At 37.6% G+C, this 545725-nt stretch overlaps 6 protein-coding genes and 1 long non-coding RNA gene across 12 annotated transcripts; 4 read left to right on the forward strand and 3 right to left on the reverse strand.

The window, feature by feature from the left end:
• Nucleotides 1-107228: 107228 nt before the first annotated feature.
• On the forward strand, nucleotides 107229-112895 carry LOC121371725 (mRNA decay activator protein ZFP36L2-like). Its single transcript, XM_041497825.1, has 2 exons — nucleotides 107229-107360; nucleotides 108895-112895. The coding sequence occupies exons 1-2, from the start codon at nucleotides 107286-107288 to the stop codon at nucleotides 109930-109932; spliced, it is 1113 nt and encodes a 370-aa protein (XP_041353759.1). The 5' UTR covers nucleotides 107229-107285; the 3' UTR covers nucleotides 109933-112895.
• Nucleotides 112896-137231: 24336 nt separating this feature from the next.
• On the reverse strand, nucleotides 137232-206492 carry LOC121370167 (thyroid adenoma-associated protein homolog). Its single transcript, XM_041495281.1, has 39 exons — nucleotides 206345-206492; nucleotides 202209-202313; nucleotides 198376-198494; nucleotides 197769-197932; nucleotides 197284-197316; nucleotides 196374-196422; nucleotides 195617-195804; nucleotides 195228-195316; nucleotides 194431-194678; nucleotides 193991-194056; nucleotides 193390-193507; nucleotides 192575-192644; nucleotides 192001-192191; nucleotides 191470-191634; nucleotides 190440-190512; nucleotides 189886-190058; nucleotides 189535-189690; nucleotides 188823-188927; nucleotides 186749-186878; nucleotides 186000-186148; nucleotides 185111-185451; nucleotides 184411-184553; nucleotides 183436-183632; nucleotides 182809-182918; nucleotides 178327-178453; nucleotides 178027-178134; nucleotides 177207-177329; nucleotides 176350-176447; nucleotides 171265-171351; nucleotides 170660-170791; nucleotides 169039-169207; nucleotides 168341-168450; nucleotides 166827-167436; nucleotides 166410-166475; nucleotides 163934-163974; nucleotides 147275-147347; nucleotides 142828-142984; nucleotides 138839-139086; nucleotides 137232-138363 (listed from the first exon to the last, which is right to left on the reverse strand). Exons 2-39 carry the CDS (start codon nucleotides 202302-202304, stop codon nucleotides 137662-137664), a joined length of 6024 nt encoding a protein of 2007 aa, XP_041351215.1. The 5' UTR covers nucleotides 202305-202313; nucleotides 206345-206492; the 3' UTR covers nucleotides 137232-137661.
• Nucleotides 206493-208308: 1816 nt separating this feature from the next.
• Nucleotides 208309-387934, forward strand: LOC121371726 (pleckstrin homology domain-containing family H member 2-like). 2 transcript variants are annotated; one of them, XM_041497826.1, is made up of 29 exons: nucleotides 208309-208443; nucleotides 223801-223972; nucleotides 249272-249334; nucleotides 271616-271753; nucleotides 287416-287499; nucleotides 290691-290825; nucleotides 291906-292706; nucleotides 293631-293697; nucleotides 296467-296552; nucleotides 302813-302978; nucleotides 306452-306591; nucleotides 308007-308204; nucleotides 308619-308688; nucleotides 309226-309314; nucleotides 309880-309960; nucleotides 310820-310987; nucleotides 311572-311680; nucleotides 313341-313453; nucleotides 314441-314617; nucleotides 315718-315938; nucleotides 317252-317429; nucleotides 318417-318572; nucleotides 321360-321457; nucleotides 322307-322448; nucleotides 353467-353606; nucleotides 354391-354520; nucleotides 359104-359187; nucleotides 377671-377823; nucleotides 381148-387934. In XM_041497826.1, exons 1-29 carry the CDS (start codon nucleotides 208433-208435, stop codon nucleotides 381232-381234), a joined length of 4257 nt encoding a protein of 1418 aa, XP_041353760.1. In that variant the 5' UTR covers nucleotides 208309-208432; the 3' UTR covers nucleotides 381235-387934. The 2 variants fall into 2 exon arrangements, with proteins under 2 accessions (XP_041353760.1, XP_041353761.1); XM_041497827.1 differs by lacking the exon at nucleotides 208309-208443 and adding an exon at nucleotides 218239-218553.
• A 1751-nt stretch (nucleotides 387935-389685) lies between these two features.
• On the reverse strand, nucleotides 389686-401831 carry LOC121371728. The gene is made up of 3 exons (XR_005957824.1): nucleotides 401798-401831; nucleotides 396815-396875; nucleotides 389686-390006 (listed from the first exon to the last, which is right to left on the reverse strand). It is a non-coding gene; the product is annotated as an uncharacterized LOC121371728 (long non-coding RNA).
• A 22497-nt stretch (nucleotides 401832-424328) lies between these two features.
• On the forward strand, nucleotides 424329-445999 carry LOC121371729 (SERTA domain-containing protein 4-like). Of its 5 annotated transcripts, none has more exons than XM_041497832.1 (3): nucleotides 424329-424540; nucleotides 430262-430827; nucleotides 440864-445999. In XM_041497832.1, the coding sequence occupies exons 2-3, from the start codon at nucleotides 430629-430631 to the stop codon at nucleotides 441481-441483; spliced, it is 819 nt and encodes a 272-aa protein (XP_041353766.1). In that variant the 5' UTR covers nucleotides 424329-424540; nucleotides 430262-430628; the 3' UTR covers nucleotides 441484-445999. The 5 variants fall into 5 exon arrangements, with proteins under 5 accessions (XP_041353766.1, XP_041353765.1, XP_041353764.1 ...); XM_041497831.1 differs by lacking the exon at nucleotides 424329-424540 and adding an exon at nucleotides 429330-429463; XM_041497830.1 differs by lacking the exon at nucleotides 424329-424540 and adding an exon at nucleotides 429524-429812.
• Nucleotides 446000-469149: 23150 nt separating this feature from the next.
• Nucleotides 469150-472859, reverse strand: LOC121370168. Its single transcript, XM_041495282.1, has 3 exons — nucleotides 472792-472859; nucleotides 471178-472653; nucleotides 469150-471136 (listed from the first exon to the last, which is right to left on the reverse strand). The coding sequence occupies exons 1-3, from the start codon at nucleotides 472857-472859 to the stop codon at nucleotides 469150-469152; spliced, it is 3531 nt and encodes a 1176-aa protein (XP_041351216.1).
• A 19418-nt stretch (nucleotides 472860-492277) lies between these two features.
• LOC121370169 (ice nucleation protein-like) lies at nucleotides 492278-526587 on the forward strand. Its single transcript, XM_041495283.1, has 5 exons — nucleotides 492278-492401; nucleotides 494183-494244; nucleotides 521822-522230; nucleotides 522665-524713; nucleotides 524882-526587. Exons 1-5 carry the CDS (start codon nucleotides 492278-492280, stop codon nucleotides 526585-526587), a joined length of 4350 nt encoding a protein of 1449 aa, XP_041351217.1.
• The last annotated feature ends 19138 nt before the right edge of the window (nucleotides 526588-545725 follow it).

Below are 545725 nucleotides of genomic sequence, written 5' to 3' on the forward strand. Positions count from 1 at the left end.
CGATATGCTGCACAATAACGTGTTCTGGTTTTCAAACTGTCAAAATAAAGTTTTAAAACAAAACCCACTGCTTTTATGCTATAGTCAATTCGTTTTCGTACCATAACTGAAAAGTCAATTCGTTTTCTATATACTGGAATGCAATGACTAGCGTACGAAATGACTGGGGTACGAAATGACTTCACAATGGTACGAAATGACTAGGGTTCGAAATGACTTGGGTACGAAATGACTTTTTGCAATGGTACGAAATGACTAGGGTACGAAATGACCAGGCAGCATGGTACGAATGGATGGTACGATATGACTTGGGTACGAAGTGACTATGATTCCTCTGACAGTGAGCGACCATAACCGTCCAATTGTCCGTCTAGCTCCCTAACGGCAGAGTACTCAAAGAAATGTTTTATTTAACGACGCACTCAACGGCAGAGTACTCAAAGAAATATTTTATTTAACGACGCACTCAACGGCAGAGTACTCAAAGAAATATTTTATTTAACGACGCACTCAACGGCAGAGTACTTGGACTATCCGCAATATTTTTCCAAGGGAACTTTTATATGCACTTTCTCAGACAGGACAGCACACACCATGACCTTTAATATACCAGTCTTGGGGCACTGTTTGGGACGGGAATAATTTTGGATTACATTTATAATAACTTCAACGTTTTCCTTACTAGATACTAGTACGTGCTTTGTTTGGAGAATATTTTTTTTCAGTATAAAGTTATTTTTGTGACTATTTGCATGTTTATAATAATATTCACCTATCTATTATTAATACATCTATGAGAGAGATCACCGTTGTTGTTGTAAACACGACCCGGTCAGACTATATTAATACAGTGTAAATCATGAATGGAACGAAGTGAACTTATCAATGAAACTATACACAGTAGAACATATTAGACGAACTAGTATTACAGTTCATGAATGAAACTGTTATACATCCCTTAGGATTTGGGTTAGGTATTGTCGGGAAAGGGGCTGGGTTTGGAGGGGGTTAGAGTTGTGCTACAACACTTATAGCATATCACCATAACGCAAAGTGACTACATACCGCCTCACCACCCCAACACTACGTGTGGCTCCTCCCTACCCCTCTCTATACATACACTCGTGTCAGTGCGTGTGTGCGTTTTTAAATCACGTCAAAAAAAAAAAAAAAAAATCGCCTCGAAAGCCTTTCATTCACAATAATAAACACATGGCCTACTTTGCCTAAAATAACCTGGAAAGGGTGGGAATGGAGATGGGGCAGGGCAGTAAAATAAGTTCTTATCCAATTAGACAAAAAAGACAATTTACACTAAAAGAAACAAAGTGACAGATATTTTAATGGATATTACATTTGTGAATGTTTTGTTATTAAATTTGTTTCCCTTTCTCTCTCTCTCTCTCTCTCTCTCTCTCTCTCTCTCTCTCTCTCTCTCTCTCTCTCTCTCTCTCTCTCTCTCTGTGGTGTGTGTGTGTGTGTGTGTGTGTGAAAAATTCTGTCCCTTCCCACCTCTCTGTCTCTATCTCTCTTATCAGTTCACTTAACTTAGGAATATTTTATGCATCTAGGTAACGACAAAATGCACTAGTATACACCGACAAGAAAACACATGAGTAAACACACGTGCAGCTGAAGTTGTGTTTGTATTTTGCATGAATGAAGTTATAAATTCACTAGTCTGACTAGTTCCAGAACTATGTGAACTATCTTTTCTGTGTCACATTTGGAGCTGGACGGTCAGAATCGGGGTGGGTATGAGGGGGTACGAAACAGAAATGTTGAGAAACAATAGCAGGGCTCACAATGGAACAAATTTAAGTTTAGCAGAAGTTTATCTTCTCTGATATGTAGAGAATTTCCTTGAAAATTATTAAAAGTGGTTAATTTAAAGAAAAATGTTGTTAACCAAAAACTAAATGTTGTAGCCACTTTGTATAAAACTTAGCAATTGTCTAATTTGTCAATGGGCAAGGTGAGTAGACATGACAGACTTGTGTCCGTCGGAGGATTCCAACGAAATACTCATAGACACTTTCATTAAAGGGACAGACCCTTGTTTCTAAACACTAATGCATATTGTTTTACTATTATAACCGTTTTTCATAGCTTAAATCATACTTTACTTAGATTTTATTGTTTTGATTATAAATTTCCGTACATTCGAAGTGTTTTTGGTTATCCTGGTGTTTTTAATATCACAAAATGCATTTCTCATATTTTTAAAAACGCACGTGCGTCTGAGAAGTAACCGTTATGCAGTCGAGTTTTAGTCTATTTTTAAAGTGTGTTTCACCATTTCAAAGTCACAGACTCATGTTTCACTCAATTGTAACTTTATCCAAATGTGTTACAGCTTTGTATATTAACTAAATTTAGTGTTAATTTTCACGGGTTGAAACTAGGGTATGTCCCTTTAAAATTTTAGTGATAACACTGTCTACGAAAATACAGGGTGTGGTGAGTGGATAGGAGGTTACACACACCTCTTCACCATTCCCTTTCCCTACCAAGGCTATAGTTGCGTACTCGACTGCGTCAAGTTAATGCTTTAATTATGACGTACATGGGGATATGGGGACTAAACAGCCAGTCCACTCAACGCTTCTGACGCCATTGAAACTGGGATTAAATTTTAAATATTTTTTTTATCGATTCCGTTTTTATTTTCAACAACGGTTACCCAAAATAGACTTATTAACCCTTTCAGCCACATGAATCACTGTATCAGACAGTCTCAAAGAATGAATGGTACCTTGCATAAATGTAGGGTCCAAAGGGTTAAAACAAACGTTACATACAAAACACCCTTTTATTTGGTTGTCTCAGTATACATGTTTTTTTTTAATAACGTTTAACGCGAAATGTGTAATGCATCATTATGTTCCCTCAAAGGTGTGTGTTATACAAGTGATACCTGTCTGTTGCTGTTCTGTATCGAGTGAATAATTGATTGACACTTGTGGAAGTTTTCTGTTCGTATTGCAGCAAGCCTGAAGGTTATACAACGTGTTTCAAAACACTCTTCAAACACGTCATGGCTCTAATTTATTTTAAAACAATCCCCCTCTTTTTTGTCATTTGAATTTACGAAAAGGACACTGGTTTTAATTTTTAAAAATAACAATACCGTCACCAGTTAAAAAAAAAAGAGAAAAAAAGAAAGAAAGAGAATAGGAAACAAATCTACCTGGAGACTCAGTCTATATAGTATATTTTATCATATTACGCCTGTCTTTTGGTTGCCATCTGACAGTATACAATGGGTAAAACTACTGAATGTTTCTAACCCTTCTTCTATTCCATGCTCAACCACTGACCATGTCCAAGACTGGACGCGGGATAGGCACGTTCATAATATTACTCTCACTGAATGTTTATGGTGCTAGTTCGTCAGACGGTTTTTATTTGTTAACTTTGTTTTACTTTGATAATGCTGATTTAAATTTAATTGATTTCCTTCAATTCATCTAGTCATTTACCAAATATTTGTAACGACAAAAACCGTAATATGGCACAATGCAGAGTCGAATGCGAATTTGGCAAAATAGTGATTGATTCCATGCATCTCTATTTAGCACATTGTCTATAGGATAGCCACTCCCAACGAGATCGTTTACTGGAGATTCCACCCTTCTTGCACCGCTACATAGACGACTGCCACTCCCAGACTAGATTACTAAATGAAAACTAGCACCGGATTGAACTCATTAGAATAAGGCCTGTTGTGATGACAAGCATTCACGAATCACCGTAATAACACTGATGATATCACAATAATAAACATGTTCGTCTCCTCTCACTCTCGACCTAGTTCCATGTTAAATACCGAAAGAGCCTTTACTTTATAAACTGCAACAGTGTGCTCTAGTGATGTCGATAAACAAAACAAACTTTAACTTTAACATGCGCTAAGGTGATAAACAAATATTCCTTTCCCACAAACTAACAGTAGTATCCCCCCGGCACTCTTAATGAATCAGCCTTCCTTTATTACCATTCATCTTTTCCCTCTTTTTTGTCGCTCTATTTATAGCCCCTTTACCATTTGGAAATAAGGATTTTCCCAATTACAACTTTTATGGCAAGCCAATAATGTTATAAGAAGATATGAAAAGAAAGAAGAAGAAAAAAGTAATTTCTTTTAGTTTTTACACCTCCAGTTTGTTACCAATAATAACTATTTGTCGTATACTTGACTTAAAGGTTAAAATTTGTTCTGTTTATCGACACTACTAAAGCATATTGATTTATAAATCATTGGCTGTTGGATGTCAAACATTTCGTAATTTTGACATAGTCTTAGACTTAGAGAGGAAACCCGATAAAAGAAATTCATTATGGTATTGTATGGTATGGTATGGCAGGGCTTCTAGATTATGATAGCCCCACTCCCATGGCTAGTGATATTCAATCCTGGGCTAGTAAATAATTACTATTTCCATGCCCTACGGCTAGTGAAAAAAAAGGATATCAAATGTTGCAGTTAAGTCTATTTTGTAAATATGAATATCCTGACCCCAACCCACAATGTTAGTGTTTTCAAGCTCCAATCTCCCTCTTTAGGCCCCTGCGCGTGCTGTAACCTCACCGTGGTGCAGGGGTGTAACATTTTCTTTGAGAATGGCCAATACGGCACAAAATTGAAGTTTTGAGTAAAATTCAGTATCCGTAAAATTCTGTGATATTTGTGTTTTTGCACTGTTCTTTACACTGTTTTTGTTTAAACCTTGAATTTTTATATTGATGTTGATCATCACTTTATTTATTTGCATTACCATAGTTTGACACCCAATAGCCGATGTATTTTTCGTGCTGGGGTGTCGTTAAACATTCATTCATTCATTCATTCATTCATTCCCACTTTAGGTGACATATCTGATTATTATTTAGTAAAATTGTATTAACTTAAAGTAAAGTATGGCTGGTGAATTTTAAATCGTGACTAGTAAATATTGAAAATCGCTGATCCCATGGCTAGTGGATTTTATAAAATATTCTAGAAGCCCTGGGTATGGTATAGGGATTAACGTGCATATTCAGAGCAAGCTGTTTTAGCGCACGCCTGTCATGGGCACAGGTGCCTTGTCTCGGCCGGCTCCTCCGTCCAGGACAGGAAAGATTTTTTCATTAGCAGCAAGGGATCTGGTATACGCACCATCCCACAGAAAGGATAACATACACCACGGCCTTTGACATACCAGTCGTGGTGCACTGGCTGGAACGAGAAATAGCCTAATGTGTCGACGGTGATCGAACCAAGACCGATCGCACATCAGGCGAGCGTTTTACCACAGACTTATAGAAGATACAATTTGTACATTGTCTAATGTAATATATATTAGCGACGAGTTCCATTATCTACATCCATATTATTATACGCGACCAAATACTAAGAACTAGTGGAGAATGTTTGATAGACGTAATAATTAATGGATTTAAACGCCCTTGACCACAAACACCTAAACTTCCCAAATAATTTAACATATTATATTATTAATCGAGGAAACCCCCCTAAACCCTCCCCCAAACAAAAATAAAAAATAAAAATTAGAATTTCATATCGTGAAACACACTCCATTACGCTGCTTGGTTTTTTCTCGTTCCAACAAGTGCACCACAACTGGACAAAGTAAAGTTTGTTTTATTTAACGACGCCGCTAGAGCACATTGATTTTTTATCTTATCATCGGCTATTGGACGTCAAACATATGGTCATTCTGACACTGTTTTTAGAGGAAACCCGCTGTCGCCACATAGGCTACTCTTTTTACGACAGGCAGCAAGGGATCTTTTATTTGCGCTTCCCACAGGCAGGATAGCACAAACCATGGCCTTTGTTGAACCAGTTATGGATCACTGGTCGGTGCAAGTGGTTTACACCTACCCATTGAGCCTTGCGGAGCACTCACTCAGGGTTTGGAGTCGGTATCTGGATTAAAAATCCCATGCCTCGACTGGGATCCGAACCCAGTACCTACCAGCCTGTAGACCGATGGCCTGCCACAATGCCACCGAGGCCGGTCACAACTGGACAAAGGCCGTGGTATGTGCTTTCCTGTCTGTGGGAAAGTGTATATAAAAGATCCCTTGCTACATTAGGTAAAATGTAGCGGGTTTCCTCTGATGACTGCGTGTCAGAATTACCAAATGTTCGACATCCAGTAGCCGATGATTTATTAATCAATGTGCTCCAGTTGTGTGTTAAACAAAACAAACCTTTTCTTCCACGCCGATGTGATACTACCCGAGTGGTATCAAAGTCTTGTGTTATCGAGTATCTCACCATTCTTGGCAATAATGTTGACGAGGCAGCCAGGGCAGAGTCCCGTTATTTTCCAAGAATGGAGAGTTACAAGGATACTTCCCTACTGTAAATACACCAACACATAATTATGTATGTGAATATATATATATTACCACACACACATGTGTATACACACACACACACACACACACACACACACACACACACACACACACACACACACACGCACATCTATCTGTTTATGGTTCATAGAAGTGCACATGGGGAAACTGTACAGGTTGTAAATCTGTTAGAGATGAATTTTACTCAGGAAATTGCATTTCAGGACATCTAATTTTTAAAATTTTACGGGGGAGCATACACCCGAACCTCTTAGAAACTTTGTTTTGCGCCCTCAATGTCAGTCAGCCCCCACCCACCCCCATGTCTACTTTCTCCCGCCGTGCCTGAATGTGGGTTGTGTCAAAGACTGGCGAGTGACGTTTATAAGCGGGCTCGAGACATATTCCTCAGGAAAATGTATTGACCAAAAAAATAAATAAATAAAAGTTTAAGCAGAGAGGAGTTTCGACCCCGGACCTGTTTTCTTTTTGCTTTTTATTATTTGTTTGTTATTTGTTTTCAGTTTTGAACAACATAATTACCATAATATATACGCATCTGCCATTATCAACACAATGCAAATAAACCTACGGTGATAAATCAAAGTTATGTGACAGGCAGTCGTGACGTCACTTTCTCTGTCGGAATTCGCACTCGTGATGCCGGAGGTGCGGAGTTACGCGCAAAACAATAACAAGAATAACCTCATCAAGGTATGACATGCCAGCGGTAGGGGGCACTGCTAAAGCGTTGCAGCCATCCCGCCCGGTGCTACAGACAATAAGATACCGTGTCAAATATATCCACGGGGAGTGACCACGCTAATGACTTGTAATCCGGCCGAGGAATCCCCGGGGAGTTTACTTAGTCCTTTAAGGGAATAAAATAGAAGCGGATATATCTGACACTAACGGTTTGGGGAGCTAATTTGCCAACAGTGCAAATTATGGTATTAACACTACATGTTCCCAAGTCTGACCTGCACATTAAACAACAGTGTTGACGAGCCTTTGTGATTAGTTAATGGATGTCGATATCAGTATTAAAACGTATAATCTCCGCTTTATGCACCTTAACAACTTTTACATGTCATTTTTTCATAGTATTCTATTTTATTTATTTATTATATATATTTTTTATGTATGTCAAATAGAGATTTTAAATCTGTCTTTATAATAAATAATATTTTGTATCAGATAATATGTTGTAGATTTTGTTGAAAAACGGAATTTTAAAAATTAAATCCTATTATACTTTAACTAATACAATGTCGGTCTTTCCGGAAACTCTTCTGTTGAAAGTGATTTTTTAATTTTTTTTATATTTACACATTTCACAGGGTGCTAGGGTGGATATGTATGATACACATCATATATAATAATGGCCTCAATTACATATCAAATTGATTTACATCACGTGGAAAGGAAAAGAATACTTTACAACACAATTAAACAGTAACCCCGCTGCCAATAGATATATAACAGCACAATATTGTTATACATACATAAACAGGCAGGGTCCCGCCCTCTATTTTTGGTCAAACATATATTACAGAATACACAAAAATACAAATTTATTCCGTCCACCTATTAGCTGACAATAACGGGTTTTGGGGCCCCCTCTATTAAAAAGTTTGGATCCGCGCCTGACATATCATGCCACGGAGGTAAGCATAAGTCCTCCGAGAACGATCGATCCGCGGAACCATCGCACCTCCAGCGAACACTCTACCATAGAGATCCATCCCGCACGTGCATAACATGGATATGGAGGCTTCTAGGAAGAATGTATACTGTATATTGTTGTTACATATTGTATGATTCGTCATACTGGACAACTACACACGCGCGCGCGCGCGCACACACACACACACACACGCGCGCTCAAACACACACGCACACACATGCGCGCGCGCACACACACACACGCGCGCGCGCGCGCAAACACACTCCCATACATACACACACATGCGCACACACACGCGCGCACGCACACACCCTCCCATACACACACACTCCCATACACACACATACACTCCCACACACACTCCCATACACACACTCCCACACACACACTCCCATACACACACACACACACACACTCCCATACACACTCCCACACACACACACACACACACACACACACATCCACACACACACACTCCCATACACCCGGTAGGTATTTGAGCAAATTTCGACCCCTGCATACACACACACGCACGCACGCACGAGCACAAAAGAAACCATGATGAAACTAATTAAATTTATTTATTTATTTAATTTTTTCATTTATTACCCCCAAAAATTAAACAAAATTCATTCAGCACCCACAGATTCGGTTACAAAGGTATGCTGAATAATATTTTAATCCTATAGAAATGCTCGCACACTGATATTTAAGCACGGTTTTATTTGTTGAAATGACTTCGGACTAATGATGGCTATTAAGGAGTAATTTAGTGACCTGTATCTTGTTTGTGCCGTTCTCCTGCTGACACAACGGCCGGCGGTTAACTGCACACACCTGCACGAACAATTGCCAATTCGGTGTTCGACCTCAATCGAATGGGCTCATGTCGCACGTGCAATTTTACAACCGGAAGTGTTCAATTTCAACTCGCGTGGGTGGAGCTCCATTCACAAATCGAAAATAATAGATTTCAATCGGTTTTAATGTAATCTGGCAATAAATCTATAGCTGTCACACTAAACCACAAGACGTTAATGGTGGGCAATCACGCTATGGTTTCAGTGTGGAACGAGATGTGAAAACAACACGGCGCTCAAGAGATATCGCCAGTCGGGTGGTTTGGTGCACGTGCTCCGGGTGCGCATTGGAAACCAGGAAAACTCATCTGACTTTTGCAGCCCTAAAACAGTCAAATACATCTAGAAGTTTGGGTGGGAAGGCACGACAGATACGTATTAGTTCCAGCTATAAGACATAAAAACACACCCTTTTATATATTAATATTGATATGAGGAAATTTATCCACTGCTGACGTCATAATAATTGTTATCATACTTTTTCGATACCTCAGGGTTCCAATATCGGTAATTTTGACATATAGTCTTAAGAGACAAAACCCACTACATTTTCTCATTAGTATCAAGGGATCTTTTATATGCACCATCCCACAGAGGATAGCACATACCACGGCTGTTCCAGTCGTAGTGTACTGCCTGGAACGATAAATAGCCCAAGGGGTCCACCGACGAGAATCGATCCTAGACGGACCGCGCATCAGACGAACGCTTTACCACTGAGGTACATCCTGCAAGCGGTTTTGAAGAGGACAGCTTATCATACTTTTGCACCTCCCGACGCCGACATATACATCTAGAGGTTTGGGTGGGAGTCGGAATACAAATGCTGATTAGTTCCAGTTTTAAAATATAAAACACACCTTTTATATATTAATACTGATATAAGGAAATTACTCTACTATTGACGTCATAATTGTTACCGTACTTTTCCGATACCTTAGGGTTCCAATATCAAAGATCAGGAAACGAATAATTTGGTTAATTTAGCTATATTTATTGTCAACAAGAAAAGAAAGAAGAAAATAAAATGAAAAAGGTTTCTTAATTCTATCAAAATAATCTTATTCATGAAAAGAGAATTAAATTAAGATATGTTTGGGACGACAGCTTATCAAACTCGTAGTGTGTGAAAACCATATTTTCACTCATGACGAGTTGACATAAAAATCGTATTCGAAAAAAACAAACCCCACCCCATGAAATAGCCTCTCTTTATTAATGTAAAAATATAAGTCAAGTATTGGCATCCAAAGATCCAAGGGGCGAGGCGTAGCCCAGTGGTACAGCGCTCGCTTGATGTGCGGTCGGTTTAGGATCGATCCCCGTCAGTGGGCCCATTGCGCTATTTCTCGCTCTAGCCAGTGCACCTCGACTGGTACATCAAAGGCCGTGGTATGTGTTATCCTGTGCATATAAAAGATCCCTTGCTGCTAATCAAAAAGAGTAGCCCATGAAGTGGCGACAGCGGGTTTCCTATCTCAATATCTGTGTCTGACGCCATATAACCGTAAATAAAATGTGTGGAGTGCGTCGTTAAATAAAACATTTCCTTCCTTCCTTCCAAAGATCCCAACGCATCTGTATATGTTCACAATAGATGTGTTTGAACCTTTAAAATGTATGCAAGTTAAACCAGTTTTAAAAGACAAAATACCTAAATTAATTTAAATAGCTAAAGAACAATCGAAAATAACTCTAGCTGAGTTAATTAGAATCTTCTCTACCTAGACAAAAAGGACAGTGATTGGACACATTTAAAGTTTGTAGTTTTCATTCCGCTCATGATGTTGAAAAAGTACATTATGGATTTCTGTAAAAGAACTTTGAATGTTAAACGTAGCACAACAAATGTAGTAGTACTAAGAGAACTTGGAAGACGTCCTTTGTATATTGTTCGAAAAATAAGAATAGTTAAGTACTGGGTGAAACTTTTAGAAACAAATAACTGTATTTTGAAATCATTATATAATGATATGCTAGAATGTCAGAATAGTTCTAATTGGCTTCACCATATTGAAAAAATTATTTTATCACTAGGTTTTGAAGATGTTTGGTATAAGCAGCAAGTCATAGTACAGAAATAGTTTTAAAAACTGTACAAATACGTTTAACTGATACCTTTATTCAAGAGAGTGACACTATGCTAGAAAACTCCTAAATGTAATGTATATAAGACGTTGTGCTTGCAGTACTATCTTAAGAATATTATTGCCAGAGTGTTACGCTACTCCTATAAAAAAAAAAATCGTGTTTCTTCTCACCAGTTGTTTGTTGAACAAGGTAGATATTATGGTATTGAAAGGTCGCAACGAAAATGTCGGATGTGTAATCAGAATGATATAGAGGATGAATAACAGTTTATTTTGAAATGGAATTACCTTCAATATATATTAAGAAATACTACTGGCGCTAACCATCTGTGTTTAAACTTGAAACAGAAACTAATTATATTGGTAAATATCTTAAAATGCATTATGTTTACGTTCTCAACCTATTTAATTATCCATCCTCCATATATGCATCACTTGTCAAATGTTATTGATTTCTATAAAAAAAAATGTATGCCTATGAGACAGAAGGCTTACAGCTAATGAATGACCTATACTATAAAGAAAGATTAACATAAAAAGGTAGCTTTTCCTTATGTTTGTATTTTCGTAAACCGTAACTAACTACTGTCCCTCTGTGTGTGTGTGTGTTTGTGTATGGGAGTGTGTGTGTGTGTGTATGGGAGTGTGTGTGGGAGTGTGTGTATGTGTGTGTGTGTGTGTGTAACAAGCTACACATTTAGATGGAATCAATTAGAAGCGTTTATATACAATAGACATATTTATGTTTATGCATATTGCAATGAAACCAGTGTTGCAAAGACACCTACAGGAACAGTAAACCAATTGGCTGCTTAAAGCAAATCGTTTGAGTTATGTTAGCTTATTAATATAACATGGCTACTGTTAAAACAAGTGATATGGATTCATGCATTCTGTTTGTATACATGTGTGGATGTGTGGAAGTATGGAAATACTCGCGTCATTTGTGTGTACATTTGAAAAACAGTATGTATATATGTTTGAGCTGCATCCTCCATATTATGGATGGATGGGTGGTTGGGTGGCTGGATGGCTGGGTAGATGGGTGGATGGATGGCTGGATAGATGGCTGGGTGGCTGGATGGATAGCTGGGTGGATGGGTGGGTGGATGGCTGGGTGGATGGATGGCTGGGTGGCTGGATAGATGGCTGGGTGGCTGGCTGGATAGCTGGGTGGATGGGTGGGTGGATGGCTGGCTGGATGGATGCTATGGAGTTATGGATGAATGAATAGATGAGTTCTTTAATTGTAAATATAAATGCAAATGTCGGAATAATGACACCATTCCACAACTTCAATTAATCGAATATTTAGCGAGTCTACATATTATATAAAATATAGTGTCATACTAATTAGCCAAAAAGTATTTGTTTATTGTAAGTAGATTTCTTTAACCAGCTTAAGCTATGTATATAGTGCATTATGTAATTTTATAATTCGTACAATCCTCCTGTAAACCACCATGTCACATATGTATATAATTATCATTATTTTTGTAGTACCCTCATATGCCGTTGCTGAACGACCAGGGTGAATACACTGTTCTGTTCTTTTCTGATGTATGTGTGTATGTGTATGTATGTATGGATGTGTGGATGTATGGATGAGTGGATGAGTGGATGGGTGAGTGGATGGACAGATAAAAAGATGGCGCAAGAGACGGAAGGGTGAACAGAAAGACGTTAAAAATCGTTCTTTGTTCCAATGATTACCACATTATAACTTTAACACTGTTTCTAATGGTAGCATTCCCACATATAAATGATCATTGCCTGTTTGTATCACTTGATAACACCTACTAATCACCTAAATCACTTTCTCTGACACTGATTACCATAAATCATAATTTCTCTTCACTTAGTGCGAACACGAGAGAATGGCCGTGAACGCGTTGATAGAAAACTGCACCTCCACGTGTTGAAACCAACGCCAAGGTGTTCCGCGCTAACCGCTGTCAAACAAACTACGACGAAAAACACAAAAACTGTCAAACGTCCGTAAAAAGAAAAGAAAAAAGAGACTTAATTACTTCCATTTGACGTCGGTATTAATTATTGATTGCTGTAGTTAACTGAACAGTCATAATGGTGTCATCGTCCCTTTCCCCGCCCACCACTGTTCGGAAGCTCTCCCTCGGGGCACATGCGTCATGCGTCGCGTGAATCAACAAATCACAACAGGTGATAAAACTGATCAGAATGAAATGCGACAATACAAAACAGGTGTTGTGCAATCGGCTCATAACTGATTTAGACTGTGGAAGAGAGAGAGAGAGAGAGAGAGAGAGAGAGAGAGAGAGAGAGAGAGAGAGAGAGAGAGAGAGAGAGAGAGAGAGAGAGAGAGAGAGAGAGAGAGAAAACAAGAGAGAGGAAAGAGATATACCTGAACACATTTTAAACTGGAGCGTATGTGTCAAGGAAATTGTGCAAGGGTGGGATCTAGGCTGTGGCAAGTGAAGTTTCTAGAGGGGTTCGGGTTATCTTTAAAAAAAAACAAAAAAACCTTGGAGCACACGCGTCAGAAATTACGGCTATTTGATGTGTAACAAGTGTCTATTTTGACACTGTCGAGAGAACAAGAGTTGTATTCGAATAATATATATCGCATAGCATAGCACAACATTGCATAGCATGGCATGGCATCTAGCACTGCATAATATATATTAAAATGTTACATAATTTCAACTAGGCATTTTGACTTTTTAATACTGTACATATAATGAATACTTAATTTAGTTTGTGTGTGTACTCTTCGTACGATAGTTCGTAAAGATATACATAGCATTTATAATTGTTTTATTGAAAAGAGACGGCCATAGAAACTTCAATTATTCTTAGTTTTCGTTTTCATTTTTGCAATTCCACGCAATACACTTTAAAGTTTATCAGTAAAGACAAATAATTAAAAATATATATTTATGTTCTTTGGGGACACTGTACATTTTATTTTACTTCAGGGGCGTAGGCTAGGGGGGTTCGGACGAATCCCCCCCCCCCCCCCCCCGCGGAAGTAAATGGTCCGTTTTCAGAACTAAAACATACAGGTTTATACATATGGAGTTTCTTCTGGTGCAAAAACAGAATCGAAAACGGTCCACTTGGTTCATATTCGACCCCCCCCCTCCACCCCACCCCCAGGTCCAGATCACGCTACGCCCCTGCACTTGTTATTTTAAAATAATGTTAATGTTAAATATATTTTTTTACTGTTTACATGGTTCAAATAACATTTCAGCAAGTATCTCGAGTAATTTCCAAAAACGTGCTGTAGAATCAAATCTGTTAATAAATGCCACCCACAGAATTGAAAAAAAGAGTCTTTATATAAACAGTTAAAGTACACCGATTTATTAAGCACCAGCTATTGACTGTCAAACAATACAAACACTTGGTCATTTTGACTCGTAGTCTTCAGAGAAAACCCATTACAGTGTTTCATTAGCAGCACTTTCTCACAAACAGGACAACACATACCAGGGCCTTTACAAGTAACCTGTCTATACATACTCAACTGTATACACTTGATGGGAAAGTGCATTCAGTATTCATTATAGGGCAGTAACTTGCGGGAGTGACAAATATGCAAATACACCGCTGTACTTATTCTAATGTACTCTGTCTGGTGCTAGTTTTGATTTACTAAACTACTCTGAGTGTGTGGAAGTCCTCTTTTATCGGTGCAAGAGGGATAAAATCTCCAGTAAAGGATTTCCTCGGGAGTGGCTGTCCTATAGACGAGACAGTAGACAGAGATTCATGGAATCAGCTACTATTTTGCTATATGCCCATTCGACTCTACATTGTGCACAGATACGGCCCTGACTGTGTATTACGGTTTTGTTTTTCATATTGTATAGGTAAACAAATCCCTATATTACTACGCTCCCACCCCCACCCCCCATTTTTTACTGCACCCCGACTCCGTAATTTTAGGATACGTACTGCCCTACGTTGTATATGGGTGGTTGGTATATACGATATGCTATTTGCAGTATATAGTTTAATTAAACTTAAATATCAGACAATGTTTATATAAAGCTGCAAAAAACTACCCCCCCCCAACCCCCCCAAAAAAAAACAAACAACCCCCCTCCCCCCAAAAAAAAAAAAAAAAAAAAAAAAAAAAAAAAAAAAATCAAACAACCCACATCAATAAAATAAAAACTAAAACTAAAACCTTTATACATGTACTAAGTATATTTATTTTGTACGGGTCTTAACGTCATATTTGTTCTATTAGCCAAATTATTCCTTGTCGGATTAAGAGCCGACATACGTAATCTTGCATCTTATCGTCTGTCACAATACGTGTGCTCGCAATTAGTCCGGTTCGGCGGACGAAGCGCCCGCTCGTGTGGGGTAATGTAAATCTAGCTACGTACGGGTAACGCAAAACACAGAACGTACCCCCCGGGGAGCGCATTCTGTGGTTAACGTACAGCTATAACGAGACTGTCTTGGCAGAGAGATTTACTAGAACTAGTATTCGACCTGAATGACCCGGTGTTGTTGGTTACTTTGTACCATGTCAAGAGTTCCGCTGACAGGTATAGGGTGTTGTGACACTTTTTAAGTTCTGCCGATTCTGATATTTTGTCTTAAGTATTGCTGAACGATCGATTCAGTCACGCAATACAGATTGGAGAAAAATAACAAACAAACAAAAAACACCCTTCCCCCCAAAAAAAGTCCTTATCTCCACACGAAAGTTCCATAAAAACAGCGAAATGACATGTTTGTTATAAATCACATCCCTGTACAATTCGGAGTTCATTTAAAAGCGTAAGCCAGTGGTAAAACGTTCGCTTGATGCGCGGTCGGTGTAGGATCGGACCCCGTCGATGGACCCATTGAGCTATTTCTCACTCCAGCCAGTGCACCACGATTGGGATATCAAAGGCCGTGGTATGTGTTATCCTGTCTGTGGGATGGTACATATAAAAGATCCCTTACTGTTAATCGAAAAGAGTAGTCCATAAAGTGGCGACAGCGGGTTTCCTCTCTCAATATCTGTGTGGTCCGACGCCACATAACCATAAATAAAATGTGTTGAGTGTGTCGTTAAATAAAATATTTGCGGCTTCCCACCAAAGGTATTTAGTAATTTTTGTTTTTAAATGTAAAGATTATACCTTCATGTTCAAATATTGCTACCAAATAACTTCGCTTAGAAGAAGATATTTAATAATTTGTATGCGAAATTCTTTATAGGATGACCGACAAGCTAAACACGTGACGTCACAATTGTATGTACAAATGTCAGCTTGTTTTGTTTGTGCCAAATGAAAAAAGTTAATTAAAAACCAAAGTAACTACAAGAGGAAGTGACGTAGATTTTTCTGTTTACTATCTATTTTAGCCAAGGATTTTTGAGTGAAACCATTGTTTTTGTCCAGAGATAGCCAATTACAATATTAATATTATCGAATAAATTATGCAACGATTATATGTGGGATCAGTGAATTAATTGTGTGACCTATTAACATTGATAGGCTTATGTAAAAATGGCGAGTATGACACATGCAGCAAAGATAAAAGACTTTTAATATTTCAAAATGACTGTGAAGAAATTTACAACGTAGACTAACGGCTATGTTGTTCATACTGTTACTATATTTATATACAGTATAACGAATTTCATTGTTGACGATGTTTTGTCGAAGGCGGGATTTAGCTTAGTCGGTAGAGCGCTTGTCGGATATCTATGGTCGCGGGATCAAACCTCCTACGTGGACCCATTCTCTCACTGGGTTTTTTTTTCCAAATCGTTTCAACCAGTGCCCCACGATTGGTATATCAAATATCATGGTATGTGCTGCCCTGTCTGTTGGAAAATAGATATATAAATGTGTTGCTGCTAATGAAAAATGTAACGGAGTTACCAATACAGATGTTTAATATCCAATAGTCGATGATTAATTAAACAATGTGCTCTAGTGGTGACGTTAAACAAAACAAACTTATGACGTTCACAAACAATATTCTGTTATATCATTTAGATGGGATTTAGCTCAGTCGGTTGAGTGCTCGCTTGAGGTGGATCCATTCAACTGATTGGGTTTTTCTCGTTCTAACCAATGTACCACATTAGTCAAAGGCCGTGGTATGTGCTTTCCTGTCTGTGGGAAAGTGCATATAAAAGATCCCTGACTGCAGTAAGAAAAATGTAGCTGGTTTCCTCTGATGACTACGAGTCAAAAATACCAAATGTTTGACATCTAATAGCCGATGATTAATTAATCAATGTGCTCTAGTGGTATCGTTAAACAAAACAAACTTTAACTGTTATATTATTTATTAGTATAAATATAATTTATTGTTAATAATATTGTTTCAGCATTTATGCGCTTTTCTCCCAGCTATATTGTTTGAAATATATTTTATTGCATATAATATACAAAAGGATTGGGCACAAGTTATCCAACTATATATGAACGACACAACGATAAGGTGCACACGAAACAACACGAACCATACACAGGCAGACAAGACAAATGTGTTTGAATCTTAGTACCGGTACGTTATTACGAAACCGTCGACATTCGGTTTGTTGTACATTCCTCCACTTTTGTTTTAGCACCTGCGTTTTCTGACGACATGTGGAGCGCTCTGCTTTAACAGACAATACAGGTATTGTGTGAGAAATGATCTGCTTCCATCTATTGCAGTTTTCGCTTGATCTATCGGCTTAGGAAGGACAGGTGGGCGAATGAGTGTATTTACTCAGGTACCTGCTCCGCTCCTGTTCGCGCCGACATCTGACCGAGGCGTGAGGGTAACATGGTTATCAACATGGCGTTTAGCGGAACAGATTAATGTGTTCCGGATATGTTTTTATCACCAGCTGAAGATAAACTGGTATCAATATGAATAATCCGCGTCCCCCGCGAGCGCTATCACAAACCATAAACAAGTCCCGATTACCGGTCCATGCGTGATTCACAAACAAACACCTGTAGCGATATGATTCATAAGTATTTATTAAGTTGTTGCGAAGAACGAACAACAATACGTATTAATAAGTCATGCAGTCACAAACACATTTCTACAGATAACACTGCTCATGGATGAACAGACACACACAACATTCTGAAATACTGGAAATATATTCCATATGGCATTTACCAACATGGATTTAAAAATTTTTTTTATTAGTTTATTAGTGTCAAATGACAAAACTGTACAATGTTGTAAAATGGCACATAACTCAATAGTATTTATATTCTTACTTCGCAATTACAACCCTCCGTCATGTTTTGGCTTATATTATTATTAATACAGTATATTTTTAATTTACTAATTTATTCCAAGTTAAATGTATCCCTTAATTAAAAAAAACAACAAACAAACAAAAAAACAAAAAAAAAAACCCAAAAAGAAAACCCAACCCCACAAAAAACACACACCCACCCCTAAAAAAACAACCCCCCCCCCCAAAAAAAAAACAAACAACAAAAACAAAACAAAAAATAACAATCACCAAACAAACCACACCATTATTTCTGTCCTGGATAGGATATGCCCAGGTTGGACATGCCTGAACCTTTAGTGAATATGGGCACGTTAACAGTTTTCCTTCCTTCCCATAACATACTTTTTGTTGTCATCTATATCCTAGCCAGCTTATTGTTGTCATCTATATCCTAGCCAGCTTAATGTTGTCATCTATATCTTAGCCAGCTTATTGTTGTCATCTATATCCTAGCCAGCTTATTGTTGTCATCTATATCCTAGCCAGCTTAATGTTGTCATCTATATCCTAGCCAGCTTAATGTTGTCATCTATATCCTAGCCAGCTTATTGTTGTCATCTATATCCTAGCCAGCTTATTGTTGTCATCTATATCCTAGCCAGCTTAATGTTGTCATCTATATCCTAGCCAGCTTATTAATATTTTGTAAGACACTCATGAATGACTTTCAGTTTAGAAATTCTATCTTTAACGTCAACAAAAACATAAACATTAATCATATTGACCACATTACAAACTACTGCTGTTGTTAAATTGTTAATGATGCAGTATCGATGTTTATTTGTTAGTTTTGTTTAACGACACCACTAGAGCACATTGATTGATTAAATCATCAGCTATTGGATGTCAAACATTTGGTAATTCTGAATATAGTCTTCAGAGGAAATCCGCTACATTTTTCCATTAGTAGCAAGGGATCTTTTATGTGCACCATCTCACAGACAGAAAAAAGACATACCATGTATTTGACCAGTTGTGGTGCACTGGTTGGAACGAGAAAAATCCAATCAGTTGAATGGATCCACCGAGATGGTTCGATCCTGCGACGCAAGCACTCAACCGACTGAGCTAAATCCCGCCCATGTTCGAGTATAACTGTATTGTTAAACAGATCACCCAGTTTTCATTTCGTTCACTCACGTAACCCTCTTCCATCTCCTTTGGCAGCAATCTCCAGTCTAGAAAACATAAATACAGGGATTGTTTTTGATAACTGTAATCTACAGACATTATATTTTTAATTTTATAAGGTAACGTGTTTCAATATGATGTCAAAGCAATTGTGGTTTAAACGTTAACATTTGCTATTCCTAAAACAGTGCCAAGTATTTTCAAGAGATCATGAGAATAAAAAAGAAAAAAAACCTATATAGGTAGTACTAAACCAAATAACTTCCGGCTGGGTCAAAGTTCGAGGTGCACCCAACTTTTGATAGAGAAGTGAATACCACAAGTCCTGTGATTGGTTATAAATGTGAGTGTGTTGGTTGTAAAAAATAATAGTTTCATCTGGGTGAAAGAGATGTGCAATTTTATTTCATCTAGTACCAATGTGTCAAGTAACCTTGTGCTTGAAACATGTATGGGGTACCTGTGAAAAAAAGTACTCGAATTTTGTGCGAAACTAGGGTAGTCATAGATGCTACACGTTATCTCAGAAACGAGCAGCTTGACCCCCATTTTTTTCTGATTCACTTTAAGTGTAAGGGGTGGTAGTATTTATATCCGTGGCGTTTATGTCGGTTGATACGTTGCAGGTAGGAGTTTTAGCCACATATGTTACTATTGTCGTCTATGGGATTTGATTTGGTAGTATACACCCTATAGCACATATTCAGTGCATAATAAAAAATATTATGATTTTGTCATTTTATTTAATTAAACTATACTGGTTGATTAATTAGCCATCACTCGATCATGCAAGTTCACAATGACCTTGACCTTGACAATAATCTCTGTACATGGCTCTGAATGGAGTTTGAATCAAAGTTAACACTGAAGAAAAGTTGGTTTTGGCCTTATAATTCATACTGTAAAGATTTCAATAATTTCTTTTTACATGGTATTTGACTTGCCATATACAACTGCTCTTAAATATGGTATTATATATAGGCAACCTAAACTAAGATTTTAATAGCAATTTATTTTTATATTAAAAATAGCATGTGCCAATAGTGGGTTAATGTCTTTAGTTTCCATTAACATTGTTAATTTTTTATGTATGAAATTCTGAAAACTCAAATTTGTAAAGAAGTTGATTTTTATTGTCATTTTGACATATTTATAGGATGCTAAGTTATATTTTAGACAAATTTGTAGTTTTATGCAAAATTTAAAGTAAATTTGAAGAAAAACTTTACCAAAAACATAATTAAATTTGTTGTCACTATTGTGCCTTCTGTTCTTATTTGTACTTAACAATAAGGTTGTTAAACATATACTTAGATCTCCAGATCATTTTTTTCTTCTTAATAATCACTTAGTTAGCTTTCATGAAAAGCATTTTGAGTTTATACTAGATTCAGAACCAATTTTTTCAGATTTGATTATCTGCCTTGGATTAAGTTGATAGTTTATTTTATTGTTAAAGCTGTATTACCTAATGTTACTAGCTAAATAAAATGCTGGATTACAGATTGTAGAAATACATATAATGTACATATTGTATTCACCCGGATTAGAAAATAATGCAAGAAAATAGATGTTCGGGTAATTTTGTCATTTAAAAATAGTTTTTTTCAGTAATTAATCAAAAATAAATGTGTTAAAGCTGCATGATTATTCCAGATATCACAACTATTAAAACCTCCAACTACAGTAGGCTATAAATAAAATATAGTCAGGAATATTGGTGGCTGCCAATAGTTTTGATGGTTCATTATGAAAATCAGCATGGCCGATGGATTTGAAATTCCCACACCTGGTAACTTCAAGACACCCACACCCAGCATACAGGATTTCCTCCCAACACTAATGTTCAGGACATTAAGTCATTACTTCATACAGGTACAGTCATGTTTGTGTTTCCTTCCTCAGACAGTGTATTTTTTTAATACTGATATTTCTTTCATGTGCCTGTTAAGGTCTTCATAATCTAGGGGTCAATCAAGTGCATGTGTTTTAATGGAATTCTTTAAAGGGGTAGAGGTACTCTGACTATTTTTGTTGTCTCTACATATATACCTGAGTACACACACCCAACTGAAAGTAAATATCTTCAGGAGTTTTATTTTAAAACATTTTGTTCTTTAATATGACATATTGCATTTGTACAAAACTATATGCAATATATATGCTTTTTGAGGTGTACATTATATTAGGTTGTACTGTAGAAACAACAGTTTCAGTGAGGTTGTCAGTTTATGTCAGAATACACCAGATCCTGGTTGTCATAAAGACACATAGCTGGACACTTTTTGAAAAATGTATGTTATCAGTATAGGTAGTACTAAACCAAATAACTTCCGGCTGGGTCAAAGTTCGAGGTGCACCCAACTTTTGATAGAGAAGTGAACACCACAGTCCTGTGATTGGTTATAAATGTGAGTGTGTTGGTTGTAAAAAATAATAGTTTCGTCTGGGTGAAAGAGATGTGCAATTTTATTTCATCTAGTACCAATGTGTCAAGTAGCCTTGTGCTTGAAACATGTATGGGGTACCTGTAAAAAAAAGTACTCGAATTTTGTGCGAAACTAGGGTAGTCATAGACGCTACCTGTTATCTCAGAAACGAGCAGCTTGACCCCCATTTTTTTCTGATTCACTTTAAGTGTAAGGGGTGGTAGTATTTATATCCGTGGCGTTTATGTCGGTTGATACGTTGCAGGTAGGAGTTTTAGCCACACATGTTACTTTTGTCGTCTATGGGATTTGATTTGGTAGTATACACCCTAAAGCGCTATTTGAAAAAACAGTTACATTGTTAGTGAGGGAACACCCGAATTGTTGCTCTTTGACACTTAGTAGCCTATATACATTTTTATGACTGAGTGTCGTTAAACATCCATCCATTAATTCCCAAAGTATTGTGTTATAAATGGTGTAATTGTTTTATTTAATTTTACTTAACATGTATTGAAGGTCGTAAAACAATTGCATCTGTTCCTAATGATGTTGTAGTAGTCGGGTAGCATCTTGTTACGTCAAAATATCACCATAGCAACCAGCACTTAATGGAGATTCTAGTATAAAAGTACTAAAAGTAAGGGTGGACAATATATACACTAATGTATGCACAGGTCCGTTTTGATAATGACAGTATATAAATCTCAATTAAAGGCTCGGCGTGTTCACCTCAAAACACACACTTGTAAAACAACGAAGCTTTTCAGCCGTACAGGCGCATGTGTCGGGGTCAGCAGGAAGCGGGGATTTCCAGCATGTAGACGGTGTATTGTTTCAAACACTTGATGTGTTCACTTGTCAGCGACATTGATGATGCATGCGGACATCAAAGCGACCACGCACACCGACAAACAAACGCGCGGTGTCCGACGTTATGACAAGTGCATGGGTTCCACACCACAATAAACACAGCACACAGCTAGCGGCGGTGTTTCGCGGGGATTACCGCCCTCTACCGGAACAACGACATCGACGTTACGTCACAACAGGTGCCGTTGCCCAGAGGGAATCTCTTTCACCTGTATTTGATAATTGGCCCGTCTTTGATATACATTAATTGTTAATTGAAGATCTGTTAGCAACAAATTGTCAGTGATATTATTTTGCAGGGTTAATCATTTTGAAGGAAAGTGTTATTTTCGATATAATCAGAAGAAAATATGGTTCGTTGTGCTCCCAGGGAGTTCTCAGGGAGATCAAACGGTCCATCATAGGGACCGGGGCGGTTGTCTCACATGCATTACAAGCCATTACAATAAATTCTGGCGGCTTAATGAATCATTTATTCTGAAAGCTGCGTTTGCCCCCATCACTGATGTTGGACGTGATAACTGAGTGGACGTATCAAGCACTCCAGTGTTCCTACAGACACGACAACCTCGGGATTAACATCCGATCAGATATATAACTGTATATATAATTGGCGCTTCTTCCCTTTGATGTATCTCGTATTCATAGACACATGTATATTGTTATACCCAGTTTGATAGCCATCGGTTGACGTCAGCCTACTTTACATTTTATTAAATGTATTACTTTCCGTAAAATCAGATTTTAAATGAATGCAGTGCATCACATACCATGTAACTGTGATCGTAACAGTATTAACATTCATTATATCTATAGCTGTTTTCGCAATTAAAAACTATTAGATGAGGTTAGTGTTAAACAACGAGTTAACAATGATAACAAGGTTTATTTTCGTCATGAACAAGTACATTTTATGATCAGTATTGAAAACAAGTCAAAGCAAAGAACTGCAAACAAAACAAGAAGTCACCGAAAGGCGATTCGTTTCCACTACCGACGCCTCCCCTACTCTAGGTGTAGTATATATCTAAAGAATGAATAGATGTTTAACGACACCCTAGCACGAAAAATACATCGGCTATTGGGTGTCATATGCAAATATTACATATGTCTAAAGATATAATTGTGTACAAGTATGAGTCCAGGAGAGATTTATACAACTACAATATCAATACGACTGAAAGTAGCCTAAATTATATTACATGAACTACCCCCCCCCCCCCCCCCCCCCCCCCCCCCCCCCCCCCCCCCCCCGCACACACACACACTTTTTGTTACAATAATAATTAAACAGCTTGGAATATGATTTTTCCTTTCAGTCCCATTTTTGTTACATTGTATCAAACACTAATGAACCAGCTTGGAATATGATATATTTTTTAAATATCTTTTCAGTCCCATATCCAAGAACTTTCTACGAGTAGTAACATTTTAAATTGCCTTAGTGATTTTGCGCAATAAATAATGAATACAAAACTTGCGGTTGACATCCATACAAATATTCTGGATGCTATCTTCCCATTTAGAAATTCTTTCTTTTATTTATTTTTGTGCTTATATGCAATTAAGATTCAAGCACGCTGTCCTGGGCACACATATCAGCTATCTGGGCTGTCTGTCCAGGACAGTGGGTTAGTTGTTAATGAGACAGAAGAGGGTGTAGTGGTTTTACACCTACTCATTGAGTCGTTAAAACTCGCTCTGGGTGGGAGCCGGTAGCGGGCTGCGAACCCTGTACCTACCAGTCTTATGCCCGATGGCTTAACCACGACACCACCGAGGCCGGTCATTTAGTAAGCATAATAATGTAACTTATTAACACTGGAGACTGTGATACTTTCATCCCATTATTGGTGTAAAATGGCCAAGTTTAGTAAGTGTATTTATTTAAACTGATTTCTCGCTCCAGCCAGTGCACCACGGCTGGTAATTAAAGGCCGTGGTATGTGCTATCCTGTCTATGGGATGGTGCATATAAAAGATCCCTTGCTGCTAATCGAAAAGAAGTGGCGACAGTGGGTTTCTTCCCTCAATATCGGTGTAGTCCTTAAACATATGTCCGACGCCATATAACCATAAATAAAATATGCTGAGTGTGTCGTTAAATAAAGCATTTCCTTCCTTGTTTAAACTGATACCATGGGAGACAAAGCTGGATCATGTGGGTTGTGTGGTTTGTAGGATATGTTGCCACCAGGCAGGTAAAGCACATGAAATAATCCATGCACCTACTGTTATTAATAAAGGTGCTATAGCCACAGTTTACGATACCACTGGAGCACATTGATTTATTAATCATTGGATGTCAAACATTTGGTAATAAACTCGACATAGTCTTAGAGAGGAAACTCGCTAAAAAAAAATCATTAGTAGCTAGGGATCTTTTATATACACCATTCCACAGATAGAAAAGCACATACCACGGCTTTTAATATACCAGTCTTGGTGCAGTGGCTGGAACGAGAAATAACTAAATGGGCCCACCGACGGGGATCGATCCCAAATCGACGGCGCATCAAATGAGCGCTTTACCACTGGTCTACATCCCGCCTATAGCCACGGATGCTATAGACTTATAGCGGTTTATGGCCAGAGTTTTCGAAACTCACGCGGGCGCGTTTGACATTGAACTCCAGCTATAACCATAGCCTATTTAAAAGCATAATATCATCTTCATCTGAAACAAAACATTATAGTATTAAGATAAACATTTTCTAAAGCAAGAAATAATCAAGTGGTAATTCACAACTGTTATCATAAACAGTTTTATTACAATGTCATGTTGATTTTTACATACCAAAACAAACCACATTATAATGGTGTTCGACACACAAAACAAACCACATTATAATGGTTTTTGACCCACAAAACAAACCACATTGTAATGTTCGGACATTCCGGGAAAACAATCCTTTGGAAACAATTGTAGCCGTGTTCAGACCCAATTTAACCAATGATATCGTTATCAGCACAATAATCAGATTCAAAATCGTATCTTTGAGTAATCTAAAGTTCAAAGGTCGGTTTCACAATTCCTGGATTAGTAAAACATGTAATTCTATTTAAACGGAAAGCACAAACTTAGCGATTCTTATTTTGTAATTTTATCTAACTACAAGCGGTGTTTACACAAATACAACAGAAAAGAACACGAGTACAACCAACGGGAGAGAACTATTAACCCCAACATAAAACACCAGCCAGGGGGCGCTTTTAAATTTCACTTGCTATCTCTCATCTGAGCCCGGGGGCGAGACAGACTTGGTGTAAGGTGACGTCTCGAGTTGGGGTTTCTTTGTTGCCCTCAGACAACATAACGAAGGGTGATTCCTCAATTCAATTAAGATTTTCAATTTAGATATATTAAAGTCCACTGTAATAAAATAATATAGAGGAGGCAGACCGACAGATATTTTACCTCAGGTATTAAATTAATCCAATATAATTTAAGTCATTCCTTACAGGAATTATGCGAGATTATAAGTAGTTACAATATAAAAAAAAATGAACGTGTATACATGATATATGTACCACCAACCAGTCTTACGTGGAAACAGGTGATGCGGCTTTAGGGTTTCCCCGCTCCAATCGGTGCTCTACGAAACACAAGTTTTATTTAACGACGCACTCAACACATTTTATTTACGGTCATATGGCGTCAGACATATGGTTAAGGACCACACAGATGTTGAGAGACGAAACCCGCTGTCGCCACTTCATGGGCTACTCTTTCCGATTAGCAAGGGATCTTTTATATGCACCATTCCACATACAGGGTAGTATATACCTGCTTTACCAAAAACATGTCTACTAATGATGATGGGGATTGCCAACATTTATAAAGTGCTTTAATTCCATGTACATTTTGTATACACCAGTCAATCAAGATTCGTTCCGAACAAGTGAAGCTATTGTTTATTTTCTTAAACTGGTAATTTTTCTTTCAAAGTATAATACGTGGGACTAACACATGTACAAATTATATACTGAACAAAAAAAGAAACTTCCGATTTGTACATATAGTATTTATTGTGTTAAAGAATTCATTGTGTAATGAAATTATATAGGTAGTATTAGCCTTGAGCTGTATTATCAGGATTCATGAATTTTATCGATTATTTTTGCACTGTTAATCGTCGACAACGTGAAATTCAATTTGCACGTGCATGCATGGTTCGACACGTCCCGTGTAGTATTCGGTCAATTTGTTTTACTTGTCTTACTGACACTGTTGTCAAGTGAACGAAAACGCTTCAAAATTTGTAAAAAAAAATAACGTTTTTTACATTGTAGCATTTTTAGTATGCCAAGAATACCCAATAATTTACGCGAAGGGGCGATTGGCATGCTTAATGCTGGCATGTCGATAGAAGACGTTGCAAGGCATGTTGGGAGTTCTAGTCGAGCGATACGAAATCTTCGCGTAAGATTTCGAACGACAGGTAGCACCAACGACTTGCCACGTCGTGGACGTCCGCGTGTTACAACGCGTGGTCAAGACCGCTATATCATGAACACGCATTTGCGCAATCGATTCCAAACTGCCACTGCTACTGCTGCTGACACACCTGGGTTTCATAATAACCGAATAAGTGGGAAAACTGTTCGTAATCGTCTGCGGGAGAACGGTTTACATGCACGACGTCCTTACGTCGGATGCGTTTTAACGCAACGTCATCGTCTAAATCGTCTTAATTGGGCACGTGTATACACTCGTTGGATACGGCGACGCTGGAATACCGTTCTTTTTTCGGATGAATCCAGATTTTCTTTACAACGTGGTGATGGCAGGGTGCGCGTCTACCGTAGGAGAAATGAACGCTATGCTGACTGTTGTGTTCTTGAAGGAGAGTTTCGGGGGTGGGGGTTGTGTCATGGTCTGGGCAGCCATTGCCCATGGTTATCGTTCACTAGTCGTCATTGATGGCAATTTAAATGTTCAACGTTACCGCGATGACATTCTCGCTCATCACGTCATTCCTCTGTTCCATAACAACGCCAACATCTCGATTTTTTCAGCATGATAATGCCGCCTCTCATACAGCTAGAGACACTGTAAATTTTCTTAGGACAAATAACATTGATTTCATTGATGACTGGCCCGCTAAAAGTCCTGATCTCAACCCCATCGAGCATGTCTGGGATAGTCTGGACAGACGATTGAGGCGTCGTCCCAACCCACCCGCTAACGTCAACGAACTTCGTCAAGCGCTCATTCAGGAATGGAACAATATTCCACAGGCAGAAATCAACACTTTAGTCAATTCTATGCGCCTGCGATGCACTGCATTGGTCAATTCAAGAGGTGGTCATACCCGTTATTAAGTGGGGGGTTTTTTTGTTTTGTTTTTTTAACCCCTACCACACTTGGTCAAAATTTCTCCCAGTTTCTGTTAACCTATGGCCATGATTTTTGCACCAAACGATGCATCATGGAACACTCTTTAAACGCATATATAACAATTATTCCCCCGGTTTGTTTTTATCAAGTTATGTTCAAGCAAAGTTAGCGGAAGTTTCTTATTTTGTTCAGTATATAAGCGCAGTATAACGGTATGGTAGAAAAATATTGCGATACGTATTTTTCAAACTTTATATTGCGGCATAGCGGTATGCCGGTTATACAGCGTATCTCTAACATCTACTCGGTCGGTCTAGGATCGATGCCCGTCGGTGGATCCATTGGGCTATTTCTCATCCCAGCCAGTGCGCCATAACTGGCTTAACAAAGGCCGTGGTATGTACTATCCTGTGTGAGATGGTGCATATAAAAGATCCATTGCTGCTAATCGAAAAGAGTAGCCCATGAAGTGCGACAGCGGGTTTCCTCTCTCAATATCTGTGTGGTCCTTAACCATAACATGTCTGACGCCATATAACCGTAAATAAAATGTGTTGAGTGCGTCGTTAAATAAAACATTTCCCGTTCCAGCTAATGCACGACTGGTATATCAAAGGCCGTGGTATGTGCTATCCTGTCTGTGGTATGGTGCATATAAAATATTCCTTGCTATTAATTGAAAAAAAAACAACGTAGCGAGTTTCCTCTCTATGACTGTCAAAATTACCATATGTTTGACACCCAACAGCCGATGATTAATAATCAATGTACTCTAATGGTGTCATTAAACAAAACAAACTTCCACTCTAATATCTAGGTGTTGGGAGGGTGGGTAGGGCGCGGTAAAACAAGACAGGGTGATAGAGAATCTTCCACAGCATGACAAAGCACAGATCACTTTTAAAGGCGCAAGCTCAAAGTCGCATAACGTCACTTTCCCGCCAAAATTATCTATTAACTTTTGTTTTGAAATATAAACATTTTATCTTCAACTATATGCCTATTAAAACTCTCAACCAATTAGGTTTTATTCTAGCTATCGACGGTCAGCTTGCTATAGTTTGTGATTTGCCGATTTTATAAAACTTGTTACGATCCGATACGACAGGAATCTAGTCATACACAACGCGACTCTGTTTACAAGCCACCTTTCATTTTCGATATTCCAGCTATTTATTCAAAGTATTTATCACAAATAGTAAAGATAGCGAAATGCTACTACACTTGTAACAATAATACTGCACTATTAACCTAGGTAAAAAAACAACATTCCCCCAACCCCCCAAACCCCCCTCCCCCGCACACATTTTCTTTTTATTCTGGGACGCAAGTGCCCCCACCTTTCCTTAATTATGTCCCTGGGTTACCTGTTTATAATAATCCCAATAACTCAAGTAATGTATTTTAACTGACGAATTTAAAAGAAAAAAGATTGATTGTAACTTTCCCAAAATTTTCAATCTGTCAAGTTTAAAGTAATCTTCTTCACTTAATTCTCTCCCCCCCCCCCACCATTGACATGGAACGTCCAATGAGCGATCTACACGTGATATGGTACTCATGAGGGCACGACACGAAAGTGTAGATAAATAAATACACAGGCAGCCCGACACACATACCTTGCAGTACACTGCAATAACACATCGAGACTTATTAGTGCCAAAACGTCAGAAGACGTGAAAGCAGTCAGATGTCACGAGACGTCACGTGGTCGTAACGAGCGCGAAAACACAACTCAACTGTTGGTACCAATTACAGAGTTCCAGCCAGTCGTTTTCACTTACCAACAACACGCAGCTCGTAGATAGGGTAAAACGGGAGATACTCGGCTCCTGGTTTTTTAAATTTTTTATATATATATATATATATTTTTTAGCGAAAACCGTAAACGCAGGGCTGAAACAGCGAGTGAAAACTCATACAAAAAACAACAGAAAAAGAAATAATAATAATAATAAAATAAAATAAAGACCCCCCCCCCCCCCCCCCCCCCCGAAATCCCCAAAGAAACAAAAACAAAATAAAAAGTTTCCTCTAGCTGGTGAAGACCCTATGTTACTGTGCTTTGATTCCCCCTTTTTACTGCCCCATCTACCAATTGCAGGCTAGTTACGGCCCTGGATCATAAATTCTGATGTAAAATACACCCTCGGTTATCGGCCTTGTCGTATTATATGTGGTTGTCGTAGGCTTTTGGTTCGAGTTAATATTGAAAACCAATTTACATAAACGTATTCTGACTGGGTCCGGATTTATAGGTGCAGTAGATAAGTGCTATAAGGGCCACAAACCCGGTACTACCATATTTGTTTTCTGAGGTCAAAAACTTTATTTAAAAATATTATCACTACCACTAATCATGATACAAATAAAATGAAAAACTATTGAATATCAGTTTACACAATAAACCTATTCTGACTGAGTCTTGATTTACCGGTTCAATTCGGAATGAAATATATTTAGAACACACAGTGAAGAAACAATGAAATATAAACCTAAAACCAAAAGTCAGGCACGGCGGAAGCAAGTAGACATTGAAGTGGGGGGAGGGGGCAGGGCTGTCTGAGATCGAGGACGCAAAGCTGCCTGAAAGTATAATATTTGTTTAATATTCAACATTAAAACATTACAGAAATTCGATATACTGTATATTCATTTGCACGCACATTGTTTCTAGTTGGCCACAGCTGAACTAACTTGTTAACACCTAGGCTATGAAGATGCTTGTTACTTCTCAAAATGTCTTACAATTTTTAAGGTTCCCGATTCATCTTTTCCGACCGGCCTCGGTGGCGTCGTGGTTAGGCCATCGGTCTACAGGCTGGTAGGTACTGGGTTCGGATCCCAGTCGAGGCATGGGATGTTTAATCCAGATACCGACTCCAAACCCTGAGTGAGTGCTCCGCAAGGCTCAATGGGTAGGTGTAAAACCACTTGCACCGACCAGTGATCCATAACTGGTTCAACAAAGGCCATGGTTTGTGCTATCCTGCCTGTGGGAAGCGCAAATAAAAGATCCCTTGCTGCTAATCGGAAAGAGTAGCCCATGTAGTGGCGACAGCTGTTTCCTCTCAAAATCTGTGTGTTCCTTAACCATATGTCTGACGCCATATAACCGTAAATAAAATGTGTTGAGTGCGGCGTTAAATAAAACATTTCTTTCTTTCTTTCATCTTTTCCGAATACTGACTAGATTCTAGTTCTTTGATTAACACGAATCAATTATAATGTATGTACTTTTATTTAATTATGTATCTTCTGTGTTAGAACGATTAAAATGCGTTAATACATTTACAAATGATTACCTTGAATGGACGGGTGGGGAGTGGGTGTGTTCTACCTATAAATATTAAAAACAAATTAGTGACCATTCAATGGTGATTAATGAGTGCCATCAGTTGCATGGTCCTTGTCCATGGGCGCCGGAAACTTGGAATGGGGAGCGGGGGGGGGGGAGGGGGGCTGAGGACATTGGTCCCCCAACTCTTAAGAAAATGCATTGGCCCCATCCCAATTGGAAATCAATTAATACATGTTAATAGCTGCCCCTCCTGCATCCCTAACTCCTGTCATATAGCCATGCTGTCAGTTCGCTGGGTGGGGTACCAGGGGGTGTTTGTCGTCTATTGAGACATTGTTAAGATGGCAGACACCACATGTACGGCTATAAGGACTGTGACAGGTTCCAGACCGCGCGTCACATAACATCTTTTAAAACTGGAAGTCATCGTCTCCGATAAACAGATCATAGATAACATAGCCAGACAACAGGAAGCAGCTAGACCAGCGACGTCTAGCGGTCAGTCTGTCATCAGGTGATCAGCGACTCACGGGGAGATAATTTATCTGACACTCGGTAAATGAGAAAATCATTGGTATACGCCAAGGACTGTTGCGTCTACCGTTACAACGTCAGCGTAATACGTTACCGGGGGTTACATGCGTGATTATAGTCAGTTGTTGGTGGTCCCGTCACTGATGACGTCGCTAATGAGATGATCATCATCGTTTTCATCAACTGCTTGTCAGAGGAAAATAAACCATTCTTTATTCTAACATTATGTCAAAGTAATGACCAGTGCAGTTATGTATCTCACACTGCCATTTCTCAACAATAACCCATCATCATTAAAATTACACTTCGTGCCTCGCTGTCTACGCTTTCTCGCACTGTTAAAACGATAGCTACGGCTCTCATAGTCTTAGGTTAGGACTGGGATTACATCTCAACAAATAAAAAAGTCAAACCAGAAATGAACCGAAACAGGTTTAATTTCAATATAAAACTGTTTTTATGTGATGGAGTGGGAAATCGTAAACTGTGATTTAAATACGATAAAACAATCTGTTTTCCATGCTTTATAATTCAGCTTAATATTTTACTGTATCCAGTAAAAACACGGATATATTTATAAGCTTAGTGTATAGCAGCAACACATGCCGAGTCTATCAATTCTTTGTCATCGGAAAATGTAAATAATTAGTATTCCATGTAAATGTCTATCCTGCTTAGTTATATGTTCTGTATTTGTGAATTGTTTATGTCCTGTGGCATGAATATGTTATATATTTTATATCAGCCCTGTATAGACATTTTGTACAATAAAAACATTCTTTGCTTGATTGACTGAGAATGAGAGTGTTAAATGAAGCAATTTCTCTGGTTCATATTTATTTGAAAATCAACCACAGTGTTGTGAGACCAATATATTGTTGTGTCGTATGTCTAGGACATATATTAAAATGTTAACATCCAAGGAAGTTTGTTGTTTGGCTACTTTAAAGCCGATTAACAGCATGACATCTTTTATATCCTCAGAAATAAAAAAAGGTCGCTTTCTTCGCCGTCTCCGATTTATAGTCTTCATATTAATATCTGTTAAACAGTGTCATGCTTTGAAGAGTACCTTCCTTACCTTTGTTTTGTCCTCGGTAACAAATAAATACATACATTTTAAAAATCACAATTTTTTTAGTATCATTGCCAGAGAAATGGCGCGTAGTTGCAGATCTTCCAATAAAAAAAAAGAGTAAAGTTTGTTTTATTTAACGACGCCACTAGAGCACATTGATTTTTTATCTTATCATCGGCTATTGGACGTCAAACATATGGTCATTCTGACACTGTTTTTAGAGGAAACCCGCTGTCGCCACATAGGCTACTCTTTTTACGACAGGCAGCAAGGGATCTTTTATTTGCGCTTCCCACAGGCAGGATAGCACAAACCATGGCCTTTGTTGAACCAGTTATGGATCACTGGTCGGTGCAAGTGGTTTACACCTACCCATTGAGCCTTGCGGAGCACTCACTCAGGGTTTGGAGTCGGTATCTGGATTAAAAATCCCATGCCTCGACTGGGATCCGAACCCAGTACCTACCAGCCTGTAGACCGATGGCCTGCCACGACGCCACCGAGGCCGGTATATCTTCCAATAATAACATCTGGAGTAATATTTAGACTAGCTATACAATTGCTACCCCACCCGTATCGAGTTCCATGTGGCCATTATAAAGATGTACTATTAGCTACACCACTGATTTCCTTTTTGTCTCTATCATGATCTGAGACTATCTGCTAATAGTATCTGAATATTAGATTGTTGTTAAAAAAAATGACATGACAGGTGCGAAATTCTCATTTCTGTCTACGATTACAAAACCTAATGTCTGCAGTTGTTATGTTACCGCGGTGACTAATTCTCGCCGCAGTCAGTTCCGTAGACCACACACGCGTTAATTTACCTTGGTACATCGCGCTTGTTACATACTTACATCAACATGTCGTTTTTTCCATGCCACCTCATTGAACAAAGACGGATCTAGGATTTCCATGGGCGGGGAACGATAGTTCTGAAAAAAAATCTCTTGAAGCCATGGAACCCGCAGTCAATAGAAAACTATACCTCCTTCATAATCTTAGAGTTAGTTAGTTTGTTTAACGACACCACTAGATAACATTGATTTATTAATCATCGGCTATTGGATGTCAAATATTTGGTAATTTTGACATATAGACTTAGAGACGAAACCCGCTACCTGTTTCTATTAGTAGCAAGGGATCTTTTATATTCACCATCCCAGACAGGATAGCATATACCACGGCCTTTGATATACCAATCGTGGTGCACTGGCTGGAACGAGAAATAGCCCAATGGGCCCACCGACTGCGATCGATCCCAGACCGACATCTTAGAGAGAGACGAAAATGTCAGTGCTTTAATAAAAATGAACTGGGGGAGCGGGAGGATTTTTCCTCTCAAGATGGGGCGGACCCCCCTATCACTCTCCTTAGACTGCCCCTGTCACTGACAGGTTGAACAAATCCATCAAGTTCGCCAAGGATGTATTTTGACTGGGAAAACCTACACAACGTGGAAGCGATGCACAAATATACAAATCAGACATTAGCAACACGGAAATGAAAATGTTACCTACATCGAGATGGGCATTGTTTTTGCAAAACTCTTATCAGATAGAACTGTGTGTAAAAAGCTGTGTAAACAACGCAATGTGTGGCAAAGAAGCATAAAGTACGTCTAAGATGATGCGAAACATGTAGCACGCATCGAGCCCAGCTGTGTTAAAACTTGACATCATGATGGTCATCTATTGTGCTTACTTACCCTGAACGCCAACCAGCAGGCTCTAACAAATAAACAGCTTGGCAAGTATGTGAATAGTATTGTTATATTAAATGAGGAATCCATCAGTCTGTCCCGATAGGTTTACACATTACGAAACAATGGTGTTTTCTTGATGGATGCGACACGACTTGTATAATGTCATCGCGGAACTTTCATTTGTATGTGATCTGAACGACTAAAACCCGTTATTGGGATGAAAGCGGTATTTCCACGACAGTAAGAACTACAAAATAACTTATCGATGTTTGTCATCAGACGTTTAGATATATCAAATATAGTCACATCCGACAACAAGTCAAGGACGATGGGACAGTTAATCAAAGATAGTCACACCCGACAACAAGTCAAGGACGATGGGACAGTTAATCAAAGATAGTCACACCCGACAACAAGTCAAGGACGATGAGACAGTTCATCAAAGATAGTCACATCCGACAACAAGTCAAGGACGATGGGACAGTTCATCAAAGATAGTCACATCCGACAAAAAGTCAAGGACGATGGGACAGTTCATCAAAGATAGTCACACCCGACAACAAGTCAAGGACGATGGGACAGTTCATCAAAGATAGTCACATCCGACAACATGTCAAGGACGATGGGACAGTTCATCAAAGATAGTCACACCCGACAACAAGTCAAGGACGATGGGACAGTTCATCAAAGATAGTCACACCCGACAACAAGTCAAGGACGATGGGACAGTTCATCAAAGATAGTCACATCCGACAACATGTCAAGGACGATGGGACAGTTCATCAAAGATAGTCACACCCGACAACAAGTCAAGGACGATGGGACAGTTCATCAAAGATAGTCACACCCGACAACAAGTCAAGGACGATGGGACAGTTCATCAAAGATACGTTTTATGTTTGTGGGATATATAAATATAAAACGTGAATTCTAGGCGACCAGTGAACTCCACATGGACGGATTTTTAAATATTAGTAGTTGATTGCTCTTGTGCATTCCAGTATTTAAATGAGCTATTCAGTTTGGAAGGGAAGGAGTGTGTGTGTGTGGGGGGGGGGGGGGGGGTGTTATGGAGTTATATCCAGATCCTACCTATACGTTTCTGTTTAGTATTTAAATTTGAATGGTCTTTTTTTAAATTACAAGACGAATAAAATTATGCCTTGCCAAATTAGTGTTTAAATCTATTTCTGTTCAACACAGAGATGTCTTGTTTAATCAATATCCAAATCTTTTGTTGGAATTCAACGAGAACGCCGACACTTTGCTAAACTGATGACTATATCTACTTTTGTTGGCATTAAAAAAACTCAGCGATGTTTTGCCTGATATCCAAATCTACCTTTTTGGAATTCAGTGAGAACGCTGATGCTTTGCTAAACTGATGACCATATCTACTTCTGTTAGAATTCAAAGTAAACAGCGATGTTTTGCCAGATTGATGCGAAAATCTACTTCTGTTAGAATTCAACCTGAAACGTGCATTATTACCAGTTAACCTTACAGCAGGGAATGACAGGAATGGTGAGGAAATATTTTCTGAAGCGTCTCTGAATTCCATCACAAGTTGTTTGCGGTTTGATGAACCATGTTTGTGGGAGGAGCCACATCTCGCTCGCTGCACGTGACTCTCACGCGATTTGACGAGAGGGCTGTAGTCACCTGTCAATCACCTTGTGATATTCGTCTTCAGTGAAATGTTGTTGTTTTTTGTGGGTTTTTTGCTTCTTTCGTTCTCGTGGCCTGTTATTTTAGATTGGTGGGAAAAGACGGCAATGTCAGCATCGAGTTTTATGTCCCCAAAGAAGCTAGGTCGTTTATGTCAAAGCGAGCTTCACTTCCGCATTTGAGGTCAAGCAAACATGTCAGTCGGCGTACATGGTGTAGAGTAGGCACCAACAATGGACGTCTGTGTTGTGTTGAAAACAAATGAACTGAACAAATAAAGAAAACTTTGTTATCAGATTTTGGTGTCACGTGTGTATTTCTAGTCTATATTGCGTGACCGTCAATGTGTCATGACGTCAATAGAAGAAGAAGGAAAAAGAAGAAAGACTTTTATTAGTGCTATTTTAAATTCGAAAAAAAATATAACAACTGGTTTTATGTTACACGGAAATGAAAATGATATTCTAACTCTAGTACCGAGCTACATGCCCTCTGAGACCGCTTGTTTCGTTTAACTACACCGCTACAGCACATTGATTAATCATCGGCTATTGTCGTATTGGATGGAAAACATTGGGTAATTCTGACATGTAGGAAACCTGCTACATTTCTTCATTAGCAGCAAGGGATCTTTTATATCAACATTCCCACAGACAGGATAGGTTGGGACGGAAGAAAACGCAATGCATCCGCCGACGAGATTCGATAACAGGACGCAAACATCTTAATGCTAGCGCTCTACCGACTGAGCTGAATCCTGTGACATACATTTCCTGTTTTGTTTACAATGCATTTGTTGCTACCATGCGCACCAGGACAATACAAAAACAAAATGGATATGTCAATAATGATAATTTAAGAAGTGTTTAAACAGTGTGTAATTTAAAAGTAAAAAGGCCATAATAGTGGAACATATTTTATACTGCCTAATAACTAGTCAGTCATGTCCGTATGCGTTTAGCACCACACTCCCTAGCCCAGAAAAAAGGAACAGAAAAAAACCCAAAACAAGAAGATCATTTCTTTTGTTAATATCGTGATGTCAACAGATTTTAGAATAATGTTTTAAACAAACACAACATAGGTGTCGGACGCGGGGTGACGGAAGGTACACTGCACCCATCGTTAAAGATAATGCATAGCCCCCACATCAATTGTGTGTTATAACTTGACTACCTAAAAAAAAGGGAAGACCCTAATTTGTGTTCGATGTCGGGGACCCAACATGTGAATTTGCCGGAAAATTATATTGAAGAGTATAATATATATATATATTATTATTATTATGTTTATTATGTTTATTAAGTGTCATGGGTGGTCTTAACAGCGGAATTCCACTGTAGTTAGTTGTAGATGAGTGAGCGAGAAGTCCACCGGGTGTAGTGCCCATCTCCCCATCGAACAGTTAAAACGGTTTCTGTTCCGGGTCAGGCCACTGGCTATCCAGAGACCGGACCCGTGATGGACATGCCTGAAACCCTAGTGGTATAGGGCAATGATAAAACAGTTCAAGTTCACGTTAAAACGGTTTCTGTTCCGGGTCAGGCCACTGGCTATCCAGAGACCGGACCCGTGATGGACATGCCTGAAACCCTAGTGGTATAGGGCAATGATAAAACAGTTCAAGTTCACGTTAAAACGGTTTCTGTTCCGGGTCAGGCCACTGGCTATCCAGAGACCGGACCCGTGATGGACATGCCTGAAACCCTAGTGGTATAGGGCAATGATAAAACAGTTCAAGTTCACGTTAAAACGGTTTCTGTTCCGGGTCAGGCCACTGGCTATCCAGAGACCGGACCCGTGATGGACATGCCTGAAACCCTAGTGGTATAGGGCAATGATAAAACAGTTCAAGTTCACGTTAAAACGGTTTCTGTTCCGGGTCAGGCCACTGGCTATCCAGAGACCGGACCCGTGATGGACATGCCTGAAACCCTAGTGGTATAGGGCAATGATAAAACAGTTCAAGTTCACGTTAAAACGGTTTCTGTTCCGGGTCAGGCCACTGGCTATCCAGAGACCGGACCCGTGATGGACATGCCTGAAACCCTAGTGGTATAGGGCAATGATAAAACAGTTCAAGTTCACGTTAAAACGGTTTCTGTTCCGGGTCAGGCCACTGGCTATCCAGAGACCGGACCCGTGATGGACATGCCTGAAACCCTAGTGGTATAGGGCAATGATAAAACAGTTCAAGTTCACGTTAAAACGGTTTCTGTTCCGGGTCAGGCCACTGGCTATCCAGAGACCGGACCCGTGATGGACATGCCTGAAACCCTAGTGGTATAGGGCAATGATAAAACAGTTCAAGTTCACGTTAAAACGGTTTCTGTTTCGGGTCAGGCCACTGGTTATCCAGAGACCGGACCCGTGATGGACATGCCTGAAACCCTAGTGGTATAGGGCGATGATAAAACAGTCCAAGTTAAAACGATTTCTGTATGAGAGCCGGTAGACGGATGCGAACTCAGTTACTACCCGCCTAGTCTGGTGCTTTAACCACTATGCCATGAAATCTGTGATCCAGGAAAGTTACTGTATACACCATGAATCTTTCGCTAAACATTTTCAAACTAATTAGACTGGTTCCCGAAGTAGTAATTCGATTTACTGTGTAGCCTAAAAACCAGTTAAGTGAGCGTGAACGTTGGCGACAAACGGCTGGCTGAAGTTATCCTCAGGACAACTACTGCATAAGCTATAATATTATACTCTTTGTGAAGTCGTATATTTTTGTTATTTGAAGATTATGAAATGTAAATACGTCTCTGCTCGTGTCTTAGATGTTCACTGTCTAACTGACATTCAACTATTAGCAACTTGCATTTAACAAGCAAGACGGCTCCATCAAGTTTGTTTACCCAAGAGAATCACGGTAAGAAACCCGACCGACGCGGCGTCAGTTTTATCGGCGTAAGTGTTACAAAAACATGAAGAGAATTGTTAAAAGCACACCTTTTGTTGTTACAGACATATATTTTGCCTTTGTTACGTGGCTGCACTGCAACACGCCCAGAGAAATGCTGCACGTTACAAGTTCCACGTTTCATAAACAAGCGAAGGTCAAACAACACATCACCTTATCAATGTCCTAACAGCAAAACAAAACAAAAAGGAAGAAAAAGCTAGAGTTGCGTGCCCTTCTCTCCCCAGGTGGCGTGCTAAATGGCGACAGTGGATAATCTGGATGGGACATGCAAAAACGCAACACAGTGTGAATATATGATCAGAGAATACGCCCAAACACTTCTTAATCAACACATATTAGGTATATATGACATATAATTGTTACAAAACTTAATCAGTCTACACTGGAGTTGTATTGCAACACCTAGTCGACACTAGAGTCAAGTTAATTCCACATAGTTTATACTATAACCGAGCAACAACAATTAATTTATTTTGGAGTTGAGTTACAACACTAAGTCTACTTTTGAATTAAGCTACAACAACACTTAGTCTACTTTTGATTAAGCTACAACACTTAATCTACTTTAGAGTTGAGCTACAAGATTTATAGTCTATTTTTGAGTTGAATTATAAGATAGTCTACACCCGATTTGAGAAACAGATCAGCTGCAGCCACACATGATTCTCGTCAGATTTGCAACAAGAAATAGACTACTATACCACAGTCGTATATACCAGTCGTAGAGCACTGGCTTGGAATGGGAAATAAATCGTGGATTGCCCCTTTCCATCGAAGCTATACTATAGCGTTTCATCCCTCACCTGTTTAACTATGACCTGGAATCACAAATGATAAAGTATGATTTACAGGCGTTTGAACAAGATACGGTTCATATTCCACGGCATAATTAGAAAAAGACAAAACAGTTATCATACTGGGAATCGTATTCCAATACAATGTGAACGATAAAACAATTTTCCGTTATCAAGTCCGTATCTCTGCATCATGCAGAGTCGAAAGTTCATTTTGACAACAATGAATGTCTGTCAGGTTAACCAAACTGGAGAAAATGTTTCTATTAACTGAATCGAATAAAGGTCTCCTCGGAAGTGGCTGTCCTCCTATTATATAGACGAGCCACTATTTTTTCAAAAAAGTTTGTTTTGTTTAACGACACTACTGGAGCACATTGATTAATTAATCATCGGTATTGGATGTCAGACATTTTGTAATTTTGACTCGTAGTCATGAGAGAAAACCCGGTAAAAAAAAATTCTAATGCAGCAAGGAATCTTTTATATGCTCTTTCCAACAGGCAGGAAAACACATACAACGGCCTTTGTCCTGTTGTGGTGCACTGGTTGGAATGAGAAAAACCCCAATCAGCTGAATGGATCCACCGAGGTGGTTCGATCCTGCTTCGCAAGCACCTCAAGCGAGCACTCAACCGACTGAGCTAACTAGTTTGCCAAATGCCCCTTTGATTGCATTGTACAGAGGTACGGTTTTTATTGCGGCTAACACTTTTGTCGTTCAGTTTTGCAGTTTTAACGTATGTGTATAAAAGATGTCTGCAACTCTGTCTGTTGCATCGGTCAATCGGTCAGTCGATCAGCCATTCGATCGGTAAGTCGATCGGCCATTCGATCCGTCGGTCGATCGGTCGATCGGTTAGTCTGTATAGATACATAGATGGATGGATGGATGGATGGATGAATGAGTGGATGAACGCATGCACGGTTTGGCATAAGAAGAAATTTAATCACTTGGTTTTTTTAAAAGATATTTTCACACAAAGAGCCAGCTCAGAAAGTTTTCCCACAAAACCGTTAATAGTTTGTTGTAGTGGGAGTACGCGGATGACGTTGAACATGTGTTGCAACATTCAACACAGATTTTGTCAGTTTTCCCAAGAAACAGTGCAGATGTGATTCACTACCTCGGCGCAAACAACAGACACATGGCGCATGAAAAGAAAGAAAGAATGGAAAAAAAACTATTGCAGGAGAAAAAAGCATGTGTGCATGTTGCCGATTATTGAAGCATTTGACGCCAGGTCTGTGAGAGACAGACAGTGTTGTTCTCGCTGGGATAAGCAGTTTTCAGGAACTAGTGCGAAACAACCACTTGGTCAATTATACAGAGCTCAGCAGCAGAAGAAAGGAATGTAGTGTAAAAACACCTCATAAACCTGTTTTAATCACATACTATGATTTAGGAAAAGACAGTAAAAAAGAAAAAAGAAAACTTATGAGCTCAGTGGAAGTCTGCTCGCCTGATATGCGATAGGTCGAAGGATCGATCGTCCTCTTAGGACTTTGTTTTTATCCCGTCCTAACCAGTGACGCATATGACTACTACACCAGAGGCCGTGGTGTGTACTGTCCTGTTAACGAGAAATCTATAAACGATCCTATACTGATTTTTGGTAGTAGATTATGTGACAACATCAGATTGCCCCCTCTCTCTTCCTCTCTCCTTCCATCCTTCTCTTTCTCTCTCTCTCTCTATCAACCACGTATTGAAGTTTAAGACACCAAACAGCCATGTAATGTGCTGAGGTGTCGTTCAACATTTCAATTACAGATTACCACAGACAAAACAACATACTAATACACTATACCATGACCAGTGCTTTATAATAAGTGATATACTTCCAGGAATAGTGATATCCACAAATAGTGATATCTACTTCCAGAAAAAAAGTGATATCTACTTCCAGCAGCAGTAGTGATATCACTTCTGAAGTAGTGACATCAACTTCCGGGAGTAATGATATCTACTTACAGGAGTAATGATATCTACTTCCAGGAGTTGTAATATCTACTTCCAGGAGTAATGATATCTACTTCCTGGAGTAGTGGTATCTACTTCCAGGAGTAGTGATATCTACTTAAGGGATTAGTGATGTCTACTTCGGAGCGTAGTGATATCTACTTCCAGGAGTAGTGATATCTACTTCCACGAGTTGTGATATCTACTTCCAGGAGTTGTGATATCTATTTCCAGGAGTAGTGATATCTACTTCCAGGAGTTGTGATATCTACTTCCAGTAGTGATATCTACTTCCAGTAGTGATATCTACTTCCAAGAGTAGTGATATCTACTTCCAGGAGTAGTGATATCTACTTAAGGAATTAGTGATGTCTACTTCGGAGCGTAGTGATATCTACTTCCAGGAGTAGTGATATCTACTTCCACGAGTTGTGATATCTACTTCCAGGAGTTGTGATATCTACTTCCAGTAGTGATATCTACTTCCAAGAGTAGTGATATCTACTTCCAGGAGTAGTGATAGCTACTTCCTGGAGTTGTGATATCTACTTTCCGTAGTGATATTTTCTTCCAGGAGTAGTGATATCTACTTAAGGGATTAGTGGTATCTTCTTCGTGGCGTAGTGATATCTACTTCCGGGAGTAGCGATGTCTACTTCGGGGCGTAGCGATATCTACGGCCAGGAGTGGTAATATCTACTTCGAGGAATAGCTATTTACGTCCATGAGTAGTGATATTTCTAATTCCAGCAATAGTGATATTTACTTCCGGGAGTAGTGATATCTACTTCCGGGAGTAGTGATATCTACTTCCGGAAGTAGTGATATCTACTTCCAGGGGTAGTGATATCTACTTTCGGTAGTAGTGATATGTACTTCGGGAAGTAGTGATATCTACTTCCGGGGGTTGTGATATCTACTTTTAGTAGTGATATCTACTTCCAGGAGTTGTGATATCTACTTCCGGAACTAGTGATATCTACTTCCATGAGTACTGATATTTACTTCCATGAGTAATGATATTTCTAATTCCAGCAATAGTGGTATTTACTTCCAGGAGTAGTGATATCTACTTCCGGGACTAGTGACATATACTTCCATGAGTATTGATATTTACTTCCATGAGTAGTGATATCTACTTCCAGCAATAGTGATATCTACTTCAAGGAGTAGTGGTATCTACTTCCGGGAGTAGTGATATCTACTTACGGGAGTAAAGATATCTACTTCCAGGAGTAGTAATATCTACTTCCGGGAGCAGTGATATCTACTTCCTGGAATAGTGATATCTACTTCCAGTAGTAGTGATATCTACTTCCACTTCCAGTAGTAGTGATATCTACTTCCGGAAGTAACGACACCTAATATTGGGAGTGATATATTTGTCAAGATTGGTGGTACATATATATGCTTTTGATGATACCCTCTTCCGCAAATGGTGTTATTCTTTTCCAGGAGTCATGATAAACACTAATGGAATACTATGTATTCCGAAAGTTGTCATGGCAACTATATATAGCTCTATTAAGACAGTCGGTGATGTTGTTGCTATTTTGCCATATCTCACTGAATACTGTATAATTAAAAAAGTTCTTTTTAAACTAAATTTAATTAAATTCAAATGTTAAAAAAAATCTCAGACAGTTGAAAAACTAATTTGTCTTGTATATGTCTGGATTTCATTTGTCTGTAATAAATATGCCAAGACGGTTTGATTTTCCCATGTAACTCTGGTATTACGCATCTGGCGCAAACTGCAGAAACTAGAAAAACACATTCCTCACAGACACAGACCACGGCGTCGTCTGCCACTGGCAAAGCGCGACCCGGACCGTGGGAACGCACGTGCTTTGGGACCTGGAACATGTATATGTATGTTGTTATCAATGTTCTGTATATTAGTAAGCTAAGTGGAACAGGTAAACAGAGCAAAAGGCACACACAAAATATGTAAACAAGAAATGTTACTGTGAGAAAAATGGCATGTGTATAACCATTGAAAAGGTTTGACAAATAAATATAATTGCCGCCGTGTTTGATATAAAGGACACTTTGTATAGCAACCCCCTGCTTATAAAGGACACTTTAGATATGTAAATAAATAAATGTTGTTTGCCCCTATATAAAAGGCATTTTCTCATAAAGTACATTATACATATTTTATGAGTGGTCTTTATAGACAGGTGCCGTTTTAATCGTTATTACTTATTAACATAATAAGACAATACAACAGATCAAGTATTTGTTATAACTGTATAATCTGAGGTAAAAAGATAGTAGCAATGCATCCTCTAATACTGTGAGGAGGTGAGACATAGAATAAAATGAAATAATTTGATTTTACATCACGAAATAGAATACAATTTCAATATAGCATGAAAAATAAATATATATATATTTCATCGACCCTACCCCATACTCTCACTCTCACCCGATACACAATACCATCTCTTGTAAAACAGACCCATTCTATTTTATATTGACGCCCCCCCCCCGCTAAAAAAAACCAAGAACCCAACCCCCCCCCCCCCTCCCCCCGAAAAACCACCCACATTAATATTACATTCATTTTTTATTAACTTAATAATTTTCATGCTGTTACTTTTTGGTTTTATTTAAAGAAAAATTCTTCTGCTATTTCTTCTGCTCTTTCTGTTTTTTTCCTTATTATTATTATTATTATTATTATTATTATTCTTATGTCTATATTTTCATTCACTGTGGATCAGTTACCGCGTGATGTTCGGCGGAGACCGGTCCCCCGTCGTAACATTCCCACAGCAAATAAGATAAACCTGCTGCACACTCTTAAAGGTGTCAGTAGAGGTCACGGAAAAACAGTTATAAAAGCAATTTGTGCGTAAGTATATGATGCACAAGAATGTAGCCTTTGTAACTGTATCTGAAAAATGTGCCTCCCAGTTTCATGCATGGACGAAATGTATTAAAAACATAATTTCTTGCTCGTTGACACCATTTTGTTTTATAAGTAGAAAAAGAGTTTTTCTTGGAGAACAGATGTTTTCTTGGAATGCAGGTCTGGTTTAGAGGTGGCGGACAACAGGAATAATGCTGGCACTTTAAGACCACACGACAAACATCATTTTGTTGGTATTAGCGTGAAAACAAAACACCAGTATACAAATGTAATTGCAAAAGCCTCAATCAGATTACTCACGGTAAACGCAAAAATCCTAGTTAATATTTGCCAAAAAACATGACTGTTATTTTAAAATTTCATAACAATAATCATGGAATATAACAGAGTGGAATATAATAATTTAACACATACGCACACGCACGTACACATATTTATATATACGAGTATATGTATGGATGGATGGATGGATTGATTGGGTAGATGGATGGATGATTTAAAAAGCAAATTATGTTATTGGCCCAGAACAATTGAGTAATGTCAGGCTTGAGCCCTAAAAGCATTGCTTACAAAATTACAAAGCACTTAATATACATTATACATTTACCCCCCTCTCCCTGCCCCCCCCCCTCTCCCTGCCCCCCCCCCCTCTCACAAACATATATACAAGTCCATGTGTGAAATCCTTTGCACATAAAAAACATAAATAGGAAATATATGAGTATATATTATTATAATCAACTACACTCTCACTGTCTGTCTGTCTGTCTCTCACACACATATAATTACCACACACAAGTGGACAAATAAAGTAAATATAACTAGTTGATTAAAAAAAAACCCCAAACAACAACAAACAAACAAACCATCATGAGGTAAGAAAAACGGAGGGAAAACAAACGAAAACGAATATCAATATTAGAACCATTTTATTGTTTTTAAACGCTTACGAGTGAGCCCAAGTTTCAACAAAGTCTTGAAAATTGACATGGTTTTATATTAAAGAAATGTATCTTTCAATTGGAAATTTATCTTTTAATACGTTTTGAAGGACCTCAGTACTTTTCATTCTATATAATGTAGTATTTTACATACATATTAGACAATTAATGAAACCATCTTTGCTATCTGCAATTCCTCAAAACTGTTCTTTTGTCCAATGAAATATTCGACAATTTTCCAGACTTCAGTAATACTGGCACATTCGTAAAACAAGTGGATGGATAGATGATTGGATGGATGGATGGATTAATAGATGGATGGATGGGTGAATAGATAGATGGATGGATGGATGGATAGATGGTTGGATGAATGAATAGATGAATGGATGGATGGTTGGATTGATAGATGGAGGGATGAATAGATGAATAGATGGATGTGTGTGAGTAGATAGATGGATGGCTTGATGGATGGATGAACAGATGGTGTGATTTATGGATGGATGAATAGATGGATGGATAGATGGATGGATGGATGAATAGATAGATGGATGGATGGATGGATGGAAAGATAGATGAACAGATGGATGTGTGTGGATGGATGGATTGATGGATGGATGGATGGACGAATAGATGAATGGATGGATGGATGGATATATGAATAAATGGATATGTGTGTGTGGATAGATGGATGGATGGATGGATGGACAGATGGATGGACAGATGGATGGATGGATAATGATGGTGGAAAACGAGAACGATGGAATATCTATGGTCACCACACATGGGTGCATACTTGGATGGTTATATAAACAGTACGAAAAGCTGATTTTAATCAAACAAATACGCTTTGATTTTAAACAAATAGTCATCAATTCCCTATCGACAACAAAGAAACATTCATGTGGTATTAATCGAAATAAATCTGTTCACGGTGCGCTATTTACAATATATTTGTGGTAGATCCGTGCACACCATGTGCCATGAAGTGGTATCCAGAAGGTATTTGTGGTGAAGCTGTTGTCATCATGTGCTGACGACATGCTAGTCAGGTGTTCGTGGTGAAACCACAGAGGCAATGTGCTCATCGTGTCCTTTGGAAGAATTGCCAGAACCGCTTTATTGTGGTCGAAATGTTTTAGAAGAATTTAAAATTTAAAGCAGTACTACCAAATAAAGCTGATATAATATAATTTCAATGTCATCTATTATTTTGTATTGGTATTCTAATAATAGCGTCAAAAACAAAGAAGAAAAAAAAGATAAAATATATTGCATTTAAAGAAACATTCCACATACGGATCTGGATGCAAAACAAGTTACATATATATGTACAAACTAGACCCATACGAATATCATAATAGTCTGATGACTAAATAAGGACTAATTATGGGCAATACATGTCATAAGTGTTATAGAAGATTAATTATACAAATTAAAATGTTTGAAGAATCTTCCTCTCCACTTTTTTTTCACTTTTACAAATATAACTGGAATAAAACATTAGTCACTATGACCTCCATATTCAGAATTTTATAATAATATATATGTTGTGCAACAATATACTGAATTACGTGAATAGCTCGACTGAACTATACTATATATATATATATATATATATATATATATATATATATATATATATATTATATATAATTTGTTTAAACGTTTCTTTATGTAAATCTATTTAGCGTCTTATTCCATTAAAACATTATCGGTTTGTCCTCTTATATGAAAGTCGACTATCAGCAATTAACGTTCATATCTTGGCAAATTACATTTCTGTTTACACCAATCCTGCAATTGTTTTGATTCCTGAAACAGTGATTAGTAATTAAATCAAATCTACACGAGGTGTTATCTTCTCTCAAATAAATTTCAATTAGTGATGTTTATTATTTATTAAAACATTACATTGGTACAGATATAATAACTTTTCATTGGTACATAGTCTAGATAATACTTTAAAACCTTGCAAATACAAATAAAAACTTAAACGTTGATTAATTTCCGTTGCTGTTTGGACGTGTTGTTGTTTACACACACCGCCGGTGGCCACGGCTAGCGGACTAATAGCCGTCACTTGATTCCGTCTAGTCGGATATGATTACTTGAGCAGGTTGAGTGGTCTAAAGGCCCCTGGACCCCGCTGTTTAGATCAACTTACGTGTGTTGATTTTGTCACGGGCTATGGCGATCTCTTTAATTAAGTCATGGCTCTCGTGGTGGGATATTAATATAAAACACATTTTGAAATCACACTGTCCATGGGTAGAAGTAAAGTATTTATTGTCTTTTCTACACACCACAAACAAACCTTCATTACAGCCAAAACAAAGTTCATCAAGTGGAAACAGTTTTAATGCTAATATGCATAATATCATACGACATATAGTTCTTAGGTTCACTGATAGAGTTTGGTGATGTATGCTTATGGAGTCTCCCTCAGAAAAACCAAGTCAACCAACATATTACCTGTATAGAGATTGTAGTTGTTCATGATATATATAATAATAATAATTAAAACTTTAATTTGCCCCACTTCAAGGGTGCGATAATGGATGAGTCTTCCGGGTGTCGTTTATAGAACAGAACGGTAATCGTGGTCTAGGATGTATCTCTATACAATACGGAGTCAAAGGGACATATTGACAAAGTCGTGATTTCGTGCATTACGAAAATCAATGATGCCACATGTACTTTTATTTCTGTATTTCACAAAATGAATACAAGGTAAAGTTTTAACGACACCACTAGAGCACATTGATTTATTAATCATCGGCTATTGGATGTCAAACATTTGGTATCTTTGACAAATAGTCTTAGAGGGGAAACCCGCTACATTTTCCCATTACTAACAAGGAATTTTTTTATATGCACCATCCCAGAGACAGAATAGCATATTCTTTGATATACCAGTCATGGCGCACTGACTGGAACAAGAAATAGTCCAATGGGCCCATTGAAGGGCCCATTGAAGGGGATCGATCCCAGACCGACAGCGCATCACGCGAGTGCTTTACCACTGGGCTATGTCCCACCCCTCCAAAATTTAAAACATAATGCTAAGAATTATAATAATTTTATTAACATTACAGTGAAGTCTGCTATTGTTAATTATCACTGATCGGTCATAACGTGTGTGTGTGTGTGTGTGGGAGGTGTTAGGAGGGATATGTAAGGTTGATCATTGACCATAGGCGTTAGGAATGGGCAGATACAGTAGGTACTGGCCACCCAACTCTGAAGATGATGCATTGCTGTCTCTGTCATCTTCTGAATCCTGTGTAAACTCGTCACAGGGTGACGCTTGTGAGAATGTGAGAAAGAAAGCAGCGAAACGCGACTACAGGAAGTGAGAATCACAACTGGAGGAATGGAATTGGTTTCTTTCTTTTTTTAACACGAGCAAAACATGTTTATTACGTGGTGGGAGTATTTTATGACATGTGTTGTGTTTTTTGTCACTTTCCCACAGCACGCGGCCAGTGACAGACACTCGCAGGCCCGTGAGTCAGCGCGTGGGCAAAAAATAACCACATGTCCCAGAACGAGAGGCCTTATTGGGGTGGAGAAGTCGTCATCCTTTTTTATATAACAGTTAAACTTGGTTTTGTTTAACGACACCACGAGAGCACATTGATTTAGTCATCATCGGTTATGGATGTCAAACATTTAGTCTTTAGTATTTAGTCTTAGAGGAAACCCGCTAAATTTGTTCGTTAGAAGCAAATGATTTTTAAAAAATATTTTTCACATAGAGGACAGCACATACCATACAACTAATAATAAAAACTCTATACACTTTGATGGACCCTTCTGAAGATATAGCATCAGATATCACCCTATTTACTCATGTTTTCAAACGAGGAATAATCCTATATTAACGAATTAGTATTAAATCAAACAAAACTAACTCAGTCATCTATAATATTACATATATATGATATTTCTATGTATGCGTACATGAGAAAATTTTAAATAAATGTAAATAAGTAGTATTCCATGTAAATGTGTATCCTGTTTAGCTACATGTATGTAATGGTTTTGTGAACTGCGTATGTCCTGTAACATGCGTAATATATCTATTTTGTACACCTTCCGTATTTGGGCGTTTTCCAACATTATATATTGATTTATGTGTATTACACATCTTCAGGTATTAATGTATACACAGTGACAGAAATGCACACACATTTCAGTTAACTATTGTTTTCAAGTTGTGTATTCAGGGCGTCCAACCTAATAGAAATATTTTTCCGGAATTTTCTGATACATGTATTTTCATTTGTATGCGTGCGGACACCCTTTTCAAAACAATACTGTGAAGTGCGCGAAAACCTCATTTTCATACAAGTAATTTTAAACAGTGTGAAAAATGTCATGTTTTTTATGCGTGCGGACACCCTTTTCAAAACAATACTGTGAAGTGCGCGAAAACCTCATTTTCATACAAGTAATTTTAAACAGTGTGAAAAATGTCATGTTTTTTATGCGTGCGGACACCCTTTTCAAAACAATACTGTGAAGTGCGCGAAAACCTCATTTTCATACAAGTAATTTTAAACAGTGTGAAAAATGTCATGTTTTTTATGCGTGCGGACACCCTTTTCAAAACAATAATGTGAAGTGCGCGAAAACCTCATTTTCATACAAGTAATTTTAAACAGTGTGAAAAATGTCATGTTTTTTATGCGTGCGGACACCCTTTTCAAAACAATACTGTGAAGTGCGCGAAAACCTCATTTTCATACAAGTAATTTTAAACAGTGTGAAAAATGTCATGTTTTTTATGCGTGCGGACACCCTTTTCAAAACAATACTGTGAAGTGCGCGAAAACGTCATTTTCATACAAGTAATTTTAAACAGTGTGAAAAATGTCATGTTTTTTATGCGTGCGGACACCCTTTTCAAAACAATACTGTGAAGTGCGCGAAAACGTCATTTTCATACAAGTAATTTTAAACAGTGTGAAAAATGTCATGTTTTTTATGCATGCGGACACCCTTTTCAAAACAATACTGTGAAGTGCGCGAAAACCTCATTTTCATACAAGTAATTTTAAACAGTGTGAAAAATGTCATGTTTTTTATGCGTGCGGACACCCTTTTCAAAACAATACTGTGAAGTGCGCGAAAACCTCATTTTCATACAAGTAATTTTAAACAGTGTGAAAAATGTCATGTTTTTTATGCGTGCGGACACCCTTTTCAAAACAATAATGTGAAGTGCGCGAAAACCTCATTTTCATACAAGTAATTTTAAACAGTGTGAAAAATGTCATGTTTTTTATGCGTGCGGACACCCTTTTCAAAACAATACTGTGAAGTGCGCGAAAACCTCATTTTCATACAAGTAATTTTAAACAGTGTGAAAAATGTCATGTTTTTTATGCGTGCGGACACCCTTTTCAAAACAATACTGTGAAGTGCGCGAAAACGTCATTTTCATACAAGTAATTTTAAACAGTGTGAAAAATGTCATGTTTTTTATGCGTGCGGACACCCTTTTCAAAACAATACTGTGAAGTGCCCGAAAACGTCATTTTCATACAAGTAATTTTAAACAGTGTGAAAAATGTCATGTTTTTTATGCGTGCGGACACCCTTTTCAAAACAATACTGTGAAGTGCGCGAAAACGTCATTTTCATACAAGTAATTTTAAACAGTGTGAAAAATGTCATGTTTTTTATGCGTGCGGACACCCTTTTCAAAACAATACTGTGAAGTGCGCGAAAACGTCATTTTCATAGAAGTAATTTTAAACAGTGTGAAAAATGTCATGTTTTTTATGCGTGCGGACACCCTTTTCAAAACAATACTGTGAAGTGCGCGAAAACCTCATTTTCATACAAGTAATTTTAAACAGTGTGAAAAATGTCATGTTTTTTATGCGTGCGGACACCCTTTTCAAAACAATACTGTGAAGTGCGCGAAAACGTCATTTTCATACAAGTAATTTTAAACAGTGTGAAAAATGTCATGTTTTTTATGCGTGCGGACACCCTTTTCAAAACAATACTGTGAAGTGCGCGAAAACCTCATTTTCATACAAGTAATTTTAAACAGTGTGAAAAATGTCATGTTTTTTATGCGTGCGGACACCCTTTTCAAAACAATACTGTGAAGTGCGCGAAAACGTCATTTTCATACAAGTAATTTTAAACAGTGTGAAAAATGTCATGTTTTTTATGCGTGCGGACACCCTTTTCAAAACAATACTGTGAAGTGCGCGAAAACGTCATTTTCATACAAGTAATTTTAAACAGTGTGAAAAATGTCATGTTTTTTATGCGTGCGGACACCCTTTTCAAAACAATACTGTGAAGTGCGCGAAAACCTCATTTTCATACAAGTAATTTTAAACAGTGTGAAAAATGTCATGTTTTTTATGCGTGCGGACACCCTTTTCAAAACAATACTGTGAAGTGCGCGAAAACGTCATTTTCATACAAGTAATTTTAAACAGTGTGAAAAATGTCATGTTTTTTATGCGTGCGGACACCCTTTTCAAAACAATACTGTGAAGTGCGCGAAAACCTCATTTTCATACAAGTAATTTTAAACAGTGTGAAAAATGTCATGTTTTTTATGCGTGCGGACACCCTTTTCAAAACAATACTGTGAAGTGCGCGAAAACGTCATTTTCATACAAGTAATTTTAAACAGTGTGAAAAATGTCATGTTTTTTATGCGTGCGGACACCCTTTTCAAAACAATACTGTGAAGTGCGCGAAAACGTCATTTTCATACAAGTAATTTTAAACAGTGTGAAAAATGTCATGTTTTTTATGCGTGCGGACACCCTTTTCAAAACAATACTGTGAAGTGCGCGAAAACGTCATTTTCATACAAGTAATTTTAAACAGTGTGAAAAATGTCATGTTTTTTATGCGTGCGGACACCCTTTTCAAAACAATACTGTGAAGTGCGCGAAAACCTCATTTTCATACAAGTAATTTTAAACAGTGTGAAAAATGTCATGTTTTTTATGCGTGCGGACACCCTTTTCAAAACAATACTGTGAAGTGCGCGAAAACGTCATTTTCATACAAGTAATTTTAAACAGTGTGAAAAATGTCATGTTTTTTATGCGTGCGGACACCCTTTTCAAAACAATACTGTGAAGTGCGCGAAAACGTCATTTTCATAGAAGTAATTTTAAACAGTGTGAAAAATGTCATGTTTGACATATATTTTCAAACTGACAATACAAATGAGTATATCATTATTTATATGTTAATTGGAACTTACTCATAAAAAGAACCACCACCATCTACACACACCAAAAATCATCAACAAGTGCACACAACCCCCCCCCCCCCCCCCCCCCCCACACACACTTTATTAGCAAATATTCTATTACAGTTTAAGACTCCCACCTACAGATTAGCAATAAAGTAACAAACAAACTTGGGACCAATGTTGTTTTTATGTAGGTACACTGCCACATATGCATGTAGTGGGGTCGAACTGATTTGTAGCGAACTGATTCGGGGACGAAACGTCTGCTAGCCACATTAAGACTGGCTGCCGTTTTGCATTACGCTTACATTACTATTACAGTAACACTTTGGGGGAGCCAGTGTAAGAAAAACAAAACAATGCCATTATTATTCAACGTACTTGAATAAAATTATATCGGCAGGTATATTAACAATCTAATTAAAATTAGCTCCACTATTACATGTGGATCTAACAGCAGCCAGTTGGAGCTCGTGTCCACCAATCAAAACTTATTTGCAGAATCATGCCAGTGATTTGAAAATAACTTGAAAACATTCCGAATTATCCTGAGGGTATACGACATGCTTCATGTGAATTAAGAATGCCTTATTTAGACCAGTAGAAATAATTTTAATCAGATTGCTAACAACACTGCGTAGTCTCCAATGTCCAAGTAACATTTCGTCTGTAAATATAAATTAAAAATTGACCAATCACACTTCGCCTTTTATAACGTTATTTGGGTGCATAAAAATTCTAAAAATATCGGGCGAGTCTATTTTAGTGGCCGCAGTACAGCGAACCATACCAATACGTACGGGATGGGTTATCAGTCTTCAATTTTACATTACAAATTATTTATTTATTAAAAAAACTAAAAACTAAATCAGTCTTCAGTTTTACATTACAAGTTATTTATTTTATAAAATAAAACATGTTTTAAGGCATTCGTAATTCACACGAAACATGTCGTATACCCTCAGGATAATTCGGAATGTTTCCAAGTTATTTTCAAATCACTGGCATGATTCTGCAAGTAAGGTTTTGATTGGTGGACATGAGCTCCAACTGGCTGCTGTTAGATCCACATGTAATAGTGGAGCTAATTTTAATTAGATTGGTATATTAATGTCATGGATGCGTCATATAATAGATTAATGGTGGCCAAATATTATTTAGTCAAATGTTGCATGTGAAAGCCAATGGAAAGAAGACAACTGTCGGTTCGGGGTTGGTGTTTGTTTGTTTGTTTGTTTGTTTTTTGTACGATCGTAGCGTTCTTCTGTTATATATATATATTCATGCTTTCATCCACGGAGGCAAAATTGCATACATCACCATAGAACCGATGCCTGCCCCGTAGGAATATAACTCTATGATTTAATATTTAAAATATCTTTAAAATTAATACATAAATTATTCGAGTATAAAAAATAAGAAAGAAAATATTTCATATATGGCCTCAGTTTACGCGACATTTTCATTGGTGGGCTGTTGTCAACAGACACACGCCCGTAGCCTTGGTAATGGCACAAAACTAGACAAAACGGAGCTCAGGTTGAAATGAGTGGTAAAGATATTTAATTCTAAGAATGTAGAATGTAATAAGAATTAGTTGGTTAAAAAACCCACTTCGAGTAAATTTGAAAAAAATTCCGGATATTTGGCATCAATTCCGAAATTCCGAGTACGTGATGAAAATTCCGGATTTTTCGGAAAATTCACGAAAGTTGGCCGGCCTGTGTATTCAACAACCTGTGCCTGCAGACATTAGTTCATAGATCACGTCCAGTATAACAATAGCATCTAGTATATATCAAATAACAATGAGGTGTCCATTGTTTTCTTAGCTGAACATATTAGCATTTGTCAAATGTTTTTATGTCATCACGGGTAGTCCTGAACCGTGAATGTCTCGGTCTGTGCCTGGCTCTACTGTCTAAAATATGCCCCCCCCCCCCCCCCCCACACACACACCTCCCACACACACCCATGTATTTCTCTTTGTCTAGAAACAGGTTTGTTTTTCTACTGCAAAAAGCTTTTTTTCATGTCTATGCGAATTGATGCCATAGGTTCGAGTTCCAGCATCGGCATGAGAGACAGTTTGTGAGGCCAAATAGGATTTTTATCCCCTGTGTTAAATTTCCTATGTCAAAGCTGAAACTACAATCTTTTGTTATTTTTAGATTTATTTGTAATAAATAATTACAAACTAATTGATCCTATAAATAATCTTTCCATAATTAACTCAAAAATAATAATTTAAAAAAGTCTTGTACTGGACGACAATAGGGGTTTCCCAAATAATTTGTGACTAAATATAGCATAGCCACCATCTTTGTTTCTTTGTAAGTTGTCAGCAAATAATTATGGATATGCATAAAACAGTGACGTCACTAGTTAATGCGTAACGGTATGACACACTAAAAATTCATCCTAAAATACTTTTTTTAATACTAGTAAATGGAATAATTTGGGTGTAATTTTTAATAGGCATATAGCTGAAGATATAATCTTTATCTTTCAAAGCAACAAAACAAAAAAACAAAAAACTAAACTTTTGGCGGGAACCGCCATTATTGCAAAATTGACATAGCACCTTTAATATCTATGTACGTACTTGTCAAATCCTACATACTTACAAACTGACAAACATACATACATACATACATACATACATACATACATACATAAATACACACATAACACAATTACACACATACATACATGTATAAACACATGCATAATACAATACAATTACCACTATTCAGAGTAAAGAAGGGATTATTTTAAAATGTCACCCCAAAAGGACCCCATTGTTGGTACATCTGGAGATGGTAAAAGATGCACAACGTGATCTCAGGCATTCCGTCAGTGCGTACACGCGATGCGCCAGCTACTACAAACCAGGATGCGCGCGCTTCAGCGTGGGAAAATTGTAAAAAAGGGCCAGTAACATGGATTTGGTAAAACGCGCGTTTTGGCGCCAAAACTGCCCATGCTATCTGAAGAGCAGTCGCCAATTGTTCTTCCCAGAGAGGAGTAGACGGTGGCGGGTCCAGGTAGCAAAAGGTCGACAACCACTCCTGCTCATCCCCGCATAAACCAGTTGAAAAATTAAAATCAACAAAAATTTAATTTTAAAATCAAAGAAATAAAATTATTACATTGTATTGGATAGCATATGTAGAAGACAATCCAAAAAATATTTTAACAACATGGCAATTGCTACAAAATACAATTTGTTTCAAAACACACATTAAAAACATTATTAGCCTACTAAGTAGTTTTCATCTGTAACTTCTTATTCTGAGTTTGATATCCGTCTTTTAGGGGGACACGAATGCTGTGTGAACAGCACTGTTATCCCTCAAACTCTGCCAATTCCAGGAATCATTCCTTGGACATACGGCAGTCGATCACATGGCGTCGTTTCGCTCGACCTATATCTGTCAAAACAAATGTCGATCTCACCCGAAACTAACTTGCGCGAACACTCGTTATCGTCACTGTTTTAACAATTCACGAAAGCATGCAATCATGACTTTGTCCCATCGATTCCTAATTTATTATTATTATTATTTAAATTTAAAATGACAGTTGCCGCTATGAACACAATTTTCAATCTTCAAACGATTATTGAATTGTTATGGATACCTTGAACTTCCGGTGGAGAAATATCTAGTTAACAAATATTATAATATATATACTGCACAATCTGCATAATTCTGATGATTTGTAGTGCTAGCCTGAGGTGAGATGGGCTATAGGATTGATCTTTCTCAATAGAATACGGGGGGGGGGGGGGGGGGGGGGGGTGTGTGTGTGTGTGTGTAACCTATTGTAACAGTAGATGGTCCCCATACTCTCTCTCTCTCTCTCTCTCTCTCTCTCTCTCTCTCTCTCTCTCTCTCTCTCTCTCTCTCTCTCTCTCTCTCTCTGTCTCTCTCACCCCCCTCTCTCTCTCTCAAAACAAACCAACAAAACCAACAACAAAACCAACATGTTATACACCAAATATTCGTACTTTAAAAGGTTTAAACAAGTACTCCTTTTTTTTCTTCTTTTTTTTCTTTTTCTTTTCGGTACAGAAATGGTTGTAAGAAAGTTCCGACTGTTATCTTCAATTGCAAATCGGAACTCTTCCTGTGTGATCGTTATATCTTGCTAGATATGTTGTTGCTTCCGGCGTGACAACATTATGTACATGTAAATAAACTCCACCTAAACGATTCCCCTCTCGCCTCCTTACCCCCACCCCATCAACACCCCCACTCACGAATGTCCCTCGAAATATTCATACTGAATACACACATGTGCTTATTCTTGCATTTTTGTTTTGTTTTATTCATTTATATCTTTGGCACTGAATATAAATATGTTCTATAATTTATTCTCAGTGTTAAACAAAACACAATAAGCAAGTTTATATATTTATTAGCTTCAACAGATTTTCTCATTAACACAGTTAATTACTCTAACAAAGAACATTATAAGCAGATTCAGTTTAAACAAATCCCATTCATTTCAATTCAATTCATTATTTTATTAACGTCTCACCTTTAAAAAAAAAAATATAATACATATTTTAAAAGCCACTCAATATAGATTTACAAGATACAAGATACAATTTATTGCATTTAAACATTCCACATGGGAACAGAGTGCACAAAATAACATCAAAAAGTTGCAATATCAACAAACAAAACAAATGACTATATATATATATATACGCATTTTTCTACCAATGGTGTATACAGAGACGTATTTAAGTATTACCCCCCCCCCCCCCACACACACACACACACCCACCACACACACACACACTTGGAATTTTGTGCAGCAAGCAAAAACAAAAGTTTTTTATTTGCACGATTTTGTCGCCCCCTAAAATGTAGCGTCCTAGGTCTGGGCCTAGTCGGCCTGTGCTTTAATAGGCCTACAGCTCTGGTTGTCTACTTTCCTTCGAAAGAACCTGTCATAATAATGTGATTGTCATTATGTGATGCGTATTCTATCTCATAATACATATGTTTAATTTCTCAAATATTAAAAGTGAATTTAAAACATAACAGAAAAACAAAATAGGATCGCCGTATAAACATAAGACATTGGAAACATATGTGATCTTATTTTTATGAGAGCTAATATAAGTCTCCCGCTTGCAATGTTGTGTTCGACTATACGGAGAAGTGTGTTAACGTTAGGCGAAGTTCGGCTAGATGCTATGATAATAATATTATGATATATATGTTTATGTTGTGAGATAATGTCTGACGGGTTTCCCACGCTACGTCTGTCATGTTGCTGATGAAGGTATACACGCCCAGGGCGGGAGAGGAGGCGGGTGGTAGGTATGGTGTATATCAACCTGTCGGCTACGTCAACAACTCATTACGGAATCAATGAATTACACGTGTCAAATATTGCCAGTGGTATTAGTGTTTGTAGATGTCATTTATATGTGGGTGTGTAGGTGGGCGGGACTGGAGGTGGGTGGTCAGTTATCTGAAAGGAATGGGACCGTAGCCTCCTGTCGTGGAAGGGAGGAGGGCGGATCTAGATCAGTCGGTAGAGCACTCGCCTTTGGTGCTTTGGTCGCAGGGTCGAACCCCCTCAGTGAACCCATTCTCTGATTGAGGTTTTCTCATTCCAACCAGTGCCCCTCGACTGATATATCAAAAGTCGTGGTTTGTGCTGTCCTGTCGGTTAGAAAATGCATATAAAAGATCCCCTGCTGCTAATGGAAAAAATGTAGCAGGTTTCCTCTAACATCATATCTCAGATTTACCAAACGTTTGACACATAAATATACAGAACTTCACATACGTTGTTTTAGCTTCCTATTTATGTCACGAGTTTATTTTGCGCAGGAAATATACGCGACCTCGTGGTATGTTCTGTCGCAAAATAAACGAGTGCAATAAATAGGAAGCGAAAACAACGTATGTGAAGTTCTGTATTTATTACATACCTTCTTTTATGTTTTACAAAAACGCTTTTTAATTTAACGTCATAACAAGACTTTGTTAAATCTATGATCAAAACTCCTTTTATGGATTGACTTAACGTTAAGAATCATACTCTGCGCCAGCCTTGTGCAATGTTTCAGATACGATATGACGTCATTTGTAAATCATATATACATCAGCAAATAAAAGGTGCTAACTGCAGTAAAAAGAAAAAAGGAATTCCCCATTTAAAAGTTCTGGTCCATGTCGCACATATGTGCAATACAAAATAAATTTATCACACGGTTTCAAAATGTCTTTATCACTATAGTAAGATTGAATAGGTACGCCTATGTAATAACAGTCAAAGACCGTGGGTATCTTTCATTTAGATCGGTTTATCTCCCACTACCCACCCTGCTGCAAAGAACTTGAGTACAAAATAACACCAATCTGCTGTAGTGGCTAAGCCATCAGTCTTAAGGCTGGCAGGTACTAGGTTCGTATCCCTGTACTTATTCCTACCTACAGCGAGTGTAATGGTTAAATGGGGGTGGAGTCGGTGTGTGTGTGTGTGTGTGTGTGTGTGTGTGTGTGTGTGTGTGTGTGTGTGTAAAACCACTTAGGCGACTAACTTCTCAAGCACTAACAACTAATCATTAACACTTTCCTCGACAGACAGCCCAGATAGCTGATATATTGACCCAGGATAACGTGCTTGAACCGTATTTGAATACAGCAGGAAAATGAAATGAGGGTGAGATCTTACTGTAACTCCGTGTTTGTCTTTGTTCATCTGACATACGCCAACTCCATTTTGTGTCCCAGTGACCTTTGGTCGCTAAAACGTATTCCCAGTATGTTCAGTGCCCAATTAAATTTATGCCAATGGTATAACAATGGCTTTTATCTACACATTCAATAACACTAGATATACATCCTACACCACTAACATTGGATTTTTATCTAGACACTCAGTAACATTGGCTGTGATAAGATCTACTAACGAAAGAAAGAAAGAAATGTTTTATTTAACGACGCACTCAACACATTTTATTTACGATTATATGGCGTCAGACATATGGTTAAGGACCACACAGATTGTGAGAGGAAACCCGCTGTCGCCACTACATGGGCTACTCTTTCCGATTAGCAGCAAGGGATCTTTTATTTGCGCTTCCCACAGGCAGAATAGCACAAACCATGGCCTTTGTTGAACCAGTTATGGATCACTGGTCGGTGCAAGTGGTTTACACCTACCCATTGAGCCTTGCGGAGCACTCACTCAGGGTTTGGAGTCGATATCTGGATTAAAAATCCCATGCCTCGACTGGGATCCGAACCCAATACCTACCAGCCTGTAGACCGATGGCCTAACCACGACGCTACCGAGGCCGGTAGATCTACTAACGGTGTGACTAGTAATAATAATAACTTTATTTAATGAGGGTGACAGGTTTAGCACAAGCTAATCGTCCACTTGGCCCTCAACAATACATTGAAATACTGGAAAAGAAAATACATATATACTAAGTACTATACTATTATAATAATGCATACATACATATTGACTAGAGAAATCTTACATTTAACAGACATCTGTTAGTTGTGTAATATTGACACTAAAGTCTCAAAACATAATTATTATATAGAATAAAAATTAATCAGCCAAATAAACATCCATGAGATATTGTTTCAGGCTGGATTTAAAGTTCGCAACTGACTTCTGGTGTCTAATATCAAGGGGTATTATATTCCATATCTGAACACCTGAGTAACTGAAGTTTGTTTTTGTTAGAGGATCTTAGGTTATAATTACAGGTTTCAGATATTGGGGTAAGGAGAGATGTAATGTATTCTGGGGAGAAGCCATTTAGTGCTTTATATACCATTATGCCGATGTGGTCTTTTATTCTGTCAGGGAAATGTAAAATATTTAGTTCCCTGAACATGTCTTTAGATGGAGTTATTAATGGTTTGTTTAAAATTATTCTCATTGCACGTTTTTGGATTTTTAGAATTTGAACCACTTGTTCCTTAGCACAGTGTCCCCAAACAGTAGCAGCAAAGTCGAGAATTGGAACAATGTATGCATTATAGAAAACTGTTTTGGCAGCTTGATTTAAGTATATATTAAGTCTCCTGAGAAGTGAGATAGTCGAGGCCAATTTTGAAATCACTTTTCTAATGTGTACTGTCCAGATCAGTGACTCATCTATATAAACACCAAGTACCTTTTGCGATTTTACTGCATTAAGTTTTTCATTGTTTAGTGTAATTTGTATTGAGTGCTGCCTGGCTATTTTGTATGTTGTACTTACTAACATACAAGTTGTTTTCTGAAGATTAAGAGCCATATTGTTATTTGTGCACCACTTTTGAATGCCCATTTAACTCTAGTTCTGTTAGGTTACTACCATATGTGTGCATGGTTGCATCATCGGCATACATGTCAATAGAGCAGTGTTTGGCATACAAGGGCATATCGTTTATGTAGATAATAAATAGTAGTGGACCGAGAATTGAGCCTTGGGGGACACCGGTCAGTACTTGCTGTGATGAGGATTGTAAGTTCCCAACTTTGACAATCTGCTGACGATTTTGTAGATAGGAAGTAAACCACTTGAGACTTTGATCAGAAAAATTTAGAAGCTTCAGTTTATAAAGAAGTATAGAATGATCTACAAGATCGAAGGCTTTCTTTAAATCTAGGAAAATGGTTCCTACCATGTTATCATTATCGATAGACAAAATCCACTGATCAATTAGGTGTACCAATGCAGTTTGGCATGAGTGTTTTTCACGGAAACCAGACTGAGCATCATGTAGGTTATATTTAGTCAAGTATTTATATAGATGATTTGAGATATGCCTCTCAAATATTTTTGTTATAGTTGGTAAAATCGAGATAGGTCTGTAATTCTCTGCTTTGTCTTTATCACCCCCTTTATATATTGGAGTGACTCTAGCAATTTTTAATGCACATGGGAAGGTTCCATCAGCAATACTTAAGTTGATTATGTGTACGATGAGTGGAGCTAGTGTATAATTACTAAGCTTTAATATTCCAGGCCCAATGCCATCTAAACCGGTTGCCTTTGATGAGTCTAATTTTGTTATATAATTTACCACATTGTGTAGACAGATATGTGGTATTCTAAATGGCATTTTATTTACTATTTTGTTTCTAAGATAATCCTGAAGTATAGTGTGATTTTCGGGAGTAAAAGGTTTTGTATCAATAGTCTGTGAGATGTTAATGAAATGCTCATTTAAAGTTTGTAGAATGTCACTTGCATTAGTAACCAAATAGTCATTTATTTTTAACTCTGAAGGCACAGGTAACCCTGATCGTTTTCCAGATAATGTTTTGAAATGATTCCATAAGAAACTTGAAGGTTTGTTATTCTGAACAGCATCTTGAAATAAATCCTTCTTAGCCTCAGCTATGAAATTTAATGTTTTATTGCGCCACAGCTTGTAGCTGGTCCAGTCTTTTATTTTATGAAAATTATCACGTTGCATTCTTGAGTATTTTATCTTATCACTGTACCATTTTGGTTGTTCAAATCGTCTAACTCGTTTTATTTTCAAAGGTGCATGTTTATTCAGAATATTAATTAGTGTGTTGTGCCAAAGTAATAAGGCCATATTAACATCATTACATGAAAAAATATTGTTTATATTGGAATTGTTAATGCCTAAAAGAAAGTCTTCAGTGCAAAATGTTTTAAAACACCTATATGATATAGTTTTATGAGTGTTATTTATCATATTTTTATCAGAATTGTTTGTATATTGATTAAGACTAACTGTGACAGGCTAATGATCGCTAATAGCAAAACATGGTATACATACTTGAGTAATCATATTAGTGTTTGTACAATAAATGTGATCTATGATAGTCGAGGAGTTTTCGGTTATTCTGAAGGCTTATCCACTATTTGAGTCAATTCATATGACTTCACTAAATTGCTCCACTTGGTATTAGAGCAACCATTTATGAAATAGATATTAAAGTCTCCCATAACAATTATATCAAGGTTTTCATTTAAAGCCTTTTCCAGCTGAGTGTCAATCATATCTATCCAGGACACATGTGAGTTAGGTGGTCTGTAGACAAAATATAACAAGATGTTTTTAGCATGTTGTAAATTATTTTGTAGCCATATAGTTTCTGTAGTCAAGTCTTCGGTATCATTTCGTCTTTTATAGGATAAGGAGTTTCTAATATATACAGCCAGTCCTCCACCCTGTTTGTCCCTTCTGTCTTTTCGTTCCAAGTTGCATTGATCAATATTAATTATAGTATCCGGGATTTCCTGGCTTAGAAAGGTTTCACACAATCCTAATATATGTAAAGAAGGGTTTTCACCCATTATCAATGAGATTTCGTCTAGTTTTGGCAGTATATATTGAATGTTCCAACTGGCAATATTGATACTTTTTGTGGGGAAATTAAACTTGCTTTTACTTACTGAAAATTTTGGGCTCTTTGTTTTCAATGAAGTGATATTTGTATCAGATCTAAATTTTGCTGTACCTAAAGTTGATATTTTCCCACAAGGATTATCATTAACTGACTGTGAGGCATCTCCCAACTTTGGGATTTTAGGGTTAAGATATGGCTTATTTTTAGAACTGTCTTGTGCAGCTTTATTAGCAATATTTATGATTAAGTCAATTAGGCAGTGATTATCATTAACTGACTGTGAGGCATCTCCCAACTTTGGGATTTTAGGGTTAAGATATGGCTTATTTTTAGAACTGTCTTGTGCAGCTTTATTAGCAATATTTATGATTAAGTCAATTAGGCAGTGATTATCATTAACTGACTGTGAGGCATCTCCCAACTTTGGGATTTTAGGGTTAAGATATGGCTTATTTTTAGAACTGTCTTGTGCAGCTTTATTAGCAATATTTATGATTAAGTCAATTAGGCAGTGATTATCATTAACTGACTGTGAGGCATCTCCCAACTTTGGGATTTTAGTGTTAAGATATTGCTTATTTTTAGAACTGTCTTGTGCAGCTTTATTAGCAATATTTATGATTAAGTCAATTAGGCAGTGATTATCATTAACTGACTGTGAGGCAGCATCTCCCAACTTTGGGATTTTAGGGTTAAGATATGGCTTATTTTTAGAACTGTCTTGTGCAGCTTTATTAGCAATATTTATGATTAAGTCAATTAGGCAGTGATTATCATTAACTGACTGTGAGGCATCTCCCAACTTTGGGATTTTAGTGTTAAGATATGGCTTATTTTTAGAACTGTCTTGTGCAGCTTTATTAGCAATATTTATGATTAAGTCAATTAGGCAGTGATTATCATTAACTGACTGTGAGGCATCTCCCAACTTTGGGATTTTAGGGTTAAGATATTGCTTATTTTTAGAACTGTCTTGTGCAGCTTTATTAGCAATATTTATGATTAAGTCAATTAGGCAGTGATTATCATTAACTGACTGTGAGGCATCTCCCAACTTTGGGATTTTAGGGTTAAGATATGGCTTATTTTTAGAACTGTCTTGTGCAGCTTTATTAGCAATATTTATGATTAAGTCAATTAGGCAGTGATTATCATTAACTGACTGTGAGGCATCTCCCAACTTTGGGATTTTAGTGTTAAGATATGGCTTATTTTTAGAACTGTCTTGTGCAGCTTTATTAGCAATATTTATGATTAAGTCAATTAGGCAGTGATTATCATTAACTGACTGTGAGGCATCTCCCAACTTTGGGATTTTAGGGTTAAGATATGGCTTATTTTTAGAACTGTCTTGTGCAGCTTTATTAGCAATATTTATGATTAAGTCAATTAGGCAGTGATTATCATTAACTGGCTGTGAGGCATCTCCCAACTTTGGGATTTTAGGGTTAAGATATGGCTTATTTTTAGAACTGTCTTGTGCAGCTTTATTAGCAATATTTATGATTAAGTCAATTAGGCAGTGATTATCATTAACTGACTGTGAGGCATCTCCCAACTTTGGGATTTTAGTGTTAAGATATGGCTTATTTTTAGAACTGTCTTGTGCAGCTTTATTAGCAATATTTATGATTAAGTCAATTAGGCAGTGATTATCATTAACTGACTGTGAGGCATCTCCCAACTTTGGGATTTTAGGGTTAAGATATGGCTTATTTTTAGAACTGTCTTGTGCAGCTTTATTAGCAATATTTATGATTAAGTCAATTAGGCAGTGATTATCATTAACTGACTGTGAGGCATCTCCCAACTTTGGGATTTTAGGGTTAAGATATTGCTTATTTTTAGAACTGTCTTGTGCAGCTTTATTAGCAATATTTATGATTAAGTCAATTAGGCAGTGATTGGAAAGATAAGACAATGGCTTTACTCTTAAAGACTGCACCTTGCTACACATATCTGTATTAACTAAAAAGTAGTCAACTGTTCTAACACTATTATAGGTGTACCAAGTTAGGTTACCAAAGATATCTCCAATGCACCGTCCATTTAATATGCATGTTTTTGTTTTTTGACACAACTGGACGAGTTTATTTCCAAATACATTTACAGAATTGTCATGGTTATTCCTGCCACTGGGAATTTGACAAATGTTCTTAGAAAAGGCTGGTGGGGGTTTGAACTGGTTTTCTGGTTGGATTATATCTGTCAAATGACCAGATCTAGAATTAAAGTTGCCACACAATATTACATTCCCCCTCTATCTGGTAAGATATTATATCATTTGCTAGGGTGTCAAAAGGATCATACTGTTTTTCTAACCATATTTTAGAATTTTCAGGATCAAAATATACGATTCCATTATATAAATCCTTGAGCAGTCCAAGAACCTCTCCTGAAAGTTTAACCCAGATGATGTCTCCATCATGTTTATCTATTATTGTTACAGCATCTACATAATTTGGTTTATACAAGAATGCAGTTCCTCCTCTGTTTGAGTCAGTGTTTTTACCTTTGTGGCTTATGCATTTTGTGACATATCCAGGGAAGGAGCTATTGTACATTCCCATTTCTGACTCATCTGAGGGAACCCAACAATCAACTAATGCAACAAAATCACTATTACTAAACATGCTGACAGTATCATTGACAGTAGTCGATCATTTACATTTTGTGACATATCCAGGGAAGGAGCTATTGTACATTCCCATTTCTGACTCATCTGAGGGAACCCAACAATCAACTAATGCAACAAAATCACTATTACTAAACATGCTGACAGTATCATTGACAGTAGTCGATCATTTACATTTTGTGACATATCCAGGGAAGGAGCTATTGTACATTCCCATTTCTGACTCATCTGAGGGAACCCAACAATCAACTAATGCAACAAAATCACTATTACTAAACATGCTGACAGTATCATTGACAGTAGTCGATCATTTACATTTTGTGACATATCCAGGGAAGGAGCTATTGTACATTCCCATTTCTGACTCATCTGAGGGGACCCAACAATCAACTAATGCAACAAAATCACTATTACTAAACATGCTGACAGTATCACTGACAGTAGTCGATCATTTACATTTTGTGACATATCCAGGGAAGGAGCTATTGTACATTCCCATTTCTGACTCATCTGAGGGGACCCAACAATCAACTAATGCAACAAAATCACTATTACTAAACATGCTGACAGTATCATTGACAGTAGTCGATCATTTACATTTTGAAACTAGACCTTGAACACTCCAACAAGATATTTTAAAAGTAGTTACCATGGTAGAAAATTTAAATCTATAATAAAAATTTCAATATCTAAATCTAAATTATCTTAATCACATACACTGGTAAACAATAAAATAGCAAGTCCTACCGTGTTGTAGAATGAACACAGTACACAGAGAACACAAACTTATATCGTCAGAATTGTCTTGTATCTGGTTCACTAGCTGTGTTTACTTTAAGTTATAACTTGTTCACAGAATAAATGTACCTTTAGTATAATCAACAAAGCAACTAAAATGTATCTTGTCTCCAAATTCACTGGTTTGACAGTATACACGTCTGTTAAGACAAAATCTCAAAATTTAATATCCACTAACAAGTGGACACGTGTGTATAAAACTTTAAGCTATCAGAAATGTTTGCCAAAGTCTCTAGTCTAAACTTCAAATCGTTATAAACACGGGGCCAGTTACAACTTTCTGCAATCAGTTAAATTGACACCACTAGAGCTATTTGATGTCAAATTCTGACATAAAGTCTTAGACAGGAACAAGCAATTTTTGTTCCATTAGTAGCAAGGGATATTTTATATGCACCACCCCACAGATAGGATAGTGCATCCAGCAAGCGCTTTACCATTGGGCTACGCCCCCTACCCTCACCTCGCTGCAATCAGAGAAGCATTTGCGGAATTCGTGGTTTCTTGTCATATGTAACCTCTGCGACAACGTACAATGGACGCAAAATCGCAAAATTTCATCGTTTTCAAAATTGTAATTAATAGTCAAATCACAAGCAGATCATAGGACAAAAAGAGTAGGTTTTAATATTATTTTACAAAATTAAATCCCATATATTTCAAACAAATAAAAGTGAATATCAAACAAAGAACCTAATATTGTGTAACTGTTGATTGCATTCTACCCGCATCGTATTACAGTCGTTGTTGCACTTCATTAAAATCTGCTTTAATTGGTGATTAATGAATCGAGGAGGCGGGACGTAGCCCAGTGGTAAAACGCTCGCTTGGTGCGCGGTCGGTTTAGGATCGATCCCTGTCGGTGGCCCCATTGGGCTATTTGGGGTGTAACAAAGGCCGTGGTATGTACTATCTTGTCTGTGGGATGGTTCATATAAAATATCCCTTGCAGCTAATCAAAAAGAGTAGCCCATACAGTAGCGACAGCGAGTTTCCTCTCTATATATCTGTGTGGTCCTTAACAATATGTCTGACGCCATATAACAGTAAATAAAATGTGTTTAGTGCGTCGTTAAATAAAACATTTCCTTCTTAAAGAATCGATATTTTCAACATGCATTAAAGGGTAAATAACTCAAGTAACATGATCTACTACAAGACTCAGGCTTCTCGGAATTTTGCACTTCCAAACTATTTGCTTCTTTTATCTCGATTTTTATTTTATGCAGTTTTCAGTAACATTCTACATTATCATTTTCTTTCTGAGTCTCTCTCTCTCTCTCTCTCTCTCTCTCTCTCTCTCTCTCTCTCTCTCTCTCTCTCTCTCTCTCTCTCTCTCTCTCTCTCTCAATTACAAATAACCGATGATTAATTAATCAATATGCTCCAGTGATGTCATTGAACAAAACAAATTTCAACTTTGTCGCCCTACATTCTCCCCCTCCCTCACGTTAAAATACAAATACCAAAATGTTCACTCACGTGGAATTAATGAACATATTGGTACTGCACAGGTGCGCGAATTCTCTTTCTTCATCCAATAATTATACTGTTAACTGAAGCAAAGCACCAAACGTTTTCACAGAATGACTAACAGACATATCACTGGCACCGTAAAGATACAATAAAGGTGTCATATATGATAAATTGAAGTCGAGCCACAGGAGGTGAAAGAAAAGTACTTTGTCTCAGAGAAAACCATGTTGAAAGGCGACATTCTTTTGGCAAAGAAGTGTATTTTGATGTACAAAACACTTGCAGAATGAAATGAGAAAAGGTGGAAATGGGAAGCGCGATGACAGACCATCAACACGTGGACGAAATATAGCGGAGAACTGGGGCTTGACACGTCAAAGTTAAAGCCGCGGTGCCACAAAACGGGTTTAAAACGTCTCCTAGTTAACGTTTTTACAGCTGCAGGAAGATCTAGTAGAAAGAATGGTACAACACTCACTGCAACACTGCTCCAGAGGCAATCTAATTAAAATTAGCTCCACAATTACATGTGGATCTAACACCAGCCAGTTGGAGCTCATGTCCACCAATCAAAACCTTACAGTGATTTAAAACTAACAACACTGCGTAGTCCCCAATGTCCAGGTAACATTTCGTCTGTAAATAATAATTTAAATATTGACCAATCACACTTCGGCTTTTATAACGTTATTTGGGAGCATACAAATTCAAAAAATATCGGGCGAGTCTATTTTAGTGGCCGCAGTACAGCGAACCATACCAATACGTACGGGGTGGGTTATCAGTCTTCAATTTTACATTAAAAATTATTTATTTATTTATACAAAAAAAAAAAACATCAGTCTTCAGTTTTACATTACAAATTATTTATTTTATAAAATAAAACATGTTTTAAGGCATTCGTAATTCTCACGAAACATGTATACCCTCAGAATAATTCGGAATGTTTTCAAATTATTTTTAAATCACTGGCAGGATTCTGCAAGTAAGGTTTTTTGATTGGTGGACATGAGCTCCAACTGGCTGCTGTTAGATCCACATGTAATTGTGGAGCTAATTTTAATTAGATTGCTCCAGCGGTAACTAGTGTGCTAAAACAACCAACCCCCCAATATAACAATAACGTGGAAAAGAGAAAAAATACAAATCAAGGATACAGTTATATATCATTTATCAGTTAATACCAGTTCATGACCTTAGAAACAAAATATTATCCTACTTGCAACTGTTGAAAAGCTTCACTTTAAATTTATCCACGACACACCCCAACTTCCCTCAACACCCACCACCCCAAAACAAACACCCCAAAAAAACCCCCAAAACAAACAAAATTGGGCTTCTGTCCAACTATTGTTTAAATATGATGTTTAACGTGGAGAGTTTTTGTCAAAGAGGTTGTGTTAGATGTTTGTTGACCGGTTATCGATATATTATAATTACATGTATATAAAACCTGTTTATTAATTTTCTCGGAGAATTAGTTCATATAATCTTGTACGTATTCTAATTATTAAACCATAATATCATGAAGGCGGGAGCTATGAAGGTGATAGTGTGAATTATCGTCTGGTGCCGTTACACATGAGGCTTCTGTTACGTCTACATTGTATTCCAAACTGACCAACCATATGAAAACAAATATGGATTTTGTTTTTCTTTTTAAACTTAGTTTTCGTGCCTATATCTATTCAAGTTTTAAGCACGCGGTTTTGGGCACACACTTCAGCTATCTGAGCTGTCTGTCCAGAACAGTATTTTAGTGGACATGTTCCAGCAACTGGTATATCAAGGGCCGTGGTATGTGCTGTCCTGTCTGTGTGATGGTGTATATAAAAGATACCTTGCTGCTAGTGAAAAAAATGTAGCGGGTTTTCTCTGAAGACTGCTAGTCACAATTGTCAGATGTTTGACATCCAATAGCCGATGATTAATAAATCAATGTGCTCTAGTGTTGTCGTTAAACAAAACAAACTAACATTTGTGAGGTCGAACTGAGAGGATTATCTACAACTACAGTGTTTGAAATAAGCACTTATCCGTTTGTCCCTACCTTGGTGGTTGTCCTGTGAACAAATACAAATATTCTGTGCAGTTGCATTTTCAGCAATCACAAACATCATCCTGGTACTTGAATAAAACAAACCATTTATTATTCTAGATGTATTTGTCCAGTGGATTCTGCTTATTCCTATCACTGAACTATGCACCCCTTTGCTCATTTGCCTTCCATGTTAAAGTAGCAATGTCATAGTTTACTCGGTCATATATGATACACATATACAGAACTACATGCTGTTTTCCCATAGTGTTTATTGCACCAGTTTATAGAGCGCACGATTATTATACCATGTGACCGTGTAGCGGTCGAGTGGTATAAATCTTGCGCACTATAAATGAGTGGGATAAATAATATGGAAAAACAACAGGTATGTGGTTCTGTATTTATTACATACCACATTTCTATATTATGATTAACAAAAGTTTAATTAAATAGCTTACTTCGAAAGTTAGTTGAATTTTGTCATTCGAGTGAACACGTAACAACGCATGCGAAATTTTGTATTACACATAATGTTAAATAAAATATTTATTTTCTTGCAGGGTGAAAATGGTCTTTATTACTATAGTAAGATTAAATAGGTATGTAATAAACTGCAGTGGCACTACGAAACATCTTCGCTCATTAACTAAACACCCAGAAATGATAAAGCACGTAGCAGACGATTCGCACCAGTCTATTGAATCAGCAACAGAGGCGAAGCAAATCAGTAATGGCGCATGCCGTTTAACAGACTCGGGGAACCAATCAAACGTGCCGTAAAGTGTTTAGGCGTCTTCGGTTTGGTTCACATTCGCAGGTTGTCTGCATTTCTCGTCACAGCGGCTTCGATGCGTTCATTCGTTGTCCGATCTTATCGTCTGCCTTGCCAGATCGCTATCTGTTAATTCCTCCATAAAAGTTGGAGCTCACTAGCACAGATCATTATTTCCATAACGAAAAAGCTCATTTACTCCGCTATTTCTTTGTACATTGTGAACAAATGTTTTGGACGTTTTGACGATTTGGGGAAGTGGCATCGTAAATTGTGGCTTTTTTTAACCCAGATATACTACTCAAGCGGAACCAAACAGTTTCACGGAAGGATATTAGCCGTAACTTGGGTCGGGTCGTAATTACTGCGGTCATTTTAAAATGACAAATCTTTATAACCGTAATAGTGTACTTCACTTTGATAGTTCTAAGTGAAAAAAACACAAACATATGACGCCAGGTGAAGTACTTTACTCCACTTTACAAAGAATGAAAATAATACAGTATTTTTTTACAGCCTGTGAGATGCTGAAATTTACTGTCACTATATTCAGTTTATTAAATGTATTTGTCTGATGTTTGTTTTTGGTGAATCATGTTGATGGCTTTTACTGAAAACAAAATAAAAAGGAATGAAATACACAAGAGAAAATAATGGACAAAATCAGTCAAAAGAAAACAAGTCTTATTGTTTGGTAGTTTTGGTTGTTGTTTGTGGAGGGGTGGGGACAAGAGATTTTTTAAAATTTAGTTTTAAAATAACCTATGAAATTTTTTACACCGCTACGCCGGACATTCAAAAACGTCCGTAGCCAGATATATTTTTTCTTTTCTTTCTTTGTCTTTTTTTTTGTTTGTTTGTTGTTTTGTTTTGGAGGTTTTTTTATTTGTTTGGGTTTTTTTGGTTGTTGTGTTGTTGTTTTTTTTGGTGTGGTGTTTTTTTTTTTTTTTTGGGGGGGGGGGGGACATAGCCCAGTGGTAAAGCGCTCGCTTGATGCGCGGTCGATATAGGATCAATCTCCGTCAATGGGCACATTGGGCTATTTCTCGTTTCAGCCAGTGCACCACGACTGGTATATCAAAGGCCGTGGTATGTGCTATCCTGTCTGTAGGATGGTGCATATAAAAGATCCCTTGCTACTAATGGGAAAATGTTTCCTCTCTAAGACTATATGTCATAAATACCAAATGTTTGACATATAATAGCCGATGATTAATACAGCAATGTGCTCTAGTGGTGTTGTTAAACAAAACATTTTTTTTAACATTATCTAATTGTGTTTTTCCCCGTTTCAACCAGTGCACCACAGCTGTTATATCAAGGACCATGGTATGTGTTGCCCTGTCTCGGAAAGTGGACATAAAAGATCCCTTTTTACTAATGGGGGAAATGAGCGGGTTTCTTTTAAGATTATGTTTAACATCCAATAGCCGATGATTAATAAATCAATGTGGTCTAGTGGTATTGTTAAACAAAAACAAAAAGTATCTAATTCAAAAGGACGAACCCAAGTTTGTTAACGATTTAGCTTATAAATCATTTTGTTTCTTCCTGAAATTGCATCAAAAGAGAAATTCAAATGTCAAGTCTTACCCTGTTTTGATCAACAGACAACATTTATGGGATCGTTTTTAAAGACACTTTAGTCATGATAATGGTAATACGTGAATGCACTGTGTCCACAGTTTAACTATGGTTATATGACGTCGGGTATAGGGTTAAGGACCATCCAGCTAATGAGAGGAAACCCGCCGCTACAACACAATGGGCTACTCTGTTCGATTGGCAGTGAGGGCTGTTTTATACACACCATCTCAGAATAAGGATAGTAGTATCATAGTACATATCACGGTTTTTGTTACACCATTTATGGAGCACTGGCTGGAACGAGAAATAGCCCAATGGGTCCACCGACGGTATCAATCCTAGACCGAACGCGCATCAGGCAAGCGCATTACCCCTGAGCTACGTCACGCCCGTAACTTTATGGAATTCTAATGGGAGTATTGTAACCAGTGTAAGCCAATACGACACCGCGATGGATAATTTAGAATGCGAATATAGCTGAAAATTAAGCAGGAACGTCAAAGAAAGGACATCGCCCTAAGGATCTACAGATAAGGAGAATCGTGCTCAAGTATTGCGGAGAAAAGGTCGCATACGTAGAGTGTTGCTGGTGAAGAAATCAGACGTAACCAAAGAATAAAGATCCACAGATGACAGGACCAACTAATTCCTACAGACAGCTATTACTCCCACTAGCACTGACCATGCCTATCGCAATGTGCAATCACAGCACAAGACAAATTCATTTTTCTTTGGTCGTGTCTTGTTACAGTGATAAAATCTCGAGGCACTGAAAACAAATAAAGATTTCCTAGCAAATTGTACGATCAGCCGTGGCAACTGGTTTTACCATTTAGCCGGGAATTATGAGCACACGGCGAGAAATGATTCGTAAAAAAAAAAAATCTGAGGTGTATTTTACTGTGCCACCTGTGTATTAATACCGCTGTAGACGTTTCCGGTTACAAACCAAACAACCTTGACGGCGTAAGAAGAAAAAAAACCCCTGTCTGCGCCCATTTAGAGGTAGAACAAGGCTACAACAAAAATATAATTTCATATATCTATGACAAGAATAACTAAAGAAACAAACTGTTAACTGTGACATGTGGACTGTGAGTAGGATGTTGAGAAAAGAAACCCGCTAATTATCACAGGTGGACAAAGGTGCGAGAATGATAGTGAGATAAGAAACCTGTTAATGGTCACATATGACACTAGTATATCTACTAAATACGACGCATCACAATGATGTCTGATGCTATACCATATTTCGAAATCACTTTGGTGAAACTCTTGCACATTTATTTGTTCATCGGTTTAGATGAAGTGACGGACTTGACAGCTGTTGTGGCAGTACTCATGGCGGGTGTCACCGGTGGGACAGGATATGCTCACCTTTCGCGAACATCTGATATCATCACTGTTTTGACAGTGATTCATGAGTGCATGCCATCACAACTGTACTTATCCCAATGGGCTCTGTCTGGTGCTAGGTTTGATTTAGTAAACTACTCTGGCGGTTTCAGTCCTTGTGGCGATGCTAGAAGGATGAAATCTCCAGTAAAGGATCTCCCCAAGAGTGGTTATCCTCCTAAAGACGAGGCACTAGATTGAGATTTATGGAATCAACCACAATATTCTCAAATGTCCATTCGACTCTGCATTGTGCAGATATACGGGCTTGGTTTTTTCGTTCAGATGAGGACTGGTGACAGTAAGATTACGAGGAGAAAGTTAATCGTCACATACTAGCAATAGCGTGAGTATGATAATGAGATAATGAAAGAACAAACCTATTCATTTAATTGCCACATATGAAAAAAAATATGAGTAGGATGAACAAACAAACTGCTGTCCAATTACCGAGACTGTGACTAGCGTGAGTAGGATAAAGAGAGAAGGGCCCTACTGAATATGACATGACAAGATTGTGAGAATAATAAAAGGAGAAACCTGTTAATTGTCACATATGAACAAGAGAGCGAGAAGGAAACCAGCCCATAAAGCTGCTCTCGAGTCCGAAGCAAATTACCGGCCTCGGTAATGTCGTGGTTAAGCCATCGGACTTGAGGCTGGAAGGTTCGCATCCTGGCACCGGCTCCTACCCGGAACAGGTTTTAAGGACTTAATGGGTAGAGGGAAGGCCACTACACCGACTTCTTTGTCATTACCCACTAACAACTAACCACTAACCCACTGTCCCGGACAGACAGCCTATATTGCTGTTTGAACTTTAATTGGATGTAAACACGAAAATAAGAATAAACGAAACAAAACGAACTGTTACATATGAACATGTGTGCGAGATGAAAAACATACTACACAGCTACTCTCATATGAAAGGCAAATGCTTTTATAAACAAGGCAGCACATACCAAACCTCTGATAATGCAATCAGGGATCTACTGATGTTGAAATGTACATAATATCACCACGTGTCTTACAAGCCATCCATCAAAGAAGAGAACAATCTTCTTTGAAAAACGAAAAAGAAAGAAAAAAATCTCTGAACGTTCTTAAAAAAAAAAGAGTTATCTTGAAAGAAGTGTACTCGCCACCTTGGACAAAAGTATCGACGATGTATTTTTTTGTTCACACTGTTCGGACGAGATGGCTAAAACACTTACATATGACAGTAAATAACTCCAGTTAGACAAGCTTGCGAGAAAGTCGGTTGTATCTGGAGACAAGCTTTCAATGTCTATCAATTTATCATACTCGTCAACATTTTTCTCGATTCTGCCTTCTGACCGACAAAACATAAATTATAATTCTTCACAAGTGTACTAGAGAGCTAGACTGGCGTCTGAAAGACTCGCCTGACCTTTAAGTGTAAATTAGACAAAACTCGCAGATAGATCTATAATCTTGGAAGACTTCCACACGTTTAGTGGCAAGTTAATGCTAGACTGACAGTCTTCTAATCTTATATTTCAAAAAAAAAAAAAAAAAAAAAAAAAAAAAAAGAAAGAAAAAAAAAAAGATCCCGTCTGCTGAATGTATTATAATCTACTGATTTTAGTCGTATGTAAATGACATGTATCTTGACACGCCAAACCTTTTTGACACAAAATAAATATATGATAGATTACAGTTTGCAAATTCAAACAGTTCATCTCGGACAAAATATTTATAATGTCCGACTTAAAACAAATAAATAAACAAACAAACAAACAAAAACTACGGGGAAAAAAGCCACCACGAAATTACACGTTAACTGAAATTATTGTATTACCGTGAGTACATCTTGATACAGAGGTTCCCGACCAACTGCAGCTTTTGAAAACTCTGACTATGACCATGATAATACATAGTTTGCGAAACTTTTAAAAAAATCCCCAAGAATGAATACATGTTGAAGTGTGGGGTCCTATGAGGTTGACACTCAGGTCAAAATGTTCTCCTATACTCTCTCACTCTTCTTATTGTTTTATTCCTTGCTCTCTTTCGGTAGGGAAACAAGGGGCCGAGATCGTGCGCTCGCTTCAAGTACTTTAGTCGTAGGATCGGACCTCCTCGGATTGTTTTTCCCGTTCCAACCAGTGCCACACGACTGGTATATCAAATGCTGTGGTATGTGCTATCATATAAAATATCCCTTAGTGAGTTAAAAGAAAAAGGTTGTTTTGTTTAACGAGACCACTAGAGCACATTGATTTAATAATCATCGGCTATTGGATGTCAAACATTTAATAATTTTGATTTATAGTCTTAGAGAGGAAACCCGCTACATTTTTCCATTACTAAGCAAGGGATCTTTTATATGCAACCATCCCACAGACAGGATAGCACATATGACGGCATTTGATATACCAGTCGTGGTTCACTGGCTAGAACGAGAAATGGGCCCACCGACGGGCACGATCCTAGACCGACCGCGCATCAAACGAGCGCTTTACCACTGGGCTACGACCCACATTGGCAGTGGGTAATGCGCTTAACTAAGGTGCTTTGGTCGCAGGATCGAACCTCCTCTGATTGTTTTTCCCCGTTCCAACCAATGTCCCACGACTTGTATATAAAAGATCCATTGCTGTAGTAGCAGGTTTTCTCTGAAAACTACGAGTCAAAATTACCAAATGTCTGACATCCAATAACCGATGATTAATACACGAATGTGCTCTAGTGGTGTCATTAAACAAAGCAAACTTTAACTTTGTGAACCTACCAAGCTTAGACTTAGGCCTGAAGCCAATGGCTTAACTACACGGCCACCATTTTAATTTGTTTTCAACAGAGGTACATCACGCCGGCCTGGGCGTATATATGTCATATAATCGTATTATATATCATATAATATTTTTTCAGATCACATACTTTTAGAATTTGATAACTTTGCAAATTAGATGTAAATTAATCGAGGTCACGGCACTAGGTTTATTGACATTTAAGCAAATGTACTAAGGTGACACTCCATAATTGACGTATGCATTCATAGTCATTAAATAAAAAAACATTTCAACAGCAATTCTAAATCAACACATTTGTAAGAACGAATCTGATTGGATGGCTACTAAAAAATTTACGTGGTAAAATCTCCGATATACCGGTCGCAAATTTTCTGGCAAAAATACGTCATAGGTTAAGCAAAGAACAGGGTTGTTTTGTAATGACGTCATAAAGAAAATTTCTGTAGCGTTCATATTACGTACAGAAGTTAAATATTGAGACGTTTTTATGTCACAAATGAACATATTATTCTTTATTTTATTTTATTTTATTTTATTTTTTAAATGTATTGTCCCCAGAAACAAGAGCAATATTATTCTTTATTAGTCGTTATCTAATTACGAGAGCTGATTAAATGTCAAAATACACATCTATGTCCGACCACCCATCGTCTGTTAATGGGCTGCCTAATGACGTCACCAGCTGGTGACGTTTATATGCTTATTCTTACTAAAAATGTGACAATTTCCTATTTAGAATCAACCAACAGTTTAATTAGAATATAAACTTTTATTCCTAATATATAATACTGACGATACCAAAAAACACTCAGGTAATAACATATATATACAATGGCGTAGCCAGCATGAGGCAGCCGAGGCGCTTGCCTCGTCTGGAATTTCCCCAGATTTATTTTATTTTTCCAATGACTCTGATATTTATTTTACAGGTCTAGGTTTTTCCTCGGCGTTTTTTCGTCTCTGGCTACGCCCCATATATATATATACACACACACACACACACACACACACACACACACACACAACATATATATATATATATATATATACACACACACACACACACACACACACACACACATATATATATATATATACACACACACACACACACACACACATATATATATATATATATATATACACACACACACACACACACACACACACACACACACATATATATATATATATATATATATATATATATATATATATATATATATATATATATATATATATATATATGGGCTGCATTTAGTGAAAAACAAGTCGATGACCTTACTCCTCCACACTGAGTGGCGTTGAGGTCTGTACCGGGATGAGAACCCAGCACCTACAAGCTTTAGCACCGATAACTCAACCACTATACCAGTTGGTCGGTGTGCAGCAGCGGCTGCTGCGTTCTTCTAGAGAGAGGTGCAACGTCAAACAAAGGTACCAACATACATTATAATTTATATAGCTGATATTCATGGTACTTTCACGTTCGGAGGAGGGGGTACGCACCCCTAGCACCCGCCCCCTGGATCCGCGCCTACCATGCTACAAGACTGGCACAGCCGGTGGATTGTGTGTAACATTGTCCTGGAACTGTCTACACGGCGATCACCTCTGTACCAAGAAGACGCCTCCCGTCACGCCTCATTGAACTGTTTGGTTCCGCTTGAACACGGAGACCCGGCAATGAAAACACTTTTACAGCGCCACTCCCAGCAAATTGGTAAATTTTCCAAACATTTAAAAGATGCATTGGGCGGCCTGTGGCAAACAGTGAGAGTTTACATGGGTAAAAACATTATCATTTGCAATATTATCCGAGGACTTTATGGGAAGGTGGAACGATAAGATCTAAGATAAGATGAAAGAACGTCAGGCTTCTCGACAAGATAATGACACACAGCACGCGACCAAAGGCAGACGAGCACACGACTAGCAGACGAGCACACAATTAGCAGACGTCAAATAATTATACGTACGTGTATTTCAAAAACATGTTTACAAAACTGAATATGTTTTTGTCTTAGTAAAAAACAACAACACAAAAACGTTTCCTTTGTTTAACAACACAACTAGAGCACATTGATATCTTATTCATCGGTTATTGGATATAAACATTTTGATAATTCTAACATATAGTCTATGGGGAAACCCGCAACATTCTTCCATTAGTTTCAAGGGATCTTTTATATGCAACATCCCACAGACATGATAGCACATACCACGGCCATGGGGCATTGGTTGGGACAAGAAAAAAACCTAATCAGAGATTGGGTTCACCAAGGGGATTGAACCCACGACTCATGCACCTCAGGAGAGTGCTCTACCAACTGAGCTAGATCCCGCCACTTCTTAGCAAAGAAAGCAAACAGTATGCTAGTATCGTTTAGTGTTACAAATGTGTTGCTTTAATATAGTTTTTAAATAAATAATAATGACATTAATGATTTCACACCCACCCCCATTTTTCAAGAATCAATCAATCAATCAATCAATCGATCGATATTTATTGGAGTAAAAGGCCCCAACTAGAGCCGGTGTTGCATTTAATTTGCACTCCCCAATAATATGCACTCCCCAGTCATTATTATACGTATAATTTGCACTCCCCCAGTTATTATTATACATATAATACGCACTCCCCTTAAATTATTTGCACTCCCCTAGTTATTATTATACATATAATGTGCACTATCCACTACTATGTTTGACTACTTCAATGAATACAATCCACATTCATTATTAGTCCCCTATCGGTCCAACCGGAAGGGTTATCTATAAATTTCATCTCCGTTCTTCTGTCCGTCCGTCTATCCCACATAAAGTTTTGTGGATGGGGGTTTTCCCCACAATGCCTCGAGATATTGAGCTGAAATTTGGTATATAATTTTATCATATGTCATTAGAGATCAAGTTTGACTTTCATGACGATTTACACATTTTGACCGAATGATGGTCCTTGAACACAGAGGATATGGACATTTGTTTTTCGGAATCCCCCCCCCCCCCCCTCCACCCTCAATGCCTCAATATACTGAGCTGAAATTTTGTGTATAGCTTTATAGTGTACCATTAAATATCAAGTTTGACTTTCTTGACGATTTACTTTACATGTAGCTTTATCATATACTATTACATATCAAGTTTGACTTTCATAACTATTTACTCAGTTTGACAAAGTCATTGCCCTTTAACTTAGGAGATACGAAAATTTGTTTTTCTGACTGGTTTTTTTCCGCAATTCCTCAGCATATTTAGCTGAAAGTTTGTGTATAGCTTTACAGATCATGACGATTTACCTATTTGTGACAAAGACATAGCCCTTGAATTTTGGCGAAACAAAAATTAGTTTTCCAGACTTTGTTTTTGCAATGCCTCAATATAATGAGCTGCAGTGTTGTGTATAGCTTTATGATGTACTATTACATATCAAGTTTGACTTTTATGACAATTTGCCTATTTGGTTTTACAGAGTTATAGCCCTTGAGCTTAGGAGATATGAAAATATGTCTTTCGGACCTTTTTTCAATGCCTGAAGATACTGAGATTAAATTTTGTTTACAGCTTTGTCATGTACTGTTACATATCAAGTTTAACTTCCATGTCAATTTACCTATTTTAAACAGAGTATGGCCCTGGAACTTAGAAAATACAAAAACATTTTTGGGCCCTGTAGAGGACATGTATTGCTTTAGCAGTACTCTCAGAATGCTTGTTATACATATAATCTACACTCCACATTCTTTATTATACACATGATTTACACACATTTATTTTATTGTACATACAACCTACACTCTGCATTCATTAATATAAATGTATTCTGCATTCCACAAATAAGACTATATATGTGATCTACACTGCACATTCATTACTATACATATAAAACGGAAAGTATTTAGATAATATGTATATATATATATAATGAATGGGGATTGTATATTATACGTATACTAATGAATGTGGAGTGCATATTACATATAACAATGAATGAGGAGTGTAGATTATATGAATAATAATGAACAGGAAGTGCAGATTATGTGTATATCAATACATGTACGGTGTAGATTATAAGTACATGTATAATATTGAATTGGGAGTGTCCATTATATGTATACTAATGTATGGGTAGTATAGAATATTTGTCTAATATTGAACGTAGAGTCGATTATGTGTATAATAATAAATGGGGAGTGCAGCTTATTATGTATATTTAAAAGAACAACGTGTCATTTGGCAGGATTGTCAATTGATAATAATGAATGAGAATATTGTATGTATAATAATTAATGGGGAGTGCATATTATATATATTTAAAAACACAAAGTTTCATTTCGCAGGATTGTCAATCATTGGTGAGTAATGTTATATGTATAATAATGAATGGGGAGTACAGATTGTATGTATAGTAATGAATGAGAATTATATATTACATGTATAGGGAATGCAGATTATACATATACTAATTAATGGCAGTGTAGATTATATGTCTAATAATGAAAGGGGAGTATAGATTATACGTATAATAATGAATGGGGAGTGTATATTATACATATTATAATGAATGGGAAATGTAGATCATACATATAATATTGAACGGGGAGTGTATATTATATGTATAATAATAAACGGGTGACGCAGATTATATGTACAATAATGCATATGGAGTGCATATTACATATTATAATGAATGGGGAGTGTAGATTATATGAATAATAATGAACGGAGAGTAAAGATTATGTCTATAACAATGAATGTAAGGTGTAGATTATAAGTATAATAGTGAATGGGTAGTGCATATTATATGTATAATAATTTATGGGTTGCATAGAATATATATCTAATAATCAACGTAGAGTAGATGATGTGTATATTATACGTATAATTATGAATGGGGAGTGTAGATTATACATATAATATTGAATGGGGAGTGTGGATTATACGTATAATAATGAACGGGTAGTACCATTATAATAATTTATATTAATTTATGGGTGCTATGGAATATAAATCTAATAATTAATGTAGAGCTTTGCAATGCAATCTAATTAAAATTAGCTCCACTATTACATGTGGATCTAACAGCAGCCAGTTGGAGCTCATGTCCACCAATCAAAACCTTACTTGCAGAATCATGCCAGTGATTTAAAAATAATTTGAAAACATTCCGAATTATCCTGAGGGTATACGACATGTTTCGTGTGAATTACGAATGCCTTAAAACATGTTTTATTTTATAAAATAAATAATTTGTAATGTAAAACTGAAGACTGATTTAGTTGGGGGGTTTTTTTAATAAATAAATACATAATTTTTAATGTAAAATTGAAGACTGATAACCCATCCCGTACGTATTGGTATGGTTTGCTGTACTGCGGCCACTAAAATAGACTCGCCCGATATTTTTAGAGTTTGTATGCTCCCAAATAACGTTATAAAGGCGAAGTGTGATTGGTTAATATTTAAATTATTATTTACAGACGAAATGTTACCTGGACATTGGAGACTACGCAGTGTTGTTAGCAATCTGATTAAAATTAGTTCTACTGGTCTAAATAAGGCATTCGTAATTCACATGAAACATATCGTATACCCTCAGGATAATTCGGAATGTTTCCAAGTTATTTTCAAATCACTGGCATGATTCTGCAAGTAAGGTTTTGATTGGTGGACATGAGCTCCAACTGGCTGCTGTTAGATCCACATGTAAGGGAAGCAAGGGATGGGTGAAGAGATTCTGGGATCCAGGAATGTTTTGCCCTCCTTGGATCCGCCCCCGATTCACATAGCCATCTATATTCGCCACTGATATTTATATCAACTTTTATAAAATGCACTGGCCATACAAACATCAAAAACCGCAACAACAACAAATTTGTTATGTGAATGCTTAAAACATTATTATAATCTACGTGTAATATAAACTGGGGGAATGCATATTATTCGGAGGGAGTGCATATTATACATATAATATAGACTGGGGGAGTGCATATTACATGTATAATACGCACTGTGGAGTGCTTATTCTGACTGGGGAGTACAAATCCAGGGGAGTGCAAATTATATGCGACACCGGTACAAAATGTAGTGTAGGACATCAATTCTTAACACCTTGCTTTGAAAATATAGGTTTTCGTATACATGTATACGAATTTATCTTTGCACAGTGTTTTCTTCTATGAGAGTTTTGGTTCATGTGTGATGTTAGATTAACAAATTTGATGTAAAAAAGCGCCTTTAATAATTTGTATTTTTTTAAAAGTAAAAACCCATTTGTAATTTATTTCACATACTTCAGGTGGCTTTTTTATATATCTGTTTAGAATTTAATGTTACGGTGATTAACTGCTTATTAATGAAGTGTTTTGAAATGCTATCACACTTCTGGTACACCAATAACACAATTTTGTTATTTTTCTACGCCGAATTGGCATATGGAATGTTTTGTCCCATAAGAGCGCATGCTAACAACGCAATGACTGTTTTATTTCATATACACAACTGGATTTCCGATTTACAAACAGAACTATAAAATTAAGAAAAACACCGCGAAGAAGCAGTCAAGTGCGACACCACCATAAATCTACAACCTTCAAACTAAACCCGATGACAACATGTTTTGAACATCCCATCTTCAAGTTCAGCAGAATTCAGAAGAATGCAATATTCACAAGGTCTCAAACAATTTGCTCGTCGTCTGACAAGCGTGATTCTGAAAGAGTTAGCCCTATAGCGATAGTGAGAGCCATGTTTTAACTATCTGACTCGTGCATATTTTGTGTATTTATTATTTTTGAGAAAGCGATAGTTGCCTCTCATTTGAGGAGGATGATTTGTGAGTTCTGAACATCCCGGAACTCAGCACGGCAGCTGGTCGCCTCATCACGGTGGCCACCAAGAAGTCTCTTTGTGAACAAATCAAACACAATTATCGTCTGCTTTCTAAATAAATCAGATAGTTATAGTATTGTCGTCTGGTTTATGAAAAAAATTAAACAGTATTGTCGTCTAGTTTGTAAAAAATTTTTAACAGTATTGTCGTCTAATTAGTGTACAAATCATACCGTAGTGTCGTCTGGTTTGTGACGAGAATCATACAGTATTATTGTCTGGTTTGTGACGAGAATCATACAGTATTATTGTCTGGTTTGTGACGAGAATCATACAGTATTATTGTCTGGTTTGTGACGAGAATCATACAGTATTATTGTCTGGTTTGTGACGAGAATCATACAGTATTATTGTTTAGTTTGTGACGAGAATCATACAGTATTATTGTTTGGTTTCTGAAAATAATTAAACAGTATTTTCGTCTGGTTTGTAAATTTGTTTTAAAAATATTATCTGATAAGTGTACAAATCATACAGTATTAACGTCTGGTTTGTGAACAGCATTAAACACAGTATTATCGTCTAGTTTGTGAACAAATCAAACAGTATCATCAACGGCTTTTTCCTATCATTTCCATTTTGTTTTCTAAACCAATCATGTTTTGGTGCCATATTTGTGATTCCTATAACCAGTTTGCCATTACTTTACCAAATAAATATTTAAACAGCCATTTCCTTTTCATCTCGGTTATAAAGCATACTTTATTACTTTCTTTTATTTAATACTCGTAAAACAAACCCACACGAGTTTACTTTTGGGTATTATATATCAATCATATATAGTTAAGATAACATAAAGACCAACGTTTATTGCATATAAAAAGTTCCAATTTAATACCGGATGCATTATATTATATTTATACATGAACATTTTTCTAAACGAATATGCTATAAATATTTCCCCTAAAGCTGCAGAATTACAAAACCGGAAATAAAAATGTTATTTCAATACTGTGCTACAGACGAAAGTTAAAGTTTGTTTTGTTTAACGACACCACTAGAGCCCATATATTTATTAATCATCGGCTATTGGTCGTCAAACATTTGGTAATTTAGACATATAGTCTTAGAGAAAAAAAACCGTTGCAATTTTCCATTGGTAGTAAGGGGTCTTTTATATGCACCATCCCGCAGCCAGGATAGCAGATACCGCGGCCTTTGATATACTAGTCGTGGTGCATTAGCTGGAACGAGAAATAGCTCCGTGGGCTCATAGAAGGGGATCGATCCTAGACCATCCACACATCAAACGAGCGCTTTACCACTGGACTACGTCCCGCCCATGTGCAACAGATGAAATGCATAATGCTACCATATCAATGTTTACAACAGTCAAAGTTTCGTGTCAAAGTAACCTGTGTTTATCAGGCAGCAGTTCGACGTCTACAGTTAAATACCACATGTCTTGAGACTACAGTGTACCGTGGGAGAAAACAGAGAGATGACAAAAGTATCTGGAGTAGCATTTGTTAATGGGTGGTATTTCCGGGCGACCTTTCTACCAGCAGAACCCATGGGTCTCAGACCGGACTGAGCGGCAACAACACGACTCTGCGACGACAAAGAGTCCTACTACTGCTCCACACACTAGTCTGGCATGCCTGGGAAACACACAGTGTCTTCATTTTTATTCTGACCTCACTGTCGTGTTTAATATATCCAACATAAGTTCAAGCACGCTATTCTGGCCAAACACACTTTGTCTATTTGTCCAGGAAAGGAATAATGGTTAGATGTTGGTGTCTACTGAGAGAGAAGTCGATGACCTTAGGTGTGAGCCGGTACTGGGATTCGAACCTGGTACCAATCAGTTTTAAGGCTAATAACTTAACCACTACACCACCGAGACTTAAAAGTTTGCTTTGTTTAACGACACCATTAGAGCACATTGATTAGTCTTCGGCATTTGGATGTCAAACATTTGGTAATTCTGACACGTAGTATTAGAGGAAACCTGCAACATTTTCCCATTAGCAGCAAAGCCCATAGCAGAACAGCATATACCACGGTTTTTAGTGTACCAGTCGTGGGGCACTGGTTGGAACGGAGATAGATCACCGTCTATCCTGTGTAGTCTTCTTGACCGTAACATATAAATTACTTTTAAAAAATTGCATTTACCCGTATGCAGTACATACCACAGACTTTGATGTACCAAGGACGATCAAGCCTACGACCCATCGCACTTCCGGCAAGCAGGGGGCGGGACGTAGCCCAGTGGTAAAGCGCTCGCTTGATGTGCGGTCGGTCTAGGATCGATCCCCTTCAGTGGACCAAATGGGTTATTTCTTGTTCCTGTTAGGTGAGGGGGGGAGAGGAAGAGGAAAAGGAGGGGGGGGGAGGGCAAGAGATCCAGCCAGTGGAGAGAGGGGAGGCGAGAGGGCAGGGGGGGAGGGGGGGAGGGAGCGAGGGGGGGGGAGGGTGGGGGGGGGGGTTGTGGGGAGGGGGTGGAGGGGGTGGGGTCGAGAGGGGGGGGGAGAGGGGGAGCGGTGGGGGGTGCACCACGGCCTGTATAACAAAGACAATCCTATTTGTGGGATGGTGCATATAAGAGAGAGAGAGAGAGAGAGAGAGAGAGAGAGAGAGAGAGAGAGAGAGAGAGAGAGAGAGAGAGAGAGAGAGTACTGTTTTCAGATATGATCATTTATGTATTGTGTGAGGACAACACTCTGCACACAGTTACTATAAAAGGACAGCAAATGTCTGTTCAATGCACTTGAACCAAGCTTCTGCCGTTCTTTGTTCACATTTGAGTGCATTTTTTATCAAGCCAGACGTAATAACCGGAATGCTTATCAACTGCTGATTCAATCACCTCGCTTTATTAACATCAGATAGAGAGGCGAATATTGTTTCAATGTCGAGTTGTTCAAAGGTATAACGTTACGTCTGCGATATATCCTCCTTTGTTCTTTAAGATATCTAATCAAATATGATAACGGTTATTTTAAGAGAGAGAGAGAGAGAGAGAGAGAGAGAGAGAGAGAGAGAGAGAGAGAGAGAGAGAGAGAGAGAGAGAGAGAGAGAGAGAGAGACTTTTAGAGAGTAAACCCATTATACAGGATACTCCTACCAACACCAGCAATGAATAACATAAAAAACACTTTTCCACAGACAGGACAGTACATACCATGGATTTCGTTATCCCAGTAATGGGCCATTGGTTGTGACGTAGATAAACCCAAGTCAATCGAGCTCAATGTTGTGTCGATATATGAGAAACCGCCGGTGTCAGTTTTGGTTTCCGACGAGAGTGGTCAAATCTCTGCGACATTTGAGCGCAAATCTGTGCTGCGTTCAGCCAGACCGAGCGGAAAAACGTCCGCTAGACTGGTTTATGCGCTTCACAGTAAACAAAATGGCCACGTTGGGAACCAATCAAATAGTTCGCAAACGTTAGCGAAACGTTTGCTGGCTGAACTTGGGGCCGCCGATGACCAACATGTTGGTATTATGCTAGGCTCAGACTATCAACTATCACGACGGAGTTGGTCAACTCAAAGGTTGCATTGTAATTTCCCAAACTGCTAACTTACGACGGGTAAGCTAGATTGCATACGACGAAAATCGACCTTGAATTACCGGTATAATTATATTTTCTATTAATTTTCCTAGATTAATATCGTCGGACAAATATATCTGCGATATATAAAATCGGATTAAAATAGCCGATGTAATATACCTTACAATTCCATGTTTGTCAGGGTAGGGGCTGTCGTATGAAGGAATCGGCATACGGAGAAAGACATTCCGACAACTGCCAACCGTCGCACGGTGAAATCGGCGTTTACGAGATATGATTTTAATCCATGAAATTAATCAAATTAATAATAATATGCCGAGATCATCAAACTGCCGGCTGTCTGCGGGAAAACAGATTCGCTGGCAAATATCAGCACTCTCTTGTCGGAAACGAGGAAGGAAACCGACAGCTTCCGATAAATCGGCACTGGACGTTTATTGTGCTACGGACTCGCAGCTAAGTGATGCGTATTTGCTGCGATACGACACAACACTGTAAAATATGATACGATATCCATATTACAGAGCGCTTTGGTCACTCTTCCGTCATTTTCGTTTGTATTTCGCCAACAAATTTCACTCAAAAATCGATAAAAATTGAAGGAAATTGTACCGTGTATGTGGATTTTCTGTGCAATCCTCTGCGATAAGATTATCTGAGATTCTCCCAGAAACGCTACGATATAGTTTATCGAAACAAATACGCATTGTGGGGCCGGCTTTACGAACCAATATCTGTATACGTACAACAAGTTTATTTTGTTTAACGACACCACTAGAGTACATTGATTTATTAATCATCAACTACTGGACGTCAATCATTTCGTATTTTTGACATATTGTCTTAGAGAACATACCCGCTAGACTTTCCTATTAGTAGCAAGGGATCTTTAAACAATTATATGCACTCCCCCACGGACACAAGAGCAGGTCCTGTCAGGTAACAGGGTTTTACGTGCACATTCAGAGCAAGCTGTTGTAGCGCACACCTGTCATGGGCACAAGTGTCGGACTTGGCCAGCTCCTCTGTCCAGGACAGGAAAAGGGTTGGGGTGAGTGGGAGAGGGTGGCCGCCCGGACTGGCAGGTGCAAAGGAGCACCAGCAACCCGACCGGAGTCAGTAGCGGGCCGGGTGAGTGGGAGAGGGTGGCCGCCCGGACTGGCAGGTGCAAGGGAGCACCAGCAGCCCGACCGGAGTCAGTAGCGGGCCGGGTGAGTGGGAGAGGGTGGCCGCCCGGACTGGCAGGTGCAAGGGAGCACCAGCAGCCCGACCGGAGTCAGTAGCGGACCGGGTGAGTGGGAGAGGGTGGCCGCCCGGACTGGCAGGAGTAAGGGACCACCAGCAGCCCGACCGGAGTCAGTAGCGGGCCGGGTGAGTGGGAGAGGGTGGCCGCCCGGACTGGCAGGTGCAAGGGAGCACCAAAAGCCCGACCGGAGTCAGTAGCGGACCGGGTGAGTGGGAGAGGGTGGCCGCCCGGACTGGCAGGAGCAAGGGACCACCAGCAGCCCGACCGGAGTCAGTAGCGAGCCGGGGGGAGGGGTAGTTTTGGTGCTATAGAATTTGAACGTTCCGTAGGATTAAGTACAAAAGAAAAGGTTTGTGAACGGTCCGCCGAAATATAAAGGGGAGCTACGTATAGTTTTGAACCGAGAGTAGCTCGTTATTGGAACCAAACATATTGATGGCTATTGTTGGGTGTCTCCCTATCGTGCCCCGGTTTTGGCCCTTAAAAGGGCCTGATCTGTTCAAATCGTGGCAGGACAACCCATGGGAGACTCGTGTGCAATTAGACACAATAGCAGGTCAGGTCAAGTTAGGTCAGAGTATTTAACGTGTACATTCAGAGCAAGCTGTTGTAGCGCACGCCTGTCCTGGGCACAGGTGCTAGACGAGCTTTGATCGTCTTTGTAAAATGTAAAAAAAACAAACAAACACGAGGACCAAATCTAGTGATAGCGTGTAACACGGTGCAGTTGAAACCTTACTACATGTGTTTACACACAACAAAACACGACGACCACATCCAATGATAGCGTGTAACACGGTGCAGTTGAAACCTTACTACATGTGTTTACACACAACAAAACACGACGACCACATCCAATGATAGCGTGTAACACGGTGCAGTTGAAACCTTACTACATGTGTTTACACACAACAAAACACGACGACCACATCCAGTGATAGCGTGTAACACGGTGCAGTTGAAACCTTACTACATTTGTTTAATCAGTTAGATAAACCACACCTCTGTTTATACTGTTCAGTTCAAAACGTCAAAAAAGAAGAAGAAAACTCCCCAGTTCTTCTTGTTAAAAAAAGACAAAATTCTGTGAAATATTTCAGAATGTTTTGCCAATAGCTATGGCTATAAACATATGTGGTAACAATATATCTCTTTCTTGTTTAATAACGTTACATTATCGTGTATTTAGGTGCATGTCACATTCCGAAGACTCACGTGTTTTCCAAGAAAAAAACCCCCACACTGGATACAAAGAACTTGTTACGCTTCAGGTCCGATTGTGACGCATTTGGCGACCACGTGACAGTAGAGAAAGATGGTGTTATTCCACGATGGCAATCTGAAAAACACTTGATTCACCGTAAACGGAGACTAAAGGTAAACACTGGGTGAAATCATAACACTCGCTCTCACGCTGTGGAGACAGGCGTTCTGGCGAGATTCGCCGGTAATTGCTCTACCATTGCACAATGCTGGATATTAATGAAGGTATTTAGCGGAGACTGGAGTTATGAAAATATGATTTGCATCTGACAAGACAAGTCTACAATATGATCAAACAACTGTGAAACACATGTTGTATATTATATACATGTATGTATCCCGGGGTTCTCTTGTGTAATGTCCCAGAGAATAGCATCGCCATTGTTGAGTCTTGAGACATCTATTATTTTATCTATTAAACAGGGGATGCTATTATGGAAATACAATTGTATCTCGATACCTCACGATATGGGTATTCTCCTATAATATACAAAGGAAAAACAATATTTGTAGGAAAGCTTTTTAACAATAACGAATACCATAACATGCCTACAAGTTGAAATTTTTTTTTTTTTTATATTAAATCCTCAAACTGTTAAGTCAAGGCATTACAATGTATTTATCCATGTCAGTCGGTTTCTCTTTCAAAGCTACTGAGTTACATTCCGCCCCATCTTTCAAATCAAGCCCAAACATTGATACATGTCGAAGCCAGATTAAATATCGCTACCCACCCAACAGCAGTTGTCATGGATTTGATGATTCTGTTAGAGTGAAACACACCACGTGGGAGTTCATAAATTATTTCAAAACCAAGCGATGGAATGAATCAAAGACCTGTCTATCCAGAAAGATGGGTCTTCCATTCTTAATAACATTTTAATAAAATAGAATGTTTTAAAATTTGCTTTTAACAGTACTAAATGGTTCTTAATCTGAAAGTTTAATAAAATATAATGATTTAAAGGCGTTCAATCACGGATGGTTGACCTAATTATTGACCCAACAAAGTATTATATGACAATATATACATTTGATTTGTACCTAAAAGTACTTTACTACATAATCAGCATCCACTTATTATTGATATTTTATAAAAATAACTGAATTATGTCAACGGTCCATAATTCAGAAAAAATATAACGGCTATTTGGAGAGCAGAGGTGTGACATATTATTTTGAGTCACATGACGGGCATCCCCCGAATAACCGCAGTGTTAAAACGATTTTCCAAGCTCGTGTTACGAAAACGCTTGACCGTCTTTTGCGAAGTAGGGTAAATAGAAGGAAAAAGAAAAATGTAAATAAGTTATTAAAAATTAATAAAAACATGTACTGAATAATAATAAACTTATACATTAATTTATTTTAGTAACAGAAGCATGTTAAACGTCGCCAATCCCGACTAGTCAGGCCTTTGTATCTATAGGTAAATTTATCGTTAGTCGTACGCAAAAAAACTCTAAACATCTGGATCACAAACACCTTGATTTTCCACCTTGTCTTGGGATAGGAATTGTTAAATTTTAAAAGAATACTCTGAACTAGACAGTGTTTATATACGATGTGACTATATATAAACCCTACCGCGACGTGATTTTACCCACATTGTAATACATATAATAATAATAATAATAATAATAATAATAATAATAATACATTATTATTATTATTATTATTATTAATACATTATTATTATTATTAGCCTATTACTACCTTTTTGGGGTGGATAGGGGGTTCTATAAAAAATCCAAGATTAACGTGCGTGCACACACGCACAAACGGCAGGCTGAACTTGTTCCTGATAATAATAATAATAATAATAATAATGAATGGTGAGTTCATGTTCCGACTGTTTATTATTTTATTTCAGCGTATTCGCAGTTATTTTCGTTATGAAATAATATTTTTTAATATTATTTTATTATATAGTCGGCCCTCATTTGCCAAATATTTATACACGGCGGTCGTTTATATAAAATTCTAAAATACATTATACGGTTGTCGTATATACAGTCTCATCACTCACAGTCTGTGTTGCCGTATTTTTTTATGACTTTTCACAAGAAGAGTTCCTAATTTTAAAAATGAAGCGTGTCATAGAATTCCCTCGATCGTAGTTCAATTAAAATATTTTGGATCATACAATAACTAGGTTTGGTATTCCAAATGAATGTAATTTCCATTTATAATCCATATTTAGAGAAATAAGGCCCACTAAATCCGTGATTGAGCGCCTTTAAAATTTTCATATATTCATACCCCAAAATACCTACATATATTTTTAAAAAGACAACGAACGATTTAAAAACAAATACTTCTTCCATTTGACGGTACAGTTTGAAAAAATTTAGCAGTCGCGCTTCAAACGACCACTCGAAACTCCACCAAAAACTTTCCGAATCTACCTTCTTCAACCCTAGCATGTTAAATCTAATTTGAATATATCACTACGCGGCATTTTCAGTAATTTTGGCGCCAAAACTCGTGACAGCCGACCGGTTGTCGGTAATCAGTATTTATAAAACTCACGCGACACTGGTGCTAACCGTGGCCAATTAGAATATGATAAGCTAAATCTGACACTTATTGCTCCTGTTTGGTCATGTGCCAGGCGACATTTCTCGTATTTTTTTTAGCACTAGTAGCAGTAGAAATTAACCCGTACCTTAGTGTAATTATACGTATTAGCGTGTGCTTGCGCTGGAAGTCGTGAAGAAAATAGCGGAATGGCCGTGCACTGCTGGCGGGCGGTGCGGGGGCTTCTTCTAAAGAGAACCCATAGATCTCCACTGGTCAGTAATTACTCCCAGCCGCCTGCTTCACTTCGTTAAACAGAGTTGTTTTTATTACAGCAGGGGTGAGAAAAAACACTCTCTGCAGTTTTCACCCACCAGATTAAAAAAAGGTTCAACAGATCACTCGTGTAATGATCCGAGAAACTCCGTGCATTAGTGAAAATTGATGTGTAATTTTATAGAGGTGCCGCGGTACGCCCAGGTGTGGGAATAAAGCCTTCTTGGTGCACGTCTTTCAAGTGCTTTGTACGACGTCCAAAGATTTTTTTAAAGATGTACATAGCACTAATCACTATAGTATCCGACATTATCAGGGGCAAATGCCGGATAGTTTCATAAAAGAGTTCAACTTTCAAAAGGTGTGCATATAGTATTTTAAAGTGTACCATTATTGTTTGTATATTAAAGTATGACATCATCCCTAGAAACCGACCAAAATATTGCTACATCCTACAAAAACAATAAAAATTCATTATATATTCATCTGCTAAACATTGGATTTTTAGAGCACTTCTGAATTTGAGGGAGGTGTGTACGTCATCTACCATTGGATCCGCAGGACAATACATTATTGCTATTCATTATTAGAATATTGGATTGTTACAATTCTTCCTACAGGTCAAATGCTACGCAAATCTGCACAGTAGGTTCGAATCCGTGAATCTACATTTGAGTATTTTTATTAATAGTATTATTTCCGATACTCAGTAATCATAGCATTGTTACTCAGTAATCATGGCATTGTGTTGGAAATATGTTTTGTTTGTTAAATAAACAAAAACAAAAATGGGTGACCATCAAAATAGTAAAAACGTGTTGCTTATCACATGCTGTAATTCTTCCCGAGGGGCAGACAACCCAGTCTGGCTGGATCGTGTGTGAATCTGCCAGTGCTTAGCGGTTCATCTAGTGGAAGAAAACAAAACGCATGTGCAATAAATTTGCCGAAGACGTAACGAGAAGTTGACTCCCCGTAATGACAAGCGATGACCCTTGGACCGCGGCGCCCGTGAAAACACCACGGAAGCAATGTAAACACGATTCCGCGTTATGTCAGAAAGTTACCTTTTACTCGAGTGTAACGACACCTTCGTCTTGTTTGTGTCCACCCGACTACGAGAAAGCAATCTGTTTGTGCAGGTTTAGTACGATCTCGGCGAATGTTTAGCCAACGTGCATCAAACGTGGAGGGACGTCTGCGGTTATCAAGACAAACACCAGTTATCCAATGATTCACCAATGTATTCCAAACACCGCAGCCGCATCCAAACAAACAATCCTTACCAAGTGTTTTGTCAAAATGGTTCGTGGTCGATGTTGACCAGGCGTCGCCCAGTAGCGATATAAGAAAGGAATTTCACATATCCCAAGGTCTTGAAAATAAACAATTCTATATAGAGTTGCACATAATAGTATTCTTAAATACAAAAGCTAAAACATAACTATCATACCGCGCATCCTTGGAGTTGCTTGTTGATTCTGATATCAGTTTCAATTAATTAGTTTAAAATATTAACACAAAGATATGCCAAATGCACCAGCTTGCATCTAATTCATGTTTACTAGAGAGCGTAAACTACAGACGACCACGATATTTAGCAATACAAATAACTAGAATAATTCTTCATGACATAAATTTATTATCAAAGTCTGCCAAGTGTATTGGAGGTAATAATATATATAATAATAATAATAACTTTATTTAATGAGGGTGACAGGTTTAGCACAAGCTAATCTTCCACTTGGCCCTCAACAATACATTGAAATACTGGAAAAGAAAATACATATATACTAAGTACTATACTGTTATAATAATGCATACATACATATTGACTAGAGAAATCTTACATTTAACAGACATCTGTTAGTTGTGTAATATTGACACTAAAGTCTCAAAACATAATTATTATATAGAATAAAAATTAATCAGCCAAACAAACATCCATGAGATATTGTTTCAGGCTGGATTTAAAGTTCGCAACTGACTTCTGGTGTCTAATATCAAGGGGTATTGTATTCCATATCTGAACACCTGAGTAACTGAAGTTTGTTTTTGTTAGAGGATCTTAGGTTATAATTACAGGTTTCAGATATTGGGGTAAGGAGAGATGTAATGTATTCTGGGGAGAAGCCATTTAGTGCTTTATATACCATTATGCCGATGTGGTATTTTATTCTGTCAGGGAAAGGTAAAATATTTAGTTCCCTGAACATGTCTTTAGATGGAGTTATTAATGGTTTGTTTAAAATTATTCTCATTGCACGTTTTTGGATTTTTAGAATTTGAACCACTTGTTCCTTAGCACAGTGTCCCCAAACAGTAGCAGCAAAGTCGAGAATTGGAACAATGTATGCATTATAGAAAACTGTTTTGGCAGCTTGATTTAAGTATATATTAAATCTCCTGAGAAGTGAGATAGTCGAGGCCAATTTTGTAATCACTTTTCTAATGTGTACTGTCCAGATCAGTGACTCATCTATATAAACACCAAGTACCTTTTGCGATTTTACTGCATTAAGTTTTTCATTGTTTAGTGTAATTTGTATTGAGTGCTGCCTGGCTATTTTGTATGTTGTACTTACTAACATACAAGTTGTTTTCTGAAGATTAAGAGCCATATTGTTATTTGTGCACCACTTTTGAATGCCCAATAAATCCACCTGCAAATTTAACTCTAGTTCTGTTAGGTTACCAGAGTTAAATTTGCAGGTGGATTTATTGGGCATTCAAAAGGGCTTGCAGTATGCATCCTATTTTCACCGATGAGAATGGCCGGAATGGTGTAATGCAATTCGTCTTCACATTCATCAGGAAATGATTGTGTTTCTCTGCTCTTTCAGGCGGGATCTAGCCCGGTCGGTATAGAGCTCGCCTGGATCGAATTCTTTGATTGAGCTTTTCCCATCCCAACCAGTATCACACGACTGGTATCTGAAAGGCAGTGGTATGTGCTGTCCTATCTGTGGGAAAGTGCATACTGAAAATAAAATGTAGCGCGTTTTCTCTAACTACGTGTCAGAATGACTAAATCCAACATCCGATGATTATGATTAATAAATCAATGCTCTCTCTCTCTCTCTCTCTCTCTCTCTCTCTCTCTCTCTCTCTCTCTCTCTCTCTCTCTCTTTGTGTGTGTGTTGTTACATTGTATTTTTCTTCAGGTTGTCTACCATTACAGTAACAGACTAAATCTATATACTGAAATATCAACTTAACTTTAAACAACTAATATACCTAAAATTCATTTAGGATACGTTTTGATTACATATTAACTAGCAACGGTTTAATGTGGACAGGAAATACAGTAGCAGACAGCTCCTATCAGTATTCAAGCTAAATTTACGAACTTTCTAAACTGATAAGAAATCCAACAAAAACCATTTACAAATGGAACCATGTCACATAAAGGTAATTTTTCCCATGACTCGGCCTACCGCACAGGAAGTGATGAAATGCGCAAGCGTGTCGTTAGATAACCTTTAACATCCGACCACATTTCCGATATTTACGTGTCTCTTTGGCTTTCCCGGTTCACAAAGTGTTGGGATTAACAATTAATAAAATGATAACCCAATAAAACGACAGTCCCGTTGATTTATTACGGTCCCGTGACAAGATCCAGACTTGAAAGTGATCCCACGTAGTGAGATAACAGAGATGGTGCACAGCTGTTTTAATGACACACGTACAATATGAACGAAATACAATTTAGTTGGGAAAAACGTTTAAGTTCCTTTAAAACTTTTTAAAATTCTATGGTATGAAATATTACACTCATTTCCGTTAGGCACAATGAATGATTTATTTTACAGCTTATCTTAAACTAAATGGTATTTAAAGACCACTCATCCAGTATCCTCTCTACTCCCTGTCTTGGGCAGAACTCTTTGGCAAAATCAGAGATTGTGCCCACGACAGGCGTGCTTGAAAAGAGTTCTCATATATGCGCGCCAAAAATGTCCCATTCCCATATTCTGTCTATATTGTGATTTTTTATAATTACACCAGAAGATAAAAACCCAAACAAAATAAAACCACACACACACACGCACTCACGCATGCTCTCTCTATATATATCACACACACACATACGAACACACACACACACACACACACACACACACACACACACACACACACTCAAACCCCTTAAAACAACACCAACAATAAACAACAACTAAAACAGAATTCAGTCCGTGCAAATAGTGTGCACACTTGTCTCTGATTAACTAATATTTAGATTTTGTTTCACAGTAGCATGAAACTCAGTAGCAGAGGTTCTCCTCAGTGTAATGCGTTGTGGGATCGATCGTCCGCCCAAACCAATGCCCGCATGTGCTGTCCTGTCTTGGAGAGTGAATATTAAAAATAATATGCCAGACCACGTTTTGCAATAGCTATTTAAAACACCAAGTAGTCTCAGTTTTAAAATGTGCTTTTTCAGTGTTTATTCCCCTGCTAGTATACTATCTACATAGATCACACACAGGACTTTGGCGATCATATTTTCATGTTGTTGTTTTTTGGTAGGTTTTGAATTAAGTTATTATTATTCTTTATTTTGGTAAGTAAACAAGTAATATCAAAATATCAAAACCAAAATAGTTATCATGGAAATCACAGGATACGAAAGACCCGTATGTTTTTTCAATGATGTAAGTTTGTTTTGTTTATAGACACCACTAGAGCACAATTATTTATTAATCATCGGCTATTGGATGTCAAGCACTTGTAATTTCGACATTACGTTTTAGAGAGGAAACCCGCTACCTTTTTCCATTAATAACAATGTATCTTTTAAATGCACCATCCCACAGACAGAATAGCACATATCGCGGCCTTTGATATACCAGTCGTGGTGCACCGGTTGGAACGATAAATGGGCCCACCGACGGGGATTGATCCCAGACTGACCATGCATGAAGCGAGCGCTTTTAGCCTTTACCACTGGGCTACGCCGCGCCACGTCTAAAGAAAGAAATGTTTTATTTAACGACGCACTCAACACATTTCATTTACGGTTATATGGCATCAAACATATGGTTGAGGACCACACAGGTATTGAGAGAGGAAACCCGCTGTCCCCACTTCATTGGCAGCAAGGGATATCTATATGCACCATCCCACAGACAGGATGGTACATACCACGGCCTTTGTTACGCCAATTATGGAGCACTGGCTGGAACGAAAAATAGCCCAGTGGGCCCACAGACGGGAATCGATCGCGCCTCAGGCGAGTGCTGTACCACTGAGCTACCTCCCGCCCGCCACGTCTAATGATGTAATAAGTGAAGCATAACGTCATATCGTGTAGTTGATAGCTGCAGAGAGCAGCAGAAGGATATGCGCCTTTTGGTGCATTTATCACCGGTGAATTTAATCTATTTTCAATTACCTTTAGTCTCATTTCACTTTTATATCTTTAATGAGAATATATATATCAGTTACAAACTCTTTTGAACCATCAGTGATTACAGTAACATTGATGGATCTCTTCTAGCTGTACACCTGTGCAGGTAGACAGCTCCGTTTGGTTTTCCTATTAACTCATCAAGGTAAAGCGAAATGGACCGCTAACGTAAAGATAAGTCAACTATGAAAAAAGACACTCCTGTCATAACCAATTTAGCACAATGTTAAAAGCCAACAAGATCCATATAAATATTACGTCAGGAAAACAAACAATGCATGCCGCACGTGCAGAACGGGGAGGTCCTGTCGGCAGGAAGTGACGCCCCGCGCGTTCACTGCACACGATCACAACACGTGCACCCGCCGAGATGTCGCGTATCGGAATTTACTCATTACTACACCATCTTTCTCATAAAAGTCTTCAAACCCGTGTGAAATAGCGCAAGACAAGGGAAATTAACACCGGGATGAAAATGTCTAAACACGCACGCCTGTGGCCAATTAGCGGCGAGGGGAAGACCGCAACACCTGTCCGAAGACACTTGATAAATTAGTCCGCGCGTAACGCGCACTGACAGTGCCGAGCACGTGAGAAGCTCGTGCTCCCAGCGTGCCTTGTTTCTGAAGCATATCTCTTGCCTCATCTACAAAGAAATGAAAAACATATTCCGATTGAGTCAGCCTGCAGGACGGTGCTAGCGCGAGATAGCCATCTCGAAATGGTAGGATTTCCCACGCTTTTCAGTGACGCGCACGTTTTCTCATGCTTACTGCTGGCTCCCAGTGTCAATCACAGAATATATGGTTTTTACAAAGCGATTACCTTACCAGTGCCGTGGCCAATTCTCAGCCTCTGTTTCGCACGTGATTTAGCGCATCGTTTTGCTGGTGATCGGTGGCAATTATGACTTGTTGAAAAGAAATAAAGTTCGTTTAGTCGAGCAATCAAGGGGTCCTTTTGGGAAAGCTCTCTGGAGCTCGATCAAGCCTTGGAGATGTCCGGGTTCTGAAAGATACATAAACTGGTCTGACTGATGACGAAGCATGTTGATTTAGTGGTAAACACGGCGAAGATGCATTACATTGTGGGAAGTGTTGTTAATTACCTACATGTGTGTGTGTTTGAAATCAAAAGTGTTTATGATCACTCTATACCGCGCTCGACCTAAACGCCGTATCGTGGGAAAAATCTTACACCGATAACGGCGAAAGGACCGCCAAGTCTCGAGGAGTTATCTCATCCCCGTTGGTTATCGGTCGACTTCTGGAGTGTTTTTAATGCCACTGTTTAATGTCAAGCAAACAATACAAAAAGATAAATAACTGACAGTCAAAAAATAAAGTGTTTCCGTAAAAATAAAACAACTCGAGAACACCGCTGAAAGATTGGGATTTAAAACGTAAATATTAGTAAAAGCACTTTAAAGAATACTGTTGCGTATAAATTAGTTATAGAATTTTGAAAGTAAACAGTATTCGGTATAAGTAAAAGACGTTTATAAAGAACCATTCACTACACTAGAGATTTAAAAAAAAAAATTAATGGCGATAGTAGGTGGCAAGAAAAATAATACCGGAGATAGAGGTTATTTTTAATAATGGTATATTTATTTTTATGAATAATTATTTTTGTTTAAGTATGTACACTTACACGTACACGCACCACTGGCGATTTTATGGGGGTGGGGGGAGGGCACACTATATATGTATGGTTTTATAACATTTAACACTACAAAAAGAAAAACAGGTTTTATTGCGCCCCCTCCCCCATCGATTGACACGCAAACGCAAACACCTGGTTGTCAAACACCCGAGTATGTATTCTCGGAAATGTGTATTTAGGCGCGTGTGCATGAATTGTAGCATGCGAGGGACTAGACTGTTGCAATCGACATTTAGGGGGTTTGGGGTTTGTAGAGACATGTTCCCCAGGAAAATATATTTTTAAAAATAGATAATTTCCTTGAGTAGGGAAGTGTTTCGACCTCTGACCCCCCCCCCCACCCCGCACATTCGCCTGGTATTTTATATGCAGCACCTATTAACAATTTAGTTATCTAATTAATTTCACAAAAACCTAGGTTATTCACAGAAATTGTGGGTTTTTTTTAAAATAGAACATTAGCGTGAGCAGGAAAGTGTTTCGACCCCTGACACCCCCCCCCCCCCCACCCCGCACATTCGCCTGGTATTTTATATGCAGCACCTATTAACAGTTTAGTTATCTAATTAATTTCACAAAAACCTAGGTTATTCACACACACACGTATATATATATATATATATATATATTATATATATATATATAATTATTGAATACAAATGTTTATGATGAAAAACAATACAAATTTCCCTCGCACAAAATATGTACGATGTGGCCATTATGGCATGTTCAACCATTCATTTTGGTCAAAGTACATTGATCGCTGGCTGCGTTGCTCAGTTGGCTGTTATATACAGGTAAAATAAAGAAGAAAATGCATTATAGGTTACACAGTTGCCGTTATGAACAGGTGGTTCTAATATACAGGTGGTCGTTAGACCTGCTTGACTACATGCATTTTACATGCAAATATCCAGACCTCAGCCTGTCCAGGTATTGTGTGCAAACATGTCCACAATCAAACGCGTATTCATTTTAGTCATTAGTTGTTACCTAGTGTATTTTGTTTTGGTTTCCACGTGTCTTACTGTATAGAGAATACTGTTCCGTTGGTGAAATGTTTAAATGTAATAAAGCTTACCTTTTTTTCCCCATCTTTAATTTAATTTCTGAACAGCTATATACTGAATCTCATTGGCTCGAACAACCAATAGTGGAACCTATCGATATTCTCGAACCAAGAATGGAATGGAATGGAATGGAAACTCGTTTAACGTGCCCATATCCACGAAGGTTCAGGCACGCCCACCACGGATCCGACCTCTGACTTCGCCAGTGGAAGGTTCCGTGGCAGGAGGGTCGAACCAAGAACAAAGTCCTGACTTTTCTCTATTAAACCCCTTTAGTTTGGTGCTGATTGGTCGAATACCCCTGGGGTCGAACAGAAGCTTTCTCTCGAACCAGTTTATTGGTCCGAACTAAAATTAAACTTTTTTTTTTTTTTTTTTTTTTTTTTTTTTAATCATTTATTATCCCCAGCCAAGTTAAACATATTTAGCTCGAACGGCTAAGTCTATCCGAAGAAATATAAAAAATAATTTATGTAGGAATTTTTCATCGAACCTTTCACGTCAGTCACAAATTAAGTTATTATAAATTCGGAATTAAATCTTTAAGGGAAACAAATTAATACTAGATCACATGCTGACTTATCGTGTTGTTTAGTTATATTTAGCACCTCTCGGTAACTATCTTTCATGTACAGACGATTGTAATGCGGTAATTGTTAGATGAATGAACCTTGTATGTCACACCAATCAACCGGTGAGCCTCGGCATACCACGCAGGTTTACTTTAATAATTTTAATCGCTTCTCTCCGCACAAGCGCCGACCTATTTAGTTTTTAACTTGACGTACGTGATAGATCAATGAAATGTAGTGATTGCAACAATTACAGGTAAGGGGCCTCCGCCTGTGCAATATGCCGTAAAAGATTCTGCAGCAGCATAATAAAGAAGGACTTTTTTAATTAATAAATATTTATAAATACAGACTACCAGTGTGTTTGTTATTTGTTTATTTAACAGTGATAACTAATGTTACAAATATACATCTCATCTTACATTTGACGGCGACTTCGTTACTCATTTGTCAATCGGACCATCTTGCCCAAGCCGGTTTTACGGAAATATGCGAGGTTGTCCGACTGATTCTTGTGTTACAGAAGCTCCCGAAAAGGGCCAAATGCATTGTTCGAACTACCCGATGGGTCGAACAGATTTTGATGCACCGACAGTGTTCGAGCAAATGAGATTCTACTGCTATGATTTTAATGATATTAAATTAAAAACAAAAAACCCAAACAAAAAAACCCCAACAACAACAGAAAAATGAATAAATATCAATACATTTTAAAATCATATACTAATAATACATTGTAATATATATATATATATATATATATATATATATATATATATATATATATATATATATTCACTTGTATTAAATTTTTATTTATGGCACAAAAGATACCATAACATTTAAATAAAATAATTAGGTAAACAAACAAACAAGCACATACAAACAAACAAACATACATACATACATACATACATACATACATACATACATACATACATACATACATGCCTCAATAGCTCAAAGCGCATCGTGGTTAGTCTTGCAATTTGCGGGCGATTCGGTGCCACAGGTTCGAGTCCCAGCAGCGGCATGAGAAATTTTGTGAGGCCAGAAAGGGTTTAATTATCCCTGCGCCAGTGCGTTAATATCTATGTATGTAACGGTCAACCTCGACATACATACAATATATAGATATTCATACATCAATACATACATACATACATACACACATACATACATACACACATACATACACGCATGCATGCATAGATTATAAGAATTAACTATTGTGTCGGTCACCTAAGATCATTTGAGACTAATTTTAAAACTACCTCTATTAGCAGCTTTCACTCGACACCTCGACTGTCGAATCCAAACTGTTGTTTTGGCGATAGACATTTATAAATGGGGAAGTAAACGCTTAAGACAACATACCAACAATACCAGAGAAGATAATAACCATTCTCTCGGTTGTCAGTCAAGAGAGTTATTTACAGGAGTGAGAGAGTTGTGTTAGCTTCATTTGACAGCGACAGACAGACAGACAGACAGAAATATAGACATTTTGATTTAAACTGCTGTGAAGTAAAAAGCATGCACACAAATATTCCACTAGGCCAATGAAAAATAAAATAAAATAAAATAAAATAAAAACTTTTGCCAAATATATGTAAAAATAGCAAAATAGGACGAAAATGCACCTTTAACAATCAAATATTTGTTTGACTTATCTGGATAATTTCAAAATGGTCATTCTAACCGTAAGGGTATAGACATGCGGTTTTGGAAACACTAAAGAAAGCCTCAGTACAACACTTGTGAAAATGTACCAAACAACAACAGAACCACTTCATAGTCCATACACATGAATCAGAAATGTGAAGAAAAATCTGAAAAACAATAACATGTTCCCCAGTTGAAATAATTTTCCATGTAATACGATTTACTACCAAAGACTGCACAAATTTGTAGAAGTTCTGAAAAAGATTAGCATCATAAGTTCTTTAGAATGAACAAATCTCTTCGAAGGCGTTAGAAGCCGGGAGGGGTGGAGGTCGTCGAATTTAGAATGAACAAATCTCTTCGAAGGCGCCAGAAGCCGGGAGGGGCGGAGGTCGTCGAATTTAGAATGAACAAATCTCTTCGAAGGCGCCAGAAGCCGGGAGGGGCGGAGGTCGTCGAATTTAGAATGAACAAATCTCTTCGAAGGCGCCAGAAGCGGCGAGGGGCGGAGGTCGTCGAATTTAGAATGAACAAATCTCTTCGAAGGCGCCAGAAGCCGGGAGGGGCGGTGGTCGTCGAATTTAGAATGAACAAATCTCTTCGAAGGCGCCAGAAGCGGCGAGGGGCGGAGGTCGTCGAATTTAGAATGAACAAATCTCTTCGAAGGCGCCAGAAGCCGGGAGGGGCGGAGGTCGTCGAATTTAGAATGAACAAATCTCTTCGAAGGCGCCAGAAGCGGCGAGGGGCGGAGGTCGTCGAATTTAGAATGAACAAATCTCTTCGAAGGCGCCAGAAGCCGGGAGGGGCGGTGGTCGTCGAATTTAGAATGAACAAATCTCTTCGAAGGCGCCAGAAGCGGCGAGGGGCGGAGGTCGTCGAATTTAGAATGAACAAATCTCTTCGAAGGCGCCAGAAGCCGGGAGGGGCGGTGGTCGTCGAATTTAGAATGAACAAATCTCTTCGAAGGCGCCAGAAGCGGCGAGGGGCGGAGGTCGTCGAATTTAGAATGAACAAATCTCTTCGAAGGCGCCAGAAGCCGGGAGGGGCGGAGGTCGTCGAATTTAGAATGAACAAATCTCTTCGAAGGCGCCAGAAGCGGCGAGGGGCGGAGGTCGTCGAATTTAGAATGAACAAATCTCTTCGAGGCGCCAGAAGCCGGGAGGGGCGGTGGTCGTCGAATTTAGAATGAACAAATCTCTTCGAAGGCGCCAGAAGCGGCGAGGGGCGGAGGTCGTCGAATTTAGAATGAACAAATCTCTTCGAAGGCGCCAGAAGCCGGGAGGGGCGGTGGTCGTCGAATTTAGAATGAACAAATCTCTTCGAAGGCGCCAGAAGCGGCGAGGGGCGGAGGTCGTCGAATTTAGAATGAACAAATCTCTTCGAAGGCGCCAGAAGCCGGGAGGGGCGGAGGTCGTCGAATTTAGAATGAACAAATCTCTTCGAAGGCGCCAGAAGCCGGGAGGGGCGGAGGTCGTCGAATTTAGAATGAACAAATCTCTTCGAAGGCGCCAGAAGCGGCGAGGGGCGGAGGTCGTCGAATTTAGAATGAACAAATCTCTTCGAAGGCGCCAGAAGCCGGGAGGGGCGGAGGTCGTCGAATTTAGAATGAACAAATCTCTTCGAAGGCGCCAGAAGCGGCGAGGGGCGGAGGTCGTCGAATTTAGAATGAACAAATCTCTTCGAAGGCGCCAGAAGCCGGGAGGGGCGGAGGTCGTCGAATTTAGAATGAACAAATCTCTTCGAAGGCGTCAGAAGCCGGGAGGGGCGGAGGTCGTCGAATTTAAGGAGACGGGACGTAGCCCAGTGGTAAAGCGCTCGCCTGATGTGTGGTCGGTCTAGGGTCGACCCTCTTCGGTGGGCCTGTTGGACTATTTCTCGTTCCAGCCAGTGCATCACGACTGGTTAATCAAAGGCTGTGGTATGCGCCATCCTGTCTGTTGGATGGTGCATATAAAAGACCCCTTGTTACTAATGTAGCGGGTTTTCTCTAACACTACATGCTATAATTACCGAATGTTTTAATTCCAATAGCCGATAATTAATAAATCAGTGTGCTCTAGTGGTGTCGTTAAAGAAACTTTTTTCATCAAATTTAAAAATACAAAAAAACTATAATACATGTGTACATGCAATACGAATTTATGGTAGCACATTTTCTATCGACGAATTTAAGTACCCATCGAAATGTGCTTTCTAGTAAAACCACGAAAATGTAAGCCCACGAAAATAAGTATTTCACGGTAATAATAATTTAAAAAAACCCAAATAAATAAAAATAAAAACACCATTGAACTATTACAATCTCTGCTGCGTGTTAAAAACGTAGACTAGTTTACAGATTCGTGTTATTCACCTTGACACTGAAATGGGCAGGTACTGAAACATATCAGTTAATATCGAAGTTTGTTTTGTTTAACAACATCACTAGAGCACATTGATTAATGAATCATCGTCTAATGGATTTCAAACATTGGTAATTCTGCCACGTAGTCTTCAGAAGAAGTCCTCTATTGGTAATTCTGACACGTAGTCTTCAGAAGAAGTCCTCTATTGGTAATTCTGACACTTAGTCTTCAGAAGAAGTCCTCTATTGGTAATTCTGACACGTAGTCTTCAGAAGAAGTCCTGTATCTATCCCATTAGAAGCAAGGAATGTTTTGTATTACCCACCAGGGGCCTAATTCACAAAGGTCTCTTAGGCACTGCTAGACAACAAAGCATCCTCTTTGCAAGTCTTTTAGCATTGCACTGCGAGATCGCAAAGTTGCGAGAGTTTAGTGAATTAGGCCCCTGATGAACATATAGCGGTGTCGTAATAATATTATATATGCACTTTTCCATAGACTGGACAGCACATACCACGGCCTTTGACACGCCAGTCGTGAGGCGTTAGCCTCAGGCGAGCGCTGTGTCGACTGGAATTCAATCCCACCCAGTGACGTAGCCAGGAATTCATATTGGGGTGGGGCACACTATATATATGTGTGGTGTGGTGTGTGGTGTGTGTGCGATTCATGGAGAACACTGTATTGTGTGTGTATGTGTATGTGTGATTCATAAAATTTAATACAGTTTTTAAAAAAAAGTGATGGGGGGGGGCCTGGTCCCCGTGTGCGCCCCCCCCCCCCCCCCCCTCCGCTTACGGCCACTGATTCCATCCTGTCAGCTGATAAACGAAAATGAACAAAATGTAGCCTAAACATGTTAAATGATTTGCTGCAATATGTCCGTCTTATAACGCCCTAAGATTTCTCATTCTGCATGCATACCCGTACAACCGAACATAAAATAAGGAATTTATAACAACGGATGTGCACAATTCATTTATTTATGCTACCTATATTGTAAACGACAGCTATTGATATATCCATATTGTTATATGGTCACAAATAATTAGTATTGCAAGTAAAATAGAATATGTAAATTGTCTATGTTCTATAACGTATAACATATTTTGAAACCGTCATATTCAAGCGTTTGGAACAATATAAATATGAATTGACCGATGGGCTTTTTCATATACATGTATTGATCAATTAATTTATTGAGACTGACTGATAAATGTAAAGATTAGAGACGTATGTTTCAGTTGTCATATTTTGCACATAACAGCCGCTAATTAAAAATGACTCGGGTGTTAAACATTTCGTTCCATTCAGATGTTTCATGTATATTGCTTCATGTTTAAGAAAGTGGATTTAAAAAACACAAATCATTGTCTTGTTAAATAAGTAAATAATAATTTTAATAATTTTACGAACCCTACTTTTTGAATATGACAATTTTAACAAATGAAAGTCGCTCCTGCACAGATTCACACCTGAATGGATCGATAGGTACCAGTTGCTACATTTGCTACCTGATGTTTTATTGTGTGTCTTTTGTCCCATGACAATCACGTTTGTACCTTACAGTCTGGGGCATGTGGTGACTATTATACCGAATACGAGTGTTGAGCTAATCAGAGACCAAATTGATACGACAATAAACGGAACACAAATCAATACACGCAGAGACGGGAAGAGTTGTCTGCCCTAACGGGTTCCAGGTGATCACTTTCTCACGGAATCGCGCAACTTCTTTCTTTAGGAGCCAATGATAAGAGGGGGCGTGACCGGACCGCCAGGGCTACTTTGAATGAGACAGCAGGCCGCTAAAATATTGCCACAGCCCCGCCCACTTCTCCAATAACTGCCTGTACGACTATCCGAGCCAAATTTAAATGCCCCACGTGTTTGTGTGAAAACATTTGTACGAGACGCCATGTCGGGGACACTTGTTTCTTCCGTCACACAGAATTTGCGCGATTCCTCAGATCTCGAAAAATTGCTCTATCAGGTAAGTTGACTTTAGCTTGATTTTTAAAAATTCCTAAGTATGAGAAAGCTATATTTACATTTATCTTGTTTATAGCACTGTTCTATAAAAGTTCAACATCTATATTTATGTTTATTGCATTCAATTCAATTCAGTTTCGGAGTACAAAATATCCACAAGGAGCAGGTACAACTTATCATCCATAACAGTGTTCGAAATAAGCACATGTCCGTTTGTCCCGACAAGTGAAAATCTATCCGGACAAGCAAAATGTGTCTTGGTAGTTGTCCATTGGACAAGTAGATATTTTCAGTGCAGTTTTATTTTGAGCAATCAAAACCATCATCCTGTTCCTTGAATAAAACAATTCATTTATTTGGACACGTGAAAATATTGGCGGACAAGTAGATTTATAAATGTATTTGTCCGGTGGTCTAGTGAAAAATTCTGCTTATTTCTAACACTGCATAAGTATGATAAGATAAGATTGTTCATTCTTGTGTTTATACAACCATTTTTTCCCACATGTTTAATATATTTCTAGGTAAATGCAATATTTTATAATTATTGGTCAAAATATGTTTGGGTTTCTTTTTAGTTATTTACGTTGACAATGATTATTTCATGTTTCATTGTGCACAAACATATCACATATAATTCGACATATTTTCATTGGTGCAATTATTGAATAAGAAACGTTAGCAGAGGTGGCATCGATATTGAAAAGAATTCATAGGGGTGGGGGTTTTCTCCGCAGATAATAATAAGTGGGACTATTACTCAGTACGATACACATACATCCATCTTAGAGATAGATTAAAATATTTCTGTCGTAATTTTAAGACTAATTACGTTAGCACTAAGTGTGTTTCCCTTAAAGAGTCTCTGTTGGCCTTCCTAACAAAAGTAGCTGTGTCGCAACTCTCTCGGTTGAAATGACGTGTGAAAACACGTGTGAAAGGATGTGTTTGGAGCCGGTTCCTCGCCGTCTCACTGCCGCTACAAACTATTGTCCTCCACACAATGGTCACGATTGTTTTGTCGCTTGTTGAGACTGCTCCCCGGCAATCTGGTCAGACTGGTTTGCTTTCACTTTTGAAACTTGTCTCAATTTAAGACTATTCCAGAATAAAATGGGGGGGGGGGGGGGGGGGGGGGGCGTTCTGAAAAGATTCCGAGTTATATTTTATATATTTGGTCGGCTGAATATTGATTTAATATAAATAGCTTAATTTAATTTTATAGGTTTTGCTTCCAATCTTCAGTCATATAATAACATCTAGAAAAAACCCTAAATTCGTTTAGCATTCTGTTAGTTTTAATATAATAATAATTATTAAAAAAGTCAAATTTCTTTTTCTTTTATTCCCTTAAAAGTTGTACCACAATATTGTAGCTCAAATTAATTTCTCTGACATTAACTAATATATGTTTTCATGTTTTGACTGACACAAAAAGAAAAGAAGAGAACAAACACTACGTGATAATGCTTTAAAAAAGATAACGTATTAATAAACAAATACTTTGCAAATGACATATATATATTTTATTTTAGCACTTCCAACGAGTAAACATGGACGCGACAGTACAACGCGATCAGCAGACGGCCATGATAAATATTTTGGCGGGAAAACTGCCTGTGTCGGCAGGTTGTTCGAGAGGTACCATGGACCCACCGAGCTCGTCACAGATAGCGCAACACAAGACAGTCTACAGCTCTAGCAGCTTGCTAGCCATGAAAGTTCTTTTATCGAGGGAGAATATTGCGCTGGACTCGCAAATGGATGACAGGGATTCGAATGGCAATATCAGCAGTTCGGGTCGCTATAAAACCGAGCTGTGCAGACCGTTCGAAGAAAGTGGCCAGTGTAAATACGGCGACAAGTGCCAGTTCGCTCATGGCGCCAAAGAACTGAGAAGTCTTCCTCGACATCCTAAATACAAAACCGACCTGTGTCGTACTTACCACACTATTGGATTCTGTCCGTATGGCCCACGTTGTCACTTCATCCACAACGAGGACGAGCGTCGACTCGGCAGCATCATCAACAACAAGAACCAACAGAACAACAAGCCACACCACCCCACCCCCATTCACCGCCCCAAGTGGTCAAACCTGCAGCGACTGTCGTCTATGGGATCGTCCCTCGACTCTCCGCGGTCCAGCGACTCGGGTAGCCCCACCCGCCTCAGTCCTACTTTCAGTGAAGACATCTTCAGCTCGAGTAGTGTGCCATTCTCAATTCTCGGCAGCGATGGTGGGAGTTCCAGATCAAGCCCAGATTTCACCACCTCGTGCCACGCTAACAACCTGACCTCTCAGAAGAGCCTGACGACCCCCTTAAATGTTCAGACACACCTGAACACCGTCGACACTGTTTTGGACTTGCTGCGTATGCAGCAGCAGTTTAATCGCGTGCTGAGCTTCACAGATCACAACAGCAACCAGCAGAGAGTGGCTGATGACAATTGTGTATTCAGGAACATTTACCCTTGTGCGTCATACTCATCTCCAGAATCTGCAACATCCAGTCACAATTCCACCCACGACACTCCAAGCTCCACGTTCAGCGTTAACTGGATTCACCAGTGATGTAGGATTAATGACAATTTCACAAACAAACTAGAATGATACACGCAAGAGAAAAACACATAAAGACTAGCCAACTTGATTCAGGCAAAATCCACTTAGAAACCACCAAACGGAACAGTGTCTGGGGAATAGGCTGACAAGTCTAAAGACTTACTAATGGCATTATGTTTTGCCACCAATTTATCAAGGAAGCTCTATAACAGCATTTCTTACTCCCAGGGCTGGAAGTGAAGCCAATACAGAACTATGTGTATGGACATCTCTCAGGGTGTTTATTAACATATTCCTATGATGGGACCAATCCTATATTGAAATGTGCTTGTGTATTTCATCTAGTCAGTGTCTGTGTGTGGACAGTCTTCTTTTGTTTGGAACTTAATACCAGTGAACGAAATTATTTTTATGTCTACAGATATATCTTTCATTTTATGTTGTCTTCATAATAGTATTTTGAATATTTTTTCTGTGATTGACATTATGTCAGGTTTTTGCAATTGTTGTCTTTTAATTCAGTTCTGCTGTCAGTAATACTCCAACGAATTACCCTAACTGAACCCAAATGAAAGTTAAAATATACCCAAGTGGCGCTAGTAGAAATGCTTCACCAATTTCATTTTTGGCAAACATGGTTTCGCATCGATAGCCAGTGTTGGTTAAGTTGTCGCAAATCAGTAATACTAATAAGTGTGCTTATTTCATAGTCGGTGGGAAATTACAGGCGCGGAATGGACAAACCAATAAAATAACTCTTCAGATGTTTACTTTCAATTCCATTCAGACATTTCCTTTTACGTAAAGTTGGGTATCTCAACTTCCATTTGGGTTGCAGTAAGGTCGTTTGTCTTTCATTGTGGTTCATTTAGGTAATTCGTTGAAGATCTTCCCGCTTTTATTTCGTTATGTTCTTACTAACGCATTCTCGTTTTCCCATTAATAGTATGTAGTCTTTTCTGAATGATAATTTATATATTCTAAGTAGCTAGATGCTTTATTGTACTTTTAAGTTATTTTTATCAACATCATTATTATTTTATTTTAATAGAAACGGCTGTTTTCTTGAAATGTGTATATTTCACCTCTCCAAACTGATGAATCTCAGACAATAGTTATGAGTTATGATATATGTTTTTAGCAAAAGGAAGATGATACGAAAATATGACCCTTTTTATTAAAGAAAACTGTATGAACTCAGCAAGTAGTCAGATTTAATGACTGTGTGCGTTTTAATATTTCCCAGTTCTGTTTATCGCATCGTAAATAACAGATAAGAATTACCATGTGTCTTCTTTCAAAGTGGATATTGATGTTTAGCTTTTAAAAAATAGTTCGTGCAATTTTAACAGTAAAAAAGAAATGTTTAATATGAATGTAGATAAAAATGGCAACGGTAAAAATGGCACCGATGATAATGGCACAGATAATAATAATAATAGCGCAGGTAAAAATTCAAAAAGTGACTTTTGGTTATAAATCGCAAAAGAAGATTAAAGAGACTACATAAAGATTTATGTATTGAAATGTTAACAATCTGATCTCAGTTACTCTTTAATATATAAAAAGCACACAGGTTTCAAGAATTATTATGACGGCAATAATGTACCCTGCATGAGAGTCGATAACATTTTCGGATACTACTTAGTGTGGGGAAAAAACAATTGGAGACTGGGTCTACCAAGGAGATTCGATCCTCTGATCCAAGCACCTCAGGCGAGTGCTCTACCGACTGAGCTAGATCCGTTTTGATGGCCGATATATATATATATATACATGTATATTACTTACACTTGTTAATATCTGTTACTTGCTGTAGGGTTATTCGAATAACAAACAACATGACACATATTATCATGTTTGAAAACCTATTGAATTTAGTCACTGTAATATATGATAATTTCTAATGCACTTATCTTAAACACACACATATATATCTATATGTATATGAACATGAATGTCAGTATACTCCAGTTTATTGAACTAGTTTCCTTGTTTACCTTTATTTTAACATTTTAATTTAATAATTATTTTAGCGGATTTATATTTATTTTTAACTTTATTGAACTCAGGTTTGTGGATTAGAAATAACACGTTCGGTTTATAGTAACAACATCGATTAGCTTCATGATAAATAAATCTTTAACTGTTTCGTAGTTTTTTTTAATTTTATCAATCCACACTGGGTTGTTTTAATTCTAAAATAAATATTTCCTATTTGTTAATAGTCTATTATATAATTAAATAACGAATACGTACTGGAAATTGTCGTTTTTATTGAAGAGACGAATTTAACTGATTTCTTTTGGAGGGGTGGTCGGTATAGGCGGGTCTCACTTTATACACGTTTACAAGTCCATTGGGTATGGACCTGTTTTACAAACACCTGTGGAAGAAATCTGAATCAGCAGTTTATAATCAAATTATACAATTTTGATTATACTTGTTTCTTAGACATCTGACTAAAATGAATTGGTGTTAGTTTCACTTAATATAACTTCGGTCATTTTGTGAAAATACATACATGTAACATATATTTCTAATCCACTGACTTCTTTCTACTTAACATTTCATCCATTATAGTTATTTACCCATTTATTTATTTCGCTTTTCAGTAGAATATTATTATTTTAATTTATTTGTAGAATTTATTTGTAGAACCTGTACCAAAGTGGTTGCCTAGCGAACGACGTTAGAAAAACCGCCAAGTGCTCAATATTGTTTTTATCACCTCAGTGTGTTCTTACCCTGTAGGAGAAGCCAGTCGATATTGTCCAGTGTGATAGCTTTAAGTCTGATCAGTATTTGCATGTTGGTATTGTGTTTGAAAAATCTATTTTTACATGTCACATGATGTGTGTATTTCAAGTTGTTTCATTTTGCAGTGAACAATGGCTTGATACAGAGATTTCGTTTTTTTCTAAAAGTTCTTTTACTTTGTGTTCATGCATTATTAAACATGTCGATTTTAACCGGATTTTGTTTTATTATTATTTATTATTATATTGTGTAGTTATTGCATGCATTTAAAAATGATACACCTGTGGTTTTGATGTTCATTTAACTGTAGAACCAACCTGGGGATTTTCAATCTGTTGAAGCCGACTTGAGGAAACCAATAAAGAAAAGACTCATCTTCTAAAACGAATAGGGTTAAATTACAGCAGATAACTTCATTGGTAATGTAGTGGTTAACCCGCTGTCTTTAACGCGGGTAGATTCGGGCTGGGGTTGGGGTAGATTTGGAACATGCTCATATGCCACTAAAGCTTCGAGCATGTTTGTCCCGGGACCGGTCTCTGGATAGCCAGAAGAAATCGGTCTCCGGACAGCTGGTAGATGCCGAATTCGAATCCCAGTAGCGGAAACAACAAAGAGTAATTTTTTAAAGCTCCTCAGAGAGATGTGAGACCACAAACTTTACAGGCAGTTGAAGTTAAAGTTGGTTTGGTTAACGACACTACTAGAGCACATTGATTTATTAATCATCGGCTATAGTTTTAGAGAGAAATCCCGCTACATTTATCATTAGTAGCAAGATATATTTTATATGCACTATCCCACAGAAAGGACAGCACATATCACGGCCTTTGATATACCAGTCGTCGTGCACTGGCCGGAACGAGAAATAGTCCAATGGGCCCACCGAAGGGGATCGATCCTAGACCGACCGAGCACAGAAGAAAATACTTAAATCTTGAGTGGATGCCACATAAGCAACTCTTACAGAATAGCAGCGAGAGATCTTTTATGTACAGTTTCCCATCGCGACAGGTATACCCAGTGTTGGGTTCTGGTTGCGGGTTTCCTATGAAAGCTATATTCAGAATTTCACTCAAGAAACTAAAATAATGTCGAATTTAAAACATTACCATTAATACTTTTGTGTTTCATCTTGCTTAAATAAAACGTTTTTCAAACTATATAAATATTGACTCCGTAAATAAACAATATTAGCAACAATCATAATTGAAAGTAATTACACAGGTGTGTTCTTTATTCGTATGCAAAACGTGCTCGGTCTTTTAGAGTTAAAAATCTAAGCCTAAGTACAAACACCACTACCACACTATGTATTGCAATGAACAATTTTGCTTCAACCACATATCTATAAACATCGAATCTGTATACAAGTCGACCATTTATATAATGTTTATAAATACATGTACTAGTATTTGAAAACGTATGATCACACCTGTTAACTAACTCATAAATGATTTAACATATTGATATTTGTCTGGTTTGTAAAGGAATATTTTCAATTGTTCAGTAATTACACTAAACATGTATTCAGTTCTGAGATTCCAGACTTCAGTTCGTCACTTTCTCTTTCCCGAAAAGTCTCAGTATTCGGCCCCCCTGTACGTCTTGCTAATTACTTTTTATTTGCCCGTCCACATCCAGGTTCCAGTAGTGTTTTGATCTCAAAACCCTAGTCAGTTCATGCGGTGTCCACTTTATGAGCGGAATTCTTTGAAACCACGATCCTTTCATTCGGTAATTCTGCCTTTCATGTGTGTGTTAAGAATGCCAGGTCTGTGATCCTTGGAACCTTCGTTAGGTAATATTGTTTCTCATGGCGTGTATGAAGGATGCCGTGTGGTCTGTTTGACATCTAATACACGAAAGGTTCAAAGATTATTACACTTCGTTCTTAACTCAATGGCTACTGGACTGTGACTCGGGTGTTTGTAAAGTAGAGTTAATTCTTTAATTAATCATATGCTATTCAATGTCAGATATTTGTTCTTCCGAGAAAACCAGCTACATTTTTCCCAGTGGCAGAAAGGAATCTTATATATTCCCCCTACAGACAGGACAGCACATACCACAACCTTTTTATATCTCCTTTGTAAGACTAAATGTCAAAATTACCAATAGCCGATGATTAATAAATCAATGTGCTCTAGTGGTGTCGTTAAACAAAACAAATAAACTATTATTGACAACATATTTATATGTCTTAAAGTGTTTTAATAATCTATTATATTCTACTTACTGAAATTCAAGTATAAGACCTAAATTCACGTTTCCACCCGCAGCAGTTGCTCACGGTCATTAAAAATAACATTTGCTGTATCCAGGTAAGTGATTATTTTTAACTCTCTTTTAACACAAAATTATTTTTACAAAGTGGATTCAACTTCATCTGAAATGATGATAAATTACCAATATTAATAAATTATATGGTCTAAACTATTGCATAGCCTGAAATGATGATAAATTACCAATATTAATAAATTATATAGTCTAAACTATTGCATAGCAGTTCCTCTAGAAACTCGGGTTCCAGTTTCAGTTATTACGGAGTAGATGCATTTCCGTTTGGTAAACAAGTTTTGGTGAATGATTTAAATATTGAAAATATTATGTGTGTTTTTTGTTTTACAAATTCATGTTTGAAATATCACTTTATCATGGTGTAAGTAACGGTTTTCATCTTTGTAAACTACAAGTTCAAACGGTCCCTTTTAACATTTCTGAAAAAACCCCGCATGTTTTATGGATTTGTTTCAATTTGTAAATTTCAGCGGTATGCGGAAAAAGTTACACTTTTGTTCTGTTTTACGACAACTCTAGAGCACATCGATAAATTAATAATTGGTTATAGATATGTCAAACATTTAGTCATTCTGACAAATAGTTTTAACAAAAAACCGCTACAATTTTCTATTAGCAACAAAGGATCTTTTATGTGCTCTTTCCCATAGACAGTTTTCGAAAACACACAACCACCCAGATAATTATATTTAAAATAATATAGAGTGTTTAGAATCACATAAGTGGGTGATAAAGCAAGCAGTAAAGTAAACCTCTGTAGAGGTCAGTGCACTGCTAGTTAATATGGGCTGTTCGCGTTACCGACTAGCCGCTGATAGAAACCGACCCCGACAGCTCCTCATGGAGCTGTGACTAATATGACCACAAGTAGCGCCTTCATAGGTTGGATATATTTATCTGAAACACGTAACTCCCATAACAGTAAAACCAACGCTTTCCCATGAACAAAGTTATATTTGGTAGACGAAATATCGTGGAATCTGTTCCATTCCACCCTAAACTAGTTAACAGATGCTGGATTTGTATTCAAACTTTTCAACTTTTACCAATGGTACTTGTACTTTTAAAGAAAGAAAGAAAGAAGTGTTTTATTTAACGACGCACTCAAAACATTTTATTTACGGTTATATGGCGTCAGACATATGGTTAAGGACCACACAGATTTTTTTTAGAGGAAACCCGCTGTCGCCACATAGGCTACTCTTTTACGACAGGCAGCAAGGGATCTTTTATTTGCGCTTCCCACAGGCAGGATAGCACAAACCATGGCCTTTGTTGAACCAGTTATGGATCACTGGTCGGTGCAAGTGGTTTACACCTACCCATTGAGCCTTGCGGAGCACTCACTCAGGGTTTGGAGTCGGTATCTGGATTAAAAATTCCATGCCTCGACTGGGATCTGAACCCAGTACCTACCAGCCTGTAGACCGATGGCCTGCCACGACGCCACCGAGGCCGGTTTGTACTTTTAAAGGGACACACCCTAGTTACGGCTAGTTGTTAACCATTACGGCGTTGTTTTTCGCTATTAAACCCAGTTTTTCACAAATAAAATTGCACTTTACTTACCGTTTATTATTTAGAATATACATTTCCATTCACCTGAAGTGTTTTTTGGTAATCCTGGTAATCCTGGTGTTTGTAATACCATAAAATGCATTTTTCGTATTTCTGAAAAACGGACGCACGTTTGAGAAAAAACCGTTGAGCAGACAAGGTCTAATCTATTTTTAGACGGGATATTTCCATTTCAATGTCACAGACGTTGGTATACCACGTGACCGTTATCATTTTGGTTCGGTTTGTTTTCTCGTGCACGGTTCGCGCAATCAACATCCGATTTGTTGTTGTTCATTTGTGAGATTTTTCTTCACAGTTCGTGAACATTTTCAGTAACAATAAAGTTCAGACAAGTAAGTATCTCAATACAAAGCGTTACAAACCCTTAAAACCAATAATTTTGCTAAGTCCTACGATATCTGGAGAGGGGATACAACCAGGACAGAACAGTTGGAACATGTCCAGGAGAAGTGAAAAGAACGCACCCCAAGTCTGTGAAATTTGTCGTGACGTAGGCATTGTTGTGCTTCGAGCGACATCTACCGGTGACATCAGAATACAAACTTTCAAAATTATTTCAAGCAATTGGGACATGGGGATTCCCATGGTATTTATCGATATAAAACCTGCTTTTTCACTCCATTTGATAAAAACGTGATTTAAGTGTGTTACAGGTTTGTAGATTAACCAAATTATAATTTATTTTCGCTGGATGGAACTAAGGTGTGCGGCTTTAATGTGTAGCTCCATATTAATATATATATATATATATATATATATATATATATATATATATATATATTATCCTGATGTGATCATTTATTTATTTGTTCTTTCGTTGGTTTGTCCGTCCGTCCGTCCATCTATTCGTCCGTTCGTTCGTTCGTTCGTTCATGCATTCATTCGTAAGTTTGCCACCCAGTAGCCGATACATATTTCATGATGGGCCGTCATGCATTTAAAACATTTAACTAAACCGATATCAAATTAACCATATTATCAGACTAGTAGCTTTTAAAAATGTGCTGAGGTGTTGTTAAACAAACGTTATTTTCAATTAATGATAGATCTTAAAACATACTTTTGATCGCTCCCCACCTCTCTTTTCAAACACATTGTTTCTTTTTTCATCGTAATTGAATATTAGAAAATATGCTTATACGGACACCGATGTTAGTCGTAAAATATACACCTTAATTCGCCCCAGATATTTTGAAATCAAAGACAAATGTTACACTGCAACCTTCCCCCAATTCCCACCCCCAAAGAAAAAACAACAACCCAACCATCCCACTAAATCACAATAAACACAAACAAACATATTCTACCCCTCCCCCGTTGAAAAATCCATTAATTTGAAAAACGTTTGATTTATTTCCGTGTGGCCAATAAAAAAAGTTGAAGGTACAACATACGGTGAAATTTAACTCATAAAACGTTAATAGTAAATGAAAATATGAATGACTAAATATTTAATGACACCTTAACACTAAAACTACACCGCCTATTGGGTGTTAAACGAAGGCAAATACATAAATGAAATGACAAATATCAGACCCATAGTAAACTCCAAACAAACTATGACGCTTCTATGTTTTTGTGGAAAAGGTGACCAAGTCCAAAACTTGAGCAATAATTACTTGTAGCACTTCCATACTTGAAGAGCTACTCAAGTCAACAAGTAACTCCAACTTTCACCCAAAACTATGTCAGCACATCCATTTACTAAATTGACTTTTCTCTTCTGTCATTTAAAATAAAAACTGTGATCACCAATCGTTCGTCTCGAGTTAGGGAAAACACTTAATGTACGTACAAATTAGTTCGGTTTTCTAGAACGAAATGGCACCAGGTCTTGTGAGTGTATTGTATAGTTTGTTTTGGTTTTGTCTTTTAAAAAACACGTACTACAACTGTAGCCACAAATAACATAATCCTGTAGCACTGAAACAACAGCGATGCGTCCAGGGGCGAAGCGTGCTGTAGACCTGCAGGAGGGGGGTTCAAATATGAACCTAGCGGACCCATTATCCATTTCCCCTAGACACCAATAGCTTTCTCAGACTACCAACTTTCACGACAAAGTTGGCCAACTTTTGCTCTCACGTCTTCTACGACTGTCCACCGGCCTCGGTGGCGTCGTGGCAGGCCATCGGTCTACAGGCTGGTAGGTACTGGGTTCGGATCCCAGTCGAGGCATGGGATTTTTAATCGAGATACCGACTCCAAACCCTGAGTGAGTGCTCCGCAAGGCTCAATGGGTAGCTGTAAACCACTTGCAACGACCAGTGATCCATAACTGGTTCAACAAAGGCCATGGTTTGTGCTATCCTGCCTGTGGGAAGCGCAAATAAAAGATCCCTTGCTGCCTGTTGTAAAAAGAGTAGCCTATGTGGCGACAGCGGGTTTCCTCTAAAAACAGTGTCAGAATGACCATATGTTTGACGTCCAATAGCCGATGATAAGATAAAAAATCAATGTGCTCTAGCGGCGTCGTTAAATAAAACAAACTTTACTTTTACTTTCTACGACTGTCCAAGTCTTAGCACTGTTACAACTCGATTTTCATCGTATACAACTTCTTCGACCGAGTAGGGGCCTAGTTAATCTGAGCGCACCCGTCGTAAATTGGCAGTTGGGGAAATTACAATGCAACTGTCGAGTTGGCCAATCCCGTCATGTCAGTTGACAGTCTTAGCCTAGCATGATACAATTCATAGGTGTAAATCATTGTTTAGCCTCAGCCGACGCCCATGGTGTTTATATTATATGTAAACGGCATTCACTATGGAGAGCAATACACGAGTTACCAGTAACAAATTTAAAATAATTTTCTCCAGTTTTTCTTCTACTTCTTCTCTTTTTTTTTTTTCTTTTTTTTTTCAGTGAAAAAATATCACATATCACTTACTGGCCCCGTGCTTATAAACCTTAAAGTCTAGACTTTAATAAAGTCCAGACTTTAACGTCATGGCAACGCCATTCAAATAGCATTACGTTAAAGTCTGGACTTTATTAAAGTCCCCTCTGCGCGTGCTGTAACCTCACCGTGGTGCAGGGGTGTAACATTCTCTTTGAGAATGGCCAATACAGCACAAATTGAAGTTTTGAGTAAAAGTCAGTATCTATCTGTGATATTTGTATTTTTGCACAGTTCTTTACACTGTTTTTATTTATATCTTGAATTTATATTGATGTTGATCATCACCTTATTTGTTTCCATTACCACAGTTTGACACCCAATAGCCGATGTATTTTTCGTGCTGGGGTGTCGTTAAACATTCATTCATTCATTCATTCATTATTTATTTAAGTCTAAACTTTAAGTTTTATAAGCACGGGCCCTGGTGTAACGTTTTGGGCAAATTTTAAAGTTTACTAACCAATGACGTATTTCAAAGAGAGTTTGCAGTTACATATTTCTATTACCAGCGTTAAATGCCCTTTTGAAACAATTCTTTCTCACCTTTTTACTTAGCTGGACAACAGGACTTTGTTTTTAATAACTGTCTTTGAAAGTGAACAGAATGTTAAAAACACTATGTAACTGAATAATGCGTAGTTTGTATATAGGTAAATAAAAAATAAAAGAACGTTTAGAAAAATAGCTGGAGTAATAAATAAGATAATAAACAGTTATTATAAAATATATGTTTCTTGTGAAATAATTGGCAATAAACTTAATACAAATCTGAAACTATTATTATTATGTATACATGTAAGAAAGTACATCGAGTTAGGAAACGTGTTCCTAATCCCTATGCAATAAAATATGTTTTAGTCAAATGAGTCACATCCGGTTGAAAAATAACCATCACCAAAACATCGGACCTGAATGACCCTAATGGTTTATTTTACTAGATCTATCTATGGACGATTTTCAGAATTTCAAACAAAAGTTCGATTTTATTCTTTGTAAAGTTGGGTCAGGAAAACCACTCTCAGTAGTTTTTATAAGTTCTATAAGGTTTATAGTCAGCATTATTCTTCACTTTGTAAAATGTGTGACATTAGATGAGGCTTTTTATAGGGTGGGGTTTGTCATAATCTAAACATGTCCGTTTTAAAAATATTCATTGAGACTCTACTGTTTAATGTTTCTATTTATCCCCTACCCCCACCCCTCAAAAAAAGAAAAAAAGAAGAAAAAAGAATCCTAGCGCATCTTCCTAGTCCCCTCCCTGTTCCTATATCTCAGTTTGAGATTTGCAGAATCAATGTTTAATGTGCTGAGTGTGCTGTTCGAGGCCGGCTCACCACCTGAGTTGTGGGTGGACCGGTTCCTGCGAGTAATCCCGTGAGTGACTAAGACGTGAAGCAGTGACTAAGAGCGGAGTCTGACTCACGGATACACGGCACGTCTCAACTATAATAGGTATAGGTAGCCCGCAGGTATCTGGAGGTCTTCCAAACCACGAGCTAACTTTACTTTAAAACAAGAACAACTTTTTTTCTTTCTCAATGTTTGTTATTTATTTACATTTTTTAAACGAAAACCACAGGGTCGTTCGGTATAAAAAAACATTAGACGAGCTATTTGTAATATTAGTAATCGTGGTTAATAGGAAGTAGTTACTAACGCCAAAATATATTATATATAAATTACATTTGGTGATTATTGCTGTTAATATTCATATATTAGGAATAAAAATAGTTTTATACGACAGGTATATTACATTTCAGTTTGCAGATCCTGACTAATTAACTGGTATTCATTTTGCATAAGCCACCCACTCCCGTCACGCACCCACCCACCATCACCATTTGCAATTTGTTGGAGTCGATATTTTGTCCAGCTTAAAAATCTACATGTTGTAATTTAAAAATACATTTGTACTTAATATATATATACTATTGGTTTAAATGCATATTTTATTTGACATGTCTACGATTCACAAAAGACAAAAGGAAACGAATAAAAGAGTTGATTGATAGTAAACAGGATATAAACATGTTTCGTTAATTTATCTTATTAAATACTATGATTTTTTTCAATATTCGAGGTCTTTTAAGAAGAGAAGATTTCAGTAATAATCCAGAAATAAGTCAATTAATTGCAAGAACAGTTACAAGATGCCCCAACGATTCAGGGGAAACAACTCTTATTTTGCTTTTTCATTAGGAATTACTGCTGTCGAATGTTAAATAGGATTTCTAACACTGTCTAAATTAAATGTTGCAAACTTTAGGAGATAACTAATTCAATGTAAGTTTGAGGTAATTAATTAGGTTATGCAAATACAATTCAAGTAACCGAACAATCGGTTATCTAGGTTAAAAAAAAAAAAATCGTGAACCGACTTCCGATTACCTAAGATTTTGAAATATAGCTTAGGCCTACCTGCATCATATATTACTTTTATAGTTTAATATGTTTTGTCGAAACAACAAAAAGCAACAACAACAAAAATGTATTAATAATTTTTTTTTTTTAAATAAACAAACAAAGAGAAAATGATGTGTGTTTCAAATTCTAAAAGTTGAGACTTGCCAATATGAATTATTTAAGCTTCCTTCCTATTAGTTTTGTTTGTTTGTTTGTTTTTAATGTGAAATGAGCGATATGTTATTTGTTTGTTTGTTTGTTTTTAATGTGAAATGAGCGATATGTTATTTGTTTGTTTGTTTGTTTTTAATGTGAAATGAGCGATATGTTATTTGTTTTATGTCGAAAAAAAGAGGAGAAAAATCGTCTATACGTAATGCATTATCATATTTCATTACTATGGACTAAAAAAAAACCCCAACAAAAACCAACAAACTGAACAACAAAAAATTAAAATATAAATAAATAAAAGCGAAACAAAACAGTCGTGTTTTCTGAAGAACGTGAAAAAGAATTCACACCTTTTAAAGTTTTTATTTTATTTTATTAGTAGTAGTATTTAGTTATTATTATTATACCAAAATAATTCATAAAAAGTGGCGTAGTTGAATTTAATTTTGATGTGACTTTCGTATTAAGAATCAAGTGTGTTTTTGGTGATATTTAGGATTTTTTTCCTGCAATTACTAAAGAAAATGAAAAACGACAATAAAACAAATGAAATGATCAAAGACTTAGAACCAACGCCCTTGAAAACGTGTACCGTTTTGGTTTACTTTACTCGTATCGCCTGGCGCTACGCACCGTGGGATACGGTCTCGGGGTCCATAACCTTATTAATTATGGCGTTTACTTTGATGGCCGCATGACCGGGGGCACGTCGCCCCGGGATTCCGGGATTATTGTGTCGAGACCACTGATTTACCGTAAACAAAGGCAACTTATTTATTCGTCTTCTTTTGAAATGCTTTAAAAATGTCTACGTTGTTTGTTTTCTTTGACATCTGTATGTTATTGAAGACTTCCTGTTTAGTCGGAGCGGACGAGAGCTAGGTTTTAGCAGTGTCCCTTCACTCTGATCTGTCCAGTCTTGGGGTGGCGCTGCTAACAGTCCAGATAACACGGGAATCTTGATTATTGGTTACCATAGCGGCAAAACTCATGATTTTGCTTCCTTTAATGTACTACAGAAGACCACACAAACTGTAATCTGATAAATCGTAAGCCTATGACATGCCACTTTACGAGGGAGCGGAATAAATTGGAACCTGAAGATTTCGAGGGTGTCCTGATTTTGGCATAAGCGCTACATGTAGCATAAACTAACTACGTATTACTGTACATACCTATACACTTATAGATGGAAACAATACCCATCTCGAGCAATAAAATCTCGCCATTGCCATGAAATATTGTCAGTTCTCTACTAGTCCCCTAAATGGGAGATGCTACTGCTCCTCCCGACCTCATCTCATACACCTGTCACCAGTAGCGTTGTCGGGATTTTAATGGGGGCATCTACATGGTCTTGCCTGATGCGCGGTCGGTCTCGGATCGATCCCCGTCGGTAGGCCCGTTGGACTATTTCTCGTTCCAGCACCACGACCGGTATATCAAAGGCGATATGTACTATCCTGTCTATGGATTGAAAGAAAGAAAGAAAGAAATGTTTTATTTAACGACGCACTCAACACATTTTATTTACGGTTATATGGCGTCAGACATATGGTAAAGGACCACACAGATTTTGAGAGGAAACCCGCTGTCGCCACTTCATGGGCTACTCTTTCCGATTAGCAGCAAGGGATCTTTTATTTGCGCTTCCCATAGGCAGGATAGCACAAACCATGGCCTTTGTTGAACCAGTTATGGATCACTGGTCGGTGCAAATGATTTACCCATTGAGCCTTGCGGAGCACTAATTCAGGGTTTGGAGTCGGTATCTGGATTAAAAATCCCATGCCTCGACTGGGATCCGAACCCAGTACTTACCAGCCTGTTGACCGATGGCCTAACCGCGACACCACCGAGGCTGGTGTCTGTCTATGGATTGGTGCATATAAAAGATCCTTTGCTACTAATGGGAAAAGGTAGCAGTTTCATCTATAATTATGTCAAATTTACGAAATGTGTTTACATCCAATAGCCGATGATTAATAATTAAATTGGTCGTAAGATCAAACCTCATTGTTGGACCCATTCTCTGATTGTGTCCCCCCCCCCCCCCACCCCACCCCCCCCCCGACCAGTGCCCCACGACTGGTATATCAAAGACTGTGTTACTAGTATGTCTTGTCAGTAGGAAAGTGCAAATAAAGAGATCCCTTTCAACTAATAAAAAAATAATGAAGCGGGTTTCTTTTATATGGATATTTATGAGTCTGAATGATAAAATGTTTGACAACCACTAACTGACGAGTAACAAACCAATGTCGTGAAACAACCACTAACTGACGAGTAATAAACCAATGTCGTGAAACAACCACTAACTGACGAGTAATAAACCAATGTCGTTAAACAACCACTAACTGACGAGTAATAAATAAATGCGCCATAATGGTGTCGTTAAACAACCACTAACTGACGAGTAATAAATCAATGCGCCATAATGGTGTCGTGACACAACCACTAACTGACGAGTAATAAACTAATGCGCCATAATGGTGTTGTTAAACAACCACTAACTGACGAGTAATAAACCAATGTTGTGAAACAACCACTAACTGACGAGTAATAAATCAATGCGCCATAATGGTGTCGTTAAACAACTACTAACTGACGAGTAATAAATCAATGCGCCATAATGGTGTTGTTAAACAAAAGAAACTTTTAACTTTACTTTTGCTCTTATCAGATGCTGTATGCTTATGGCTGCACAGCGACAAAGCGATGCCAAATAACATGAGCAAACAACAGGGCCCCCGAACCGTGCATGTACTGATTCCGTGCAGGTGTTCACGAGAGTCGAGCCTATCTCGCCCACCCGTGGCTTTTAGACGGATTGAATACTCCCTGTTTATGTGCATTGAAATAATGGACGGATTTAGTCGAAAGAGATTACCCTGGTTCCAAATTCAGTATATTACTACTCAAAAGAATTTAAGGGTCAGACGATATTTTCGACATTATTTTCTGAATGTCAGTTATATTAGCTAGACCATAATGTCACGCATGGTATTGTTCCATTTTGACGAAAGTGGGTCTAAGCAACCCATAAATGAATTAAAATCCACTGTCATTGACACTGTCGACTAGTTCTAATGGCGAAAACATGCTTACATTTGCACGTAAATTAGGGCAAAAGCGAAAGGTCTGCTAAGTGCCCATAACTTGCTTTTTCACAAAGCGCTTCATTTGCACGCTTTGCACGTGTATTCCATGTTCCCAATGCTGAATTTCCGTATAATTGGAGCTTGCGTTCGTGTACGGTGCACACTCCCAATTCGACAATGGTACGACTTCAACTGACTATCGAAGATCGAGGAAGGGCTATTGCTTGGCTTCAGGATGGCAATACGCACAGAAATGTTGCTCTGAGACTTGGTGTCAGTCAGAGTGTCGTTGGCCGACTGTGGCAACGGTACCAAGCAACGAATTCTGTTCGAAATCGTCCACGTTCGGGAAAACCCCGAAGCACTACAAATAGAGAGGACCGCTACATCACCAATATGGCTCTACGTCAACGCACAACCACTGCACGCCGATTACGTGACAATCTGTGGACTGCGACTGGAACTCGAGTGTCTGATCAAACCATACGCAATCGTCTGAGAGCCAATAATCTACGCTGCCGTCGCCAGGCTGTTCGACCACCACTCCTACCACGTCACAGAACGGCCAGACGTCACTGGTGCACGCTTCATCTGCGGTGGCAACGTGTTCAGTGGGGTCGAGTGATGTTCACTGATGAGTCCAGGTTTAGTCTCCAGTTCAACGACGGTCGGGTTCGTGTCTACAGACGTCCTGGGGAGCGCTTCGCTGACGTTAACGTTAGACAACGTCACCGGTTCGGTGGTGGCAGCGTCATGGTGTGGGGCGGCATCTCTATCCACCACAGGACCCCCCTCTATGTGGTGGATGGCAATCTGAATGGAATCCGCTATCTGAATGAGATTATCCGGCCGTTGGTTCTCCCAGGCCTTCAGCAGATTGGCGGCGGGGCAGTTCTGCAGGATGACAATGCCAGACCCAACCGCGCCAGGGTGGTAACGGACTTTCTCAGACAACAAGGTATCGCCAGGATGGATTGGCCAGCATATTCGCCTGACTTGGCCCCAATAGAGAACGCCTGGGACGAATTAGGCAGGAGAGTTCGGGATAACCATACCCCTCCGGCCAACCTTCATGATCTGGGTCAACTTCTTATGGCAGAGTGGCAGGCCATTCCCCAAGAGTTCTTCAGACGTCTGAACAACAGCATGAGGCAAAGATGTGTCGAGTGTATTCGCGCCAGGGTTGTATTCACACACTATTAAACGAATGTTCTAATGTGTAAAATCCATGTTTGACAACCTTCAACTTTGACAGCATGTCATGTGACTTTCTTGTATACAGTGACGTTTATTTGTGTTTTTTTGTAAATATGGAACAATAAATAAAAAAATTGGTGTAGTTTACATCATCAATCTAATACACTCTGAAACTTATTTGGTTATAAATTTTTGACCCTTAAATTCTTTTGAGTAGTATATATAATACACTATATATGTTTGACAGTTAATGGAGAGAAATTACATATTTATGCCACACTTTTACTTGAAACATTTCCACTTGTTTTGTGATATGAATCAAACCTAAAGTTTGTTTTGTTTAACGACACCACTAGAGCATCGGCTATTGGATGTCAAACATTTGGGTTTTTTGACACATAGTCTTAGAGAGGAAACACGCCACATTTTTCCATTAGTAGTAAAGGATATTTTGTATGCATTATCCCACAGACCAGATAGCACATTCCACGGCCTTTGATATAGTTGTGGTGCACTGGGCCCACCGACGGGTATAGATCCTAAACCGAACACACACCAAGCAAGCGCTTTACCATTGGGCTGCGTTCCGACCCCCAAACTCAGTGATTCACCGGTCTCGGTGGTGTAGTGGTTATGCCTTCGCATTTAAGACTGGGAGGTACTGGGTTCGCACCCCAATACCGGTTCTGACCCAGAGCGAGTTTGACACTCAGTGAGCAGGTACATGGCCACAACACCAACTTCTCTCTCACTAGCCACTAACCGATTGTCCTGAACAAGTTTGACACTCAATGAGCAGGTACATGGCCACAAGACCAACTTCTCTCTCACTAGCCACTAACCGATTGTCCTGAACGACAAGCCCAGATAGCTGAGGTGTGTGTGTGTACCCAGGGCAGCATGCTTGAACCTTAATTGATTTCAAGGACGAAACATCGGTACATGTATAAATAAAATGAAAAATTAAGTCGAAGAAGTTAAAAGTTTGTTTTATTTGTTTAACGACACCACTAGAACACAATTAATCATCGGCTATTGGATGTCAAACATTTGGTAATTCTGACACGTATAGTCATCAGAGCAAACCCGCTACATTTTTGCTAATGCAGAAAGGGATCTTTTATATGCACTTTCCCACAGACAGGAAAGCACATATTACGGTCTTTGACCAGCTGTGGTGCAGTGGTTGGAACGAGAAAAACCCCCAATCAGTTGAATGGATCCACCGAGGTGGTTCGATCCTGCAAACAAGCATCTCAAGCTAACACTCAACCGACTGAGCTAAATCCCGCCCGGAACTTGAAGAAGAAAGTTTAAAGTTTGTTTTGTTTAACAACACCACTAGAGCACATGTATGTCAAGGTCAGAGATTATTTAATATAAACATTATTTAAATTTTAATATCTAATCACACAGCAATTTAAATAAAAGACTTGAGCACATTGATTTATTAATCATTGGCTATTGGATGTCAAACATTTGGTAATTTTGACATATAGTCTTAGAGAGGAACGCTACATTTTTCCATTAGTAGAATGGGAATTTTTATATGCAACATCCAACAGACAGGATATCACATACCACGGCCTTTGATATACCAATCGTAGTGCACTGGCTGGAACGAGAAATAGCTCAATAGGCCCACCGACGGGGATCGATCCCACACCGACCACGCATGAGGCGAGCACTTTACCACTGGGCTCGTGCAGCCCCTCGAAGAAGAGTGCTACGGATACACACCCCGATGTTGACTTTTTAGAAACATTTTTTATTATTATTTGTATAAATGTCTTCAAATAATGATTTTGGACTTTATATTTTGAATAATAACTAAGTGAGGGCACCATGTTCTCTTACAAACGATAAAAGTTCATTTTAGGGATCGTCCACTTCACACTCTCAAAATGTATCTTCAAAATACATGTACGTACATGCATTGTTATAATAAATTATGTTCATGTAAAACGTGTTGTTTTCACGCGTATGACACAACATGTTAAAAACCAGCTATGTTATCTGCAAAACTATGACAAAAAATGCTGTGATTCGGTAAGAATTGTAGGTAAACAAGCGAAACCTTCTTCGTCAAACCTTCACTTTGGGCGTGATTTACAGCTCGTCGACGATATATATTTGTCATTTTCGGACGCAACAGTTGTTCTTTAACGAACTCTTGCCATCGCTGTGACATCTTTAGACGGAAGTGACATCAGTTTGCGGCGTAATAACGCGTCACGGAACGTTACGAGATGTCTTTCCCGTCCGAAGAAGCTGGCACAACACATTGTTTTATCATCTCTCTTGGTAACCACAAATCTATTATGGCAACACGAGAATGCAACAGATGGATGGCATTACGCTGGGTGACGGCGGGTGATAGATCTGAATATTTCTGACAATATCATCTTGTAACGGAAAGTGTCTGTTCGTGTTTTAGTGCTGTATCATTTGCACAAGTGCTTTCTGATGGACCTTCGCAGACACAGGCGTATGGAATGGCGCTTCAATGTAGAGATTGTAAACATTTGCCCCAAAACATTTAGAGATACCTTGATTTTCCACATAAAGCATAAAATAACACAAAAGTTATAGAAATAAATCAAAATAGTACCAAACATTTAAACCTTTTTGGAACATATAAAAAGGAGGGGGTGGAGGTGGAGAGAGTTTGGAGGTGAGCAAGGGGTAGTGCCAAACTTCGCCCCGTGCCATACACCTTTGTAGACTGTAAGTAATCCTTTATTTGGTTTTGCCTTTTTAAACTAATGTAAGCGCAGTAGGACAAGAACATCTTCATCCTAAGCAATAGGACGCGGATTTAATATGGGTGAAGTGCAGGAGAACAGGAGTTTTCGTGAAGTTTTCAACTCCGAGTGATGTGAAACGTGATCTTCATACAGAACATTAACACTTTTTGAAGTTTTTGTATCTATTTTTAAAACTCCCAGCCAAATTGCTGACTAAATTTGTGGTGGAGCTCTCGTTCAGTTCTGGTTGGGTCGAAATCTGTAGCAGTCTCTGTTGCTGATGCTATAAACTTAATTTTCTCTTTTCTTCCATTTTTGGATGTGCAGCGAACAGTTCTCTTTCTAGATAGATATAATGCCATTTCTGTACATTTTTAATATGGTTCTCATTGCTAATTGAAATAACTCTAACATGGAAGGAGTATGCAATTGTAAACAGTTCGTATTTACTTTTCGATGCATCAAAACAATCAAACGACTTCCTGCGTTTACAAGAATGTGTCAAGAGATTATCAACAGAAAAGTAGAGTAATGTTTTCTCGTCTTAATTTACATTTGTCAATAGATACACTTTTTAGATACCATATTTCAAATTCTAGTTAAAAGATGGGTTTCTTTTCGACGTACCAAAACAAAAAACAGAAGCGATTTCCTGCAATATGAAAGATGTTTCAACAAGAGGTTATCAACAGAAAACTAGATTAACGCTTTCTCGTCTTAATTTATATTTGTCAATTTTAATGTGCATAGATTCACTTTTTATATACCATATTACAAATTCTAGTTTTAAAAGATAGGTTTCTTTTCGACGCACCAAAAACAAAAACAGCAGCAATTTCCTGAAATATGAAAGATGTTTGAAGGAGTTATCAACAGAAGACTGGTTAATATTGGCTCGTCTGATGCGCAGTTTGTCCGTGCCTCGTGTAGACACGGCGGGTTATCACCCAACTCATCTTCACGTTTCTTAATTTTATTCCATGTCATCCTGCAGTCTGATACTGAACACATCCCAGCGAGAGATCCCAGATAAGGACCTCGCCGGCCTATCAGAAATAGCTCATTGCCGGCACTATATCACAGGCAATTACAGCATCTATTAAGCGTGATTTAAGCATTACGGGAGGCTCGGGACCTTTGACAGAGCATTGCAGACGGTTGCCGTTTTTCGGGTTTCACTCCTTAATTCTGGACATATTTATGAAGGAAGTCAAGTAAATACGGCTGCTATCAATTATGCGTACTGGGGTTGTTAATTAGTCTATCAGCTCATCTAAAATAACAGCTGCCGTTTTGATGGATGCAAGTAAGTTTTAAATAAGTTTTTAGTTGCTCAGCGAGTGATGTTATCACCAGACGCATCATGCGTGGTAAGCAAGCACTCGCCACCGATTGCTCTGTACATCACAGGGAAGCACGTCGATTCGCACTAAGTAGTCAAAAGCGTCTGGAGTTTTTAATGGGCGTTTTTTCGTAACACTTAAAGACTAGCTGGAATTATGCAGTGACACCGTTGACAAAAAAGGTTTGAACTGAAGCCACCAACCACATAATGAAATAATTTGGTGTTTCATGTTTTTATAATTAAACAATATACAGCATCATGCCTGTTTCATCTTAACATTTGTTTATCTTTACTTGGCAACAAATGTGATTTCCTAGAATATAGAGAAAAACCCAGTATTTGTTTCACACCATAATTTGTGTCTCTTTTAAAAACTTAAAATGAAATCTTAGGACTGCGTGTGTTTTGGGGTTTTTAAATAAAATATTTTCTGTGATATTCAGTACAGTGGTTCATAATGCACCCGGTTTGCGTCATTCGGTGTGCGTCATTCGGTGTGCGCTTTTTCATGCAGCATGCGGTGCGTTTTTCAACATCGACCAAGTACCGAATGCTGCCGCACGGTGTAATTGCAAACATAAAAATGTATCCTTTTTTGAAGTTCTCAGATAATTTTTATATATTTAGAAACCAGGTTTAAACGCCATCGTCATGGACACCTATTTCTAAGCGCCGTTTTGGCTACAATACAATCCAGGTGGTGTTTAATTAATTTCCAGGTATATATATATTTAATGTATAATTTTAGTCGTTCAAATAGTTGCAGTGGTAGCAAACTAATGACAATCTATTTAAACACACTAGAGGCGACGCGTGCGTGCGGTCCGGTCTTTGTGTCTGATGAAGTTGCCACAACCGTTTAGAGCTGCGTTGTAGTTATAACTGGGTAATATCATTTCAATACGTTTTTGTTTTTTTTGTTTTTAAATTAAACTTATTAAAAGTAAACCTGTGTTTATAATTTTTATAAGAAGTATGCATTTATCATGTTTATAAATGCTACTTATTGATATATTACTTGTATTAAACATTTATCATGTTTATAAATGCTACTTATTGATATATTACTTGTATTAAACATTTATCATGTTTATAAATACTACTTATTGATATATTACTTGTATTAAACATTTAAAGAGCATATAGGCTATTTATATTTAAAACATTTATATATTTCTTGTAGGAAGACACTTACATTTCAGATACTAACAGGAAATCGTTTGAATTTTCCACTAAATATTCCTCTTGTATTTATGGATATGCATGTACTATTTGTAATTTATGGTGTTTTTATACGCCGTTTTTGTTCTGTATATCATTATAGCTACCCACAAATATTTTGAAAAAACCCGCATCGCATAGCATCCAGTGTAAAGTTTGTTTTGTTGAACGACACCACCAGAGCACGTTGGTTAATTAATCATCGGCAATTGGATGTCAAACATTTGGTAATTTTTACTCCTATTCATCAGAGGAAATACGCTTCATTTTTCCATTAGCAGCAAGTGATATTTTATATGCACCATCCCACAGACAGGAAAACATACCACGGCCGTTGACCAGTTGTGGTACACTGGTTGGAACGAGATAAACCTCAATCAGTTGAATGGATCCACCGAGATGGTTCGATCCTGCGACTCAAGCACCTCAGCTAAACCGACTGAGCTAAATCCTGTCGCCACATCCAGTGTAAATGCTCTTAGTGAATTTTTAAAACAAATTTTTTCCGTGCTTTTTTTTCTTGCTTTTTTTGTTTGTTTTCGTTTTTGTTTTTTTTCTCTTTCTTTTTTTCATTCAGCGGCCAAAAATGTATTTATTACTGTAACAAGATTAAATGGCTATGTAATAAAACCCCAGAAATGTCGATAATAAAGTCACTTAGCTGAATTCAATGTCGTTATTTGCGTATTCATCTTCATTATTACTCAAATAAAACAACGGTATATAACGTAACCGAATAACCATAACAGTTAAAACATCATTTTCACTTTCTCTCGCCGATAAGTCTGTTGGTAAATAAATAGTGGAGGATGAATCGAGACGGACTGGCTTCAAACGACAACGGAGGACGACTGGAAGTCGCTGAGGTAGCACTAATGAAGATTGGGTTTCTCATAGGATGAACCGAGAATCTCATCACAACAAACGAAGCCCGTAACGACCGCACCAGATACAGCGCCCCCTCCCGGGCTCCAGTTGTTAATTATCCATAAGATTGTATCTCTTTCTGACATTTTCATCACCCATGGGAGTTAGAGGGAAGACTATCTTTTTGACATATGTATATTCAGTGGTGGTCTTAAAGCGAAGACTTCGCCGTGTTATTGGCTTCTAAACACACACCATGGACTCGTTACAGACAGGTGAAAGGAACTCGGGGGAAGTGGCAACAAGGAAACAATGGTTATAGCTGGCCTTTGTGGTTTATGAAAATGCAGAGAATACCACACCAGTGGCCGTTAGATACCAGTTATTGTAAAACGAGATATTTCAAAACGAATCTAACGAGCTAATGAATAGAATACGTTTTTATATAAAGTATTCTATAGATACATGGGATATAGCTAACGGACAATACTGTACTATTCTATTTTTAAAAAACCATAATTATCCTTTAAAAAAATCAAAACTAAAAGAAATGTAAACGTTTTTTTCAATTAAAACTTATGTACAGTGTTTGAGGTTTTACACTTACAAGTGTAATTTATACGTCATAGATAGCAATCATTTTCTTCCTCAGACTGTGGGATATAGGCGTGTGATGCCATAAATTACATACAGTCTTCTCTCCAACACGGGCGTACGAAACGAACTTCTTGCTTAATAAATCTATTTGTTTAAAGTAATTTATATTTACAGAACTATTTTAAATTATTGAACAAAAAGTAAAAAAAAAATAAAAAAAAATTATGAGACAAAACAAAACATACATGTAGTTTATAAATGACTTTTTTTAAATACATAAATTATATTTGTTAGCTTTAAAAGTTTACGATAAAGCTCGACTGTTCAGACAAATAAATAGAAAGTACAAGAAGTAATCTTAATACAAGTGTAAATGCTGGTATGGAGACACGTAGCATAAATATTTCAGTGACCGTACACGTATATAATATAATCAATGTTAATAATCTACCGTGATGTATGTATGTGTGCGTGTGTGTTTGTTTGTTTGTTTTTTTAACAAATTTACACCGCTGAATTAGCATTTTGTATTTAAACATTCAACAAATAATATATTTACTTTAAACATCGAATAGCGGAGATAGCTTGGCGACAAAAACCAGTATTATTGAAGTACTTCAGATGTAATACACATTTCTTTGTATTATTTAATTATGTTTTTAATACAAATTGTAATGTTCATAAGGTATTGTATGTGTTTAAAGACTGATTAAAAAAAAGAGAATTAAAAAATACAAAACAACAATAATAATTCTTAAAAACCCTCTCTGCATTATTAACAATAATAATTCTTAAAAACCCTCTCTGCATTATTAAATTATACTACATATCATTAAGATATTAATTCTTTGAAAAAGGAAGACATTAAAAAATATATATTGACCAAAAAAAAAAAAAAAAAAAAAAAAAAAAAACCAAACAAAAATACAAAAAATCACCAAATTGTCAACAATATTCATCGAAGCATGTGCAATCTATTACGCACATAATTCCCGTGCGTTTGAGTGCACGGTTCCCGCTCATTAGGCGCCAAGTGGCTACGGTTTACCATATACCTCCCAGTTTAGGGCGACTAGATTTTCGAATAATGGTAGTAAATTATCAGCCCACTCCAGGAGGTCTAGCGCCAACCTCTTTGTTTTTGACATGTTTAACAACCAAGCTTACAACTGTTTTAGCAATGTCCTACAAGTTTTACTGCCCAACTTCCTGTTTCCAGAAGACCATTTACGCGTTATCTTGCTTTTCGCTTTAAAATCGCATCCCCAACGTTGGTCTTAATTTGGGTCTCCACAGGTGCAAATAGCAAGCACTCGCTAGCTTGGAAGCGCCTCGGTTTTACATTTCATTTGATTATCTTTCATGTATTTATCTACCTTGGAAAATATAAACCACATGCTATAGGACTATGTTTTTGTTAGGATACCATCTATAGGTTATCGAAACGCAAACACGGGTGTGTTCATTCCGTGCTATTAACTGAATGCCAGTCGGGAAATTTCTCTCAACGGTTTCGTGAAAATAGTATTGAATTTCCTCTTATACCAATCCCAAAGACTAACATACCTGATTAGAAACCTGTTTTGTTTTAAGAATTATTTTGGAAATAAACATACAAGTCAAGAGTATAAATATAGAAGGTACAGATAAATTCTATAACACGATTTGAAGTTTCCAAACTATTAATATTAAATTTATGGCAATAACCATTCTTCTGAATACTAATCCAAAGACACTAGAATCTAGAAGTATGGTTATTGAATGGATTTTAATTTTTAAACTTTGCATTCAGATTTTTATTTCGTATATTAATTATTATTGTATTACCCCCACCCCATATTTTAGCGTCTGTCAGTGTTTACCGGCCTCGGTGGCGTCGTGGCAGGCCATCGGTCTACAGGCTGGTAGGTACTGGGTTCGGATCCCAGTCGAGGCATGGGATTTTTAATCGAGATACCGACTCCAAACCCTGAGTGAGTGCTCCGCAAGGCTCAATGGGTAAGTGTAAACCACTTGCACCGACCAGTGATCCATAACTGGTTCAACAAAGGTCATGGTTTGTGCTATCCTGCCTGTGGGAAGCGCAAATAAAAGATCCCTTGCTGCCTGTCGTAAAAAGAGTAGCCTATGTGACGACAGCGGGTTTCTTCTAAAAAAACAGTGTCAGAATGACCATATGTTTGACGTCCAATAGCCGATGATAAGATAAAAAATCAATGTGCTCTAGTGGCGTCGTTAAATAAAACAAACTTTACTGTCAGTGTTTACACTACAGCTTCCGTTTTGGTTATTAAGAAACTCGTGGGAAAATGCCAGTTTGACTATTTCAACATTCATGATAGTTATGAGCCAACTTAGTTATGTCTTGAAATATTTTTATATCTCGTAAGTATTTTAATAATTCGTTACTGATATCATGTAAGCAAAGCAATAAATTACTTATGTATCCAGTAACGTAACGGCGAGATTAAAGATAAGTGACAGAGCGAGGGCCATATTTTATACACGTATATATATCATATAAATAAAAACAGCGTGTTGATTGTGTTTCCCCAAGTTATACGATATATGGAACCAGAGATAAAAACTGATTTATAGGCCATTATCAGTTACATCACCGTTCTACAAAAACAATTAGTTAATTTAAAGTTTAGTTTTTGTTCTTAAAACCAACACAGCTGAACTATCTGTGTTGTTATCAGAAGAATGTGTTTTAAATGTTTAATCGTCAGTGGTTAGTGAGAGAAGTCAACGTATGGCCTAACGCCTCTCTATGGGGCAGGGTCTAGGTCAGTAGTGTGCTCCATTCAGATGCATTTCTCATAGGGTGGAATAATCTCCAGGAACTAATTCACTAATTGACCCCCCCCCCCCCCTCCGTCTCAACCAGTAATATACGACTTGTTTATCAAAGGCCATGGTATGTGCTGTCCTGTAATCTTGGTGAACTAATTCTCTAATTAGATTTTTCCTATCTCAACCCATATCATACTTGTTTATCAAAGGCCACGGTATGTGCTGTCCTGTAATCTTAGTGAACTAATTCTCTAATTGGATTTTTCCTCTCAACCCATATCATACTTGTTTATCAAAGGCCATGGTATGTGCTGTCCTGTAATCTTAGTGAACTAATTCTGTAATTGGATTTTTCCTGTCTCATCCCATATCATACATGTTTATCAAAGGCCATGGTATGTGCTGTCCTGTAATCTTAGTGAACTAATTCTGTAATTGGATTTTTCCTGTCTCAACCCATATCATACTTGTTTATCAAAGGCCATGGTATGTGCTGTCCTGTAATCTTAGTGAACTAATTCTGTAATTGGATTTTTCCTGTCTCATCTCATATATTTGTTTATCAAAGGCCATGGTATGTGCTGTCCTGTAATCTTAGTGAACTAATTCTGTAATTGGATTGTTCCTGTCTCAACCCATATCATACTTGTTTATCAAAGGACATGGTATGTGCTGTCCTGTAATCTTAGTGAACTAATTCTGTAATTGGATTTTCCCTGTCTCAACCCATATCATACTTGTTTATCAAAGGCCATGGTATGTGCTGTCCTGTAATCTTAGTGAACTAATTCTCTAATTGGATTTTTCCTATCTCAACCCATATCATACTTGTTTATCAAAGGCCATGGTATGTGCTGTCCTGTAATCTTAGTGAACTAGGTTTTACCAAAGGCCATGGTATGTGCTGTCCTGTAATCTTAGTGAACTAATTCTGTAATTGGATTTTTCCTGGCTCAACACATCATACTTGTTTATCAAAGGCCATGGTATGTGCTGTCCTGTAATCTTAGTGAACTAATTCTGTAATTGGATTTTTCCTCTCAACACATATCATACTTGTTTATCAAAGGCCATGGTATGTGCTGTCCTGTCTGAAAAAAGTGCATATAAAAGATCCCTTGTTGCTAATGGAAAATATATTAGGTTTTCTCTATGACTATATGTTAGAAGTATCAAATGTTTGACATCACTGTGCTCTAGTGGTGTCATTAAACAAAACAAACTTTTAACTTTTGTTTTACCTCACACCTCTCTACTAACCTGTAATACAACTGCTAACCAGCCTTGGAGTAAAAAAACTTAACTAATAATTCATCGTAACCAGTAAAATCTTTTATTTTCTTTGGAAATTTATAATGTGATGTACATGTAAAATGGGCTTTCATTTTGAAACACCTGACAAAAAAAGACAAAAAGAGAGCATGTTTGAGTCACCAGTGTACATTTTTAGAATCGGTGGTCCTAATATGGTTAGTCTAGTGACAGAAATTAAACACTTCTGGTACATAATTAAAATCTATGATTGTTTTTGTTAAAAAGATAATGAAAACCATTTGAAGAGAATTTTAAAAATGAGTTGGTGTTGGAATCATGTAGTATTATATGAAGATGTTCAGTTCAAGTGACATAAACTTAACAATTAATATAAACAAATGAGAGGCCATAAAATCATATAGATTTTATTAAGATCACAATGGTTTTGCAATGATTTACAGTGTTATGATAATGTAGCTGTTAACACATTCAACATTATAAGCAGCCATCTAGGAATGTATGGGATGGGTCACACCTGGAGTTTACAGCCTGCTGGAGTTGGTCGTGAAGAGATTGGAGGGTTCCAGACTTGGATATGTGTCTTGTACATTTCACAACAGTGGCTGCTATCAGAAGGGTCTTTAGACTGGATTCAAACACAGCAGAGTCTGTGAAAGGTGACACAGGACTGATTACATCCAAGTCATTTACCTTGACACAGAAATACTCCAGCAGATCACAAAACAAGGCTTCAATACACGAATCATCCGGTTCCGTAACTGCTTGTTTTACAGTATCACCTGTTTGAGCTGCCTCTACAGATGATTTCCTCATAGAATGATCCACTGATTCATGTTTTATTTTTATTCCTTTGTCTTCCCTTTGACTTGTATCTCCAGAATACATACTGGTAAAATTGTCCACCAATTTCTGATCTGTACTTTTGCCTTTAACCTCCATTTGACTTGTATCTCCAGAAGACTTCCTGACGGATTCATCTTCTGATTTCTGATCTGCACTTTTTTCATTATCCTTACTTTGACTAGCATCACTAGAAGACTTTCCAGTGAAATGACCATCACAACAGAAAGCTTGCTGAGTCACCTTCTCGAGCTGCTTTGCGACCAGCTGTACAAAGAGAACATCTTCTCTGTATGTGTTGATTTCCCCTCGGTCAAACAGCCTCTCCTCCTGGTGCTGAATACAAAAACAAACTGGTTTCACTTGGGTTGTTAGACAATATCACAAACATAATGTATTTAAGTATATTTAGTTTGAATGAATGATACTATTTTAGTAAGATAGAAAACAACTCTGGTCATAATAATAACATCCATTAATATCTGTGAACTCCAGGGTGTGACCCATCTCACACATTCCTAGATGACTGCTTATAATGTTGAATATGTCAATATTATCATTAATACAGGTATTAATATCTAATATATTTTACAAGCTAAATGCAATGAAGAGAATGCTTCATTGATGATATTCACCAATTTTCTATAACAGACTGCAATCTTTGGAAAATTCAGAGGTTGTGCTCATGACATGCATGCTGGAAGTATCAATTCTGATGGCGGCTTTTCTCAATAATTCTATACAAGCAAAGTGATAACCAAATGAATGTGCAACGTTAAGTACCTTGTTACTATACATTACTAGCACCTACCTCACAAGCAGAATCGCTCTTCTTAATCCATGTTATCAGTGTACTCATGCAACCCACTTTGTTTCTGCCTCCATGGATGTCCACCATCTTGGCTAACAGGAGTTTCAAAACCAGCGTAGGCTGTACGTCTGTCAGGTGTGACCGGCCGTCCAGGACTAGGACAATGGCAGACGTCACATCTTTCACTTCCAGATCATCTTCCTGCAGCAGGCTGACGACGACTTCCCACACGTCAAATGTCAGACAGTCTGAAAATAGGTAACAGACAATGGCTTAACAGTAGTCTCAGAGAAAACAATCTGAAGCAGAAAATTAAAAATTAGTTTGTTATCAGAATAAAAATGTGATGATATAACCGATGTTAACACATACAGCCAATTATGAATCAAGGTTCAAGAATAATGTCATGGGCATACAAATTTATCCCATAAAATATTAAACAATTATTTGTAGGTACCTTTTTCTACACATTAAAATTTTCAAAAGATTGTTACCTCTAAAATGAAAATTTACTGTCAATAATATAATATGAAACTGATTTATTGAATAGCAGAACAAATATATAATAATTCTGTTAAATTAGGATATATTATATAAAAAAATTATAATTCTGTAATAATTAGGATATATATGGTAGTTATTATATCATCAAAAAGAGAAAGCTTACAATTTTCATTAAGTTAAAATGATTTTGACACCATAATTAGCAATGTCATATAGGTACGGGTATTTAATTTACTAATCTGAATCATCAATAAAAAATTTAAGCCATACTGAGTCATTTTTTTAAAATTCAGAAATATAATTTATAATATATTTTATTTTACCTGTCAGGACAAGCATTAATAAGAACTATTCAACTGACAAAAAAATACATGACACTACTACTGCAATATGTCGTACAGATTTAGCATTCTACCTGATCGCTGCTGTTAGTAATGTAAACACAGAGAGAGATTAAGGTAGTGGACAGAATGGAAACACTTGTCCAATCAACTCCCAGCTGTTCCTGCTCGTTTCAGACAGACATTTGTACATTATAATTAGTGGCCTTGCATTCTTTGCAGATATATCTTTAATTGAACTGTCAGTATGAAAACATGTTTTGGGTGGTGTTTACATGATAAAGACTAATGTTTCCCTGCTTGTCTATAGATGTTTATTTTTTAAATTGACTTGTCAGTATGAGTAATGGCAGTCCGGTTGTGATGCGAGAAATACGACAAAGATACGAAGAAGAATCTAAAAAATCTGCCTCTGTCTCCGCGCAGCTACATCAGGAGTTTGCGCTGTTCCGTATTCTACAGGTTTGATCATTAAGAGCTCAAGCAAGTGTACCTAATGTTTCTCACACACATAATTTGTGGCTTGCACCTGTGCACAATATTTCAACGGATTCCGTGGAAAAACTACTTGCCTCTGTAATAAGATATGTTTTCACTTGAACTTGTTAATAAATTGTGACTGACGAGTTTTAATGATCTTATCTGATGTTTGCTTTATTTACACCGCTTCACAAATGAGAGAACCTCATTTCAGCATAACTGTGGCGTAAAGAAGATAAAGTAACACTTTCTATACAAAACATCAAAAGTTTTCACTTTTTGCTTCATTTAATATCACCAATTAAATCTTCATAATAAATTTGCTGACTTTTTATTTTGTTTACACCTGGATGATTAAGAAATCTAACAAAATGCAACAAAATGTTCTTAAATAAGTAAACATGTAGACAAATTACATGTTCATTTACATGACATTGATTACATTTGCATTTTCAGAGAAGAGTAAATATTGAGGAGTATCCAGTGACCCTGTTATAGGTTATAACCACATGACTAAGAGTAGTTGTAGTGATGGCTTGAGTAGAGAATACATGAACTGATGAAGATATAACATTGTAATGGATATACAGATAATATCTTTTATGTCCATTACTTGAATGTAGCTAGATGGTTGGATGGATGGATGGATGGATGGATGGTGGATGGATGGATGGATGGATAGATGGATGGATGGATGGATGGATGGATGGATGGATGGATGGATGGATGGATGGATGGATGGATGGATGGATGATGGATGGATGGATGGATGGATGGATGGATGGATGGATGGATGGAGGGAGGGAGGGATGGATGGATAGCTAGATGGTTGGATGAATGGATGGACGGATTGATTGATGGTTAGATGGTTGGATGGATGAATGAATGGATGGACGGATGAATGGTGGATGGATGGATGGGATGGATGGACGGATGAATGGATGGATGGATGGATGGATGGATGGATGGATGGACAAGTGAAGTATTAACATATTTCTGTCCATCCTTCCTTAACAAACCAACAAAAAACCCACAAGAAACTAAAAACTAAACAAAAAAAAACCCACACAAATAAACAACAACCATACTAGAGCAGAAACATGGATAAGAAACACATTTTAGTATCTAATTTTTTATAACCATCACACTGAATTACTATCTTTCAGTGTAGCTATTGTTGGTCATATTAGATCCTTTGATATTCCAACCAGTGCTTCACACTAGTTTACATAAATGTGAGAAAGTTAAAAGACCAGCTAATGATTTAACAAAATGCAATTGGGTTTTATTCTCTTTCAAACTCTAAACTATGTTTCTCAGTGTTACAACTAATAACTTACATTCTGCTATAATTCATAAAGCGTTGACATGCTGTTAAGCATCTATTTTCTCTTTTTTCATAAAGATAAAACATTTGCTTATCTCACAGAGCAAATGTTTAGACAAAAAAAAGACCACCACTGTTGTGCGAGTTCAAAAATATTATGCTGCATGCAAATGCAATAAACACATTAGAAAAGATTACTGCGATGAACGGACGTCTTTGTTAGATATTTGCCGATGTGGTTAAACCGGCCTGATTTAGTTGTCACATTAACATCTTTCTCCTTCACCATGTACCTCAAACATAAATGAAGTCGTCGTTTTTTCTCCACCTGAGACGTCAAATAAAACAATTGATTGTGTCGCATACGGCTGTCTTGTCACTGACTGACAAATGAAAGCTGTCCGTCTTGTGTAAATGCACTGACAAGTGCCGGCACAAGCAAACAGCTTCAGTCGTAATTCTCCTCTCTCGGCTAATATATTGGGGGGAGAAGGAAGAACCGCTTAAAAGCTATTTACAAAGCGTGGTGCTAGGCCGGCAGCACAGACATTTGAGAAATGTGGGAATAAATGGGCAGAAGTGAAGATCACTAGAAACAAGAGATAAATACAAAATGATATAATACATGGTGCCCGATGTCGATCAGTTGTAGAGCTGTCGCTTGAGGTATGATGGGTTTCAGGATCGACACCCCTTGGTGGAACTGTTAAATTGTTTCCCATCCCAAGAAGTGTCACGTTCATGGTATACCAAGGTTGTGGTATGTGCTGTTCTACCTGTGAAAAATGTTCACCATTCTCTTCTAATATGAACTGCTAGATTTTTCATAATTTGTTTTTCAACTTTATGGTGAACCAATTTAAACCTGCATTAATATAGGCATTGTTTGTGGATAATTCCTAACACTGGAAATGCTGCAAATCACCTTGTTGTTTGGTAATACCGGTAATACTACAAAGTTTGATGAAAATTGGATAAGAAATGAAGTTGATAGATGTCGTAATTTGTATTTTTTAGTTCAGTGACCTTGACCTTTGATACCGAGAAGTGAAACACAAATTCTTTCCAGATAGGTGTATCATTCTATCCCTGTGTGTGACATTTTACGAATGACTGATGTACGGGCAAGGTGTTACACCCCTCGATGACTTGTCTTGAGACGATAATAAATATTGTTTGAACAAACAAATATGCAAAGCCAATCACATAAACCTAAAATAATATGAAGCACAGAATAGCTGAATGACGACAACTAATTTACGATGTGTGCTGCAACAAAACACAATCATTAGTGTCGCATTAATCATATGTATTATGTAACAAATTTAAAAACCTACCCAGTACATTGTTAGGATCAACAAGAAGGCTGACCGCGTTATCTTGGATGGCTTTAGCACAGCTCGTCTGTACGTGACAACTGTGATCGGACTGACTGTATCGTGAGATACACCGACACCACTCGGTGAGATACCGGTATAACTCACAGCTTCTCACCTACCAACAAAAATATAACAATAGTCATTATTTATTATTATTACTTAACACAGTGTGATCGGACTGACTGTATCGTGAGATACACCGACACCACTCGGTGAGATACCGATATAACTCACAGCTTCTCACCTACCAACAAAAATATAATAATAGTCATTATTTATTATTATTACTTAACACAGTGTGATCGGACTGACTGTATCGTGAGATACACCTACACCACTCGGTGAGATACCGATATAACTCACAGCTTCTCACCTACCAACAAAAATATAACAATAGTCATTATTTATTATTATTACTTAACACAGTGTGATCGGACTGACTGTATCGTGAGATACACCGACACCACTCGGTGAGATACCGGTATAACTCACAGCTTCTCACCTACCAACAAAAATATAACAATAGTCATTATTTATTATTATTACTTAACACAGTGTGATCGGACTGACTGTATCGTGAGATACACCGACACCACTCGGTGAGATACCAATATAACTCACAGCTTCTCACCTACCAACAAAAATATAACAATAGTCATTATTTATTATTATTACTTAACACAGTGTGATCGGACTGACTGTATCGTGAGATACACCGACACCACTCGGTGAGATACCAATATAACTCACAGCTTCTCACCTACCAACAAAAATATAACAATAGTCATTATTTATTATTATTACTTAACACAGTGTGATCGGACTGACTGTATCGTGAGATACACCGACACCACTCGGTGAGATACCAATATAACTCACAGCTTCTCACCTACCAACAAAAATATAACAATAGTCATTATTTATTATTATTACTTAACACAGTGTGATCGGACTGACTGTATCGTGAGATACACCGACACCACTCGGTGAGATACCAATATAACTCACAGCTTCTCACCTACCAACAAAAATATAACAATAGTCATTATTTATTATTATTACTTAACACAGTGTGATCGGACTGACTGTATCGTGAGATACACCGACACCACTCGGTGAGATACCAATATAACTCACAGCTTCTCACCTACCAACAAAAATATAACAATAGTCATTATTTATTATTATTACTTAACACAGTGTGATCGGACTGACTGTATCGTGAGATACACCGACACCACTCGGTGAGATACCAATATAACTCACAGCTTCTCACCTACCAACAAAAATATAACAATAGTCATTATTTATTATTATTACTTAACACAGTGTGATCGGACTGACTGTATCGTGAGATACACCGACACCACTCGGTGAGATACCAATATAACTCACAGCTTCTCACCTACCAACAAAAATATAACAATAGTCATTATTTATTATTATTACTTAACACAGTGTGATCGGACTGACTGTATCGTGAGACACCACTCGGTGAGATATATACAGAACCTCACATAAGTAGTTTTCGCTTCCTATTTATTGCTCAAGTTTATTTTGCGCAAGAATACATATATGCAGGTATGTTCTCTTTGCAAAAAAACTAGTGTAATAAATAGAAAGCGAAAACAACGTATGCGAGGTTCTGTATTTATTACATACTTTCTTTTACTTTTTACAAATTGATTTTCAATTTAACGTCATAAATACACTTTCATAAATCTATGAACAATCCTCCTTTCATGGATTTACTTAAAGTTAAGAATTATACTCTGTGGCAATCTTGTGTAATGTTTCAAATACGATGTGATGTAATTTGTAAATCATTTATGACATCAGTAACAACGGCGCTAACTCCAGTAAAAATAAAAAGGACTTCCCCATTTACAAGTTCCGGTCCAGATTGCACATATGTGTGATTCAAGATAAATTTATCACACAGTTTGAAAATGTCTTTATCACTATAGTAAGATTGAATAGGTATGTAATAAACTGGTATAACGTTCAGCTTCTCACCTACCAACAAAAATATAACGAGTCATTATTTATTATTATTATTTAACCATTTGCCAAATTCTCTGAATGATTTAGGTAATTCATGGACTACATACAGTGAAACTCCTCCAAACAGAACACTCACGGGAGGAGTTAAAGCACATCGTCGGCTATTGGATGTCAAACATTTAGTAACTGTGACATATAGTCTTAGAGAAGAAACCTGCTAATTTTTCCCCATTAGTAGCAAGGGATCTTTTATATGTACCATCCCACAGACAGGATAGAACGTACAGTGTCCTTTGATGTACCAGTCGTGGTGCACTAGCTAGAACGAGAAATAGCCCAATGAGCCCACTTATTTGACCAAGTAAATAGTCTGGTTTTAAGAGGTGTCTGCTTTAGAGAGGTTCTGTTCTGTACTGATATTTAAAAAGGGACCATGAAAAACAACTGTGTTTTCAGAGAATTCAGGTTTACCAAGGGTCCACTTTTGAAGGGTTTTACTATACAATACAAACATGTATATATATATCCAATTTACTATGGCAGCAGATTGCTTTTAATGATAAAATAAAACTATGGGTGGTACCTAACTTTTGTGCAGGTGTATAACTTAATCCTCTGGAATATTTGACATTTACCAAAACAGTCACATCTTCTAAAAAGGCCACTCTCTATAAGCACCACCTGCTCACAAGAGACACTTCTCAATCTGTCTGGGCCCCGTTTTTTTAAAGCGATCTTAGTGCTAAGGTCACCGTAACTGCATAAATATTCACTTACGGTGAATTTAGTGCCAAGATCGCTTGTCAATAATTCTCTGTATTCCAAGTTGTATATACTGACCACCTGAACTTAGCTGACACGTTACACTTTTACTCGACAGGGTTAACCGTAGCACCACTATCTACTACTGACAACTAATTTGACTAATTATGCCAACCAGTTACAAATAATAAATCTATTTCTGTTCCGTGTTAAAATAATTTTGTTTATAACTTCACATGAACATAAATTGGAAAGCTGATAAACATAATCATCGTTATCAAACCAACATATCATTCCCAGTTATCTCGTCCCTGCCCTAGTGTTTATTAATCCCACACCGCTTATCTCCCCTTGTTTTACATTCCTCATTGCTAATGACCATCCCCAGGTGGAGTGAGCCACCCCCCCCCCCATCTTGGGTTTGTTAATGTTTACAGCTGACACCCCCTCCCCCATGGCCCCATCACCAGTACTGCCATGGCAAGGTGTGTACATGACAATCAGACACCAGGCAAACTGTAATGATTTGGTAACACAGTAGACCTCAAAGAAATATTTATTCAAAACATCTGCTATTGGCCTAACAAGACCTCCAGCAATGTACACATGGAATGGAGGCTGGTGCTTGCTGGTGCTTGCCATTCAACAGCCAATCTCATTAATTAACAACTTAGTTATTTAGCTGTGAGAGGCATCGAGGAATGTCTGACAACACGGCAGTCAATTGGTGTAATTAACAGCTACTAAGTCTCTATCAGGTGGTACAGTAATTGTGAAAATTGGTCTAGAAACCACAACTACTGCCACAGAGGTTACTCCTTCTAATTAGCAGCAAGACATCTTTTTACCGGATTTATGAGAGCGAAAAAAAAAAACCTTGTTAAAATTTCCTTTAGACTGTCATGTGGAAATACTATTTTAGATACATTTATAGATTTATCATTCAGATTAAATAGACCTTTCCATATAGGCTGGAATGGGAAATAACCTAGAACAGAGTGTTGTATCATTGATGTAAGCATGCAGTTTTACCAATAAAGTATCAAACATATATTTATTTATTGAATACAGTATTTACATACATGCACATGTGTGCGCACACACACAGTCAAACCTGTTCTAGTGACCACCTGTATTAAGCAGCCACCAGTGTTACATAGTTACATGTCTGATATGGTACAAACAGACCTGTACTCTGCATCCACCTGTTTTAAAGGCCACTTTTTGATGCTCCCTCAGGTGGCTGCTTAATGCAGGTTTGACTGTACATAGATATACACACAGAGATAAACATACAGGCATGTAGTACTACACTGAATATTTACATTTAACTTCCATTAGCTACATTCAGTAAATAGTAAATAATTGAAAAAGATATAAGGCTAACTGTTGTAATCCGTAAAATGTAAAAATAAGGGGGGAAAAAAGAAGAAAAAAAGTATAAAAAAAAAGTAATTAAAAATGTGCCAAACACTGACACCTGCAGGAGATTATTACGTTGTGAGCCGTCTGACAATTTCTCATCACTCCGGCCGTATCTGCAGCAGCCAGTCTGCACAGAGATGTCTATCAACACGTCTGTCAGACAATAACCAATTCCATCTGCGCCACTAGGTGGCAGCACTGTGGGCTGACTCACCTGCGTCAGGTGCGAGTAGACTGCAGACAGCGCAACTCCCGAGAAGTCGATGATGGATGATTTTACCTCCGATCTGCAACCAATGAGAAATCAACCTAAAGTAATTCTTCTACATGGCAACAAGCTGGGACGTCAGGTGTCAGAAACTATTACAGAGGTCATTTGCTATTTTTTGTTTGTTTTCTCGCATCATGTCATATTATATAAACAGTTAGAGAATGTGTTACGGGTTATGTAAATGGTTATGTTGTGCAGGTATTTTTCTTTATTAATAGTAACATTTTGACAATTTGATGAAGATGTATTTTAACATAGGTGTAACACCAGAAATTATCAATACAATAGTGGAATGACTTTAACAAATATAAAACAAAATCTAGAAAGGCTCCTTGACTTTTAAATCTATATTTGTAGCAAAATTAATATAGGCCTAATATTATTATATAATGACCTAAATAATTTAAAACTTTAAGTAAACAGTTTCAAATGACAATAATTCTATTAAGATAAAACTTCTCATCAAGTTTGGTACAGGAACTTAATATTATTATGAATATACAAGTTAACTTTTAAATATTTTTATACAAGGAAAACCCCCCACAAAAAACTAAAATCAATAACCACCGAAAAAAACAAAAACAAAAACAACCCACAAAAAAATACACACAAAATAAAAGAAAGAAAGAAGTGTTTTATTTAACGACGCACTCAACACATTTTATTTACGGTTATTTGGCGTCAGACATATGGTTAAGGACCACACAGATTTTGAGAGGAAACCCCCTGTCGCCACTACATGGGCTACTCTTCCGATTGGCAGCAAGGGATCTTTTATTTGCGCTTCCCACAGGCAGGATAGCACAAACCATGGCCTTTGTTGGACCAGTTATGGATCACTGGTCGGTGCAAGTGGTTTACACCTACCCATTGAGCCTTGCGGAGCACTCACTCAGGGTTTGGAGTCGGTATCTGGATTAAAAATCCCATGCCTCGACTGGGATCCAAACCCAGTACCTACCAGCCTGTAGACCGATGGCCTGCCACGACGCCACCGAGGCCGGTCACACAAAATAAATCCACTCTCATTAAATTTGTTTATACAGGTTTCTACAAATAGAAACATCTATATAACATAACATAAATAAATGTTATTTAAAAACACTTTAAAATTTAGCAATCACTGAAAGCAAAATAGATGATTAATTATTAAAATCAGTAATTAACAAACTTAGAAAATTTACAATATTTACTGTAACTGGTGCATTACCACAAAAAACATATAATGACTTTAACATCACAAAATATTATTGGTATGGCCGTACTAAAAAATTCAGTAATACTTTATGCTCACTAACATTACATGATTTACAGTGTTGTCAGAACTCCACACATACCATGTGAAACTTTGCACTGAAGACAAAGTGTGCGAAAGCTTTACTCCCAGCAACTTGATGGTTCGGCATGGAAACTCCATTATTGTGAATCAGTCAGAGGTTAGAGTTACCGGCATGTCAGCAATGTGATGGGAAAATATGCTGGGAAATGGCAAGCTTTTCACTTCTCAAAACTAATCTCTTAAACATTTGTCCGTCTCATTAATGATTTACAACCTTGTAGGCAGGAGAAGTTTTAAAAACAAATATATGTATTTTATCTCTAATTGAAACAATCTCAATAGGTTAACCATGCGCAACAGTGCCAGCAACCAATAATTGAAGAATGTTTTCTCTCCAACCAATAAAAAACAAAGAGGGAAAATGTTGAATATGCTGTTTAACAAGAGCAGACAGTTTTGCAATTACTGGAATGTATAGTTGTTTGTTGATTACCAGGATGTTTATTGACATGTGTGCTATACAGAAAACATCAGATCAAATAACAATCAAATTGATTTTAGAGGTTTTTATTTGTTTAATGGGTAATAATACAGAGTATGTTTAAATACAATATTGTAGCCTCCTTACTCCCACACAGCAGTTGTTTTTACAATCACAAAGCTTCGTCAATAACCAGTGCTAATTTAACATATCTTATGATGAAAATTCTGTTATTATAGTACAACCTGCAATGTTTGTTTCACCTCGGGGAATGGAGGTGGGCAGTGGGTGGGAGGGGTGGGGGTGTAAGAGAGGTTCGAGGTGGAGAGGGGTTGTATGTAATTCAGTAGTAGAGTGCTTGTCTGAGGTGTGATGGGTTGTAAGATCAATCCCTCTCAATGGACTCAGGTTTTAGATCAACAAATGATTTGCAACTGGTACAACAAAGGCTGTGGTACGTACTGTCCTGGCTATGGTAAATTGCATATAAAAGTGTCCTTGCTGTTTCTTTTATAAATACAGCCCATACCATGGACTTAAAAATACTAGTTGTGGAGCACTGGTTAGGATGAGCAGAAAACTGTGGATTCACTAAGTGGAATTAATCAATCCATAGGTAAGCACAGCTGCCACATGGGTTACTACTACACACCTCCAGCAAGACATCTTTTATAGAAACACAGCTGCCACAAGGGTTACTACTACACACCTCCAGCAAGATATCTTTTATAGAACCACAGCTGCCACAAGGGTTACTACTACACACCTCCAGCAAGACATTGTTTATAGAACTAAAGCTGACACATGGGTTACTACTACACCGCCCCAGCAAGACATATTTTATAGAATCACAGCTGCCACAAGGGTTACTACTACACACCTCTAGCAAGACATCTTTTATAGAACCACAGCTGCCACATGGGTTATTACTACACAAATCCAGCAAGACATCTTTTATAAAACCACAGCTGCCACATGGGTTACTACTACACACCTCCAGCAAGACATATTTTATAGAACCACAGCTGCCACATGGGCTACTCAGGGCTTCTAGAATTTTTATAAAATCCACTAGCCATGGGATCAAAAAGTAAAGTTTGTTTTATTTAACGATGCCGCTAGAGCACATTGATTTTTTATCTTATCATCGGCTATTGGACGTCAAACATATGGTCATTCTGACACTGTTTTTTTTAGAGGAAACCCGCTGTCGCCACATAGGCTACTCTTTTTACGACAGGCAGCAAGGGATCTTTTATTTGCGCTTCTCACAGGCAGGATAGCACAAACCATGGCCTTTGTTGAACCAGTTATGGATCACTGGTCGGTGCAAGTGGTTTACACCTACCCATTGAGCCTTGCGGAGCACTCACTCAGGGTTTGGAGTCGGTATCTGGATTAAAAATCCCATGCCTCGACTGGGATCCGAACCCAGTACCTACCAGCCTGTAGACCGATGGCCTGCCACGACGCCACCGAGGCCGGTCGCCATGGGATCAGTGATTTAAAAAATGTACTAGCCATGATTAAAAATTCACTAGCCCTACTTTCAGATGTCACCTATTTAAGAGAGATATATAGCTTAAAAACACTGACTTTGGTGGATGGGGGTTGAGAACAGGATATTTATATTCATAAAATAGACAACTACAACATTTGGCAATAGTAGTTATTTACTAGCCTAACATTGAATATCACTAGCCATTGGAGTGGGCTACCATAATCTAGAAGCCCTGGGTTACTACTACAAGACATCTTTTATAGAACCACAGCTCCAACATGGGTTACTACTACACACCTCCAGCAAGACATCTTTTATAGAACCACAGCTCCAACATGGGTTACTACTACACACCTCCAGCAAGACATCTTTATAGAACCACAGCTCCAACATGGGTTACTACTACACACCTCCAGCAAGACATCTTTTATAGAACCACAGCTCCAACATGGGTTACTACTACACACCTCCAGCAAGACATCTTTTATAGAACCACAGCTCCAACATGGGTTACTACTACACACCTCCAGCAAGACATCTTTTATAGAACCACAGCTCCAACATGGGTTACTACTACACACCTCCAGCAAGACATCTTTTATAGAACCACAGCTCCAACATGGGTTACTACTACACACCTCCAGCAAGACATCTTTTATAGAACCACAGCTCCAACATGGGTTACTACTACACACCTCCAGCAAGACATCTTTTATAGAACCACAGCTCCAACATGGGTTACTACTACACACCTCCAGCAAGACATCTTTTATAGAACCACAGCTCCAACATGGGTTACTACTACACACCTCCAGCAAGACATCTTTTATAGAACCACAGCTCCCACATGGGTTACTACTACACACCTCCAGCAAGACATCTTTATAGAACCACAGCTGCCACATGGGCTACTACTACACACCTCCAGCAATACATCTTTTATAGAACCACAACTCCCACATGGGTTACTACTACACACCTCCAGCAAGAAATCTTTATAGAACCACAGCTGCCACATGGGTTACTACTACACACCTCCAGCAAGACATCTTTTATAGAACCACAGCTCCCACATGGGTTACTACTACACACCTCCAGCAAGACATCTTTATAGAACCAGCTGCCACATGGGTTACCACTACACATCTCCAGCAAGACATTAATTTATAGAACCACAGCTGCCACATGGGTTACCACTACACACCTCCAGCAAGACATTGTTTACAGAACTAAAGCTGCCACATGGGTTACTACTAAAAACCTTCACAAGACATCTTTTATAGAACCACTGCTATCACATGGGTTACTAATACACACCTCCAGCAAGACATTTTATAGAATCGCAGCTCCCACATGGGTTACTACTAACACCTCCAGCAAGACATTAATTTATAGACTTACCGTTGCCACATGGATAACTTCTCACATGAAGAAAGGCATCTTTTATAGACCCACTATAGCCTCACTGTCACAGGCTACTATTGCATACTTGCAGCAAGACATCTTTTATAGAGTTACTGCTGACACATGGGCTATTAAATACTTGCAACAAGGTATCTTTTATAGACTTACTGTTGCCACAATAGCTACTATTCATGTGCAACAAGGCATTTTTTATAGACTTACTGTTGCCACAATGGCTACTATTCATGTGCAGCAAGGCATCTTTTAGACTTACTGCTGACACATGGGTTATTAAATACTTGCAGCAAGGTATCTTTTATAGACTTACTGTTGTCACAATGGCTACTATTCATGTGCAGCAAGGTATCTTTTACTGACTTACTGTTACCACAATGGCTACTATTCATGTGCAGCAAGACATCTTTTACAAACTTAATGTTGCCACAATGGCTACTATTCATGTGCAGCAAGACATCTTTTACAAACTTAATGTTGTCACAATGGCTACTATTCATGTGCAGCAAGGTATCTTTTATAGACTTATTGTTGCCGCAATGGCTACTATTCATGTGCAGCAAGGTATCTTTTAGACTTACTGCTGACACATGGGTTATTAAATACTTGAAGCAAGGTATCTTTTATAGACTTACTGTTGCCACAATGGCTACTATTCATGTGCAGCAAGGCATCTTTTATAGACTTACTGTTGCCACAATGGCTACTATTCATGTTCAGCAAGGCATCTTTTATAGACTTACTGTTGCCACAATGGCTACTATTCATGTGCAGCAAGGCATCTTTTATAGACTTACTGTTGCCACAATGGCTACTATTCATGTGCAGCAAGGCATCTTTTATAGACTTACTGTTGCCACAATGGCTACTATTCATGTGCAGCAAGGTATCTTTTATAGACTTACTGCCGTCACATTACTACTAGACACCTCTATCAAGATTTCTTCAATAAACTCATGGCTGCCACATGGGTTACTACTACAAACTATCATCAGCAGATATCTTTTATAGCAACTTTCCTAAAGACGGAACAACACAACCCACAGCAACTAATGTTTTATGTTCTCAAGTCACCCATTCAAGTAACATTGTTATTAAGACTACAAAAAGAGTATGTTATATTAACAACACTACAAGAGCACATTGATTTGCTGTAGCTATTGAAACTAATGCTCAAAGCATGGTATACATGTAGCTAAAAAAATACAGTTATATTAAAAGTTAAATCTAAAGTGTTTTTTTCTTAACAACATCACTGGAGCACATAGAATTATTAATCACTGGCTATTGGATACAAACATTCGGTAATACAGATATACACCTGATAAATCTAAAATAATAGCTGCAATGAGGTGTTCATTTGTAAATGACAACTCTGACTTGTCAAGATAAAACTACACAGCGATACTGGTGAAACGAAACCTTACATGAGAGTGACCTTTCATTAAGTGTGAGTTAAACAAACACACGTAACGCGGCTAACCAGTTTGATCTGTGTGTAATACAAATGTTCTTAAGCATGTGGAAGCCCTTAAACACAATTATAGGTTTTGCTCTGTTTTCAAAACAAATGTATACGTTTTCATCAATAATTGTTGGAATTATAATCAGTTAAACATTTCGCTTGGCTTCAGCATGTGCCTCTCCGGAGTAGAGTTTTGAAATGCAATCTGCCACTCCTGCGCTAATTAGCTTAATTAGCACTGCCGCTCCAAGCCACTGGATCTGCCGGAGTGATCTCCCCTGACAAGCATGTTGCAGGAGGAGAGAAAAGTAAACACTGCTTGGCAAACACAGCACCCTGTGTGTTTGTTTTCTCACAGTTAACCATGCATATTCCTCAGTCATCGTCATTGTTTATTTTCTAAGATTTAGAAAAGCATTTTTCTGATTTTCCCACATACTGGATTACAGGAAGACTGTTTTCATGTGGATTTTTTTCTACACAAAAACTGGGATTATTAAAAAAAAGCGGCTTGTATGTCATTGAAAATGAGTTTTATTACAAAATATTTTAGCTGTTTACCTTCCTGCATTTTGGGATCTTTATCTTTATGCACATTTGGATCTGTTTATCAGCACTCTTATCTATTTAACTGTTTTGGCTGTTATTCTATATACAGTTTTTATTTACAGATCAGACTGTCTAATCCATACATCTGACTAATCCACAAATATAAAAAAAACCTGTCATGTCCATAAAACTGTTTAATCTGTGTGTATGTATGTGTGTGTGGTGGTGGTGGGAGATGTCAGGGGACACTGGCCCCCAACTATTAAGTTTATGCATTGCCAATGACTCTGATGAAAGGCACATGATATAACTGTTGTGGCATCTTTCCCAACATCTATGAATCTGTCAGTCTTCAATTCCGTCTAGTTTACTAATCCACAAAGTCTATTACATGAAACAATCTAGTCTACTAATCCACAAAAATGTCTATTACACAACACAGTTTAATACACTAAGCCACAATATTGTCTATTACATAAAACAGTCTAATCCACTAATCCACAAACTTGTCTATTACATAAGAGTTTAATCCACTTATCCAAAATATTGTCTATTACATAAAACAGTCGTCCACTAATCCACAAAATTGTCTATTACACAACAGTTTAATCCACTAATCCACAAAATTGTCTATTACACAACAGTCTAGTCCACTAATCCACAAACTTGTCTATTACACAACACAGTTTAATACACTAAGCCACAATATTGTCTATTACATAAAAGTCTAATCCACTAATCCACAAACTTGTCTATTACACAACACAGTTTAATCCACTAATCCAAAATATTGTCTATTACATAAAACAGTCGTCCACTAATCCACAAAATTGTCTATTACACAACAGTCTAGTCCACTAATCCACAAATTTGTCTATTACACAACACAGTTTAATACACTAAGCCACAATATTGTCTATTACATAAAACAGTCTAATCCACTAATCCACAAACTTGTCTGTTACACAACACAGTTTAATCCACTAATCCAAAATATTGTCTATTACATAAAACAGTCGTCCACTAATCCACAAAATTGTCTATTACACAACAGTTTAATTCACTAATCCACAAAATTGTCTATTACACAACAGTTTAATCCACTAATCCACAAAATTGTCTATTACACACCAGTTTAATCCACTAATCCACAAAACTGTCTATTACACAAGTCTAGCCCACCAGTCTGTCTAATCCACAAAACAGCCTTACATACAAACAAGTCTAGTCCACTAATCCACAAAAATATTTATTACATAAAACAATGCAGTCCAACATTTTGTCTAATTCACTAATCCACAAAGTTATCTAATCCATAAATTTGCCCAATTTACCAATCTATCTTATGCACTAAACACAAAAGTAACTAATCCACAAAGTTGTTTAAACTAGTTAAAACATTCCACAAAGTTGTTTAAACTAGTCAAAACATTCCACAAAGTTGTTTAAACTAGTCAAAACATTCCACAAAGTTGTTTAAACTAGTTAAAACGTTCCACAAAGTTGTTTAAACTAGTCAAAACATTCCACAAAGTTGTTTAAACTAGTTAAAATGTTTTGTTTCTGTCTGCGAGATAATAAGAGGAAAACTGCTGCCACCACATAGGTGACACCTAGCAAGGCATCTTTTACAAGCACTTTTCAACAGATAAGACTGTAAGTATCATGGGCTTTGATACCTCACAGTGTTTGCCAGAAACGGCAAGTGGTCACTCCCGCTCCCCTCCACACTCGGCTGGAGAGTTTTAGGACAGCGACAAATTGATCACCTTGAGTTTGCTAGTGACAAAGACTGCACCAGACAAGTAGCACTGGGAGTAGACACACTCTCTCTCTCTCTAATAGCCTAAAATATTATCACAAATGTTTGTTTTCCCCATCTTTCTTACTGTTTGTTTTTATGTTAAGTCTCCACCCAGCAAGCATTAAATATCTACATTTTAAATATAATACAACATTTTCTTTATCAACAACAATTTTCAGATGTTGATATAAAATCAAACGGAAAACAAACACAAGGGTGAACTTTTGGTATTATTACTGAAATCAAGTCGGACAAAGGAGAGTTATCTGCTCCTGTTTGAAGATATCAAAACATGGGGCTCATTAATCTAATTGTTCTTATCAGAGGTGTCATGTGACTTGCTCCACAGGAAATGAAAATCGGTATTAAACAGTGGGATAGGATCGTTCAAGCTAAAATATACAAACATTTGTTGATTTAAAGATTAAATTAAGTATATTGCTGGATTTCAAATATTTGTATTTTAGGAACATTACATGTTAGAGGTTTTCAGGCCTGTAGGAATGACATCTGGAGTGGGAGGAGCATAATCTCTAATGGGGGGTCACAGCCTCAGGTGTGTGGGGTGTGTGGGGCACAAGCCATATTTGTACCTTTATTTATATAAGAGTAGGGCACACACAAATATTTACATTTACATCCTCAAGTGGAGGCAACATGCCCCCCCCCCCCCCACCCCCAGTTCCTATGGACCTGGATTCCCCCAGTTCATATGGGCCTGGTTTCCCCCAGTTCCTATGGGCATGGATTCCCCCAGTTCATATGGGCCTGGTTTCCCCCAGTTCCTATGGGCATGGATTCCCCCAGTTCATATGGGCCTGGTTTCCCCAGTTCCTATGGGTATGGATTCCCCCAGTTCATATGGGCCTGGTTATATAAGAGTAGGGCACACACAAATATTTACATTTACATCCTCAAGTGGAGGCAACATGCCCCCCCCCCCCCCCCCCCCCCCCCCCCCAGTTCCTATGGACCTGGATTCCCCCAGTTCATATGGGCCTGGTTTCCCCCAGTTCCTATGGGCATGGATTCCCCCAGTTCATATGGGCCTGGTTTCCCCCCAGTTCCCATGGGCATGGTTTCCCCCCAGTTCCTATGGGGATTTTCACCATTTTGGGGTCACTTGTTTTTCATTAAAAATACACAAAAATTAATTGAAATAAACATTAATGTAATTTATGTGCTTGCTTTAATAAATGAATGGCAAAAGATATAAAAGGCATATTTTATTAATTAATAATACCTTTTTGGGTGTTTTATAAAGGCAATTTTAGAATTAATTAGTGAAAAAGGCTTGTTTAATCTCAGGGCAGCATGGTGCTGATTAAGGCAAGATGGTGCTAGACTATTGAGGCATGGTGCTGCACCATGCTAAAACAAGCTAGGGAAAACACTATACCTGTATATATTTATATATATTAAAGTTTAAAGGACTATAAGTTCATATCCCAGTAGTCCATATCCCAAGTCCATATCCCAGTCCAGTGGTGAAAAGTTTGCCTAATGTGTGGTTGGTCTAAGATCGATCCCTGTCGGTGGGCCCATCAAATTATTTCTCATTTCAGCCAGTGCTCCACAACTGGTCTACCAAAGGCCATCATATGTACAATCCTATCTGTGGGATGATGCACATAAAAGATCCCTTGAAAAAAAAGTAGACCTTTGAGTGGCAGTAGAGGGTTTCCTCTCTAATTATCTCTGTAGTCCTTAACCACATGTCAGATGCCATTATGCCCATATATTTAGCATAATTAACATGTGTTGAGTGTGTTGTTAAATAAAACATTTCTTTCTTACATACATCAATATCCTTCCATTATTTTAACCTGCTCCATTACTTGTACAGTGTTAAGATAATGAATGAAAATAACATTTCTAATTTGATTCTTAGTCCACAAAACAAGCAGGCAACCACAAGACTCTTCAAAGAGAAGAGATATTCTTATAAATATTTAATCAAGGGCATCAAACCTCTCTAAACACCTATTATTCCCCGAGGTGTCTGAGGTATTACAAATTAAAATATCTCATTCTGGCTGTCGATTGAGAGGAATTTCCCACAGAATGGCATTGTATACACAACATCCTGCTCACAGGAAATGCACTCTACAGCAATAAACTGTGAGAAAAGAGAGGAATGTTTGTGCAATAACACACAAACACACTGTTCAACTGGTGGCGATTAGGTGACTACCATGTGGTAATTGAGACAGCATGATTCACTAGCTCTGGTAATTTTGCCATCTCACAGTGCCATGCAAAAATACTTACAAGGACGATGTGATGTTGCAAGAGAGGATTGTCAATAAGCCCCTAGTCTTTAAGAGAAACCCATTGCCACTAAAAACATGTATCCATGCAATTAGCAGCAAAGGATGTTTTGTATGTAACAAAGATTGTTTTCCCCTTCATTTCAAATAATTTTGTGCTTATAACCAATAAAGGTTCAAGCCCACCTATTATTTGACTGGTTAGTTGTTAGTGAGAGACAAGTCAGTATGGTAGCCTCTTACATCCTTACCAAGATGGTATTCCCTATGGACCGTTGCCAGTACTGGGATCCAACCTCAAAGTTTTAAATTCCTTTGTGGATTGGTAAGCAATCTTTCCTTTTCAAATTTTAATCTTGAAACTGATGCTAAAGATTGAGAAGCAATTCCAGACCACTGGTATTGATATAAATTCTATAGTTGTATAATACTTTAAGATGGAAAGTAAGAGCTGCTCATGAACCTGCTTATTAAAAAGCAAATTTTGTGATTTTAGCAGCAACTGCCTCTTGGTCACTGTCAATGTCAAGCCTTGATTATCTGGAATCTCAAATCCAATAACTTAACCACTGCTATCCTAATTGGCATCATAGGACCTATAGGCCAAGTTAGCATAGGACATAACCCAGACTTTAAACTCATAACCTGGCTTTTACACATAATGTTGCTTTTATACACAACCCAGCCTTTAATACATAACTTGACCATTAACCAATAACTCGGCCTTTAATACACAACCGAACCTTTAACAAATAACTTGGCCTTTAATACACAACTGGACCTTTAACAAATAACTTGGCCTTTAATATACAATTGGACCTTTAACAAATAACTCAGCCTTTAGCACACAACTGGACCTTTAACAAATAACTTGGCCTTTAATACACAACTGGACCTTTAACAAATAACTTGGCCTTTAATACACAACTGGACCTTTAACAAATAACTTGGCCTTTAATACACAACTGGACCGTTAACAAATAACTTGGCCTTTAATACATTATAGCTCGGCTTGTAATATACATCCTTGCTTTTAGCACACAACCTGGTAGCCTGGTACATCAAATGTCATGGTCTGTAGTCCTGTATGTGTGGAAAAGTGCATATAAAAGATCCCTTGCTATTTTTTCTGTAGAACCAGCCTGTGTAAGGGAAATAGCTTTTGTCTCTCTCGCTCTCTCTTGCTCAACCAAGTGTTCACGGAATCATTTTAAAATGTGCTGAGGTTTTGTCAAACAAATCTGCCTTTCTTTCATTCCCCCCTTTCTTTCTTTGAAATAGTCTACTAAGCTTCAATGTTTTTAATAAGCATTTCCCTACAGACAAAACAGCACACACCACAACCTCTGATACACCAACTGTGAAGAACTAGTAAGAATGAACCAGTGCCTCATAAAGGCTGTGGTATGTGCTATCCTGTCAGTGGGAAAGTGTATATAAAAGATCCCTTGCTGCTAATGGAAAAATGTAGCAGGTTTCCTCTAAGACAGTGTTAGAATTATCAAATGTTTGACATTCAATAGCTGACTTTACTTAGTACGGCTAAGACATCAAACAAGTCTATTACATGGGCTCAATCCTTTGACCTCTTGTCCCTCTCTACCACTGGGGACAAAGAAACCTCAACATTAGTATGTATAACTGCAAGAAAAAGGTATCTTGCACCTTCAACAGAATTTTCTTTACATGTTGCAGGGAAAATATTCTGTAACTCTCATTATGGTATGACTCATTTGTTGGCAACAACCTGATGTTAACCTGGGAAGCAGTTAAATAGGAAAAGCACGATTGGTACAATCAGATACTCGCTGGGAAAGTGAAATGTATATCTGAAATAACTCCAACTTGTTGCTGCTGTGGTTTTACTTGAAACATAAAGACAGCACATTCCACCATAACTCACAGCACAGGTACGTCAATTATTCGGCACCACCCAATTCCACATAAAAAACACTGCCAACTAGAATGCTCTTAAAGCAAATACAAAAGCCTGATGATCTATATGCACATGTATTTTGTTATCCACCAAATTTTGCAGATGTTCAGTGCACAATTTTTGGTGGTTTGTAATAAAACTCTACAGATATAGTGAGCCCAACACCAATCCGGCGAGCCCAACTCCAATCCGGTGATCCCAACACCAATCTGGTGAGCCCTACACCAATCTGGTGAGCCCAACACCAATCTGGTGAGCCCTACACCAATCTGGTGAGCCCTACACCAATCCGGTGATCCCAACACCAATCTGGTGAGCCCTACACCAATCTGGTGAGCCCAACACCAATCTGGTGAGCCCTACACCAATCCGGTGATCCCAACACCAATCCGGTGAGCCCTACACCAATCCGGTGATCCCAACACCAATCCGGCGAGCCCAACACCAATCTGGCGATCCCAACACCAATCTGGTGAGCCCTACACCAATCCGGTGATCCCAACACCAATCCGGTGAGCCCTACACCAATATGGTGATCCCAACACCAATCTGGTGATCCCAATACCAATCTGATGAGCCCAACACCAATCTGGCGAGCCCAACCAGGTGCCATTGATAAAACACTGTAATAAAATGTTTAATTTTGCATTGATTTCATGCATGTTATCAGGAATCTTGCATTTTGTTTTATTGATCCCAAGCTAACAGTATATAGTTTGACAGTTAGTGGAGAAAGAAAGAAAGACATGTTTTATTTAATGACGCACTCAACACATTTTATTTATGGTTATATGGCGTCAGACATATGGTTAAGGACCACACAGATATTGAGAGAGGAAACCCGCTGTCACCACTTCATGGGCTACTCTTTCCGATTAGCAGCAAGGAATCTTTTATATGCACCATCCCACACAAGGTAGTAAATACCACGGCCTTTGATATACCAGTCGTGGTGCACTGGCTGGAACGAGAAATAGCCCAATGGGCCCACCAGTGGTGATCGCTCCCACACCGACTACGCATCGAGCAAATGCTGTACCACTGGGCTACATCCCGTCCCTAGTTAGTGGAGAGTCGCACACCAAAATTACATATGTTTATATCTGATTTCCACTTGTTTTGTGATAGGAATCAAACCTAAAGTCTGTTTTGTTTAACGACACTACTAGAGCACATTGATTTACATATGTTTATATCTGATTTCCACTTGTTTTGTGATAGGAATCAAACCTAAAGTCTGTTTTGTTTAACGACACTACTAGAGCACATTGATTTACATATGTTTATATCTGATTTCCACTTGTTTTGTGATAGGAATCAAACCTAAAGTCTGTTTTGTTTAACGACACTACTAGAGCACATTGATTTACATATGTTTATATCTGATTTCCACTTGTTTTGTGATAGGAATCAAACCTAAAGTCTGTTTTGTTTAACGACACTACTAGAGCACATTGATTTACATATGTTTATATCTGATTTCCACTTGTTTTGTGATAGGAATCAAACCTAAAGTCTGTTTTGTTTAACAACACTACTAGAGCACATTGATTTACATATGTTTATATCTGATTTCCACTTGTTTTGTGATAGGAATCAAACTTAAAGTCTGTTTTGTTTAACGACACTACTAGAGCTGTTTAACGACACTACTAGAGCACATTGATTTACATATGTTTATGTCTGATATACACTTGTTTTGTGATAGGAATCAAACCTAAAGTCTGTTTTGTTTAACGACACTACTAGAGCACATTGATTTACATATTTTTATATCTGATTTCCACTTGTTTTGTGATAGGAATCAAACCTAAAATCTGTTTTGTTTAACGACACTACTAGAGCACATTGATTTACATATGTTTATATCTGATATACACTTGTTTTGTGATAGGAATCAAACCTAAAGTCTGTTTTGTTTAACGACACTACTAGAGCACATTGATTTACATATGTTTATGTCTGATTTCCACTTGTTTTGTGATAGGAATCAAACCTAAAGTCTCTTTTGTTTATCGACACTACTAGAGCACATTGATTTACATATGTTTATGTCTGATTTCCACTTGTTTTGTGATAGGAATCAAACCTAAAGTCTGTTTTGTTTAACAACACTACTAGAGCACATTGATTTACATGTTTATATCTGATTTCCACTTGTTTTGTGATAGGAATCAAACCTAAAGTCTGTTTTGTTTAACGACACAACTAGAGCACATTGATTTACATATGTTTATATCTGATTTCCACTTGTTTTGTGATAGGAATCAAACCTAAAGTCTGTTTTGTTTAACAACACTACTAGAGCACATTGATTTATTAATCACTGGATATTGGACGTCAAGAATTTGGTAATATCAACATAGTGTTAGAGAGGAAACCCGCTATATTTTTCCATTACTAGCAAGAGATCTTTTATGCACCATCTCACAGACAGGGTTGCACATACCTGCAGCCTTTGATATACTAGTCGTGGTGCACTGGCTGGGACTAGAATAGCTAGTCCACCAATAGGCACACAAACTGGGATTGATCCCAGAACGACCGTGCATCAAGTGAGTGTTTTATCACTAGGCTACATCATGTCCCTTGAATAAAACCTATTCACTGTCATGTCAAAAAGTGCAGAACTCATAAATTCTACATTAATACTTGTTACCATCAAACATATATAGTAAAACCTATTCACTGTCATGTCAAAAAGTGCAGAACTCATAAATTCTACATTAATACTTGTTACCATCAAACATATATAGTAAAACCTATTCACTGTCATGTCAAAAAGTGCAGAACTCATAAATTCTACATTAATACTTGTTACCATCAAACATATATAGTAAAACCTATTCACTGTCATGTCAAAAAGTGCAGAACTCATAAATTCTACATTAATACTTGTTACCATCAAACATATATAGTAAAACCTATTCACTGTCATGTCAAAAAGTGCAGAACTCATAAATTCTACATTAATACTTGTTACCATCAAACATATATAGTAGACCATTGGACTGTAATGCTAGAAAAATCAGAGCCAGAAGTGATGTTTGCAAGTACTGAATTCCTGGTTTTGCTCAAAACATTTAGCACCGATGTTTGTAATCTGAACAGTGTTTATTTTTGTTTTAAATGTATCTCGTTTTATTAACAATGTTCCCAATCTGGAATTTTACATTACAATCATTAGCTTGGGTATAAATAAATATATATATATATAACACAACTGTTAGCCCAGATATATATGACATTCTGCAAAAGATTGGACAGTTTAAAAAAAAAGTGTTTTCAGATAAAAGGGAAGCAACTGTGGTTCAACTAATCTGACACAAATGCACCGAGGAATGTCAGAGTTACTATTCTTTGTTAAGTGAAGCCATGAAGTTATCTCCCAAGTTACTAAATACATGACTCGTTTTCCTCAGATATGAATGACAATTATAAACACTTAATTACAAGTTAATTACAACTCCTTATGGACTACACTCAACAGATGCCAGGATTTAAGGAGACCCCCCTGCACCTTTGTTGAACAATTATTTTTCAACTCGGTGAATACTCAATAAACAATTGTCACCAAGTATTTTTACTTATTTTTAGTTAGCAGCAAACAAATTATGCAAGTTTGTATGTGTTTAAAAATATAGTGAGTTGCTCGACTATCTTAAAAAAACCTAATGAGTTTCTTTAAGTTAAAAAACATACAGTTAGTCGCTCTATGTTTATTTATGTTAAAAACATACAGTGAGTTACTTTATAAAAAAAACATACATCGAGTTACCTTATGTTAAAAACATATAGTGAGTTGCTCTAAGTTAAAAAACATACAGTGAATTACTATATGTTTTGTGTGTTATGTCAGTTACCCTTTGACCACCTGTTAAACAATAAGTGGTCTTACCTCTGTTCATTCATAAGTCTTTGCAGTAGCAGTCTGAATATCTGCAATATGAAAACACCAGTAAAAAACCACACATAACACAGTATTAATAATCCACATATGTGACTGTCTACGAAAAAGGTACATATGAGGAAAAATAGTAATTAATATACAGGGATCGAACTTCAAAATTTGTTACCCACAGCATTTTAAAAAAAATAGCCGTGGGTGAAACGGCCCACCGAAGTGCCATCGGTGATGCTCCAAACCGATGGCAATTTATATCTCAACAGCAGCAATTGCCATCGGTGCCGTCGTTAAGTTCGAACCCTGAATATATAGCCAAACTATTCATTCATCATGAAATATAATAAACAGACAACAATGAACAGAAATTAGTTTTTCTTTTTGAAGTAATATATGAAATGCTTACATTATCATTTCCAACAAACATGCGCCTGACATATGACAGATTAAACTTCCACATGACATCATTTTACTATGAATGATGTCATACCCTATCTGTACTCTTGTTGGCAGACAGTCACATATTATATAGGATTCTTGTTTTCAGCTGGCTACCAATAATTATTACCAGCTGTCAGCATGGTTTCACTTGTCTCTTTTCTACTGATTTAATGCATTTTAAAATATATATGTAACTACTGATTTAATGCATTTTAAAATATATATGTAACTACTGATTTAATGCATTTTAAAATATATATGTAACTACTGATTTAATTCATTTTAAAATATATATGTAACTACTGATTTAATTCATTTTAAAATATATATGTAACTACTGATTTAATGCATTTTAAAATATATATGTAACTACTGATTTAATTCATTTTAAAATATATATGTAACTACTGATTTAATTCATTTTAAAATATATATGTAACTACTGATTTAATTCATTTTAAAATATATATGTAACTACTGATTTAATGCATTTTAAAATATATATGTAACTACTGATTTAATTCATTTTAAAATATATATGTAACTACTGATTTAATTCATTTTAAAATATATATGTAACTACTGATTTAATGCATTTTAAAATATATATGTAACTACTGATTTAATTCATTTTAAAATATATATGTAACTACTGATTTAATTCATTTTAAAATATATATGTAACTACTGATTTAATGCATTTTAAAATATATATGTAACTACTGATTTAATGCATTTTAAAATATATATGTAACTACTGATTTAATTCATTTTAAAATATATATGTAACTACTGATTTAATGCATTTTAAAATATATATGTAACTACTGATTTAATTCATTTTAAAATATATATGTAACTACTGATTTAATGCATTATAACATACAGTAAAGTACTCTTATAACGAACCGGAAAGGACCATGATAGTTAGTTCATTATACCAGTAGTTTATTCTACACATTTGTACAAGTTGGTTATTAATGTATAGGGAGATAAAACGGGACTTATCGATCATTTCGTTCTATGCAGTAGTTCGTTCTAAGCATGTTCGTTATAAACGTACTTTACTGTATATCTTAACTACTTATTTAATGCATTTTAACATATATACTTAACTACTTATCTAATGCATTTTAACACATATGCTTAACCACTTAACTAATGCATTTTAACATATATGCTTAACCACTTATTTAATGCATTTTAACATACCAGTATATACTTAACTACTTATTTAATGAATTTTAACATATATACTTAACTACTTATTTAATGCACTTTAACATATATACATAACTACTTATATAATATATATTGCATGCACACCCCTCCATCACACACCTTTTTTTCACACCACCTTTGGCTGTCGCCCCATAACATGACTCATGGACAATGTGGGTACCGTCCCTTTTTAAAACCCTGGCTAAGCCAGTGGTGGAAATCAATAAAGGAAAGACATTGTTTAGTCAACAGCTATTGGCTGTATCACATATTGTAACTGTGATGCTTGGTCTGGAGAATCAGAGAAAAAACATGCCGCTGTGAAATTATTTTTGTTTGTTTATTGTTGTTGTTTGTTGTTATTGTTTGTTTGTTTGGGGTTTTTCTTCTTTTACTATAGTTTGACACCCAGTACCCCAATGTATTTTTCGTGCTGGGGTGACATTAAACATTCATTCATTTGGGTTTTTTAAAACTTTATTGAAGGTATAAAGACAGTTGTATCATAACTACCAGTGTTCAAAGTGCAGTGTCAACGGTCACTTCTTGGAATCCACATCTAGTTTAAAGCTCATAAAGTCGGGGTGTCACAGGCATTAATCCACATTATGTTAAACTGTCTTTTGGTCTACCAAACTTATTTAGCAATTGTATTTCTCAAAACAAATGTCAACAAACTTAATGAGATGCAAAATGCTTGGCAACCTGATTTGGTGAATGTTTAACATATTGGTGAGTGGGTAACATGTCTCTTTCTAGGAAACTTTTAAGATATTTACCATTTCAAAATATACCAACTTATACTTACTTCCTTAATATCACTGTGTTTAATCAAACTATGAATGGATGGATAAGTCTTTAAAGTTTCAAATACCTGTAGTAAAAAAAAAATGATCATGAAAAATAAAGCAACAAAAAGTTTAATTTTTATTACAATAACAAAATTCTAGATGTACTTAAAAAATATTTCCACATAAATCTAAACTAAACAAAGGCTAATGAAATAAATGACAAAGAGGCGAGTTAAAAAGTGTTTAAATTAACATGATGTCATTATACATCATTATACATAGAACTATTGAATCAATCTAACAACATTTAAATTAAATACAGAAACAATTCATTTTACTCAGATGATTTCAATTTTTTTACAAAATATAAATTAACAGGTAAGGAAATAAATTTGTGTGAGTAATAAAAGTCAATACAATTCAGTTACTCTTACCAGTGCAAGACAGGCGTGGTGCCATTCTGTATGCAGAGCCATCGTCAGGAGCTTTTCAAAAACTTGCTTGGTCTGACAACATCTGACAATAGCAGGGTTGAAGAAATAATGTCGCGAAGTGTCGTGATCTTGTTCCTCTTTCACAGACTCATGAGAAAAGTGATTGTTTAAGGTGGTCAGAACTGCCAGCCTCACTTCGTACAGTTTGGAGCTGAGTAATGTTAAAATCAAATTTTCCATCTGTTTTTGTGGAGAATGTTCTAAAACCTGAGGATCGTCTTTTAAATCATCTCCTCGTAGCTGAGATTTTTCTTCATCCTCTGGTAGCCGACTTTCTTTTATGCAATCATCCTGTAACTGACCTTCTATATTTCTCTCAGTTGAAGACAAGATCACAATATATTTGAGACAAAGGTGTGCCACAGTTGTCATGAACTCCTCTACAAATGGTTGTGGTGTGTCGATTGGCTCCCAGCTCACTTCTAAACGGAGTGTGTCCACCACAGCCTGATGAAGTGAATCGGTTCCTGGGTGTTCAGTCGATCCTAAAGACAGCAGCAGGTCACAGATGTCAAATCCAGACTTCCTCGTCACAAGACAGGTGTTGGCCCTTCAAAGATACACATGGAACTTTAAGTTATCAAACTGTCTTGAGAAACACGGATACATTCTGGAATTTAAAAAAACACCCCCTAAAAACCATGATATTTTATTTGATAACTAATTGTTATATTTGCATAGATTTGTAAAGGTTTGGTGAAAGACTAAAATCAAAGGTACTGAAATCATTAGCTAATCAAAGTTACACCCCACCATATACAAATAACAGCCATGACTATTATTTGTATATAGTAACATAACATCATAATGTTAATATAGGGGACGTAGCAAAGTGGTAAAGCGTTCGCTTGATGCACGGTCGATCTGGGATTGATCCCCATCAGTGGGTCCATTTGGGCTATTTCTCGCTCCTGACAGTCTGTGGGATGGTGCATATAAAAGATCCTGTGCTGCTAATCGAAAAGAGTAGCTTATGAAGTGGTGACAGTGGGTTTCCTCTCTCAATATCTGTGTGGTCCTTAACCATTTGTCCGACACCATATAACCATAAATAGAGTGTGTTGAGTGCATCGTTAAATAAAACATTTCCTTCCTTCATAATGTTAATATAGTGTTCCTTTTTTCATTCCACAGATATTCATAAATCATATTTAATAAGCAAAATCATGATGTTATACAGGCCCTCGTGTGTCATGGAAACAATCATTTCTTGTACTGTGTCAATAAAATCACGGGACCAAATTTTTTTTCCCCATGATTATTATATTGAGTACGACTATTCAACTAAAATAATATATATACAATTATTTAAAAAAAACATGTTTCCGATGGGTTCCCATGATCACAAGACACGGAACCAAAAAAGTGTTTGTCATGAAATCTGAAATCCTATGGCCTGGGTATATACTTTTGATCAGTACTATAGTTTCCGTGACTGACTATAAAATACACACCTGGAAACCAGCCAGAGACACCTCATCCAGGCACTGGTCACTGTGTGTAGAGTGTGCTCTTGAAGAAAGTCACTCTGAGAATTACGAACAATCACCAGTAGAAGCTCAATCTGAGGAAGATTTACAAATCAACATAGATCAGCAGCATATTACTAACATTTGATACTATGTTGGTACAGTATAACTGATGAACTATAATATATAATACTTATAATATTAACTTTATTTACTGGTAGTCCTTCAAGAACTTTTCTGTTATCTGCTACACTTAGTGGTAAAATGTCTATGAGAAAACAAAGCAGCAACAAATTGATGTCTATACTGAAGGGGTCAAAAGGCTGTTTTAAGCAGCTACCTGTGTTAAGAGACCACTTTTTCTCCCAAATCATGTAAAATAATATAAACTGACCTGTATTATGCTGCTACCTGTCTTAAAAGGTTACTTTCTGATACTCCCTTCAGTGACTGCCTAACACAGGTTTGACTGTAGATTAGAATGGTACAGTTTTAATGCATTATGAGATGGGAGTAACACTAGACTAAATCTTGAGTCATGCTTCCAAAACATCAGATTTTGTTGCTTTTTACAAATATTTTAAACTGACTGAAAAGGTAACCCCTTTGATCTGCCACTGAGAAAAAATAATGAGCAAATAATAGGTATCTTTGCTGTAAAGCAGATATTTACTCAAACAAACCTGGAGGAGATAACCATGGACACAACTCTGTTTGATCTGATTGGCTGATGATGTTGGAAGCTGCCTTATTAATTGGAGGATGACACAAATCAGCTGATCTTTTTGGACCAATGGCTGCAAAGCTTTGGCAGCCATCATTCTTGTCTTGTACACAGGACTTGACGCACACCTTAACACAAAACAATTGATATTATCACTATGTAAATAAAAAGTTTAAAAAAACGTAGTCTTGTTTAACAACATCACTGGAGCACATCATCGGCTATTGGATGTCAAACATTTGGTAACCCTGACATGTAGTCACTGAGGTGGTTTGATCCTGCAATGCAAGCACCTCAAGCGAGCAGTCAACTGACTGATCTAAATCCCGCCCCCTATGTAAATAAAGTGTTATGATGGTCACTAGTCTGAAAACACAGAATGAATTGGTGAATGTTTAATGTCATCCCAGCACAAAGGACAATCTGTTGTTGGGTATTAGACAAAGGTCATTAACAAACATTTTGTCAAAACAGTGTCTGAAGATGTGGTGAATAATGATTTTTCTTTTTATAATGCATTTGTATTATTTTCTTTTACATTTTGCATTAAAAATTGTTTCTTTTAATCATATGCAAAACATAAATAAATATTTAATGACACCCAGCTCAAAGTTAAATTTAATGAAAGATCCAACAAAACACACCATAAAATAGACAGGTTTTAAACAAAAACATTTATGATAAAATCTTAGAAACAGTATAGAGCTGTTATATTCAAAGAATTAAGCCATGGTCACCCTAAGAACAACCCTGCACCACAGTAAGGAACAGGACCTGCAGGGGGACACCTAACAACTGCTTGTTAAGTAATATATAAGTCATTAAATAATGCCCTTCAGTTTAATGGATTCAAAGAGCGTAATAGAATGATAATGATGCGAAACAAAGATACTGTTTTTAAAGCAAGTATATTGCCTTTTTGCATAAAATAATTCCTTCTTAGACTTTAATTCTTGCTATTAAGGCTGTGTAAATAAATGAACTGACAGACAAAATAACCAAAAGGAACTACAATATAGGTACAGGCCATAGGATTTCAAATTTGATGGGAAACACTTTTTCGGTTCGGTGCCTTGTGATCATGGGAACCCATCGGGAACTGTTTTTAAAAAATAATTATATATATATTATTTTTGTTGACAAGTCATACTCAATATAATAATCATGGGATATGATATTTTGGTTGTGTGATTTTACCAACACATTACTGACATGGTACCAGAAACAATAGTTTCAGTGAAATGCAAGGGCCTGAGGTACAACCTTTAATCTTTAGCAGATTATCCAAAGAGCACAGCAGTTTAAACCTATCAACTTGACACATACCAGTGTTTCTGCCAGAAAGACATTTTTGGGTATGGCGCTATGGAATTCAATTCATCCACAGTCAACAGGGGTATGGGGGGCCTCCCCCAGAAAGAAAATGGGTTAAGTTTAGGGTTAGGGTTAAGAAAATCATACAGCACTGATAAGAGTAATTAATTTTGTCAAAAGGTCAACTAAAAAACCCAAATCTGTGAAAACATTTGGGTATGGCGCCATACCTGTTTTACCCTATAGCAGAAACCTTGGATACCTACTTGATAATATAAGGTATGAATGCTGCCAGATTGAGGTTGGTGTCGGCACCCTCTAGTGATGAAGGAAAAAGTCGACCAAGAACCATAAGAACTGGATAGAGACTTGGATGAAGCTCATTATGCTCTGAGCAACTGAAAAACAATGTCATCCTTTAAAACATTTAGTTGGTAGAAATAAAGACTTACTCAATACTCACAGTAAACTGTAAAAACAGACTTACTCAATATTTTAAAATTGTACAGACAGACTTATTCAATATCGTAAAATTGTAGAAACAAAATGACTCAATATTGTGAAATTGTAGAAACAGAATTACTCAATAATGAGAAATTATAGAAATAGACTTATTCAATACTGTGAAATCGTAGAAACAGACTTATTCAATATTGTGAAATTGTAGAAACAGACTTATTCAATATTGTGAAATTGTACAAACAGACTTACTCAATATTGTGAAATTGTACAAATAGACTTATTCAATATTGTGAAATCGTAGAAACAGACTTATTCAATATTGTGAAATTGTACAAACAGACTTACTCAATATTGTGAAATTGTACAAACAGACTTACTCAATATTGTGAAATTGTACAAACAGACTTACTCAATATTTTGTGTGGCCTCCGTGAGCTCCTGCAATAGAAACTGATACAGTGCTGGATACCGGTGAAAAAAAGCTCGACCAGTCTGACTAAAAAAACAAGAAAGAAGAAAAACCCTAAACAATTCAGAATACTCATGAATGATGAAAATTAAGAACAATATATACATTCTAAATTCATTCAAGCAATAATGAAAGATCCATAGAAAATAATTTTGTTGTAAAAAGAAAATATTCTTGTATCCTAAACTATTGAAAACCATACTCCATCAAAATCTTTCTTCTTTCACTTATTATGATGTGATCAAATTTCATATTTACACTTTAAAAAATTATTATTATTATTATTTTTAACAGTGTAAATATGAAATTTGATTACATCATAATTGACTCACAAAACAATATTGACAAACCAATTATTAAAAAATTACAAATTAAGGGTTAACCCTCTTCTTAACTACCAGTATATGAGTTTTCATTGACCACATCATGAGATTTTTTTTTTCACTCATAAACAACAACAAACCTTCGTTAACTGACCCTACAATGGACAAAGTAAAGTTTAGATCTTACAGAAATTTTATTTCCTTTGTTTCTACAATCTTTTTTGTTGCATTTGTAACAAATTAATTTAGCTATCAGAGAGGATCAGTTGCAGTGGCCATCAACCCCTGCAAGTGCCCACGGCAATCAGCAATATCGTGGAGACTGCTGTGGAGTAGTTTATTCTCCATGGCACTTTTTTTTTGCTATGGACTATATTCAAATTTTCCCTGGCATGCCTTTAGTTGTGGCCATTTTTTTAATTGCAAGTGTTGGCCATTAAATTAACAGTCATTGTTCGGGCAGTCATGTGTAGATAGAATTAATTACAATAAAATCAGATCCTTTCTTCTTGAATTGGCATCCAATGTCTGAAATAGACAGATGCTGCATTAGGCAGATGTTAAATCATAATAAATGAATGATCAGTGGACAGGACCATGAAACTGTGCTAGTTTACACAGCAATCCACTTTAGACAGATCCACTGTAGATGATGTTTAAATACTGTTTACATAAAATGCTGCACATTAGTTAATATATCTTAACATCATGTAATATACTTGTCCCATCAAAGACCAATTCATGAACAGTAAACAGATCATTGCAACTGTCATTTAACAATATTGGTTTGTTTCTTCAAATGTTTCATTAAAAGAAGTCTTCTTCTTGTGTATTGTTTTATTTTTAGACAAGACTATTCAAGTGCAATCCATGAAACATCTCCCCTGCGCGTGCTGTAACCTCACCGTGGTGCAGGGGTGTAACATTCTCTTTGAGAATGGCAAATACAGCACAAATTGAAGTTTAGAGTAAAATTCGGTGTCCGTAAAATTCTGTGATATTTGTATTTGTATTTTTGCACAGTTCTTTACACTGTTTTTGTTTAAACCTTGAATTTTTATATTGATGTTGATCATCACTTTATTTATTTGCATTGCCATAGTTTGACACCCAATAGCCGATGTATTTTTCGTGTTGGGGTGTCGTTAAACATTCATTCATTCCATGAAACATCTCTAACATCTAGGAAAAGTGACATTGAAATTTGTGACGATTTGAGGAAATGTGTAACATAAACATCATCTAGAACAATAGCCGATCAGTACAATTACTGCAGAGAAGTGTGTTCATACATTGTTGAAAAAGGTGTTACGAAAACAGGAGATGGATGAGGCAAAATTGGGAAAACGTAAATTTCATTGTGGACGAATTGTTGAAGGCTAGTAGATATTAGGGGGGATTTGCAGGGAAATGAAGCAAGGATTTCTTGCTCAAGTTAAAAATAGAAATTCTGCGGGAGATCAAGTCTCCTGTTAGTCCAAGAAACTGGGATGTGTTTATTTAACCCTGAATACCCTGATATATGTAGTTTATGAAATAGGTTTTTTTAGTTGCCAAATCTATTCCAATTAAATAAAACAAATGATGTTTATATGACAGTGCTGAAATCTGCTCCAAGCAGGAATCAGGGGTAGGGATAATTAAAAAGGCTGTAGTTCAGTCAATATAGAGTAACAAATGACCCCTTATATTAACAATGCAAGGCTCCTCTTTTAGATGTCAGCCCTTTCGACGGTTCAATGATCGAAAGCCTGCCGGTACTGCCACTGGCCCACAGCAAAAAACCACTAGACGTCAGCCGGCCAACCGTGGGTTGCTCAGACTTAACAGACCTTCGCCTGTCCCTCACTTTGAATTTGAACAACGATCTCAACTTGACGCTTCCAGTGTGTCCAACACCAGTCGAAATATCCAATGTCAGAAACCGACTTCAACACTACTGGCGGAACTGGGAGGTTCCGTGCAGCGATGTGTTCGTTATTGTCGAAGGCCAGTGGATATTAGGGGGGGATTTGCAGGGAAATGAACCAAGTATTTCTTGTTATAGTTGAAAATAGAAATAAAGAGCAGACCTGTCAACGTTCCCGGATTCTGTGTATTTGATCAGGTCTCGTGTTAGTCTAAGAGCTTGTGGGTGTTTATTTAACCAAAAAGGTCAAAAAGGTCTGACAATATTTTTGAATACCCTGATATATGTAGTTTATGGAATAGGGTTTCTTACTTGCAAATCTATTCCAATTTTTTTTTTAATGATTTTTTTAAACAACATTGTTGAAATCTGCTGAATACTTACTAAAAAGGCTGTAGTTCAGTCAATATAGAAGATAGAGTCACAAATGACCCCTTATACTGGTCTCTACTATCCAGTCATACAATTTAATATATATCTTTTAATTAGGTCAGCTGAGGTCAAAAGGTCACCATTTTGAACTGGCACCTAACATCTGGGTCATTTTTTTTTCAAATGTCTCTGAAAATGTCGTTTATCAAATCTTTTAAACTATTTTGGTATACTTCTGTGTATATGGAAAAGGAAAACAACAGATTTAGTTAGTTAACTGGTTCCGATATAATATATATAATTGAATAAGTTTCGTAATATGACAGACTATCAGAATTTCCAATATTTCCAATATAACTCTGAACATTTTAGCAGTAGGATTATATATTACCACTCAAATTGAAGGTAATAATATGAAGTAATCATTTATGTGCCTTTCTACACGGTTGGTTGATTAATTTGGTCAGCAGAGGTCAAAAGGTCACAATTTTTTACCGCTGCTTATTTCTATAAAATGTTGTTTATCGCAATGTCACACAGAAGTGCCAGGAAAACTTACACCAGTACAAGTGTGGCAGAAAGTAAGTATACGCATTAAGTCAATCAATTAATTACTGTTATAAATTACTACGTAAATTGTCACAATTTTTTGTGTCCAAATAATAAATGTTTTTTACATTATCCTTATACATAACTTAATTTTTTAATTTTTTTTTAATAATTATTATATTTTGATGAAATACCTGCTGTAATACTTGTTTTATTATTATGCGGTACATAAAGTTTCATTTGAAGAAATATATGCTTCTTATCATTTAACCACTACCGGCAACTATACAAAGACAACAAGAGGAAACAAGTAACAAATGCAAAGTTTCACCAATGGTTTCAGCAGGCATGGGCCAACACACTACTGAGATGTGGGCCGATTCTTAAAGAAAAAGCCACTCAATTTGCCAAGCAGTTAGGAATTGCTGATTTTAAAGCATCAGATGGTTAGCGGACGCCATGGAAATCTAGATTCCACATCAAGCAGTTCAAAGTGAGTGGTGAAAGTGGAGGTGTCGATCATGACATGATCAGTGATTTCAATTCATATCTACTGATGATAATAGAAGACTTAGAGCAGAAAAGACATTGTACACTGCAATGAGACTGGTCTGTTCTTCGGGCATTATACTAAGACACTTTCTGAAAAAAGCTTAGGCAGCCAAAAGAGGCCAAGTTTTGACAGAACGTTTAAATGTGCTGTTGTGCTGTAGATCCATGGCGAGAAGTTTAAACAACTCGATATTGGAAAGGCCAAGAATCCTCATTGCTTTAAAAACATCAACCAAGAGTCTTTACTTTGACAGCTAATAAGAAAGCTTGGATGAATTCTCACTTTTTTAACGACTGGCTCAAACAACTGAACAGACAGATGCGCTGGCAATGAAAGAAGGTTCTTTTGTTGATAGATAATGCTTCATCACACAGCCAACAATTAAATTGCAGCAATGCGACCGTAAAGTTTCTTCCTGCTAACACTACTTCGATTTTGCAGCCACTAGACCAAGACATAGTTTAGGCATTCAAGACCTGATGCAGAAAGCACATGAACATGTGCTCTTTGGTTTCTCTCTGAACTGTGTAAATCTATTACTGTGTTGGATGCTATCAACAGAATCAATGTTGTGTGGCTAAAGACACAATCAACAATGATTATAAAGTGTTTTAATATGTGCAGCTTTCCCGTAACCTCGAAATCCAATGACAATGATGAAAATGATGATGTGCCTTTCTCTCCGCCAACAGCCACTTTATCCCATCATGTAAATGTAACAGAGTCTATACATTCTGACAGTGAATTCCGACCCAGAATCCTGATACCAGTGAGTGGGAAGCGCAGGAATCTTAGTAGGGACCTGGTCTAGACTGTGGTGACCAATGTTTATTGGTGGGTCAAGACAATATATTGCTTGAGCAGGGAGGGTTTCAACCCCCAAAACCTTCTCTGGTATAACTCGTTAAGTCCTTCAAATCAGCACAAAAGACTGAAGAAAACCCCAGAGATGACAACTCTGACACCAACAACAAATAAGTCAGTGAGCCTGAACTGTGCTTGTGGACCGGTCATTTCTCAACTTGTACTCAATTTGGTTTAATGCGAAAATTATCAGTTAATAACTTCTATGTTGTTATTGTATTCTCTATGTCCTATGTTTGACTATTTATTGTGTTTTTTTAAGAGAAGATGTTTTTATTATACTGGGTTTGTTTGTTTGTTTGGGGTTTTTGGGGTTTTCTTTTGGGTGTGTGTGTTATATTTAAATACTTGTTCATTAATAAAGCTCAATTCATCATTTATATATGTGGAACCAACCTTCGAGTAAACTAAGCAAGAACCGACACATCAAATAAAACATAATAGACAAACTTTACCAGTTTTTCTTGGAAATTGAACTTTCATCCTTGCTTCTCTTGACACCGAACACTCGCGTCATCAGAGCACTTAACAGAAGGGTGGAGGAATTGCGGACCTGGAATTACGTTTTTAGAAGTAGACAAAAGCCCTGATTGCCTAAATTAGGAAATCATTATAGACTAATCAATAAATAGGTTTTCATACAAACCCGTTGGTGAGAACATCATTAGCACACATACATGTGATAACAATTTAAAGACATATGACTGGCTGCTCCTAGGTGGTGACCAGGTCACCATGGCCATACCATTCAATGAAAAAAGTACAATTGATATCGATTGCTGTGTGACATATAAGTTAACCTGAAATTGATTTCTCTGTTAACTGCATGGTTTTAGTTAGAAAACACATTTAAATTTATTTTAAACCTGGTTTTGAGGATATATAAGAAATAGAATACTACATTCGTGTCCGTTAGATACTTATATTGAATATAACTGAAATGTTGATTTGAAATGCATGTTTTTATAAGTATACAGATAATTACACTGTTTAAATTAGGAAAACCGTATATACAAATCAATATGTTGTAATACACTATTAAACTGTAATATTACAGAAACATTCACAAGTTACGCCATAGAATTATGGTTTATAAAAGCATGTAGAGAATCTAAATTAAGAAAGTTGTAGCATAACTAGTAAACATATAGCATAGCAGAAAACCGGCATATATTACAACTGGAATTATGTTTTTGTTATAAGCATATAGTGAATCAATCTGTCTAAATTAGAAAAGCATTATGTATCAATCATTAGAAAAGTCTTGTTGTTTTATCAATGTACTAAAACAGTATCTTTGTAAAACACTCACCGCCCAATTCTTTGACTTGAAGCCAAGCACAGCAGCTGTTAAACCATCTGTAATGTACGGAGACACATCCTCACCCAGACGCGTGTCTCGGAATAACGCTCGCAGAATATTCAGTGAGTGGACCTGTCATGATAAACACAACACAGGATTGTTATAATAAGCCAGTAACTGGTGAATTTCATTAGCTAGTGCACATTTTGTGTCTGTAATAAACCTGAATAGAAAATGTAACAGTAACTGTTACGTTTATTGCTTATACAGTAAAATCTGTCCTAAACAGGATCAGTGTAACAAACACATCATCATAGTTACCATATATTGCCATGTATTAGCTGACCCTTTGTTTGCCCCTCAATATCTGGTACAAAAAGGTTGATATGATGTAGAAGTTGACTTAACTTTTATGTAGTTGAAACAGGCAAAAATATACATATATCCAATCGAGATAATGTCGGTCTTGTGCAATAGTTAAACGTGGGAATTTGCTTTGGTGAACCGATCAAAGTACAATGTACAAAAACTATTTTGATAAAGACTTCAAGATAGCTAAAGAAGAATAAAGGTTGACACATCAATATACAGTACTGGTTACCTCACACAGTCCCATCCAGTGACAAGTGTACAGACAGTAAACACATTTCCAACGGTTCAGATGAACCTTATGAATGCACTGAAGCCAAAAAAAATATCATATTGGGCTATTCAGGGTCTATTAGATTAATATTCGAACCCTCCCCCAAGTCCAGACTTCACCAAGCCCATGAATAACAATGCAAATCTTCAGTCATGACGTGTGTATTAAATAGTTATTAAAGATTACCTGTGCATCAGTGCAGTCGTCTGATTTCAGAGCCAGGCACAGAAGAGCTGTCATGGCCGACTTGAAGCAAGTCCTTCCTGTCAGGCTCGGCTCGGTTGATACCAAGGCCTGAAAATATTCACATTGTCAAATATGTTTTAGTAAAATACAGTAAAAAAAACAAACAAAAACAAGTCAATAAAAATTTGCCTCATAATAGACAGAGAGAAATTAACAATGATATTAAAAAAATTATTACAAAAAAAAGCTATTCATTTGTCAGGTAGGAAAAGAAAGATCTTTCAGTGTTGTTAACACTACCTGTACATAGAATGGAACGCCAGCACTGCGTCTGGTTGCACACAAAGTAGAGTTATTTCCCCTGACATCTGACAGAACTGCCTGGAGCCACTGACTGGGAAGTTGGTGAAGTTGTTGAACAGAACTCCTGTTAAATAAAATGCATAATCAGTTTAGACAGTCATTATTATTTAATACATTTAAAATGTCAATAGGCATCAAATAAAAATTATTTTGTATTGTGCTATTTTGTATGTTATATTCAAATGTAGTTTTAAAGATGACCTCATCACGATATTGTAATAAATACAATACACCAATGAGTAAATATTTATTGAAATATATGAGACTGTTATAATATAAAATCTTGCATGCATAGTATTTGTTGACCCAAATGATGTCATGTTTCTAGACAGGAATGACGTCATGTTCCTAGACAGGAATGATGTCATGTTTCTAGACAGGAATGACGTCATGTTCCTAGACAGGAATGATGTCATGTTTCTCGACAGGAATGACGTCATATTTCTAGACAGGAATGACGTCATGTTTCTAGACAGGAATGACGTCATGTTCCTAGACAAAACACTCAGTGTTCTGTCAATTCTATAAAATTGAACCAACTTTTCATATGAAGTAAGTTGTGTTATTTAAGCATTGTATGTTCAGATTTATCACATTTTGTTTTTTATTTTGTTATTAATATGATTTTTACACTCTTGTGTCTCTAATTTAATGTGTTGTGTTACACAGTATACTCTATTTCTATTACATACTCTGCTTGTCGTACATCATAGGATTACATGATGTCACTAAATCTTGTCAGTTAGAACACATTTTGTGGGAAATTATAAGCATTGGCATATTTCGATTCTGATATACAAAGCATGAACATACAAGTCTTATGGTTTCATTATGTAATAAAACAACTATTATCAATTATTGACTGTCATTAACCTTCTGACTTCTGCTGGCGAGATATCTTGCCCGACGTCACGCCAGTCAACATACTGTACACTGTATACAGTGCATTCCCCAATTCATATTTCCTGCCGTTTTGCACATGACACTCACCGAAAAGACTTGTATAACAGAAAACAGAAGACAACTCAGCTTCCTGTATCTTTAGGTTTTTGTTTTTCAGTAAAAAAAAGACTTGTAATTTTGAGTTGAGTTTTCGGCAAGTATTTTTGCTTGACAACAATGGCAGCACATCAAGGTCATTTTTAGGGGTCGATAGCTGATTGTGACAGCTAATTTGTTAATAAATTTGATCGTTTTACCAAGAACGAAAATCACCTAATATTGGAATATGGATCGTAGTTACTTTAAAAAAAAAAATTCTGGTCAGAATCGGGAATAGTAGACGTAAATACTGGACAGCTGGCCACAAATGCTGGTAAGTAAATGCAACTTTTTTTTTTTTTTGGCCTAATTTTAATCAACATTAACTGATCGAAAATAATATAAAAAATATAAATACCCACGAATATAATACTTACCGATTCAAATATGAACTTTATTTTATGTATTTATAAAACATTTAAGTGAATATATGTGAGTAAAAATTATAAACAATGTGTTTTTTTCAAAAATTAATCCAGTACCGTATATTGCCGTGTATTAGCTGACTCCTTGGATAAGCCGACCTCTTAGTTTGACCCTAAATATCCAGTACAAAATCATCGGCCTTGTGTATAAGCCGAAGTCATCTTTTGTCCAGTTGTATGTTGTATCAATTTCAATAATATTGTCAACAAACAGACATGTGCTTTTCTTGTTCATTATATTTGTTTTCCCTTTAATTATTACAAAAACGGTAATCGCGATCGCAATCAATGCAGCAATGCTAACATCTACCATGCCGTGAAAAATAATTTAGAACTGATAAAGCGTAACAGAAAAATAAATAATTCAAGCTGTAACAACATATCATTGCACACAAGTAATTAATTTATTCACTGGACAGCAAAAAGTAAAATAATTGAGGCATGTTTAATTCCCACCACCACCACCACCACCACCACCACCACCCACATAGAAACAAAAGATCATGCGGTCCGTTATTACAGCTGTTCACTGTATATGGTATGGTCATGTAACAATTGTGGGAGTAATTATCGTCCTGATATTTATGTTATGTTTTTTCAGTTGGTAATGTTAATAATGACCTTAATTTATTTATGACATTACTTTACAGTTTAATGCAACCTCCCAACAAAACAATAATATTAGAAATATAATACTTGTTTGAAGAAAAAACACCGTTTTGTATCTTAAAGGTCCACAATCATGGCACATTATTAATACACAGTATATAAAAAAATACATAAAGATTACATTATTAACCATAAAAAACCCAAAATACCACCCCAATTATTAATATAGCGACTTTTTTTAAAACGCTCGGGGAAAAAACACTGATCCAGTCAATTTGACCCGCATCTGACCTGTGGCGTAGCATCAGGTGAATTCCACTCATTCATTAGTAGGTTAGCATGGTGACAGCATGTAATGATTCTTCGGAAAATAGCTCATTCTTATCGGACGTTAGTTTGGACATTTCGGACTTGTCGCATTTGTCTATTTACTCTAATGCTACCTCGATTGGTGAGGAAGGAGAAGAAAATCTGTTAGGGGTACGTCCCTATCAGTTTGAACTGGAGTACACCGACGATGATCCGGTGAGCCAAATGCAGTCAGCCTATTTGCAGCACGGAGTCCGGACGTTGCTATCCAGTCATCAGTTACTATTAATTAGTATTTTTTCTAAAAAATATTTTTCCTGCATTTATTTTTTTAACATATATAAATGCATCGTGTTGAGGTGTACCTTTGTGCCAAATATGAACAATGTACACCTCGGCATTAACATTCGGGCTTTATTTTTGTCTCCGGGTGACGATTCGGGCTCCGGGCTGCAAATAGGCTGATACAGGCTTGGAACAGACATGTTCTTTAACAAAAGTTTTGGTGCCATTCCCATCGACCATCTTAGATAATTGTCGTAATCCCCTGGTGTAAAGTGGTCACTGCAAATCGAATCCCATCTTGACGGTCCTTTTCAATATGCACATGTTCGGTTTAAGAACTGCTTCCGTGCAAACAATGTCGGTTTGTCTTTCGGAAAAATACACAAACTTCTTTTGCTTTTAACTGCAGCTTTTGTACATCCATACACCAAACAATGGTTCACCATGTTTCACATTTGAAAGATATCTTCAAAATAATATTCCAAACATACAATTCAATTCAATAGAATAACATTTTCGTGTTTTAAAAATACCCGTGTTCCACTTCCATGTAAAATGACCGAAAGGCTGCAAATCATGTGTTCATGTTATGCCGGTTAGCGCGTCACAGGGTCACATGACTTGACTCTTGGAGTTCAGAGGCTTTTTGGCAAACGATGGGGGAAAATGCGACTTTTTATTGTGAATATATTAAAAACGGGTAAATTTTTAAAAATTAATTTTATTGATACATCATATATATTGTAAAAGGTATAGGTAGATACCAAACAATAGTGAATTACGTTTTGGATAAATGTAGACCTTTAAATTTGCTACATGAAAGACTGGTCCCAGCACAGGTCAAACAAAGATGGCAGACAGTTGGAAAGAATGTTTTTACCATTGAAATGACAATAAAACAAGTAATTTTTTATTATTATTCATCAAACTTATAATGCATTCAAGAACAAAAAACTGCATAATATTGCATGATGGGGTGTTTTATTTATACTGTGCACAAATTATTTTTACTTAAGCTGTGAAAGGCTGTAAGGGTCTGATCAAAATTTGTAAGTTGCAGTTGAGAATATTTTCGATTGGAATTTTATGCTCAAATTTGTTGCCTCCATGTATAAGCAGACTCTCTTCTTTTGGAAAGTGTTTCTAGACTTCAAAAGTCGGCTAATACACGGCAATATACGGTAATCTAAAGGTTAAGAGCAATATCAGGTTTTAAGGACCATTTGTTTGTTTTATTTAATGACGCCACTAGAGCACATTGATTTTTTTATCTTACCATCGGCTATTGGACGTCAAACATATGGTTATTCTGACACTGTTTTTTTTAGAGGAAACCCGCTGTCACCACATAGGCTACTCTTTTATGACAGGCAGCAAGGGATCTTTTATTTGCACTTCCCACAGGCAGGATAGCACAAACCATGGCCTTTGTTGAACCAGTTATGGATCACTGGTTGGTGCAAGTGGTTTACATCTACCCACTGAGCCTTGCGGAGCACTCACTCAGGGTTTAAAGTCGGTATCTGGATTAAAAATTCCATGCCTCGACTGGGATCCGATCCCAGTACCTACCAGCCTGTAGACCGATGGCCTAACCACGACGCCACCGAGGCCGGTTTATGGACCGAAGAAATTGGTATTGACCGTGGCCATTTGGTCCATAAAACCTATATTGCTCTCAATGACGGTCAATAATTGATAAAGGTATCTCCATAGCACAAATGCTGAAAACCAATGAAAGACAATGTACCTCCAGAGCATGTCGCACATCTGAACAAAGCCAGCATAGGCCAACTCAAACGCTCCACGATGGATGGATTCTAGAAGCTGATTCTTGAAGTAATCACCGATCAGAAGTAACTGAAAATCACATCATGTGTAAAACAGTTATAGAAATTCAGGATCCTAGATACATGGGCTAATTTAAGCTGCAATATTGCCTCCCCATCTTACAATGTGCTAGACTACATGACACAACACACCACCCCATTATACTACTCAAATACATTACACAACATTACAACTACACTAAACTACACCACAACTACACTACTATGGTGTGATATATATAGTACTATACTGTTGTGCTACACAGTATACTCTATTTCTGTTACATACTAATACTGACTATACTATACTGATGTCTTACACGTCACTCTATATTCAACTATGCTGGTGTGCTATAACAGTGAAAACCCTCATCACCAGACCCTCAGTAAAGCAAATTCTCTCATAATTGGATGTTTCAAGGTATAAACCAGATAGCCCTGAATACAGGACTTTTACATAGCTATCCAGTTTAGAGGGGTTTCAATGGACTATATCATATATGCAAAATACTGGACTCTAAAATAAGTCTCCTAGTTATGACCATTACCTGGTGTGTGTTGATAACGCCGTGTTGTGGCGATGATTCGACAACAGGAACGTTCTGACAGATGTACCCGAACACCAGCGACACCTCTTTAATGGTTCTCCAACAACAAACCACGAGAAACTCTGGCATCAACGTCACAAGTTTATCACTGGAATCCTTTGATGAGGTCTCGTTAGTGTTGCCATCCAGGTTCAAACCTACAATACAATATTACTAAATACTAATACTAAAATATCATACAACACAATGTGGTGCAATAAGGTGAAAAACTATTTGATTAATAAAAACCAAGATGGAAATATTTTCCAAACCATTCTAATGGACAAAATTGAAACCAATGTATTAGTTCACAACATTTAGTTGACAATGGTATAAAACTGTTAGTGACAGGACATTGTAATGCTACACACTACGACTGGTACATCAAAGGCCGTGGTATGTGCTATCCTGTCTATGGGATGGTACATATAAAAGATCCCTTGCTGCTAATCGAAAAGAGTAGCCCATGAAGTGGCAACAGCAGGTTTCCTCTCTCTCAATATTTGTGTGGTCCTTAACCATATGTCTGATGCCATATAACTGTAAATAAAATGTGTTGAGTGCGTCGTTAAATAAACCATTTCCTTCCTTGTTTGTAACACTACAATTATGCTTTGTCTATCACATAACTTACCACTATTGCACTTAATACACTTCCAAAATGCAATGTTTTACTAACAAAAATATCCACTGAAAGCTTTCCAGTGTTTAATTCCAGAAGTAATGTTGATGAGTTAATTATTGTTGTAGGATTACATGAATTTTATATGTCAGTATGTTTTTATTTTTCACAAATGTAACAAAAATATAGTTTTAATTTCACCATCCATCAAATGTATGATACCAAAAAGAATGGTAAGATATGTGATATTTATTGAGCAGGAACTCAAATGATTATATGATGATGTCCTACCATGATGATTGAATGTAACTTACCCTGGATAATATCAAGAGGCACGTTGCCCTCTGGTGATGAAGCCTGCACCACAGGGGAGACAACTTTAGACAGGTCTAAACATAGATGGATCAAATCGTCAAATAGTTCTCTCCAAGACACAAGATACTCTGTAGATACAGATCTGTTCAAACAAAATGAGAAAGTATGGATGGCTTTCTTCTTTATACTTCCATTTATTTTTAAAATCCAGCAGTAACCAAACATTATCACTGATTTGAAGGCAAATGGGAAAGGGGTATTCCTACCAAAACATATGGATGTTCAGGATAATATTTAACATTTTTCACATTGAATATCAGCATAATTGATAGCAAAGCTCAGTTCATCAAGATAAATATGGCACCAACATATAACATATACACCACAGATGAGTGAACATACAAATGGGTAATTAATACTGTTTATCCAAGACAGGTTAATGTTAAGGTCAATATAAAATTATGGTAATTTAACCTAAGTTAACACATTCTGTTCTGGGCATACATTATCTTATCTTTATTGTCTGCCGTAAAAATAAAATTTATAATATATAATTTACCAAGTCATGATGGGTTACACAAAAATAAAATACATTAACTTGATTTGTTTTTGTGTAATCCATAAATGATTTATGCCAATTTTTAATTCGTAGAGGCCTTAAATTTGATAAATAAAACACCACAAAATATCTTTTCTCACTTATAGTTAATTTCTGACAGGATGTATCTAATGCAGTGTAGCGTGGGATACATTGGTCCATTAGCGGCAGCTGAAGTGAGGCTACGTCTGGCAACAGACAGTTGCTCTCTAAGCAGCATTAACAGAATAGAGAGCAGTAGGAGGGGAGGGCATCTGTCCATCACTGGATCGTCCCTAGCAAAGAGCCTGGTTGTCAAAGAAGAAGCATATGTTTTCATGACAACGAGGATGGAAGGCTGTTGAAGAAGATACTGGAAGAGGTAGGCTGCAGTGGTGCAATCCTGAGGTTTGTTGCTGGTGGACAACTCCAAAGCTGATTTAAAGAGACTCTCAACCTGAGTCTGTAATTTTAAAAAAATAAATAAGAATTACATAGCATATTTTATCCACCCTCTTTTAATGAAGGAAGAAAAATTGTTTTATTTAACACATTTTAATTATGGTGTTATATTATCAGACCACACAAATAATGAGAGAAGAAACCTGCTGCTGTCTTTATACCATGGCTACTGTAGATTAGCAGCAAGGTATCTTTTATATGTAGCATCCCACAGACAGAATAGTACATACCACAGCCTTTGTTACACCAGTTGTGCAGCACTGGCTGGAATGAGAAATAGCCTAATAGGCTAGTCTGGGGATCGATTCTAGACCAACCACACATCAGGTGAATGTATTTTCACTTTTTAAGAGGGACAACAAAATGTACAATGAAATACACTAAAGTGAGCTATTCGTTTTAGTGCTATTAAAGAAGTATGAAATTAAACAGACACTTTACCATTAATGTAAATTGTTCCAATAAGACAGATGACTGATACTACCTTAAAAACATTATGCTCTACACCTGATAAAAAATAAGAAATAAATATATTAACAAATATATTACTTGATATCCAAATCCATGTTTCATGCAAGCAGACAATATTTTAGATGCAGCCATTTTGTTTTCTTCAAACGTATCCATGAGACAGTCTAGTAGTATCTGTGTGTGACTGTCTCCAAGTTGATACACACACACAAACAAGTGGTCTGTACCTATAATACAACATTTACTATCTATGTACGTCAGTAATCAAATACAAATATGATAAAATATGAAACAATATGAAACAATAAATAATATCGAAACTCCAACTCATATACAATCAGATGTAACAAGGAGTAATTGAAATATTTAACATCTGTACTAGGCCTATTATTCAGTAATTTATTATTTAGTATGACCAATTCAGATATCTACAGGAAAAGCCTTTTTTTCATGTTATGGAATTTACTACAAGTTATTTATTTCTGAGCCGAATGTTTTCCAGAACACTTTTACTTTTCTTCTTACGTCAAACCAAACTGAAATTATTTACAAAAAATATTTTTGTAGAAGGATGGGATGGACTATAATTTTAATTTTAACTATATGGTATGTGTAAAGTATACAGTAAACATTTCTATTCAGGGATGTGTTTAATATGACATGTGATACGTCAAACACATAAAATATTTTTTCACAGAATTAGTCTTAAGACCAAATTAGTATATTAATTATGTTTTTTTAAACAAAATCACAATATGAAGTTTTTATAATTCAGCAATAAAAGCAATGATGAGCTTGATTGTCAGTTTTCTAATCACAAGACTTACAAAGCTTTGACATTTGTTGTGCAGAGTTGACCATAAGTAAGAGAACTCCTAAACATGTTGTCCTACGAGGAAATGCTGATCCAAGGTGTACACTTGTAAACATCAAGTCTTTAAGCCAATGAAGAAAATCCTACAACAAATCAAAGTCAAGGATTAGTTCTTCTTTTAGCCAGTGAAGAGAACCCTAGAACAAATCAAAGTCAAGGATTATTTCATCTTTTACCCAGTGAAGACAACCCTACAACAAATCAAAGTCAAGGATTAGTTCTTCTTTTAGCCAGTGAAGAAAACCCTACAACAAATCAAAGTAAAGGATTAAAAAGAAAGAAAGAAATGTTTTATTTAACAACGCACTCAACACATTTTATATACGGTTATATGGCAGCAGACATATGGCTAAGGACCACACAGATTTTGAGAGAAAACCCGCTGTCGCCACTACATGCTGGATAGCACAAACCATGGCCTTTGTTGAACCAGTTATGGATAACTAGTCGGTGCAAGTGGTTTACCCATTGAGCCTTCAGAGCACTCACTCAGGGTTTGGAATCGGTATCTGGATTAAAAATCCAATGCCTCGACTGGGATCCGAACCCAGTACCTACCAGCCTGTAGACCGATGGCCTACCACGACGCCACCGAGGCCGGTAAGTAAAGCATCAGTTCTTCTTTTACCCAGTGAAGAAAACACTACAACAAATCAAAGTAAAGGATTATTTCATCTTTTAGCCAGTGAAGAAAACCCTACAACAAATCAAAGTAAAGGATTATTTCATCTTTTAGCCAGTGAAGAAAACACTACAACAAATCAAAGTAAAGGATTATTTCATCTTTTAGCCAGTGAAGAAAACACTACAACAAATCAAAGTAAAGGATTATTTCATCTTTTAGCCAGTGAAGAAAACACTACAACAAATCAAAGTAAAGGATTATTTCATCTTTTAGCCAGTGAAGAAAACACTACAACAAATCAAAGTCAAGGATTATTTCATCTTTTAGCCAGTGAAGAAAACACTACAACAAATCAAAGTAAAGGATTATTTCATCTTTTAGCCAGTGAAGAAAACACTACAACAAATCAAAGTCAAGGATTATTTCTTAACTTAAAACCTCAGCATATGTTTAAACTTTGATTATTTGTGAAACATATAATTATTTAAATACATAGTCAAGAGAGTGAAAATGGAAACCCAGTGCCGCTATCTTAGGGTAACTGTTACTAAATATCAGCATGGGATGGTTCATATGTACTTTCCCACAGACAGAACAGCAAATACCACAGCTCTTGATATAGCAATCATGAACACTGAATGTAGTGTGGGCGGGACATAGCCCAGTGGCAAAGCACTCACTTGATGCGCAGTCAATCAAGGATTGATCCCCATTGTGGGCCCAGTGGGCTATTTCTCATTCCATCCTGTGCACCATGACTGGTATATTAAAGGCTGTGGTATGTGCTGTCGTGTCTGTGGGATGGTGGATATAAAAGATCCCTTGCTACTAATGGAACAATGTAGCAGGTTTCCTCTCTAAGATTTTATGTCTAAATTACCAAATGTTTGACATGCACTAGTTGATGATTAATAAATCAATATGCTCTAGTGGTGTCATTAAACAAAACACACTTTTAACTGAATGAAATGGTGAAAAACCAAAAGGGTTCACCAATGATGACCCAGTCACCTCAGGTGTGCACTCTACCACTAAGCTACAGACCACACATAGTTGTACCACAAAAACAGAGAGCCTAATATTTGATCTAAAGTCAAACTGCCAACCAGTGATAAAAATAAGGTAAAAATTTCACTAGTCTACCAGAAAAGTACATCTAGAAATCCACTCGTCTGCCAATATTTTCACTTATCCAAATAAAAGGATGATGTTTTTAACTGCTCAAAATTAAACTGCACTGAGAATTGTTACTTGTCAATAGGGTAACAATTGAGGTCAAATTTGTTTGTCCAAGTACATTTATCCTTGACAGGACAAACGAACAAGTGCTTATTTTGAATGCTGTCAAGTATTAGAGTATTTCATCTATATATATATGTAAAAGTATGGATGTATCAGTCACCTGATAAACAGCCATGTTAGTAGCTGCTTCATCACATTTTGTTTCATCTCCTCTCTTTACATGTCGTGCCAAAGTTTGCCAACTTTCCTTCAATCTATGAAACAGCTAAAACGTAAAAAAAAAAACCCCATAAATATAACAAAAGTAAAATAAAATAATTTGGTGACTACAATTAAATGTTCTTTCTGGATATTTCATATTTATATTTATACAAGACATTAGTTCAACATTTTAAAGAGACATGCAGGTTACAATCTTAAATGTTATATAAATCGTTGAAAAGGAAATGGAAGGAAATGTTGTATTTAATGACGCACTCAACACATTTTATTTATGGTTATATGGCATCGGACGATGGTTAAGGACCACATAGATAGTGAGAGAGGAAACCCGCTGTCGCCACTTCATGGACTACTACTTTTGATTAGCAGCAAGGGATCTTTTATATGCACCATCCCACACAGGATAACACATACCACGACCTTTGATATACCAGTCATGGGTGAGAAATAGCCCAATGGGCCCACCGACGGGGATCGATCTCACACCGACCACGCATCAAGCGAACGCTGTACCACTGGGCTACGTTCACCCCCTCTTTGAAAAGATGAAAAGAATTTGTATTCTTAATTAAATTCTGTTAATTTATAATAATAGTAAGATTGTTATATATGTGTTCACTTGGCAATGGAACAAAATGTATAATACATGCCTTCTGAACATAAGAAAGCAAATGTTGTCTGAAAGCAGGTGATTGGTTGTTCAGATTGAAAGGAAGGAAGTACTGCACCAAATCAAACTCCAGCTCACTGATTGGTTCAGTAGTTTTGTTGTTTTCACAAAGAAGAGCAAATGCATCCAAACGAACCTGCAATATGAAAAATATCAGCCACTAAGTAATTAAAAGAAAATACTTGATGCTTTTTCATTTAAACAGATTTTTTTTAGAATATATAAGAAAAAGAATACTATACTCGCATCTAGATAATGTTTATCTTCCAACCAGCTTTTATTCATTAGATACATTTTAAAACAACTTGTAAAATAAAAGGTTTCAAATGACCTGGTCATCCACGGAGGTGAGAGCAAACTTCAAAACATCTATTCTGACCAACCCATACCAGAGAGTCGTTTCCCCTGACTCGGAGCTCTCCACTGAGTGATGTAGCTGCCCCAGACAGCGAGCTCGCCTCAAACATGTTATCAAGGCATATGTCTGACTTCTGGATGGACTCACTGAAACATTGCAATTAAAGGAAATCACAAATAAAACAGCACCTACATTTAGATCTATTTAAATGTATTATTAAATTAAATTTGAAAAAAACTAACCAAGTGCAATTTACATGTCTCAACTAGGGACAGAACAAATCCCAGATATTTAGTGCTTGTTTATAGACAGTACAAACCAAACTAGTAGAAATGTAGTTGTTACCAATATGACATTTGTCTACATGCTTAATATATATGATTTGACATTTCTATAAGAAAATATTCAGTGAACTACCCATTGTGTTATTTTGGCTCTCAATATATATATTAGTTAGATGTGACAATTTAACATGCATGAAACACAAAAATAATACAGAATTGTATTCAACATGTAAAACTGTATACCTGTTACAGTGAGCTGCTTGATTATATATGGCAACACAGTCTTGCTGGTTTTCAGCAGTTTTGGCAATACATACTACAAAACAAAATGGAGAAAAATCATTTCCCATGTTCTTATTACACTTTTTGCACTGAACCAGTAAATAAATACACTATTTAAATAAATACACTATTTTAATAAATACACTATTTTAATAAATACACTATTTTAATAAATTTTGTATTAACATAACTAGGTATTGACATGTTCTTTGATCTTGTAACAATTTAATTTAATAGATGTACATTAAAAATAACATCACGTGACAAAGTGATATCCAGTTTTAGTGTTCAAATAAAAAGGTATAATTAAGTACCTCTGACACTGGACTCAAAATATTTCTGAATGATTAATGTTTTAAGATAAGTGCTGGATATGATCAAATGTTTGACATAAAATCAATTATATACATATAGATACAAAAGCACAAATTATTATTTTCATTCATGCTGCTTTTTAATTAAATACTAACCATTTTTGGGAGAAAAATCAGGTTGCGAAACCAAATTTATTATTCTTAAATTTGGTTAATTGATGAGAAAGTACATTTACATAGACTTCGAAAGATGCCTGTAACTGGGGCGAGGTGGGTAAAAATAGCAAAACATGGCTTCATTAAGTGATGTGTGCGTGTATGTTTGAAGGCGATTGCCCAAATATGCTTTTAAAGACTGCCTGTCCATCTACACTCATTACAACTATGAAAAGAAAAGAACACTTTTAACACTTAATGATGACATAATGATGTATTGTCAAACGTTTCATAGTTGAGAATTCACCACTGTACATGCTTTGAGAGGAAAACAAGTTGTGATTCTATTCTCTTTTGTGTGACAATGAATTAGGGCAGGGTGGGAATAAACAGGGACAGACTACAACAAACATGGTAGGATGGCAGAGCTACAACAAACATGGTAGGGGGCAGCAAACAGGGCAGGGTGGCACTAAATGGGGGTGTATAATAAAAAAGGTAAGACATTAAGCACTGGTTACCTCTATAATGGTAGTTTTCTGAGGTCTGTGGTCCCCACAGAGGGCGCTGATAACCGGCTGACACCACAACGTCAGCCATTTTGTCTCACAGTCGGGATCACTGGTCTTGGGTGACGTGCATTCAGCTTGATGACTTCGACACAGTCGGTCGTACAAATCGCTAGCCTAGAAAGTAACAGTGATTTCATGTAAAGCAACCATGAAAATTAACCATGGCAATGGCAATCGAAAATGACTTAGAGAATGTCGCAGTGTTTTCCTTAGACAGGAAAAATTATATCTTGACAGTTGATATATAAAGTTTAAAGAATTTAAGCGTAAATTTAAAGAAAAAGACAGGAATTGTGATGTTCAAACATTCTGGGCCGAATTTCCGAAGCTTGTTTTCTTAAACGAAAGTGTTTAATCATTGTAAATGTATGTAGTTACACGTGTAAGACATAAATAGCCTTTGTAAATTCTGCTCTCTATTTCTAACTTATAACAAGTCTACAAGGTACTAAAGAGACAATATTTAAAACCTAAATATACCTGACTGGCAGACATCTGTTCTTTAAGCTGCTCAATTAACTCAGTGGCAATCAAGGGCCGTAACTCCAACAGCCCACTCACTGTGAGAATGGTGACCATGGAGGCAAGCGCTCCATATTTGCCTTTGTTACTCCAGTTGACATTGAGCAATTCTCTCGTTACACTCTGGATAAATGTGTCAGTCTTGGCATCTGAAATCATTAAAAATCAATGACACACAAACAAACAGTACAGAAGACCCTCAACTCCAAGGCAACAAATATCTGGTAATGATTAACAATAAACCCAGTTCATTGTTTACCAACCGTTATTGCTAACATATGCAATATTTGGTGTAGAGAATAATCAAGATTTTTATAGTTGCAAAATGTCGGCTAAGTATTTTACCAATCAGTAAAAAAAATCTGGAACACTGCATAAACATACATCAATAATTTGTAAAAAAACAAAAAACATTATATATGTTGAATTTCAGTCTAAAAGAATTTTCAATTCAAGAAAATATTTATATAAAGAACCACGCAAACACATTTAAATTAATTAAAACTAATTTAAAAAAAAAAAATGTATAAACCTGTTTGTGATGCTAAAATGTGGATCTTGATGGAACTTTCAAAAGTATTCTTTGCATTCTGCCGAATTACCTGAAACAAGATAAGAACACCCCATTAAAAATACTCAGATCACAAAACACAACAGTACAGCACGCCTAGTATCATTCCTCATAGTAAATCAAATACCACACCGGGTGATGATTACAAAACACAATAGTACAGCACGCCTAGTATCATTCCTCATAGTAAATCAAATCCCACACCGGGTGATGATTACAAAACACAATAGTACAGCAACGCCTAGTATCATTCCTCGTAGTAAATCAAATACCACACCGGGTGATGATTACAAAACACAATAGTACAGCACAGCTAGTATCATTCCTCGTAGTAAATCAAATACCACACCGGGTGATGATTACAAAACACAATAGTACAGCACGCCTAGTATCATTCCTCATAGTAAATCAAATACCACACCGGGTGATGATTACAAAACACAATAGTACAGCAACGCCTAGTATCATTCCTCGTAGTAAATCAAATCCCACACCGGGTGATGATTACAAAACACAATAGTACAGCATGGCTAGTATCATCCCTCATAGTAAATCAAATCCCACACCGGGTGATGATTACAAAACACAATAGTACAGCATGCCTAGTATCATTCCTCGTAGTAAATCAAATACTACACCGGGTGATTATTACAAAACACAACAGTACAGCACGTCTAGTATCATTCCTCGTAGTAAATCAAATACCACACTGGGTGATCATTACAAAAAACTAATAGTAATACAAATAAAATAAAAGATCACAGCATTTTGCTTACATCAATCTGATCATCCCAGGCTGTCCAGATATACTGCAGGATCTCTTTAACGATGGAGCCCTTGCCAGAGAGTGAGCGATGTAAGTGGCAAGGAACACACTTACATTCCAATCCTGTACTACAAAAACAGAAAGAAAATCAACTATGAAAAATCTGTAAAGCATGCAAGGCACTGATCTGTTGTAACTTTGTTGTTAATTCTGTTTAGTGTTTAAACTGGATTCTATTATCTTGATAGTCACCACCCATGGAATTACATAAAACAGCAACACAAGATGTCTGTAAATAATCCCAGTAAATAGTGTTTGGTTATAAATGCTTGGATTGACCAAACTGATATGTGATTTAAAAAAATAAATGTTTATGTCTTCCAGCAATCTTAGTATTGCACTACTTTTGTAAGTACTGTCACAGAAAAATTGGAACATACATGGCCAGTCACAGAAAGACATTTGACCTAAACATAATGCTGCCAATATCTTAAGATTGTAATAAATGATTTGACAGAAAAAAGTATGATCGTACTGAAATAAATGATGACTATGATAGCGTGTATGGCAGGAAAGACAAGGCCAAAAGAAAGACACTGAGACAGACTCACCACATTCTGCTAGTCCATAGAGCCATCGTCTTGGCCAGCAGTACTTTGCTAGATGTATCTGAACACCTGTAGAAAACAAACACAACATTGCAAACTTACATTTCCAACTAGCAGTTATATCTGTCATACAATTACGTGTTTGGCATGTACTTCTAACAGAAAATTGCATCATTATGGAAGATGAATAATTGTAAGGATGAAAGAAAATGAAATATATATACTTCAAACTTCAAATTAGTAATACTGTTAGTAGTAATATGAACTGTGGTTTAGTTGTAGATTTACGATCACGTGCAAATTGGTTCCTAGCTTATAATACGTAATTTATATGCTCACTTCAAGCTTAAATTTATTATAAAACAATTTATCTAACAGTTATTGTCATATATTATTGGCATATTGTAACTAACCTAATTATACAAATTATTTCAGAATTGTACCTTTTGCTGAATGTCAAAAGCTGGTCTAGGAAAACAGAAATCAGGTTTGGCTTTCCTGGAGTAATTTCCACCATTAATTCTGGCAGGTCCAATTTAGCAATGAAACCGAATATCAAACACAGTTGTGAAACCAGTGACAGATTGGCAACTTCTAATTTGGTGATGTCACCGACAGCCAGCCAGTCAGGAAGAGTGTAAGGAGCCAAGTCATGTGAAGGGTTAATATGTGGGAACATCACACTCATAAGCTGTAAAATATCAAAGATAAAAAGTAAATAATATAACAAGTTATGAAACTCACCAAAATGAGTCCATTACAAACACAATGTAAGCAGTATTCTGACATATTTTTAACACATTTACTAATAATATTAAACAGTTACTATTTATTAAAAAAAAAAAAAAAAAAAAGATATTGAAGAGACTAGAAAAGAATTGTACACAAATAAAGGCAATATATTAGTTACAAGACATTGTTTTAATTTTTGTGACTGCACAAATCAATCATGTTTCTTCTGATTAAAATTATTATGATTAATCTTCATATTTCAGTTTCAATATTAAAAATATTCATAATATTTTGTGTTTTAGGTGATGTATATTATCAATTCAGACAAACTTTTGTAAAATGCTGTAGATAAAGTAGGTGACACCAGGATTTACCCTGCCTCTTTACTTTTAACCATAAGTTATTTGCAAAGAACATACGGCTGAGAACCTATAACAACTTAAAATACTGATAAGTCAAAGGTCAAAGGTAAAGAGCAGCAGTAAAAAATATAGTGACCAAAACACACCAAGTGAGGCACATTGTCAGCCACAGTTAATTTCAGCAACAATGCAATGTTCATCGCACAACCACAGCGGCAATCAGTTAAAAAGTCATCTACAAAAACAGCAAAATAAATGGGTAAAAATTTATACTATTAGAACATGCACAAAAGAAAACATATCAAACTTTTAATAAATATTTTTTAAAATTAGAATATGTAACAAAACTTGCCAATGAAAGATGCAGATACTGTAAAATAAAGATCCAGAATAATCTTTTCATAAAATATTTCATTACATAAAAATAATTAAACAAACCAGAAATAATATAGTAGCATAACAAAAAACAAACTAAATCTAGAAAATCTATACCAAGTATATTTTGAAAAGTAAAGTATATAAGCAGAAAGACTACCTTTCACAAGTATAAAAACATCACTCTCCAAATACTGCATGATCATTTCATGCAACTCGTGACTTTCCTGCTCACTACATGTCTTTGTTGTCATAGCAACATACTTCTGCAGAAGGCGATTTGATGACTGGATGGTAACCAGGCAGTGGTGCATTATTTCGTTCATCTGTACTGGGGATAATGTTTCACTGAAAAAACAATTTAATTCTAAATTTAAAATAAATCACATGTGTGAGTTAAAAAACAAGTACACCTACATGGGGGAAAAAAGGAGTGAGTTTTATCACATCTCAAGATCTTAAAACACTTTTTAAACATTTACATTATAAGTTATCTTGTTGTTCTACAGCACCTAGAAATAACTGTGATATACTATATATATGTTCTGTTTCTCGAGTCATTAGTACATTAAATATTTACTATCACTGAAGACGTAGAATATTAAAAAGTCATGGAGTTTCAATTATTTATTAAGATTTCTTTCTTTTTTAAATCACTGTAATAATAAAAAAATCTTGATAAACTCTTAACCAGTCTCAAAATAAAGTTTGAAGTCAAAAATGGTTGTTAACCTTTACCTTTGAATCATACATTTCAAACTACCAATTCAGATGATATGCTGTATACAATTTTAGAAAATACTAAAAAAATAAAATTCTTTATGACTAAATGTTGGAATGTGTATAACATAGACATGTTAATAAATACCTGCAGAATTAAGACTATAGGAGTTTAATAACTGCTATCTGTTGTATACCTGTAAATGTGTAGAATGCTGGAGAGACTGTGTGCCAAAAACTGTAAAACTGAAATATTAATCATAACGAATTCATTAAATGTTAATGTATATATATATAAAATATGAACACTAAGTATAAAATACTAATACAATTTATTTAAGGTAAAGGTATAAGACAATGCCTAAAAATTAATTAATTGTAGATACATGTAGTTACAGGAGCACTTTTCATCATCATAATTTAGAAAGAGATTGTTATACGAGCTTGTGTGACATACTGATTTTCCAAAACCAGAAGTAAGATCGAGGGTAATACGTGAATCCTTACACAAGTTTAGTAAAATCAGTACGATTGACACATGTGTAATAATTTCTTTATTATCCACATTATCTAAAATAGTACTTTTATGAATAACAAGCTTGGACCATGTCGTCATTTTCCAAAATGATGTCATTATGATAACCGTTTACACTGGGGAAGCTGCATTAAGTTATGATGTCGCTTCACAAAATTACATCATTCATTGTGCACGTGAAATCATGATACACATGGGTCAAACTGGTTATATTTCCCTGAATATCTTGAACTATGTGGATAATAATAACAAATATCAAAGTATGAACAACCTAATAAAACCCAAATTCAATCAGAATATGATGAAAAACTGTCGCCATGTAGAAACAATGTGAAACCATTATTATCACAATGAATGCAATAAATGATTGATTAATTATCTTGTTTTTCACAGAATCAAATCAACCTAAAATCTGATCAAAAACAGATTAGAGACAAAATAAAACAAATCAAGCTCCCACCTCTCTCTCTCTCCAAAAAACATCAAAAACAAAAACATTATGAGATAACGTCATATATGCTACATGATTAATAAGACAAGATTCAGTAGACTTCTAGTGATGGAAATACTACCTCTAAGAGCTACAGATCCAAGACATTCTTCACCTGCAACAAACAAAAACGTTGACCGTAAGAAAGTTGAAATTATTATTATTACTTAAGTACTAATATGTTAAATAAACTAAAGCCATGATTATACACAGTACCTATTACTCATAATAGTCTACCATTTTAATATTATTTAAAATATATAAACAATATAACAAACAAATAAAAACATACTACATAAAATAACAGATTATCTTTAAGACAAAAAACTATTCTAGGTGGGACAAATTTTTTATCCATTTAATTTTAAAAAGTCAGTATTCAAACTTATTAAATATATATATGCTGTCCATTATACAGTCATGTTTGAAAGATATTAAACTTAAAATCTTGGTGTTTTGGGTATCAGGCTGTGATATACTATAATCACTTGATGACTCAGAATCAGTGTAAAACTTCAGCTAATTTAGCAGTATCTACAAAGTACCCTGTGTAAAGAGAGAACTGACCTGTCGGGAAATTGTCCATCAGAGCAGAGATTGTGTCGACTCTACATCTGAGAAGAGAAATATTGCTCATGTCGCTATTTGGCAGGTCCAGCTGTTGAAGTAACTGGTGCTGGAGACAACCTTTCAGTGTTGATTTATTAGTGCTTGTAAGGCTCTCAATATAGCTGAAACATAAATGTCTTTATTACAGACAAGACAAGACATTTATGCAGTTATAAATATATCTGAAATATCAGTGTTTTGTGTTTCAGTTATGGTGATTGTAACTGAACAATTTCAATAAAAACTAATACATATTTTTTTTTGCAATAAGAATTGGAAACATTGCTATGTCAGTGATTCATTTTATTTCACAATGGACAACCGCAGTCAGCACCAACGAGTTTACAGCAAATAATTAGATCAAACAATCAGTGCTACAATCTGTGATAATGTCATAACAATGTTGATAGTTTGGGAGGTCTAGAAAACATTTTGTTTTAAAGTTAACAAAAAACAGGTGCAATGTTTATATTGACATAATATAAACTGATTAATTTAGCTTCAAAAAAGGTAATTTTTAAAAAGGTTGTAAAGATACTTTTGATGTATTACCCAAGGTACTTACCTTATCAAAACACGTCTAACAGGATTTTTCTGCTTACATTTGAAGTAGATGCTGGTAATGAATTCACAAACTACAGGGTCGCTCAGATGTTTTTCATCTGTCTTAATCTCAGCTAATGCCTGTTGTTACAAAACATAAAAAAGAATACTAAAAGAATAACATTTTTACCAGATCTTATACTATAGTAGTCTAACATGGGCCCCCACACCTTAAAACTTCTTAACACTGGCATCTATTTAATGAACTCTAAACGATGTTTTAGGCAGCTCGTGGATACAGTTTAAAGTTTATTTTGTTTAACGACCACCACTAGAGCACATTGATTTATTAATCATCGGCTACTGGATGTCAAACATTTGGTAATTCTGACATATAGTCTCAGAGTGAAAACCTGCTCAGGGCTTCTAGAATTTTTATAAAATCCACTAGCCATGGGATCACTGATTAAAAACATTTACTAGCAACGATTAAAAATTCACTAGCCCCACTTTACGTAAGTTAATACAATTTTACTAAATAATGGAAAAATCAGATATGTCACCGTAAAAGGTTATTAACACTAACATTGGGGGTGGGGGCAGGATATTCATATTTACAAAATAGACTTAACTGTAACATTTGACCAAAAAACATTTCACTAGCCGTCTGGCATGGTAATAGTAGTTATTTACTAGCCCAACATTGGATATCACTAGCCATGGGAGTGGGCCAGGGGCTACCATAATCTAGAAGACCTGACTGCTACATTTTTCAATTAGTACCAAGGGATCTTTTATATGTACCATTCCAGACAGGATAGCCTTTGAAATGAGAAACAGCCCAATAGGCCCACCAATGAGGACTGATCCCAGACCAATCGTGCATCAAGTGGGCGCTTAACCACTGGGCTATGTCCCGCCTTCATGGATACAGTTATTTGTTGGTTAATACAGTCCATATTTACATCACATGATGGACTTTAATTAAACCACTGGGCTATGTCCCGCCCTCATGGATACAGTTATTTGTTGGTTAATACAGTCCATATTTACATCACGTGATGGACTTTAATTAAACCACTGGGCTATGTCCCGCCCTCATGGATACAGTTATTTGTTGGTTAATACAGTCCATATTTACATCACGTGATGGACTTTAATTTAACCACTGGGCTATGTCCCGCCCGCATGGATACAGTTATTTGTTGGTTAATACAGTCCATATTTACATCACGTGGTAGACTTCAATTTAACCACTGGCTATGTCCCGCCCTCATGGATACAGTTATTTGTTGGTTAATACAGTCCATATTTACATCACGTGATGGACTTCAATTTAACCACTGGCTATGTCCTGCCCTCATGGATACAGTTATTTGTTGGTTAATACAGTCCATATTTACATCACGTGATGGACTTTAATTAAACCACTGGGCTATGTCCCGCCCTCATGGATACAGTTATTTGTTGGTTAATACAGTCCATATTTACATCACGTGATGGACTTTAATTTAACCACTGGGCTATGTCCCGCCCTCATGGATACAGTTATTTGTTGGTTAATACAGTCCATATTTACATCACGTGATAGACTTTAATTAAACCACTGGCTATGTCCCGCCCTCATGGATACAGTTATTTGTTGGTTAATACAGTCCATATTTACATCACGTGATGGACTTTAATTAAACCACTGGGCTATGTCCCGCCCTCATGGATACAGTTATTTGTTGGTTAATACAGTCCATATTTACATCACGTGATGGACTTTAATTAAACCACTGGGCTATGTGCCGCCCTCATGGATACAGTTATTTGTTGGTTAATACAGTCCATATTTACATCACGTGATGGACTTTAATTAAACCACTGGGTTATGTCCCGCCCTCATGGATACAGTTATTTGTTGGTTAATACAGTCCACATTTACATCACGTGATAGACTTTAATTAAACCACTGGCTATGTCCCGCCCTCATGGATACAGTTATTTGTTGGTTAATACAGTCCATATTTACATCACATGATGGACTTTAATTAAACCACTGGGCTATGTCCCGCCCTCATGGATACAGTTATTTGTTGGTTAATACAGTCCATATTTACATCACGTGATAGACTTTAATTAAACCACTGGCTATGTCCCGCCCTCATGGATACAGTTATTTGTTGGTTAATACAGTCCATATTTACATCACGTGATGGACTTTAATTAAACCACTGGGCTATGTCCCGCCCTCATGGATACAGTTATTTGTTGGTTAATACAGTCCATATTTACATCACGTGATGGACTTTAATTAAACCACTGGGCTATGTCCCGCCCTCATGGATACAGTTATTTGTTGGTTAATACAGTCCATATTTACATCACTTGATGGACTTTAATTAAACCACTGGGCTATGTCCTGCCCTCATGGATAGTTATTTGTTGGTTAATAGAGTCCATATTTACATCACGTGATAGACTTTAATTTAACCACTGGGCTATGTCCCGCCCTCATGGATACAGTTATTTGTTGGTTAATATAGTCCATATTTACATCACGTGATGGACTTTAATTTAACCACTGGGCTATGTCCCGCCCTCATGGATACAGTTATTTGTTGGTTAATACAGTCCATATTTACATCACATGGTAGACTTTAATTTAACCACTGGCTATGTCCCGCCCTCATGGATACAGTTATTTGTTCGTTAATACAGTCCATATTTACATCACGTGATGGACTTTAATTAAACCACTGGCTATGTCCCGCCCTCATGGATACAGTTATTTGTTGGTTAATACAGTCCATATTTACATCACGTGATGGACTTTAATTTAACCACTGGGCTATGTCCCACCCTCATGGATACAGTTATTTGTTGGTTAATACAGTCCATATTTACATCACGTGATGGACTTTAATTAAACCACTGGGCTATGTCCCGCCCTCATGGATACAGTTATTTGTTGGTTAATACAGTCCATATTTACATCACGTAATGGACTTTAATTAAACCACTGGGCTATGTCCCGCCCTCATGGATACAGTTATTTGTTGGTTAATACAGTCCATATTTACATCACGTGATGGACTTTAATTAAACCACTGGGCTATGTCCCGCCCTCATGGATACAGTTATTTGTTGGTTAATACAATCCATATTTACATCACGTGATGGACTTTAATTAAACCACTGGCTATGTCCCGCCCTCATGGATACAGTTATTTGTTGGTTAATACAGTCCATATTTACATCACGTGATGGACTTTAATTTAACCACTGGGCTATGTCCCGCCCTCATGGATACAGTTATTTGTTGGTTAATACAGTCCATATTTACATCACGTGATGGACTTTAATTTAACCACTGGGCTATGTCCCGCCCTCATGGATACAGTTATTTGTTGGTTAATACAGTCCATATTTATATCACGTGATAGACTTTAATTAAAAAAAAAAAATCAACTAAAGTATACCCAACCATCATTATCATCATCATACAAACTATTAAAAAATATATATTAACATATACTGACACTAATTTACAAAATTTAATATTAAAATTAAAGTTTGTTTTGTTTAAGACACCACTAGAGCACATTGCTTTACTAATCATTTGGTCAAACATTTGGTCATTTTGACATACAGTCTTAGAAACCTGCTACATTTTTCCATTACTAGCAACAAATTTTCATATGCACCATCCCACAGAAAGGATAGCACATAGCACATACCATGGCCTTTGATATATACCAGTTGTGGTGCACTGGCTGGAACAATATTAATTTACAAGAAAAAACATATCCCAAATTTTAAGTAGCGATTGTAGATCATGTATGTTTAAATTTTCAATGATGACAAAACCTTTTTCAGCGTCTGAATATATGCCTTGCTGTCACCAACTTCCAGAAGACTTTTTAAACATTCAGAGAAGTTTCCATCAAAAACCTTTGCATCCATTTTTCCCCCCTGAAAAGATATTCAAATGTATTAAAATAATATACAGTATAATATTATAACCTATTTTGATCTTATAAAATAGCTATACTATACATGACGGCTTGCAGTGAACTCGTATGGAAAACTTGCTCGTATGGGGAAAATGCAGTGAATTCGTATGGAAATCCACAAGTGAACTCGTATGGAAGACTTACTCGTATGGGGAAAAATGCAGTGAACTCATATGGAAATTACAAACTGATATATCCAATACTGTATAGCAACTTGTGTGTAGTTTTTATGACATCAGAATATGTTCTAGATCAAATACATATATTACTTTCAATGTTACCTATAATGATAGCTATTCACATGTTGACAGAATGTGTTATACATACATACATTTATATATTTTATATGAAGGTATATTATCCATACTGGTGACATTGGATGCTTGTTACAGAATAAATTAAACCAGGGCTCGCGCTGTCGGTAGCCATTTTTTGTCTTCTGATGTGAACAAACGGTTACATAATCTATCTGATACCTCAAACATAATAATACTACCAAATATTCAATTAGCGACCGGTAACGAAAAACGGTATCATGCAGAATACAGCGTAGGCCTTATAATGTTTGCTTATTTTAATAATCACGGTTATTAATTTTTAACGGCATGCATTCAACATGTATGACAGCAATGTCTGGAAGATCTGTAACTTGTTTATTTACTTTGTAAAATCTTTGAACCAAAATAATAAAAACAGGCCGACAATGCATGTCAATTTAAATTACACATGCCAGCTCAGAGCCAAAAGACATGTAGGCCATCTCACGGTCTGAGTTCAACCAGACCGAGCGAAAACAAAACGTTCGTTAGACTGGTTTGTGTGTTTCACGTTAAACCAAATGGAAACGACGAACACCAATCAAATAGTTTGCGAACGTTAGGAAGAACGTTTGTTGGCTGAACTGAGGACAGCTCTTGGTGTGAATATACGTCACGCTTCAGTCAGCTGACACCCGCGTGTTAAGAGACATCATTGCGGACATTAAACAATACGATTACGCAAAAATAAATCTTTATGTAAATTTGTAGAAAAACAATAGTTATTCACATCAATGAAAACTGCAGTTTTTGTTTATTCCTTTGTCTTTGTTAATTTCGTACCCATGGTCGAGAGCACGCATGCAGATCGCGATAGCCGGAAATGAACATGCAGTATTTAAATTATACAAATTGCAGTTAAATGTACACTGAATAAAATTAGTTTACAGTAATCATATTTGTTAGATAATTTTAGATATAAAGTTGTAAGACTGTGAGGTGACATTTAATAAGTTAGCTGAATTTTAAAAAGACCGTAAATTTTAATTTTATTAAAGGATTTGTTGTTGGGGGTTTTGTTTTTGTTTTGTTGTTGGGGTTTTTTAATAAATGGAGTATACTGTGGTGAAGTCGACATTCTTAGCTGAGGTATTTGTAAGCAGAAATCACAACAAGCATTTAACACGACGCTGAAATCAACAGCAACAACATGGCACAGACATGGGGTGGGGAATTGATGGGTCACTTAAATTTTTTTTATTCAAACTAACATGCTATTTAAAGAAATAATGAGTTCTATATAAAAATAAAAATAAAAAGCTCTCAAATTTTTATTTGGGAAAAAAGGAAGAAAGAAAAAACACCACCATCCATAAACATCCACGCACCCCCATATTTCTGTATGTTTGTTAATTTAATGTCATATGCCTTAGAAGTGGGGGTGGGTGTATGGGGTACTGGCTTCAGACTCTGAAGATATAGCTTAACCCCATCTCAACCCCACTGAAAAAAATTGAAGTAATATATTAACTGTCCCTACCCCCATTAAGGTTTTGTTATTCCTATTTATTCCAGTTTGTACACAATTAGCTGAAAAAGATACATTTTCATATTCATATATAAATACTCTATACAGTACTGCGTAAAACAAATTTGGCTAAAGCATTTTCAATATGGCTAATGAAAATTCCATTTGGCTAATATTTTGGCTACAGGTATTTTTGATCCAAGGTGAGCCCTGTTAAACATGATTAATTGAACATACTTGTGTCAAGTTGTTTTCTATTGATTTGGAATTACACGGGTGACACAAAAATAGGTGACTGCCATTGACGCATAAACTGCGGTTGACACGCAAATAGTTGACTGATGGTGACATAAATAAGAAGGAATGCCAGACAACTCAGCCCGGAGGACAACTCGGCCCACGTCGAGACAACTCGGACCAGAGTTCTGAGACAACCCAGCCCACCGCGAGACAACTCGGCCCGGAGTCCAGGGACAACTTGTTGGACAAGTGTTGTTTTTTAAATTAAAGTATTTTCACTGAAATAAAAGAATGTGTTTTTGTTGGTATTGAATTAGTCCCACCTTAACCTAAACGTCCCGAAACGATTTTGAGACAGGTATTTATATTTATGGGGATTAAACATTTAAAATACATTTCTTGAATTTGTAACAGACTTTGAGACACGTGACTATGCGAATATGTGGATCTTTAAACTTATGTTTATATTTGTTATGCCGGTTTGTCTCGGAGAGGAAGATGTGACGGCGACAGAGGAAGGCCTTCAGGAATCTACAGGGGAAAATTTTCGAACTGTGGGGACGCTACACAGATGGTGACGTGTCCACTTCTAGATTCCTGTCGGCCTGTGGAAAGCTCTACACCCCTCCTGCGCACTGACTTATATCTCTTGCTGGACATTTTATTTGTATGTTCTTTTGGTGATTGGTGTTTTATTTCATTATTATAACTATTTATGTATATGTGTTCTGTTGGTTTTTTACGTATATATATTTCTATAGTACAATACTTCTAGAAACCCATCCGACACTACGATATGCGCGTACGACATGCACAATTATCATTCTTAATGGTGACCATATAGTTAGCGGTATCTATCAGTATACAACCGGCCTCGGTGGCGTCGTGGCAGGCCATCGGTCTACAGGCTGGTAGGTACTGGGTTCGGATCCCAGTCGAGGCATGGGATTTTTAATCGAGATACCGACTCCAAACCCTGAGTGAGTGCTCCACAAGGCTCAATGGGTAGGTGTAAACCACTTGCACCGACCAGTGATCCATAACTGGTTCAACAAAGGCCATGGTTTGTGCTATCCTGCCTGTGGAAAGCGCAAATAAAAGATCCCTTACTGCCTGTCGTAAAAAGAGTAACCTATGTGGCGACAGCGGGTTTCCTCTAAAAACAGTGTCAGAATGACCATATGTTTGACGTCCGATAGCCAATGATACGATAAAAAATCAATGTGCTCTAGCGGCGTCGTTAAATAAAACAAACTTTACTATCAGTATAATGCATTATTATTACTATAGTATAAAACTACGACATGGCCAACTATCATACTATCACACGGGGCCGAGTTGTCTCGGAAACGGGGCCGAGTTGTCTGGGCCGAGTTGTCCCCCGGCCGAGTTGTCCCCCGGCCGAGTTGTCTGGTCCCCATAAGAAGCATGTATACAAAACAAGTGTCAAAATACACATTTAAGAGAAATATCAAAGTATATCTGCATATCCATACATCCCCATACGAGTTCACCGTTATTTTTTCCAAACGAGTTCATTTTCCATACGAGTTTTCCGTTCATACGGGTTACTTTCCATAATGAGTTCACTGCATCCCTACATGACCATGCATAACCAATAAAATATTATTATCCACCATTGCTTGACATTCATGTCTGTGTTATTGATACCCTTTAGTTTAATCACTTTCTAAAAGTTTCTTTGTTTCTAAGCTGCTAGTAAGCAGCAGAGTACTCGGGCCAATGAATATATTATAGAGAAATTTGAATCCATCTAGCAGATAATGGCTGGGTTGTGTAGTATAAGACAACCAGATACTAGTCCAAAGCTGGCCATAATACTATTAACAAATCTATCTATTTAATTAGTGTCAATACTGTTATAGCCAGTTTATACATAAAATCGAAAATACGTGAAGCACGAATTTACATTACCGGCTGGTACAAATAATAAATATGCCGTACCTGAGTAATTTACACTTTGGATATAAATATAATTTTGAAGATGCTATTCCTCGATACCAGAAAGATACACTCGGTGAATTAAGGTTTGCAAGCCTCACGATACCAATACGTAATCGCTTTTTAAAAACATAAACAGAGCACTATGTGATGCGTGAAACGTGGGCGCAGCCATTTTCTAACAGTTCAGCATTAAATAATAGGTAAATGTTTTTGGGTTTTTTAATGAAATATTTACAAGAACGGAGCGAAAATGTTCCAGAATTATCTATGCTATAATTTCATGACAATTAATATTTGAATTTGAATTTTAAAATAAGAAAAACAAAACATGTTATGCTGCACAGTTGTTAATATTTCCGGTGTAAATATTTAGTTGATACCTATGATATATCCTCGCCGGACTAAGTACACTTGACCAAATAAACGTTGAAAGAACAGGGGGATCTTGAAAGGGATAGGGTGGGTGGGGTGTTTGAGGGAGAGATCTTTGATATTTCCGAGCGGAACAAGCGAAACATCGTTTTATATTGACCTCTCTAAATAGGGTAATTGTTTACATCTCGATCTATAGGGCCTAATATTCATATTTATATTTAATTATATAAGTATGTAGGTTTAGGGGATATTTTGCATTTGAGTGCAGTTTGAGGGTAAGAATGCGCGCCTAACATTTCAAAACTGAACAAATGTATATGATATCGGGAGGGGGAGGGGATCTCTAGTAAGTTGGTGATATAGGCGTATGAGCTCCTTTTTTTTTTTTTTTTTTTTTTTTTTTTTACCAATAGCCGATGTATTTTTCGTACTGGGATGTCGTTAAACATTCATTAAATCATTCCGTTCGTTTTCTTTTCTTCTTTTTTGTTTGGGGTGGGTGGGGGGGGGGGGGGGAGGGGCTGATGCAAATAAATCACTACGTATTTGTTCATGGAATACAACTAATATTGTAGGTAGAATGATGGAAATACATGGTGAAAATGTTTCAGGCCAGCTAATTTTGCACGAATAGAATATATCGTATCTTATGCGTGGGGCACAGGCTCGGGGGGGGGGGGGGGGGGGTATTTTAATCTTCTACGCCCTAAAGTGTCTGAAATCAAAGTTATTTAAAATTTTGTCCTCATGTTGTTTTTATTTTTACTAACCTGGCAAAATCAATGATTTTTCAAGTGTAGGCCTATTCACAAATAAGCATAACAAGGAGCGAGTTGACTAGTACTAGCCCAGAGAGACATATATATATGTATATATATTGTTAGTTTACTATGTACACAATATCGGTGTGCCCATACTATTTCTCGTTCCAGCCAGTGCACCACAACTGGTATATATATATGTATCTCTGGGCTAGTACTAGTCAACTCGCTTTTTTTTCTATTTTTTTCTTAAATGGTCAAAATATATTCCTCTCCCTACATTTTATAGAAATACAATATCTATAGTCACGTACATTCTTGGAGAAAAGGGAAAAAGAAGAAGAAAAGCTAGAAAAGAAAGATAAAGGAGGAGGAATAGTTGACAATATAATATTTGTTAGTTTACTATGTACACAATGATTAATGTTCCTCAAAACGTTTATTATTAACAATGAAATTCTGGACGGATTTACATATCAAAACATTATATTGGACATTGAAGTTTAATTTTTGGATCTCCAAATAACAAACGTTATAAAGTGAGTGAGGTTGGGGATTACTACACCGACATGTTTTGCATGACTTGGAAGCAACATGCTGCAGCAACAGCACCACCACCACCAGAAGCAGCAACAACAACAACAACAATGACGACGACTCATGTACAGTTGAATGCTGACAAAACAATGTGGAAACCTTCACCTTTCTGTTGACTATTGAAGGAACTCCCAAATTTATACATCGTTCTAGGCCATTCTATCATGGGAAATTTCCAGCACATTACACCGGTTAATAACAAGACAGAAAATAAACATTGCGTTCTGATCATGTGAGAGAAATCGATGAGTGTTTGACAGAAGTATTCAAGTGTTATCACAGTAAAAAATACTGTTCACTGTAACGTCAGAAACGTCACAGATCCATGTTTTTGTAATAATGAGACCACCTTTGCATGCTCTTGAGGTAATTATTTTGCAAAACATTAAAATAAAATCTATTTTAGGTGCAGTTTCTGAGTTTGTGGAATGCCAACCATTCCTATTTTGTCCCAGTACAAGATGCACCTCAATCAATGGCTGTGTGACTGTGTCAGTTCCCTGCAATTATAAAGATCAAGTAGGCCTATCATCTGTGAACAAAAATTCAAAAAATTCAAACTGGCTCTCTGAGCTGGTAATGCTGAGATGTTCTAAATGTAGCCAGAGTACTCTTGACTGTAAGAGAGCTAGACAGACATTTGGACAGTTATACGCTCTTATTACAGTCAGAGACCAAGCTATGTAAAGAAAGATTTCCCTCATGTGCTATCCTGTTCGTGGGATGGTGCATATAAAAGATTACTTGCTACTAATGGTAAAATGTAGTGGGTTTCCTCAAACACTGATAAAATTACCAAATGTTTGAAGTCCAGTAGCCGATGATTAATGCATCAATGTGCTTTAGTAGTGTCGTTAAACAAAACAAACCTTTTTTTTGTGATAGTCGGGCTCTTGTCGTATTATCGTATGAGACGGCCTCTGGAAGAAGGAATGGCTGAGTAGGTGATCATGTGATGCTATGTCACGATATAGGTCGGCGAACTTAGAATTCTACTGTCCGGAGTTTGCCAAAGCTTAGCTGAATGTGGGTGCTGTCGTAGTGTTTTCCCTAGCTTGTTTTAACATGGTGCAGCACCATGCCTCAATAGGCTAGCACCATCTTGCCTTAATCAGCATCATGCTGCCCTGAGATTAAGCAAGCCTTTTTCACTATTTAATTCTAAAATTGCCTTTATAAAACACCCAAAAAGGTATTATTAATTAATAAAATATGCCTTTTATATCTTTTGCCATTCATTTATTAAAGCAAGCACATAAATTACATTAATGTTTATTTCAATTAATTTTTGTGTATTTTTAATGAAAAACAAGTGCCACGTAAATGGTGAAAATGCCCCAAAAGTGTTTGGTCTACCATGCCTTGCCAAATTTCTAAGGAAGTCATTATGTCGGGTTTCTTTATGTAGTGTGTGTATTAGTGATTAATATCTGGATTTTTTAAAATCAGGAACTCGAAAATGATCAATGTAAATGTATTTGATGTCAAACAGGATTGTTGTGGTATTAGAGAAGGATTCTTTGACTGCTCTTTGGTGGGCAGCGATTGAAAGAAAATTACATAGCTTGGTCTCTAACTGTAATGGGGGCAGGACATAGCCTAGTGGTAAAGCGTTTGCTTGATGTGCGGTCGGTCCAGGATTGATCCCTGTCAGTGGACCCATTGGGCTATTTCTCGTTCCAGCCAGTGCTCCACAACTGGTGTAACAAAGGCCGTGGTATGTACTATCCTGTCTGTAGGATGGTGCATATAAAAGATCCCTTGCTGCTAATCGAAAAGAGTAGCCCATGAAGTGGTGACAGCAGGTTTTCTCTCTCAATATGTGTGGTCCTTAACCATAATTATGTCTGACACCCTATAACCATAAAATAAAAGTGTTGAGTGCGTCGTTAAATAAAACATTTCCTTCCTGACTGTAATGAGAGCATATGACTGTCCAAGTGTCTATCTAGCTCTCTTACAGTCAGAGTACTCGGGCTATTCTAAATGTAGCAACAAAATTAAAGTTTGTTTTGTTTAATGACACCACTAGAGCACATTGATTTATTAATTGTTGGCTATTGGATGTCATAATTTGGTAAGTCTGATGTATAGTCTTTGAGTGGAAACTGCCACAGTTTTTCATTAGTAGCAAGGGATCTTTTATATGCACTATCCCACAGACAAGATAGCATATACCACGACCTTTGATATACCAGTTGTGGTGCACTGACTGGAATGAGAAATAGCCCAATGTTCCTTCTGACGAGGATCAACCCTAGACCAACCTTGCGTCAGGTGAGTGCTTTACCACTGTGATACGTGCTGCCCTGTGTGTAGCAAGAAAACATGCAGAGCTGAATTTACACACTGATATTTCAATTACTTGTGTGAGTGTTTATGTGTTCAGTATGATTCTAGATAATTTTGCCCTGAACATATTTCGAACCCTGTGTTGTTTCGCCATTAGTCCCATTCAGCCAGGGTTGGTTTGCCCTAAATGTCATTTGTACCGAATCAATTCAACGCACACATACACCCCCGGTCCCCAATAAATATATATTTATTATTGTTTTGAAGGTTTTTTTGTTTTTTTCTGTTCATATATACAAGTAAAAGTTTTATTGATTAATTAAAGTGGATGGTTTGTTGTTTGGTGATGTATGTTTTCCTTGATATCCATTATTAATTAAAGTAGATGGTTTGTTGTTTGGTGATGTATGTTTTCCTTGATATCCATTATTAATTAAAGTGGATGGTTTGTTGTTTGGTGATGTATGTTTTCCTTGATATCCATTATTAATTAAAGTGGATGGTTTGTTGTTTGGAGATGTATGTTTTCCTTGATGTATGGTTAAAGTGGATGGTTTGTTGTTTGGTGATGTATGTTTTCCTTGATATATGATTAAAGTGGATGGTTTGTTGTTTGGTGATGTATGTTTTCCTTGATATATGATTAAAGTGGATGGTTTGTTGTTTGGTGATGTATGTTTTCCTTGATGTATGGTTAAAGTGGATGGTTTGTTGTTTGGTGATGTATGTTTTCCTTGATATATGATTAAAGTGGATGGTTTGTTGTTTGGTGATGTATTTTTTCCTTGATATCCATTATTAATTAAAGTGGATGGTTTGTTGTTTGGAGATGTATGTTTTCCTTGATGTTTGGTTAAAGTGGATGGTTTGTTGTTTGGTGATGTATGTTTTCCTTGATATATGATTAAAGTGGATGGTTTGTTGTTTGGTGATGTATGTTTTCCTTGATATATGATTAAAGTGGATGGTTTGTTGTTTGGTGATGTATGTTTTCCTTGATGTATGGTTAAAGTGGATGGTTTGTTGTTTGGTGATGTATGTTTTCCTTGATATATGATTAAAGTGGATGGTTTGTTGTTTGGTGATGTATTTTTTCCTTGATATCCATTATTAATTAAAGTGGATGGTTTGTTGTTTGGTGATGTATGTTTTCCTTGATGTATGATTAAGTGGATGGTTTGTTGTTTGGTGATGTATGTTTTCCTTGATATCCATTATTAATTAAAGTGGATGGTTTGTTATTTGGTGATGTATGTTTTCCTTGATATCCATTATTAATTAAAATGGATGGTTTGTTGTTTGGTGATGTATGTTTTCCTTGATATCCATTATTAATTAAAGTGGATGGTTTGTTGTTTGGTGATGTATGTTTTCCTTGATATCCATTATTAATTAAAGTGGATGGTTTGTTGTTTGGTGATGTATGTTTTCCTTGATATCCATTATTAATTAAAGTGGATGGTTTGTTGTTTGGTGATGTATGTTTTCCTTGATATATGATTAAAGTGGATGGTTTGTTGTTTGGTGATGTATGTTTTCCTTGATATATGATTAAAGTAGATGGTTTGTTGTTTGGTGATGTATGTTTTCCTTGATATCCATTATTAATTAAAGTGGATGGTTTGTTGTTTGGTGATGTATGTTTTCCTTGATATATGATTAAAGTGGATGGTTTGTTGTTTGGTGATGTATGTTTTCCTTGATATCCATTATTAATTAAAGTGGATGGTTTGTTGTTTGGTGATGTATGTTTTCCTTGATATATGATTAAAGTGGATGGTTTGTTGTTTGGTGATGTATGTTTTCCTTGATATATGATTAAAGTGGATGGTTTGTTGTTTGGTGATGTATGTTTTCCTTGATATATGATTAAAGTGGATGGTTTGTTGTTTGGTGATGTATGTTTTCCTTGATATATGATTAAAGTAGATGGTTTGTTGTTTGGTGATGTATGTTTTCCTTGATATCCATTATTAATTAAAGTGGATGGTTTGTTGTTTGGTGATGTATGTTTTCCTTGATATATGATTAAAGTAGATGGTTTGTTGTTTGGTGATGTATGTTTTCCTTGATATATGATTAAAGTGGATGGTTTGTTGTTTGGTGATGTATGTTTTCCTTGATATCCATTATTAATTAAAGTGGATAGTTTGTTATTTGGTGATGTATGTTTTCCTTGATATCCATTATTAATTAAAGTAGATGGTTTGTTGTTTGGTGATGTATGTTTTTCTTGATATCCATTATTAATTAAAGTGGATGGTTTGTTGTTTGGTGATGTATGTTTTCCTTGATATATGATTAAAGTGGATGGTTGGTTGTTTGGTGATGTATGTTTTCCTTGATATCCATTATTAATTAAAGTGGATGGTTTGTTGTTTGGTGATGTATGTTTTCCTTGATGTATGGTTAAAGTAGATGGTTTGTTGTTTGGTGATGTATGTTTTCCTTGATATATGATTAAAGTGGATGGTTTGTTGTTTGGTGTTGTTTGGTGATGTATGTTTTCCTTGATATATGATTAAAGTGGATGGTTTATTGTTTGGTGATGTATGTTTTCCTTGATATATGATTAAAGTAGATGGTTTGTTGTTTGGTGATGTATGTTTTCCTTGATATCCATTATTAATTAAAGTGGATGGTTTGTTGTTTGGTGATGTATGTTTTCCTTGATATATGATTAAAGTGGATGGTTTGTTGTTTGGTGATGTATGTTTTCCTTGATATCCATTATTAATTAAAGTGGATGGTTTGTTGTTTGGTGATGTATGTTTTCCTTGATATATGATTAAAGTGGATGGTTTGTTGTTTGGTGATGTATGTTTTCCTTGATATCCATTATTAATTAAAGTGGATGGTTTGTTGTTTGGTGATGTATGTTTTCCTTGATATCCATTATTAATTAAAGTGGATGGTTTGTTGTTTGGTGATGTATGTTTTCCTTGATATCCATTATTAATTAAAGTGGATGGTTTGTTGTTTGGTGATGTATGTTTTCCTTGATATCCATTATTAATTAAAGTGGATGGTTTGTTGTTTGGTGATGTATGTTTTCCTTGATATATGATTAAAGTGGATGGTTTGTTGTTTGGTGATGTATGTTTTCCTTGATATATGATTAAAGTAGATGGTTTGTTGTTTGGTGATGTATGTTTTCCTTGATATCCATTATTAATTAAAGTGGATGGTTTGTTGTTTGGTGATGTATGTTTTCCTTGATATATGATTAAAGTGGATGGTTTGTTGTTTGGTGATGTATGTTTTCCTTGATATATGATTAAAGTGGATGGTTTGTTGTTTGGTGATGTATGTTTTCCTTGATATCCATTATTAATTAAAGTGGATGGTTTGTTGTTTGGTGATGTATGTTTTCCTTGATATATGATTAAAGTGGATGGTTTGTTGTTTGGTGATGTATGTTTTCCTTGATATCCATTATTAATTAAAGTGGATGGTTTGTTGTTTGGTGATGTATGTTTTCCTTGATATCCATTATTAATTAAAGTGGATGGTTTGTTGTTTGGTGATGTATGTTTTCCTTGATATCCATTATTAATTAAAGTGGATGGTTTGTTGTTTGGTGATGTATGTTTTCCTTGATATCCATTATTCATTACCTAGGGGCGGGACGTAGCCCAGTTGTACAGTGCTTGCTTGATGCGCATTCGGTGTGGGATCGATCCCTGTCAGTGTGCCCATACTATTTCTCGTTCCAGCCAGTGCACCACAACTGGTATATTAAAGGCTGTGGTATGTACTACCCTGTCTGTGGGATGGTGCATGTAAAAGACCCCTTGCTGCTAATCGATAAGAGTAGCCCATGAAGTGGTAACAGCGGGTTTCATCTCTCAATATCTGTGTGGTCCTTAACCATATGTCTGACGCCATATAACCGTAAATAAAATGTGTTGAGTGCATCATTAAATAAAATATTTCTTTTTATTATTCATTACCAAATACTAGGTAATTTCACACGTTGAATAACAGACGTTATATTACTGGAATTTGCATGCCACCGATATATTATTATAAAATTTCTGCATTTATGCGATTTCCTCAATTCTGATTGGATGACGTCGAAGAAAAATTGAATGTTAACCTTCGATAAACTTCAGAAAATGATGTCATCATGCCAGCTGGGACGTCATTACGTAAAACAGGTTATGGAAAGGACGCTAGAAGCTGATCTATGTGTATTTTAACCAAATATGACGTGTCCAAGCGTTTGTGCATACGTTTTAGAAGAGGGTGGGGGGGGGGGGGCTAAATTATGAATTTATGAGGGTTAAGACATGCTTCCCCGGAAAAGTATTGAAACAAAGAGAACATTTGCTTGATGGGGGGGGGGGGGGGGGGGAGGGGTTCAACTGCTGTAACCCACCCTCTGCACAAGCTCCTGTCTTTGTAATTATATAAAATCTGTTTATCATTTTTTAAATGAATTTATCAATTTAGCGTAGTAAAAGAGTTTAAACTAAACACCTCAGAAAATAACGTCATTAAGTCAAGTGGGACGTCAATACATAAAGCAGATAATGGAAAGAATTTTAGAAACTGATTTATGAATTATGTCTAGTTTTAACTAAATAAGTTGTGCTGTTTGTAATTATAAGAATTGTTTGTCATTTTTGTTTGCGAATTTATTGATGTATAACAGTCACAAATTTGCTGTTCGATTTTATACAATTTGTGACTGTTTATACATTGAATAATTTGCATTAAAATTACGAACAATTCTTATATACAACAATGTAATAGATCAATGCAGAAGGACACTTTTCATAAATGATTAACACAACTACCGGACACGGAGGACTTAGCATGCATGTTCAGTATTGTTTTTTTAAAAGTATACAAAAAGCAAAGAAAGCAGTGTATATAAGTTACAATGCAAACAATGGTGGCGAATCAACTTGGGACAAAGCAACCTGTTGCCATTCAGTTCCATCCACTGCTCCACAGTTGGTATATAAAAGACTGTTGTATGTGTGTTTGTGTTCCTTCGTGTGGTCTTTGGAAACATTCAAGATATAAATAAAACAGCAATACTCACAGAAATAAAAAAGAAAAAGTTCATGGAGACTGAAATTATTTGTAAATTTTGCTTTTTAATCCTACATCCTTTGATGCAAAAATAGATCTCAGTTAACAAAAGAATAATCAAATATAGTGAAATGAACTAGTTAAGAAAATATAATTCCAGACTCCATGAGTAGATGACATTCTTCACTATGGGTATATTACTGTTTTATTTATATCTTGACCAATGGTTCAAATTATTGTTGGAATCTTGCAACAAATGTTTATTTTATTTGCTTAGTATAATAGATAATAGTACATCTACACAAATAAATGAACTTATTAACTATAAGCTAGCTTATGGCTGACAGAGTTTCTGCCTGAGGGTAAAATGGGTATGGCGCCATACCCAAATATTTTGGCAGATTTAAACAATTTTTTTTGGACGAAATTAATTCTTCTTATTATTACTGTATGATTTTCTTAACCCTAACCCTCAACGTAACCCATTTTTTCTGGGGGAGGCCCCCCATACCACCTGTTAACTGTGGTTACATTCAATTCCATAGCGCCATACCAAATAACACTGGCTGAGTTCTCTAGTACATCTGTCCACAGGGACACCTGGTGACTGGTAGATGTATTATTAACTTCTGTATATATTGGTGGGATTGCATAAATTGTACTTTTGAGATTTACATATAAGCACCTCCGCCAGTAATAGTGCTATTGATCCTGTTTTAACATTGACATTCTGCAGACCAGTTGTGCTGTATCTCATCATTATATAAATAGTTGGACCCATATAATAGTAGTCCCAGTCACATTTTAGGGACAGAAAATTCTTGAATATATTTTTGCGTGGGACGGGGTGGGGGTTGTATACTGCACAAAATTCTACTTTTCTACTTAGTAGTAGAATCTACTCTTTATTTCATTAAACCAGTGTTCTGTAGTGGTGTCGTTAAACAAAACAAACTCTAACTTTTAACTTTATTCCCTGCAGCCTACATGGTATTACGACTATGGTTTTGGAGGCGGGAGTGGGAGAGAGGAGGCACATAAATATCAGTGGCCTAGAGCTTCCAAATACTCTAATACATCTCTGTAAATAATTATGTTTTTAGTAATATTAGTATTACTTGATACTTTTGATATTACAAAATATGTCTTGTTTTTGTATTTATGATAGTTTATTTGTTTGTTTGTTTACTTTGTTATTATTAGTATGATACACTCGCAATCTGCCACCTCCCATGTTAAGTCCTTTTAATATTATTTGATATTTTTAATATTATGTACATATATTTTGTATTGGTATACATTTTGGTATTAGTATACATTAAATGTTGGTATTATTAGTCTCCTGCCAGTCCATCCGGATGGGACTATAGGTTTCAGCTCCATCCTTCTGTCTGTCTGTCTGTCCGTTTGTCCTACATACAGCTTACTGGATGTTTTTTCACAATGCCTTGAGATATTGAGTGGAAAGGTTTTGCATAGCTTTATTATGTACTGTTACAGATAAAGTTTGATTTTCATGACAATTTACTCATGTTTGACTGAGTTATGGACCTTGAACTTAAGAGATACAAAAATTAGTTTTCCAGACTCTTTTTTTTACAATGCCTCATGATATTGAGCTGAAATTTTGTGTCTAGTTTTTTCTGATTAGCACTTACAATTTGTATTTTGTGTCTAGTTTTTTCTGATTAGCACTTACAATTTGTATTTTGTGTCTAGTTTTTTCTGATTAGCACTTACAATTTGTATTTTGTGTCTAGTTTTTTCTGATTAGCACTTACAATTTGTATTTTGTGTCTAGTTTTTTCTGATTAGCACTTACAATTTGTATTTTGGCCATGATCTACTAGTTCTTCTAATATTGGTATTGATGATCAGGCCAAATGAAGATCTAAGGATTTCAGTATGTAAGTTTAAAACTTACTTTAATACAAATACATTCTAAAAATAAAGAGATTTCAGTGTTTGAAATAAGCGTTTGTCCTGGCAAGTGAAAATCTGCTCGGACAAGCAAAATGTAATGTACCTTGGTGGTTATCCAGTGGACAAATAAAAATGTTCAGTGTAGTTTCATTTTGAGCAATCAAGAACATTGTCCTTTTACTTGAATAAACAAATCATTTATTTGGACAAGTGAAATTATAGGTGGACAAGTAGATTTTTAGATGTACTTGTCTGGTGGACTAGTGAAATTTTCTGCTTATTTCCATCACTGGATTTAAATTGGATCCGTGCTTTTAATTATGAAATATATTGGTCACAATACACTTGTCCAGCAATAAATAGAGTTTTTTCAAGACCTCCTGCTGCCCAGCTAGTTATATGCCTGTGTAGTTAAGTATATCAAAGGAATAGTATCATAAATTACAAGTTTTTTTTTTTTGCTTACTACAGGATTATGAATTAAAAATTGATTCACATTAGCTAATAAACATACAATAATTATCAATTATTACTATCAATATAAAACTGGTTTGGTTCTGTTAAATATTATACAACACATAATCTCAGGAAGCTTTGTTACTGTACATTTATTTGAGAGTGGTTAAAACCATTACTAATACATACATAAGAATAATTGACAATGTAATATACTATGTAATTAGACTCAGATAGGAAACAGCAAGACCTTGCTGTAACATTGCCCCGAGTACTTGCGACCCATCTCGTATATATATCCTATTGATTTTTATGCCTTGGTGTAAGGGGGGAGGATTCCAAGTACAAGTGCTTATTACCGCTGATGAATGATTTTGTATGTGGTCTACACCAGTGTGGTATTCATGAATGCTGGCTCAGTCTTGTAGTGCTGTGAGAGCAGCCGGCTAGAGCAGGGCTGCGAGAGGACGGCAGACACTGTGTGAGGGGATAACCACTTGTAGCATTGTTCCTGCTTGCTTTGGCAGCGTTGGCTTGCTCTTCTCATCACCGGGATATTCTTCCATTGATCAGTGCACTGTATGTATCACTTTCGATTGCTGCATTATTCAACACAGGCTCTGGTGCTTTTTACAATGCGGTGGAAATGAGGATAGTTTGTTTTGTTTTTCCTACAATGAGGCAGTTTCATTCCTTGTGTTGGTGTGTGTTCATCAGTGGAAATTGATATTTCAATTTTTATTGCATTAGTTAAGTTTTAAGGTGAGTTTTTGCAATGGTAAAAATTATATATGCTTTTGCAGATGATTTAAATACTAATATTTAATAACATGAATTAAACAGTCCATATTTATTATGCAGATTAAAAAAAAAATTGTAGTGACAGTTGTTGCTATTAGGTTTGTTTTATTTTTGCACTATTTTCATACAAGAACTTGAATCAAGTTACGTCACAGATCTTGAGTCTAAGCACATTATTAATATATAGTCAATTCTGGAATAGACAGTGTTTTGTATCTGGGTGGGTTTCACATGTATAATTTTACAGAATTTTGTGATTAGGTAGGCATTACATGCACAATTTCTAATGATTTTATATTAAGATGGGCAATTTGCTATGATTTTATGTTCAAGTGGGCAATTCAAACATACTTTCCCTGTATAATTATATTGAGGAAGGCTATCTCTATATAATTCCTCAGTGTTTTATACTAGTGTGATCTAACTATAAACAATTTTCCCAGGAGTTTGTATTGGAAAGGAAAGACCATCATACATTTCCTAGGATTATATAACAGTTGGTTGATTGTGATAATGATTGGTTGTATGGATGTAATAATGCGATATTAGAATAATAATAAATGTGGCCATGTTGTGAAGCCTGTTGCTGGTTTAGTTAAAGTTAAAGTTTCTTTTGTTTAACCACACCACTAGAGCACATTAATTTGGCTATTGGATGTCAGACATTTTGTAAATTTAACATATAGTCTTAGAGAGAATTCCCACTTCATTAGTAGCAAGAGATCTTTTATATGCACCATCCCACAGACAGGATAGCACATACCACGGACTTTGATGTACCAGTCATAGTACACTGGCTGGAACGAGAAATAGCCCAATGGACCTACTGACAGGGATTGATCGTAGACTGACCGCACATCAAGCAAGTGCTTTACCACTGAGCCTGTTTAGTCATTCTGATACTTGTAGCATTGTTAATGTGTGAAATGCACATATTTCATGTATAGTAGCTAAATATATTCATGCATGTATTACCGGTTTTATATTACATGGTTGTCATACTAGGACATACATCATTTTCTGCTGTTTGGTAATAATGTGGCACAGATTAGAGTTACCACTATACCAGATATTTATGTAACTTGATTTGAACTAGTCTCATTGTACTAGCTACCATTGTATTTGAAATGTGTGAGGTGACCCTAAAATTAGGGTGACAATATTTGAAATGTGTGAGGTGACCCTAAAATTAGGGTGACAATATTTGAAATGTGTGAGGTGATCCTAAAATTAGGGTGACAATATTTGAAATGTGTGAGGTGACCCTAAAATTAGGGTGACAATATTTGAAATGTGTGAGGTGATCCTAAAATTAGGGTGACAATATTTGAAATGTGTGAGGTGATCCTAAAATTAGGGTGACAATATTTGAAATGTGTGAGGTGACCCTAAAATTAGGGTGACAATATTTGAAATGTGTGAGGTGATCCTAAAATTAGGGTGACAATATTTGAAATGTGTGAGGTGACCCTAAAATTAGGGTGACAATATTTGAAATGTGTGAGGTGATCCTAAAACAATTAGGGTGACCCTAATATTTGAAATGTGTGTGAGTGACCCTAAAATTAGGGTGACAATATTTGAAATGTGTGAGGTGACCCTAAAATTAGGGTGACAATATTTGAAATGTGTGAGGTGACCCTAAAATTAGGGTGACAATATTTGAAATGTGTGAGGTGATCCTAAAATTAGGGTGACAATATTTGTGCAAAACTAGGATAACTAGGAGTTGAGCACCGATTTTGTCAGTTAGATTTTAAGGGTGAGATGTTGTAGTATTGATGTCTGTGTTGGCTGGTTGAAAGACTCCATGTAGGTAGCAGCTTTAGCCAAACTTGTTACAATATACCAGGCTGCAACTTTACAAAGATTTCGTGCTACTGTGAATCCCATATTTTGGAATCTCAAATATCTATATTATATCATTTGTACAAATCCAGCAGAAACCTAAAACCAAATCCCACTTTCATTGCCTGGTTACTGTTATGTATAGAATTTGATTTGATCATATGCACCCTGAAGACAGGTGTTTTGTAAAAGTATGTGTTGTATTTATGAGTGGTCTTGACAAAAACACTAACTTCAGTTGCCTGTGTAATGATTGGAACCAGCTGTGTTAATTAGCATCTATTATCACTTGGCTTCTCACTGGGAAGAAGGCAGCACAGTCTTATATACCATATAGTAACTGCACACCGAGCCCTACAGCCTCGCACATCTGGTATGCCAAGGGATGGAACGGAGCCCATTATTCCCAACAGAAGGCTATGCAAAAACTCTGTCTCACTCGGAGTATTTGTTCAGTGCACGGATTATGTCCTTCCTCGGAGCATTAGCATTGACAAGCTGCAAATTTGCTAATCATGGCCTATCAGTGGCGCCAGTGCCGATAAGATCTTGTGCTGTTGGTAGGGGAAGTGTTCAAATACTTGAATTAGTGATATAAGCTGTGTTAAAATGGTTGTATGGTTCACAGCATTATGTACCAGTGTTTATGCTGACTGGGTGGCATTATGGTTCACAAGCTGAAGCCAAAACATACAAGATATTGTTTTCTAAATCATATTCTGAGGGGAAAAAAACTGGAGTATAACAAGTGGAACTAAGGTGTATAAGATAGTTGATTCTTAGCATTCCTGTCTGCCACATTTCGTAGTTTTTTGTTTTAGTTCTGCATTTTGATCTTGTATATTTTATTGTGGTGTTGAAAACTCCACTAAACAGGTAATGCCTGTACTCATGATGGAAAGTGAAAGAGAATATTTGTTTAAGGATACCTCAACACATTGTTAAATCAGGGGCTATTAATTTTTAAATATGTGATAATTGGGACTTATGATCCTACGGTTTGGAGAAGAAACCTACTGCTGCCAATCAGAGAACTCATAATTAGAATCAAGGGATCTTTCATATGCACTTTGCAGGCCATTGAGAATTAAAAATTTGCATTAACCATTTATGGGTTATGCCAAAACAGATTCAGGTAATCCATTTCAGTTTTAACATAACCCATCATGATCATATAAATGATGTCATGAATTCAATGTGTGAACGAAAAATGGGTTATGCAAACTACACTTTTGCGAGTAATGCACGAATGAAACTGTCACTCTCGCAACTTTCAGAAGCCTAACTTTGTTTGAAAAGAGGCACGGGACATAGCCCAGTGGTAAAAACGTTTGCTTGATGCACAGTTGCTGTAGGATCGATCCCCTTCGGTGGGCCCATTGGGCTATTTCTTGCTCCAGCCAGTGCACCACGACTGGTGTATCAAAGGCCATGGTATGTGTTATCCTGTCTGTGGGATGGTGCATATAAAAGATCCCTTGCTGCTAATCAAAAAGAGTAGCCCATGAAGTGGCAGTAGCCGGTTTCTCTCTCAATATCTGTGTGGTCCTTAACCATATGTCTGTGCCATATAACCATAAATAAAACATTTCCTTCCTTCCTTCTTGTTCAAAAAAGGATAATATACAATGACATTTTAAAATATCATTTGTGAAGCACTGGCTTGATAGGTAAAACACCCAATTGATTTAACACAGAGCCTGTGACCATTCCCATGTCAACAAAGCACTTTAACCACTGAGTTACATATTGTAAAACACCCAATTGATTTAACACAGAGCCTGTGACCATTCCCATGTCAACAAAGCACTTTAACCACTGAGTTACATATTGTAAAACACCCAATTGATTTAACACAGAGCCTGTGACCATTCCCATGTCAACAAAGCACTTTAACCACTGAGTTACATATTGTAAAACACCCAATTGATTTAACACAGAGCCTGTGACCATTCCCATGTCAACAAAGCACTTTAACCACTGAGTTACATATTGTAAAACACCCAATTGATTTAACACAGAGCCTGTGACCATTCCCATGTCAACAAAGCACTTTAACCACTGAGTTACATATTGTAAAACACCCAATTGATTTAACACAGAGCCTGTGACCATTCCCATGTCAACAAAGCACTTTAACCACTGAGTTACATATTGTAAAACACCCAATTGATTTAACACAGAGCCTGTGACCATTCCCATGTCAACAAAGCACTTTAACCACTGAGTTACATATTGTAAAACACCCAATTGATTTAACACAGAGCCTGTGACCATTCCCATGTCAACAAAGCACTTTAACCACTGAGTTACATATTGTAAAACACCCAATTGATTTAACACAGAGCCTGTGACCATTCCCATGTCAACAAAGCACTTTAACCACTGAGTTACATATTGTAAAACACCCAATTGATTTAACACAGAGCCTGTGACCATTCCCATGTCAACAAAGCACTTTAACCACTGAGTTACATATTGTAAAACACCCAATTGATTTAACACAGAGCCTGTGACCATTCCCATGTCAACAAAGCACTTTAACCACTGAGTTACATATTGTAAAACACCCAATTGATTTAACACAGAGCCTGTGACCATTCCCATGTCAACAAAGCACTTTAACCACTGAGTTACATATTGTAAAACACCCAATTGATTTAACACAGAGCCTGTGACCATTCCCATGTCAACAAAGCACTTTAACCACTGAGTTACATATTGTAAAACACCCAATTGATTTAACACAGAGCCTGTGACCATTCCCATGTCAACAAAGCACTTTAACCACTGAGTTACATATTGTAAAACACCCAATTGATTTAACACAGAGCCTGTGACCATTCCCATGTCAACAAAGCACTTTAACCACTGAGTTACATATTGTAAAACACCCAATTGATTTAACACAGAGCCTGTGACCATTCCCATGTCAACAAAGCACTTTAACCACTGAGTTACATATTGTAAAACACCCAATTGATTTAACACAGAGCCTGTGACCATTCACATGTCAACAAAGCACTTTAACCACTGAGTTACATATTGTAAAACACCCAATTGATTTAACACAGAGCCTGTGACCATTCACATGTCAACAAAGCACTTTAACCACTGAGTTACATATTGTGTGCTTGTGTGGGTTCATGCCATTGGGATAGAATATACTAACTTTTGTGAATGCTTGCTATCATCACAATGTTGACTAGTTCAACAACCTCTCACTGGTAAATACCCTGAGAGATTAGCTGTAAATCTTGTAATGTAAGGTCATTTTCTTTTTAATTGCTTTAACAATCATTGGATTGGGAAATAGGTTTTGCAGAAGACTTAACCTGCCATGTTAATGTTGTCTTTCAGTGCAGGTGAGTTGCGTGTAGCAGCTCTGGTAGACATGGAGGGGGTGGGTGGAGAAGAGCAGGCCACATCCAGCATGGATTCCATGTGGAAGGAACGCTGCCACGAGCTCGAGGGATCACTCTGTCGCTTTAAGGAGCAGACGGAAAAAATCAGAGAAAGTCTCGGAGAAAAGGTAAATTATTGATTGTTGCAGCTTTTGTTTTTCTTCATTTTTTTGTTTGTATGATTCATAAAGTTATATGATATCTGTTACATACCAGGGGAAAAGGTTCCCCTTTATCTCCATAAGTTATTTAAATTGTGATATATAACAACCATTTTCAGCTATATCATGATTCTCTCCATTGTTGACACACGATTTTGTCAGTTGCATGTGCATTTTATACTAATGAACTGATTTGTAGGTCATGTGATACTGTTGCATGTAGTTTAAAAGTGCATTTTGTGATACACAGCAATAGTGGTAGAGCCCAACATCTGGGCTTGGTATCAAATAAGACTGCTGGTTTAGTGATGACATCACTGAACTGCACATCTTGCATGGAGTTGACAGCATCTGGCATTTAGGAGACAAGACTGGATGGATGTAGCATGGAGTTGACAGCATCTGGCATTTAGGAGACAAGACTGGATGGATCTAGCATGGAGTTGACAGTATCTGGTATTCAGGAGACAAGACTGGATGGATCTAGCATGGAGTTGACAGCATCTGGCGTTCAGGAGACAAGACTGGATGGATGTAGCATGGAGTTGACAGCATCTGGCATTTAGGAGACAAGACTGGATGGATCTAGCATGGAGTTGACAGCATCTGGCATTCAGGAGACAAGACTGGATGGATGTAGCATGGAGTTGACAGCATCTGGCATTTAGGAGACAAGACTGGATGGATGTAGCATGGAGTTGACAGTATCTGGTGTTCAGGAGACAAGACTGGATGGATCTAGCATGGAGTTGACAGCATCTGACGTTCAGGAGACAAGACTGGATGGATCTAGCATGGAGTTGACAGCATCTGGCATTCACGAGACAAGACTGGATGGACTGTTTAGAGATGGGTTCATGTTTTGTCCGGACAGTGGAGAATGTTATGCCGATACTGATATTCTGAAACATTTGCCATTCATTAAACTAATAATGAAAGTATGAAGGTATGACTTGGCATTACTACTTCTGTGCGGACTCAGCTCTGTCTAAACATGGTACATTTATTGACAGGCTTCATAACACAACTGAACATCACCAGACTATCCTAGTTGATCGCATTAAGATTGGATTGGCACTTGGTTATACAAAGAACCATCCAATGACAAGTATGGAACAAAATCTGGACAAGTCTTCTTTGCCAACCTGATAATTAATTGTCTTAAAGGCACTTGGTCATCTTACATTGTGAAATCTCATTTCTTTCTAAAGCATGTATATATATATTTTTGTAATACATGTAATAATTTGCTACTGGGTCAAATATGACATTATGATGCAAGCAAACTGTTTTGATTTATAGGTGGTAAAAATAGCATAATTTGTTAATATTGACAATTCATGCAAAAATGTTTGTTGCAAGTTATTTATGTTTTTTGTGAACTTTGAAAGGTGGCATATAGTTGTACTTATCCAGGTTTTCCATTGATGCCATCTCAGCTGGTTGGCGTTTTGTTACTGGAGGAATGGACTAGTGGTATTCAGTCCATCTCAGCTGGTTGGCGTTTTGTTAATGGAAGCATGGACTAGTGGTATTCAGTCCATCTCAGCTGGTTGGCGTTGTATTAATGGAGACATGGACTAGTGGTATTCAGTCCATCTCAGCTGGTTGGTGTTTTGTTAATGGAGACATGGACTAGTGGTATTCAGTCCATCTCAGCTGGTTGGTGTTTTGTTACTGGAGACATGGACTAGTGGTATTCAGTCCATCTCAGCTGGTTGGCGTTTTGTTAATGGAAGCATGGACTAGTGGTATTCAGTCCATCTCAGCTGGTTGGCGTTTTGTTAATGGAAGCATGGACTAGTGGTATTCAGTCCATCTCAGCTGGTTGGCGTTGTGTTAATGGAGACATGGACTAGTGGTATTCAGTCCATCTCAGCTGGTTGGCGTTGTGTTAATGGAGACATGGACTAGTGGTATTCAGTCCATCTCAGCTGGTTGGCGTTTTGTTAATGGAGACATGGACTAGTGGTATTCAGTCCATCTCAGCTGGTTGGTGTTTTGTTAATGGAGTCATGGACTAGTGGTATTCAGTCCATCTCAGCTGGTTGGCGTTTTGTTAATGGAAGCATGGACTAGTGGTATTCAGTCCATCTCAGCTGGTTGGCGTTGTGTTAATGGAGACATGGACTAGTGGTATTCAGTCCATCTCAGCTGGTTGGCGTTTTGTTAATGGAGACATGTACTAGTGGTATTCAGTCCATCTCAGCTGGTTGGCGTTTTGTTAATGGAGACATGGACTAGTGGTATTCAGTCCATCTCAGCTGGTTGGCGTTTTGTTAATGGAGTCATGGACTAGTGGTATTCAGTCCATCTCAGCTGGTTGGTGTTTTATTAATGGAGACATGGACTAGTGGTATTCAGTCTGTGTCAGCTGGTTAAGACATAGACTAGATGTTTTATTGTTGTGTAGTTGGTTGATTGACACATGGACTAGTTGTATTTAGTCCATTTGTGCTAGTTGCTTATATGGACTGGTGGTATTCAGTCATCTCATCAATTGGTTGAGACATGGATGAAGTTGTATTTAGTCCATCTTGGCTTATTGAAACATGGACTGCTAGTTAGTCTCTTCTGGTTAATATATGTGTTTGTAGTATTCAGTCTGTCCTTCCTTGTTAATACATGGACTACTGATATTTATACCATCTCAGCTCAGTTACAGGTTAATATATGTGTTTGTAGTATTCAGTCTGTCCTAGCTTGTTAATACATGGACTACTGATATTTAAACCATCTCAGCTCAGTTACAGGTTAATATATGTGTTTGTAGTATTCAGTCTGTCCTTCCTTGTTAATACATGGACTACTGATATTTATACCATCTCAGCTCAGTTACAGGTTAATATATGTGTTTGTAGTATTCAGTCTGTCCTAGCTTGTTAATACATGGACTACTGATATTTAAACCATCTCAGCTCAGTTACAGGTTAATATATGTGTTTGTAGTATTCAGTCTGTCCTAGCTTGTTAATACATGGACTACTGATATTTAAACCATCTCAGCTCAGTTACAGGTTAATATATGTGTTTGTAGTATTCAGTCTGTCCTAGCTTGTTAATACATGGACTACTGATATTTAAACCATCTCAGCTCAGTTACAGGTTAATATATGTGTTTGTAGTATTCACTCTGTCCTAGCTTGTTAATACATGGACTACTGATATTTAAACCATCTCAGCTCAGTTACAGGTTAGTCTGTCCTTCCTTGTTAATACATGGACTACTGATATTTAAACCATCTCAGCTCAGTTACAGGTTAATATATGTGTTTGTAGTATTCAGTCTGTCCTAGCTTGTTAATACATGGACTACTGATATTTAAACCATCTCAGCTCAGTTACAGGTTAATATATGTGTTTGTAGTATTCAGTCTGTCCTAGCTTGTTAATACATGGACTACTGATATTTAAACCATCTCAGCTCAGTTACAGGCTAGTAGCTGCTGCATGTGAAACAAGCAAATGGTACAACTGTATTCAGTTTAACTGCTGGTGGGTACATTGGCGGGTACATTGGTGGGTACATTGGCGGGGCTGATTTACACAAGTTAGATTGATGGACCCATTTTCTCTGATTTTTTTTGGATTTTTTTTATCTCAGCCTGCAGCTGATATATCAAAGTAGCTGTATGTGCAAACATGTGGGAAAGTGTGTATAAAAGACTCAGGTTTCTCTGAAGATTGTGTCTCAAAATTATCAAATGTTGACATACAATAGCTGCTGATTAATAAATCAATGTGTTCTAGTGGTGTCATTGAACAAAACACACTTTGGCACATTGGCAAGTGGTACAAAGTTCTGTCTTCAGTTGAACTACGAAGGTAGAGCTTTGGATTATTTTCAGTTAAATTTATTGTAGCAAACACTCCCTAGAAGAAGGTACAAAAAACAATAACAATAAATATTTGTAAATTACAGAGTAAAACATGTATAGTTAACAACTACAGCAATAGGTCTATAATATTATGTAATTAGTTAACTTAAGGAGACAGTAACAGTCTAGATAGTGATATTCAGTAGACATATGATTTCTACTTCCATCTAATGATACTCTGTCCAGCCTAGCTGGTTGAGAATGTCAATCAGTGGAATGTTTCTGCTCTGGTGGTGCAGACTCACTGCTCATCTGGATCTGCACCTACAGACTTGCACCTACAGACCTGCCTGCTTCATCACCTGTATCCCTTAGACACGGAATCCAGGTGGCACTGCTGAGCGAGCATCAGAGCATGTGGCATGTAATTCACTCACATGTGTAGACCAATGCTGACTGACAGGGTGTTTAGTTTGTTGTTTGAACTAATAGATGTTTGACATCTCATCCAGTTAAAGAAGTCGTTTAGACAATTTGCTTGTCAAGCTGTCTGTTGGCCTGTCCACCATGGCTGATTACTTTATCTTACAGTTACAGTTCCTTTACTAATGTCTGCTGTGTTGATCTGTCTGTCGGCCTGTCTGTCGGCCTGTCCACCATGGCTGATTACTTTATCTTACAGTTACAGTTCCTCAACTAATGTCTGCTGTGTTGATCTGTCTGTCGGCCTGTCTGTCGGCCTGTCCACCATGGCTGATTACTTTATCTTACAGTTACAGTTCCTCTACTAATGTCTGCTGTGTTGATATGTCTGTCGGCCTGTCCACCATGGCTGATTACTTTATCTTACAGTTACAGTTCCTTTACTAATGTCTGCTGTGTTGATCTGTCTGTCGGCCTGTCTGTTGGCCTGTCCACCATGGCTGATTACTTTATCTTACAGTTACAGTTCCTCTACTAATGTCTGCTGTGTTGATATGTCTGTCGGCCTGTCTGTCGGCCTGTCCACCATGGCTGATTACTTTATCTTACAGTTACAGTTCCTCAACTAATGTCTGCTGTGTTGATCTGTCTGTCGGCCTGTCTGTTGGCCTGTCCACCATGGCTGATTACTTTATCTTACAGTTACAGTTCCTCAACTAATGTCTGCTGTGTTGATCTGTCTGTCGGCCTGTCTGTTGGCCTGTCCACCATGGCTGATTACTTTATCTTACAGTTACAGTTCCTTTACTAATGTCTGCTGTGTTGATCTGTCTGTCGGCCTGTCTGTCGGCCTGTCCACCATGGCTGATTACTTTATCTTACAGTTACAGTTCCTCTACTAATGTCTGCTGTGTTGATCCGTCTGTCGACCTGTCTGTCGGCCTGTCCACCATGGCTGATTACTTTATCTTACAGTTACAGTTCCTCTACTAATGTCTGCTGTGTTGATCTGTCTGTCGGCCTGTCTGTCGGCCTGTCCACCATGGCTGATTACTTTATCTTACAGTTACAGTTCCTCTACTAATGTCTGCTGTGTTGATCCGTCTGTCGACCTGTCTGTCGGCCTGTCCACCATGGCTGATTACTTTATCTTACAGTTACAGTTCCTCTACTAATGTCTGCTGTGTTGATCTGTCTGTCGGCCTGTCTGTCGGCCTGTCCACCATGGCTGATTACTTTATCTTACAGTTACAGTTCTAATGTCTGCTGTGTTGATCTCTGTCGGCCTGTCTGTCGGCCTGTCCACCATGTGATTACTTTATCATACAGTTACAGTGTCTGCTGTGATCTGTCTGTCGGCCTGTCTGTCGGCCTGTCCACCATGGCTGATTACTTTATCATACAGTTACAGTTCCTTTACTAATGTCTGCTGTGTTGATCTGTCTGTCGGCCTGTCTGTTGGCCTGTCCACCATGGCTGATTACTTTATCTTACAGTTACAGTTCCTTTACTAATGTCTGCTGTGTTGATCTGTCTGTCGGCCTGTCCACCATGGCTGATTACTTTATCTTACAGTTACAGTTCCTCTACTAATGTCTGCTGTGTTGATCCGTCTGTCGGCCTGTCTATTGGCCTGTCCACCATGGCTGATTACTTTATCTTACAGTTACAGTTCCTCTACTAATGTCTGCTGTGTTGATCCGTCTGTCGGCCTGTCTGTCGGCCTGTCCACCATGGCTGATTACTTTATCTTACAGTTACAGTTTGGCCTCATGGCTGATTACTTTATCTTACAGTTACAGTTCTGCTGTGTTGATATGTCTGTTGGTCCCTGTCTGTCGTTACAGTTCCTCCTGTCTCTGTCGGCCTGTCCACCATGGCTGATTACTTTATTTTACAGTTACAGTTCCTCTACTAACATCTGCTGTGTTGATCTCTGTCGGCCTGTCTGTCGGCCTGTCCACCATGGCTGATTACTTTATTTTACAGTTACAGTTCCTCTACTAACATCTGCTGTGTTGATCTCTGTCGGCCTGTCTGTCGGCCTGTCCACCATGGCTGATTACTTTATTTTATAGTTACAGTTCCTCAACTAACATCTGTTGTGTTGATCTGTCTGTTGGCTTTAGCTGGAGTAGACAATGACTGTTTGATTTCTCATATAGTTACTACACGTACATCAATACACACTAAAACACTGACTCCCACTGACAGGTGCAAATAAAAGATCCCTTGCTGCTAATCAGAAAGAATAGCCCATGTAGTGGCGACAGTGGGTTTCCTCTCAAAATCTGTGTGGTCCTCAACCATATGTCTGACACCATATAACTGTAAATAAAATGCGTCATTAAATAAAATATTTCTTTCTTTCTTGTTTACCCACTGACAGTGAAGGACTGAATGTCACTTATTAGTGCAGTGCTCACTACAGCTGTGATAGGTCCAAGGTTTCTGCCAGAGTACAGAGGAGGAAATTACGTACCATAAAATCTTACAAATCAATGGATATATTTGTATAATATTTAGACAGATTATAGTAATGTCCATGAAATGCAGTGTTCAATTTCAAATTATTTCAAAACCCATAAGGGGCACTTATAGCCTGTTTTGTTTTTGTTTCGTACCTTCAAATTCATCCCCCCCTCCCCCAACCAGTGTCTCATGACAAAGATGTTATATTCTGTCCTGTACATGTGTAGTACTTGTAAAAAACAAAGAGGTCCCTTGCTGGTTTTTCATTGGAGTTACACAAAACATCCATAGTCTGAAATGTGCTCAAGTGTCATTCATCAACTATTCCTTTCATTTGTTTCATAGATACTGAAGCCAAGCAATGTTGGGCTCAGTTTGTACTTGGGTGTGTTTTTGCCTGAGGACAGTTCAAACTGGGTTGCTGCTGGTCTTTGAATGTGACCCCAGCACCGACCAGCCTTAAGGCCAATGACTTAACGACATTGCCACAGAGACCAGCTCCGTCCTAGATTATCTATTGTCTGGTCATTTTATTACTTTCTCTGGCAGCTTGCAAACCCAAAGGACGGTGGGTTTAACTGTGTTAATAGCTCTACTCTGTAGCAGCGTGGATTAATAGTTAAGAGAGAAAACTGCCAGTTCTGGTGGCACCAGTCAGTGGTCAGCTTTCCTTTGGCACTACTTAGACTGTAAGAAAGAGAAATGATATTAACCAGAACAAAAATAGAAGCAGTGGAAGAGACCATGGTGGCTTCATGGTAATTACTGATACCTACTGAACATACTAAGTGTTAGGCACGGGCCACACAGGAAGGCTAATTTGACTAATGGTAACTCACCAGAGTCCAACCTATGATATTCAGTACACAGTGTATGTCTCACTGTTTCCATTTTCATTAGCAGCAAGGGATCTTTTATTTGCACTTTCTCACAGATAGGAAGTACAGACATGGCCTTTAATATGCTACTCATGGGGCACTGGATGGAATGGGTCTGCCAAGGATATTCTCCCCATTTTAAGAGGACAAATTTAAAAAATCCAATTCACAACACACCACGTGCTTGTCAATGACAGAAAGAAGCAGAATTTTTCATTAATCTACTGGACAAATACATCTAGAAATCTACTTGTCCATCAATATTTTCACATGTCCAAAGAAATGTTTTGTTTTATTCAAGTACAAGGACAATGTATTTGGTTGCTCAGAATGAAACTGTATTGAAATTTTTTACTTGTCCACTGATACATTTTGCATCTCTTAGTAGATTTTTACTTGTCAGGACAAACAGACAAGTGCTTATTTTGAACGCAATTGTTTGCTTGTTTACACTAGTTCTTTAATCTGATTTAATCTAATGAAACCATGATCATGGACTAACATGTGAAGAGATAATACAAGTGTACAAAACACTAATCTTTGACATGGTTAGATCACCTGTGCTCTCATTTTAGTCATTTGTGCATGAGTTTTAACATAATTGATGCCGCAGATTTCTAATTGCTCCACACAGAATTAAAAGCATTTCAGCGTATCTTCTTAAGGCTTCCATTGAATAGCCCAACTCTGTGCTTAAAACTAAAAACAGTTCTAGAAAATCAATTCGTTCCTCTTTTCCAATTTGTTTAAGCGAACGAACCCACTTGACTTTCAAAAAGACATCAAAGATGCTGCGTTATGGTTCCCTTTAAGATCAAATGCCTCAGTTGTACAATTCGTTTATTGATTCACAGAACTTATCTTGTTTCAAATTCCCATGAATATCACAGAAACTGGGCACTGAGGTGGAAGATTGTAATATAAAATTGCATTCACTTTCCAGCTGATCGATATTCTGATGAAGTATAAAATTAATATTTATCTTTATTATAACTTCATGCACTTGTTTTATGTGTAAGTGTTAATTATAATAATCATACAATCATCACTGTACACAATGTTACATCATTATTTCAGGTTGGAATTACATGCATGTAACAGTATCCACACTCTTTATGACACTCCAAGGACAAAGGATTATCAGCACAAACGTTATTACATCCTTAAAGCTTGTGACAAGTGAAATTATTTCACGAGGGACATAAATTTTAGTTTTAAACATGGAGTTGGGCCATTCAGTGGCAGCCTTATGACGATACGCTGAAATGCTTTTAATTCTGTGTGGAGCGATTAGAAATTTGTGGCATCAATTACGTTAAAACTCATGCACAAATGACTAAAATGAGAGCATGGATGATCTAACCGTATGTCAGAGATTAGTGTTTTGTACACTTGTATTATTTCTTCACATGTTAGTCCATGATCATCGTTTCATTAGATTAAATCGGATTAAATAATTAGTGTAGATCTCAAAATAGACTATAAATTTTACAAATAATTCAGCATTTTTGGAAAAAAACCGTATTCAAGCTTCATATTATTACACTGTTGTCTATCAAATTAAATTGTTTTAAAAATCCTGTGTGAATGTATATTTCTTATGGTAGGTTATTTTAAAACTGCTTCCTTAATAATACATATTTTTCATTTTTATACTTTACAATATTCTTTATATAAAAGATTCTGTAGAATTTCACAGCCCCTAAAATAAAGTTATTTAACAAATAATTTAGAAATATCTTATTATACCTTTTCCATGTACATTCTTGAACAGCCTATGAACAGGACATAACCGAGTGGTAAAGCCCTTGCTTGATGCTTGGTTGGTCTTGGATCGATTAGGCTATTTCTTCTTCCTGCCAGTGCTTGCACCACATAATCGAACCATCTCAGTGGATCCATTCAGCTGATTGTTTTTTCTCATTCCAACCAGTGCATCACAACTGGTCAAAGGCCTGTATGTGGGAAAGTGCATATAAAAGATCTCTTGCTGCATTAGGAAAAATGTAGCAGGTTTCCTCTGATGACTACTTGTCAGAATTACCAAATGTTTGACATCCAATAGCCGAGGATTAATAAATCATTGTGTTCTAGTGGTGTCATTAAACAAAACAAACTTTAACTTTTCATTCCAGCCATTGTTCCACAACTAGTGTACCAAAGGCCGTGGTATGTATGATCCTGTCTGTGGGAGGGCAGGACATAGCCCAGTGGTACAGCGCTCGCTCGATGCGCGGTCGGTGTGGAATCGATCCCCGTCAGTGGGTCCATTGGGCTATTTCTCATTCCAGCCAGTGCACCATGACTGGTATATCAAAGGCCGTGGTATGTACTACCCTGTCTTTGGGATGGTGCATATAAAAGATCCCTTGCTGTTAATTGAAAGGGGTAGCCCATGAATTGGCGACAGCGGATTTTCTCTGTCAATATCTGTGGTCCTTAACCATATGTCTGACGCCATATAGCAGTAAATAAAATGTGTTGAGTGCATCGTTAAGTAAAACATTTCCTTCCTTCCTGTCTGGGAATGAATAAATACATCCCCTATTGGGTGCTGTCTGTGGGATGCTGCATATGAACGATCCCTTGCTGCTAACTGGAAAGATTAGCCCATTGCGTGACAGCAGCGGGTTTCCTCTCTCATTATCTGTGTGGTCCTTAACCCTATGTCCAATGCCGTATAGCCATAATTAAATTGTGTTGAAATGCTTCGTTAATTCAAACATTCCTTCCTTCTTGAACAGCCTATCACTATTTAAAGAAAGAAAAGAAATAATAATAAGATGGTAAATCTTTATTTGTCTTTAGCATGTTTACATTTAAAAGTGCCTCCTTCAGTTAGAAATATGTATTCTTATCCTTATTCTTTTAAATATTTTTCTTACGAAAGATTTTGTAGTTTCACAGATTTCAAAATAGACTATAAATTTTACAAATAATTCAGCATTTTTAGAAAAAAAACTGGTATTTTTAAAAACTAAGTTTTTTCCCGGTCCATATCCTTGAAAAGCACTCAAACAAACACTGCAACCACTTGCTCACTGGCTTATTCCAACTTCATTAGTTTTACACCACAGTTTTTTGTTAAGAGGGCTATAAATATTGTGAGTTCTAAATTTGGCAGGCAGTGTCATTTGGTGAAATTATCTTTCCAGTGCTTGCCGGGAGTGCGGGAAGATAAGATGTTTCGTGCAGCGGAGGCATGATAACAAATGTACACAGGTACAATCTTTTACAGATTGTGGGACTTGGGGAAAAAACAATTTGGCGCAATGTAAGCACATGTTTATATTACACAATATGATGGCATTTTCCTTTCCTGGCATCTTTCATAAGGATGGCCTATGAGACATTTATTTTTTATCTGTACATTTTGTGCATTTGAAGAATAAAAAAAAATAAAAAAACAGAAAAAGAAACAAAAAACTCCTAAAGAATGCATATATATATATATATATATATATATATATATATATATATATATATATATATATATATATATAATATGTTGTATGAAAATTTTATATGGTTTTACCATACATTTTTTAAAATTCATTTTAATAACTTCTTGATTCAGTGACCCATCAATTTGTGTATATGTTACCCATCTGTCTGTCCATCCATCCATCCATGGTTCCAGCAGTTTCATTTATCCATCCATCCAACCAACAATCCATCAGTTCATTCATCCATTTATCCATCCATCCAACCAGCAGACCCATCCATCCATCCATCCATCCATCCATCCATCCATCCATCCATCCATCCATCCATCCATCAACCCAACTTCAACTCAATCAACCCAATATCCATCCATTCATCCACCGAATGACACACCAACCCACCCACTCACCCATCCAAAACCCCAAACCCACCCATACCCACCACCAATCCATCCATCCATCCATCCATCAACCTATGAGTTTCCCTCTGCGATGGCACGAGACCAGACACTCAGCCCTTGAGTGGGCCACCGGTATTTCCACTTGACTCCTGCCTCAGCATCGACACTTGTTATCTCACCTGTGATTGGCCAGCGATCTGGTTACCCCCTCCCCAGACTGTAGGTACAGTAGCAGCACCCTGTGATTATATCAGTCACTGTGCTGGGGGTATATCTTCCCTCTGGAATGCCACAATTTGTTTTTCACCATGGTAACTTAAGAAGCTCTACAAGAATATTCTATTCTTGTAATCTATTCTTGTACCGGTTTACTGGAGACCGTGAGAAGGGGCAAGCATTAGAAAGTTGTTCACTTTTTATGCTCAAGTGATGTTACATTGATTGTAGAAATATGTGCTTTCTCATGTCGTGAGATAAGTACATACAGCTTTAAATAAATATAACAGGGTTGCCGAATGTTTTGTGGAAATATTATTTGAGTAAATAAAGAGTTGAAGATGGGTACATTTTAGATCTGTTATGATGTGTTTGAAGATCAGAATTAGTCTTCTTGGCACTGGCCTTGTTTCTCAAAGACATGCTTATTTACCTCACAGAAATAGGTTACTATGATTGCTTATGGAATGACCTCTAAACCAATACACAAGGGTGAGATTTCATGATACCCTTTTCTTCATAGGGTATTATGTGTATTAGAAACACAAATAGAACAGTTACGGTTGATCTGTAAATAACCACAAACTAAAGTGAAATAATAAATAATATAGCTTTTGTAATGGTTTGGTCATACTGCCGGTGTGGTATAACCTGTAAAATACTTAACATAAAGCTTTGCCATGTTAGTACTAGTTAATTAGTTTGCCATGTAGGAGTACGTTTACATCTAAAGTGTGTTTGTCACAGTGCAGTTTGTTAATTTGCCACTCTCGTTCTAATTTTCCCACAGTTGCTGTGGTGAGTTTACCACAAGAACAGGTTTGACACAGTTGTTGTAAGATTGTGTTCTTCTTAGAATTAATGGATGCCATGACCTCTGATAGGCTTATATGTTTTGCCATGCTTTCCTCAATTTCTCACAGTGGAATGTAACTCTGTGGAAGAGCTCCAACATGAGATGCAACAGGTCGTAAGGTTAATCAAGCCATGGTTTCTTATAGTGATGGAAACAATAACAGCCAATATTGACTAGGACCAAAACCCTCACTGACAGGATCAAAAAGTTAATGTAACAGAAAAAAAAATCAACCTACATTGAGGGGATTTGAACCATGGACTCTCAAATACGAGAATCCAGCACTGTACCAACTGAACTAATAGGGAAATTTCTACTAGCTACTGCCAGTAGGAGCTCTTTATACCATCACTACTACATATTCCCACCTCAAATGAAGCTACGTCGGCCATGGGCAGTTGAACTGTTACGGGTCCTGACTAATTGCATTCTTGTATTAAGAACACAATCAGTCCCTACATCGGCTCCAAATGTAACAGAAAAATCAATCTCCACTGAGAGGATTCGAACCACAGACTCTCAGTACAAGAATCCAGCACTCTACCAACTGAGCTAATAGGTAAATTTCCACTAGCTACTGCCAGTAGGAGCTCTTTATACCAACACTACTACATTAATATACTCTTCAAAAGAAGAAACGCAAAACCACATTGTCGTAACATTTGGAGAATTGATTTAATTATTGAATGGTGAGTCCGATAATTACCAAATGTTGCAGGATTGTTCACAATTCACTCTAGTCCATTGTGAATAAGTGATAGGACACACCACCAAGGTCAAGGTCATCTGGAGTCAATACCAGGTGTGGCCTCCGTGTGTGTTGACAACTGCCTGGCACCGCCTGCCCATTGAAGCAACCAGAGTACGGATGACGTCCCGGGGGATGGTGGCCCACTCGGCCTGCAAGGCTGCTGCCAGCTCGGGCAGGGTCTGGGGCTGTGGTTATCGCTGTCGGAGGCGTCGGTCCAACTCGTCCCATAGATGCTCAGTTGGGTTCAAATCCGGTGATATCGATGGCCAAGGAAGGACATTAATGTTGTTGTTCTGTAGGAAAGCCGTTGTGAGACGTGCTGTGTGAGGCCTGGCATTGTCATGTTGGAACACTGCGTTGGCGTTGGCCATAACTGGAACGATGTGTGGCCGGAGGATCTGGTCAATGTAGCCCTGTGCATTCAGGTTGCCCTGCACGTGGACCAGGTCAGTTCTGCCAGTGTGTGAGATGGCTGCCCACACCATGACACTACCCCCGCCGAATCTGTCCACTTCCTGCACGCAGTTTGCCGCATAACGTTCACCACGACGCCTATACACGCGACATCTTCCATCATGACGTCGGAGCAGAAATCGGGACTCGTCACTGAACCACACCTGTCTCCATCGCAGTTGAGGCCATTGTCGATGAATGTGGCACCACTGCAGTCGGAGTCGACGGTGTTGTGGTGTTAAGATGACACCTCGAACTGGACGTCTGGCACGAATTCCTACCTCACGTAGGCGGTTCCGTACGGTCTGGTCGGATATCCTGCGCAAACCTGGTATTGCTGCGGCTGTGGAGGTGGCAGTAGTCAATCGTTCCCGAAGGTGGCATACCCAGATGTAGCAGTCCTGCCCGGGGGTAGTGACCCGTGGTCGACCGGATCTAGGGAGGTCACGTGTTGATCCATGTTGCTGGTAACGGTCCCACAGTCTGGAGATGGTGCTTGGGGACACATGGAATGCCCTGGCAACGGCCGTTCTGGATTCGCCTGCGTCTAGTCGGCCGATGGCATTGTTTCTCTGCGGTTCACTGAGACGTGGCATGTCCTGGATTGTCAACTGTCGGCCAGATACAGAGGCCAGGCAAGCGAACACCCTGCACTTTTATACTGTCGGTGTTCATGTTGCACGTGCAGACAACGCACGTGCAGTGGTGACATGGTTTGCACGTGGCTGCGTTTTTGCGAATATTCACATTTTGGAACTTTATTGTACAGTAGCTGCGTTTTATCGAATGTAACCGTGGGAATGTGTTTGGGACATGCAATGACCTTATATTCACAAAGCATGAACCGGTAGGAAACATAAAATCGGAGTTATAACCCATTTGTACCCTTTTGCGTTTCTTTTTTTGAAGAGTATAATATTACTGACTGTCAATCGCACAGTTCTGACATTCAGTCTGACTTTACATCACTGAATTGTATCTAGCAGTGAATATAATGTGGCCTCAGATACCATGTGTTCATATTGTTTTTCCATCAGTATATAATCAAAGAAATGGTTGGGGGGGGGGGGGGAATTCAGCTCAATTAGTTGAATGCTTGTCTAAGGTGCTTGCGTCACAGGATCGAATCACCTTGGTGGATCCATTCAGCTGATTATTTTTTTTCTCATTCCAGCCAGTGAACCACAACTGGTCAAAGAGCATGGTTTGTGCTTTCCTGTCTGTGGGAAAGTGCATATGAAACATCCCTTGCTACTCATGGAAAAATGTAACATGTTTACTCTCATGATTACAAATCAAAATTACAAAAATTTTGACATCCAAACAAAACAAATAAACTTTATAATCAAAGGCAATCGGTTTTGTTTGTTTTCAAGTGCTTGTGAAATTGGTAACAGCAGGTTTCTTTTCTAGGGCCAAAAATATATATATAGTCAGTCCCTGGTCAGATCAAAGTTGCTGAATTGATGCGGCTCTGCAGGTTTTTAAAAATTATTATTATTAAAAAAAAATTAAAACATAGAAAAGGTGTGTATATTTTGTAGTTTATTTGTCCTCGTCTGCCTTAGTTCCTCCTTGTTGGCCATAGTGCTTCCTCTTTTGCCTTTGTACCTTAAATAAAATGCTTTTCTTCACATTTTCCACATAACCAAGGCAACTTTTAGGACTACAACTTTTCCCCTAAATACTTTCATTTGGATCCAAAATGTCATGGTATTTTAAAAATATTTATTCCTGGTATAGATGATGCTGTTGTAACTACCTCAAGAAATTGAAAAAAATCAACACTCTTGCTGACCATACACTGGTCAGCAATATATTTAGTTTGGCATAACACTAACCCATCGAAATCCAGTTTCGTGAAGTAGCTGAAGAAGCAGAATTGCATGGACAATATAAGCACAGAAATAAGTCATAATACTTTTTTATATTTCATCATCACAATTTATTTGTAGCTTTATGTTTGCAATATCAATGAAGATTTCCAATATGTGCGTGGTTTGTTCGAAATTCTGGTACTTAAACTGGCATCAAAGACTTGGCAGTGTTGTGAAAACTCTTGATGATCCACACTGCTCCAGTGGGACTCATACGGAACCAGCCTCCTTTGTTATAGGTAGCACTAAACCAAATAATTTCCGCCTGGGTCAAAGTTCGAGGTGCACCAAACTTTTGATAGAGAAGTAAAAACCACAAGTCCTGTGATTGGTTATAAATGTGAGTGTGTTGGTTGTAAAAAAAAAAAGAAAAAAGTTTCATCTGGGCTAAAAATGTATAGAATTTTATTTTATCTAGTACCACTGCGTCAAGTAGCCTTGTGCTTGGAACATGTATGGGGTACCTGTGAAAAAAGTACTCAAATTATGTGCGAAACTAGGAGTGTTGTAAAAACATCTGGTTATACCGAAAATGAGCCATAAAAGGTACCATTTTCTTTAGTTAATACTTTGAGGTAGGGGTTGTAGTACTGATATTTATGAGTCATAGTTTGGTTGATATATTGCATATAGTGTTTTTAAACACAAACGTTAACATGGTCGCCTATGGAATTTTATTTGGTATAGTCATACCTATACCGTGAACCTAGATCAGTATACTGTGAACCTAGATTAGTGTACCATGAACCTAGATTAGTGTATCGTGAACCTAGATCAGTGTAACCTAGATCAGTGAACCGTGAGCCTAGATCAGTGTACCGTGAACCTAGATCAGTGTACCGTGAACCTAGATCAGTGTACCGTGCACCTAGATCAGTGTACCGTGCCCCTAGATCAGTGTACCGTGCACCTAGATCAGTGTACCGTGAACCTAGATCAGTGTACCATGAACCTAGATCAGTGTACCGTGAACCTTCGCAATGACATATCACTGCTGGTTATCACTGATAAACTGGATCTAGTTCATCTTTCTTACCACTGTCTTGTTGATTTAAAATCGTAAACTGCATCTAGTTCATCATTCTTACCACTGTCTTGTTGATTTAAAATCGTAAACTGCATTTAGTTCATCTTTGTTACCACTGTCTTGTTGATTTAAAATCGTAAACTGCATCTAGTTCATCTTTCTTACTTTTGTCTAGTCAAATAATGGTAGCGCTGTCTTGAGAAAAGGTAATGGAAAACTGTGGGCGATCTCGATCAGCTTCAATAAAGCAGAATCATTAACACAGAATTGGAACCTGAATGAGGTGATTGTAATTTGGTGCCGACAGTGAGCCTATCAACTATGTCGGGAGTTGACAACATCGACTAATATCACAGCCGTCTTCTCAGACTTTCAGGGGTATAAGTATTGAATTGTAGCTTAGGTGTACTGTTATCTAGAGAATTGATAGTTACAGGGTTAAACCTCTATCTGCATCCATTGGGATATTTTGATATCCTGCCAGTGTTCTGTGACTGTTTTATCAAAGGCTGTGCCGTGTGCTGTTTTGTCTATGGTAAGTGGTATATATATAAACAAAATATTTCTTGCTAACAACGTGTTTAACCAGGCTTCTTTTGTAATACATGTTTGTCTCAAGACTTGCACATTGCTGTTAAAAAGTTACACTTTTAATCTAATTAGAAGTCTAACTTTGAGAATCCAAAACATAAAAATCTGCTTCATTGATATATTAATCATCAGCTATTGGATGTCAAACATTTAGTAATTCTGACACATAGTCTCTAGAGGAAACCTACTACAGTTTTCTGTTTGGACAAGAGATCTTTTATTTGCACTTTCCCACAGACAGGACCTCACATACCATGACCTTTAATATACCAGTCATGGAGCATTGGTTGGAATGGGAAAAACCAATCAGATAGTGGGTCCACTATTGTGATGCACACTCAATACCTGCCAGCCTTAAGGTTGACGACTTGGCCACTAGGTCACTGAGGTGGGTTAACACAAGACAGTGGCAAACTAGTGACAGACTGGTAAATAAACCATTTGGAATGGTTGCACCCAAGACTCATAGCGGCAAATAAGACTCAAAGTGGCAAGCACGACTCAAATAGCAACCTCATGAACCTTATTGTAACAGACTAGACTTAATGTGATAGTGATAAACTGATAGTGTCAAACTCATCAAGTGCATTATAATAGAATAACTAGTGCTGGTGAAGTAACCAAGTAGTTCCATTCAATCATGTTTGTTTGAAAACCAAGCAAACGAGAGTATTAATGATCGGGTTTCTAGGCTCCTGTATGATTATCTGTTGTAAGTAAGATACACGGACATCTTGGCCTCGATTATCTTCGTGATGAATGGAAACTATGTTTCTGTTTGGCCTTGAATCAAACTACAATCTGCAGAATGGTTATTTCCACAATGAAGAGTGGGTTTTTTTCAAGGAATGCTTTTCAAGCAGACGGACTGAACAATGTTAGTGTCTACCACTGAGGAAGATATCTCTGCACCATCTGCTGCGATTCCACGCAGCCTCCCAGTAAATCACCAGTGTGTCAAAGGGCCCTGTTCCGTTTACTGGTGGAAAACACAACTGATGAAAGACCTACCAACACAAAGGAGAGGCCAGACAACAAACTGGGCAACAATATGTCTGTGATGATCAGTCTAAAGATTTCTGACTGAGGCAAAAACATCCTTTCTGTTTGCAATAAATAGTGACGGGAAGCACTGATGCTGCTGATGACAGACATTGCCTACTTAGTTTTGACACGGAGATCTGATGTACTGAGCTCCACCGATGGGTTTAGTAGCAGAATGCATGGCTGGTTGGGCCGGCTGACAATCTTCTCAAATATACGGAAGGTGTAAATCTACACGGAGATGTAATTGTTTGCACACATTCTCCAGACATCACGGCGAAGACACGCAGTAATAGGCACTCTCCATTTTGCTGTTGGTATATAACAGCTACTCACTGAACCATCAGAATTCTGTATAATTGCATAAAACAAACTAAGAAAATGTACACAAACACGACATGTATTGGTACTGAGCTGATAAATGAGACTCAGTGATACTGAAATGAAGCAATGATGCACTGGTTATGTCATACACTGCCCAGGGTAGACATGCATGAACCTTAATTGGATATATGCATTTTAAAAGGTATCCATCGAGTGTACCTGGATAGTATGTGGATGGTTGATGAGTGTCAATCTTTTGAAAGTACTCAGTAAACATAACATATGAATATATCTCTGAGTAAACGTTATAGGGACTGTGAAGTAATGTTTTAGCTTTCATCCAAGTCTGAAAGTGCAGACTGTTTACTTTGTAATTGTAACACATGATCACCGTGACACAATGTTGCTTATTTTCATTAGTAAAGGTTAATGTACACACTTACAGGAGCAGTGTTATCCCACTTGGATTGTTCATTTCTAAGTAAATTGCTTTGATCCTTCCAGCTACATCAATAAAGAACAGTTAGGTTCAATAAAAGCCATTTAATCACAGTTAACATTGTTAGTTTTTCATCTGTAGCCGACTCTGGCATAAAACAAACGAGTGCGATGCTAAATTACCTTCTTATTGCGTGGATCCATGCTGCAGCTTTTGTAAACTAGATCAACATCACTATTGGATTGCCCCAGGTATGAGCAGTTTGGCTTGCTGGGAATAGATATGGTGCCACCAGAATGGTGTGGAATGTAAATACGATTTATTTTGTTTATTAGCAGAGGGTCCAACATGGCTAAAATGGAATGTTAGAGAGCATTGACATACTTCTGAACTGTCTGTTTTATTTTGGCTTGTTTCTGTTAAATACTACATAGCCACATTTTTCACATTAGTTTCTCTCAGACATTAATTTCATGTTTTACAGTAGTACATAGTAATTTTTAAATGGAATTGTGAAGACCACCGATATATATTGAATAATTCATTCCATTTAGTGTGATTTTATTCTGATTTCCATTTAGTGTTATTTTATTCTGATTTCCATTTAGTGTGATTTTATTCTGATTTAGTGTGTTTAGTTCTTGGTTATTTTTGCCCCAAAACTAAATGAGGTAAAGTATGCTCACCTCCATTAAAAAATTTGATGTGATTTTTTTTTATTTACTCACAAAAACAATACATGAAGTGCGAAAAAAAAGAGAAAAAAAGGAAAAAAACCCTGTTTCTGGTCAGACTAAAGTTCCAAAATTGACCTGTTCAAAACCCTAGTGGTATATGAGTGTGTTAACTAGTTACCTACCTTCCTACAAAAATTGACACTGGAAACTAGAAAGTGTGAATACTTATTTAACATATTCCATTAACTGTGTGCTGTGAGAATTCACAGACATGTGAATTACTGTCAGAGACTTTTTTTTTTTGCTTCAATCAACATGTTTCAGGTATTAGTTTTTCTGCAGTGGTGATGGTGTCAACTCATTTTTGATCTCTACCTCCAGTTAATAGTGGATGTCTGGTTGGACATGTGCTTAACGTCACGCACTGTCAAACACCATGTGAGAGAATGTACTAGGTTCAAATCCCATCAATATGCACTTTATAAATTAATATACCGTATATCTTCGCCTGTAAGTCGATCTCGGCTATAAGTCGAGTCCCTAATTTCAAGCCCTGAAAACGTATTTTTTTATTGACCCGTTTATAAGTCGACCCATGAAAAACTACTTATAAATATTGAAATATTTCTTATTTTCAGCACATGAGAACAATAATATTTGAACAAAAGAAAATTATTTTACAAACTTCGGTTTTCACGTTTTGTACATCGCAATATAATCAGACTATTCCAATCAAACTATCATTATTACATAGCATCAAAACGAAATATTCCCTTAGTAGAGAGTGAAAGCTGTTTGACTGTTACTGTATAGTACTGTACAGATGGTTTTGTGCACAGACAACAACTTTATTTATAAACACTGACAACAGATCACTACGATAAAACTGAAAGTATCACGTTTTGCCGCCATATTAATACATGTAAGGAGGATAACTCTGGAAAGTACACTGGTTTTTGTACCAAATGATGTGTGTCCCTATTGCTCTAGATAGTGAACTGCAGAGATCAGTCTATTTTAAGGGAAAGCTCAGTAATATTCATGAAGTTAATCACCGCCAAAACATTGTTTGAACAACCATTAATGCCAGTGACCAGATTTCAAAATAAACTCAGGCAACAGGTAGTTAGTATTGTTTACATTTTTACTATTAGTGATGACTGTTAATTTAACTAAGTGGACTGTTGTCTTGGCATGTGAGTGAGATCGTACGCCTTTTCGCATAACCAAAACCGTTCTAATGCCAAAAAAAATAGGTTATAAAAAATAAATGTGTCAAATTAACATATTTGAGTATAAATACATGGCATACTTCAACAATAAAACTTGTAAAATAATCCACAAAACAGTAATATTTTTTGTTGAATTTTTTTTACCGTCTTATAAGTCGACCCCCCAAGTTATAAAATAATTTTTGGGTGAAAAAATTCGACTTATAGGCGAAGATATACGGTACATGATAAACATAAACATGGCAATGCTGGGTATTTTCTTTCTTTCCCTTTTTTGTTTTTCCTGTTTCCTTTTTAAGAGTTTCTTTTTTCTCTATTTATTTTTATATCATTCTTTCTTTTTTACAACCAATTTGAACAGGAATGTACCACATGCCATCTGAATTTACTTTATTTATTTTTAATAATTTTTCAATAACTTAATTTGACAGTCAAATTTAATTCATTTTATACCGGTGTTCTTCAAATCTTTTATGATCTTTGGTTATCGTGTCACATTGCTTGCCATCTAATTTTCAAACAATAGTAGTATTTAGTATTAACCTGGGCTCACACAGGAACAAAGTTTGGTTTAACTAATTTACAGATATGTAGAGTATTTCCTTAACAATTATTAAAATGTGGTTAATTTAAGGAATAATTTATTAGACAAATACACATTTTTAGCCACTCTGTATAAAAATGAGCCATTGGCTAATATGGCAATGGACAGGGTGAGCCCTGGTTAACTATTTCTAACAACTCGGGCAGGACGTAGCCCAGTGGTAAAGTGCTTGCCTGATGCGTGGTCAATCTAAGATCAACCCCCGTCGGTGGGCACATTGGGCTATTTCTCATTCCAGCCATTGCTCTATAACCAAACCCTCAAAGGCCATGACGTGAATTATCCTGATTGTGGAAGGATGCTTATAAAAGATCCCTTGCTGCTAATCGAAAAGAGCAGCTCATGGAGAGGTGGCAGTGGGTTTCCTCTCTAATTCTGTCTGTGGACCACTGATCCATAACCATATGTAAAAAGGCATATAACCATACTTAAAATATGTTGAGTGTGTCGTTAAAACATTTCTTTCTTTCTTTTTACCAACTTTGTAAAATTCTGTTTCACTTTAAATGTGTTGCCTTTAACACAAAGTATAGTTTACAGTGAGGTGTTTAAAGGGGTCATCATGCAGTTGTTTTGATATTTATTCTGTTATGTTTCCTATTAGCTTAAATGGGATAAACACAGCTTCACTCATCCTCGGGGCTATGTCCATATGAGGCCTCCTCCATGCATATTGACACAACTTGTCGAATCTGCGCAAAGATGATATGAAATATATTGATTCGTGTTCCACAGGGATCTCATCAAATCGGTTTATCAAACTGTCATTCTATTATTGCAATATTGGGCCAACTCTGCCATATTATCTGTGGTGAAAATCAACAAGCACTGTTTGTATGGCAACATTGTGGTGTTTGACATTTCATCATCATTTGATTGGCTTTATCTTGTCAAAATAAGTTTCTTCACGCAGATCTCTGAGCCCGTATTGTGCCTGTTGAACGTAAACAGGAATATCATACACGCTGCCATGAATACGACATCACTTATCGTTGATTCTCAAAGTCCATTCTTGGATATTCGTTTCTCTGATTTTGTTTTGCACAAATAAGACTTGGCAGACCTAAAACCAGCACTACCTTTGTGATGGTTGTTGGTTTAATACTTTACAGTGACATATTCTTAGACAATGTCTTTGCTAACATCACCTGTTTTTTGAACTTGATATTAGTATAAGTAGGCAGATATAAAAGATATTGAATACAATATTAAATATTTTATAATTATAATAATCCAACAACTTATTAATTTCTTTTATTATTGATTCATTTCAGAGTTAATAAATCATTCTATATTTGCGGCTTCTTTTTTTGTGACTGATTATCATTGTGTTAGATTAAAACAATTATATAGCTGTGAAAAAAAAGAAAGCTCTGTTTATTAATTGCAATTAAAGTTCCATGATTAAATGTTTTCACCGACTCAGTTTAACCATGTTTTTATCATGCTTATGCCAGTTTGATCTAGGTAGGTTACTACAAGTATATTTTACTTTCAAATTGACAAATCTGTATTGAATGAACTGTTCATAATATTTCCATATACTTACCTTTTTTGACATCCAATAGCTGATGTGTATTTTTGTGCTGGGGTGTAAGAATTAACTGCAATTATATTTTGGTTCATGCAAGTATGAACCGAAAAAACGATATGACCTTGCATAGAGGGTAGAACTGTAACGATACGGGAGATCGCTATTTTATACGTATCGTGATACTTAACTTGTCATATCAATCATCGATAATTAAACTGTTTAGTTCAAGTTTATAAAACATGATAAACTTAATCAAAATTTAAGACATGACACAAGCTGTATTACAGGATAGTTTTAGTGTCACATGACAAATGAAATTAAAATGTTTTGAAATACAAATGGGAAATCTTCAACAACAAAAAATGAATATAACATGCTTGTTCAATGCAGTTCAATGGAATTTCATGTTTTTCTTGAGAAAAAAGAACTTGTTAACATGTTTTGGTTTCAGTGCAGACCGCTGGGCAGTTACAACATTCCTTGCTATACTGAAAACCCTTTCAGATGGTACAAACGTAGAGGCAACACACAGATATTTTTTGGCAACTGTATAAATGTATTGTATTGTATCGTGATACAGCTGTCCTGAATTGATGTATCATGGCCCTCATATAGCAATATGATACTGTATAACTGTATCATATGAGATTCATACTCTGGATCAGTCTGATTGCTGTAAAGTGTATAGATGCAAAGAAAATGTATATAGATGCAAAGAAAATGTAATAATTCATTTATGCATTGTTCAGTGAATGTTATATATTAAAATAAAATTCTTCTCATTCATTCACCCATCCACCCTGAACCTACCTCAGTGTTCACACTCACCTGGAAAGTTTTAGGAAAGAGACAATTTGATCACCTTGCAATAACAATGTTAATATATTTTGTTTTATTTAAAATTCATGTGATTGCTCACATAACACCATTTCAGGAGAGTGATCTTCAACTTGCCTTGATGGTCATGGCATAGACTGTACCTAGCTCACCAATTGGTCCCCTTCCCAGTCCCATTCCCCACCACCTGGATGTCTGACAGCTCACCTACAACCCTCTAGGTTATGGCAGATTTGAAAGCAACAGGCACAAGATTTGAAAGAAACTTATGTAATATCTAGCACATGTAGGTCGTAGCAACTTCTCTGGAACAAGAAAAACAGAAGTTATCACGAGCAGTTATCAGACATTTTGTGTTGGGTAACATGTACAGGATCTTTCTTGTTGAAGATTTTCTTTCAGAGTCTCTTATCTGTGGGGGTAGACGTAGCTCAGTGGTAAAGCGCTCACTTGATGTGTGGTCGGTCTAGGATCAGTCCCTGTCGGTGGGCCCATTGGGCTATTTCTCATTCCAGTCAGTGCACCATGACTGCTATATTAAAGGCTGTGATATGTGCGATCCTGTCTGTGGGATGGTGTATATAAAAGATCCCTTGCTACTAATGGAAAAATGTAGCGTGTTCATCTCTCAGACTATGTATCAAAATTACCAAATGTTTGACATCCAATAGCCAATGATTAATAAATCAATGTGCTCTAGTGGTGTCGTTAAAAAAACAAACAAAAAAACAACTCGTATCTGTTTTTTCTTAGGGTAACACTAGAGTCTGTCAGTGCACTGATCTTAGCAGGGTCAAAATTCTACTCCGAGAATACGGCAGTATGACAGACACAATTATAATATATTCAAAATTCAAAATTTCAAAAGTTATTCAACTTCAAAATCTTACCTAGATTTGATAAAGCCATCTTGAAATAAGCACTTGTTCATTTGCAGGCACAGCAGAACAGGAGGGATGGGGGGAGCTCTAATTACCAACCCCACCAATAATTCTGAATCAAAAATATTATTAGTAGTAAATTTTAAGACAGAGATGAATTTTACTTGTAGAATGTAGGAAATGCATTTCAGGACATCTAGTTTTCAAAATGTTATGGGGGAGCATAAACTCCCTAGAAACTTTGCTTTGCACCCTCGAGCTCAGTCAGCTTGCTTCCGCTGTGCCTCATTTGTCCTGACAAGTGAAAAAATGCATGGCTAAGCCAAATGTCAAGTGGACAAGTAAGAATGCTCAATGCAGCTCTATTTTAAGCTATCAAAAACATCATCCATCTAGGTTTGAAGAGCTTATTTCAACTATATAAATTCAGATGAAAATAAAGTTTAAGACTTGTTTTGTATGAATTTATCTCCCCTGTATATTTTCAGATGCAGGCCCTTGAGGACAAACTGTCTCTGTCGGAGGCTCGGGCTGAAACAGCAGAACAGCAGGTCAGTCTTGATAATCGATGACATTTAAAATACATGTTCTAGCATCCAAAAAACAGGTCTGTCTTGACAATTGAGGACAGTTTAAAGTACATGTCCTAGCATCCGAACAGCTGGTCAGTCTTGTAATGGGGACAGTTTAAAATACATGTCCTAGCATCCGAACAGCTGGTCAGTCTTGTAATGGGGACAGTTTAAAATACATGTACTAGCATCCAAACAGCTGGTCAGTCTTGTAATGGGGACAGTTTAAAATACATGTACTAGCATCCAAACAGCTGGTCAGTCTTGTAATGAAGGCAGTTTAAAATACATGTACTAGCATCCAAACAGCTGGTCAGTCTTGTAATGGGAACAGTTTAAAATACATGTACTAGCATCCAAACAGCTGGTCTGTCTTGTAATGGGGACAGTTTAAAATACATGTACTAGCATCCAAACAGCTGGTCAGTCTTGTAATTGGAACAGTTTAAAATACATGTACTAGCATCCAAACAGCTGGTCTGTCTTGTAATGGGGACAGTTTAAAATACATGTACTAGCATCCAAACAGCTGGTCTTGTCTTGTAATGGGGACAGTTTAAAATACATGTACTAGCATCCAAACAGCTGGTCAGTCTTGTAATTGGAACAGTTTAAAATACATGTACTAGCATCCAAACAGCTGGTCTGTCTTGTAATGGGGACAGTTTAAAATACATGTACTAGCATCCAAACAGCTGGTCTGTCTTGTAATGGGGACAGTTTAAAATATATGTACTAGCATCCAAACAGCTGGTCAGTCTTGTAATGGGAACAGTTTGAAATACATGTACTAGCATCCAAACAGCTGGTCAGTCTTGTAATGAAGGCAGTTTAAAATACATGTACTAGCATCCAAACAGCTGGTCAGTCTTGTAATGGGAACAGTTTAAAATACATGTACTAGCATCCAAACAGCTGGTCTGTCTTGTAATGGGGACAGTTTAAAATACATGTACTAGCATCCAAACAGCTGGTCAGTCTTGTAATTGGAACAGTTTAAAATACATGTACTAGCATCCAAACAGCTGGTCTGTCTTGTAATGGGGACAGTTTAAAATACATGTACTAGCATCCAAACAGCTGGTCTGTCTTGTAATGGGGACAGTTTAAAATACATGTACTAGCATCCAAACAGCTGGTCAGTCTTGTAATGGGAACAGTTTGAAATACATGTACTAGCATCCAAACAGCTGGTCTGTCTTGTAATGGGGACAGTTTAAAATATACTACTCAAAAGAATTTAAGGGTCAGACGATATTTTCGACATTATTTTCTGAATGTCAATTATATTAGCTAGACCATAATGTCACGCATGGTATTGTTCCATTTTGACGAAAGTGGGTCTAAGCAACCCATAAATGAATTAAAATCCACTGTCATTGACACTGTCGACTAGTTCTAATGGTGAAAACATGCTTACATTTGCACGTAAATTAGGGCGAAAGTGAAAGGTCTGCTAAGTGCCCATAACTTGCTTTTTCACAAACCGCTTCATTTGCACGCTTTGCATGTGTATTCCATGTTCCCAATGCTGAATTTCCGTATAATTGGAGCTTGCGTTCGTGTACGGTGCACACTCCAAATTCGACAATGGTACGACGTCAACTGACTATCGAAGATCGAGGAAGGGCTATTGCTTGGCTTCAGGATGGCAATACGCAAAGAAATGTTGCTCTGAGACTTGGTGTCAGTCAGAGTGTCGTTGGCCGACTGTGGCAACGGTACCAAGCAACGAATTCTGTTCGAAATTGTCCACGTTCGGGAAGACCCCGAAGCACTACAGATAGAGAGGACCGCTACATCACCAATATGGCTCTACGTCAACGCACAACCACTGCACGCCAATTACGTGACAATCTGCAGACTGCGACTGGAACTCGAGTGTCTGATCAAACCATACGCAATCGTCTGAGAGCCAATAATCTACGCTGCCGTTGCCAGGCTGTTCGACCACCACTCGTACCACGTCACAGAACGGCCAGACGTCACTGGTGCACACTTCATCTGCGGTGGCAACGTGTTCAGTGGGGTCGAGTGATGTTCACTGATGAGTCCAGGTTTAGTCTCCAGTTCAATGACGGTCGGGTTCTTGTCTACAGACGTCCTGGGGAGCGCTTCGCTGACGTTAACGTTAGACAACGTCACCGGTTCGGTGGTGGCAGCGTCATGGTGTGGGGCGGCATCTCTATCCACCACAGGACCCCCCTCTATGTGGTGGATGGCAATCTGAATGGAATCCGCTATCTGAATGAGATTATCCGGCCGTTGGTTCTCCCAGGCCTTCAGCAGATTGGCGGCGGGGCAGTTCTGCAGGATGACAATGCCAGACCCCACCGCGCCAGGGTGGTAACGGACTTTCTCAGACAACAAGGTATCGCCAGGATGGATTGGCCAGCATATTCGCCTGACTTGGCCCCAATAGAGCACGCCTGGGACGAATTAGGCAGGAGAGTTCGGGATAACCATGCCCCTCCGGCCAACCTTCATGATCTGGGTCAACTTCTTATGGCAGAGTGGCAGGCCATTCCCCAAGAGTTCTTCAGACGTCTGATCAACAGCATGAGGCAACGATGTGTCGAGTGTATTCACGCCAGGGGTGGATTCACACACTATTAAACGAATGTTCTAATGTGTAAAATCCATGTTTGACAACCTTCAACTTTGACAGCATGTCATTTGACTTTCTTGTATACAGTGACGTTTATTTGTGGTTTTTTGTAAATATGGAACAATAAATTAAATTTTTGGTGTAGTTTACATCATCAATCTAATACACTCTGAAACTTATTTGGTTATAAATTTTTGACCCTTAAATTCTTTTGAGTAGTATACATGTACTAGCATCCAAACAGCTGGTCAGTCTTGTAATGGGAACAGTTTAAAATACATGTACTAGCATCCGAACAGCTGGTCAGTCTTGTAATTGGAACAGTTTAAAATACATGTACTAGCATCCAAACAGCTGGTCTGTCTTGTAATGGGGACAGTTTAAAATACATGTACTAGCATCCAAACAGCTGGTCTGTCTTGTAATGGGGACAGTTTAAAATACATGTACTAGCATCCAAACAGCTGGTCTGTCTTGTAATGGGGACAGTTTAAAATACATGTACTAGCATCCAAACAGCTGGTCAGTCTTGTAATTGGAACAGTTTAAAATAACATGTATGTAATAGCATCCAAACAGCTGGTCAGTCTTGTAATGAGGACAGTTTAAAATACATGTACTAACATCCAAACAATAAGTATGACTTGATAATTGAGGATAGTTTATAATACATGTTCTAGATTACAAACAATAGGTATGTCTTGATCACAGAGGACAGTTAGTGTGCAATAGATGTACTATAATCCAAACTGAATACCAAATTGCAAATGTGCTTAGGAGAAATTCCAAACTGCAGATTATGAAGTCACAACATGCCGAATGTTTCTCGATACAACTTTTCATGGGAGCTTGAGAATGCACATCTGTGCAGATGAGATGTGACATTTGATGCTGTATTATTACAGATATGAAGGAGTTTATTATTGACATGCATTCCAGACATGCTTTGCTGTAAAATTAATTGAGCTCGGCAAGTGAGTATTGGTTCTCCTATACGAAGAATTTCTTTGAGTCAATTTTTGTCAAATGTAACTTGACAAATGATAGTATATTTAGTAATTTATCTAGTGACCCGAAACTAACTGATGTTCTATGCTGGCACACAATGTTAATTGGGATAGATGAAATGTGCTAGTGATTCTGATGAAAATGGATGTATGAGAAAGTTTGAGAAGTTGGCCAGCAGCAGATTTCATCTAAACTACATGTTACACATTACATTGCAGATTATTTACTTTTAAAGAGACAGACCCTAGTTTCAACCGGTGAAAATTAACACTAAATTTAGTTAATCTACAAACCTGTAATGCATTTGAATAAAGTTACAATTGAGTAAAACATGAATCTATTGTGAAATACCCTAAATAAAAAAGGACAAAATTTGACTCCATAACTGTTACTTCTCAGGCACACATGAGTTTTTAAAAATATGAGAACTGCATTTTGTGATATTAAAAACACCAGGACGACCAAAAACACTTCCAATGTATGGAAATGGCTAATCTAAACAATAAAATCTAAGTAAAGTATGATAAAAAATGCCTCAAAAAGTAAAAAATATGCCTTAGTGTTTAAAAACTTGGGTATGTCCCTTTAAGATGGTGATTAACATACCTACCTTGAGTAAATAGCATGGTGTTTTAAATCATAACTGACACCCTGAATGTTCAAGTATAATATTATATGTCTGATTACATATCTAACAATAACTAGCAGTCTAGCAGACAGGCCCCAGTAGTCACTGCAACCATATCAATATGCCCAAACTCTGGAATCCATGGTTACAGAACTGGTTGGAATGAGAAATGGCTTCAGGGCTGGGAATGGCTTCAATCATATAACACTATATTTGAGGCAAGTGGGCTTGTTCAAATAAAATGACAACTGTTTTTCTTTTTTTTCACTGGCTATTTTCATTTCCATTACAGCTACATTTTCAGATTACTGTACAGATTTACATGCCTATTTTAAAAGATATTAAAAACCCTTCTTCTTTGAAAGATACTGAAAGTCTACTTCTACTTTGAAAGATATTGAAAACCATTATACTTTATAAAATATTGAAAACCATCCTACTTTGAAAGATGTTGCAAACTCGCCTACATGGAAAAATATTAAAATCGTTCTACTTTGAAAGATATTAAAAACCCTCCTACTTTAAATGATATTGAAAACACTTCTACTTTGAACTATATTTTAAACCCTTATACTTTGAAAGATATTAAAAACACTTCTAATTTGAAAGATATTGAAACTCTTCTTTGAAAGATATTAAAAAACCTTTTACTTTAAAACGTTTAATGAAAATCCACCTACTTTGAAAGATGTTGAAGGATATTGAAAACCCTTCTACTTTGAAAGATATTGAAAACCTGAACAAAAACTTGATTCATTGAGCTGTAACTGGTAATTTTCCTGTATTAGGACGGGTCTCTACCGCTAGTAAACGGTTGACATGATTGTGTTATTGTTACCTGCTCTTAGACATGCAGATCTGACAGCCATCGAGCGGCGAAACACTCGTTCTGTCAGATCCTTGTGGTTAGAAGATTTAATCACTGCACTACTTACCGGTGAACTAGAGCCGTCTTTGAGGAAGATGGAATGGGAATTCGATCATTTCCCGTCCCCAACTTCATTTCCCGACGTATTGATCTGCCAATCACTTTCCTTGTTAAAGTTGAAGAATTAAATAAGTGACAAAAAAAAATCTTTTTGTGGCAGTCGTGTTCAAAATTACATCAGAATGATTGAAGATGAAGTGTTCCCTCGTGATTTGACCAAGTTACAATTTTAATAGAAGTCATGTCATATTTAGGCGACACGTTTTGATGAATTAACAGACTGTACATTGTAAGCGGGCCAGATTAGCTACGAATACATCCCTAAAAGCTTGTTAATGTAGAATCTTGCAATTCTCAGTCACTGGAATTCAATGTAAAAGCTTCATCCTTGTACAATTCTTCTACTTATGTTTTCTGTCTAAAAAATGGTGTGCAATTTGGCGATACCAAAATAGCCTTTTAGGAAAAAGCTTAAAAGAATTTAGTAGAAGCTGCCGGACATTTTTTTCCCATCTCCAGTAAATGGAGGCATGACATCCCATTGACATGTTTATCAGATTACAACCTTCTACAGTATTACTGTGCAGATTGAACTGTAATTGCCTGGATAACCGGCCAGCTGATGTTGTTAGAATGACAAATGTCATCATTTAGTGTACAATGCTCCCGTGTGTGTCAGTGAACCACTAACATCATAATAAAAACACAATTTGTTTGCTTGGAAGGTAGCTATGTAACACCTATAATATCACTGCTCAGGTTATACAGCCATGACATCAGATGTGCTGCTATCAATTTTAAGTTAAAGGGATTTTGTTAATGACACCACTAGAGCACATTGATTTATTAATCATAGGCTATTGGATGTCAAACATTTGGTAATTTTGACATTTAGTGTTAAAGAGGAAACCAGCTTCATTTTTCCATTAGTAGAAAGGGATGTTTTATATACACCATCCCACAGACAGGATAGGACATACCACGGCTATACCAGTCATGGTGCATTGGCTGGAATGAGAAATAGCCCAATGTACCCACCACACATCACACAAGCACCTGATTTAGATAATTGTTTGTAAAAGAGTATTTTCTGTGGTTATTTGGGAAGCACATAATGATGAATATTAAAACTATTTTGCTGTATGAGTTGTGAGTGTATGTTGTGATCTGTAATCTTGTGCTCGTACATATTGTCATGGTCAAGTGAGATTCTTTGAGATTCAGATTTCCCCGACACAAACGTAGATAATTGAGATTCAGAATTCCCCGACACAAACATGTAGTTAATTGAGCACCTGATTTAGATAATTGTTTGTAAAAGAGTATTTTCTGCGGTTATTTGGGAAGCACATAATGATGAATATTAAAACTATTTTGCTGTATGAGTTGTGAGTGTATGTTGGTGATCTGTAATCCTGTGCTCGTACATATTGTCATGGTCAAGTGAGATTCTTTGAGATTCAGAATTCCCTGACACAAACATGTAGTTAATTGAGATTCAGAATTCCCTGACACAAACATGTAGTTAATTGAGATTCAGAATTCCCCGACGCAAACATGTAGTTAATTGAGATTCAGAATTCCCCGACGCAAACATGTATTTAATTGATATTCAGAATTCCCCGACACAAACATGTAGTTAATGAGATTCAGAATTCCCCGACACAAACGTAGTTAATTGAGATTCAGAATTCCCCGACACAAACATGTAGTTAATTGAAATTCAGAATTCCCCCGACGCAAACATGTAGTTAATTGATATTCAGAATTTCCAGACACAAACATGTAGTTAATTGATATTCAGAATTTCCAGACACAAACATGTAGTTAATTGAGATTCAGAATTCCCCGACACAAACATGTAGTTAATGAGATTCAGAATTCCCCGACACAAACATGTAGTTAATTTCCCTTTTATGTCGGTCAGTATAGCAATATTCTGCTTCAACTTTTGACATCTCTTTCCAGCCAGTGCACCACAACTGGTGTAACAAAGGCTGTGGTATGTACTATCCTGTCTGTGGGATGGTGCATATAAAAGATCCCTTGCTGCTAATCGAAAAGAGTAACACATGAAGTGGCAACAGCGGGTTTTCCTCTCTCAATATCTGTGTGGTCCTTAACCATATGTCTGACGCCATATAACCGTAAATAAAATGTGTTGAGTGCATCATTAAATAAAAGATTTCCTTCCTTCATATTAAAACATGTGAGCATAGTTAAAAGCTACTGATATAATGGCAATTTTCAGTCGTTATTGATTGAAAACATATTTTATTGCATATAATATACACATGTATATACAAAAGGATTGGGCACAAGTTATCCAACGTACCAGGCCATCTACATGTATTTCGTTGCCTTCCAGAGTGGCAGAATGTATCTGTGGGTAAACTTTATAAAATACAATTACTGTCATTGTTTCATTTCATTCATACTTATTTACATGCTTATATCCAATTAAGGTTCAAGCACGCTGTCCAGGGCACACACATCAACTATCTGAGCTGTCTCTCCAGGACAGTTAGTGGTTAATTGTTAGTGGTTATTGAGAGAGATGTTGGTGTAATGGCCCGTTCAGTCACTAAACCTGCTCTAAATGGAAGCCAGTACTGGGATACGAACCCAATACCTACTAGACTTAAATCTGATGACTTAACCACTACACCACTGAGGCCAGTATTGTAATCATGCACAAACTTGGCAATTTCTAGTTTTGATTATGTGAGGCCAAATGCATGTTTAACGACTGCCTATAATGCCTGATCACTGCTGAATGGGTGAACTGCGTTTACCACGAGATATTCATGGGGCTGTAATTGAAATTTACATGCATGTATTCCATGACACACGCCCATTGATAATTGTTTAAGGTCATCGGTGTGTCAGGTCAAATGTTTGTAAACAAATTTGGCACACCACGTCTTTACACAAACAATTATTCAAACAGTGAAAGTTTGATGATATGTGCTCATTTAAGTTATTAACTTATAGTCCGTTCCACAGAGAACGCCTTTTTACATACTATGGAATTTACTACAAGTTATTTATGTCGGAGTCGATTGATTTGTAAATTGCACACAACAATAGTATATATTTCCTAAACACTTTTGCTTTTCTTGTTATGTCAAACCAAACTGAAATTATTTACAAAAAACATGTTTATAGAATGATGGTATGGACTATAGGTGTTAGGGAAAATACTGGAAACTGGAGGTACTGGTTATATATTAAGTCACTTTGTTGCAGGTTGGGGGGGGGGGGGGGGTGCATTGCTTAATATTCAGCTTTGTGGGGGCAGTATCTCCTGTCTCCTCTAGTTCTGATCAATGACCAGATACAATTTGAGTTGAATATGACACCAGATCCCTAGCAATAAGTTGTGTCCGGCTTGAAACCCAATGATATTCCCAGTTGTAAAAAATCCTGTACTAATGTTTACATTTGCAATAGTCATGCTTATGCATGTGATTGCAGTGATCTTCCTCTTGACAAAGCATCGAAACATCGAAATGTTAAACACAGAAGAGTCATAGTTCAAAATGTGCTAAAGTTTTGTCAAACAAAAAATCTTCTACTTAATAGTCTCATTTGTAACAATGGTGTACTAGTATTTTCTTTTTTCATAATCCCATACTAATATTTACATTTGTAATAATCACATACTAATATACTAATATTTGCATTTTTGATAATCACATATTAATATCCCATTGTATTTATCATAATCCCTGTCAGTGGGCCCATTAGGCTATTTCACGCTCCAGCCAGTGCACCATGACTGATACATCAAAGTGTGTGGTATGTGCTATCCTGTATGAGGTGGTGCATATAAAAGATCCCTTGCTGCTAATCAAAAAGAGTAGCCCATATCTGTGTGGTCCTTAACTATATGTCCGATGCCATATAACCATAAATAAAATGTGTTGAGTGTGTCATTAAATAAACCATTTCCTTCCTTGTCATAATCATATACTAATATTCACATTGGTAATATTTATATATTAATACATGTATTCTCATTTCTATTAATTATATGCAGGTACTAATATTACCACGTGTAACAATCATATACTAATATTCACATTGGTAATATTTATATATTAATACATGTATTCTCATTTCTATTAATTATATGCAGGTACTAATATTACCACGTGTAACAATCCTAAACCAATATTCCCATGTGAAAGACCCATGTACTTAAATTCCTATGTGTAACAATCATATGCTAATATTCCCATGTGTAACAATCAAATAGTAATATTCCCATGTGTAACAATCATATACTAATATTCCCATGTGTAGTAATCATATACCAATATTCCCATGTGTAAAAAACACATACTAATATTGCCATGTGTAACAACCATATACTAATATTCCCATGTGCAACAATCATACACTAATATTCCCATGTGTAATAATCATATAGTAATATTCCCATGTGTAACAAGCACATACTAATATTGCCATGTGTAACAATCATATACTAATATTCCCATGTATAACAATCATATACTAATATTTCCATGTGTAAAAATCAAATAGTAATATTCCCATGTGTAACCATCATATACTAATACAATGTGTAACAATCAAATAGTAATATTCCAATGTGTAATAATCACATACTAATATTCCCATGTGTAATAATCACATACTAATATTCCCATGTGTAATAATCATATAGTAATATTCTCATGTGTAACAATCACATACTAATATTCCCATGTGTAATAATCATATCGTAATATTCCCATGTGTAACAATCACATACTAATATTCCCATGTGTAACAATCATATACTGATTTTCCCATGTGTAACAATCATATACTAATATTCCCATGTGTGATAACCATATACTAATATTCCCATGTGTAACAATCACATACTAATATTCCCATGTGTAACAATCATATACTAATATTCCCATGTGTGATAATCATATCGTAATATTCCCATGTGTAACAATCACATACTAATATTCCCATGTGTAACAATCATATACTGATTTTCCCATGTGTAACAATCATATACTAATATTCCCATGTGTGATAACCATATACTAATATTCCCATGTGTAACAATCACATACTAATATTCCCATGTGTAACAATCATATACTAATATTCCCATGTGTGATAATCATATCGTAATATTCCCATGTGTGATAATCATATACTAATTTCCCCATGTTCTACAATCATATACTAATATTCCCATGTGTAACAATCATATCCTAATATTCCCATGTGTGATAATCATATACTAATATTCCCATGTGTAACAATCATATACTAATATTCCCATGTGTAATAATCATATTGTAATATTCCCATGTGTAATAATCATATTGTAATATTCCCATGTGTAATAATCATATTGTAACATTCCCATGTGTAACAATCATATACTAATATTCCAATGTGTAATAATCATATTGTAATATTCCCATGTGTAATAATCATATTGTAATATTCCCATGTGTAATAATCATATTGTAATATTCCCATGTGTAATAATCATATTGTAATATTCCCATGTGTAATAATCATATAGTAATATTCCCATGTGTAACAATCACACACTAATATTCCTGTTCGTAATACAGTAGTAGTAGTCTGTATGTATGTTTATGCTGAACCACTAAACAAACATGTACCCTGTATGCAGGCAGCACAGTTTGGTAATCATTGTTTGGCTGTGAGGGAATGCTGCATGTAAAATGCACTACATGTTGTACTACTATAGTATTTGACTACACTCGTTTTGTTTGGATTGATGTCTGTAAAGTGTTTTATGACCGTATGCTATAGATAAGTGGCCTATAATCTGTTTAGTATGTATTTGTGTCCCATCACCAATAACTTACCAAGTGAAAGTGCGGCTGGGAATAGTCTATTCATGTGTATTGTAGCTCATTGATTTCCCATACTGGGCTTAATGTGCCGTGATCAAGGTTGCCCGATGGAGGTCTGTATGTGTTCCTGTGGGCTAAAGGTCTGTGGTGTTCATGTGTGCTCAGTAATTATCTCTACGTTATATAGACATTACAAGGGAGGTTTGATAGTAATTTCTTAGTATAGCAAAAAATACCAATTCCAAATTGATGGTGTTAGATATTAAAAATTTCCATCTGTGACATATGTATTGTTAAAAACATAAGTTTTATATAAAAAAAACATTTAATTAAAAAAAACCTATAAACACACCTGCAAAAAATTAGATATAAATATGTTATTATTGTTTATTAAAACTTTAATTTCTTTGTTTCGGTTTTATTATTAATGAAAATTATTGTAATGAAAAGGATTGTAATATATATTTTTTTAATTTCTACATAATTTTAATACGTTCATGTAACAATGGATCGACCCCTACTGGTATCAGAAAGTCTGTTTTAGAGATGTCTGTAATTTTATAAACTATACAGTTTTAGTTTTGTGTCTTCATATTAAAACAGTCGGTCTAGGATCGATCCCCATCGGTGGACCCATTAGGCTATTTCTCGTTCCAGCCATTGCTCCACAACTGGTGTAACAAAAGTCATGGTAAATACTACCCTGTCTGTGGGATGGTGCATATAAAAGATCCCTTGCTACTAATCAAAAAGAGTAGCCCATGAAGTGGCAACAGCTGGTTTCCTCTCTCAGTATCTGTGTGGTCCTTAACCATATATCTGACGCCATATAACCGTAAATAAAATCTGTTGAGTGTGTCGTTAAATAAAAGATTTCCTTCCTTCATATTAAAACATGTAAGCATAATTAAAAGCTACTGATAAATGAGTTGGAGGACGGGATTGACAGGTGATCATCGTCAGTACTATATAGTAGAGCACATGCTGCTATATAGTTGATGCTTTGAAGGATCAGATGGTTGTGGTGGACCATTCAGGTTTTCCCCAGCCTAACCAATGTGGGTACATCTAATATCATGGTATATCATTGGAAAGTGCTATTTGCAGTAAGAGTAGCCACTATGGCAGCTATGGATTTCCTTGCATTTTCTTGCATATTTAAAACCTTAGTTGGTGCTTATTCCAACTGAAGATTATTGTTTATGCACTTACTCACAGACAATACAGCACATGCCACAGTCTTTGAAAAACAAGTTGTGAAGAACAGATTGGAATGAATGACAACTGACTGATTTACTACATGTCTGTGGATGCTATGAATATGACATTGTACTGGTATGGCACAATATTTCACCTGAAGCATTGGTCTGTCTGTGCATCTTTAAATTCATGTGAACTGCAAATTGGTTATGTGATAACCATTGCACTACTGATATTGCAAATGTCAGAAGATGCATAATTCCAATGCAAGATAGAGGTGACTGATTAGGTTAGGCCAAATAAAAAAATATGACCTTTGTTTTCTTTTTTTTTACCATTTTTGCCGACCCTAAACGTTTTTCCACCTACTGATCTTGAAAACAGCATTTGTTTGAAATGTTACTTTATTGCTATTTGGCAAGACCATATTGGAAGATTAAAAAATATATAAAAACAAAAATTATAATAAAAAGTTATAGCCTACCTACCCACCCTAAATGTTTTTCATATGTAACCAGAATCACACTTTTTTCTTCTTTTTTTTGCCTTACCCAAATATAATTAACATAATTGAATTATCGGTTACCTAGATAAAAATCATGTGAACCCACATTTTGGTTACCTAAGATTTGGAAATGTTCCCTGTAGTGGCGGCCGTCTCTTAGTCTCCAATTGGTTTATGGTCATCACCAAGGTGGCCGATCACAAAAGTGTTAAAGCGTATGTTATCTCTCTATTTGGCTTTGATTGGACAAGCTTCCTGACAACCTTAATGGAGGCTACAGACTGATTAATTTCTATGGTAACCTTTCCCAAATTGCTTGTTTTTCCTGCTGGTGGATTATTGCAACATGGTCTGTAGCCTTTTAATTCCCAGTCTGTGAAAAGCAGTGTGTGGGAAGATGACAGTGGTGTCACCAAGAACACCAAATCTAACACGATTTAATGTACATCGTTTTACTTTACAAGAAAGAAAAACCCAAATAAAAATAAAAACAAAAAACAACGAATACCACAAAAAAACACACACACACACACACACACACACACACACACACACACACATACACAGGGACACACACACACAGGCACACACACAGACACAAATACAGACACACACATGCACACACAGACACACACACACAGACACAAACACACACACACACAGACACACACACACAGACACACACACAGAGACACACACACATACACACACACACACACACAGATACAGAGACACACACACACACATAGACACACACACAGACATACACACACACACATACACACACACATATACACATACACAGACACATACACACAGACACACACACACACATAGACACACACACATACACACACACTCACACACACACACACACACACAGAAACACACTATGCAATATGCATTATCCCACAGACAGTATAGCACATACCATGACCTTTGATATACCAGTCATGGTGCGCTGGCTGAAAGAAGAAATATGCTAATGTAGCCACTGACAGGGATTGACTCCCGACCGACCGTACATCAGGTGAGTGTTTCACTGACAGGGATTGACTCCCGACCGACCGTACATCAGGTGAGTGTTTCACCGACAGGGATTGACTCCCGACCGACCGTACATCAGGTGAGTGTTTCACCGACAGGGATTGACTCCCGACCGACCGTACATCAGGTGAGTGTTTCACCGACAGGGATTGACTCCCGACCGACCGTACATCAGGTGAGTGTTTCACCGACAGGGATTGACTCCCGACCGACCGTACATCAGGTGAGTGTTTCACCGACAGGGATTGACTCCCGACCGACCGTACATCAGGTGAGTGTTTCACCGACAGGGATTGACTCCCGACCGACCGTACATCAGGTGAGTGTTTCACCGACAGGGATTGACTCCCGACCGACCGTACATCTGGTGAGTGTTTCACTGACAGGGATTGACTCCCGACCGACCGTACATCAGGTGAGTGTTTCACTGACAGGGATTGACTCCCGACCGACCGTACATCAGGTGAGTGTTTCACTGACAGGGATTGACTCCCGACCGACCGTACATCAGGTGAGTGTTTCACTGACAGGGATTGACTCCCGACCGACCGTACATCAGGTGAGTGTTTCACTGACAGGGATTGACTCCCGACCGACCGTACATCAGGTGAGTGTTTCACCACAGGGCTATGTCCTCATTCTGTTAGCATTATTCATTGCACTTGTAGGTTAATAAGCATGCACATTTTTTTAAAACATTTTAAACATACTGTTTTGGTTTATAGCCATATTATTTTCCATACGAGTAGAGACACACAATGCTAACATGGTCAAATGTGGCATACTCATGGCTATTAATATCCAAGTAGTTAGCGCAAGTGTTAGTGCAAATCCTGTTTGATATTCCAATGTTACATTTCATCACATCCTTAATATGCAACCATTAACATTCCACGAGATATTCCCAGCTTAATGAGGACAAGACCTGTTGTTTGTAAACCTTTGATGTAATTACAATCTATTTTGTGTGTGCAGGCCCCACTGTGATGTTCTCGTTAAACATGATGAGAAATACTCGTTGATTATGAGTTACAGGTAGGTACGTCAGTACGTGCAGTCTGTGTATTGAAGACTGCGCCTTGTTGAAGCACATGCTTTCAATTTGTGGCTGTACAGTCGTTTATAAACTTTGTAAAGAGCCGAGCTAACTTGATAATCTTGATACAGTGAGTGCCGAGCGGCAGGGTGTCCTGTTAGAAGGATGGTGAGGTTACTTACCACTCTGTAATTGTGTTTACGAGTTTCACAACCATGGATAACATCTGCTCCTCTTGTACCTAGTGGCCTCATACTCTCGTTAAACATCTCGCTTTGTGATATATTCCAATTAATAAAATACAATTTTATGTGATTTTGAGAAGATATCATCTTTCTTGTTTAGGTATCTTTGTCAGTTCATTTGTTTATGTGTGTGTATGCGTTTGTGTGTGGCTGCGTGTGTGTATAGTGTAGTGTATTAGTGTATGGGGGTGGCATGTTATTGAGGATCTGCACTGGTGTAGGAAGTGGGGGGGGGGGGGCAAGGGGGCATGTGCCCCCCCCCCACTTTTCAGATATTTTGCTTTTTATTTGCTTTATAATAGTGTAAAAGTGTGTAAATATAAAAGTGTGCCCCCCACTTTTTGGCACCTTCCTATGCTCGTGATTTTTAATGTAGTTGTACGTAAGCCATTCTGAACACATTTTAAAAATATAGTGCAATTTGTTTCCTTGACTATAATTCATTACAGTACCTTAGAATTGTTTTTGCATTTACCATAGTTTGACACCCAATAGCCGATGTATTTTTCGTGCTGGGGTGTCATTAAACTTTCATTCATTCATTCATTCATTCATTTACAGTACCTTAGATGTTAATGCCAGGTACAGTGGATGAACTGAGAATAGTTTTAAGAGATTTTGCTTTGACTGCTTGACATACACAACATTGAGTGGAGGTCTGTACCCTCTGCTTCAGGACCATAAGATGACTCTTTTGTCCTATTTTACAAAAATAAAAACCTTAAAAACAGCCAAACATTCATCTAAAACATTGCTGTCTTGCTATCAAGATGCCAGAAAATGTAAATATGTTAGCCTGTCCACAAAGCTTCACTAGATAGCATGTGCCCGAGTTCAAATCTTCTGTCAGTGAACCTGATACATACATGAATGTCCTTAACTGTGTGAGTAATACTTCAACTGCAGATTATTGTTCCTCTTTGACCTTTAATTCCTGTTACAATCATACATGAATGGAATCCCACGTATTTAAAAAAAATAAAAAAATGATACATTATGATAATTGAGATAGCGATAATTTTAATCTGCATTTATATTTGATAATCAGACCTCCGTATGCACATTATAAAGTCAGATTTGCAGCGTCCATGCATATTATTGATGTGGGAGCCAACAGGGTGACACAGCAGATCATGCCTGGGATGACATTTCACGGTTTTCTCAATCACAGCTCAGACTGTTCCCATGTTAGGACCTGTGGTAATTGTGCGATGAGTGTATTTGGCTCATGGGACCCCATTACGAGGTGGCTTTGTGTGGCGCTGGGAAGCAAAGCAGCTTATAGCCCACAGGGATCTGTTAATATAATATTTCAGTTAAGCTATCTGTCAGAAAGTAGACTTGTTTTTCTTGTCATCGCTGAACAGTTTATTTCATTCAAACTGTTTGATACTGTCGTGTGCTATGAAGTGATGTGTTGTGTTTGTTAAGTGTGATCTCAAACATATTGTCTTGAAAGTAGAGCTGGTCTATGTAATGAGATAATTTTCTGTCTTGTAGGTGGAGAGTTCGTAGTAATAAGATAAGTAAGAGTAGTTTTGACCTTTGTACTACTTTCCTAAAGAAAGGCTATTTCTATTGATGTCATGGCAGGGAATACAATGGGTAATTTTTAAACTTTATTACATCACTTGCTAGACATTATTGTTCCTCTGAATTAAGAGGTTTATTTGTCTATTTTTATTGGTTTCCACAGACTAATTAATACTATATAGAAAATACTACCGGTATATGAGTGGCCGTTAGATAACATTTATCTTACAAGTTATTTCAAAACCTATCTAGTTGGATTCATTTTTAAACACATCGGCCTCGGTGGCGTTGTGGTTAGGCCATCGGTCAACAGGCTGGTAGGTACTGGGTTCGGATCTCAGTCGAGGCATGGGATTTTCTATCCAGATACCGACTCCAAACCCTGAGTGAGTTCTCCGCGAGGCTCAATGGGTAGGTGTAAATGTAAACCACTTGCACCGACTAGTGATACATAACTGGTTCAACAAAGGCCATGGTTTGTGCTATCCTGCCTGTGAGAAGTGCAAATAAAAGATCCCTTCCTGCTAATCGGAAAGAGTAGCCCATGTAGTGGCGACAGCGGGTTTCCTCTCAAAATCTGTGTGGTCCTTAACCATATGTTTGACGCCATATAACCGTAAATAAAATGTGTTGAGTGCGTCGTTAAATAAAATATTTCTTTCTTTCTTTCTTTCATTTTTAAACAAGTTATAAGATAAATGATATCTAACCATCGTGATTATAGCATTCTGTTTTTTACATTTCCTCAGAAACGAAGTTGAAAGAAATTTAAACTTCTTTTCCAAATAAAACTTATTTATAGAGATTATGCTTGCAGTTAACTTGTACGTCAAAGAGCAGTCAATTTTGTTCTAACATCACTTAGCGATCAGTTTTCGTTGTGCTATTTCATTGGATGTAATGGCTGTGGTGACTGGGTCATCACCTAGAATCAGCCAGTCTTATATCTTTAAATCGATTACACAATAATGTATTTTATTGCTATGTGATATCATAAATAACAAATGATGTTTTCACCAATGGGAGGAGTGTAAGCAATATTTTTGAATGCTTAAAAATATGAAGATATGAAACTATTATTGAAACAATATAGATTTTCAAGTTTAGACTCATCAAAAGTAAAAACTCGCATTCAACTCTTCCCATGTTTGAACATACACATAATTTCAGAAAAACTGAATAATTATGATCTTATTAAAAACTTATGAGCACCAGGTAATAATGTAAGTTGAAGTTGAGTGTGTGGGGTTGTTGGCTCACAAAGGGTTAACTGGTGACACTGTAAATGATACTGAAAGCTGATATGACTAACATACCAGGATTTAGTACACAGACTTTACTAGTATGTTAATAACAGGTCCTGTTTCACATTTTCTCCTACTTTAAATGTTTCGTGATTTGTTTAAAACAGGCAGACTCATTTGCAAACTATCATACTGGTACACTGCAGTAAATGTGGACTGAGTCGCAAGCTAACTGTATGGACATATTTATAATGATTTGTCTTCACAGCTTTAAACTGTTTAAATCGAGGATGTTTGGTTGTTCAATTCGTTGATCCACTTACCTGTACACGGACACTTAATTTCTGTTTATGACCACAATATTTATTATAGGTATTCATGTACATGCAGACTTTATAGCTACCAAGTGGATATTTAATGTTTTACAGCACACAGTGTATTAGTTTGAGCATGCTATGTTTTTATAATTTTCCAAAATATTATCAGTAATTAATGTGTTCATGCAGCTACACAACAGAACTTGCAATAAGTTGATATAATTATTTTCTTTTTTTTTCATAAACATGAACTACATATACATACTCTTATGGTTTTGTAATTTTGATACTTGGGTACTTATTTTTTCTTCCTTCTAATTTGTGTTTACAAAAAAACAAAAAGACTAACATACAACCTTAGATTAAATATATTTTAAGCATTAAATTTCCTGCAGATTATCTGTGTCAGTCAGTTTAATACTTCACTGACAATCACGTTTACAACTTAAAGTTATGTACCGGTAAGCAATTACTTTGAGTGAAAAAAAACATTGATAAACTGTGATGTTTGTATGGTGGTAAACCAAAATTCATTAGGACAAGCAATTTGAAAGTGCGTTTCACTGCCTGACTGAGATGTTGCCGTCTGCTAACCACGGAACACTGGTGAGGCTACACAAGGTGAGAAAGTCATAGCATTCCTCAAGGTGTTGTGGCATAAATATGTATCCATCTATTTGTGTGCTGCAGCAGTAGCAGCATGTGACTGGTGTATTGATTGTGTATTGTGCTCTATTCGTCTTTACCTTGGTACACTTCACCAGTCAGCTCAGCTTATCTCACGGCCCTGTGCCTGTCATTCAACTGACATCAGTAATAATTTTGCAATTTTTTTTTTAACTTATGATTTTTAGAAACACATTTTGTAAAATAATATACAGACAAGACAAAAACAGAGAGACAGACAGACAGACAAACAGAGAAACAGACAGAGAGACAGACAGAGGGACAGACAGAGAGACATACAAATACACACATTAATCAATCCCACCCATCCATTTATCCATCCATTCATCCATTTATCTATCCATCCTATCCCATTCAAATCCCATCCATCTAATCCATTTGTCCATATATCCATCCATCCATCCATCCATCCATCCATCCATCCATCCATCCATCCCATCCCATCCCATCCCATCCCATCCCATCCCATCCCATCCGTCCAACCATCCAACTATCCATCCATCCATCCATCCCATCCATCCATCTATCTATCCATCCACTGGAATATTCTGTCCAAGCTACTATTTTTCATAGTAAATCTAGGATTTCACATTGGTGGATGAGTTTGCATTTAGATTTCTTATGAACTGATTACATGACAAATACGATAGATGACTCTCAATGTCATCATCTTCATCTATTTTGCCGTTCCAGCCAGTGCACCATGACTGGTATATCAAAGGCTGTGGTATGTACTACCCTGTCTGTGGGATGGTGCATATAAAAGATCCCTTGCTGTCAATCGAAAAGAGTAGCCCATGAAGTGACGATATCTCAATATCTGTGTGGTCCTATATGTCCAACGCCATATAACCGTAAATAAAATGTGTTGAGTGCATCGTTAAATAAAACATTTCTTTCTTTCATCTATTTTGCTATATATTTTTAATTCTAGATAAAAAAAAAAATGATTTCACCTTAATGTGTGCCACAAAGCATTATACAAAATACCCATGCTATGATTCCGATTTTACAGTGAAAACAGGCCTGCCTAGTTGTTCTATGAAATATGTCATTTGAGTCATTTGGAGCAGATAATAATAAAGTAAAGTAAAGTTTGTTTTGTTTAACGACACCACTAGAGCACATTGATTTTTTATCTTATCATCGGCTATTGGACGTCAAACATATGGTCATTCTGACACTGATTTTTTTAGAGGAAACCAGCCCTAGCCACATAGGTTACTCTTTTATAACAGGCAGCAAGGGATCTTTTATTTGCGCTTCCCACAGGCAGGATTTCACAAACCCTGGCCTTTGTTGAACCAGTTATGGATCACTGGTCGGTGCAAGTGGTTTACACCTACCCATTGAGCCTTGCGGAGCACTCACTGAGGGTTTGGAGTATCTGGATTAAAAATCCCATGCCTCGACAGGGATCCGAACCCAGTATCTACCAGCCTGTAGACCGATGGCCTAACCACGACGCCACCAAGGCCGGTCATAATAATAAAGAAAAACCTTCTGCTTCTTTTAATTAGCAGCAAGGAGTCTTTTATATGCCTAGAGCTGGATTTAGCTCAGTTGGTAGAGTGTTCACTTAAGATGCTCGGGTCATGGGTTTCAACCAACTTGGCAGACTCATTGGGTTCCCCCATCTCAACCAATACCATATGACTGATATATCAAAAGAAGTGGTACGTGCTGTTCTGTCTTTTGGAAAGTGCATAAAAAGGTCTCTTACTGCTAATGGAAAAAACATGATGGCTTCCCTCTAAAGACTACATGTCATAATTACCAAATGTCTGACATTCAACAGCCGATGATTAATTAATAGAAATCAGTATGCTCTAGTGGTGTAATTAAAACAAAATTTAACTTCAAAATTTTGCATTCCCTTCTCCCTTAAATTTAGATAAGAAAACATAATAAACAAGTTCACCTGAAGCTGCAGGCACAATGTGTATGAGTACTTTGTTTACTGGTAAGACTGCTGATTTTATCATCAACGTCTGGATCGTCTGGATGGTCAGTTACGGTAATAAATTCACTGAGTGTCTATGGTTAAAAAATTATCACAAACTGTTTCCTCGCAGGCATACTTAAATCTATTTTTAACAATCATTTTCTTCCCCACCTGGTTTGGGTATTAATAGAAGACACTGGAGATAAAAGGCAGCTTCGTTTGATACAATTTTAATTTTATACAGCCCTTTATTATCGACATAGGGAAATATAATCAGTATGACACACATTAGAATGATTCTACATGCATTTGGATGGTTTGTAGATCATACATTGACTGCATTTGGCTTGTAACTTTTTTCATTTTTTTTAATTCTATTAACTTTTTTACTAATTGCTATTTTCAAAATTCTGCCCATTTTCAACAATAGTGGTATATGAGCATGTAAAAATTATTCGCACTTGCACTTGCATTTGACCTGACCTATTTCTGTAATGGGACTTGAATACTTGGACTTAACTAGATTAATTTTTATCATTGTTGCTAATAAACTAAACATGACAGTGTAGATGTTTGAAAGCAATTGATTTCAGTAATCTTATTTTTGACATATTAAATTTTATTGACTGGCTTAATATATGGAAAATAATTTCATTTGGATACATTACAGTGGTTGTACTTGCCAACCTTGTAAATTGTGTGGATCACAGACAAGTCAATCGATTCTGCAAGCTTAACAACTTGTTTCCTTCCAAACTGATTGTTTTTAATGTGTGGATAATAAAGAAATTATCACATTCACACAACGATCGCATGAATATTGTGAAATCCACTTGAGAATTGCATTATATCCTTCACTCTTGCTTGGGGAATAACACAATTGACAAACTTGTTTCATAATTTCCGTATGATCCTCACGCTGATATAATAATGTCTGTGAGCATGTCTTATTAAAAGACTTGGCAAGATATCTGATGGTTGTAACTGTAATTTGACATCTCAAATAGTGTCCTCACATCAATGTAATACAAATGTATGTGTTTTTAACTTTTATTTAAGGTAATCTTGGTTTAGAATTTTGAGAATATATGTCATTAGTAGGCCTAGATTATCAAGCCTAGCCCTAGGTCATTCTATCGAAATTGACTTTGCAAATAGTTCCAATTTTAATTTTTCCCCAAAAAATATTATATTTTTTAATCATTCTTAAATGTTAAAAAACTATACAGAAGTCGAAATACTGCCAATCGTGTTTGGTCCGTCAGGTTTTGATTTGGCCCAGCAGAATCTGTAGCTGACCGGACCGAATATCCTGCAGGAATGTCAGCCAATTTCTACTCTTGCTATATAAGTACATGTTTTAAGTGAGTACTTTATATATATCACACCATAAGAAAAGTTTGTTTAGTATTAAGTCTTTAATTAACATTTCGTATTGATGATTTCTGTTTGCTCCTTAATTCAGCTTCAACTCGTAGAACAGCAACTTGCGGCCATGAACTGGAAACCCTGCGACCTTGAGATTCGGATTCAGGAACTGGAGCGAGACGGAAAGGAGAAAGATTGCAGAATTCAACAGCTTGAGCAGCAGCTTGATGACCAGGTACTGGCTGTCTTACAGGGTGCTAGAGTATGTTATTGGCATGTGACAGCTTGCAGGATCAATTCCAGTCAGAGGAACTTGTTCATAACTCACATTACTGAAATATGTTTAGCATTAGAACTGAAATATGTTTATAATCCCTTACTGATTTCATATTGGTGCTGAAATATGTTTATAATCCCTTACTGATTTCATATTGGTGCTGAAATATGTTTATAATCCCTTACTGATTTCATATTGGTGCTGAAATATGTTTATAATCCCTTACTGATTTCATATTGGTGCTGAAATATGTTTAGTATTAGCACTGATTTGTTTTGTATTAATACAAACGTACTTTAATATATTTTTTATTCCTTATTTATTTAGTAAGGTATGTCAGTACTAAAATATTTTTTCACTTTTTTAATTTGATATTGGTATTGAATTTATTTTAATCCTTTTGTTTTAGTACTGGCACTAAAATGTGAAAATCCCTTATTTTTAATACTTGTATCAGATAGCAGATATTTATTGTCAGACCTCTATGTTAACTTTTCCACCAAATGCCGCCTACTTGTATTTTTATATATACTACTCAAAAGAATTTAAGGGTCCAAAATTTATAACCAAATAAGTTTCAGAGTGTATTAGATTGATGATGTAAACTACACCAAATCTTTTATTTATTGTTCCATATTTACAAAAAACCACAAATAAACGTCACTGTATACAAGAAAGTCACAAGACATGCTGTCAAAGTTGAAGGTTGTCAAACATGGATTTTACACATTAGAACACTCGTTTAATAGTGTGTGAATCCACCCCTGGCACGAATACACTCGACACATCGTTGCCTCATGCTGTTGATCAGACGTCTGAAGAACTCTTGGGGAATGGCCTGCCACTCTGCCATAAGAAGTTGACCCAGATCATGAAGGTTGGCCGGAGGGACATGGTTATCCCGAACTCTCCTGCCTAATTCGTCCCAGGCGTTCTCTATTGGGGCCAAGTCAGGCAAATATGCTGGCCAATCCATCCTGGCGATACCTTGTTGTCTGAGAAAGTCCGTTACCACCCTGGCGCGGTGGGGTCTGGCATTGTCATCCTGCAGAACTGCCCCGCCGCCAATCTGCTGAAGGCCTGGGAGAACCAACGGCCGGATAATCTCATTCAGATAGCGGATTCCATTCAGATTGCCATCCACCACATAGAGGGGGGTCCTGTGGTGGATAGAGATGCCGCCCCACACCATGACGCTGCCACCACCGAACCGGTGATGTTGTCTAACGTTAACGTCAGCGAAGCGCTCCCCAGGACGTCTGTAGACACGAACTCGACCGTCGTTGAACTGAGACTAAACCTGGACTCATCAGTGAACACCACCCGACCCCACTGAACACGTTGCCACCGCAGATGAAGCGTGCACCAGTGACGTCTGGCCGTTCTGTGACGTGGTACGAGTGGTGGTCGAACAGCCTGGCGACGGCAGCGTAGATTATTGGCTCTCAGACGATTGCGCATGGTTTGATCAGATACTCGAGTTCCAGTCGCAGTCCGCAGATTGTCACGTAATCAGCGTGCAGTGGTTGTGCGTTGACGTAGAGCCATATTGGTGATGTAGCGGTCCTCTCTATTTGTAGTGCTTCGGGGTCTTCCCGAACGTGGACAATTTCGAACAGAATTCGTTGCTTGGTACTGTTGCCACAGTCGGCCAACGACACTCTGACTGACACCAAGTCTCAGAGCAACATTTCTTTGCGTATTGCCATCCTGAAGCCAAGCAATAGCCCTTCCTCGATCTTCGATAGTCAGTTGACGTCGTACCATTGTCGAATTTGGAGTGTGCACCGTACACGAACGCAAGCTCCAAGTATACGGAAATTCAGCATTGGGAACATGGAATACACATGCAAAGCGTGCAAATGAAGCGGTTTGTGAAAAAGCAAGTTATGGGCACTTAGCAGACCTTTCACTTTCGCCCTAATTTACGTGCAAATGTAAGCATGTTTTCGCCATTAGAACTAGTCGACAGTGTCAATGACAGTGAATTTTAATTCATTTATGGGTTGCTTAGACCCACTTTCGTCAAAATGGAACAATACCATGCGTGACATTATGGTCTAGCTAATATAATTGACATTCAGAAAATAATGTCGAAAATATCGTCTGACCCTTAAATTCTTTTGAGTAGTATAGATAGTATAAAATGTTTCAGCTGCCAAATGAAAAAAAGTGGTTGCATATGTGACCAAATCGGCGGCAATGTAGAGGGCTGATTGTAAGACATCTATCTTTGTGGTTTATTTTCTATATACTAATACTATACCCAGTATAAAATATGAATTCATTTCTTCCATTGTAACATTTTTGTGGCTACCATTTGGAATAGTTAAGCACTTATATTAGAAAACCCAGAAGGGTTATCATTTTTATTTAGTCATGTGGTCATGTTTCTGTGTGCAAAATGTAACAGATGTGAACTTTCAGTGTGTGTTTTTTAAATTTTATTTCAGCTTTCTTGTTTAAAATTATTTTTATGAAGTTGATTTGATTTAATTTGAAATGCTGATAAATGACCTTTACTTAGCTGTAGTACAGAAGTTTAAGATTTTGAAAAATCTTTCAGCTTTTGTTTTTAAAACGATATCACATCTCTGTGTAAGTATAAATCAAATAATGCAATTAATTTTTTTTAAATAATTATTTCTTGTCCCCAGAAACATAGGTGATGTCAGGGTTGTAAAAAGAGGAACAGCACTTTTTCAAATTATTAAAAAAACTTTTATAACATTAATTACACATTACAAGACACACATACACAGACATTCTTCCACTAATTATCATAATAATGCAGTTCATTTTATATCTAGCACTAAAGAAAACATACTTTCTAATTAAATTACCTGCATCAAATTAATTTATTGGCATTATTTTATCTTCATCATACATGTATATAAAATATTTATTGCCCAATGAATATTATTCATACAGCTGGAAAAAACCCGATTATTTATTAATTCTTAATAAACCAAACGGAAACCAATACCACAAGCTTACTCAAGCCTACCATAATTTTTTCTCTATTTTATCACTTTACATGAATAGTGCACCACACCGAGAAGTCATAAAATTGGTTTTATCCTGAGCATCTTTGGGTGATAGTCCCAGATGTATGTTTTACGTCCAGGTTTGGATAATTTTTATGGATTGGAGCTCGTAAAAAGTAATTTGCATTTCCAGTTCGACTTGCGATAGTCCCAGTGGGATGCGAGGGAGAGATCTGAGCCAAGTGCACATCGTTAAGACAATATGGCTAATTGCAGACAAGTGTATCTCTGAATGCTTCATTGCGTTCCCCTCTTTCTTACCACCATTTATCACCATCGTGGTTTCCTGACTCGATATAGACAGCTCAGTGTAATCTTTTAGTGTTTAATGACTTACATCTTCCTTGAAGTATTTGCGAACATTTTGAAAACAAGGAATAAATAAATGTTTAATGACATCCCAGCGCAAAAATACATTGGCTTTTGGGTGTACAAAATCTGAAAACAAGTCGTTTAAAATATTTATCATATAAGAAAATTTAGTTTTTGATATTTGGGAATTTATTGCTGTGTCACAATCACAAATTGTATAAAATATAGCAATTCAGTTTTCTTCTGTGTTGTGACTGTTGTGCTGATAACTATTACCTATATAGACAGAGAGATGTGGGACAGTAGTTTACAATTTTTCTGTAGGAAAAGCTCAGTTTATGTGACATCATATTTAATTAATTCAGTGTTTTAATGCTGAAACATCATAATATTCAAGAAAATCTGAAACTATTTTTGAAATAATGTTATGATGGTGTCAATGTATTCATGGCCTGTCAAGTTTAACATCATGCCAGCAGATATGCCAATGTCACAACACTGATCTTAGGCCCATAAAATTGTGTTGTAGAACCATAAAGTGTTGTGAATCGATTCTGAAGAGGTGGGATCATCATCATGAGCCATGCATCATTCTGGTTTATCCTGTCTTTTGTTCTTAGCTTGGCAAACTTGTGCAATTCAATATTGTTAAAAATGTTCCATGAAATGCTATGAGAATGACAATGTATACTAAATAAACCACCCAACTCACTACAGTAGTCTAATGTTGCTGTAATCTAGATGACCAGCAATGCTATGAGAATGACGATGTGTACTAAATGAACCACCCAACTCACTACAGTAGTCTAATGTTGCTGTAATCTAGATGACCAGCAATGCTATGAGAATGACGATGTGTACTAAATGAACCACCCAACTCACTACGACCAGCAATGCTATGAGAATGACGATGTGTACTAAATGAACCACCCAACTCACTACAGTAATCTAATGTTTGCTGCAATCTAGACGACCAGCAATGCTATGAGAATGACGATGTGTACTAAATGAACCACTCAACTCACTACGACCAGCAATGCTATGAGAATGACGATGTGTACTAAATGAACCACCCAACTCACTACGACCAGCAATGCTATGAGAATGACGATGTGTACTAAATGAACCACCCAACTCACTACGACCAGCAATGCTATGAGAATGACGATGTGTACTAAATGAACCACCCAACTCACTACGACCAGCAATGCTATGAGAATGACGATGTGTACTAAATGAACCACCCAACTCACTACAGTAATCTAATGTTTGCTGCAATCTAGACGACCAGCAATGCTATGAGAATGACGATGTGTACTAAATGAACCACCCAACTCACTACGACCAGCAATGCTATGAGAATGACGATGTGTACTAAATGAACCACCCAACTCACTACGACCAGCAATGCTATGAGAATGACGATGTGTACTAAATGAACCACCCAACTCACTACGACCAGCAATGCTATGAGAATGACGATGTGTACTAAATGAACCACCCAACTCACTACGACCAGCAATGCTATGAGAATGACGATGTGTACTAAATGAACCACCCAACTCACTACGACCAGCAATGCTATGAGAATGACGATGTGTACTAAATGAACCACCCAACTCACTACAGTAATCTAATGTTTGCTGCAATCTAGACGACCAGCAATGCTATGAGAATGACGATGTGTACTAAATGAACCACCCAACTCACTACGACCAGCAATGCTATGAGAATGATGATGTGTACTAAATGAACCACCCAACTCACTACGACCAGCAATGCTATGAGAATGACGATGTGTACTAAATGAAACACCCAACTCACTACGACCAGCAATGCTATGAGAATGACGATGTGTACTAAATGAACCACCCAACTCACTACGACCAGCAATGCTATGAGAATGACGATGTGTACTAAATGAACCACCCAACTCACTACAGTAATCTAATGTTTGCTGCAATCTAGACGACCAGCAATGCTATGAGAATGACGATGTGTACTAAATTAACCACCCAACTCACTACGACCAGCAATGCTATGAGAATGACGATGTGTACTAAATGAACGATGTGTACTAAATGAACCACCCAACTCACTACGACCAGCAATGCTATGAGAATGACGATGTGTACTAAATGAACCACCCAACTCACTACGACCAGCAATGCTATGAGAATGACGATGTGTACTAAATGAACCACCCAACTCACTACGACCAGCAATGCTATGAGAATGACGATGTGTACTAAATGAACCACCCAACTCACTACGACCAGCAATGCTATGAGAATGACGATGTGTACTAAATGAACCACCCAACTCACTACAGTAATCTAATGTTTGCTGCAATCTAGACGACCAGCAATGCTATGAGAATGACGATGTGTACTAAATGAACCACCCAACTCACTACGACCAGCAATGCTATGAGAATGATGATGTGTACTAAATGAACCACCCAACTCACTACGACCAGCAATGCTATGAGAATGACGATGTGTACTAAATGAACCACCCAACTCACTACGACCAGCAATGCTATGAGAATGAAGATGTGTACTAAATGAACCACCCAACTCACTACGACCAGCAATGCTATGAGAATGATGATATGTACTAAATGAACCACCCAACTCACTACGACCAGCAATGCTATGAGAATGACGATGTGTACTAAATGAACCACCCAACTCACTACGACCAGCAATGCTATGAGAATGACGATGTGTACTAAATGAACCACCCAACTCACTACAGTAATCTAATGTTTGCTGTAATCTAGACGACCAGCAATGCTATGAGAATGACGATGTGTACTAAATGAACCACCCAACTCACTACGACCAGCAATGCTATGAGAATGACGATGTGTACTAAATGAACCACCCAACTCACTACGACCAGCAATGCTATGAGAATGACGATGTGTACTAAATGAACCACCCAACTCACTACGACCAGCAATGCTATGAGAATGACGATGTGTACTAAATGAACCACCCAACTCACTACAGTAATCTAATGTTTGCTGCAATCTAGACGACCAGCAATGCTATGAGAATGACGATGTGTACTAAATGAACCACCCAACTCACTACGACCAGCACCAGCAATGCTATGAGAATGACGATGTGTACTAAATGAACCACCCAACTCACTACGACCAGCAATGCTATGAGAATGACGATGTGTACTAAATGAACCACCCAACTCACTACGACCAGCAATGCTATGAGAATGACGATGTGTACTAAATGAACCACCCAACTCACTACGACCAGCAATGCTATGAGAATGACGATGTGTACTAAATGAACCACCCAACTCACTACGACCAGCAATGCTATGAGAATGACGATGTGTACTAAATGAACCACCCTAAATGAACTCACTACAGTAATCTAATGTTTGCTGCAATCTAGACGACCAGCAATGCTATGAGAATGACGATGTGTACTAAATGAACCACTCACTACGACTCTACTACGACGACCAGCAATGCTATGAGAATGACGATGTGTACTAAATGAACCACCCAACTCACTACGACCAGCAATGCTATGAGAATGACGATGTGTACTAAATGAACCACCCAACTGTACTACGACCAGCAATGCTATGAGAATGACGATGTGTACTAAATGAACCACCCAACTCACTACGACCAGCAATGCTATGAGAATGACGATGTGTACTAAATGAACCACCCAACTCACTACGACCAGCAATGCTATGAGAATGATGAGAATGACGATGTGTACTAAATGAACCACCCAACTCACTACGACCAGCAATGCTATGAGAATGACGATGTGTACTAAATGAACCACCCAACTCACTACGACCAGCAATGCTATGAGAATGACGATGTGTACTAAATGAACCACCCAACTCACTACGACCAGCAATGCTATGAGAATGACGATGTGTACTAAATGAACCACCCAACTCACTACGACCAGCAATGCTATGAGAATGACGATGTGTACTAAATGAACCACCCAACTCACTACAGTAATCTAATGTTTGCTGTAATCTAGACGACCAGCAATGCTATGAGAATGACGATGTGTACTAAATGAACCACCCAACTCACTACGACCAGCAATGCTATGAGAATGACGATGTGTACTAAATGAACCACCCAACTCACTACGACCAGCAATGCTATGAGAATGACGATGTGTACTAAATGAACCACCCAACTCACTACGACCAGCAATGCTATGAGAATGACGATGTGTACTAAATGAACCACCCAACTCACTACGACCAGCAATGCTATGAGAATGACGATGTGTACTAAATGAACCACCCAACTCACTACGACCAGCAATGCTATGAGAATGACGATGTGTACTAAATGAACCACCCAACTCACTACAGTAATCTAATGTTTGCTGCAATCTAGACGACCAGCAATGCTATGAGAATGACGATGTGTACTAAATGAACCACCCAACTCACTACGACCAGCAATGCTATGAGAATGACGATGTGTACTAAATGAACCACCCAACTCACTACAGTAATCTAATGTTTGCTGCAATCTAGACGACCAGCAATGCTATGAGAATGACGATGTGTACTAAATGAACCACCCAACTCACTACGACCAGCAATGCTATGAGAATGACGATGTGTACTAAATGAACCACCCAACTCACTACGACCAGCAATGCTATGAGAATGACGATGTGTACTAAATGAAACACCCAACTCACTACGACCAGCAATGCTATGAGAATGACGATGTGTACTAAATGAACCACCCAACTCACTACGACCAGCAATGCTATGAGAATGACGATGTGTACTAAATGAACCACCCAACTCACTACAGTAATCTAATGTTTGCTGCAATCTAGACGACCAGCAATGCTATGAGAATGACGATGTGTACTAAATGAACCACCCAACTCACTACGACCAGCAATGCTATGAGAATGACGATGTGTACTAAATGAACCACCCAACTCACTACGACCAGCAATGCTATGAGAATGACGATGTGTACTAAATGAACCACCCAACTCACTACGACCAGCAATGCTATGAGAATGACGATGTGTACTAAATGAACCACCCAACTCACTACGACCAGCAATGCTATGAGAATGACGATGTGTACTAAATGAACCACCCAACTCACTACGACCAGCAATGCTATGAGAATGACGATGTGTACTAAATGAAACACGCAACTCACTACGACCAGCAATGCTATGAGAATGACGATGTGTACTAAATGAACCACCCAACTCACTACGACCAGCAATGCTATGAGAATGACGATGTGTACTAAATGAACCACCCAACTCACTACAGTAATCTAATGTTTGCTGCAATCTAGACGACCAGCAATGCTATGAGAATGACGATGTGTACTAAATGAACCACCCAACTCACTACGACCAGCAATGCTATGAGAATGACGATGTGTACTAAATGAACCACCCAACTCACTACGACCAGCAATGCTATGAGAATGACGATGTGTACTAAATGAACCACCCAACTCACTACGACCAGCAATGCTATGAGAATGACGATGTGTACTAAATGAACCACCCAACTCACTACGACCAGCAATGCTATGAGAATGACGATGTGTACTAAATGAACCACCCAACTCACTACAGTAATCTAATGTTTGCTGCAATCTAGACGACCAGCAATGCTATGAGAATGACGATGTGTACTAAATGAACCACCCAACTCACTACGACCAGCAATGCTATGAGAATGATGATGTGTACTAAATGAACCACCCAACTCACTACGACCAGCAATGCTATGAGAATGACGATGTGTACTAAATGAACCACCCAACTCACTACGACCAGCAATGCTATGAGAATGAAGATGTGTACTAAATGAACCACCCAACTCACTACGACCAGCAATGCTATGAGAATGATGATGTGTACTAAATGAACCACCCAACTCACTACGACCAGCAATGCTATGAGAATGACGATGTGTACTAAATGAACCACCCAACTCACTACAGTAATCTAATGTTTGCTGCAATCTAGACGACCAGCAATGCTATGAGAATGACGATGTGTACTAAATGAACCACCCAACTCACTACGACCAGCAATGCTATGAGAATGACGATGTGTACTAAATGAACCACCCAACTCACTACAGTAATCTAATGTTTGCTGCAATCTAGACGACCAGCAATGCTGTGAGAATGACGATGTGTACTAAATGAACCACCCAACTCACTACGACCAGCAATGCTATGAGAATGACGATGTGTACTAAATGAACCACCCAACTCACTACGACCAGCAATGCTATGAGAATGACGATGTGTACTAAATGAAACACCCAACTCACTACGACCAGCAATGCTATGAGAATGACGATGTGTACTAAATGAACCACCCAACTCACTACGACCAGCAATGCTATGAGAATGACGATGTGTACTAAATGAACCACCCAACTCACTACAGTAATCTAATGTTTGCTGCAATCTAGACGACCAGCAATGCTATGAGAATGACGATGTGTACTAAATTAACCACCCAACTCACTACGACCAGCAATGCTATGAGAATGACGATGTGTACTAAATGAACCACCCAACTCACTACGACCAGCAATGCTATGAGAATGACGATGTGTACTAAATGAACCACCCAACTCACTACGACCAGCAATGCTATGAGAATGACGATGTGTACTAAATGAACCACCCAACTCACTACGACCAGCAATGCTATGAGAATGACGATGTGTACTAAATGAACCACCCAACTCACTACGACCAGCAATGCTATGAGAATGACGATGTGTACTAAATGAAACACGCAACTCACTACGACCAGCAATGCTATGAGAATGAAGATGTGTACTAAATGAACCACCCAACTCACTACGACCAGCAATGCTATGAGAATGACGATGTGTACTAAATGAACCACCCAACTCACTACAGTAATCTAATGTTTGCTGCAATCTAGACGACCAGCAATGCTATGAGAATGACGATGTGTACTAAATGAACCACCCAACTCACTACGACCAGCAATGCTATGAGAATGACGATGTGTACTAAATGAACCACCCAACTCACTACGACCAGCAATGCTATGAGAATGACGATGTGTACTAAATGAACCACCCAACTCACTACGACCAGCAATGCTATGAGAATGACGATGTGTACTAAATGAACCACCCAACTCACTACGACCAGCAATGCTATGAGAATGACGATGTGTACTAAATGAACCACCCAACTCACTACAGTAATCTAAATGTTTGCTGCAATCTAGACGACCAGCAATGCTATGAGAATGACGATGTGTACTAAATGAACCACCCAACTCACTACGACCAGCAATGCTATGAGAATGATGATGTGTACTAAATGAACCACCCAACTCACTACGACCAGCAATGCTATGAGAATGACGATGTGTACTAAATGAACCACCCAACTCACTACGACCAGCAATGCTATGAGAATGAAGATGTGTACTAAATGAACCACCCAACTCACTACGACCAGCAATGCTATGAGAATGATGATGTGTACTAAATGAACCACCCAACTCACTACGACCAGCAATGCTATGAGAATGACGATGTGTACTAAATGAACCACCCAACTCACTACAGTAATCTAATGTTTGCTGCAATCTAGACGACCAGCAATGCTATGAGAATGACGATGTGTACTAAATGAACCACCCAACTCACTACGACCAGCAATGCTATGAGAATGACGATGTGTACTAAATGAACCACCCAACTCACTACAGTAATCTAATGTTTGCTGCAATCTAGACGACCAGCAATGCTATGAGAATGACGATGTGTACTAAATGAACCACCCAACTCACTACAGTAATCTAATGTTTGCTGCAATCTAGACGACCAGCTCATGGAAGTCATCCCATTTGATTTTAGGTCTTGTGCAATATTTCACACATGTATTGTGCAAAAGATAAAAATTATAATACTTACAATAATTATTATTATTATATAACATTTAGTGAAATATCTTAAAATATCTGGGAAATAAAAGTGTTATCAGTCACTATTTCACTCTAAAATGTGTTATTGTCACTATAGAAAGTGTTACCTTCACTGTAAGAAAGCTGGAACTATTTTGCTGCTGGCATTTTGAAAATAAAGGTAAATTGCCAAAAGTTATATAATAAATAGAAAATATGTTTTTTGTCAAATATGATTTATATCTATCTCTTAAAGTTTGCAATCATATCACACTCATCGCACAAGCGCGACTCCTGAGATATGATTGCAAGCTTCACTCGAGATAGAAATCATATTTGTCAAAACACATGAAGTATCCTCTTATGTATTTCAATTCATACCTAACATTATATATCTGATATACCAAATGTAAATCCAGGTCATACCATAGTAGAATCATATAAAACATCGCGCAAACACATGAAAACAATAATTTTTATAATTAATATTAAATGAAACTACAGATTGACTAGGTACTTGTTATTTAATGCTATGTACATTAGATTTCAGTTATTCAGTGTGTAAAAAGTGTTAAACTAATGTAGAATGTTATGTATGGACGGACATGCTGTCTCGTGACATTGAGGTAGCAATGACATGCATGTTGTGCCACAGCTGTGAAAACAGCGTTGTGTGGTAACTGTAAGCACTATTGTAGGTTAGTGGTACACGTAATGACATGTGTTCACACTTCACTGGGCTCGACTCATGGATGTAATGAGCGATGCGTACAGTCTGTGGAATATTTTCCTCGCTAAATTGATTCCTCTGATTCATATTCACATACTATTCCCAGCACGTTGCCATGGTTTCTGCACTGGCATATTCGTGACAATCCATATAGAAAATTTTTCTGTGGAAAAAAAATAAATAAAAATAGTGTATGTTAATTTAATTTTATCCATAGTAGCAAACTTAAAGGTGTATGCCATCATTCATGTGTCAGTATGCATTGTTTAGTATATGTATTTATTTTCTGTAATTTATTCTTAGATAATGTAGTTATTTTCTGTAATTTATTTTTACATAATGCATTTTTATTATCAATTCCCTATATAGAGGATAATAAACATGTTACCAGTTATTATCACATTTATATCCCAAGTGAAATGATTTTTTCACTTTTCATGAGCTATAGCGAGTGACAATTAAATATGAAATCATGAGGGACATAAACTTGACAATAACTGGGACCACATTTATTATCTCTTTATTGCCCTAGATACATATTTCTTTTTGTTACAAAAATAAAACAAAAGAAAAAAATATAGATTTTTAATAGACATATATACTGGAAAAAAAAATGAAACTTCCGATTTGTACATATAGTATTTGTTGTGTTAAAGAATGCATTGTGTAATGAAATTATATAGGTAGTATTAGCCTTGAGCTGTATTATCAGGATTCATGAATTTTATCGATTATTTTTGCATTGTTAATCGTCGACAACGTGAAATTCAATTTGCACGTGCATGCATGGTTCGACATGTCCCGTGTAGTATTCGGTCAATTTGTTTTACTTGTCTTACTGACATTGTTGTCAAGTGAATGAAAACGCTTCAAAATTTGTAAAAAAAATTAAAACGTTTTTTTACATTGTAGCATTTTTAGTATGCCAAGAATACTCAATAATTTATGCGAACAGGTGATTGGCATGCTTGATGCTGGCATGTCGACAGAAGACGTTGCAAGGCATGTTGGGAGTTCTAGTCGAGCGATACGAAATCTTCGCGTAAGATTTCGAACGACAGGAAGCACCAACGACTTGCCACGTCGTGGATGTCCGCATGTTACAACGCATGGTCAAGACCACTATATCATGAACACACATTTGCGCAATTGATTCCAAACTGCCACTGCTACTGCTGCTAACACACGTGGGCTTCATAATAACCAAATCAGTGGGAAAACAGTTTACATGCACGACGTCCTTAAGTCGGATGCATTTTAATGCAACATCATCATCTAAATCGTCTTAATTGGGCACGTGTACACACTTGTTGGATACGGCGACGCTGGAATACCATTCTTTTTTCGGATGAATCCAGATTTTCTTTACAACGTGGTGATGGCAGGGTGCGTGTCTACCGTAGGAGAAATGAACGCAATGCTGACTGTTGTGTTCTTGAATGAGATCGTTTCGGGGGTGGGGGTTGTGTCATGGTCTGGGCAGCCATTGCCCATGGTTATCGTTCACCACTAGTCATCATTGATGGCAATTTAAATGCTCAACGTTACCGCGATGACATTCTCACTCATCATGTCATTCCTCTGTTCCATAACAAAGCCAACATCTCGATTTTTCAGCATGATAATGCCACCTCTCATACAGCTAGAGACAATGTAAATTTTCTTAGGACAAATAACATTGATTTCATTGATGACTGGCCTGCTAAAAGTCCTGATCTCAACCCCATCGAGCATGTCTGGGATAGTCTGGACAGACGATTGAGGCGTCGTCCCAACCCACCCGCTAACATCAACGAACTTCGTCAAACGCTCATACAGGAATGGAACAATATTCCACAGGCAGAAATCCACACTTTAGTCAATTCTATGCGCCTGTGATGCACTGCAGTGGTCAATTCAAGAGGTGGTCATACCCGTTATAAAGTGGGTGGTTTTTTTTTTAACCCCTACCACACTTGGTCAAAATTTCTCCCAGTTTCTGTTAACCTATGGCTATGATTTTTGCACCAAAAGATGCATCATGGAACACTCTTTAAACACATATATAATAATTATTCCCCCCGGTTTGTTTTCGTCAAGTTATGTTCAAGCAAAGTTAGCCGAAGTTTCTTATTTTGTTCAGTATGTATATATATATAACAACTTAAACCACTGAACACATTATTCTCAATAGAGTTATACTTTTTGTTATAGTTTCATAAAAGTTCTTAAAAACCCAAGTTCTGTGCATGAGTATTCAGTTTCTAAAAATAGTGAATTGTTTTAAACTAGCATTTTGTTTTAAATTCAGCATTAAAAAAGAGCTATTTAAACTGAGATTGTAAAATACCGGTATATATCATTTTGTTTATCGAATGGTGATGATGCTATCATATTTAGTACCTATATGTTGAATATAAATGTGGGGTGGGTTGGGTAAGTTGTTATGCTCTAGTAAAAATAACATCTGGAAGACAATAAAAATCACTTGCTATTTCTGTAATTCTCTCCCGGATCAGGCTTCTGGATATCCAGAGATGGGACCTGGGACAGACATGCTCGAATCCTTAGTGGTATAGGAGCATGTTAAAATATATCACACACTTGCTATTTGTGTACAATGTTGTAGATGATTGTTGTATGATATTGCATTTGTTCCCCAAGGTTTCGACATCCAGTAATCAATACATTATTAAGCTGGAGTGCCATTAAAGGTTCAAACATTAATTGATTGGTTGGTTGGTTGGTCTGTTGGTCTGTCCGTCCGTCCGTCCGTCCGTCCGTCCCTCCCTCCCTCCCTCCCTCCCTCCATCCATCCATCCATCCATCCATCCATCCATCCATCCATCCATCCATCCATCCATCCATCCATCCATCCATCCATCCATTCATTCATTCATTCATTCATTCAATGACCAGGGCTCACTCTGTCATTGCCAAATTAGCCAATTGCTAATTTTTTTTTATACAACGTGGCTACAATATTTAATATTTGGCTAATAAAAAATTGTTTAAATTAGTCAATTTTAAATAATTTTGTAACAAACATCCTACATATTTTAAAATTGGCTAAAACAAATTTCTTTCTAGTGTGACCCCTGATTGACCCCCCCAAATAAATATGTTATTGTAATCATTGGCTTTGTTCTCTGTGGTTTCAGTTTGTTTCCATCTCAACCAGTGTCAAGCATCTGGCATATCTACAACCCCTGCAATTGCCCACAGCAGTTGGCATTGCTGTAGAGTTTCCTGTCAGATTCCTGTCAAATCTTTTACTGTGGACTATAATATTCCCTTTTTTTTATTACATGTTTTTTTGCCATAAACATTTTCTTAATTGCAAGGGTTGCATCAAACACTGCTGATAAAAAAAACCCAAGGGCATGTAGCTTGTTGCTTTCCATTACGAATATCCAATATGGTACCAGTGAGTTTCTTCTCTCTGTTGACCGAATGTTAAAACAACTGTGTATTACATATCAAACAACCATAGTTTAAAATGTACTGAGGGGTCATTAAACATATATTCCTTTCCTTTCCTAAAGAAGTATTAATGTTTTATGTTTGCAGATTGACCTGCGGCAACACGATGCCCGGATAGTGGAACTGAAGGCTCAGAAAATCAAGGAATGGGTCACCAACAAGTTACACGAGGTACTAGTATTTTCAGAATAGTGTCAGGAGGGTGGTTCAACATCTGAGGTTGCTACTACTGTTGTCAGAATAGAGTTAGGAGGGTGGTTCAACATCTGAGGTTGGTACTACTGTTGTCAGAATAGAGTTAGGAGGGTGGTTCAACATCTGAGGTTGGTACTACTATTGTCAGAATAGAGTTAGGAGGGTGGTTCAACATCTGAGGTTGGTACTACTATTGTCAGAATAGAAAGAAAGAAATGTTTTATTTAACAACGCACTCAACACATTTTATTTACGGTTATATGGTGTCAGGCATATGGTTAAGGACCACACAGATTTTGAGAGGAAACCCGCTGTCGCCATTACATGGGCTACTCTTCCGATTGGCAGCAAGGGATCTTTTATTTGCGCTTCCCACAGGCAGGATAACACAAACCATGGCCTTTGTTGAACCAGTTATGGATCACTGGTCGGTGCAAGTGGTTTACACCTACCCATTACACCTACCCGATGGCCTGCCACGACGCCACCGAGGCTGGTTTGTCAGAATAGAGTTAGGAGGATGGTTCAACATCTGAGGTTGGTACTACTATTGTCAGAATAGAGTTAGGAGGGTGGTTCAGCATCGGAGGTTGGTACTACTGTTGTCAGAATAGAGTCAGGATGGTTCAGCATCGGAGGTTGGTACTACTGTTGTCAGAATAGAGTGAGGAGGGTGGTTCAGTATTGGAGGTTGGTACTACTGTTGTCAGAATAGAGTGAGGAGGGTGGTTCAACATCGGAGGTTGGTACTACTGTTGTCAGAATAGAGTGAGGAGGGTGGTTCAACATCGGAGGTTGGTACTACTGTTGTCAGAATAGAGTGAGAAGGATGGTTCAACATCGGAGGTTGGTACTACTGTTGTCAGAATAGAGTGAGGAGGGTGGTTCTACATCTGAGGTTGGTACTACTGTTGTCAGAATAGAGTTAGGAGGGTGGTTCAACATCTGAGATTGGTATAAATGAAACACATCAACAAGTTACATGAGGTACTATTATTTTTAGAATAGTGTCAGGAGGGTGGTTCTACATCTGAGGTTGGCACTACTGTTTTCAGAATAGTGTCAAGAGGGTTGTTCTGCATTGGAGGTTGGCACTACTGTGGGTGGGCTTCATGTCAGTGGGGGGGGGGGGGGGGTCAACATCTGAGGTTGGTATAAATGAAACACTACATGTCATAAACCCATTTGATATTTTCCATTATTAACCTGGTTAATTTGTTTTAGCTGTCAAATGGGTCATTTGGTTAAAAGCCAACCTGACCTGTATACCCGATCGTAACATTTTACGATTTAGTTATAAAGTGCATGACATCAAACTACATTTGTGCTAATCGTCAAGATAATATATTACCTATGAATGCAACTTTAGAACTGTGATTTATTAAATGTTTAATTAAAATGTTATTTTAGAAGTGTTAAAGGATAAATAAAATTTGCTACTCATGTTTTTAAATGTGTAAAATATCAACTTTGTCTAGTTTATTGGTATTAGTCATGCCAGAGCCTCGATGAATACTGATTAACATAGACTCGGTTGATATTATAAAGCACTTGGGAGAAATCCTCTGTTTATTATGTATATATGACTAGTAGTGTTATTTATATAGTGGTGCTTATTTGCAGTCATACATTTTGTGACACAGTTTACCAGAGCATATGCTGTTATTAACATATACAAGTTTGACAGCCCAGAAAAAACCGTTCACTGATTGGATATTATTTTCTAAATGAACACAAACTACAGTGTAGCAGTCTAAGGGCTGTCATTCCAGCTAATGCACCACGAATGGTATATCCACGGTTGTGATATGTACTGCCCTGTCTATGGGATGGTGCATATAAAAGAACCCTTGCTGCTAATCGAAAAGAGTAGCCCATGAAGTGGCAACAGCAGATTTCCTTTCTCAATAACTGTGTGGCCCTTAACCATATGTCTGACACCATATAACCATTTAAATAAAATGTGTTGAGTGTGTCTTTAAATAAAACATTTCTTTCTTTTTGTTCTTTCTAAGGGCTGGTGGTCAGTTTGGTTCATATACCCAATGTCCATAAAATACTCTCTCTTTTTTTTTACACCAAATATGCAAAGGAAAAAGCATATGTCAGATACATGATGGATAAAATAATAATTTTGCGTCTCTGACCTTCCACTCTTGTGATTAATTTGGAATAGCCCTAAATGATGTCCATGTGTATTTATATATTTGTGTTACTGGTTGTGTAATCAGTAAATGTAGTTAAATCCTGTTACAACCAACTGTTTACACAGGGAACAACAGAATGTCTACTGTATATTTTACCTCTCTGTAAAGACCACCTCAGTGTAAAGACCACCTGTTTATACAGACCACATTTAGTAAGTCATCTGGGTGGTTGTTGTGGATAAATTCATGTGAATGCCAATTCTCTAATCATTAGGGACAGTAGTTCATTAATTTTCAAAAATAGTTTCGAAAAATAGTTCCGCATTGACAATCTTGATGCTACTGGTGTATAATTTATTTTGAGATTCATCATATTTTAATGACCATATCCCAAAATAATCCTGTCACTTTTGAAGCAATTGATGCATTCTTCATTTCTATTAAGTGTCTCTGATTTACGTAACTCAGTTCTAATGGCCATGTCTATGAAAAGCCTTGTCAGTTAGGAAGCTGTTAGTGCATACTGTATTTAGACATTGATTTATGCAACTTCATTTGTCATGCTGTAATGGCCACATTTCAAAACCTTTGTGATTGAATGCCTTAAAACTTAGATTTCTTGAAGAAAGGTTTGTCGCATAATATTTGCTATTACTTAAGGTTTTTAGTTTAGGACCTGACATAGCTGAAAACAAAATGTGTTTGTGTGTGTGTGTGTACTGTGAAACTAGAATTAGGGCACAGGAAATACAATGTTTGTTGAACAAAAAAGGAGCATTTTTAAAATAAGAAGAGCTTTTTGTCTGTATTGTTCTGGGGTGCAACTAGCCCTGCGCCCCCCCCCCCCCCCCCCCCCCCCCCCCATCCCCAAGGGTATTGGAGGTCGTTAGAACACAACTGAAGTAATTATTTATAAAGTAACAAGTTTGCAAATAGTTCTTGCCTCTTATAGACTGCTTGGTGGCTAAAATACTGGTTTAATGTTAGTTTAACTAATGACTGTGTGTTTATTACTTGTAGCTGGAACAAGCGAACCAAGAGTTCCAGGCTGAAAACCAGTTACTGCAGAAACAAGTTGGTGTTCTCCGCGATCGGCTCCAATCCCTGCCACCCCAGGCTCTCAAACACATCTACAGGCTCAGCATGGAATTCCAGGTGCGAGTTACAGCACTTTTCTAGTTCGCGAAATTACATTGTATTTTTTAAGATGGTATTATCACAAGATGCAATTTAAAATATCACCTATACTAATAAAGATAATGAAATCATTGTCATTGTATTTTAACTAATAGGAAATTTTAGTATCATATATTCCACGGGAACTAAAATGCTTAAAGGTAGTACTAAACCAAATAACTTCTGGCTTTTTTTGATAGAGAAGTGAACACCACAAGTTCTGTGATTGGTGATAAATGTGAGTGTGTTGGTTGTAAAAAAAACCCCAAAAACCAGATCATCTGGGCAAAAAAGGTATGCAATTTTATTTCATCTAGTACCACTGTGTCAAGTAGCCTTGTACTTGAAACATGTATAAGGTACTTGTAAAAAACAGTACATGAATTTTGCGTGGAACTAGGGTAGTCATAGACGCTACCCATTATCTCAGAAATGAGCAGCTTGACCCCCAATTTTTTCTGATTCACTTTAAGAGTGAGGGGTGGTAGTATTTATACCCATGGTGTTTATGTAGATTGATACACTGCAGGTAGGAGTTTTAGCCACATATGTTACTATTGTCGTCTATGGGATTTTATTTGGTAGTATACACCCTATAGGAATAAATCACAAAAATACCTTGTAATAATAAATTCAAAGGTTGATGTTAAAGTTTGCTTTGTTTAATGATGTTACTGACTATTGAATATCAAACATTTGGTAATTTTTACACATAGGTTTCAAAGGAAACTTGTTACATTTTTCCATTAGTGAGGGATCTTTTTATATACGCTTTCCCACAGACAAGAAAGCATGTATCATTACCACTGATATACCAACCATGGAGCACTGGTTTATTTGGTCTGAGGTGGTTCAGTCATAGCATTTTGGTAGAGAAGTACCTATGGAATCATTGTGGAAATGACTACACGAGTACCAAGTTGATATTTGTTCTGTCAGGTTACTCATGCTTGTTTTCTGTACTTTAACAGATGGTTATTGGTTTTGCGATTGACCCTTTGCATAAACTTTATGGACAGTTCAAGAACAATTTTTTAATTCTGTTCTATGTATGTGCAGGAATCAGCACCAGGCTTGGAAAGCTCGCAGCCCCCTGAGATCCCTGAACGCCCTAGAGGGTCAGTCCTGGCCGCTATTCACCATGAGATGGCCGACAAGAGTGGCAGCGTGGAGGTGATGACTGACCAGTCTGAGGTGGACAGTGACGAGAGTATGGGTGACATGGACCATGAACAGCTGTATCAGGAGGTGGACGCCAACCACGAGAGCATCTATGAGCCCAAGCGCCTCCTGCCACCGCTCATCAAGATCGAGCGCAAGACACTGCAGGGTGCAGGCAGCCTCTACGACTCACTCATCAGCTCCAGCAACAACAGTGATGACATGCTGTTAGAGCGCGCGCACGTCGTGTCGCTGTCGCAGACACACAGACACAACGGGAGTCTCGACAACAGCGCCAGCGATGATTTCGTCATCTCCGAGGAGATCACACCCATCAGTTTGACTCCCAGGTCTCCCAGGACTCCGCTCACTCCTTTTCTTCCCGACGCTCCTCCAAGCACGCCGACCAATTTCTTTAATGTGAATTACGACCGGAGTAGCGTGTCTGCTATTGCAACGTTGCCGAGAGTGAAGAAGGATAAGCTGAAACCCACACCGCTCAAGTTGACTCATTCAGCACCCATCGGGGCTCATCGGGCTCCGTCAAGAGAGCTAATCCAGGGAGTTGAGATTCAGGTGCATCATTTCACGAACTCTGAGCCCCGTGGTATCGGGGTTGGAGGTCACAAGTCGACCTCCACTCACATCATTTCAGCGCAAGCACAGCAAGTGTCTAATCCTCAAGCCAAACCTAGCACAGTAAGTGTTGCCATGGTTACCGCACAGAGCTATCAGGCTAATGTTATTAATTTGATTCATTACATCAGACTAATATTTGGTAGTCAGGTAGATCAAACTAGTCTGTGTGTGTGAACAAATCTTACAACCATTACTTGATTACATCAGCAGAAGTTCACAAATACAGGATCCAGTAAACAGTTCAGTACAATCTTATGATTAGAGAAATCAAATTTTGCTATAAGTTATTAAAAGTTATGTCTGTATATTTCTGTGTCTCCATCTATCATCATATTTCAGGGCTCTCCCTGCCCACTGCCAAATTAGCCAATTGCTATTTTTTTATACAAAGTGGCTACAACATTTAGGCTTTGGCTAATAAAATGTTAAATTAAGTTAACCATATTTTAATAATACTTTACTTATCTGCAAATTTGCTAAACCAACATGCATTCCAGTGTGAGCCCCGTTATTTTAGGTATCGTTTAATACAAGGCACGAAGTTAAGTGTATATCCAGCACATTTTGAGGTATTAATTTGAGCAAATGTATGTTAAACAACATCACAGTAACATATGGACATCCAGAATCTGATTGCTCATGCCATCAGTTTCCATTGGTGCTTCAATTGTCAAATTGTGTGTCAGTATAATGCAGTTACAATTTAAAATCAAGTATCCGGTTGGTTGATTGAAGTTTTTGTTTCAACTGTGAATGAATATTTCAGTTTATGGATACGTTGTACTTTCAGTTTTTATTACAAATTGTTTCATCACTAAGCTTAGAAATATTCTAGACTTTCGAAAAGTTGGAATTGTGGCATTGAGTAATACTGATATTCTTACTGTTCTAAACTCTGGTGGTTTTCAATTACTAATTTAATGCATATTTAAAAAATAAATATAAAAATAGCATGTCAGTTAATGTTATATTATATTTGTGCAGGAGAAAAGAATATATGCAGTAGCAAATAAACGAACAAAACCATGGAGAAGAATTCCAGAAATGAAAGGTACGATCTCTTGTGGATGTGTTTTGATGAGACTTTACTTCTTACCATTGAAAGAACATTATTTTTGTGTTTTTGTATTTAATTTGGGGCGGGACGTAGCCCAGTGGTAAAGTGTTTGCTTGATGTGTGGTCAGTCTAGGATTGATCCCTGTTGGTGGGCCCATTGGGCTATTTCTCATTCCAGCCAGTGCACCACAACTGGTATATTAAAGACTGTGGTATGTACTGTCCTGTCTGTGGGATGTGGTTGTACAATACATTGAAATGTATTGATCTCTTTTAGTACTAGAAATATATCATCACCAAATGTTTTAATTACTGATATTTCCTATTGACTATGACTGGCCCATACTAAATTAAGCCCAAGCAAAACTATTTATATTATAAAATTATTAATGTTATGTTTTGTGAAATAAAATAATACTAAACGTCACTCTATTAGTAAGATAACAAAAGATTGGTGGGTTTTTGTGTGTGTGTGTGTGTGTATCATCACTTTGTTTAAATTAACTCAGAAGATCATCAGTATCGTAGAAAGGCTCGCACTGGGTCTGCAGAACGTTTTGCCATATTATCTATTAAATTTCAAGAAGTTGACCATTATTTTTCAACAAAAATATCAATCAGAACATGAAATTATTTTGCACTAATTGCAATAAAATTTGCCAGATGTGTTTAAAATTCGCATAATGATTTTGGCTAGACCTGTTGTAGCATAGCTGAAAGCAAGTTAAATTAATTAACGACTGTTGTATTAACAAAGTGACATGCATTTAGTTTTCTCTGACAGTAAAATCCATAAACAACCTGGAACTCTAGACATCAATAAGTTGAACAAAACTTCTACCAATGGTTCCACATTTGTTATATTTCTTTCCGTCTGTGATATGAAATAATGCAAACATTGTGATGTTGCAATCAATAATATGAGCCGTTGTTTGTGATGTTTTGAGTGATTGGCGATGCAAGGTCACTTGGAGGTGAACTTTTAACTTGAGTAAATCAAACAGTCGAACAGGTGCATGTACACCGGTTAACCAGGCCATTTATGTCGAACATACTGCTCAACTCATTATGACCTGTCATTACTGCTAAATCATAATTGGTAGACACAGTATTGTTGTTAAAACACACTATATATGTTATGCTCTCGTTCTCTATCTTTCTCTCGCTGTCTATCTCTCTTTTTATCTGTATGTGTCTGTCTGTCTGTCTCTCTTGTCTCTGTATCTCTCTTTGTATCTGTCTGTCTGTCTGTGTGTGTGTGTGTGTCTCTCTCTCTCTCTCTCTCTCTCTCTCGCCCCGTCTCTTTCTCCCCGTCTCTCTCTCTCTCTGTCTCTCTCTAACTTCTCTCTCTCTCTCTCTCTCTCTCTCTCTCTCTCTCTCTCCTCTCTGTATGTCTCTGTCTCTGTTTCTGTCTGACCCTCTCTCCCCGTCTCTCTCTGTCTCCCAAAGTCTCTTTCTATGTCTCTTTCTATGTCTGTCTGTCTGTCTGTCTGTCTGTCTGTCTGTGTCTGTCTGTCTGTCTGTCTGTCTGTCTGTCTATCTCTCTCTCTCTCTCTCTCTCTCTCTCTCTGTATGTCTCTCTCTGTCTGACCCTCTCTCCCCGTCTCTCTCTCTGTCTCCCAAAGTCTCTCTTTCTATGTCTCTCTCTCTCTCTGTCTCTGTTTCTGTCTGTCTTTTTCTCTCACATCTCTTACTCTCTGTGTGTGTCTCTCTCTCTCCCCATCTCTCTCTCTCTCTCTCTCTCTCTCTCTCTCTCTATCTCTCTCTGTCTGTCTCTCTCTCTCCCTCTCGTCTATCTCTCTCTCTCAAAAGTCCTTTCCTATGTCTCTTCTATGTCTCTCTCTCCCTCTCCTCTCTCCTCTCCTCTCTCTCTCGCTCTCTCTCTCGCTTCTATCTCTCTCTCTCTCTCTCTCTCTCTCTCTCTCTCTCTCTCTCTCTCTCTCTCTCTCTCTCTGTATGTCTCTGTCTGACCCTCTCTCCCCGTCTCTCTCTGTCTCCCAAAGTCTCTCTCTCTCCCAAAGTCTCTCTCTCCCAAAGTCTCTCTCTCTCTCTCTCTCTCTCTCTCTCTCTCTCTCTCTCTCTCTCTCTCTCTCTCTCTCTCTCTCTCTCTCTCTCTCTCTCTCTCTCTCTCTCTCTCTCTCTCTCTCTCTCTCTCTCTCTCATATTCTGTATTGCAGTCCTTATCTTAAACTACATAACTTGTTTCTCTCTCTCTTTGACTCTATCTCCAGTATTCTGTCATTCCAGACGTCTCTATCAAAAACATCTCTTGTAAATGGGGAATAACAGGCAGATATGTAGTCTAATAACATCAGCTTATCACATGAAGATAAACATGGGAAACTCCATATGGCTGCCAAGCAGAATTTCTGTTTGTTCTTAACATCAATCATCATTAATCAGTTACTGCTTTGATTTAGGGCAGCAATCTAACAAGAGTGAGGAAATCAAATTTATTCCAAACTATTTGAAACCCATTATGCTAATTTTCTACTAATTTTTTACATTCAATCTATAGATGTATAAAAGCAAAATTCATGATGTCATTATGTGTAAGATGTTTGTTCCATATAACAAGGTAAAAAAAGTTTGCAACTGAAAATCTAGTAAAAAATATTAGAATAACGCTCTTTTCTCTGATCAGTCTGTTTCTCTCTGTGCTTCATTCTCATTCTCCATCTTTTCCAATTACAGTTTAATTTGTGTGAAGACACACATGACAGTATAATATAACTATGTTGATGAATGTCTTTGTATTGTTAGGTCAGTCCCAGTCATCAGTTGATCGACCGACTGTGTGTCACCTCTATAAGCAAGTCAGTGTTCCGGTTTATGCAACACTTAAAGGGGTAAGTTGTACAGGAATTCACACTGACATAGTTGAAGGGTGATCTTGGTTATCAAGCAGGGTTGGTGTTCATTTCGGTTCAGCTCACCATGACTCTTAACGTGACAGACCCTAGATTTTAAACACTACAACATATTTTTCACAATTAATGCCGGGTTTATTGTGTGTGTGGTTAGTTTTTTGGTGTTTTTTTAAAATTTAAATTAGAAGTACTTAAATTTTATTATTTAGAATATTAATTTTTGTGCACCTGAAGTGAATATGGTCGTGCAGGTTTTTGCAGTACCCCAAAATTAATTTTTCATAATTCTAAAAACACACATTCGTCTGAGAAGTAATGGTTATCGAGACAAGCTCTAGTTATTTTTAGACGGTATTTTCCAGTTTAAACATCGCAGACTTTAGCTTCTCTCTGTTATAACCATATCCAAATGTGTGTTGCATGTTTGTAGATTAACTGAACTTAGTGTCCATTTTCACAGGCTGAAACTAAGGTGTTTGTAGATTAACTAAACTTGGTGTCCATTTTCACAGGCTGAAACTAAGGTGTTTGTAGATTAACTAAACTTAGTGTCCATTTTCACAGGCTGAAACTAAGGTGTTTGTAAATTAACTAAACTTAGTGTCCATTTTCACAGGCTGAAACTAAGGTGTTTGTAGATTAACTAAACTTAGTGTCCATTTTCACAGGCTGAAACTAAGGTGTTTGTAGATTAACTAAACTTAGTGTCCATTTTCACAGGCTGAAACTAAGGTGTTTGTAGATTAACTAAACTTAGTGTCCATTTTCACAAGCTGAAACTAAGGTGTGTGCCTTTAAGAGAGTATCAATTCTTTTGTTCTCTTCACATTTTTAGTCCCACCTTTCCTAAGTAAAATGGGGAGATATAGTTACTACATTTTTAGTCCCACCTTTCCTAAGTAAAATGGGGAGATATAGTTACTACATTTTTAGTCCCACCTTTCCTAAGTAAAATGGGGAGATATAGTTACTACATTTTTAGTCCCACCTTTCCTAAGTGAAATGGGGAGATATATTTTTAGTCCCACCTTTCCTAAGTAAAATGGGGAGGTATAGTTACTACATTTTTAGTCCCACCTTTCCTAAGTAAAATGGGGAGATATAGTTACTACATTTTTAGTCCCACCTTTCCTAAGTAAAATGGGGAGATATAGTTACTACATTTTTAGCCCCACCTTTCCTAAGTAAAATGGGGAGATATAGTTACTACTTTTTGATGGCATCAACGACGACAGTGTTGACTTTTGTCGTAAAATTTAACATTAATAAAGTTTTGCATTAAAAATGTCTTACAAACTATAAGTCCTAGGTTGATATTGCAATGATTAAATTGATATATCTTGACATGTTTGGATTACAATAACTTTTAATAAAATCTGTGTAGTGTCCTGTAAAAAGTAAGCAGGACCCTACTACTCAGTACAGAACGGAGCTACTCAATACAGGACGGAGCTACTCGGTACAGGACGGAGCTACTCAGTACAGGACGGAGGGAATAAAAAACTCAAATTCCACCGCACTTTACATTAGTTGGAATAGTATTTTATGTTTGGTACTTTGTCATGCAAGTGCATTTTTGAAAGTAACTTGATAGTCTTTAAATCTATGAAATTAACATTAATACATAGTGAAAAAATGAAATAAATTCCTTTGAGTTAACTTAAATAAACTCGATCTATAATGGAATTGACAAGTGCATGTTTAGAAGAAGTGCTGGCTTGCAGGTTTTCCAGTGTTCTAGTCCAGTTTGAAGCCTTAAAAATCAATGATGTAAAGACACACAAGTGCACTGTCCTTACGACTGTATAGGTTATTGTGTGCACATGTGATTAAATGCTTCGTTATTCTTTAATTAACCGTGTATTGATTGATGTGCCAGGGACTGTGAAAAGTATGGCATTAGCTAAATTAATAACAACCTACACACTCGGAGGATAAAGCAGTATGTCCTCAGCATCGACCAACAACACCAAGACATCTGTTTTGTTGGTTGGAAAATTATCCCGAGATTAATTTTCTCAACATGGAGCTCAGCATGAAATCTGGAATCCGGGAAATATCATGATTTAATTGGTGACTTTCACATTTTCCGGTAAAAATCTATAAATACTGTGATCTCTTAGCATGACTGATATGGATGATGTATTCGTGTGCAGCTAAACTAAGTAGTTTGACCTTTTCACTTACAGAGAATGGGGGAGGGGGAGGGGGAGGGGATCGAGCACTCCATTAATGTGTGATGGGTGGCAGGATCGATCCCCTCTAAAGATTGATCCATATTTCCCTTCCAACCAGTGCTCCACAGCCGGTATATCAACAACTGTGGTATATGCTTTCCTATCTGTAGGAAAGGGCTTATGAAAGATCCCTTGTTGCTAATTATAGGTAGGACAAAGCACTTGCCTGATGTGCAGTCGGTCTAGGATCGATCCCCATTGGTGGCCCATTGAATAATTTCTTGTTCCAGCCAGTGCACCACGACTGGTATATAAAAGATAGTATGTGCTATCCTATCTGGATATTAATGGAACAAATGTAACATGTTTCCTATCTAAGACTATATGGCAGAATTACTAAATGTTTGACATCCAACAGCCAATGATGGATAAATCGATGTGCTTTAGTGGTTTTGTTAAACAAAACAAACTTTAAATTTTCTCTTTTGCATAAAAGTTATTTGGCGGTTCTACAAACATGAGGACAGCTAGAAAGAGATTTGTAATTTTGTTTTAATAAATGTCTTTATTGTGTATTGGAGGTGTTCTTAAACATTCCTTTCTCGGTTTCCTAAAGACTGCGAGTAAACAAGAAGTTAGTAAGACTTTACCATGACTTATCTCCTCGCAGAAACTTACAAACTGTCATTCCTTATTGATTGGTAATAAAGCTTAATCTGTGGTAGTAGGCCTGTACAAGTGTACCAGTCTATTGCTGTCTGGCACGATCTCACTCCACGCTTAATTGATTCTACCTCAACTCTTATCTTGACGATCGTGAACAGTGAATGCATGCAGTATAAATAGCACTGTAGTCAATTTGCTTTTATGTAGATCTGTGTGGTTTCCGAAAAAAATAAAAATGATGATGTTGGATTAAAAAGAGGAGATAACTTGTTTAACTTTGAAATGATTTACTGTTTATTATCTTGCCTGCAATGAAAGTAAGATATAAGTATTTATTTGCCTGTAGGAACGATATTGGGGTGGGGGTGGGGGGCACAATCTGTAATGGAGGGACACAGTCGTGTGTGTATGTGTGTGTTTGAAACCAGATTTATATAAAGTAGTTAAAAGTTGGGGTACAGTCCCCCACTCCGGCCTCTCGGTTGCTACGGACCTGAGAATGGCCAGAAATGTAATTGTATTGCATATGCAGATATTTATATTTGAAGCAAGAATATGTAGCCTAAGAAACATTTATGGTTTATTTATAAAAGATTAAACTAGTGGACAACTTGATAATATGGCTACAAACTCAGGATGGTTCTTTTATTATAAACTCAAGAGGGTAAATTAATCAAGGTATCGGCACAACGTTTATTTACATTTAAGCAAACGTACTAATGTGACACTCCAGAATTGACGTATGCATCAACAGTCGTCAAACAAAAACAGGTCAATAACAACTTTACTTTGAAAGTTGTTCAGCATTCAGAAACCAAAAAATATCATGCGCTAGTTTTTTTGATGTTAGGATATCCGACGTCGTTCCCATTCAAAACCACTGCATCACATATTCATACATCATTTGAATATATCGATCGATGGTTAACTGATATATATAGTTTATAAAATATGTTGTATTAAGTTTGAGACTATATAATAAAGAGATTATTACCCTCGTGTGTTTCGGTATCATCAATATCATAGATTAGGAATAAACATAATGTATTGTGCTCGGCAGACTTGAAGTTGTGTGTGTCTCATATACATGATAGTGAAAAGTAAATACAAGAAAAACATATAAAGTAAAAATAAAATAAAATAAAATAAATTATAATTAAAAAAAAATATATATATATATATATATATTTAAAACTTCGTAAATACCAAATATTTCAAATAAAGTTGTATGTGTCCGATATAAATTATAAATAAAATAAAATAAATAAATAAATAAATTGTAGATTGTAGTTATATGACTGTCTTTTTTTAATGAAACGATAAGGTGAAAATATAGCTGTGATAAAGGTCTATGTGAGGTAGGGATTTTGTTGGGTTTTTAGACAGAAGGGGAGGCATATTTTTATTAAATTTTAAATACTGATATATGTGGAGAATTAAACATCACTAGAAATCCGTGTGAATGTAACTATAATTCTAATTGTTAAAAGTAGCAAATACATTCCAATTAAGTTCATTTTATTGTATAAATATTTAAATTTTGCTTTGTTAAAACCCTTGACAGGTGGCTCCAGAGACTGTCTAAATTCCAATTAAGTTCATTTTATTGTATAAATATTAAAATTTTGCTTTGTTAAAACCCTTGACAAGTGGCTCCAGAGACTTGGTCTAAGTTAATGTTTCTCTGATTTTGGTCTTAAACCATTCCAATGTAAACTTTAGTAGACCGTTTTTTGCTGCCATTTTACCATCTGATATGAAATATGTACGTTAGTCACTAGAGATTCACATCTCCTACGAAGCTACTCACGACACTCATGACAACTGTTGATCATAGCCCCCCCCAATTTGTATACAGCCTGGATTCCATCTAATTTGGCAAGGGAAGTTACTCTTCACGCGCATGCGCAATAGGAATGCGAAAGAGTTCTATTGATCAAATTTCATTTCATTTCCTAATATCTATTTTTTCTTACATATGAAATTATTGTGCTATTTAGAATAACAAGAAACACCTTTAATATATGGACACTGATATTCTAAACAAGAAACACCTTTAATATATGGACACTGATATTCTAAACAAGAAACACCTTTAATATATGGACACTGATATTCTAAACAAGAAACTACATTTAATATGTATATATATTTAATATTAATTTTAGTTGCTAAAACATTGTTATTATTCGGAAATATCTTACAATTGTAACAAACTCAGAACAGTCTCTTCATGTTTTCCTAGTGACCTAAGTAGTTCAAACTGTTTACCATAACTCACTTGATAAATCTTCAAAATCCATGATGAGGTGGGTTTTAAAAAAAATATTTCACTGCCATTGTTAGTATAAGTTTTCTTAGAATGAAATATTCTATTTTTAAAAAATAATCCTTTAAGAAGTGGTACTATCTTGGACAACAAAACGTGGTCGAGAGCCATCGAATGTAGGACTTCATACACATACACAGCCATTAATCATAATCACAAGCAGAAACCATCTGAAAAACGGGCAGTCTAGCAAACTGTAATGACTTTTACACATTTATATAAACTGACACGACATTGCAATATCATCAGCAGGAAGATTAGGTGGCTTTTTCACCGAAGGCTTTCCCAATATCATTTAATCTTTGGGTTTATTTTCACAAATGTTGGCAAGATTACAGTAGGCAGGCACATTTGTGATGTTTTGAAACTCATTGTGTGTATAAATAAAATTACATCTGAGTAACATAATTTAACATAATTTAAGATGTCTGCTTTTAGATCTATGTTGAGATATTTGAGACATGTAAATGTTACAAACAACCATTGGTATCTGCAGTGTATCTCTGTAGTTAAAATAATGTATGTGTAAGAATATTGTGACTTGTGATGGGCGTGAACAACATGAAATTTCTATGCACATTTTCCCCCTGGTTTACAGTATCAAATTGTTATATATCATGGACTGTTTTATATGCACTTTGTCACAATCAGGATAGCACATACCACAGTTATATTTGAACCCATGAGGCTGTTTGAGGAAAGTAAGTGGCTATGTTTAGTGATGATTAGGGTTAGAGCTAGCCTACTAATGAACACTGACGTACGATATGTTTTGATAATCTGTCACAGAGCACTGACTGGAATGGAAACACACAGGTCTGTCCACTGAGCCCATTATAACAGCTGTTAACAATAAGTGATTCACCAGGTCACATCTTGTCTTTATGTTTGTGTCTGCTATCAAATAATCTCCTTAATGAGCTTTTTTCAACATGATAAGTTATGGCTGAGTAAAATGAGATAACTGTCGTTTTATATCTAGAGTACCAAATTGACATAACTCATAATTTCCAAGAAGGAGACAACTGCTAACCCTGAGTAATGTCTAATATGTTATTGTTTTCTAGAAAGCTGCCCAAATCCGTAGTTCACCGTTCATGGAAGATTCATCGTCGGATTCATCAGAAAATGACGAGGAGATTCCTGTTGCCATAGTTCCTCCAAGCCAGACTGGTGGTGACCCACCGCAAGCTGTGGTCGGTGACAGCTCAACCAAGGAGAAACCCGTCCGAGGTGAGCACTCACTAGCATATTAGTCCCTACCAGTCCAACTGGAGGATGCTATAGGTTTTGTCACCATCTGTCAACCAAGGAGAAACCCGTCCGAGGTGAGCACTCACTAGCATATTAGTCCCCTACCAGTCCAACCGGAGGATGCTATAGGTTTTGTCACCATCTGTCAAACAAGGAGAAACCCGTCCGAGGTGAGCACTCACTAGCATATTAGTCCCCTACCAGTCCAACCGGAGGATGCTATAGGTTTTGTCACCATCTGTCAAACAAGGAGAAACCAGTCCGAGGTGAGCGCTCACTAGCATATTAGTCCCCTACCAGTCCAACCGGAGGATGCTATAGGTTTTGTCACCATCTGTCAACCAAGGAGAAACCCGTCCGAGGTGAGCGCTCACTAGCATATTAGTCCCCTACCAGTCCAACCGGAGGATGCTATAGGTTTTGTCACCATCTGTCAACCAAGGAGAAACCCGTCCGAGGTGAGCGCTCACTAGCATATTAGTCCCCTACCAGTCCAACCGGAGGATGCTATAGGTTTTGTCACCATCTGTCAACCAAGGAGAAACCCGTCCGAGGTGAGCGCTCACTAGCATATTAGTCCCCTACCAGTCCAACCGGAGGATGCTATAGGTTTTGTCACCATCTGTCAACCAAGGAGAAACCCGTCCGAGGTGAGCGCTCACTAGCATATTAGTCCCCTACCAGTCCAACCTGAGGAGGCTATAGGTTTTGTCACCATCTGTCAAACAAGGAGAAACCCGTCCGAGGTGAGTGCTCACTAGCATATTAGTCCCCTACCAGTCCAACCAGAGGATGCTATAGGTTTTGTCAGTTATCTCCCTTGAACTTGGGAGATATGAACATTTGTTAGACCAGGGCCCGTGCTTATAAAACTTAAAGTCTAGACCTTAAAGGAGAGGACAATTAAGGCATTTGGCCTGGTATGCATGTTCTACAATATATAATGCACATTATTGCTTAATATCAACACGTATAATCGTATAGTTAATTAATAAAACGGTTAAATGTGACGGCTCTTATATATAACGGGCGCAGCCATTTTGTACCATCTCAGTGAGTACGCCCTCTGGCGAGCTGGTGGTTACGTAATACTTAACGCGTCACGTCAGAAATGAGCCTTAGAACTAGAGAAACACAATCTACCTGGTTTTTGCGGGATGATAAATAGTCATACATTGCAATGTTCTGTAATAATACACATCCCAGTAAGCCAGCAATAAGTATATCCAGCAATATATGTATTATTTTTCAATATAAAATAAAATACCATTATCAAAATGGCTACACAACAAGTCGAAACATTTAACAATCTTTTGCCCATGCATTAACCTACGTACTGAAATGATACACGGAGTGTTTTCTTAGTTAATTGGTCTATGCTGTTAGTTGCTTCTACCTGTGATTCCTGATTGGCAGGTGTGTATTTGATTGGTAACCAGACGAGCCAATTAATTGATGCTGTCTAAACACAAAAATACATACCGGTATTGTGGAATATTACCTGTCGCCCTAAAATTGTAATGGACATGGTTTATTACTGTAAATAGTTCTGTAAAACTATTGATTAAGTAGACTTTTCCATCTAAAACCACAGAACTGACCAATTACATAGTCCCAAAGAAAAGAAAATTATCACTTGGGTATCGTGGGTTGTCGTTTTTGCTCCAACGTAGCATATCAATAGGCCTAATAGTGTACATTTGTACTTTGGATTATTAAACAGAGAAAAATACTATAACCCCATTTTGTTCCATTAATGCAACTTGAAATATATTTAGTTAAATAGTTTATTATTATGTCATTTATGCTGTTTTACAAGTCAGGTTGATCAAACAGAAGTGCCTTGTCGAAAATTACTGCTTTTGTTTACACTGTAGATACAGGAGTTGGTCAGGAGCTGACGTCACTTCGCCCAAAGCTATCCCACTGGACGTCACAAAAACGAAACAAAATGGCTGCCCCCAGTTAGCAGGAATAATCATGTTTTTTTATTAACTCTAAAATTACGCGTTTTTCATTTGCTAAAGTGTCAGTATGTGTTGGTGGTCCGGGTATGCATCTTTCCAACACATACGGCTCTTGTTTGAGTTGACCCTACCTTTAATAAAGTCCAGACTTTAACGTAATGCTATTTGAATGACATTGCTATGACATTAAAGTCTGGACTTTATTAAAGTCTAGACTTTAAGGTATATAAGCACGGGGCCAGGTTGAGGATATTTCTTGCTTTAGCAGGACTCTCAGAATGCTTGTTATAAACTGGTTGCAGCTAAACATTGGTTGTAAAGACATTAGAGATATACAGAGATGATCATTTATCATGATTTGACATTACTTAAATAAATTTCTTAACCTGGAAATTACTGCTATTAATTAGTTCACATTATTGTTTTAGAAATCTACCCAATATGATGATAAACAAACTGGTTATTCTGATTAATGGTCCAAAACTTCTCGTTATCTTATAGTAACATGTGGTTAATGAGTGCTGATTTTTCCAGTTTGCATTCATGAATGTCAAAACACTAAGTGTAATCTTGTGGAATGGTAAACACATTAAGAAAGTAGGTTTTTACAGTGGTAAATAAATTACTGCATGATGCATTAGTTTAATGAGCTGTTCAACAGTTATGTAATGCAAAATCTGGTATTTTTTATATGCCCCCCACCCCCCACCCCCCTGCCAATTTTTGTTTTGCAATTCTAAGATTACTCTCCCTTTAAAATTATGTAAAAGTCATTAGCAACACCACCTTTTCTGTCACTGTGATGTAATTTGAACAAAATTATTGGATTTTACATTTTTTTTTACCATAAATGCTTTTAGGAACAAATTGCCATAAATAGCTGCATTTTCATTTCATTTCAACTTATTTTCATGCTTCTATCCAATTACGGTTCAAGCACACTGTCCTGGGAACACATCTCAGTTATCTGGGCTGTCTCTCCAGGACAGTGGGTTACCGTATATCTTCGCCTATAAGTCAAATTTTTTTCACCCAAAAATTATTTTATATCTTGGGGGGTCGACTTATAACAGGGTAGTTGTTAGTGGTTAGTGAGAAAGAAGAGGGTGTAGTGGTCTTACACCTACCCATTGAGTTGTTAAAACTCGCTCTGGGTGGGAGCCGGTACCGGGCTGCGAACTCAGTACCTACCAGCCTTATGTCCGATGGCTTAACCACGACACCACCTGGTGGCTGCATTTTACTTTTCATTTGCAAATGTTACATAACTCCTAACAGACAGCCTTCCATCCCCTATTTTTGTAAGACATCCCTTGATTCCCCTTCCTTTAGAACATTAATTGTTGAATTGCCCTTATAAATGGCCCTTATTAACTGATACACTTAAAAAGTCAGAAGGAATAATGGGTTGTTATACTTATTTTGGTTGTAACTATGGTAACAATGTTACTGTTAGATACCTTAATAAAGAAATTTGATTGACAGGTGCATCATGTCATTCAACTGTGTCCGAGGTGTCATGTGACTATGCCGTTCCCCCGGACGATGTCTCCAGTAAGAGCGACTCCGACACCTCTGAGCCAGAGCAGAAACTCCTCAAGTTTGCATCGGATAGTCAGAAACATGTAATTATCTTTTTATCTCACTCTAGTGTTGACATCGGATAGTCAGAAACATGTAATTATCTTTTTATCTCACTCTAGAGTTGACATTGGATAGCCGGAAACATGTAATTATCTTTTTATCTCTCTCTAGTGTTGACATCGGATAGTCAGAAACATGTAATTATCTTTTTATCTCACTCTAAAGTTGACATCGGATAGCCGGAAACATGTAATTATCTTTTTATCTCACTCTAGTGTTGACATCGGATAGTCAGAAACATGTAATTCTCTTTTTATCTCACTCTAGTGTTGACATCGGATAGTCAGAAACATGTAATTATCTTTTTATCTCACTCTAAAGTTGACATCGGATAGCCGTAAACATGTAATTATCTTTTTATCTCACTCTAGTGTTGACATCGGATAGTCAGAAACATGTAATTATCTTTTTATCTCACTCTAGTATTGACATCGGATAGTCAGAAACATGTAATTATCTTTTTATCTCACTCTAGTGTTGACATCGGATAGTCAGAAACATGTAATTATCTTTTTATCTCACTCTAAAGTTGACATCGGATAGCCGGAAACATGTAATAATCTTTTAACTTACTCTAGTGTTGACATCGGATAGTCAGAAACATGTAATTATCTTTTTATCTCACTCTAGTATTGACATCGGATAGTCAGAAACATGTAATTATCTTTTTATCTCACTCTAGTGTTGACATCGGATAGTCAGAAACATGTAATTATCTTTTTATCTCACTCTAAAGTTGACATCGGATAGCCGGAAACATGTAATAATCTTTTAACTTACTCTAGTGTTGACATCGGATAGTCAGAAACATGTAATTATCTTTTTATCTCACTCTAGTGTTGACATTAGAAACATGTAATTATCTTTTTATCTCACTCTAGTGTTGACATCGGATAGTCGGAAACATGTAATTATCTTTTTATCTCACTCTAGAGTTGACATTGGATAGCCGGAAACATGTAATTATCTTTTAACTCACTCTAATGTTGACATCGGATAGTCGGAAACATGTAATAATCTTTTAACTCACTCTAGTGTTGACATCGGATAGTCGGAAACATGTAATTATCTTTTAACTCACTCTAGTGTTGACATCGGATAGTCAGAAACATGTAATTATCTTTTATGTTATTCTAATTTCATTCAGAGATGATCTCAGGATACCTTAGAGAAGTGTGGTTATCTGTCAAAGCTGAGTGGTAAGGTGAAGATGTTCACTGTTGTAACACTGTTTTCAGGATACCTTAGAGAAGTGTGGTTATCTGTCAAAGCTGAGTGGTAAGGTGAAGACGTTCACTGTTGTAACACTGTTTTCAGGATACCTTAGAGAAGTGTGGTTATCTGTCAAAGCTGAGTGGTAAGGTGAAGACGTTTACTGTCATAACACTGTTTTCAGGATACCTTAGAGAAGTGTGGTTATCTGTCCAAGCTGAGTGGTAAAGTGAAGACGTGGAAGAGGAGGTGGTTTGTCCTGCGTAATGGCGAACTCTTCTACTACAAGTCTCAGCACGATGTCCTCCGCAAACCTCAGGGATCCATCATGCTCGACGAGCAGACCAAGATTGTCAAGTCTTCGGCAGAATGTACTTTCGAGGTAATCGTCATTAACACAACAATATAGGAGCTCCAAACCTTGCATGCAAGGACAACTTGGGATGATGGTGTCTCGCATACCATAACTAGGTCATTGCGACCTACTTTTAAGACTACTGCACATTAAAAGAAATCCTTGTCTGGGCCATATCTTCCTTATTAGTTCAAATAGGATCATCAAACCTGGCTTGCAAGTACAATTTTTGATGGCATTGTGTTGCATATTATAAATAGGTCACAATGACCTAGTTTTGATGGGCGTATCATGCACCTTAATGGTAGTCTTGTTTGATGTGTTAACAGTCAAACATTGTATAACATAACAACTGAAAATGCGTAATTATAAAACAGCAACAAATATTTTTTTAAATGCAAAATGCAGTATATTTGTAAATACTTATAATTTGTTTTTCAGATATTTAATTCAAAGAAGACTCATTATTTAACAGCCAATTCCCCAGCAGAGCTTGAAAGATGGGTGAGATGTAAGTCTTACTGCAGGTTATCTTTTATAAAATAGTCTTAAACATTTCTTTTAACATACCTGTTGGACCAGTAATGTTTAAATCAGTATTTTGTTGGTTGGTTATGTGCGATAGTTGTGATGTAAATATTTGTTGCTTGTATTTTGGGTAAATTATGATTAAAATTATTCAGGTGCTAAATTTTGAAATAAAGGTTTACGTGCATGTAAAAAATTAAGAATGTAAGTTAAAAGATATGCCATTCTGGCTCTTAGGTAAAGATAGATGAACCAGTAGCTTATTAAGTTTTAAATTAAACAATGGTTTCTTGCTCAGTTATTTTGAAATATAGCCAGTTTAAATTTAAAATATTATTTTGATCTTTATAACATCAGTTAGAACACATATATACTAACCCTTTGCTACTAGTTAAAATAATACTGCTTTGAAAATGTGGGGGTCTTTAAATGTAAGTTGTGTGGGGTTTTTTGTTGAATTATAAATTATTATTATTATTTTTTTTTCTCTCTGTTACATAAAATATTTTTATTCTTGCAGTGCTGAACCGAGTTTTAAAGAGACAGGCTACAAGTCACCTACTTGAGAGTGTCGACTCAAAGGCAGTTGTTAAAGGCTGGATAACAAAGGTGATAGTTTGTTTGTGCACTTGTTCAATGAGTTACGAAACTAAAGGTAGTTTAGTAAGATCTCTATTTCATAACTCAGTGAATATGAGTGGGAAAAACACAACATTTTATACTAAACACTAAGATAGCTTTAAAATGCAATGTTCATGATATTGCTCTTTTTAACTGAATAATTGTACCTAATTTATAGAAATAATACCTTTAACTGTTGTAATAAATATTTCATATTGATGATGTTTTAATTGTTTTGATAGTATAAGAATCCACTGAACGTTTACATTTCTAAAATATTAAAATATTAGCAGTTGGAAAACTAATTATTTACAATAAGACCTGCAATGCTATTAGAGATTTGCTCCTTGTACAGACAGTAGTATACCCGTCTATTATGTTTTAGGAACACATCAGTCTTATGGAGTTCTCATAGTTAAATTTTAGACTTAGCTTTCCTTATGACACTTAGAATAATATCTGTAAATGTTGAATGAAAAAGCATTAGAAATTGTTTATGACATTTTATGTCAGTTTTATTGCCACTGTAATAAAGTAATTGTTTGGTTTTAAGGTTAAAAATGGAGCGTCTAAACGATATTGGTGTGTTTTGTTAAGTCGACACTTCCTGTATTACAAAACACCAACAGACAAGGTAAGTAATTCTATGCAAGCTTATTGTTGTGTTCACTAAATTGGTTTATCTACGAAACAACAAACTGATTAACAAATATTTTTATATAGTTATTTACTACTAATAGAAAAGTGCTAAAAAGCTATGCTTGAAAAACTGTTCCTAGATAGTACAGGATAATTTTCATAAAGTAATTGTTTTGGTCATTATGAGGTAGACAGCCGTTTCTACCTATTGGTTATGTTGCATGACTTTCAAGTTAGTACATGATGAGAAGAGTGACGTCACGATACAAAACCAAAATGGTAATTTTTATTTCTGCTAAGATGCTGTTATGGCATGTTTGAATTGTGCCCATTCACAATATATACTTCATTGTGTTTTACACATTTGTATTTGTATTATAATAGTTGTAACTCCATAGCCAGCCAAGACTGGCCTCGGTGGTGTCGTGGCAGGCCATCGGTCTACAGGCTGGTAGGTACTGGGTTCGGATCCCAGTCGAGGCATGGGATTTTTAATCCAGATACCGACTCCAAACCCTGAATGAGTGCTCCGCAAGGCTCAATGGGTAGGTGTAAACCACTTGCACCGACCAGTGATCCATAACTGGTTCAACAGAGGCCATGGTTTGTGCTATCCTGCCTGTGGGAAGTGCAAATAAAAGATCCCTTGCTGCTAATTGGAAGAGTAGCCCATGTAGTGGCGACAGCGGGTTTCCTCTCAAAATCTGTGTGGTCCTTAACCATATGTCTGACGCCATATAACCGTAAATAAAATGTGTTGAGTGCGTCGTTAAATAAAACATTTCTTTCTTTCTTTCTTTCCATAGCCAGCCAAATGACCTTTCTAAGTTTTTTGTTTTTTTTGTTTTTTGTAGACTCAAGTAGGGGAGATAACTCTACAAGACTGCAAGCTAGAAGACATCGATGGTGCCTATGACAGCGATGACGACTCCGACTCGGTGTCACAGAGTCATCACGTGATCGCGGTGTGGCCACCGTGCCAGGGCCCAACCTATCTCGTTATTCCTACTAAGCAGGAAAAAGTCAGTTTTTTACTTAATGATGTTCTTTAATCAAAAATTTTGTAACTTCTGTTTCAAGATCTTTATGTAATTTTAAAAAGTCTGTACTTCTAATACAAAACTGGAAATTGATTATTACAGTTCCCTTATGATCACTTCAATATTACACTGACTCATCTCAAGTCCTAAATATTTGATGCAATTAATCCTTTTATTAATTTATTTTGAAACTGAAACATTTATCATTTTATTTTGAAACTAACAGTTTAATTATTAAGTTAGATTGCTGATTAGAATATGATTAAAAAAAAATTGTCTTTACTAAATGAATACTTAATACATTTGGTAAAGTGCTGTTACAAGAATACTGTAGGTATGTTTACTCATTCAAATATGCTGTAATATTGGATTCACTCGCTTGGAACATTGATAGGCTTAACATATTGCTTTTGAAAAACAAATGGATTAGACACTACTTTTCAAACTTAATAGGCTTAATAAATAAAATTATTGTGAAACTACAACAGTGTATTTAATATAGGCCGCTATAGTGATCAGTATTTGATGTTAAATAAATACATTATAACATTACTTGGCTTCTCTAGGATTCCTGGCTCTACCACTTGACGATAGCCACAGGTGGTGGGGCAGGCAATGTGGGTACAAATTACGAACAGCTTGTGTCTAAACTGATGGAAGCAAATGGAGATCCAAGTGAGTTTTTAGATTGGAGACGTTTTCTTTTGATTGTTTAACCTTCTCTTGCCTGCATTAAGTATCAGGATAATGCTAACAACTATTAAGTTTATTTTGACTGTATGTGGCTCTTTGGCTATTTTGTTGTATTTGTATTGCAAGTTGAACTTTAAGAGGGATGGAAAAGGCTTGAAATTGACAGGATACAAGAGGCAAATGTTGCTAGTAATGCATAATCCAAATTACAATTTGCCACTCCACAAAATTAATTTGAAGCCTTGAAGAATAAAACAAGCTATGCAAAAAACCAAAGTGTTCTAGTTTTAATCCAATACAAACTAATGGTTTGAAGGACTGCAATTGATCTTAGAATAGTTAAATATGCACATTAGCTCTGCTTGCTGCCAGCAGGACTGAATAAATGAATGTTTAATGACACCCAGCACAAACACTATGTCGACTATTGGGTGTGTAATAATGGGAAATATTTAAATGAATTGATGATCAACATCAACATGCCAACAGGACATACTTCTCTGTTTATTTTAAATGAATTGATGATCACCATCAACACGCCAACAGGACATACTTCTCTGTTTATTTTAAATGAATTGATGATCACCATCAATATGCCAACAGGACATACTTCTCTGTTTATTTTAAATGAATTGATGATCACCATCAACACGCCAACAGGACATACTTCTCTGTTTATTTTAAATGAATTGATGATCACCATCAACACGCCAACAGGACATACTTCTCTGTTTATTTTAAATGAATTGATGATCTCCATCAACACGCCAACAGGACATACTTCTCTGTTTATTTTAAATGAATTGATGATCACCATCAATATGCCAACAGGACATACTTCTCTGTTTATTTTAAATGAATTGATGATCACCATCAACACGCCAACAGGACATACTTCCCTGTTTATTTTAAATGAATTGATGATCACCATCAACACGCCAACAGGACATACTTCTCTGTTTATTTTAAATGAATTGATGATCACCATCAATATGCCAACAGGACATACTTCTCTGTTTATTTTAAATGAATTGATGATCACCATCAACACGCCAACAGGACATACTTCTCTGTTTATTTTAAATGAATTGATGATCACCATCAACACGCCAACAGGACATACTTCTCTGTTTATTTTAAATGAATTGATGATCACCATCAACACGCCAACAGGACATACTTCTCTGTTTATTTTAAATGAATTGATGATCACCATCAACACGCCAACAGGACATACTTCTCTGTTTATTTTAAATGAATTGATGATCACCATCAACACGCCAACAGGACATACTTCCCTGTTTATTTTAAATGAATTGATGATCACCATCAACACGCCAACAGGACATACTTCCCTGTTTATTTTAAATGAATTGATGATCACCATCAACACGCCAACAGGAAAATACTTCTCTGTTTATTACGGTATCAGTGTTTCCCTACTATTAGACCAGTAATTAAGCTCACTGAAATGAACCCAAGATCATTTCATAATTTTATCATTAGCAAGGGCCAGAGTAGGTCTCTCTTGTCTGTCTTTATAGCAGCAAGCAAAGAGTTAATGCATGTGTAAGTTCTGTATACGTGTACATATCCCATTGTGAACACACTCTGAATGGAATGGAATTGTTTTGTGTTGTAGACTCAGTCTTGTGGAAGCACCCGACCCTGCTGCATGTGAAGGAAATGATCTCCAAACCTATCACCACATTGCCTTCTCAAGACTTGCAGGACAAAGCTGTTCAGCTCTTTCGGGTGAGTTCTCTCTTTGGGGTTTTTAATACAGTTGTACGACTACTAAAGGGTGTATACTACCAAATCAAATCCCATAGACGACAATAGTAACATATATGGCTAAAACTCCTACCTGCAACGTATCAATCGACATAGACGCCACGGATATAAATACTACCACCCCTCACCCTTAAAGTGAATCACAAAAAAGTGGGTGTCAAGCTGCTCATTTCTGAGATAACGGGTAGCGTCTATGACTACCCTAGTTCCGCACAAAATTTGAGTACTTTTTTTTACAGGTACCCCATGCATGTTCCAAGCACAAGGCTACTTGACACAGTGGTACTAGATGAAATAAAATTGCATACTTTTTTAGCCCAGATGAAACTAATTTTTTTTACAACTAACACACTCACATTTATAACCAATCACAGGACTTGTGGTGTTCACTTCTCTATCAAAAGTTGGGTGCACCTCGAACTTTGACCCAGCCGGAAGTTATTTGGTTTAGTACTACCTATAGAGCACATGATATCCTAACTAAATGCAATTATATTTTATTGTCATTATCACCTTACTACCAGCATGGTTTTCTTTTGTTTTTATTGTTGTTTTTTATGGTCGATCTTGATCTTGTTTAGATAATTTTTGTCTCAACTTACTATTTTAAATAGTATTTTGAAAAATTAAATATCAAACCATTCATACAAGTACTGATTCCTAGTTAATGTTCTTTGTAGAAAAAATAACTGATTGTCATCGACACCATGATGCATTGTGACTTTTATTAACTTTGTTTTGTTGTTTCAGTCTGTGTACCAGTTCATCAACGCTGTGATAGAGTGTGACTTTCATTAACTTTTTTGTATTGTTTCAGTCTGTGTACCAGTTCATCAACGCTTTGATAGAGTGTGACTTTCATTAACTCTGTTGTATTGTTTCAATCTGTGTACCAGTTCATCAACACTGTGATAGAGTGTCACTTTCTACTTTGTTGTATTGTTTCAGTCTGTGTACCAGTTCATCAACACTGTGATAGAGTCGCCCTCCCTCGACTACCACGTTAGCCTCGCCCAGAGTATCCTGTCCACGTGTCTGGAGCACCCGGAGCTGCAGAACGAGTTGTACTGTCAGCTCATCAAACAGACATCCCGACACCCCGGACACCACAAGACAGCCGTTCAGGTGAGGCTTTCTTCTGTAACATTTCGGTTAATAGGTTATAAATTACATTGATTTTTTTTTTTAAACTAAAGTCTAAAAGTAAAAGGTTTTATTATATAACATTTAGTTAAATATCTTAAAATATCAGTAAAATAAAAGTGTTATCACTCAGTGATGATATCACATTTTAGAGTGAACATTTCACTATTTCACTCTAAAATGTGTTATCGTCACTGGAGAAAGTGTTATCTTCACTTTAAGAAAGCCGGAACTATTTTTTTGCTGGCATTTTAAAAATAAAGGTAGATTGCCAAAAGTTATATAATAAATAGAAAATTTCATGTTTTTTGTCAAATATGATTTCATCTCGTTTTTATCACACTCGTCAAATATGATTTATATCTCATCTCGTGAAGTTTATTTATCACATGACATATTTGACACCATCATATCACACTCGTCACTCAAGTTGACAAAAAACATGTAATTATCCTCTATTTATCACATGACCACATTTGACACCATCAAACCACTGTAATTATCCTCTATTTATCACATGACCACATTTGACACCATCAAACCACTGTAATTATCCTCTATTTATCACATGACCACATTAGACACCATCAAACCACTGTAATTATCCTCTATTTATCACATGACCACATTTGAGGTCAGGATTTTTTTATAATACTTTTTTTTTAAAACTAAGCGTGACCTCAAACAAATAGTATTTCTTTCCCCTTTGCTAGTAGACTGGTCTGTTTTTTCACAGAGATATTGAGCTGAAAATTTTCATATAGCTTTACACTGTACTGTTAAAGATGAAGTTTGACTTTCATGGCAGCTTACTAATCTTAGGAGATAAGAACATTTGTTTTCTGGACTTTGTTTGGATATAGCTTTGTTATGTACTGTTACACATCAAGATTGACTTTTATGGCGATTTACTAATTTTTCACAGAGTTATGGCCCTTGAACATAGGAGATAAGACAATTTGTTGGGGCTGGTAGGGGACATGTATTGCTTTAGCAGTACTGTTAAAATGCTTGTTAATTACATGTGTATTTTTCAGTAATATATGTCTATTTTATTTGAGTCTCTGTGTTCTGTCTTACAGAACCTCCTGCTGTGTGGCAAACACTCGTGGTTCCTGTGTGATGGCTCCCCAACCTCACCCACCTCATCGGTAATGGACCTGTCCGACTCCAAGCTCAACCCACAACCCCACGTAATGCTTCAGGGCTGGCAGCTGATGGCGCTGTGTGTGTCCCTCTTCCTCCCCAAACAGACCATCATGTGGCTCCTCAAGGTCCACCTTCACAGAAATGCTGATTCCAGGTAACTCAAACACCAGTTTTATATGTTTTACAAATTTGCTGACTTTGGTCCAAATACCCTTGGTGGACTGTCTCTCTGATTGTGGTTTTCCAGTGACCCACGACTGGTATATCAAAGGCCGTGGTATGTGTTGTTATGTGGAAAAGTTCATATAAAATATCCCTTGCTAATAATGGAAAAAAATTAAGGTGTTTTCTCTGAAGACACAAGTCAAAATTACCAAGTGTTCCAATAGCAATGATTAATAAATCTGTAGTGGTTCATTAAACAAAACAAACTTTATCATTTTGGAGGAGGGGTCCATATAGGGAATTGGATTCTTCTTCTTGGAATGCTCAGACAGGGACCCCAGTAGCTTGAACAAATGCTGCTGTGTGTTATAGTTTTTCCTTGGGGCCGAATAGTTTCTCCTTCAGGGGTTCATCTGAAGGTCAGACTGCTTTCTTCTGGACCTGGTAGCTTGTTTTGGACCCTTTCAAGGCATAGGGCCTTGCTGATAGTCGAAAAGATCAGCTCATGAAGTGGCGACAGCAGGTTTCCTCTCTCAATATCTGTGTGTGGTCCTTAACCATATGTCCGACGCCATATAACCGTAAATAAAATGTGTTGAGTATGCTGTTAAATAAAATATTTCCTTCCTTCTTCCACCCTGGCGGGTCTCCAACAGTTGAGCACCATCTCTCAAGTTTCTGTTGTTATCTGTCATATGAGAGAATATGTGTTGAGCTGCGGTTAGGCATCTCCCTACAAGTAGTTTAGCCCAGATCATCCATCAAGACAGTGATCCATTTTAGTCCAGCCTCTACCCTTTAACCAATCCAGCTTGGGTGACCCTAACAGGAGCTGAACTGAGACATACAAGCTACCTCACCAACAAATGGACCATGAAATGGAGGGAATTGGATGAAATGAGCTCAACTGGGGAAGTTGACACATCTCACACAACCAATGAATTGATAAATTTTGCTAAGTAATTATAGGTGTTTGCACTACCCTTCCCCCCACTCCCAACACACGTCTTTTAGACATTGTACTTAACCAAATTTAAACACATTATGCCTTTTATTACAAAGAAATAACAAGCTGTATTAGGGGTATTAAAAAACAACATTGTGAAAATTACTGTTAAAATAATTATTAATATAAAACACCAGATCCAGTCATTATTACTTACAAATGTGTTCTTCAGTTTTTTCGAAATTGTCATCACTGTATTATTGGATCACTTAATTGATTATTGTATGTTATCATTACTGTTATTATGATCATTATTGTATATTGCCATTATTGATCACTTTTGTTCTTTTTAAAAGGTGTGAGTCTGGGAAGTATGCTATTTTCTGTCAACGTGCTCTAGAGCGGACCATTATTAAGGGTGTACGGGAGTCGAAACCGTCTCGGATGGAGGTGCTGTCCATGTTGTTACGACATCCCTACCATCACTCCCAGCCTATCAGTATCCCAGTCCACTTCCTCAACGACACCTACCAGGTATGTAACTCACAGCATTACACAGGTGGGGAGTAGGCTGGGGTGGGGGAGGTATTGTCCATGTTGTACGACATCCCTACCACCACTGCCAGCCTATCACTATCTGAGTCCACTTCCTCAATGACACCTACCAGGTAGTAACTCGTACCATTACACAGGTGGGCGGGGGGCAGGCTGAGGGGGGGGGGGAGGGTGTAGGCTGGAGTGAGGGTTAGGCTGGGGTGGGGATAGGGGCTGTCCATGTTGTTATGAAATCCCTACCACCAATCCCAGCCTATTAGCATCCCAGTCCACTTCTTCAACCACACCTTCCAGACATGTAACTCATAGCATTACACAGGGGGATTAGACTTGGGTGGGGGTAGGCAGTGGGTGGGGGAGGTGGGATATAGCCCAGTGGTAAAGCAATTAGCAATGGGTGGTCAGTCTAGGACCGATCCCTGTTGGTGAGCCCACTAGGCTATGTCTCATTCCAGCCAGTGCTCAACAACTGGTGTAACAAAGACAGTGGTATGTATAAAACATCCCTTGCTGCCAATCAATAACAAAATCATGGCCCATGAAGTTGCAGTAGCAAGTTTTTTCCAATGCCATATACCAATAATTAAAATGTCTTGTATGTCAGTAAAACATTTCTTTCTTTCTACAAAAGCAGGCTTAATTTTTCGGGATTATTCTACTACACTTTGTAATATTTAAAGGGTCTCTGTCAAAATTACATAATGTTGGCTTTTCTTCAAAAGTATTTATTAATGTTATTTTTTATTTAAAGTATAAAGAATATACCAGTATGCCTGTAAAAGTTACAAACAAATAATTTCATCTAGTAGCAGGATAAAATTAATTTTATTAAAAAGTCTGTTGAGGATGACCAACACAATATGGCACTTGCAACTCTGATAATAGACCTTTAATTAATAGAGGTTTGTCTACGATATTACTGCCTACAATGTAAGAGGAGTTAAGCCGTTTCTGTTTGTGTTACAGGTGGTTAGTTTCGATGGGTCCACAACAGTCGAGGAATTCCTCTACTCGCTACACAAGACGGTGGTGATGCGGGACAGCAGCCAGTCAGGTTTCAATCTGTTCACCGACGATCCCGGAGGGGCTGATGTCGAGCACTGTCTGCAAATTCATCTCAAAGTGAGTCTTACAGTCTCTTCAGATGTGTCATACACAGTATAATTACTAGATGTGTCATACACAGTATAATTACTAGATGTGTACCACACAGTATAATTACTAGACGTGTCATACACAGTATAATTACTAGATGTGTAACACAGTATAATTACTAGATGTGTCATACACAGTATAATTACTACATGTGTAATACACAGTATAATTACTAGATGTTTAATACACAGTATAATTACTAGGTGTGTAATACACAGTATAATTATTTGATGTGTAATACACAGTATAATTACTGGATATGCAATACACAGTTTAATTACTTGATATGTAATACACAGTATTATTACTAGATGTGTAATACACAGTATAATTTGTAGATGTATAATTACTTAGCCATTTCTTAGACCGAGGATTGTCCTGAATGGCTTACCATATTAACTTAAGTAATCAGTTTAGAATTAGGTTAATACTACTCTAGGTATAATTATAAACATAGCCAACTGAAAATAGATATTTTAAACTGCTCTTTAAAAAACATAGAAAGTATATTGATGCAATTCAAAATACAGCACTGATTTGCATGGCATTAGATATTTTGAACATCCTGTAATGGGAAATTTCTGTTGTATGCTTTTTAAAAATCCCAGATTATTACCATTTGTACTTCTCTGGCAAATACTGTTTCTGGATCTGTATAGAGTTTTTGTTGCAGGGTGAGAATGATCTGTGAAAATGATCTTTCCTCCAGGTTAATGGTTACTTCCCTTGAACAGACTAACAGCAGACCATATTATACTCATGCTAAATTACTTGGTGATGTCATTTTATATTTTTCAGTAATTGATAGTCAACACTTCAGTTGACTTACATTATACTGCTATGACACTTCATTACTTTTTCCTTTTTTTTTTTTTTTACAGTTATAAAATGCTGACACTTTGGCTGATTTATTTTCAAAATATTCCTGCTGTTGTCATTTCTGTAACTAATCATTTCTGTAATTAATCATTCTACATTAATAAAGACAGCTAAACTATCTGTGATACATAACAGAGAAAAATAATGGAGTTTTATGAAAATAGGAAAGATAATACAAATTTAATTAAGATAATTGAAACAGTGAAATAATATTACAGATATTGAATGCAACAAAACTGTCCAAAACACCCAAGATGTTTTATACCAATTTCTTCAATTTTTTAACAGTTTTCTGATCTCTTCACCGTACATGATTGGTTTTGAGTCTTTATCACTGTACATCAAATTTTAAATGTTTTCCTCTTACCTTATTTTAATTACTTTTTCTTTTGAGAATCTGTTGTCTGCTTGCACAGCTATAGGTCTGTACCCAGTTATTTCATAGATTAGCTGCTCATCTGTTCCCATGTAATACAAAAGACTGGCAGCCAACACACGAAGGTTGTGATTTGTCCAATGTCTGGTCAGACCTGCAAATCTCTAATAAAATAGAATAGATTAGATGTTTAATGATACCCCAGCACTGCAAAACTGTAAAGTCTTGAAACAGTTCTTGCACATGTGTGCCTTGTTAATGGCCACATTGACATCCTGCACAGTGGACAGTGCATAGGATATTTGTCAATCATTTTTACGGCTGAGGTCTTGCATATTCCTCTGACCTACAACACATCGACTTTCCAATATTTAGGCCCACTACTATTAGTCTTGGATATCTGTTCACAATGCATAAAGTATTGCCTGCCTGTACATTTTCTTCAACTTTAAACTGACAAAGGTTTTCATGCAAATTTATTTGTTCCTGCCCTCTGAATAAGGCAAAGTATAAATTAGTTAAATACATGTTATCTAGCTGACTAGGGTTTTCAGTACCCAGACTGCCTTTAGACAGTATTATTTCTTCTTTGAGTGTTTTTATATCAGTCTGTGTCTTCTTTTTGATGTAGCAGCATTGATAACATTATCCAAAGTGTTTTGAATCTATGAGAATGAGTCTTTCATTAGACTCAGTTTTTATCTAGACTCATAGTTTTTATCTAGACTCATAGTTTTTATTTATGTAGAATTCAAAGCATATTATGAAACTTGACACAACATGGAGCAATTCAGTTTGTCATGCATCCTTTCTTCCAAATCCACTGAAATGAAGCTGATATTATTTCATGACTAAATTAGTGTAAATTCCCATATATTATCTATAACATGGAGCAAAAATATTTTCTCACAGTTCAGTAGTTAAAGATGTAATTTAATTTGGGTGTCTTCTCAGCTTCACTATTTTTAAGAAATGAAGAGTTACTCAACCATTGCCCTCCGTCAACTTTTGTGACTGTTTAATTAACAGCATTACCAAGAAATGGTATGATGTTAGGTGCTGGCATTGTCTGAATAAACTATTACAGACTGTGAACCATATTGCTCCTATCTTCATGGGGTGTTTTTTCCAACTTTTTTCTAGTCATTTCTGAAATTAAGTACACAATTTTTAGGTGTTAAGTGGTGCCACAGTCTGTATAGACTTTCTGTTTCAGGGTGAGACACACACACTGGCTCTGACTTCATTGTTATTTCCCTTTTATTTATTGACATATAATCTGGAATGTGATGTAAACCTGATTGATGTGATAGTCTTTAGTGGCTGTATGCCACTAATAAACTTGGTATAATCTTTACATTTTGTGTACACCAGCACATTTCATAAATCCCCACTGAATAGAGTTTAGACCGAATCCAATGTTTATATGTTGCCATGTTAGGATGTTGGTGCGATGGAAAGTTGAGTCTGTGTGAGTCACAGTGTATTGATTGTTTCAGATCTGTGATATTATCTCCCAGTGGGAACAAGCTTTTCGTGATCATCACTCAGGAAATGTGGATCAGAACAAAAGTATCAGAATACTCTATAAAAACAGGTACACATTATTGTTAATGAGAATACTGTTTAAGACATGTACACACAATTGTTAATTACAAAATAAGTATCAGAAAATAAAAACTGGTACCAACCATTAGTAATAAAAGCAAAAGTATTAGAGTGCTCTATTAAAACAGGTATACACTATTCTGAATTAAAATAAAAAAATATCGATGCTATAAAAACAGGTACACTCCATTAATAATACAAATCTCAGAATACTGTATGAAAAGATGGATGCACATTTGTTAATTATGATAAAACATATAATAATCTATAAAAACAGATACTAACCATTGTTATTGAGAATAGAAGTTATCAGAATACATTTTACTTTATAACATCAGAACAAAGTATCAGAATCCTCTTATAAGACGAGTACGTCATAATTAATCAGAATGAAAATAATGTTTGAAACAGGTACACACTATTGGTATCAGAAGGTACACACTGGTACCAACCAAAAAAGTATCATCCATAGGTCCGTAATTGTTAAAATAGCAGCAAATCTAAAATTGTAAGTCAAACTATGTGACACAAGACAAGAGGTCAATTTAAGTGTTGCATTTGTTGACCTACAATATTAAATCTGTTGATATTTTAACATTGTTTCATCTGTGGGCCTAACATTTTCACTGATGGTGGCAAGTATCCACATAATAATGGGTGTAAAAAATCAAAGGTACAGTCCCCATACTTTTTATTCAGTTTGTTATTTAGTAGGGTTATTGCTTTTTAGGGGCAAACCAATATAGACTTGTTATTCGTATCTGCATAGTCCATTTCTTCTGTTTGGGATGTATGCTTCTATCTGTTTTGTTAGACTGTGTGGTGTGTTGTGTTTCAGGTTTTATTTTCGAAGTACCAGTCGTCATGAGACAGAGATGGAGAAGCTGTTGGTTGCGTATCAGGTGAATGAAGACATCATGCAGGGCCGCTTCCCCATCAACCGCGACCTGGCGCTTGAACTCGCATCGCTCATGGCTCAGGTCAGTTCTCAACTCACTTCTGTCAAAACTCACAGAAAACAACAACTCGAGATCATGGCTCATATATCACAATAAGTATCTGGTGTCTAGTGCATTCGGTAACAACGATTATTATTATGCTGTTCTCAATGCATGAGTGCATGTAGTGCAAGTGCGATGTAAGAGGAAGACAAATTCTATAGTATCTTCCACTGGTGTGTTCTAGTCATAATGGTAAAAGGTGCATACAAACACTGAAGGAAGATATTTTTCTTGAAAATTATTCTTTCTTAAGGTCAATGACAGTCACTTTTTGCACCCTTGTTTTGGCTTCATGCACAATAAATATAGCATATCACACCATAATTTCATTTGAAATCCATATTTCGTAAATAGTACAATTTTTTAATTATAAGATAGTAATGTTCAAACAAAAAAATTTCAATAGCAATTTTGCATTGGAATTTTCCCAACATTTTTAAAACGGAAACATCATGTTATTATAATGAGATGCATAGTGACATCATTGGAATACTGACATCATTCAAATTCAAAATTAGCTGTATTATGACTGCTTTGCCACATTAAAATAAAAACTGGTCTACTAACCTTGACCGTGTCAAAATTCTATAGCAAGCAGACAACGCTCTTTACAGGTCGGTATGTTTTTATTTTTCATAATTTTTGACATAATATCAAGTTTAAATTAAAAAGATGAAAAAAATAAAAAGTATATTTTGTGAAATACATGTATATCATATGAAAAAGTTACCATTGAATATGTTATATTTATTATATACGAAGCCAAAACAAAGGTGCAAAGAGCGGCTGTTATTGATGTTAGTATCATACCTAGTGCCACACAATACAAAGGTGCTGGTAGGTGTTGTACAGTCTAGAAGAAAGCAAGTGTCCCCCCCCCCCCCCAACCCCAACCCCAAGTTGCTAATCAATAAGTATACTTTGTGACTGAAGCAGGTTTCTTTCCTTTACAGATGTCGTGCAGTTGCCATTCAATCATTGCTTTTGTGATGAGGTGTGGTTGTTCATTCATTCATTCATACATTAATTTAATAATTAATTCATTTACCATTCACTTATTCATTGTCATGTGCTAATTACATCATCACCACTGATTAGACAATGAACTTGATGTCCAACAAACAATTTCAAATTTTTCACTCCACTTTCTTTACCTCAGTTGAACCGTTTATAAGTTTATCTTAATTCTCTTCACCACCATTACCTTCAATGACTGTATGTTCAAAAAACTTGTCATTTCAAGCAATCTCTTGTCCTTATATGCATAAATGCATAAAGTGTTTTATTTGTCAGCGTGTTTTTCTCGACCTGTTAATGTCACCTCATGTCCCCATTCTCACACACTGCACGGTGTCCATGTTGATTTAATAGCATTCAGCAGAGATGTTAGTGGCAAAAGTGTCAGCTGCATGAAGCTTTAAATATTTTAGTGCATTCACACACAACAACGGTTTTGTCAGGTGTTGCTGTGTCGTTTACGCGTGGTACAATTGATTGAGACAAGGAAAAAAACATGAAGATATGTAGAATAAATAGAATTTACTACTGACACTTTCATTCAGAAAATATCAACTTGTTGTCAGTGAATCGGAATTTCTTACACCAAAAGCTCAGCAGATACCAGTTAACATTGGTTCAGTCAATATTATTACACTTATTTTTTAGGATAAATTTTAAGGACATTGCATATGTCATTAATGTTTCTATTGGTAGCTGTTGCTGTTGTGAATGTTGTGTTTTGTTATTTACTGTTATGGTGTATGATGTGATGAAATATATATTGGTAATATGTCCCAAGTGATTGATTCTAAAAAGAATCTATCAGGGGTGACTTGTTAATTGGAGGATAGCAAATTCCTCTTGCAAAAATAATTAGTACTATTGAATGGGCTTTAGTTGCATATTCATGCATATTTATTAGTTTGTGCTTTAAAATAGTCGAACTTTAATATATTAAGAACATGACAATGTTTGATATGTGATGCATATAGTCCAGACATGGCAACGAGTAATGATTTCATTGAACAGTTACCGTCAGTGTCACAACATAGTGATGTAGATGCTGGAGGTATGTTTCACAAACCTCTACTGTTTGTCTTTGAGTTAATTGTGGGGCCATTCAACAATTATGTAATGCAAAATTTGGCATTTTTATATCCCTTCACCGTATGCAACATTTTCTAATGCTAAGCCTATTCTACACCCCAAAAATTATTTAATGCTCATTAGTGACACACACATGTATACACACACACACACATGCACACACACACACACACACAGGTACACGCACACACACACACACACGTGCGAACACACACACGTGCACACACGCACAAATGTGCAAACAATGTAAATCGGCAAAGTTTGCCATCTTTGTTTTTTCATACCTTGATGAATCTATTGAAATTTTAGACCTTTGAAATCCAATGTTTGGCATTGTTCCCTCCTAACCCCCCCCCCCCCCCCCCCCCCAAAAAAAAAAGAAAAGGATACAGCAAACACTATTTTGGGGAGAGAGACCTCCATTTTGTGTTACACTAATTCATTTATCATCAACCTTATTGTAAACTATTCCATGAACTGAAACTGATAGAAACAGTTTTAACATGATCTGTACACAAGCTGACCTTCCTAATTCTACATCATACTGTTAAAAATGGACAGAGAATTCATGTTATTGACATTTAGACATCTCTAGGATTACACCCTTAAAAGTAAAATCAATCGTCCTTTATTTAGCAAATTTAATTCATTAAGATGGGAAATTAAACCAGCACTTTCTGTGTGCAAACCTGGTAACATTTAGCATCGGAGGCATTTAGCATTTAGACGGAAATAGCAAATCTCTTGGGAGAGTGGGATGCGACTATCAAATTATGTTATAATCTCTTCCACAGAGTATATCCTAGTTGTATTTATCCGACACTCTCCAGAGGGTGATCGACACTAATTTGTATTCATAGCCGCATGTTTGCAAGCAGTGTGTTGGCCTGGTGGACTGGCTGCTAAGCCCGAGTCTCAACTTGTTGATTTATGTCAAACACCAGCATGTGGAGCCCTTGCCACATCTGACAGTTCAACATGGTTAGAAGCATTTCACCGGCCCTGATTGCAGCTCTGTTCGGTGGCTGACCCAGTCAGGAATGCCAAAGTGTCATTTGTCATTTTTATTATTACAGCCAGGGATATTTATTCCTCACAGATTTTATTGTGGTCTCTATTATTAATACACAGTTATTATTGGCATCAAGTTTCAGGGTTTCTTTTGCACTTTTATTATTGACATCAAAGTGTTTAACACAATAGTCCAGTGACATTCAATCAATCAGTACTTTTATTGTGCTCAGTGCCTGAAATAGGGCAAGTACAAAATACAGTATAAAATATAAGCATGTTGCAGGACAATAACTTTATTATGAAACATAAATCACTTTCATTACAATTTTATCCCTACATTTTGAATGTTGTAACAAAATAAAGTTTTTCCATTTTGATATTTTTCTACAGTGTTTTATTTGAAAGTTTTAACATAGTATTCTCAGTACAACATTTGACACAAAAGTGTTTAATACAATATTCTTTGTGACATAAACAATATTCTTCATGGCATTTAACATCAAAGTGTGTAACACAACAGTCTTCATAACATTTGACATCAAAATGTTTAACAATATTATTTTTAATTTGAAATCATATTGTTTAATGCTAGGATCAGACTGTCAACTGCCAGGACAAAGTTAGCCAACTTGGCAGTTGCATTGTAATTTCCCCAACTCTTGACATGACGGTGTGCCCAGATTAACAACTAATAGGTTATACAACAAGAATCGAGTTGTAAGAGCGTTCTGACTTGCCACTGGACAGTCATAGAAGATGTGACAGCAAAAAGTTAGCCAACTTTTTATGGCAGTTGGTAGTCGTAGGCTAACATTATATAATATTCTTAGTGACATTTGAAATCATAGTGTTTAGTAACATTTGACATCAAAGAGTTCTACATAATGTGTTGCATAGTATTTAAACAAGGCACATAATTGTTAATGATAATTATTTTAGCACAGTGTGATATTGTTCATGTATTAACGTTTGTTTTAGGGAGACTAATTTCTCATTAAAAGGGTAGAGGACCATGATTTTGGTTCATAATAGGGCAGAGCATCATCATTTAGCAGGAACATCTAGCAAAGGACTGATTTAACTCATGAACAGGGCAGAAAACCATGGTTTAGCTTAGTAACAGGACAGAGGACCACGGTTTAGCTTGGTAACAGGGCAGAGGACCATAATATACCAATAATAGGACAGAGGACCGTGATTTAGCTCAATAATAGGGCAGAGGACCACAGTTTAGCTTGGTAACAGGGCAGAGGACCATAATATACCAATAATAGGACAGAGGACCGTGATTTAGCTCAATAATAGGGCAGATGACCACGGTTTAGCTTGGTAACAGGGCAGAGGACCATAATATACCAATAATAGGACAGAGGACCGTGATTTAGCTCAATAATAGGGCAGAGGACCACAGTTTAGCTTGGTAACAGGGCAGAGGACCATAATAGGACAGAGGACCGTGATTTAGCTCAATAATAGGGCAGATGACCACGGTTTAGCTTGGTAACAGGGCAGAGGACCATGATACAGCAGTCATAGGACAGAGGACTGTGATTTAGCTCAATAATAGGGCAGAGGACCATGATATAGCAGTAATAGGACAGAGGACCGTGATTTAGCTCAATAACAGGGCAGATGACCACGGTTTAGCTTGGTAACAGGGCAGAGGACCATAATATACCAATAATAGGACAGAGGACCGTGATTTAGCTCAATAATAGGGCAGATGACCACGGTTTAGCTTGGTAACAGGGCAGAGGACCATAATATACCAATAATAGGACAGAGGACCGTGATTTAGCTCAATAATAGGGCAGAGGACCACAGTTTAGCTTGGCAACAGGGCAGAGGACCATGATGTAGCAGTAATAGGACAGAGGACTGTGATTTAGCTCAATAATAGGGCAGATGACCACGGTTTAGCTTGGTAACAGGGCAGAGGACCATGATACAGCAGTCATAGGACAGAGGACTGTGATTTAGCTCAATAATAGGGCAGAGGACCATGATATAGCAGTAATAGGACAGAGGACCATGATTTAGCTCAATAACAGGGCAGAGGACCACAGTTTAGCTTAGTAACTGGGTAGAGGACAGACGAGTATGAATCAGCTCTTTAGATCAGTAACAGGGCATGTTAGATCCAAGTACCAGGATTTGGCTCATTAACAGGCACTCTGAGCAGTGATATATTGTGTGATGAAGTCCATCTCAACTGCATGTATTCCCTAGTCAAATGTACAGTCCTGTCTGTGGGGAAATACAGTACTTTAATCAGACCCCTTACTTAGTCTCTCACACTGTACACCATGTGCCACAAGTGGTTTGACTTTGACACCCAATTAAACAATGTATCAGTGTCATTAAACAAACATTGCTTCCCTTTCTAATAAACAGCTAATATGCATAATGAATGCAAGTATTTTCAAATACACTGGAACTGTCAGCGAAATATTTCCATAAGCCCAGTTGATGCATGTTTAGTGCTGACAGTAATGGGTGCCATTTAATGGATGTACTGTAACATACCAGAATGAGAAGATTTCTGGGGACAGACTGACAAATCAAAGTTCACTTGGCCAATAAATCAGCGGCTGTGTTTCGCTTGACAGCAGATGTCCTGTGGGTGAAGGAAGCCGTTAGTCCCTTGCTTGACCTCAGTGGGTCTGTTAACCCAATCACTTGTCACACGGCATTCTCTTCTAAGCTAGATGTCACAGCACATCACTCAAGTGCTTTTCGGTTCACTGTCCCAAACACCTGGCCCTTTTCATTGGTGTAGGTGTAGGTGTGTGCTAGAGGTGTAACTAGGGCATCTTGGGCAATATGTTTGGTTCACTGTAACCCAAGCCACCATTTTGTTTTGAAACATTAACTGGCCCAGATATTAATTTGAATTAAAAGACCCTAAAAGGTTCCTTATGTGGAATGTTTATATGCAATAAAGTTAGTATTTTTTATTTGATCTGTACGATGATATTACAAATCTTCTATTACGATAGTACATGTAATATTTCATAATAATATATTTTATTTGTTGTATTATATATTCTTTAGATTACAAAATAAAAACCTAAAAATTTAAATGTCAGTAATTGTTTAACCTATTTTATAATATAGTTTTTGGTATGAATGCTTTGTTAATAATACAGCTGTAACTTGGAATGACAAAATATGTTGCCATATTTTACTGTTACTTCTATTGGGTCATTCTGTTAAGAGGTATTATATGGATCACTGATCTGAAATAAAAATCTATTATTATTATTATTATCAGTATCAGTATCAGTATCAGTATTATTATGCATGTAGCTTTTAGGTTTTTAAAAACTACACTTTTCACTTTTTATGCAAGTTGTATTTTACATAAAAACTTTCCTTTGCAAATAATGGTGCCAAAATTATTTTTCACTATTTGTAATGAGTTCTAGCCAACTCCTGGTATAAAGTCAACTCCTGGTGTAAAGTCAACTCCTGTTATAAAGTCAACTCCTGGTATAAAGCCAACTCCTGGTATAAAGTCCTCTCTTGGAATAAAGTCCTCTCTTGGTGTAAAGTCAACTCCTGGTGTAGTGTAAAGTCAACTCCTGGTGTAAAGTCAACTCCTGGTGTAAAGTCAACTCCTGGTGTAAAGCCAACTTCTGGTGTAAAGTCAACTCCTGGTGTAAAGCCAACTCCTGGTGTAAAGCCAACTCCTGGTGTAAAGGGGCGGATGTAGCTCGGTCAGTGGAGTGTTCCCCTGAGGTGTCTATGTCATAAGATGGAATCACCTCAGTGGATCCATCCTGTGATTGGGGGTTTATAGTTACCACCCTGTGTGTGGGGGGGAAGTGCATATAAAAGATTATTTTCTGATTATTGATAGGAGTAAGTAGCCTATGTGGCAGCTGTGAGTATGTGAGTTTCTCCTTTCACACCAGTCCATTCATATCCAGTGTTCAAAATAAGCACTTGTCCGTTTGTCATGACAAGTGAAAATCGGCTCAGACAAATAAAATGTACCTTGGTGGTTGTTCAGTGGACAAGTAAAAATGTTCAATGAAGTTTCATTTTGAGCAATGAAAAACATCATTCTTGTACTTGAATAAAACAAACTATTTATTTGGACAAGTGAAAATATTGTTGGACAAGTCGATTTCTAGATGTTTGTCCGGTGGACTAGTGAAAACTTCTGCTTGTTTCTATCACTGATATCTGTCCTGGACAGACAGTTGAATAAATGGATGGGATGCGGTGGAATGGGAGGGGAGGGGAGGGGACGGGACAGATGTTTAAGGACGCCCCAGCACAAAAATACACATCAGCTATTGAGTGTTAATTTATCTCATTATCTTAATACATGGACATATATGTGTATGTTGTATTCAAAGAAGAACTACTGATCAAAGTGTATATGGATGTTGGTTGTTTGGTTTTGCTTCTTTTTTGTGTTTTTGTGTTTGTTTGTTTGGATTTTTTTATTTTGGGGGGGGGGGCGTGTGTGTGTGTGTGTGTGTGTGTGTGTGTATGTAAGCAATACATGATATCAAGGGGAACAATACTGTTCTTGAGTTTGTCATAGAAAATAATACTTGAGTGTCCGTTAGATACCATTTATCTCACAAGTTGTTTGAAAATGTATCTAACGAGTGAAAGCGAGTTGTGAGATAAATGGTATCTAATGAACACAAATGTATTATTCTATTTCTTACATATCCTCAAAAACCAGGTTTTAAGCTAATTTTAACATCTTTTTTTTTACTAAAAGATATTTACAACCCTTTGCACTTGTAGCTGACTTATGCATCACAGACACATGATTGTCAGGTTAAAGGAGACTGGATACCAAAATACATGTAGTGTATAATGGATTAAATTAGGGTCAAAGACCGCATTACTCTAACGCCCGGCTCACTGCGAGGCACCGGTCAGCTGCACGTCTTAGGTTTGGGGTAAAAACAGAAGTGGGCAGGATTATGGGTAGATCTGAATGAAAATGAGGCAATACGTCAACGGTGAGAGTTACCAAGCAATACCAGTACACGTGTTGATTCTTTGGTTATGCCTTTCAGTCGTCTTCTTTTTTCTTTTTTTTCTCCAGATTTATCAGAAATTTAATTTACAAGATAATTAGTGTTATTATATACTGTCGACATAATTATATGATGGTTAACTGCGCAGTGTTTAACTGCAACAGTAACAGCAATGCATCCCAAGAAACGGCCAACATCATGGTTTCGATTTCCAAAAAAACGAAAGTTGTTTTAAACATGGACGCATTATTGTCGTCGAACGGGCTTTACACCAACTAAATACAGCAGGTTATGGTACATTTACAATGTGAAAATTAAAACAAGTATGTACTTAAGATATATACTGAACAAAATAAGAAACTTCAGCTAACTTTGCTTGAACATAACTTGATGAAAACAAACCGGGGGAATAATTGTTATATATGCGTTTAAAGAGTGTTCCATGATGCATCGTTTGGTGCAAAAATCATGGCCATAGGTTAACAGAAACTGGGAGAAATTTTGACCAAGTGTGGTAGAGGTTTAAAAAAAAACCCACCCACTTAATAACGGGTATGACCACCTCTTGAATTGACCACTGCAGTGCATCACAGGCGCATAGAATTGACTAAAGTGTTGATTTCTGCCTGTGGAATATTGTTCCATTCCTGAATGAGCGCTTGACGAAGTTCGTTGACGTTAGCGGGTGGGTTGGGACGACGCCTCAATCGTCTGTCCAGACTATCCCAGACATGCTCGATGGGGTTGAGATCAGGACTTTTAGCAGGCCAGTCATCAATGAAATCAATGTTATTTGTCCTAAGAAAATTTACAGTGTCTCTAGCTGTATGAGAGGTGGCATTATGCTGAAAAATCGGCGTTGTTATGGAACAGAGGAATGGCGTGATAAGCGAGAATGTCATCGCGGTAACGTTGAGCATTTAAATTGCCATCAATGACGACTAGTGGTGAACAATAACCATGGGCAATGGCTGCCCAGACCATGACACAACCCCCACCCCCGAAACGATCTCGTTCAAGAACACAACAGTCAGCATAGCGTTCATTTCTCCTACGGTAGACGCGCACCCTGTCATCACCACGTTGTAAAGAAAATCTGGATTCATCCGAAAAAAGAACGGTATTCCAGCATCGCCGTATCCAACGAGTGTGTACATGTGCCCAATTAAGACGATTTAGACGATGACGTTGCGTTAAAACACATCCCACGTAAGGACGTCGTGCATGTAAACCGTTCTCCCGCAGACGATTATGAACAGTTTGCCCACTGATTTGGTTATTATGAAACCCAGGTGTGTTAGCAGCAGTAGCAGTGGCAGTTTGGAATCGATTGCGCAAATGCGTGTTCATGATATAGCGGTCTTGACCACGTGTTGTAACACGCGGACGTCCACGACGTGGCAAGTCGTTGGTGCTTCATGTCGTTCGAAATCTTACGCGAAGATTTCGTATTGCTCGACTAGAACTCCCAACATGCCTTGCAACATCTTCTGTCGACATGCCAGCATCAAGCATGCCAATCGCCCGTTCGCGTAAATTATTAGGTATTCTTGGCATACTAAAAATGCTACAATGTAAAAAACGTTAATTGTTTTACAAATTTTGAAGCGTTTTCGTTCACTTGACAACATTGTCAGTAAGACAAGTAAAACAAATTGACCGAATACTACGCGGGACATGTCGAACCATGCATGCACATGCAAATTGAATTTCACTTTGTCGACGATTAACAGTGCAAAAATAATCGATAAAATTCATGAATCCTGATAATACAGATCAAGGCTAATACTACCTATATAATTTCATTACACAATGAATTCTTTAACACAACAAATACTATATGTACAAATCGGAAGTTTCTTTTTTTATTCAGTATACATTAAATAAACTTCACATTTATTTACCTATAATTACTAAATTAATTTTCACCGACAGCCCATAACGACTCCATACTAATGTCTCTTTATCTAGTTGGTTTGTTAACCTTATAACAAAACACCTTCAAAACGTGAATTATTATGTTAGTTAACAATGTTTATAGTCAGTTCAGTATATTGTCATTAAAATTAAAATGCTAACACTTGTGGCAGGAACAACATATGAACTGTGGCCAGAAGGAATAATGGTTAATTAGTTTTAAAGCTAATGTCGATTATTAAAGCATAATAAAATTGTACTTTTCAATGCTTTCTGTATATGATATTAAAAATACTCTACACCAAATAATTATTTTAATACCTACCCTGGGTTTTTTTTATCTTTATATCATCTTTATTTATGCAAAGTAGTGAAAACTTAAAACATACATTTTCAGCCTAGAGTGTGTGATGGAGACGGGTCTGTTGTATTTTATATTAATAAATGCAAAGACTACATAATAATATTGTCGATAAGACATATTAGTTGTAAAGTGATTGTCAGTATGTGGCAACAGTATAATATTTTCCAACATTTCTGTGTTTCTGGCCAGTTTCGGCAGACTGGTAACACATTTTCTTAATAATTAAAAATACACGGTTTAACCAAACACATTAAAACTTGGAGGGTAACTAGTTAAGAGAACAAAGTTTTTTGTTAAATTATTATATCTTGCTTTAGTGAGGAGGGGACGCTTTTTGCAAATTTGCGAAATCGGCCTCCTCTGGAATATCCACTGACGTGTCATATTTACATCTATGCTGAACAAGATTTATGATGAAATATTATTAAATTTTGTGTGCTTTTCTTCTAATTAGGTCCATTTGCTTCAGTTTACATTAAAAATGTCATAAAAAAATTATGACCGTGTGGCTTCCTCGTCTTCGTCGGCAGTTGATTCATCCGAATTTTCGTCTAAGACAACATTTCCAGGATTAGGGACAAAGTCTCTGATAAGTGGTTCAAAATGATACGGTTTGATGCCATTAGCACAAGCTGGACACAGTTCTTCGTCACTCGAATCGCTAAGTTCGTCCATGCTGCTTGGTAGTTTCTTCAGTTTTCCTCTCATCGATGATGTCACGGGTCTAGCTCATCAATTGTCGACAGTTTCCGGCAAACATCGGAGATCGGCGAAAAGAAAACCCAACCAAGACTGCAGTAGTTTTTTTTTTTTTCTTCTTCTTTTTTTTTTTTAATAATTTATTAACTGTTTATTTTTTCTTGACAATTCCCTTGTTGACAAATATCAACCCATGCAAAGGGAGAAGACATGGGTTGTTATAGTAATTTTATATATAATTTATACACACACAATGTAGTTACTACTTTATAGGCAGACTTAATTAAAATAATATATTCACAAGGACCTGGATTTTAACAAGTATCTAGAGTAAATGAAAGTATATAATGATATATGAAAATGAGAGAGAGAGAGAGAGAGAGAGAGAGAGAGAGAGAGAGAGAGAGAGAGAGAGAGAGAGAGAGAGAGAGAGAGAGAGAGAGAGAGAGAGAGAGAGAGAGAGAGAGAGACACACAGAGACAGACAGAGACAGACAGAGAAAGGAAAAACAAATATGCACACACATACACACACATGCACGTGTTTTGATTATGTACATATTTATCATTATTTATAACAACATTTCAGTGGTCTGTAAAAAGAAGTAGGATATACAATAGGCATACAGATATGAAGGTGTTTTACTTTACATCAATTTTACTTGACCTGTTTGGGCTGATGAAAACAAATTAATGAACAAAAGTAATTTTAAGATTATATATCAAATAGAGAATGGTACATTGCCCACTTGGTAACGAATTTATTAAAGCAGTTTTTACTGTAGTGAATATGTTTCTCAATCAGGTATCTTTGTTTAACTTCGTTTATATATAAAATACTTAGCTAACAATAATAATAAATTGAAAATATTATCTGTTTTAGTATTACTTTTACATCCAAATATAACAAGTTCAAATGATAAATTTAGGTTAAATATATGATTACAAGATTTTAATAACCAATTCAAAAAATTGTTCCAAAAAACCTGAACAACTTTACATTCCCAAAATAGATTTTCGCATTTCATGACAAAAAGTACACATTTCACTGTCAATAAGTTTTAGTTTATAAGCAAATGTGTTGGTAGTCAGTATCCTGTGTAAAATTCTATATTGGAACCATCTTAATTTTATTTCTTGAGTGGTTATAAATGGCTTTAAATAGATAACAGACCAGTTTAGGTTGGAAGTGAAATGAAGTTGCCATTTTAGTATGGCAATATTTGGAACTTTCGACAACGTTAATGTATAATAATATAATTTTGAGCCTTTTCTAATAGAGCAAAGTGTCCGTTGAACCGGAGAATCGTCCAAGGAGATATTTGTTTCAACTTTTTTAATATTTGTTTTCCTAAAATATGACTTAACAGAATTAACGACGCCATGGTATTCTAGAAAAGAAACATCTAACTCATATAGATCATTAAATTCATTTAAAGTAAAAAAATCTCCTCGCTCATTAACAAGATTGCAAATCTGAGAAATGCCTTTTTCAAGCCATTTCTTTTTCAAAAAGGTTTTCCTATCAATTTTTATTTGGGAATTATAAAAAATTGTTTCAGATAAAAAATCTTCAAAGGATGTTACTTTTATTGCTGTCGAGAAGTCGTAAAAAGCCTGAATACAGTCCTTCCAAAACAGGTTATTTACATTTTTGAAGTCATTACCAAATACAGAAATATTATGAAATTGAGGAAAACAAGCAAATAAAATAGGTTTCCATTTTGAATCTTTCGTTTCCAATTTTCGAATCCAGGTAATCTTTAAAGCCTTGATATAATTAAATATATCTATCATACCGAGGCCTCCTTCTTTAACAGGTTTACATACAGTTTTTCTTTTTATCCTATCTGGTTTTTGGTTCCATACAGGTAGTACTAAACCAAATAACTTCTGGCTGGGTCAAAGTTCGAGGTGCACCGAACTTTTGATAGAGAAGTGAACACCACAAGTCCTGTGATCGGTTATAAATGTGAGTGTGTTGGTTGTAAAAAATAATAGTTTCATCTGGGTAAAAAAAATATGCAATTTGTTTTCGTCTAGTACCAATGTGTCAAGTAGCCTTGTGCTTGAAACATGTATGGGGTACCTGTAAAAAAAAGTACTAAAATTTTGTGCGGAACTAGGGTAGTCATAGACGCTACCCGTTATCTCAGAAACGAGCAGCTTGACCCCCAATATTTTCTGATTCACTTTAAGTGTGAGGGGTGGTAGTATTTATATCCGTGGCGTTTATGTCGGTTGATACGTTGCAGGTAGGAGTTTTAGCCACATATGTTACTATTGTCGTCTATGGGATTTGATTTGGTAGTATACACCCTACAAACCTGAATAATATTTTGTTTAATTCACACTGAAACGACTTAGTGGGGTTTGGTAAAGTTAAGAGTAAATAGTTGAGTTTAGATATTAATAAGGCTTTTATTATAGCTATTCTGCCAAGTGGTGTTACAAATCTTCTCATCCATCTATTTATAATCTGTTTAATTTCAAACAGTTTAGAGTTGTAATTAAGTTTAGTTATTTCAGAAATATCAGTACTAAAGATAATTCCAAGTGCTTTAAAAGTTGGAGGATTCTATTTTAGATTTAAATGTTGTAAATATCTTACTGAACTATTCTTTTGGGAACCAATCCAAATAACTTCAGATTTATCATAATTCATTTTTAGTCCTGATAAATACGCAAATCTATTTAAAGTTGCTATAGTTTCTTCAAAAGATGTTCTGCTATCATTAAGTATAAAATCTGTATCATCAGCGTATTGTGAAATAAGATATTCTTTGCTGTTTATTGAAATGCCTTTAATATTCTTATTTTTGACGAATAAGCTCTGCAAGAATTTCTACACAGAGGAGGAATATATATGGAGATAATGGGTCTCCTTGTCTGCATCCTTTGTAAATGTTAAAGGATGATGATACATTTCCGTTGACTATAACACTGGATTTAATATTTTTACAAAAATCCATCATTTAATATCTTCTCCAAATCCAAAGAAATCAAGAGTTTTATGTAAAAATTACCAAGAGATCGTATCAAATGCCTTTTCAAAATCTACTCTTAGAAACATTCCTGGAATATTTTGAGATTCAGTACAATACAAAATATACAGGATCCTTATATTGTCACCGATGTATCTATTTGACATAAACCCAGTTTGATCTTCACTTAAGAGAATATGGAGTACCCCTTTTAGTCTTTCTGATATGCAGGCTGATGCTAATTTATAAACAATATTTAAGAGTGAAATGGGACGCCAGTTAGTTAGAAAACGTTTGGGTTTATCGCCTTTGGGTATGCAGGTAATTATTCCAAGTTTCTGTGTTATAGATAATTCACCATTAATAAAAGCATAATTCACAGATCTAAAAACAAAATAACCAATATCTTTCCAAAAAGATTTTAAAAATTTGGCAGAGAAACTGTCAGACCGTTATTGTTCTTTGTACGTTTTAAAGCATTTGATAATTCTTCATATGTCAATAAACCCTTTAAAGAGTCTGCTTGTTCTCTGTTAAGTTTATTTATATCTTGACCTAAAAATAAGTCATGTAGGTCAGTATCAGCTATGGTATCTTCTTTTGAAGAATAGAGGTTTTCATAAAAGTCTTTTGTCTCATGCATAAGTTCATTTTTATTTGTAACGATAGAACCATCATTTTTCTCAATTTGAGTTATAGACTTGCTAATAAAGTTCCTATCTTCTAAGTTATAGAAATAGTTAGAAATTCGTTCACCTTCATCTATCCATTTGGCTCTAGATCTGATGTAGACACCCTCCATTTTCTTTTCACGCAGGCTTTCTAAGTCTTTTCTTTTTGTCTGTATAATTTCAAAATCTAATTGTTCGCTATTTTCTAATATCTCTATTTCTTCAATCAGCTGTTTTTCTAGTTTACAGTTTTCTTTTTTCAAATACGATGAGTATGAAATTGTCTTTCCGCTAATTTCCATAAGTAATACTTCTAGGAATAATTGATCATTAATTGTAAAATTTATTTCAGATAGGGGTATATCATCAACAGTATCCAAGTTATAGACAGACATGGCATATTGTCTCTTAACATCAGAAATAACTTTTTTTATTATTGATATATAAGATTTATTTTTTAAGAGTGAATTATTAAATTTCCAATAGGTGTTGTGCCTTTCGTTTTCACTGAATTCGAGATTTAGACTTATAATAGAATGATCAGTTCTATATCCACAATGTATATTGGAGTTAAGGACATAAGAATACAACATTTCTGATATTAGAAAAAAATCTAATCGAGCTTGTTTTGTTGGGTTATTCTTCCTCCATGTGTAATTACGTAGTTCGGGATTATGATCTCTCCAGATGTCCACAAGATCTAATTCACCTATTATATCTAACACTTCATCGCGAGCTTTTGGATTGTTTACATTTATGTAGTTGTGCGTATCAATCTGTGGGTTTAGAACAAGATTCCAATCTCCACCAAAAATATAATATTTATTTTTAAGAGCTTTTACTTCTTGTAGAACTTGCTTTTAAAAGTTAGGACTGTCTGAATTTGGTTCATATAGGTTTACTAATGTTATACGTATATTGTAAATAGTTATATCCACAATAAGTAAATTTCCTCTAACTACTTTATGTATTTTATATTCAAAATTGTTATTTATTAATATAGCAACGCCACGACATTGGCTGTTATTAGAATTAAAAATACATTCGTATCCCCACTCCCCACTCCGCGCGTATAAGAAGTTCCTTTTCTTTAGTAAAGTGAGTGTCTTGTAGGAAATAAACCGAATAACATTTTGACTTTAAAGAATTAAACACATCTGTCCTTTTCTTTACATCAGCCAAACCCCAGCAGTTCACCGAGCAACATATAAATCCTCTATCCATTTTCAAATATGAATATAAAGTATAGTAATATATATATAGGAGATGCACATTAATTAAATATACTATTCTGTATACATTACACAGACCACTGACCAGGAATATATAAACAATTACCTCACAATACAATTGCCTACACATACATTCACACGCCATACAGATAGAGATTACAAATACATAAACATGTATAAAAAATAAAAACAACCCTACAGGGTCAGAGGGAAACGTTGCAATGTCTATTTTGCCCTTACCCCACTTTTGTTATAATTTATATTAAATGAAGAATAATGAAATAAAAGAGAGAAATAATAGTAGCAGTAGTAAATTTAGTGGTATTGATAACAGTAGAAACTATTACTAAGCCAGGCTAAACACAACCAACTTAAAAGTACCGTAATAAACACTGAGAGTAACATAAGCATAAATAATACACACGGTGACATACTTTAGCAGTAGATCCAACATACACACATACCCATAAGGATACACACATACATACATACACACACTCACAGAGACGCACACCCATACACACACACATATCAGACAAAGCATAAAGATTATGTACTAACATTTATATTAATACCAAAAAAAAAAAAAAAAAAAAAAAAAAAAAACCCACACATAAACAAAATATTGATAGGAAAAGCTAGTCCCGCTACGTGCAATAATACCCGTAAACGAAAACAAAAGGTTTTGGGTATTATTCCATAAAGGAGCCATCTGTTTCCAGAACAAGAAATAAACTTTTACTGAATAAGCTGTCTGTCTGTCTATGTACATGATATATAATGACACGCGAAAACACGTAATCCAAGTATTGATGGAACAAGTTCAGTCTCCCTACGTGCAACAATACCCGTAAGCGAAATCGAAAAGAATTGGGTATTATTCCACAAAGGAACTGTCTGTATTGTAATAATCTTCTTATTGAAAATGAACACAAACGCACTCGGACACACACACATTTAACAATTTACACATAAAGACATATACACCTGCATCCTCACATATACACATCTCCATGCATACATACCATAGACGCTTACATGTACATAATGCGCATACACACACATCTATATATACAGCTACATATATATATATATATATATATATATATATATATATATATATATATACAGTCGACCTTCGATAACTCAAACTTCGATCTTTCGTAAACGTCGATCTCTCGAAGTGAAACGGCGGTCCCGGCCGAACTGCTACACAAACTAGTAATAACAGACTTCAAACACTCAAACTTCGAACATTCGAAAAACTCTATCTCTCAAAGTAATTTTGTGGTCCCACCATAAAAAAAGTAAGGGATATTGCACTTCCAAAACTCGAAGTTTGTGGAGTGACTGAACCTTTTAACTGTACCGGTAATACTTTAAAGAAAAATGAATTGTCACCCAAGCCAAGCGTGAGTGCCCCGACTGGTCTCGGCTATCGATGATACACGCGGTAATTACAGAATAATAGATCGCTGACTATGCGGAACGAAATGATCTTACATGCCTGCATTGGGTTGTCGGTGTTTGTACACGGCAGCGGGCCTCATTACACAAAGTACGGATAGTCTTGTAATCTTCAAAGAATTGTTGTAATAACAATTAACGCTGTTTGTTTGCAGAACCGTGAACATTCGGAAGAAATGCTGCTCAATCTGTGCAAGATTACAGACACAGTAATGAAAGACAATTTTTTAAGCAAGTGTGCATAACAATCTCTAATTACAAAAAATTTCGAATAGTTCTGCTCTTTGTACTTTGTGATTTGAGAGATATAAATTATTTTGTACTGTTGTGAATGTTTTATATGTAAAAAAAGGTACATAACCAAGTGCTATTTGGCATACAGCGTTTTGATTTGTTATGTTATGTCTCGCTATGTTAGTGAGGGTTTTTAAAATGATTTTTGTGATTTATAATAATTTTGCTATTTATATTGTGTATTTTTTATTTGGTAAACAAACGTACTTAGTGCTAATCGACATTCAGTATTTTAATTTATTACAACGTTACGCTCCGCCTTGTTTTGACATTTGAAAAATATATCAACTTTAATTTATCACTTACTTCCGGTTATATGTAAGTACATGCTTTCAGGTTTTTTTTCAGTTTTTTTACTTTACTGTCAGTTAATACAATAAAAGTACATAGAGATGTACGTCAAATTGATCGGATTTATCTCGTTTCTGTTAATATTTACTTAGTTTTATCATATACACAGAAGAAATGTGCTAACGTCCGATATCAACGAAATGATAATACTGCAATGCAGTTTCACTTTGAGGTCTGCTGTACGAATTTCGAACACTCGAACTCCCTGAAACTCAAACTATTTCGTCGTCCCCTTCAACTTCGAGTTAACGAAGTTTGACTGTATATATCCCCCCCCCCCCCCCCCCCCCCCCCCCCCCCCCCCCCCCCCCCCCCCCCCCCCCCCCCCCCCCCCCCCCCCCCCCCCCCCCCCCATATATATATAGACACACACATAGACACATATATACAAACATTGTTTTAGCAATTCAACTATTCAGCTTAACGTCAAGATATATATGCACACGTATTTACCACTGACAAAAATAAATATATAGAACACGCAAACCCCCCCCCCCAAAAAAAAAACCCCACCTCGAACATTGTCTTTATAAATTATACGTTATACAGTATGCACATACGCGCACAGCAAAAACAACACACATACACACACGCACGCACACACACACACACACACATATATATATATATATATATATATATATATATACACACACACATATCGGTCTTTACATTTGCTTTGCAGTTGGAAGTTAGCATCAGAATATATATAGGTATAAAAATATGCCAGTCTTGAGAAGAATGAGGTTATTTCTTATGTATTTGGTAAACAGTCATCCATGTTAATAATGTGTTTCGTTTGATCTTCTGATTTCAGTTTCGCAAAAATTACTCCATCTTTTGTCCATGCTGCTTCCATGTTATCGTGTGATTTTACTTTTAATAATCTTGAGTAGTTCTCCTTTGTTAAATCTTCACTCAGACCGATCCCGCTACCTTTAAGTTTTCTACAATTTTGAAGTGCCTGTGTTTTGTGTATCCGTTTTACGAACTTGGCAATTATAGGTCTGCATCGCGAATGATCGAAGGGCCCCGATCTGTGTGAAATGCTGATATCAGCTTCAGTGACAGTCATACCAATTTGGTTCAAAACCTTTACTGTTTTTTCTGTAGTTTCCTTCACCGTTTCGTGTTTATTTTCATCACGTACTCCGAACAGTCTGATGCTATCTTTACGGGTGTGCTGCTCCAAGTTTTTTGTTTGCATCAACGCAATACCTGCAGACACACTCATGCTTTTAACATCTTCTCTCATTTCGGCATTATCTTTCTTCAGACGGGTGTTTTCTTTTTTCAGATTATCATTTTCTATTTCAATTTGCACAATTCTGGAATCAGTTTATCAAACTGTTCATTGAATTTTTGGGATATTTCATTTTTCATTTGATCCAGACTAGCTTTCAAGTCATCTTTTGTTATGGTATTGTCTAATTTTAAACTCAGTTCTGTTTGTTTAGCACTAATTTCTTTTAGCTCTTTAAGTATGGTTTCCATGATATGGTCTTTGTCAGAAATTGCACCACTTGACTTTGAAAGATGATCAGCATTCACAGATTTAACTTTTTTTGCAGTAGGTTTAGATTTTGATGTATTATTTGTACTTGCCATTGGCGATGAATCAGAGCTAGATTTGCTACTGAGCATCCGTTTTTTGTCTTTTGTCGTTCCACTCATATTAAAAGGCACTCGGTATGTAACACATAATTAGTTTTGGTCAGTTGTGGTCACACGCGAAGTTCATGTTTAGTGAGTTTGTACTCAGTACACGCTACTGCGATGTTTGTTACATGTCATACAAACAGTTTCGGGGTGCTGGGCTTGGTTGTTACGCAACACTTAACACATTGTTTATGGTGTTGCCACACAGACAATACAAAAAGTTTTAAAAAGTCATCAAATGTAAAATATTGATGTAAATTATATCATTCCCACTAAACAGACATGGATTAGACGATTATATAGGTACAAAAATCTTCTTCAGATCTCCTTTTGTATTGCACAAACACCTTGTTTTTGCGGGAGCCGATTTGTCCATGACTTGTTCCTCACGATGACCTCTGACAGCGCGGTAGTTGCCTGTTGTGGTTTATAACGGCAAAGAATTCATTACGCCGTATATATGGTGTGGTGTCCAGTCTCCTTTAACTATACGTCACAGTGTAATCAATTTCTATTGTGTTGTTTTTAATTGGGTATAGGACATTGGTGACCTGGTCATCACCTAGGAACAGCCAGTCGTATGTCTTGAAATTGTTAATACACGTATGTGAGTAAACATGGTATGTGTTATCATAAATAACGCATGGTGTTCTCACCAACATGTGTAAGAAAATTTGTTAACCACTGAGTAATCTTAGGGAGTAATGTCCCCTTTTCTCAGCCAGCTGGCTTTTGCTTTGTGTTAATGTGTTACCAGTTCAGTGCCTGTATTATTTACAAAGCACCAGGCAGTCACTTACAAAGTAACAGCTGCACTGAGCCATTTCCCAACTTTAGTTAAATGGGTAATGAAGCATAAACAAAATAACATTTGGTATAATCAAGTATATTGTATGTTCATTTTCAAAGTATCATGATCATTTTCTATTTCCTGTTGTGTGGAGGAATTGTATAGTACAGTAACTAATGTGGCATTAAACTGTTATGGTCTGTGTATGTTTATAGGTACATTTTTATTGTTATTTGTTTTGATTGTTTGATTGGTATGAAATTCTTATACCCTTGCTGTGAAGTATTGCCAATAATCTCGTTGTTACAACCACTCCATTGATATACACAGAATGCCAATAATCTTTATAGTTTCAATCTATTGCTTCTAAAATACATCTAATTATGACAGATATGTTAAAGGTTAACATTCTAATAAAGTTATGATTTACGAGCTGGATGATTTAAATCTATTTTAAATTTCACAGCCTATTAACCAGATTACAATTTAGTGTTTTTACTCAGCATAGTTAAATAACACAGTTCATTAACCATATTACAGTTTAGTGTTTTACTCTACACAGTTAAATAACACAGCCTATTAACCAGATTACAGTTTAATGTTTTTACTCAGCATAGCTAAATAACACACTTTATTAATCATATTACAGTTTAGTGTTTTACTCTACACAGTTAAATAACACAGTTTATTAACCATATTACATTTTAGTGTTTTACTCTACACAGTTAAATAACAAGGCCTATTAACCATATTACAGTGTAGTGTTTTACTCAGCATAGTTAAATAACACAGTTTATTAACCATATTATTATTTAGTGTTTTACTCTACACAGTTAAATAACACGGCCTATTAACCATATTACAGTTTATTGTTTTACTCTACACAGTTGAATAACACAGCCTATTAACCATATTACAGTTTAGTATTTATACTACACAGTTAAATAACATGGCCTATTAACCATATTACAGTTTAGTATTTACTCTACACAGTTAAATAACGCAGACTATTAACCATATTACAGTTAGTCTTTTACTCTACACAGTTAAATAACACAGCCTATTAACCATATTACAGTTTAGTGTTTTACTCAGCATAGTTAAATAACACAGTTTATTAACCATATTATTATTTAGTGTTTTACTCTACACAGTTAAATAACGCAGACTATTAACCATATTACAGTTAGTTTTTTACTCTACACAGTTAAATAACACAGCCTATTAACCATATTACAGTTTAGTGTTTTACTCAGCATAGTTAAATAACACAGTTTATTAACCATATTATTATTTAGTGTTTTACTCTACACAGTTAAATAACACGGCCTATTAACCATATTACAATTTAGTATTTAACTCTGTACAGTTATGTTGCCTCTTAACACTGACCTGTGAGAGAACCAAGAGTTAAGACATCTTAAGATGAGGTCATTGACTGAATCGGTTCTTGCCTTTGCTTAATGATATAGGTGAAATAATGACTGTATTCAGTTATGTCCATATATCACTGAGCTGTTCTGCTTTACCACGCAGCATTGTAAATGATGCATATTATTATCTGCATCATTTTCTGTTTATATCAATGAAATATCACAAGAATGATAATTTCATTTGTGCAGTGCTCACACAAGTCAATTTTGTAAAGCCCATTTTTCATTTGTGCATTAAATATAGCACCTCATTTACATGGTCATGACAGATTAAATGTAAAAAGAGAGAGAGAGAGAGAGAGAGAGAGAGAGAGAGAGAGAGAGAGAGAGAGAGAGAGGGAGGAGTTACGAGTTACTGAAATTTATTTTTGCATAACCTCTAAATATTACTTCTTTTTTTTTTTATCCAATACGGTGCCATTAGCAAAAGTAGAAACGATAGTTCCGGTAACCATGTTTGATGTATTTATAGATTAATAATATACAGTATACATTTCCACAGATTTTATTTTCTAATACAGTTATGGCCAATGTGTACCACTCAAAATAAAATTAAATAATGTGGTTGTTAAAAATTTCAGCAAACTAGCCAAGAATTAAAACATACTCGTGTTGTTTGTCAGAAGTGTGTAAGTAATGTGTGATATCTCATCTTGTTTTGTGAAGTGTTTTATCTCAGTGGAGAAAACACAGTCAACCCTGTGTTAATAAGGCATTGAGAAAGTATTAAAAATGTCATGTAACCACTTTATAAGGTCTGATGGTTTTATTTTATTTGAAGCATATTACAATAACCACTTAAAGGAAGGAGTGTTTTCTTAGTTAATTGGTCATTTCTCTCCATGGCCTGTACCCGTGGTTCCTGATTGACAGGTGTATATTTTGGATGGTCACCAAGTCAAGGTGTCTAAACACACACATTTTTTTTTTTTAAATATGTGCTCGTTTTATAAAGATCACAGGGTATTGTGGGATAGCCACGTGGCCACCCCTGCTTTATTACTGTAAACAATTCTGTGAAACCCTTGATTAAGTAGACTTTCCCATCTAAAATCACTAAACTGACCAATTATGTAGTCCCAAAGAAAAGAAAATTATCACTTGGGTATCATGAGTGGTCGCTTTTACTCCAATGTACCCTACCAATAGGCCTAATAATATGCATTTTTTCTTTGGATTTTTTAAGAGAAAAAAATACTATAACCCCATTTCATTCTATTAATGCAAATTGAAATATATTTGGTTAAATAGTGTATTATATTGTAAAGTCATTTATGTTGTTTTACAAGTCAGGTTGATAAAAGCGAAGCGCCTTGTCATAAATGACTGCCTTTGTTGACACTGTGCATACTGGAGTTAGTCGGAGCTGACGTCACTTCGCCCCAAGCTAGAATTCCTGACCAGTTAGCAGGAATAATCACTTTTTTTTTATTAACTGTAAAATTACGCGTTTTTCATTTCTTTAAGTTTCAGTATGTGTTGGTCGTCCGGGTATGCATCTTTCCAACACATCAGGCTCATATTTGAGTTGACCCTCCCTTTAAGTTTCAGTATGTGTTGATCATCCGGGTATGCATCTTTCCAACACATCAGGCTCATATTTGAGTTGACCCTCCCTTTAAGTTTCAGTATGTGTTGATCGTCCGGGTATGCATCTTTCCAACACATCAGGCTCATATTTGAGTTGACCCTCCCTTTAAGTTTCAGTATGTGTTGATCGTCCGGGTATGCATCTTTCCAACACATCAGGCTCATATTTGAGTTGACCCTCCCTTTAACACTGATGCCTGCTTAATACAGGTGTGGAGTTTTGAGAATATTCAGATGATCACTTTACACAATTGGTTGCTTAACAGGGTTGGTTGAGCAGATTAGATTATACTTACTATTAAAATGTGTAACATCTAGACCGATATTGTTTTTCATTACTAAAATGAAAGGAACATTTTAAAATATGGCTATTTGTATCTACACTATGACTATTTTAACACTTCGGAGAGAGAGAAAAAGAAATGGACAGACAGACAGAGAGAGAGAGAGTGGGGGGTAGAGAGAGAGAGAGAGAGAGAGAGAGAGAGAGAGAGAGAGGGGTGAATGGAATAAGAAACGAGAAATGTGTAAGGAAGGGGAGGGAGGGAGAGAATAGTTGAGGGAAAGGGAGAGAAAGATGAAAAGAGAGAGAGATAGGCAGAGAGACAGAGACAGAAGGAGACAGAGAGGGAGAGAGAGAAACTGAATTGACTGCTATCATCCACATAGGTTACTTCTATCAAATTGCATCTTTTATGTACATTTTCCCATACATAGGACAGTACTTGTCATCACGTCAGACACGCACTTCTCTGAGTTACCTGACTCTTCATTAATCAACGTGACATATTAGTTTTTCACAAATAAAACTTAGTCTGAGAGTTTTAAATACAGTTACACATTTGTATTCTCTCAGGTTTTACCATACCACTTTTCACTATATCGATAATGACAAAACATCACAACCCATCTTATTCCTTCACACCCTGATTGACCATCTACACCAAAAACCTTTTTAGCTCTTTCCTCATTAATATCTGTTACAGTTTTTATTCCATTTACAGCACGTTACAGTTTCTATTCTACTTACAGCACACACACACACTGGCAATAGGTGGCGAATGAAATCTTTTTAAAGTCTTACCACTTGAAGGCTTGGCCGTGCTGGTATTAAGGACCCTAGCGAGTGTGTGGAATCACCTGATGCTGGCCCACACTGACTCGACTAAGACCAACAAGTTATCCCATAATTCAGTTGATTAGCATGGGCACGACTGATTTATTTATCTTTACTCTCACCATTAGCCATTGTCTGATGGAGTTATATCGAGAGACTGGACATTCAGTTTTCACTTTACACACTATTAGATCTGTCTGTGATCAAATTTGATGTACGTAATCACTGTACATCTGTCTTTAGAAATTACAAATCATTTTGACCACTTAGCAAGTTTACTTTGGGATCTTATAGTACAAATAACTGGGATTATTAACTCATTTGTTACTAAACATAATTGGAAGAGGCTATTTGTGTCAGCCTGTCTTCAAAAAGAGAACAAGTGGTGACATTTGTAGTGTATCTGAGTAACAGAGGAAATGAGCTGATTTTATTTTCTCGCCAGTATGGTCGAGATATTGTAATGCACAGAAATGTGATTCCCTGTGGCAATGAAAAGGTACCATTATTCCTGTCCTTATGATTAAAACATGAATGGTAAAAAGCCATTTTTCGTTATTATCGTGCTTGCCCTGGATATCCTTTTGAGCTTCGGTTTATCAGGAAAAGAGGCTGATAGTGCTAACACTGTGAAAGAATTTCATGTAGAATCTTACACTTCCTCATTGATTGTGTGGTGGGATGTAACTAGAACACTTGCCTGAAGTATGATGGGTGCTGATTGTGTGGTGAGATGTAACTAGAACACTTGCTGAAGTATGATGGGTGCTGATTGTGTGGTGGGATGTAACTAGAACACTTGCCTGAAGTATGATGGGTGCTGATTGTGTGTTGGGATGTAGCTAGACCACTTGCCTGAAGTATGATCGGTGCTGATTGTGTGGTGGGATGTAGCTAGAACACTTGCCTGAAGTATGATGGGTGCTGATTGTGAGGAGGGATGTTGCTAGAACACTTGCCTGAAGTATGATGGGTGCTGATTGTGAGGAGGGATGTTGCTAGAACACTTGCCTGAAGTATGATTGGTGCTGATCGTGGGATGTAGCTAGAACACTTGCCTGAAGTATGATGGGTGCTGATTGTGTGGTGGGATGTAGCTAGAACACTTGCCTGAAGTATGATGGGTGCTGATTGTGTGGTGGGATGTAGCTAGAACACTTGCCTGAAGTATGATGGGTGCTGATTGTGAGGAGGGATGTTGCTAGAACACTTGCCTGAAGTATGATGGGTGCTGATTGTGAGGAGGGATGTTGCTAGAACACTTGCCTGAAGTATGATGGGTGCTGATTGTGAGCAGGGATGTTGCTAGAACACTTGCTAGAACTGAAGTATGATGGGTGCTGATTGTGAGCAGGGATGTTGCTAGAACACTTGCCTGAAGTATGATGGGTGCTGATTGTGAGCAGGGATGTTGCTAGAACACTTGCCTGAAGTATGATGGGTGCTGATTGTGAGGAGGGATGTAGCTAGAACACTTGCCTGAAGTATGATGGGTGCTGATTGTGTGTTGGGATGTAACTAGAACACTTGCCTGAAGTATGATGGGTGCTGATTGTGTGTTGGGATGTAACTAGAACACTTGCCTGAAGTATGATGGGTGCTGATTGTGTGTTGGGATGTAACTAGAACACTTGCCTGAAGTATGATGGGTGCTGATTGTGTGGTGGGATGTAGCTAGAACACTTGCCTGAAGTATGATGGGTGCTGATTGTGTGGTGGGATGTAGCTAGAACACTTGCCTGAAGTATGATGGGTGCTGATTGTGTGTTGGGATGTTGCTAGACCACTTGCCTGAAGTACGATGGGTGCTGATTGTGTGGTGGGATGTAGCTAGACCACTTGCCTGAAGTACGATGGGTGCTGATTGTGTGGTGGGATGTAGCTAGAACACTTGCCTGAAGTACGATGGGTGCTGATTGTGTGGTGGGATGTAGCTAGAACACTTGCCTGAAGTACGATGGGTGCTGATTGTGAGGTGGGATGTAGCTAGAACACTTGCCTGAAGTACGATCGGTGCTGATTGTGAGGAGGGATGTAGCTAGAACACTTGCCTGAAGTACGATGGGTGCTGATTGTGAGGAGGGATGTTGCTAGAACACTTGCCTGAAGTACGATGGGTGCTGATTGTGTGGTGGGATGTAGCTAGAACACTTGCCTGAAGTACGATGGGTGCTGATTGTGTGGTGGGGTGTAGCTAGAACACTTGGCTGAAGTATGATCGGTGCTGATTGTGTGGTGGGATGTAGCTAGAACACTTGCCTGAAGTATGATGGGTGCTGATTGTGTGGTGGGATGTAGCTAGACCACTTGCCTGAAGTATGATGGGTGCTGATTGTGTGTTGGGATGTAGCTAGACCACTTGCCTGAAGTATGATGGGTGCTGATTGTGTGTTGGGATGTTGCTAGACCACTTGCCTGAAGTATGATGGGTGCTGATTGTGTGTTGGGATGTTGCTAGAACACTTGCCTGAAGTATGATGGGTGCTGATTGTGTGTTGGGATGTAGCTAGAACACTTGCCTGAAGTATGATGGGTGCTGATTGTGTGGTGGGATGTTGCTAGAACACTTGCCTGAAGTATGATGGGTGCTGATTGTGAGGAGGGATGTTGCTAGAACACTTGCCTGAAGTATGATGGGTGCTGATTGTGAGGAGGGATGTAGCTAGAACACTTGCCTGAAGTATGATGGGTGCTGATTGTGTGGTGGGATGTAGCTAGAACACTTGCCTGAAGTATGATGGGTGCTGATTGTGAGGAGGGATGTTGCTAGAACACTTGCCTGAAGTATGATGGGTGCTGATTGTGAGGAGGGATGTTGCTAGAACACTTGCCTGAAGTATGATGGGTGCTGATTGTGTGTTGGGATGTAACTAGAACACTTGCCTGAAGTATGATGGGTGTTGATTGTGTGTTGGGATGTAACTAGAACACTTGCCTGAAGTATGATGGGTGCTGATTGTGTGTTGGGATGTAACTAGAACACTTGCCTGAAGTATGATGGGTGTTGATTGTGTGTTGGGATGTAGCTAGACCACTTGCCTGAAGTATGATGGGTGCTGATTGTGTGGTGGGATGTAGCTAGAACACTTGCCTGAAGTATGATGGGTGTTGATTGTCTGTTGGGATGTAGCTAGAATACTTGGCTGAAGTATGATGGGTGCTGATTGTGAGGAGGGATGTTGCTAGAACACTTGCCTGAAGTATGATGGGTGCTGATTGTGTGTTGGGATGTAACTAGAACACTTGCCTGAAGTATGATGGGTGCTGATTGTGTGGTGGGATGTAACTAGAACACTTGCTGAAGTATGATGGGTGCTGATTGTGTGTTGGGATGTAACTAGAACACTTGCCTGAAGTATGATGGGTGCTGATTGTGTGTTGGGATGTAACTAGAACACTTGCCTGAAGTATGATGGGTGTTGATTGTGTGGTGGGATGTAGCTAGACCACTTGCCTGAAGTATGATGGGTGCTGATTGTGTGGTGGGATGTAGCTAGAACACTTGCCTGAAGTATGATGGGTGTTGATTGTCTGTTGGGATGTAGCTAGAATACTTGGCTGAAGTATGATGGGTGCTGATTGTGTGGTGGGATGTAGCTAGAACACTCCCTGTCTCTATGTCTCTCTCACTCTCTCATTTGCCTCTTCCTCCCTGCCACCTTCCCTTTCTCCCCCTCCCCAAAGTGTCTATATACAGTAACCATAATATTGATAACAAATAACGTTAATGTAAATTATATTGATATTTCATTAAAATGCACTCAGTCTGTTGAAGCTTGTACTATTATTTAAACGTCTTAAACCCGATATGTTACTTAAAGACCCACCGTGGCTGGTTGTAATAAAACTGATATGTTACTTAAAGCCCCACCATGGCTAGTTGTAATAAACCTGATATGTTACTGAAAGCCCCACCATGGCTGGTTATAATAAACCTGATATGTTACTGAAATCCCTACCGCGGCTGGTTGTAATAAACCTGCTATGTTACTGAAAGCCCCACCGTGGCTGGTTGTAATAAACCTGATATGTTACTGAAAGCCCCACCGTGGCTGGTTATAATAAACCTGATATGTTACTGAAAGCCCCACTGTGGCTGGTTGTAATAAACCTGATATGTTACTGAAAGCCCCACCGTGGCTGGTTGTAATAAACCTGATATGTTACTGAAAGCCCCACCGTGGCTGGTTGTAATAAACCTGATATGTTACTGAAAGGCCCACTGTGACTGGTTGTAATAAACCTGATATGTTACTGAAAGCCCCACTGTGACTGGTTGTAATAAATCTGACATGTTTTTGAAAGCCCCACTTTGACTGGTTGTAATAAACCTGACATGTTTTTGAAAGCCCCACTACGGTTGGTTGTAATAAACCTGATATGTTACTGAAAGCCCCACTATGACTGGTTGTAATAAACCTGACATGTTACTGAAAGCCCCACTACGGTTGGTTGTAATAAACCTGATATGTTACTGAAAGCCCCACTACGGTTGGTTGTAATAAACCTGATATGTTACTGAAAGCCCCACTACGGTTGGTTGTAATAAACCTGATATGTTACTGAAAGCCCCACTACGGTTGGTTGTAATAAACCTGACATGTTACTGAAAGCCCCACCGTGGCTGGTTGTAATAAACCTGACATGTTACTGAAAGCCCCACTATGACTGGTTGTAATAAACCTGTTATGTTACTGAAAGCCCCACTATGACTGGTTGTAATAAACCTGATATGTTACTGAAAGCCCCACTACGGTTGGTTGTAATAAACCTGATATGTTACTGAAAGCCCCACTATGACTGGTTGTAATAAACCTTATATGTTACTGAAAGCCCCACTACGGTTGGTTGTAATAAACCTGATATGTTACTGAAAGCCCCACTATGACTGGTTGTAATAAACCTGACATGTTACTGAAAGCCCCACTATGACTGGTTGTAATAAACCTGATATGTTAACGAAAGCCCCACTACGGTTGGTTGTAATAAACCTGATATGTTACTGAAAGCCCCACTATGACTGGTTGTAATAAACCTGTTATGTTACTGAAAGCCCCACTATGACTGGTTGTAATAAACCTGACATGTTACTGAAAGCCCCACTACGGTTGGTTGTAATAAACCTGATATGTTACTGAAAGCCCCACTACGGTTGGTTGTAATAAACCTGATATGTTACTGAAAGCCCCACTACGGTTGGTTGTAATAAACCTGATATGTTACTGAAAGCCCCACTACGGTTGGTTGTAATAAACCTGACATGTTACTGAAAGCCCCACTGTGGCTGGTTGTAATAAACCTGACATGTTACTGAAAGCCCCACTATGACTGGTTGTAATAAACCTGTTATGTTACTGAATGCCCCACTATGACTGGTTGTAATAAACCTGATATGTTACTGAAAGCCCCACTGTGACTGGTTGTAATAAACCTGATATGTTACTGAAAGCCCCACTATGACTGGTTGTAATAAACCTTATATGTTACTGAAAGCCCCACTACGGTTGGTTGTAATAAACCTGACATGTTACTGAAAGCCCCACTATGACTGGTTGTAATAAACCTTATATGTTACTGAAAGCCCCACTATGACTGGTTGTAATAAACCTGACATGTTACTGAAAGCCCCACTATGACTGGTTGTAATAAACCTTATATGTTACTGAAAGCCCCACTGTGACTGGTTGTAATAAACCTGACATGTTACTGAAAGCCCCACTATGACTGGTTGTAATAAACCTGTTATGTTACTGAAAGCCCCACCGTGGCTGGTTGTAATAAACCTGACATGTTGCTGAAAGCCCCACTATGACTGGTTGTAATAAACCTGATATGTTACTGAAAGCCCCACTATGACTGGTTGTAATAAACCTGTTATGTTACTTAAAGACCCACCGTGGCTGGTTGTAATAAACCTGACATGTTACTGAAAGCCCTACTATGACTGGTTGTAATAAACCTGATATGTTACTGAAAGCCCCACTGTGACTGGTTGTAATAAACCTGATATGTTACTGAAAGCCCCACTATGACCAGTTGTAATAAACCTTATATGTTACTGAAAGCCCCACTATGGTTGGTGGTAATAAACCTGATATGTTGCTGAAAGCCCCACTGCAGCTTGTTGTAATAAACCTGATATGTTGCTGAAAGCCCCACCGCGGCTGGTTATAATAAACCTGATATGTTACTGAAAGCCCCACCGTGGCTGGTTGTAATAAACCTTATATGTTACTGAAGGCTGGTTGTAATAAACCTGATTACTGACTATGACTGGTTGTAATTAAAGTGATTGTTTCAGGTTGAGTACGGTGACCTGCGGTTAGAGAACTCGTCTCAGACCGCCAGCGTGTCATCAACAACACCACAGCAGCAGCTCCAACTGGCTGTCGACAAGTTCTACCCTCACAAATACCGCAGCACTGCTCAGGAAGAGGAAGGGTACGTGGCTTCACTGTTATCACGTGAAAACGTGTAATCATTTTATTGTGATGGGGCAGGGTCTAGCTGACCTGTGATGATTTAGTTGGAGGATTGAATCCTTGGCGGATCAATCTTCTGATTGTTTTGTTTTCCATTCCAACCAGGAATGCTAATGTTTATTAAAGACCATGGTGTGTGCTGGTAATAAAAAAATGTAACTGGTTTCCTCTGAAGACTGAGTCAGAATTACCAAATGTTTGACATCCAATAGCCAATTATTAAATCAGTGTGCTCTAGTAGTGTGGTTAAGCAAAACAAACTTAAAAGCTGCAATCACAATTTAACTTTCAATGCAATTTACCCATTTTTCACAGTTATGGCCCTTGAACTTAGGAGATAAGAACATTTATTTTCAGACTCAAGATACTGAGCTGAAATTTTGTGTATAGATTTATTGTGTGCTATTACAGATCACGTTTAACTTCCATGGTGACTTACCTGTTTTTTCTAGGAGATTTGAACAATTGTTAGGCCCAGTAGGGAACATTTATTGCACAAGGGTCATAATATCTTTATATAATCTCAAGCTTTTTATATCTTTTTGAAAACTTTGTACTTCACTATACAGTAATTCCAGTCAGCCATTATTTAATTTTCAAATGATTATGAATATAATTAAAATGCAAGTTCTTTTTTAATTATGTGTATTAATAATGTGTATTTAAGAAGTAACCTGAAGGAAATAATGTTATTTTGATATTGGTGATGCTGTTTTCCTCACCATGATGTTGTTTGTCTTCAGCGCCCTGCTCGACCGGCTGGCGGAAAGATGGCTGGCTCTCCATGGCCGGACTGCACCCGACTGTGTCCGCGTCTTTCTCGCAGTCGCAAGAAAGTGGCCCTTTTTTGGAGCAAAATTATTTTCTGCAAAGGTAAGATTATTTTTCTTGGGGATTTTTTCAACAACGTTTTATATTATTATGGCTGCCATGTAAACACATTAGAAAATAAACAAAATGAAATACAACTACAATTGTAAGATTGAATTTGGTATCCTGATATGTCATTCGTACAAACGGAACCATGGACGTCACGAATTGTCATGTTCAATTTTTATCATTGAAAATGTTTAAACTTCTGTTATGTAAATGTTAAAATATGATCAGATAACAATTAAAGTCTTTCTTTAGAAAATTAATACCTGGTACAAGGGGAATCCCCATTCAATGGGTTATCTTTTTTTCGTCAGAAGCGAAATGAGAGAATTCTCACAATTTTATAACATTTATTTCAGTTCAAGTTATTTTCTTGCTTATATCCAATTAACGTTTAAAGCATGCTGTCCTGGGCACACACCTCAGCTATCCGGGCTTTGTGTTCAGGACAGTGGGTTAGTTGTTACTTGGTTAGTGGTTAGTGAGAGAGAAGAGAGTATATACAGTGGCCTTACACTTACCCATTGAGCCCTTAAGAACTCACTCTGGGTTGGAGCGGGTACCAGGCTGCAAACCCTGTACCTACCAGCCTGTAGTCCGATGGCTTAACCACTGCGCTACCGAAACAACTTTTCAAAAATATGTATGTTATTTCAATAAACAGACTCAAGTTTTCTGACTGAGATTTTACCATCCAAGTAGCAAACAAAGAGGATTGCCCAACTCTGATACAGTTACAGACTTTCCTGTAAATCATTATATTAAATTGGAGAATAAATAGGTTCCCCCAGCACTGACCTTGCTGTAGCAAGATTTGGATGTCTAGTATGACATTATAGTATAATAAGATTCTTACCAGCTATTTTTAACAAAACACCTAGGAACAGTAAGCAGTATATTAGTTGTTAATTTACTACATACATTCGATTTGTTTTTCTTAAATACCAGTAATGAAATGTCTTAATTCTGGTCCTATTATTGCTATCAGAATACAGTTTTGTTAAACAAGAAGTATTTGTTATATCTGGATAGATGCTAGCATACTAAGACTGTTTTTAATGCCTTATATCCATCAGAGGTTCAGACAGTGGATAGATGAAGATCTTACAATGTCTCAGTTGTCAAGTTGAGTTCGATCCTTGCATGTTAAGAGACTGGGATATTTAGAACAAAGTGACAGCCCGTAACTTGATAGCAGCAATCATTGTGGACATCATGTCACAGGCTTCCTTAATCAGCCTAATTGTTCAAATGTATGACTTTTTTATTCTGAATCTCTCCATGCTCTTGTAGTTACCACTGCTCTTAATAACCAGCAAATTGATTTTTTTTTTTTTGTCTCTTGATTTGGTCTCCTGAGTTTCCCTTGACCGACAAATGCAGACAGAACATGCAATTTTCCAGGAGGTCTGCTGTTGACTGGTTTCTTTTTTTCTGGGCATGTTGATGCTTATATTTTTCTGATACTTAATAATCTGTGTTAGAAAAATCAGATCTAAGTTCAGAAATCACATGTTGTTCAAAGTTTAACATAGTTGAGAAGATTTAGGCAATCATGGAATAAACAAATCATTGTAGGTTGTGGGTGTTAAATGGTGTACTGAGATGTTTAGTGTTTACTGTTAAAGATATGATGTGAAGGCGAAGTGTGAGTAGGAGGTTCTGTACCATCCTCAGGCATATAACCACAAATAAACGTATTTGTAGCAGATTGCCATTTTTGTAGTGTGTTTCTTTGGTACACATTTCAAAACAAAATATTACTTGTATTAAAAAGAAAATTCATGGGTGATAAAATAAAGTGGGTTAAAGCAAATGCTTTTATAAGTTATTGACAAACCTGCCTGTTACACACTTGATCTGTGTGTTCTGTCACAGCGTACAAACCTGCCTGTTACACACTTGATCTGTGTGTTCTGTCACTGCGTACAAACCTGCCTGTTACACACTTGATCTGTGTGTTCTGTCACTGCGTACAAACCTGCCTGTTCCACACTTGATCTGTGTGTTCTGTCACTGTGTACAAACCTGCGTGTTACACACTTGATCTGTGTGTTCTGTCACTGCTTACAAACCTGCCTGTTACACACTTGATCTGCGTGTTCTGTCACTGCGTACAAACCTGCCTGTTACACACTTGATCTGCGTGTTCTGTCACTGCTTACAAACCTGCCTGTTACACACTTGATCTGCGTGTTCTGTCACTGCGTACAAACCTGCCTGTTACACACTTGATCTGCGTGTTCTGTCACTGCGTACAAACCTGCCTGTTACACACTTGATCTGTGTGTTCTGTCACTGCTTACAAACCTGCCTGTTACACACTTGATCTGTGTGTTCTGTCACTGCGTACAAACATGCTTGTTACACACTTGATCTGTGTGTTCTGTCACTGCATACAAACATGCCTGTTGCACACTTGTGAAGAGTCCTAAATGCAGTCACTGCATACAAACATGCCTGTTGCACACTTGTGAAGAGTCCTAAATGCAGTCAGTCATGTTCTGTAAATAAGTTCAGTTTATCACTGAATTGTATGTCAAGATAAAAGAAATCAACTTCAAAATTTATTCTTTGTTGCTGCAGTTCAAACTGACACTAGTTAAAGCTACATGTAGGTGATGTAGTGGAAGTCCAAAACTTGGTGGTATGGTGTAATGTATGTCTGATGATGTAGTCACGGAATACAAACTTGGTGGTATGGTGTAATGTATGTTTGATGATGTAGTGACGGAATACAAACTTGGTGGTATGGTGTAATGTATGTTTGATGATGTACCAGTAGTGACGGAATACAAACTTGGTGGTCTGGTGTAATGTATGTTTGATGATGTACCAGTAGTGACGGAATACAAACTTGGTGGTCTGGTGTAATGTATGTTTGATGATGTACCAGTAGTGACGGAATACAAACTTGGTGGTCTGGTGTAATGTATGTTTGATGATGTAGTGACGGAATACAAACTTGGTGGTCTGGTGTAATGTATGTTTGATGATGTAGTGACGGAATACAAACTTGGTGGTCTGGTGTAATGTATGTTTGATGATGTAGTGACGGAATACAAACTTGGTGGTATGGTGTAATGTATGTTTGATGATGTTGTGACGGAGTACAAACTTGGTGGTATGGTGTAAAGTATGTTTGATGATGTAGTGACGGAGTACAAACTTGGTGGTCTGGTGTAATGTATGTTTGATGATGTAGTGACGGAATACAAACTTGGTGGTCTGGTGTAATGTATGTTTGATGATGTAGTGACGGAGTACAAACTTGGTGGTCTGGTGTAATGTATGTTTGATGATGTAGTGACGGAATACAAACTTGGTGGTCTGGTGTAATGTATGTTTGATGATGTAGTGACGGAATACAAACTTGGTGGTCTGGTGTAATGTATGTTTGATGATGTAGTGACGGAATACAAACTTGGTGGTCTGGTGTAATGTATGTTTGATGATGTAGTGACGGAATACAAACTTGGTGGTCTGGTGTAATGTATGTTTGATGATGTAGTGACGGAGTACAAACTTGGTGGTCTGGTGTAATGTATGTTTGATGATGTAGTGACGGAATACAAACTTGGTGGTATGGTGTAATGTATGTGTTGATGATGTAGTATGTTTGACGGAATACAAACTTGGTGGTCTGGTGTAATGTATGTTTGATGATGTAGTGACGGAATACAAACTTGGTGGTCTGGTGTAATGTATGTTTGATGATGTAGTGACGGAATACAAACTTGGTGGTCTGGTGGTATGTTTGATGTAATACAAACTTGTATGTTTGATGATGTAGTGACGGAATACAAACTTGGTGGTCTGGTGTAATGTATGTTTGATGATGTAGTGACGGAATACAAACTTGGTGGTATGGTGTAATGTATGTTTGATGATGTAGTGACGGAATACAAACTTGGTGGTATGGTGTAATGTATGTTTGATGATGTAGTGACGGAATACAAACTTGGTGGTCTGGTGTAATGTATGTTTGATGATGTAGTGACGGAATACAAACTTGGTGGTCTGGTGTATCCACCTCTTTTCTCACAAACCACTAACAACAAATCATTGACCTCTGTCATGAACAGACCGGTGCCTGTGCTTATAGAACTTCAGTCCAGACTCAAATATCTAATGACATCACACACATGCTATTTGTATTTCATTGCAAGACTCGAAGTATGAAGTAAAATATGGCCTACCGTTATTTTTTCCAAGTAGCTGGCCAACAGAAAAAATATCCAGCTAAGAAAAAACATGGCCTGCTGAAAATAACACAGTAGGATGGGAAGGGAGGATTTGAAATAGTTTGTTAAAAATTAGGACTTCAGAGATGTATTTTAGAGCATTATGGAATTAAAATACAATAGAATCTTGAGCCAAATACCAGATGAGATAATTGTACTTAAATCTGGTTCTTGAACAGTGACTTGCGGATGTAGAAGGTTCTCTTTCAGCTGCTAGGTCTACAGTACGATTATAAAAAAGTTTTATAATCACAGAGCTAGATACATGCTTCAACTGCAATTAAAAACAACACATTCAAGTAACAATGAATAAAAGAAATGTTTGTTGTGTTGTAGATGAGGTGTTCTCTTGAACCTGATGAAGATGTGTGGCTGGCCGTACAGGAAGATGGGGTGTCTGTGCTCGAACTTGTGTCTATGGTAAGAGTCACTGTTAGGTCTAAACATAGAGTCTGAACTAAAACTAGAACCTGATGAAGATGTGTGGCTGGCCGTACAGGAAGATGGGGTGTCTGTGCTCGAACTTGTGTCTATGGTAAGAGTCACTGTTAGGTCTAAACATAGAGTCTGAACTAAAACTAGAACCTGATGAAGATGTGTGGCTGGCTGTACAGGAAGATAGGAGACTGACACTTAGAACACAGTCTGGTCTAGGTCTGAACATTGAGTCTGGACACTAGAAGGTAGAACCTGGTCTTGTACATTAGGTCTACCGCTTGGTCTCATGGTGTTTGCTTCAAATGTATAGTGGCACTATTGATGAATTTATTTCCTTTTACAGTTTATAAATGAATGAATGAATGAATGAAAAAAAAAAAATGAATGGATAAACAAACATATGAACACACAAATAAATAAACAAATGGATAAATATTTAACGACACCCTAACACCAAAATACATCGGTTATTGGGTGTCAAACCAGAGTATGATAAATATTTAACGACACCCTAGCACCAAAATACATCGGTTATTGGGTGTCAAACCAGAGTATGATAAATATTTAACGACACCCTAGCACCAAAATACATCGGTTATTGGGTGTCAAACCAGAGTATGATAAATATTTAACGACACCCTAGCACCAAAATACATCGGTTATTGGGTGTCAAACCAGAGTATGATAAAAATTTAACGACACCCTAGCACCAAAATACATCTGTTATTGGGTGTCAAACCAGAGTATGATAAATATTTAACGAGACCCTAGCACCAAAATACATCGGTTATTGGGTGTCAAACCAGAGTATGATAAATATTTAACGACACCCTAGCACCAAAATACATCGGTTATTGGGTGTCAAACCAGAGTATGATAAATATTTTGATTTGTGAAAACCACTAACCCACCAAGATAAAGCACTAACCCACCAAGATAAAGCACTAGCCCACCAAGATAAACCACTAACCCACCAAGATAAACCACTAACCCACCAAGATAAAGCACTAGCCCACCAAGATAAACCACTAACCCACCAAGATAAAGCACTAACCCACCAAGATAAACCACTAGCCCACCAAGATAAAGCACTAGCCCACCAAGATAAAGCACTAGCCCACCAAGATAAAGCACTAGCCCAAATTCCTGATCAATTATAACTGAATTTTTATATAATTTTTGTAACATTACACATTTACGAGTATAACAGTAAAATAAAACAAACACTTAGATCATGTTATAACTTTCATTTTTTTGTTGTGCGTACGTTTGGTCTTTTGTCAAGTTTGATCCATTGTCATTGTCCCGTTTTCGCTTTTACCATCCCCCCGGGGGAAAATAATTGAGCAAACTCATGGTTGGTATCAAAACCAACTATCAAAATAATTAAATTTAAATGAGGGTACAACAGTGTGACACGCGGTAATAGATGGTTCAGTGTATTTGGTAGTGGGTTATACATTTAGGGCCAACTATTTATGTTGCCAGGGATGGTGATGCCAATTGCTCAAATACAGGGCATTATTCCATGTCAGACCAATATCAAAAGAATGTAACGGCGACATCTAATCCATTGTTAATTGATGAACAAAAAAGGTATTATCTTGTATCGGCAGCTGTGACGCATTATCCAAACCGCTACACGTGATAGTCCAAGCCAAGTCAATGCATGTGCGGTTACCATTAAAGTAAATTGTTTTCCTGATTGCCGATAACCACGTCAGCGAAGTGTTAAATTAGAAAACAATAGGTAAATAAAACAAACACTGAAATTCAAAGCGTGTCTGGGCTTTACTTGATTGAGATTAATCTGTCGTCACGATTGGTGATTTCCAAGTTCTTAGCCTAAAACATATGTGCGAGATTAACTACCACGTGACGTGTCCAACCAGTCAAAACATGCATGTCATTAGACTTATTTCTTGTGCCAGAATCTTGAAAGGGAAAAGTAAACAATGCATGCTGTAACTGTGACGATGTAGAGATAGTATGTCACTGCAGTTTGCAGACCTAGTTGATATTATTCGATGACAAACATCACAATCAAATTTATTAAACGAAATTTCAGCCGAGAGAAAAAGAAAAAAAACACATGATCGAGCAATAAGGAGGGGGGTTTCTCACTAGCCCGAACTTAAAAATCACTAGCCACGAGCGTCGGGCTGGCGGATTTGTCGAACTCTGGTCAAACGATAGTAAAAATATAAATAAATTGACAATCAACATGAATATAAAGTTAAAAACACGGTGTAAAGAGGTGTGCTAGGTATTTTGATTGTGTGAAAACATTCTTAGTAACATCTCTTAACTGTCATAAATTTTAATTCATATTGTTATAGGTGACTTACAAGAGGAGAATAGACTTGTTATTTTGTTTGTTTGTTGTTTTTTCCCCATCAGATTTTAATTGCACTTAAATAAATCCCTTCCAATGAGGATTTGGTTGTGTGTTTTACTAGTTATATAATTGACCAGACATTAAGGAATGTAGGCCAAGTGTAATTTTTCTCAAGCATTGATTCATATTAGAAGTGGGTTAGTTTTGTTTTGTTTTGTTTTAATGGTTGGCAAGACTAACTGAACAGTTCATGGAGGACTCCATATACTATTTATTATGTTCTTTGTCCAGCATTCTTTTCTCATCTGCATTGACATTTTCCAATACAAACATCAATATTCTGCTAGACACCATTTATAATACCGGTACTAGTTTCAGTAACTTCTTGCTCTTTATCAACTTGGATGCACAATCTTGGAAGACACTATTTATAATACCGGTACTAGTTTCAGTAACTTCTTGCTCTTTATCAACTTGGATGCACAATCTTGGAAGAGACTATTTATAATACCGGTACTAGTTTCAGTAACTTCTTGCTCTTTATCAACTTGGATGCACAATCTTGGAAGAGACTATTTATAATACCGGTACTAGTTTCAGTAACTTCTTGCTCTTTTGTCAACTTGGATGCACAATCTTGGACGACACTATTTATAATACCGGTACTAGTTTCAGTAACTTCTTGCTCTTTTGTCAACTTGGATGCACAATCTTGGACGACACTATTTATAATACCGGTACTAGTTTCAGTAACTTCTTGCTCTTTATCAACTTGGATGCACAATCTTGGACGACACTATTTATAATACCGGTACTAGTTTCAGTAACTTCTTGCTCTTTATCAACTTGGATGCACAATCTTGGACGACACTATTTATAATACCGGTACTAGTTTCAGTAACTTCTTGCTCTTTATCAACTTGGATGCACAATCTTGGACGACACTATTTATAATACCGGTACTAGTTTCAGTAACTTCTTGCTCTTTATCAACTTGGATGCACAATCTTGGACGACACTATTTATAATACCGGTACTAGTTTCAGTAACTTCTTGCTCTTTATCAACTTGGATGCACAATCTTGGACGACACTATTTATAATACCGGTACTAGTTTCAGTAACTTCTTGCTCTTTATCAACTTGGATGCACAATCTTGGACGACACTATTTATAATACCGGTACTAGTTTCAGTAACTTCTTGCTCTTTATCAACTTGGATGCACAATCTTGGACGACACTATTTATAATACCGGTACTAGTTTCAGTAACTTCTTGCTCTTTATCAACTTGGATGCACAATCTTGGACGACACTATTTATAATACCGGTACTAGTTTCAGTAACTTCTTGCTCTTTATCAACTTGGATGCACAATCTTGGACGACACTATTTATAATACCGGTACTAGTTTCAGTAACTTCTTGCTCTTTATCAACTTGGATGCACAATCTTGGACGACACTATTTATAATACCGGTACTAGTTTCAGTAACTTCTTGCTCTTTATCAACTTGGATGCACAATCTTGGACGACACTATTTATAATACCGGTACTAGTTTCAGTAACTTCTTGCTCTTTATCAACTTGGATGCACAATCTTGGACGACACTATTTATAATACCGGTACTAGTTTCAGTAACTTCTTGCTCTTTATCAACTTGGATGCACAATCTTGGAACAAGGAAGTGAAATTCATTCTTGTTTTGGTGGGGTTTTTTTTATCCTTTCACTGAAACCTCAGAGAATTACTGTCACCACTTTGGAATTAAGAGCCGAATCCCGGCTGCTGTCTTAGTATCAACAGTCAGCACTGCACTTGAGCAGAAAAAAGCACTAAAGACCGGAAATTAGACGCAGCAACAAATAATTTTTTCTTCATCGATGTGGGCTAAAATCTGTACAGATGTTGTCGGTGATGCCTAATTATGTCAAAAATCAATTTGGTCCTGACAGTCGTGGCCCTTTGGCTTGAATGGAATGGCTGTCATTTTATTCACAGCCACCGCTGGCCTGATCTCTCTCTGATTAGCTGTCCTCACGGCAATTGTAGTAGAGATACTTGACAAATGTGACCACACCACGCAGAATGAGTGATGGTCATTTGTGAATCACCATCTTTGTCGTGGCCAATTCTCCAGTAATGTTAACGGTATTCTATGCAAATTTGTCCTCAACTTGAGCAGGGTTATAATAAAACTCACTGAGCCTTTACGATTGATTTACTCTGCAAGTTCACTGTGAGAATATGTTATTCTGTCTGTTCACACATCTGTTTGTTCATCCATTGATCCGTTTGTACTTCTATCCTTCTAGCCTTTCATCCACTATAAAAACACTGACCGCAGAATTATGACACAGTGTGCTTTCTTTATGGTCCCAGTACATATCCCCTCCATTATCCCATTCCAGCCATATCAAAGGTCAAGGTATGTGTTGTTCTGTCTTTGAGAAAGTGCATATATAATATCCCTGTTATTAAGCAGTAGGATTAGCCTGTATTCATTCATTTGAACTTATTTTTCATGCTTATATCCAAGTAAGTTTCAAGCACGCTGTCCTGGGCACACACCTCGGCTATCTGGTCTGTCTGTCCAGGACAGTGGGTTAGTGGTTAGTTTAGTGGTTAGTGAGAGAGAAGTTGGTGTAGTTGTCTTACACCTACCAACTGAGTCATTAAAACGTGCTCTGGGTGGGAGCCAGTACACTGAGTTGCAAACCCAGTACCTACCAGCGTATGTCCAATGGCTTAACCACAACACTACTGAGGCTGGTCAAGCCTGTATAGTGGCCGGTCAAGCCTGTATAGTGGCTGGTCAAGCCTGTATAGTGGCCGGTCAAGCCTGTATAGTGGCCGGTCAAGCCTGTATAGTGGCTGGTCAAGCCTGTATAGTGGCTGGTCAAGCCTGTATAGTGGCCGGTCAAGCCTCTATAGTAGCCATGGATTTCCTTTCTCACAGTGAGTCATATAGTGTCAAATAAAATGATTGGTAACATATAGTAATAGTTTAAAATGAAATAACATGTCAGTGTAATATTATATTCCCATTACTGCCTCTTCTGACATGTCTTAAAGTTCATCTTCATTTTCTAACAAATCATGTCATGTAGAACAAATTTACCCATTTCAAACAGACCACATGTTATCCTGCTATCAATCTATATATTGGCAAGATTTGATGAATAGATAAATTTCTCTATTTTGGGTCATTGACCAAAGATATAGGTTTTTAGGACAGAACTACTTTTAGCCTAGTTATGATTGGCAAAAGGATGTTAATCAGTAACTCTACAGTATAAACCACTTGTAGAGCTTCCTGACATTTACCATTGTAACAGTCACAGAATAAAGCTGATATCGACTGTATACTGGTCAGGTTGAATGGTGAACACCACTTGTAGAGCTTCCTGACATTTACCATTCTAACATTCACAGAATAAAGTTGATATCGACTGTATACTGGTCAGGTTGAATGGTGAACGCCACTTGTAGAGCTTCCTGACATTTACCATTCTAACATTCACAGAATAAAGTTGATATCGACTGTATACTGGTCAGGTTGAATGGTGAACGCCACTTGTAGAGCTTCCTGACATTTACCATTCTAACAGTCACAGAATAAAGCTGATATCGACTGTATACTTGTCAGGTTGAATGGTGAACGCCACTTGTAGAGCTTCCTGACATTTACCATTTACAGTCACAGAATTGATATCGACTGTATACTGGTCAGGTTCGCCACTTGTAGAGCTTCCTGATTTACCATTCTAACATTCACAGAATAAAGCTGATATCGACTGTATACTGGTCAGGTTGAATGGTGAACGCCACTTGTAGAGCTTTCTGACATTTACCATTCTAACAGTCACAGAATAAAGCTGATATCGACTGTATACTGGTCAGGTTGAATGGTGAACGCCACTTGTAGAGCTTCCTGACATTTACCATTCTAACAGTCACAGAATAAAGCTGATATCGACTGTATACTGGTCAGGTTGAATGGTGAACGCCACTTGTAGAGCTTCCTGACATTTACCATTCTAACAGTCACAGAATAAAGCTGATATCGACTGTATACTGGTCAGGTTGAATGGTGAACGCCACTTGTAGAGCTTCCTGACATTTACCATTCTAACATTCACAGAATAAAGTTGATATCGACTGTATACTGGTCAGGTTGAATGGTGAACGCCACTTGTAGAGCTTCCTGACATTTACCATTCTAACAGTCACAGAATAAAGCTGATATCGACTGTATACTGGTCAGGTTGAATGGTGAACGCCACTTGTAGAGCTTCCTGACATTTACCATTCTAACAGTCACAGAATAAAGCTGATATCGACTGTATACTGGTCAGGTTGAATGGTGAACGCCACTTGTAGAGCTTCCTGACATTTACCATTCTAACATTCACAGAATAAAGTTGATATCGACTGTATACTGGTCAGGTTGAATGGTGAACGCCACTTGTAGAGCTTCCTGACATTTACCATTCTAACAGTCACAGAATAAAGCTGATATTTTAAGATAGTAGCCAATATTCTCTATTTATAGTTCTCTTTATGTCAGTGTTAATATAATTTTTACTATAATTTTATTATTAGTTAGAATTATGTATGAATAGGCTTTTGATAGTCATTTTATTAGTCTCACAAAATATCTAATTAATTACAAATTTACCAAGTATTAGTTTTTTATAGTTCCAGTTATGGCTGTCAGCATGTTAATACAGGTTTTACTCTACATCAACAGTTAGATTACTTTATGAATAGGCTTGGAGCAGTATTCATGATATGTCCGACACCTGCTGACCAGTGGTTTGGCGATGTATTAATTGAGCATTAATACCAGTGTTGAAGTGTTTCTATTCTCCGACTTTCCACACATTAATACCTACCTGTTTACACTGATACATATCTACAGTTAATACACACTTCCTTTTCTACACTGGCTGTCCACTGGAAATGTGGCTCATGTTTGCTTTGAATTAATAAGCTTAATACCTGCCTATAATCAATAGATTAACTTGCTTCTGTGAAAAGCCACTCATCCGGCATGTTGTGTGGCAGTGAGCGATTCCCTTGGGAAATTATTTCTTATACGTTGAATGAAAACTGGTTGGAAGCATCTGTTAACAGGGAAACGGAATGAAACATAACAAGAGAGACCCACACTGGGGGAAATATTAGCCAACTCTCGCCCAGTCGTCACGTCGCCAAAAACACTTTTGATTTAATGAAAAGGATAATCACTATCAAACTGTTATATGAAATAATAACTGTGCTATGCGAAGCATGGTCTGTGCTATCTGCTGTACAATAAACTGTGTGTTAATGTCTATGATTGGTGCTGCTGTTGATGATGATGATGATGGCTCGACATTGTTACATAGTACTGCCGTTATTTATAAATATTTATAGATATAAATATCATGTTACGAGAACTAATAATGCTTGAAAGATATATTGTTCTATGATCAACAGGAAAGTGATATTTTGAATTATGTTACTGCTGTAGTACATCATTGATTACGTGTGTCCTTGGACCTATAACTATCACTGTATGGCCATTATTCAGACACACTGTTAATAACATAATTTATTACCTCAGTGGGCACTGATAGCTGGGCAAATAATCATAATTTCTCACTGAGAATTTACCATGTATTTGGTGTCACGTACAATATTATTGGACTATTTGGTAATTATAAACCAGTCACATTTTCAGTGCTAAGTATATCATTAGAATTCGGCAGACAAACAAGTGATGTCAAGTAGTTTAAACAGCTTGCATTTATGCCTCTCTGTTTTCATTGTTAAATTTTGTATAAAATGTTATTTTAAAACATGTACAATTCATTACAGATTCTTTGTTATCTTAATAAATAAAATTTGTTTTAATAAAATTATCTTTGAATGTGAATAAATACAAAGTTATAACAATATTCAGAACCGTGTGTAAAGTGGATTGCATTATTTCTCTATTCATATATACATGTATAGATATAAAAATAAAAGGCTTTTTGAAAAATAGCCTTGGTAATAAACAGAATAACAAACTGTACAAGCTGTAATCAGATTTATGTTCCTAGTAAAATAAGCTCATGACAGATGATTATTATTTCGCGAGGGACAAATTGGTAACTCATTTATGATTCTCTGTATTATCACCTTGTGTGTTAATTTTCACTTCTGACATGTGAAACATAAAGACCTGATCAATAAATGTGACAAGTAATTATTCCACTATTACAATAGTCCGTGCAAAACCTGACGTGTGTACCAGTTGTGTGCAGTTGGTGGTTTCATTTTTTTCTGCCATCTCTGAACTATGGTGGACTATATGATGATAACCATGGTTATGTAAACTGAAATATCACATATGTTACATAAACTTAATAATGCACGGCTAGCTTGGCAACTTGCCAGATTTGTCATTTGTGAATTTTTAAAAAAAATCAGCAACTTTTATTTTAATTTGGCAAAGTAATTTCATGTAATCATTGATGTTTTTTTGGAAAATTACTGGATCTCTGCAGGTTTTTTAAGTTTAATAGATAATTTGGCAAAATGTTGTGATTACTTAGAGGTAGACCTCATAATGTCAGGTAAGTATGTTTCTTCAAGCCAAGAAGTGTAATAAAACATAGAGGTTAAACTTGCTACAATATGAGGTTAAACTTGCTACAATATGAGGTTAAACTTGCTACAATATGAGGTTAAATGTACTCTTATAACGTGCTTAAGTTTGAAAATCGATATCCTTGTCACTGCTGTCTGTGAGATGCCAATCAGATCACTTGATATAACTGTTGAAAGATAACATTTCTGATTAAATTCATATGAAAATCTCAGCTTGACTTTCAACTCGCCACACCCGTAATTTGAGAAAGACATTTAGGAAGTGGGTGGTGAAAATTCTCAATTTACCTTGCTAATTGTTTTCTTTAAACCCATGAAGCAGAACAATTGTAAATATATTATTAATTATTCAGTTGGTAGGTGGGGGGTTTTCAATTGGCAGTTCATAATTATTTCCCTGTAATGTGTTAAATGCCTATTAAGGTAATTTTGATTAATTGCTGTTAATTAATGGGCTATTTGCTCTATACATAAAGAGTAAGAAAGTGTGTGGACATCAATAATGAATAGAATGAGTGAGGAGTGTTTGCTAGCAATCAGTTCTTGGACATTAGTTAATTGAAAAGTATAGCTAATACTGCTGTTGTTTATTCTACCATCTTCCTACAACAGTGGATTCCTGTCTCAGGTTGACTTGTTATTTACAATCTTCACAACTGTTTCCTTCTATCTCCTAGCTCACTTAATGTCTGTTATCTTTAATTAGCATTAATTACAATTCTCCTCAACCGACATTATGTGTCATGCTTGCAATTGTCTCTGTGCACACTCTGAAAATCAATGATGCAAATGTTATTTCACCCATCGTTAACAAGACTGATCTCGTGAAATGGCCACTGGAGTAGCATTGATGTCGGGGGAAAAAAGATAATAATCATATTGATTAGGACGCGAGTAATTTATGTTTGGAAATTATTTGTCATTTAATATGATGAGCTTCAAATGGATTTCCTTGCTGGTGTTCCCAACACAGTTCCATCTTAAATTGTGTGTGAAAGTGAGCGGTTACTGGATCAAAAGAGCTGTTACGTGGCTGAGACCTGCGAGTTGAAATCTCCATGTCATGGGTCAGTGGTTTGGGTCACCGTGGTAAATGATTTATTCAGTGGTCAGCTCCAAGGGAAGAGACTCACACAGGACTTGGTGTTCTGTGTACAAGGTCCTTTAATAAAGCACTGCTGCACAGCATTGATTAATCTTTAATAGGGCATTGCTAGCTTAATGGGTTTTTCACTCATCATCTTATAAACTTGTTAGTGGTCAATATTATTAGCTGAGATTCCAAACCCAACAATTACTACCATATTGCTAGTCTGGTGGGGTGTGTGGTGTTGTGTGACAACTAAAACCCTTGAATAACTTATTTTTTCTAATTAGCCATCTGAAGAGCTGTCTGATTTCTTTCCCTTTATTGTCTACTTTCCTGATGACAGGAGCAGCCATGGTGTCAACTATTGCATTAAAGTTTACCATTAAAGTTTTGTATTTAGACCAGATTCTCACAAATTACAAGTCCTAATTCATTGAAACTTGGTTTATAGTTGCACCTATGGATGTTCATCACGGTTCATTTTAATTAAACAAAAATAAATTGATAATATAATAACATAATATTATCTTTTTTCCTTCCTTGATTTAAATACTTATTATAAATTTTCATAAAATAATAAATTACTGTGTAGTCCAATTATAAAGATCTGTAGTTGATTTCCCCACCACTTATTTCCCTCCATTCTGATGTGATGTTAATTGCGCATGAACCTTCACTAGATGCAAAATTAGATAATACAGTAATCCATCTTTGGATTAATAACTTAGATAATACTTCGCTCTGATGTACATTTCATGTTAATGAATTATAGAATTGATTTCCAAGCTATTTTATTGAGAAAGGTTTTAAAAACTGTTTCCACTGAAACCAGCATGAAATGAAGTGAAATGTACTTAAAGGAAGGGACAATCAAGGCATTTGACCTGGTATGCATATTCAATGATATATAATGCACATTATTGCTTAATATCAACAAGTATAATCGGATAGTTAATTAATAAAACGGTTAAATGTGACGGCTATTATATATAACAGGCACAGCCATTTTGTATCATCCCAGTGAATACGCCCTCTGGTGAGCTCACTCCGAGCTATGCCTTCGATGAGGAAAGATGGCCTCAGATTACAGTTATCTTCCCATTTGGTTGTCCAAAATCCGGAAATTTGACCGCGCAAGTAGTCTGCTGTTTGACTGTGATTATTTCATGGCAGACAGCTATGAAGTGGCAACTGTTTGACTGAAGTGACAGGGGATAGCATGTAGTTTGTAAACATGTGTAACTTGTTGACATTGAAGACTTGTTTGTGGTAATTCCGGCACATGCAAAAGTAGTGCTTTTTGTGTAAAATGGGTGTACTCCGGCCTGGTTTAGAGGGTGTGTCTGTTTAAACCAATATGCTGGGAGAAAGAGCTGGACAACAGGGGTTGTCCTTTTCAGGGTATGTGTCCCCCATGCAGGCAAAGGTACATACAAAACTTCACGGGCCTGCTGATATTAATAAAAATGTTATAGCCACTAAGGCTATATAGAAACATATACCGAAATTAATTGTGGTCTGAGGCCAGATGTGTTGCTCTGCTCTCTCGAGTTGCCCCCTCCACCTGGGGGGACTTATTGCAAGCTACTGCTCTTTGTTGGAGTAACGAACACGATGAAGAGGAAGGAGGAAGAGGAAACCTGCACCAGGGACAGCTCAGGGGGGACCTAACCTGGCGGCTCAACCGCCAGCGGTGGTCCTGTCTGCGTCGCCGCCCCCACCCCCGGGACCCGACCAACCAGTGCCAGCCGACGCAGATACCTCTGAACAGACTGAGCCAGTGGACCAGTCGATGCTGCAGTTGGACACAGCGATCTGTGAGACTCCACGGCGTGCGTCTCCCGTTCCAACCCCTTCGAGGCGTTCGGCATCGAGTCCCCCACCTCCGGGGAGCTCCGCCAAGACCCCTATGGATGGTGCTGCTGTGAAGCCGAAGGCCGTCACCCCACCGAGTAGTGACCAGCCAGCCAAGGCCTGGCCTCCCGCGACCATCCGTAACAGGGACGCCGCCTGGAGCCTAGCCATCTCCAAGATCAAGGGCCAGTATGCTCGATACTTGGTCGGGGACACCTCGGACACCAGCTCACTGCTGGGAGGCATTCTTGAGGGCAACTTTAAGAAGTTTCCTGACGGAGTTGAGTGTGCCATCTACGCCATGGAACTATGAGACGGGAAGTTTGGACTTGTGGTGACGTCGCGCTGAGATGATATCTACAGACAAGGAATACTCTTCGAAGAAATGGACAACTATACCATCCACAGAGTACTGAAGATCATCGCCGGTGCCCATTACGTTGAGCTAGCTAAGACCTTGTTAGCCCACCATTGGAGGAAACTGGTGCCGCAGTTCAACGCCAAGCACTTCATCTTGTCCCCGTAGTTGCCAACCATTCCAAGGGCTTAGTTGGACTTTAATTTTTTTTTTTAAATTGTAAACAGTCCAACACACTTTATTTTGGCAGCCCGTCTAAATTGCTCAAATCACCTTAAAACCCTTTCGGTCAAGCACTCTAAATTTTTGTCCAGACATGAGTTGTATGAATGAGCTCATTTTGGCTTTAGGTCTTTGACCTAACTACTAAATTCGTATTCCAAATTCCGCCCACCTTAAACTCACCCCACCCCCCACCCCCATTCTTTTTTTAATATTATTAAATAGTCCGATCCTCTCTTCTTTCTCTTATTTATTTTTGGACTGTCCATCTAAAATGCTCCAAATTATATAAATATTCAGCCGAGCAGTCAATTCTTTTTATTTTTGGCTTGTAACTTTTTATTTAATTTTGTTTTTTAATTCTATTAACTTTTTTACTAATAGCTATTTTTAAAATTCTGCCCATTTTCAACTCTATCCTCCCCTCATCCCGAGTCAGGCCACCGATCTTATCGGAGGTAGGACTCTGGATGGGCGTGTTCGAAACCCTAGTGGTATATGGACACGTTAAATTGTTATCTATCTATCTGGTGAGCTGGTGGTTACGTAATACCTAACATGTCACGTCAGGAATTAGTCTTCGAACTGAAGAAACAAAACATACCTGATTTTTGCGGATGTATTGCAATATTCTGTAATAATAGTCATCTCAGTAAGCCAGCAACAATTATATATTTATGTTTAATACAAAATAAACCACCATTGTCAAAGTGTTGAAATAACTGTATTTGTTGTATTATGGCTTGTACATAAATTAACCCACGTACTGAAATAATAATCGGAGTGTTTTCTTAGTTAATTAGTCTTTTTTTTCTGTGGCCTGTACCTGTGGTTCCTGATTGGCAGGTGTATATTTAGATGGTCCCCAGACACTGACACACTAAAAAGACGTGCCTCTTTTATTAAGATCACAGGGTATTGTGTATTAACCGTACGGACACCCCTCTAATCGTAATTGATTAGCCGTCTGCTTTATTACTGTGAGTAATTCTGTAAAACCCTTGATTAAGTAGACTTTCCCATCTAAAATAACAAAACTGACCAATTACGTAGTCCCAAAGAAAATAAAATTATCACTTGGGTATCGTGAGTGGTCGTTTTTGCTCAAACGTAGCATACCAATAGGCCTAATAATATGCATTTTTTTCTTTAGATTTAAAAAAAAAAAAAAAATACTATAACTCCATTTCGTTCTATTGATGCAAATTGAAATATATTTAGTTAAATAGTTTATTATACTATCAAGTCATTTATGTTGTTTTACAAGTCAGGTTGATGAAAGCGAAGCGCCTTGTCATAAATTAGAGCGTTTGTTTACACTGTGCATAGAGCAGATGGACGGAGCTGATGTCACTCTGCCCCAAGCTACACCACTGGACATCACAAAAACGAAACAAAATGGCTGCCCCCAGTTAGCAGGAATAATCAAGGTTTTTTTTATTAACTCTAAAATTGCGCGTTTTTCATTTGTTAAAGTGTCAGGGTATGCATCTTTCCAACACATAAATCTCTTGTTTGAGTTTACTCTACCTTTAAGGATTGTCTATTATTTCTTTTACATTCATCAGCATATTGGAAAAAAAAAGGTCATCTGCAAACTGTGTTAATCAGTAAAGCAGTTCACACAAGTTTTTGGATGATTTGTTTTGTTCTTGTAAAAGAAATAACAGACAATACTTATAATTAAATTTGAAGCATACCAATAATAACACAGTTCATACTTTACTTTGAATTATGTTTTGGTTCTCAAACAATAAGTCTCAGTAAGACAAAGAACCAATATAAAGTGACGTCATCAGATATGACATTCCATGACAACATTATTGTGACCTTCATTGAGAAATTAGCCAACTAACGTTGCTATGGCTGGACCAATGGGATGATGCTAAATTGTAATGAATGTAACAGACATTTAACTATATAGAAATATTTAAATTATTCAAGCTATTTTATAAACATTTCCACTTCTGTCAAATGAATCTGACTTTTTTTTCTATTCTGTCTTCTTGTGAATTTGTTTGGTTTTGTTTTTGTTTTTTTATCATCATATTCTTTTCAGTCTGGAACAATCTAGGAGAAACATCTTAAGAATTCATTATCTCAGTTCACATTTCAGTGTTAATTTCTGCCAGTTGACATCTGACCACAAGAATAGTCTGTCAAACTGTTAATATTGCCCAAGGTTTTTCTTAACAGTTACAATAATATTTTACTTTGAGATATCTTTCGTATTAAACGAGCTATGCTGTAGACATGCAGTTTGTGAAATATTAAACTTATCTCACACTGCTGGTCTCTAATCTTGCCAACATGCAGCATGGTGTACAAAGTAAATAATCCCAGTGATTGACGTTTCCATTATTACACGCTTCTGTCTTGACTTCTAGCTGACCCACATTACAACTAAGCTCCTATTCAGTTCCTAGTAAGCATTTTGGACACTATTAGACAAAATGTTACATGATATGACAGTAACTAGTCAGGTATGCCTATAACAGTATAGGAGCTAATTAAGTATGCTTATTATGACAGCAAAGTAACCAGTCAGGTATGCCTATTATGATAATATAGTAACTAATCATGTCTGTTATGGCTATATTAACTTGTATGGTATGCCTATTATGACAGTATAGTAACTAATCAGGTATGCCTATTACTAAACAAAAATTACAATTTGATAATTTTAAAACAATGAATAGACATTAACACAGTAATTTTTGAACATGGTATTTCTTTAGTCAAACCTGTCTTAAGTAGGTAATCAAAAGTAGCCACTTATGACAGGTGACTGCTACTTATTACAGGTAAATTACAAATTATAAGTAGTCTATACAGCTAATTAATGCATGGATTCACTGTAATGCCATTTAAAGTTTCCACGTTCACTGTCTAAGTTCAGTGACATTTCTTTCAATTAATTCACTAGAACTTAGTAATAGTTTGCCAATCCATCATCAGAAACAAAGTTAATATATTTTATTAATTTCCATATCTATATTCCAAGTCAGAGATTCACGTGTTGATATGTAACCATCGGTCAGCTTGTCACTGTTAAATACCACCAGGCTACCAGCAATACATTTGATTGATTTTGTGTGTGGGCCAAGAGAAAATTACTGTGGCCATTTAATAAAGGTATTTTATGCAGTTAGGATTCAGTTTAAATGACCGATAGCCACATTAGGCAGATAACTGCTTAATACAAATTACCAAATGTTTGACATCCAATAGCCAATGATTAATAAATCAATGTACTCTAGTGGTGTCGTTAAACAAAACAAACAACAACAAAAACTAAGACTTAAACTTTCAGATACACTTGGTTTACAAGCAACCATCGAGCAAAACAAAAGAAAGTTAGTTTTTGTTTAACAACACCACTAAAGTGCTTTGATTTATTTATCATCGTCAGTTGGATGTTAAACATTTGGTCATTCAGACATATAGTTTTAGACAGGAAACTCGCTACATTTTTCCATTAGAAGCTTAGGATGTTTTGAATGCATCATTCCACAAACAGGATACCACATACCACATCCTTTGATATACCAGTCATGGTGCACTGGTTGGAATGAGAAACAGCCCATTGGGCTCACCAACGGGGAGAACCATCAAGCATGTCTGAAACAAGTTGACATTCTAAAAGATTCAGTAGAAATGGATTGTGAGGATAAACATTTGAATGTTAATGTGAAATGCAAAGTTGATTTAATTCTCTGTGAAGCCAAATTTGACAGATGAATTTTAATTATCTGTAGACAAGAAATCAGGCTTTAAATAAAATAAATTATTCCTATCTGTTATAAATCATTCAGGTTATGTTTTTGGTTTTTCACACTGTTATTTAGTTTTTGCTCCAGCAAGCAACTGTTGTGTAAGGTTCTGGTTGCTGATTACATGTGGTTTGGTAGTCTGTTATTTTGGTTTTCTCCAGCAACCAGTAACTATGTATACGTATTGTTCTCAGCAACCAGTAACTATGTATACGTATTGTTTTCAGTCAGTGAGTAAATTTGATTTGTCATACTGTGTTTTCTTTGTCTCCGGCAACCAGTAACTATGTATACGTATTGTTTTCAGTCAGTGAGTAAATTTGATTTGTCATACTGTGTTTTCTTTGTCTCCAGCAACCAGTAACTATGTATACGTATTGTTTTCAGTCAGTGAGTAAATTTGATTTGTCATACTGTGTTTTCTTTGTCTCCAGCAACCAGTAACTATGTATACGTATTGTTTTCAGTCAGTGAGTAAATTTGATTTGTCATACTGTGTTTTCTTTGTCTCCAGCAACCAGTAACTATGTATACGTATTGTTTTCAGTCAGTGAGTAAATTTGATTTGTCATACTGTGTTTTCTTTGTCTCCAGAAACTAGTAACTATGTATACGTATTGTTTTCAGTCAGTGAGTAAATTTGATTTGTCATACTGTGTTTTCTTTGTCTCCGGCAACCAGTAACTATGTATACGTATTGTTTTCAGTCAGTGAGTAAATTTGATTTGTCATACTGTGTTTTCTTTGTCTCCGGCAACCAGTAACTATGTATACGTATTGTTTTCAGTCAGTGAGTAAATTTGATTTGTCATACTGTGTTTTCTTTGTCTCCGGCAACCAGTAACTATGTATACGTATTGTTTTCAGTCAGTGAGTAAATTTGATTTGTCATACTGTGTTTTCTTTGTCTCCGGCAACCAGTAACTATGTATACGTATTGTTTTCAGTCAGTGAGTAAATTTGATTTGTCATACTGTGTTTTCTTTGTCTCCGGCAACTGTGTTTTCTTTGTCTCCGGCAACCAGTAACTATGTATACGTATTGTTTTCAGTCAGTGAGTAAATTTGATTTGTCATACTGTGTAACTATGTATACGTATTGTTTTCAGTCAGTGAGTAAATTTGATTTGTCATACTGTGTTTTCTTTGTCTCCGGCAACCAGTAACTATGTATACGTATTGTTTTCAGTCAGTGAGTAAATTTGATTTGTCATACTGTGTTTTCTTTGTCTCCGGCAACCAGTAACTATGTATACGTATTGTTTTCAGTCAGTGAGTAAATTTGATTTGTCATACTGTGTTTTCTTTGTCTCCGGCAACCAGTAACTATGTATACGTATTGTTTTCAGTCAGTGAGTAAATTTGATTTGTCATACTGTGTTTTCTTTGTCTCCAGCAACCAGTAACTATGTATACGTATTGTTTTCAGTCAGTGAGTAAATTTGATTTGTCATACTGTGTTTTCTTTGTCTCCAGCAACCAGTAACTATGTATACGTATTGTTTTCAGTCAGTGAGTAAATTTGATTTGTCATACTGTGTTTTCTTTGTCTCCAGCAACCAGTAACTATGTATACGTATTGTTTTCAGTCAGTGAGTAAATTTGATTTGTCATACTGTGTTTTCTTTGTCTCCAGCAACCAGTAACTATGTATACGTATTGTTTTCAGTCAGTGAGTAAATTTGATTTGTCATACTGTGTTTTCTTTGTCTCCAGCAACCAGTCACTCTGTATGATTATCAGGCACTGAATACATTTGGTTTATCATTCTGTGGGGGTGTTTTTCAGCAACCAGTCACTCTGTATGATTTCCGGTCACTGAATACATTTGGTTTATCATTCTGTGGGGGGGGTTTTCAGCAACCAGTCACTCTGTATGATTTCCGGTCGCTGAATACATTTGCTTTACCTGTCTGTTTTGTTTGTGTGTTTTTTGGGTTTTTTTTCAGTAACTAGCTGCTCTGTATGATTTTCAGCCACTGATTACACTTGGTTTACTATTCTGTGTTTTTGTATTTTTGCAGCAACCAAATGCTCTGATTTTCGGTTGCTGGTTACATTTGGTTTACCCATCTGTGTTTTTTGTGGGGGATTTTCAGCAACCAGCTGCTCTGTATGGTTTACCAGTCTGTGTTTTGTTTCAGCAACCAGCTGCTCTGTATGGTTTACCAGTCTGTGTTTTGTTTCAGCAACCAGCTGCTCTTTATGATTTCCGGTCACTGATCACATTTGGCGGGTGGAAGAACGACTTCATGATGGTTGTCAACCAGCTGATTGAGTCCGCCCCCCACCACTACGAACACCGCACCGAGAAACTCATCTTCTCCATGTCACAGCCCAAGGTAGATATTAGTGCGTTAGCTGATAGCTGTAGACTACAGAAGTGAATTATCTGTGTTAATCAATAGAAAATGAGTTCATGGTCTCCTTATTATTTAGTCTGCATTCCAGGCTACATTTCACTGTATGACATACAGGTACTTTTACTGGTATTTATGTGACATCACTTACAGGATATTAAACAAACTTCCATTTTGTATCATGTTTATGTCCTGAGTGAAATAATAATTAAGTTGTCTTGAGCTTTAGCGAGTGACAATGACAATAAAAATTATTTCACAAGGGCATAAACATCATATGAAAATGGTAGTGAGTTTAATATCCTAATTATTATGCATAATTGATTTTAATTAATATCACTGATCTCATTGTGTTGACATTTGAGTAAGCTTGTAGTGTGCCAATAGTATAATATCATCATATAACGTCAAAATGTTATATCCCATTTTACGTTCTTGTAGACTTTCATATGAATCGAAATATTTTTAACCATAATGGCTATAATACAGTTTTATTAGATGAAACTGAAAAACATGTTCACCAGGCCTACCTTATAAAATACTATTTGGTGTTATGTAACCAATTTAAACCATTCACACATCCTTTCAGTTTTTCAGCCATGATTTTGTTGTCCCCCTCCCTTTTCTTATTGCGAAAACAGTGGGTAAAGTTACAAACAAGAATGTTTTAGGAAGCCATAATGGAACGTTATTAATTACTTTAGATAGCACTGAACTGAAATGTCAGTTTGCCATAAACTTGAAAGCTGTCACAACTCTTCTTTTTTTTTCTTTTTTTTTCTTTTTTATTGTCCCAGAAGAATACGTAGTGTTAGGGTTGTGGCCCTAAATCACTACTACAATACATAGCATATATATATTAGTAGTAACATATACAGGTAATTACATAGACATATCTAGTATGAAGAAATATTCTTTAAACTCCTCTAGGGCACTGACCTAAATTGAAAAGAAAGATAAAGAAAAATAGAGAAAAAAGAAAAGAAAAAAATGAAAAGAAAAAAGAAATAAGAAACGAAAGAAGGAACAGAGTTAATTCGTGCATAATTGCGCATATATGACAGTATATTCATAGAGATACCCACATACATAAATGCATACACATATATATTATACATGTACATATATTCACAGATGTACCCACATCTACCAGAAATATATATGGAAGAGATGAAATTAAAAATATTATATTTGTTCTAAAATGTAGTCTGAATTTTGTTTTCAAACAAGCTGTTTCCATGTCGAGATTATCTTTAAGTCTCAATAAAATAGTGTTTGCCACGTTGCCCATTCATTATTAAATACATCGTATTTACAAGTTTTTAAAAGAATATATCTTTCAATTTCAAATTTATGTTGCATTATGCCATGCACAGCGTTAATACTTAAACATTTCTTTTGTATTTTCATACTGTATATATAATATTTTATATTAATTATTAACCAGTTTATAAAATCGCTTTTATTATTATTTATCAAACCAAACATTATAATAATTTTATTAAAATGAATTATAGTTCCTGTTCGAGTAAATATCCAGTCTGTTACTGCTTCCCATAAAGTGTGTACTTTATCGCAATCGAAAAATAAATGTTGTATTGTTTCAGGAAAATTATTACAGAAGTTACATATATCAGAATCAGTGTAGTTAATCTTGTATAGAAAAGTATTAGTAGCTAATATGTTTTGCAGTAATCTATACTGAAACCATCGAAGGCTAGAATCTTTCACACATCGAAATGGTAAAGCATAATATTTTTCCCAGTCAGTTTGTTCAAATAAAAAGCCTTCATTACTATATTTTATCTGTCCTTTTGGCTTTACATACTGAAAGTTTAAAATGTCATACATATCTCTGCACCCTTTTTTACTTTTAAATAATAGTTGCAGTTTTAAAGGGTATATAGGATTTTTCACTGTGTTAAAATGATCGTCTTTTAACTGATCTAATTTATATATAAATGATTTGACAGCATTTATTAATTAATGATGCATAGTTGATAAAATTTGTAGTTATATGGTATTTTTCAACAAACTGGTCATATATTTAAAAAATTCCATTTTCGTCTAATAAATCGTTTATAAAAATAATGCTTTTACCAATATAGGTTTTATACAAAAATGGTTTATGATCTATTAATATTTTACTGTTAAGCCATATATTTGTTCCAAGTATGTCTTCTACATTATTCGGATTTTGTTTTTGTTGTATTTCTGCCCAATTTTCCAGAGTATCTTTCCAAAACATATTTTTCAAGTGCAATGTTTTACGAACAATAAAATTATCCCCATATAAGATTAGATCCTTTGTGGATATACCTGTAACTGATTTAAATAGGGTTATCCATTTTGAGTTTTCTTGAAACAATCTTCGAACCCATACACATTTTAAAGCTATAAGAAAGTTATCTATATTTATCATTTTTATACCACCATTTTTGTAGTCTTGTGTTATTAATGTTCGTTTTATCTTTTCTGGTTTATTCTCCCAAATAAATTTTAAAAATAATGTATTCAGATGTTTTATTACTTTTTCTTTTGGGTTTGGTAATACCATTAAAAGGTGTGTTAACTTCGGTATTACTAAGGCTTTTAGAACCGTGACTTGCCCTAAAACAGTTAATTTTCTCACTGACCATATTTTTATTAACTTTTGCATTTCCAATATTTTAGGGTCATAGCTGAGTTCACCGATATGTTCTAACATGACTGGGAATTTAATTCCAAGTAGTTTAAATTCAGTTGCCCCGCAGTCTAGTTTCCATCTAGTATGGTGAAAAACATCTTTACAAAACTTTTTACTGCCTATCCAGATAGCGCTAGATTTTGAATAATTTAGTTTTAAGCCTGAAGTATGAGCATAATTATCTAGAACTCTTAGCATACTATGAAGGGACTCTGGTGATCCATCAAGAATGAAACTGGTATCATCCGCATATTGGGATATTAAATATTCTTCTCCATCTATAGTTATACCTTTAATTGATGTACAATTTCTAACAAGAATTGCTAGAATTTCAGCGCATATAATAAACACATATGGCGAAAACTCTTAGTATGTAACAGTAAATGTCAAACAGTGTTTTTCTATTGTATGTCTGGTATATTTTTGGCAACAACAATTAATTCTTTTGATATTTTTAGGATGACTTTGGGGGATTTTGTTTTTATTTCCATTTATTTTTTTATAATGGATTTTTTTTACTAAATGTTAAGCAATTATTTGTGTTAAAATATCAATACATGTATTCATGTTTAAGTAAGGACTGTAATTGAACTTATGTGATTTCTATTTCTGTGTCTTAGATCCTGGAAATCACTCTACTCATTGCTGAATACATCAACATCAAACTGCAGTCACCATCTCCAGAAGCTATCAATGGGGAAACATAGCCAGTGTATCATCCTGCTTGTCTTCATCAACATCAAACTGCAGTCACCATCTCCAGAAGCTATCAATGGGGAAAGATAGCCAGTGTATCATCCTGCTTGTCTTCATCAACATCAAACTGCAGTCACCATCTCCAGAAGCTATCAATGGGGAAACATAACCAGTGTATCATCCTGCTTGTCTTCATCAACATCAAACTGCAGTCACCATCTCCAGAAGGTATCAATGGGGAAACATAGCCAGTGTATCATCCTGCTTGTCTTCATCAACATCAAACTGCAGTCACCTTCTCCAGAAGCTATCAATGGGGAAACATAGCCAGAGTATCATCCTGCTTGTCTTCATCAACATCAAACTGCAGTCACCTTCTCCAGAAGCTATCAATGGGGAAACATAACCAGAGTATCATCCAGCTCGCTACCATCAGCTTGTACTACTTTACTAGCACCACCACCACCACCAAAAGTGAAAACCAAGAAATGTGACAAATGAAATCTAAGCCATTCAGCTTAAATCTCCATCCATTTATACCTCCACCACCAAATGCTATCACCAGAGAAACAGCCTAAGAAATCTCTTTCATCTAATTTATGCAGCCATCAGTAGAAGCATAATTATGAACGCCTGTCCAATAAAACTCTTGTTCAGTCTAGCACTAGTGACCAGCAAATGTAACTGAACTAGAACTGAACATAACAAATTACTTGAACTCTGAACTCTTTGTGGAAGGTTGTGGCTTGGATGACTGTGTTGAATATTTTTAACTTCAATTTTTGTTACCAATCTAGAGATTCTTCTACACAGAATGTTATGTCTGAAGTGACAGTTACCCAACAGTTACCCTTAAACCTGGCTGGACAAGTCTGATGGAGATACAACAGTCTAAAGCTGAAGTCACCATCTGTTTCTATCATGTTACATGTTGGGCCATATTTGTGTGTGTGTGTTCAGTCTCAACCTGAATGTTTGTAGTATTTTGGAAAAGCCACCTGATGATATTCCTTAGCTGTTTGTATTTTATCTAGCAGAATGTCAGTGTGAGAGACCTGCATTGTTAAGAACTGAAATCTCACCTTGAACCGGCAGCTATAAGTCTTAGTTCTCTTGTGATGACACTGGCTTTAAAACACACGTCATGATGTCTTGAGATTGTTATTTATCAAGTTTGCCAGGTAATACTCATAGTTATTTCTTAAGGAAAGAAAATTTAAGTTTTGTAAAACATTATTTCAGTATGTTAGATCATGTGTTTCTTTCCTCTTTTTTTTGAGAAGTGATGCAATCTAATTGATAGTTGAAATTTGGATGACTGCTCCCAAATCAGGCCCTCAGATTTCACGGAAACAACCGTGTCTGTCGGAAACAACCGTGTCTGTCGGTAACAACTGTGTGTCGGTAACAACTGTGTCTGTCGGTAAAATCATGAAACCGAAATTTTGTTTCCCATGATTATTATATTGAATACGACTATTCAACGAAAAAATAATAATAAAATTATTTTTAGAAACAGTTTCTGATGGTTTCTCATGATCACAATGAACGAAACCGAAAAAGTGTTTTCCATGAAGTTTGAAATCATCTGGCCTGCAAAATAAAACATATTGGTTTTTTATTGTAATATACTTTTTTTTTTATTTTTTTTTTTTTTATTGTATATGATGAGAAGTCTTTTTTGTGTAACAAGCTGCAAACTGTTATTTGAGTTACTTGTCAATCAGTGACATCATGCTGTAAGAAAACATTGGACATTTATGCCAATCAGATTTATCACTAAATACTTTGAAATGACACATTATGACAGATCACAATTGTGAGATAATATATTTAAATATTTTGCAAAAAACTAACAAAGACCTTAATGAACTTTCATCTTATGATCTGTCATTGTAAAAAAAAAAAAAAAATCTATAATGTATTCTGACGTTAATTTGTGAATCATGAAAACAAAAACGGAAACATACATTTGAAAAATGAAAAATATTTAAGGAATGTATTTTAATATGTGAAACATGGATAATACATGGCCTTGCTCTACTTCAAGAGATTTTTGTGTTTTAAACTTTTTTGTGGCAACGGTAACTGATAGAACTAAAGTCTGATGTTAGTATCGAGTAATAATTGATGAAAGTAATTCTTACAGGTGTGTGAGAAGATGAAGATTTTTTTGTCAAAATTTATCTTATACCTTGTTTTGAGGGTTTACCTATGATTAATCCATACCAAAGCTAAAACATACCTGATGTAGAGGTACATTACGAGTCAAACTAGCTTGTCAGAGGTGTTATTTTATAGGTCAGAGGTCAGGGACCTAATTCACTAAACTCTTGCAACTTTGCGATCTCACAGTGCAATGCTAAAAGAGTTACAAAGAGGGTGCTTTGTTGTCTAACAGAGCCTAAGGGAGCTTTGTGAATTAGGCCCCAGATGTTGTTCAGTTAAGTATTGTACATTATCTGGTGACTTGTTCACAAAGTAAATCATATTATTATAGCAATATTGTATGTTTTACCAAAACTGTAAAAACAGTGATTCTTTAGAACATGGATCTTGTCAAGTACTGTCCATTTTTGTGAGAAAAAACAACAACTCATTTTCTTCATTGTTGTTGGTTGGGTTTTGTTTTTCATCTTATTAGTAATTCCCAACACTTTTTTAATTATGTGATGTCTGAACAAAACATGGACCAGTTTGTATGTGATGTAAAGATTTTTGTTAATTTATCTGTTGTGTGTGTGAATCATTTCTCTAATATCTTATGGTGTACTACTTTGTGTTTCCATGGTTTCCGTCCTTTGGTTGATGTTCAGTGTGTGTTAATAAATCTTTAAAAAAAAGTTTATATCATCCAATTACACTTTATTATAATTGGTTAATTATTATCACTGATATTAGCTGTCAGTCATTAGTATGTCTACTCTACCTTGACCTATGATATGATTTCTGTATGAAACACTAATGTATGCACCAGATAACAAACAATACAGGTATTATGATTGTCCACTGAAAGATTTTAAGAGTAGTAATTACTACAAAACATCTTTAAGAGATCTAGTTAGTCATCATCATTACCATCATTGTTATCATCATGGTAATTGTAATAATAAAAATATTTTTATTTAATAAGAGTAACACTTTCATATGCTAATCTTCTATCAGACGTTTGACCCATAATACTGCACATTCATCTCATTATGTATATTTGTGTATCCAGCACAAACGTGGTAGATGAAAAATAAATCATTTTAATCAGCACTGTTTTAATTCTCTATATTAAAACAGATGGTTGGTCCTACGAACGCTATTTCGTAATATTGTTTGTGAATAGATGAACGTACATTTTGTATCACCTGGCTTTTAATATGCATTGGTCTGATACACAAACATTAAGTCTGTCAGATGCCAGTGTTTGTGTTCGGCAACTTGTTTTCATATGGCCATTGATTTCTGCAACATGTGTCGCCAGTTTGTGTTACTGTTGTTTTGTTAGGTTGTGAGATAAGTGAAATATAGGGCATGTGTTACACACAAATTTGTACATAAAACTCAGGATTTTTTATTGTCTTCCTGTAAATGTTTTCATTACAATAAGCAATGGAAAGTTTTATGAGAATGTATCTTTTTACAATACTTGTTATTTAAACTTTCAAATTTCTGATGAATATTATGTTCATGTTTAAACTTTTTTTTATGTTAAAAACTGAAAAAATATGTTGTAAAAATTGGATCTCTAGATATTACAAATATTAAGCTTATTTGTCAAAACAATCTTGTTACAAGCCATTGTAGAATGCCTGTATTGGTGAGACTACAGTCATTAATAATAACTATTTATGTTTCCCCTGTGGTTTTGTTATAGATCGGTCTGCTAAAGGCTTTTGACTCAAGATATTTTATTGGATTTAAGGATTTATTTCAAATACAGAAGGAACGTATTAAAAATACTCTAACCTTTTCTGGCTTATGGATCTATTAGAAAAGTCTTTGTAGTGATTTTCTATAGTGGGGATATGGCATATTTATTTTGAATGTCTACATAATGCTGTCTTCTTAGTTGGACAAATTAAATATTATTCAACATTAATAAATAAATATAGTGGAAACAAAGACATTTTGCTAATTACATTTTTTAAATAAATTTATTTGTGGCAAAAGTAAGCCACTCTTTAGAAGAATTTTTGTTGTTTTTAATTTCAGTAATTATATTAGTTACTTTAGCAGAATGGACTAAAAAGGCATAACTTCTCTTTAAAGTAACAATGTCAATGTTCTACTTTTGTAGACCGATAAGACAAGTAGTGATATATGTTGTTATTGTGTTGATGACATATAACCGATATGTGATCGTAGAATACCCTGAAGATGGACGGATGGTATTGTTATGTTTTATTGTCATCAGTGTTTGATGTACAGATAAGTGCAATAATTAGGCCGCTCCGTGCCTCGGTACACTAGTCAGGTGTGCCTTAATTGTTTGTTCATCCAAGTGCAACTACTGCTAGTACCATTATTAGTAGATAATTGTATTTGTGTTTTTATTGCAGCGGTTCCAGATATGATCTTGTGTGAGAATGTGTTCTGTTTTTCTCCTGTTTTTGGCTCACATAATGCAAATTAAAATAATCTTATTTTCTGTTTCGATACCTAGCTGCATAGGTATTGGTTAAATTCAGGTTAAAGTTAAATTTTGTTAAGTTTGATAAATGATCACACTTCCACTTGTTTCTATGTTCAAAGATATCATTCTGGTGCATGTTGGGTATATATTTTTTAATGAATTTGCAGGTTTTCTATCTATTTGCACTTTGTTAAAGTTTGAATACAATTTCTCATTTTCTTTAACTTTTTTTGGCCTGGCCATATCGTCCTTATCAATTCATATAGGATCATTAAACTGCATGCAAGTACAACTTGGGATGGTGGTGTACCATCACTAGGTCATTGTGACCTACTTCTTACAGATTGCTGCACATTAAAGGAAATCCATATCTAGACCATCTTTTCCTTATCAATACATATAGGATCATCAAACCTTGAATATAAGTACCACTTGAAATGGCAGTGTTTCAGTATCATCAGTAGTTGGTCCAAAACAAACTCTTAATCTATCCAACTGCATAAATTTCACATAATTATAATCCATCAAACACGTAACACATTCATTAGTGTGTGCTTGTCTGTTAAACTCCTGACAGGTTCATATATACCTCACTGGTACTGTCTGTCGATCGATCGTATTATTTCGATGAATCCAGTGGGCATGAAAACACTTGTACTATTTAAACCCATCTTTCTCACACCAGATAATCATTTCTGGAACTGCATGTGCTTACATTGGTTTATCAAACATTTCTGTTTATTCCTAGTCATGTTAAACTTTTACACTTTTCATTGTTATTACTAGATTGTTAGTCACAGATGTGGGTGCTGAAGTCTTTGACTGCTTTAAAAAATATGGGTATGGGACATTTTCCGCATGCTTTCATCAGAAAACTGTTCAAGCATGCCTGTCGTGGGCACAACCTCTGACTTTGCCAGAGAGTTCTGTACAAGACATGATCTAAATCTGCCAGTAGGTGAGAAAAAGGTTAAAGGTCACTTGAGGTGCTATTGTGAGTTTATGTTGCAGAATACTACTCCAAATCAGTGTAGGTGTCTTGTACTGAGTATGTACAACATAGCATTACTGGATCCCGTTCCACGAAGCGATCTTAGCCATAAGGTCAACTTAAGTGCATAGGGTAGCTATGCGCTTAAGGTAATCTTAGGGCTAAGATCGCTTCGTGGAACGGGACCCTGGAAAATTGTGTAATGCTATGGCTACAAGTACATGTATATGCAACAAAATACTGCTCTGAACCAAGTGTTATTGTGGGTATGTATGTAATGTTACATATCCTCTTACTATTTGTATAAGCAACAAAATATACAAACTATGAGATATTCTGGGTATTTGTGGCATAATTCTACTGATATCCTATAATGCTGCTCCTGTTTTTCTGAGAGTATTTTATATACATTAGAGTTCTAAATTTCAGTATCTTGACCTTTTTGTTTATAATTTTTGCCTTGAATATAATTTAAAACTTAGATTGTTCCCAACATTGTCCCCTTGTCAGATAACATCCATTATTATTAAGGCCTTAGTAATGTCATAATTTAAATAAATCTCTTTCCAGACTTACAGATTTTAGACAGTTACCAACAATTTGTTATATTTATTTAAATGGTGAAATCTTGACAGTTTAATAGATATGACAACGAGTAAGTCATAAATATATGAGTGTATTAATATTATAAACAAGCTTGCACTGAAGTAACTTGTGTTATTTTACCCTGTTTTGTATGTAATATTAATGTATTTGATAGCTAGCACTATCAGTGTGTAGTGCTAGGCCTTGGGCATGTTGCAGTGCTTGAATGCATAATACTGGGAGATCAAAGAGAGTTTCGTCACAGTGGCTGGTTGTCTAGTCCTTGTCACACAATCCCCATTGTGTCACAGCCAACCAGTAAATGTTTTGTATGAATTGACAATTAATCCTGGTCTAAGCATCTTGTGTTTTAAGTAAACCTGGGCATGCGCTTTTAAAACTTAAAAATACAAACTGTTAAAGTTTGTTTTGTTTAATGACATCACTAAAGCACATTGATTAATTAATTAGCTTTTGGATGTCAAACATTTGGTAATTCTGACATATATTCTTAGAGAAAATGTGCTATATTTTTTTGTTAGTAGTAAAATATCTTTATTTGTGCTTTCCTACAGACAGAACAGCACATACTAGTCATGGGTTACTGGTTGGGATGGGAAACACCCCAATCAGAGAATGTTTCCACTGAGGGGATTTGATCCGATGACCATAGCACCTCTGGCTAGCTCTCTACTGACTGAGCTGGATCCTGCCCTGTTCATATTGAAGATCTTAGCGAAGTCTTCACAGTTCAGACTTTAAATATATGCTGTTTGTATAGAAGATATTTCATTCATTCTTTCAGTGTAGACTTGAAACTTTTATCAATGTGGGGTTTGATCTTTTTTTTCTAGATTTTACTTTTAAAATTATTGATTTGCTTTAACTTTACTACCGGTAATCACTTTAGCAATAGGTTGGTAGGAATTTTCTACAGATAACATTTAAAAAGCAGAAAGGAAGGAAAGACTTTTATTAAAGTGAGTTCGAACAATATTCATGTATAACTGTCCTTTGCAGCAAACAGTTTTGTTTGAGGTTGGTTCGTCAATTGAGATTACTTTTAATATGATATTATATATTTTAATATGATATTATATAATTTAATATGATATATATTTTAATGTAACTTTGAAGATCAAGACTGTACTGAGAGGTTTGCAGCTTGCTTTATTTCAACTCTTTCATAATTTGATATACTTATTTTTAAATATTTCAAAAGATTCTAATTATCTACATTAATGTTTTAATTGTTTCATAATCTTTTGACAAATAGTGAATTTGTGTGTCCTGTGAGTTAGTAGTATTTTAAAATGTTTTATAATTTTTAAGCAGGCATTAAGTTTGGTTGGTTTAAACTTTATCCCATATTTGTTTACTATGATGAATTTCAACGAATTTTGTAATTTATTGAACAATTATATTTTTTAGCATATATCTTGATCTTGGATCATGACAGGTCCTTTTTAAATGAATTCAGAAACAGTTATAAATATATCTGTTCTCATTTAATAATGCTAATATGTGTTTCGAAGTTAAAAATGAACTTTTAAAGTGTAACATTTGAGCTATTTTGCATTAATTTGTTCCCCTCTTTTTCTTTTAATTTTTATTATGTAAATAATAATACTTTGCTTTTTAAATAATGTACTTTATTCTACTGGCATAATTAAATAATAATGCCACTCTGAAAAAGCTACAAGTTTTTATCCTTGTAGCCATAAACTATGCATTAGTGCAGGCTTCACATTGATGCTGATAGTTGGTGTCACTATGTTATCACAGTTTTGAGTGACATATACTCATCCAAAAACTAAAATTAATGTGCATAATCATAAAGCATTTTTATTTTACATAATATATAATTCAGAAAAATGAAGTCACCATTATACATTTGAAAAACACCAGGTTTCATGACACTGTGAATATGCAAACACTATATGTCAAATTGTGACATTAATAATGATGTTCATTGATATGCACTTTCATTTTAGGATAACGATATTTATGAAACAGTATGATTGCAGGTTCATAGGAACACTATGTACAATGGGGAGTACATGCCATGGGGGAGGAGGGGCACAAGCACATTTTTCATTTATATCTATATAGTAGAAAGAAAGAAAAAAAGAGTATATAGTTTGGGCCTCAAGTGAAGGTGGGGTGTAGGGTGGGAGGAGCACAAGCACATTTTTTAAAATTATATATATATACATGTGTATATATATATATATATATATATATATATGTATAGTTGAAAGAAAAAAGTAAATGTTTTGTATCTCAAATGGGGGAGGTGTGGTACGCCCCTCCCCCAGTTCCGACAGCCCTGGCTTTGGTTATGTGTGTGGACTGTATGTTTTATCTCTGTTAGTGACTGTGTGGTTGTGTTGATTTCCACTGGTGGGAGATGCCACGTTTACCTCATGATTCTCGTGATCAGTGCTGTTGCTTGTTAACTGATTCTTCATCATTTCAAACTCATTGAACAACACTTTCTGAAGAACAAATTCTCATTGTTGACTCAATCATTTTGAATTATAAATTTTGTGGTTTCTGTTGTTTGTTTTGTTTTGTTTTGGTCTAAAATAAAATAAAGAAGTAGATACAATCATTACTGATACATTATTGTTTGTATATATTAGAAAAGTGTTTCATCTTTAAAATCATGTATAGAACTGTTTATGTTACGACAATTGATGTAGCACATTACAAGTTGATGATTCTCTCCCACTAGAGACTTAAGCAATTTTTAAAGGCCCTTTACACATTTTTAAAACCTTTGGGCTTGTATGTAACAATGAATATCAATGTTTTAACAAAGACTGAAGTATTTCACACACAAATGATTTATATATACTTCTTCAAGCAAAACACAGCATTACAAGTGTGTTTCAGCCAAGTTGAGAATTCAGTTTTAACCAGTAACGTGGGCCATAGCCCAGTGGTAAAGTGCTCGCCAGATGCGTGATCGGTCTAGGACTGATCCCTGTCAGTGGGCCCAGTGGGCTATTTCTTGTTCGAGCCAGTGCTCCACAGCTGGTGTAACAAAGGCTGTGGAATGTACTATCCTGTCTGTGCAATGGGACATATAAACGATTCCTTGCTGTTAGTAAAAAAGAATAGACCTGGAATGGCAGTAGCAGGTTTCCTCTCTGTGGTCCTTGGCCACATGAAGGGTCTACAGGAATAAACTGTGATGTCACATCTTTAATAATTTATATTTTTTAATTTTACTTTACAACTCTGCAATCGTGGAATATTTACACCTAAGTAAGCATGATTTACCAACGACACTTAATGGATACCATATTTATGTTTTTATTTTATTGTGACCTTGACATACACGACCTGTATACTACTATCTGTTTGGACATCATAGGTTATACCGTAATTAACCATAATTAAAATGTGTTGAGTGCGTTATTGAATAAAACATTTTTACTTCTAGACTAATAGGGCTTTGAATTCAACAGATGTATCCAATTATGCAGGCGCGTGCGCAGGAATTTTAGCAGAGGGGTCTAGACTGGTGACCAAAGTTTGAATATGAAGTTTGCTACTAATGGTGTGAGTTCAGGCCTAGATCAAGTGTCATTGTAGCCTGTTTAGATTTGGTGTTGAAGAACCAAAAGGTCACGAGGTACTGTGTCTAAATTACACACAATATCGTAAATGTGACGCACAGCCTCTTAGTTTAACCACTGTCACGTTCACCCATGTAGGTAGTATTAAACCAAATAACTTCCGGCTGGGTCAAAGTTCGAGTTGCAGCGAACTTTTGATAAAGAAGTGAACACCACAAGTCCTGTGATTGGTTATAAATGTGAGTGTGTTTGTTGTAAAAAATATTATGCAATTTTATTTCATCTAGTACCAATGTGTCAAGTAGCCGTGTGCTTGAAACATGTATGGGGTACCTGTAAAAAAATGTACTCGAATTTTGTGCGGAACTAGGGTAGTCATAGACGCTACTCGTTATCTCAGAAACGAGCAGCTTGACCCCCAATTTTTTCTGATTCACTTTAAGTGTGAGGGGGTGGTAGTATTTATATCCGTGACGTTTATGTCGATTGATACGCTGCAGGTAGGAGTTTTAGCCACATATGTTACTATTGTCATCTATGGGATTTGATTTGGTAGTATACACTCTGTAGTGTTGATCTGGAGGCACACGCTACAAGAACCAACCTGACGCCCCTATCAGAAATGCAGCCGCTTTGAGACGGGGGTGTCGCGTTTCTTTCTGTAACGTTTGTACTAGTCATTAACATATACAATTAATGTTATGGGAGAACTCGAATATCACGATCAAACAAAAGCGTTACGAAACTGTGTAGGTCGGACAAGATACTTTAACGTCGGAAATTCAGAATCGTAGGTGTCGGAAGATGTGGCCAACTGGAGCGGTTAGTAATGTATTAATTTGCCTTTACACTGAGGAGGGGGGGGGGGGTATAATTTTCAGTTTGCAAGGAGCAACCCCTCCCCCTCATTGCTGCAGCAAATCTTCGAATTCAAGCAAAAGTGATGGAGATATTCGGGGGAAATCTTTTCACTGTGTATGCACGCGCGCGCACACACACACACACACCACTGCGCACACACACACACCACTTGCAATAACAATTAGCAGTTTTCAACAGTAAATACATTCTTGCACTATCTTAAGTTCACGCTGAGCTTGAGCATCAAGTTAAGCAGTTCTAAACTAAAGGACCGAGTTCAAACTGAATTTGAGTATAAATTTCAGACATTTACTTGGATTAAGCTACGTCTGAGCACCATGTTAGAAAGTTTATCAACATGGACCTAGTACAGTTTGAGTATCAAGTTTGAGTTTTATAAACTGAGTATTGAATTCTAGCTGTTTTATAATAACGGACAACAGACGGAGTTGAGACTAAGCTAGGTGGAAGGAAGCGAGGAATGTTATTTAATGACGCACGCACTCAACACATTTTAATAACGGTTATATGGTGGAGGACATATGATTAAGGACCACACAAATAATTAGAGAACAAACCGGCTGCCGCACCTCATTCTGATTAGCAGCAAGGAATCTTTTCTATGTAGCATTCCACTGACAGGAGTGGAGTAATAATTACGGGATGTGTTTTGGCCGAGTGTTAATCCAGGCAGTTGTATAATAAATGAATGAATAAATCAATAAATCAATGTTTAACGACACCCCAGCACAAAAACAAAATCGGCGATTGGGGGTCAAAGAAAGGTGCGTGATGATCAACATCAATTTAAAATTCCAAAATTGTTAATAAAGATTAAATATGAAAAAGACAGAAATAAACGCTATGGTCAGACCATGAAAATAGTGATAAACAAATTAGTATTGCACTGAATTATTGTTATAAAGCGAAAATCATATTTGAAAATATTATTACAGATACTTGTAGAACTATCTTGAAATGTTCAAGAGATACTGAATATGTGCTGTATTTGTCTCTCTCAAGGAAACCCATGAGAATGTTGCCACCTTTGCACCACGATGAGTAACAGCAAACGCAGGGGGGGGGGGGGGGATTTATCCTAAGTGTGAGCATTCCATTTCATTTCAACTTATTTTTGTGCTTATATCCAATTAAGTTTCAAGCACGCTATCCTGGGCACGCACCTCAGCTATATGGGCTGTCTGACCAGGACAGTGAGTTAGCGGTTAGTGATAGAAAAGAGGGTGTAGTGGTCTTACACCTACCCATTGAGTCGTTAAAACTCGCTCTGGGTGGGAGCCGGTACCGGGCTGCGAACCCTGTACCTATCAGCCCTATGTCCGATGGCTTAACCACGACTCCATCGAGGCCGGTAGTGTGAGCACCAAGTCCCAATGGTTTTATAATCGCTGGCCATACGGCTAATTGGGTCTTTATGAGCTTACTGATGCTTGTTTTCAGACGACGCTCCATCTACCGCGACATCGTTGATTATTAGTTCAGTTTCCCACATGGACAACTTCTCCATCGAGTCACTACACCGCTTCCAATCAATCAATATGTTAAACGTTGGGCGTGTGGTATTTAGTACTAATATTCTACTTGAACTATGCGATCGTTGGACAAACGTGCATGCCTGTATTCATCAAGACGCACAAACTCTTAGTGCAATCGTTTATATCGATTCCAGCTTGAAATCCTATCTGTGGATTTGATTCTTAACTGTTAGATCAAGTGTATAAATGTTCTCGCCTCGTACACAACTGTACAAGTGAGCGTGTTTAAAGGATGTTTAGCAGATGTTTTGTTCATCATCGACACAAGTTTTTATTCTGGCTAGTGTCGTGGTTAAGCCATGTTAGTGGGTACTGGATTCACATCCGAGTTTCGGCTCACATCCAGAGAGTTTTAACATCTCGGTGGGGAGGCGTAGGACCACCACGCCAACTTCCCTATCAGTAACCACTAACAAGTAAACCATTTCGTTCATTTCAGCTTATTTTCGTGCTTATATTCAATTAAGGTTCAAGCACGTTGTCCTGTACACACTCCTCTGCTATCTGGGCTGTTTAGTCAGGTTCTACAGGTTCTACGTGATATTGACTTTTATTGTACATTTTAATTTCTCTATCTGATATTTGTATTTTTTGCACAGTTCTTTACACTGTGTTTTTATTTGATTATTGAATTGTTATATTGATGTTGATCATCACTTCATGTTTTGACTTACAATAGTTTGACACCCAATAGCCGATGTATTTTACGTGCTGGGGTGTCGTTAAACATTCATTCATTCGTTTAGTCAGGTTAGTGGAGAGAGAGAGAGAGAGAGAGAGAGAGAGAGAGAGAGAGAGAGAGAGAGAGAGATGTCGGTGTAGTGGACTTGCCTGCCCACTAAGTCGTTAAACTCCCTCTGAGTGTAAGTCGGTACTGGGATTCGAACCTAGTACCTACTAGCCTTAATTCCGATTGCTTAACCACTACACCACAGAGGCCGGTATCAACTAATCATTAACCCACTACCCAGGACACCCAAACGAGGCGACTGTGCCCAGGACAGCGCCTTGAGCTTTAATTGTATGTCTTAGTTCAAAAATCAACAAGGAAAAAAAATTAACAGTAAATAAACCAGCTATACAAGTGTACATGTTAAAACGATTTTTAGCAGACGTTTTGTTCATCGTCTCCAGTGTAATCCAGCCTTCGCGGACCTCTTTGTGGCTGTTCCACCTAATCTATTGGCTTGTCCTGGAAGCCTGGTAGATGAACAGTGGATACAGATTCATTTTCTTAGGCAGCTATCGATTGTCGTCTGCTCGATGATTCTGCCTTACAGGCAATTATACTTTTATTCTTTACAGTCAAGTCGAACATCTTAGTTGCCCTGTAATGCAATCATGTTGCCTTCATGGGCTGTGGTGTTAGTTGCCCTCGGTGGACTGGGGTTATTTCCCCCGTCTCAACCAATGCCCCACGACTGATACATCAAAAGGTCGTCAAGTGGTATGTGCCACACTGAATATGAGAAAGTGAATACAAACGATCCTTTGCTGCGGTTTTGGTGCAGCGGGTTTCCTCTCTCAGTTATATGTAGATTAAAGACATCAATAACCTGGGAAAATATTTAGTTTTGGCAAATAAATTTAGAGACGATTTACTGCAGCTTACTTAAATATGACATCCACTTACCTGCCGTTTTATTACCTAGTATATTAATCATATTTCATCTAGTATACATCATATATATATATATATATATATATATATATATATATATATTCTTCAAAAAAGGTATGTCAAAATTGTAAGGTATATTAGCTGTGGGGAATGGTTATATGATAATAGTGAATTAATTGGGCAAACATTACAACCAGTAGTTCAGTATTACAGTAGGTTATATGGCCACCAAAAATCTTGAAGGACGATTGGGGTCAGAAGTGAAATTTGAAAGTTGACGGGGTTTTTTTGTCAGTAAATCGCAAATTCAAACAATAAAAATGACAAAAAAAAACTACAATAACAACTGTATGATCAACAGAATGAAAAAGATTGACAGAAATAATGTTCCACAGTGATTAATCGACCTTCCTGGAAATTGTAAAAATCGAGAATGACACCCCACGTACGTGTACGGGGCAACTGCGTGATGCACGTGCAAACTATGGAATGTGTTTCGGTGTGTTGATAAACAGACCTGAATGTTCTTTACTAGGATGTCTGTGGTCAAAACGTATGTTCGGTCTACTAGTTGATATTAACATTAATATTTCAGGTTCCCCTACTTTTTTTGAAGAGTATATATATATATATATATATATATATATATATATATATATATATATATATATATATATATATAATTATTACTACTACACCACGATAATGTTTATAATACACATATATATGTACATCCCACCACTATTACTAGTATACTGTCTTAATTTTACCATTAATTCTTAAATCACTCTCCATCTGTATTTGTATATTTGCATATATATTGTGATTATATTTGTATGTATTTATGTTGATAAGTTGTTTTTAATTTAAGGCAAATAAAGAACTTGAACTTGGGGGAAAAAAGTGTCGAAATGACCATTCTAGACACTAAATAACAGTAGTTTTGACCGGCCTTGGTGGCGTTGTAGTCAAGCCATTGGACATAAGGCTTGTAGGTACAGGGTTCGCAGCCCGGTACTGGCTCCCACCCAGAGCGTGTTTAAACGACTCAATGGATAGGTGTAACGTCAGTTACACCCTCTTCTCTCTCACGGACCACTAACAATTAACAACTAACCCACTGTCCTGGACAGACAGCCCAAATAGCTGAGGTATGTGTGCCCAGGACAGTGTGTCTGAACCTTAATTGGATATAAGGACGAAACTAAGTTGAAGTGAAATGAAAGTAGTTTAAAATGTGCCAAGGTGTCCAACATGTTTGTTCCCGTGCTGTTAGAGGTATTGCAGTTGATAGGTGTGGACAGATCAGTGTTACATATGCCAGAGGACATAACAGAACCCCAAACAAATCCTTATTTGGAATTATTTAATGTTGGGAAGAAATGAGTATGGTGAAGTAGCAGAGTAGAATATTTAAAAGCGTAACTACTAATTTACTCTAAGGCCTATGGAGACTGTTAGCCTGCCCCTTAAAAAATATAATTAAGAAACAAAAAAACCCAGTTAACAATTCAAGAGAATTTGTGATAGAATTTGTAACACAGGTGTTTTAGTAACTATATGTTTGACATGATTACAAAAATACAATACCCTAATAATAACAATAAGCTAAACAAATATGTTTTCCAAATGTCAGTCTAAATTATACTCGCAGATATATATAGTAAATTTAGATTTATTTGATATTCTAATCTGTACACCAGAGATCACGATCACTATCCGGTGTCGGTAATACATAATAAAAGTAATTTCACTGAAAATCTCACTTCTGTATGTGCTGTAGTGTGCACTAACATCTACATCAGTGTTCGTTCATTGCAGTCTTAACTAACAAAGAAATGAGAAATATAAAGATATGTAAGTTTTAAAATTCAAAACTCGCTGTTTAGTTCCAAAAGAAAAGATTTGGCGCTTATGAAACAAATCTTCTGCTATAAAAAAATAAATAATAACCACCAGAGCTCAACTGTTCATACAAGAGACATTGTGTATAATTACAGCCTATGTAACGCATAGAGAGTATAAGCTAGTGTGGGTTACTAGTGCAAAGCTCTCAACGCGATGCTCACCAACAGATCCATACAAAGCACGCAAACGACCCCAAATGTCGTGTACGATTCTACAGAAAGCCAATATCCATTATAAAACGAGGTAATAATTTATGGAGTAGCTAAATGGTCTACAAAATTATTGGAAAATTAAATGGCAAATGGCATTAGTAGCAGTGACAGCTCCAGAGATCGATATGTCGGACTTCTGGTTCAAAGAATCGTGGAGGAAAACCAGCTTCACATTTCGCAATAAAACTGACGTCGGTGCTGTAACGAGTAATGTATTTACGTACAGACAAATGTACACGAGTCCTTGAGTGGAGAACGATGGAAAATGGTTTTATTTTCTTTGACACCACGTTTTGCCTGCAGTTACATGTTATTTTAGTTTGCTACAGAAGCTATTCAACTAAACCTAGACTGAAAAATTATAAACATACATGGTTCAGTATCCTTTAAGGGATCTATAGTCCAGTCGGTAAAGTTCTCGCCTGAGGTGCTTTGGTCGCAGGATCGAATCTCCTCGGTGAACACATTGTCTGATCAATGTGATCTAGTGGTGTTGTTAAAGAAAACAAACTTGAACGTCAGTTGGCTCGAAGACCGTCCAGATGCACCATACCCAGATTAACTTTGTTTATTACATCAGCTTCGTTTCAACAAACCATTATTTAAATATGCATCTACGTATTTTAATTTTGGTGTTTAGTGATTTTCACAAATATTGCAATACCTTGATAAACGAATTTTGCTGCACTGATCACTGTTTAATGAACAACAAAACAGGTCTAGCTTTCCACAAGTCATCCAGTCCTCATTTCAACATCTGTTCACATCCGCCCCTACTTTCAATACACGGGACATGTTAAAACAGCTGTATGGTAATTTATGAATTTAAAAGTTTAATTTTATCCCTGTTCCCCCTTTAAAATTTAATTACCCTATTTTTCTTTGATTGTTTTTAATGCATAAATTATCGTAAATTTAATTATTTTTATTATTTAAAAAAATTACTTACATGTATGCCTATCTCCCTACACCGTACATGTATAAACACTATTTAAACAGCTGTAATGGAAGTTTGACAAGAGAAATTAATATATATATGCTGAAGAGCAGACTCGAAACAACTTCAAACGACCTACTTGCCCACCTGCGGTATACAAATGTGTATGTCAAATCTGTATGTGTGAATCGCTGGCACAAGCTGCTGTATATCATGTAATCAGTTTTGTATGTAATGTTTATATATGTTCTATGGATCACTGATCTGAAATAAAAATCTATTATTATTATTATTATTATTATTATTATTATATATATATATATATATATATATATATATATATATATATATTATATATTTGTATGTATAAATTCTGACTCGTGCATGCTCAATATCCGGTTCTTATATGCTTTCAATTCCAATATATTTCTTACTTGATTACAGTGATCTTTCATGTTTCAAAAACCTATTACAAAATACTGAACAAGAAAGAACTGCACAAAGACTAACGTTAAACGCAAGGAAACCATACAAGGAAACGGTTTGCTGACACTGATATCGATCAACACGAAGAACACGGGAAGACATCCTCGGTATATAACAACAGCTTTGTTCCGTTACGAAACTAATGTCTCTTGCCTTTGTGGGTGTTTCTCTCTTCTGCTGTCTGTCTGTCGGAGAATATTAAAATAGTTTGTATACCCTTAGGATTTTTTACTGTCAGCTATATCTCTCACCAACCACTAACAACTAACCCTCTTTCCTGGGCAGACAGCCCAGATAGCTGAGGTGTGCCCAGAACAACGTACTTGGACTTTAATTGGATATAAAAACGAAAATAAGTATAAACAACAACAACAACAACAACATTATCTGTCAAATATGGCATTGTTGGCACTTGGTCTAGAGATAGAGGAAGAATCCCGCCACTGCCATATAGCATATTACTTGTTCAGTTAGACGCAGGTAGTCTGTTGTGTACTATAATTGTATGTGATACTTGTTCAGTTAGACGCAGGTAGTCTGTTGTGTACTATAACTGTATGTGATATTTGTTCAGTTAGACGCTGGTAGTCTGTTGTGTACTATAACTGTATGTGATACTTGTTCAGTTAGACGCAGGTAGTCTGTGGTGTACTATAATTGTATGTGATACCACGGCTGTCGCAAAGTAGTGAGTTGAATGTGCGTGCGTGCGTGTGTAGTGATGGTGGGGGGGGGGGGGGGATCAACGGAAGATTTACCGGGCCAAGAACCGCCGTACTACTACTTTAGCCTATTTACCCAATAACCTCTTTTAGAGACAGGTTGCTCTGACCCCTTGCTTACGTGCCCATGCTAGCATGCTTGGATCCCACTTACATATGTGTATATATATCCCGACACTCGGCAGCCGTCAAGTAGGGTGGCACAGATGTGAAGAGGTTATTGTTGTATATGTTCGCTGACTGGTGTACGACTTCACTCGTAATGAAGTAACACACTGACGTCTGACCTCACTCCGACGTGCAGCACATTCTCTCACGTTAGGCTAAACAAAAGAAAACAGGCCCGGATCCGGAGAGGGTGGTGGTGGTAGTACAGGAGGGGGGGGGGGGGGGGGGGCGAGGTATGTGATATTAAAAAAAAAATTAATAATAATAATAATAATAAAAAAAAGTAAAAGCATGTTCAAACAAGTCGCCAGCCTCGGTGGTGTCATGATTACGCCATCGGATATAAAAGGCTGGTAGGTACTGGGTTCGCAGCCCGGTACCGGCTCCCATCCAGAGCGAGTTTTAACGACTCAGTGTAAGACCACTACATCTTCTTCTCTTTCACAACCCAATATCTTGGACAGATACCCCAGATGGCTGAGGTGTGTGTGTGTGTGTGTGTGTGTGTGTGCCCAGCATAGCTTGCTTGAAACGTAACTGGATATAAGCACAACCATAAGTTTAAATACAATGAACGTTACCATGTCCGGCGCCCCCCCCCCCCCCCCACCCCCACCCCTTGATACACCCTGGATCCGCACCTGGAAGGGAATGTTTAGTGAGCGTTCAGCACAATTTAAACTACACCTGTTTGGTATCTAATGTATAGTTAACTTGACAGTTGCTGGCCGAGGGAGAAAAACCCGAAGCTGCCTCATAGGTTACACCTATCAAAACTCAGCAGTGGGGGTTTAAGTACTTTCTAAATAAAAGGTGAGTAGGGCCTACATACCACGTGATTTCATATGTAAGGTCAATGTATGTGTTGTCCCGTCTGTGGGAAGGCACATATAAAAGAGCCCTTGCTGCTCTCGACAAGAACCACCTTGTGACGACAGCAGCCCCAAGTTAAGCCGGCTAACGTTCACGAACTATCTGTTTATCAGTCTAGCGGCCGTTTTTCTACTCGGTCAGGTTGAACTCAGCCCTGGTTAACGTTCTGTACATAAATAAAGTGTCGACATGAACATACTGTAGACACGTACGATGGGTCGCAGTATCGGTCCATGTTGATGGTATCCGGGTTTTCTCCATCCCTGACTGGTATATCAAACACCGTGGTATGTACTGTCCTGTCTATTCCTAATGGACAGGTTTAACTGTAGGTCTAACCACATAATATTATATCTGACTGTATCGACGAAGTTCCGGGCTATTTGTTAACCATCCTTGCTAAGCAATACGCTTCATTTCGATTGGTCCATAATGAGCTGGAAGCCATTCTGTCAGTATCGATCATGACATATTTTCTGTGCTAATGTTTGCCATTGTGATTTATTGTGATCGGCCATGTTACAACTATTGACGTTGTTTAGACGCCGAGTACCGCCACGGATATAGGTGTCATCCGTGCAGTCCGCAAGGACCCGGCAGTATTCCGCGGTATATCCCTATTCGGTTTCAAAGCGCACCAGTAAAAGAGAAAATTATGTAGATTGTGCCGATACACAAACATACATATCAGCCGTCAGTAAAGAGCTTTAGATTCATTAACATGATAACACGTCTCATACGTGTGACGTCTATGTCTATGTCATTGCACGGGCGCACTGTTCACGATTTGATATAACAGTAGCGGATCTGAGGTGGGGGAGAACCCCCCCCCCCCCCCACCTAAATTTTGTGACAGTTATTTTTTTATTTTTTTTATTTTTTACGTTTGAGAATCCGAGGAAGCGCTTCGGCCACATATCATTGGCTCCCCCAACACACTTACACACAACCACCCCCACCCCAAAATGGATGTTCAGGTCCCGCCATTGTATATAGACATCGATCCATACGTATATTTTACATTCTTTTCTCATTAGATCAAAGTGGGCACTTGTAAAGTGTTAAATTGATAGCACAAGGGCAGAACATTTATAATAGTGTTTACCATATAATGTTATTGTTATTATAACTTTGCCTTTAATTTAACATTTTATAGGTAGAAAAACAATTACAAAAACATAAACAAAAAACCCAACTCATATGCAGTTTTCCTTCATTCAAATATCATTATATTTTCCTTTGAACAGTAGGCAACCAAACTAATTAAAAGAAACGAACAGTGTTTTTTTGTAGCCTATAGGCATAAGTACATATCTAAAATTGATTTGTATTCACTACGTGTAGAGCCTGTGTTTTATATTTTTAATGAAACACAAATTGGTTAATATTTACAATACTAATACATGTACTAGTAACCCAAAACAACAACCGTCTAAATATTACCTAAACGATTCGGCTAATAAATTCAAGGCAGTGGATGGCAACCGTTAGAACAATAGTGTGACGTCACATGTATAGCGTTTAGCATTAAAAATATAAAAATCTCTAACGACCATTACAATAATAGTCACAGTGACAGACCATAAATACCATCATTATAATACGGAAATAAATAAAAGAAAAATTTAGAATTTTTTTCCCATTTGAAGTTTCAATTTTTAACAATTCTATTTTATAATTACTGTTTTGTAATAGGCGTTTTGATTGGTTAAAATGCTATCACGTGATCTAAAAAACCCAACGTTCATTCTTCCATGAACGTGAAAACTGCACTTTTTCGGTAAACAATGTAATCCCCGTATCTATTTTTATCCCAAGTTCGTCTGCACTGTGAGTGACGGTGACAATTCAAGCTTTAAACGACTCCGGTTTTGAACTGAGACACACAATGTTTATAACAGACCACAAAAACGAAGCTTCTATTAGAAGTTATAGCAGAGAATGCTCAACAAATTAAAAGAGAGACATGAACGCAGCTCTGTCACATTTGATAAAAACACCAACCTGACAACTTACACGCGCGAAAACACATACGCCTTCGTGCACAATTCCGCGACCTGTCTTTTCCGAGAATAATATCACACAATCACAAACGTCCTCTGAAATCCACATACACAGTAACACTGAAACCACTTTATCCCTTTCAAGTCATTCTTCACATTCATTTTCACTAATTCAGCTTTTAACAACTGCAATTTTAATATAGGTAGTAGATAAATCTTCTAAACACTGAAACCACTTTATCCCTTTCAAGTCATTCTTCACATTCATTTTCACTAATTCAGCTTTTAACAACTGCAATTTTAATATAGGTAGTAGATAAATCTTCTAAATAATTCGACGCTCTCCCTCATGTTATTTTAAATTTTATAACATTTTATCCACATTTGATTCCGAATATTAAAATTATAAAACCTTATGTAAATCAATATAATGAATCTGAGATTTAAAGGAAAAAAACGAATGCAACTTTCTAAGGGAATTCCCTTATTTGTGTATTGATACAGTTGTAAATCACTGTGGAATAAAGTTCGATTGGGTTTTTTAATATAGTTTTGTATAATGGCAATATTAACGCGCTACACCATTCATACAGTGTGTAAAACGGTTTTGGTGTTTATCATCGCATGAACGTAAAAAATATAACGTTCAATTCTTAAATGATTGTTTTACAGCAGGTTTCATACAAGTTTGTTTAGTGCAAATCGTGTAGCCTAAACAAAACTAAAAAGTGTTCTTTCACTAAACTGGTTATATTCACAACTGCGGAAAAGTAGCCACATAAATTGTTTGATTTACTGCAAGGTTATATGCACAATGCCGTCTCTAAATTAATAAAATTGTATATGGTTGATATAATTGTTTGAAACATTAAACACTGTGTTTTACGAGTTGAAATCTCATAGACTTGTAAAACACTCTTCAGTTATTTATTTTACGAGTGATTGTTATCGAAAAACGCGGCCCCACACTCACTGTAGGCCAGTGTGTTGATATCTAAAACGTTCAAAACGTTAGTGATTTTTAACTCGTAGTCCTAGAGAAAACCCGCTGCACTTTTCCATTAATAGAACAAGAAATATTTTATATTTCACTTTCCCACAAACAGTACAGCACATTCCACGGCCTTTAATATACCAGACGTGGTGCACTGGTTGGAACGGGAGAAAACCCAGTTAGGGAATGGGTCCACTGTGTTAGTTGGATCCTACCACGCAAGCACTTCGGGCGAGCGCTCTATCCACTGAGCTAGATCCCCTCCCCCCCCCCCCCCCCCCCCCCGATATCTAAAACCGTCCTCATATGATTGACTCATGACTAATCATAGGAGCCGCTGGAGGTTAATTCCATCCCCTCAAAGAATTTCTAAGTAGAGACGTTTTCTACAACCCGCATCCTTCATGGAAAAAACAGCGGGTTTCTTCTTTCATAGTCTGCACCAAGTATCATAACTATAATCTATTCAAATTTAACAGCCCGTGACTAAACAAGTTGCACGTGTATCATTTAAATAATGGTTGTAGTAGGAAGTACGTTTATATTAAAAGTGGAGGTAGGTAGGCTCTATATCGTGGAAAATTACCGTAGTTGATGTCTGTATGTTTCGAAGGTCACAGTGTACGTAAGAAATGAGATAAACACACATTTTATTTTTGCCAAAAAATATACATTTTGTAGGCATACATACATATTTATATATAAAATAATATAATGTGCACACTGCGGGGAATGGTTTGTAGCATCGGGTTACAATCGATAAAATTCTATAGTAAATGGGTAATGTATGCATAGCAAAAAGTTTGTTTTATTTAACGACGCTGCTAGAGCACATTGATTTTTTATCTTATCATCGGCTATTGGACGTCAAACATATGGTCATTCTGACACTGTTTTTAGAGGAAACCCGCTGTCGCCACATAGGCTACTCTTTTTACGACAGGCAGCAAGGGATATTTTATTTGCGCTTCCCACAGGCAGGATAGCACAAACCATGGCCTTTGTTGAACCAGTTATGGATCACTGGTCGGTGCAAGTGGTTTACACCTACCCATTGAGCCTTGCGGAGCACTCACTCAGGGTTTGGAGTCGGTATCTGGATTAAAAATCCCATGCCTCGACTGGGATCCGAACCCAGTACCTACCAGCCTGTAGACCGATGGCCTGCCACGACGTCACCGAGGCCGGTTGTATGCATAGCAATAATATACAAAATAATAAGATATGTCATGTATCAATGTTGTCTGTTCTATGCGTGGTAGCAGTGTTCAAATACTTACACAATTTAATTAGCTGTTTTGAATTGTCGCTGGATAGTAGTTGCGTTAATTTAAATGTTGATGGTTTATTGTAATAAAAAGGTTTAATATATTTATCTCTTATATTACTGAAGAAAAGACACACTAGAACAAAGTGAGATATGTTTTCTATTACATTCATATTGCACAGACGATAAATTATATTATTCCTGTCAATATTGTGGTATCTGTCCGTTTCTATAAAGAGATTATGGGAAGATAATCTATATTTACTCAAAATATGTTTGTATTTCAAGGCAATAGGTTTCTGAAGATAAGGTTGTAAGCAATAATTATTAACAACGAATTTGTATAACAGACATTTTGGAGAATTGTTGAATACAGCATACATAGATTGGATAAATTGATCAGTCATTCTCTGTTTGAATAGTGATATAAATGTATTGCGATTTTCTACATTTTGATTATACCATATGTGACCAAAACCATTAGTGAGAAGCGGGTCTCTTATTTGACTAACCCAGTTAACAGAACGTGGTTTTCTTATGCACTCGTCATATAGGGTGTTATAACACTCTTTCAAAATACAGTTATCTGTATTCAACAAATTTATCCAGTATTTAACCATACGGATGTTCCTACTTATGTACAAAGGTGATCTACCTAATTCAAAATACACCATCATATTAGTAGTGCTCCTTTTCACGCCTAAAATGCGTTTACAGAATTGTAAATGTAGGATTTGCTTTGTTAAAACCCCAAACTTCACAGCCATAATTTAAAATACTGCTAACATATGTATCAAACAGTGATAGTAATGTTTCTGCATTTAAGAAATAGTTACTAGTTTTACCAAATAGAGCAGTCATAGCTTTTCTACCTTGGTTGCATATTACCTTCTGAGCGGTATTAAATTTTCCCATCCTAATGAAGACAGACCCCAAAATAGTTAAAACTCAATCTGATTAAAATTAGCTCTACTGGGTCTAGCCAGTAGATCTAACAGCATTGTGTGGATTCCCATGTCCAGGTGACATTTCAACTATAAATAACAATTTAAATATCGACCAATTACACTTCGGCTTTTATAGCGTTATTCGGGAGCATACAAATTCTAAAAATATCGGGCGATACTATTTATGCAATAGGCGAACTTGTTGGTCTATTTCAATATTGAAAAAAACAGAGGGGGGGGGGGGGGGGGGGGGGGGGGGAGTGCAGTAATAAACTTTGGATTGTATACTAGTATAAACAGATTTTATGGCTATACCATCACGGAGGTTTTTTCGTCTTGAAACGAATTTTATATAAGATTTTATATTGCAATTAGTTTCCGGCATACTTCGTAATTCAACCGAATTATTTCGTATACCCTCGGCATAATCCCGAATGTTTTCAAATTCTTTTCAAATCACTGGCATGATTTTGCAAGTAAGGTTTTGATTGGTCGAATGAGCTCCAACGGGCTGCTGTTAGATCCACATGTAATAGTGGAGCTAATTTTAATTAGATTGGTTAAAACTGTCAACAATTTCTAAATCGGTTTCGTGGTGGGCCACTTCCTCCGCCTCGGCTACTACAGACGTCAAACATATAATAGACTGAGAAACAAAAGAAAGGCAAATATTAATTTTTATTTCTTTAATTTCTTTAATTTATTTCATACTATTCAGTATGAATTTCGTTAGTTCCTGTGTCTTGAAAACATCTAATTCCAATTTTGACAGACTATTTACCGAATTAATTTAAATCAAAATCAAAATCAAAATTAAATTTAAAATTTAAATTTAAATTATTTATTCACTCTGACCATATGTATGGTACATGAGGTTAAAATACAATACAATGCAATACAATACAATACAATACAATGTCGGCAAGTTCAAATTCAAATTATTTATTCACTCAGACCATATAATATATGGTACATGAGGTTACAATACAATACAATACAATGTTAGCAAGTTCAAATTCCAATTATTTATTCTCTCAGACCATACGTATGGTACCTGGGGCTAAAATACAGTACAATGCAATGTGTGTATGTAATGGTGGATCAGTGTCCCAGTGGAAGAACATTATGGAATACTTGCAGTATATTATATACATGACATCCACACCATTTCGGACCGGCCTCGGTGGCGTCGTGGTTAGCCCATCGGTCTACAGGCTGGTAGGTACTGGGTTCGGATCCCAGTCGAGGCATGGGATTTTTAATCGAGATACCGACTCCAAACCCTGAGTGAGTGCTCCGTAAGGCTCAATGGGTAGGTGTAAACCACTTGCACCGACCAGTGATCCATAACTGGTTCAACAAAGGCCATGGTTTGTGCTATCCTGCCTGTGGGAAGCGCAAATAAAAGATCCCTTGCTGTTAATCGGAAGAGTAGCCCATGTAGTGGCGACAGCGGGTTTCCTCTCAAAATCTATGTGGTCCTTAACCATATGTCTGACGCCATATAACCGTAAATAAAATGTGTTGAGTGCGTCGTTAAATAAATCATTTCTTTCTTTCCACACCATTTCCCGCATTCTTTAAAAACTTTGTGTTCTATATTCGCAAATATTTATTTTAAAATATTTACTATTAAACAATATATTAACTTTAATTACGCTTCAATGTCTACAATAGTAGTTAAGTAAATATCGTATTCATTTACTAGTAATGTTGTTCATTCAAACATCAAATGGAATTCGACGCCAGGGCAGCTGGTTACTAGTAATGTTGTTCACTCAAACATAAAATGGAATTCGACGCCAGGGCAGCTGGTTACTAGTATTGCATACTGTTAAATTCGTTCATCCCTTGATGTATTCAGCAATCTTCGTGTTTTCATTGATAGTTTGAGATTACGTAGTGCAGGGCCGTAGCTAGCGGAGTAGGGGGGGGGGGGGGGGGGGGGGGGGAAAGGGGGCAGTTGCTCCCCAGAAAAAATCCGGAAAATTATATAAACTTAAAGAAAATTCTCTTCTTAACCGTTTAAGGAGTTTTAGACTATTAACTACTCAGTTGTCCCCCAAACAAAAATACCTAGCTACGGCCCTGTAGTGTAAATCTAGTAAATATAATTCATAAAGAAATAATATTAAAATATGTCTCACACGCATATCCAGTTTTAAATAATCTATAGGCCCGTAGGAATGACATCTGGAGTAGGGGGCATAATCTTCGGAGGGGGGGGGGGGGGGGGGCACAGTCTTTAGTGGTGGTGGTGGGGCACAGAACAGATTTGTATCTTTATTTATATCTAGAGTAGGTCACATAAAAATCCCACACATTTTCGTCCACGAATGGGCACAACCCTCCCGCCCCTCCGGTTCCGACGGGCCTGATTCTCCCATCCCTTCGTTCTTTCAGTATTGATTGTATATCATACGTACATTGCGTCCACTTACAACCATTATAATCGTCTGCACAACGCTTGGCTCACGTTGGCGAGTCTATATTAACCGTAATGCATCACTAATGACATCGGCGTGAAAAATCCGTCAGCTGATGACGTACAGCGCATATTACATGGCTTTGATTACAGGTTTCGCTTGTTTAGTCTTATATGACGTTCTATATTCAACATCTATAAACGCACCCGATAGCTTTTAATAAAGAGTATACGTCAGAACATGAATGTAGCTGTATCCAGACATGTGCTGACAAAGACTGTTAATACCAACGTGCGTGTGGAGCTATTTGTATTGACGTTTATAGTTGCTTTCAGGCTTAAATGTTATCGATTTACTTTAAAAATAAAATCAAATAGAAAAAGAAGGAAATTAAAAATAAAGCAAACTCTTTGCAATTACACGTACACAGAGGTAACCAATACTCACTTCACCTTCTGATATACATTGTTTTGTGAGGGGAGGAGGGCGAGCAAGGGGGACTATTTGTACTGGGCCTTTTGTTCAAAGCAAACCTTAGTTTAGACATTGTTACAGTTCTATGAAATTCTCAAGACACAAACGAGCTCTAATTTTACCTTTAATGCTATTTCGAGTTTGAGGTGGGTCTCCTGGCAGAAAGAAGGAATTTTGAGATTTACAATAAATAATGATTAAAAAGTCAGAAGATTAAGCTTTTGTTTTATTTTAATATATTTTTTTATAAAGGGTGATGATAATTATTTACTAACAGACTATTACTAACAATTATAAAAATCGTATAAAACTTGGAATATTTCCCTTTATTAGCCCGTGCTCCACGACTAGTATATCAAAGGTGGTCGGTGGAATGTTCATATAGAATATCCCTTTCTGCTAATCAATACTAAATCATTGCTTATGCGGGTTTCTTCTCAAACACCCCAAACCAAGATTCCCAATTACCTATTTTTTTCACATCTAATAAATGCTGTTTAAAATTGTAATGGGATATTAGGTAACTTCATTAATTAATCAATAAAACTATTGCACATCAAATACATGTACACAGTAACATTACTTTTTGTGCGTGTTAAACTCATTCCAAGGAATGCCACAGTATTTGTAAACACTTTAATGGAATATTTTTGGATAGTTATAAGGGCGTTATGTGGGGCGCACTCCACAACTACTGAAATAAATCGAATTGTCTAATCAAACAATGTCTGTGATGCACCTCAGGCGAGCGCGCTACCGACTGCCCACACCGGCCTCGGTGGCGTCCATCGGACAACAGGCTGGTAGGTACAGGGTTCGCAGCCCGGTACCGGCTCCCACCCAGAGCGAGTTCTTAAGGGATCATTTGGTAGATGTATGGCCACTACACCCACCCCCACCTCTCTCTCTCTCTCTCTCTCTCTCTCTCTCTCTCTCTCTCTCTCTCTCTCTCTAACTAACAACTAACCCACTGTCCTGGACAGACAGCTCAGATAGCTGAGGTGTGTGCCCAGGACAGCGTGCTTGAACCTTAATTGGATATAAGCATGAAAATAAGTTGGAATGAAATACGGACTGACCTAGCTCCCGCCCCTTCTAAACTAACAAAGGCGCATGTATTTTTCTAGGAATAACTGCCCTTTTTATTCACCCCACCTCATCTGCTAACTACAGCCCTGGTAGCAGCAGCCTGTAATGTTGTGTGCTGCATTGCGTTACTCGCGAGAGGTTCACACGTTGTTAGTAAAGAAAAGCTCGACTCTAGATTGAGGAAATCTAGCGTTTCCTGAGTAGTCTATCAGAGCAAGTGTATTTAGGTGCACACATGACTAACAGTGTAAGCGGTGACACAGTAAACCGACCCTGGGATCAGTGCGCGGGTAACGACGGCTTCATTCATGGTCAAACACAGTCTGTATGTAGCATACATAAATTAACAAGGAATGCAAGTTGGTCTTGAATTCTTATTGCGGTTTTTCATTTGATTTGATTTGATTTGATTTTAATAATTTATTTTGTAAATCATTCGATTGTCAGGTCCGTACCTATCTTGCAGTAAACCTCCCCCAAAAACAACAACAACAACAACAACAACCAGACACGATGCTAAAGGATATTCTCTATCTACGTAACTGAATGGTAACTTTTTCGTGGACAGGGCAAACTGCCTCATTTTAGTTTCGACCATGAGTGTACGCTACATGATTTATATTAGTATGTGTTTAATAAATAATTTGTCTGTCTGTTTGTCTGTCTGTCTGTCTGTCCGTCCATCCGTTTGTTTGTCAACGTAAATGCTCATCAGAAGGTAATGTTCACATTGCAGTTATTAAAGTAGCTTTCTCGTCTGTATTTTATTTCTGAGTGGAATATATTTATATATTTATTCATAGTCTTCTCATTTACATAATTATTCTCCATATGCTCGTTTTGGTGATGAATGTTATGGATTCCATGTAGGAGAGATCCCGAGTAATTGCTGTAGCCGTGGGACAAACTATAATTCAATATTTAACAGCTTTCAGTCATTCAGTGTCGCGGTCCCACGCCGACCCGCCTCACACATTAAAAAGAAGACACAGCATGCAGATAAAACACCCTTACTGATTTTACTTCGATGGCAACGCTTTGAATTACAGTTTTACATCTAAAAACAATTTTAAAAAGCATGCAGATAAAACAAACTTACTGATTTTACATTTAACTTTGAGTTACAGTTACCCAAGTCCAACACTTTTACATTCACCACACTCAACTCTTACAGTTTTACCTCAATATGAACATTAAAAGCATAATTGCTGCCCTGTATTTAAGTAATTTCTTAACACATTAATTATATATAGGATTAACATGATCGAACGCCACTTACAGAATCTAGATGAAGCGTCGTCTCTGATTGAAGCCGTCATTACGTCAAGTAACAAAAATAGATCCGATTGGGAATTGAGCTATTTTTGTGGTTTTATTTTAAGACATGTCAGTACAGAAAAAGCTTTTTTGATATTTAAAGTAAACTCCTTCAACATAATAATTACAGACGTAACTATAAAAATAACATATTTTATGTCTGAAAGTCGTTACTTTTTTAAATGCCAGAAAGGAAAGGAATGTTAGTTCATCTAAATCTCAGAACTTAATTTCCTCGATGGATAATATCGAACCTATACTTGGCTTAGAGAATATGAAAACAATATATATATATATATATATATATATATATATATATATATATATATATATATATATATATATTTCCTGGCACGTTACTGTTACTGCTTAACTATAAGCTACATTTTATGCTCTCCGTTACATACACAGTACAACACATACCACAGTATTTGACATACAAGTCATAGGGCACTGGTTGATTTAGGAAATAAGCAGAGGTCATTGACAAGAATCGACCTGTGGTCTAAGGCACGCCAAACAACTGTTCTTGAAATGGGTTACACAATGCTCCAGTATTTGAGAAATATCATAAACGTTTAACTTGGACAGACAGCTTACATTGAGTCCATCATAGTTATAGATAAAGTGAACGAGAATACTAGAGCACACTGATTTATTAATCATCAGCTATTTGATATCAGACATTGACATAGTCTTAGAGAGGAAACCCGCTACATTTTTTAATTAGTAACAAGGGATCTTTTATATGCTCCATCCCACAGACAGGATAGCACATACCACGGCCTTTGATATACCAGTCGTGGTGCACTGGCTGAATCATAGTTATAGAGTATACTACATGAATGACCATTAGTAGATACCATTACGTGCCTGAACCTCGTTTAGATAGAGGCACGTTAATAAAGTTAAAAGAAGAAAAAAAAAACAACAATTGTCTCACAATGAGTTGTTTCAAAACGTATCTAACGAGCGAAAGCGTTGAATTTGTTATATCGATGATGTAATCAAAATGTTGTACGTACCCGGGCACTCACACATTTGTTTTCTGGGGTCAATAAACTTTAAAAAAAAAAAAAAAAAAAAAAAAAAAAAAAAAAAAAAAAAAATTGTTTTAAACAATATATTAATTTAAAAATAAATAAATCACGTTATGTGTAAATTGACGGCAAAAAGAGCCGAAATAGCTGAAAATATTCGGAGACTTTAATTATACGCTTTATTGAGATCATACTAACGTGAATAACTCGAAAGTCATTTACATAATTTGTTACAGTACAATTACATTATCACCAAATAATCTCTAGTGAAAATACCGAACGTACAAACCATGGAGCACTTACTGTAACTTGTAACACTACTCTAGTTTATATATAGGTCCACAACAAAACAATAAACAGTAAAAAGTCACTACATTTTATTTTAGAGCTGAGATAATATTTCAATGGCATATTTCCGCACCAGTTTGTGCGCTTGTTTGTTTCTGCTGACATAACTGACAGCGGTAACCAGGTCACGTGTTACACCGATTACAGTCGGCCATTTGTAGTGTCACAAGTTTAATGACTTATATTTTTTGGCAAAAATAAAATGTGTTTATTTAGAGTTGAAAAACATTTTCTTTACGAAAAATTACATAACAGTAAAAAAAAAAAAAGTAAACAGCTGTTAAAAATAATAGTAATAAAAAATGTATTTAAAAAAATAAAATAATATTTATTTATTTTAAATAATAATAAAAAATAAATATTAAAAACTACAACAAAACACACACTATCCTGTCTATGAGAAAGTGCATGTAAAAGATCCCTTGCTGCTAATGAAAAAAATGTGGCGGGTTTTTTCTTAGACGACGAGACAAAACTTGCCACATGTTTGACATTCAATAGCCAATGATTAATAAATGAATGTACTTTGGTGGTGTCGGTGAACGAAACAAACAAATAGCACTTTTAGTTTACTGATATTTCCACATATTTCACTAAACGTTGTAAAAAGTTATATATAATAACTTAGCTCATTGTCTTTCTAAACGACGATGGAACATAATATTAGAGTTGCACCACAAGATATAGTAATAGAATTTGGTTTGATATATATCTTCCTTTTTAAATTTGTCAGACTCGCCAAGGATAACAAATTCAAGAGCCTTCTTTCTCGTGTTGTAATCTCTGAAACGGACCCCTAATTGCGTATTTGATAACCGAACGACTGACCTTCAGTGTGTATAAACAAACAGTCCAAGTTTCACTGACCGAGATAAGTGCTTGATGGTCAACTGTACACGTTCATTCTTAAACCGTTCCAAACAACGTAACGGATGTGACCTAGGAAAGGTAAATACGTAGTTGACATACTTATTATTTTACGGTAGGAGTGTATGGGTGGATGTGTGTTTGTTTCTTTTACGTTTTGTTTGGGAGGGTTTTTTTGTTGGTGTGTTTTGGGGTTTTTTGTGTTGTCTTGTGTCTTGTTGTTTGTTTGGTTGTTGTTGTTGTTTTGATCAGTTTTGTTTAGTTTAGGGGATGGGGAGTAAACACACAGGTTTTAAGGAATAGGGGTAACTTCGGACTTTGGTAACTTCGGCCTGGTAACTTCGGACCCGAGTAATCTCGGACCCCATCGGCTTAGTTAAGTGGAATTCCGATGACATTTTTCTACTGGTCTCGACGGCGCAGTGTCTAAGCAAACGTCGGTCTTACAAGGATGACAGGTACAGGGTTCGCATCTCGGTACCGGTTCCAGCCCAGAGTGACACAAGGGCACAACGGGTAAATGTAAGGCCACTACATCCTCCTTTTTTCTCATTAACACTCTCAATAACATATATCTACTAACAATTAACCACTGAGGTGTGTGCTATAACAAATGTGATTGAACCGTAATTGAATATAAGCACGAAAATAGTTGAAATGAAATACGTTTTTTCATTTTATTGCATATGCAGTTCAAACGTTCATTTCAATACGCATATTTCTCCAAAAGTATGGGACATATACCCAGTTGTACATGTTTTATTTCTAGTAAATAAAACAAGAAGTTTCAATTTCATATATATCTTTATTTTCTAAACATTTTAAAATATTTAGTTTTTACCAGTTTAATAGTACATACTCTAGATATATCTGAGGGACAATTATCATCATACTTTATGCATCGTGAATATAAAATATATACTAACCAACTATATATATACGTATACGTATACGTATACGTACATATACATATACATATATATATATATATATATATATATATATATATATATATATATATATATATATATATTTCCAAACGTAAAAGTAAAATCCTGAATAAATAAATGTTGCGTTTTTTAAAATTTATATGGTTACATCAATAAACTAAAACAATTTGTGATAACATCAAATATTATGTAAACGATTAAGCACTATTTTTATTAATCAGTAATCTAGGCATACAGTTTCTAAAAGTAAACTGAAAGTTCGCAGATGTCGGAGAATTGTAGACCACATATCTCATTCTACCGGACGGGTCCATTTAATTTGGAATATGAACGTAGAAGCTGCAGCGCACTAAGTGTGCCTTCCACATATTCTCCCCAGTACTTAAAGATTTTTCTTTGAAGATCTCGGTATTTGTTTTCTTGGTGACTTTTCAGTTTTGACTCGCTCACCAATCGAACTTGCAAGGGTACCAATCTGGCCTCTTTGAATTGCAGGCTAATCAGCATATAAAATGGCATATGTGGGCGATCACGTTTATTTAGTCTGTTGTGCCACCCTTCAACATCATTATTTGTATGGATACTGAGTCCGGAACACATACCAAATCAAACCATAGTAAGAAGGGGACGGGGTATGAGCAGAATAAATGTTTAAAAGTTAATTAACTAATACACAACAAAATGTACAATGAATATATAATAATGTTTAATTAAATAACAAACTCATCTTGAAATAATAATATCAGATTTTTTAACAACAAACTTTCGTTTGCTTATAACCCAGACATAAGTTGCTTTCATTAATACAGAGGCCGAGATTACCGGTCCGAAATTACCTGGGGCCGAGATTACTCGGGTCCGAAGTTACCAGGCCGAAGTTACCAAAGTCCGAAGTTACCACGTTCCGTTTTAAGTAATAATAAATACGGGAAAAACTATTAAATACACCTGCGAAGTCGTAGTATTGTCTCAACACTCATTGGTGTTAAAATCCATACTAACATATATTCACATAATAATAATAGCGGGCATCGTCTCCATTATTTTTCAGTAATGGAGAGATGAAACCCACCAAAATCATTGGTGTTAAAATCGATACTAACATATATTCACATAATAATAATAGCGGGCCTCGTCTCCATTATTTTTCAGTAATGGAGAGATGAAATCCACCAAAATCATTGTGTTCTACTAACATATATTCATAATAATAATAGCGGGCCTCGTCTCCAATGGTAATGGAGAGATGAAACCCACCAAAATCATTGGTGTTAAAATCCATACTAACATATATTCACATAATAATAATAGCGGGCCTCGTCTCCATTATTTTTCAGTAATGGAGAGATGAAACCCACCAAAATCATTGGTGTTAAAATCCATACTAACATATATTCACATAATAATAATAGCGGGCCTCGTCTCCATTATTTTTCAGTAATGGAGAGATGAAACCCACCAAAATCATTGGTGTTAAAATCCATACTAACATATATTCACATAATAATAATAGCGGGCCTCGTCTCCATTATTTTTCAGTAATGGAGAGATGAAACCCACCAAAATCATTGGTGTTAAAATCCATACTAACATATATTCACATAATAATAATAGCGGGCCTCGTCTCCATTATTTTTCAGTAATGGAGAGATGAAACCCACCAAAATCATTGGTGTTAAAATCCATACTAACATATATTCACATAATAATAATAGCGGGCCTCGTCTCCATTATTTTTCAGTAATGGAGAGATGAAACCCACCAAAATCATTGGTGTTAAAATCCATACTAACATATATTCACATAATAATAATAGCGGGCCTCGTCCCCATTATTTTTCAGTAATGGAGAGATGAAACCCACCAAAATCATTGGTGTTAAAATCCATACTAACATATATTCACATAATAATAATAGCGGGCCTCGTCTCCATTATTTTTCAGTAATGGAGAGATGAAACCCACCAAAATCATTGGTGTTAAAATCCATACTAACATATATTCACATAATAATAATAGCGGGCCTCGTCTCCATTAATTTTCAGTAATGGAGAGATCAAACCCACCAAAATCATTGGTGTTAAAATCCATACTAACATATATTCACATAATAATAATAGCGGGCCTCGTCTCCATTATTTTTCAGTAATGGAGAGATGAAACCCACCAAAATCATTGGTGTTAAAATCCATACTAACATATATTCACATAATAATAATAGCGGGCCTCGTCTCCATTATTTTTCAGTAATGGAGAGATGAAACCCACCAAAATCATTGGTGTTAAAATCCATACTAACATATATTCACATAATAATAATAGCGGGCCTCGTCTCCATTATTTTTCAGTAATGGAGAGATGAAACCCACCAAAATCATTGGTGTTAAAATCCATACTAACATATATTCACATAATAATAATAGCGGGCCTCGTCTCCATTATTTTTCAGTAATGGAGAGATGAAACCCACCAAAATCATTGGTGTTAAAATCCATACTAACATATATTCACATAATAATAATAGCGGGCCTCGTCTCCATTATTTTTCAGTAATGGAGAGATGAAACCCACCAAAATCATTGGTGTTAAAATCCATACTAACATATATTCACATAATAATAATAGCGGGCCTCGTCTCCATTATTTTTCAGTAATGGAGAGATGAAACCCACCAAAATCATTGGTGTTAAAATCCATACTAACATATATTCACATAATAATAATAGCGGGCCTCGTCTCCATTATTTTTCAGTAATGGAGAGATGAAACCCACCAAAATCATTGGTGTTAAAATCCATACTAACATATATTCACATAATAATAATAGCGGGCCTCGTCTCCATTATTTTTCAGTAATGGAGAGATGAAACCCACCAAAATCATCGGTGTTAAAATCCATACTAACATATATTCACATAATAATAATAGCGGGCCTCGTCTCCATTATTTTTCAGTAATGGAGAGATGAAACCCACCAAAATCATCGGTGTTAAAATCCATACTAACATATATTCACATAATAATAATAGCGGGCCTCGTCCCCATTATTTTTCAGTAATGGAGAGATGAAACCCACCAAAATCATCGGTGTTCAAATCCATACTAACATATATTCACATAATAATAATAGCGGGCCTCGTCCCCATTATTTTTCAGTAATGGAGAGATGAAACCCACCAAAATCATTGGTGTTAAAATCCATACTAACATATATTCACATAATAATAATAGCGGGCCTCGTCCCCATTATTTTTCAGTAATGGAGAGATGAAACCCACCAAAATCATTGGTGTTCAAATCCATACTAACATATATTCACATAATAATAATAGCGGGCCTCGTCTCCATTATTTTTCAGTAATGGAGAGATGAAACCCACCAAAATCATTGGTGTTAAAATCCATACTAACATATATTCACATAATAATAATAGCGGGCCTCGTCTCCATTATTTTTCAGTAATGGAGAGATGAAACCCACCAAAATCATCGGTGTTAAAATCCATACTAACATATATTCACATAATAATAATAGCGGGCCTCGTCTCCATTATTTTTCAGTAATGGAGAGATGAAACCCACCAAAATCATTGGTGTTAAAATCCATACTAACATATATTCACATAATAATAATAGCGGGCCTCGTCTCCATTATTTTTCAGTAATGGAGAGATGAAACCCACCAAAATCATTGGTGTTAAAATCCATACTAACATATATTCACATAATAATAATAGCGGGCCTCGTCTCCATTATTTTTCAGTAATGGAGAGATGAAACCCACCAAAATCATTGGTGTTAAAATCCATACTAACATATATTCACATAATAATAATAGCGGGCCTCGTCTCCATTATTTTTCAGTAATGGAGAGATGAAACCCACCAAAATCATTGGTGTTAAAATCCATACTAACATATATTCACATAATAATAATAGCGGGCCTCGTCCCCATTATTTTTCAGTAATGGAGAGATGAAACCCACCAAAATCATTGGTGTTAAAATCCATACTAACATATATTCACATAATAATAATAGCGGGCCTCGTCTCCATTATTTTTCAGTAATGGAGAGATGAAACCCACCAAAATCATTGGTGTTAAAATCCATACTAACATATATTCACATAATAATAATAGCGGGCCTCGTCTCCATTATTTTTCAGTAATGGAGAGATGAAACCCACCAAAATCATTGGTGTTAAAATCCATACTAACATATATTCACATAATAATAATAGCGGGCCTCGTCTCCATTATTTTTCAGTAATGGAGAGATGAAACCCACCAAAATCATTGGTGTTAAAATCCATACTAACATATATTCACATAATAATAATAGCGGGCCTCGTCCCCATTATTTTTCAGTAATGGAGAGATGAAACCCACCAAAATCATTGGTGTTAAAATCCATACTAACATATATTCACATAATAATAATAGCGGGCCTCGTCTCCATTATTTTTCAGTAATGGAGAGATGAAACCCACCAAAATCATCGGTGTTAAAATCCATACTAACATATATTCACATAATAATAATAGCGGGCCTCGTCTCCATTATTTTTCAGTAATGGAGAGATGAAACCCACCAAAATCATCGGTGTTAAAATCCATACTAACATATATTCACATAATAATAATAGCGGGCCTCGTCTCCATTATTTTTCAGTAATGGAGAGATGAAACCCACCAAAATCATCGGTGTTAAAATCCATACTAACATATATTCACATAATAATAATAGCGGGCCTCGTCTCCATTATTTTTCAGTAATGGAGAGATGAAACCCACCAAAATCATCGGTGTTAAAATCCATACTAACATATATTCACATAATAATAATAGCGGGCCTCGTCTCCATTATTTTTCAGTAATGGAGAGATGAAACCCACCAAAATCATCGGTGTTAAAATCCATACTAACATATATTCACATAATAATAATAGCGGGCCTCGTCTCCATTATTTTTCAGTAATGGAGAGATGAAACCCACCAAAATCATCGGTGTTAAAATCCATACTAACATATATTCACATAATAATAATAGCGGGCCTCGTCCCCATTATTTTTCAGTAATGGAGAGATGAAACCCACCAAAATCATTGGTGTTAAAATCCATACTAACATATATTCACATAATAATAATAGCGGGCCTCGTCTCCATTATTTTTCAGTAATGGAGAGATGAAACCCACCAAAATCATTGGTGTTAAAATCCATACTAACATATATTCACATAATAATAATAGCGGGCCTCGTCTCCATTATTTTTCAGTAATGGAGAGATGAAACCCACCAAAATCATCGGTGTTAAAATCCATACTAACATATATTCACATAATAATAATAGCGGGCCTCGTCTCCATTATTTTTCAGTAATGGAGAGATGAAACCCACCAAAATCATCGGTGTTAAAATCCATACTAACATATATTCACATAATAATAATAGCGGGCCTCGTCTCCATTATTTTTCAGTAATGGAGAGATGAAACCCACCAAAATCATCGGTGTTAAAATCCATACTAACATATATTCACATAATAATAATAGCGGGCCTCGTCTCCATTATTTTTCAGTAATGGAGAGATGAAACCCACCAAAATCATTGGTGTTAAAATCCATACTAACATATATTCACATAATAATAATAGCGGGCCTCGTCTCCATTATTTTTCAGTAATGGAGAGATGAAACCCACCAAAATCATTGGTGTTAAAATCCATACTAACATATATTCACATAATAATAATAGCGGGCCTCGTCTCCATTATTTTTCAGTAATGGAGAGATGAAACCCACCAAAATCATCGGTGTTAAAATCCATACTAACATATATTCACATAATAATAATAGCGGGCCTCGTCTCCATTATTTTTCAGTAATGGAGAGATGAAACCCACCAAAATCATCGGTGTTAAAATCCATACTAACATATATTCACATAATAATAATAGCGGGCCTCGTCTCCATTATTTTTCAGTAATGGAGAGATGAAACCCACCAAAATCATCGGTGTTAAAATCCATACTAACATATATTCACATAATAATAATAGCGGGCCTCGTCTCCATTATTTTTCAGTAATGGAGAGATGAAACCCACCAAAATCATCGGTGTTAAAATCCATACTAACATATATTCACATAATAATAATAGCGGGCCTCGTCTCCATTATTTTTCAGTAATGGAGAGATGAAACCCACCAAAATCATCGGTGTTCAAATCCATACTAACATATATTCACATAATAATAATAGCGGGCCTCGTCCCCATTATTTTTCAGTAATGGAGAGATGAAATCCACCAAAATCATTGGTGTTCAAATCCATACTAACATATATTCACATAATAATAATAGCGGGCTTCGTCTCCATTATTTTTCAGTAATGGAGAGATGAAACCCACCAAAATCATCGGTGTTAAAATCCATACTAACATATATTCACATAATAATAATAGCGGGCCTCGTCTCCATTATTGTTCAGTAATGGAGAGATGAAACCCACCAAAATCATCGGTGTTAAAATCCATACTAACATATATTCACATAATAATAATAGCGGGCCTCGTCTCCATTATTGTTCAGTAATGGAGAGATGAAACCCACCAAAATCATCGGTGTTAAAATCCATACTAACATATATTCACATAATAATAATAGTGGGCCTCGTCTCCATTATTTTTCAGTAATGGAGAGATGAAACCCACCAAAATCATCGGTGTTAAAATCCATACTAACATATATTCACATAATAATAGCGGGCCTCGTCTCCATTATTTTTCAGTAATGGAGAGATGAAACCCACCAAAATCATTGGTGTTAAAATCCATACTTACATATATTCACATAATTATAATAGCGGGCCTCGCCTCCATTATTTTTCAGTAATGGAGAGATGAAACCCACCAAAATCATCGGTGTTAAAATCCATACTAACATATATTCGCATAATAATAATAGCGGGCCTCGCCTCCATTATTTTTCAGTAATGGAGAGATGAAACCCACCAAAATCATCGGTGTTAAAATCCATACTAACATATATTCGCATAATAATAATAGCGGGCCTCGTCTCCATTATTTTTCAGTAATGGAGAGATGAAACCCACCAAAATCATCGGTGTTAAAATCCATACTAACATATATTCACTTAATAATAATAGCGGGCCTCGTCTCCATTATTTTTCAGTAATGGAGAGATGAAACCCACCAAAATCATCGGTGTTAAAATCCATACTAACATATATTCACATAATAATAATAGCGGGCCTCGTCTCCATTATTTTTCAGTAATGGAGAGATGAAACCCACCAAAATCATTGGTGTTAAAATCCATACTAACATATATTCACATAATAATAATAGCGGGCCTCGTCTCCATTATTTTTCAGTAATGGAGAGATGAAACCCACCAAAATCATTGGTGTTAAAATCCATACTAACATATATTCACATAATAATAATAGCGGGCCTCGTCTCCATTATTTTTCAGTAATGGAGAGATGAAACCCACCAAAATCATTGGTGTTAAAATCGATACTTACATATATTCACATAATAATAATAGCGGGCCTCGTCTCCATTATTTTTCAGTAATGGAGAGATGAAACCCACCAAAATCATTGGTGTTAAAATCGATACTTACATATATTCACATAATAATAATAACGGGCCTCGTCTCCATTATTTTTCAGTAATGGAGAGATGAAACCCACCAAAATCATCGGTGTTAAAATCCATACTAACATATATTCACATAATAATAATAGCGGGCCTCGTCTCCATTATTTTTCAGTAATGGAGAGATGAAACCCACCAAAATCATCGGTGTTAAAATCCATACTTACATATATTCACATAATAATAATAGCGGGCCTCGTCTCCATTATTTTTCAGTAATGGAGAGATGAAACCCACCAAAATCATCGGTGTTAAAATCCATACTTACATATATTCACATAATAATAATAGCGGGCCTCGCCTCCATTATTTTTCAGTAATGGAGAGATGAAACCCACCAAAATCATTGGTGTTAAAATCCATACTAACATATATTCACATAATAATAATAGCGGGCCTCGTCTCCATTATTTTTCAGTAATGGAGAGATGAAACCCACCAAAATCATTGGTGTTAAAATCGATACTTACATATATTCACATAATAATAATAACGGGCCTCGTCTCCATTATTTTTCAGTAATGGAGAGATGAAACCCACCAAAATCATCGGTGTTAAAATCCATACTAACATATATTCACATAATAATAATAGCGGGCCTCGTCTCCATTATTTTTCAGTAATGGAGAGATGAAACCCACCAAAATCATCGGTGTTAAAATCCATACTAACATATATTCACATAATAATAATAGCGGGCCTCGTCTCCATTATTGTTCAGTAATGGAGAGATGAAACCCACCAAAATCATCGGTGTTAAAATCCATACTAACATATATTCACATAATAATAATAGCGGGCTTCGTCTCCATTATTGTTCAGTAATGGAGAGATGAAACCCACCAAAATCATCGGTGTTAAAATCCATACTAACATATATTCACATAATAATAATAGCGGGCCTCGTCTCCATTATTTTTCAGTAATGGAGTGATGAAACCCACCAAAATCATCGGTGTTAAAATCCATACTAACATATATTCACATAATAATAATAGCGGGCCTCGTCTCCATTATTTTTCAGTAATGGAGAGATGAAACTCACCAAAATCATCGGTGTTAAAATCCATACTAACATATATTCACATAATAATAATAGCGGGCCTCGTCTCCATTATTTTTCAGTAATGGAGAGATGAAACCCACCAAAATCATCAGTGTTAAAATCCATACTAACATATATTCACATAATAATAATAGCGGGCCTCGTCTCCATGATTTTTCAGGAATGGAGAGTTACTCGGACATTCCCCTATACTTCCTTACTCCATCCCATCCCAATCCAAATTCCTCTTTGACTGGATCTAACAAGAAAATAATATGTAGAAACAAATTAATTTCCAGGTAATAAATAATATAAACTATTGTAATGACCACGACAACAAACTGTTATTTTGTTCGTGTTGAGAAATACGTGAGTGTTGTAAATCAGTGAAGAGTACACACGCTGTATAATCAGGTAACGTACTGTGATGTGGCTACAAGTTCATAAAATAGTTTATAGTCGCTTGGCTGGACTAACGCGTCACGTACCACTGGGCGTACCCACAACAGCAACGGGCGTCCATACATCATCCTTCTGGTGGAATAATGGCCAGGGTGACACTTTCAACAGGTTTTTCTCATTTAGTATACTCCAGTTGCCTTCCGATTGCTCCAACAATTTCTCTGGACTTACCTTGGCTATGTTGTATCACAGCGCACCACAGAGTTACTACAAGCAACACGGTTGATGTTACAGAAAATCTGTTCAAATATCCCCTCCCGGAAATTATATCAAAAGGGGAATTTAGGCCTACATTTGCTCGTCAGGAAAATAAAAGATAAAAATCATGTTAATAAGTTTTGGAATATTAGATATTTTACAGACAAAATTAAAGAATTCAGTAATTAAAATCCCACTGATTTTTTTTCTTAAAGGGACATTTCTGAGTTTGCTGCATTTTAAGATGTTTCCGACAAATAAAATATTTCTACGATTAAATTGACATATTACATATATTTTCTTGTTTAGAATATCAATGTGTTTCTGATCGTCTTAATATTTGTAAGAAGCCAGAACTGGATTTTCTCTTCAAATAATTTCGTACGTACGAATTAAAAAAATATTTTTTTAGGAAATAAAATGAAATTTAACCTAGTACAAATATTACAACGATCAGAAACACGTTTAATATTCAGCCACTAACATTTTATGCAGAAAAATATATTTGATATGTAATTACAATCGTTAAAAAGTCTCTGTTAGTCGATAACATCTTAAAAATTACAGCAAACTCAAAAATGTAAATGTTTTGGCAATTTTCTCACCGTTGTTTATTTCAAGAGGTTTTTTTTCTCTCTCTCTAAAATTAAACTTATTTTAAAATAAAAATTTAGTTTTGTGTCTTCTATTTAAATAAATTGTTTAAAAAGTAATCGTCGGCGTTTACATGCAGCACAATTTACTGTTTACATTTTTATAAAAAAACAAAAAACAAAAAAAACAAAAAAAACAGGCCGAAGTTACGAAGGAAACGACACGCGTAATTAATTTGTTCTATTTACAGTTAAGTTAATTCCCGGCGGCGGCGGCAGCGCGGCGGATCTGTACCCACCGTGTGACATAACGCGACCGCATCAAGCAGGCTACTACTGTATGCGGTCGACGATTTATTAGCTTATTACGTATAATTGAACAGGAGTCGAGATGAGCGCTTCGTGTATGATGTAACACGTTGATTTCCCGCGACCTGGCCTGTGAACACACTGAACGGGTCACGGAGGCCCCCCACACTGACGGTAGGTGTACGTACCTGTTGGAGAGTGTATATTCGATACGGAAATATGTAGATCACCGACTGACGATATACAGCTAACTAACACCAGCTGCAGGTTTAGGCAAGTACGATATACCATGTTTATACTGTTAGAGAAAAAGAGAGATAAATAGATAATCATGTGTATGAGAGAGAGAGAGAGAGAGAGAGAGAGAGAGAGAGAGAGAGAGAGAGAGAGAGAGAGAGAGAGAGAGAGAGAGAGAGAGAGAGAGAGGAGACGCACTAAACACATTTTGACTACGGTTATATAACATCGAACATATGGTTACGGTCCACACAGTGATAATGAGAAAGGAAACCCGCTGCCACCAAGAAAGAGAGAGAGAGAGAGAGAGTGGAAGGGAGATACAGACGGGCAGAGACAAAAAGAGACAGACATAGAGACAGATAGTTAGAGAAAGAGAGAGTGAGAGAGAGAGAGAGAGAGAAGAACGAACTAACGACAAAAACTGGACCCCCCCCCCCCCCCCCCAAGCCAGGCAGGCTACTTGAAACAATAACTAAGTGTAACCACAAGTATAACGGTTGTAACCACCAGTGTAACGGCGTGCCGCCAGTGTAACAGCTGTATCAACTAGGCATAATATGGTATAGATTTATTTATGAATAACTAAGCCGATATACATACGTGAATACTTGCTTACATGTACGCTGGCTAAAGCAACACGATCAGAATAGACATACAGCTGTTAGGCATTGTCCTCGGCATCGTAGTGACTGGTAGGTACTGGGTTCGTATCCCGGGTCCAGCTTCAACCCAGAGGAAGAAAGAAAGAAATGTTTTATTTGGCACCGCCCACAATACAGTTTATTTACGGTTATATGGGGTCGAACGCAATATTTCACTGTCCTAATAAACAGTGTTAGTTCCTTTAAAATGGCCACTGCCAGTCCGCGTCTTTCTGTATCTTTGGGTTTTTTGAGTGCATCTTATTTATCTAGCTATAATTTCCAAGGCATTAAAACATTACTCGCTGAAAAATAAATTGCTGATATGACAGATACGTTAAGCTAAAACACAATTCTTGGGGAATACAGTATATTTAATTTAAAAATATTAATAATAAAAACCCACACACCTTACTAATTAATTTGTGATTGCTGCAATTGCATTTGCCATTTATTGTTGTCACCAGGACAACAGTGCACTCGTTAATTGCAAACGTAACTTTAATTTGAATTTTATTTTACAGCTGTCGGATATTTAAATAATATGCGTTAAGAAGGATCTGGATGCACCAGCACTCAACAGCCACGGTGAAATCCGTGAAATACTTATTAACACCTACTACAGAACAGAACAGAACAGAACGAAAACTAGTTGAACTCACACCAACAAACGGGAGCGGGATGTAGCTCAAGCGGTAGCGTGTCCGCCTGTGAAGCGGTCGGTCATCGGATCGATTCTTCTCAGTTTTGGCTATTTTTCGTTCCAACCAGTGCTCCACAACTGGTTTATCAAAGGCCGTCGTTAAATAAAACAAACTTTACAAACCAACACATTTTATTTACGGTTATATGGCGTCGGACACAAACATATTTTACTTTTCCTAATATCTGCTATATGTATAATAGATATAACATCTTGTTAAAAAAAGAAGTTTGTTTTGGTTAACGACACCACTAGAGCACGTTGATTTTTAATCATCGGCTATTGGATGTCAAATATTTGGTAATTTTGATCTATAGTCCGCTACATTTTTTTTCTATTAGTAGCAAGGGATCTTTTATATCCACCATCCTACAGACAGGACAGCACATACCACGACCTTGAATATATCAGTCGTGATGCACTGGGTGGGACGAGAAATAGCAGCTTGTTGAAGTCAAATAAATGCACGGATTAACTTAGCGATTTACATGTTTTTAAAATACAGTTCAGAAATTTACAGATATCATATACTGTAGTAACAAGTTTGTGTTCACATTTAACAGTGGTCTAGTGAAATAGGGTCATTCTATATGAGAGTCACCTCAAAAGGTGAAATTTAAAATCATTTTAACATAGGCACTTTTTATTATATTTAATAGATGTTAGGATAACTGGTTTGCGTTTTTACTCAGTTCTAGTGGTTTCAATAGTCTTCTAAAATTATATATCAAATCGTACACAAACGGATTCAAATTTTGTTCCTGGTGAGACAATACTGTCACTATCAATATGATGTACTGGGATGATTTTGCAATGTCTGTATAATGCCTTTAAAATTAAAAGATCCCAACGTTTGGGCAAAAACTAATTACTATCAAAATATTCATTAAAAGTCCCTTTTTATATTAAATAATTTTTTGTATGAATAAATTTTAATTCGATAAAGCAATTCAAAATGTCTTATTAGTATGCTAAGCTTTCCGAAAAGGACAAACCATGTCTCTACACCTCTATCTCCATCCCTCTCTCTCCCCTCCTTTAATTTTTACAATATGCACCAGACCAATAAAGTGTTAAATATATAATCAACACTAGTTAAGAAAAACAATACTATAATTATAATTATTATTAGATAAATCATAATGCACGTTTCTATATATACTAAAAGGCAAAAGTTATTGTGACATGGATTGTTTGGAATAATAAATTTGTGAATGGATTTATGGATGTAAACCATAGCAAATGTGCATAAAACAACTCGAAGAAATGCAACCAAGCAGTTGTTGCAGTGATTGCATGCTTTGTGCAAGAAACGTGGAATATTCAGGAGAAATCCTGCCCAGTGTTCACCATAAAAAGCCAGGCATTCAGTCGCAAATCATTGCCACTCTGTACAGCCTTCAGAAATCCAGAAGTCAGAAAAACACCATTAGTGAACTGTTTGATGCAATTTCGTCATGCCACGCCTCTTTAAAAATGATGGATGGCGAGTCATAGGGATGCTTAAATCTGGGACCTCGCAGCGTGACGTCGCACGTCAATTCAACGTCCACAGAAACACCATATGACACTCATGGCAACGATATCAACAAAACAACCAGGTCATGGACCGTCCCCGCAGTGGTTGACCACCCGTGACAACCCCTCGCCAAGACACATGGATCCTAACCACGCATCTGCAAAACAAGCATTCCCAGGAACTTTCTCCAGCGTTTAATTGCCTCAATGAGACGACGGTGCCATGCTCAAGGTGGACACACTCGCTACTGACTGTGTGAAGTTCGCTGTGAACCCCCTCTAGTGATGTGGCTCATTTGCATATGACAGGTGCGCCTTTTTCATGGACTATTGCTCCTTTCCATACCTTCGGACATTTCTCTTTCCATAATATAACGTTTCATATACGGCAGTAAAAACTGATCATCAATTATCTTTGTCTTTTGTGTGTCACAATAACTTTTGCCTTTTAGTATATTATATAAATATAAACTAGGGACTGTTATAGAGGTGGTAACGCGGAGGGTGGAAAACAAACATCGCTGCCCCTCCACCCTTCCCCACCACAATTCAGGTAAATATTTCTGAAATGGCCATTTTGCTGGTATTTAAAACCAGTAATACTACACTCAGACTGTCAACTGTCACGACTAAGTTGGCCAACTCGATCGTTGCGTTGTAGGTTCCCCAAACCCCGACTGACGACGGGTGCGCTCAGATTAACAACCAATGAATAGTAACTGGACAGTCGTGAGAACAGAAAATTGTCCAACTGTGTCGTGGCAATTGGTAGTCTGAACCTACCATAACATCCACTGGTTCGCGGCAACGAGTAAATATAAAACAATCTGAGGTAACATCGGGACTAAGTAACGAGGCGAGATAGACGCGGTGTAACAAGCAAGCTGCATCTAGTCTAGTGCGTGTTTGATAACCTTTCTGCTTCGTTTCGAAGCCAGGCCTGCCTAATGGCTTTTCAATGCACACTGCCCTACCAGCCGCCACAGACAGTTCGCAAGATAAAGTTGTATTTTCATTGGCATCGGCGGGTTCCAGAAGATTAACGCAACCTGGGTAGATATCAATGTTCACTTTGAAAAGAATAGCAATGGTTGTGACACCCCAGCATACTGTTTACTCCGTTTCGAGGTTATTAGAGGTGGGGTAATATGATATACACTTTATTTGCATTAAGTCAATGGTGTTTAATAACAAACATTCGTGTTTACCTAAATATATAACATTATAATGACATACACAATTTAAAATATTTTAATTGTGAGACATGGTCCTATTTTGTTTATTTTGTTTTTATTTAAAAAAAACAAAATATTTTTATATTTTTAATTTTTAATTTTTTAAAAATCAAATTAAAATATATATATAATTTGGAGGGAGGCAGGTATTTGAATTGGCAAAACAGTACTTTACTTTTAAAGTCGGGTTGACTTTTGTTTTGAACTTTTCCATGAACACATAAACTTTAATTGACAAGTCTTAATTGAAACACTGATTATAACAGGTAAAACAACGTGTCTATTAGTGGTGTGAGTTTGATCTGACGATCACTAATATCCCTTAACCACAATTGTTTAAAACAAATAATCCGTCACGTGTTTCAGTTTGTCACTGTGTCACCTTTTACAAACTACTAACAATAGTATAAACTTTACAACTAAAAAAAACCATGCACATTATATATGTGCCATTTATTACCTTTTAAAGACTACTATCAGCAGTTAAACTTTACGTATTAACCATCAACAATCCGTTGACCCTTGACCTGGCAGAGTTCTGTCAGATGCGTAATTATTGCCCTAAAAGGGCGGTCTACAAGTCGTACGCGTGAAAAGCCTTAGCAGCAATTAATCCGCGTTCAGCCAATCGGTGTCGATGACACATCTTCTCATCGGAGTCCACAAACATCGTCTGCTACACTTAAACGAAACTAACTGACGTCTATTTTCGCACACCTAGCCAATGGATCGTGCTCATTCTGGCAAGAGCTCGTTTTATGTAAGTACTAGTATATTTTTTTAAAGTGTAGTACAACTGTAGGTGCAGTCTGGATCATTTGCTCTACGCCTCTTAATTTACCCCATGTGTTGTTCACTGATAGCGAATTATTATCCTGCGTTCGCGGTCGCAGAGGGAGGAAGTCGTTAAGGAGAACAGCCACTATTTGTATTGTTAAGCAAATACACGCGTGCCTTCTCGCTATAACATAGACAGGCGGCCGGAGTGAGTGGTCGTATTACACTAAGCAGATTATTGTTCACGTTTCGCAAATTTCAACAGGATTTTCTCAACTTGTAGTGGATTTTTAAACTTGTGTGGACTTTACTTACGAAGATATATCGGTAAAGTATGCGACTTTTATTTTACTGTCAAAAGGTTGGTTCGCCGATATTTTGACTTCTGTGATGTTTTATTGGCTGTCAGAGTGTTTGGCGATGAATGGAACAAACAGAGGTTTTTGTTTGCAGACACTTGTTATAACTCTTTAGAGAGAAAGCCACACACAAAAATAAGTAACGCGTTTTAAAACTCGCCCGTTTGATGTAAGATAGTTTAATTCATTAAGGATGTTGACATGAATTATACGTTACGCTTTTAATACGCCGGTCAGCATATGTAATATATTATGTCTTTATGATTCCAATCATATTATGGGTTAAGAGTACAGCGGAAGGTGGTTTACTAAGGGCAGATCGGTGTAACAAACGGGGCGAGTGAGGGGGTCGGCTATCGGGTTTATTGATCAGGTTAGCGTGTGGAGGTTCTCTTTATCATAACTGATCTGTCTCTCTGCAGATTCTGATGTTTGTGCGCGTCGCTCGAAGTCTGTGTTTCAGCCAGTGCCAAATGGAAAAGTGAGTGTTACAAAGAAAAACCACCGAGTCGAATCGCCAACGTCCGTGCGATGTACGTCTAATAGTCGGAGTTTTTCACAAAGGACTGCTGGATGTGGTTCTTTTGCTTGGAGGTGGCCAAGCATCGCTAACAGGACGTAAAGTCGATCCAGCACTGTTGTTGCTGTAAGGAGCAGGAGATAATAGGAGTTAACACCGTGACCCTCCGAGGTTACGCTTTCCCCCTTTAAAGTGAAATTAATCCTCAGCTGATTTTTAACGGCTCGCGTTCCACTGAGGAGAGGATATTGTTACAAAACTCTAGAGAAATGACGGTGGTGTTATCCATGAATGCTGTGTTCAACAACCACCAGCTGATACGCGGCGACGAGACGATGTCGTCCAGGGATGTACCGTCGTTCCCGCTGGTGCCGGCGCTGACGACGTCGCGCCGTTCGACCGACCCCGCCGTCGTGTCTCCGAGCGCTGTCCAAGAAGGGTCTTCCAGTAAAGCACAGGAACGAATAGGTTAGTATTTATTTGTGACAAGTAAATATTGCAAATGGTTGTGGCGGTGAATTGGGCGTTATTGGGAGAATAATTAGAATTCCTTCCCATTAGCTGAGAGCATGGAGCAGTCGGGGAAAGGTTATCGTCTCAAGTGTTTACTGCTGCATGGAAAAACAACACCTCGTCTTTACTGTTATTTAACATAGTGTGTAAATTAGAAGAGGCATTTTGTAGTTAACTTGTTTTAGTATTATTTAAATTAACAAAAAATAAAAAAATAAAATAAAAGACCAACGTCATAAGGCAAACAAATATGTCACCATTAACGTAATGGTGACTAGCTGAATAGTGACATATTCGTTTGCCATATATGACTTCGGTTTGTATTGTAATGATCAAGACCGTGTGTTTGGGTAATTTTTGGCAGGTTACCACTAGAGAACTGTTCAAGCAAGCTTGTCTGGATACAACCTCTGACTCCGCATCAGAGTTCTGTTCATAACAATATCATATTTAGAGAAAGTCCGTCCGTCTTTTTTGGGGGGATCTTTTTTCTTCTTTTTTTGAAGGGGGTGGGAAGAGAGGGGTGTCTCTCTCTGTTTCCTGTTTTCAGTGTCCATGCGTGAGTGATGCTGGGGACAGCAGTGATTTCGGTTTCACCTGTACATCTAACTCCTTGAATAGGCCCGTTATACTGACCTGTCCTGCCCAGTCTGTTCCTTGTTTAATTAGCGTTCTATGGCGTCACTCGACCAACTCATTGTAGCTACCGTTTTGTTGTCGTGATAAACAACGCTCGCCAGGCCGTGGGGTGCGCGTGTCACACGGCGAGCGTATTCTTGTAAAATAAACACCATACTGTATGTCCCACTTTACACTTCTAGCAGTACCCTTGAAAGATTAGGTCATTGTCGGATAACCAAATATCATCGCTGTATTTAAGTTTTGTGATTTTAAGCTATTAGGTGATTAACTCAATGGCACGTCTTTTTCTTGTCATTTTTTAACGATCAATAATGTTCAGTAAGTTTGTTTTGTTCAACGACATCACTAGAGCACATTGATTTATGAATCATTGGCTATTGGATGTCAAACATTTGGTAATTTCGCCATATAGTCTTTAGACAAGAAATCCGCTAAAAACAATTCCATTAGTAGCAAGGGTTCTTTTATATTCACCATACCACGGACAGGGAAGCACATAAGACGACCTTTGATATACCAGTTGTGGTGCACTAGCTGGAACGAGAAATAGCCCAGTGGGCCTACCGACTGGGATCGATCTCAGACTTACCGCGCATCAAGCGGGCGCTTTACCATTGGGCTACGCCCCCCCCCCCCCCCCCCCCCCCGGATAATGTCAAGATACAGCAGTGAAACTGTTTAACATTAACGATACAGTGATTAAAGAGTCCGAGTGTCCTCTAGTCCAGCCCTGTTTTATGTACACACGCCAGCTAGGCGACTATTAAATGTCCTAATATCGTATTACAGTAATGATACAAGCGAGTAAAACTTGATTTGCTTAATAGTGCAATAACTACTATTACAATATCAATGTGACAATGTATTAACCTGTAGGTGTACTGTGTTTAGCGGATATTGGTGTGGAACATAGCTAGCATTCCACTGTTGTGTGTTGTTTAAACACGGATACTCAGATTGTTATTGATTTCTTCTCCATACACAGACTCTGAGACAGTAAACCATCCGCAGTATATTAAATAATACAACTATTGGTTCCTAGTAAATCAAACTCCTTTGCTGCAGTGACCATGTTTTTTGTTAGTGTATTTTATGCTGTGGTATTTGGGGCGATACATCACGCTTGACTTGCTCAATTTTTAAGTTGAATACATACATTTAAATACAAGCAGTGAGTTTTCCATGTACATAGTACATATCGAGAGACTTGTGTGGTGTGTTTGATTTAAGGAAGTGTCCATTGTCCTGTGTTGCCTGCTTTCTCAGTGGGTGTCTCTATTACTTCCTCCACCCACTGAGCAGTCTGTATCAACTGACAAGAGAAAACTCGTTGATATTCAACGGACTACAGTTACGTATTTAAAGGTCAACACATTTTCTTGTTTAAAATAGTATTCAATGATTTTAGCCTAACATTTATAGTTGTCCAAACTTGATTTTATCTCCCAATAATTTTGTGTGTATTAAAAGAGGAAAGATGTCCGCCTGTTACCCCACATTATATTGATACTTGTATAAAGAGAGAATTTCAGCCTAACCCTAAAGCTAATCGTAACATTAGGGGATAACGGTCGGATAGTTTACCTTAAAATGTATTAATGATAATGGGAAGTAAAATGCAGGTTACAGCAAGTTCTGCAGACATTAGGACTAGAATTTGTAGGATTATTCAGTGGACATACATACACCAACGCAGAGGCGGATCGGGTGGGGGTGGGGTGGATTGGGGCAGGGGCCCGCCGCCCTAAATTTTGCGATAGTTATAATTTTATTATATATTAATTTTAAATTGTTTACGATCCCCCTCCAAACCTCCCCCAAAGTTCCCTTGACATTCCCCCCAATGGATTTTCTGAAATGTGCTAAGCATGAACCTTTACTTAGTATATAATTTTAATCATTAAAAATCATTAGCAGGCAACCTGTTACAATGACAGCTATCCACTGTTAGGTATGATCTTATATAATTTATACGGTTTTACTTACGTGATGTTTAATATTCAGACATTAAGTACACTGTTAATATCCTACCGGCCTCGGTGGCGTCGTGGTAGGCCATCGGTCTACAGGTTGGTAGGTACTGGGTTCGGATCCCAGTCGAGGCATGGGATTTTTAATCCAGATACCGACTCCAAACCCTGAGTGAGTGCTCCGCAAGGCTCAATGGGTAGGTGTAAACCACTTGCACCGACCAGTGATCCATAACTGGTTCAACAAAGGCCATGGTTTGTGCTATTCTGCCTGTGGGAAGCGCAAATAAAAGATCCCTTGCTGCTAATCGGAAGAGTAGCCCATATAATGGCGACAGCGGGTTACCTCTCAAAATCTGTGTGGTCCTTAACCATATGTCTGACGCCATATAACCGTAAATAAAATGTGTTGAGTGCGTCGTTAAATAAAACATTTCTTTCTTTCTGTTAATATCCAAGTATTTTGCTTTATACATTACATGTAGCGCTCACACTGGAACAAATTTGGGTTTAGCAACTTTTTAGACATGTAGAGTATATCCTCGAAAATATTAAAATGCACTTAATTCAAGGAATAATTGTTTTAACCAAAGACAAAAAGTTGTAGCGATTTTGTATACAATTAGCAATTGGCTAATTCGGCAATGGGGAACGAGACCTGATTACATGTATTACATTGTATAATATTTAATATTCAAGTAATATACGCTGTACACTGACTTTTACAACTCCAATAGCTAGCCAGCTGTTTCCATATTGTTGTATATCATGAACGCATTTTTGGATTCCTCGACATTTACAAATACACTATAGTAGTGTTAAGCTATATGGATTATTTATAACTTGAAACGGTGGAAGTAACAGTTTAAACTGGAATAGTACAATAAGTCTGAATGTCTCATGTGTCTCTTAGCCAAGTCCCAGGTAACATTTATCTCGAACATAGACAACCAAAGCTGAATCTGAACACCTGTTTCATCTGTCGAAACCTAACGGGAGTTTGACGGTATGTGCATAGATTGGTTTGGTAGACCATTCTAATAGATGACATAGGAGTACAAGGTTCATGTCACAACATGACTTTTAAATGGTCCACTTTAGAATAAACATATTCCCATCAGTATCGTATACCATAATGTTAGTAGTATCGAGGTATTCAGATTGTCCTTCAACATAATTAGTCTCTATTTATAGAAGAGAGTGAAATGAGTTTATTGGTAGAATAATGTCCAAAGGAACGTGGGTTCCTAGGACTGTCCCCTCGAAGGTCCATTCTGGGGTTATTTATATTTACTTTTACATCAGTGCTCTACGACCGGTATATAGAAATCGGAAGCAACAGCTTTGGCAACGGAAGCAGGATTTTTTTTTTATTCAGTAAATAGTGTCCTAATAACCCAGACGAACACAACCCACTGATTAATAATGTTTTAGGGATGCCATGAAACAAGTACCGACGTGTAACGCGATTTAAATGGTCGAGAGTACTTCTTTTCCAACTATTTCTTGTTCCAGCCAATGCACCACAACTGGCATATCAAAAGCCGTGGCATGTGCTATCCCGTCTGTGGGATGGTGCATATAAAATATCCCTTGCTGCTAATCGAAAAGAGTAGCCCATGATGTGGCGACAGCGGGTTTCCTCACTTAATATCTGTATGGCCCTTAACCATATGTCCGACGCCATATCAACCGTAAATAAAATGTGTACAGTGCGTCGTTAAATAAAAACATTTCCTTCCTTCTTTTTTAACTGGTTAAATATACCATGACATGTCTAATATTTTGACACTATCACTCGTAGCATACAAGTAACAATGTTACTAACATCGTGACCAGAAAGAAATTGTTATTATACAACTTAATCACGTACTACTAAGTACTACAAAGCGTTGCCTAGTGCGCATTTCAAAAAGGCACCTTGACGGGTTTAAGAGTTAACCTGTGAACCACTGTGTAATGTTATCATCACAGGTTACAAACAGCGTCAGCGTGACGCTTGGACACACCGGGTAACTGGTATCTGTGTAGTTTCCTCCTCTAGCAGGAGAACCACGGCAAGGCGGCGGACCGGCTTGACCTGTGTGGGACACGAGGTGCACACTTTTCGTGGCGGTCGTGATCCGGGGTCACTGGATCGTGACACAACGGTATTTGCACCTGCTTACTGTGACGGCGACTGGCGAGTGGGGTCAGTGGCGAGCAATTGTTAGGGTGTAGTGGTACGGTTTATACACGTCCACCGGACCCCAGAGATGTACACTTCCCGCAATACAGCCCCTTCTTTGAGTGCACTAGAGCTACACCGATAGCATTATATTGGGGGTACAGCTACCAATATGAACAAGTAAACGACTGACTAAGTGTCTCGTTACGACAACCACGTTTGTGTCTGAGCCTGAAAATAACTTGGTAAGGGAGATAATATGTGTGTGTGTGTGTGTGTGTGTGTGTGTGAGGGAGGGGGTTGCTGTTACTGGGATCAGTTATTAGTTGAAGGTTTTTCCAGTATGACAAAAGAGGTCACTTTCTGGTGGTTGTTATTTCTCCTTTCTTTCTCTTACTGGAGCGGGACGTAGCCCAGTGGGAAAACGCACGCCTGATGCGCGGTCGGTCTAGGATCGACCCCCGTCGGTGGGCCCATTGGGCTATTTCTCGTTTCAGCCAGTGCACCACGACTGGTATATGCTATCCTGTCTGTGGGATGATGCATATAAGAGATCCCTTGCTACTAATGGAAATTTTTTTGCGGATTTTCTCTGTGACTGTCAAAAAAATGACCATAGGTGTCGTTAAATAAATAAAACTTTAACATAACTCTCTCTCTTACTGATTTAATTACTCTGGATTGTGAAGAGCGACCCATGGCAGGTTCCACTCACGTCTGTGCGCTCATTGGGATTTGTTCCCGTCCCTGCCAATAATCCACGATTGGTATTTCCAAACCCCGATAAGTGCTTTGGAAAAGTACATATAAACGAACCTTAACGGCATGTCATAAACGATTTAGTTGGCTTCTCGTGGTTTGTGCGCTAACACCATGTCAACTACAATAATTACCACATTTACAGTGACCTAAATGTGCTCAATAAATGAGTATGGAATAAGTGGGCGGAGATGAACTGTTGGAGACACACCGGGATCAGTACCATTAAGCCACTCGTGCAATATCAAACTATAACACGGTCCTCGTGTTACCAGTAGAATCATGGCTGGTGCATGTACTAAATGAAAGAGGAGTTACTTCATAACTGTTTTGACGTGGCTGAAAATGGACGCATCCATACATGTTCGATGCATCTTGCTGTGTGATATTTGGTCGATCATGCAGACTACATCATGACTGAATTAAATGGACAGTAACCAGTGCATTCTCTCTCAGAAGAGAACATAATTTGATTACACTCTCAGACAGAATGGAAACTGTCACCTTTAAAGGACACCTAGTACTTTGTTTTTTTACTGGTGGCTATTAGGTCGCACAGAACTGATACATTTGACAGACAGTCTAATGTCAGAGAATCTTAAATCCACTTCTGCTACCAAAAAAACTTTTCAGTTACAAGCAGACGTCATTTTATATAGACAGAAACCACATACCACTAAATAAAAAAACATCAATACCACATTCTTTAAATTTGTCGTGAAACACTAGATAAAAAATTTAAGGGATGTTCTGGAATTAATAAAAGTGGTGGTGGTGTGTCACTATAATCATTCTTGTATGCTCGCTGAGTCGGTCGCATGTTTTCTCTTATAATTTGTTTTAAATAAAATTTTATTTCGTATGTCGTAGGTTTATACAAATAATTGCATCACGCCCACACCACCCTATATGATCAATCTGGAACTTACCTAGACGCAATCAGATACGCGTAAATGTGCTAGCTATTAAAACTGAATGAAATTAGTTCGCATTGTTACTCAGTGGTAGCATTAACTGTGTCTACGACTTAATTGTCGAAGATTAACAGTCTTCGGATGTTCTACAAAAAGTGCAGCAATCGTTTTTGTCACTGTTGGGTCTCTCCTCTGTATTCTTTCATTACCGTTGTGAATACGTTTGTCGAGTGGCCCTGCCTGTTGGGGCTATAGGCGACTTGTCGGTTATTCGCCTCAAGATTACGGCGATCAATAGCTCGTATGTGAACTCGATAGGTGTATTGACTGCAAGTGCACAGCCTAGATTAGCGCCGAGTGATTTGACGCTCCACACTGGAAACATATTGGACGTTCCTCGCCATCGAGAAGTTTATATGTATTGGTTTCACACAAAACACTAGGTTTTAACAGGCCCTCACCCTAGATGTTTTTAGAAGTCAGACAAAACGTTCGCATACCGGTGATATAGCTGTAGAAATAACAAGTGTTCACACACTGTCGTTAATATCTCGTATGAAATCCACATAATACAGTCAGACCGCAACTAATAGCGTTATATATTTGTATTCCGTTATTGTTAACGGTATTTATGGAATGCCGGAATCGTGCTGTGTTTCAGTGGCACGGTGTCAAATAACTGACATAGGGTAAATTAAATAATGGAGATCACTGTTTGAGTTCGTAATCACTGTCAGGACAGGATAGCACAGTCAGAGATAATCATTGTAAAGCATCAGTTGCAATGTTATCTTTCTTGTATCGTAACGTCACGCTAATACTCAGTTTCAAACGTGTGCATTTATAATTGTAAAAACAAAACAAAACCCTCTAAAAGCAAACAAAAAACCCCACCCATCCTTTTAGTAATTAATTTATATTTTGTGTGTTAATTTTTTAGATGAAGTATCTATGTCGAAGTACAAACGGACAGTATATTCATATCAGTTCAGCTGCACCGAATTATTTGATAATTGCTATTTCAGAATATATATATATATATATATATAATTTAAATTAGTTTTTAAAATATAGTGTTCTAGGTGTCCTTGTAACAGTAATTGTTGAAGTCTAATGTCTTGATCGTTTCTACGGCCGTAAGATGTATGTGAGTACTAGTACTAGTACCGCTCCCTCCCCCATCATGTTGATGTGCGAGTGTGTAACGAGTGTTGTACCGCTCCATCCCCCATGTTGTTGATGTGTGAGTGTGGCGCCCCTCTCTCCCCGCATCATGTTGATGTGCGAGTGTAGAGCGAGTGTGGTACCCATCCATCCCCCCATCGTGTTGATATGTGAGTGTAGAGTGAGTGTGGCACATCTGTTGACAATCTGTCGGCAGATGGCGGAGCCAGGTCAGGAGGCGGTTTGTGCCGACTGGTTACCCACTGTCTGTGCACGACATGCTCGCTTCCACCAGGATGTCTATTTACACCAGTCTACGACCAAGTGTTGTCCTTCATACCTTTAATATATGCACGCCTACATAAGATAGGGGCCGATTACAGCTGTCATTAGGATAACATATGACCACCCTATTGAAAAAAAGATAATGTATTTTCATTCTGACATTCAAAACTACATGTCTATCAAAATATATGGTGTGTGCTCTTCTGTTTTTGGGAGATTCATATCAGATGTTTCGTTCCTTGGTTGTTAGTAAGAAAATATTTCAGACACAATCATATGGGGGAGGGGTTCATCTCATCACATGGGGGGGGTCATGATATGGGTGGAGGGTGTTGGCTTTTTACTCAGAACTATTACCCATAAAATAAAATAATTTTGCATTCTTAATACACTTGTGCAGACCCATCACCCTTACAATTAATATTCAAGTGCCAGACCCCCGCCTAACCACCCCATTTCTGGACCATTCTCATTTCTGGGACTACCCAGAGGAGTAATATTGCGGATAATCAAATGACGTCTGCAGCTATAATACTCATTTAATACATTTCCCCCTGGCTACACTGTGGAAATGAATCAATGTTCCCATTTCTCTCAATGTACCTAAGCACCCGGGCAAGATCTACATACATTTGAGTGGTCGATAGTAATCGGCAAATGAATTAACGTGTCTCTTCCATTCAGTGTGTGTACTAATTAATTAGATACGAAGGTAAGTGTGCCATCCACTAACATGAAGCGTGCAAACAGAAGCCTGGAGAGCGCCAGTCGTGACAGAACACTAGTAATTGCTGGTAGTTTGTTTGATATATTTATTAGTGGACATTTTAGGTAAAGAGGCGGGCAAACAACGTCATTCTGCAGCGTAAATGTCGTGTCGCGCAGTATTAAACTAAATACGGTGAAGTACGTCAAAATTATTGAAATTGTCCCGATTACAGCGCTGTGTTGTGTCTCTGATTAACGTTTTGTTTGACATTTCATTATTCTAAAACACTGGGGACAAACATCGGCTTTTTAGGTGGATACACTGACATGTTATTGTATTTAAACATTCTGTACTGGAGACCTATTGTTAGTAAAAGAAGATAATTGGATACACATTCGTAATATGTACAGTCTTATAACTTACACAATTTAATTAGCATTGGAACAACACTGTATTGACTGGAATTTGATCATTTAAAAACAAAATGTCACGGCAGTTGCTGCATGTTACCTTTAACAACATACCGTCGTCTTGTATGCACACATTCAACAGCCAAGACAGTACATACGATGGACTTCTCGGTATACGAACACTAGCACCGAGATACATTGCTTACATAATACATGTCGCTCCTTGACGAGAATGTATTGAGCACTGTGTGCATACACTGATGTATTTGAGATATGACATTGGTGTATTTGAGATATGACACTGGTATATTTGAGATATGACATTGTGATGTATTTCAGATATGACACTGATATATTTGAGATATGACACTGTGATGTATTTCAGATATGGCATAACAAAGCCACAACACTCAGTTGTTTTCTTTACCCCACTTCTATCGCACCTAGTGTCTTCTTACATACACGTAATCGAATATGCTGAAGTGACAGCCTCTATTATGCAGCCACCGGTCTCGATAAGTTGACCTGTATTAAACATTGAGCTTGTACGGGGCCATCTAGGAAGTCTCCCAAATAATCTAAAGCAGAACAAACTGACCTGTATTGGGTAGCCACCTGTCTTAAGATACCAAAATGTGCTTAACACAGGTTTGTGTATATACAAATGCAGAAGAATCATTTTATTTTCGTTTTATACATCATTTTCGTGTTATACATCATTTTCGTTTTATACATCATTTTAGTGTTATACATCATTTTCGTTTTATACATCATTTTAGTGTTATACATCATTTTCGTTTTAGGCACTTTATGCCAGTTGTATTTGATTTGTTCTAGAGGAACTATAACGCTATAATAGATTACAAAATAATTTACACTGTTAGGCTACACCCACTAAACATGTTTTAGTATATACTCATTTAACATACAGTAATATTCAGTTAATGTTACAGTAACATTTAATTTTGCAGAGAAGCCGATGGAAGAAGCCCAAAACAATGTTGTTGCTGATGACGACGGCGACACCAGAGGATCAAAGAGAAAACTAGAATCGAAAGACACTGCCGACGACGTTGACCATGTGCCTTGCAAGCGGATTTCTCCATTTCTGAACACGCCCAAACAGAGGAAGGAGGAAAGGAGAAAGGTGTTAAAACTGTCCATTCAAAAACTGAAACAGATGGAAGACCCGGAGAATTTCTTAAGACGTTCAGTGCTGATCAACAACACTGTGAAGAAGATGCAGAAAGAACTGCGAGATGAAAAACGGTCGTGTTATGTGCCTAGCGAAAACCGAAACTATTCCTTGTACAAACGGAGACCAAGTTTTGACTACGATGTGTTCGGCAGCGGATACCTGTGTTCATCCAACTCTCACATGTTCGACGAACCCGCGCCCACGGACGAGAGTGACAGAATAACGGACGATATGACGGACACGCTGGTGCACAGTCTGGAGGGAAATTTCTCGTGCGACGCCGCGTTAACGCCGGGACCGCTGGAGACATTTTCCAGCGAGAGTCAGAAACAGATATTTTCCGACATGGACGCGGTGTTTAATAATTTAATACGTGCTCTCGGAGAGACATAATACCTTTTGGGATGGTGGTGTGCTCGGAGTCTTCAAACGGACGCTCTTAAAATGGTCGGAGGAATGTGCATGTGGAACATTGCTCAAATTCCAAGGCGCTCGATTCCCGGAGATGGCTGGCCGCTGTTGCAGACCGCTGTGTAGGGCGATGTGTGTCGTGCGATGTTTGACATGCAGGCTTGTATAAATATATCTCGTCATCGCCGGCAGTGCTTCTATTGCCACTGACGATGATGATGACGATGATCCAAGAGAAACGCCAATTCGTGACTCTGACCGCGTACGGTGTCTTCGCTAATAACAAACTGTGTGTGCCAATAGTTTGAACTCGGAATTAAAAAAACATAATCATTCGCTAGGGTTTGGTGAATTGGATTTCCTTTCCTCGCACAAACCAGACAGAATGTGGTGATATAGACCGTATGTTGTTGATTAGCTCAGCTCTTTGTTAAACGAGTGGTATAGCTGTATCACTAGAAACAGCATCCGGATACTGAATTAACTGTTAACCATTGGTACGGTTCACTTGTAACAATATCTGGATACACTAAATTACCTGTTAACCAGTGGTATGGCTGTATCACTATATCTGGATACTAAAAAGTAACTGTTAAACAGTAATATAGTATCTGGATATTCAAAAATAATTTAATTTAAACTGGTATAACTAATAAAACGTTACTGACAACTGCTACATTAAACTTTCAATATTTGTTAAACAGTAATGCGACTATATCTCTGTTAACACTGTTGATAGACTGACGTAACTATTAACCATTGATATAGCTATATCACTGTTAACACTGTTGATAGACTGACGTAACTATTAACCATTGGTATAGCTATATCACTGTTAACATTGTCGATCTTTTAAACATGTGGTATAGTTGTATCGCTAATATCGGTTATTTTCACGTTGAAACATTAGGGCATAAGAAATACTAAAAGTGAGGAAGGGAATGATGAGTCTCATGTAGTCAAGCAGCGGCGCTGTCCAAACGTCCCTTGGACTCGATTTCCACAGAAATAGAACTTTGTCTGCGATATTGATATTGTCTTTTTTATCAACATGTCACAAATGCCAAATTTTGCCCACTGACATTTGTTACGACAACCCATTTGCATTTTTATGTTATTTAATAATTTATATTTTGCAATTAAATTATAATGGCTAGAAGCTGTCGTCCATAATTGTATCATAGTCTGTCACCGTAGTGCATTTACGAGGCATTGGCGTAGGGCACCATACGCAAGTTCGTACACACAGACATACAGTCATACATAGGAATGTACGTATGTCACTGTGAATCGGAGGTATCCATTCATTGCAATAACTGTATGTAAATAAAATCGACCACAAACTGATTTCCCAAGTGTTCTCCAAGCAGGGTACATGTTACAATAAACACACGAGAAACTTCAAGAAAGCAAGCTATTTGTTTTTATAATGAACTAGAAAACGTACGTGTTAATTAGTAGAAGTTGTTTGGGTATTCATTTGTGAGATCACTATGTCGTAAATGTGTATTGAATACCAAACCCTCTTGTTTACTTGTCCACAAAATTGACTTTGAAATAACAGGTTTTAAATACCTACAAAATAAATACACCTGATTTCACTTTTATTTTTAAAATTCCACTAGCCCCATCAAAAACAAGGATTTATTTGTTTTATATTTGGGGGTGCCCATGTGCCACATTTGGAATCCCGTTATTTATTTGTAATTACGATTTTTCTCAAGGTGGGGAATGCGATACATGTGCTTACTAACAGACTCGTGTGATTAGTGTTAGAACATGCAGCTGTAACTCGTAACTGATAAATCCTATCTGGCATTTTAAAACAGGTGTGAACAACAGGTGTTAACCAACATGCTGACGGTGAACTTTGTACTCGGAACTTAAAGCGGCAATCTCGAGTAGGTTTTTGTTGTTTAACAACTTAAAATATGTCATCCATATTTATTTTTATATCATCTGCATTTATTTTATATCATCCATATTAATTTTTAATCATCCATATTAATTTTTATATCATCCATATTTAGTTTGTCATCCACATTCATTTTATGTCATCCACATTCATTTTATATCGTCCACATTCAGTATATATCATTCTCATTCAGTTTGTAATCCACATTCATTTTATATCATCCATATTCAATTTCTCGTCATTCTTCGATACCTGTTAGCAGCAGTCGTTAATCTTAACTCACGTAACAATGTATTATTCGCCATTTTAACGACCAAAAGCGAGACTTTTTCCATTGGTTAGCGTCACAATATACGATAAATTACAATATGTTTATCGAGACAGTCGAGATGGTGATACCAAACAGTTTATTAAAACTGTAGTTGGGTTGGTATTTTGTATTGGTAAACATTATGATATGTGTTTGCGAGATTGTCGCTTTAAACGTACATTGCAGATACCTAAGAGTTCCTATGAATTCAGCCTTGAGGCATAATACTGGAAGAACTATTAAGTCACCTTGATGAATAAAGGTTTAAAATAAACGAGTCTTGTTTACGTACACAGCTGTTGATAATCATATTACAGTAACAACAATACTCGGCATTAATGGTATTTGCCATTTACTAACCCTTTAACAACGTCTGGTTAACAACTGCATATAACTTTTTAATACGTTTAGTCCGTTTGCAAACCTGTTGGTAAAACTTAGTGACTACATTCCCCCATGAATATATTAGTAAATACATGCATATATGAGAGAGAGTCTTTAAAAGACATGGATTTGAATTTAAATTAGAATTTTAGACTACGAGTAACAATGAATGCAAACTGTTTGTTAGTAGGCGAAACTACGATTGGTCCAGCCTCTGACCTTTCATGTAGGAACGTTCATACATTATTGTGTTAGTCACGCATTCGAACCAAATGCCACGTTATTTATTCCAAGTTTCTGGCAATATTTGCAAGACGAGTATATTGTTGTTTATTTTACGATAATTAATAAGTTTGCTAAAATTATTTTGGTTTACAAAACAAATTGTACATATATTTTATATTTTTGTCAAGCTGCCATTTGTTTCACATCATGAAATCTTGTAATAGTTTATACCATGCTAGTGGGATTTTAATATATGTAAAATAGATAATATCAGAAACGATGCTGAGCTAAATATCGACTTGACAGTTTTATTATGAACCAATGTATTACTCAATGCTAGGACCCACACATGACAACACACTGTATTAATTTAATAATATTTATTAAAAACACAATACACTGCTGTTGGAATAATATACGCATTGTACTACTATTTTAATTCTTAGCATTTATTTTTAGAGTAAAACATTTTCTTAATATCTTTGGTTAAAAAAAATTTTTTTATCTCTGAGTTATTTCATGTGGATTTTCATTTGACAACCGTTGACCGTTTGGTATTGCTCTACTTCATGTCCCATAGTTCAGATATCATAGTGACACCATTCGACAAACATGAGGTTTGTTACTCGAGGTCTAAACCTGAGGTCTATACATTAGTGTTTCCATGGATGCTATCACCATCAGCCGTTTGTCCTGAACGAACATTTATATCTGCTTTCTCTCATTTATATATCATTTTTTTATTTTATCATAATTCACAGAAAGGCTGTCCTAGCAGTTGTTTTACATATCCGTGTCATATATTGTTCCAGTTGGACTGGGTAAAAAGAACCCACGAAGCAAATGGACTATATAACATTTGTTTTACCTTTAAATTTTATTTGTGCTTTTTATAGAATGTAATTGTTTTACAAAGAAAGACAATGAAACGAGAGTCTCCTACGTTCACCGGTCTCTTGTACACTTCGGTGCATCATGATGTGTTAACATGCTGACTTGGAGAGTCTTCCAAAAATTATGACACAGGAGGCTGTGTTTTCTTTAAACAGTCACTGATGTTTTTGAACCATCGGTGATTTTCAGCAATAATGGTGGTTTCCACCATCAGTGATTTTTAACAATCAGTGGTGTTTTCAACCATCAGTGATGGTGTTTTCAACCATCAGTAACTTTCAGTGATGTTTTCCAACCATCAGTGATTTTCAACGATAAGTGATGTTTTCCAACTATCAGTGATTTTCAACAATCGGTGATGTTTTTAACCATCAGTGATTTTCAACAATCAGTGATGTTTTCAACCATCAGTGATTTTCAATCAGTGACTTTTTCAACCATCAGTGATGTTTTTTCAACAATCAGTGATGTTTTTTCAACAATCACATATAGATATATTAAGATTTACTTACATGCACAAATTATTTACATGCAGAATCGTTACTACCCCTCGTACCTTGTGTGTCATCATTTCTGGAAGCCAAACCTCGGAGAGCCAGCCGTTCCACATTGCCAGTGGCCCAGTATATAAATCAAATATTGTGGCTTGTTGTTTTTGTACAAACATATTTTATACATGCGCTGTTTGGAGAAAAGCCAAATATTGCAAAGAAATCAAATATTTATTGATAATGTGAGAAATATTATAATAAAATATTATTCTTATGAAACTCATGTCTTTGTTATATGTTTATTTACGTTTTAGCCACACGTAGAGGAACTTAACAAAAGAGGGCCCCAGAGAAATACAACTGACCAGGTGGTACGATTCGCAAGTATACACATTGGCGTAGCCAGTATTTTATATTGGAGGACCACCCACGTGTGTGTGGGTGTGTGTGTGACCACACTGTCTTTGAGTCTGATTATGGCGCGACAAAAAAAAAAAGTGGTGAGGTAAAAAAACAGGGAGTATTCGCCCCCACCTCTCCCCGCTTTACTGAATACGTTATTAATAATAAAACAAAAACAAATCTCGCTAGTCTTTTCTCTTTCCTTTTCCCCAGACAGGACATCACATTCCAGAGCTTTTGTTATACCAGTCATAGACCAGCTCGGTACGGCTGTTTTTGGTGACTAACAATAGAGAAAGTATATATGTGGGGATCTTGAGTCGATCGAGGGTGATCGATCCAGTAACGCATCACACCTCGAGCGAGTTCTCTGTAACAGTTACGGCACGTATAACTATTATGATCTAAACCGTAGGTTGGCGGTTTATAAGGACAGTCTGGAGAAAGGCACGTTTGTTTAAATGCTATTTGGTGTCTCAGGCCTCTAAAAATTGCGATCGTTTTGTTGCGAATCTAATGTTACATAACCTATTTTTTGTTCGCGCAGAATTTGGATCACCATTTACTTACATATAACGGATTAAGCAAAAAGGAAATGGGTTACCTGGATTTATTTCTGCGTAACCGATAAATGGGTCACGCAGATTTTCAATTCTCGTAGGCCTGTGTCTGACAAATGGTTATTCCGACATTTGGTCAAGACAAAGAGTGAGGGGAGCCAAACGATCCGAGTCTAGAGAATGGATATTTGACCAAATAATGGTTGATTCCATGAATCTCTATCTAGTGCTCGTCTGTAGGAGGACAGCCACGCCGAGGAGATTCTTTACTGGAGAGGGCGGGACGTAATCCAGTGATAAAACCTCGCTTGGTGCGCGGTCGGTCTAGGATCGATCCCCTTCGTTTCTTGTTCTAACCAGTGCACCACAATTGATATATCAAAGGCCGTGGTATGTGCTATCCTGTCTATGGCATGGTGCGTATAAAAGATCCCTTACTAATTGAACAATGTAGCGGGTTTCCTCTCTAAGACTAAATGGCAGAATTACCAAATGTTTGACATCCAATCGTCGATGTTTAATAAATGGATGTGCTCTAGTGGTGTCGGTTTTTTCTGGAGATTTCATCCCTCTTGCACCGCGAAAAAGAGGACTGCCATTGTCAAACTAGTTTACTAAATCAAAACTAGCACCTGACAGAGCTCACAGGAATAAGTACAGCGGTGATGACATGCACTCATGAATCACTGTCACAACAGTGATGATATCAGTTGTTCGTGGAATGTAGGTATAACGGATAAACATGGTCTCTCCCTGCCTGTGTGTCTACTTGTGACACTTTCACCATGTCTGTCTGTCTGTGTCTGTCTGTCTTTGTCTCTCTTTCTCTTAAACTGTACTATTTGCTGTCTGTGATATAACGGTTTCTAAAGTAATGTTTGATTTCGTAAGAAATATACATTAAATACACAATAACTTAATTTCCATCCACCCATCCCAGGCACAGCGTCTGGGAAGTCAATGACTTTGTCTTGTAGAAGTTGTTTCCAAGGTCTGCTATATGCGACTGGTTACGAACCATAACTAGCTGACAGGAATGACACTTCACTGAAAATGACATCAAGTATTAGATATATTTAATAGTCACACAACTCCATTATCACCTGTTTTGTTGGTAGAAAAATGTGTTTCTTTACGAAAACCAACAAAAACTCGTCTTTCCGTAAGTGATAAGCTAAATCAGAGCTTAGTTGGACCAGAACGCTCTATTCACACACAGCCGTAGATACGCGAACACGGAAACACTATTTACAGCGTAAACACAATACAGTATATTCAATTATTTATCCAGCCTTTACTGCAGTAACCGGTCCACCGTTGACAACAATATCGTCGTTTACAATTGCATATATGTGTCACATGTGCATATTAGTGAAAATCTCACAGACGGGATATCTTCGTGATATTCACGATACTGTGCATCAGGGCCAGGTGTTTTGTTTAACAACACCACTAAAGCACATTGATTTATTAATCATCGGCTAGGATGTTAAACATTTGATAATTTTAACAGTCTTAAAGAGGAAACCCGCTACATTTTCCCATTAGTAGCAAGATATTTTTATATACGCATCCCACAGACAGAATAGCACATACCACGTCATTTGATCAGTTGTGGTATACTGATTGGAACGAGACCCCCCCCCCCCCCCCCCCACGAATCAATTGAATGGATTCACCGAAGTGGTTCGATCCTGCGGCGCAAGCATCTCAAGTGAGCGCTCAACCAACTGAGCTAAATCCCGCCCCATGAGTGAATGAAGGAAGGAAGGAAGGAAGGAAGGAAGGAAGGAACGAACGAATGTTCTAGTGTTGGGACAGCTCCGTAGCTGGGTGAACAACAATATACCTGTAGAGTCCGGACACTGAGTTGGTACTTTATGTTGCTGCTACTCTCTTACACGTAATATCTAGGATCGATCCCCGTCTGTAGGCCAATTGGGCTATTTCTCGTTTCAGCCAGTGCACCACGACGTGTATATCAAAGACCGTGGTGTGTGCTATACTGATTTTGCTACTAATGGAACAATGCAGCGGGTTATCTCTCTAAAATTATGTCAAAATTACCAAATGTTTGAAATTCAATGGCCGGTGATTACTAAATGAATGATAATTTACTCTAGTGATGTCGTTAAACAACCCAAACTAGCTTTAATCTTTTAGATTTCACGTACACAAAGTTTAATTACGACTTTGTCACGCCTAGTTAGACAACTATTTGGACAATTTTCTATTCAAGTAGCCATCTCCCGTAACAACTCCCCCGTCCATTACAACACAAAGTAACCTATATTAAGCAGCCACCTGTTTTATCAAACTGTATTATTGTCTGCACCAAGTGGCTGTTTAATCGAGATTAGTCTGTACTAGTATCACGTTTAACAGTTATCATATTAAACATAAGTGTACTGTTGTTAAAATCTCCCGTGAGCCAAAGGTCATCCTGATAAGCTACGTCAAAATATAACGCTTTGTGATAGCGCTGTGAACGTGAAAAAAACATTCGTGAGCGTCAGACCAAAAATAGAAAATAAAACACGCAGCGCAAAGCAAATAAGAATTTAGTCTATGTCCACTTTGTACACTCACTAACGGTGACAACATTTTATTACTACAATTAATATGTTCTGTCAAGGAACAGAACAGAAGAATTTCTTTTTATATACACCCATTTCAATAATAACCGCACGCTGCAAGCGACACACATAATTTATTTACTTCTTATTGTATATAAAAAATAAATTTCATTGAAAGAATATGCTATTATAATTGTTATGAAAACCCATAAACTTCAATGGATTACATCATTTTAGCAGTATTCTATGACATGTAAAACTTGTTTTATTGTTAACTGCTTCTAATGTTTGACACTAGCTTCCGAATCTCGGGCATTTTCTGTTTCAAATGAAATGCACCATTGCATGGAGGTCCCCCCCCCCCCCCCCCCCCCCCCCCTCCTTTTTTTTTACCACTACCGTTTATATTTTCATCTCGCCGCATAACACGAATCAAAGACAGCGTGGTTGCTTCCCCCCCCCCCCATATTTTTGTGGGAGGGGGAGGGACAGGCTGTTTTTATCCGAATTAAACGAAAATGCCCGAATCTGGATAGCATTACTGCCAAAACAGCTTAATAGGATTGCAAACGAACGACTACGCATTTTTGTAACAATAAATTACAACTAACTTTGCGGGTAGAATGATGAAAATACATGGTAAAAACGCCTCACGTTAGCATATTTTGACGTTTTTGTGCAAATTTGCTGCAGCACTAGGGGGCCAGTTGCCCCCCCCCCCCCCCCCCCCGCCCCTGCCTCATACGCTTATGAATGTGGGTGCCCCATCAATATAAAACCCTGAATACGCCAATAATATACCGGTATATAGTGTGCTCCTCCAAACATCATGCTGGCTAAAGACGCATTTTACAAAACGAATTTGATAATTGAATCAATAAGTTGTAAAGAACGTGTACTTTTACGGTAACCCAGCTGTATTAGTGACACACATTTAACCCAGCTGTATTAGCGACACACATTTAACCCAGCTGTATTAGCGACACACATTTAACCCAGCTGTATTAGCGACACACATTTAACTCAGCTGTATTAGCGACACACATTTAACCCAGCTGTATTAGCGAAACACATTTTGCAATGCATGTGGCTAATAACCAGTTTTTGCGTACATCATGTATATTCATCATTTTTTTCTGCAGATGTACTCTTAATGGTCGTTTTGTACAGCAAACTGCTCATTGGCTACCAACGTGAATCAGTTTTTGGTTTTAAAGACGCGACATGAACTTGCTATGTCGGATCACAAAGAAGAGTAAAAAGTTACATTAAAACGAACACATGCAACTATCTGTCAACAAAATACTGAGTTCCCCCATCACTTGGAAGCCAGTGTGGAGCTGTGCGAAATCTGCTAGCGATTACCTCTGTTTACATACACCGGGCTTCGCGTTGGCGCTTCCTGTGAAATCCGATGCGCCCAAACCTGCCTGCGATGGGAACATTGGTTGCATGGGGCCACGGTGTTTCACGACCACCGACACGTGTTTGCCTCCGTATTTCCCAAATACTCCGCCGGTGTTACCGACCCTGGCTCTGTTTGATGTGTATATTATCTGAACTAACTTTACGTTAATGCGCGCAGTTTAGAGAAGTGCAGGTACAAATTCCCTCTTCATATTGACACAAGCCTGCTAGCGGGACTTTTGTCTTCTTTTAAAACGTTACACCTAATATTCTTTTTAATCACTGACTGAGAAATAGTCTCTTTTTTTCTAGACTTGTTTATCAAGCAATGCTTATAATTATATGATTTTTAATTTACTGCATATAAACTTTCCACAAAACAAAATTAACATAAATGAGTATTACAGACAAACGTACGGACGGACAAATATACACATAAATAATACATATGTACATATGCACATACGTACATACGTACGTACACACGTACATACGTACATACATGCAGGCAGGCAGAGAGATAGACAGACAAAATACATACATACTGTACCGAGAACCTATTATATATCTGCAATTAGTTTCTTTGACTGTAAACCTTTTTCATTTCAAACATGGCTGAGCAGATGACATCACGGCAAATACTAACATAAAGAAAGGGAAACTCCGTCAACTCCAAAACAAAGCTATAGACAGTACTACATAACGCACAGCATGTTTATAATGCAGTTTCCTGTGGACTTATGGGTGGGTGGGTGGGTGTGCAGGTGGATGGATGGGTGGGTGGGTTTTGGGTTGGTGGACGGACGTACGGACGGGTGGATGGATGAATGGATGGGTTTTTGGGTGGGTGGATTTTGGGTGGGTGGTTGGATGATTGGATGGGTGGGTGGGTGGGTGGGTGGGTGAGTGGTTGGTTGGATGGATGGATGGATGGATGGATGGATGGAAGGATGGATGGATAAATGAGTGGGTGGATGGATATTGGGTGGATGGATGGATGTATGTTTGGGGTTTTTTTTTTGGGGGGGGGGGGGGTGGATGGTTTTGGGTGGGTGGTTGAATGTTTGGATGTTTGGATTTTTTGGATGGATGGATGGATGGATGGATGGATGGATGGATGGATGGATGGTTGGTTGGGTGGGTGAGTGGTTGAATGGACGAATGGATGGATGGATGGATGTATACATACATAGATTGTTGGATGAATATATTGATGTACATATATTGATAGACAGACAGAGGTACGTCGGTCGGTAGATACGTAGATGGCTGAATGGAAGGGGAGAAGAATGGATGGAAGGAAGGAAGGAAATGTTTTATTTAACGACGCACTCAACACATTTTATTTACGATTATATGGCGTCAGATATATGGTTAAGGACCACACAGATATTGAGAGAGGAAACCCGCTGTCGCCACTTTACGGGCTACTGTTTTCGATTAGCAGCAAGGAATATTTTATATGCACCATCCCACAGACAGGATAATACATACCACGGCCTTTGTTACACCAGTGGTGGAGCACTGGCTGGAACGAGAAATAGCCCAATGGGTCCACCGACGGGGATCAATCCTAGACCGACCGCGCATCAAGCAAAAAGAACGGATGGTGGAACTGCGTGAGAGGATCAATAGATAAAGAGATGAATAAATAAATAAATAAATAAATAAATAAATTCATTGATAAACACTATACTTTTTCACTTGAATACCTGTGCAATCGGAACACACCTGCTGTTTATTTCTCTGACAACCTAACACGGCTACTAACATATCAACACAAACTGATAGCCTGTCCAATAGAAGCCGACCTTACAAACGTATGTGTAATTGTACATACTGGCTACTGTTTGTTCATCCGACACCGTGTACACAATGCGAACACTTCCAGATGACGGGACACGTCACAGTGGAGCGTGGCGCTTAGCGACATTTAACTTTGTTACAGGACTTTTACATATCAGGCGGTTGGTAAATAAACCACTGACGTCTGACCAAGTTATTGTTTGGGTGGTCACCAAGGACGGGTCCAGAAACAGTAATATGGGGTTGGGGATGGGGATGGCAGTGGCAGTGGGGATGGCGGTTGGAGTAGATAAAGATTGAGGTTATGGTTAGGAAATAGGGATACAAATGAGGTCGGATTAAGGTGTGGTGTGGAATGAAAGGTTTGTTTTGTTTAACGACACCACTAGATCACATTGATTTATTAATCATCGGCTATTGGATGTCAAACATATGGTCATTTTGACACAGTCATAGAGATGAAACCCGCTACATTGTTCCATTAGTAACAAGGGATCTTTTATATGCACCATCCCATAGACAGGATAGCACATGCCACGGCCTTTGATATACCAATCGTGGTGCACTGGCTAGAGCGAGAAATAGCCCAACAGGCCCACCGACGGGGATCGATCATAGACCGACTGCGCATCAAGCGAGCGTTTTCCCACTGAGCTACGGGTGTGGAATGATGATGGGAATAGCCATGTCAGTGGGGTTAGGGTAGACAGTGAGCTGGATGTTCGGTGTGGGTTTGAGGGGTGTATATGGGGGTGTCGGTGTTGATGGTTTGAGGGGTATGTATGGGGATGTCGGTGTTTATGGTTTGAGGGTGTATTTGGGGGTGTCAGTGTTGATGGTTTTAGGGGTGTATATGGGGGTGTCGGTGTTGATGGTTTGAGGGGTGTATATGGGGGTGTCGGTGTTGATGGTTTGAGGGGTGTATATGGGGGCGTTGGTGTTGATTTTTTGAGGGGTGTATATGGGGGTGTCGGTGTTGATGGTTTGAGAGGTGTATATGAGGGTGTCTGTGTTGATGGTTTGAGAGGTGTATATGAGGGTGTCGGTGTTGATGGTTTGAGGGGTGTATACGGGGGTGTCGGTGTTGATGGTTTGAGAGGTGTATATAGGGGTGTCGGTGTTGATGGTTTGAGGGGTGTATACGGGGGTGTCGGTGTTGATGGTTTGAGGTGTGTAAATGGGGGTGTCGGTTTTGGTGGTTTGATAGGTGTATATGAAGGTGTCGGTGTTGGTGGTTTGAGAGGTGTATATGAAGGTGTCGGTTTTGGTGGTTTGAGAGGTGTATATGAAGGTGTCAGTGTTGATGGTTTGAGGGGTATGTATGGGTGTGTCGGTGTTAATGGTTTGAGGGGTGTATATGGGGGTGTCGGTGTTGATGGTTTGAGGGGTGTATATGGGGATGTCGGTGTTGATGGTTTGAGGGGTGTGTATGGATGTGTCGGTGTTGATGGTTTGAGGGGTGTGTATGGGAATGTCGGTGTTGATGGTTTGAGGGGTATGTATGGGAGTGTCGGTTTTGATGGTTTGAGGGGCGTATACGGGTGTGTCGGTGTTGATCGTTTGAGGGGTGTATATGGGGTGTCGGTTTTGATGGTTTGAGAGGTGTATATGAGGGTGTCGGTGTTGATGGTTTGAGGGGTGTATACGGGGGTGTCGGTGTTGATGGTTTGAGAGGTGTATATAGGGGTGTCGGTTTTGATGGTTTTGAGGGGTGTATATGGGAGTGTCGGTTTTGATGGGTTGAGGGGTGTATACGGGGGTGTCGGTGTTGATGGATTCAGGGGTGTATATGAGAGTGTCGGTTTTGATGGTTTGAGGGGTGTATATGAGGGTATTGGTTCTGATGGTTTGAGGGGTGTGTATGGGGGTGTCGGTGTTGATGGGTTGAGGGTGTGTACGGGGTGTCGGTGTTGAAGATTTGAAAGGTGTATATGAAAGTGTCGGTGTTGAATGTTTGAGGGGTGTATATGGGGGTGTCGGTGTTGATGGTTTGAGGGGTGTGTATGGATGTGTTGGTGTTGATGGTTTGAGGGGGGTGTATGGGGATGTTGGTGTTGATGGTTTGAGAAGTGTATATGGGGGTGTCAATGTTGATAGCTTGAGAGGTGTGTATGGGGGTGTCGGTGTTGATGGTTTGAGGGTGTGTATGGGGGTGTCAATGTGATGATGAGAGGTGTGATGGGGTGTGTTGATGGTTTGAGGGTGTGTATGGGGGTGTCGGTGTTGATGGTTTGAGAGGTGTGTATGAGGGTGTCGGTGTTGATAGTTTGAGAGGTGTGTATGGGGGTGTCGGTGTTGATGGTTTGAGAGGTGTGTATGGGGGGTGTCGGTGTTGATGGTTTGAGGGGTGTGTATGGGGTGTCGGTGTTGATGGTTTAAGAGGTGTGCATGGGGGTGTCGGTGTTGATGGGTTTGAGGGTATATATGGGGTGTTCTGGTGGAAGTGTGATATATATGGGGCGTCATAGTTTAAGAGGTGTATATCGGGTTGAGAGGTGAAGGAGTTGATTGGGTGGAGGGGTTGGGAGGTGAAGGAGTTGAGTGGGTAGGAGTAAGTCAGTATTATCTTATCTGGTGGGTCTGGTGAGTCTGGTGAATTGTGTTTCACTTTTAGTTGAGTTTAATAGAACAAATGTGCAGAATATTTTGATAGTATTTTGTTTAATGACAGCACTAAAGCATTTTATCCATTGCCAAGAAAGATGTTGCATTCTGTTGGGTTTCCAGCCATGTTGGCATCAGGGGTAATGAAAAGGCAGATTCAGCTGCAAAGTCTGCTTTGGATTTGCCTCATGCCAGGGTTGGTGTGCCGTATACTAATTTTAAAAATAGTATCAACCAATTTATCTTTTCGACTTGACAAAATGATTGGGACGGCGCGGTTGCGAACAAGCTTCATGCTATCAAGCCAGTCTTGGGAGAGTGGCAGTCCACCTATAAACTGTGCAGGGAGGATGAAATAGTCTCGTGTCGTGCTCGCATCGGTCATACGTACTTGACCCATTCATTTATCTTGAAGAAAGATCCTCCACGTCAGTGTGAGCACTATCAGTGTACTCTGACGGTCCGCCACATTTTGTTGGAGTGCCGTCATCTCAAAGAAACTAAAACAGATATATTTTGACACTGAAATGTGATGAAATCATTTAGATTCCATCCATAACTTATATTACACTTTTTACGTGATACTGCCTTGTATTCTAAATTTTAATATTTCCTATCTGTGATATTTGTATTTTTTGTACAGTTCTTTACACTATATTTTAATTTAACTGTTGGATTTTTACATTGATATTGTTCATCACTTTATTTGTTTGCATGTACCACAGTTTGACACCCAATAGCCGATGTATTTTTCGTTCTGGGGTGTCGTTAAACATTCATTCATTCCACTAGAGCACATTTGAATATTAATCATTTGGTAATTCTGACATTTAGCCTTAACAGGAAACCCGCTACATTTTCCCGTTGGAATTGGGAATTGGGAATTGGGAATTGGGAAATTGTTTAACGTGCACATTCAATACAAGCTGTTATAGCGCACGCCTGTCCTGGGCACAAGTACCGGCCTCAACCGGTTCCTCCGTCCAGGACAGGAAAGAGTTGGAGTGGGTGAAGGAGGGACCGCCTGCACTGGCAGGTGCAAGGGAGAACCAGCAGTCCAACCGTAGTCGGTATGAGGCGGGGGGTGGTATGGTGCTATGCAATTTGGAATGTCCTGTAGGATTAAGTCAAAGGGTAATGAGTGCGCATTTTTATGAAGGAAGTTTGGCGTAATTTTTATGGTCGTTCTAAAAATAAAAGGTATAGGTTTGGATTTTAGTAGGCCGAGAGTATCTCGATTTTTCCATTAGTAGCAAGGGGTCTTATATGTGAACTTTCTCACAGACGTGTCAGCACATACCACAACCTTTGTTATACCAGTCATGGCGCACTTGTCGACACGGGGAAAGAAACCAATCAGAGAATGGGTCCACTGCAATATAATTAAAATTGGATCCACTGGTTAATTACTATTACCTGTGGATCTAACAGCACCCCGTTGAAGCTCATGTCCAGTTGACCTTTCATTCCACCAATCAAAACCTTACTTGCAAAATCATGCCAGTGATTTGAAAAGAATTTGAAAACATTCGGGAATATGCCGAGGGTATACGAAATGACTCTGGTGAATTACGAAGTATGCCGGAAACTAATTTCAATATAAAAATTTTATATAAAATTCGTTTCAAGACAAAAAAAAACCGTGATGGTAGCCATAAAATTTGTTTATACTAGTATACAATCCAGAGTTTATTACGACACTTTTCCCCCTGTTTTTTTAATGTTGAAATAGACCAACAAGTTCGCCTATTGCATAAATAGTCTCGCCCGATATTTTTAGAATTTGTATGCTCCCGAATAACGCTATAAAAGGCGAAGTGTAATTGGTCGATATTTAAATTGTTATTTATAGATGAAATGTCACCTGGACATGGGAGTCCATGCAATGCTGTTAGATCTACTGGTAGACCAGTAGAACTAATTTTAATCAGATTGGGTAGTTGATCATACGACGCAAGCACTTGAGGCGAGCGCTCTACCGACTGAACTCAGGTAAGGTCAGGTCAGGTCAAAGGGTTTTACGTGCATATTCAGAGCAAGCTGTTGTAGCGCACGCCTGTCATGAGAGCAAGTGTCGACTTCCGTCGGCTCGTCCATGACAGGACAACAATATAACCGTCACTGGGTGGACTTATCTAGATCCCGCCTCCTTTTTATTACATATGTAAATATACTTTTTATTTACAGTGACCATTGTATTCAAATATATTTGTGGGTAATTGTAACGGTCAATGTACTGTAATTTCTTTTATAAAATAATAGATGGGTTTTAACTTGTTTTAAATTTTTTCCAACCAGCCCTTGTGTGAACAGTTCTGGAACTACCCTAATCTGGTGAATCCAGCTGTTAAACTAAATTTTAAAATATGTTTAAAAACCAATTACTGATACAAAAACTAAAAGAAAAGAAACCTTTTATGTGGAAACTTCTTAAAGAGCTCTAAATGCGTTTGCGACTGATGTTTTATTCAGCGGACCGCCAGAGCGTGCGTCGGTAACAACAGGCCTTCTTTAACCGGCTTACAAGAAAAAGTCTTTACGTGCAATAAACTCGTATCCAGCGGGGTAAAGGTCGCATTAGAAGTTTACAACGAATTTATTCTCTCTAAGAATAGCTACACCGTGACAAGGTTCTAATATTATTGATAACGCCGATAGAATACACCACGCATTCCATTATACAAGTACCCGCGTGTGTTGTAGCGCGACAACCTCTGTTGACACCCACCCACACACACACAATAGTGGTGGGAAAAGTAGTACGCTCCCCGACCTCCAAATCACTTATATGAACTTATGTCCATTTTTCGCTGATTTGCAAGAGTTTACAAGGGTTTAGGAGTTACACCCCCCCCCCCCCCCCCCATCACAACTGCGCCCGGCCAATATGCACGTTCATGATGGGGGTGGGGTTTTTTTCATGTTTTTTTTCTTCAGATTTTGTTTTTGATTGTTTGTTGTTTGTTGTTGTTGTTGTTGTTGTTGTTTTTTCTTTTTTCTTTAAATAAAGCTGTCATAACAGACAAGATCGTTTTGTATGTTAAGTTGTTAAATTAGATCATATCATTACAATTTGTGATACAAATATTGAGAAATATTTCTGCAATACATTTTATCAGTTAAAAGTTAACGTTTGTTTGGTTTAGCAACACCACTAGAGTACATTGATTTATTTATCATCAACATTTGATCTTTCTGATACGTAGTCCTCAGAGAAAAATCGGTACATTTTCCATCAGCAGCAAGGGATCTTGTATATGCAGTTTCCCACAGACAGGACAGCACGGCCTTTGTGGAGCACTCCTATGTATCTTGAATCCTCAACTGAGTGACATTAAAGCGACATTGTCGTGTTCACAATGTCTATATTACAGATAGCTGTAGTTCTAGTGCACCTTTTCTCCATTATGGATACTCTAAAAATAAAACAGACATATGCCAGTTCATTATTTGTACACAGAAACAAATATAAGCCTTCTTTATTATATTCAGTTGAGTTTTTATTCTCATACTATGGCACATTAACCGCATACATGAATATATAATAATCTGCTGAATCAGTTTATAACAAGAACACGATATGACATTGTTATTAAAATGTTAGTGCGTTCAATTACCCAGTTTTAACATTCAATGCGCTAAATTCATTCAGTTACCCAAAGCATTCACCATAATATGTATCCATTATGTTCACAAAGAGTTTACCGAAACGAAAACACAAGACCCTAACGTCAGTAAAGTTGAATTTAGTGTAAATCAGGTACATCTAGTTCTCAGACCGGTGTACAACAATACTGTCTGTCAGTGTGCATGACATCGCCTCGAGTGCTAACGGCCTTTCTCGATATTAATTACGACTTTGGTGACAACAAAAGACGAAAGCGACGGCCAGGTTTGTTCATGGGAAGTTTGCGACTTCAGAGGATTAGAGATGAAAGAAACCGTGCAGTCTAAACCTTGGGCTAAACACTAGATACCTGTTGGTTTACTCAAGAACGTACAGCGAGAAGCGAAACAAACACGAATTAATGCCGCGACGCCGACAACTGGTGGTGCGCTTGTACACAGAGGGGTGATTTAACAACAACAATCACGTGGTACATTTCCGACAGCGAGTAACCATATTCTTTTGTCTCGCAGATTCAGGGTGGCACTTTCATTTTTCTTTTCTATAACTGTCACAATATTTGCACAATGCTTGCTCGTTATAGTATTCAGTCAAACGATAAGCATTTCCTGAAGGGAAGCAGCGGGTTTTTTATCATGACATACTACGCACATCAGCAATACATTTTGACCTATTCACAAAATATACATTCTTTTGATATATTTCTTCTATTTACATTTTTAAAATTGTAAAATGGCTTGTATAATACTTAATTAATAATGGTAATAACCTATACCGATTTTTAACCACAAAATACAGTAAATTCTAAATATTTATTTTTGCAATAAACTTTCTGAAAAAGTTAGCACTATTCCTTCCGCTCCAGCTTTTATTGTCTAGTAGAGTGAAATCATGTACACTACCCTATGTTAGTCTCATTCAAATATATTTACCATGATTTGTGACTTTTTAACATACATACTAAAATTGACATTTTTTCAAGCACCCATTTGACTCTTTAACTTGCATGAAATATCTATTTATGTGTCCCCGCTTTACACAGCATTTTCTCCCATGATCTATCCAGTAAAATGTGTATTCGTCTTAACTGCGATATAACACGACAGTCAAACGGCGTTGTGGTACAGCTAAAGACTTAATGTGTTGCGTTCATGCGATCTCGTAACCCAATCAACAAAGCATGATTCTTTATACAGATCAGTCAGATAAAACGTGTATGATATACAATGTATGTACTTGTAGTACCAAATTACATACACCTTCATGATTTGCATTGATTCATTTCTAGATCTAGATAATGTTTCTGCTTTAATTTTGCATTGAAAATATAATTAATTATGGATGATTTACATATTTGTTATAAAGAACGAAAGGTCAGTGCTCTTTTCTGTTAATAAAAACAACACACAGATGGATTTTCTAATCAATGGAATCTGATATTTGTGGCAAGGTGATTGGATATGTGATTAATGCAATACTGATATGAAACATGACTTATGCTATAATTACAGTACTGTAAAATCTATTAGTTCATTTAGATCAGGGTTGTTTGTTCTAAACCTCATAATTCCTTACGATTAACTTAAGGTTAAACTAGGATTTGAAATTAATAACTGAGGTCATAAAAAGCGCAGGGTCAACTTTATAATTTTTATATGTACTGAATTGTTTGTTTGGTTGGTAAGTATTAACGCGCTTATATCTCGAGGGTTCAAACACGCTTACTGTGGGCACAACATCTGATTAAAATCAGGAAGTGTTAAAGGGGGAGGGGAAGGGGGAAATTCGATGGGTAGAAATTTGAAGTATGTTTAATCTAATAGTAAAGTTTAAATAATCAAAACATAAAGTGCACTAGTTTAAAATTCCATTACAAATTTAGTTGGTTCACCAGAAATTGTTCTGAATTTAGGAAAATAACGGTAAGGACCGAAAGTAGGTAATCGGTTTGATTAAGTGGTCTTTATGATACAGATAATGTGAGGAGCAAAGTGGACAAGAGCATTCATTCATTCATTCATTCATTCATCCATTTATATTTATTATCGCGCTTCCATCCAATTAAGGTTCAAGCACGCTGTCCTGCGCACATACCTAAGCTATCTGGGCTGTCTGTCCAGGACAGAGAGTTCGTTGTTAATTTTGTGATCAGTTAGAGAGAGGTTGGTGTAGTGACCTTACACCTACCCACAAAGTCGTTAAACTCGCTCTGGGTGGACGCCGGTACCGAGATGCGAACCTAGTACCTACCAGCCTTACGACCAGTGGCGTAACCACTACACCACTGAGGGAACAAAATATGTACTGGTGGTCTTATATTCCAGTACCGGCTCAACCCCAGAGTGTGTTAACGGTTCAGTGGGGAGGCCACTACCCCGGTGTCTTAGTAACCATTGACAACCAACCATTAACAACCAACCATTAACAGCCACCCATTAACAGCAACCATTAACAACCAACCTTTAACAGCCAACCATTAACAACCAACCATTAACAGTCACCCATTAACAACCAACCATTAACAACCAACCATTAAAAGCCACCCATTAACAACCAACCATTAACAGCCACCCATTATCAACCAACCATTAACAGCCACCCATTAACAACCAACCACCCATTAACAACCAACCATTAACAGCCACCGATTAATAACCAACCATTAACAGCCAACCGTTATCAACCAACCATTATCAATCAACAAACCATTAACAGCCAACCGTTAACAACCAACCATTAACAGCCACTTATTAAAAACCAACCATTAACAACCAACCATTAACAGCCAGCCATTAACAGCCAGCCATTAACAAGCCACCCAGTAACAACCAACCATTAACAGCCAACCATTAACAGCCACCCATTAACAGCCACCCAGTAACAACCAACCATTAACAGCCACCGATTAATAACCAACCATTAACAGCCAACCGTTATCAACCAACCATTATCAATCAACAAACCATTAACAGCCAACCGTTAACAACCAACCATTAACAGCCACTTATTAAAAACCAACCATTAACAACCAACCATTAACAGCCAGCCATTAACAGCCAGCCATTAACAAGCCACCCAGTAACAACCAACCATTAACAACCAACCATTAACAGCCACCCATTAACAGCCACCCAGTAACAACCAACCATTAACAACCACCTATTAACAACCAACCATTAACAACCAACCATTAGCAGCCACCCATTAACAGCCAACCATTAAAAGCCACCCATTAACAACCATTATGAACCAACCATTATCAACCAACCATTATCAACCAGCTATTATCAACCAACCATTATCAACCAACCAACCATTGCCCTTTACAGACAGTCCGGATAACTGAGGTACATCAGTAGGACAGCGTGCTCGAACTTTAAGAAGATGTAAGCAGGACATAAACAAATATAATAATTAAAACCCCCAATATAATGAAGGACTTCAGCTTTATATAACAAAAGTAATATGATCACAACATATCGTATATGTGCATTGTACATTGTGGGGCACTATATCAGAACAGAAACACTTATAGGTCATCAGTGGGCCTTTTAGACTATTTGCCATTCCAACCAGTGCTCCACAACTGGTAACAAGGGCCGAGGTGTGTTGTTTTCTACTATCCTGTCCGTGGGATGGTGCATATAAAAGATACCTTGCTGCTTATGAATAAAAAAGAGTAACCCATGGAGCTGTGACAACGGGTCTCCTCTCCTTAACCACATGTCTGACACTATATATTGAACCGTATTTAAATTTATATTTTTCTTTTTTAGCGTGGTGCTTTTTGTTTGTTTTGCTTTTACATTGCTAGTGAAACAAATATTAAAATCTATTAAACAACGTGTGTAGATTAAGCGTAAGGTGTCACACGTTGTACAGGTGTGCTACCTGGTGGGTTGATCTGCTATTTATATCACTTTTGTTAGAAAATCGTCACATTATCGGTTGTGTCAACTGATTTTTGTCTAATGGAATGTACACTAAAGATCGCTGTACTGCATGCTGGCAAAACCGTTGTTTAATCCAGGTTGTATAAATGTCAGGACAAATGAACGCTTCATAACCTATTTATGAAACACACTTGGAGGCCATTTCACGCTAGATGTAACAGTTTATATGATTCCCGCTACAACCCCTACAATCAACGCAATTACTTTCGTGACTAGTGATCTGGCTATTAGTATCACCCACTGAGACAGTATATAGTGTCACTGGCTACGCCCACCAACAATCAAAGTATTGAAATTCTCTCTTAGACTTTGTCTCGTGCATAAAATACGACTTTGGTAAGCATTACGTTTTTCACTAAGACATTATCCCCTGTTTAAGGACATGACCAAAATATGTTTTTTGACCTTTAAGACTATTGTTATAGAACTAATGTCTATGTTTTCACAGTGATTGTAATTTCGATTTTCACTACTTTAAATTGTTAACCTGTTTGTACTTGATATAAAATGGAAGATAATTATTAACCCACGGTGCGTGTATTAGATAACGTCTCGCTAACTACACATTGATTTTACTTCATAGACGATCTCAAGTAGCGAAAAATCCATTTGTTAGCTAAAAGCTACTCATTTAGTTTGTTGGTTTTTTTTTTTCAAAATAAATTATTGATGCAGACAGAAACCCGACTTTCTTATTTCGACATGCATCCCGTTAGGCCACCTGTCGAGTGGTGTATTTGGCGGTTATAAATTCAAACGTATCTTTCAAAGCAAGTGCTACACCTGAGCGCTGAGTACAATTTTATTTGTGAAGCGCGGCTCAAAGTGCGACAGATGCTGGCAGACGACACGTGGAGGGCTCGCGCCAGCTGCTCCGAGGTGACTGCCGCAACAAAGGCTGGTGCGAAAAGGAACAAAAACATGTTGGAAAACGGCAGCCAAGCCGAAGAGTTGCGTTTCAAAGGATAAACGGAGTGAAAAGTTCGCAGATTGATAGTGTAATCGGAAGCATGTTTAATTTACAGCTAGTATTTGAAGTTGAGAGGAAAAGCGCTGTTCCAGTAACAAAACTTCACAGGTGGGAGAAAATGGACGATTTGTGAGACGAGGAAAGTTTGTAATGGAAGTTTCAATAGTGCTAGGACCAATTAGCAGTGTTAATTGAAAATTTGATACGGCATCTGAAAACCACGTGTTGTGAGCTACGTAACCGCTAAATGATGAATTTATGAACACAAACAAATTAAAAAGAAAAGAAAGACGTTGCGAACTTGCAACCCAGCAACCGACATATACGCACGCATGCACGCGTGCGCGTGCACACACTGAGACAGAGACACACAAATACACACACACACACACACACACACAGATAGATACACTCAAAGACAGACACACATACACAGAGATAGAGACACACAAAGACAGACACACATACTCACACATTCACACACACACACGCAGTGACAGATAGACACAAAGACAGACACACAGAGATACACACACAAACACACACACACATACAGAAAGTAACAGACAGACAGACACACACACATATATACAGACACACACACATATATACAGACACACACACATATATACAGACACACATATATACAGACAGATACAGACACACATACACAGACATGCACACAGACAAACACAGGCAGACACACATACATACAGACATACATACACACAGACACAGACAGACATACATACACACGGACACAGACAGACATACATATACACAGACATACACAGCCAGACATACACATATACACCTACAGACATAGACACAGACAGACATACACACATACAGACTCACAAATTCGCACGCAGACATACACAGACAGACACACACAGATACAGACATACACACACACACACACACACAGACATATACACAGACAGAAACACACACAAACATACAAACAGACACAAACACATATATACATACAGACACACATACACGGACAAACACACACACACACACACACACACACACACACATACAGGCCGACACAGACATACACACATACAAACATGCATACACACAGACACACACACAGACAGACACACGCATATATACAGACACATACATACGCACAGGCACAGACATACAGACAGACTCACAGACTCACACGCAGACATACACACAGATACAGACATACACACATATACAGACATACTCACTCATTCACACACACACACACAGACAGATAGACACAAAGACAGACACACAGAGATACACACACAAACACACACGCACACAAACACACACATACAGACTGTAACAGACAGACATACAGACAGACGCAGACACAGATATACAGACATACACACACCTATATACAGACAGATACAGACGCACAAACAGACACAGACATACACACAGACAAACACAGGCAGACACACATACATACAGACACAGCCAGACATACATACACACGGACATACACAGCCAGACATACACATATACCTATAGACACAGACAGACATACACACATACAGACTCACATACTCGCACCCAGACATACACCGACAGACACACACAGATACACACACAGATACAAACACACACACACACACACACACACACACACACACATACACACACACACACATACATATACACAGACAGAAACACACACAAACATACAAACAGACACAAACACATATATACATACAGACACACACACACGGACAGACATACACACATACATACAGGCCGACACAGACATACACACAGACAGACATAGACATACACACAAACACAGACAGACATGCATACACACACAGACACACATACATACACACATACACACATACATACACACAGACACAGACATACACACATACAGACATACACACACATATATACATACTGATACAGACACACATACAGGTACAGACACACAGACAAACACATGCAGACACACAGACAGACATACATACACGCAGACACAGGCAAACACACATATACACAAACACAGACAGACACACAGACACATACATACGCACACGCACAGACATACACACATACAGACTCACAGACTCACACGCAGACATACACAGACACACATACACACAGATACAGACATACACACATATACAGACATATACAGACTCACAAACACACACACAGACATAGACACAGATACAGAAACACAAACACACACAAAGACACACATACACAGACATATATATATACATACAGACAGACATACACACACACATACAGACAGACATAGACATGTACACAGACACAGACAGGCACACAGACAAACATACATACACACAGACAGAGATATAGACAAACACAGACATACATACACACAGACACAGACAAACACAGACAAACACAAACAGACATACACAGACAAAGGCAAACACAGGCAGACGGACACAGACATACACTCAGACACAAACAGACCGACATACACACAGACACACACAAACACAGACATACAGACATACATATATACAGACACACACATATATACAGACAGACTGACAGAGTGACTGACTGACTGACTGACTGACAGACAGACAGACAGACAGACACACATATGACAATCGTGTCACTTCATATAAAATATATAATAAGCAAAAATGAAAACACACAATTCATTCCTAAAGAAATTGTGACAAGTACTTAAAATAATACGGGTACATACATCCTATTCGACTTTGTAAAAGGGAGAACATGTTTTTTACTGTTAAAAATGCAACATTGGGTTCAGACATTAAAGCATACAACTGTTGTAAATCAGGTAATAACATACAAAATGCAGGACAAGTAATCCAAAATAGTATAAGTTTGACGCCACACACGCTCAATAACACCATGTCCAGCGTGAGTTTTCTCAGATACTGTCATATGTTGGACATCTTTGCAGTACATGCTCTGAAGTTTGGGGTTCAGTGTTACAGTGGCATTGAGGTGTTGTTACCGCTTTGAGTTTATAGAGATGTGCACAGAGTCTGCAGTGCCCTGTCCTCAATCTGAATATCATTATTTGTTCTCGTCGGTTTAGGTGTATGATGGGGTTACTTGGAGATCTATTTGTGGTATTACACAGTCGACCAATGACTATGCTTATAAAACTTTTGAAGTTTTGAAAGTATTGGTATCTGAACTGCCACTTGGTATGACGTCGGGTCTCTGTAGATCGAAAATTGGCGAAAACCATTTCTGATAAATTCAGTCAACGACTTTTCGTTAAAATTTGCTAAACTGGTTTTTATGCTGCACTATAAACCGAATGGACACTCGAGGAACCAATCAAAATAGTTTTCATACGTTTAGAGAATCTCACTTATTTTTTACTCCAGAAAATAGCATACACACCTCAGGGTTTAATTTGTATATTTTTTCATTTGTTTATAAAAAGTAGTGCCCCCCACTAGGATTTTAATCAGGGTACGGCCCTGCTGAATATCTCATTTAAAGCGCAACCATTGGCAAAAACAAAAAGCCTTACACAGCATATAACATTTTACAATAAATTGTCTGGGAAAAAGCTAAGCAAGACCCTTGAATTTTGGGTAGACAGAAGTATCGCACTCTTCTAGATCTGGATTCTCTTTAAGACATCCATATCCATTACGGTTCAGACATGTCCGTCCTGGGCACGCCGTCTCACTTGCGCCAGAGAGCTAATATTAGTGTGGGTGAGTTTTAGCATGCTTCCATCAGAAAGCTATTTAAGCACGCCTATCATGGACGTAATCTCCGTCTGGGGCAGAGACGAAACGTTAAGTTTTATTGGTGTGCAGTTCACGTTGATGGGATCGAGTGGCCGGTGGTTATAAGGGTGTTAATTTACTGCAGACTAGCGTAAATCAATATGTTGTCGTTCTGTACTTCATTCCGACTACTCTGACCACACTCGCTTGATGAGGAATTTGACAAAGACCCGGATTATAAGTCTGATTAGATGTGGCAATACGACGGGCTGGCTATCAGTGGCGTATCGGTGATTCTCGGGTCAATACAGTCGGTTGTTATTAGAGCGGAGGGTAAGGGTGACTCGGTATGGGGGTCAATTTAACTTAGTGCTGAAAACAAATCATACAAACCAAAAACCTACCCCCACCAAAAAACAAAAAAACTAACTAAAAATAAAAATAAAAATAAAAATCCCCCAACACCAAACAAACAAAAACCCCAAACATATACGTGTACACGAGTGCGTGTGTTCATGTGTGTATTATGCATGTGCATGTGTGTGTGTGTGTGTGAATGTAAAAGTATGTGTATGTATATCCGTGTGCATGTAAAATATGTCTATGTATATGTGCGTGCACGTGTATGGGTACACCAGGGGCGTAACCAGAAAAAAATTAGCATTACGTACGCCGCTTTATTGGGGAAACTTAATTAATGAAAAAGGGAAGAGGATATTTTATAAAACAATTACAGACAGCCTCTACCTATTCCTGGATTTATTTTCCATTTCGCACACGTTACTGTGCGCAATGGGCGCTACGCCTTTGTACAGGTACAGGTATTTGTATTTGTATCATAGCACAACATAGCACAGCACAGCACAGCACAGCACAGTATAGTATAGCATACTGAGTTGTATTTTGTGCACGATAGATATTAAAACCCAAGTCCCTCCATCCACCCCCCCCCCCCAACACACACTCGTAGTCATTTTGAAACAGTCCATATTTCACCGACATAACGGGGTTCGACAATCTGACGAGAGACTAGCACGTGTCGCTAAATTATATTTGATCTTTTTTCATTTTTTTTTTCTTGTATTAAACGACAAAACTCTAAGTGACAAAAGAAGCAGCAGTCCCGACAAAACGTGATTACAGTGCACGGCACTGCACGCACGAGTCGGTTTTCTCCTCCACAAATATAACGCACGTGCACACACACGCCGTCTGCGCATATTAATGGTATTATTGTCATAACTGACTCCATCAGTTAGAACTGTTTTTAAAGAGACTGTTATATTGATTCCATGGCCGCAGTCTCCTAAATATTATTCAAAAGTTGCATCATAAAATAGCATTGTACAAATGAAATTCTTGCTTTTAGCATACTATGAATATAAAATAGTTGAATGTTTACATAAAATATGTCTGTATTTTTTAAAAACTATTTGATTGAAAAATCGTAGTGCTTAAAAAATAGACGTAATGTGTACAGTCGTCCAATTTACTAGGCTTTCGTTTTCTAATATTTTCTTGAATAATGCATTGTGCATTATCTATTATAATAAAGAATAATATTGTTTCGGTTTAATTTAAAACTTAAAATTTGTTTTCTTTAATGACACCACTAGAGCACTTTTTTAATCGTCTGCTATTCGTCAAACATTTGTTAATTCTGACATAGTCTTAGAGGACATCGCTACATTTGTTTCATTAACAGCAAGGGGTATTTGATATGTAGTTTCCCACAGACAGGACAGCGCATACCACGACCTTTGATATTGAATGGAGCAACCGAAGAGATTCGATCCTACGGTCAAAACTCCCCAAGCGAACGCTCTGCCAACTGAGCCAGATAGAGCGCCCGACTGGTGTTCTCTAGGCTGTAGGGAAACTGAGCCAGATAGGGCGCCCGACTGGTGTTCTCTAGGCTGTAGGGAAACTGAGCCAGATAGAGCGCCCGACTGGTGTTCTCTAGGTCGTAGGGAAACTGAGCCAGATAGAGCGCCCGACTGGTGTTCTCTAGGCTGTAGGGAAACTGAGCCAGATAGGGCGCCCGACTGGTGTTCTCTAGGTCGTAGGGAAACTGAGCCAGATAGGACGCCCGACTGGTGTTCTCTAGGTCGTAGGGAAACTGAGCCAGATAGGACGCCCGACTGGTGTTCTCTAGGCCGTAGGGAAACTGAGCCAGATAGAGCGCCCGACTGGTGTTCTCTAGGCCGTAGGGAAACTGAGCCAGATAGAGCGCCCGACTGGTGTTCTCTAGGCCGTAGGGAAACTGAGCCAGATAGTGCGCCCGACTGGTGTTCTCTAGGCCGTAGGGAAACTGAGCCAGATAGTGCGCCCGACTGGTGTTCTCTAGGTCGTAGGGAAACTGAGCCAGATAGTGCGCCCGACTGGTGTTCTCTAGGCTGTAGGGAAACTGAGCCAGATAGTACGCCCGACTGGTGTTCTCTAGGCTGTAGGGAAACTGAGCCAGATAGTACGCCCGACTGGTGTTCTCTAGGCTGTAGGGAAACTGAGCCAGATAGTACGCCCGACTGGTGTTCTCTAGGCCGTAGGGAAACTGAGCCAGATAGAGCGCCCGACTGGTGTTCTCTAGGTCGTAGGGAAACTGAGCCAGATAGAGCGCCCGACTGGTGTTCTCTAGGTCGTAGGGAAACTGAGCCCGATAGAGCGCCCGACTGGTGTTCTCTAGGCTGTAGGGAAACTGAGCCAGATAGTACGCCCGACTGGTGTTCTCTAGGTCGTAGGGAAACTGAGCCAGATAGGGCGCCCGACTGGTGTTCTCTAGGTCGTAGGGAAACTGAGCCAGATAGGGCGCCCGACTGGTGTTCTCTAGGTCGTAGGGAAACTGAGCCAGATAGGGCGCCCGACTGGTGTTCTCTAGGTCGTAGGGAAACTGAGCCAGATAGGGCGCCCGACTGGTGTTCTCTAGGTCGTAGGGAAACTGAGCCAGATAGGGCGCCCGACTGGTGTTCTCTAGGTCGTAGGGAAACTGAGCCAGATAGGGCGCCCGAATGGTGTTCTCTAGGTCGTAGGGAAACTGAGCCAGATAGGGCGCCCGACTGGTGTTCTCTAGGTCGTAGGGAAACTGAGCCAGATAGGGCGCCCGACTGGTGTTCTCTAGGTCGTAGGGAAACTGAGCCAGATAGGGCGCCCGACTGGTGTTCTCTAGGCTGTAGGGAAACTGAGCCAGATAGAGCGCCCGACTGGTGTTCTCTAGGCTGTAGGGAAACTGAGCCAGATAGGGCGCCCGACTGGTGTTCTCTAGGTCGTAGGGAAACTGAGCCAGATAGTACGCCCGACTGGTGTTCTCTAGGTCGTAGGGAAACTGAGCCAGATAGGGCGCCCGACTGGTGTTCTCTAGGTCGTAGGGAAACTGAGCCAGATAGGGCGCCCGACTGGTGTTCTCTAGGCTGTAGGGAAACTGAGCCAGATAGGGCGCCCGACTGGTGTTCTCTAGGTCGTAGGGAAACTGAGCCAGATAGAGCGCCCGACTGGTGTTCTCTAGGCTGTAGGGAAACTGAGCCAGATAGGGCGCCCGACTGGTGTTCTCTAGGTCGTAGGGAAACTGAGCCAGATAGGGCGCCCGACTGGTGTTCTCTAGGTCGTAGGGAAACTGAGCCAGACAGGGCGTTTGACTGGTGTTCTTTAGGCCGTAGGGAAACTGAGCCGGACAGGGCGCCCGATTGGTATTCTCTAGGCCGTAGGGAAATTGAGCCGGACAGGGCGCCCCATTGGTCTTCTCTAGGCCGTAGGGAAACTGAGCCGGACAGGGCGCCCGATTGGTGTTCTCTAGGCTGTAGGCGCCGGACTAGTGTTCTCTAGGCCGTAGGGAAACTGAGCCAGATAGAGCGCCCGACTGGTGTTCTCTAGGCCGTAGGGAAACTGAGCCAGATAGAGCGCCCGACTGGTGTTCTCTAGGCCGTAGGGAAACTGAGCCAGATAGAGCGCCCGACTGGTGTTCTCTAGGCCGAAGGGAAACTGAGCCAGGTAGAGCGCCCGACTGGTGTTCTCTAGGCCGTAGGGAAACTGAGCCAGGTAGAGCGCCCGACTGGTGTTCTCTAGGCCGTAGGGAAACTGAGCCAGGTAGAGCGCCCGACTGGTGTTCTCTAGGCCGAAGGGAAACTGAGCCAGATAGAGCGCCCGACTGGTGTTCTCTAGGCCGTAGGGAAACTGAGCCAGATAGAGCGCCCGACTGGTGTTCTCTAGGCCGTAGGGAAACTGAGCCAGATAGAGCGCCCGACTGGTGTTCTCTAGGCCGTAGGGAAACTGAGCCAGATAGAGCGCCCGACTGGTGTTCTCTAGGCCGTAGGGAAACTGAGCCAGATAGAGCGCCCGACTGGTGTTCTCTAGGCCGAAGGGAAACTGAGCCAGATAGAGCGCCGGACTGGTGCTCTCTAGGCCGTAGGGAAACTGAGCAAGATAGAGCGCCCGACTGGTGCTCTCTAGGCCGTAGGGAAACTGAGCCAGATAGAGCGCCCGACTGGTGCTCTCTAGGCCGTAGGGAAACTGAGCCAGATAGAGCGCCCGACTGGTGCTCTCTAGGCCGAAGGGAAACTGAGCCAGATAGAGCGCCCGACTGGTGCTCTCTTGGCCGTAGGGAAACTGAGCCAGATAGAGCGCCCGACTGGTGCTCTCTGGGCCGAAGGGAAACTGAGCCAGATAGAGCGCCGGACTGGTGCTCTCTGGGCCGTAGGGAAACTGAGCCAGATAGAGCGCCCGACTGGTGTTCTCTGGGCCGTAGGGAAACAGAGCCAGATAGAGCGCCCGACTGGTGTTCTCTGGGCCGTAGGGAAACTGAGCCAGATAGAGCGCCCGACTGGTGTTCTCTAGGCCGAAGGGAAACTGAGCCAGATAGAGCGCCGGACTGGTGTTCTCTAGGCCGAAGGGAAACTGAGCCAGATAGAGCGCCCGACTGGTGCTCTCTAGGCCGTAGGGAAACTGAGCCAGATAGAGCGCCCGACTGGTGCTCTCTAGGCCGTAGGGAAACTGAGCCAGATAGAGCGCCCGACTGGTGCTCTCTAGGCCGTAGGGAAACTGAGCCAGATAGAGCGCCCGACTGGTGCTCTCTAGGCCGAAGGGAAACTGAGCCAGATAGAGCGCCCGACTGGTGTTCTCTAGGCCGTAGGGAAACTGAGCCAGATAGAGCGCCCGACTGGTGTTCTCTAGGCCGTAGGGAAACTGAGCCAGATAGAGCGCCGGACTGGTGTTCTCTAGGCCGTAGGGAAACTGAGCCAGATAAAGCGCCCGACTGGTGTTCTCTAGGCCGTAGGGAAACTGAGCCAGATAGAGCGCCCGACTGGTGTTCTCTAGGCTGTAGGGAAAAATCCCCAGTGGGCTATTTTCCTTTACGATTAGTGATTCACGACTGGTAGTACTAGTATTAAATCAAATTTCGTGGGATGTACAGTCCTGTTTGTGAGAGTTTCTTCTCTCACAGTAAGGGACTAACCTCTGTCCTGAGCAGCAAGTGAAGTACGTCAGTGAAATGATGATCCTCGCCATGTCAGCTACAGCCATCACCACTATCACCCAACATCATCATCATCACTATCACCACCATTACCCAGCATCATCATCACTGTCATCACTATCACCATCATCATCCAACATCAGCATCATCACCATCATCACCTAACACCACCACCACCACCACCATCATCATCGTTATTGCCACCACTGCTACCATCACCATAACAATCATCATCATTGCCACAAGTACTACCACCATCACCACGATCATCATGATCATCATCATCATTACTACAATTACTGTCACCTCCAGAACCACCATTATCATCATCATCATCATCGTTATTGCCACCACTGCTACCATCACCATAACAATCATCATCATCGCCACAAGTACTACCACCATCACCACGATCATCATCATCATTGCTACAACTACTGTCACCGCCAGAACCACCATTATCATCATCACCACAACAACCAAAACCATCATCGTAATCAGCAGCAACAGCAGCAGCAGCACCACTACCACCGTCTATTTTCACCATTGCAATCATCATCATTGCTATCATTACCACCACCACCACCACCATCATCACCAAAACTACCACCATTACAACCGTCACCACCATTATTATCACTACCACCACCACCACTACTACATTTAGCACCAATAATCCTCACCATAATCATCATCATCATTAAACATAATCATCAACACTACCGACAACATCCAATTTATCTTGTCTTTACGTCAGGTGTTTGTCGCTTCCACTTCACGAGTACCCACTGTACGACATCTCTATTTGGAACACAATTAGATTCCAGGCGAATTCAGAATTATTCATTTAAGTTAATGTTCTAGCTGTAATGCCATTCTAATGGCCACACACCATACATTGTAGGGAAAACGTCATCAAAGTTGAATAAAGATATACTAGTTAGTACTCAACAAGTATTTTAATCTGTCCACAAAACATGCCTATCTGTGTCGTGTAAATTCATAACAGTTTCCTTTCAGTGCACTTTACGTGTTAGGGTGATACTGACCGGAAGATTTTTCTGTATTTGATCTTTGAAATTGATCTTGATATTAAACTAAAAACAAATATATACTGTATAAGAAGTGAAAATAAATGTTCAAACCTGTTTCATTCTGAAAATATATACAGAAAGCCGTACCTAACCTAAAATAATTGGGGAGGGGGGGGGGGGGGGGGGGGGGGTAGCAGTAAAAATATAACCGGGGTATACTAGTGTCATTTACTCATATAATACTTTTACTTGGCGACCATTTTATTTTAAAATAACCCTTGAAACGTTCTGAAATTATATATATATATATATATATATATATATATAATTTCAGAAATATATATATAAGTAAAGAACATGGATGTAGAAGTAATATATAAAAACGGTTATTAGATCATACGAAGATACGAAGATATTTTTAACTGAAACATGCACTCTAAATAATGCAATAAAAAATAAAACAATAACAACTAAGCAAAGACGAAAAACATTTAATAATAAAAGAACACAAAATAATATCACATAAAAAGTGAACCCCCACTCTCATTATGATTAAAATTAGACATTTCACCATTTATGCATTAAAACCCCCACACGAAAACATAAAAAAAATAAAAAAATAAAATAAAAATAAATACATGTAAAAACACAAAAAGAAAGAATAAAAAACAGGAAGAAAGAAAAGGATAAAAACAAGATAAGAAAAGCAAAGAAAGGAAATTTAAACACGTTGGTTGAATCTCTTCGAATTAAAGGGACACACCCTAGTTACGGCTATTTGTTAACCATTAAAATTGTTTTTCGCTATTAAACCCCATTTTTCACAAATAAAATTGCACTTTACTTACATTTTATTATTTAGAATACACATTTCCATTCACCTGAAGTGCTTTTTGGTAATCCTGATGTTTGTAAAACCACGAAATGCATTTTTGCATTTTTTCACAAGACGTTCTGTCGAGAAAAAACCGTTAAGCAAGCGAGGTCCAATCTATTTTTAGAGGGGATATTTCCATTTCAATGTCACAGTCGTTGGTATATCACGTGACCGTTATCATTTTGGTTCGGTTTGTTTTCTCGTGCACGGTTCACGCAATGAACATCCGATTTGTTGTTGTTCATTTGTGAGATTTTTCTTCACAGTTCGTGAACATTTTCAGTAACAATAAAATTCAGACAAGTAAGTGTGTCAATACAAAACGTTACAAACCCTTAAAACCAATAATTTTGCTAAGTCTTACGATATTTGGAGAGGGGATACAACCAGGACAGAACAGTTGGAACATGTCCAGGAGAGGTGAAACGAACGCACCCCAAGTCTGTGAAATTTGTCGTGACGTAGGCATTGTTGTGCTTCGAGCGACATCTACCGGTGACATCAGAATACTAACTTTCAAAATTATTTCAAGCAATTGGGATATGGGGATTCCCATGGTATTTATCGATATAAAACCTGCTTTTTCCACTCCATTTGATAAAAACGTGATCTAAGTGTGTTACAGGTTTGTAGATTAACCAAACTTATAATTTATTTTCGCTGGATGGAACTAGGGTGTGCGGCTTTAATAAGTCTATACAGAAATAACTCAGACTTTATTTATTTATTTTATTGTATTTATTTATCTAAAATGCTGAAGGTAAAACAGATTTTCAGCAAAATCCTATATTTGTTAACAAAGTTAAAGTTTGTTTTGTTTAACGACACCATTGTGTTAACAAGTTCATACGACGGACGAATGGACAGTCAGAATGTGATATATCTCACATAATTACTTGTGACGACCAGACTGGCGACCTGTCAGGTGATTACGCTGTGTTATACAATCGTAGCTGCCAGTCGAGGACCAGTCGTGTACCGCTGGAGGTAGAACAAGCCGAGGACATTCCTGAAAGGTGTAAAGAGCCGAAATCGTAGTAAAACACCGACAATCACATACTCCAGGAATACCTCGCTTGCCAGCGCGGTTTACACGGACCAACAAGTGTGGAAGTTGAACGGAATACCTCGAAATACCGCAAATAGCTACAACAATGGCTATCCACACTGGAGAAGGAACAGTTAGCGAACCCGTGCACTTGGAATGACAAGAAGCTTATTTGTCTAAGTGCAAATAATTGTGTGCCATGATCTATGTTTATCTTCAGTGAAAGAAATTAAACAAAATGTTTCTCTAATAAGCACAAAACGTAGATTTACTAGTAGGAAGAAATATTTTTCTTTTAATTTTTCTTTATATATATTTTTTTCTACTTAAACTTGACCCCAGTTGATAAGCCAAAATACTTTTGTTAAACAAATAAAAGTGTAGCATATTGTTAAATTATTTATTTAATATATATATATATATATATATATATATATATATAAACATTTGCTGCGACAAACATCACTCTTTTAAATTACCAGCAAGGTATCCGTAAATTATTCTTTCTGATTTTAATATTTGTTTCTTTTATCTTATGTTGTTAAATGAACTTGCCAATTCCACAGACGCATATTACTAATAATACCAGAACTACAGTTGTTCTGCATATTTGACTTTGCTCTGTGACCCATGAATTGGTTTTGGGGCGGGAAGCATTCCAATATGTCCACGGACAGGAATCGAGCCGATGACCAATTTAATGTCGTGCAAATGGTAACGTACTTTCCCACAGCTAGGACAGGACATATCACAACGTTCGAAATACTACAAGCACACACAAGTGTGCCAAGCTCTGTTTACTTATTGTGTAATCTGCGTTTTATATCCTATTTAGCAGTATTAATGCTTTGTGTCTGCTAACGACTGGCATTTTGCCAAGAACAATGTGTGTAAAGCATCCACAAACAGCATTCATCAATTCTATAATGTTCGTCTGAACGGTTAGCTACTGCATTGTGGGAAGATCGTCTGCTACAATCATTACTTCCTTCTCCTTGTTAAAATACCATCCCGCTCATTAAGCCTGCATTCATTCACCCGGCAGTTGGATTGCCTACTGTCTTATCGATCCAGTCATCCGTGCGACACAGTGTCTGTCACATTCCTTAGTGGTCTCATTGCGATTATCAGGTTTTTAAATTAAAACAACGAGGGAGATCAGTTCGAAGAGGACGAGGTCATAGGCTCGATTCCTGTCGGTGGACGTATTGGGTTCCCGTCCCAACCACTGCTTTGCATTGCTCTATTAAACGCTTGTTCAGTACTTTTAACAATAAAATACCTTTCTGTTCATCAAAAGTACCACACTCACGCTACATACGCGCCTAACCACAAGCACGCACGCACAGGCGCGAGCGCACTCAAACATGCGCACGCACACATATACTGGTTACCTAAATGTACCGATGTGGGACGTAGACTAGTGGTACAGCACTCGCCTGATGCGCACTCGGTCTGGGATCGATCCTCGTCAGCGGGTCCATTGGGCTATTTCTCGTTCCAGCCAGTGCACCACGATTGATATATCAAAGGCCGTGGTATGTGCTATCCTGTCTGTGAGATGGTGCATAAAAATACCCCTTGCTACTAATAGAAAAATGTAGCGGGCTTCCTCTCTAAGACTATTTGTAAAAATTACCAAATGCTTGACAGCCAATAGCCGATGTGCTCCAATGGTGTCGTTACACAAAACGAACATTAACCTAGACGTCTCCTGGTTTGTATGAAAAACTCTGTTTATATTCTGCTGCACAGCTGTTTCTGTAGTGGGTGCTGTGTCAGCGGTTTCCAGTCTGGCTACAAAGACGGAGAACTGTGAACGTTGTCACCACGCCGCGGCGCCAGCGGCCTTCGCTTGGACGTGATTTACACGGTTTAGAACATGTGATGGTGTTCACAGACCCAAGTATTGGCGGCCTTCAGACAGTTCTGTTAGAATCAACTACAACAGTATCCTTCGACATTCTGTATCTGTCACTATAACCAGTACACCAGTACTGGTGGCTTTCAGTAAGTTCTGTTAGCATCAACTACAACAGTATCCTCCGACATTCTGTATCTGCCACTATAGCCAGTACACCAGTACTGGTGGCTTTCAGTAAGTTCTGTTAGCACCAACTACAAATGTATCCTTCGACATTCTCTATCTGTCACTATAACCAGTACACCAGTACTGGTGGCTTTCAGTAAGTTCTGTTAGCACCAACTACAAATGTATCCTTCGACATTCTATATCTGTCACTATAACCAGTACACCAGTACTGGTGGCTTTCAGTAAGTTCTGTTAGCACCAACTACAAATGTATCCTTCGACATTCTCTATCTGTCACTATAACCAGTACACCAGTACTGGTGGCTTTCAGTAAGTTCTGTTAGCACCAACTACAAATGTATCCTCCGACATTCTCTATCTGTCACTATAGTCAGTACACCAGTACTGGTGGCTTTCAGTAAGTTCTGTTAGCACCAACTACAAATGTATCCTTCGACATTCTATATCTGTCACTATAACCAGTACACCAGTACTGGTGGCTTTCAGTAAGTTCTGTTAGCACCAACTACAAATGTATCCTTCGACATTCTATATTTGTCACTATAACCAGTACTGGTGGCTTTCAGTAAGTTCTGTTAGCACCAACTACAAATGTATCCTCCGACATTCTATATCTATCACTATAACCAGTACTGGTGGCTTTCAGTAAGTTCTGTTAGCACCAACTACAAATGTATCCTTCGACATTCTATATCTGTCACTATAACCAGTACTGGTGGCTTTCAGTAAGTTCTGTTAGCACCAACTACAAATGTATCCTTCGACATTCTATATCTATCACTATAACCAGTACACCAGTACTGGTGGCTTTCAGTAAGTTCTGTTAGCACCAACTACAAATGTATCCTTCGACATTCTATATCTGTCACTATAACCAGTACTGGTGGCTTTCAGTAAGTTCTGTTAGCACCAACTACAAATGTATCCTTCGACATTCTATATCTGTCACTATAACCAGTACACCAGTACTGGTGGCTTTCAGTAAGTTCTGTTAGCACCAACTACAAATGTATCCTTCGACATTCTATATCTGTCACTATAGCCAGTGCACGACGACTGATATATCAAAGGTCGTGGTACGTGTTATCCTGTCCGAGGGATGGTGCATATCATAATTGTAATGTTTGTAAAAGCTGGTATAAATCTCAGTAGCGAATCTAGACGAGGTTGTTGGGTATATGAATCGGGGGCGAACCCAAGGTGACCAAAACTTTCCTTCATTCACCCTTGCAACTTTGCAGAATAGAAATAACTCATCATGTGTGGTGATCGGATGGATCCAAGAATCTGCTTGTTTAAAGACATTTATTAAAAAAAATTAACTAAAGGAATTAAGTTACAGGTACGATATCAAAGACAAAGGAAGAAAAGCGAATTTTAGACGACATTACAGACGATTTTTCAATGAAGATGGACAATTATTTTACTTAACAACACAAATGATGATCGAATAAAGATAATTTAATTTTGGACTGGTAAAACGCTCGGCTGATGCGAGGTCAGTCTAGGATCGACCCGCGTCAGTGGGCCCTATCGGCTATTTCTCGTTCTAGCAAGTACATCACGACGTAAATCAAATGCCGTCATATGTGCTATCATCATGTCTTTGGGATGGTGGATATTAAAATTGCATTACTATACATATAACCTACACTCCCATTCATTACTATACATATAATCTGCACTCTCCACTCATTACTATACATATAGCCTACACTCCCCATTCATTATTATACATATAATCTGCACTCCCCATTCATTACTATACGTATAATATACACTCCTAATTCATTACTATACATGTAATCTGCACTCCCCATTTGTTATCATACATATAAACTACATTACGTATTCATTACTATACACACCGCCTGCACTACCCATTCATTATTATACGTATAATATACACTGCCCATTCATTACTATACACATAATCTACTCTACGTTTATTATTAGACACATATTCTATACTACTCATAAATTATAATAGGATACACTCCACATTCATTATTATACATATAACCTACACTACTTATGCATTACTATACACACTATCTGTACTATCCATACATTACTATACATATAATGTGCACTCTTCGGTCATTATTTTACTTATAATATACACCCCACATTCATTGTGATACACATAATCTGCACCCCCCGTTCATTATTATTCATATAATCTACACTCCGCATTCATTATAATATGTAATATGCAGAACCAATTCATTATTATATGTATAATCTATACTACCCATTCATTATTATACACATAATCAAGAGGGTAACTTGCCATGCAAGATTTGTAATAGTACATGATAAAGCTATATACAAAATTTCAGCCCAATATCTTGCGGCATTGCAAAAACAAAGTCCGGTAAACAATTTTTGGTATCGCCTAAATTCCAGGGCCATAACTCGGTGAAAAATGGGTAAATCGTAATGAAAGTCAAACTTGATCTGTAACAGTACATGATAAAGTTATATACAAAATTTAAGCTCAATATCTCGAGGCATTGAGGAAAAAACATCCGGACGAACATACATAAAGACATACATACAGACATACAGACATACATACAGACATACATACATACAGACAGACATACAGACAGACAGACATAGATACATACAGACAGACAGACAGACAGACAGACATACATACATACATACATACATTGGAAGCTTCGATAGCTCAGAGCGTATCGTGGTTAGCCTTGCAATTTGCGGGCGAATTGGTGCCACAGGTTCGAGTCCCAGCAACGGCATGGGACAATTTTTGAGGCCAGAAAGGATTTAATTATCCCCTGCGCCAGTGCGTTAATATCTATGTATGTAATAGTCAACCTCGACATACATACAATATATAGATATTCATACATCAATACATACTAGCCAGTGCCAGGTCTGCCCACTGTTTCATGCACGTAAGCGGGATCGACCGCGTAGATTGTGGGCCCCATGCATATGGTTGAGTTAAAGAAACTTCCTTTTTATGGAAGCTTCGATAGCTTAGAGCGTATCGTGGTTAGTCTTGCAATTTGCGGGCGAATCGGTGCCACAGTTTCAAGTCCCAGCAACGTCATGGGACAATTTTTGAGGCCAGAAAGGATTTAATTATCCCCTGTGCCAGTGCGTTAATATCTATGTATGCAATAGTCAACCTCGACATACATACAATATATAGATATTCATACATCAATACATACTAGCCAGTGCCAGGTCTGCCCACTGTTTCATGCACGTAAGCGGGATCGACCGCGTAGATTGTAGGCCCCATGCATATGGTTGAGTTAAAGAAACTTACTTTTTATGGAAGCTTCGATAGCTCAGAGCGTATCGTGGTTAGTCTTGCAATTTGCGGGCGAATCGGTGCCACAGGTTCGAGTCCTAGCAACGGCATGGGACAATTTTAGAGGCCAGAAAGGATTTAATTATCCCCTGTGCCAGTGCGTTAATATCTATGTATGTAATAGTCAACCTCGACATACATACAATATATAGATATTCATACATCAATACATACTAGCCAGTGCCAGGTCTGCCCACTGTTTCATGCACGTAAGCGGGATCGACCGCGTAGATTGTAGGCCCCATGCATATGGTTGAGTTAAAGAAACTTCCTTTTTTATGGAAGCTTCGATAGCTCAGAGCGTATCGTGGTTAGTCTTGCAATTTGCGGGCGAATCGGTGCCACAGGTTCGAGTCCCAGCAATGGCATGGGACAATTTTTGAGGCCAGAAAGGATTTAATTATCCCCTGCGCCAGTGCGTTAATATCTATGTATGTAATAGTCAACCTCGACATACATACAATATATAGATATTCATACATCAATACATACTAGCCAGTGCCAGGTCTGCCCACTGTTTCATGCACGTAAGCGGGATCGACCGCGTAGATTGTGGGCCCCATGCATATGGTTGAGTTAAAGAAACTTCGTTTTTATGGAAGCTTCGATAGCTTAGAGCGTATCGTGGTTAGTCTTGCAATTTGCGGGCGAATCGGTGCCACAGTTTCAAGTCCCAGCAACGTCATGGGACAATTTTTGAGGCCAGAAAGGATTTAATTATCCCCTGTGCCAGTGCGTTAATATCTATGTATGCAATAGTCAACCTCGACATACATACAATATATAGATATTCATACATCAATACATACTAGCCAGTGCCAGGTCTGCCCACTGTTTCATGCACGTAAGCGGGATCGACCGCGTAGATTGTAGGCCCCATGCATATGGTTGAGTTAAAGAAACTTACTTTTTATGGAAGCTTCGATAGCTCAGAGCGTATCGTGGTTAGTCTTGCAATTTGCGGGCGAATCGGTGCCACAGGTTCGAGTCCTAGCAACGGCATGGGACAATTTTAAAGGCCAGAAAGGATTTAATTATCCCCTGTGCCAGTGCGTTAATATCTATGTATGCAATAGTCAACCTCGACATACATACAATATATAGATATTCATACATCAATACATACTAGCCAGTGCCAGGTCTGCCCACTGTTTCATGCACGTAAGCGGGATCGACCGCGTAGATTGTAGGCCCCATGCATATGGTTGAGTTAAAGAAACTTCCTTTTTATGGAAGCTTCGATAGCTCAGAGCGTATCGTGGTTAGTCTTGCAATTTGCGGGCGAATCGGTGCCACAGGTTCGAGTCCCAGCAACGGCATGGGACAATTTTTGAGGCCAGAAAGGATTTAATTATCCCCTGCGCCAGTGCGTTAATATCTATGTATGTCAATAGTCAACCTCGACATACATACAATATATAGATATTCATACATCAATACATACTAGCCAGTGCCAGGTCTGCCCACTGTTTCATGCACGTAAGCGGGATCGACCGCGTAGATTGTAATAGTCCCATGCATATGGTTGAGTTAAAGAAACTTCGTTTTTATGGAAGCTTCGATAGCTTAGAGCGTATCGTGGTTAGTCTTGCAATTTGCGGGCGAATCGGTGCCACAGTTTCAAGTCCCAGCAACGTCATGGGACAATTTTTGAGGCCAGAAAGGATTTAATTATCCCCTGTGCCAGTGCGTTAATATCTATGTATGCAATAGTCAACCTCGACATACATACAATATATAGATATTCATACATCAATACATACTAGCCAGTGCCAGGTCTGCCCACTGTTTCATGCACGTAAGCGGGATCGACCGCGTAGATTGTAGGCCCCATGCATATGGTTGAGTTAAAGAAACTTACTTTTTATGGAAGCTTCGATAGCTCAGAGCGTATCGTGGTTAGTCTTGCAATTTGCGGGCGAATCGGTGCCACAGGTTCGAGTCCTAGCAACGGCATGGGACAATTTTAGAGGCCAGAAAGGATTTAATTATCCCCTGTGCCAGTGCGTTAATATCTATGTATGTAATAGTCAACCTCGACATACATACAATATATAGATATTCATACATCAATACATACTAGCCAGTGCCAGGTCTGCCCACTGTTTCATGCACGTAAGCGGGATCGACCGCGTAGATTGTAGGCCCCATGCATATGGTTGAGTTAAAGAAACTTCCTTTTTTATGGAAGCTTCGATAGCTCAGAGCGTATCGTGGTTAGTCTTGCAATTTGCGGGCGAATCGGTGCCACAGGTTCGAGTCCCAGCAATGGCATGGGACAATTTTTGAGGCCAGAAAGGATTTAATTATCCCCTGCGCCAGTGCGTTAATATCTATGTATGTAATAGTCAACCTCGACATACATACAATATATAGATATTCATACATCAATACATACTAGCCAGTGCCAGGTCTGCCCACTGTTTCATGCACGTAAGCGGGATCGACCGCGTAGATTGTGGGCCCCATGCATATGGTTGAGTTAAAGAAACTTCCTTTTTATGGAAGCTTCGATAGCTTAGAGCGTATCGTGGTTAGTCTTGCAATTTGCGGGCGAATCGGTGCCACAGTTTCAAGTCCCAGCAACGTCATGGGACAATTTTTGAGGCCAGAAAGGATTTAATTATCCCCTGTGCCAGTGCGTTAATATCTATGTATGCAATAGTCAACCTCGACATACATACAATATATAGATATTCATACATCAATACATACTAGCCAGTGCCAGGTCTGCCCACTGTTTCATGCACGTAAGCGGGATCGACCGCGTAGATTGTAGGCCCCATGCATATGGTTGAGTTAAAGAAACTTACTTTTTATGGAAGCTTCGATAGCTCAGAGCGTATCGTGGTTAGTCTTGCAATTTGCGGGCGAATCGGTGCCACAGGTTCGAGTCCTAGCAACGGCATGGGACAATTTTAGAGGCCAGAAAGGATTTAATTATCCCCTGTGCCAGTGCGTTAATATCTATGTATGTAATAGTCAACCTCGACATACATACAATATATAGATATTCATACATCAATACATACTAGCCAGTGCCAGGTCTGCCAACTGTTTCATGCACGTAAGCGGGATCGACCGCGTAGATTGTAGGCCCCATGCATATGGTTGAGTTAAAGAAACTTCCTTTTTTATGGAAGCTTCGATAGCTCAGAGCGTATCGTGGTTAGTCTTGCAATTTGCGGGCGAATCGGTGCCACAGGTTCGAGTCCTAGCAACGGCATGGGACAATTTTAGAGGCCAGAAAGGATTTAATTATCCCCTGTGCCAGTGCGTTAATATCTATGTATGTAATAGTCAACCTCGACATACATACAATATATAGATATTCATACATCAATACATACTAGCCAGTGCCAGGTCTGCCCACTGTTTCATGCACGTAAGCGGGATCGACCGCGTAGATTGTAGGCCCCATGCATATGGTTGAGTTAAAGAAACTTCCTTTTTTATGGAAGCTTCGATAGCTCAGAGCGTATCGTGGTTAGTCTTGCAATTTGCGGGCGAATCGGTGCCACAGGTTCGAGTCCCAGCAATGGCATGGGACAATTTTTGAGGCCAGAAAGGATTTAATTATCCCCTGCGCCAGTGCGTTAATATCTATGTATGTAATAGTCAACCTCGACATACATACAATATATAGATATTCATACATCAATACATACAGACAGACATAAGGACGGTGTTAAAACCTATAGTCCCCTCCGGTTGGACCGATAGGGGAAGGAAGGAAATGTTTTATTTAACAACGCACTCAACTCATTTTTATTTACGGTTATATGGCGTCAGACATATGGTTAGGAACCACACAGATATTGAGAGAGGAAACCCGCTGTCGCCACTTTATGGGCTACTCTTTTTGATTAGCAGCAAGGGATCTTTTATATGCACCATCCCACAGACAGGATAGTACATACTACAGCCTTTGTTACACCAGTTGTGGAACACTGGTTGGAACGAGAAATAGCCAAATGGGCCCATCGACGGGTATCGATCCTAGATCGATCGCGCATCAAGCGAGCGCTATACCACTGAGCTACGCACCGCCCCTGGACCGATAGTGGACTAATAATGAATATGGATTCAGTATTCAAACATAGTAGATTGGAGAGTGCATATTATATGTATAATAATAACTGGGGGAGTGCAAATAATTCAAGGGGAGTGCGTATTATACGTATAATAATGACTGGGGAGTGCATATTCTTGGGGAGTGCAAATTAAATGCTATACCGTGTTTTCTCTAAGACTGTTAGAATTATCAAATGTTTGACATCCAATAGCTGATGAAACTTTAACTTTGCATAGTTCCTTAACGTCCACACCAGTACAGACATTGATGGTAATACTAATTTGTTAAAACAGATATTTTTATAAAGCTAAAATAAAAAGATGAGATAGGCAACCATGATCAGTATGACAATCAGTTTCCACTTTTGTGTAGGTTGTACTTTACCAATACAGGGAAGAAGAAGGAAATGTTTTATTTAATGACACACTCAACACATTTTATTTACGGTTATATGGCGCCAGACATATGGTTAAGGACCACACGGATAATGAGACAGGGAACCCGCAGCCGCCTCACAATATAGTACTCTTTCAAATTAGCACAAAGGGATCTTTCGTATGCAACATCTCAGACAAAATGGCATATACCACGGCCTTTGTTACTCCAGTGACTGGACCAAGAAATAGCTCAATGCGCCCACCGATGAGGATCGATCCTAGACCGACCACGCATCAGGCATGTGCTATCCCTTACCCCTGAAGCGAGTCCTGTGTCAAGGTTCGAAGCGCAGTGCGGCACCGTTAAATACTTACTGACTAAAAACAGCTTTGATTAGGTCAGGTCAGGTCATAGGGTTTTACGTGCACATTCAGAGCAAGCTGTTGTAGAGCATGCCTGTCCAGGACAGGAAAGGTGGGGGTGGGAGGAAGGAGGGACCGCCTGCACTGACAGGTGCAAGGGAGCACCAGCAGCCCGACCGTTGTCCGTAACAGGTGTGTGTGTGTGTGTGTGTGTGTGTGGGGGGGGGGGGGGTAATGGTGCTATGGAATTTCGAAGGAGCAAAGTAAAATGCCAAATGGAAAAGGTGCGCAATTTTTATTTAAGGAAGTTTGGCGCAATTTTGAACGGTTGGTCAAAAGGAAAGATCAAGAGCTAACATAGGTTTTGAATTTAATGAGTCGAGAGTAACTCGTTAATTTAGTCCTATATCATGCTGGGGTGTCTCCCTAGGTTGTCCATAGGGCCCTTAAAAAGGGCCTGGCCGCTTCTGGTCGTGACATGACAAAGCTTTGATTGGTAGTGCAAACGTAATAAATTGACATACACGTGCTTTTATTTGGTATACAGCTGCTTGAAAGGGTATAATAAAATAACTGTGCAACTTTCTGCACAAATGATAGTCGTTGATAGAACATGAACGTGAAGTGTTTTACATGCTCCTATACCACTGGGGTTTTAGGCATGTCCGTCACGGGTCCGGTCTCTGGATAGCCAGGGATCTGATCCGTTACAGCAAGAACATTTTCATAGAACATTCTTTAAATCCTATGTGGCACCCCGCTTTCTTGCAGATATTTGTTTTCATTGTAACACATTTTATACATAGATTAAATTTAAGATATCACATTTTTATACGTGTACTGCTTATGTCAATACATTGCTCAGTTTATTAAAACAAAATCAACATTATCGGCAGTGGGGAAACTGATTCGGTCTACCTGAACCTGTAAAGAGCATAAAGAGTATCACATATACTGAGAGGCATAAATAACGCAATGGGTATTTCACTGAATATTCTCTAATAGAAATGTCAAATCACATATATTAAGTATGCGGACAAATAACATTTTGCTAATAATTGTAAGTGAAAGAGAATTTTGTTGAAATCAGAACAAAATTGAATAAAATGAGTTTTCAGCAAAAAGCATAACTGGTGTGTTTATTACAACAATACAGCATTGCATATGAAAATCTTTTTGCATGTGCATTGTCTGCTCTCGTCACCTATTAAAAGCAACCATTGTTAGTGTTTTCTGTCTTTTTTTAATATGCCATGGTAAGTAATGTTAAAAAATTGCTGTTTTATTGCAAAAAACCCAAGTTGTGTTTTTTGTTTAAAACCACGTTTTATTAAATAAATCTCGATTTGAACAATATCTTCTTTCAGTTACAGTGGTTACCAGTATGTCATTTGTCTGCATGCTTAATACTGAGGACATAATATTTCTATAAGAAAATATGAGCGAAATACCTATTGCGTTATTTATGCCTCTTATATATATTAGGATTAACTACAAATACAGATCTGGATGGTAAGTATACGCGACAGTTATTACTTGTGTGAATCATGTTATCAATGGTCAGCATATTCACAGACCTCTGCGTAATGGTCGATCACAGTGTTCGAGCAAGGTGCGCTCGAAACTGAAATCATTACAATATTACCTTTGAAAAAACCATGTGATTTTTCTAGGAAAAAAAGTAAAGGTTACAAATAACAATATCCTTTAAATCTTTCAAATGCCATGTGACAGGTAATTTTCTTGGAAGAAAATTAAGTGCACTCTTTTTATACGTTTACTGGATTGGTGAGTCAATGCACTGCTTAAACCAGTAGTAGTGAAATATATTGACTTTTTTACTCGTGGGAATTAATTTGATATGATGTAAGTTCTTGTAGAGAATGACCGTAATATTGCAGAACTTCTGGACAGGCAAGCCATCACCAGACGACCGCCTTTACAACCTTCACTACTAACACCACCACCATCTTCACCACCATCACCACCACCACCACCCACCACCACCACCACTACCAGACCACCGTCATCACAAAAAAACAGCACTACCACCACCGCCATCATCACAATCATCATCATTACCACCACCGGCAATACATCACCACCATCATCATCATCACTATAACATCCACAACCACGACCATCATTATTATCATCACTACCACCAACGCCAAATCATCACCATTATCATCATCACTACTACATGCACAACCACCACTATACTACCACCACCGCCATCATCACAATCATTGTCATCATCATTACCACCAGCGCCAAATCATCACCATTATCAACGCTACAACCACCAATCACCACCGCCACTACCACGACCGTAAAACCACCACCACCACTACTACTACTACCACCACCATCATCATCACCAACATTATCATCATTGTCATCATCATTGACATCATCACTACACCACCACCACCACCACCACCATCACAACCAACCATTATCATTATCATTATTACCACAACCAACACCAGTATTATCGTCACCATCTTCATTATCATCACTATAAAACAGTGCTAAAACAATTAATTATATAAACATTTACAAAGTATTAACATCAAAGAAACCAGAAAAAGAAACTGTCACGCACACAGCACTATTTTGAAGGAAGGAAGCACACTTCTATTTTTATTACTAAATCCATATATTAATTGTAGCAGGCATGTATTACGTACAAAAGCGGCAAAGGTTCGCGGGAAAAACAAATGTTCCCCTGTATAAAATGCCTGTATCCAGAGTTATTTTACAAAAAGCCTATATCCAGCATTGTTTTACAAAAAGCCCATATCCAGCGTTGTTTTACAAAAAGCCTGGATCCAGTGTTGTTTTACAAAAAGCCTGGATCCAGTGTTGTTTTACAAAAAGCCTGGATCCAGTGTTGTTTTACAACAAGAGTACCTGCCAGGTACATGATACGCCCATCAATAGTAGGTCGCGGTGTCCTAGTTATGGTACACGAAACATTGCTATTCCAAGTTGATAAGGTTTGATAATCCTATATAAATTGATACGGGTAGGAAATATGTCACGAGCTAGGTACACGACACACAGCCATCCCATGCTGTACTTGCATGCACGGTTTGATGATCGTATATACGTTGATAAGGGAGATATGCCGCGGACACGGTACGCGACACACAGCCATTCCATGTTGTACCTGCATGCAATGTTTGATGATCCAATATGAAATGATAAGGGACATATGTCCCGGACAAGGTACGCGACACACCCCATCCCATGTTGTACCTGCATGCAATGTTTGATATCCAATATGAACTGATAAGGGAGATATGTAACGGACAAGGTACGCGACACACAGCCATCCCATGTTGTACCTGCATGAAAGGTTTGATGATCCTATATGAACTGATGAGGGAGATATGCCCCGGACAAGGTACGCGACACACCCCATCCCATGTTGTACCTGCATGCAATGTTTGATGATCCTATATGAACTGATAAGGGAGATATGGCCCGGACAATGTACACAACACACAGCCATTCCATGTTGTACCTGCATGCAATGTTTGATGATCCAATATGAAATGATAAGGGACATATGTCCCGGACAAGGTACGCGACACACCCCATCCCATGTTGTACCTGCATGCAATGTTTGATATCCAATATGAACTGATAAGGGAGATATGTAACGGACAAGGTACGCGACACACAGCCATCCCATGTTGTACCTGCATGCAAGGTTTGATGATCCTATATGAACTGATAAGGGAGATATGGCCCGGACAATGTACACAACACACAGCCATTCCATGTTGTACCTGCATGCAATGTTTGATGATCCAATATGAAATGATAAGGGACATATGTCCCGGACAAGGTACGCGACACACCCCATCCCATGTTGTATCTGCATGCAATGTTTGATGATCCAATATGAACTGATAAGGGAGATATGTCCCGGACAAGGTACGCGATACACAGCCATCCCATGTTGTACCTGCATGCAAGGTTTGATGATCCTATATGAACTGATAAGGGAGATATGCCCCGGCAAGGTACGCGACACACCCCATTCCATGTTGTACTTGCATGGATGTATGAATTAATAATGAAGTTATGCTCCGGAAACGAAACGTTTTTGGACCGATGTACGGACAAACGTACGGACAATGTTATAACATAATACGACCCGTCAAAGATGACGTATAAAAAAGTGTAAGTTGTCTGGGAATAGATCTGAATCCACCACCGAGGATTGCAATCACGTTTTCATCAAGAACATGATTAAATATGTTTCACATTTATTAAATTTAAAAACATTCTAGTACTTTAGTTGTTAATTGTTTCCTGTTGTGAATAATTTATAGCTTTCCACTCCACAAAATTAATTGAATGAAAACTTGGTTGCATCATTTAGTGTCATGTTGTTAGTCATGAATAATTTATCAATTAAAAAAAAGTAAAATATGTTTTTCTTAAACGTAGAGTTGTCATATCAGTATTGAGAATTAAAAAATGTTTTTAAAATTAATTTGTAATTCTGTAATTCATTAATACTAAAATATGTATGTGTATTCATACTAGATTTTAGTATATTAAAGAGATCAGGTATGTTTGTCTGTCCACTATGGCTCCGAACCGAAACAATCATTGTCGACGTGTCATTAAAGCCGCATGCATAATTTACAGCATGGAGTAATGACTTTAGAAGGTCAAACTCTCTTCAAATGTGTTATCAAAATCGTTATTTTTTGTCCACCAAAAATTGATTTAATCCCAATTTGAGAAAAGTACTCACTTCACAAAGACACTTGCTCATAAATTATTCATTCTGTCTGAGCCTGTGAGATTCCGTTTAAAACATTCTAACAGAATGTCTGTTTTCCGCACGACTGACCACGTGACAAATTAATACCACGATAGACACCACACTAGCAAACACCGACTGGCAGCAGTTAAAAGTCCCAGCAGTGATCATTCAAATGAAAAACGTGTGTAATGTTCGCATACATTATGCACGTGTGTCTGGGAAGCCGTGCGATGCGTGAGTGGTGACGTAGATGTGTAATTTGAAACTCCAGTGAAAGTTGATTGGATTTGATATTGTTATTACATCCAATCAATGACTTTGAAAAACCACGTGTAATATGAGGATCCTGGACAAAGTTCAGCCTGACGTCTGTCACTACACTAGTTTTTACGCTACACTTTAAACCAAATGACATGGGGAAACTGGGGACCGATGAACCATTTTTAAGATATTTGGCCATTTTACTCAAACCTTCATAGCTGTTGATAGCAAAACTGTTCATGCTTATAAAGGCATTATTACTCTCGATTACAACATATAGTGTGATAGGTTATCTTCATCAACATCTTTATGGGAGAAATTTATGTAACAGGGTCCATGATGGCTCATCGCGCCCCAGGGTAAGGGACCAGTGAGACACCCATTGGGGTCCTGTGGGCCATGATCTCAAACAGTGAAACTAGCGAGAAACAACACACATCTAAATGTTTTAATTAGTATTCCTGCAATAAATGTCATCTGAGATGCACATACTGTAATAAACTAAGAAGTGAATTACATTTTCAACACTGACCTCGGTACCTGTTTAGTGTTTACTGTGTTATTGACTCGGTGTAGTTTCAGAGTCCTAACCTAATGCTGGATCTTATTCAAGATTGAACTCATCACAGTTGACACTGAATTGTATGATTCCCTTCTGCCTTTTGGTGGTTTGCGCAACATGTTTAGGAAGAACTCCCAAAATCAAATCTGCTTCAACTGAGCTTATTTCTTCCTAGATAGGCTCAATAAATGCACATGACTTAGTATGCCTGGTAGATTTTCTCAGAAATTGGACTTCATAGTCTCCATCGTCATCTTTTGGTTGTGATAACACCGATATAGTGAACAGTGCTCTGCTTCCGGGCGTATTCAATGAGCACATAATCACCCGGCTCTGGGTCTTTCTCCTGAAAGGCAATATGTACACCTTCTGATTCCTCCTCAGAGCTGCTCTCTTCAAAACGTGCAGCAGTGGATTTAACCTTATCTTGGTATGCGTCTACCAATCGCCGTTTTGCTGGCACTCTGTCTTTTTAGCTGCTCTTCTCAGTTGCGATGCGGTTTCTCACAGGTGTGTCAGTCATAATAGTGCTTGTTGCCCTTTTCCTTGAGGTCTGCTTCCTCTCTGGTGCCTTGGGGTATGGTCGTATGTGCTCTGGAGAAATGATTACCATCTTTATTTGACTTGTGGAAGGCTGTGATTGTGTACTGGTGGAAGGCTGTGGCTGTGTAATGGCGGAAGGCTGTGGATGTGTGTTGGTGGAAGGTTGTGCCTGTGTACTGGTGGAAGGCTGTGTCTGTGTCCTGGTGGAAGGCTGTGTGCTGGTAGAAGGCTGTGCCTGTGCGCTAGTGGAAGGTTGTGGCTGTGTGCTTGTGAATGGCTGTGGCTGATGACCAGGGGATGAATTAGCTGTCCAATTCCCCTGAGGTGGATTGTTGAACATCAAATGGATTGTCGTTATGTGTCCTTTGAAATGCGGTGGAATCCAGTTAGCCACCTGCCCGTCGGACCCCAAAGTGGCTCAACGGACCCCAACACCACTTTCATTATATTAGCCAAATATACCAGAGAAATCTGTATTTAGACGTCAAGAGAGATTATTAAAGAAAAACACAAACCTTTACAGGATCTATGAAATATGTATTATCATTTCAATATTAAACCGTAATCAAAACACAAACAAGTTATTCAAAGTAGTCAAAAACTTATTTTTGTAACTGGTTTCTTGATCGTCTGCTCCAAAACTCTCTAAACAATATGGGTGAAGGTCACATATATAGTAGTTGCATTGACAGCAGGTAGATGTCACCACTGGTTTGCAGTCAGTAGTTTTATGGGGTGGCTCAAAGGTCCCCATGGCTCATCTGTCCCCAGTTTCCCCTACTTAGGGAACCAGTCAGTATAGGTTTCAAACGTTGGCATTGCTCACTATCGCCGAACACAGGGCAGAACAAGAGTAGGGATGAGTGGGGTGAGGTGGGGTATGGTGGGTGCAATAAAACAAAAATCAGACTGCGTATAATAATAGTTTTCTCCAACTGGAACCAAAAAAAAGTACTTTCAAACTAAATGTGTGCAGACCTGTAAAATGTTTTTATTAATTTGTTTAACGACACTACTAGAGCACATTGATTAATTAATCATCGGCTATTGGATGTCAAACATTTGGTAATTCTGACACGTAGTCATCAGAGAAAATCCGTTACATTTTTTTCTAATGCAGCAAGGGATCTTTTATATGCACTTTCTCACAGACAGGAAAACACATACCACGGCCTTTGACCAGTTGTGGTGGCAAACCTGTGAACTAGTCTGCTTTCCCGTTGAGGAACACTTTGATATTGTCAAGTAAATTACTTAATAACATTCACGAAAATAGCCTTCTAGTTCTAGACAACAGATTTAATAACACAACTGTGTTATCTCGTTTGTTATTTCAAGAAACACGAGTGCGCCAAATTCAGCGATAATACGTTTATTAGATAAGACCCGCTCATTAATTTCACAATTTTTACTGTCCGCCTTACTTCCGGTATCGTCTGCAGGAAACAAGACATTGCGCGCTCCCGCTCCACTATAAGACATTTAATTAAATAGACCATCATTATTATATGTTCTCTAACATAATGTACATCATTTAGTATTTCTTGTGAGACAATGTGTGTTATAGATTAGCATCGATCTCTTATTTATTTAAGCGTGGTTTTTATCAAGGGCAATTCGATATGAACCGATTCATAATGGCGTCATCGCCTACATAATAACATGATAGTGTACGACAGGAATAAGTGATCTTTGAATGAGTGTTTTTGTGTGTGGCTGTCTGAAACACAATCTGATGGAATCCTTTCACAAACTGTTTGACAATTAACGCCCACAATATACGATATCTACAGAAACACTGCATCCAGTAGTCTGGAGTAATGAATGAACAAATGAATGAATGACTGGCTGATTGACTGACTGACTGACTGAATGAATGAATGACTGACTGAATGAATAAATGACTGACTGACTGACTGACTGACTGACTGGATGGATGGATGGATGGATGGATGACTGAATGAATGAATGAATGAATGTGTAAAATATTCAACCATATTTCTAACAAATCTATCTTTTCTATTTTGCTTTAGATGATTACACTCCAGCAAAATATGTCACACAGTCAGTGTACGCTGACGATGCTCACATGGAGGTAGAGGATCCTTGTTCAGATTAAATGAATGTGTTAAGTATGGCAGCACGACAAGGCTAATTAATCCTGCACCGCCTAAAGGAGGACTGCCACTCCAAGGACATGCTTGACTGAATGAAGCCGAAGTTTAAAGCATCTTTGGTGGGATGTAGAACAGAACAGAACTTAACAGGACAAGACAGAACAGAGCAGAATTTAGAATACAATTTAGAATGGAATGGAACAGAATAGGATAGAAAAAGAAAGAAAGAAGTGTTTTATTTAACGACGCACTCAACACATTTTATTTACGGTTATATGGCGTCAGACATATGGTTAAGGACCACACAGATTTTTCGAGAGGAAACCCGCTGTCGCCACTACATAGGCTACTCTTCCGATTGGCAGCAAGGGATCTTTTAGTTGCGCTTCCCACAGGCAGGATAGCACAAACCATGGCCTTTGTTGAACCAGTTATGGATCACTGGTCGGTGCAAGTGGTTTACACCTACCCATTGAGCCTTGCGGAGCACTCACTCAGGGTTTGGAGTCGGTATCTGGATTACAAATCCCATGCCTCGACTGGGATCCGAACCCAGTACCTACCAGCCTGTAGACCGATGGCCTGCCACGACGCCACCGAGACCGGTGAATAGGATAGAATAACATAACATAGAACAGACCGACAGACAGAGATTCAGGTAGAAGTACGGATGGATGGATGGATAGACGGATAGACTGAAAGATTGATAGGCAGGCACCTAACCAGCACTCTAGAATGCTTCACATCACCCACAATTAGCTTATCCGTGTAAGTTCATATTATGTGCTACGTGCTCTGATTTGGAAATGTAGGTATTCTGTAAATAAAAGCAGTTAAAGTACAAAAGGTGCCTTAGTAAGCAGGATAGGAATTTAATTATTAGTCAGCAAACAAGTTTGTTTTGTTTAACGATACCACTAAATCACATTGATTCATTAATCATCAGCTATTGGGTGTCAAACATTTGGTAATTTTGAAATATAGCCTTAGAGAGGAAACCCGCTACATTTTTCAATTATCTTTTATATACATCATCCAACAGACAGGATAGCACATACCACGGCCTTTAATATACCAGTCGTGGTGAGCTGGCTGGAACGAGAAATAGCCCAATGGACCCACCGACGGGGATCGATCCCAAACCGATCGCGCATTAAGCGAGCGTTTTACCACTAGGCTACGTCCCGCCCTAGTCAGACAAACAAGTAAATAGTTATTTAATAGACTACGTCCCGCCCTAGTCAGCAAACAAGTAAATAGTTATTTAATAGACAAAACGTGTCTGTAGTCGGCAGACAAGTAAATAGATATTTAATAGACAAAACGTGTCTGTAGTCGGTAGACAAGTAAATAGATATATAAAAGACAAAACGTGTCTGTAGTCGGTAGACAGGTAAATAGATATTTAATAGATAAAACGTGTCTGTAGTCGGCAGACAAGTAAATAGAAATTTAATAGACAAAACGTGTCTGTAGTCGGCAGACAAGTAAATAGATATTTAATAGACAAAACGTGTCTGTAGTCGGTAGACAAGTAAATAGATATATAAAAGACAAAACGTGTCTGTAGTCGGTAGACAGGTAAATAGATATTTAATAGATAAAACGTGTCTGTAGTCGGCAGACAAGTAAATAGATATTTAATAGACAAAACGTGTCTGTAGTCGGCAGACAAGTAAATAGATATATAAAAGACAAAACGTGTCTGTAGTCGGTAGACAAGTAAATAGATATTTAATAGACAAAACGTGTCTGTAGTCGGCAGACAAGTAAATAGATATTTAATAGACAAAACGTGTCTGTAGTCGGCAGACAAGTAAATAGATATTTAATAGACAAAACGTGTCTGTAGTCGGCAGACAAGTAAATAGATATTTAATAGACAAAACGTGTCTGTAGTCGGCAGACAAGTAAATAGTTATTTAATAGACAAAACGTGTCTGTAGTCGGCAGACAAGTAAATAGATATTTAATAGACAAAACGTGTCTGTAGTCGGCAGACAAGTAAATAGATATTTAATAGACAAAACGTGTCTGTAGTCGGTAGACAAGTAAATTGATATATAAAAGACAAAACGTGTCTGTAGTCGGTAGACAAGTAAATTGATATTTAATAGACAAAACGTGTCTGTAGTCGGTAGACAAGTAAATAGATATTTAATAGACAAAACGTGTCTGTAGTCGGTAGACAAGTAAATAGATATTTAATAGACAAAACGTGTCTGTAGTCGGTAGACAAGTAAATAGATATATAAAAGACAAAACGTGTCTGTAGTCGGTAGACAAGTAAATAGATATTTAATAGACAAAACGTGTCTGTAGTCGGCAGACAAGTAAATAGATATATAAAAGACAAAACGTGTCTGTAGTCGGCAGACAAGTAAAAAGACATTTAATAGACAAAACATGTGTGTAGTCGACAGACAAGTAAACAGATATTTAATAGACAAAACATGTCTGTAGTCAGTAGACAAGTAAATACTCAGTATACGAATACTAGTCGGTAGACAAGTAAATAGTCAGTATACGAATAGAATACTAGTCGGTAGACAAGTAAATAGTCAGTATACGAATACTAGTCGGTAGACAAGTAACTACTCAGTATACGAATACTAGTCGGCATCAGACAAAGAGACAAACAGACAGACAGAGAGAGAGTGAGAGTGAGAGTGAAAGAGAGAAAGAAAGAGAGAGAGATAGAGAGAATGAAAGAGAGAACAGTGTCAAATAATTTAACTGTTAACGTTTTCGCTGTGTAATTAGAGCTCTTCAGGCCGAATAGACGAAGTTCATGACTACATTCTAACTGTATTGATCTGCAATACACGCATTGTAAACAAGTATGTTACTAGTTTTATCCATGAATATTCACCATATCATATTTATTGATCGCAATGTATTACACATGCATGCTTATTGTGTTCAAAAAGATGACGATATAGCGTTATTTTACGATATAATTTGATTAAATATTGGCACAAGTTTTAGCTTTCCAGACGTTCTGCATAATTTCTGTATTCTTTATTATTTATTTAAAAAAAAACTAACTCCATAAATACATTAAAATTACGATTGCGAAATTGAGAAAGAGCTATTATGTAAAACAGCACTTTACTTGTTAGAACAGCGCTTATGATGCACATTTTGAAGTATTAAATGTAGCACGTGGAGTAAGGCTGGGATCGATTTTCTTTCCCTTATCATTTGTGTGTTACGCTACAGTAGCGACCTGGACAATGCGGTAACAGTGAATCTGTCTCATTCGCCTAGATTCTATTAACAGTCGTTATCCATTCCGCTCTCGTCACACAATCACAATGCGAAAGCCGATGATTTTTTCCCCGGTCGGATTTATTAATGATAGATATCTATAATCAGTGATAAAATACTTTTACTGAAAGCAAAACCTGTGTGGGTAGTACGTGAATAAACACATTCAGATGAATGCTAATTAAGTATTAATTTAACATGAATAATGTCAAGGAACTATGATTGTAAATAGTTATTCTCTGACACAAGGGTTTTTCCTCGACACCATATAAGCGTAATTAAATGTGTTGAATGCATCGATAAATGAAACATTTTGTCTTCACTGTCACATCTGTCTCAGCGAGGAAATGGTTACGCCATCGGACTTAAGGTTGGTAGGTTCTAGGATCGCAGCCCGGTATCGGTTCCTACCCACAGCCAGTTTTAACGACTCACTAGGTAGGTGTAAGAACATCACACCAAATTCTCTCTCACTAACCACTTACAAACTAACTCTCTGTCCTGGACAGACAGCCCAGATGGCTGAGGTGTGTGCCCAGGACAGCGTGCTTGAATCTTAATTGGATATAACAGTGACAGATCCAGAAAATCCATTTAGGAGGGGGGGGGGGGGCAAATGACATGAGGCGGAATGCCAATGGAACTTTAGGGGAGGTTTGGAACGGATCGTAAAAAAAAAAAAATTGATATATAATAAAATTATTAATAATAATTATAATTTAGGGGTGGGGGAGGGGGGCCCTTAGATCCGCCTCTGTATAAGCACAAAAATAAGTTGAAATGAATAAATGAATTCACTGTCACAATATTCTACAGTTATTTATTTTAATTTTATTATTATTCTTTTTTTTTCTTCTTTTTTTTGGGGGGGGGGTTGTGTGTGTGTCTTGACGGTTATTAATCTATAATTGAATAGGAAGTTTACAGTTCTTCAATATTCCTAGGGGCGAGACGTAGTCCAGTGGTACAGCGCTCGCTCGATGCGCGGTCGGTGTGGGATCGATCTCCGTCAGTGGGCCCATTGGACTATTTCTCGTTCCAGCCAGTGCACCACGACTAGTATATCAAAGGCCGTGGTATGTACTACCCTGTCTGTGGGATAGTGCTGCTAATCGAAAAGAGTAGCCCATGAAGTGGCGACAGCGGGTTTCCTCTCTCAATATCTGTGTGGTCCTTAACCATATGTCTGACGCCATATAACCGTAAATACAATGTGTTGAGTGCGTCGTTAAATAAAACATTTCTTTCTTTCTTTCGATATTCCCAGTAAAATAAATTCTTGCTTATCAGCATAAATCATGATAATAATCATAAAACAACATAGCCTGTAACATCATAACATACCACTCAGTATCTTTTAACATCAGAGAGATTTTGCAGCAACTCCATCGTTGTTATTCATAATGGACCGTATTTACAAAGCCTGCTTATGTCCGCACGCGTGAAACTACAGACATTGACAATGCTTAAACACCTGCGTTTGTCCTACACGCGTGTAACTACATACATTAACAGTGCTTAAACACCTGCGTTTGTCCTACACGCGTGTAACTACATACATTAACGATGCTTAAACACCTGCGTTTGTCCTACACGCGTGTAACTACATACATTAACGATGCTTTAACACCTGCATTTGTCCTACACGCGTGTAACTACATACATTAACGATGCTTAAACACCTGCTTTTGTCCTATGCTTAAACACCTGCGTTTGTCCTACACGCGTGTAACTACATACATTAACGATGCTTAAACACCTGCGTTTGTCCTACACGCGTGTAACTACAGACATTAACGATGCTTAAACACCTGCGTTTGTCCTACACGCGTGTAACTACGCACATTAACAATGCTTAAACGCCCGCGTTTGTCCTACACGCGTGTAACTACGCACATTAACAATGCTTTAACGCCCGCGTTTGTCCTGCACGCGTGTAACTACGCACATTAACAATGCTTTAACACCCGCGTTTGTCCTGCACGCGTGTAACTACGCACATTAGCAATGCTTTAACACCCGCGTTTGTCCTGCACGCGTGTAACTACGCACATTAGCAATGCTTTAACACCCGCGTTTGTCCTGCACGCGTGTAACTACGCACATTAGCAATGCTTTAACACCCGCGTTTGTCCTGCACGCGTGTAACTACGCACATTAGCAATGCTTTAACACCCGCGTTTGTCCTGCACGCGTGTAACTACGCACATTAGCAATGCTTTAACACCCGCGTTTGTCCTGCACGCGTGTAACTACGCACATTAGCAATACTTTAACACCCGCGTTTGTCCTGCACGCGTGTAACTACGCACATTAGCAATGCTTTAACACCCGCGTTTGTCCTGCACGCGTGTAACTACGCACATTAGCAATGCTTTAACACCCGCGTTTGTCCTGCACGCGTGTAACTACACACATTTACAACGCTTAAACACCCGCGTTTGTCCTGCACGCGTGAAACTACACACATTTACAACGCTTAAACACCCGCGTTTGTCCTGCACGCGTGAAACTACACACATTTACAACGCTTAAACACCCGCGTTTGTCCTGCACGCGTGAAACTACACACATTTACAACGCTTAAACACCCGCGTTTGTCCTGCACGCATGAAACTACACACATTTACAACGCTTAAACACCCGCGTTTGTCCTGCACGCATGAAACTACACACATTTACAACGCTTAAACACCCGCGTTTGTCCTGCACGCATGAAACTACACACATTTACAACACTTAAACACCCGCGTTTGTCCTGCACGCATGAAACTACACACATTTACAACACTTAAACACCCGCGTTTGTCATACACGCATGAAACTACACACATTTACAACACTTAAACACCTGCGTTGGACAAACAAAAAAGAAAACAAAACAAAAACAAAAACAGGCTTCGTAGATCATTTGACGCAATATGATTCGGTAACAACTAATATATTAACCAGTTTTCCTTAAAGATGGCAGCATTTTCAGAAATCTTATTTATTTATTTATTTATTTATTTATTTAGGTTATTATTATTATTATTATTATTGATTGATTGATTGATTGGTATTATTGATTGATTGATTGATTGATTTACTTATTTATTTACTTATTTAAAATTATATATTAGCCAGGTAGCAGACATTTTAATCGTATTTCGTGCTGGGGTGTCGTTAAACATTCATTCATTTTAATCGTAAAGAGGGGAAAGCAAATTGCTGTGACGTCACCAACCAATGTGGTGATTTATCAATATCCGTAACAGTACCGGTGTGATTGCGAAACCTATCTACAATAACAGGCCCGTAGCCAGGATTTTGAGGGGGGGGGGGGGGTGTGTGTTTAGGCTTATGGTTAAGCACGAAGTCCATCACACAATTATTTATGGCATGAGATTTATCGAGTTGCTTAGGGGAGTCCGGGGCATATTAAAAAAAAGGCCACCGGTAGGAGGGGTCGACCCCCCCCCCCCCCTCCGATCCCCCATTGGCTAGGGGCCTGAATAGGCCTACTAGTATTAGCTATTATATTTCAGAGCCTTGACAACAGTATTTTCCCCACACTTGGGTATTTACTTTTTTGTTTCCAATTTGCTAAGAGGACCAACTCGACATTGCTCTAAGTGTTGTAAAAACGCGCCTTCAGATTGATCATTAACGCTGGAGATTCTACTTTCGCATTAACGCTGACATTAAAGGCCACAATAGTTTCTTTTTCCAATTGACAGTTCATTTATCGTTCCAACTGGTAGGATATGACCTTTGAAAAGAGCCAAGCTGCTACTGGTCGGTGTATACGAGAATAGGGCTGGTGCGCTAACACGTTCGTTAGTAACAAATAGACTGGTGTTCAGGCTTCCGTAGATAACATATACCTGCGTTCAGCGACATAAAGGTTCGCAAACGCTTTAATTGGTTCTCATTGTGGTCATTCAATTTAACGTGAAGCTCATGCAATAGTCTGTGAACGTTTTTTTTTTTCCTGATCTGTCTAACTGAATGCAAACTATGTTTACAAAATTCAGCAAAAATTCGCAAGACAAGAGCAAAACTTTTATTAAAAATGTTGTTTGTAAAAAAGAAGAAGTTTATCTTAGAAGACTGAAGCGGTTAGTAAACATCCAATATAATTTGTATTTGAGGAGTTTGAAAAATTTATTGCCACCAGACTATAAATAATCGGAAAATCTCGAACATGGACATAAATGCCATGTATAAGATGAATTCATTCTTTATTTAAGTGAACGGTTGGAAACCTATAGCGTTAGATCTCACTCTGCGGGAGACCTAAACGAGTATTCAGTTTTAGTTTATCTGCTCAATGCAATTACCTTTAATATTTATTACTGTAATAAAAACTCTTTTTTCTAGTATCATATTATTTGTAGTAATACTATGGCTGTGAGGCTGGGTATTTCAGCAACCCATGGTTCCCATATGGAGTATAAATATGGAATATGACGCTTATCTGGCGAAGAGGTGTATAGGTAATGGGTGGAAGAGGATGGAGTTCATGAAATTGTGGACTACGAGCGTTCCGCGCGCTCTGTGGAATCTAAAAACGACTGAACATTACTACATTACTCTTACTTTAAAATCGATGGGCACAGTGGTCCCAGAAATAAAACAGAAAAATCTTTAATGTACTAATACGAGTTGTGAGAACACAAGATGCAAAAAATACAATGGTCCTTCGGGGGGGGGGGGGGGGGGTGCAGGCTGAGTGCTTGCAGTCGCTGGCTAGACTGGATTTTTACGATAATCTGTCAAATGTCTCGCGATCGCTCGTCACCCTGAACAAGTCAGTAATAGTTGTAGTGCAGCAGGGCTAAGTTCAGTTAAAGAACACCAACCCTCTTGCATCCCAATCCCTAACCCCCACCCCCAAAACAACAACAACAACCCCAAAACAAACCCCAACCCAACCAAACAACAAACAACAAAGGCGCGGGATGTAGCTCAGTGGCAAAGCGCTCGCTTGATGCGCGGTCGGTTTCGGATCGACCGCCATCAGTGAGCTCATTGGGTTATTTTTTGTTCCAGCCAGTGCACCACGACTGGTATATAAAAGACCATGGTATGTGCTATCCTGTCTGGGCTGGTGCATATAAAAGATCCCTTGCTACTAATGGGGAAATGTAGCGGGTTTCCTCTTTAAGACTAGACGTCAAAATTACCAAATGTTTGACATCCAGTCAATTCATAAATCAATTTGCTCTAAGTGGTATCATTAAACAAAACAATTATTTTTACGCTCCCCCCCCCAAAAAAAATAAAATAATAATAATAAAAAATAAATAAATAACCCAACAACAAAAAACAAAGAAAAAGCCGCTAGCAGAATGGGCACCTCAGCAACCAGTGTTAATCGTTGACGAACGTTATTAATATCTCTAAACGCAGAAAATATAGATGTCAATACATTACGGATGGACATTACCTCGAATGGCTCAAATGCGAATGTTGACGCGATAATAGTTATCTAAGCACCAACGCAAACTCTGCTAGTCACTTCAGGCGGGATAAAAACGAGCGACACCGAAGCAAATTAGTTGGTGGGAAACTGTCGTCGACCTTCGTTATGTTACGCAAGTCATCGGAGGAAACCGACTAGACTCGGTTAAAATCGATTAAGACGAAGAATGACGAGGACTGTCGTTTCGTTGCCGACAGCGGGCCTATCATCCTGTCAAAGGTCCATCATTCATGTGACAAACCGAGTGCGAGGTCAGCACCCTGGGTCGTCGTTTATACACGGAGTCGCGAAAACATACATCAATATTAGTCTAACCTTGCATTACGTTAAAAACATTTGGAATCGATGGGCAATACAGATCACCTGCGAAATGGTCAATATATCTGTCTAGACTTAAGTATATTGTTAATCATTCCCCTCTCACTTACACGTCATATCATACTGTATATTAGATGTAACCCGTGCTATGCGTATAGGAAAGTGTAGATACGTTGAGGATTTCTTACCCTTGACTTTCCCCTCAAAATATGACCATCGTGTAGGTAGCCAGTCCTCATTAGCCGAAACTGTATACACGGCCGCCGTGTATATAGCCACTTTCGTGTTAAGTAACAAACATGGCGGCCTCCATTCTGGTTGTATTTATGGAATTCATCTTTGAACGCCATATTTAGCACGATCTGTGTACGGTAGTCGGCTAAACCTGAGCGCAAAAAGATCCTTGCGAACTGCGGCATTGGGTAAGTACAAAGAAGGCCGTCGGAAACTGATAAACTATCCTTGCGTATTATATCATAGATGATTTCTCGTATAGCTGATAATAGTTTCGCTCGTATCTAGGTGATATGTCGACTAGTGTTGAGATATCGTTTGGAATTTCGTCATCGATCATCGGTCGCAATCGGTTTGAATGATATGAACATAAGGATTTGAATTATAAGCAACGTGAATCTACAGATCACTAACTTGACTTTTAATTTAATATAATTACGTAACCATAAAAACAAACACCTATCCCAACATATTTGCTTCTATTCCATCATGTAAACTTGAGGAATAATTACAGTTAATAACATGTCCCCACACAATCGATTATGGAGTTTCATAATCAATCGTCACATCGGTAGAACCAAAACATAATGCCGACAAAAGAGTTGAATTATAGCACCACAAAAATGCTTCACCTCCTACGCTATCAGCAGATCTGATACAAGTTCACTTGGGCATGTCGTTTAGAGCATTATTATTGGATAATAAATAGGAAATCAAACTCTCTACCATTTCGTATGAAGTTTACGTCCTACACCAAATTATGTCTCTCACTAAGTAATTTACATTTGACACTCGCTTTTAAAGATCATGATAAATGAAACTTAATTTACATAGGACAAACCGAATATGAAATGGATGCTGCTTTAAGCATTATGGTAGCTTCTAGTCAACAATATTTCTTAATTTTTGCTTTGCAGTATAAAGATTATACATCAAACGGTCACCGCATGCCCATAAACGCACGGAGGTGACTGATGTCAGATATATCTGTGTTTTGCTGTTATTCAGTGATGGTGAACAGATGGTTGCTGATCTGACAAAGACGTGTCTCCATTTTTACAAGGGATTTTTTTTTTTTTTTTTTAAATATTTATTTTTCCCAGTCCATTCTGACCATGTCAAGGATGGGGAGCCTTGAATTCATGGCCTTACATCAAAGTAATATAATTTATATACAAGTACATATATCTAATTTGTTGTATAATAATGTTATATAGTCATATATAACAATTTGATACATAAATGCATTTGTAATGTTTCTGTATAAATTAAAGATTGGTAAAAAACAAAACAAATTGCTATGACGCATATAATGGAAAGGACTGGGAAATATAGGAGAAGAAGAAAGAAGATATAATGGTTAAAACACATAATAATAAATTGATAAATAAATAAATAAGCAAACAAACAAACAAAACAAAACAAATAAATAGATAAATAAATAAAATAAATAAAATAAATAAAATAAATAAATAAATACATGGGGGTGGGGGGGTGGTGGGGGGGGGGGGTGTGTGTGTGTAAATCTATATTAGCGCGAAACGAAAAAGACCTGGAATTCGAAACAAGCTATTGTTAGGAAATACGTTTCAATCAAAGAGATTAAGCCATGGAGTCCATTGTTGATTAAAAATTTCGTAATTGCAATTCTTATATAAAATAAATCTTTCTATGTCAACTTGTTTTGCAAAATGAGGGGACAAGTGTATGAATGGAACTTATAATAGGATTTTTTATGCGAAAATCGGGTCATACAGTAGATATAATATTTAATGTTGATAATCAACCAATTTACAAAGTACTATTTTCGTTATTGATCATACCAAACATAACAATATCTTGACTAAAAATAATGTCAATTCCTGTTTCAGTCATATCCATTTAGGGTATTAATTAATTCCCAAGTGGTTAACCTTGTTTACAGTCAAAGAAAAGATGTTGTAACGTTTCACATGAAGCTTTGCAGAAGTCGCAAGCATTAGAATCCACGTAATGTATCATAACAAAAATGTATTAGTAGTTAAGATTCTGTGTACTTTCTATACTGAAACCATGATAATGTCGTTCTTTTTACACATCGAAAAGGAATAACATAACAATAGTTTCCCATTTCTTTGTTCATTGTATCCATTATGTTTATATTTATTAATATGTAACTTATAATGACAACGTCTAAATATAACATAATAACATAAATTTACAACAGATTTTGTCTTTATATAAATGTATATCTTGAACGGGAAACAGGATTTGTATATACTATGATATGTCATCGCGGAAAAAGGTTCCTGTGCACCAAATAATTGCATTATAGAATATAATTGACTTGAAATCTGGTCATACACATTTCGTAAATGAATAATGATATTTTATTATAACTGTGTCCTGTCGATTGCACGAGCTCACATGCTTTGTTTCACAAGTTGCATTACTAGCATGCTTGACACCATTATTGATTAATGTTTGTATATAAAAATGTTTGTTCACCTATACATATTTTGACTGTTATTCCAGATATTAATTTTTCAGTGTTATCTGCCAAATCAGAAAAATACTATTGTTGGTATCTGATCGTCGTCAGTGTGATGCCACGCCGGTAAGAAAATGATAGGTGAGTCGAACGATGGGTATTATTAAGGTTTTGGCACAAATGTTGTTGCTTCCTAATTTTGGTGTTCATTGGTGCAAGACCATGAGAACACTATGCAGTGTCTGTGGAGATGTTCTCGACAGTGTAAGGAGTCAACACCTAAAGTCACGTTAATAAATTGTCAATATCAAGCGGGTTTACATATGGAATCTTTTGGAAATGACAAGTTTAACATCCCAATACATAAGGCCAATCGGTGGAAGAACTGTACGCAACCGATTAAGTGATCACAAAGTACGACCATGACCGTCCATCTGTTACATCATCACCGACGGCTCACCAAGCATTGTATAGACCATACTTCAAGTTCAGAAGACAGGAGAGGATCACTGTACTTTTAACAGATAAATAGTATATGTAAAACGCAATATTTTATAATTTTAAAAGATAAGTCTAACTGAAATTGTCATAATGCACAGGAACTTTTTTCCGTGAGATATATATATATATATATATATATATATATATATATATATATATATATAAAAATTATTCCTGATCATAAAATGTATATATCATTATTTAAAACTACAAGGTAATTAACGAAGAGTGAATATATTTGCATCACATTCATAATAATAATCTAATTATATATATATAAAATAGTAATAATTTAAGTCGTTTGTTTTATTTAACGACGTCACTAGAGCACATTGACTTTTTATCTTATCATCGACTATTGGACGTCAAAGATATGGTCATTCTGACACTGGAGAGAGGAAGTAGATTTCACCAGAGGGGAGATGTAGCAAAGAGAGTGGAAGAAGAGAAGAGAAGAGAGAGCGAGGGAGAGGAAGAGAGGGAGAGTTAGGGGGGAATGATGGAGAAGAAGGAGGAAAGGGAGAGAGTATGGGGAAAGAGGAGAAGGAAAAGAAGGGAAGAGGGAGGGGGGAGACGGAAAGGGAGAGGAGGAGTGAAATAGAGAGTATGGAAAGAAAAATAATAGAGATGATAGACGGAAGGGAAAGAAGAGGAAGGGATAAGTTAAATGGGGAGAAAAAGAGGGAGAGAGAGAAGGGGAAAGATGGGAGGGTGAGAAAAGATCAATAAGGAAGGTGGGAGGAAAGAAGGAAATGGGGAGAAAGGGGAAGGGGGGAGGGGAGAGGGAGAGAAAGGGAGACGAGGAGAGAAGAGAAGAAGGAAGGGGAAAGGGAAAGGGGGGGCGAGGAAGAAAGGAAGAGAAGGAGGGTAAAGGGGAAGATGGGGGAAAAAGCAAAGATATAATTAATGGAAGAAGAGAGAAAGAAAAGAGAGTTGGAGAGAGGGAAAGGTGAAGAGAAGAAAGGGTAAATGAAAGAGGAGAGGAAAGATAAATAAGAGGGGGAAAAGAAGAGGGGGGAGGAGAAAAGGGAGGGAGGAGAAGAGAAAGAGAAAAGAGAGAAAAAAGGGGAGGAGAGAGAGAGAGGGGAAGAGGAGGAGAAGAGGAGAAGAAAAAGAAAGAAAGAAGGAAGCGACGCGAGAACGAGAGAGAAGAGAGAAGAGAGAATGGAAGAGCAGAGAGAGAGAGGGGAGGAGAGAGAAGGAGAAAGGAACGAAAAGGGAGGGAGAGTGAAAAAGGGGAAAGGAAAGGGGGGGAGAGGGAAGGGGAGATAAATATAAAAAGGGAGAGAAACAGAAGAGAGAGAGGACAGAAAGAGAGAGGGAGAGGGAAGGTGAGGGAGGAGAGGGAGAGAGGGAAGGGAGAGGATAAGAGAAAGAGAGGGATGGGGAAGAAGAAGGGCGGGGAGGGGAAGAGAAAAGGATGAGAGGGTGAGAGAGAAAGAAAGGAGGGAGAAAAAGAGGAGAGGAGAAGGAGAGGGAGGAGGGAGGAGAGAGAGAGAGAGAAAGGGGAGGGAAAATGAGGGAAGAAGAGGGGAGAGAGGAGGGGGGGGAGGAAGAGAGATGGGAGAAGACGGAGAGAGAAGAGAGAGAAAGGGAGGTAGGGAGAAAGAAAAAAGGAAGGGAGGAGAAAGAGGGGAGCGGGAGAAAGGGGGAGGGAGAGGGAAGCGGAGAATAAAAGAAGAAAAGAAAATGAAACGGCTAGAAAGAGTGAGAAAGGAAGAGGCAGAGGGAAAAAGGGATGAGGGGGGGGAGAAGAAAGGGGGGGAGAGGAAAGAGGAAGCAGGGAAGAGGAAGGGAAAGAAAGGGGAGAGGGAGAGGAGAGGGGAGAGAAAGAAGGAAGAGAGAAGAGAAAAAAAAGAGGGAGGGAGAAGGGAGAAGAAGACGAAAAGAGGGGAGAGGAAACAGGTGAAAAGGGAGAAGGGGAGAAGGGAGAAGAAGCGAGGAGAGAAGAGGAGAGGAAAGAAGAAGGGAGAAAAAACGAGAGAGGGGGATAAGAGAGAGTGAGGGAAAAACAGAGAGGGAGAAGGAGAAAAGAGGGAGGGAGGAGAGAGGAAGAGAAGGGGGGGAAAAAGAAAGAAAAGAAAGACATAGGGGGGGGGAGTAGAAAGGGAGGGGGAAGAGGGGAGAAGAGAGAAGAAAGGGGAGAAAGACAGAGGAGAAGGAGATGGGGGAGAAGGAAGAGGAAAGGTAAAAAAGAGAGAGAAAGAGAAAGAGGGGGAGTAGAGAATAGGAAGAGGAGGAGAAGAGGAAATAGGAGAAAGAGAGAGAGAGAAAGAGAAAGGAGAAAGAAATGAGAGAAAGAGAAAAGAGAAGAAGAGAGGAAAGGGAGAGAGGGAAAGAAAGAGGGAGAAGGGAAAGAAAAAGAAGAAAGAAAGGGGGAGGGGAAAGAGGGGAGAGGGAGGAGGGGGGAAAATCAGAAGCGAGAAAGGAGGAAGAGGGGAGATAGAGAGGAGAGAGAGAGGGGAGAGGAAAGGGAGAAAGGAAAAGGGGGGGGAAAGAAAAGGAAAAAGGGAGAAGAGGAAAACAGGAGAGAGAAGAAAGAATAAGAGGCTAGGAAAAGAAAAGACAGGGGAGGCGGGAAAAGAAAGGAGAGAAAGAGGGAGACAAGGGAGAGAGGGGAAAGAAGGGATAGGCGAAAAGGATAGGAAGAGGAGGGGGGAAAGAGAAGGGAGGGAAGGAGGGAAGGAGAGAGAGGAGAAAGAAAGGAGAGGGGAAAGGGAGAAGGAGAAAGAGAGAAAGCGAAAAGAGGAGGCGAGAACAGGGGAGAGGGGGGAGAGGAAGAGGGGAGCGAATACCGGGGAAGTGGGGGGGAAAGGGGCAGAAGGAAAGAGGGGGAATGAGGAAGGGAAAATGGGGGAGAAGGAATAGAGAGGAGGAGAGGAAAGAGAGAAAGAAGAGAATAGAAAGAAGGTGTAAGCGAGAACGAGGAGATGAAGAGGGCGATGGGGAAAGGGAAAAGATCGGAATGGAAGGGAGAGAGAGAGAGGGGGGTGGGGGAGAGAAAATAGAAAAGGGGGTGGGAGGGGGAAGAAGAAAGAAGGGGGGGAAAGGGAAGAAAAAAAAAAAGGGGAAGGGGAGGGAGGGGGGAAGGGAGAAAGGAAAGGAAGGGGGGGTAGGAAAGAGATAAAGATAGAGAAATAAGGGAGAAGAAAGAGAGGGAAAGGAAGGGGAGAAAAGGAGAGGAGAGAGAGGATAGAGAGAAGGGAGGAGGAGGAGAAAGGGAGAGCAAGAAAGAGATATGGAAGGAGAGAGAGAAGCGAGAGCGGAGTGATAAAGGGAGCGAGAGAGAGAGAGAGATAGAGAGAGAGATGACGGCGAGAGCGAGAACGAGTGAGAGAGAGAGAGAGAGTGAGAGAGAGAGAGAGAAAGAGAGACAGAGAGAGAGAGAGAGAGAGAGAGAGAGAGAGAGAGAGAGAGAGAGAGAGAGAGAGAGAGAGAGAGAGAGAGAGAGCTCAGGCGGACACTCTACCACTGAACTACATCCCGGACCCATGTTTATAACAAGAGATTTGATATTAGACTTGAACTGAAATACTGGTGTAAAGTACATGTAAATTACAGCTCCGCTAATCCAAAAATAGCACATATAATTTCAGCGGTTACTTTTTCAGATGTGCAAATATCACGCGATTAATACGATGAATATATTTTTCTTAACGTGGCATTTGTGTGATTCTTGAAGAAAAGTCGGGTCTCATTACAAGTCGACTGGACTGGTTTTAAGAACAATAACATTAACACTTAAATCGTTGGGAAAGCTCATCAAAGCTGGGGTATTTTTTGATTGCAATGGATACAAAGGCAATGATAAAAGCCGTAGATTTAATTGCAACAGGTATTAACGTAATTTCTTTCTTTCTTTCTTTCTTTCTTTCTTTTTTTAAAGCAAAACACAAGACAAAAACCCAACCCAAAAGTAATTTTATTTCTAAAGCAAAGCATCAGACGTTAGAATCAGTGTTGGTATTGATTGGAAAACATGGTTTATGTGGTAAAAATCAGTAGAAAATTGTCTTTGTTTGTGTGTGTGTGTTCTTCTTCTTCTTGTAGGCATGGGTACCTTTAGGCATGTTTCCACCAGATAATTGTTCAAGTACGCCTGTTGTGGACACAACCTCTGATTTCGTCATATCCAAAAGAAGGGATTTTTATTGTAACACATAACATCATCAGCATTAAATGTATTCAGTTTTCTAAACGGTAATGCTCTGATAACCCAAAAACTCCTTCATTTGCAGTGGCAAGACGGCGAGTGTATATTGCTGATGACACAAGCGATATTTGCGCGTCATTTATCTATTATTGATGTAAAAACAAGTGAACCAGCGACCGCCCAACCCGGCGCTCGGAGATCGATACTCGTGACGTAGACGTCACGGAAACAACAGCGCGGGGGTTGAGAAGTGTTTCACGGCCACAGGCCTATACAGGTATTACAGCAATACTAAACCACACACCCAAATACGCACATACACACACACACACACACACGCACGCACGCACCGACAAATACAGACATACATATAACCACTCCAACCACCTATATACCTAGCCTATATATAATTATATCATTAAAGATTTTATTTTTGTGGCTTCGATATTGTAGTGTTTAAGCCATCGGACGTAGATCGGTACCGGCTCCCACCCAGAGCGAGTTGTAACGACCACTACATCGACTTCTCTCTCACTAAGTACTAACCAGATAGCTGAGGTGCCTGACCCTTAATTGGATATAAGCACGAAAATAAGTAGAAATGAATGAATGAATTTTGTAACAAAAATAAATAATAATAAACATATTTTGTAGAATTTTTTTTTTTCGAGCATTACACTACAAAACAAAACAGAACTTATAATATACAAATATATTAAATACCATTATGACATTCTGAGAACGGAATTGCGGGTAATCGTATTACAACAGTAACCTCAGCCCGATAGAATTAGCCAAATTAGATGACCACAGTGACACAGAATTAAGAGCTACATTCATTGGTCAATGCAATATAACTATAGGCTTGAGCTAACCGAGAGAAATTGATTTCGGTCAAGCTGACGGCATCGTTTGATCGGGCTGACTGATCGGACACTGACTCGGTCAGCGCTTATTAAATCTACGCTTCCATAATTTGTGTGTATCGGGTTCATGTGGAATGCCCCAACACTTGGGTAACTTTGACAAGACCGCGGAAATAGGCTCGGAGAGTTGCCAATCTGATAAGGTCATCACCATCCAAATGAACTCCTGTTGGAATGTGTATTGACTAAAAATAGACCATCTAATGAGTCGATGCAAACGGTGACCATTAGCACGCGCGACCACCATGGACGATTGGAAAATAAGAAATGATTTGTATCGAAAAGCTCTTTGTTTTCACCAGCGGTTATTGGCTGGTAAACTGTTTCACATTTAGAAAAGGGACCAAATGTCGTAACATCAGCAGCTATAAGTATTTACTAGTATATAGGGGAGAGTTGCCGGGATTGGACCCCTTAAGAAAGAATGGTTGTGCAAGTTAGACAAATAGAGCAATCAGCAGGAAAGTAGTTCCTTCATTATTTTTGGGGCATACAATACGCATTGATGCAACATATTTTGTAGAAATTTTAATTATTCCAGGTACATTTTAAAAACAAATTTAAACCCAAAGTGGTCCAATCGTGGATTCTGCTACCACGATTGGACCACTTTGGAGTTTTAAAAAAAATCAAATGCCTTCAATTAAACCAGAACCCAGCACATACATTGTCAAAAAACATTGCTAGAAAATCAAACTGGACAGTATGATGAGTTCAAATAAAAAAAATTAATGCTAAAACTAAAGTGGTCCGATCGTGGAATCTGCTACAGTAACTAAAATTGGGCATGAACCTCTCTTGGGTTTGCAAAATATCAGTTCCTTCTTTTGGATAATTAGACACAGTATGAACTATGGCTACTTGCAAAAAAGAAAGAAATAGCTTTATTAAAATATAATTCGCTCATGAATCAAAATAGAATCCTCGATTGGACCACCGATTCCTCGATTGTATCACGCAGAAAGGTCCTTTTTGACGTTTGTTTTACTCATAAACGTGCTTAAAATTTCATTTTTGATGCATAAATTAACTGGTATCATATTTGGCGGTTGGCACGATCACCAAAATACCAGGTCAAAACATTATGGTCCAATCCCAGCAATTCAGTTGGTCCAATCGTGGTTTTACCATAGTTATAAATAGATGCTGACCTACATGTACACATGCGTAACATCTTGGCACTTGTTTTATCACTCACAATAACAAACCTTTATGTATCGTTATGACGTAATTTAACACTTCTAACTATGTTCATATTGCTCCATAGATGTTTTTTCCAAGAATAGTATTAGATGGTACATGCATAAATGTTACTTTTATTGATAAATCCAAAAATATTACCTTTTTCGACTCGACTGGTTCGAGGTCAATAGCGGCGTGTGTACATATTAATATATTGACTAGATGGCGCTACTGTCACAATTTGAATGAAAATACAGTTCTGGTCCAATTGAGGCACTGGTCCAATCCTGGCAACTCTCCCCTATGTGTATGCATATGCGTGCGTTCGTGTGTGTGTGTGTGTGTGTGTGTGCGCGTGTGTGTTTCTGTATGTGTGTATGCGTGTGTGTGTGTGTACATGATATCACATTTCAACCGTGAAATATTAAAACTATATTAGCAGTAAAGTACTAATATTAGTTTAGAAGTAGGCCTGTATTAACGGTTATGTAGATAACTAGCCTAGAAGTATATTAGCTGAAGAACACAAGTTTACAAATATATTGATCATGAAACGCTACAAGTATATTGATCATGAAACGCTACACGTATATTGATCATGAAACGCTACAAGTATATTGATCATGAAACGCTACAAGTATATTGATCATGAAACGCTACAAGTATATTGATCGAAAAACCTTAGTTTAGAAATATATTAGCTGTGAATCACTAGTTTAAAAGTAGACCTATATTAACTGCATAGAACTAGTTTACCTGTAGAACAATAGTGTTTAAGTATATTGACTGCAAAACACTAGTTTAGAAGTATCTAAGTTGCAGAACGCTAGTATAGAAGTATATTAACTGTGTAGCACTAGCTAAAATACACTGTAGGTTTTTGTCATTGTGGACAATACGTTTCACAGATTGACTAAAGGCGAAGCTACACGATACGAGTACCTCGTACAAGAAGGGGCGGGACATAGCCCAGTGGTAAAGCGTTCGCTTGATGCGCGGTCGGTCTAGGATCGATCCCCGTCGGTGGACCCATTGGGCTATTTCTCGTTCCAGCCAGTGCTCCACAACTGGTGTAGCAAAGGCCGTGGTATGTACTATCATGTCTGTGGGATGGCGCATATAAAAAGATCCCTTGCTGCTAATCGAAAAGAGTAGCCCATGAAGTGACGACATTGGGTTTCCTCTCTCAATACCTGTGTGGTTCTTAACCATATGTCTGACGCCATATAACAGTAAATAAAATGTGTTGAGTGCGTCGTTAAATAAAACATTTACTTCCATACAAGAATACCCACGACAAAAACCGATTGTTACAAGACAAAATTACGATTGCTTCGGTTGCTATGCAATTGGCTATGCTTGTACTAGGCACTCATAACGTATGGCGTCGCTTTGTGTGAGAGTATAGCGTCACTTCACAGTCACAAAACGTACAGCACCTATTTTTTAATACATGCGATGTTCACGAGTTCCGGGTTGATAATATACACACGGAAACAAAATCGTGATTCAGTTGAGACGGTTGAGTGATTTGTGAAATTCAGTGTTGGTTAAAAATAGAATGTATGATGTCCCAATTGTAACACATCAGCGCTGACTTTATATGGTCGAACACAAAGTGAAAGACGCTTTTTTTTATTCCTCCGCTGCTCACATATAAACGTGTAAGGTTACTGATTTAAGGAGCTGGACATTTTAGGCCAATTTAAGGGCCCCTATGGGCAACCTAGTGAGACATATTAATCCAGGAGCCAGGTCGATTTATCTATGTCGGAGAGTCAGAAAGGTTTAAACGTTGATTCTATGTAAAGATATGTGCAGATTTCAGATCTGCAACTCTTACTTGTCTAAACCTATACATTAATTGGGAATTTGCATATTTTTAATCGTACGTCAAAGTCAATTTGTGTTCGATCTGCTGCTACCCCAAAACAACAGTCCACGTGACAGACACCAAATTTCAGTTATAGGGGAGATTAAACTCTTTAAAAATGTTTCTTTTTTTGTGATGCTTAATATCCAAACTTTGCATTTTGATTCGCTGGACTTTCATAATTGGTCAATTTGACCTATATTTTCAAGTCAAATGAAGGTCATTGTTTCTGAACATATAATATGCTGTAAATGACACAAATCATTGGTTTCTTTTAATTCTTTCCAATAATATTGATCAATAATGGCCATATTATGACTTTGGTTTATAGATATATCCATTACACATCTAGTAGGGGTGCTTCCTGATTGAAATTTCAGGGACAGATCCATAATTTAACGAAAGGGGGAGATGTTTAGGAAAATGTTACGTCCACATTTAGGGGCATGATTTGTTAGAAATGGGTACCAATGCTTTCTGAGGTCTGTACACGGTATGGTTTATGGTGAGGATGGGTACACTTTATGGTGAAGGTGGCATTTAAAGGTCATTTGGGGGGTCATTTAAGGCCATTTAGGGTCAAGTTAGGGAAAATTAAGTTTTTACATTTTTCACAACTTTGAGGGTAGGGCTTTTTACAAATATGCTACATAAGGTTCACTCTTGATAGATATGATTACATTAGATAGGAAATCCGCTACATGTTTTCATAAGTAGCCAGGGATCTTTTATATGCACCACCCCAAGTACATGATAGCACATACCACGGCATATTATGGGGGATTTTGATATTAAAATCAATTTATCTTGAAACAATGTGTTTATAAGTGTCTAAAACATGTTTAAAAAAATTAATTAATGGTACCTATGCTTATTGAGATCTGCGCAGGGTAAGGTTTATGGTGAGAGTAGGTACCCACGCTAAACTGACCTTTATTGAGATCTATGTATAGTGTGGTTTATGCTTTTTGACCTTTAGGGTGTTATTTTAGAAGCTAGATAGGTTCAAAATCGAAATGTTTAAAAAATAAAATATCTGTAAGTCAAGGTTCGTGCAGAAAGTGCTATTAAAGGTTTACTTTTGATTACTAAATGTATCTAATTGGTCAGTATAATCTGCATGTTAACTGGGAAATCTGGAATAAAAAATGCATTTATATTACAGTATTAATTTCGTGCGATACATTCTTCTAGATAACTGGCTCTACAATGCACATAACTGACAGGCTATTATAATTTGCATTGGTATAGCAGTTATAAAAAATAAATCTGTGCGTTAGCTGGGAATGTGCATGTTTTTAATGGTATGTCGAAATTGTTTCCTCTGTCAGCCACTACCCAAAGACAACGAAGTACTCACTAAATTGACTGTTTCTCAACCTGAATAAAGTACATTTTGCGTGGATACCTACCCACACCATAAACCTTACTCTGTATAAACATCAATAAGCATGGGTACACATTTCTAACAAAGCTACCATTAATTATTTCTAAACATTTCTAGACATTAGTAAACACATAATTTCGAGATCAGTTGATTTTTATATCAATTTTCGCTATATTTTGCATGTAAGTTGTAATATATAATGATCCATTATATTATAATCATATTTATGAAAAAGCGAACTTTAGGTAGCATATTTGTAAATAGGCTTACCCACAAAGATGACCAAAATTTTACAAAAAACTTAACTTTCACCAATTTGACCCTAAATGACCTTAAATGACCCTCAAAATGACCTTTAAAGGTCACCTTTTTCTGGGAACCTACCGTCACCGTACATCGCACCTACCCTCGCCATAAACCATACCGTGTACAGAACTCAATCAGCATTGGTATCCATTTCTAACAAATCATGCCCCAAAATGTGGACGTAACATTTTCATAAACATCTCCCCCTTTCGTTAAATTATGGATCTACCCCTGAAATTTCAATCAGGAAGCACCCCTACTAGATGTGTAATGGATATATCTATAAACCAGTCATAATATGACCATTATTGATAAATATTATTGAACAGAATTAAAAGAAACCAATGATTTGTGTCATTTACAGCATATTGTATATTCAGAAACAATTACCTTCCTTTGACCTTGAAAATGTAGGTAAAATTGATCAATTATGAAAATCCAGCAAATCAAAATGGAAAGTTTGGATAGTTAGCGTTACAAAAATCATTTTTGGGGTAGCATCAGATCGAACACAAATTGACCTTGACGTACCATTAAAAGTATGCAAACTCCCAATTAACATACAGGTTTAGGTAAGTAAGAGTTGCAGATCTGAAATCTACATATATTTTCACATAAGAATCAACGTTCAAACCTTCCTGACTCTCCGACATAGATAAATCGACCTGGCTCCCGTACTAATATCAGCACCACATAGGTCCAGTTAACGAGCTACTCTTGGCATACTAAATTCCAAACCTATACGTAGCTTCCTACCTTTCCATTTAGATAGACCATTCAAAACTGCGCCTAAATTCCTTGCACCCATTCTCTTTGGCTTAATCCTACGGGACATTTCAAATTCCATAGCACCATACCACCCTCCGCCTGTTACGGTCAGACTGCAGGTGCTTCCTTGCACCTGCCAGTGCAGGCGGTCCCCTCCAACCCACCCTACCTTTTCTGTCTTGGACGGAGCAGCCGGCCAAGGCCGGCACCTGTGCCCAGGACAGGCGTGCGCTACAACAGCTTGCTCTGAATGTGCACGTTAAACACTTTGGACTTGAACTTGGACTGATTTAAGTCTAAGCACCTAACAAACCACGTGACACCCAGAGCGAGTTTTAACGACTCGGTGGGTAGGTGTAATACCACTACACCGACTTGTCTCTCACTAACTACTAACAACTAACCCGCTGTCCTGGACAGACCAGATAGCTGAGTTGTGTACCCAGGACAGCGTGCTTGAAACGTAATTGTATATAAGCACGAAAATAAGTAGAAATGAATGAATGAATGTAAACCGGTAAGTATACGTGTACAGTGCACAAAGCGTCTGTTTGATGTCTTCTTTGAAGCTTTATCCAGTCAGATATCACGCGGTATCGCCCACGTCATTATATTGTTATTATTTCAGACCTGGCGGGGGAAATCGGCTTTTCTGTATGCTTCGTTTATTTTGATTAATTTTTATCCCCGAACGCACACTATCAAATGCAAAATCAGCGTCAAAGATTCAACCAAATGTTAAAATATTTAGAATATGTTTATTAATAGTTTTGGGGAAGAAACCAACAAAACATTCTGAATCTCTATGAATAAGGTATATTATTAGCGGAAGTGTGCTAATTCGTTCATTAATACATTTATACAGCCTTGAAGATTAAAGCCAGCAAACACTTTTAACCCTGCGTTGATAAACTGTGCAGTAAGAAGTAATTGGCCAATAATGGTTTCTGTAATATGTTCAGCTGTGCGTGGGGGCGGGAGTTACATGTAGCAACACACGAGACAATGGAGTGAGCACCAGTGGTATGTAGGCGATAATCGAGTCACCAAACTACCATGGTGGGTGGCTGTCGCCCTGGCCCCGCCCACCAACAATACACCTACAGCATGGACTTGGATTTCTGGTCTGACATGTTGTTAGTGGTGCTCTATGTTTCCACTCTCCTGGGTAAAATTTGAAATGGTCAACAATTAATAATTGCTGGCTTTTGTCTTTTGGCAAATCTCACTACCGATTTTCATATCTAAGAATATGTAAACAAAAATTTAAAAAAACAACATAAAAACCACACAAAAAATCGATTTAAAAAGCCCTCCCCCCCCCCCCCCCTCCCCCCAATAATAATAATAAGAAAAAGAATAGCGGTTTTCCTCTTTCACTAATTCTTTATTTTTGGGGCAAGCTGTTCATTTCTTACCCAGATTAGCGAGCTTGGGCTAGACAGGAAGTTAGAATCAGTCATATATCATTATCAACTTTATGCAAGGTTCAAATTTTATGCCAGGTTAAAATATACAAACATATTACATCTTACGACAAGGAAATATATATATTTAAAAATCAAGTCATGTAAAACCACGTCACTTAGGTTATGATTTATAGCCAATGACAGCCAACCTGGCATTTTGGACAGCGTGTGCGTCGTCCTCTGTCATTAGTTGGCAACATCCCCGTTAACTACGGCTAGCGGCCCACGGGGTCATCTCAAATAGGCGAACGTGTTTTTATAATTAGCATTTCTGCGACAGGTTTATTGTAAACAGCGATCAGTAGGACATAAAGTCAATACTGGTGTCGCCGGAAACAGGTGTATAAATTGTCTGCTTGTCGATCGTAACCTATTGCGGGAAATAATACGCAGATCATAGAGCAGTGTCCGTTTACGCCGAGTCGCATTTTACGGTGTCGCAATGACTAGCCCGTCTGGCCAGCTGGTACATGCTACATTTCAGTTCATTTCAACTTATTTTCGTGCTTATATCCAATTAAGGTTCAAGCACACTGTCCTGGGCATACTCCTCAGCTATCTTGGTTGTCTGTGCAGGACAGTGGGTTAGTGGTCAGTTGTTAGTGAGAGAGAAGAGGGTGTAGTGGTCTTACACTTACCCATTGAGTCGTTAAAACTCGCTCTGGGTGGGAGCCGGTACCGGGCTGCGAACCCTGTATCTACCATTCGCTCTCTGATTAAACTCTTAAATGGGATTTGACTGTAAATACAACTAAGACAAAGATTGTGGTGTTTACAAATGGAGGAAAAGTGCGAGAAAATGAGAAATGGTTTTATAACGGTTGCCAGATAGACGTGGTGTATGAATTTAATTACCTAGACATATCCTTTTATGATGGAAAATTTAGTCGTACACAGAAGAGAGTAGCAGGACATGGTCGAACAGCTTTATTTTCAATACTAAAAGTGTGTAATAAGAATTATTTTAATATTGAAACAATGCTATCTGTGTTTGACACCTGCGTTAACAGTATTTTTAGTTACGGATCTGAAGTGTGGAGTTTTCATCCTGGCCAAGACATTGAACAAATTCATATTCAGTTCTGTAAAATACTATTAGGGGTACAAAAAAAAAGAACTGGCCAGTTATTGGACAGTGCCCACGATATAATGATTTAAGAATGAAATTTATTAAAACATATTACCACAGACGTCCAAGCGTTTTCAAACTTACCCAGCTATTAGCGTCTGACAATGCTAAAGAACTTAATAATCTCGAAAATATTTATTTAGTGCAAATGCCGTTATATCATCTATTGGAGCAAATTGATTAATATTAACATTACTTCTATTTATTCAGTATAGTACTGTTCGATTACATCTATATTAAATCAATAATACATGTATCTCTCAGTATACTTAATAATGACTTATATGTATTCAATAATATAAGTCAATAGAACTTTAATTAATTAATTATTATTATTATTATTATTATTATTATTATTTACTAAATCACTCTCCACCATAATCCTGTACATATCCTGTATATATTTATTATTTTGTTGTACATTGTTTTAATAAAACTTAAAGCAATAAAGAACTTGAACTTGACCGTGACCAGCCTTATGTCCGATAGCGTAACCACGACACCACCGAGGCCGGTTTGCATGCTGCATGATACACGATAGTTATAATTTATATTAATATTTATAATTCAATAAACGTATTATGAAATCCAGAAAATAAGTCATAAATCATTTTTAGAAAACATCAAACGAGAGTCGATATACAACTAACTTTACCTTCATGGCGAAGTTGCAATACGAGTAAATGGATAACTGTAAGTTCAGGAGAAAATATTTAAATATTAAATATTTTATAGGGAAAAAAGCTGAGGCCTGGTGTGGGAATGTTGCTCGTACTAGCAGTAGTTGAAGGAAATATCCATATTATCTCAGTTGGTAGAGCGCTGGACTCGATTCGAATCTCCTCAGTGGAGCTTGTTATTTATTACACTGGGCCATTTATTTATTACAAGAAACAGCAATATATCACACACACACACACACACACACACGATCACACGCTCGCACGCACGCACACTAATAACGTGTGTGTATTACAATATGTACACGTGTATGTGTTTGATTTATTCTTACACAAACATATATTATTGGAATATAAATTATAGACTGGTACATCAAATACGATCTCTCTCTCTCTCTCTCTCTCTCTCTCTCTCTCTCTCTCTCTCTCTCTCTCTCTCTCTCTCTCTCTCTCTCTCTCTCTCTCTCTCTCTCTCTCGCGCGCGCGCGGTCTGTCTCTCTCTGTCTCTTACTCCAACCAAGTGTCAAAATAACTTATGTTGCACCAAATCGTCTTAGTTTGAAATGAACTAAGGTGTCATCAAACAAAAACTGATAACCCAGGATGTAATTCCTACAATTGTAAATGGTTACTGTCTTACAGAGGTATTATGACACCTGAAATACATTACTAGTTGTTTATTGTAATATTATTTAGTTTCTGTCTAACAGAGATGTTATGACACTTGAAATATATTGCTTGCTGTCCCTTGTAATATTATTTGTTGAAATATATTACTTGCTGTCTCCTGTAATATAATTTATTTAAATCCCACGTGGCGTTTTGTCGTATGTCAACGTTTTTCAGAACGCGGAAAACAGTCTGATCTGTTGAAACCTAACGCGTGGATCAATCACTCGAAACAGATCGGCCAACAGTAATCCTTATTGACAGTTCCTAATAAAGTGAGATCTCGAGATGTCAGAACATTCACTGAGTTAACCAAGTGTTGTGAAATCCAAGATGTCTTAGAAAATGAATTCTTGCGGCAATTCGCCATATCGCTGTTCTGACACCCAAAATAAACCAACATTTTGCGCCAGTACCTCAAACAAATCCCTGTACCCGTTTTTCACATTCCCACTGGCGTAGCCATTTGTTTTTAAAACAGAAAATATTTAGCGCAGCGCCTGTTAGTCCGCGGTGCATATTTTATGACTCGATATCTTATCTGCCGCACATTTATTGTTCCACATAATGTTTTCCTTACAGCAGGTTCTAATGTCTTCCTTACAGCAGGTTCTAGTGTCTTCCTTACTGCAGGTTCTAATGTCTTCCTTACAGCAGGTTCTAATGTCTTCCTTACTGCAGGTTCTAATATCTTTTTTACTGCAGATTCTATTATCATCTTTACTGCAGGTTCTAATATCTTCTTTACTGCAGGTTCTAATATCGTCCTTACGGCAGGTTCTGATGTTTTCCTTACAGCAGGTTCTGATGTTTTCCTTACTGCAGGTTCTAATATCTTCTTTACTGCAGGTTCTAATATCGTCCTTACGGCAGGTTCTGATGTTTTCCTTACAGCAGGTTCTGATGTTTTCCTTACAGCAGGTTCTAATGTCTTCCTTACTGCAGGTTCTAATGTCTTCCTTACAGCAGGTTCTAATGTCTTCCTTACAGGAAGGTTCTAATATCTTCCTTACTGCAGGTTCTGTTATCTTCTTTACAGCAGGTTCTAATGTCTTCCTTGCTGCAGGTTCAAATGTCTTCTTTCCTGCAGGTTCTAATGTCTTCCTTACAGCAGGTTCTAATGTCTTCCTTACAGCAGGTTCTAATGTCTTCCTTACTGCAGGTTCTAATATCTTCTTTACTGCAGGTTCTAATATCTTCTTTACTGCATGTTCTAATGTATTCCTTACTGCAGGTTCTAATGTCTTCCTTACTGCAGGTTCTAATATCTTCTTTACTGCAGGTTCTAATATCTTCTTTACTGCATGTTCTAATGTATTCCTTACTGCAGGTTCTAATGTCTTCCTTACTGCAGGTTCTAATGTCTTCCTTACTGCAGGTTCTAATGTCTTCTTTACTGCAGGTTCTAATGTCTTACTTACAGCAGGTTCTAATGTCTTCCTTACAGCAGGTTCTAATGTCTTCCTTACTGCAGGTTCTAATGTCTTCCTTACTGCAGGTTCTAATGTCTTCTTCCTTACCTGTCTATTGTCTAGCATGTTCTAATGTCTTCAGCTTACTGCAGATTCTAATATCTTCTTATCTTCTTTACTGCAGGTTCTGCAGGTTCTAATGTCTTCCTTGCTGCAGGTTCTAATGTCTTCCTTACTGCAGGTTCTAATGTCTTCCTTACTGCAGGTTCTAATGTCTTCCTTACAGCAGGTTCTAATGTCTTCCTTGCAGCATGTTCTAATGTCTTCCTTACAGCAGGTTCTAATGTCTTCCTTGCAGCATGTTCTAATGTCTTCCTTACTGCAGGTTCTAATGTCTTCCTTACAGCAGGTTCTAATGCCTTCCTTACAGCAGGTTCTAATGTCTTCCATACTGCATGTTCTAATTTCTTCCTTACAGCAGGTTCTAATGTCTTCCTTACTGCAGGTTCTAATGTCTTCCTTACAACAGGTTCTAATGTCTTCCTTACAGCAGGTTCTAATATCTTCCTTACAGGAGGTTCTAATGTCTTCCTTACAGCAGGTTCTATTATCTTCTTTACTGCAGGTTCTAATGTCTTCCTTACAGCAGGTTCTAGTGTCTTTCTTACTGCAGGTTCTAATGTCTTCTTTACTGCAGGTTCTAATATCTTCCTCACAGCAGGTTCTAATGTCTTCCTCACTGCAGGTTCGAATGTCTTCCTTACTGCAGGTTCTAATGTCTTCCTCACAGCAGGTTCTAATGTCTTCCTCACAGCAGGTTCTAATGTCTTCCTTACAGCAGGTTCTAATGTCTTCCTTACTGCATGTTCTAATTTCTTCCTTACAGCGGGTTCTAATGTCTTCCTTGCAGCAGGTTCTAATGTCTTCCTTACAGCAAGTTCTAATGCCTTCCTTACTGCATGTTCTAATGTCTTCCTCACTGCAGGTTCTAATATCTTCCTTACAGGAGGTTCTAATGTCTTCCTTACAGCAGGTTCTATTATCTTCTTTACTGCAGGTTCTAATGTCTTCCTTACAGCAGGTTCTAGTGTCTTTCTTACTGCAGGTTCTAATGTCTTCTTTACTGCAGGTTCTAATATCTTCCTCACAGCAGGTTCTAATGTCTTCCTCACTGCAGGTTCGAATGTCTTCCTTACTGCAGGTTCTAATGTCTTCCTCACAGCAGGTTCTAATGTCTTCCTCACAGCAGGTTCTAATGTCTTCCTTACAGCAGGTTCTAATGTCTTCCTTACTGCATGTTCTAATTTCTTCCTTACAGCGGGTTCTAATGTCTTCCTTGCAGCAGGTTCTAATGTCTTCCTTACAGCAAGTTCTAATGCCTTCCTTACTGCATGTTCTAATGTCTTCCTCACTGCAGGTTCTAATATCTTCCTTACTGCAGGTTCTGTTATCTTCTTTACTGCAGGTTCTAATGTCTTCCTTACAGCAGGTTCTAATGCCTTCCTTACTGCATGTTCTAATGTCTTCCTCACTGCAGGTTCTAATATCTTCCTTACTGCAGGTTCTGTTATCTTCTTTACTGCAGGTTCTAATGTCTTCCTTACAGCAGGTTCTAATGTCTTCCTTATAGCAGGTTCTAATATCTACCTTACTGCAGGTTCTAATGTCTTGCTTATGGCAGGTTCTAATATCTTCCTTACTGCAGGTTCTATTATCTTCTTTACTGCAGGTTCTAATGTCTTCCTTACAGCAGGTTCTAATGTCTTCCTTACAGCAGGTTCTAATATCTTCCTTACAGGAGGTTCTAATGTCTTCCTTACAGCAGGTTCTAATGTCTTCCTTACTGCAGGTTCTATTGTCTTCTTTAGTGCAGATTCTAATATATTTCTTACTGCAGGTTCTAATATATTTCTTACTGCAGGTTCTAATGTCTTCCTTACTGCAGGTTCTAATGTCTTCTTTACTGCAGGTTCTAATATCTTCCTTACAGCAGGTTCTAATGTCTTCCTTACTGCAGGTTCTAATGTCTTCCTTACAGCAGGTTCTAATGTCTTCCTTACTGCATGTTCTAATTTCTTCCTTACAGCAGGTTCTAATGTCTTCCTTACTGCAGGTTCTAATGTCTTCCTTACAGCAGGTTCTAATGTCTTCCTTGCAGCAGGTTCTAATGTCTTCCTTACAGCAGGTTCTAATCTCTTCCTTACTGCAGGTTCTAATGTCTTCCTTACAGCAGGTTATAATGTCTTCCTTACAGCAGGTTCTAATATCTTCCTTACAGGAGGTTCTAATGTCTTCCTTACTGCAGGTTCTAATATCTTCCTTACATGAGGTTATAATGTCTTCCTCACTGCAGGTTCTAATATCTTCCTTACTGCAGGTTCTGTTATCTTCTTTACTGCAGGTTCTAATGTCTTCCTTACAGCAGGTTCTAATGTCTTCCTTACAGCAGGTTCTAATGTCTTCCCTACAGCAGGTTCTAATATCTTCCTTACAGGAGGTTCTAATGTCTTCCTTACAGCAGGTTCTAATGTCTTCCCTACAGCAGGTTCTAATATCTTCCTTACAGGAGGTTCTAATGTCTTCCTTACTGCAGGTTCTATTGTCTTCTTTAGTGCAGGTTCTAATATATTTCTTACTGCAGGTTCTAATGTCTTCCTTACTGCAGGTTCAAATGTCTTCCTTACTACAGGTTCTAATATCTTCGTTACTGCAGGTTCTAATGTCTTCCTTACTGCAGGTTCTAATGTCTTCTTTACTGCAGGTTCTAATATCTTCCTTACAGCAGGTTCTAATGTCTTCTTTACTGCAGGTTCTAATATCTTCCTTACAGCAGGTTCTAATGTCTTCCTTACTGCAGGTTCTAATGTCTTCCTTACAGCAGGTTCTAATGTCTTCCTTACTGCATGTTCTAATTTCTTCCTTACAACAGGTTCTAATGTCTTCCTTATTGCAGGTTCTAATGTCTTCCTTACAGCAGGTTCTAATGTCTTCCTTGCAGCAGGTTCTAATGTCTTCCTTACAGCAGGTTCTAATGTCTTCCTTACTGCATGTTCTAATGTCTTCCTTACAGCAGGTTATAATGTCTTCCTTACAGCAGGTTCTAATATCTTCCTTACAGGAGGTTCTAATGTCTTCCTTACTGCAGGTTCTAATATCTTCCTTACAGGAGGTTATAATGTCTTCCTCACTGCAGGTTCTAATATCTTCCTTACTGCAGGTTCTGTTATCTTCTTTACTGCAGGTTCTAATGTCTTCCTTACAGCAGATTCTAATGTCTTCCTTATAGCAGGTTCTAATATCTTCCTTACTGCAGGTTCTAATGTCTTGCTTACGGCAGGTTCTAATGTCTTCCTTACTGCAGGTTCTAATGTCTTCCTTGCAGCAGGTTCTAATGTCTTCCTTACTGCAGGTTCTAATGTCTTCCTTACAGCAGGTTCTAAGGTCATCCTTACTGCAGGTTCTAATGTCTTCCTTACAGCAGGTTCTAATGTCTTCTTTACTGCAGGTTCTAATATCTTCCTAACAGCAGGTTCTAATATCCTCCTTACAGCAGGTTCTAATGTCTTCCTTACAGCAGGTTCTAATGTCTTCCTTACAGCAGGTTCTAATATCTTCCTTACAGGAGGTTCTAATGTCTTCCTTACAGCAGGTTCTAATGTCTTCCTTACTGCAGGTTCTATTGTCTTCTTTAGTGCAGGTTCTAATATATTCCTTACTGCAGGTTCTAATGTCTTCCTTACTGCAGGTTCAAATGTCTTCCTTACTGCAGGTTCTAATATCTTCGTTACTGCAGGTTCTAATGTCTTCCTTACTGCAGGTTCTAATGTCTTCTTTACTGCAGGTTCTAATATCTTCCTTACAGCAGGTTCTAATGTCTTCCTTACTGCAGGTTCTAATGTCTTCCTTACAGCAGGTTCTAATGTCTTCCTTACTGCATGTTCTAATGTCTTCCTTACAGCAGGTTATAATGTCTTCCTAACAGCAGGTTCTAATATCCTCCTTACAGCAAGTTCTAATATCCTCGTTACTGCAGGTTCTAATGTCTTCCTTACAGCAGATTCTAATGTCTTCCTTACTGCTGGTTTTTCCGGCAACAGAATTAAATAATTTAAAGTTACCAGACTCGTCGTGAAGTCGTATACAAATAACTGAGAAAAAAACAAAGCTGATAGGGGAAAATAGAAGGAATGTTTGGTTTATTCTTTGGCACAGCAGTGTTATTGACGTCATTTAGGCACCATGGGTAGTAAAATGTGACAGATGAGGCATGTTCGCCGTTACTCGTCAGACAGGTTTTTACGCCTAACCTCTAATCAATGTAATGGAATAAGATGCGATGGAAACCAACTGAATTATTCGCACGCGCTTGCTCTTTAGAACATGTAAAGTTTAAAATTTGTTTTTGTTTAACGACACCACTAGAGCATATTGATTTATTAATCATCGGCTATTGGATGTCAAACATTTAGTAATTTGAGATATAGTCTTAGAGAGGAAACCAGCTACATTTTTTCCATTAGTATCAAGGGATCTTTTATATGCACAATCCCACAGGTTTATACCAGTCGTGGTGCACTGACTGGAACGAGAAATAGAACATGTGAAGTGGTATTAAGTATAAAACAAAGAAAAACTGCTGCAACCTTATATATATGTTTTTGATATAGGTAGCACTAAACCAATAAACTTCCAGTTGGGTCAAAGTTCACTTTTGATAGAGAAGTTAACACCACAAGTCCAGTGATTGGTTATAATGTGAGTGTGTTGGTTGTAAGAAAAAATTAGTTTTATCTGGGCTAAAAATGTCTGCAATTTTATTTCATCTAGTACCACTGTGTCAAGTAGCCTTGTGCTTGAAACAAGTATGGGGTACTTTGTGCGAAATTAGGGTGTTGTAAAAACATCTTGTTATACCAAAAATGAGCCATGAAAGGTACCATTTTCTTCAGTTAATACTTTGAGGTAGGGGTTGTAGTACTGATATGGGTCATAGTTTGGTTGATATATTGCATATTTTAAACACAAACGTTAACATGGTCGCTTATAGTCATACCTATATATAAATACAAACTTTCCCACAGACAACACCGAAAAATGACATGCCATTATCATGATCATGGCTGGAACGGGAAAATAACAGAATAGGTGCATTGAGAATTGGGGGTTCGTCGAACCTATAACATAGCGTTCTGCAACTAGGTGTCTAAGTACGACAGTCTTAGACCATACAGTTGTTTTCCAGTGACTGGCTCCCCAGTCTAAATATGGATCGGCCTCAGTTAGTGTTCGAGTTCAAGTCTGTTTATTACAGCTCAGCAGCATACATAATAAATACACATTTATATATACAATATGTACAGTATAATGGTGGGAAGTGGTTTTCACAATATGTAAACTAACAAATACACAATACGAATACAAATATGCAATATTATATGTATAGTTCTTGTGTCTCATGGAAACGTTACACCACAGCAATCAATCAATCAACCAATCTGATTAATATTAGCTCTACTGGTCTACCAGTAGATCTAACAGCATTGCGTGTACTCCCATGTCCAGGTGACATTTCATTTATAAATAACAATTTAAATATCGACCCATTACACTTCATCTTTTATTGCGTTATTTGGGAGTATACATTCAAAAACAGGGGGAAAAGTGCAGTAATAAACTCTGGATTGTGTACTAGTAATTTTATGGCTATACCATCACGGTTTGTTGTTTTTTAGGTCTTGAAACGAATTTTATATAAAATTTTATATTGAAATTAGTTTCCGGCATACTTCGTAATTCACCCGAATCATTTCGTATACCCTCGACATAATCCCGAATGTTTTCAAATTCTTTTCAAATCACTGCATTCCCAGTCTGGAGCTCCTCGATATAAGACGTGTTTGTTTCGCTTGTGCACACTGCACGTGCTTTCGCGGCTTGACTTAGGGATCCTTCACTTTGTTGTTTTTATCAGCGAAATGAAGTTTTCTACTGGGATGTATGCGGCCATTGGAACTGACTGAACGCTGGAACGCTTCTCGTTTCGACAGTCTGCACCACCAGGTTGGATTATTTTTTAGCGAGATTCCTCGCCTCCACGTCATTCCTCCGTCTGACTATGTTGACTTGTTTTTTCGTGACTCGTATGACGGCTATTCTGCACAACGTCACGGTTGTTCGCGTTTAGTCTATACATGTCCGAGCCTGTCGTAACAGCACTGGAAGATTGACCGCCTCACTCTAAGAAGAAATAGGAAGCGGGGTCGGCCCCTACTACTCTTTTCTAGACTTTACTTTGTTTTATTGTGATACCATCTCGTATCCTCCGGAGTCGGGCCCGTCTGCACCACTATACAAACCCATGACGACTGGACTATACCCTAGTCTGATTCTCTCTCTCTCGTTCAGACTGATCCGGCTTCTCAAGATCTGTATTTCAGCACAGCACTACACATTCAACGTCTATTGACTGTCAATCTAGGGGTTTTCTTGACGAGATGCAACCCATCTCGTCCCCACAAGCTGTACAAACCCTAACGGCTTTAACGAGGCCACTCACGTGGACATATAGATCGGACTTTAAACTTTTAGACCTTCGTTCAAAGTTTATGTGGAAATTACTTTTTTTTATTTTATATTATTAAATAGTCCGATCCTCTCTTCTTTCTCTTATTTATTTTTGAACTGTCCTTCTAAAATGCTCCAGATTATATAAATATTCGACCGAGCAGTCAATTCTTTTTATTTTTTGCTTGTAACTTTTTTCTTTTTTTTAAATTCTATTAACTTTTTTTACTAATTACTATTTTCAAAATTCTGCCCATTTTAAACAATACCCCTCCCCCCTCCATCCCGAGTCAGGCCACCGATCTTATCTAATTTCTTTTTGACCACCCTATCTAATTTAGCGACCAAATTGAATGAGTAGAATTTTCTTTATTAATTATATTAATTAGAGATGCGCATCAAAATTTTAAAGGCCCAGTATTTAATTTTTGGATGTAAATTTCAAACTTGTCCGCTTAATTTTCTTTTCTGTCCCGGGACAAGTCCCTGGCTATCCAGAGACAAGCCCCGGGACGGACATTCTCGAAACTCTAGTGGTATATGAGCATGTAAAAATTATTCGCACTCGCACTCAAATCACTGGCATGATTTTGCAAGTAAGGTTTTGATTGGTTGAATGAAAGGTCAACTGGACATGAGCTCCAACGGGGTGCTGTTAGATCCACAGGTAATAGTAATTAACCAGTGGAGCTAATTTAGTTAGATTGTCAACCAACCATTCTACACGCCCTTACAGCTACGGTTCAAGCACGTCTGTCTTACGCACATTCTCCAAATTTCCCGACGAATAAGCTCAAGACAGGAGACCACAGTAAACAACGTGGATTTAAGTAGTCCCTCTTTCATATCTTTATTGGTCTGGACAACTTCTCTCTACACTTAAACATTCGACCGAGCGCTAACATTTTTAATTTGGCATTTTTATGTTTCTTCAGCCATGTTTGACTAAATTGAATTATTCGCTTCTAAATTACTTTCCCCACCTTGTCCTGTACTGTGATTAACATGGAATTAAAGTTTGCGCCCACGACAAACAGTTAACTTTAAGTAAGTGGATGTTAATACACTTGGAACAGAGCCTGTGCATCACGACTGGTTTATCAAAGGTCGTGGTATGTACTACCCTCTCTGTGGGATGGTGCATATAAAAGATCCCTTGCTGCTAATCGAAAAGAGTAGCCCATGAAGTGGCGATAGCGGGTTTCCTCACTCAATATCTGTATGGTCCTTAACCATATGTCTGACGCCATATAACCGAAAATAAAAATGTGTTGAGTGCGTCGTTAAATAAAATATTTTAAAAACAATGTTTACACTTGGAACAGGAGCATGTGGACTTACGTGGGTGCGGTTGGAGATAGGGTGTGTGGGTGAAGCTTGTGGGTGTTAGCAGTCTCTTGCTGGTGTTTGGTACGAGTAGCCTATGATTCAGCAGTGGGTTTCCTCCCAGTCCGCTAATGGTTATATGGGATTTCGTTCACTTCAAAAACACTTTCCAAGGTCAAGGTGCGCCGATCATGTCGTACGTGTAAATACGCACAAATAAGCTTACTGGCACCATGGACATGTTCAAGTAGATTATGTTAAATAATATGAGGATAACATGTTGTTATACCAGATACCTTGAGCATCTATTTTTTTTTATATTAATAAATTCATTTTCACGCGGTGTTTAAAAAAAAATAAACACAAAAAAAAACCCACGAAAAAAACAACCAAAAAACGTGAGCGCATTACTAAGATTTATAGGGAAAATAAGTGGGGAATAATTTTGATTCATTAACTTGGCTATTTGTTTGTAGCTGTTCGCACATCCACCCCACTGTCCTGTCGTCTCTATATATCTCTGTGTCTTTCGCTGTCTCTTTCTCTGTAAGTCTGTCTGTCTCTCTCTCTATAAGTCTGTCTGTCTGTCTCTCTCTCTGTTGACCAAGTATCAAAATAACCATAAGTTAGAAACCAAATAGCCATAGTGTCCAACGTTGTTAAACAAAACATTCCTTTCTTTTAGTTTAATCTGTGGCGCTCACGGCTGACCGTTGATCTAACTATTACAAATATTGTAGCAGGTCAAAGCACTGACCGAAACTCGATAAATTAAACCCTCTGTGCACGTCGCGTTTCGATGAAAGCGCTACCGTAATTCAACGAAGCAGGAATGGGAGAAATTATAAAGCCATTTGTTAGGGAGGACATGGCGGCATGATTACCGCTTGATTCGATCAGCGCCAGCTCCCAGCGGATTCCCCACCAGATCCCTGCCTCGATACTAATCCACTTCTCACTGCCGCAAAAAGCGGCTTTCATTGAATATTTTCAGGCAATCTGTCTTGCACTGTTTAATCGATTTTCGCGAAGGCCGTTAAACGTACAGCCGATTAGCGGCGCCATCATGTTATTATCAATGACAATCCATTCGCAATACGCCTCCAGTTAATAGTGTAGGGTTACTCTATCCAGTTATAATCTACTGGTACTCACACCATCGTATAATGAATGCACTGGTACTCATAATAACTCATAATATCTGAGGCATGTTCAGAACTGCAAGCGATTGCGGTCGCTTGCAAGTCTTATTATTGCGCGTAACGTTTAAATGAATGTGATATTACAGACGAGGATGGTACCAGTCGAATTATCCGCGAGCGCTCGGCGTTTTGAATATGCCACTGATACTCGTACTATTACCAGTTCATACTGCTACTCATCACAACTCATACCAACTCATAACACAGCCTACTAATAATCATACCCATTCGTATTGCATTGGTACTCATAACAACGCATTCATATGCGCAGATACTCAGCCATACCAGCCAGGGTTTCTGACAGAGGGTACGAAGTGTAAAATTACGTATCCTAAAATCTTGGAAATTAATGAATACATTTTTATAATTTTTAGAAAGATTATAGTAAGAGAAATGCAGTTTAAAATTTGTCAAAGTAAATGAAATGTAGTGTCCAATTAAAAAAACATTCAAACCCATAACCACAGGGATTGCATTTCTTCATACTATGTAATTTACTACAATTTACATTTCTGAGCCGTTTGTTTTGTCATTTTTTGTTATTTCCAAAACACTTTTAATTTTCTTCTTACGTCAAACCAAACTGAAATTATTTACAGAAAACATTTTTGTATGAGGATGGGACGGACATTTATGATCATTGTATTTTCTGGCGAAAGCCTGCCAAGCTGTTTTTTGCTAACGTTTGCAAACTATTTTGACTGGTTCCCGGCGTAGTCATTCAGTTTACTGGCCGTTTTTTGCTAACGTTTGCAAACTATTTTGACTGGTTCCCGGCGTAGTCATTCAATTTACTGTGTAGCATAAAAACAAATCTAGCGAACGCTATCGATTATGCGATCGACTGAACGTACCCCAGTTCTTTGTCTGTTTGGACTCATCCAAACTGACTGGTACAAATATCAACTGACAATTTAGTGGCATTACGTCAACTGATAGTGTTGTACTCACTCTGTACCACGCACTGGCAGCCTACTCGGGTTATGGTAACTTATAGTCTAACCGACTTACTCAAGTTTACCAATAAACTACACTTGTTCATTTCATTTCAACTTATTGTTGTGCTTATATCCAATTAAGGTTCAATCACGCTGTCCTGGACACATCTCTCAGCTGTCTGGGCTGTCTGTCCAGGACAATGGGTTAGTGGTTAGTGAGAGAGAGAAGAGGGTGTAGTGGTCTTACACCTACCCACTGAGTCGTTAAAAGTCGGTCTGGGTGGGAGCCGGTACCGGGCTGCGAACCCAGTACCGAGTACACCGCCGAGGCCGATTACACTTGTTCTGTATATTGTAAGATACATGTACTCATATTATTGTTACTTTCACGATCATTTCCTCCACAGCCTCGTATTAACATAATTGATTGTCGGAATTGGATTTTATTGAGAAATTAAACGCATTCAGCGGAAGTCTCTTGTCGGAGAACAAAGCGTAAACGTGTAACGAGTCCTAAGTGATGGTGATTTTCTTAGTACGGTACTCGGGATGTACAGTAACACAGTGTGTAAACACATTCTCTTGGCGCTGATGCTAGTTATATTAGGCAGGATGGGCAGTGTAAAGAATCCTCGGCTATTACAGAGCTTTTACCCTTTAATTAAACATTACTAACAACGTATTGCGTAAGTTGTCTGTTTCGAACAAACAACAACCCAACAACAACGTGTTTCTCATCATCCTGGTCACTTGTATCATATCCTTTTATTTTTAATTAAAGGAATATACAACCAAAAAGAGTATTGTTTTTTTTATCACGTTAAGAGCACATCTTGTACATTTTCTTTGATCAGCCGGTATGGTTTTGTACCTGTCCATAAGCACATGGATTCGTACACACGCAGATGAGCGACACACTGTACAAGTAATGTTTAGTAACACCTTTTTTTAAAGTCTTAGATGTATTTCGAGTTTTATCTCATGCGGTCTTCTGGCACACAAATAAATACACTTAATACAAATATATAAACACTCCTGAAGTCGACTTGGCAGTGATTTCTGCTCGGTCGTCTGCTTCTGGTATTAATTAACTCGGCCGTCCGCGGATTAGCTTCTGGGATCGGTTTGTTTTCAGAGGAACGGAATATTTACTTACTTTCGTGGTTTTCTTCATTTCATTTTGTTAATTTTCGTGATTACCTCTCTCTATATCTAATTAAGGTAGGGGAGTATAACTTGTTTACACTGCCCTCAGAAAGAGTTAATCTAGTCTGTTTTATTTACAAAGTTGTAAGTATCCTATTTCGCTATTTGTACACGGCTTTGTGATAAACTACTGCACATTACTCGATCTCTTATACAATCTTTGAATAATTTACGTAAGAATATCAGACTTGTAAACTGTGGTTTCCTTAAGAATTCTAAACGAAACATAAATACTATGTAAAATCTTCATTGCATATCCATTAAAATGGCAGCCTGTTCTTTGTCAGTATGGAGTTAAGTACGAACTGTGACGTCACGTGTTAATCTGTCGGTCACCTAATAATATACATTTATAAATAGTAGTGAATGAAATTACTTAAAGGGACATTCCTGACTTTAAAGCTAATAAAATAGACAGTAATATGGATTAGTAAACTCACCTGTAATACATTTGTGTAAAAAAAATCAATGAAAAGTGCGAAATTGAAATACTTACATAGAACAATACTTTCGGGAATGCCCCATGACACGATTATTTGAAATCCTCGCGGAAAGGTGAAGGTCAGAGGTCGCAGTGATGACGAGAAACACAAATTTCCCACAATGCAATATTCAACATGGCTTCGGTGAGTACACGTTTTTGGGATGCAGTCGATTCGTCCACTGGACTATTCGTCCACTGAGGAACTCGAGACGATTCGTCCACTACAAAAAATCAGTTCCGGACGATTCGTCCACTGGGTTTTTATTTCCCCAGTACATTTCCATGGGTGAAAGTTTTCCGGCATAAGGATCGTTTTTCCAAATCGTGTAAATCCGTTGAGATTTTCATAGGGGGGTGGGCAGGGGTTATGACCCAACTTCTCCGATTGTTGATAGATGATTACTCCAAAGTTCAACAAAAAGTTCGATTCTACAACCTAGTTTTAGCAATGATTCAATCCGAGAAAGTTCCCCGATCTAGCAGATGCACATTTCAGTAAGTGTGCGGTTTTGTTTTGTTGTTGTTGGTTTTTTGTTTTGTTTTTGGGGGGGGGGGGGGGGGGGTACGGAGATCGCCGATCCTTTCGATCGATTCCGACAAAACTGACTCAATGCGATCACCAATCAACGGAAACACAAAATCGCAGTCCGTGAAACGAGATCCGGAAAGTTGAATCAAGTTGCGTCTAAAACAACACGCATTGTTTGAATGACATTTGTTGTTTTGTTGAATTGTTTTTTAATGTACATTTAATTATATTGGAATTGAAGACAACGAAATTTTATTTTATTTCGAGGTTATTAGGCATATGGGGATAACATGTGACGAGGGAGGGTACAGTGGATATAATGTACGCCATTGAAGGAGAACATGACATGGAGGGGGGGGGGGGGGGGGAGTAATAAAGTCTTCCGACGCGGAGGCTTGCATTACCTATTTACCACATCGTGACATGCGAGATAATGTACGAGCGAGTGGACGAATCGTCCGGGGCATGATAATGAATACAAACAGTTAATAAAAAAATGGATATTAATGTTGAATTCTAACTCTATTTTACTTTTTTGGTTATAGTATACCACAAAATAATGTTAAGAAACGATTACAATGTCAAAGAAATAACTATTAATATGTATGAAAAAAATTCAGTCATCGAGTGGACCAGTCGTCCGTGGACGAATTGTCCAGTGGACGAACCGTATGGAAAGCACGTTTTTAATGTTGTTTATTTTTTAATATTGACGTTTTGCATTGATTACCAACGACTTTCCATTTGTTTCCTACAAGTCAGTAGTATTACAAATTTTTTTTTCGTTAAACTAAGCGATACGAATGGACGCATTTTAAAAGAAACAAGTAGAAATGATGCCGATAACAATTCCAAGATTTCATAATAATGTTCTTTTTTTTCTTCTTTTTTTTCAACTTCAACAACTTTTTTCAACTTCAACAACTCTTTTCTATTGCCTTCGGCTTGGCAAGCCTTCTGATCGTTCTAGCATTTAGGGTTAGGGTCACTTGTAGCTATAGAGATCTATAGATGTTGGAAAGATCGGAACTTTGTCCATTAGTCAACTCGCCCCAACCCAAGCATTACACTCATAATACTGTGATGGTGCAATTTTATGGGTATCTGGTCGTTTCGGCCGGTTGCTAGTCACTTCGTGCCTTGGTCCTTTCGTACCATAGTCATTTCGTAGCTTGGTTCTTTTGTACCATAGTCATTTGTTACCTAATATGGTCCTTTCGTACCATTGCAAAATTGAAAGTCATATCGTACCCGATCTAATTAGGTATATAAGATGCAAACACCACCTGCAACTGACTTTATAAATCATTAAATATTTAATTTTGTCCCTAAAAAAAAGATCAAGTCATTTCGTACCATACACTGAAACAAATTTGTTGTTAATTTAAGGGCGTTTCTGATCAGCAAAAACAAAAAACATATTGTCATTGTGTATAAGTAATAAACATGAGCAACTGGCTGATTTGGTAATCGATAGGGTAGTCAATGTTTTCAGTGGTTGTTAATGTTTATTTCTTAAACAAATAAGATAATAAGTAATAATAAGTAATATTCGACCATTTCAGCTGGTAACTGAAAAAAATTGTTCATATTTATTTATTTATTTATTATTATTAGCATATTTATTAATTATGAATGTAAAAAAAGCACACTTTGGTCAATTGGAGCCAATTTCAGAAAACATCGAAGTTGGCCGTTAGTAGTACATACCAAATACGGCTCTTGTCAGGTAAACAGTTGACAGGTGTTATGGTAAATCAATAACGATATGCTGCACAATAATGTGTTCTGATTTTCAAACTGTCAAAGTAAATTTAAAAAACAAAACAAAAAAACACTGCTTTTATGCTATGGTCGATTCGTTTTTTATATACTGGTATGAAATGACTATGGTATGGAAAGACTTCTCACAATGGTACGAAATAACTAAGGTACGAAATGACTTTTTGCAATGGTACGAAATGACTAGGGTACGAAATGACCAGGCAGCATGGTATTTGCATGTGCACTACGTCACAAAAAGGTCACGTGATGCGCTTCAAATGCATGACAAGTCTAAGGGAATCCGCCGTCTAAAAATAGACTTTATTTGACGGTTGAAGGGGAAAATAAATTGATACGTACGAAAAAATATTTGGCAAAAATGCATATTGAGCTACTACGAACATTTGGGGGACCAAAAACACATTGGATATACAGATATAGATATGCTGGACAAGGAAATGTAAGTAAATTGTCATTCTAACAATTAAAAAAGGTTTTATTAGCCGGAAACTTTATAGCATTGCAACAAAGTCAGGAATGTCCCTTTAAAGGTAATTGTTTTAGGAGGGGTATGTAATTTAGGGTATAATAATTTTTACATTTCATAAACAAAATTAATATATAGTTTTGACCATTGTGCAACTTTAAATAAGTTATGTCGCACCAACCCCGCGTCATTTCTGGTACAATTGAGTGGTTAGTTTTGTATGTGTGTGTATGTGTACGTGTACGAGCGTGCGTAATGTGTGTATGTACATGTACGTGTGTGTGTACAATATGTATGTCTGTGTCTATGAATATATGTGTATGTGTTTGTGTATGTATGTATGTATGTATGTATGTATGTATGTATGTATGTGTGTGTCTGTATGTATCAATGTAAGCATGCATGCATGCATGCATGGATGGATGGAACTTAGGTGTTGGATGGATGAATGCATGCATGCATACGTACGTGCGTGCGAGTTTGTATATGTGCATGCGTGCGTGCGTACGTGTGTATGTTTATGTACATATATTTTACAGTCAGTTACATACAATACTAGCGAAGAAGGGCATAGCGTAATACATGAATTGTTCTTTACATTCCAACGCCTCAACCCCTCACCTACCAAAAAACAAATCCTCCCAGAGAATATAATATAATTATACGCCGTATGTTGGCTTCATAATATACACAAGCGCCAGCAAACAGTTCCTCGTAAACAACGTTTACACATCGACGAGTATATTTTATTGTTTTACGAAACAAACAATTACACGAGGTAAGTATTTGCCAAATCTTCTTCATTCCAGGACCCCGGATTCCAGCGCGCCCGGCCCTGTGTAAACACCTCCACGGAACATCGTATCTAGTGGTCAGATCCAGATTCCTCTACACAATATTTTGGGAATCACGCGAGCCAGACGCTACGGCGAGGGTTCAATAAATGTGATATACGTTACACACACGAGCAGTTGGTGGAATTCCAGTCCGTATCAAGCGAGGGCAGAGTGTTGACGGAGACGCAAGGGAAGAAACGTGATGAGAGCGGCAGATAACGCCAGTAACAAGTCGCTCAGTGTTCTTTATAGATCTGTCTGTCATATCTATTTAAAACAATAACACCTTCTGTTGCAGATTGTGACTGTGGTATTTAAAACAGGCGTCGTGTTATCTGTGGCCGTGTCTACACGTGTACGAACCACCCGGTATAGAGAAGTTAATAGTAATGGGGAAAGACTCCTGAACATTTTGGTTTGGGTATTTTGAAACTATTGATGTGTATATGCTTGTACGAATACACATGGTGTCCCTATGTCTAACAGAAGAGAGGACAGAAAAGGATTTAGAAGATAAAACAAAAAATATATTTTTTGTTTAACGACACCACTAGAGCACATTGAATTATTAAACATAGGCTATTGGATGTCACATTTACAATTCTGACACATAGTCATAGGAAACTACGTTTTTTCATTAGCAATAAGGGATTTTTAATACACATTTTCCCATATAGGAAGGACAGCACATACCACGGCTTTTGATATACCAGTCGTGGAGCACTGGTTGGGGCGGGAGAAAACCCTCATATCCAAGGCGAGCCTCTGTCAAACTGAACTAGAATCCGCCCCTTAAAAATAAAAATTAAATAACACGAAGGCTGGTTAAACACTGTTTATTTTAAGGTTCATCACCCACAGCTTACCTCAGGGGCTCTGTCCGCTTACATTAACTAACTCCATACATGTTCCTATGCCGTTATATTATGCCTTTAAATATGCTGTGCAATTATTAAGAATTATAATATTAACAAGGTTTAGAAACATATATTTATGCAATATTATATTTTTTTGCATCATTTTTATCTGAACCGCTTCCAAGCTCTCGTGTTTAATATAAGCTTATATGTTACCATTACAAATGTTTCAAAGTCACAATGTTCAAACGACTTTTAAATTAGGATATATTGCCAATAACAAAGTGAGAAATATATTTATATTCTGAACAACGAGAGAAACGCGATTATTAACTAACTTTTCATTAATTTATTTAACATAATTTAGTACGAATTCCATTAGTTTTTGTGTCTATTGAAATTATCTATGACTTATGAACATATTAGAACCATTTTGACAGACTATTTATCATTTATTATGAAAATGTATCTGTTACAATATCAGCGTTTGTTTTGTTGGTCGGTATATATGTAATATGAAATTAATAAACGGTATGCCTGGGATTAAAGAGCAGTGTTCCTATTGCCTTTTTCAGACCATGCTCAAGCGCGGATACGGGGGTGGGGGTCATTGTGGGGGTAGTCATGGGTGTGCGCACCCCTTTCCACCAAGTACGCAGAAAATCCAACTTGTTTAATATATGAATTATCAATATAATAACTACCGTAATCACTTGAATATAGGCCTGCCTCGATTAGATGCCGGGTCTCAGATATAAAGACGAGTAAAAAAGAAGCCTAGTCTTCTATTCAAGAATTTACGGTAAATATACATGTATAAAATAAAAAAAAACGATTAAGACGTATTATCTTGGACGGCTGGGCGTGTCTAGGGGAATATTGCATTAGCATTTTGAAGGTGCCATTTTTCACGTACACACACTGCTTAGTGTTATCATTATTTGTATTATGTGACGTACGCCAAACATTGACGTGTTTCCGTCGAACATTCAATGAATACTATCTTCCTCTGTACTTCTGGTTTATTTCACTTTTGAAACAGACATTAAGGGTCGAAATGTAACATTTTCTATTTTAAACTGAATCTCACAGCGGAGTAATAACTTGTATAACTTGATGAGCACACGTTTCAAGGAAAGGTTGAGATAAATTCAGTATCGACATTAGTATTTCTACAGTTGTTTTAAATAGATAAATTCTGTATCGACATTAGTATTTCTACAGTTGTTTTAAATAGATAAATTCAGTATCGTCATTAGTATTTCTACAGTTGTTTTAATTAGATAAATTTAGTATCGACATTAGTACTTCTAAATTAATAGAATGTAAAAACGCGTTATCTCCATTTCCAATTGAGTTTAATACTATCTCAGGTATACCTGGTCGAATTAGATAAGACATCCATACTCGCTAAGTCAATAAACTAGTACGTGACAAGAAGCAGTGCAAAATAAATGTCAGACTGAGTTTCACCATAAACAACAATTTTTTAAACTGACAAAACTACAACCATGGCGTCAGGTTTGCCACAGCCCTTTTAAAAAACCTATTATTCATTACTAATTCAACCGGGCTGGGGGTGGGGTGGGTGGGGTGAGGTGGGGTATAGGCCATGGGGAAAGCGCCACTTTTTTCATAGCAATTTTTATACTTTCCAGTTGCTCCTTATAATGACTCACAAAAATTGTGCGTGCCCCCCCCATGCCCCCCCCACCCCCCCCCCCCAAAGTGGGTGGTCCCCAAATATAAAACCCTAACTACGCCAATGTTATCGACGTTATTTCAAAACGTTATTATGGTTAAATGGAAATAATCATTCCCTCTCTTGAAATCTATATACATGTACATAGATATTATTTCATATGTTTATTTTAACTGGTGTTGCAAATTCATCATATTATTAACATATAATATTCGTTATAAACTGTTATGTGGTATCGATGTCTTTAAACAAGAAGAGTAAACTACAATGAAATATTTCGCAATCAGTGCAATTTCAACCACGGGCGTTCAGATCCTGGCTGGAGTTTATGTGTGTTTAGTTAGTACTGCTCGATGGAACGAGTCAAACCCTGTGTTGTCATATATGTGTATACTGGTCACTATATACGACATCACACGGCATGACTCGTTCCTTGGAGTGGTTTTAACTAAACAGCCATAAACTCCAGCCAGGACCCGAACGCGCGTGGTTTCAACTATGGTACATGTATATTTCAAAATTGCTCTGGGTTTACGAGAAGTCTGCAGGGTGTATACTACCAAATCAAATCCCATAGACGACAATAGTAACATATATGGCTAAAACTCCTACCTGCAACGTATCAACCGACATAAACGCCACGGATATAAATACTACCACCTCTTACACTTAAAGTGAATCAGAAAAAAATGGGGGTTAAGCTGCTCGTTTCTGAGATAACGGATAGCGTCTATGACTACCCTAGTTTCGCACAAAATTCGAGTACTTTTTTTTACAGGTACCCCATACATGTTTCAAGCACAAGGCTACTTGACACATTGGTACTAGATGAAATAAAATTGCAGTTTTTTTTTTACCCAGATGAAACTATTATTTTTTACAACCAACACACTCACATTTATAACCAATCACAGGACTTGTGGTGTTCACTTCTCTATCAAAAGTTCGCTGCACCTCGAACTTTGACCCAGCCGGAAGTTATTTGGTTTAGTACTACCTGCAATCCCCCCTCTCGTCATTTACTAACACAAAACACAAAACCAACTGCAGTTATAAATTCCTATTTTTAGTGTTATCATATTTTATGTGATCAAGACGGGACAAGGAAGCTTATTTTAATGGTTCGTCACGAGTTTTATTATTAGAAAAAGAACTTAAAACTCATCAGAATAAACATATACCTAAATAAAAAATATATTTACACAATTAGCGTATAGCGTAATGGCGGGAAGTTGATTTTGAATAAAACGAACAATGACAATAACAACATTGAACTATACTATTTTTTAAATTATTTGCACAAATTAAATAATATCAAAAACGTTTAGTCCTTACAAATAGTGTTTTCAATATTTAAAACTGAAATAGCTTGAAAGTTTGATTTTAGACGCACAAATGCATACGTCTCCTGCCTAAAAACGCCTACTTGCGTCTGCGTTGCGTTCACATTTTTATATTGACCAATCATCTGTCTATTCAGTAACATGCCTTTCGAAATGGCCTCTCCAACTGACAGTTTAACAATTAACAATTATTGGTTTCAGTGATGAATAGAACTGTGAAAACAGACCCGACCATTAAAAATTACTAACATGTAAATGTTTCAACACAAATAATTTCCAACTGCTCATCTTTGAAACAAAGACTAGGTATGTGTAATTAATAACATTTCTAAATACTAGTAGATGAAATTAAAAAATATAAATTATTGCATTCATTGTACTATGCCTAAGAATGTCACGTCTTGACAGCACCGAAAGCGTGACGGCTCGTGACGTCACCCCCGGAACAATGTCGAGTCTTGATCAAAGGACGAGTTACCTGTCTTTTCTACTCTTTACTGTTGAAATACCACATAAGTGATTCATGCCACAAATACCTCACACAGACTACCTTGATGCAGGTATTTTGATAAATAGGTTTAATGACCACCAACAACATGTGGTGTTTGCGATATGTTAGTAGTTGTCAGACACCTGTGTTTCAAATGTATTATGTATACATATAATGCCCCAAAGTCCCCCCTAGCCCCCCCCCCCCCCCCCCCCCCCCCCCCCCCCCCCCTGGTCCTACGGGCCTGGTTAAACAAAACAACTTTATTCTTAATAACTCTCGGTTTACTTGTTTTGAAGAGACTGTCCTCAGTTTGTGGCCAATGTTAACATGTCGACTAACAGAAACATTTTAATAACACAAATTACACATTAAAAATAGCAACATTTCTCTATAATATATCCTCGTTCCAGCCATGGCACCACGACTGGCCGTGGTATATGCTATTCTGACTATGGGAAAGTGCATATAAAAGACCCCTTGCTACATTAGAAAAAATGTAGCGGGTTTCCTCTGATGACTACATGTCAGAATTACCAAATGTTTGACACCCAATAGCCGATGATTTATTAATCAATGTGCTCAAGTGGTGTCGTTAAACAAAACAGACTATAATATATCAGTAACCCCTGAGATTCTGGTCGTCTCGGTTGTTGTACCAGGTCAAACTTTATTTCATTTTCTACGTACGTAATTGTAGGGAAACCAAATCCAATTTGGGTTATTTACAAATATTAGAACGACCAGAAACAATTTGAATATACTGACACTGATATTCTAAACAGGAAACTATATTCAGTATGTAATGTTAGTCGTTAAAAGATTTACAGTGGCACAAAACTCAAATCAAATTCAAATTTTGTTGTGCTTAATTAACTAAATATTAATTAAATATTTTAACAAAAGCAAGAAATAGTCTAATTTAATTTTTAAAAATATTAAAAAAAAAACCCAAAACAACAACAACAACTTGTTTTTGTTTAATATTAATAACATTAATTTGTAACTGATATGTATTCATAAACAAGTAAGTGCAATTTTGGGGTGGAAAACGAAAGAAAGAGACAAATGCTTTATTTAACGGCTGTCGACGCACTCCACACATTTTAATTACGGTTATATGACTACAAGGATAATCAAACCAAATCACGCCACTCAATTCAATGGGCTACTCTTTTTTATTTGCAGCAATGAATCTTTTATATGCATCATCCCACAGAGATGATAGCACATACCACAGAGATGATGATAGCACATACCACAGAGATGATGATAGCACATACCACAGAGATGATTGCACACACCACAGAGATGATAGCACACACCACAGAGATGATAGCACACACCACAGAGATGATAGCACATACCACAACCTTTGAAATACTAGCCGTAGTGCACTGACAGGAACGAAAAATAGCCCAATGGACCCCCCGTCGGGTATCGATCCTAAACCGATCCCGTATTAGGCAAGCGCTTTACCACTGGGCTATATCCAACTCCGACTTGGTCACTGGAGATGCTAGGTTTTGTTTTTGTGATGATGTTCACCATCGTCCCCCACCCGGTCCCCGTCGTCAAAACAAAAATTCTTTCCATTCGTAATTATTATCATAAGCAGAATTGCCCTCATCGTCGTCGTCGTTGTCATTATAATCGTTCTTATAATCGTGAACATGATTGTAATCTATGTTGCGTTATAATTATCATCGTCATCATAATTGTCGACGTCGTCATAACAGGGGTGGGTCCAGAATTTTGTATAGGGGGTTCTCAATTTAAAAAAAATTAAATTAAAACCCGGCAATTTAAAGTCAAATGAGCCGAGCTTCCAAAGAGAGCGAGATCTGTAAGGATGTTCGGGGGCATGCTCCACGCAATATTTTCCAATAAAGATACCCAGAGACGAGTTTTCAGGGTAAGGAGCCGTCCATATAGTACGTACGGCATTGGAGGGGTGTGTGTCCAGTCCAATGCGTACACGAGGGGAGGGGGTCAAGCAGATGCGTACGTACCCAAAAAGCAATTATATATACAATTTGAGTACAAAAAATGCATGTACGCTTAGGAGCACGAAAAGTGAAAACAATACTGTAGGGCCTACATGTAACTTTTGTAGTTTTGTTTTGGGTATCACATTTCATGTACTAAATCAACACATGCTAAACTTCATTAATAATAATAATGATAATGATGATAATAATAATAATAATAATAATAATAATAATAAAAAATAATGAAACAAAACTAAACCAAGTTCTATGAATCCTTTATACTATGTGATTTGTGAGGGGTGAGGTCATGATCTAATTGTAATTGTAAAGCGGTTTACATGTATGTTCACAATTCCATTTCTATTGGATGCGTACGGGGGGGGGGGTCTGGCCCACTGCCTATGCCATGCGTACAGGGGGGGGGGAGATGAGGGGTACAAAATATTTAGTTTTTTGTGTACGTACTATATGGACGACCCCTAATTTAGTGTTACATATTGTGGATTAAGGCCACTTAAACTGGAGGGGGGGGGGGAGGTCATGGGACTCATGTGGCACCCCCACCCCCCGATCCGCCAATGCATAATCGTCATTGTCGCCGTCATTGCATCATCATCACTCATACTTTTATCAAAGTGTAATTGACCTATAGCTCGCGACGTCGCCTATCGCCATGACGCACTACTCGACTGGTTAATTCACACAAATAAACGTTTGTCCCCACGCACCAGTCTATTTGTGACGCGGCTTGGTCGCGATCACCGATCACCGAGTCCACGCTGCCTACCCCGAAGCAGTGCTCTTGTTTCACCATATAAATCAATGATGCACATACGCTGTCCAGATTCCAATGTACCGGCTATTTTAGGAACAGTCGCCTAATCTGGGATTGCTGTTAAGAACGCGGCGTCTTTTTCAAACGTCAAAGACTATTTTCGTCATATCAGAATAAATGTGACCTTTTTTGTCAGTGCTACATGTTAAACATAAATTTTAGTTTCACTATTCGTGTTTGAAAAAAAAAAAAATAATATTCATATCAGTGTCCTAGCCAGCGGAAGTCTGGGAAGGGTTATTAATTAAGGATAGTTCACCAATCTAGTCTTTGATCCCTTAAAAAGTGCTAATTTAGCATGTATGAAGACAGACTGAAATAGCCTTGTTACAAGTATATATAATTGTTAATGACGACAATACTGAGGAGCGTGTGATGTGCGTCATTAGTTAATAACTCTCATCGTGACGCCCCTTACAAAAGGCTAGCATCACTTCGACAACATAACATGTTACTTATACACTAATAATATACGGGCGGATTTATCGCGCATTAGTATGTGTAATAATACTTTCTTACCTTTTCTTCACAATCTTCTCTATGTCTGGGCACATTTTAATTACTAGCTAGTGCCACACATCCGATATATTAAAGGTCATGGTATCGGCTACCACGTCAGTGTGTAAGTAAAGCTCTCTTGTATCGATTCTAATGGAAAGGGGTAGCCAGAATTTAGTTTTTATTCTTTCTT

The sequence above is a fragment of the Gigantopelta aegis genome, chromosome 4 (assembly GCF_016097555.1).
Source record: "Gigantopelta aegis isolate Gae_Host chromosome 4, Gae_host_genome, whole genome shotgun sequence".
Taxonomy (NCBI): domain Eukaryota; kingdom Metazoa; phylum Mollusca; class Gastropoda; order Neomphalida; family Peltospiridae; genus Gigantopelta; species Gigantopelta aegis.

Bases quoted from the DNA above. Each gene is read 5' to 3' on its own strand.
- LOC121370169 (XM_041495283.1), top strand. From the start codon at position 492,278: ATGGCGGAAGGCTGTGGATGTGTGTTGGTGGAAGGTTGTGCCTGTGTA. The intron at 492,402-494,182 runs GTTGTGGCTGTG...ATTTTGCTTTAG, and splicing joins TGCCTGTGCGCTAGTGGAAG to ATGATTACACTCCAGCAAAA. The intron at 494,245-521,821 runs GTAGAGGATCCT...TCTTTACTGCAG, and splicing joins CTGACGATGCTCACATGGAG to GTTCTAATATCGTCCTTACG.
- LOC121370167 (XM_041495281.1), bottom strand. From the start codon at position 202,304: ATGGATGCAAAGGTTTTTGATGGAAACTTCTCTGAATGTTTAAAAAGT. The intron at 195,317-195,616 runs GTAGTCTTTCTG...CTGTTTTTGTAG, and splicing joins TGTTTTTATACTTGTGAAAG to ATGACTTTTTAACTGATTGC. The intron at 176,448-177,206 runs GTGAGTGTTTTA...ACGTAATTCCAG, and splicing joins TCAAGTCAAAGAATTGGGCG to GTCCGCAATTCCTCCACCCT.
- LOC121371725 (XM_041497825.1), top strand. From the start codon at position 107,286: ATGTCGGGGACACTTGTTTCTTCCGTCACACAGAATTTGCGCGATTCC. The intron at 107,361-108,894 runs GTAAGTTGACTT...ATTTTATTTTAG, and splicing joins TCGAAAAATTGCTCTATCAG to CACTTCCAACGAGTAAACAT.
- LOC121371726 (XM_041497826.1), top strand. The intron at 308,205-308,618 runs GTAATCGTCATT...TTTGTTTTTCAG, and splicing joins CGGCAGAATGTACTTTCGAG to ATATTTAATTCAAAGAAGAC. The intron at 377,824-381,147 runs GTAGATATTAGT...TCTGTGTCTTAG, and splicing joins TCTCCATGTCACAGCCCAAG to ATCCTGGAAATCACTCTACT.
- LOC121371729 (XM_041497832.1), top strand. From the start codon at position 430,629: ATGACGGTGGTGTTATCCATGAATGCTGTGTTCAACAACCACCAGCTG. The intron at 430,828-440,863 runs GTTAGTATTTAT...TTAATTTTGCAG, and splicing joins TAAAGCACAGGAACGAATAG to AGAAGCCGATGGAAGAAGCC.
- LOC121370168 (XM_041495282.1), bottom strand. From the start codon at position 472,859: ATGGCTGTAGCTGACATGGCGAGGATCATCATTTCACTGACGTACTTC. The intron at 472,654-472,791 runs GTTAGTCCCTTA...TTTTCCCTACAG, and splicing joins ACTTGCTGCTCAGGACAGAG to CCTAGAGAACACCAGTCGGG. The intron at 471,137-471,177 runs GTTTCCCTACGG...CGGCGCCTACAG, and splicing joins CGGGCGCTCTATCTGGCTCA to CCTAGAGAACACCAATCGGG.